The sequence below is a fragment of the Leucoraja erinacea genome, chromosome 1, assembly GCF_028641065.1.
Source record: "Leucoraja erinacea ecotype New England chromosome 1, Leri_hhj_1, whole genome shotgun sequence".
Lineage (NCBI taxonomy): Eukaryota > Metazoa > Chordata > Chondrichthyes > Rajiformes > Rajidae > Leucoraja > Leucoraja erinaceus.
The window spans coordinates 125,730,599-126,307,314 of NC_073377.1; the positions used below are offsets into that span (position 1 = coordinate 125,730,599).

Sequence of the window (576,716 nt, forward strand, 5' to 3'; positions counted from 1 at the left end):
CAAGAGGAGAGGGGGGAGAGGAGAGGGGGGGAGAGGAGAGGGGGGGGAGAGGAGAGGGGGGGGGGAGGAGAGGGGGGGGGCGGAGGAGAGGGGGGGGGGGAGGGAGAGGGGGGGGGAGGAGAGGGGGGAGGGGAGGAGAGAGAGAGGAGGGGAGGAGAGGAGAAAGGAGGGGGGGGGAGAGGAGAGAGGAGGGGGGAGAGGAGAGAGGAGGGGGGGGGAGAGAGAGAGAGGAGGGGGGGGGAGAGGAGAGGGGGGGGGGGAGGAGAGAGGAGAGTGGGGGGGGTGAGAGGAGAGGGGGGAGAGAGAGTGCCTTTTTATTTCCATCCAAACCTCCCAAACAACCATTTGCAGGCAGTGCTTTTTTACTTTAACCATATATTCATTTTCAAACCACATTAAGGGTACTTACTCACAGTTGTGTGGACATGTGTTCATGTTATTCACAGCTCAGAGAAACGTGACCCTCTGCCTTCCTCCAGCTTGCAGACTAATTGAGGCACACCACTTCCTGGTTTTATAGTTCACCCCCCCTGCCACCAGCGGGGGCAGCAGAGAGAATGGGGAATTTTGTAAAATCATTAATATCTCTGTCATTTTTCATCGACGGGAAAAATCCTCGGCACACATGTGGCGTAGGGGGGCGCTGAGCGAGGTGGCCAAAAATGACGGCCGTAGGTGGCGGCGTTCTCTCGGAAATCGCAGCACAGATTGCCAAAACCGGTCAAGAACAGATTTTTAGTAATATAGATAGATAGATAGATAGATAGATATACTTAGGATGTTTGAATGATTCTGAAGATTAATCATTCCCGTTCAAAATTGAACACAGGAGAACTAAACTATAGTGCACAGATTATTGAATATAAACCATAAAGCTGTAAAAGTGGGGTTGGGTGCAAGATGGTAATTCTGACATAATCTAGTTGTAATGGAGCTAAGGCATTTAAAATAAAGCACCTGAATTCTTCAGCTCCAATGGAGAAAGAATGGAGTTATTCATGGAGTCTGCAGTCTGTACGGAGTTTGTACGTTCTCCTTGTGACCATGTGGGTTTTCTCCAGGTGCTCTTGATTTCTCCTACACTCCAAAGAGGTACAGGTTTGTAGGTTAAATGGTTGCTGTAAATTGTCCCTAGTATGTAGGATAGTGCTAGTATAGGGCGCTCGCAGGTCGGCGTGGTCTTGGTGGGCCAAAGTGCCTGTTTCCACACTGTATCTCTAAAGTCTAAATCTGTGGAGAGCATGGATTGGTGATATTTTGGGTCGGGATCCTTCTTCAGAACAAGGATTTGAACGACATCTACAATTTCTTGTTTCTACAACCATCCACTTGGACAAATCACATTTGTGTATTCAGTCAGTGGCTGAATGGGAGAAGCCAGAGGGTAATGGTGGATGGTTGTTTGTCGGGTTGGAGGCAGGTGACTAGTGGGGTGCCTCAGGGATCGGTGTGGGGTCCTTTGTTGTTTGTCATGTACATCAATGATCTGGATGAAGGTGTGGTAAATTGGATTAGTAAGTATGCAGATGATACCAAGATAATGTATCATTATGGTGGATAATGAAGAGGATTTCCAAAGTCTACAGAGTGATTTAGGCCATTTGGAAGAATGGGCTGAAAGATGGCAGATGGAGTTTAATACTGATAAATGTGAGGCGCTACACCTTGGCAGGACAAATCAAAATAGGACGTACATGGTAAATGGTAGCGAATTGAAGAATACAGATGAACAGAGGGATCTGGGAATAACCGTGCATAGTTCCTTGAAGGTGGAATCTCATATAGATAGGGTGGTAAAGAAAGCTTTTGGTATGCTAGCCTTTATAAATCAGAGCATTGAGTATAGAAGCTGGGATGTAATGTTAATTGTACAAGGCATTGGTGAGACCAATTCTGGAGTATGGTGTACAATTTTGGTCACCCAATTATAGGAAGGATGTCAACAAAATAGAGAGAGTACAGAGGAGACTTACTAGAATGTTGCCTGGGTTTCAACAACTAAGTTACAGAGAAAGGTTGAATAAGTTAGGTCTTTATTCTCTGGAGCGCAGAAGGTTAAGGGGGGACTTGATCGAGGTCTTTAAAATGATGAGAGGAATAGACAGAGTTGATGTGGATCAGCTTTTCCCTTTGAGAATAGGGAAGATTCAAACAAGAGGACATGACTTCAGAATTAAGGGACAGAAGTTTAGGGGTAACATGAGGGGGAACTTCTTTACTCAGAGAGTGGTAGCGGTGTGGAATGAGCTTCCAGTGGAAGTGGTGGAGGCAGGTTCGTTGGTATCATTTAAAAATAATTTGGATAGGCATATGGATGAGAAGGGAATGGAGGGTTATGGTATGAGTGCAGGCAGGTGGGACTAAGGGAAAATAGATGTTCGGCACGGACTTGTAGGGCTGATATGGCCCGTTTCCGTGCTGTAATTGTTATATGGTTATATGGTCATCAGTATCCCTCCATTTTCCCACTCATTTACACACCTGAGACGAATTACAATAACCAATTTATCAAATTCAATGAAAATTATTAAACGTACAAAATACACTTTCTGGAACTTTGACCTGAACATTGACTCTGTTTCTCTTTCTATTGATACTGCCAGTCTTATTGAGTGTTTCATTACCTACATGGTAAACTCTCATAGCAACCTACAAAGAAGTGCCTCAACCCAATACGTCACCTATACATGTTCAAAAATGCTGGAGTAACTCAGCTGGTCAGACAGGAATCTCCGGTGAACAGGAATAGGTTCCGGGTCGAGACACCTTCTTCAGATTCCAGAGATGCCGTCTGACCTGCTGAGTTACTCCAGCACTTTGTGTCCAAGGACAAAGTTCTTTTACGAAAGCCAGACCAGTGTTCTCATGGGGCTTGGAGAATTTTGCCCAGGTGATACCAAAACAAGTATTGTATGCCACTTGACATCACTCTGCCTGTCTGGCAACCTCTGTGCATTAGCGCATCATATGGGTAGAAATGCTGCCGACGCTTTAGCTGGAGATATTTTGCTTCAACAATAGCTTTTAAGCACAGAAGTTTGGTATAATTGCGGGAGGATTTGAGTTTAGGAGCAAGGAGGTCCTACTGCAGTTGTACAGTGCCCCGATGAGAACGCACCTGGACTAATGTGTGCAATTTTGGTCTCCTAATTTGAGAAAGAACATTCTTGCTATTGAGGGAGTGCAGCGTAGGTTCTTCCCGGGATGGCGGGACTGACATATGTGCTTATATTCACTGGAATTTAGGATGAGAGGGTATCTTATAGAAACATAAAATTCTTAAATCGGACAGGCTAGATGCAGGAAAAATGTTCCCGATGTTGGGGAATCCAGAACCAGGGGTCACAGTTTAAGAATAAGGGGTTTCTTCATTTAGGACTGAGATGAGGAAAAACTTTTTCACCCAGAGTTGTGAATCTGTGGAATTCTCTGCCACAGAAGGCAGCGGAGGCCAATTCACTGGATGTTTTCAAGAGAGTTAGATTTAGCTCTTAGGGCTAAAGGAATCAAGGGATATAGGCAAAAAGCCGGAACGGGATCCTGATTTTAGATGATCAGCAATGATCATATTGAATGGCGGTGCTGGCTTGAAGGGCCGAATGGCCTACTCCTGCATCCTTTTTAAAAATGTTTCTATTCCAGTGACTTTACTGCACAACCTAAGGTGCTGCTGCACTGCAATATTGATTGATTGCTGCACTGTCAGAAGTCGTGTATCTGAGGACAACTTTAAAGTGAAGTTCTATCTGGCTTGTCAGTTGTATAAGATCATGGAGCACTATTCGAAGAGTTTCTCTCTTTTGTCCTAATCAATCACCATCACTAAAGTGAATTATTTCAACACCTTTACCTTGCTGCCTGCTGTGTTGACTGCATTACCACAGCGGTCAGCTGTCAAACACTTTAAAATGTCATCAGTTGCCATGACTGAACTGAATTATCTCAACACAGTACCTTGTTTACTGGATGGTAAAAGTGACCAGCTTAAAACAATTTTTAAATGTCTTGAAAATACAAAAATATTATTTTCTAAAATCATTTTCTAAATGGAATTAGCGCATCGTATTGCGTGGCACAGGAGCAAGGCCAGGCTGAGCATGGCGCCGTGAGGTTGTTAGACATAGCAATTTACAGCACGGGAACAGGCCCTTCGGTCCATATTGTCTGTGCAGAACATGCTGCCATCATAAACTAATCTCACCAGCCGGCACATAATCCGTATGCCTCCATACGATGTTTAGTTTGTGATTTAAATTCTAAAATACACTCCCTCATGTGTGTTGCTTTCCAAATTCGTCTGTTAAACAAGGCATCGAGTTCTAGTTGAAAACGAAAGCTGGCTTGCAAAGGAGGCTGTCTGTAATCTTGTTGACACAACATGAAAGCACTCCCTCGTCTGGCAGCGTGGTGACCGACAGAAAGAGAAGGTAGAATGCTTGCTTCACCCAACCAACTCCACCATAAGGACCAACGTCAGTCAGTGCATATGTGAAAGTGGGAGCGAGAAAGAGAGGTAGAGGGAGCCACAATCTGTTACTGCAGCTGCCTGAACTCCACATTCAAAAAATCTTCACCATTTCCATCCAGTCTCACGTCAGCAGACCAGCTTTAAAGCCAAAACAAAACAAACACACACAATTTTTTTTACAGCAGGTACTGTCCTCTTCCAATACTTTTAAGCGCTTGGGCTCGATTTCTTTCGGGGAGGGGAGAGCGAGAGAGGTGAAATTAATGTAAAGGAAAAAAAAAACCAGGACGATGGAGAGTACGTGAAGGGAGGGAGGGAGAGGAAGCCGAGGAGGAGATCCGGCGTTTAAAGAAAATGTCAAGCTTTTGATGCCTTTTCCGTTGTTGGCCGAGTTTCGGCTACAAGGGGATTTTTTTTTCAGTTCAGCAATTTGATCCCGAAGGTCGCCAATGATGGAAATAATATAGTACGTCATTAATATGGCGCCAAAAGCTTGTGTGTTGTGAGACGAACGGGTAGGCGGCGGCGACGGCGACCGGCGGGCCGGCTGGGGGTGTGAAAGAAGGCGAGGAAACGACAGGGTGTCCTTTTCTCTGCAAAAGTTACCGGGAAGGCGGGGTCCCCCGGGCTGCAATGTTTAATATGCATGGGTTATTATTAAAATTGCAAACGGGATTTTCAAAAATAAATAAATTGTAGGAGGGGTCGGAGGTTGCATTCGGCGGAGTTGGTTGCGGAGTCCCGCCTGTGCAGAGTTAGAGGGCGGTGTATATTTGGCTGCTGCTGTTGCCAGGCGCCGTGGAACGTGACACGGATAGAACGGCCCGGGATCCGGGCCCGGGCAGCGAGTGAAGCAACCTCGCTCGCAGGCGTGCAAACGCCCTCGCCCTCCTTGCTGGCTACCAGTTCCATGTTTGCACTTGCAGAGAAATGTTCACCGCGGTGCCTCTGGATAAATTAATGCCTCCTCCTCCTCTCTGCGTTAAATCCAAGAGGAGCAAAAATAAAATAAAAAAATTGCGGGGGAGGGGGCACCGAAAATGTGCAGTATAGCATGTTATTTAGGGACGGGTGACTGGGGGCAGGACACCAGCCCAACAACACATGTTGCTTAAGATAACAGCATTGAGGGAAATAAGGTGTATTCGCAGTGGGACTTTAGCATGTAAGTGATTAACTCAACGCTCTTTTGTTTATATAAAATGTTTACTATTTTGGCTATCAAATGTCAGTTTCCTCCGTTTGTGCGCAAAACCAGCGCGGCTTAAACTTTCTTCATTGCGGAGTGCGGTCGGTATTGTTTATATCGCGTATTATTTATTACTCCCTCGATTAAAAAAATAATCCAATAGTGTTAGAAATTATGAATGGGTTTTCTTTTTCGAATTTATCGTAGTTTGTGACTTGGTATTTTTAAGAAGGGGGGAAAACCGCACGCACTTCAGGAATGCTCACTGCAAACACAGCTGCTGGTATTCACGACACAGAAACAGCATGAAAATTGAGGCAACATTAATTCTGGTAGGATGCACCTTTCTATCTGGAGGCCAAATGCATCCCCGCTATTACACTGTATGCATTGACAAGGTTATCGTTGACAAACAATACCGTTAGGGCTAAAGACACACTCCTGATTTAATGATTGCAGCCTGTCCACGTTTTATGTTTTTTTAATGTCGAGTCGACTGAATATATTTCAAACCGCTGTATCAAAATTTCAGAGAAAAAACAGCTTTGTTTGATAAACTTCCTGATTAACTTTTGCTGTTCATTATATTTGGTTTGGTGAGATAATTGTTTGTTCCCAAAAAGTATCTGCCATTTCATTGTGTGGATATACATAGAAATAAAGAACTGCAGATGCTGATTAATACACGAAAGGACACAAAGTGCTGAAGTGAGTCAACGGGTTAGGCAGCATCACAGGAGAACATGGATAGATGACGTTTCGGGTTGAGGCCTTCAGACTAAACAGTCTGAATAAGACTAGAAACTCCGAAGAAGGGTCTCGACCCGAAATGTCACTTATCCATGTTCTCCAGAGATGCTGCCTGACCCGCTGAGCAACTCCAGCACTTTATGTCTCGGTTGTTTCAGTGTGGCACTGATGGCAAAACTGGGTAGGAGTTTACAGTATCTTGGATGTGTTGCAGTGTCGTACTTTTCATCGGAGACAGTGTTGCTAACTGAATAACTGGCACAGAGTAGCTCATTCACTTGGGGCTGGACTTTAAACAAAAACCGTCTTAGTATGTGCTATAATAAAACACTGGAAAATAAATTGCTGTTTGCCAGAGCAAATGTTTTGGATATAGACTGCTGAGCACACAAATTCATTGACTGATCCTTGTGCAGAAAGTTGCCTGTGCAGGTTAACTAGAATTGGTTGAACTTGCTCCTGTACCTTTTATTTCTATTATGTAATAACATTTTTAATTGGACCAAGTTCAGACTTTATCTTTTGTGAAGAAGTAGAAGGGAAATGCTAATTTGGAAATAAATACAGTTGTAAAATTTAAGTCTGAAGAAGGGTCTTGACCCGAAACGTCACCTATCCATTTTCTGCGGAAATGTTGCCTGACCTGCTGAGTTATTCTAGGACTTTGTGTCCTTTTGTGTATTGTAACTTCATTTTGATATTGGTTTATTATTGTCAAATGTACGGAGTTACAGTGAAAAGCTTTTGCTTGTGTGCTACCAGTTAAATCATGAATACAATCAAACTAAAAGCAAGCACAATAGGTAGAGCAAAGGGGCGGCGGCAAGGTGGCAAAACATAGTGTTGGTGTCTTACAGTTCCAGAGACCTGAGTTTGATCCTGACCACAGGTGCTGCCTGTACGGAGTTTGATCTCCCCGTGACCTGGGTGGGTTTTCTCGGGTTTCTTCTCTCGCTCCAAAAACATACAAATTTGTAGGTTAATTGGATTTGGTACAATTGTAATTTGTCCCTAGTTTGTGCAGGATAATGTTAGTCTGTGGGGATCATTGATTGGTGTGGGCCAAGGAGCCTGTTCTACGCTGTATCCTGTCCTGTCTCGTCATTGTTCAAGATCCAGCCCACCACAGTGGTGACATCTTGTAGATGGTGTTAGGCCAAATTTGTCTGCACAGACATGAGTGTATAGGGAGTAAATTAGGGGATTGAGAATGCATGCTATTGAGGGTACTGGTGCTGAGAGTTATTGTGGAAGATGTATTGTCTTCTGAGTGTGGTCTATGGATAAAAAAGCCAAGGATCCAGTGGTAGACCGGATTGTTGACTCCTAGCTCCAGGAGTTTGAATATAGGGTGATTTCACCAAATGTCAAATGAGCGTAGATCCCCCCTCACGTGACCGAAAATTTTAACTGGAGGACATATCTCAGTTCGGTACATGTTAGTGAATGGGGAAACACGCACTTTCCCACCCGTTAAAAACATGGAAAACGGCTGATTTTTGAGCTGAAATTTTCTGTGCTAGTCGGGGTGACCGTGAAGCACAGCGACCTAAATTTTCAGGCAAAAAAAAGATAGAAAGTAAGGTAATTACAAGAGGGAACTGAAGATAGAAAACAGCGGAAGTGAACAGCAAACATTTGCCGTGGTGATTTACAGGTCCAAAATATCGGGAATTATCGCGTTTGCTCGCTGAATTTCATCAAAAGTAAGGAATTATTAACTTACTTTTGATGAAATTCAGCGAGCAAACGCGATAATTCCCGATATTTTGGATCTTTAAATCTCCACGGCAAATGTTTGCTGTTCACTTCCGCTGTTTTCTACCTTCAGTTCCCTCTTGTAATTGCCTTACTTTCTATCTTTTTTTTTGCCTGAAAATTTAGGTCGCTGTGCTTCACGGTCACCCCGACTAGCACAGAAAATTTCAGCTCAAAAATCGGCCGTTTTCGATGTTTTTAACTGGTGGGAAAGTGCGTGTTTCCCCATTCACTAACATGTACCAAACTGAGATATGTCCTCCAGTTAAAATTTTCGGTCACGTGAGGGGGGATCTACGCTCATTTGACCTTTGGTGAAATCACCCTATATGAGTTTGGTGGTTTTGAGGTCTGAGTTATAGCTAATAAATAGGAGTTTGACTTGAGTGTCCTTGTTATCAAGTTGTGCCAGTGATCAGTGTAAGACCAGGCAGATGGCGTCTTCTGTGAATACAGGTGCACAACCTTTTATCCGGAGTTCCAGAAACCGAAAAGCTCCGAAAACCGGCCATTTTTTCCAGATGTCGTCTGCGCACCAAAGCTCGCGTTTGGCGCCAAACTTGACCCAAAACGACCCACGGTCAACCCAGGTCTGTACTACTGTAGCGGCTGCCTCCTCCCTGGAGACCGGGAGACGCTTAAACATCTGTAAATCATTGCTTAAATGTTAGTCAGTTAGTTTGGAGGGCTTTTATGTGAAGGGGGGTGAAGGGGTAAACTTTAATTCTTAGTCCCCTACCTGGTCGGAGAGGCGGGGAGCGGTCAATGCCTTACCGGGTCGCCGTGCAGTAAGCTCCGCAGCGCTGTGGCCGGTGGGGCAGCGGGCGGCGCCGGTTGTAGCTCCGACCCCGGCAACTCTACCCCTGGCTGCGAGGCGCTCCAAATCCAGCGCGGCCCGCGGCCGGACGTCCCAGCTCCGAGAATGTCGGGAGTCGGCGGCATCGCAGCGCTGGGATACCAGCGGGGAGCGGGCAATGCCTTACCGGGTCGCCGTGCGGCAAGCTCCGGAGCGCTGTGGCCGCTGGACAACATCGCGGAGCGTCGCTGGATTTGGAGCCGCGCAGCCAGGGGTAGAGTTGCCGGGGTCGGAGCTCCAACCGGTGCCGCCCACGGCCGGACGGAGCCCCCAGCTCCGCGGCTCCAAATCCAGCGACGCTCCGCGAATGTTGGAAGAAGGCGGCCATAGCGCTCCGGAGCTTGCTGCACGGCGACCCGGTAAGGCATTGCCCGCTCCCCGCTGGTATCCCAGCGCTGCGATGCCGCCGACTCCCGACATTCTCGGAGCTGGGACGTCCGGCCGCGGGCCGCGCTGGATTTGGAGCGCCTCGCAGCCAGGGGTAGAGTTGCCGGGGTCGGAGCTACAACCGGCGCCGCCCGCGGCCGGACGGAGCCCCCAGCTCCGCGAGGTTGGGAGTCGCCGACCAGGTAGGTAGGGGACTAAGAATTAAAGTTTCCCCCTTCACCCCTACACCACCACCACCACCACATAAAATCCCTCCAAACTAACTGACTAACATTTATGCAATGATTCTCCCGGTCTCCGGGGAGGAGGCAGCTGCTCCAGACTTTTCAAGCCGCCCGCGCTACCTACCTAATCTACGCTAAAAATCTTCCATTCTGAAATCCGAAAATGTCCGAAATCCGACAAGTGTCTGGTCCCAAGGCTTTCGGATTAAAAGGTTGTGCACCTGTATTGTGATGGTAAACAAACTGCTGTGGATCAAAGCTGTATGGGAGTCTGGAGTTAATAATGTGCAGCATCACCAGTCACTCGAAGCACTTCATGATGGTGGATATCAGAGCCTCTAGACTGAAGTTATTAAGGCACTCTACCTTGCATTTCTTTGGCACTGGTGTGATAGTGGTCTTCTTAAAGTAGATGACTTCATAATGGAGTAATGCAAGGTTAAACTTGTCTGTGAATACTCCTGCCAGCTGATCTGCACAGATCCGGTGGATGTGGCGGGAACTCCTCTGGGCCATCCATGGATTTTCTTACTCTCAGGAAGGCTGATCTTGCATCTGCTGCAGTGACTGCAGGTGCACCAGAGGCTGACTGGTAACATCCTTCCGTTGACCTTCTGTTCAAAGTCACCATTGAGGTCATCAGGAAAGGACACGTTGTTGCTAATAACTCCAGACTCCCATACAGCCTTGATCCACAGCAGTTATATACCGAGCCCGACTTCTATTTTGCATTCCGTTATATCATGCAAGCCGTGCCACAGTGGGCAGGTTGTCCATGTCTTGGTTGTCTAGCTTGGTTTGGAATCGCTCCTTGGCATCCTTGATGGATTAGCGAAGGTCATAAATAGATTTTGTGCACGGCTTGGGATTTGTTTGACTTGATCGCTGCAGACTTGCACTTCACCTGGGAGTGGATCTCACGGTTCATCCATGGCTTCCGGTTGGGGAAAACCTATTGTCATCTTTGGTATGCATTCCCGTGAACACCTGGTCTATTTTCTTCTGATGCTGCTCTGCTGTTTTCTGCTTGTTTTAGCAATTTTCATTTTCTGTGGTGGTGGTGTGAATTGTGATTGAGTTGGAACTTGGAACTTAGCAGGAATTGCAATGCAACATTAATTTGATATAACTACCGTTTAACTATACTTTGAATTATACTCCAGAATATGAAATATATTATTTCTGTGTAGGCAGTTGATTTTTGTGTGGCTTGTAGAAACTTTTACCAATTGATGTATAGACCATGATTAATCTGTCGTTTACTACATCAGTTGCAATGAAATTTCTTGTTCGAATGAAGCTCTTATTGTAAATACTATATATCGTAATGATTGATTCAGCAATAAATACAACAAGTACAGAGCGGAATGGTGCGAAGACTTTAGTGCAATCTAAAGTCGTGCAAATACAGTAAAGTAGTGCAAATTACGCAATAATTGAGTGATGTAGAGTTTGTACATGCCTCCATCTCGGGAAGGGTGTGTAAAAGAGGTAAACATATAAAACTGGAATAACTCGGCGAGTCAGGCAGCATCTTTGGAGTAAAGGAACAGGTGACGTTTCGAGTCGAGACCCTTCAGACTGAGAGTCAGGGGAAAGGACAACGAGAGATATAGATGGTGGTATAGAACAGATGAATGAAAGATATTCAAAAAAGTAAAGCAGGAGGACTGACAGCAGGGGTACAGCGAGAGAGGATGTTGCAGAACACTCGTCGGAGAGGAGGAGACCTTCAAAGTGGGCATACCTTAAGGGGATTTTGCAGTGGAGCAGCCAAATGTATAGGAGGGAACTGCAGGTGCTGGTTTAAACTGAAGAGCTACAAAAAAGAGGTGATTGGTTCAGGAGTCTGTTACAGATATGGAAGAGGTGGTTCTTAAGTCTGGATGTCCTTGCTTTCAAGCTCTTGTGTCTTCTCCCAGAAGGTAGAAAAGAAAAGGGGACGGCCAGGGTGGCAGGCATCCTTGACAAAACTTCTTGATGCAGCACACCCCGAAGAATGAACAGGATGGAAGGAAGTGACTAGCCTGTGATGGACTGGGCTGTGTTCACCATTCTCTGCAGCTTCAGGCAGTCAAGAGCAAACCAGTTGCCATACCAGACTGAGATGCATCCATTCATAATAAGCGAGTTAGGTACTCCGATTGAGCATGCTCAGGCCATAGGTCACTTGCGATGAACAGTCTCGGCAATGGTGGTGCTGCATTGTGTGCAGGCTTGCGTTTCGTCCGTGGTCGGGGGTCGGGCCTGGCTCTCCGGCCGCTGTTGAGTTGCTGCTGGGCCGTACCTGTCCCCTCCCGGGTGTCCCGGAGGTGTCCAGGGTGGCCCTGGGCTGGCGGGGCGGCCCCAGACTTGGAGCCGGCGCTCTAGCCGCTGGCTCCAGCTCGGCTCTGCCTGTCCCGCCGAGTTGGCCGGCAGCCCTCCACCACCACCACCCCCCCTCCTCCCCTCAGTCCGACACCGAGATCCTGTTGAAGATGGGCAGCCGCTGGCCCTGCTCAAAGAGGGGCGACTCTGAGCCGCTGTTGCTGGAGTCATCCTGGTCGGAGAGAGAGTCTGCTGATAGGCTCCTGCCGGCCATGGGCTGGCCAAACTCCCGCTGGAGCTGCTGCTGCTGTTGGTGATGGTGGTGCTGGCGGCAGCAGCAACCTCTTCACTCTCCCTCGCCCAGCCCTAAGCCCAGAGCCCAGGCCAGCTCCAACTCCAGGTCGGGGCTGAAGGCCGCCCGCAGCGCGGCCCAGTGGAACGCCAGACTGGAGGAGGCTGAGCCCAGACTGGTGCTCTGGTGCAGGCAAGACCGGGGCCATCGCTCCTTCTCTGGGTTGTGCATGAAATGGCAGTGGGTACCGTAGGGGCAGAAGCCGGTGATGTGGCACGGCTCCGTCTTATACTTGGGGTGGCAGCTGAGGGAGAGCAGCTCGGCCAGGCTGTGGGCGAACTGGCACTTGTCGCCGTAGCGGCCCATCGGGGAGCGGGTTCCTCTGGAGTTGGTGCGGGGTTGGGCTGGAGTTGGTACTGGCTCTGGGCCTGTGCGTTCTCTGTGCTGGCTGTGGGCCTGGGGCCGCTGGTGTCGTTGGTCTGTGCTGTCGGTTGGCCCGGTGTGAGAGGCGGAGGTGAGCTGGGGTTGGTGCTTCTCTGTGCTGGCTATGTGCCTGGGGGCCAGTGTCCCGTCGGTCCCGACGTTTCCGGCCGCCCACTCGAGTGGGGTGGGGGGAACGGGGATGGCCCAGTGGCAGTTCAGCAGCACTTGCGACGCCGAGGACACGGGTTCGATCCTGGCTGTGGATGAGGTGCTGTTCTGTGTGCATGCAGCTGCTGAGAGCCGGTCCAGCTCCTAACACCTACGTCCTTGCATTTGCTTACTTTTAAATTGCTGTCAAATTGTGCTTTCATGAACTTATTCTGATAACTTAACAATTCTCTACTCTCCACTTTAATGTTCCCGTATCTTGAATGTTTTAAAATATTCTGAAACATCAAGCAGAGACTTGGCATTGAAGTACTTCAGCTTATGATTAAAGGCTTGCACAATATTGTCAATATGACAGATTTATTTTGGACACTAGGTACTCACTACGGTTAGTAAAAATAATTATTCCGTTCTTTTTTTTCCAACAGAATCTCTCAGTAAATGGGGATTGGAGGTTGAAACCTTGGAAGTGCGTTTTGTATTTTAATTTTGTGACTGATCATGTATACACATTATACCTGTGGTTAATCATGTGGTTTTGAGCAAGGGGCGCTCTCTCTTAAAAAGTAACCAGTTCCAATGTTATTTTTCCATAAGATAAAGAAGCTGTCACTTGTTTGATTTGTGCCAGTCATTTCTATGCAGAATTCAAGGCCAGTTCAAACACCGGCTTCTGCCACAAAAATCGTGAATAAAATTTAACCCCATGGTGCTGGTTTGGGCACAGGTTTTTTTCCGAGGCACTTTCTGTAGACTTGTGGTGAAAAGACCCATGTTACATTAGTTAGCTGTCGATCAGTTAATTAGCTGACAACATTACTGAATTACTGGCGGTAACTGGGTTTATGTTTGCCGTTGTCTCTCAGTTATAGGGCTCTTGTTTTAGGGTTCTCTGAAGCTTGATTCTATTGCTGCCCTGGGACGCTTTTATTTAAGTGGCATTTTAAGTTTTAAGTGGACTCTATTTTGGAACAGTCAAAGTTGCATTAATTATATAATTAGTGTACCTACAGGAACATGTTGCTGCACTAAATGTGTTCATTGCAGGTTAATTATTTTAGCCTGGAATTGCTACAGGGTGGGAGATTTGCCCCATCGAGTCCAAATACGAGCAGATTTGACCTTAGCGACAATAATATGGAAACGGGGCCTTTGTCCACTGAATCCATGCAAACCTTCGATCACCCGTTATGCATCCACTGCCTGCACACTAGGGGCGATTTGCAGAGGTCAATAACTTACAAATCCACTTTCCTTTGGATAGTGGGAGGAAACTGGAGGACCCAAAGGAAACCCATGCAGTCACCGGGGGAATGAGCAAACTCCACGCAAGCAGCACCTGAGCACGGGATCGAACCCGGGTCTCTGGTGCTCTGAGGCAGTAGCAATGCCAACATCGCCACTGTGCTGCATTTAAAATAAAACTGCAGATACTGGAAACATGCAATATAAAGAGAAAATGCTGGGAACGCTGATTTGGTCAAGCATCATCTGTGGAGAGGGAAATGGCGTTAATTTGGGTTAGATCCCTCTTTCTTGTAATTGTAATTGTAATTGTAAATCTTTATTGTCATTTCCTGAGTATTCACATACCCAGAGGAAACAAAAAAACGTTGCTCAACCAGTGTCCATTCAGTTTGCATTAAAAAATAAATAGGAATTAAAATTAAAAAATACATGTCATGAAACAAATTTAACACTACTAAACATTCAACAGCCGTTCCGACCGGCAGCGGCACAACAGTGGCTCTGCTGCAGTGTGGGGGTTTGTGCGCGATACTTGGCAGGGGGCAAAGTCCATTTAACAGTCTTATAGCCTGTGGGAAGAAGCTGAGGAGCATCCTGCTGGTTTTGCAGCTAATGCTCCTGTACCTCTTCCCACATGGGAGGATGGAGAAAATGTCATGCGATGGGTGGTAAGGGTCTTTGATGATGGAGATGGCTCTGTTGATACATCTCTTCTTGTATATGTCCAGCAGGAAGGGGAGTGGAGCACCAATAATCCTGCTTGCGGTCTTCACTATCCTGTCCAGTTGGTGCCGTTCGTATGCCTTGCAGCTCCCGAACCAGGAAGTGATGCCGTATGTCAGTGTGCTCTCGACAGTCCCCCTATAAAAAGTCCGTAGGTGTGTGGTGGGGAGGCCTGCTTTACATAGTCTTCGGAGAGGGTGAAGTCGCTCTTGACCAGAGCTGTGGTGTTGGCCGTGGACGTCAGGTCCTCAGACAGATGTAGTCCTAAGAACTTTATGCTGCTGACCCTTTCCACATCAGCTCCGTCGATGTGCAGAGGTGTATGGTGTTGTTTCCCCGCCCTCCTGAAGTCAACCACCATCTCCTTAGTTTTTCCCACGTTAAGAATGAGGTTGTGGGATTTGCACCAACCTGTGAGCAGCTCCACCTCCATCCTGTACGCCGATTCATCATTGTCACTGATGAGACCCACTACTGTTGTGTCATCAGCGAACTTGTTGATGAAGTTGTTATTGAGTCTGGCAGTACAGTCGTGTGTCAGCAGACTAAACAGAAGGGGGCTTAGGACACAGCCTTGGGGTGAGCCAGTGCTCACGGCTATGGTTTTTGATGTCCTACTGCCCACCCTGACTGTCTGCTGCCGTTGCGACAGAAAGTTCAGGACCCAGCTACATGTGCCAGCATTCTCTTTCCACAGATGCTGCCTGACCTGAGTGTTTCAGCATATTCTCTCTCTATTTCTTGGTAGAGCAATCCATTCGGTCTTATTACTCTTTGTTAATTTGTAAATTATTTTCCCTTGTGTGAGTATTCACTTACATCTTAAAAACCTTGAGTGACTGTTTTTACTACCCATACACAGTGAGTTTGCAACTTACAACAAGAAACATCTTTGTTCAACCTTTGTCTTCTACACGTTGTTTGACCCGTGTTTTGGAACCATCTGCTAATTTGACAGCTTCTCTGTTTTCCCTATTTGGACCTGTCGTGATTTTGTACACCTCTATCAAGTGTCCTCTGTTGCGCTGAGGAGCCACTCTAATATCTGTATGTACGTGCAAATCTTAAGTTTAGTAATTCTGTAAATTATAAAGCATTTTATGTGAGGTTTAGTTTAGAGATACAGCATGGAAACAGGCCCTTCGTCCCACCGAGGCCGCACCGACCAACAATATTTTCTAAAATTCTAAGTGTTTGAAATATGAAAGAAATGGTCCCGAGTCGATGATATTGTATTAACCATTCAACATTGTTATTGTCAGTGTTGCTAAGTTGGGTCGAAGGGCCTATTTCCGTGCTGTATGACTATGATAACAGTTTTGTCTAGATGTTGTCGCTAATGGTTCTTAATGCTGTCTTTCCAAATGGAAGTGTTTATATTATGTGAAGAAGCATGTGCTGTTAAAATTGCTCCATTCAGTTGAGAGGAATTGGGCAGGTGCTTGTGAATTGTACTGTTTTACAGTTTGGAAAAAAAAAATCACTTAATTTTCAAATACAACAGGTGTACCTCCTGTGTCTGTCTCTTTTGTTGATTTTCATTCAATGAATTTCCTGAGCAGCAGTGCCTGAAGCTGTTGTGTTCACACAGAATAACGAGTAGGATATTATTTCACTTTCTTTGCTGGTTCATGGAGTTTGTTGCTGGAGTCTTTGAGAAGCTGGAGTCAGTGGTGTGTGGGCTAAAAAGAATTGCAATATTCACAAATCATCTCGGATCGCTTTGTTGGTATGAGGAGCGAGTTTGGCTGAGGGAAGAACAGCAGCATGCAATTGCGGAGCAGGCTTAAAGGGTGTATTCTTAGACGCTATTTCCGAAGCTGGAGAGTCTACAATTTAGGCATCCCCTTGGAATTAGGGGGTTGTCATTTGGGACTGAGATGAGGAGAAATCTCTTAAGGCGGTAGAATACAAGTTTTCTGACTTCTCAGTATCTGATAGCAGTGGAAGGTCTCGTTGAATATATTAAGGCTGGGAATGATAACCGTTTGGAGTCCAGAGAAGTCAGCAGATGGGATTGGAAGGCAATGCAGAATCAGCTTGATCTTGTAGGCAGGTTAGAGTGAGCGGAATGGGCTTCTTATTTTCATTGTTCATCATTTTTGAACACAGGCTTTGAGTCACTCCTTCCTCTGCTTTGGTATTTTGTTTTGAGTACATTTAGCCATGCCTTTTGATTAGTTGTGTAGGAAAGATCTGCAAATGCTGGTTTAAATCGAAGGTAGACACAAAATGCTGGAGTAACTCAGCGGGACGGGCAGCATCTCTGGAGAGCATTTTGTGTCTATAATGTATTTTCCTCGTTGATCTTGTGCTCCCTCATGGCCTCGGTTGTCCTGGTGAGTGTGTGAGTGTACGTGCTGCACTGTGATGGCAGGTTGTTGGCGGTGAGATGTACCGCCATTGAAACCGGTCACGTCCTTGCCTCATCTATTTGTGGATTAACAAACTCTGTGTCAGTGTTGGAGGTGATTTGTGGCATCACTACTGATATCTAATTTGGGAAAAATTACAGTACTTGGCAGTTTAATATCCTGGAAATACCTGTTGGACGCATTGCAAATAGAATATATAATGTCAGCTGAGAAAGTGGTAGCAATGAAAGTTGTTGGAATATAGTTTATTAAAGTTGGTTCAAAAGTATAAAAACGCAAGGATCAAATTATTTTTGTCATTAAGAGGAAGTTTAAGGTTGGTCTCAATATAAACAATTAGTTAAATTACTTCATGTGCTTCTGGAATTGTATTTCTAATTTCCCTTCCCATTTGTTGTCAGCTCTTTATGGAACCCGAGCCAAGAATCTGAACCATGTCTGAACCATGTTATAAGTTTAATCTCATTTTGTGGCTGCAGTCTCAGTCGTTAGTTGGATTTCTGATTTTAAGGCTGTGCACGTGTGCTAGCAGTGTTCAAGAAAGTGTCCAGATGAGGCATATCTTAATAGTTCAAGTGCAGTTAAATGACACCAATTAGTGGGGAGCTATTGGATGAGGATATCCAGAATCTCAGAGTTTAGTTGATGAATCGCAAACAAAATATTCCTTTCTATGTTTTGCCATTTTTATACAATAACAAATAAGCCAAGCAGTTTAAGTAATTGCTTCAAACAAAAGGCACCACAAATGACATAGAGATCTGACACCACCATCTATAGTTTGAGTCCCAAGCATTTATGAAACCATTTGCTTATGAGTTTTTTTTCTTTTGGATTCCATTAATTTATTAAAACAACAAACTCACTGAGCCATAATTTTGGGGTGTGATTGTGCATCATTTAGCATTAAAATTAATTAAAAAAAAACAGTAAAAAATGTTTTCAAATTGTCATCTGGGTTTCTTAGCACTTGAATTGAACTTCATGGGTATGTTCTGGTAGTGTAGTACTGGCTGGAAAATGAGGCAGCATCACCTAGCTCCTCACTCACTGTTGCAGTGAGTGCTGCTGTTGAGCGATCCTCCTGGCTCAGAAATACATTTGCAACATTTACCTTTTTATATGGCCAGAATAATTCAAGGCTTGTAACCGTGATAGCAATAATTTTTAATCGCAGAAAATTGTGAGAGTCTCTCTTACTTCCAATGCATGTCAGTGTACAGCAATTTTAAGTACTGTCTAAATCATTTTGTGCACAGGCAAGGATCTATGATAACGTTGGATGGCCAGGGAGAAGTTTTTAGTTAGTGATGCTATTAAATGTAAAGTATTAATCGGGGATTAGGGTGCAGTGTGACAGGGGAAGCACTCAAGATCTGCTGAGCGTAGAGTGGGTAGTCTTGCACAGTCCAAGTGTGTACACAATAGATCTGTGTGATCTAAATCCGGATGCTAAGCATGTCCCTCAACTTGTTGAATCAATATATATGTCATATCAGTTTGGAAGCTGCCAGTATCGCAGACTTATGGAAGTCAAAGTGCATAGGGAATATGCAGCATATAAGACTTGCTTTTAATTATTACATTATAAACTTTGGGTATCATGAGTAAAACTTTGAGCATTGAATGTACAGACTTGATTTTCTAGGGACCTTGGTTTAGTGCAGATCTGGTAGTTTACCTCTGGTTGTTAGAGCACACAAAACAGCATCATCTTATGTATATAAAGTTACTTTAAACACTGTCCCAACAAAATTCAACATCAAGCCACATGTGGAGACTTCGGAATAGTGGAGATAAGTTGTATGGAGCATCTTCAAGGGGCAAAGCTGAGGAAAATTAGTAGAGCATGTGAGGGAGGGAGAAGTAGAAGAGCACAATTTCCTCAGAGGGTTGCCATTGCTAAAATTAACTATGACCATGGAATTATTTTTAAATTGATTTTTTTCTTAACTTGGGGGCAGTGGCAGAATGAGATCCATTGGAATTTGGGTTACAGAGTGTATATAGAAAGGAAGAGAGGACAACCAAGCGTTTTTTTAGCTCTAGCTTCACCCACCCAAAGACTTGGATAGGGGTTTCCGCAGTAGATGAGATGAAGCAGGGCTAGAATTGGGCATCTTTATAACTTGTGCTGAGAGAATGGAGCGGCTGGGCTTGTACACTGGAGTTTAGAAGGATGAGAGGGATCTTATTGAAACATATAAGATTGTTAAGGGTTTGGACACGCTAGAAACATGTTCCCGATGTTGGGGCAGTCCAGAACCAGAGGCCACAGTTTAAGAATTAGGGGTAAACCATTTAGAACGGAGACAAGGAAACACTTTTTCTCACAGAGAGTTGCAAGTCCATGGAATTCTCTGCCTCGGAGGGTGGTGGAGGCGGGTTCTCTGGATACTTTCAAGAGAGAGGCTCTTAAAGATGGCGTAGTCGGGGAATATGGGGAGAAGGCAGGAACGGGGTACTGTTTGAGGATGATCAGCCATGATCACATTGAATGGCGGTGCTGGCTCGAAGGACCGAATGGCCTACTCCTGCACCTATTGTCTATTATTCCCTCTGCCGTCAGGGAGAAGATACAAAAGCCTGAAAGTACACACCAGCAGATTCAAGAACAGCGTATTATGCCAAGGATGCATTCCTAATCTTCCAATCCACCTTGACGTGGCAATAGACAATGTGATCATGGCTGATCATCCCCAATCAGTACCCCGTTCCTGCCTTCTCCCCATATCCCCTGACTCTGCTACCTTTAAGACCCCTATCTATCAAGAGAGAGCTAGTTAGGGGTCTTAAAGATAGCAGAGTCAGGGTATATGGGAAGAAGGCAGGAACGGGGTACAGAGGGCAGTGGAGGCCGGTTCTCTGGATACTTTCAAGAGAAAGTATCCAGAGAACCGGCCTCCACTGCCCTCTGAGGGGGAGAATTCCACAGACTCACAACTCTCTGTGAGGAAAAAGTGTTTCCTCGTCTGCGTTCTAAATGGCTTGCCCCTTATTCTTAAACTGTGGCCACTGGTTCTGGACTCCCCCAACATAGGGAACATTTTTCCTGCCTCTAGAGTGTCCAAACCTTTAATAATCTTATATGTTTCAATAAGATCCCCTCTCGTCCTTCTAAACTCCAGAGTATACAAGCCCAGCCACTCCATTCGCTCAGCATATGACAGTCCCGCCATCCCGGGAATTAATCTTGTAAACTTACGCTGCACTCCCTGAATAGCAAGAATGTCCTTCCTCAAATTAGGGGACCAAAACTGCACACAATACTCCAGGTGTGGTCTCACTAGGGCGCTATACAACTGCAGAAGGACCTCTTTGCTCCTATACTCAATTCCTTTTGTTAAGAAGGCCAACATGCCATTCGCTTTCTTCACTGCCTGCTGTACCTGCATGCTTACTTTCAATGACTGATGAACAAGGACCCCCAGATCCTATTGTACTTCCCCTTTTCCCAACTTGACACCATTTAGATAATAATCTGCCTTCCTGTTTTTGCTTCCAAAGTGGATAACCTCACATTAATCCACATTAAACTGCCATGCATCTGCCCACTCATCCAACCTGTGCAAGTCACCCTGCATTCTCATAGCATCCTCCTCACAGTTCACACTGCCACCCAGCTTTGTGTCATCTTTAAATTTGCTAATGTTACTTTGAATCCCTTCATCTAAATCATTGATGTATATTGTAAATAACCTGGGTCCCAGCACTGAGCCTTGCTGTATCCCCACTAGTCACTGCCTGCCATTCTGAAAGGGACCCGTAAATCCTTACTCTGTCTGCCAACCAGTTTTCTATCCATGTCAGCACTCTACCCCCAATACCATGTGCCCTGATTTTGCCTTCCCTTGCCAATATTCCTAGTTGCATCCTCAAAATATTCCAGAAGATTAGTCGAGAATGATTTCCCCTTCGTAATTCCATTCTGACTCGGACCAATCCTGTTACTTCTATCCAAATGTGCTGCTATTTCATCTTTTATAATTGACTCCAGCAACCTTCTCTTCACCGATGTCAGGCTAACTGGTCTATAATTCCCTGTTTTCTCTCTCCTGCCTTTCTTAAAAAGTGGGACAACATTAGCTACCCTCCAATCCACAGGAACTGATCCTGAATCTATAGAACATTGGAAAATTATCTCCAATGCGTCCACAATTTCTGGAGCCACTTCCTTAAGTACCTTGGGATGCAGAACATCAGGCCCTGGGGATTTATCAGCCATCAGTCTACCCAACACCATTTCCTGCCTAATGTGGATTTCCATTTCCTCCGTCACCCCAGATCCTCTGGCCACTAATATATCAGGGAGATTGTTTGTGTCCACCTTAATGAAGACGGATCCAAAGTACTTGTTCAACTTATCTACCATTCCTTGTTCCCATAATAAATTCACCTTTTTCAGTCTTCAAGGATCTAACTTTGGTCTTAACTAATTTTTTCCTCTTCACATACCTAAAGAAGCTTTTACTATCCTCCTTTATATTCTTGGCTAGCTTACATTCATACCTCATCTTTTCTCCATGTATTGCCTTTTTAGTTATCTTGCTCTTTAAACATTACCCAATCTTCTTGCTTCCCACTCATCTTTGCTTTGTTGTACTACTTCTCTTTTATTTTTACACATTACACCCTTTTTTTACACTTTTTCTTATATCCGCACTTTCTCTGTTGCTATAACACTATTCTTCAATCGGTTTATCGTCTCATTTTAGACTTTACTATGGACTTTAGAGATGCAGTGCGGCCCACCAAATCCGCGCCAACCAATGATCACCACTTCCTCTAGCACTATCCCACACACTAGGGACAATTTACAATATTTATGAAGCCAATTAACCTACAAACCTGTATGTCTTTGGAGTGTGGGAAGAAACCAGAGAATTCATAGAAAACCTGTGGGGTCACAGGGAGAATGTACAAACTCCGTACAGATAGCACCTGTAGTTGGGATTGAACCTGGGTCTCTGGCGCTGTAAAGCAGCAACTCTACTGCTGTGCCACTGTGCTGCCTCAACTACCTGATGCACAAGTGCATGGTATGGTTTGCCTGGATTGCATGTAAAACAAAGTTTTTCACTGAACCTGGTGGTATAAGTAACAACAATAAACTGTTGCCAATATTAACGGAAGTAAAAGTTGATGATCTCAGTGATGGTGCTGGTATCACATTCAGCCTCAGGCGGTTTTAGGCAAGGGACAGAGTGGATGAGCAACAAATGGAATTATTACAGTTATGAAGGTGATGAGTTAATCAGTCTTCGCAGTATTAGCAAACATATCAGATGCTGGAGATGAAGTTGATAATTTGGTGACGGTGGAGGAAAGAAGTGGTAGTGAAGAGATTTGGGTATCAGCAGTCAACCTTCAAGCTGGTTTGTTCTTGATGAATGAGAAGCAGTTACCAGAAAACAGTGGACTCATTTTGGTTGAGAGGTTTTTTATTTCTCCCTACGTCGCTTGCCAGTTTGAAAACCTGTGGTGAGAGAGTGGAATTTTCCAGTGTTGGTCAGGGTTGGCTGTTTAGTTGCAAGTTGCAAGAATAGTTGGCAAGCTGAGAGCACAAGAACAATCGCTATTTACGGATGCATTTTCTAGATTGCCTGCATTCACTGTATTTCAAATGTGAATATTTATATAAACTTTGGCTAGACTGTTCTTTTGGGATAGGTTCCCTTCACCAGTGTAAATAATTAAGCATATGAAGATTGATATAAATCTCAAATTCATTCAACTTAAATGTAGACCTCTAATTCTTATGTTCTGTGAAAGATTTGGCGAGAGTTAACCAAAAACTGTTTTTGTTTTCTTCACCGGTTTTGAATGGAAATGTCGTTGAGAATATATTGAATCTTTTGTATTTTGTATTTGATCCCTTGTATAATGAAGACATGATTTTAGGAAATGTTATATTGTACTGCTCAAACTAATTAAAGCATGTAGGCTTGTGATGTGAAACACACCTTTCAAAGAAGACACAAAGTGTTGGAGTATCTCAGTGGGTCAGGCAGCATCCTGGAGAACATGGATAGGGGTGACCCTTCTTCAGACTTACTGCAGTGGGGGAGAAAGCTAGAAGGTAGTAGAGGCACGATAAAGTGTGGCAGGAAATAGGTGAACACATACAAGGACACTTTTTGATGAGCAGATGGACAAAGGCTAGAGACAAAATTATAATTTACAAGTTATAAAGCCAGAGGAAGGAATGTCCTAGAATAAATTACATTGGAGAATTTGTGGATAAAATGATGTCTGTCGCACACAGTTGATGTAAAGAGGAGGTAGAGCCAGATTTGATAATTGGTCCAAGGGCCTGTTTCCACACTCAATGGCTCTGACTCTAATGCTTGTACTAACATCAGTTGATAGATTACAAGATCTAGAAGGATCTGCATCGGATCTGGCTTTAGAATTGCATTTTTGAAATATAAAGGACATCTATATCTTAAGGGCTCGGAAGTTGCAATAGGAATGTGAAGCATTTATTTCCACCATGCAGATCTGTGCTGATATCAGGGATATTATTTTAGTCCAGAATTGATGACAGATAAAACAAGTATTTCATTCCACCCGGCTCTCAATGACAATCATTGATAACATTAATCGATCCATCTTTTTATTCTTCCCACATTCTCAGTCTTGTTTTGAGAACAGAATTGCATAGATTTCTTTCCACCCAGTAGTTCTGCTACAACTGGTAGGAACATAGTGTTGTAGAAAATCGTGTTGTCAAGACTGTTGTATCAATGGTGGAAAGGAGTTTAGGGGCTAGCGAGTTTCACACGCTCAATAACAGTTATTCTTCCTGCAGGATCTTCACAAAATTTCAAAACAATAAGAATATTTTTTGTTACTGCAAGTGAAAAATACCCAAGGCTGTAGGATATATTGTTTAATGGAGTTGCATTTCACAAGTTTCAATAAAAGTGATCAGTTCTCAATGGCTATGTGATTAAAGTAGCAGCTGTGTTCTTAATAGACAATGGTGCCAGGGCACCAACCTCTCCCTCAATGTCAGCAAGATGAAGGGCTAAGTTATTGATCTCGGGAAGCGTGGTGGAGAACATGCTCCAGTCAGCTTCAGTAGTGCTAAAGTGTAAAGGGTTGAAAAATTCAGGTTTCTTGGCGGGGATGTCACAGTGCCCTCCATAATGTTAACCAATCATTTATTTATTTGCCTCTATACTCCACAATTTGAGATTTGTAATAGAAAAAAATCGCATGTGGTTAAAGTGCACATTGTCAGATTTTATTCAAGGGTATTTGTATGCATTTTGGTTTCACCATGTATAAATTACAGCTGTGTTTATACATGGTCCCCCCATTTCAGTGCACGGTAATGTTTGGGACACATGGCTTCACAGGTGCTCGGGTGTGTTTAAGTCCCTCTTTAATGCAGGTTTAAGAGAGTTCTCAGCACCTAGTCTTTCCATCACCTTAGGTAGCAATGTTACAAAATTTTGAGATTATAAAAATCAAGTCTACAATTTATCCCATTAGATAAAGCATAAAATTAAGTTTAATTTGACACCTAATTCACTTTCATATCTCAAGTATTTAAAAGGTTATGGCCATTTTCATACTCGGAAATTAGCATCTTGTTCCCTATTGATTTTCTATGGACATAACAAAAAAGCTGTGATCGTGGACAGTCAAAAGCACATAACTTTCTTAAAAATTAAGAGAACTGAATGAAATTTTCAGTTATCATAGATTGAAGCATTCTGAAACAAATATAAAATAATCTTACTTGGATGACCTGAAATTAAAGCATATATTAGTTAGTTACCTAATTGTAGCTAATTCCAAACTTCAATTACTAGATCTAAACATCTATCCATTTCTTAATAAATGATTAACATTTTTAAATAGCATAAGTGTCCAAATAATATTCACAAATAATTCACAATAAAACATGATTTTTAAATCTCATTTACATTAATTTATGGGCCAAATGGAAGGAATTTAGTGTTTAATTGCTGTAAATTAAAGCATTTAAATCAGCTTTCTAGTGGGATCCTGTGAAAGCGCTGGTTTAGAACGTTCACATTGCGGTAGATTTGTGCCCTCAAATGCCCAGAAAAATACTGCGGGATATAATGGGGCCCAAATTAGCTACTCGCAACATTAAACTTTGCATAAAGGGATCTTAAGAAGCCCTTTTTAATGTAAAAATAAACAGCCTACCTTCTGTTCTCCCCTGTATGAGATCCGGCCGGTTGCCGGCGGTCACGGGTTTAGAGGTTAATTTTTAAACTACTATAACAATTAGATAAAGCCCTTAAAAGTAATAATAGCTAAAGCGACGGAATCTTCCCGCGATTTTTCGTTAATAATTAACTAGGCTGAACATCCTCGATTTGAGCAGCCTAGGGAAAATCGCGTTTTAAACCCGCCCCCCTCTAAACGGCGGCAAAACCGCGCACACCCGCATCGACAGATTTTCAGCGACGCTTCAGGTACGCTTTGCAACATACCTACGGCTTAGGAAATTTTTATTGTTGTTTGTCAACATGAGGACCTAGGTTGTGCCAATGAAAGTCAAGGATTGGTGATGTCTTTATTATTTATTTTACTCCGATTATATGTTTTTTTTACTCTTGTTAATTTCTGTAAGGTGTCCTTGAGACTTTTGAAAGGCGCCCACAAATAAAATTTATTATTATTAAGGAAGCCATTATGAGACGAGAATAAAACTGTTAGAGACATCAGCCAAACCTTAGGCTTACCAAAATCAACTGTTTGGAACATCATTAAGAAGAAAGAAAGCACTGGTGAGATTACTAATCGCAAATGGACTGGCAGGCCAAGGAAGACCTCCACAGCTGATGACAGAATAATTCTCTCTATAATATAGAAAAATCCTGAAACGCGTGTCCGACAGATCAGAACCACTCTTCAGGAGTCAGGTGTGGATTTGTCCACAGAAGACATCATGAACAGAAATCCAGAGGCTGCACTGCAAGATACAAACCACTGGTTAGCTGCAAAAATAGAATGGCCAGGTTACAGTTTGCCAAGAAGTACTTATGGTTAGCTGCAAAAATAGAATGGCCAGGTTACAGTTTGCCAAGAAGTACTTAAAAGAGCAACCACAGTTCTGGAAAAAAGTCTTGTGGACAGATGAGATGAATATTAACTTATAACAGAGTGATGGCAAGACCAAAGTATGGAGGAGAGAAGGAACTGCCCAAGATCCAAAGCATACCACCTCATCTGTGAAATAGAGGTGGGGATGTTATGGCTTGGGCATGCTGTGGCTGCTGAAGGTACTGGCTCACTTATCTTCATTGATGATACAACTGCTGATGGTAGTAGCATAATGAATTCTGAAGTGTATAGACATATCCTATCTGCTCAAGTTCAAACAAATGCCTCAAAACTCATTTGCCGGCAGTTCATTCTACAGCAAGACAATGATCCCAAACATACTGCTAAAGCAACAAAGACGTTTTTCAAAGTTAAAAATTCTTGAATGGCTAAGTCAATCACCCGATCAGAACCCAACGAAGCATGCCTTTTATATGCTGAAGAGAAAACAGAAGGTGACTAGCCCTCAAAACAATCAACAGCTAATGATGACCACCCAACATCTGGTGATGTCCATGAATCGCAGACTTCAAGCAGTGGATATGCAACAAAATACTAAATATGACTACTTTCATTTACATGACATTGCTGTGTGCCAAACATTATGGTGCCCTAAAATGGGGGGGCTATGTTTTAACACTGCTGTAATTCGGTGAAACCAAAATGTATAAAAATTGCCTTTATTAAAATCTGACAATGTGCATTTAAACCACGTGATTTTTTTTCTATTACAAATCTCAAATTGTGGAGTACAGAGGCAAATAAATAAATGATGGGCCTTTGTACCAAACATAATTGAGGGCACTGTACATGGAGGTTTTCTTTTTTCTCTGCATACTGTAAATTGAAGACAGCTTTTCTCTGCTTCTTAATTTCCAAAATTAACGTTTAATTGGCTCACTAGGTCCTGATTGAAATTGCTTTATAGCCAATTTGGCATGTGTAATGTAAACAGCATTCCCTATTTCATCAAAGCAACCCGTTTCCCCCACCACAATATTTCACCACTCACACATAGCCCCCTAACTGCGCAGGCGCAGCTCCTTTCCCCTCATCCCACAGCACTCCCCCCCCCCCCCCCCCCCCCTTCTTCACCCTCCCTCTTTTTAAACTGTGGGCCCTGGTTCTGGATTTCCCCAAAATCGGGAACATGTTTCCTGCCTCTACTATGTCCAATCCCTTAATAATCTCTTATGTTTTAATAAGGTACCCTCCCATCCTAAATTCCAGAGTATACAAGCCCAGCTGCTCCATTCTATCAGCAAATGACAGTCCCACCATCCCGGGAAATAACAGTGTGAACCTACGCTGCACTCCCTCAATAGCAAGTATGTCCATCCTCAAATTTGGAGACCAAAGCTGCACGCAAAACTCCAGATGTGGGCCCTGTACAACTGCAGAAGGTCCTCTTTGCTCCTGTACTCAACTCCTCGTGTTATGAAGGCCAACATGCCATTAGTTTTCTTCACTGCCTGCTGCAGCTGTATGCCTACTCTCAGTGACTGACTGATGAACAAGGACCCCCAGATCTTGTTGTACTTCCCCTTTTCCCAACTTGACACCATTCAGATAATAATCTGCCTTCCTGTTTTTGCCACCAGTGGATAACTTCACATTTACCCACATTGAACTGCATCTGCCCACTCATCTAACCTATCCAAGTCCACCTGCATTAGGGAAAATGTACAAACTCCGTACAGACATCTCCTGTAGTTGAACCCGTGTCTCTGGAATTGTAAGGCAGCAACTGTGCCACCATGTGTTATTGCAGAATTACCTGTATTTAATAATGTTTGATTCTAAACTCAGTATTTTCGCCATAAGCACAATGAGCACCAAGTCACTTGAAATATCAAGCAGTGAAAAGATGCTGGTTTCTTATATATAGATTGCCCTAACTTGATTCACTGGGACAAAAGCAATATTTGAAGTTTGCTGCTATGGATCGGAGAACAATTATGACTGAAGCCAATTGACAGCGACCATTAACTGACATGACTTAGCGTGGTGGAAATTCTGTGGAGATTCATAACTTTCTGGAAACATTATTGACCTTCCTGGGTTTATATTAATTGGAAATTAGAAGGATGAGAGGGTATCTTATGGAAACATATAATTATTAAGTGATTGGACAGGCTAAATGCAGGAAAAATGTTCCCGATGTTGGGGGTGTCCAAAACCGGGGGTCACAGTTTAAGAATAAGGGGTAGGCCATTAGACTGAGGTGAGGAAAAACTGTTTCACCCAGAGAGTTGTGAATCTGTGGAATTTTCTGCCACAGAAGGCAGTGGAGGCCAATTCACTGGATGTATTCTTGTTTCTTCTTGGTTTTCTGGAACTTTAAACTGGAGGTAGTGGAGGGTGGACTTAAACAAAAAAGGGTTATTGGAGAAAAAGAGCTACTAAAGAAGACTATTCCATGCTTTAATTGTGCGGGGGAAGAATTAATTGATGTACACTTTCTTGGTAGCTAGTATCTCAAATTGGATCGAATGCCCTCGTCTGTTCTTAATGGGTTTGGGTTTGGTGTAGGTTTGGTAATCTATGTCGAACTGACCACTTAACATTTTGAAAAATACAGGTCAAACGGTGAGCTTTACATCTGTCTAGGAGAGGGTTCCACCCCAGTGAATTCAGAAATTTGGTAACACTCGCTTCTCTCTCATAGGTGTTAGTAACAAGAGAGTCAGATATAGCTCTATGGGCTAACGTCATCAAGAGATCGGGGGGGGGGGGGGGGGGGGGGGGGGGGGGGGGGGGGCAGGAACGGGTACTGATTCTGGATGATCAGCCATGATCATATTGAATGGCGGTGCTGGCTTGAAGGGCCGAATGGCCTACTCCTGCACCTATTTTCTATGTTTCATGTTTGAGATGGGGTCCAGTAATGATGTACGTTAGTGATCATTGGCGACAAGTAATCTAGTTATTTCAGATATCAAACTGGAATCTGGAAGAATTTGAATTGTCAGAGCTGATCGTTAGAACAAGAAAGTGTTTACCAATTTGCTGAGCTCTTAACAATGATCTAGAAATGATTTTGGAGCAACTCCTTGTGCATTGGCAATACCTGGATGGACTGTGGGCTTTTTATCTACTGTGGTGTCTTTGTAGTTCTACCACCCTGGAACTTTCAGTTGTTCACTGAATTGCATCTTTTCTTTCCACAAGTGGAGTTTGTTTTGAAGTTGATTGCCAAATCATTTGCTTAGCATCCCTCAAGTGGAAAGCATGGAGATTAATAATTGCTTTGTGAAATGGTAATCTTCCTTCCCAAAGCATAACTGAGGAGTTGCAAAGAGGGCATTTCCTGGAAGATTTCTTTGAAGTGTGTTTGCAGTGTGATTTGATAATTGTTTTATTTGGGTTGAGAGTTAATCACTGATTAAGCATTTAGGTTTGTGATACTCTTCAGATTTAGTGGGATTCACGTTGTCTGTGGCTAGGACTGATAGATCGATAATAACATGGTGAAGTATTCCCCAACTCGCCCTTTATCAAGTCCCCACCATCCTCCAACAAATGCTTTTTGGAATTTGACATCTGACGATTGTCGTTTTGCCCAAACTGATAGCTCTAATGTTGAGCACAGCACAATACAAAAGTTATTAATTTTTCAAGGGAATTGTGTTTGCAGGGGATTTATGTACAACCTTGGCAGAATGCACAGATTAAATGCCCTGAGCTAAGTGTTTGGACTGGCTGAATTGGCAGGAGAGAAGGAAATATCTGGAGGAGATGGGACTGTGACTGCAGTTTATTCATCTGCCTACCCAATGCAAGATTCATTTGGGAATAAATGATGGTGCCACTCATTGATCAGCCAGAGAGGGGTTGCAATTTTAATGTTCGTTCAAGTTGTGTGAAAGTCAGCGGACTTGCTTGTTGTGTTGGTATGTAATGGGAATTTTTCATTTGTACAATGAAAAGGGCCTGGTCCTTCCAGTTCATTTGACATCAGGCTCGGTAAGCAGTATAATTCTGGAGAAACAACAAGCCCAGGCAAGGTCGTTGACCACTGGCTCCCAGCAAACATACAGAATTCACCTTGCAGTCAGTGAAAAATGGTCCCTCCAGTGGTCTATTGTTGTCAGCAGCTGTCTGGGATGTAGCCACATGTCAGAATTGTTTGTTTTGCTCCTAGTTAGAACTGTGTGAAATAGGGAATGCCAGATTCTGAGGGAATGTTAGGCATGTTGCCATTGACATTGACAGCTTGACTTGTAACTGCTGGAATCTGATTTACAACTGCTGCCTATTTCTTAGATGTGCACTGATTTATTGCTTTTTAAAAATAATTCAGCAATTTTTTTTAATGTACAGTAGTTATGTTGCATCTCTGCCACGTGGATTTGCACAGTGTGTAGTGTGCGCCAAATGAAATTGCCAACAACATAGCACATACCTTGAATCATTAATCTGTTGAACCACCAGGTAAACATGCAGCAATTTTTGTTTTTGTTTGGAAGAAGTTAGGAGCATCATGCTTTCTGATGGATAATTTACCATATAACGATATAACAATTACAGCACGGAAACAGGCCATCTCGGCCCTTCTAGTCCGTGCCGAACACATACTCTCATCTAGTCCCATCTACCTGCACTCAGACCATAACCCTCCATTCCTTTCCCGCGCATATACCTATCCAATTTATTTTTAAATGATAAAATCGAACCTGCCTCCACCACTTCCACTGGAAGCTCATTCCACACAGCTACCACTCTCTGAGTAAAGATGTTCCCCCTCATGTTACCCCTAAACCTCTGCCCCTTAATTCTCAAATCATGTCTTCTTGTTTGACTCTTCCCTACTCTCAATGGTAAAAGCTTATCCATGGCAACTCTGTCTATCCCTCTCATAATTTTAAAGGCCTCTATCAAGTCCCCCCCCCCCCCCCCCCCCCCCTTAACCTTCTGCGCTCCAAAGAATAAAGACCTAACTTGTTCATCCTTTCTCTGTAACTTAGGTGCTGAAACCCAGGCAACGTTCTAGTAAATCACCTCTGTACTCTCTCTATTTTGTTGACATCTTTCCTATAATTTGGTGACCAAAATTGTACACCATACTCCAGAATTGGCCTCGCCAATGTCTTGTACAATTTTAACATTACATCCCAACTTCTATACTCAATGCTCTGATTTATAAAGGCTAGCACACCTAAAGCTTTCTTTACCACCCTATCTACATGAGATTCCACCTTCTGGGAACTATGCACAGTTATTCCTAGATCCCTCTGTTCAACTGCATTCCTCAATTCGTTACCATTTACCATGTACGTCCTATTTTGATTTGCCCAGCCAAGATGTAGCACCTCACACTTATCAGCATTAAACTCCATCTGCCATCTTTCAGCCCACTCTTCTAAATGGCCTAAATCTCTCTGTAGACTTTGAAAATCTATTTCATTATCCACAACACCACCTATCTTAGTATCATCTGCATACTTACTAATCCAATTTACCACACCATCATTCAGATCATTGATGTATATGACAAATAACAGTGGACCCAACACAGATCCCTGAGGCACCCCACTAGTCACTGGCCTCCAACCTAACAAACAGTTATCCACCATTACTCTCTGGTATCTCCCATTCAGCCACTGTTGAATCCATCTTGCTACTCCACTATTAATACCCAACAATTGAACCTTCTTAACCAACCTTCCATGTGGAACCTTGTCAAAGGCCTTACTAAAGTCCATATAGACAACATCTACCGCTTTACCCTCATCAATTTCCCTAGTAACCTCTTCAAAAAATTCAAGAAGATTAGTCAAACATGACCTTCCAGGCACAAATCCATGTTGACTGATCCTAATCAGACCCTATTTATCCAAATGATATTATTTTATCTTTTGTCTATGGTAGCAAATTGCTATCTAGGTTTTGGAGCCAAGTTACAATTATCTTATTTAATCAGAGGGAGGGACATCATTGAAACTTACCAAATAGTGAAAGGCCTCTATATAGTGGATGTGGAGAAAATGTTTCCACTCGTGGGAGAGTTTAGGACCAGAGGCCATAGCCTCAGAAAAAACTGTGTACCTTTAGATAAGGTGGAATATCTATAGTCGGAGGGTGATGAATCTCTGGAATTCATTGCCACTGCAGACTGTCGAGGCAGTCAATGGATATTTTTAAGGCAGAGATTGACAGTTGAATAGTATGGGCGTCATGAGCTAAGGGGAGAAAGCAGGCGGATGGGGTTGAGGGAAAGGTAGATCAGCCATGATTGAATGGTGGAGTAGACTTTTGATGGGCAAAATGGCCTAATTTTTCTCCTACAACATATGACTGACTGTGTGAACATTGACCATATATGCATCGGAGGAGAAGTTCCCCACTTTTGACTTTCAAGGACATGTTTGATTTTTGCTGCAGATGTATCTTTGATGCATCGTGTTGGCATCTTCATAAAAGACAGATTCATGTGATTGGACAGTGATAAGGTGATGCAAATTGAGGGCTGTTGTTGTCCAGCCCCAGTTACCCAGGTTAGATCCCGACCTCGCGTACTGCCTTTGTGGAGTTTGCTTGCTTTCCATTTGCCCATGTGGACTTCCTCTGGCTGTTCTGGTTTCAGATCCCGAACACATGATGGTGGTTGAGCTAATTGGTTACTGTAAATTATCATCAGTGTATGTGGGCGAAGGGATAAACATGTCAAATAGATTGATGGGTGCAGTAGAGATAGTGGGAAATAATTGATACCCCACTTAAACTAAATGGGCTTAACGACATCTTGCATGAGAAGTATGAATAACCACATTTTATCCATCTCTGGTTCAGGCCTGATTATTTATTGCAGAGGTTGGTTTGTTGAATCATTGTTAAGGTGTTTGGTTATTGTTGCGTCATTTGTCACTTCCGCTGTTTCTTGCCTTCATACAAGGTGCATCCTTGGCATCTTTCCCATGGTGGTTTTCTTTTATTTGTGCTGTAATATCAGCAAGCTTTCCTTCCACCTGGTAATGGATCCTGCTGGGTGTATTCAGAGATTTGATCAGCAAAGTGGAAATGGGGGATGAGGAGAAAGCAATGTTTGTCATCATCAGAAGTCTGTTTAACTTTCATTGCCCCTTGGTTCTTGTGTTCATCGACCAGCAGTTTGGTGTGGTCACTATCTATCACAGTGTGCCACAATAGTTGGTGGAAGAGCTGCATAAAGACTAACATGGCCATTTGTAGGATGTATTTCTGAAATTATATTAAGAGACAATATCTGGTCTGAAAATAATGAAGGAAGTAAGGACTGGATAGCACGCAGCAAAAGCTTTTCACTGTGCCTCAGTATACGCGACAATAAACTAAACTAAGTTACCTGTGCGCTGTATTTTTGAATACACAAATTATTTCTTATGTAGGAAAGAACTGCAGATGCTGGTTTAAATCTAAGGTGGATCACAAAATGCTGGAGTAACTCAGCGGGACGGGCAGCATCTCTGGAGAAAAAGAATGGGTGACACTTCGGGCCGGGACCCTTCAGACTTCTGAGTCTGAATGAAGGGTCTCAACCCGAAACGTCACCCATCATTTTTCTCCAGAGATGCTGCCTGCCCCGCTGAGTTACTCCAGCACTTTATGTCCATCTTTGGTTCAAACCAGTATCTGTAGTTCTTTCTATACAAGTGTAAAAACAAGTTGAAGTAAAGTTAAATTGTGAATGAAAATACACCCTTGTCCTCAAAAGGAGAGGACCAAACGGGGTTCCATTTCTCTTGCACATTTTCTTTTTTGGCCTTCAGAAGTCTCCTCGCTGTAAGCTTTAAGGGTATGGAGTTTGCTCTCAATGACGAAAGGACAGGATTTGCTGCTCGCCTCACTGACACACATACCCACAGGCTTGGTTCATTTTCCAGCCCATTGCCCTTGACCAGAGATCTGTGCTCATGCAATAGACAGCACTGGGGCTCCCCACGCACTCAGATGGAAGAATTCTCCTAACTAAGATGTGCAGAGTGAATCGTGAAACATGACATGGGAACTACAAATTTGCTCAAAAAAAAACAACTCGGAAGGAGAGATGAGCCTTTTGAAAGAAAGAGATAAAAATCAGAATACATTCATAAAGTCTTCAATTCAATAGCCTTTTTTGAAGAATGAGATCCCAGACTTGGAAAGCTTTAAGAGTCAACACCGTCTTCGTGGTGTTTCCCATTCTAAATCTCAGCCCATTAATCTTCTGAGAGGAGATACAGATTGACAGTACAAGCATTGCACTGATTTGACACGAAACTTTACAACCTGGAATTATTGACCTTTCACATGGATGACTAATGCATATTTAAATTGGTTGCAAAATATTGACTAAAGAACTGAGAGTTAATTAGTGTAATAAACTAGTAACTCAGCCAACCTTTTTGTACACATTTTTGTTTTTTGGATATGACTGTGGTTTAATCACATGACCTGAAATGCAATTATTTGTACCAAAATGCTTTATAAGGGTTAGATATAAAATTGGGTTAAAATGCCGAGATGGTGAGAACAGGACATTTCATTTATATTGGCCAAACTACCATTTTGTATATCTTTGGCATATGGGAGGACACTGGAACACTTTTTTTTTGGGGGGTGGGGGGGGGACCCACAAGGTTACAAGGAGAATATGCAAAGTCAATGTAGCACGGGGTCAGGATTGAATCTGGGTTCTGTAACTGTGAGGCAGTGGTTCTGTTATCTGTGCCACTGGCATATGAGACACTTCAGCACTGCCAACGGTTCATTGTACAAAGTGCTTGCACAACATTGCCTGGTTAACAAAGAATCAGGCAATGGTTAAGTTTGTTAAACATGGATGATTTACATATTGAAATGGATATAATTTCAAATTATGGAAAAGTTATAGACAGTGATTCTCAAAAGTTGAGCTTGTCCTCGGATCCAAATCAAAAAGTCACCCTTGAAAGATCTGAAAAACATGATAAAAAGGGTATCTGGACGAACAATCTCTTCTCCATAATTGGTCTTAGTCCCATCACTCTGCACCCATTTTTTAAAAATCCTTTTTTTTCCCAAATGTGAGGTTATCCACTTTGGTGGCAAGAACGGGAAAGCAGATTATTATCTGAATGGTGTTGGGTTAGGAAAAGGTGAAGTACAACGGGACCTGGGGGTCCTTGTACATCAGTCACTGAAAGTAAGCATGCAGGTACAACAGGCAGTGAAGAAAGCTAAAGGCATGTTGGCCTTCATAACGAGAGAAGTTGAGTACAAGGCCCTGGTGAGACCACATCTGGAGTACTGTATGCAGTTTTGGTGTCCTAATTTGAGGAAGGACATTCTTGCTATTGAGGGAGTGCAACTTAGGTTCACGAGGTTAATTCCCGGGATGATGGGACTGTCATATGATGAAAGAATGGAACGAGTGGGCTTGTATACTCTGGAATTTAGGAGGATAAGAGGGGATCTTATTGAAACAGAAAATTATTAAGGGTTTGGACACGCTAGAGGCAGGAAACATATTCCCGATGATGGGGGAGTCCAGAACCAGGGGCCACAGTTTAAGAATAAGGAGTAGGCCATTTAGAACTGAGATGAGGAAAAACGTTTTCACATAGATGGTCGTGAATTTGTGGAATTCTCTGCCTCAGAAGGCAGTGGATGCCGATTCACTGGATACATTCAAAAGAGAGTTACATAGAAATCTTAGGGCGCGCGGAATCGGGTATGGGGAGCAGGCAGGAACGGGGTACTGATTGTGGATGATCAGCCATGATCTCATTGAATGGTGGTACTGCCTCGAAGGGACGAATGGCCTACTGCTGCACCTAGTGTCTATGTAAGTGATCAAAATATCTTGATTTAGTTGACACCTAAAATAAAAATAGAATACGCAGGAAATGCTTGGCAGGTCAGACTGTATCTAAAGGAAGAAAAACAGAGTCCAATGTGACCAGACCTGCTGAATATTTTAAACTTTTTCTCTTTTTATTTTAGGTTTCCAGTATATACAGGTTTTTTTTGGTGATTTACGTATTTTATCTTACTGGTCAACCATGGTAACTTTCCTACCTCCTTTTAAGTGAAGTGATTCTGTACTCATTCTCCACTTATAAACCCCTCGCTTTAAATGAGCAACTTTTAAAATCTGCTGTATGCTCTTTAATTGTTTGTTGATGCCAGAGCCTATTGCTTAATATAATATTTATGATGGTACTTGTTCTATTCTGCGCATGCCATCCAACCACATGCTATCCAACTAGTTCTTCGCAGAGTAACCGGACCATCTTTGCCTTTGCGTCCTGCCCTGGTACTTTACAAAGCAAGTTTGTTACTATAATGCAGACTTGCTGAATAGTTGGCAGCCATTTTCACACCATAAATCCCAAAGTGTTATTTCCCCCCCCCTCCCTGCATGTAGTTTACAGTCCTGAAATGAAATCCTTTTGGATCCAGTCTCATTTTAAATCACAGCAGTGCTTAAGTGATTCATTTCGCCAAGGGACATGAGGTTTAATTGCAGAGTTGTGTGCTTTTAGACTGGGGTATGATACAAGGAAACACGATATTTGGTGGCAACATCAGTGTTGTGCATGTTCAGTGAGTGGGATATGTTAGGTGGGCATAATGGTCTAGTTTTCTTATGCTCCTAATTTTTTTATGAGACATAGTAAACCTAAATCTGAATTCAGATGTTCAGCCAGCTGTTCTTGTCAGTTTCATTACATTAATATAATTTTTTTTAAATGCGCCGCCAATAATAATCTGATTATTGAAAATGTGTCCGTATCATCGTCACATTGTTTGGGTTTTATTACTGCTCTTTTACCGGAGTGTAGCGTCTGATTATAAGCAACACTCTTCTCTTGGAGACACAAGGAATTGCAGATGCTGGACTTGAGCAGAACTCAGCAGGTCAGGCAGCATATCTGGAGGGAATGACTATATGACGTTTTGTGTCGAGACCCTCTTCATGTTGAAGGATTCTGACCCGAAACGTCGCTGCTCCATTCCCTCCATAGATGCTGTCTGATCTGCTGAGTTGCTCCAGCACTTTCTGTTTTGATTATTCTTTTCCTGACAGAGTAACCAATGCTGGGTAATAATTAAACATCAATAGGTGAATATGAAGGGATTTAATCTGACTATCACAATTATAGTGGCAAAGATCGAGTGGTTTGAGTCGCAAAGTTTGGTTTATAATCCTTTATCTGAATCCTGGTCACAGAGATCAATACAGGAACGGCCCCTTTGGCCCACGGTGTTTATGTTGAACATGATGCCAAGTTAAAATGATTTAATCTGCCTGAACATGATCCATATTCCTTCTCCACATATTCTTTATTCATTGTCTTTTGTGCCTTTTGCAGATCTATATTTACAATGACTAGTGACACTAAGGATTGTCGCTTAGCTTTTGTTTTAAATGGTGTGGCGTTTCTTTAATAGCAAAATTATCTTTCATTTCTAAGTTTAAGAAGGAACTGCAGATGCTGGAAAATCGATGGTAGACAAAAATGCTGGAGAAACTCAGCGGGTGAGGCAGCAACTATGAAGCAAAGGGACTAGGTGATAGAGACCTTACAGGAAGCAGGGTGGGAAGAAGTGTAGTCCAGATAGCCATGGGAGTCAGTGGGTTTATATTGGATGTCAGTCAGTAGTCTATCACCTATGATGGAGAATATTATAGATCTTGGAAATGTGCAGATGTAGGTTATTTGTTGGCAGTTGGAGCCTCTTCGAACATTTGTAAATTTGGAATATTTTCAGAAGATCCAAAATAGTTCCCCCTCTTTATTCACTGTGCTCCCTGCTCTTCCTGCATGTTTCAATGCTTTCTATGAAATGTAATCCTGCTATTAAATAAAGGACTAAAATATAAAAACATCAAATGTAGAACAGTTAGCTTGGCAGGAGTGGACACAAAGTACCAGAGTAACTCAGCAGGCCAGGCAGCATATTCTGGAGAACATGGATAAGTGAAGTTTTAGGTTAGGTCTCTCTTTAGATTTACATCAATAGTAGGGAACATGTAGGAAGGGGGTAATAATGCATTTTTATAGTACAAATAAAGTCATCAATTTTAACAGATAGAAAAGAGAGAGAAAATGAATTGCAAATAGTTGCTTTTGGATCAATAGGTGGGCATCAGAAAGGAACCAAAAATGATCTTTAACTATTTACTATCCATTTCAACTTTATTATGAGCAGCTATAGGCTCTTTTTTTAAAGGATATACTGGCATTAGAGCCTGTTCAGAAAAGATCCTTTGGGCTAAATTCCTAGGATGAGAAGGCTGTCCTAACATAGGTGGGTGAAACAGTTAGATTTGTATTATTTGCAGTTTAGAAAAGGAGTGATCCTATTGAAACATGTTCCTCAGGGAGCATGACAATGAAGATGTATAGCTGTTTCCACTGATGGGGAGATGCCTTTGGAAGACAAAGGAGTGAACCTTTAACACTGATCTGCATAGGAATTTTTATTGCAGAAGATGGCAAGTCTCTGGAATTTTCCAGTTAAATATGTCCAGTGATGTAGCCCATGTGTGGAGTGGCGGAGGTTAGTTAGCTCGGTGTATTTCACTGGGAGGCAGATTAATTTTTGAAAGGTTGGGGAATTGAATGTGGAACTGATGCAGAAGAGGATTTGAGGCCTGGAGCGCACAGGTGATAATCATGTGGAATAGTGGGGCTGGCTTGAAGGGCCAGCTGCCTACTCCACATAATCACGTGTTCTTGTGCATTTAGTTTACTAAAGTGTCTGTTTCATTTAGTTTATCCTTACTTGTACCAAGGTACGGTGAAGAGCTTTTTTTGCATGTTACATATAGTTACATGATAAAGGGAATAATGTTTAGTGTAAGATAAAGTCTAGTAAAGTTTGATTAATATCTAATTAAAGGCCGTAAAGTCTAATTTAAAATTATAAGTGACTGTGAAATGTTCTTGTAAGTTAACATGCAGGTTGCATTAACATCAGGAGGCCAAATGACAGGTTAGCCTTATTAGGAAAAAGAATTGGAGTGCAGGTGAATATGGTGGTGCAATATTTTCATAGCATCTTGGTGAAATCACACCTGGGTGTAGATATATCCTGCTTAGCACTAACATGTAGAGCTGCTTTGATTATAGTGCTCTTGGCATGCAGTCCACAGCTACTTATTTATAAAAAATTATATCCACCTGTTGTGCCTTTGTTTATTGTAAGATAAAGTCCTTCCCTCGGGCCTTCTCTCCATGTGTGCCCCTACAATGAAACGGTGATCTCATCTCTGGGCAGCACTGGGTGGAGGCAGCAGCCATGGTGCAGGGGCTGCCTGGGGTTGGGTGGGGGTGGGGTTGGGTTTGAGCTGAGTGGTGCAGCTCCTTGGTGCTGAGATATTGGGCTAGAGGCTGCACTATAAATTGTGCACGGCCAGACCACCCTCGCCCTGTGGTCTCATCATCTGCTGGATGTGCCATGGCCATAGTCATGCAGCACAGAAACAGGCCCTTCGGCCCATGCCGACCAACATACCCCATCTTTACAAGTCCCACCAGCCTGGCCCATATCCCATATTTTAAATGGTGCTATAGTATCTGCCTCAATTACCTCCTCTGGCAGATAGACACAGTGCTGGAGCAACTCAGCGGATCAGACAGCATCTCTAGAGAAAATGAATGGGTGATGTTTCGGGTCAGCACTCTTCTTCAGTCTGAAGGGTCCCAACCCAAAATGTCGCTTATCCTTTTTACCAGAGATGCTGCCTGACCCGCTGAGTTGCTCCAGCACTTTGTGTCTATCTTTGGTATAAACCAGCACCTGCAGTTCTCCTCTGGCATCTTGTTCCATGTACCCACCATCCTCTGTACAGAAAGGTTGCTCCTCGGGTTCCCATTAAATCTTTTCCCCCCTCAACTTACACCCATGTCTTCTGGATATTGATTCACCTACTCTGGGTACAAGAGTTTTGGATTCTCTCCCTTGAGTTCTGTGGAGGCTCGTTCACTAAATATGTTTATGGCAGAGATAACAGATAAATCGAGATTTATGGGGTCAGTGAAGAAATGGAGTTAATGGAAGGCCTTTTTTAAGACCTTTGTGTGACCTTTTTTAAAGGAGAGAGTAAAAGAGGGGGAGAATAGCCAGTTTCTCCTTTATCTCGTGTTAATGCTGCCACACTGAGTTAATTAGGCTTCGTTTCCTAATGATGCTAATTACGTAACCTTTCATTTTGAGGGAGGCAATTGGTGTCTGTGACTATTTTAAAATGTTCTTATCTGTAGATTGTTAGTGGAAAACATGTATATGGATCTTGAAGCAGTTTTTCTTTGTGTGAATTATCTTTAATACTCTAAAGCAATTGTTCAGTTTTACTTTAACCCTGGATTGTCTGCAGACTGTACAGTTTTGCAAGTTCCAATTGTTCTCTGTGCAAATACATTTTGTTAAAACACCACTTCAATTCTTTTTGATGGCATTAAAGTTTTGTGCTTTTTTTGACAACCAGTGGAAGCACTCCATCAATCGTTAGCTTTTGAAATCATGACATCCTTGTCAAATCATCCCTACCCTGATTTGTTAAATTAACTTTACAAATGTCTTTTAATTGCACACTCTGCCGATATCTTCGTGGATTCGCACATTCCTGCTGCTTTTACAGTTTTCCGATGGAGTGCGTGTTAAATTATGTGTGAAAGCTTAAGCAAAATAAACAATGGCCCCAAAAGACGTAATTCGAGACATTTAACGCCTACTTATCTGGGTATTTGATTAATATAATGAATGATGCCTTCGTTATTCTTTTGGGCAGTGAATTTCAGACCTACTGCTCATTAGAATGAACAAAAGTATTTTGTGTAATTTCTTTCTTACCTTTGTATTGATGTCGTTGAGTTATTGACCTCTTTACGAAGGGATTTAGGATCTTTCTGTTAGGCCTGTCTAAGTGGTGATTAAACGTACCTTTAGCTGCCTGTCTTCTGAAGGAAACGACTCTGTTTAGTCCACCAGTCGCATAAAGAAGCAATTGTATTCCTGGTAGCATCTGTAAAATTTCCTTTCCGGCCTCAGGCCCTTGTTCCTTCTGAATACCTGCTGAACTGACTGGTATATATCACCGTAAAAGTGATCATTATAACCTTGCTATTAGTCCACCTACAATTTATTTATTTGTCTTAAAAATCATGAAGATATATTATACCTACCAAAGCTATTTCCTTTCACCATATTAAATTGATTATTTGTTTATGTTCCCATTTGTATTTACTCAAAACCAATATTGCTTTCAGTAATCCGCTTCAAAATGGGGCTGGGGTGGTGCAAAGACTTTGCAAAGTGTATATATCCTGCGAAAGTTATCTCCTTTCTCACAATGTTTTTCACAATGAACACCTTGTTGACATAACCTGGGTCAGTGTAAGAAATCTTATGCTAACTGAGTGTTGTGGTTGTTATGTGGTTGACATTTGTACTTGTGTAATGTCACACAATGACAGATCCATTGTGTATTAAAAGTTGATTACACAGTTTCTTCCTGATATGTTTCAAAGGTCTTTTATTGTTATATGTACCGATTAAGGTACAGTGATATGCAAATTACTGTACCATACAGCCATACGAAAAAAAATCAACAAGACCCACAACTACATAAGTTAACATAAACATCCACCACAGTGGATTCTTCACTGTGATGGAAGGCAAAAAAGTCCAAGCTTCTTGCTCTTTATTCTCCTGTGGTCGGGGCAGTTGAACCATCCATCGAAGCTCCCGCAGTTTGGTGGTCAAAGCGCCCGCGTTGGGGCGGTCATAACTCCCGCGGCTTAGATTTCCCGAAGTCGGTCTCTGACCAGAGACCGCTGGCTCCGTGATGGTAGGTCCGCAGGCTCTCAAAATCGGTTTCCAGCAAAAGCCGCCAACTCCTCGATGTTAGGCCGCAGTGCAGACGGAAATAAATCAAACTTCTGTCGAGGTAACAGATTAGAAAAAGCCCCCCCTCCCCCACATAAAATAAGCTGAAGAACACTAAAAACATACATTTAACACATACAATTAAAACACAAAGAAGGAAAGGACAGACTGTTGTTGGCGAGGCAGTGTTTGCTGGTGTCACCAGAGGCATGTTGCCTAATTTCTGCAATTTGACTTTTCCTGTCAAATGTCAATGGTGATTCTAACCTTTAAATTGACAGGCATATGCAAATGCACGGGTTTACTTTTTACCAAGGTTGACTTCGTGGTTGAGAATTATACTGAATTATACTGAAATTATGAAATCGAAAAACATGGTCTGCTGTTGACGTTCCTAAAGTCTTTGCATTTCCAAATCCGTTTTTACATCTCTTTGCACAGATATTGAAAAGATCTATTATAAATATGACCATTGTCATTGAGGTGGGTTGACTTAGCAAATCTCATACAGAAACTTTGAACTTTATGTAAAGCTGGGTGACACAGTGGCACGATGGTAGAGTTGCTGCCTTGCAATATCAGTGAACCGGGTTTCAATGCTGTCTGTTCTGAGTTTGTACATTCTTCCTGTGATTGTTTGGGTTTTCTCTGGGTGCTCTGATTTCCTCCAACATTCTCAAGACACACAGATCTGTAGGTTAATCGGCTTAGGTAAAATTGTAAATTGTCCCTAGTATGTGGGATAGCGTTAGTGTAGGGTGATTGCTGGGTGTCGCGTACTCGGTGGGCCGAAGGGCCTGTTTCCAAGCTATGTCACTAACGTCTAAAGTCTACAGTTTCCAATAAAAATATATTGTTGCAACGGAAATGCAATGAAATAGTAATTTGACAGTTGGATTAATTTTTCTTTTGCCTTTCAAAGGAGGCAGATTGGTGTATTACACTGGAGATCAAAAAAAATGTAAACACATTGTAGAAATGATTTCAATCCATGGTTTTTGTATTGGAAATCCATAGCAAAGTTAATGAAAACTGTTTCTTAAAAGTTAGTGCTGCATGGTTAAAGGCATAGAATAGTCATAGAAACATTGGTAATTATGTGGGTAATTATATTAACTGGAAAGTTATGGCCTGGAAGCTCCTTTTATGCTGGAAATGTTTATGGTTAATGGAATTTTTTTTTTCATGTAATAATGGAGACTCACTTGCAATGCAGTGGAGTTACTAGTGCCCATATGTGTTTTATTTCTGTTGTAGGACGAGTAGTTTAGAACTACAGCACAGAAACAGGCCCTTCGGCCCATCAAATCCGCACTGACTAGCGATTCCCCATACACTAGCGCTATCCTACACACTGGGGACAATTTACAATTTGTACCGAAACTAATTAACCTCCAAACGTGCACATCTTTGTAATGTTGGAGGAAACTGGAGCGCCTGGAGAAAACCCACGTGGTCACAGGGAGAATGTACAAACTTCGTACAGACATCACCCATAGTCAGGATTGAACCCGGGTCTAAAGTATAAGACCAGCAATCATTGATGAGTAACATTTGTGTTAGCAGAGCAGCACAAAAACATAGTTTTTTTTTTTTTTTTTTAGCCCATGTGCACCAATGTCATGAATTGTTCACACATACTTTGAGAGCATTGTAGTAAAGAACACTTGTAACTGGGGAAAAAAAAGCCATATTTGCATTGAATTGACACTTTACAAAAGTCTGGTCACAGCATCTTTTTTGGCATGGGGAGTGAGGTTTTAGGTGAGCATAGGATAGTGAAGAACACGGAGAGATCAGTGGAGAACCTGCCGGCTTTGCTACTTGTGATTGAACAGAGGGTTGGGATACGTAAAATAGGAAAACGGTGAAGGTAAAAATTAGATTAATGGAATAGGAGAAGATTGCATTTGAGAATGCTGTGTAGGAAGATTTAAAACAATGTTTTGGAGGTCAACAAACTAGAAAAAGCTTGTAAAGGATGGCGCGAACGATTACTCAATAGGGTAAGTATGTGTTGTCCAATCCTTAGACCTTTTTGTTTGTGGAGGGGGCTGGAAAAGCTGGATGGGTTGGACAATCTAGAAGAAGACCAGTGAACATTGTAAATGTGTCAAAGCATAGAGCCTGCTATTGGGGAACATGTTGTGAAAATAAATACACTCTCTAAGCTCTTGAGAGTGCTTGAACCCAAGGTGCTGTCAAAGCTGTTTATAAAATCAATTGGACCCAAACACTGTTAAAAGCCATAAATATGCTGCCTGCTGTTGGGCTACTTAAGCGTGGAGTCAAAGGCACAGAAGTATGTTGTTGTGGGTCAGTGTGTCTGAGGACTACTGAAATGGGAGTAGAATTGAAGCATCATAATTAAAGGTCAGATAGGAAGTGTAAGACTCGAATTTAAAATAGGCATTTTCATTTTTGTAGAGGATCAGCGTCGATTGGAAATTGTCAGGAATGGGCATCATTTCAATTGTGATGGGAGTAGTGTGGTTTTGGTTACTCCAGTGCTGGATCAAATTCTGGTTTAATCAGAGCGGGAGATGGTAGTACATTGTGTGCTGTGTCAGAATAATAAAACTGGCATTGTTGGTAGATGGATGCAAAAAGCTGGAGTAACTCAGCGGGACAGGCAGCATCTCTGGAGAGAAGGAATGGGTGATGTTTCAGATCGAGACCCTTCCTCAGATGTGGCTGTACACACGGAAGCTGATCATGTGGCATTATGTCCCAAGGGAGAAATATTTGGGATGAACAAAGTGACTATGCGGTGCACAGCACGAGTAGCAGTGATTTGCATGAGACATGCTTCATGTTTTGGGAAGGGTGGACATAGATGGCTTCCAGAAGGTGGTGATTGATGGGCAGGGACAGACAGTGGTTTGCTGCAGTGAGCGATTAAAGGCAGACAGTAGCGGTCAGTGTGGTGAGGTTATGGAGAATAGCTGTAGTTCCTATCATCAAAGGCAGGGATGTACACAGAGGGAAGGCAGACAGGGGCACTGACCCTTTCCTCTCCTCTCAGTTTATGGACGTACATAAACGCCTCTGTATAAGATGGTGACTTTCTTGACTTAAGCGCACCTCTGACTTTAAGATGGCCAGTTGTAGCTCAGCACTTGTTGCCCAGTTACCTTGATCAGGAGTCTAAAGACGGGTCCCGATCTGAAACGTCACCCATCCTTTTTCTCCAGAGATGCTGCATGACCCACTGAGTTACTCCAGCACTTTGTGTCTATCTTTGGTATATATACCATCATCTGCAGTTCCTTTCCACATTTACTTTGATCATTACAGTCATATGGCTTTGTTACCAATTTTGTTCACCAATTTTGATAAATTCTTTCTCCTTGTGAGACCTTACAAATTTTTTTTGTGCTGTTGTTAACATTTTCTTTCCCAGCCAGTGCACAACTGTGCAATAATACAGGCTGGACGAAGACCAGAGAACATTATAAATTGAGCCTGTTGATGGGGAGCATGTTGTGAGAATGAATGCACTTTAGGAGCTCTTGAGAGTGCTTGAACCCAGAGTGGTGTCCAAGCTGTTTATCTAGTCAATTGAACCCAAACAACGTGTTAAAAGCCATATGCTCCCTGCTGTTGAGCTACATACAGGCAATAGTGGTGTGAAAATCGCTTTGCTGGCTCACGTGAGAATTTTTTTTTTGGGGGGGGGGAAAAGGGGAATTCATTCTGACTTGCTGTATTACGTGTCTGAGGAGGTTTGTTATTTTGCTATCAATGGCCTGTAATTAAATGGTGTAAGCTGGCAGCATGTGGCTTGGTTTTTCTGAAGTATGCATTTGTGCTTGTGAGGAGGAAGATTAAACACACAAATCTCCAGAGAACAATTTAGGGTGTTGGGGGTTTGTGGCATTTCCCTTTTAACTTTAGTGATGATTCATTTCTTTTTCTGCTATTTGTTTTCTTTGCTTGTTATCCTTCATGCATAAATGTCTTTTGGAAACATCACCTCATGCAAGCTCAGCTTGTTTACAGGCTAGAATGGAATTTGTAAACTCCTCCGATTCTTTGCGTTTATGGATCCGCTCCCAGCAGAACGATCAGATCTGACAGCCTTGGCTCGTCATTTTAGAAATCAAGTTTATTTTAAAATAAAACTCCTTAATCATCTTTAATTAGGAATGTTATCTAATGTTTAATTGTGAAATTGCAGAATTCCCTGGGTGTTGACGTGGCTGTGTGTTTATTTTTATAATTGTGTACTTGACATGACCAATGTAAATCTAATGTCAAGATAAAGAAAAACAAATGTCAGTGTTGCTGCAAACTTCCAAGTGTTACTTTAGTTTCAACATTGCAATTGTTATTTACCGTTTAATAATGTTAAGAAAGCGCCTTCAACATTTGGATTTCATAGCCTGATGGGCCTAACCAAAAAATTTGGATCAATGAAAAGTTGTATAGTCTGCCGAATGCAATGTTGATGTGCTTTTAACATAACTAAGTGCTGTATTAAATTAGTATATATTTACCTTTGTTACCTTAGATTTGTTGCAGTGTAGGTTTTCAATTTTGAGTTAGTCGGATCATTAATTGCTAAATATAGAAGAGTACATACAGTGCATTCAGAAAGTATTCAGACCCCTTCACTTTTTCCACATTTTGTTACGTTACAGCCTTATTTTAAAAAGGATTAAATTCATTTTTTTGTATCATCAATCTACACACAATACCCCAGAATGAAGAAGTGAAAACAGGTGTTTAGAAATTTTTGCAAAGTAATTAAAAAGAAATAACTGAAATATCACATTCACATAAGTATTCAGACCCTTTGCTATGACGCTCAACATTGAGCTTTGGTTCATCCTGTTTCCATTGCTTATCCTTGAGATGTTTCTACAACTTGTTTGGAGTCCACCAGTGGTAAATTAAATTGATTGGGCATGATTTGGAAAGGCACACACCTGTGTCTATATACTGTTGACATTGCATGTCAGAACAAAATCCAAGCCATGAAGACGAAGGAATTGTCCGTAGACTTCCAAGACAGGATTGTCGCGACACAGATCTGGGGATGGGTATAAAAGAATTTCTGCAGCATTGCAGGTCCCGAAGAGCACAGTGGCCTCCGTCATTCTTAAATGGAAGAACTTTGGAACCACCAGGACTCTTCATAGAGCTGGCCGCCCGGCCAAACTGAGCAATCGGGGGAGAAGGGCCTTGGTCAGGGAGGTGACTAAGAACCCGATGGTCACTCTGACAGAGCTCTAGAGTTCCTCTGTGGAGATGTGAGAATCTTCCAGAACGACAACTACATCTGCAGCAATCCACCAATCAAGCCTTTATGGAAGAGTGGGCAGACGGAAGCCACTCCTCAGTAAAAGGCACATGACAGCCCACTTGGAGTTTGACAAAAGGCATGAGGAACAAGATTCTCTGGTCTGATGAAACCAAGATTGAACTCTTTGGCCTGAATGCCAAGCGTCATGTCTGGAGGAAACCAGATACCGCACATCACCTGGCCAATACCATATCTACAGTGAAGCATGGTGGTGGCAGCGTCATGCTGTGTGTTGTTTTTCAGAGGCAGGAACTGGGAGACTAGTCAGGATCGAGGGAAAGATGAACGGAGCAAAGTACAGAGAAATCCTTGATGAAAACCTGCTCCAGAGCGTTCTGGACCTCAGACTGGGGCGGAGGTTCACCTTCCAACAGGATAATGACCCTAAGCACACAGCCAAGACAATGCAGGAGTGACTTTGTGACAAGTCTGTGAATGCCCTTGAGTGGCACAGCCTGAACCTGGACTTGAACTTGATCGAACATCTCGGGAGGGACCTGAAAATAGCTGTGCATCGACGCTCCCCATCAAACCTGACAGAGCTTGAGAGGAGTGCCAAGCTTATAGTGTCATATCCAAGAAGACCTGAGGCTGTAATCGCAAAGTACTTTGTAAAGCAGGGGTCGGCAACCTACGGCCCACGGGCCCGTAACCCGAAATCATCCGGCCCGCAGGCGTATTTTTTTTTTTTTCCATAATCATCCGGCCCGCAGACTTCCGTCATCTCCGGAACCTGGAAGGTGAGTTTCGGACCGAGGGTCGGGTAAAACATTGTGGGGGAAAAAAGCGCATTCAATCCTTCTGCACATCACCCTGCATGAGGCCGGGCTCCTCCTCCCGAGGCAGCGGCGCCCAGGCGCGGTGACGCAAGGAAGCCTGCGCCGCCAAGTGCAGCAAGCTCTGGCTGTACCGCATCCTGCGCAAAGCCACCGGCACGGCCGTGCATCTTCTGTGTCTGGGCTTCACTGTCGGGATTGGGGTTGTTAATCGGCCGGGGATAAGTGAGTGTGATATTTGAGCCACCGCCTTCAGGATAGAGCCGAGGCAATGGTTCGTGGGTGCGCCATGTTCGTGAGCGCCCGTAACTAGGGGCCAGTGCGTCCCCGCAGGGGCGGAATCTATGTGAACACGTGATTTGATGCCTGCCATCCAGGGGGGTATGGGGGTGGGATCCATGTGTACACGTGATAGATGAGGCCCCTATGCAGAACAAGGTTGCCGACCCCTGGAGTAAACGGTCTGAATACTTACGTAAATGTGATATTTCAGTTATTTCATTTAAATTACATTTCTAAACACTTCTTTCAATTTTTTATTATGGGGTATTGTGTGTAGATTGATGAAAAAAAAAACGAATTTAATCAATTTTAGAATAAGGCTATATCGTAACAAAATTGAAAAAGTGAGGTGGTCTGAATACTTTCTGAATGCACTGTAGTTGTGTTGAAGATTCTCAGTAAATCTGTGATATTGATCTTTTCTAAGAGTTACAAATTTGTGAAAATTAGTTGATTGCATTTAAATTCTGGGATCTCTTAAGTTTTATATTCTGCTATTAGAATTCCTTGGATGTGATATTGTCAATCAGGTAGAAACAAAGAACCGCAGATGCTGGCTTATACCAAAGATAGACACAAAGTGCAGGAGTAACTCAGCAGGTTCAGGCAGCATCTCTGGTGATGCTGCCTGACCTGCTGAGTTACTCCAGCACTTTGTGTCTATCTTTGGTAAGGACCATTGGGTGTAAGTTATAAGCAAATTATCAATGACGTCGGGGTTCGTTTAGAAAGGAGAGTTGATGTGTTTATATAGAAACAAGGAACTTCGGATGCTGATTTACACAAACACTGGAGTAATTCAACAGGCCAGGCATCATCTCTGAAGAACATGGGATAGGCAACGTTTTGGGTACACAGCCTTTGTACATCCCTATCAGACCACTGCTTTGTGCAGTCGCAATTGTAATTTGTACTGTGTTGTATTGTAAAAGTCCTGTGCTACACAGCTAGCTCCAGTGCTCACTACATTATTCAACCTCTCCCTGGACAAGTCCGTGGACCCTGCCTGCTTCAAAAAATCCATCATTGTACCGGTACCAAAAAATGCCTCCCCAGCCTGTCTGAAAGACTACCGTCCGGTGGCCCTTACCTCTGTAGTCATTGAAATGCTTTGAGAGGCTGGTGAAGAAACACATCTGCGCCTTCCTCCCTCGGAACATGGACCCGTTGCAGTTCGCATACCGTCCAAACAGATCCACGGACGATGCGGTCTCCCAGGTCTTGCACACCGCTCTCTCCCATCTGGACAGCTAGAAGGGGGGCTACGTGAGGATGCTGTTCATAGACTACAGTTCAGCCTTCAACACGATAGTCCCCACCAGACTGGCCGGGAAGCTAATGGAAATGGGGCTCAACACCTCCCTGTGTGCCTGGGTCCTGGACTTTCTCACCGCCAGGCCCCAGGCAGTCAAGATGGGAGGGAATACATCAAAGTCCCTCACCCTGAGCACAGGATCGCCCCAGGGTTGCGTCCTCAGCCCCCTATTGTACTCCCTGTACACACATGACTATGTGGCTAGGTTCAGCTCCAACTCATTAATTAAGTTTGCTGATGACACTGTGGTGGTGGGCCTGATCTCAGACAACGACGAGAAGGCCTACCGGGAGGAGGTGGCTGGTCTAGCACTCTGGTGCCAGGATAACAGCCTCCTCTTGAACATCAAAAAAATGAAGGAGCTGATCATGGACTTAGGAGGGCACATCATCCAAGGACGTACACTCCATTGAGGATAAATGGGGATCCTGTGGATAGGGTGAACTGTTTTAAATATCTGGGAGTCCACATCTCCGAGGATATGACATGGGCATCACACGCCTCAGCACTCGTGAGTAAGGCAAGGCAGCGCCTTTCCCACCTCAGGCAATTGAGGAAATTCAGAGTGTCTCCGAGGATCCTCTAGTGCTTCTACACAGCGGCGGTGGAAAGCATCTTGTCCGGGAACATTACCATCTGGTTTGGGAATTGCTCTGCCAAGGACAAGAAGGCTCTGCAGAGAGTAGTGCGTTCGGCCGAACGCACTATGGGAACTTCACTTGCCCCCTTGCAGGAACTATACATCAGGAGGTGCAACTCCAGAGCCAACAATATCATGAGAGACCCCTTCCACCCCTGCAACGGACTGTTCCAGCTGCTACGGTCAGGCAAACGCCTCCGTTGCCATACGGTGAGAACGGAGAGGTTGAGAAGGAGTTTCTTTCCCAGAGGCCATTCGGACTGTAAACGCCTATCTCACCAGGGACTAACTCTACTGAACGTTTTTCCTTTCATTATTTATTATGTAAAAGAATGTGTGTGTTATGATTGTGTTTATAGTTTGTTTGGTTGTTTGTCTTTTGCTCAAACGTCCGCGAGCATTGCCACTTTCATTTCACTGCACTTCTCTTATGTGTATGTGACAAATAAACTAAACTTGACGAACTTGACTTGACTTGTAATATAAAGAATGTGGTAGCAAATTTGTGCAAACCTCTGCAAACAACAGTTTTACCACCTGAAAACAGTTTTTGGTAATATTGAATGAGTGTTAAATGGTGGCTGGGACTGCTCTGTTCTTTTCCGAGATAGTGCCATGTGACCTTTAACAGCCACCTTGAAAACCTGGTCTGGCCTTGATTTCATGTTTGATCGGGAAGATTACACCTCCACCTCTACCTCCAACGCACTTCCATACTGTATCTGAATGTCAGTCTTTATTTTACTTATGGGTTACTATGTCTCTGTACCAGATTTAACCTACAAAGTTTCTGACTCAGAGTTGAGATAATTACCAAATGTGCCAGAATTGACACTTTTGTAAAACCAGGTGGGTGGTTCTGGTACCTGATATTTGAAATGCTAAGTGGCTTATTAACCTTTTGAAAATGTGCACAAACGCATAAATCTTACTGTTTTTTCTTTATCAGTGATCCTCTATGGGTAAATAATTCCACGCGCTAGATCTGTTTTGGCTGCATGTGTTTTAATTTCTTCAATTCTGGGTTTATGAAGACCTAGAGTATTTAAGTATATTCAGTCAATGTACCTTCACATTATAAAGCAGATTTTAAAATCTGAGTTGATACCTGGTGATTAAATATTAACTGTCAATTTTATTCAGATGGAATCAATTATCTTATTACTATATAGATTCCCCAAATAGAAATCAGTAATTAAACGTATGAATTAGTAATGTTTGCTCCAGATTCTTTGAAATAGGCAGACATGTTTAATCTGCCTCTACTGAAGAAAAATAGAATTGGAGCATAGGTGTTTGCATAGATATGAAGTAACAATATACCTCTTAGTTGGATTATTGATAAAAATAGAAGGCTATTGGATGTGAAAAATAATAAATGGGAAATGATATCCACAGGATAGAATATGTAAAAGGGCATGATGTTACTACAGCTGCCTCAGAAAATGTTCACCTGCTCTTAAACACACATCTTCATCACCCTTGGGCTTGATTATCACCACACATTTCATTCAGACCTTTCTTCACATGCTGTATATAAACGATGTTACTCAAAATTCACCATTATCCTTTTTCTTTCTGACCGAGCATCGTAAAGCCTTAATTCATTTTAAAATCTTATCTCTGCTTTCAGTCCCCTCATGATATTGCCTTTCACTTTGTCATATTCTCCAGCACTCTTTTCTGTTTTTTTTTTTATTTTTTATTTTTTAAATGCTGTTTGAATTTTGGTAACTTGCACTTCTCTGCAGTCAATCACTCTATCAATGATGACCGTGCTTTCGGCTGCCAAGGTCTTAAGCTTTGGTATTCCCTCTTTCACATTCCCTCTCATTCTCTCGGCCCTTTTATCTCTCTTTCCTCCTTGGATATTCCTTAACCATTTGACCAAGGTTTTGGCCATCTGCTCGCACTAGTTTCAGTTGACTCGTATCACTCGCATCACCACAAACAAAGGTTTTTCACTGCATCTCCGGTACACATGACAATATTAAACTAAACTTCAGTACCAATTAGTATGTATTAATGATTCTGTGAAGCAGCTGAGATGTTTCCCATTATTATATAAATTTACGTTAAAAATACATTATTTTTACTCTTAAAAGCTTGATGTCAAATCACAAGGCATTGTAAACTATGATAAGGATCATCAGTTCCATAGTAGGCACCACCCTCCATCATGTGATTCATTTTGAGATATAAGCTTAGAAACTATTTTTGTTAAATTAGACCAAACCCCCAACATATTCATGTCATTTCAAAAGTCGAAGGGGCAGAATTAGGACATTCGGACCATCAAGTCTACTCCGCCATTCAATCAATGGATGATCTATCTTTCCCTCTCAACCTCATTTTTCTGCCTTTGCCCGTAACCCCTGACACCCGTACTAATAAGAATCTGTCAATCTCCGCTTTAAAATACTCAAAGACTTGGCCTCCAGAGCTGTTTGTGGCAATGAATTCCACAGATTCGCCACCATCTGGCTAAATAAATTCTTCCTCATCTCCTTTCTAAAGGTATGTCCTTTTATTCTGAGACTCTCCCACTATTGGAAACATTATCTCCCCCACTAATAATAATTTAATAAATACTTTATTGATCCCCTCGGGGAAATTCAGATGTCCAGAAGCCCCCAACCAACAAACCCACAGATTCAAAACGAACGCAGACAGAAAATACATTATCCAGGCCTTTCATTATTTCTTTCACTACTTAAGATGGGACAATAATCTTATGCATGAGAATTGATTGATTGATTGAAAGATAGAGCACGGAAACAGGTGCAGCAGCCTACCGAGTCCACATCGGTCATCAATCACCTGTTCACACTAATTCTATGTTCTCCCACTTTTATATCCACGCCTTACACACTAGGGGCAATTTATACTTAATTTACAAACCTGCATGTCTTTTACCTCAAAATTAGTGGACATATTTTCTAGCTTGAAGTATTGGTATGACAAATGTGAGTAATGAATACATTTTAATGATTGTTGATGAAGCTTTGGTACACTACATTAGTTGAGAATCAGGGTTTTAAAAGCTTCCCTGGAATTACCAATTAATTTTTCAAATAAGTTAATATTTTCATTAAACTCAACCCTGCGTGAAAAATGAATCTCATGCACTTCCAAAATCTTCAGTGCACTGTAGCAAGGAGCTGTATCTCTAATTACATATTCCATTGTGTGGATCTATCATTTACCAATAAATCATCCAAATCTTGATGTGATTTCTAGTTTGTATTGCAGAATTTCAACCACTTTTTTTAAACCACTGCATCTTAAATGTTGGTCTAGTGCTCAATATTGAGTAGCAGTGTTCTTGGGTCTGACTGTGCCACTGGTGAGTATCATTATATTTGCACAAACTTCACACATCCTCAGTTAAACGTTTTCAGGCAAAAATAAATGCTTATTCCATAACGTTAGTGATTTTCCCATTTTCTACATCGTTGCAGTTTTGGTATTCATATCTAGCTGTCAAACAAAGTCCTTGGCTGGGATTTACTGTGCTTTCAAAGCCATGGATCCTTTTTTCTGGCCAAAAAATGCTCATGTTGGCTCAGCTGATAAAGTGTCACTGTCTATCACTTGAACTGCCCTCTTCTGGATTGACTACAGTTTCAAGAGGGACTGTTATTAGACTGACAGTGACTTTAATATAACACTACATTGTCTGCTATTGCCATTGTTCATTTATCATGGTTCACGTTCAGAATTGTGGTAAATGTTTTACAACAGCAGATGAAAATGCATAACATTTGAATTTTCTTTCTCGCTAAATGACCTGATGAATGAACTGTAGGATGATGCTGTCTTTTTAAGCTTTCTCGCATGTGTGAAAGGTGCTGCCTGAGGAAGCTAAATCCCAAACAAGATGTTAATACCTAAAGGAGATAGGAATGCTGGGGAAAAACTTGCTGTTTAATTCAAAAAGTGAATATTGTAACACTAAAAAAACAGAACCAACTTCGCTATGTCTATAATGTTAAATAGTTGTTTTGGTGTTGCAAATTAATTTAGAGGACATGGATATCCTTAATTTATAAATATGGATATGGTTCCATTATAAAAATGGAACCATATCCATATTATAAATTGTGGCACATGAGGAAAAGGCATCATGTGACCAATAGGTCTGTCCCACTTAGGCGACTTTTTAGGCGACTGCAGGAAACTATGCGGTCGCCACATGTTCACGGGTGGTTACCGGGGAGTTGCCTTCATAATCGTAAGGAGTTCCTGCATTCTGGGAACTAGTCGCGGCCTCATTATGGTCGCCACAAGTAGAAAAATTAGCGGTGACCAGATGAAGACGCCATGGAGAGGAGCGAGAAACCTCATACAGTAGTAGTGGGTTGCCAGGAGGTCGAAGGTTGTCGTAAGTTCTCGTAGGTTGTAGCTGGTGCTGACTGGTGAATTTCATTGGCTCATTGGGGATGAGAAAAAGTAAGCAGTAGTTTTCAGAACCAAGGATAACCGGCCGGTAACAAGCTTGACAGCCGTGTATCTCTGGCTTCTTAAAAGTTGTCTCCACCCCTTCTTTTTTTTTATTTTTTTTTCCCCCTCCCCTTTTTAAAAAAAAATTTCTTCATCTTCCCCCCCCCCCTCTTTTAATGGACTTGCGTGACCCTTCCCGTACACTGTGCTTTCACCATCTTAATTACAGCGCCAACCTTCCTGTTCATCGTGGTGTGTGTCTGTATCACATTGGCTTTGCGCCGTGTGAATTTCACTCGGACAGTGCTCCCCCGCTTGCCCTGTCCCCCGCCAGCATAACGGGCTGATGAAGGAAGCGGTGTGTGTGTGTGTGTATGTGTGTGTTCCACTCTGACAGTCGCCGGCAGTCGTCTGTACAATTGCCTAAGTGGGACAGGCTCATAAGAGACAACAAAGTGATTGTTGCATACAGAAGGATGTCCAAGGCATTTGGATCCACTCAAAGACATTAACAGCTTTGGGGTTTAGCTTCCCCAGGCAGCACCTTTTACACATGCGAGTAAGCTTAAAAAGACAGCATCATCCTACAGTTCATTCATCAGGTCATTTATCAGTGGAGCATCATCCTGCAGTTCATTCATCAGGTCATTTAGCGAGAATGAAAATTCAAATGTTATGTATTTTCATCTGCTGTTTTAAAACATTTACCACAGTTCTGAACGTCAACCATGATAAATGAACAATGGCAATAGCAGACAATGTAGCGTTATATTAAAGTCACTGTCAGTCTAATAACAGTCCCTCTTGAAAATGTAGTACCTCATATTTTTCTTGGGTAGCTTACAACCCAGCGCTCCAATTTCAAGAAATACTCCCCCAGCCCCCCCGCACCCTAGTGGCAATACATTTTCTAATACATCTCGTCACCCTGCTCCTTCCAAACTCATTGCGCATAATTTCATCTTCCATTGTCTCCTTTCACCCATATCCCTCTAACACTCCCCCTCTTCTCTCCTTTTCTGACAGCATTTTGCCTCCTTTTCACCTTTGTCACTATTCCACTCATCTGACAGTCACCACCTCACCTGTATCCACCTATCACTAGCCAGGCTTTATCCTGCCCCACTTCTCCAGGACACGTTAGAGGCCGGAAACGTGTTCCCGATGTTGGGGGAGTCCAGAACCAGGGGCCACAGTTTAAGAATAAGGAGTAAGCCATTTAGAACGGAGACGAGGAAACACTTTTTCTCACAGAGAGTGGCGAGTCTGTGGAATTCTCTGCCTCAGTGGGCGGTGGAGTCAGGTTCTCTGGATGCTTTCAAGAGAGAGCTAGATAGGGCTCTTAAAAATAGCGGAGTCAGGGGATATGGGGAACTGGGGTACTGATTGGGGATGATCAGCCATGATCACATTGAATGGCGGTGCTGGCTCGAAGGGCCGAATGGCCTACTCCTGCACCTATTGTCTATTGTCTATTCCGGCTTCCTTCAGACATTGGAGTGGGTTGGAAGAAGGGTCCAGAGCTGAAATGCCGTCTGTCCATTCTCTCCGCGGATGATACCTGACCCGCTGAGTTCTTCCAGCACTTTGAGTTTTGTTGAAAAAGTAGCTGGTGTGGGAGAAGGAATGAGAAAACTAAGAGTAATGTGCAGCAAAATAATGTGAATGTATTAAACGTATCGGTGAGTTTGCTTTTCCCTCCAGCTGGCATATAATACGTGAATGTAGCAAAAAGATAATTAAAGAATTTGTGTGGCCCTCTCTAATCCCTTTCATGGTTTTTGTCTTTGGCAATGGAATAATTGCGTGCAACCGGGGTACAGTGATCATTTCCTCCCTCCAGTGACAACAGTTTTAAAGCACAATGTTTTAGCAAGTCCTCGGCAGTAATGTGTGAATTTCTTTTACCACTTGAAGGGTCCCCTCTTAGGAAATGCACACCTCAGTTACTGATTGCAAAACTCTGCAAGGAAATGAGAAAGTGATGAGCAACAATCTATGATATCGATTGCATGCAACCTAATCGCACAATATTATAGATGTGGCAGAAAATGAAAGAAAACCAGCAGAGGCTGAAAATCTGAAAAAACAGAAATATTCAGGTCAGGCGAATCTGTAGGAAGAGTAACAGTTTCAGGTTGAAGACCCTTTTTGACTGAGAATTTCCAGCATTTTCTGTCTTCATTATTTCTGCAGCATCAACTTGTATGTTATACCGTGACTTTATACTAACCAAATTCCCAAAACATTATATAAGTGTTACCAGAAATATTTCTTACCAAACCACAAGGAAATTTTGGGCAGATGAGCAGTAATTTAATTAAAGTGGGAGGGGAGGGGGAGGGGGGGGGGGGTCCTTTTAAAAACACAATAAAGAAGGACAGTGGGATTGAGAGGTTTAAGGAATGATTTTTATGGATACGTTTTGAGAATACTGAAGCACATCGGCCAGGAACACGGCATATAAATTTGGAGATGAATAGGAAACAAGCATTGGAAGTGTATGTGATGAGGGGGGGGGGGGGGGGGTGGGTTGAGTTAAAGATATCAAGGCTGTGGAGAGATTGGTAAACAGAGGTGGGAATTTTAACACTTGTAGCAAAATAAACAACCAAGAGAGCAATGTGGATTAGCAACCACAAGAGTGATTGGTGGATGGGGCTTGGTGAGTATTTCAGTACAGCGTGCATCTTTTTTTTTTGATGATGATTTTGGGCAGGGTCGAATGGGCACTAGTGGCAAAACAAACGATGGAAGGCTCAACGCTGGAGGTAAGAGGGAGGGAGGAAGTACTCGACAGTAGCTGAGCTGAGGTATGAAAAGAGTCTGGAAATGTTAAAGGTGGATTTAGATCTTTGTGATGTGATTGTGTGGTTGGGTACTTTCAGTCTACATACTTGATCATAGCGAGATAAAGCATTGAAATGGGACCTTTGGCCCTTCGAGTCTGTAATGACCATCAGCCAACCATTTACACTAATCTTACACAACTCTTCTCCCATCTAATCCAACTTTATTCTTTCCATGTTATCATCGTTTCTCCCCAGATCCTACTACTCACCTACACACAGAGGCAATTTGCAACAGCCAAGTAATCTACCATCCCACAGGCCTTTGGGACATAGGGAAACCAGAACACTCAGAGGAAACCCATATGGGGATGCAGAACATGCAAATTCCACACAGATTGGACCCGAGGTCAGGATTGAACCTGGAACTCTGATGCTCTGAGGCAGCTCCTCTACAAGCTGTGCCACTGTTGAATCACTGGTGCTAACCTTTGAATTTCTGTGTTTAGCAGCTTATTTTCCTGCTCCAGAATTCACTGTGGTTGTTTAATAAGATTTACTCCAAAAGGAATTAATCTAAGCAACTGATTTATTTGGGTTCAAATTGAAGATGCTGGGATAGACATAGAAAAATAGGTGCAGGCGTAGGCCATTCGGCCCTTTGAACCAGCACCGTCATTCAATATGATCATGGCTGAGCCCCTTACCCATTTTATTTTTTTCACCAGACAGGGATGAACAATTTTTGGAGTTTATCCACACGGTCTTTAAATCTTTGCCATTGCATCTCCACCGTCAACCCTTTAAGTATAATTTGACAATCTATCTTAACCTTCTCATACCTTCAAAGTCTCCTTTCTGTAAGTTCAGGACCCGAGTCTCTGAATTATCCGCCACTCTCCATCCTAATGCAGAATTCCATCATATTATAGTCACTGTTGCCCAAGGGGTTTTGCACAACAAGATCGCTCATTACACAATACAGGTGCACAACCTTTTATCCGACACCCTTGGGACCAGACACTTTTTGTAATTCTGAATTTGTCGGCCTTTGGAATGGAAATTTTTTAGCGTAGATTTTAATGGCTGGCTCAGTGGTAGAGTGCTCGGCTCATATCCGCAAGGTCGCGAATTTGCGCCTTGATCCCGGCAGTTCCTCGGTCGCGAGTTTGAGTCTTCAATTTTGTTTTTTCTTGCAGAATAAATGTCTGAATGAAATGCAGTTTGTTGAATGAATTCCTGAATTTGTAAATGTGCCCGCAGCATTGAATCACCTCTCGCACTCATGTCACCCTAGCGGGGCTACATGCCCTTAGGCGGCCTAGCTCGGGGATTCTTGAATCCCCGAGCTAGGTCGCGAGTTTGCGCCTCGATCCTGGCAGTTACTCGGTCGTGAGTTTGAGTCTTCAATGTAGTTTTTTCTTGCAGAATAAATGTTTGTATGAAATGCAGTGTAGGAGAGGTGTACTGACTGTGTGGGCAGAACTTTGGAAGTGATTGCCCACCAGTCTAAAAAGCCGCTGTGTCTCCCTGTCCCTGGGATAGCAGGGGGCGATCAAACAGCACAATACCCCTCTCCCCTTCCAACTCCAGAGGAATCCGCTCCCCGATGGGCCGCTACGACGACAAGTGGCAGTTTGCCCACAGCCCGAGCTGCGCCCCCTCATCCGCCACTCCAAGAACAAGCCTTGCACACCATCAGCTTCTGCCAATACGGGGAGCGTGTTCCTCTGGAGTTGGAGCGGGGCTGGGCTGGAGTTGCTGATCTGGGATCTCCGTGCTTGCAGTGGGCCTGGGGGTCGGTGTCCCGATGAGGGGGCGCAGCTCGGGGAACGGCTTCTGGTGGTCCTGACGTCTGGCCAGTTTGCAGTTTTCCTCTGGAGTTGGAACGGGGCTGGGCTGCTGCTGGCTGTGGGTCTCTGGGATCTCCGTGCTTGCAGTGGGCCTGGGGGTCGGTGTTCTGTTGGTCCTGACGTCTCCGGTGACTGGCATCGCCGACGTGAAGACAGTGCAAAGCCCCCACGCCGGTGCAATAAGCAGGGAGCTGGAGAGGGGAGGGAAGGGGTCACACACATGGCCGGGAAGCAGAGGGGTGTAGGTGGGGTGAAACTGAAGGGAGCGACAATCTGCTGCCGCCTGCCCGCTGAGTTAAAAAGTTCCCACGCAAGACTCACGATACACTGTGTATCGTGAGTCTACCATGGGAACTTTTTAACTCAGCGGACAGGCAGCAGCATATTGTCAATTATTAACCCTCCCGCGCAATATACCCTCACCTTTTCTTTTATGAATGGGGATTTAGTTCCCCTTTCTTCGAGGACCGACCGGAGGTTCCGCTGTCACCTCTGCAGGCCGCCCTCGGTGAACGTTTTCAAGGACCTTTCTTCAAGGACCGAAAAAATGTTCGCTATTCGGAGGTTTTCGTTATTTGGATCATCGGATAAAAGGTTGTGCACCTGTACTCACTTCCTCATTACACAATAACCAGTCGAGGATGGCCTGTCCTCTAGTTCGTTCTCCTACATATTGGTTTAAATAAACATCCCGTATACATTCCAGGAAATCTTCCTCTGCGCTGCTACCAATTTGGTTGTCCCAATCTATATGGTGATTAGTCACCCACGATAACTGTATCAGTTAACTGTATAATGTATTATATTAAGTGGCTCCTGTAAATTTCCTCCAATGCAGATGGTTGACAGATGCCGAAGAGAGAGGAACATAGGATTGTTATGAATGTTTGCTTGGGGTTAGTGTGGATATGGTGAGCTGAATGTTACTCTGACTCCATCAATGACGTTTCAGCAGGGAAGTAACTCTTGCCATAGTGACTGCCTGAATTTGATTGATTGACAGATACAACATGGAAACAGGCCCTTTAGCCTGAGACCACACTGCCCATCGATTACCCATTCACACTAGTTCTATGTTATTCCACTTTGTTGTACACTTCATACACACTAGCGGCAGCTTACAGAAATCAATTAACCCGGAAACCATCACGTCTTTGGGATGTGGGAAGAAACCGGATCGCCTGGATGAAACCCACATGGTCACAGGGAGAACATGCAAACTTCACACATTCAGCACCAGTGGTTAAGATCAAACCCTTGCCTGTGGTGCTGTGAGGCAGCAGCTGCAAATACGGAGCATTTTATGCTTTAGTTCAGATTTTTTTCCATCTACGGTATTACACTTTGGAATTTTTCTGCTTCATTCGGTTGGCACCAGTTCCCACGTGATTAACTGTCAGTCCTAGTATCCACCTTCTGTAGAGCAACAGTGTTTGAATTGAAAACCATCTTGAAGAATAGAGCAGGTGAAAATATTGGCAAATTTAGACTTACTAAAACTGTGATTTGCACTTCCTGCTTCCTGAGGTTATCTCGCGTATCAAATAACATTTTTCACCTCATCTCTCCAAAATTAGAAAGTGTGTGTATTGTCTCTGTAAAAGGGGTGGAAGCGAGTGGTGTAACTGTCAAAGATATACACTTGTACCACCAGAAACATTTATGCTTTCTGCCAGTGATTTATATACTTTCTAAATCCTGTAATGCTGAGGTGGTGGGCTAGAACGTTCCCAATGTATAAGGTATTGAAACAATTGACGTCTTAATTGAAGCATCCAGAGGGCTTTATCCAAACCGATATGAAAGGCCTGGATAGACAGAGTGGATGCGGAGAGGATGTTTCTACCAGTGGGAGGGTCTAGGTCCAGAGGGCACAGCCTCAGTAGCTTTCGAGAGAAGAGGAGGGATTTCTTTAGTCAGAGGGCAGTGAAAATCTGGAAGGCAGGAGAATGAGGTTGAGAGGGAATGATGGATCTACCATAAATGAATGGTGGAGTAGACTCTGGGCCAAATGGCCTAATTCTGTTCCTGTGAATTATGAACTTTCATTCAAGGAAGTCATCATGTGTGTTACAGTAAGCTTTCCTATTATTTGTGTATGCAAACTGGTTGGCCTGATGCTAGGCGCAGAGTGTGACTCTTGGGATCTACCCCTGTTGGAGCAGGAATGGGCGTGCAGCATACTTCACATTGAGGGTGAGTCATCAGTTGTTGTTGTTGTGAACCAAGGTCAGGGATGATGGTAGGCAGGGACCTCCCAAGCAAAGCACTTCTTGCTATCCAATGCTGAATCCTTGCTGCTTGTTTCCAGTAGTTCTCGGTTAGGCCAGCTTCTAAAGGTGAGGTTGTCACTACAATATAATTGTAGAAGGTCATAAGACTGACATGAATCATACATTGCAACATAGGGTCTTAAGTTTGAAACCATGTGATATTGCGTGTGTTTCAAGTACCACATTGTGTTCAACAATTAGGTCTTGTATTAATTCCTTTTGTGCAATGCTTGAAAGCACGTGTTGCAATGGAATTTCTAGGCGAGTGTCCCAATCCTTTAATTTGTCTCTCATGATAAAAGATCGTAATCAATGAAATCTTGTAAACTATTTCGATATTTAATGCTTGGGCAGTTATACTTTCTGCTTTTAAAGGCTTGCACGCATTTATATTTTGCTTTAGGCTACCATCCTCCTTCATTCGTGAGTGGATCTTCCTCTCTTGTGATGGTAAACATTGCAGGAAATGCAACCTTGTCTCGCTGGGCCTGTAACTATAAGCAGTATAGCTGACCTTGCTTTATCAGGGAGAGAGGCTGGGTAGGGAATGTATTCCACAAGAACGTTCTGCAATGCAAAGCCACATATTCTGTGCATGTATAAAGAAACACAAGATTATTTAAAAAAAAACTGATTTATTTACACCCAATTTCCGTAAGAGCAAATTTTATTCTGCATCTCAAATTTTTGGATTGTGATTTGTGACCGTGATTTGTGCGGTGTAACAGAAAAACCATAAAATGCTGGAGTAACTCAGCTGGACAAGCAATATCTCTAGAGAGGGATAAATGACGTAGAGGGATAGGACTCTTCCTCAGATGGATGGTAGTATGGGGAGGAAAGCTGGAAAAGAGGTGGGGGAGGGGGCAGGACAAAGCTTGGCAAGTGAAAGGTGGATGCGGGTGTCATTGGCAGATTGGTGGACAAAGGTTAGAAATGAAAACGAGACAAAAGGGTGTAGGATAAGAATAGAATGGAAGTGAAATGTGAAGACGGAGGAAGGAGTATAGTTGGGAGAGGAAATGGGGGCAGACTAGTGGGAGAAACACTAGGTGGGGCACAGGGAAGAAAAGGGGGAAATTGGGGGGCAGGGGAGTTTTATCCAAAATTGGAAAATTCAAGGTTGGGTTGTTAGCTACCCAAGCAGAATATAAGATGCTGTTTCTCTCGTTTGTCTATGGCCTGTCTCTGGCAATGAAGGAAACCCAGGACAGAAAGGTCAGTGTGGGAAGGGGAGTTAAAATGGTTAGCAACTGGGAGATCCAGCAGCACAAGGTGGACCGAGTGCAAGTGTTGGGCAAAATGGTAATTCAGTCCACACATGGTCTTGGCTATGTAAATGAGGCCATGTCAAGAGCACCAGATGTTTTGGAGGTGCATGTGAACCTCTGTCTCACTTGGAGGTACTGGTGGTGTCCATGGATGGAGGCGACGGTGGAGGTATAGGAACAGGTGTTGCATCTCCTGAGGTTGCAGAGGGGAAAGTATCCAGGGAGCGGCAGTCTTGGGTGGCAAGGGTTGAGTGAACCAAGGAGTTGTGGAGGGAGCGTGTAAAGAGGAACGTGTTGCGTTGAACATTTAAAAAGTATGTGAGTGTAAATAACTCCCATCTGTCTGCTCTATAAACTATTTCAATCACTTTGCAAGGTGACTAAAAGTTTGCACAGGGTGGAGGGCCACAGGTTATTTCCTCTGCTCAGAGTTGTGTAAAATTATACTTAGCCCATTTAATAGAGGAAATCTGGAACTCTTTCTCCATGCTTCCCGCCACCACACTACGAAGGATGCCGACAAGTTCAATTGTGCACTTTAGAATGAGATTAATTAATATTGGGGGTTATGAACACTCAAGTAGAAGGTGACAAGGACCAGATGATCTAAATAATGATAGTATGACCTCAAGGTGCTGAATGGCCTCTTTCCTCAAATTTCATACATTTCTTGCAGAAGACATCACAGAATCAAAACTTGTTGTCATTTCTTAATTTAGTGTACAAATAATTTTCACTCCACAGCCTCCTGTCCTCCATTTGAAAGATGCTACTGATTGATGTGTGGTGATAGAATCTATCTCGACACGAGTGTAAAATTTTCATATGCATTAGGCAACAGAACAATGAAATTCCTACTTGCTACAGCTTTATAGGCACATAAATGCAATAACACAACAAATAAATATAAAATAAACAATAACACACTAAATTATCCGTAATAATAGGTAAACAAAGCCAAAATACCTCATGTAACCTGTACAAAGTCCAATGTATTAAGTGTTTCGACCTGAAACGTTGCCTGTTTGCTTCGTTCCATAAATGCTGCCTCACCCGCTGGGTTTCTCCAGCATTTTTGTCTACCAATGTATTCATTATTGAGGTTGGGTTGTGGTTATGGTTGTGAAGTGTGTTTCAAGAGCTTGATGGTTGATGTTCTTGAGTTCAGTTGTTCTCTATTGTCACATATACTGAGGTATAGTAATTGTTTTGCATGCAGTTCAGAAAAGTATTCCTACATATAATTAAGTACAAAGTGGATAAATGTGAGGTTATCCACTGATGGCAAGAACAGGAATGCAGTTTATTATCTGAATGGTGTCAGATTAGGAAAAGGGAAGGTGCAACGAGACCTGGGTGCGCTTGTTCATCAGTCACTGAAAGTAAGCATGCAGGTATAGCAGGCAGTGAAGAAAGCTAATTGGCCTTCATTGCGAGAGGAGTTGAGTTTAGGAGTAAGGAGGCCCTCCTGCAGTTGTACAGGGCCCTGATGAGATCGCACCTGGAGTATTGTGTGCAATTTTTGTCTCCTAATTTGAGGAAGGACATTATTGCTATTGAGGGAGTGCAGCGTAGGTTCACCAGGTTAATTCCCGTGATGGCAGGACTGACATATGATGAAAGAATGGGTCAACTGGGCTTGTATTCACTGGAATTTAGAAGGATGAGAGGGCATCTTATAGAGATGTATACAATTCTTAAAGGATTGGACAGGCTAGATGCAGGAAAAATGTTCCTGATGGTGTCCAGGACCAGGGGTCACAGTTTAAGAATAAGGGGTTGGCCATTTAGGACTGAGATGAGGAAAATACCTTTCACCCAGAGAGTTGAGAATCTGTAGAATTCTCTGCCACAGAAGTCAGTGGCCAATTCACTGGATGTTTTCAAGAGTTAGATTTAGCTCTTGGGGCTAAAGGTCTCAAGGGATATAGGAAAACGCAGGGTCAGGGTACTGATTTTGGATGATCAGCCATGATCATATTGAATGGCCTACTTCTGCACCTATTTTTCTATGTTTCTATGTGTACAGAAATGTTCCACGTAGTATATTGTCAGGTCGCCAGGTTTTGTCGCCACTTTCAAAGTCCATATTGCTTTAAGAGCAGCTGGCCATAAAGGCATGTTGTCCTGGCAGCGTCGCAGTGTTGGTCTGGCCAAGATATGTTTTAGGCGTCCTTCACCGCTGCTCCGCAACTATGCCGCTGCAGACCGCGTACGATACAATACGATAGAACTTTATTTATCCCAAGAGGGAAATTGATCTGCCAACAGTCATAAAACAAGACACATAAAATATGAAATTAAAGTGACGAGTGGAAAGGATTGGGGATGCCAAAGATTGTGAGAGGGGAGAGATAAACCATGCCATGCCAAAAAAAGGGGGGGGGGGGTGGAGATGTACAGTTTGAAGGCCACAGGGAAGAAGGGTCTCCGGTGGTATTCTATACTGCATGTTGGTGGAACCCGGTCTCGTGGAGTGGCGCCTGATCCAGTCGAGCCCCGGGCTGCTGCATGGCTCAGCCATCGCCTCGGACCAGATCTTCATATTGGCCAGTGAACTGTGGAAAATAATGGTTCTGAGGCTCCTGTACCACCACCGTGATGGTAGCAGTGAGATGAGTGTGTGGCCAGGTTGATACGGGTCTTTGATGATATCAGCTGCAGCCTTGAGGTAGGGCTTCCTGTAGATCCTCTCAGTGGTGGAGAGGTCAAAACTCGAAGATAGACATAAATTGCATGAGAAACTCAGCAATTGGATCTCTCTGGATTGTCACCTTGTTGTGGTGGAGAAGCTTGTGTGGTCCTGAGAGCGATGCCTTTTGGAGCTATGCTCCTGGTAGGGTCACCCATGGCGGTAAGGTCGAGGGGGAGGTCTCTGACATAGAGCAATCCAACCAAGACCTCAATGGTGGAACAGGCGGAGGAGGATGGCTGACCTTAGTGAAGCGTCACAACGGCTGGGAAGGCGGATGAAGGCTGCAGCAGAAAAGGGTCTCCAGTCGTCTTGGACTCCACGCCACTGGATCCTGACCCAGATCTGTCAAGGACTGTGTGGTGGCTGTCTGTGCACCAGTCTCCCCACGTTAAACAAAGTCGCGCATTGGCGTCCTCCAACCCTGGAGACACCCATGGTCAGCCATGACTGAAAGGGGCCTCAGAAACTGAGCAGGTCAGGCAGTATCTCTGGAGAAAAATAATAGGTGGCCTTTGGGGTCAGAATCCAGAATCCTTCCTCTGACTGAAAGTAGAGGGGGAGGGGGGGGGGGGGGGGGGGGGGGGGGTGGTGGAAATAAACTAGGTGAGAAAAGGCCGAAAACAAGATGGGGCCAGGAAGGGTGGAGCCCATAGTGGAACTGGTGGACGCGTCAAGATCGATACTTGTGATGGATCTGGAAATGTCCACCATTTTCCGCATCACCTTTGTTTGTCGTGGTTCGAGTTACCTTGATCGATCAACTGATGATGTGCTCTCTTTCTCATCATGCTTAGTAGTTTCACAGCCTGTGCATGGTGGTATTTAAAAACACTGGCGGCTTTCAGGATGGTGATTATGTTCAGAAGCTATAATTTAATATTAAGTATGATTTTACCAGTATGAGCAGTTACTAAAAGTCAGCTATTAAAGAACCATGCCTGGAATATTCAGCGAACCACTCCCACATGAGGGGATTCTGTGGTGAGAATTCCTGAAGGCAGTTGTTGCCAACGCGATGGGTGATGTCCCTGATCGAGCAGGGCCTCCCTAAGTGGAATCCCGCGACAGCTGGTAACACCACACATTAGATCAAAGCATCTGTGAAATGGTTTCAATGTACAAACGTGAATGAGTCAACCATGTCATGGTCCTCGACCTTCGAGCATACGCATAGTATTATCTGCAGGCTGTGCCTTCAGTGCGTTGGGAGACTTTGGCCGCTTTGGTCCCCAAAACCTAAATGGAAGCACGTTGCCATCAAGCGCAGGGAATTACTAAAGAAAAAGATGCACATACGTTCAAAAAGAATCCTAAATCATACAAAATTATTGAACAAACCGCTGTTTTTTTCCCCCCAAATTTATTTGAATTATCTAAATGCTTAAAAGCAATAATGTATTTTAAATTATTCAATTAAGCATAACTGCTGGGATCTACAGGTGGTTTGTGCCCCCAAGCTGATCGACATTCAGGAGCAGTCTGTGCTCAGGATGGAGTATTCCTCATCTCTCTGCATGAGTCCAGCTTCAGCAGTGCTTAAGAAGCTTGATAACCCCCTAAACGTAAACTGCCTGTGCAGACAGTGTGCCTGGCTGTGGTGTTCACGGTCTACTGAGTAGACTGCTGTTGCTCATGGAGTGTACAAAGCCAGCACCTTCTGAACGTTGACCTTTCCCACGAAGGAGGAGGAAGGCAGTCGCAAAGGAACACCTCTCCTAGCGGCCTCCCCTCTGCATCGCACCCTGACCTTACTTGGAAATGTATCATCTTTCCTTCACTGTCGCTGACTAAATCCTGGAACTCCCCATGTGATGGCATTGTTGGAGTACCCTCACCAGGACTTCAGTTGTTCAAAGAGGTGTCAAACTACCACCGTCTCGTGCACGTGGGGATAGGCACTTAATTCTGAATTTGCTAATGGCGTCCATGTCTCAATAAAATGAATAAATACAATAAGTCTGACTAACACCTGTGGGGAGCTTCTGCAGCTCCTGAATAGGTATGTAAGGCAATGTGTGAGTTTACCTCAGTGAGCCTTGTCCTGGATTTTGCTGAGATATTTCAACAAGCTGGTTTTGGGTGAGGCATGGCTTGAAGGTAAGAGGAGCAAAGTTTAAAGGAGATCTGTGGGACCAGTGTTTTTACACAAAGGGTGGTGGGTGCCTGGAACTCGCTGCCACATATTGTGGTGGCTGCTGAACAGGGGACCCACCCTGAGAATCCAAAGGCTTGGTGGACAGCAGAACCGGGAGGGAGTCGCTGGAGACGATGGATGCAAGGAGCAAGGGCCGATATGAGGTTAAACCAGGGTAATGCCTCCAGCGCCTTTGAGGTCGGTTGCAGGAGGCACCCCCGGGACACAACGATGGCTGGACGAGGAGAGGAATGTCGCAAACGACGGAGGAGGCCCTGCAGGAGCCTGTCCTTACCAGGATCAAGAACTGCTCCAGCAGACGGAGCGTGTGGGCGGACCAGACTTTGGACTGTGGAAATGGTGCCAAAACATGGCAGCGCCTGCATATGTAAATATACAAAAATAACTTCACTGTGCATTTGCACATGTGACAAATGAAGCTCCATTGGTGGAGGCAGAAACAATAATGCTATTTACAAGGCTGTTAGATAGACACATGGTTATGGGGCAATATAGATGATGTGCAGGCATCATGTTCAGCACAGACATTGTGGGCCAGTACCTATGCTGCACTGTTCTATGTTCCTCTTGTCACCCACGGATCAAAGCCACTTTGCGGGTGGTCTTGGTCTGGATGGTTATTGTTGAAGTCAGCAAGAGCTGTCTCGAGAAGAGTAGACAATGGACAATAGGTGCAGGACTGGCCACATTTATCCACATTAAACTTCATCTGCCATGTATTTGCCCACTCCCCCAACCTGTCCAAGTCACCCTGCATTCTCATAGCATCCTCGTCGCAGTTCACACTGCCACCCAGCTTTGTGTCATCTGCAAAAGAGGGTTAGCGCAACCTAAACTTGTTGATGATGATAATGGCTTTAAAAATTAATTTACAGGATGTGACAAGGTTTACTAGAATGATACTGGGGATGACTGGGTTGACATGATGAGCGTTTTGACGGCACTGGGCCTGTACTCGCTGGAGTTTAGAAGGATGACGGGGACCTCATTGAAACTTAATGGATAGTGAAAAGCTTGGATAGAGTGGATGTGGAGAGGATGTTTCCACTAGTTAGGGGAGTTTAGGACCAAGGGTCATAGCCTCAGAATGAAAGTACGTATCTTTGGAAAGCAGATAAGGAACTACTTTAGTCAGAGGGTGGGGAATTTGTTGCCACAGACTGCTGCGGAGGTCAAGTCAATGAATATTTTTAAGACGGATATTGACAGATACTTTGTGATGTATGGGGGTCAATAGGTTGAGAGAGAAAGATAGATTAGCCATGATTGAATGGTGGAGTAGACTCTGGGCCGAATGTTCTATCACACTCCAAGGACCTATGCACATGAACTTGTACGGTCAGCATTTATTCCCCATCTTTAATTGCTTCTGGTAGGCTGGAGGTAAACGGTTGCCTTGACCTGCAGCCACAGTGGAGAAAACATTTGCATGGTGCTTGTCGTTTGAGAGTTCTGGAGTGGTGATTTATTTCAAAGTTGGGATGACGTAACCTCCCTGGGTGGGAACATTCACGTGTTGGCGCTCTTGACCTATTGGGTGGTAGAGGTCATGGGTGTGGGAACTGGGATTGAGCAAGTTGTGGGAAATAACAGCAGTCCACTTTGCAGAGACTGCCACTGTGGGCAGACTGAACGGAGGATCATAAGAGATAGGAGTAGAATTGGGCCATTCGGCCGGTCAAGTCTGCTCCGCCATTCAATCAAGGCTGATCTCTCCCATCCTAACCCCATTCTCCTAGCTTCACCCTATAACCTCTGACACCTGTACTAATCATGAAAAAATGATTAATTGGATTGCTGGGATTAGAAGCTCCTTAAATTTAAAAGTATTTCCTGTGGCATGTATTGCAATTCTCCTCTTCATCCTCCTTCATCCCTTGAACAAATTATCTGTATTTCCATTGGGAGAGGTTAATCACGGGTCAGGGAATATATTTAAAGCGCCAATTTAATTTTTAATTGAAACACATCAATCTTGAATGTGTTTTGCTTGTAACATAATTCATTCACTTCAGGAGAAGATGGTTCTGTGGCAAGGGGGGAGAGTTGAACACATTCTCTCTCGGCTCCAGCAAGTGTATTGCCAGTCAGTAGTAAGGCCTCATGGCCTTGTGACGACCTCAGCAGTCTGCCCGTGTAATGCAATGGGACGGATTTTATTGCTGTGTCACCACTTTCTGCCTTTTCTCTCTGCTGCAATGTAATGTCAGCAACTCCGGAAAAAGATCTTGGAATTTTTTTTTTCTCTCCTGTAAACTGAGAGGGAACAGCTGCTTTCCTGCAACAGATGGCAGCGTTGACGAATCAGAGACCCTTAGATGCTGCCCTGGCTGACGGATATAGTCATCCTTCCTTGGACCATGCATCCTCGCAAAGGCCATTGTACGCTTGTCCTGTGCAAAATGCAGACGAGAGCAGATAGCTGCAGCATGGTTGCCAAGTGGCGCGTACTACAGCTGGGATAAGTACACTGGGCAGTGAAGAACCTGCTTTTGTTGGTGAAGGTGCCTCCATAAATAGAGACACTCGTGCACTCCATGTACAGGGAGATGTGCGCGTTCACCTACATGTGTGCACTATCACAGACTTGTACAGCCACAATCGCATTCTCGCACACTTAGCTCCCTTCTGACCTTGCACAATTGTACACTTGCACACAAACTAACTGTCCATACTGTGTAATTCAGTGGTGACCTAAATACAATAGACAATATGTGCAGGAGTAGGCCATTTGGCCCTTCGAGCCAGCACCGCCATTCAATGTGATCATGTCTGATCATCCCCAATCAGTACCCCGTTCTTGCCTTCTCCCCATATCCCCTGACTCCACTATCTTTAAGAGCCCTATCTAACTCTCTCTTGAAAGTATCCAGAGAACCGGCCTCCATCGCCCTCTGAGGCAGAGAATTCCACAGACACACAACTCTGTGTGAAAACGTATTTCCCCATCTCCGTTCTAAATGGCTTCCCCCTTATTCAGATGTTGTCAGTTGCTGAAATAAACGTGGTCGTGCTATCTCGTAATGCTATAATGAACTGCTGTCCAGGTTGAAGGAGGAGAATCAATGACATTTAAAGAAAGCAATACGTGTTCAGTGGGCAGCCGGATAACCAATAACAATGTAAGAAGTGTTGTATGACGAGTATTCGTCTGCTTAAATCCAGCACTGAGTTAGCAATCCAAAAAAAAGCTTATTTTCCTTCTCCTATCAGACTGACTTTGAATGTGTACGGAGGCACTGCCAATGCTGGTTCATACTGAAGATAGCCACAAAATGCTGGAGTAACTCGGGTCAGGCAGCATCTCTGGAGAAAAGGAATACGTGATGTTTCGGGTCGAAACCCTTCTTCAGACTGACTTTGAACCCAGGCAAGGAAGAGTAGTTGCCAATTTGTACTGATTCTGTTCTGTTGAGGAAGTCGAGGATCCAGTTGCATGGGGATGTGCAGAGACTCGGTTCCCAGTGAAGTTTTCCCAAAGGCAATTCTACACTCCCATTGGGATCCGAATACAAATTAGTACGAACTGGCAACAATATTTCTCCCTCTAACCATCAGAACATGATCACCTGAGGATTGTGTGCTCAGTCCTCTGCTCTATTCACTTTTGTCCGTGACTATCAGCTGGACACAGTTCCAACTCCTCCTTTAAAATAGCCGATGACACCACTGTTGTTGCACGAATTACTGGTAATGATGAGTCAATATCTGAGGGAGATCGATAGTCTGAATGAATGGCGCTGGAATAATAACCTTGCTCTCGATGTCAGCAAGATCAAGGAGCTGATTTTGACTTTAGAATTGGGGGGCTAAGTGTCCACGGAGCTGCCTTCATTAAAGGGCTAATGGTAGAGAGAGCTAACAACAAGTTCCTGGGTATGAATATCTCTGAAGATTTGTCCTGGGGCGAGTACATTGATGCACTCATTAAGAAAGTCCATCAACACCTCTACCTCCTTAGAAGTTTGAGAAGATTTGGTATGTCGATGAATATTCTCTTGAACTCTACATACATGCGGTAGGGAGGATATTAAATGGTTGCATCAAGACCTAATTCTGCAGCTCAAACACCCAGGGACGTAGGAGATTACAAAAAAAGGGGTGGACACCACCCAGTCCATCACGAGTACTGTCCTCCCCAGCATCGAAAGGATCTAGAGGAAGCATTGCCTCGAAAAAACAGCAACTATCATCAAGGACCACAACACACTGCCATTGGGAAGAGGGTACGGGAGTCTGAAAGCGGTGATCTCCAGGTTCAAGAACAGCTTCTTCCAAGCAGCCAACAGATTTATGAACAGTGTTTAAACAATGAACTACGAAGTGTCTTGGTTGAATTAGTGAAGTAGGGTTTTTTGTAACGATTTGGGACTTTTAGGTTTTTCTGTCATGTTATCTATGAATAGTGTTTATAATCTGTTATGCTGCTGCATGTAAGAATTTAATTGTTGTATTTTTGGTACAAGTGACAATTTAAAAACTCTTGCTTCCGGACTTTCATTGTAAGACCCTGTTTGTCATCCAATGCATCTGTTGTTCAGTCTTGGGAGAGCTGTGGTTTCTTCCATTTTAACATTAGGGACACCAAGGCTAACGTTCTTGTGCCTTGCAACGACCGCTGCATTGACCTTCTGTTCCATGATCCTCTCAGCCACTCGGATTTACATGAGATGCCTTTTAACTTTATTTGAGCCGAGCTTTGGCCCATTCATTCTCTGTGTCATAGATGCCTCCTTATTCTTTCTCTGTTCTTTCCTGCATTTTGTCATATACTAAAATGCTTGTTGAGATTTTGTTGCATCTAACATTGACTATACAACTCTGCCATCTTTCAATTGCCTAAAACTTAACTTAGAAACAAGGAACTGCAGATGTTGGTTCACCAAAGAAAGACACAAAATGCAGGTGTAACTCAGCGGCTCGGGCAGTGTCCCTGGAGAATATGGATATGTGATATTTTGGGTCAGGACCCTTCTTCGGATTGGTCTGATAAGTCTGGAGACGGGTCTGACCCGAAACGTCACCTACCCATGTTCTCCAGAGATGCTGCCTGAGTTGCTGAATTGCATCTGCATTTAGTGTCTTTCACTGCCATAAACTTAAGCATGAATGAAACCTTTATAGTCAGTTGTGATGAACATACTGCACCAGTATTATCTTCTACTTTATTTCAATCTGTGATGGAATAAATAATGCAATGGAAACATTTTGCTTTCTGTACAGACGCTTCAAACATCTGAACACTAATGTTAAGTGCATTTTTATAAGTTTGACAACCATTCCAGTTTTGTGGTTTGCATTCTATGTTGTTGAGACATGACACTTAATTTTTAATACTCTCAGTTGCCATTTTTCACCGCTTATCCGTTGTAACTAGATTTTTAAGCTAATGGTTCCAGTTGGAATATATTATCTTGAGTACTAAGTTTCAAAGTTATACAGTAATTTAGTCACCTCAAAAGGATGCCCTGCGAGTGATTTTAGGAGGAAAATCTGAGTTGTGAATTATGATTTCACATGAATTGTGAAATCTGAGTTGTGAATGCAGCTGCACACAGTCGTTATCAGGGGCAGAATCCAAATTGTAAAGCGTTATGTGTGAACTATGAAGAATAATGAATTCACACCTCATTCACTGTGCAGGAATAATCCTACCAGATTCTGCACCACAGATTTAATTTCTACAGTGTTCTACCTAGAGCAGTAAGCAGCTGAGGGAGTGGCAAATGTCATAGCCATACAGTATGGAAATAGGCTCTTTGGCCCAACCCGCCCATGCTAACCAAGATGCCCCATTTTAGATACCCCCAGGTTGTTGGAATTGAGGCACTAGTACTACCTGCTGTGCCATTGTGCTGTCTTTTGCGAAGAAGCGAGAAAATTGGTGAAAATGTTTCCTAGACTTTCATTACTCAAGTACGTAGCTTGGTACAGCATTTTGTTTTGCTGCTAGAATGTATACATCATAAAGAAGCAGCTGTATTTTTGTTTTAATCACGGAATGTCATGAAGTTGGGTTGTTGATCAGGCTCTTGCACTGTTTTAGTGACAATATTTGACTGTCTACCAAACTGTGTTTTAATTACTAAGCAGTTTCCATGTAAACATGAGTATTCATGGGACACTTACAGAGTGGGACTTGTTGCAAAATTTTCTCACTGCTATTTTAGCAGAGGTCTTCGACCATTTAATTTAAATAATTTATTGTTTGCTATTATTGTATAAAGGGTGGATTGGCAGACCATTGGTATTCTTCATCATCCAGAAGCAATTTGTTTTATTTTTCTGTTTATTGATGTTCTATTACATAAAGATCTGAAGCTGTGGCCCCTGACTATGCACTCCATTACGTTTATCTGACCTATGCGCACAGGCAACGTTTCCATTATGACATTCAGCCAACTTCATTGCTGAAAGTGCAAGCTTTTTGACTTGTGGAAGTCCAGGCTGACCTGATGGAAGAAAGAGAACAAATGGAGTTTGCAGCATTTAAACCAATTTGTTTCCCTCTTTTACAATGTGGACTAATGTTGGTTAATTGGCCCTTGGCACTAACTCTGATCTGTTTCTTAACAGCCTTTGTGCCAGAAATAGAGAAGACCATGAAAAGAAACCGGCTTCCGAGCAGCAGTGATGATTCTGATGACAATGACAGTGAGTGTTTTGCTAGCTTACAGTGAAAGTGATCTAGCCTCCGGGTTGTATCAAGCTCAGCATTTAAGACAAGTGACACAGAAGAGTAACCACTGAAGTAATTCAATCCTTGGCACTTGGTCTGAAGCTCCTGAATAGTCATGCGCATTAGGCTTGCACATCTCTCAGTCACAGGACCCGGTGGTGGATATCTGATGAGATCTGGCATTCACTGAAAACATTAAACAGCTCCCTCACTGAGTCAGTGGACAGGTAGTACCGACCCATGAAGAGTAGAAAGGTTACAGATCGTATCCCTATGCTGCATAGATTTCAGCTAAGATAGTTCACGGGGTTCTAAACCTGACTTGTTTGCTTGGCAGAGGGAAGGCGTTCCAAGACTAGATTGTGATCTGCTAGATTTCAGTGCACCTGGATTTCTGACAACTGGCATTGTCCTTGCATATACGGCTGCTTTTGAAATGGCTGCAGTTTGTTGAACCGTATGCCCAGACTTCGGGAAAACGAGAGAAAAAAAATCACAAAATAATTATCGTGTTAATAATTATCGGGTGAAGGAAATGTTAGTTGGAAACATTTATATTTGCTCACTTTTCCTTCTTACTTCCTCTGACCCAATTGCCTGCATAACCACATCATGTTATGAACTATCCCTGACATTGATACGTGAGGGTCTGTTTTATCAATTTGAGTTCTGAACTGCAGTGTCATCTGACGGGAGTGTGCAAATCATGCATGTCAGAGCATAGGTCAGTAGGCCCCGTGGAATTTTCCATCCATTCTCACCTTTAGTTGCTAAACATTCCTAGTTTTCTTTTGCCACAATTCGCAGTGTGTTCCGATGAATCAACTCATCTGTAAGAGGACATGCTTCTCATTTAACCATGTTATCTTTTAATCGGTTCAGCTGTGTTTTTGAAGTTGGTTTTCATTTTCTTTATTTGTGTAACAAAGCTGCAATGATCTTTGGTTTTGAGACTTTCATGTGTTGTTTGCTTGCCCTTTGCCCCCGTAGGAACAAAATGAAAGCAACCATTTGTGTGAGTTTCATCATGTTAAAGTTGCAATTAACATCTAACATAAAGGTATAAAAGGATTGGATGGTTTGCGCACGGCTGTGCATATTCCCACTCATTACAAATTGTAATTGTAGTGCTGTTTTGCATTAATCTGATTAATTATGGATCTGTATCAGGTGACTGATCATTATGGTTGATGTTCTCATGACACCCAGTGATTCAACTCTGCTCCCTTTAAAAGGTAATAGGATTTATAGTTGTATTTGGTTCTTTGGCACTTTCTGCAGTTCAAGCCCCCTAACCCTCTCCTCTGAGGGACACAGTGGAGAAATGTAAACATATGTGGTCTGTCCTGCAGTTTTCTCTCCCATCCTGTCCAGCGTCATTGTCTTCTCAACCCATCTTACAATCCTTTTGTAAAAAAAACCCCAAAGTGCCGAAGGAACTCGGCGAGTCAGGCAGCATCCGTGGATGAAAACAGAGAGATGGTGTTTCGGGTGGGGCCTCTTCTTCAGACAGATGGAGTTGAGTGGACATGGCTGGTAAAGAGAGGTGAGGGGAAGGGGTGGAGCAAAAACTGGCAAGTGATAGGTAGACGCTGGTGAGGAGCAGGGTGTTTGGGCAGGCAGCTGGAGACAGTAATAAAGGTTAGAGGTGAAGTGGAGACAAAATTATGCCAGATAAGGAAAAAAGAGGAGTGAAATGCAAAACCTGAAGCTCTTAAAGATAGCGGAGTCAAGGGATATGGGGAGAAGGCAGAAACGGCGTACTGTTGTGGATGACCAGCCATGTTCACATTGAATGGCGGTGCTGGCTCGAAGGGCCGAATGGCCTCCTCCTGCACCTATTGTCTATTGAGAAACAATGGTGGAAGGGATTAAGTGGATGGGGGGGGGGGGGGTGGGTGGGCGGGGGGTAATAAAAGGTAAATGGGCAACTTGGAGTGGGGAGGGGTAGCAGATCAGCAGAACTCGGATGGAGAAAAAAACGGGGTAAAAAAACGGAGGTAGCAGAAAGATGTGTGAGGGGGGAAGGGAAGACAAAGCAGTGGACGAGAAGGGTGAGCTGAAATGGGTTGGTTACCTGTAATTGTGCCATTTAATGTTCATGCCATTGGGTTGTACACTACCCACATGGAATATGAGGTGATGTTCTTTCAGTTTGCATGTGGAATCATTCTGGCAGAGGATAGAAAGATTGAATGGGAAGGGAAGTCACGTCATTTCATAAGTGATAGGAGCAGAATTAGGACGTTTGGCTCATCAATTCAATCATGGCTGATTTATATCTCCCTCCTAACCCCATTCTCCTGCCTTCTCCTCATAACCCCTGACACCCATTGATTAAAATCATTGATAGTCAATTTCTCTCTTCCATTGAGGTATCCACTCATCCTGTTTAAGTGCACAAAACACCACAAAACAAATTAACTGTTATTTGACAACTCTTCCAAGGAATTCAAACCAGAAATCTTCAAATGTAATATATGGGATTTTAAAGTGGTTTGGGACACCTCTTTAGTATATGAAACTATTTAGTGTAAATGTTCTTTTCACGAGAAGGAAAAATGATCAAAGACAGCACATCATTCACTAATGAGACTTTACTGCTCATCCATAAAAGCAGAACGTTCCAGAGACAGGTTAAATGCTGTTTCTGATTAGATTTGGTGCATGACAAATCGCCCTCCCACAAAAGATCACTTGTCCGATTCTTGACTGATCAGAAGAGAACAAAAATGCTGTTCATTCATTTTTTAGGTCATTCAACTTCCTGGTCGCAGCATTCCAGATCGCAACACAGAAGAAGCTCAACCTCCAGGCACAAAGATCGAAAACCATCCGAGGTATTGTTTTGCTCATGAGTCTACAAAAAATGTTTTCCCTCATTTTCCTTTCCTGATGATGCTTGTCTTCTTATAAGCTTTTGTGACCACCTAACCAGTGGCTAACTTTTGGTTCTGTTCTACTGGCCATCAGTGTTCAGAGATAGGAGGCCATTAAAGCTGATTGTAGCCACACATACAACCTTCCAGCAGTGGTCACTTCAAGGTGACCAGAATAACGAATTTCTGAAAGAAAGAAGGCTGTGCAAAAAAAACAGGACATGAACAGTGCAAAAACATGATTAGATAAAACAAGTCTATGGTGTTGTGCAGGAGGTGGGCCATCGTGTTCTCTTCATGAACCCATCGTCAAGACCATCGGTTGATGTAGGGTGAAGAATGAATCATACTGGCTGTGAAGTAAAATCAAGGTCCAGTTTGAACCGATATTCAAACATACCTGTGGTTGAGCTTTAGAGTCACAAACGCAAGGCATAAACGCATGTCCTCAAGATTTACTCTTGGTCAATATATTAAAAATCAGGCGTATAAGTGGCTGATAACTTTTCAGCCACTTATAGCCTTCAAGAGTCAATATAATCTGACAATTTAATAACTTCCCAGCTGTTATCAGGCAACTCAACCGTCCTCTCACCAGCTAGAGAGTGGTCCTTACCGCCTATCTACCTCATTGGAGACCTTTAATCAGACTTTATAAACTTTATCTTGCGCTAAACGTTATATCCTTTATCCTGTAAATGTACACTGGATGGGTTGATTGTGATCATGTATAGTCATTTTGCACACAACTAAAAAGCTTTTCACTGTAGGAAGGAATTGCAGATGCTGGTTTAAACCAAAGATAGACACAAAATGCTGGAGTAACTCAGTGGGACACTCTGAAGAAGGGTCTCAACCCAAAACGTCACCCATTACTTCTCTCCAGAGATGCTGCTTGTCCTGCTGAGTTACTCCAGCTTTTTGTGCCTATCTAAGCTTTTCTCTGTACCTTGGTATGTGACAATAATAAACTAAACTAAACTGAAATAACAGTTTATGAGAATTGACTCTGTACGTTTTTGTTGGTAATTTGTCCCTTTGGAGAGCTGTGAGACTGGTTATTATCATCAATACTTCCAGGGTGCCACAGTGCCGCAGAAGTAGAGTTGCTGCCTTACAGCGCCGGAGACCAGGGTTCAATCCCGACTACGGGTGCTGTCTGTACGGAGTTTGTACGTTCTTCCCGTGTCCCCTGTCTGTTTTCTCTGGGATCTTCGGTTTCCTCTCACACTCCAAAGACGTACAGGTTTATAGGTTAATTGGTTTGGTTTAAGTGTAAATTGTCCCTAATGTGTGTAGGATAGTGTTGGTGTGCGGAGATCGCTGGTCGGCGCGTACTCAGTGGGCCGCGCTGTATCTCTAAACTAAACTGAACGTTTAAGAAAGCTGTAGCTGGAAAAATCTAAGGTAGACAAAAATGCTGAGAAACTCAGCGGGTGAGGCAGCATCTATGGAACGAAGGAATAGGTGACGTCAGACTGAAGAAGGGTCTTGACCCAAAATGTCACCTGTTCCTTCGCTCCATAGATGCTGCCTCACCCGCTGAGTGCGTCCAGCATTTTTGTCTACCTTCTAAACTAAACGTGCTCAAATGTCTTTAAGCACTTTATTACATCCCTTTTCTAGTTTTCAAAACCTAATTTTCAGCTGTCCTGAAAGAGAAGTGGATTGTGCTACTTAATAAACTAAAGCACAAGTTATTGTAAGATCAGTTAAGCTTACTCAAAACTGATCAATTAAGCTTGTTTTTCACAGATGAATTATTTCCCCTCTAGGAAGGAAAATATGCCGACTAGCATATCATTCAATACCAATCATTATTAACCCTGTTTAGGTGATTTGTTTTGCAGGGAGGAAGTTGAGGGTTTGTTTACTATTTCAATCTTTGCACACAGTTTTATATCATACAATTATCTATGCGTGTTGTGTAATAATAATCTGTCTGCAAGCAACTGGTACAATTCCAAAAATGGCTGGTTTCTCACTGTCCGTGCTCGCCCAAGGATCTGTCCTTGTCCCCATTCTTTGCTTCATCTGCGCAACATTGGATCAATCTCCACGTGTTTACTGTCAGCACTCGGCTTCACTTCTCCAGCACATTTTTTGTCCTAGTTGTCACTTGCCTGTCTGCCTTAGGTTTCTGCATTAGTCTCAACTTAGAGTCATACAGCATGGAAACAGGCCCTTCGGCCCAACTCTGCCATGCCGACCAAGATGCCCCATCTACGCTAGTCGCAGCATCCCGTGTTTAGTTGATTGAACCTCCTTCAGCTAAGCGTTCTAACTTTGTTACCCTGTCTGGCCTGCGTGTGATTCCACTTTTCGCCAATGTGGATGTTTGATAGCTGTTCTTTACAATATCCTGGGGGCCATTACTGCTGAATAATAACTATTAGCCTTGCCAGCGATGTTGTGTTCAATGGACTAGTAAAACTCAGGAAGACTTAAAGCTGGTGTTTCAAGAATTTGCTGTAACATTCTGTACTCCCTGCAAAAGAATTGTCCTATTTCAGACTGAGTTACAAACTCTATTGAATTCCATCACATTTTCCCTCCAGGCTAAAGTGATAACAGATTTTTAATTGGCTTGAGACTGGATTTATTCCCTTCTGTTGTCAAAGTAGTCCAGTTAACCTATTGGATTGAACCATTGTTGATGCAAATAAAATCTGTAGTTTAAATTTAGGATTTTTTATTGCGCAGTCAACATAATTTAATTTGGAGCAACAAACAATCTGTAGGAGGAACCAAGGGGTTCCTTGATCCCTCTGGAAGGGGTGGGTGGACATGTGGGGGGGGGGGTTTAGGTCAGGCAATTGTTAATCTTGCGGGTCAGAACCCTGCATCAGAACTTACTGGAAATAGACACACATTGCTAGAGTAACTCAGCGGGACAGGCATCACCTCTGGAGAGAAGGAATGGGTGACGTTTCGGGTCGAGACCCTTCTTTAGCCTCAATCCATAAACAGAACTGTGCTGCAGAACCATTATTTCTGCCTGCTCCTGTCCCACTTAATTCATTTCCCATACTTTAAAAAAAAATCAGACTTCTCGGAACTTGCTGGCATTGCCATCCCAGTAAAATGGAGGGGGACATGGCATATGACTTAGTAAAGAGTTTGTTATATTATGGCCAGAAAAAATCTCCGTCAACTTCTTGCAGTAGAAACGGTAATTTTACAGACAAATGGAGGTAAATTAAGTTTGTAAAATCAACCACATATACCATGAGTTTGATTGACGGTGAAATTACATGGTCATCTCCGCTTTGGCCGGCCACGGTGTTATCCTCGTGTTGTCATGATAGTTAGGGGTTGTTGTGTTTATTTAGCTTCCTATTTATAGTACAGGTGCACAACCTTTTATCCGAAAGCCTTGGGACCAGACACTTGTCGGATTTCGGACATTTTCGGATTTCAGAATGGAAGATTTTTAGCGTAGATTAGGTAGGTAGCGCGGGCGGCTTGAAAAATCTGGAGCAGCTGCCTCCTCCCCGGAGACCGGGAGAATCATTGCATAAATGTTAGTCAGTTAGTTTGGAGGGATTTTATGTGGTGGTGGTGGAGTAGGGGTGAAGGGGGAAACTTTAATTCTTAGTCCCCTACCTGGTCGGCGACTCCCAACCTCGCGGAGCTGGGGGCTCCGTCCGGCCGTGGGCGGCGCCGGTTGGAGCTCCGACACCGGCAACTCTACCCCTGGCTGCGCGGCTCCAAATCCAGCGACGCTCCGCGATGTTGTGTGTCGGCGGCCACAGCGCTCCGGAGCTTGCCGCACGGCGACCCGGTAAGGCATTGCCCGCTCCCCGCTGGTATCCCAGCGCTGCGATACCGCCGACTCCCGACATTCGCGGAGCTGGGGCGTCCGGCCGCGGGCCGCGCTGGATTTGGAGCGCCTCGCAGCCAGGGGTAGAGTTGCCGGGTCGGAGCTACAACCGCACCGCCCGCAGCCCCACCGGCCACAGCGCTGCGGAGCTTACTGCACGGCGACCCGGCAAGGCATTGACCGCTCCCCGCCTCTCCGACCACGTAGGGGACTAAGAATTAAAGTTTACCCCTTCACCCCCCCTTCACATAAAAGCCCTCCAAACTAACTGACTAACATTTAAGCAATGATTTACAGATGTTTAAGCGTCTCCCGGTCTCCAGGGAGGAGGCAGCCGCTACAGTAGTACAGACCTGGGTTGACCGTGGGTCGTTTTGGGTCAAGTTTGGCGCCAAACGCGATCTTTGGTGCGCAGACGACATCTGGAAAAAATGGCCGGTTTTCGGAGCTTTTCGGTTTCTGGAACTCCGGATAAAAGGTTGTGCACCTGTAGTGCATTTGAATGTGGCAATTCATTGTTGTTAAACATTGTCATTGTTTAGCCAATGTTTCCTTGATACTAACCTAACAGCAGTACTCCATCTATTTGTCTTTTTTTGTAAACCAGCATCTGTAGTTCCTGGATTTACCTATGCAGATTTGGTATTTTTGCCCTATTTTCAAGGCCGTTAAAACAGTGCAAGAGTGGGGTGAGATCCCCTATTGAAAATTGTCGGTGGAGCTTTTCTGATTACTTAGAATGAGCACTGTGGTACTTGTCCAATACAAAGCAAACAAATAATCGATCCCTTTATAGATTCCTGCCCCAAATTAAATTAACTTATTTAGGCAGTGCTGGCTGCCAGATTGCAGTCTTCAAAAGAAACTGATTACATCCTGATAGTAATTGCCCTGCCACCTTTGCCGAAAATTGGCTTTTTGTGGATCGAAATTCATTGAGGGGTGGACGGTGTGTGCTCAATCGTATCTAGAATACCTGATATATTTAATTAGTCTGAAGCATTATCTGCAAAAGTACATCACTAATGTACTTTTGAAGAAGTGATCAACATGCTGGAGTGGTTAAACATTGATTTGTGTACAATGTGACATGGTGTTTGGGTGGTTTAGGTTTCAATGGCTTTGTTGCAATGTGTGATAATAAAATCACCTGATTACCAGAGAATTTAGGAATTATCAGCACCACAGACTAATTTGTGCTTTGCATTTCAGGTTTACAGAACCGACTTGATAACGGCCATGAAGTTGCATGATTCGCACCAGCTGAGTTCTGATGAATATTATATTCTGGCTGATTCGTGGAGACAGGAATGGGAGAAAGGAGTTCAAGTACCTGTTAGCCCTGACTCAGTGCCACAAGCAAGTGTCAGGTATTTGAGAAGAGAAATGTTGCCATAACATTGGTTGGTTTCATGTTCTTAATTGAAGCCATGTGGTACTTTATGATTGTTCCTCAATTCAGGCTGTTTTTGGGTTTGGCACGGACCATTCATTGTTGTTGTGTGGATGGGAAGTGTCGGAGGTCGGTGGCCACAGGCACGAGTCCTTCTGTATTACATTTAATCTGGGAGCCTGGCGGCTACTCTGAGGAAACTGCAGTGGTCATCAAACATGAGAGATTCCATCTGCTGGATTCTTTGACCACCAGGTCACTCATAGATGTTTATATAAATACACCACCAGAAATGTTATGCTGTAGCCAGAATACCAACATGAATAGTTTTGTAGAGTTTATTATATGAAAGGGATGAGTGATGTTCTTCTCAGTGACACCCATTGTTGCACAGTGGGGCAACTAGTTGAGTTGCTGACTCGCGTCGCCAGAGACCTGGGTTCGATCCTGACCGAGGGTGCTGTCTATGTGGAGTTTGCAAGTTCCCCCTGTGACTATGGGTTTCCTCCCACATCCCAAAATCATGTGGGTTGGTAAGTTAATATTCTACTGAGGGGAAAAAGACCCCCTAATATATAGGGAGTGGAAGAGAAAGTGGGATAACATAGAACTAATGAGAGTGGTCAATGGTTGGTGTTGACTCATTGGGCGAAAGGACCTGTATCCAGGCTGCATCTCTAATCTAAACTAATTAAAATGGTCCAACTGAAAGAGCTCCCCTCTTTTACCATTGTTAATTGATTGTGACTAATATAAATGAGGGGAAAAAAAAGTGAAGTCCATCCTTTCCAGGAGCAAAAGAAAATTTCCAAAGAAGATTTGCAAATTGCAAAAGAAGATTTCCACGAATCAGCAAAAGAAAAATGATTGGATGTCTTGATTTGGGCCCTAGCCACCTCATTAGGAATCTTTACTGAGTGACATACAATGTGCTCATTACCACTGCCACCAGCAATTCCTCCCAGATTAGGAAAACAATGCAATTTGAAAGGCTAAAGTGCAGTTTTTCTCTAACTGAGATAATAATCAGTGCAGAGGTGAAAAACGGCACATCAGAAGCCATGTTTTTAGTCTTGCAAACTGGTTCGAATCGTTATGGGAATTTTCAAATATAAACTCCCTTGTATAGCTATTTCCCTCATTTCCAGCATTGTTGTGATTAATACGTACTGGGGGGGGGGGGGGGGGGGTTGGGGATACCTTATCTTAAATGTGAACATCTCTGATACTTTGTGAAATTTTAGAAGTGTAAAAAATATAGATATTACGCCGCTTCTCTACTCAATCACTGCTCAGAATTTTGAGCCACAACAATAACCTGCTGAAGGAATTCAACAGGTCTAGCAGCATCTGCGGAGGGAAATGTCCTGTTCCAAAGTGATGACCATCCACGGATACTGTCTGACCTGCTGAGTACCTCTGGCAGTTTATTCTTTGTTCAAGGTTCCAGAATCTGCAGCCTCTTGTATCAGCACTCAGAATAAATTGAGCCATGCAGGGAAGATTTGCACTGAATATAGGATCTCTGATATAAAGTCCTATAACATCCTGAAGCTGCAGACTCCGATAGGAAACTCTATGCCGCGGAGTGTGTTTCACCGTCCCGACGTCGGAGTTTACATCATCCTGACGAGAGGGTCTGTACCTCGAGGGCCATCTATAGCGGGGGGGGGGGGGGGGGGGTCTGTGGCCCCGACCACGGATGAACGGGAGGACTGGCTGAACTTTGTTGCCTTCCACCACAGTGAAGAATGCTGTGGTGGATGTTTGTGTTAAATTTTATTTTGTATTTTGTGTTCTTTTAAGTATCGCTGCTGGCAAATTCATTTCACTGCATGTAGTGTGCATGTGACAAATAACATTGACTTTGACTTTAAAAAAAAAAACTATAATTCTGATCTTGGGTGTAAACTGCAGTAAGTGTAGCAAAGCGTAGTGTGTTATCAGGTGCTCTGGCTGCCTAAGATAACAGACGGCAGGTTCATCTTGAAGGTAAGCTGCTTCAATTGCTGTTCGCTCCTGGGAATTGGACAGCATTGCAAAGGTTGCAATTATAGCTATTCCCTTGTTACCTCAGTTGCAAATGTTTGCACAATTCAGAGTGACGTGTCAGATTACCAAGAGTCATTCGCAGGTCAAGCAAGAATGGGAAGCTATGATCAGTGCACAGATTTGTACTTCTGTACCATACCATGTATTCAGTTTCGGATTCAGATTCAACTTTAATTGTCATTGTCAGTGTACAGTACAGCGACGACAAAATGCAGTTAGCATCTCCCTGGAAGAGCGACATAGAATATGATTTCAATAAATAAATCTATTTACATGTATACAGTCATAGTGTTTTTCCTGTGGGAGGAGTGTCCGGGGGGGGGGGGGGGGTGATTGGCAGTCACCGAGGCACATTGTTGAGTAGTGTGACAGCCGCAGGGAAGAAGCTGTTCCTGGACCTGCTGGTCCGGCAATGGAGAGACCTGTAGCGCCTCCCGGATGGTAGGAGGGTAAACAGTCCATGGTTGGGGTGGGAGCAGTCCTTGGCGATGCTGAGCGCCCTTCGCAGACTAAGCTTGCTTTGGACAGACTCAATGGATGGGAGTGAGGAACTGGTGATGTGTTGGGCAATTTTCACCACCCCCTGCAGTGCTTTCCGGTCGGAGACAGAGCAGTTGCCATACCATACTGTGATACAGTTGGTAAGGATGCTCTCGATGGTGCAGCGATAGTGGTGTATGTTTGTCCATAAATAATTTATCTAGCTCACATTGTTTTGGTGGGATTTGAGTTTAAAATCTGTGTGTTGCATGTTAGGCAGCATAATTTTTATCTGCTTTAGCACCTGTTGAAGTTCTTGTGTTATCTTTTTCCACTTGTTTTACCTGGATCTATGACCGTCAGGTTGCTGTTTTGACACCAGGTTCCTAGGTTACGAGGCATATTTACCAGCTAGCCTTCACAGAAAGTCATTCCATGCTGTGGTTGCACTGGATAGTCATACAGATCTATCTTTATGCTAATACGGTTACCATCACGTTAACATTTCAGTATGATTGCTAGCCATTTGCTTTCCATTGTCCAGCTCATTCCATGTATTTCCCCATTGAACCAGGGCATATCCAGCGAGGTCATCCTTTCTTACTGCCACGCCATTCATTCTGATCTTCTCAAGCATCTGTCATTGCCCTATTTTTCTCACCCACATACTGGCTCTTGGTAGAATCGTAGTCATAGTGTCATACAGCATGGAACCAGGCCCTTCGGCCCAATGTACCTACACCGACCACCAAGCACCATCTAACCTAGTCCTACCTGCCTGCTTTTAGCCCATATTTCTCAAAATCTATCTATGTACCTGTCTAAATGTTTCTTAAACGTTACCTGCTTCAGTAGTACCTGCCTCAGTGGCACCTGCCTCAACTACTTCCTCTAGCAACTTGTTCCATACACTCTTTTGTGTGTAAAAAAAATGTTACACCTCGGGTTCCCATTAAATATTTATCTTATCTTAAACCTAGTTCCTCTGGCTCTCTATTTTCCCTACTCTGTGCAAACAACTCTGTGCGGTTAACCAATATATTCCTCTCCTGATTTTCTACACCTCTATAAGATCACCCCTCATCCTCCTGTGCACCAAGGAATAAAGCCCTCGATTCCTCATGGTAACACCATCTGCAGATAAGGTGTACGTAGACTAGTGACCTCTATTGTAGCGTCTCTTGCACTTTTATGTGCATCTGTGATGTTGTCATATTTTTCAATATCCAACTTTTCGGATTTCCAAAACTATATGCACTTGTCAGTTTTGTTTTCCCCTTCAACTGAGCCAGATTTCCTCAGCATCGTTTTCAGTCTTAAACTGAACTTCCAACCTCCATTCCTCCTTTACTGAATTACTTCCACCTACTCTATGGGCCCCCCCCCCCCAAATCAGGCTCCAAACTCTTCCTATAACTGAGGCTTGGCATGGATCTTCTCAACTTTAACTTTTTTTTTTTTTTTTAGCTTTTCCATCAGCTGCCTTGGCCTCAAATTACTTGTCATTGGCCCAAATATTTGGCCTCTTTTACTCTTCCTTCCTCCTTTACGATCCTCTGTAATTATCACCTATTTTATCAACCTTTTGCCCATCCCTCCGAATACCAACCCCTGATTTAGTGTCTGTTTATTCTATGGGTGGCATTTTTGCAATGAGGTACATTAAGCAAACAATTTAATGTAATTAATTTTTTTAGGGATCAGCTTTGGCAGCTAATTTGTGCACAGTGCGCTCTTGAAAAAGATTAAATGATTAATTAGCTGATTAATTGTCAGTTGATCAGGCTGATTTTCATGCTATTAGATTTGGAGGGAATGAAGACCCAAGCAATGGGACGATATGATCGTGAAAGCTTTTAGATCAGATTAGATCAGATATATCCCAGTACACTCTGGGAAGCTAGAGAGGAAATTGCAGGAGTCTTCGTTGAGATTTATGAGTGGTTAAATACAGGCAAGGTGCTGGAAGACTGGAGGGAGGCAAATGTTGTGCCTCTTTTCATGAAGGCTGCAGGGAAAAGGCTGGAAAGTGCAGGTTGGTAAGCTTAACATCTGTGATCAGAAAGTTACTAGAGAGTATTCTGAAGGATAGGATATAAATGTATTTAGATGGATAAGGGCTTATTAGGGTTAGTCAACATGGTTTTGTATGTGGGAGGTCGTGTCTCACGAGTTTTTTTGAACATGTAACCAAAAAGGTTGTTGAAGGCAGTGCTGTAGACGTTGTATACATGGGATTTAGTGAGGCATTTGACAAGGTTCTGCATGATAGGTTGGATCCCATGGAGATCAAGGAGAGAGAGCTGAATGGATAGAAAATTGACTTCATGGAAGGAAGCAGAGGGTGATGGTTGCTTTTCGGACTGGAGGCCTGTGATTAGTGATGTGCCTCGGGGTTCGGTGCTGGGCACGTTATTGTTTGTTCATCTATGGCAATGATTTGGATTGAAGGTACATGGCATGGTTAGCAAGTTTGCAGATGACACAAAAGTAGGTGGTATTGTAGATAGTGAAGATGGTTGTCAAAAAAAATGCAGCATGATCTTGATCAGTTGGGCAGGTGTGCTGAGGAAAGGTTGATGGGATTTAATACAGAGAAATGTGAGGTGTTGCATTTTGGGAGCACTAGCATGTGCAGAGCCTACACTGAAAGGTAGGGCTCTGAGGAAGGTTAAAGCGCAGAGGGATCTAGGAGTATATAGGTACATAGAATGTTGGAAGTGGCATCATAGGTAGATAGGGTGGCCAAAAAGGCTTTTGACACATTGGCCTTCATCAGTCGGAGCATTGAATGTAGATGCTGCATGTCCCGCTGAGTTACTCGAGCTTTTTGTGTCTATCTTCTTTGAATGTAAAGTTGGGCGGTTATGTTACATTGTATAAGACATTCGTGAGGCTGCATTTAGAGTGTTGTGTTCATCGGGCCGTCCGTAGCGGCGACTGCGGAGGGTTCATGGCCCCAACCACGGTGAACAAAGGAGGAAGATTGACTGAACATATTGCCTTCCATCACAGTGAAGAATGTTGACTCCATTATGGTGGATGTTTATGTTAAATTCTGTTGTGTATTTTGCTAGTTTTGATTGTATGGCTGCATGGTAACTCATTTCACTGTACCTTAATTGGTGTATGTGACAAATAAATGTCAATTTGAACATGAACCATGTTATAGGAAAGATGTTGTCAAGCTGGAAAGGGTACAGAGAAGATTTACAAGGATGTTGCCAGTTCTCAAGGGTCTGAGCAAAAGGGTGAGGTTGAGCAGGCGAGGACTCTATTCCTTGGAGTGCAGGAGGATGAGGGGTGATCTTAGAGGTGTGTAAAATCATGAGAGGAATAGATCGGATTGGCGCATGATATCTCTTGTCCAGAGTAGGGGAATCGAGAACCAGCGAATATGGGTTTAAGGTGAGGGGGGGGAAGATTTAATAGGAATACGAGGGGTAACATCTTCACATAAAGGCTGGTAGGTTTATGGAATGAGCTGCCAGAGGAGGTAGTTGAGGCAGGTACTATCGCAACATTTAAGAAACATTTAGATATAGATAGGTACGTGGATAGGACAGGTCTAGACGGATTTGGGCCAAACGCAAGCAGATGGGATGAGTGTAGATGGGACATGTTGGCCGGTGCGGGCATGTTGGGCCGAAGAGCCTGTATCCATACCTCTATGACTCTTATCTATTTATCTGAACTGCAGTTTGGTATCATATTCAAAACTTGCCATCTGAAACATTGCATTTGTTGACTTGGCATCTAGCAAATGCTGGAGTGACAGTTGGATCCATAAGGTTTTGATTTATTTGGTTAAGCTGACCTCGGAGTGAATAGAAACGAGCAAGAGGAAAACAAGGCAAAATCTATTGCCAAAGTGTGCAGTGGATGCTTCTGAAAATAATGTAAGGGTACAGGTCAAACTCCAGTCTTGTTGGAACATTCATCTTTGGGGAACTCCTTCCTTGGAATTTAAAATACCTTTGTATTTTCACCATTAAGTTTATAGTCAGTGATGGAAATAAAATGTTAATCTACTTTGGAAATGTAATCTATTCTACTAATAGTACCCAATATTTTTAATGTCATTGGTTGAATTTAAAGGTTAGATTCCATATTAGACCCTTCCAAAGTTTCAGAAGGACAACTTGGATACCTGTTTTTGTAGTGCTCCCCTCCAACAAAAATGTTAAAAATAATCTATATTTTAATCTTGACCCTGGTAATATATATTGCTGTATTGAATAACCACATCAGAAATTGGAGTCATTTCAAAAGCAATAGCTGCCCGCAAATTTATTTCTGGTTTTCCTTGCTTTTGGAAGTATGTCATCTAACTGGAGAGTGCATAAAAGATAAGAACATTTAATATAATGTTACTGGGTCTGGAAGGTTTAGACTATGAGAGGTTGGGTAGATGTTTTAGCCGGTAGCATAGGAGGCTGAGGAGAGACTTTATCAAAGTTTCAAAAATCATAAGGTGGCCTAGTTAAGGTGAATAACCATTGTATTTTCTCCAGGGTAGAGGTGTAAAAGACTAGACGGCATAGATTTAAAGTAAGATTGAAAAGGTGGCTGAGGGACAACTTTTTCATACGGGGGTGGTGCGTATATGTAACGAGCTGCCAGAAGAAGTGATCGAGGCGGAACATGTAATGATACATGGACAGTAACATGGATGGGAAAGGATATGGGCCAGGCACTGGTAATTGGATTGAGCTTGGTTAATCAACCTCGTTGGCGCAGACAAGTTGAGCTGAAGAGCCTGTTTTAGACAATAAACAATAGGTGCAGGAGTAGGCCATTCGGCCCTTCGAGCCAGCACCGCCATTCAATGTGATCATGGCTGATCATCCACAATCAGTACCCCGTTCCTGCCTTCTCCCCATATCCCCTGACTCTGCTATTTTTAAGAGCCCTATCTGGTTCCCTCTTGAAGGCATCCAGAGAACCTGCCACCACCGCCCTCTGCGGCAGAGAATTCCACAGACTCACCACTCTCTGTGAGAAAAAGTGTTTCCTCGTCTCTGTTCTAAATGGTTTACTCCTTATTTTTAAACTGTGGCCCCTAGCTCTGGACTCCCCCAGCATTGGGAACATGTTTCCTGCCTCTAGCATGTCCAAGCCCTTAACAATCTAGTCTGTTTCAATGAAATCTCCTCTCATCCTTCTAAACTCCAGAGTGTACAAGTCCAGCTGCTCCATTCTCTCAGCATATGACAGTCCCGCCATCCCGGGAATTAACCTTGTAAACCTATGTTGCACTCCCTCAATAGCAAGAATGTCCTTCCTCAAATTAGGGGACCAAAACTGCACACAATACTCCAGGTGTGGTCTCACTAGGGCTCTGTACAACTGCACAAGGACCTCTTTGCTCCTATATTCGATTCCTCTTGTTATAAAGGCCAACATGCCATTCGCTTTCTTCACTGCCTGCTGTACCTGCATGCTTACTTTCATAGACTGATGTACAAGAACCCCCAGATCCTGTTGTACTTCCCCTTTTCCCAACTTGACGCCATTTAGATAGTAATCTGCCTTCCTGTTTTTGCTACCAAAGTGGATAACCTCACATTTATCCGCATTAAACTTCAACTGCCATGCATCTGCCCACTCCCCCAACCTGTCCAAGTCACCGTGCATTCTCATAGCATCCTCCTCACAGTTCACACTGCGCCCAGCTTTGTGTCAAATGTAAATTTGCTAATGTTACTTTGAATTCCTTCATCCAAATCATTGATGTATATTGTAAATAGCTGCGGTCCCAGCTCCAAGCCTTGCGGTACCCCACTAGTCACTGCCTGCCATTCTGAAAGGAACCCATTAATCCCTACTCTTTGTTTCCTGTCTGCAAACCACTTCTCTATCCATGCCAGCACTCTACCCCCAATACCATGTGCCCTAAATTTGCCCACTAATCTCCTATGTGGGACCTTATCAAATGCTTTCTCAAAGTCCAGGTACACTACATCCACTGACTCTCCCTTGTCCATTTTCCGAGTTACGTCCTCAAAAAATTCCAGAAGATTAGTCAAGTATGATTTCCCCTTCTTAAATCTATGCTGACTCTGACCGATCCTGTTACTTTTCTGTTTGCTACCAAGACCTCATAAATGAATGAGTGAATGAATAAATTTATTGGCCAAGTATTCACATACAAGGAATTTGCTTTTGTGCTCCACCCGCAAGTGACATACAGTGACAGTTAGGAATGATACATAAAACATTAAACATTAATAATAAAACATTATCGATTAAACATGTAATTAAAAAAAATACCAGAGCAAAATGAGGCTACAGATTTTTGGTTATTGAGTAGAGCTACTACTCGTGGAATAAAAATGTTTTTATGTCTGACTGTGGCAGCTTTGAGAGTCTGGAGTCGCCTTCCAGAGGGAAGTGATTCAAAGAGTTTGTGGCCAGGGTGATAGAGGTTAGAGATGATCTTACCTGCTCACTTTCTGGACCTTGCAGTGTACAGTTCATCAATCTACATCCTCTTCATCATCTACATCCTCCCCCTTGGTCAGATACTCTGCCACTTCAACCTGGACTTCCACTGTTACGCTGATGACACCCAGATCTACCTCGGCACCAAATCCCCCCACAACACCTCCCCCTCTCCCATATCAACTCCTGTTTGTCAGCTATAAAAACCTGGATGCAACATAATTTCCTCAAACTCAACAGCGATAAGACAGAATTCCTCCTCATAGGCTCCAAAGCCACACTCAGCAAAATCAATAACCCCGCTCTCACCATCGACGGCACCACTGTCTCCCCATGTCCCCAGGCCCGCAACCTTGGCGTGATCTTTGATTCCACCCTCTCCCTTGAGCCTCACATCCGCCATGTCATTAAAACCTCCTTCTTTCATCTTCGCAACATTGCCAAACTCAGACCCTCTCTCACACCTCCCGCTGCTGAAAGACTCATCCATGCCTTCATCTCCTCCCGACTGGACTACTGCAACTCACTTCTCCTTGGCATCAGCTCCACCTACATCAACCGACTCCAACTGGTCCAGAACGCAGCCGCCCGACTCATTACCCACACCAAATCCTGGCATTGCATCACGCCAGTCCTCAAACAACTTCACTGGCTTCCCATCTCCCACCGGATCAACTACAAAATCCTGATCCTCGCCTACAAAGCCCTCCACCATCTGGCCCCTCATATCTCACTGACCTCCTCTCCCCTAACCACCCCTCACGGTCCCTCAGATCCACATCAGCCGGTCTCCTCTCCATCCACAAGTCCAACCTCCGCAGTTTTGGGGACAGAGCCTTCTCCAGGGCAGCTCCCAGGCTCTGGAATTCCCTCCCCCAACTAATCCGCAATTTCGTGTCCCTCACCATCTTCCAGCCCCGCCTCAAGACCCATCTCTTCACCTCTGCCTATCCTTAGCCCCACGTCCCCCTCCCTTTTCATCTGTGCATTAATTGCCTCCTATTGTGTTTTGTATTGAATTCTGTTTTTACTTTGTGTACTAGTCATGTCTCAACTATTTATTTCATTCCCCTTACATGTTTTTCCTCTACCTGCTAAATTTTTGTAAGGTGTCCTTGAGACTCTTGAAAGGCGCCCATAAATAAAATTTATTATTATTATTATCAATGGAGGGACGTTTGCAGCCAATAACCTTCTCCGCTGATCGGACAATTCGCTGCAGCCTCCAGGTGTCGTGCTTGGTGGCTGAGCCAAACCAGACCATGATGGAGAAGGTGAGGACAGACTCTAAGATGGCCGTATAGAATTGGATCATCATTGCCTGTGGCAGATTGTGCTTCCTCAGCTGCCGCAGGAAGTACATCATCTGTTGTGCCTTTTTGACTGGAGTCGATGGTGGCTCCCCCCATTTAAGGTCCTTGAAGATGATGGTTCCCAGGAACTTAAAAAACTCCACAGCTGTGACTGTGGTGTTGTTGATGGTGAGTGGGGTGAGAGGAGGGGGAGATCTCCTAAAGTCTACAATCAGTTCCACTGTCTTGAGAGCATTGAGCTCCAGGCTTTTGCGATGGCACCAGGACGCCAGCTGTGTCACTTCCTGTCTGTAGGCAGATTCCTCCCCATCCTGGATCAGTCCAATCAGGGTTGTCATCTGCAAACTTGATAAAGTGATGAACCCTACCAGCAAACACCCGGCGATGACACAGGCTAAACACCCGATGCCAGTTAGACAATTTGAAAGGAAGTTAGTGTGTTAATTAATTTATTGTGTGGCTTTCTTGTGGCTTCTGCCAGTCAATGTGGAGATGATCACTTGGCATGTCACTTTTAGTGCTTGAGAGAGTGCACTGAAACATTTGATAGATGCCTGTAAATTGCATGTTCAAAGTCGAGGGATAATATACCAGGCAACTTATGAAGTTTAGTCATTGGACAGAGTTTGCATATGGCATTTAATAATAAGAAATAAATGTAGATAACTAAATCATTATGCATTTTCTTTTTTAATGACTCGTAGATTCAAGCAGATTTAACAGGGCTTGGATTTGGGTAACACTATTCGGGCCCACCACCGGTTTTCTGGCACTTTTCTTCCAGAGCCTTTCTAGACTATCTGTTTTGCCAGACCACCAGAGATCATGACCTCCAAGCGTAGTCTAATGGACTGCCTAGGCTGCTGGAGGACCGAGATACCGGCCTGGATATGGAGATGGATCTACCGGCTCTGGCTGGGCGGGCATTCAAGAGCCCTGGCAGCAGGGGACAATTTCGACCCATCAATCAGCCATGGAAGTCGGCTGTGGGTGCCGATCTGCCGACCCTGGCCGGGCCGAAGTTCTAGAGCTCCAGCTGCAGGGGGCAAATTCGACCCGCCAATCGGCCACAGATGTTCCAATAAGGTCAAGATCGGTCGCTTCACCCAGCCGAGGCGCCACTTTTTTGGGGCTACCTACTGGGGGTGATTTCAAGTGCACTCTCATAATTCTGACTGGATTAAATGAGGTCCACCACCAGTTGTCAGAAAATTGGTGGTGGACATATTTCTGCAGTTCCTTGCGTCTCCTGCCTTAGATTCATACAGCATGAAAACAGGCCCTTCGGCCAAATTCGTCCATGCCAACATGATGCCCCATGCAAAATCGGTGATGGACGTGTACCAGTGTGCCACTACTGCTTCCTACATAGAGATATAGAGTGGTACAGCTTTGAAACACGCCCTTCGACCCAACATGTCCCAGTTACACTAGTAGCACTTGCCCACCACGTTTGGCCCATATCCCTCTCAACCTGTCCTATCCATGTACCTGTCTTAACTGCTTCATAAATGTTGGGGTAGTCCCTGCTTCGACTACTTCTGGCAGCTTGTTCCATACCCCCACCACCACCCTTTGTGTGAAAAAGTTATCCTTCAGATTCCTGGTAATTTTTTTTTTTCCCATGACTTTAACCTATGTCCTCGATTCACCTCCTCTGGGCAAGAGACTCTGTGCATCTACCCGGTCTATTTCTCTCATGATTTTATACACCTCTACAAGACCACCCCACATCCTCACCCCGCTCCAAGGAATAGAGTCGCAGCCCTCTCCCTATAGCTCAGACCTCTAGTGCTGGCAACATCCTCGTAAATCTTCTCCGTACCCTTTCCAGCTTGACACCGTCTTTCCAATAACATGATGCCCAGAACAGAACACAATATTCTAAATGTGGCCTCGCCAACGTCTTATACAACTGCAACATGACCTCACAACTTCTATACTCAGTACTATGACAGATGTGACTACCATCACATGCTAGTCTCCCTCTCTCACTTGTGAGCGTTGTTAAGCACTAGATTTCACACCGACTGGGATACCGAGCTAGCAGAATTTGTAACCAATATTTTCTCTCATTGGAAGATTCATTTTGGTAATTTTTTTCAATTTGTGCTTTAAAAATTTAAGGACATTATAAAAAAATAAATTAAAAAAAAAGTTCTCCACGCTCAGAACTCAGTTTCACCCGATGATTTTGTAATGACGAGACGGAGTATATAAAGGAGAGAGAGAGACAGCTCAGCAGCATAGCATCATGACACCCCTTGGTTATCACTCTTGAATGGACCTCTCGTATGTTGGAGATGAGCTTACGGACCAACCATTCTACCTGATTGAAGCCCTTGTATTTTATTTTGCCTGCACTTCCTCTGCAGATAGCTGTAACACTATTCTGCATTTTGTTTTCTCTTTTGCTCTACTTAATGTACTCGTGTATGGAACAGTTTGCCTGGATAACATGTAAAACAAAGATTTTCACTATATCTCGTTATACGTGGCAATAATAACCAAGCTCCAAAACTTTACGCTTTATAATATGATAATGGTTGGGGTTTTGTCCTTTGTGTGCCTCAGTTGCCCAGTGGAACTGTTATGGTTCTCCCAGCGCACACGCACACATAATCACACTCGCGCAGCCCCCCCTTCCCATCTTCCTTCGCTGCTTGCAGTAAGAGCGAGTTCAACGTAGTTAATTGCAGGAAATAATCCAAGACCGAGGGTGCCTTAGTCCCTTTTTCCCATTAATTTATTTATATTTACTACACAGTTTCATTTCTAATAAAAATGGGAACTGTCTTAAAGTGAGAGTTAGCAGGTTCAAGTGAATGCACGGATCTTGCGTGCATGAGAAAATGAGCCACAGTAGATTTTAAGACATGAATCTTCTGACCAGGCGAGGTGATTACTACTGATGAGCCCACCTACAAATTAACTGAGATAGAGGTTTCATAAGTTTGAAACCTCCCCCACGGTGCAAGTATGTGGCTGTACTCTCATGGAATGTTATGTCGCCTTGGGTGCTGTCATATTCAGCTTCCCTGTGGTGAGCCCAGTTATGCAGCCTGCCTGTGTTCAGCATTTGTCAACAAGCCTAGACAAATGTCCTTATTAAGATTTTATTGTGGAGCAACTTAGTCCAAGAGCTAGATTTAGCCAGGTAACAAAGAATAAGTCCAAAAAATGCAATCATTTAGAACTGCTGTTGGTTTCTCAGTAATAAGGGCCATTTGTAAGTTACTACAGTTCCAGAAATTATTTGGAATCTGATTTATTTTGAGCATCCCATTTATATGTATTTGCATCGGGCAGAAAAAAAATGGTGGTGCACTTAACCACCAAAATGGTGATACTTAACATTTCTCTCCCACTTAATCAATTTTTAAAATGGCCAGAAGAAAATTTAGAATTTGAGTAAAAATGATGCACAACCATTGAGGTTGAAAATAGTTGCAAATAGTGGACGGGGGTCTTGGCTTAGTTCATTTTTCAGATAGTGAAGCAATGACACAAGTTATTCTCGAGGTCACATTGCTAACAATAGTGGAATAATTCAACCGCTATCCTTGTTAAGTGAATTAAATTGGCCTTTTTCATTAGTTACCAGAATATAGACCTTGCACAACAGGGGGTATCCTAAATGAAATGATATCTGATGTAATAATAATAATAATACATTTTATTTATGGGCGCCTTTCAAGAGTCTCAAGGACACCTTACAAACATTTAGCAAGTAGAGGAAAAACATGTAAGCGGAATGAAATAAATAGTAGAGACATGACTAGTACACAAATTAAAGACAGAATTCAATTCAAAACACAATATGAGGCAATTCAAGCACAGATGAAAAGGGAGGGGGACGTGGGGCTAAGGATAGGTAGAGGTGTAGAGATGGGTCTTGAGGCGGGACTGGAAGATGTACTGCTATTGAACCCCGGGTGGCCTATATTCGAGCTACTATGTGTACTATGGGCTTGCTACTAGCCTCTGGAGACTTTAACAGAGATAGTAAATTGTAGTTCCAGGCCCATTGCTTGTCTCAGTTACTCTAGTTGCCTGGCATCCCTTTCCACCAAGTCTGTCGTACAGACGTATAATCTCTTCATGGATCAGCATCATTCCTTTACAGCACCAAAGGAAATCTTTTGAAGGAATTGTCCAATTTGTCCCAGTCTCTTGCTCATTCTGCATAGTCTTGTATAAGGTAGACACAAAATGCTGGAGTAACTCAGTGAGACAGGCAGCATTTTTGGAGAGAAGAATGGGTGACGTTTCGTGTGGAGACCCTTCTTCAGACTGATGTCAGGGGGAGTGGGCGGTACAGAGATAAGATGTATTCGGAGACAGTAAGACTGGTGGGACGAAGGGGGAGGGGATGGAGAGAGAGAGGGAAAGCAGGGGCTACTTGAAGTTAGAGTAATCAATGTGCATACTCCTGGGGTGTAAGCTACCCAAGCAAAAGATGAGGTGCTGTTCCTCCAATTGTATTTTCACGTATTTACCCAATTATTCTCTGAAAGCTGCCATTAAATTTCGTTCTGCCTCCCTTGAAGGCTGTACATACCGTTTCAAACTAAGATGCCCAGTTTAAAAATATTCTAAACCTTCCAATATGTAAATTTATACATATGTCACCTGTATAGATCCTTACTAGATGTTTTATTTTGTAAGTTGAGATATCTGGTGACAATACTGCCCATAGCTACTAATATTTTTACCTCCGGGGAATTGGATTGAAGTTGCTCACTGCCCACCTGACTTTCATAAACCATCCTTGCCTTGAAACACTTAATTCATCCCAGGATTTATTGCCACACTCTCTTTAATTGCTTACTTATAGACCCGAGACCTTGCACAGCAAAAATAAATCATGCTAATTGTACATTACATTTTGGCTTTTCTTTTTAACTCTGATGGCAACTTTAACCTGTTTTAATTTTGCACATTAATGGCTCTAGAATGTTTTGATTTTCTCCCCCCACAACCCTTTAGAATGGTTTTCACTTACAATCCACTTGGGGATTTGGTGCAAAAGAATCACATTAATGCGATATTGAGGGAGTGTTGCGCTGTCGAAGGTATCTTTTTTCTGGATAAGATATTAAATCTAAAAGCTGTCTCTTGTCTCCAATGGATATCAAAAAACCATAACATGATTGGTAGAGGGTAGCTTTTCCCTGGTGATTATTTCCCTGCATTTTTTAATATTTGTTGAATATATTTATTTCCTTTTTTTGTACAAATGTATCTATTATTTCATTTTTTTGCTTTGATCCGATGTTCTCTGTGGCATAAATAAAATACTTGGCCTGTGGGGTTTATTGGACCGGACCGGGGGGGGGGGGGGCGGGGATAACATTGTTTTCTGCCATAATATGATCAATATGCGATGCCGAGGAATTGATCTGCTCAGTGTGTAAGGCTTGTGTAGCTTCCACAGAATGGAATGGATGTTAACTCAAATGGAACTTATTAAGTTTATCCCTTAAGTAAAAAAGAATTATATGCACATGAAATTTAGTTTAATGTACGATTATTTCATGTCATAATTGTCACACGTCATAGCAATTAGAATATGACCTGCATCCTGACTTTTTTCTATGTTGATCTTAGCTGAAGCATTCACTACTCTTTCCATTTTGGATTCTGATTACATTGGTGTGTTGCTGGCATTTCCTGTTTTTAATTCAGTAACTTGCATGGCTGTGGTTTAGTGAATGTTCACCAGAAACAAGCTGACTACTTCTTTTGAATAGTTTCTCTTAATATCCATCGTAAAACTGCAGACTTCAATTTATGTTTAATAGTGCTAGATGTAGAGGAAACTAAAGCATGCACTAGTCTTCTCTCCTGTGGTTTATAATGACCTAAAATTGTCCACAAAGTGATATTGGACACCTTCCCCAGACTAATTACTGCCTGATTTCTGAACTGTTATTCTAATATTTGAACAAAAATGCAGGAACCACCAGAGTACACCGTAATGAGGTATTTGGAAACCAGTGAACAGAATTTGTTCAGTTAAAGCACCACAGGACATCTTAGAAACATCATGTTTTCTGTGTCTTTGAATGTTTTTTAGCTTTCCTGTTGAGGATTGGTGCAATGGAACTCCACACATGGGAACAAACAGCATATAACTTTTTTTTGCTTTTACAGAGTAACTGATGAAAAGAATAAAGCGGTGATATTTTCTAGACCAAGGAAGTATATTCACTCTTCGGGATCTGAGCCACCAGAACTTGGCTATGTGGACATCCGCACACTTGCTGACAGTGTGTGTCGCTATGATCTTGATGATATGGATGTGGCCTGGCTTGAACTGCTAAATGAAGAATTCAGAGGAATGGGTATGTCTTTAATGTGCCTAATGTAAATGGATTTTGTCTCCCGTACAGCTGTATTTAAGAGCCTCTTTTACAGGAGCTTTATAAACCAGTATGTGAATGTGAGTCTTTCGCAACAACCCATGGTGATTTATAGTGGTTGATGTATTTTGGCGTGCAGTCACGGGTTAATGTAGGAATCCTAGCAGTCAGCCCAGCTCAATACAATGTGCTAACAGACCAAGTAATCTATTTTTATAACTGCTGCTGGTTGAGGTATGAGTGGTACTGAACACCAGGAGAATACCCCCTGCTTATTTCTGAATGGTGCTACGAATAAATCTCACTTTGACTGTAATTTACCTCGCTCTATCATATTAACTTAATATCCTTCCTCTGCTGGGAGCAAAGATGGGATTATCAATGACACAGTGACTGCACTTCTAAATTAGATCATTGGTCATTATATGCTTGGGAATGTTGTGAAGCATGCAAGTTTATATGGTTATGAGTTTCCATTAAAAGATACTCTTAACATCCTCAACTTTTCAAGTCATTGGAATTGAATTTGGGTTAATACCTTAGCATAATAATATGCAAGTGACACTGTTAGAGTTGAGACTTGTTTGTACAAAGTTAGCATTTATTTTATTGTATTATTGTACTAGTGGAACAGCCAATTTTGTGGTCAAATGTGCCTATTTGCCGGTGATACAGTCATGTTGTATATTTATTTGCTTTTGAAATTCTGTTTCATTGAAGACGATTAACGAAGAATGATATTCCAGGAGTGAATGCAGTGGGTAACTGCTATTAGATTATGCACTTCGGACAGGCAACTAAAAGCAATTTTCACCATCCACATGCATTTTCACAAATTGTGTTTAGATTCACAAGAAACGTATTCGTGACGTGCTATGTTAGACAATTTCACCGTGATAGTGTTTGTGTGGTTAATGCCACATGGTAAAATATGGAATCTGTTTTAGTTATTTTTGTAAAATATTAAATTTCATAATACGACTAGATATAAACCAGAATATGACTAATTTCAAATCGAGTTGTGTTTATTGTTGTATGGTGAGATACAGATGCAGTGAATATCTTGCTTGCAGCAGCTTCACAGATTACATTACACAAAACATAAATTGCACATAAATGATACATAAATGAAATTACGCAAGACTGATTAAAAGACTGCAAAAATAAGGCATTAATGCAAATCACAATTAGAAAAACAAATCCATGGAATAGATTTGTAGAGTCATACTGCAGCAAACAGCCCCTTCGACCCAACCTGCTCACGCGATCAAGATGCCCATCTACACTAGTCCCACCTGCTTGCGTTTGGGTCATATCCCTCTAAACCTCTCTGATCCATGTAACTGTCCAAAGTTTTTTTATGTTAAAGAAATGTTATAGTAGCTACCTCCTCTGACAGATTGTTCCATATATCCAACATCCTCTGTTGAAAAAGCCCGTTCTCAGTTTCCTTTTAAATCTTCCTCTCTCTCACCTTACTTAGACCTATGTTTTCTGCTTCTTGATTCCCCTACTCTGGGTCAGAGATTTTGTGCATTCACACTATCAATTCCCTTTTCATCTTATACACCTCTACTAAATTACCCTCAGCCACTGCTCTCCAAGAAATAAAGTCCTAGCCTACCCAACCTCTTCCTATATCTCATGCCCTCAACCCCTGCCAACATCTTCCTATGTCTTCCCTCAGATTCAGATTCAGATTCAGATTCAATTTAATTGTCATTGTCAGTGTACAGTACAGAGACAACGAAATGCATCCCTGCACCCTTTCCAGCTTAACAACATCCCTCCTATAGTATATGGAACACTATACTTCAAATGCAGCCTCACCACCATCTTGTACAACTGTTATATAACATCCCAACCTCTGCACTCAATACCCTGACTGATGAAGGCCAATGTACCAAAAGTCTTCATACCCAATCTACATGTGACACCATTTTCATGGAATTATGTAACTGCGCTCCTAGATCTATGCTCTATAATACACTCCAGGGCATTGTCATTCACTGTAAAGGTCCTGATTTAGTTTAACATCCCAAATGCAACACCTCACACTTATCTATTAAACTCCATGAACTATTCCTCAGCTTACTTGCCCAACTGACCAAGATCCTAATGTATTATTTGAAACTGTCTCCCTGTCTACGATACCACCCACTTCAGTGTCATCTGTAAACTTAGTAATATTGCCGTCTATATTCTCATCTAAATTGTTGATTTAAACCACAAACAGCAATGGACCCTGTGCACTGATCCCCGAGGCACACCACTGGTCACAGGCATCCAATCTGTTAAACCACCTTCCACCATCACCTTCTGCTTCCTTCCATGAAGCCAATTGTCTATCCAGTTAGCTTGCTCTTCCTGGATCCCATGTATTTCTTGCAATCTAACCTTCCAGAGCAGCCGACCATGGTTTGCTGACGCTCATGTAGACAACGTCTACAGCTTTGCCTTCATCAACCTCTTTGGTTATTTTTTCAAAAAGTTCAAGCAGAATTGTAAGACATGGTCTCTCACGCACAAAACCATGCTGACTATACCTAATCAGCCTGTCTATCAAAATACACATATATATTATCCCTCAGTATCCTCTGCAGTAACCTGCCTACCACAGATGTTCAGTTCACTGGTCTATATTTCCCAGGCTTTTGTTTGCAACCCTTCTTAAATGTGGGTTGTGTCGGTCAAGTTCACAAATCTGGTGGTTGTTCTATGACTTCAGGCTCTCTCCTCCTCCTCAATGGCGTGTGAAGAGGACTGGGGGATCCTCAATGATAAGCTCCTTGTGTAGATGCTTACGATGGTGCAGAGGGCTTTGCCCGTGGTGGACCGGGCTGAGTCCACCACTCTGCAGCCCCCTGTGTTCTTGTGCATCGGAATTGCCGTACCAGACCATCATGCAACCGGTCAAAACAGTTGTGTAGATGTGTTTGACAAGGAGCAAGTTTGAAATGTATTTTCTGTTGTAGGATGCTAGTTGATGGGGCAAATGTAAAACCACATGAAAGACTGGTGATCTTTTTACAGCAAGTGCAGTGTAGCCATATGACATTTTTGTGGAACTAGAGCTTGTTAATTAGTACTTAAGAAGGCCAAGGTGCTCCATTTTCTAACACTGTGGGGAATACAGGCTCCAGCTGCTATGCTGTGCCACAAGGAAAGATTTATTGTAAAGCAAATAAATCCTAAAAGATATTGGTGTTATGATCTGATGCACTTTCAGATTCAGATTCAATTTTAATTGTCATTGTCGGTGTACAGTACAGAGACAACGAAATGCATTTAGCATCTCCCTGGAAGAGCGACATAGCAAATGATTTGAATAAATAATAATAAGTGTCGGGGGGGGGGTGGTGATTGGCAGTCACCGAGGTACGTTGTTGAGTAGAGTGACAGCCGCCGGGAAGAAGCTGTTCCTCGACCTGCTGGTTCGGCAACGGAGAGACCTGTAGCGCCTCCCGGATGGTAGGAGGGTAAACAGTCCATGGTTGGGGTGAGAGCAGTCCTTGGCGATGCTGAGCGCCCTCCGCAGACAGCGCTTGCTTTGGACAGACTCAATGGAGGGAAGCGAGGAACCGGTGATGCGTTGGGCAATTTTCACTACCCTCTGCAATGCCTTCCGGTCGGAGACCGAGCAGTTGCCATACCATACTGTGATGCAGTTGGTAAGGATGCTCTTGATGGAGCAGCGGTAGAAGTTCACCAGGATCTGAGGAGACAGATGGACCTTCTTCAGTCTCCTCAGGAAGAAGAGACGCTGGTGAGCCTTCTTGACCAGAGTTGAGGTATTGTGGGTCCAAGAGAGGTCATCGGAGATGTTGACTCCCAGGAACCTGAAGCTAGAAACACTTTCCACCTCCGTCCCGTTAATGTGGATGGGGGTGTGCGTGCCGCCTCTGGACTTCCTGAAGTCTACAATGAGCTCCTTGGTCTTCTTGGAGTTAAGGGCCAGGTTGTTGTCAGCGCACCATGCTGCTAAGTGCTGGACCTCCTCCCTGTAGGCCAGCTCATCGTTGTTGCTGATGAGGCCAATCACCGTTGTATCATCTGCATACTTGATGGTGTTAGTACCATGTACAGGTGTGCAGTCATAGGTGAAGAGGGAGCAGAGGAGGGGGCTCAGCACACAGCCCTGTGGAATGCCGGTGTTCAGGGTGAGGGTTGATGAGGTGTGCTTGTCTAACCTAACAGACGGGTCTGTTGGTTAGAAAGTCCAGTATCCAGTTGCAGAGGGAGGGGTCGATGCCCAGGTTACCAAGTTTGGTGATCAGTTTTGATGGTATAATGGTGTTGAATGCTGAGCTGTAATCGATGAACAGCATTCTTACGTAAGTGTCTCTGTTGTCGAGGTGGGAGAGGGCGGAGTGAAGTGCCGTTGAGATGGCATCCTCCGTGCTCCTGTTCTTGCGGTATGCTAACTGATAGGAATCCAGTGTGGGGGGTAGGCAGCTTTTGAGGTGTGCCAGGACCAGCCTCTCGAAGCACTTGGTGATGATGGGGGTAAGTGCAACTGGGCGGAAGTCGTTGAGGCTTGCCGCAGTGGAGTGTTTTGGCACTGGCATGATGGAGGTGGTTTTAAGGCAAGTGGGGACAACTGCTTGGGCAAGTGACAGGTTGAAGATGTCAGTCCAGACGTCTGTCAGCTGCGCAGCACAGGCACTGAGCACGCGCCCGGGGATGCCGTCAGGGCCAGCAGCTTTACGTGCATTAGTCCTACTCAGTGCCACGTATACGTCGTAAGGGGTGAGTGTGAGGGGTTGGTGATCGGCAGGGAGCACAGCCTTGATGGCTGTGTCTAGATTGTCCCTGTCGAAGCGGCCATAGAAGTGATTAAGCTCCTCAAGGAAGGAGGCGTCGCTGGATGTGGGGGTGGTGTTGGAGGGTCTGTAGTCCTTGATGGCCTGGATGCCTTGCCACATGCGTCGGGGGTCGGAGTTGTTGTTTAAGTGCGCCTCAATCCTGAGCTTATGGCAGTGCTTGGCCTTCCTGATGCCCCTCTTCAGGTTAGCCCTGGCTGAACTGTAGGCTCGAGCATCGCCTGACCTGAAAGCGGTGTCCCGTGCTTTCAGCAGTAGCCTGACCTCGCTGTTCATCCATGGCTCCTGATTCGGGAATATGGTCACCTGTTTGAGGGAGGTGACACACACTATTGATGGTGGAGTTTATGAAGTCCAGAACAGAGGATGTGGAGGAATCAATGTCTTGTCCCTGTATTTGTTTATGTGGAAATCTGACCAATAATGGTGTTGACATTGTGTGACATTGAGCATGATAAAGTAGCACTGCTAATTGCTAACCTACTACCTGCCCCCTTGACATTGTCCGCTCTGCCCTTCTGAAGGATGTTATTACAATAGCCGGTCCCAACATTCTCGCCATCTTCAACAGTTCTCTGGCCACTGGCACTGTTCCTACCTGCTCCTACACAGCTAGCCTCTGCTGGGGGGTTCCACAAGGTTCCATCCTTGGCCCCATCTCTTCTCCCCGTATGTGCTCCCCTTAGGCCAAATCATTCAAAGGCACGGCATTTCCTTCCATTGCTATGCAGACGATACACAATGTCCCCTCAGAAATCAAGAGACATCAAGAAAGGCTTGAGAGTAAAGATGAGTTTTAAGTCTCGACCTCCCCCTGAAGCCCAAAAAACGATTAAATCTACTTAACCTTATCCGCTGCCTCGAGGAATTAAAGTGTTGGATGGCCCAGAACTTCCTCCAACTAAACGAGAGTAAGTCTGAGGTCATCCTTCTCAGCCCCTCGGACTCAATCAAAATGATAGCAGGCAGCCTTGGAAGCCTTACCCCATTACTCAAACCTCACGTCAAAAACCTTGGCGTGATATTTGACTCGGCATTGAAATTTGACAAACAAGTCAATGCCGTGGTAAAAGCTAGCTTCTTCCAGCTTCGGACGATAGCTAAAATAAAACAATTCCTCCAGTTTGATGACCTCCTAAAGATCATCCACACATTTATTTCCTCCTGCCTCGATTACTGCAACTCCCTTTACACTGGCATCAGCCAATCTTCCCTGTCCCGCCTGCAACTGGTCCAAAACGACGCAGCGAGACTCCTGACGGGCACCCGAAAAAGGGACCACATCACCCTGATTCTGGCCTCTCTCCACTGGCTCCCTGTGCGGTTCCGAATAAATTTCAAGATCCTTCTTTGTTTACAAAGCCCTTAATGGGCTTGCCCCCACCTACATCAAAAGTCTGCTTACCCACCACACCACCTCCAGGTCCCTCAGATTGGCCGACTTGGGGTTACTGAACATCCCACGGTCTAGGTATAAGCTCAGGGACGACCGCGCCTTTGCGGTTGCAGCTCCTAGAGTGTGGAACAGCATCCCTCTCCCCCTCCATCGACTCCTTTAATGCGAGACTTAAAACTCATCTTTACTCTCAAGCCTTTCTTGACGTCCTCTGAGGGAGGGCTATATGTATGTATTTATGTATGTACTTAATCTATGAACCAATGTTGTATAACGTTAGTACCTCCACCAATGTAAAGCACTTTGGCCAACGAGAGTTGTTTTTTAAAATGTGCTTTAGAAATAAAAGCGATTTGACTTGACTATCAATCCAGAGGAATATAGAAAAACATGACCAATTTTATGAAGCTAAAACCCATTTTGATGCACCAGGTTGCAAGATAATTTGGTGACTTTCCAAACTTTAAGGTGTGTGGAGAAGATTGGTGAATTGCTGATTCTTTTTTTTCCTTGTGTTTGCACTTGCTGTAGATTTGAACCTGTTGGGTCCATGCAATCACTGCATAGTATAAAATCTACATAATTTCCATGTAGAAAATTCCAAATCCTTTTCCTCTGATAACGTTATCAACAGGGAATTATGGTTCTATTCAGGAAATATTTCCATAAAATAGGGAAGCTTATTTGCCTTAATTCTTTTGTCAGAAATGTGCAGTGCAGTGCTGATACCATATAATGTCAGAGATGCAATGCCAGGTAATAAAAAAAAAAATGTTACTAGATGGCGAAGTGGCTGGTTCACAGTTAACTGTGGGACTACTGTGGTTGTTTGCTCTGGCATAGTTGCCTTGGGTCAATAGTCAATGAGTCAATTTTGCAGTTTTAAAAAAAAATTATATGCAGGATTGCGCTACTCCTGACTGTTTAAAAAAAAAAAAAAAAAAAAGCTCTGAAAGTCAAAGTGCCCAGCAACATTCAGCAAATGTGCCTATGTACCTTTACTCTCTTAACACCCTCCAAAATTGACCACTTGCTTGTATTCTGTTTTCAACAGATGTACTGGCTAATTTGCTCCTGTCATTTGGCTTCCTTTTCCCTTCACTTGCTGTGCACTTCTTGTCTCTGGGTCAGAAGGTTCCAGTCACAGCCCAGAAAATTGACAGAGATTCAGACTGATGTTGCAGCTCTCTACTGAGGGAGTGATGCAACAGTGGGGGATGAAACAATAAACCAAGTTTCTGCCTAGTCTTTCACATGCATTTAAAGATCCAATAGCACTGTTTTGAACAATCGTGGGGGACGTTATCACTGATATCCTGGATGATATTTGATTTTAGTTAACATCACTAAATCAGATTATCTGGTAATCATTTAAATGCTCTATGTGTACACAAATTGGCTGCTGCATTTCTTTCAGACAACATTGACTTTGCTTCACATTTACTCCTTAAACAGTTAAACCTTTTGGACCATTCTGTGGTCATCGTCGATGTTAAGAACATTACACGGAAATACCGTTTTTTTTCAATTCCGTGTGCGTCAAATCTTTCCTCAAAATTCAATGGTCACATCCTGCAAGAGACACAAACCCTCAACACATTTAAAAAGTACGTGACTGTGTAGTTGAAGAGTTGTAAATGAGGTATTAGTGTAAAGAAGTGTTATCAACACACTGACTTTACTTCTTTTATTCATACTGTGACATTACAGAGAGCACTAGCTATATTAAGGGTCACATGCATGCATCATCTACAGGTAGTAACACACCTCAAGTCTACGTCACAGGAACAGATCTTTCAGCTCACCATGTCCCTATTATCTATCAAACACACATCTATACAAATGCCATTCACCGACACTTGGCCTCTCACCTTCTTCGCTTTGAAATTCAAGTGCGTAGAAGGTGATAAGCCAAGATACCTCTTAAATGTTGTGTGTCTCTTGCCTCCATCTTCACCTTGGACATAAAATACAAAGTGTTGGAAGAAATCAGTGGGCTAGAAATTATTTGTGGAAGGAGATGGACAAACGACATTTTGGGTGGGACTGAAAAAGGGTCCTGACCATAAGAACACAAGGCCATAAAATATAGGGGCAGAATTTGGCCACCTGGTCATTCATTAGCATAATTGTTAAGGTACTTCGTAATAACATGCTCCTTGTGATGGGGACTGGCAGCAGTCCAGCCAAAAACTAGTTGGACACAGGTTGTGTGCTCTAGAGGTGTTTATTCTTCTGCCTACAGCTCCTTACTCCTCAGCTGACAAGGGCCTTAAATAACAACTCAGATACTTGAGGGTGGGGGTACTGATCAGCCGGGACTTCAGGACGTCGAAGGCACGTTGGTGTTGCGGGAACCAAGCCCAGGCAGTGTCCTTTTTGATGAGCTCCCTCAGGGGCCATCAGCCTCACTGAGACCCGATACCGACCCCGTGACTCGTGCCTCCCCCACCAAGACGCCGCCCTCTAGAGCTGATGTTTCGCCGTGACCTTGGGTTGCTATCAGGTGCCGCCACCTCCTCGCGTTTGATTTAAGCATTTGGCCATTTTTAACCGTCATTTAAAATTTGAAATGTTATATTTCAAGATTAGTTGGTAAATGTAGTTTTATGGTATACTAGACCAAGTGCAGACCCGTTGGGTCTGCTCCCCCAATGGTGTGATCCCCCAACCCAATATTCCACCATGCACCCATCTCCTCCAATGGAACTGAAGCCGTTCTCAAAAGTAAGATTCCAGCACTGCCCTGCCTCCCTCAGCAGTGGATTTAAAAAAAAATCCAATGGCACATCCCCTGCCTGCTGCAGCAGTGAAAAGTTCAGAGTGTTCTTGTCTTGCAACTTTGTGTTGGAAGCTGACATGTAAATGGAGAAGCCAGTTTATTTTTGAAATACTTCGGGAGTGTGGGGGGGGGGGAAGAAGGATTTGATTAAAAACGTGTACTTCAACACGACAAAATGTAATGAGGAGCGGATACTTAGAAAGAAAAGCGAAATCTCTACCGAAATGGAAAAGATCTCGGAGATTGAGCGTCTGGATTGGGCGTGGCAATGAATCAAAGGAAGAAATGCAGCCGGCAGCCGTACATGCAAATGGATCCATTCCGATTGGACATCTGCGAGCATCGGCCATTCCGATTGGACATCTGCGAGTATCGGGCACGAATCAAAAGGCAGAAAGGGATCCGGACGGCAGCCGGACGGATAGCCCCAGAGTTTTATAGATATACTAGACCAAGTGCAGACCCGTTGGGTCTACTCCCCCAATGGTGTGATTCCCCCAACCCAATATTCCACCATGCACCCGTCTCCTCCAATGGAACTGAAGCCGTTGCCAAATGTAAGTTTCCAGCACTCCCCTGCCTCCCTCAATTGCACCTTCCCTGCCTGCTGCAGCAGTGAAAAGTTCAGTGTTCCTGTCTTGCAACTTTGTTTCGAAGTGTGTTGGAAGCTGATAGGAAAGAGCAGCCGTCAACGAATCAAAAGGCAGGAAGGGATCCGTACTGCAGGCGGACGGATGGATTTGAGTTTTATATATTAATAGATAGATTCTCTTTGAATTTTATTTGTTAATTGGACATTCAACACCAATGCCACCATTTATTGTCCATTCCTAACTCATCCGTGAACTGAGGGAGCAGTCAGGACTCAACAGCATTGCTAGGTTTGGAGTCTCTTCGGCTGTGTACAAGTTGGTAGATTTAAATTCCATGAAGGATATTAGTGACACAGTAGGGTTTAAACCAATAATTTTGGTTGAATCATGGTTAGGCTGCTCTACTATGCTGCTCTTTTTTAGTTTTAATCTGCTTTTAGCTTTAATCTGCTGAAAGTCTGCAAGGAAAAGGTAGTTTCCGTTTATCCTTTGCGATATATGTATTACTGAACAGATGCAACAATACAAAGTACTATAATTTACATGTATTACAAACTGATTTGAGGCTTAAATCTTTTTATAGTATTAAAGTATCAGTTGGTGTGAAACGGGCACGCTAGCAGTGTCTAATTCGATAATTGACATTCATGAGTTGCTCAGATTTTATTAAGGTTTTGCCAAATAATCACAATTTGAATATTTCAGGAAAGAATATTTTAGTTCAAACACAAAGCAATGTTTTGTATGTCATTTTGTTTTTCATACAAAAGGAATGAATGTATGTTAACAGTATTACAAATGTTGGTGCTGCTGAACCAACAAAAGATTAAGCTCTTCCTGGTCCACTGTGCAACAGAACAAGTCTTGATTAGAGATCGCTTTTTGCTCAGACACGGAGTATATTTTTCCTCGTTTACACATAAAAATCAACAGTTGCTATCTGTTTTATTCACAAAATTATCTTGTTGAAATTAAAGAAGTGGAAAATAAGATCTGGGTATCTGTTTAAACTCTTGACCTGGCATTCCATTGTGAATCACGCACTTGCCAATTTAATTTTGATCTTAGACACAAGGAACTGCACATGTTTGTAGGTTAATTAGGCTTCCGTAAAAATTGTAAATTGTCCCTAGTGTGTAGGATAGTGCTAGTGTATGGAGATTTCTGGTCGGCGTGGACAGTGGGCCAAAGAGTCTGTTTCCGCGCTGCATCTCTAAACTCAAAACTATACTCCACAGTTAAATTTTCACCAGTCCAAATGAAAACTTATCAACCTCAAACGTTAACTCTCTCAGCATATCATTTACCTGCCCATTATTATTTTTATTGCTAATCTGCAGTGCCGTTTATATTCCCATTTTAGTGTCTCAACCATTTATAAAATTGAGAGATAAAAACTGTTGACTTTCTTAGTCTCGTCCTGTGCTTGCCCTTCCCATACCTCTGCCCGCTTCCCAAAATTTAGTTTAATTTAGGGACACAGCATGGAAATAGGTATTTTGGTGTACCGAGTCCACGCTGACCATTGTTCACTTGTTTGCACTCATTATCCCACTACACAATAGTGGCAATTTACAGAGGCCAATTGACCTACAAACCCGGGAGGAAACCGGAGCACCCGGAGGAAACCCATGCGGTAACAGGGAGAACATGCGCACTCCGCACAGATAGCACCGGAGGTCAGGATCGAACCTGGTTCTCCTGCGCAGCTCTATCACTTTGCCGCACAAAACCAAAATCTTGTCTGAGAAAGATATTCAGTGTTATCCTAAAGTTCCAGTGTACCGGGACGGCAACGACTACTTGTGTTGCCATTCTCCACCGAGATTTCCTCTACTGACACACTGAGCAAGTAAAGTCTGTGCTTGGTCAGAGATTCCTCTAGTTAGGGGTGCCTTTTATAGTACAAAGGGAAATTGAATGAGGCTTTAGGATCCTGAAAAGATTAATGCAATAACTTGTGAACATGGGTGAGTTATTCACTAAATGCTGCAAAGTTACCACCTTTAGTGCAGCAGAACTTTAATATATCCATAGTAATGCATCTCTCTGATTAGTGAGCTATGAAAAGAGGCTTATATTCACTTTCTGCTCAATGTATACAGGCACCTACCTTGCATTTTATACGGGGGTTACGTGCATGGAAACTGCGCGTAATTCAAAAACGTGTGAGTTAAGCATATTTGTGACTGCGCTGTCATCATTAAATTTGAGTGCATTATTCCAAAAATATGAGCCAGTAAATCAGGCTTTGGTATTGAAGGTACACGTGCGATGTCTCAGCAATGCATAATTCAAACGCAAGGAGCATATATTCTTATGAAGTTTCTTCATGATTATGCTAATAAATCTGTTGTCCAGTAGGAGGCCAGCAGGATAAGTGTTTGAAGAATACTCACTGTATTCCGAATCCCACTACACAAATTAACTACGTGAAAGTGCTGTTATATGAAAGATGTGTGAGAGAGAGAGAAATCGATTCTTATTGGAAGAAAAGTAAATGTGTTGAATTTGGTGTTAGCTTGTAATCACAGTAGGTGGATGGACATTGAGAGGCACACTTTTGGAAACTGAACAAACGGGTCCGATGTGACAGATCCACGCTGAGAAAACCAGAAGCAGATGAAGCTTGTGGTGTGACTTCTTCAGAGCTGTTAACATAACAAACTGTGTGTCAGCCCCCTGCAGCAATTGATTAAAATTGCCTGAGTTTTAACAAATGCTTCAAAGCACTTGGGAAGATCTGAGGCTGTTGTTTAATGTTGTCCATTCATCATACTCTAATTTGTCTTGCTATGGTATGTCTTTGATTTGTTTTTAGGACTTAAATTATTGCAACATCTTCTCGAATTCAGAGCACCTAAAAAATCTGCTTAAATTGTAAACTGCTTTCTCGTGGACATTAATGACATTTTAAACAAAAATAAATCATAGATTATGTTTTAATTCATTTGATGTGCTGCAGATCGCTAAATAATTTTAGAGTCCTAATGAAGTTGGAAGGAACCTCCTTGGCCAGCTGTTTTGAAACAACAATTGGTACTTGTTGAACTGGGAGTAGTTGGGAAAATGTCAACTTAATAACAAATGCACACTGTAGACTTGCACAATATTATTGCTTTTTGTTTTTGATTGTGACAGGGATGGCTGAATTAGATGAGTTCACCATGGAGAGGGTCATGGAAGACTTGGAGCGGAGATGTGATGACAATATGAACCATGCCATTGAAACAGAAGAAGGTCTCGGGATTGAATATGATGAAGATGTGGTTTGTGATGTGTGTCAGTCTCCAGATGGTGAAGATGGCAATGAAATGGTTTTCTGTGACAAATGCAACATATGTGTCCATCAGGTAAGATTGCATGCAATCATGCATGCTGTGACTTTCACTGAATGGATTCATTAATTCATTCAACTGGAAAATATGCCTGTGACAAATAACTATTGAGTGTGTGCTGCCGTTATTAAGCCATCCATGAAAAGAATTGGACTGTGTATGAAACCTTACATTACAATAGAAATAACAAATAAGTATATGTGCAGGTGGTTTAAGATGAGCAGTGCAACTTGGGGAGAATCTGAAACAGTGAGCAGTGAAACGTTAGAGGGAGAATCTGAATCTGAATCTTTATTGGTGAATAGTCTTTTGCAGGAAGAGAGAGAACCAAATATAGTAATTGACATTGATGAACATCCCAAATAAAAGCAGAAAATGTGAGAAAAGGTCATGTCATAGTTTCAGAAGTAAGTCATTTGGCCCACCTACTTCACCATTTTATCCTGGCAGATCTATCTTTCCCTCTCAACCCCATTCTCCGCCCTATAAAGGGGGAAGGGCCTGTCTCCTATATATCTCCATGACAGTGTGACTATTTTTTGCTGTATAAGTAATTCCAAGTTAAATATCTGCTTGAAGGTACACAACAAAGCTGGAGAAACTCAGCGGGTGCAGCAGCATCTATGGAGCGAAGGAAATAGGCAACGTTTCGGGCCGAAACCCTTCTTCAGACTGATCGGGGGTGGGGGCGGGGACAAGAAAGGAAAAAGGAGGAGGATCCCGAAGGCTGGGTGATGGGAGGAGACAGCAGGGGGACTGAGGAAGAGGAGGAGATAGCAAGGACTAACAACATTGGGAGAATTCGATGCTCATGCTCCCAGGATGCAGACTCCCCAAACGGAATATGAGGTGCTGTTCCTCCAATGTCCGGTGTTGCTCGCTGTGGCCATGGACGAGACCCAGGACAGAGAGGTCGGAGACGGAGTGGGAGGGGGAGTTGAAGTGCTGAGCCACCGGGAGGTCAGCTTGGTTATTGCGGACCGAGCGGAGGTGTTCGGTGAAACGATCGCCCAACCTCCGCTTGGTCTCACCGATATAGATCTGCTGACATCTAGAGCAGCGGACGCAATAGATGAGGTTGGAGGAGATGCAGGTAAACCTCTGTTGCACCTGGAACGACTGCTTGGGTCCTTGAACGGAGTCGAGGGGGGAGGTAAAGGGACAAGTGTTGCATCTCTTGCGGTTGCAAGGGAAAGTGCCCGGGGAGGGGGTGGTACGAGAGGGAAGGGAAGAATTGACAAGGGAGTTATGGAGGGAGCGGTCTTTGCGGAAGGCAGATATGGGGGGAGATGGGAAGATGTGGCGAGTGGTGGGGTCACGTTGGAGGTGGCGAAACTGACGGAGGATTACTTTTTGTATGTGACGGCTGGTGGGGTGAAAGGTGAGGACTAGGGGGACTCTGCCCTTGTTGCGAGTGGGGGGGATGGGGAGAGAGAGCAGTGTTGCGGGGTATGGAAGGGACCCTGGTGCGAGCCTCATCTATGGTGGAGGAGGGGAACCCCCGTTCCCTGAATAATGAGGACATTTCAGATGCCCTGGTGTGGAACACCTCATCCGTGGAGCAGATGCGGCGTAGACGGAGGAATTGGGAGTTGGGGATGGAGTCCTTACAGGAAGCAGGGTGGGAAGAAGTGTAGTCCAGATAGCCATGGGAGTCAGTGGGTTTATAGTGGATGTCGGTCAGAAGTCTATCACCTGCAATGGAGATAGTGAGGTCAAGGAATGGTAGGGAAGTGTCGGAAATGGTCCAGGTGTATTTGAGTGCCGGATGGAAGTTAGTGGTGAAGTGGATGAAGTCAGTCAGTTGTGTGCGGGTGCAGGAGGTGGCACCAAAGCATTCGTCGATGTAGCGGAGGTAGAGGTCGGGGATGGGGCCCTGGTATGTATTGAACAAGGATTGCTCGACGTAACTGACAAATAGGCAGGCGTGGCTGGGGCCCATGTGTGTGCCCATAGCTACGCCTTGTATTTGGAAATGGGAGGAGTCGAACTTGAAGTTATTGAGGGTAAGGACCAGCTCCGCTAGGTGGAGGAGAGTGTCAGTGGCTGGGTATAGGTTGCTTCTCTGGTCAAGGAAGAACCGGAGGGCTTTGAGACCATCCTGGTGGGGGATGGAGGTGTAGAGTGACTGGACGTCCATGATGAAGATGAGGGGGTGAGGGCCTAGAGAATGGAATGCGCGGAGATGACGGAGAGTGTCTGAGGTGTCTTGAACATAGGTAGGGAGGGATTTAACAAAGGGGGATAGGATGGAGTCAAGGTATTTGGAAATGACTTCGGTGGGGCACGAACAGGCAGAGACAATGGGTCTTCCCGGACAGTCAGGTTTGTGGATTTTGGGGAGAAGGTAAAATCGGGCCGTGCGGGGCTGGGGAACGATGAGGTTGGAGGCTCGGTCGGGTAGGGCATTGGAGTTGATGAAGTCGGTGATGGTGCTGGAGATGGTGGCCTGGTGCTCGTCAGTGGGGTCATGGTCCAGGGGTAAGTAGGAGGAGGTGTCCGAGAGTTGGCGCGTGGCCTCAGCTTTGTAGAGATCGGCGCGCCAGCCTACCACGGCACCTCCCTTCCCTATCGAAAACCCAATCTGGGTTGTTGCGGAGTATCTGCTTGGTTTTGTTCAAAAATTAAGCGATGATCTAATTGAAAATGATAAAAGAGATTAATAGGACTAAAGAGCTTGATAGAAATTGTTTTCTCTAGCAGTGCGAGAGTCCAGGGCAGTAACTTAAATTTATATTTTGATTCTTCATTTGAACTTCATCTCTGTCCTCATACCTATTTTACTGCACGTTACTCAATGTTAATGAAAAATGCCTGATTTACCAGAATAACTTCATCCTTGAACAGCGAACTGTCCAGTCAGGTGCACAATTTTGCCCTGTGTTCCTGTACATTTGAAACCTGATGTTGTATGTGAAGGCTTTGTTATCTCTTTGACTATCTCAAGACTATTAGTTATTGCTAAGAGAGAGAGAGAGAGAGAGAGAATGGCACTATATAATCTTCAGTATTTGGACAACATTAATGATTATTGAATGCTGTGCCACTAGAATAATATTGTTCCAAGTCTTCATGCTTATCTCACTGACAGACATACAAGTGACAATGTTGCTGGTGAGGTTTGCTTTAACTGATGGCAGTGTACTCTGGCAGTGAATGCCTAAATTTGCCATTCACAGGCGTGTCTGAATCCTGTGTGTGTCAGACAATTCAAGTACACATTCAATTCCCCCTTGTGTAATTGTTACAGGCTTGTTATGGGATTCTGAAGGTTCCTGAAGGTAGCTGGCTATGTCGAACCTGTGCACTAGGTGTCCAGCCGAAATGCCTGCTCTGCCCCAAGAAAGGTGGAGCCATGAAGCCCACTCGCAGTGGGACAAAGTGGGTACATGTCAGTTGTGCTTTATGGATTCCTGAGGTAAGGTTCCTCGATACAGTTTTGTCAGAGATTCGATGGTAGCCATATTGATAAAATAATTCAGTTCATGAAACAGTTGATATAGAACAGTACAGCATAGAACAGTATAACGGAATAGGCCCTTTGGCCCACAATGTCTGTGCCAAACATCATGCTAAGACCATCTGCACATAATACACATCTGTGTATCTATCTATCTATCTATCTAGCACATAATACACATCCCTCCAATTCCTTGCATATCAATAAGCCTATCGAAAAGCCATTTAAATGCCAATGTAGTATTTACCTCACCACCAACTCTGACAGCACATTCCATACCCTCACAACCCTGTCTGAAAAATAAACATGACCCACACATCTTTAAACGGTGCTCCTCTCATTTTAAAGCTATGCCCTCTAGTATTTGATTTTCCCACCCTGGGGAAAATGGTTATGATACCTTATCTATGCCTCTGAGAATTTTCTATACTTCTATCCGGTCTCATAATTTAATATACAGTGCCCTCCATAATGTTTGGGACAAAGATCCATCATTTATTTATTTGCCTCTGTACTCTGCAATTTGAGATTTGTAATTGAAAAAAATCATATGTGGTTAAAGTGCACATTGTCGAATATTAATTAAGGCCATTTTTATACATTTTGGTTTCACCATGTAGAAATTACAGCAATATTTATACCTAGTCCCCCCATTTCAGGGCACCATAGTGTTTGGGACACAGCAATGTAATGTAAATAAAAGTAGTCATATTTAGTATTTTGTTGCATTTCCTTTGCATGCAATGACTGCTTGAAGTCTGCAATTCATGGACCTTACCAGTTGCTGGGTGTCTTCTGTGGTGATGCTCTGCCAAGCCTGTATTGCAGCCATCTTTAGCTTATGCTTGTTTAGGGGGCTAGTCCCCTTCAGTTTTCTCTTCAGCATATAAAAGGCATGCTCAATTGGGTTCAGATCGGGTGATTGACTTGGCCACTCAAGAATTTACCTTTTTTTTGCTTTGAAAAATTCCTTTGTTACTTTATCAGTATGTTTGGGATCATTGTCTTGCTGTAGAATGAACCGCCGACCTATGTTTTGAGGCATTCATTTGAACTTGAGCAAATGGGATGTCTATAGACTTCAGAATTCATTATGCTACTACCATCAGCAGTTGTATCATCAATGAAGATAAGTGAGCCTGTACCTTCAGCAGCCATACATGCCCAGTCCATAACATCCCCACCACCGTGATTCACAGATGAGGTGGTATGCTTTGGATCTTGGGCAGTATGATCTCTCCTCCATACTTTGCTCTTGCCATCACCCTGATATGTTGATCTCTGTCTCATCTGTACACAAGACCTTTTTCCAGAACTGTGGTTGCTCTTTTAAGTACTTCTTGGCAAACTGTAACCTCGCCATCCTATTTTTGCAGCCAACCAGTGGTTTGCATCTTTCAGTGTAGCCTCTGTATTTTCTGTTCATGGAGACTTCTGCGGAGAGTGGTCATTGACAAATCCACACCTGACTTGTGAAGAGTGTTTCTGATCTGTCGGACAGGTGTTTGGGGATTTTTCTTTTTTATAGAGAGAATTTTTCTGTCGCCAGCTGTGGAGATCTTCTTTGGCCTGCCAGTCCCTTTGTGATTAGTAAGCTCTCCAGTGCTCACTTTCTTCTTAATGATGTTCCAAACAGTTGATTTTGGTAAGCCTAAGGTTTGGCTGATGTCTCTAACTGTTTTATTTATGTTTCCCTGTCTCATAATGGCTTCTCTGACTTTCATTGGCACAACTTTGGTCCTCATGTTGATAAACAGCAATAAAAGTTTCCAAAGGTAATGGAAAGACTGGAGGAAAGACTAGGTGCTGAGAGCTCTCTTATACTTGCATTAAGGAACACACCTGAGCAATTACAAACACCCGTGAAGCCAAACATTATGTTGCCCTTCAATGGGGTGGGGGGACTATGTATAAACACAGCTGTAATTTCTACATGGTGAAACCAAAATGTATAAAAATACCCTTTAATGAAATCTGACAATGTGCACTTTAGCCACATGTGATTTTTTTTTTCTGTACCAAATCTCAATTTGTGGAGTGCAGAGGCAAATAAATAAATAATGGGTCTTTGTCCCAAACATTATGGAGGGCACTGTACTTTTGTAGTTTTAAAGTTTCAACATTTAAATTGTGATGTAAGGGTACAATAACCACTTTTCCAATGTCTGGAATGTTTACAGCAAAATTGTCTTTTTAGAAGGAGTAAATAAGTAGTTTTTATTATGTTAAGAATTCTGAGCTTCTGGTTGATGTTCACCAGCAAAAGCTCAATTTGACTGGCATCCTGTTTAAAATATTACACTTTATCTATAGTAAATTTTCATGGACAACTGATTTTAATCAAGGTGTAATGATCTTTGAAGATTAAAGTGATTTTCTAAGTGCAAGATTACATGCATTGTGCATGTAACAGCAAATTGCCACTTTATTGCCCAAAATAACCTGAATAGAATCAAGTAATTAACTCCAATTTCTTTCACCAGAATAGGGATAGCCATATTCAATGGCTACCAAAGGCTTGGCAGGTACATGGATAGGAAAGGTTTGGAAGGATACGAGTTAAATGGCAGGCAGGTGGGATTAGTGTAGATATGACACCTTGGTTGTCAAGGACAGATTGGGTCGAAGGGCCTGTTTCCATCCTGTATGATTCTGTGACCCTATGACCAATTCGTGATGTGTATTTCTTGCATAATATTCAGAATTATGGCCATTGGTTGGAGCCAAGATAAACGTTATTTTACTCTCTGGAAATTTGGCTTGGGTTTGGAAAAATAATAAAAAGGCTTATTTTGTTTTACTGCTCAGCGAAGCATAATTGATATTGAGATAAAGACAATATTTCATCTGTCTCTGTGTACTTGTGACATCCGTGACATTTATTTCATTTAATAAAAAGGAAAATCAGTCTAGTTTAGTTGACACTTCTTTTTGTTTGTTTATTTAGGTTAGCATAGGCTGTCCAGAAAAGATGGAGCCCATAACAAAGATATCACATGTTCCTGCCAGCAGATGGGCATTAGTGTGCAGCTTGTGCACTGAGAAGACTGGAGCCTGCATACAGGTTTGGAAAATAATCATCGTACTCTTATTTTCCAGCAATTTTTCAAGTATAACACCAAATAACTGTTTTTGTATTAATGAACATGAGGTAAAGTTTCATCAAATGAGAATTAAGCTGATTTTGTTACAAGGCATACCATAAAAAAAATAAAAAAATTGGAGTACGATATTACAGTGCCATCCATTATGTTTGGGACAAAGACCTATCATATATTTATTTGCCTCTGTACTCCGCAATTTAAGATTTGTGCACATTGTCAGATTTAATAAAGGTCAATTTTATTCATTTTGGTTTCACCGTGTAGAAATTACAGCAGTGTTTATACATAGTGGTTTCCCCCCCCCCATTCCAGGGCAAAGTCCTCCGCTTTTAAAACAAAGAGAAAGGGGAGAGAGAGAGAGAGGGCAGAGAGGAACGATCGCACGTTATAACACGCCGCCGACCCATTCAGACCGCCGCCGCCGCCGCCGAACAATCCCCCCACCCCCCCCCCCCCCCCCCCATTGCATCCTTCTTCACAGCGGCCCTGTGATGTCTCAGCTCTGACAATTCAAGGGGCCTACCCAGTAACAACACTAAGAGCAGATCTCCAGGCCGCCGTGCTCTCCGACTCGAATTGATTCAACACCTAACTGACAAACACTCCATCCTGCGCTGAGCTTGCTGCGGGCCGGATAAAATCTCGTGGCGGACCGGGTGTGGCCCGCGGGCCATAGTTTGGAGACCCCTGGTGTATGCGTATGTATGTACGCATGATACGGTAATTGCAGTTAGCACTGGCTTAATTGGGAAGAGTGTAGCGCTAGCTAGCTTCCTTCGGTGGCGGGTGGGAGCACTTAGAGGGGTAAAGGGGCCAGAGAATAGGCCTAAGTTACATTTTGACATCCAAGGAAATATAGGGGAATGTCCCCCAACTCTCAAAACATGGGTGAGACCCGTCCCCCATTACCCCCCCCCCCCCCCCCCCCCCCCCACCCCCCACCCCCCTCGGGATTTTTGCCCATGCAGCCTGATGGATCTCCCCTTGTAAGTACTTCACAACTACATTTAGAAAGTGATTATTGAACCACCTCCTTTTCAGGAAGTGTGTACTAGATTATAATTGTCTACCCCAAACTGCATATTTATCAACATCACTGCAACAGGTTCTAGAAATTGGATCGAAAACCAAAATATCTGGAATTATTCAGCAGCTTAAGAGTGTCTATGGGGAGAGAACACTGATCTGGAAAGTTTACTCTGATTCTTCACAGATGCTACCTGATTTACTGTGTATTTTCAACATTTGCTGTTTATCTTAAATCAGTAACTTTTGGTTAGAATCTACTTCCACTGCCAGATAGATTATTCTTTGTTCTTTGATCCTCATTATTTTGAACATCAAATTAAATCCCATCCTCTCAAAGAAGCTCAATCTCCACTTCTCCAGCCTTTCCCCATTACCAAGGTCACCCATCCCTTGCACCTTTCTTTACAGAGAGCTACCCCTGGCCTTGAAGTCTTTCCTATTATTTGATGCTTAAAATTGTAAGTTGTATCACTGCATAGCTGAGTCTTATCCCCATGCCTTTTAAAGATTCAGGATGAGCAAGGACCCAGTATTAAAAATTTGGATTTCTGGCCGAAGCTCATCACTCTTATAGTCTCCATTATTGAAGAGGATGCGCTCTATAGTTCTTTGTATAAAGTAAAATAATGGATATATTTTATTTCTCTCTAAATTAAACAGTTTCCTTGATTTTTAGTTTAAAATGTGTACATTAGGTAACTGTTCCCAGCATTGAGGGTAGGAAAAGGCTGTTTCTCTCCATTTAAATCAGATTTATGTTTTGTTCTTTCTGATAGGATAGCAATATGGTTTTGATCATGTTCTTAATGGACATGTGCACTGATTTCCTCCCCCTTTAAAATTAATTAGCACGATTGCAAAGGAATAGCTGATGTAGTAGAACTGTCTACATGACAGACTGAAATATACTGTCTTCTATAACGACTATGTTTTAATTTTGTTAATGCCTACAGTGTTCAGTGAAGAACTGTCGAACAGCCTTTCATGTGACTTGCGCTTTTGATCGCAGTTTGGAAATGAAGACCATACTGGCGGAAAATGACGAAGTGAAGTTCAAGTCGTATTGCCCAAAGCACAGCAGCAAGGAGCCAGGCGAGGGAACCAAAGACTATTCCACTACGGAGATGGAGGAGAAACCCACCATTGTGGAGAGTGCTCTGGACAGCATGGACCAGACTCAGGCGGAGGCTGAAAGGATCAGTCTCCGTAAGCAGAAACTCCAACAGCTGGAGGACGAATTTTATAACTTTGTCAGCATCTCTGAAGTGTCCCAGCACTTGAAACTGTCCGAGGAGCTTGTGGATTTTATTTACCAGTACTGGAAAGGAAAAAGGAAGAGCAATTTAAACAAGCCTCTCTTCACTCCCAAAAAGGACGAGGAGGACAATCTGGCAAAGCAGGAGCAAGATGTCTTATTCAGACGGCTGCAGCTCTTCACCCACCTCCGACAGGACCTTGAGAGGGTGAGTGCTGTTGCTTGGAGCTGCAATTCTGCAATTTAATATCATCCTCCCTACAAATTTCCCCTGCTTTTAGCAAATTCATGTTGTGATTCTGAATGTTTTTACCATTGCTTTTTATTGAGCTGGTCTTTATAAGACAAATTCAATTTTTATTCTGTCTGTCTTTGAAGGATATTCTTCCATTTGTAAAATTCCCACCATCTAGATGGGTGCACGTTTTTCATCACCATCTGTGCTGCGTCAAACTGGAAGAAACATGTTGGATAAATTATCCATGCAAGGGGATGCCGATTGGTGCTGAGTCATCAGTAACATTTAGCAAAGCAATCCAGCGCACTTCAAGAATGTTAACTTTATGATGCACTGTTTTGCCCTGGGTCAGGGAGAAAGTTCTGCTGCCATCAGTAAAATCGTCTAACTCTCCACCCCAAGTTAAGCTGTTCCAATTTAACTGTTGAATAAGGAAGAGGCAATAACATTTTGAAGGAAACTCCTTATTGGTATCACTCTTTTTATGTAAAATAAGAATTCCTTTTGGAACTTTGCAGTAAATATTTGACAACAGTTTTACAATTGCTGACCAAAATACCACATTTAAACACGGAGCGATATTTTCTGTACTAGCATAAGGGGGTGTTCTGTCACAACAGAACATCTACACCAGCATTACTTTATTTGCATTGCATTGAAGTAGAACAGTGACATTTTGATAGGAAAGTAAAGAACATTATTGTAACTGCAGAATGAGAAGTTGTTGAGCTTGCTTATAGTTTCACTTCTGGTGCTTCTAGGCACAACAGTGGTGGCTGAGCTGACTGCGGGAGGAAGAATTTGGATCCTTGTTGTTAACTGTTCCTGCTGATGCGGAAAATAGAGGGGAAATGTTCTACTGAAGCTCTTGTTTGCACTGATTGACAACTTAACCGCTGGGAAGATTGTATTTGTTGAGAGAGCAGTGGTTACCCACTGGTCAACTCGCGGGACCTATTCATCTTAATTTTTATCAAGGTGCTCAAGTCAGCCTTTGTGTTTTCAACCGTGCCCCTCAATGGCAAGATTTTAGTGGGCTGCCTGGACCTTATCATCCCTTCTCAGCAACTACCTTCCAACACTTCATATATTGGAAACTAAGCAGTCTCAACGCTGTGTCCAGCATGGCTCTGTGCCAGTAAAGAGTGATTTGAATTCTATAAAGCCTCAGCTGAAAGTCAGGGTGATATTTTGTAAACTAGAAAATATACTCTTCAGTATTTAAAACATTGATTTAGGAAAGATCGGTTGGTCAGACAATCAGGAAGGCATGAGAATCAGACACATGGTACAGTTTACAAGAAGAGTGGGGCTTTATATTATTTCAGAAGATCCAGTTTCATTTTGCAACTTGTCTTCCTCCAAGTAGTTTGTTTACATGAAAGATGCTTGGTAAAAAATTTTGTTTTTTGCTATTTGTTCTCCTCCCTTCACCATTGGAGACTTTGGTTATTAACGTATCAACTATAGGAGCAATTTGTTTAAATTTGACTTGAAATGCACATTGCTTGCAATATCACATTTCTCTTCTTCTATGAGTGTTTGTCACCAGGAAGGGAAAGTTCCTCTGGAAGAAACCCAAAATGAGTTAAATAAAATTAGGGTACTTGGAATAGGGCAAATGCACTGTTTATCTGCTGTAAGTTTGTGAAACCTTCTGAGGGCACAAATGAATATTTAAACCTGAAGTCAAACACATCTTTCACTTCCTCGTGTACTTAACTTGAAACAGAAACGCTTGAAGTGCTCTGCAGGTCAGATCTAATTTTTCATCAGAAGTTTTGTTTACAAAATTCAGTTTCAAATTTTATAGGTAAATCCTCGCATGGATGCAAGTTAGTTTTGTGAAGACATGAAAAAGGGCATATGCAAGTATTGAAGATATTTTCCCAGAGAACTTAAAACATCTTACAAAGATGTGCAGATGCTCCTTACGTCCCCTCTCTCCCCCACATCCCCTCCGAGTTCCATCCCATGCCAGGCTGAAGAAGGGTCTCGACCCGAAATGTCACCTATTTCTTTTCTCCAGAGATGCTGTCTGACCCACTGAGTTACTCCATTTTTTTTTGTGTATCCCCTCCCCATACCTTCCCTGTTCATCGCTTCAGGTATTGAGCAAAGGCTCCAAAGATCTTGCAATTCCACTCATTATCACTGGGAAGGTGGTGGATTACTGGATAACCATAAAGTAACCATGTGCCATGCTTTTTTTTGCACCAGGATCTGCAAATCCCAGGCACTTGTCTCCTATTTATTGAGGCCACACATTCTCAGCTTTGTTCCAGATCCAAATGGAATAAGTTCCTTCTTAATGGAGCAATGGCAGATTAAGGAAGGTAACAGCATTCAAGTCAAGTCAAGTTTATTTGTCACATACACATATGAGATGTGCAATGAAATGAAAGTGGCAATGCTCGCGGACTTTTGTACGAAAGATAAACAACAAAACAACCAAACAAATTATAAACACAATCATAACACACATATTCTTTTACATAATAAATAATGGAAGGAAGGAAAAACGTTCTGTAGAGTTAGTCCCTGGTGAGATAGGAGTTTACAGTCCGAATTGCCTCTGGGAAGAAACTCCTTCTCAACCTCTCCGTTCTCACCGCATGGCAACGGAGGCGTGAGGCATTCATGAATCTCTCCAGGTTGTTATCCCTTTGCATGGGTATGGTGATGATGGAGAAATGGGTCTGGCTTCCTATAACACTCACTGGCTAGGGCAATAAATGAATCATTGCCATTAGTTAAGGAATTTGTAGACGAAACTGCCTTTGGAACAATTCCTCGACATTAAATCAAAAGCACACCAATACTTTATTGTTTCTTTGCTGAAAATACTTGAGGAGACAATTGACGAGAACAACTATAACTAAGCTCCAGAATTCTGCAGGCGGGATGCGAGCACGTTTTATTCATGATGACCAAAGCCTCAATAATGGAAATTGTGACTTTAATGCAGCAAATATTACAAACGGTTGTTAGTTCTCCTTGTTTTTCTGTAAATTCATATTAAGAAATTCTTAAAAATTCTGCCATTATTTCTCCTTCATGTGACTTGCCACCTTGTCCCTTGTGTGGGGCTTCATATTCAGGTTAGCTTCCCCATTTACCTTGCCATTAGTTGTGGCCGCACCTCAAGCAGCAATTCATTAGTTGCCATCTGAGGATGTAATAAGATGTTGCATCAGTGCAGCCCCTGACATCCCCTCTCCCCCACATCAGCAAGTTCTTGATCCATTTTAACAATCTTAATGCTTGAATATTGCTTTGGGGATGGGTGGGGGTGATGTCATAGAGTTTGCATCTCTGGATTGCCCCTCCATGATTCCTAGTTTCCATTTGAAAGTTGAGAGCGAGTCTTTGGCAGTGAAGATGGTGGATTAATTTGACATTGTGTAGCATAATAGATTTTATTTTATATTTTATTTTATATATAAACTATGCATTATATATGTTATATTATATACATAGTATATTACATGTATATAAAATATCTCTCACGCACACGATTTTCAAAAGTGAAGAAATTGTTAGCCTTTGACTAATAGGAACTAATTTGGGCTTGTGACAGTTATGACTGTTAGCAAAACTGTAATGATTGTTTAAAGATTTATGTCCATAAAATTACACTTGTCTATTTTAACAGTTAAGTAAATGTGCCGCCCTGGATTAAGCTCTGCTGTTATGAACTAAGTCCTCCAACTACTTTATAATCAGTAAATAATATTTATTTTCACCATTTTTCTATTTTTTTAAATTTGTTATATTTCTTTATATCTCAATCTCAGGGTTTGTATGACATTCATGTGCAGCTTGATCGTGGCGTGCAGCTTGTGAAATATATTCTAGTCTTGGGTAACCTGCTGTGCACCCAGCATAAAGTCATGCAGCACGGAAACTCATGGTGTATGTGATCAGCCAAAAGTGTGTTACGCCTTTAATTCACGTTGGGTTTGTCCTTTGTTTTAATTTTCGACCTGCTTTTAATTTGTTGTGTTTGTCCACCATTTTTACGTTGGCGTTTAGTTGCAATTTATTAATAATCTGTGAATGCCAGCAGATTGGCTGCTGAAACTGTACAGTAGAGAATGAGTCAGGAGATTGTGAGCTCCATGTGGATATGGAAACATAGAAAAATAGGTGCGGGAGTTGACCATTCGGTCCATCGAGCCAGCACCTCCATTCAATATGATCATGGCTGATCATCTAAAATCAGTACCCCGTTCTTGCTTTTTTTCCCCATATCCCTTAATCACTTTAGCCCTAAGACCGAAATCTTACTCCCTCTTGAAAACATCCAGTGAATTGGCCTCCACTGCCTTCTGTGGCAGAGAATTCCAGATTCACAACTCTCTGGGTGAAATATTTTTTCCTCTTCTCAGTCCTAAATGGCCGAGCCCATATTATTAAACTGTGACCCCTGGTTCTGGACTTCCCCAACATCTGAAACATTTTTCCTGCATCTAGCCAGTCCAATCCTTTAAGAATTTTATATGTTTCTATAAGATCTCTTCTCGTCCTTCTAAATTCCAGTGAATACAAGCCCAGTCGACCCATTCTTTCATCATAGGTCAGTCCTGCCATCACGGGAATTAACCTGGTGAACCTACACTGCACTCCCTCAATAGCATTAATATCCTTCCTCAAATTAGGAGAGCAAAATTGCACACAATACACCAGGTGCGGTCTCACCAGGGGATACACAATACACCAACTGCAGTGGGACCTCCTTGATCCTAAACTCAAAACCTCTTGCAATAAAGGCCAACATGCCAGTAGCTTTCTTCACAGCCTGCTGTACCTGCATGCTTACTTTCAGTGACTGATGTACAAGCACACCAAGGTCTCGTTGCACCTCCCCTTTTCCATATCTGACACCTTTCAGATAATAATCTGCCTTTTTTTGCTACCAAAGTGGATAACCTCACATTTATCCACATTATACTGCATCTTCCATGCATCTGCCCACTCATCCAAAGATAGACACAAAAAGCTGGAGTAACTCAGCGGGACAGGCAACATCACTGGAGAGAAAGAATGGGCGAAGTTTCAGGTCGAGACCTAGAGTCTGAAGAAAGGTCTTGACCCGAAGCATCACCCATTCCTTCTCTCCAGAGATGCTGCCTGTCCCGCTGAGTTCCTACAGCAATTTACATCTATCTTTGGTTTAATAGGCAATAGACAATAGGTGCAGGAGTAGGCCCTTCGAGCCATCACCGTCATTCAATGTGATCATGGCTGATTATCCCCAATCAGTACCCCGTTCCTGCCTTCTCCCCATATCCCCTGACTGCTATCTTTAAGAGCCCTATCCAGCTCTCTCCTGAAAGTATCAAGATAACCGGCCTCCACCACCCTCTGAGGCAGAGAATTCCACAGACTCACAACATTCCATGTGAAAAAGTGTTTCCTCATCTCCGTTCTAAATGGCTTACCCCTTATTCTTGAACTGTGTCCCCTGGTTCTGGACTCCCCCAACATTCTGAACATGTTTCCTGCCTCCAGTGTGTCCAACCCCTTAATAATCTTATGTTTCAATAAGATATCCTCTCATCCTTCTAAATTCCAGAGTATACAAGCCCAGCCGCACCATTCTCTCAGCATATGACAGTCCCGCCATCCTGGGAATTGTCTTTGTAAACCTACACTGCACTCCCTCAATAGCAAGAATGTACTTCCTCAAATTAAGGGACCAAAACTGCACACAATACTCCAGCTGTGGTCTCACTAGGGCCCTGTACAACTGCAGAAGGACCTCTTTGCTCCTATACTCAACTCCTCTTGTTATGAAGGACAACATGCCATTTGCTTTCTTCACTGACTGTTGTACCTGCATGCTTACTTTTATTGACTAATGAACAAGGACCCCCAGATCCTGTTGTACTTCCCCTTTTCTCAACTTGACACCATTTAGGTAATGATCTGCCTTCCTGTTATTGCTACCAAAGTAGATAACCTCACATTTATCCACATTAAACTGCAAGTGCCCACTCACCCAACCTGTCCAAGTCACCCTGCATTCTCATTGCATCCTCCTCACAGTTCACACTGCCACCCAGCTTTGTGTCATCTACAAATTTGCTAATGTTACTTTGAATCCCTTCATCTAAATCGTTGATGTATATTGTAAATCTCTTGTCTGGGACCATGTCAAAGGCGTTTTGAAAGTCCAGGTACACTACATCCACTGGCTCTCCCTTATCCATTCTACTTATTACATCCTCAAAAAAATTCCCGAAGATTAGTTGAGCGTGATTTCTCCTTCATAAATCCATGCTGACTTTGACTGATCCTGTCACTGCTTCCCAAATTGCAATAACATCTTTAATAATTGACTGCAGCATCTTCCCCACTACCGTCGTAAGGCTAACTGGTCTATAATTCCCTGGTTTCTCTCTCCCTCCTTTCTTAAAATGTGTAGTTGCATTGGCTACCCTGCAGTCCACAGGAACTGATCCAGAGTCTATAGAACATTGTAAAATAATCACCAATGCATCCACGATTTCTTGGTCCACCTCCTTGAGTACTCTGGGATGCAGACGATCAGTCCCTGGAGATTTATTTGCCTTCAGTCCTAACAGTTTACCTAACACCATGTCCTGCCTAATGTGGATTCCCTTCAGTTCCCTCCTACTAGACCCTCAGTCCCTTAGTATTTCTGGGTGATTGTTTGTGTCTTCCTTAGTGAAGACTGAATCAAAGTACTTGTTTAACTGTTCTGCCATTTCCTTGTTTCCCATTATAAATTCACCTGTCTCTGACTGTAAGGGACCTACATTTGTCTTCACTAATCTTTTCCTTTTTACATATCTGAAGAAGTTTTCAGTCAGTTTTTATATTCCCCACAAACTTTCTTTCATGTTTTTTTTCTCCTCTTGTTAATTAACCCCTTTGTCCTTCTCTGAGTTCCAAAGTTCTCCAAGTCCTCCGGTTTGCTGCTTCCCCTGGCCAACATATGTCTCTTCCCTGGATTTAACACTATCCTTGATTTCCCTCATTTACGAAGGCCTTCGCAGTTTTATTTTTTCACCAGACAGGGATGAACAATTTTTGGAGTTCATCCATTTAGTCTTTAAATCTTTGCCATTGCATCTACACCGTCAGCCCTTTGCCTGTCTATCCTAGCCAATTCCCATCTCATACCTTCAATGTCTCCTTTAAGTTCAGGACCCCAGTCTCTGAATTAAGTGTGGCACTCTTCATCCTAATGCAGAATTCCACCATGTTATGGTCACTGTTGCCCAAGGGGCTTTGCACAACAAGATCACTAACTAATCCTTCCACATTACACAATACCTAGGATGGCCTGCCCTCCACTCGGTTCTTCTACATATTGGTCTTAAAAAAAAAACATCCTGTATGGAGCATGTAGTTGTTTCATGCATTAGGATTTTGGGAGATTCCATCCAGTTAGCACAGAGCGAGTTGCTTTTGTGGTTTTAAAGCATATGGGGATTGTGTAATAACTGTGGCACAACAAACACTTCCTACCACATCAGTTTTTGCAGGAGAGATCAGATCACTTTCAGACAAGCTGCTTCACATTTGGCACAAAGCTGTATTGCACTTTTAAATTATTTGATTGAATTTTGATTGTGTGCATTTTTTTTCTGGGGTTGTGCAATAAATGAAACACAAATGAGCAAGAGGCAAAATGATTGCTTAAATGGTAAGAACTGTCTCGTAAAACTGTTTATTTTTGTGGTCCTGTCTTTTGGGATCTGTTCCATTGGTCTGCACTGTGTTCCCTTGTCATGTTCCAAAGTGTTCTCATAACATATCAGTGATTTTTCTTTATTTTTACATGGTACTAGTAGAGTTGCTGATCTAACATACAGTTTTGGCATATATTTCCACATATCTAGAAATAGCTGTAATGCAGATAGCGCTGTGCTATTTTTACCCTGTGGCATAAATATAGAATAATGTCCAATGAAGGATGAGTTACATGGAATTAGATTTAGATTACAACTCTGACCTTGCACTCTAATATCAATTTTCTGTCATTCATGGTTTAAAAAACAAAACAAATTCCATTTAACATTTTAAATATTCATAGTTTAGGTATAAAGCTTGCAGAAAATGAGAAGTGCAGCAGTGAGAATGGATGATTGGATTTGGGGTGAGTGGTTCTGAATTGTTTGCTTGTCATGTGCAACCATGCAGATTGAGGGACTCATTCTGATATTCTCTATAGGAACAGAAACCTAGTTACTGATTATTCTGCCTCGGTTAGTCATCATCTTTGAGATGATGACATGTGCATTTCACACTATGTGGCATTGTCCCTTACTCTCGATCATTCCGATTGTTAACTGCATAATCCTGATCACTTTTTAATGGTTCCTTAGTGAATTAGCTATTCATTCACCAGACTAATTGAGAGGGCATAACTGTGAGAAAGCGCCCACGGATATGGTCAGCTATGTCTATGTGCATGGAGATTCTAGAATTAAAATCACAATTATTTCTGTGGTATTGTATTAACATAATTTCTGTGCTGTTATCTTAATGCTTATTTCAATTGTAGCAAAGTCAATCTGTTAAACACAGGATTTCAGAAGTGATTCCATTCAGGCAGCTTGATGAGGTTCATGTGGCATCAGGAATTGAAATGTAATTAATTTCCATCTGTACTGGTGCTATTAATTTGAATTGATGTTGTTTTTGTTCTGTGATCCAATTTGGTGAATATTTTCATAAATCAACTGTTTTTAGCATGTTGAAAGGAGCCACTTTCTTCTGCAGAATTGATTGTATGGAGGTGATTATTTTTCCACTTGCCTTTAAATGCAGCGTTAGAATTGATAGTGCCAGACAATCAGATTTTGGACATCCTCCATTCCACGATGAAGTGTGCTAAGTAGTGGTGTATCCAAAATATTTTGTGACAAAATCTTGTTGAGTTTGCAATGAGGACTGTGCCTGTTCTGGGTTTGAGGGGTAAGGTCCATTGTAACAGTTTGCAGTAGGGAATAAGCTGTAGATATTTGCTGTTGCAGCGTTACCTGTATTCTTTCTAATCTGTACCTGCAATCAGGTGTGTCTCTGCTTTTCCCTTTATGGCTTTACTTTTCTTTCAAATTGTTGGCATTTACTTCTGTGCAGTATTGAATGTACAGTATTATGACATGTACTGTAATTAAATCCAATAAAATTGGGTCCATTCTTTTATATTGTACATACTGTGTGATTGACCTTATTTTCTGCTCTTATTCCTATCCTCTCTGACACTGTCTTCTGAACTATTGCCAGTATAGCACAGTAATAGCTACTGCATCCTCTTAGATGTGCACTGCTCTACCTCTCCAGTTGCTAACAGTTACTGTTGTGTCGATTAATAGCTCCTTTCCGTGCATGTACATCTCACACTCCTGCGTACACGCAATTTTTAATTGGTGTTGTGGAAATGCCTTGCGTGCTTGGGGTGAGGGAGTTGGGACCACTTGCCCAACACTATTCTCAATAGAACAGATTTTACTCAGGACATTCAATGGCTTCTAACTGAGTATTCACCTATGGTAACCATTTCCATTAAGTACTTTTATTTTTAAAACAATGTTTGAATGCAGGCCTCCCTTGGTGAAGGAAGAGTGTTAGATTCCTGGAGAACCCTTTGTACAATAATACAATTTGTAGAGTGGAACATAAAGTAAACTCTTAGGTCTCACAGAGCATGTCAGAAGCTGGTCAATCTCCTTTCCAGTAAAGATGCAGTAAATCAGAAGCAAACACGTTTGTTTTCACAAGGTGAGATTGATAATTCATTCACCCCATTGCTAGATGGAGGAGTGTATATTTTGAAGATAGTGTTTATTTCAAAGACTCCTTCCCCAATGAAATGTTACTGGTTTTCAGGGACTTGCGTATGAAAGGTGGCATCCAAATGTGTTCCTTATCATAATCATACTGCACGGATGCCGACCAAGGTGTCACACCTAAACTAGTTGCATTTGCCCAGGTTTGGCCCATATCCCTCTAAATCTTTCCTATCAATGTACCCGTCCAAGTGTCTTTTGATGTAGTGAAAAGCTGTCGAATGAAGGTTCGCTAACCGGGGGAGACCTGTACCATATTAGATAACTAACAGACGCCAGCATGTCTCCAGTGATATTGCTGATGGTAAGTGCTGTAAAGGTGAGAGTGTTACACCAAATGTTGCCCTGTATGTAAATAACACACTCACCATTCTTCTGTCAAGTCTTTAAGACTATAAGGTTTAATTGTTGTAAATAAGCATAAAATGTTTCAAGGAAAGCATCTTTTACTTTTGTCCTGGTGTCTCTCTTGCTCCCTTTTGTTTGACATCTGAAATATGATGGGAACTCTTAATGCTTTTCTGGAATAAATTTGTTTCCTGCCCCTGTTTTAGTTTATGGTGTGGTGGTAAGGCTGCCTTCAGACATCTTGAGTTGTGATGCTTGTTGAAATGAGGTCAACCTCTCGTGGTGGGGGAATGTGTAGTCATCTTGGTGAGTCACACATGGATTTCATAAAACTCATTACCAATCCATAGGCGTTCCATAATCCGTAGTTAAATATCAGGAAAAGTTCTGAACAGGCCAAGAAATTCATGTGTCTTCCTCTTGCAGGCACTGACTGACCTGCTGTTCCAGCAGTTTCTGTTTGTATTTTAGGTGGACTAATATTAAGTTTTTTTTTTGAAAGAAGCATTGTAGGTAAGTTTTCAGACAAGCGGCATTTGTTATTAACCGGCGATTCGTAGAGTTCTGATGATTATTTAAGATGAGGGATGCTTTCTTGTGGTGATAACTAGTTCTGAGTGACTGGGATTACAGCTTCCAATGTTCCTCCAATAGGTTCGAAACCTTACTTACATGGTGAGCCGAAGGGAGAAGATTAAGAGATCAATCTGTCGAGTCCAAGAGCAAATATTCCACCATCAAATGAAACTTCTTGAAGAAGAGCGCATTTCTGGTAAGTCATAGAAAATTTAGAAAATAGGTGCAGGAGTAGGCCATTTGGTCCTTTCGAGCCAGCACGCCATTCAAATGATCATGGCTGATCATCCAAAAACAGTATCCCGTTCCTGTTCTCCCCATATCCCTTGATTCCTTTAGCCCTCAGAGCTAAATCTAACTCTCTCTTGAAAACATCCAGTGAATTGGCCTCCACTGCCTTCTGTGGCAGAGAATTCCACGGATACACAACTCTCTGGGTGAAATTTGTTTCCTCACCTCAGTCCTAAACCAGGGCCCCGTACAACTGCAGTAGGATCTCCTTGCTCCTATCCTCAAATCCTTGAAAGTCCAAGAAAGTGGTAGGTCAGCCAAGCCGCCCATTTCCCAGCCCGCCGCTCCCAAATGATGTGAACCCCAGAAAGCCTCAAGAATTTTTGTGGGTAGTATTTAGATTTGAAAGATTCGCTCTTAAGATTCTGAGCATTCATGGTCAGAATATACCATGGACCAGGTGTGGACCATGTTCCAAATGGAAGTAAGGAGAGGCTTGGTGGGTGCATACACTGCTCAAGATGCCACTGGCAATTTGTAAAGTTGTGAAGTGGTTTGAGATTTTCCTCAATGCTTGCAGCCTTGAGCACTCAGTGCTCTCTCAGGCTTGGTTTTCACTCCCCTTTCATAACACTGAATCTATATTGCATCGATACAGCTGTGGAGCTATAACAACAGTTAATGCTGCAGGTTTCCATCTCCTTCCCCCTAATACAATGAACGATGTGTTCAATGAGCACCAGGTGTTCAGATCCTGATCTTTGTTTTGGTATCATGGACTTCCGCTCCATTTAACACTTCCAGTTAAATTAATTAATGACTACCCGTGTGTCGGTGATTCCCAATTACGCATCTGTTTACCCGAAATGCAATTGTTTGTCTTTTCCTTTGTCCGTGTGGGGTTTGAAGAGCGCTAAAAATCCTAGACATTTCTATAGCTACCTGTGTAAGTAAGATTAATGTTGGCTTTTACATTTTTCATTGACAGGTTTAGTTGAGGGGTTAATTTCCATGTATTGACTTATTGTAAATAAAATAAAACCACATTTATTGTTTTTAATTTAGCATTGATTCACTTGCGGGGTGAAGGCTGATCTAGAGTTTAAGGAGTTGTCAGTACTGGCCGTCTACATAACTAAGCCACATCTAGTGCGTGAGGTCATGGTAACAATGTGCTAGCTTCACTTTGTTGCCGTTTGTGGTGATAAGCAGTGGACACAAGAACGCACATCTCCAACAGTCTAGATTTTTAAAATTCCCTTACACTGTCAACGTTAAGAACATAAAGATCACTGAATTATTTCCCAACTTGTTAAATGTCAGCACCTGCCTTCTTTCCATTTCTATTTACCCTTTAAGATAATTTTCTGCTTCTGGATGGTCACCCAGTGTTACAATCAGATTTCTTAAAACTACTGTTGGAAGGAACTTCACTGCTCCCTCAGCTGTAAAAATCATATGATCTGCAGTCCATCTGGTCACTTTCAGTGATCATGATGCATCTTCCACAAAGTGGAGGCAGTATTGCCTAATTACTGACTGTGCTCGCACCACTTCCTCAGCTCACTGCACCAAGCTCACATCTAGTGTTTCTGCTGTTCGTACTTTTAGCACTCTTGTTATGGTTCCATTCCCGTGCTTTCCTGTGATGTTGGTTTAATAAGCAAGATTAGATGAAATGCAGGTGGTCTGTGGTTTGGGCAATGGTTTGGAGAAGTGAGAATTGGAGAGCAGAGTTCTCCAAAGTGTTTTTTTTAAAGTTCCTCCTTTGAGTATTACTAGAAAGCCAATCAGAAGGACTACTCACCTTGAGAATAGACACACCAATGAACCAGCATGCTTTCTTTATATTGTGCTTATTTTTTAATTTACTTTTATTTCTCATCTCCTGTGGTGTGCTCACTACAGGAAGTTTTAGAAATTTTAAGTCTGAAGTCAAATGGCTCAGGATTGGTATTGAAATACTCAAGAGACAGAAAGTTATCTTTAAGAGTTAATTGTAGAATTGGAATGAAATGTAGGTGCCGACTTCACTTTATGTCGGGAAATAAATCAGTGATTATTTTTTTTCTTAATTGATGTCCCATTTTGTCTGTTTGTTGTTTTAACCTGCGAAAAGCTGCTTATTATTCGAGGTCTTGCTTGTCAACAAACCGATTCTTCCTCCTCGACCAAGGCAATTCTTAAGGGGCAAGGTTTCTGTTCAATTCGGTGCATTCTGATCTGACAGATGAGGTCTATCAGACCAGCGGACTGCCACAGTGGGTGCTTGACAGGACAGGTGGGCATTTTGCGAGGTGTTGAGATCCGGTTGTTAAAAAAAAGACTCGGTGCTGGAGTAACTCAGTGGGTCAAGCAACATAGACACAAAATGCTGAAGTAACTCAGTGGGACAGGCAGCATCTTTGGATAGAAGCATTGACAATAGGTGCAGGAGTAGGCCATTTGGCCCTTTGAGCCAGCAAGAAGGAATGGGTGACATTTCAGGTTGAGACCCTGCTTCAGACTGAGTCAGGGGAGAGGGAGTTACTGAGATAAGGAAGTGTAAGGTGTGAAAATGAGACAAAGGTGATGCGTATCCAAGGAGAATGTAGAATAGACCATTGTTAGCTGAGTGAAGATAACAACAAAGCAGAGACAAGAATGTAATCAAGGACATTCAGACTGGTTGGAGAAGTGGGAAGGGGGGAGGGATGGAGAGCAAGGGTTACTTGGAGAAGTCAATATTCATACTGCTGGGGTGTAAGCTGCCCAAGCGAAATACGAGGTGTTCCACCAATTTGCGCTGGGCATCACTGTGGCAATGGAGGAGGCCCAGGACAGAAAGGTCAGTGTGGGAATGGGAGGGGGAGTTAAAGTGTTTAGTACTGGGAGATCAGGTAGGTTTAGGTGGACTGAGCGGAGGTGTTCAGCAAAACGATCGTCAAGCCTGTGTTGTTCTTGCGAGCAACTTCACTGGAGAGAATGGATAGGTGACGTTTCGGGGCAGGATCTTCCTTCAGAGCTCCTTCTGTTGTTTTTTGCTGGGCTTGAAGTTCTCACAACCATCCCAAATGCTCCTCGCAGATTGAGTGGTCACGAGTCTAAGATTCCCAAGAGCGGGTGAGGACGTTGCCTTTTTTGAGATCCCTTAAGTCTTTATCTTGCTTTACAACATATGAAAACAGGCATGTAATTGATGTGGTATGCCCAGTGAAATAAGGGTTTCACTGTTTGCCCTGGCGAGGACGATAGTTCATTTATGTTACTGGAATCTCTCCAGTGCTTTGCTATCTCAGAGGCAGACAGGAGAATCGGTATCACTGCTGCCTGATAGATCGTGAGCATTATGCCCAACTTGTAGTCTTGATCTTCAGGCATTGCTTCTGAAGATGATGATGAATTTACATTTGTTGCTTGCCTTTTCCTTAAGGTCGTTCCCAGGATATGGGAAGTGGTCCCCATTTTCCATGGTCTTGCTGTGGGTCTTTATTGTCAAAGGTTGTTATTGTATAATGGAGGTTGGTAGAGGGTCATTGTTTTGCACATGTTAAGAGCAAGATCAATTCTTCCGTCTGCTTTGATAAATGAATCCATGATGTCTTTGGTTCAGCACATGAAAGGACACATGGATAAGGACTGTTTGTTTATCATACCCTGATGATTGAAGTTGGGATGACCAACGGGAGACGTAAAGATGAACAGGAGTGTGAATGAATGAGGAATGTATTAGTGCCATCTGCTCTTTACCAAACATAGATTCAGTATAGTCTGAAGAAGGGTCCTGACCCGAAACGTCACCTATCCATCATCTTATCGAGTCCACACACAAGATTAGAAGTTGTTCAGCCAGAGCTGAAGTTCTTCAGAGAAACGGGCTGAGTTACTCCAGCACTTTCTGTCTTTTTTTTACAGATTCAGTATACCTGAGGTGGATTGTTAATGAGAAATTTAAAGTTAAAGAAAACAAGGACTTGCTGTTTTCTATATCTATCATTGCTGTTGTGTTGAACTTTTGCATGAGGCGATGTGGATTTTATCAGATTAAACCACGGTCTAAAAAAACCCAAATTTAAACTTTGATGTTTGTAGTGACCTGTGAAATAGCAGCATGTCGGTGCGTTGAGTAGAATTGCGAGGGGTGGGCTGTACGTGGCGAGTGGAGTCGGTGTTTTGAATAGTTTCTTACATTGTGTAATTAAAGGATTAGTCCACGATAACTGTTCGAAGAAACATATTTATTTTGGAGGAAATGGAAAGCTAATTACAGAAAAAAATGTCAGCATTACTATCATTTCTATAATCTGAGAATATTAAACATTACAGAGCATTGGTTTTCCTTGAAATCCATGATAAGTCTTTGAACTTTGATTGGTATTGACAGCACCATTGAAGTTGGTGGAGATAAGTTATGGAAATTGGTTTACTGAGTTGCTTTTGGTATTTCCTTCTATCAGCCCTGGCCTTTGTGAGAAGGGATGCAGTGGTCATGATACTGATGTTGGCTTCTCTCCAGTCTTCAGTACTGCAGCAAATCAGCCATAAGCTGCACCTGAATTAATTGCTTTTCCTCCTTCAGAATTCAATGTTGTATGAGATTGTTTGCTCAATAAATTGAAAGGATATAAGCCTCTGGGAGCTTAATGTTTCCTGCCATTTTCGTATAAGTAGATTTACAGAATTGGAGCTTGTGCTTTATTGGATGCCATTCTTTGGGGCAATGCTTATGAAATCAGCATTTTAAATAGTAATATGGAGAAATCACCAGTGATTAAACGGCAAACTTCAGTGTTGGTCTCCTGACTTGTTTCTGCTCCGTGACAGCCTATTTTCATCAAATGTTGTTGCTTGCAGATGTTTTTGTTCGGCTTTATGTAGTGTGGATTTACTGAGCTAAATGTTGCTCAGTATTGTGATTTCAACTTTATTGACAATACTTTGTTATCGAATGAGTATGCAAGATTGAAAACAGGTATCACTCAGCTTTTAGAAACAAGGAACTGCAGATGCTGGCTTACCAAGGAAAGACACAAAGTGCTGGAATAACTTAGCGGGTCAGGCAGGCAGCATCCCAGGGGAACATGGATAGGTGACATTTCGGGTTGGGAACCTTCTTCAGAATGATTACAGGGGTAGGGGGCAAGGGTGGGTTTGATTCCGTATTCATGCTTCTTGTGATTGAGAGAGCGATTGCAATAACTAAATGATGATCTTGACATTATCATCACTGCATTTGAGTTGTAGTTGAGGATGTATTTTTTGAGTTATTGCATTCTCAGGACGTGGAATTTTCCAACAAGAAAAAAGGATGTTTGTCCGGCCTTGTCTTTGTGAAAGTTAATACTCTGCACAGTCTTGTCTCATCTCATTCTAATGCCACATACTTCATTCTTTTCTCAAGCTTCTCCGTCATAACGCCCTGTGCTTAATATCTGTCTTCCCCTTAAACGCTCCCTTGCTGATTGCCTCGGTCACCTAATTAAAATTCCACATTTCATCAATCTGAGCAAAATCAGCTGATGATAGCACTCCATGGAATTCTGGTCAACCTATGGATGGTTGGGAAATATCACCGTATAAGCAAGTTAGAAACACCATGTGAATTATCTCTTCATGACTAGGTCTAATGTCTTTAACGACCTCCAACATCATGAAGTATTCTACAGTTGCCATGCACACTTGGAGAAAACATGACTGCAATTTGTAGAGGGAGTTGGTCGAGGGAGAAATAGTGTACATGATGACTGCTGGAACACTCTCATTCTACTTGCGGGAAGGTGCAATAGAATCTCATGTGTTCACCTCGGGATGCAGGTGGCAACGGTTTAACTCTTTAATCTGACGATAACAGCCCTCTTTGATATTACAAGAGAATGCTTTCCAGTCAAAGATGCCATCATCAGTCAGGTCTTTGTACTTTTGTCTCTGGAGTGAGATTCGAAGGGGCAACCTTTGTACTCAGAAATAAAATTGCTACTCCTGAGCCACGGCTTGTACCCAAATGCCAAGTGGCAACTTTGGAACTGTGCAAAATCTCATCCTGAAACATCGTAATGCCAATCCTTTTCTCTGCAATGATATTGGTTGGTGTAACATACAAAAATGAAGACTACAACCCTGACTATATGATGCATTCAATTAAAGCATGCACAGCACAAATTATCCTGCAAGCTGCTTGGAAAACTAAACAAATGAAAAATGAATGACTTATTACTCTATGGGGTAAACGCCAGAAATTCTACATTTCACAATTCATGCTTTTCATTTCTGTGGAATTTTTCCCCATTTTACAACTTTTCTGAAGTTATTTAAATAGAACTTACCAAGGTTGAAAATTGGATAACACTTTCTTACTGCTACAATTTGACAATATTCAACTATAGAGGCTGATATTGCATATTTAATGTCAGAAAAAATAGCTATTTGTGTTTGTTTTCTTGGAATCATTTTTCACTGCCATCTGTTGCCATGCATTACCACCACCTTTGCAAAAGATTGAAGAATAAATGCTTTCATTGAATGTTAAAAGTTAAAGTTTGGGCGTAATGTAATGCAAAATACAGGCCTTCAAGGAATATGACACCATCTAAATAATGTGTGTGCTTTGTTTGTAGGTGTGCCTTCAGCATTCCCATCATCAGATGCTTTATTCCTTGGTTGGCTGGCACAATCACATCCGGTTTCCAACACGGGTGGTTTACAATGGAAGTTGAATAGAGAACTGGAGACGAGCCAACATCCTGATAAAGTCTGGCGTGAAAGGAGTTCTCGGTTGAGTGGCAGAATGCAAAGCCACACTGAATCTGCTAAACAGAGCTTATTGAAACAATCAAATCGATCCAGTGAATGCAAAAACACACCCAACCTTCACAGGGTCAGGGAGGATTATTCCAGCCCAAGCCTCCTTCTGCCATATGACATGATTCGTGGTGAGGTCAGAGGTAATACTTGTGAGAGGAATGATGGTCTGACTACCACTGACCACAGGAAGAAAACTGACGTCAGTAGACGTAGTACAGGAGGTAAAACTGAATCGAGAGAGAGAGCTTGTTCAAAACGTGACAAATCTTACATGTCTGCAGATTTGACCTTACGGCAGTCTGAAAACAAGCGAGCTTTGTGCGCCACTGTGTGTAAAGTTCCCTCCGTTAGTATTCGGAGGTTATCTGGGGATGGCAGTCACATGCACACCAAATTTAACGGTACCTTGAGTAAGGTAGCGTGCAATCAGTCCGCTGTTCCTCCTGGACCACAAGTGCCTACAACACCTACGAGTCCAGTGAAAAACTGGGGTGGGTTCAAAATCCCCAAAAAGGGAGAAAGGAAGCAGCATGAGGAGAGACCGGAGGCTTGCAGGCAGATCTCCGAAACCACCCAATACCAGCGAACCTCGCCCAAGGAGAGAACCAAGGTGAGACTGCTGCCAGACAGTGAGAACGATGGCTACAGTCCAGACGTTGAGATGAGTGATTCGGAAACAGAGTCAGACAATTGCAAGCCACAGCGGCTGAACTCAAATAGTGAACAGGAGGTATGGGACAGATATTATTCGAAGAAGCATCCTGGTCTCCTGATCTGGGGTTGTGGGGTCGGGGTGCGGCCGTAGAAGTCAACTCCTTGTCTGATAACCATTACCAGTCGCAACAATATTTTATCTACATGTCTCGTTGTGATACAATGTTTCTTCAGGCCAAGTATTGGTACGCAGGGACATTTCCTGTCGTGGAATGTTTTGTCAATAAAACACTTGTGTTTAAGTCACATGCTACAATTTTGCAGCTAATGAATCTGCCCCATGTATAGTTACCAGATAGACCTTTTGCAAAGATTATTGGGGAGTAACTAGATAATTAACATGTCAGCTTTAAAGATTAAAAACCTTAAACACTTTACAAAAACATTTCAAAAATAATAAATTTAGGATATCAGTGGTTGAACAGTTAGTGTACCACATTTCATTACTGTTTATTTTTTTAAAGCATGATTTAAAAAAAGTTTAAAATAACTTAAAAAAATCATTAGGCCTTGTGATAGGTCAGACCAGACTTTATCTAGTATTCTGAATAAAAACAGACTGCAAAGTAAATGCAGCAAATTCTGTGCCTCAGCAGATGTAACTTTCATTTCAGTAAATTGATGAAAACCCAGTGTTCAGCAGTATTAGATTGTAATTACAAAGTTCTTCAAAGTATTCACTGGTCAGGGTGAACCACACTAAGCAGTGAACGCAGAGAGGTTCAGATAGACAGAACTTGCAAGGAGTCCTGTATGCTTCATAAATTCTGCAATATGTACATGCAAGGATTGCTTGCAACTTAATCAAGGATGGCTTGTCACTTAATGAGTATGTGAAGTTGTTACATGATTCCCCCCCCCCCCAGAATTTTGCGATGTACCCCATTTTTTTCCTTCCTGAAAAACTGGAGCACAACTCATTTAATATGTGATAATATGGAAGATTATTACGCTTTTATCGTTTTAAAAGATCACATGTCTGTTCCTTGCAGGTATTACCAATATTTTAGACTGATCTTTTAAATGCTATTGACTCATTCCACATACTTGAATCAGCTGGCACTTGTATTGAATCTGCAGTTGGGCAGGATATGTAATGCAGAAATAGCCCAGTCCAACAATTAAGCAGAAGGGATGAGGCGAAAACTACAGAATTGTCAAGACATTTTTCGTTTTGAGTTTTGTTTTGAACAATGGATTGAAAATGTTTAGAGAAGATATGGGGCTAATGTGGGCAGATGGGGCAACTTGGTCGGTATGGGCAAGTTGGGCCGAATGGCCTGTTGCTTATTTCTGAACTGTATGACTAATGGGGAATGGGATGCATTATCCATTGGGGTTGCAGCATCAGTATTAGCACGAGGGGCCAGAGCATTTCCAATTCGCCATTTTGAATTGTCCCCCTCTGAAAGTCTAACCTGCAACAAAATTGGATAAGCGACAGTAGAAAACTGTTACTTTTGTATTCATTAGTGATCCACATGAGTCTTTGTTTAAAATTTGTACAAGTGAAGGGGTACAAAAGCAGCACTAAAAAAAGATTTTTTAAGGCAACTTAATTTTTAACCTTTGTAATCCAATTTTTAATTTAGTTACTGGACATTCCTTTTTGCTTTAAATTTTGGTACAGTTTACCTGGGATTATGTGCAGTGAGGGATGGGCTTGACCAAACATGAATCCCATTATGGATTAGTAAAAGGATTCAACGTCTCAGACAAACCCACTGTTGTTATTCTCAAAGAAACGTCAACATCGTACCCCCATATACGTTTTAAAACACACAATGGCCATATTTAGTAAATTGTGGGGAAACCTATTTAAGCTAAAAATCTCAAAATCTTAATACATAGTGTTGCATGCACTGTATTGAATTATGTCCTGCTCGTGCTGTAATGCATTTGAAAATATAGACACTATCAATATTGAACATGTATATTTAATTTTATTAAGTGGCCTTTTCTAATCTTTATTCAGTGCAATAGCTATGTGTTTATTTTTAAAAATTGTAGAAAAGTATTTTGCTTACATGTTTGACATGAGTATTTATGCATCTTGGACATGCAACTTAGTTTGAAATATTTGCAGCATTTTAATTTTTGTTAGTGTTTAACATGCAGGTATCATCGCATTGTGCTGTACATAAGAAATGTTTGTTAATTTTATGCCTAACTGATTTACACCTGCACTAAATAATCTTTTGGGTAGAGATAGTCAGCAAATTAATAGTTTGAGTACAATGGTATGTTTGATGACCATAACTTAGACTGATAGTTTCAAGTTAAAATTTATTTTCCCCATATTGTGTTTAAATTATGAGTTTCATGTGATATAGACTGTAGTTTAACATTAGGCTAGTTGAGCTACTGTGTAGTTGCTACTGGTATGCATATATAGTTTTACACTAAAGTGATATAAAAGGGACAGTTTTTACACATCCCCTTTCTGATTGTTCCGTACAGACCTGCTGAACAAACTTTGCAGTGTGGTGTTGTACAGAAGAAATCTATCACCATGTGCCTAGCAAAGTTTAACTGGTGTCCATTTAGTTACAAAGAGCATGAAAATAAAAGGATAAATAAAATTTATACAGAGATTACTATTTTAAATTACCTGGCTCTTTGATGTATTTATTTTTCTTGTAAAATATTTATAAAACTACTTTTAAAAGATAAAGTTCTGTTCTGTGAATGTTGAAAATACTTAGATGAATTGTGCCTTTTTGTGTTTGATATGTTGAGTTTACATCAGTAGTATGAGACTAGTACAACAATCTGTAAAATATTTCTCAGAATTAAATCTCACCTGGAACCAACAGAAAGAGACACATGGGCTTCTTTGTGGGTCTGTGTAGGCCAGAATAAAAATAAGGGTCTGCACACTGTCTTTTATGTATCTGGAATGTTTTCATAAATTGAGATTTTCATAATTACAATGAATCTGGGCTTTAAGGCAGTGCTATTATAAAATACACTATCTAAATATGTTGGGTCTGGGAAAATCATTCTTCTCAAAGATTGTTCTATACATTTCCTATGCAAAGCAACACAACAGAATCTTAAGTTATTTAATTCAAATATGCTTTCTCTGCCAGATGTTAATTCCCTTTTATGGCAACATCTGGTGTTGTAGGCTGAAACATTGTAGGTTTCTAATTCTTGTATAGAAAACCTTTTTTTTACAAGTACTGCGGGAGCACTGAAATAAGGCACTGTGCTTTAGAAGACATATGTACCAGTCTGCACCATGCAATAAATGTATATGTTTGTTTTCTCCCCAGTAAAGTTGAACTACAATATACATTTTTGAGATGTGTGTTTTATCGTTAAGATTTTGGTAATCTCACTACTATTTACAGGTAAATGACATAAATATTTATTGTACTTCAAGAGATCTAAGAAAAATTAATGGCAAATGAACCGAGTCTTGGTTTATTATTGTCACGTGTACCAAAACTAGAACCAAGATAGAAAATTGGAGACTTGGTGCTTCATAGCAAACTTGCAGGTACATTTTACAAAGCATTTTCCTAAGAAATGTATTTTGAACAAACATAACAGTATCCAATATAAATTGTGTTAGGTTTCTAAAAAAAAATTACAGCATACAACTCTGGCTCAAAAGCATTCGATTCCATCCTGGAAATTTGACAAATTGTCCATGGCTTTCAATTTTTTGGATACCATTGCACACCTTTTGAAACAGAAATAATGCTGTCAATTGCAAATTGCTCCAATTTGTGAGCCCACACGTTGAGGCCGAGTACAAGTTGCACAATTTGAACCTGCAGAATTTCTATTTACCTGTCATCACCATCTATAGCATAAGACATGACATTTGTATTTAAACAGAAACACTGATTTATTCAGTATGTGAAATACACACACATGTGTAAAAGGGAAAATGGGCCAAGATAGCCCTCCCAAACACGCAATAAAACTAGTGTTTGTAAATGTATTATCTCCAAAAAAGATACCTTGCTCAAAATTATGCAGAGCTACTTTCACTGTGATCAGAAAATTTGCAGTGCCCAAAAAAGCCATTTGGACCATACTGTCCAAAAATTGATAATTTGGGTTAATCCCACTTTGTAGTGTTCCTTCTCCACCACCTTTTCATTCAAGTGGGAAAAATATTGCCTCACCTCGCCAGCCCTTCTACTGATTCACAGGAGTTCGGGCATGTTACTTTGAATTTTATGTTATAAGTCTCAGAATAGAGTGGTTTAGAGTTTCACGGAGGTCACATTGTGCAGAGTTCAAACCTTTTTTGTTTTCAATCTTCGAATTCTGAAAGATTAACAAACCACTACTGGTTTTCATGTGCTCTGGTGACAAGATTAAGACAAATGGGCACCAAACAAAACTCCAACATTTCGGCAGAACCCCATTAGATTTATCATTTCATGAACAAACTTCATCTATCTATAAATTGGATGGGATGTTTCGTCCAACACTGTCAATCCATATAGCAGGAGCTTTAATTCAGGTGATGGCTTGTAATGCAGACCTGGATTTATTTTTGGTCATTTTGACAGATTATACTATTGCACAGGTTAACTGCTTATTTCCGCTGGAAGATGGGAGTTCAAGTACTTAATGATTTATAATGCTTTCCAAATCAAAAAGCGTGTCGGCTTTTCTTCTCTGTGATGCCACTGTGCTGAGCTGTAGTAAAACAAAATTCAAAGTCATAATCCAGGTCGTCCAAGTTTTATTCTACTGACTATTCACGTTTGTCAGCAGAGAAACGGAAGATGACAGTGTTATTGAGTGATGTTTACTGAGGTTTTGGCAATATCTTTTTGCTCCATTTCTTATTCAATATAAAAAGGGTGAATTCTAAATGAGGCAAGAATGGCTGTTCTTGGTGATGAGGCATCACTGACTGACTCAAGGGGTCTTGTAGAGTAGAATGAGGAACAAGGGAAAACTCCCTACTACAAGAAGTCACATCTAACCCAAGAGGAAGGATGATCAATGACCACTGGAGATCCTTGGGGCAGCTTCATGAATACAACTGCTATGGCTGTTTCATTAATTACCTCCCTTTCATCACCAGATAAGTAGGGTCGCTACAGAAAGAACAATACTCTATTCCAGTGAAATTCCCCAATGACCATCACTTGTACGGGTAACACAACTTTTAAATCACTTCCCATAGTGTTCAGTGGCTCTGCCAGTGCTAGATCTTGACTATCAATATTCTAGGGATTATCAGGAACCAAAAGTTCAATTGGAACAGCTACACCAAATACTGTGGCTGTAAGGATAAGGCTGTCCCTTTGGGCATTGACCACTCCGATCATTCTTCCTTCCTTCCTTCCTTCACCCCAGCAGTGAACTTTAGCAGCAATGTACATAACCTGCCCCATCCTGGATTGCAACAGACCATACTATACATAGGAAGGTGGGACAATAAGTTCTTGCTCTGAGAGAAGCTCTTGGTTTATTATTGTCACGAGCACAGAGATACAATGAAAAACGTTATCTATGTACTATTCAGGCAGGTTATGCCATAGTGGAAAACAACAGGTAGTGCCAAAACAAAGCTTGAAATGTACATTGACAATTCCCGATACCCATTCTCTTCTCGTAGCCCGGCCAATTCTTCCCTTTCATGTACTGATACAATCTCTTCTGAACACTACAATTGATTCTGTCACCTATACCATCTGTTATTGCCACCCCTGTGAATTACAGGCCCTTCGGCCTACTGATTCCATGCTGACCAGCGATCACCCCATACACTAGTACTATCCTACACACTAGCAAAAAATCACAATTTTTATCAAAGCTAATTTACCTACAAACCTGTACGTTTTTGGAGTGTAGGAGGAAATCGGACCACATGCAGTAAAGCCACACAGTCAAAGGAAGAACATACAAACTCTGTACAGACAGCACGCGTTGTCAAGATTGAACCTGGGTCTCTGGCGCTGTAACAACTCTACTGCTGCGCCATCCTGATATCTGAAGTAGAATCCCAACTATATGAATATCCACATCTCATGTACATCCCTGGAAACATTTTGGTAAATTTCTTCTGCACCCTCTCCTAAGCCTTCACGTCTTCCTTAAATGTGGTGTCTGGAACTGATGACTAAACTTCAGATAAGGCAATGGCTGAACCAGTGTTACCTAAAATTCATCTTGATTTGCTGAATACCTACAAATAGGATTCCAGTTACAATTTATAAAAAACAAAACAATCTCTTCTTACAATTTTTTATCATGTTCACACACCTTTAAATGATTCTTCTGAATAAGCAACTCTGGCTTCTACTTCTTAACTCTTATGGAAATGCATTAACACTATGGCTGAAATGGTGCCACTGAAGGCTTCCCATCAGTCAATTAGTCTTGCAAAGCAGATTTATTTCCAATTACCCAGGCTATATTTGTTCCCCTCCCACTGAAAGTGACCTTCCTCCAGTTAGCTGTTTTGACCTTGGAGTACTCTATATCATGCTGTGATATTATAATCACTGCTCCCCCCCCCCCCCCCCACCCATTGATCCTTACTTCAACAGGCCCTGCTCACTTCCAGGGACCAACATTCCTATCACGTCTTTGGGCCAGAAAAATACTGCTCTGAATACATTTACGAAACTACCTGCTTTTTGCCCATAATGCCATTTCTGAACCATGTTGTAAATTGTATAGCAAAGTCACTGTGGCTTTTGTATTTGTGAAATTCCCTCCAAACTTGCTTCTTAATATCCTTTCCATTAAGTAGCAGTCTAAAATAGTCTTAGTACAGTAGAATCTCCATTGTTTCTTAAAACAACAAATACATTCTATCAATTATTCCAGAACACATTCCCTTTCTCTGTGCAATATCCTCATCCATCAATGCCATTTGCCATTTCTAAAACCATTTGAAGCCAATGAAGCTTCCAATGGCCATTTTCTCTGTAATTAATACTCTGTATTTATGGCAAAAAAGGAGAAAACATCTTTTAACTCAAAGTTTAAATGACCACTGTTGTTGTTAACCAGAATATCTGATGAAGTGTCGTTTACCTTTTGGTAGGCTGTAGCCGCTCTGTGTTCAGAGTGAGTCAGCCGCCTTTGAAGTCTGTTAATGTTTTCCTGATTTTCCGACAGCTGTTTTTGATACTGTTCCAAATAAAAATGGAAATGTGTAAAAGATGCATTTTTGCTAAGAAAGGAAAATGAATCAAAAAGCTTTCATGATAATAAAGATTTTAAAACCTTGTAAATTAATGTAATCTTTATTAAATATGAATGGAAAACATAATAGATCCCAGCGGTAGAAGAAATGATGAAAGAAAAATATAGTAGTCCATAAATGGTATGGACCTTTCATTATCAGTGTGAAAAAGGGATGGGGTGGAAGTTACAATTTGCTATAAATTATTGGATGATTTATGTTGATTAGCACTGTTTAAAAACTGGAAGAATTACCTACTTCCACACCGATACATAAAATACTCCCCATACATAAAATCAATTTTTGGTCATGGCCACTTTTGGGTGAGTAATTCATATTATATAGACTCTGTTATTAGTAAATATTTATGGTCCTCATGTGCCACATTTCACTGGTGGCCGGGAAATGCAGCAGAAATCTGTCGTTCTTAATGCTTTAAAAACAAATCCTCTCCGTCTCTTCTTCCTTTTTATCCTTCAGTCTCATTCAATTATTGTCTCCATCTATTTATTGTTCTTTCCTTTCAATGGTTCAGGAGTTAGGCTATTAGTTCCACCTTTAGTAGACCTGTTACATATAATCAATTTTCCTCCCTACAGTCAAATGAGGTGAAAAAAATGTAACAGTGATGTAAACATTTCAAACAGTAACAAACTCCATCAGATTCACTAGTCCAGAAATGTTCGGGCAAAATGTTTTCTTGTGGAGAAAGATCGTTAACTTTTTCTCGTGGAATTGTAAACAACAATTCCCCAGCATTTGAATTGTAATATGACCTCAAAGGATTAGATAAACTGATGGCAAGTATATACATTAAATATCAATTCAGCAAATATATTCATGAATCAAGTTAAAATAAAATAAAATTCTAATAACAGAAAAGAAAGAAACTCTCCCGGCTCGTACTACTTGTTCCTTCTGCTGCAATAGCAAATTAACTTTTCCACAAACCATTTGATAGTTTATTGCTGAATTCTGAAGATAAATCAAAATAAAGGCAATTACGGATAAAATTGCAGTAAAACATTTAGCATTTGAAGAGAAATTAAAAAGAACTACAGCAACAAGGAACCAGATGCTGGTTTACACAAAAAGATACAAAGTACTGGAGAACAGCAGATGCTTTGAGTGGGAAAAAATGTTAAAACTTCTTCAATGTGTAGCCACAATGTATAAGCACAATGCAAGGATTAAGGGCAATGTACCCACTCTTCTGCGCAAGGAGATGGACTCAATTTAAATACTGTCTGCAGATGTGGAGACACAAGTTGCTTAAGATCATACCATGTGAAAATGTTTAAATTCAAATTTATACCACCAGGTTCATATTTAGGTATCAAAGCTATGAACAACAGACTAGCGAACAATAAATCATGTAATTCTTAACATGTGCATACATAATTGGAAAATTACAGCCCAATTTCAGATGTTTCACTGTGAGTAATCTGTATTGATTGCTACTTATATTGGGAATATCACTAATACTATTATAAGGGATAATTCAGGTAGTGCAGATGATGAAAATGTATTTGCTGTATATGGATAATATACTTTTCTCAGTGGTTTTTAAAAGTTCAAATCTAGCTCAAAAAGTTAAGACTTTATATTCAGGGGACATCAAATGACGTGGGTACCAAGCTTAAATAACAATGATAATTCCAACTCTTAAATGCTAAATAAATCTGCCATTGATTAGTTGTGATTTAGATCAATCACCTCACCTCTGCCACTTTCTCATGTGTAACCTCCAGCTGGCAAACCAATTCCTGGGAGTGCTGTTTTTGTCGACTGAGCTCTGTCCTGCCAACGGAAGGAATGAAAGGAGTATTTAATGTGTATTATTTATCTCAGAAATTAATATTCCCAACCTGTCTAGGCTACAACAAGAGGTTGAGATGATTATTATCACAATACCTTAAAAAGAGTCAAATAGCATCATTTGAAATATTTCGACTTTACGGAGATGAAAACAAAATGGAGTGCCGGTTTTATTTTCAGCATCTGCAATTCATCAACAAAATTTGGATTTGCTTTATTTTAAACAAAGGTTTGCTACCAATTATGTTAAAAAAGTAAAACGCGCATAATACACTGTGAGGGTTTCATACAGACATAGAAACCAATACAAATCCATTGTAAACATTACAAAAAATTCATTGAATTCTAACTTAATGACATACTCAATTTAAAGAAATATTTAGCTTATGTCAATATATAGTCAATTTAATTGTCATTTGGACCCCTTGAGGTCCAAACAAAATGCTGTTTCTGCAGCCATACATTACAAAACAAATAGACCCCAGACACAACATAATTTACATTTTGGATTAGAGCTTTCTGGTTAGGGACCAAATCCAAGCATTCGTCACGCAAATTCATATTCTATAAATTTTCTGATTGCATGCTCATAAAAATCTCACAAATAGGCTGGGATTGGGAGCAGTTGTCATGCAATATTTAAAGTTTTTCACTAAGCAAGACCCTATGCTGCAAAATAGTTGTTATTGATGAATGCAAAATATAGAGCCCTAGAAAACTTCAGAAAAACACAAGAGAGAGAGAGAGAGATCCTAGCCAAGCGGGTGAATAGATAACAAATGTAGTTGAAAATAAAGTAGTATGTTGAAAATGTTGGGAAAAATAAAATAGCATGTTCAAACGGGAAAGTTATTTTTGTCTCAAAGCGAAAGTGCAGTTGAAAAGGCCACCTGGCAAATGATTTCAGACTGTGTGCAGGGATAGTGCTTACATAAACAAGAAAACAGAACCATATTATAGCATAGGAGGCAACGATTCTAGCACTCAAGGCCATCTTGTTTCTTTGTTGCACAATCTGGTCAGTTACACATGGAAGCCAGCCTGGTGTTTGGGTGATATATGTACAGTTTGAACATCATTGAAATAAACTGCTTATAGCCTCCCCCCCCCCCCACCTCCTTCTAAACCTTTAAAAGGTCTAAGTAGGTATAATTCACTTACTTCAGGCTGTTTTGTTTAGTTTCAAATGCTTCAGTTAGTTTCCTGGCTTCATCTCTCCACCGACTGGCTGCTTTCTGCTGTGCTGCTAATAAGTGTTTCAATTCAGTGTTGGAATTGCGACTGGTATCCTCCAGTTCCCTTAGTTGGATTTCGAATCCACGTTCCTTCAGAGAGCACTCATGTTCCAGAGTGGCTACCTACACAAAACAAAATATAGACTAATTTTGGTATATTGCTGCCCCATGTGCATATATTTCTGGATTTAAAATGGTGTAAGGGCACGCAAGTGGTAGAATCTGGGGACAGTTGGTGAGAGAAATCATTGTTGGCAAAAATCAGTTGAGCAATGTAGGTATGTTACAAAACCTACCTGAATCGTCATTAGGAATCTGCCCTCAGCCATGTCGGCGATTTTGGCGCTGTTTGGAGGGGGCGGGTTTAAAACGCGATTTTTACTAGGCTGTACTAATCGCACATGTTCAGCCTAGTAAATCATTAACGAAAAATCGCTGCAAGACCCGGTCGCAAAAGGTATTATTAGTTTTATAGGCCTCGATAATATAGTTCTAATAATTTTAAAATTACTGTCTGATTCCGCAACCTCTAGCAGCCCCAGGGTTTTATAGAGCAAACAATTAAAGGTATGTACCTTATTTTTACATTAAATGGGGCATATATATAACCCTGAATATCAAGTTATCTATAGTGAGTAGCTCATTTTGGGCTTTATATATCCCGCAGTATTTTTCTCGGCATTGGAGGGCACTAATCTATCGCGGTGTCAACGTTCTAAACCAGCGCGTTCCACATGAACCCACTAGAAAGCCGATTTAAATGGGCATTTATTTACAGCAATTGAACACTAAATTCCTTCCATTTGGCCTATAAATTAATGTAAATTAGATATAAAATTCATGTTATATTGTGAATTATTTGTGAATAATCTTTGGACACTTAGGCTATTTAAAAATGTTAATCTTTCCTTAAGAAATGGGCGTTTGACTATCCAAGATCACAGCTTTTTTGTAATGTCCATTGAAAATCAATAGGGAACAAGATGCTAATTTCCGAGTATGAAAATGGTCATAACGTTTTTAATACTTGAGATATGAAAGTGAATTTGGTGTCAAATTAAACTTATTGTTATGCTTTATCTGATGGGATAAATTGCAGACTTGATTTTTTAAATCTCAAAATTTTGTAACATTGCTAAGCAATGGAATTGTTTTTTGAGACACCATGGATTTGATGGGCTGAATGGCCTCTATTATAAGGAAATCAAAAATATGACTTTGCCCTTTTGCACAGTTCATCAGATTGAGCTTCATGCAACTAATCAGAGCAAATTGTTAAGCAAGGCAATTTGCCAATTTGATAGTGTTTATGCATTCAAAAATATTTTGGCCAAGACCAGCAGCAAAGGATTTAGAGTGGTTCCCAATTATGGGTGTCAAGCTGATGGAACCTTAGATGCTGGTGAATTGTTATCAAACATAAATGTGCATAATAAATCTCTGCTCTTCACCACTAATGATTCACATACAGGAAAAACTGAAATGTGCAGTGGAGCAGCTGGTAGAGCTGTTGCCTCACAGGGCCAGAGGCCAGAGTTTGTTCCTGACCTCGGGTGCTCTGTGTGGAATTTGCACTTTCTCCCTGTGACCATGTGGATTTCCTCCAACATCCCGAAGATGTGCAGTAGGTTAAGTCGCCTCTGTAAATTGCCCCGAGTGTTTAGGCAGTAGATACAAAAATGGGATAACATAGAATGAGTGTGAACACGATGGTTGGGGTGGATTTGGTAGTCTGAAGGGCCCGGTTCCACGTATCTCTAAACTTGCAGTATCACACAGAAGACCATCAGAATGCATCCTTTCTCAATTTCAGAAAGGAGAAGTCATGATTACCAAAAGTAACCAACCAACCAAATTGCTCAAACAATTTTGTCTTTACAAAAGACTGCTTGCACAGTTAATTTCCTTTCAGTTTAGTTTAGAGATACAGCAAGTAAACAGTCACTTTAGTCCACTGTGTCTATGCCGTCCATCGATCACTCGTTCATAGCAGTTCTATGTGACCTCACTTTTTCATCCACTCCGGGCAATTTACAGAGGCCAATTAACCTACAAACCCACATGTGTTATGGGATGTGTGAGGAAACCCATGTGGTCACAGGGAATGTGCAAACCTCACACACATACAGCACCCGAGATCAGGATCAATTCAAGATTCAAGAGAGTTTGTCATGTGTCCCTGATCGGACAATGAAATTCTTGCTGTGCTTCAGCACAACAGAACATAGTAGGCATGACCACAGAACAGATCAGTGTGTCCATATACCATTATATAAATATACACACACATGAATAAATAAACTGATAAAGTGCAAATAACAGATAATGGGCTATTAATGTTCAGAGTTTTGTCCGAGGCAAGTGGTTGTGGGGAAGTAGCTATTCCTGAACCTGGTTGTTGCAATCTTCAGGCTCCTGTACCTTCTACCTGAAGGTAGCGGGGAGATGAGTGTGTGGCTGCGATAACTCCCCTCGATGGAAGGAAGGTCAGAGCCGATGATGGACTGGGCAGTGTTTACTACTTTTTGTAGTCTTTTCCTCTCCAGGGCGCTCAAGTTGCCAAACCAAGCCACGATGCAACCAGTCAGCATGCTCTCTACTGTGCACCTGTAGAAGTTAGAAAAGTCCTCCTTGACAAACCGACTCTCCGTCATCTTCTCTGGAAGTAGAGGCGCTGAGGTGCTTTCTTAATAATAGCATCAGTGTTCTCGGACCAGGAAAGATTTTCAGAGATGTGCACACCGAGGAATTTGAAGTTCTTGACCCTTTCAACCATCAACCCGTTGATATAAACGGGGCTGTGGGTCCCCATCCTACTCCTTCCAAAGTCCACAATCAGTCCCTTGGTTTTGCTGGTGTTGAGGGCCAGGTTATTGTGCTGGCACCATATGCAGTCACTCGATCTCTCTTCTATACTCCGACTCATTCCTATCAGTGATACGTCCCACAACAATGGTATCGTCAGCGAACTTGATGATGGAGTTCGCACTATGACCGGCTACGCAGTCATGAGTATAGAGTGAGTACAGCAGGGGGCTGAGCACGCAGCCTTGAGGTGCTCCCGTGCTGATTGTTATCGAGGCTAACACATTTCCACCAATACGAACAGACTGTGGTCTGTGAATGAGGAAGTCGAGGATCCAATTGCAGAGGGATGCGCAGAGACCCAGATCTGAGAGCTTGGTAACCAGTTTGGAGGGGATGATTGTGTTAAATGCCGAGCTGTAATCAATGAATAACAGCCTGACATACGAGTTTTTGTTGTCCAAGTGGTCCAGTGCGGAGTGGAAGGCCAGCGAGATCGCATCCACCGTTGATCTGTTGTGGCGGTAAGCGAACTGCAATGGGTCCAGGTTTTTGTCGAGGAAGTAGTTGATTTGCTCCATGATCAACCTCTCAAAGCATTTCATCACCACAGGCATTAGTGCCACTGGTCGATGGACATTGAGGCACGTCACCTTACTCTTCTTGGGCACCGGTATAATTGATGCTCTTTTAAAGCAGGTGGGGACCTCAGACCTCAGAAGTGAGAGTTTGAAAATGTCCGTAAAAACTCCAGCCAGTTGGTCCGCACAGGTTTTTAGGATCCCGGGTCTCTGGCACTGTGAGGCAGCCGTTTTAGCAGCTGCACCATTGTGCCACTCTTCATATGATTGGAGTGACAAATTAAATATTATCTCACCTAAATGTGTTTCATTAAATTAAGTGTTTGCTGATTGTGTTAGGAAGCAGATGACACAAGGCAAGTATTAAATATGAAAGCACACATCTCATAAAAATGCATAAACCTATTTAATATTTATGGTTTGACCAACGTGTGCTGCTTGCATTATATATATATATATATCTATATATAATGTCCACTTATTGTCCACGAGCTGCATTCCTACTTGCATCCCATACCCTTGAATCTCAATGACCGTGGAATGGTTATCCAAATCCTGTTTGCATGGTCAATGATATCTTCTACTACTCACTGCCTAGTGTCCCAAGGTCTGGATCATTGTGCCAGAGATTTGATTGTATCCTATCTTAAGAGCTGGGGAATTGAAGTAATTAAATACAATTTTGATTTTTTTAAAAAAAGCCTATGTGACTATAACTGTGAAACTTCTGGATAAATGCCCATTCAGGAAAGTAAATCTAGCACTTACTCAGTTTGACCTATGCGCGACTCCAGATTATCAATGCAATTGACTCTTAACTGTCTCCTAAGATCAAGAGGAATTAAGTGACAGGATTGCTTGAGTTATCCACATTCTGTTAAATCTATTCAAAATAATTCAAGATTGTGTTTCTCATACTCACGTTCAAATCATCTTTCTGTTCAGCTCAGAACGAAATCATTCTATCAGGGGAATCACCCTACCAGTTCTTCTCCAACTCGGTTGATTAACTATTGATCTAAGCTGCTAGATTGCACTTAAATTACAACAAGACTGTCCCCAATATCTTGATGTTTTCCTCTCCTTTTGCAGTAGTATATAGATTGGACGCTTTGCCATCTTAAAATATCTACAATTCGTTTTGTACAATCTCCATACCTGTTGCTTTGCTTTCCTTTGAATGTCCATACTAACTTTCTTGATTTCTTCCATCTCTTTATGAAATTGCTCATTTTCTCTTTGCAGCTTCAACCGCTCTTCACTGACCGCATCACAATCGCTGCGAATGTTGTCCAGACTGCTCTGCAGTTTCTGGATCATTTCTTTGCACTGGGAAACTTCCTCCTCGTGACTATAAAACAAGCACAATTAAATAGAATGTTAAGCACAATGACTCCTGTAATCACTGACAACCTTTATTGCGAATATAATAATAATAATAACTTTATTTGTTAAGCACCTTAAAAACAACCAAAGCTGACCAAAGTGCTGTACAGAAAAAAGAAAACAAGCAAGACATCATAAAACAGGCAGAACAACAGAACATACAACTAACACGAGGCGCATAAATTACATACAAAAATCCAAACAATAAATTAAAAAACATAAAACACAAGTACGAACAACGCAGCAAAACCAAGCAAATAAAGTTAATAAACAATTCAACACCTCACTGGTCTACAAAGGCCATGGAGAATAGATATGTCTTCAGGAGTGATTTAAAAACAGCTAGAGAAGGGGCCTGTTTAACGTGCAGAGGCAATTCATTCCACAATCTCGGAGCCGACACAGCAAAGGCACGGTCCCCTCTGAGCTTCCGCTTAGTCTTTGGCTCAATCAGGAGCAGCTGATCATCTGACCTGAGAGAGCGGGAGGGCGAATAAGGGTGAAGAAGCTCAGATAGGTAGGACGGGGCAAGACCACTTAGGGATTTAAAAGTAAATAAAAGAATTTTAAAACAAATCCTATACTGAATAGGCAGCCAGTGGAGAGAGGCCAAAAGGTGAGAAACATGATCATGGACATGAATATGGACATGTTATATTTGTTAATAACCATTCTTGAAAATTCACCCCAACTTTCTTCATGGGAATTAATAACTTGGGTTATCTCTTGAAAGATATCAGTACTTCAAGCCCGAGCACAAAATGACCAAACAATAATAATATATATTTTTAATTGCAACACTGAGCTCCAGAGAAGAATAGGTGTTCATTTTTCCCTTTCCAATCCTCTCACTGAGGCACGAAACAGAAATGTCATTGCTTGCTCCTTATGTCAACCAACTACCTCATCCCAACAACTTGACCCTGGCCTATAGCACTTAGTAACAGGTGGTGTATTTGGTTTTAAAATAACCCACAACATTGGAGAAAACTAGTCGCAACCCTGCCATTTTTCACACACAACAATTACTTAGAGCAAAAGAATGTTTGCGTTCATTGACTATTTAGTGAGATGTCAATCACTAATTGCATGGAGCTTGTAACCGTAATTACAAACTTTAACATGAGTGAATTCAACCTGAAACATTCAAGTTGAGGTCCAAATGCAAGTGCATAACATTCAAACAAATTATGCGGCAACTCATCAAGAAAAAGCTAAATATAGTACATACACAATGTCATAATAAGGACAATTTCAAAAAATTGCAAATGCTTAAAATCTGATATAAAAAACAGAAAATGCTGGATCTGGCAGGTCAGGACAGCACCTGTGGGAAGATATATAAATAATGTTTCAGGTGGAAGGCCCCTTCATCAGAACTCTATTGTTTTGATGAAATGTTTTCAACCTGAAATGTTACCACTGTTTCTCCTTTCACAGAAACTGTGCGAACTGCAACATTTTTTGTTTTTACAATAAAATGAGAAATATCTGAATGGAAATGAGAAGACCTGGGGATAGACAAGTCAAATGGGAGCGGTATTAAAGTCTTGTTTAGTTTTAGTATCCATTGGGGAGGTAGAACAAGTAAATATGACACTGGATAATGACGTGAGTAATAATTGTTTTTAAAATAGAAGGGAACATACATAAACTAATCAAGGATGAAACTCTTGGTCTGATGAATGGCACCCACACAATTTATGATAATTAGGGAAGAGATATCTGGTTTAATTTAGACACCTGTATAGCAAGGAACAGGCTGGCCCGCCGAGTCCATGTTGTCCTTTGATCACCCTTTCACATTAATTCTACAATATCCCACTTTCACATCCACTCCCTACACAATTGGGGTAATGGCCTATTAACCTACAAACCCACATGTCTTTAGGATGTTGGAATAAACTGAAGCATCTGGAGGAAAGCTACATGGTCACGGAGAACGTGCAAACTTCACAAAGACAGCACCCGAGGTCAGGATTGAACCCGGGTCTCCTGCTTTGTGAGGCAGTAGGTCTACCAACTCTGCTGTGTGATATTAGAAACATTACTACACATATGGTGTCAGAGAGGTGGATGTCAAAATCAAACCTCATTTGAAGAAGCGGGAAATAACACATCCAGAGAACAAAAACAAAAAGTGTCAAGAATATTTTGCAGATGACACTAAAGAGGGTGGTATCTAAAGTTACAGCAGGCTGTTGATCAGCTGGAACAGCAGGCTGAGGAATGGCTAATGAGGTTTAATGCAGATAAGTGCGAGGTGTTTCATTTTGGGAAGTCAAACCAGGGCAGGACCTTCACTGTGAATCTTGTGCAAAACACTACGTGCTGGAGGAACTCAGTGGGCCAGGCAGCATGTATAGAGGTAATGAACAGGCAATATTTTAGATCAGGACCCTTCTTATGCTACATCAACTTTATGAGAGTACTGACAAACATGGTACTTAGAAATGCGACTAGGATATTCCAGGTGCAGGCCCTTGTAATGTTGATGCTACCACATTATATTTTGAGATTGATAAACACTTATACCCCAAGAAAAAGTTTGTAATCTGTTCTTACTTCATCTCGAGTTTCCTGATTTTGTTTTGTGCCGCCTGTAGACTAATTGCGAGGTCATCTTTTGAACGTTCTGCATTCAGATATCGCAGGTGCAGTTCATCAATTTTTCTGCGATCTTCTTCATTGCCTGCACTAGTCCGATAAATCTGAAATAGAGGCTTTGTTGTTAGAATTTAAAATCTGCAGGTAAACTTGGGATTTAAAAGGAAGCATCGGGGAAAAAATTAAATGATAAAAAGAGTATAGATGTCCGAGTATCAATTCTCAATTGCTTCTCTTTTTAAAAAACATAGAAACAGTTCCATTTCAGATTTGGATAACACTAGACATTCCCTAGCACCAGATGCATTAAAACCACAATGTAATGGTAAAACATTCTCCTACATATAAACCATATTACGGACAGATCTGAATGTCATGAAAATCAAAAGCTTTTAAACAAATAATCTAAAATTAGATTTGAAAAAAACAATATTGAAATAATTAAAACATTTAAAAAACTTTTCCGTTCAGTAACTTCTCTGTAAGCCCAATAATCCCCCAATAAGATCAGTGGGGTCATTTATCTCCCCTCTGCTGGGGAACCCTGGATGGTATTCAGTACAACAATTACAGCACGGAAACAGGCGATCTCGGCCCTTCAAGTCCGTGCCGAACACTTACTCTCACCTAGTCCCATCTACCTACACTCAGACCATAACCTTCCATTCCTTTCCCATCCATATACCTATCCAATTTATTTTTAAATGATAAAATCGGACCTGCCTCCACCACTTCCACTGGAAGCTCATTCCACACAGCTACCACTCTCTGAGTAAAGAAGATCCCCCTCGTGTTACCCCTAAACTTTTGTCCCTTAATTCTCAAATCATCTCCTCTTGTTTGAATCTTCCCTACTCTCAATTGGAAAAAGCTTATTCACGTCAACTCTGTCTATCCCTCTCATAATTTTAAAGACCTCTATCAAGTCCCCCTTAACTTTCTGCACTCCAAAGAATAAAGACCTATCTTGTTCAACCTGTCTCTGTAACTTAGGTGCTGAAACCCAGGCAACATTCTAGTAAATCTCCTCTGTACTCTCTCCATTTTGTTGACATCTTTCCTATAATTTGGCGACCAAAATTGTACACCATACTCCAGAATTGGCCTCACCAATGCCATGTACAAATTTAACATTACATCCCAACTTCTATACTCAATGCTGATTTATAAAGGCCAGCACACCAAAAGCTTTCTTTACCACCCTATCTACATGAGATTCCACCTTCAGGGAACGATGCACCGTTATTCCGAGATCCGTCTGTTCAACTTCATTCCTCAATTCGCTACCATTTACCATGTTCGTCCTATTTTGATTTGTCCTGAGATGTAGCACCTCACACTTATCAGCATTAAACTCCATCTGCCATCTTTCAGCCCACTCTTCCAAATGGCCTAAATCTCTCTGTAGACTTTGAAAATCTACTTCATTATCCGCAACACCACCTATCTTAGTATCATCTGCATACTTACTAATCCAATTTACCACACCATCATCCAGATCATTGATGTATATGACAAACAACAGTGGACCCAACACAGATCCCTGAGGCACCCCACTAGTCACTGGCCTCCAACCTGACAAAACAGTTATCCACCATTACTCTCTGGTATCTCCCATTCAGCCACTGTTGAATCCATCTTGCTACTTCACTATTAATACCCAACAATTGAACCTTCTTAACCGACCTTCCATGTGGAACCTTGTCAAAGGCCTTACTGAAGTCCATATAGACAACATCCACCGCTTTACCCTCATCAATTTCCCTAGTAACCTCTTCAAGAAATTCAAGTAGATTAGTCAAACATGACCTTTCAGGCACAAATCCAGGCACTCAAGTTCAGCTGCCAAACACCTCAGCACCTGGATGTGTCGCCAGGTGTGTCTGCCTTGTGTTAGGCTGGTCTTACAACCGACCAGGATGTGCTTGAGGTTTGTTGGAACTGCACACAGGGGGCATGCTGGATCCTCTCCCAGCCAAAGATTTAGGTTTATGGGAGAGGGAAGGACGTCATATGTGGCTCTGATAATGAAGCTCAACTTATTTGACTCCATGGTCCACAGCTCTCTCCATGTGATCTTCCTCCTCTCAATGCCATCCCACCTCATCCAGCGGCCTTGTTTGGCTTGAGATATGGCTTTGGCACACCTGGCTGCTTCTTCCTAGTGGCGCACCTAATCCACCACCAGGTGCTGACGTTCAGCTGGAGTAGCCTTTTGCCAGGTAGGTTTCATTGATCCCAGGCCAAAGCCCCCTTGGCCTTGTTGGACATGGCCCACTATGTGTTGGAGGGCGGTTTTTGATTTGTCCATTTCTTCCCTGTTGCTAGGGTTGGAGCGACACCTCTTATTATTGGGTCCCGGGATTCTGTTAGTGTCATATCCAGCCTCACTTTTGCACAAAGTATTACAAAAAACAGTTAGACTTCTTGATTGTGGAGGGGGAAAATTAAGTTGGAAAGGAAAGCAATGGATGCTTATAATAGTTAAGAATTTCCTCAAAACTCATCACACTTTGTTTTTCTTTTACCTTTTCAAGTTCTTCTTCCACAGCTCGCTTCTCTCTTATAGCCCGATCAACCTGACCTTGTTTATCTTCACAATTCTATCAGGATGAAACAATTACATAATAAAACTTTGGCAAATAAATGAAACCTACGATATCAGAGGTTTGAACAAGCAAAACAACTGCAGGTGTTGAAATTCTGAAATTTAAAAAAAAAAGTTAGCAATCAGACAGCAGCCTTGGAGAGATGAGTGGACTTAGCATTTCCATAAATTAGCATAACCTGTCAATAGTTCAGATTAGGGCATCAAACTGAAATATTGACTTTGTTCTGTTTGAATTAATGAGTATTTGACGCATTTTGTGTTTTTACTTTAGGGAAATGTCTGTTTGTGACAGCGATTGTACTTTAGTTGAGGATAAATCTCATCATTTAACATCAACATCTATGAAGGCGTTTGCACAATTATTTATCTGAATACTCAACATGTCTGAATTGGTCATCTTGGCTGATTTATCATCCAGAATGAATCCCTCTAAACAAAAAAATAGGTGTGACAAATGCCTCAACAATGTTTTATAACATTTAAATTTGAAGAGTTTTGAACTTGATAAAGGGCTAAAATTTGTCGTGTTCTTTTGTAATTTTCAGTAAAACACCAATGGTTTCCTATCATATTAGAGAAACTATATTACATAACCAAAATGCTGCCAGATGTCTCGTTGATTATGCCACTCTTAAGATATCATTTTATTTCCTAATAATAATAAAACACTGCACACTCACAGAACAAGTAGATCTTAAACTGAGTCTCCATCTGCTCTCTGACATGGATGCAAAAGATTTTTTAGCTCTTTGAAAGACCATGGAACCTCACTGTTCCTGTGAATAATAATCCCTTCCTCAACTTTTTTACAACAATTATTATGTTATTCAACCTGGTAGCTTGTTGTATATAATTTGGCTGTTAATGTGCCTATTTTACAACAGTAACTATACTTCATCTGCTATGAATCCCTTCGTTATATCCTAAGAGACATGATAAAAAATCCCCAAGTTTTGCTCTCATTTCAGAAGACATATTTTCTCAGCAACTTGATCGTTGCTTATATATCTGACATACAGCATTAGTACTAATAGTTTTAGGTAGAATGTTGAAACGGGTCCTTTGGCCCAATGAGTGTGTTGACCAGCGATATCCTACACTAGCACTATCCGACACACCAGGGACACTTTACAATTTTTACCAAAGCCAATTAACCTTCAACCCTGTACGACTTCGAAGTGTTGGAGGAAACCCACGCGGTCGCAGCGAGAACGTGCAAACTCCATACACACAGCACCGTGGTCAGGATCGAACTCGGCTCTCTGGCGCAGTTAGGCAGTAACTTTACTGCTATGCCACCGTGGCAAGTGGTAAATAATTTCATGTGTCATGGAATCATCACCTCAAACAGTTTGCATTGACCTCTGCCGTGGCAAATTTGCCCCAAGTCCTCATCTATGCTGTTCTTAACTAGTGCTTTTGCAACTAACATTTTCACCTGCACTTTTATTCAACTTGCTTTTGCTCTCCTTACCGTCCCACACTGGCTCTTGACTTTAACTGTCTGAGAGAAAAAGCGAGTGATTAAATACTGGATCAAGTTCAGCCCCTTTCACCTCAATTTATTGTTCACAGGGATAACATACATACCATTTGCATAGCAAAGAGTTCCTCAGTTAAACGGGATATCTGTACATTACTTTGTTTTCTGACGTTTTCAATCTACAGGGAAAATAAAACTGAGAATGTTATGGCATTTCCTTCATGCATTTTACTTCACTTTAACTAGCCTTATTAAAACAATAAAGTTAGCACTTAATTTCAAATATTAAATATTTCAAATATATGTATTATATTAATTACAATTAATATCAAACATTAAACTAATCATTAAAAATTTCTCTGAAAATGCAATTTGTTTTGAGTTTAAGTTAAATCAGTCTACAGTTTCAATGTCAACAAAATTAGTGCAGTAGATTCATAAATAATAGTGTGTTAGGATATTTATTACCTAATTTTGGAGTTAACAGCCACAATGTGCTGGACTTGTCAGTTTAACAAAGCAAAGGTATGTTGAAGGTGTATGCAAACGAGTATAAAAAAATAAACACTGCTCATAATTCTACTTGAATTTTGACTAGAATAATGTCTTCTTCAGTGTCACAATGAGCATAAAATTGTCAGGAAGTAAGCCATTTTCTTTTTTTAAACTAATTGATGGCCAATCAATGAACTGGGTTTCACGCTCTTGATCTTGCACTGTAATTGACTTCAATTGACTGTTGTTCACTGTTCATCACTTAACTAATTATGCACATAGGGCACACCTGTGTGGTTTCAATTGATTTTTGCTGGACATAATTCTTAGATACTCAGAGTCGATCAATTGACTAAATTTGAAATAATTGCTGCACCTAAGGAAACAGACCTTGGTTATTGACTTTAAGTGAATGTTGATCGCATTGAATAATGCTGCGTTCATATGCCTGACTTCAAATCTATGCACAAGATGAATATGACAGACTGGACCTAATCATTAGACGTTGGCCATCAAGACCCGGTGTGGTCAGCTTTGTGAAAGGAAGTTGAATTGCTGTTGATAAAGGAAATTCTGAACCAGCAATATATCTAAAAATGCAGATCTACAAAATTGACAAATTTATAGGAATAACTCAAAAGGTTCAAATTTTTCTATCTTAAAGGCCAATTCTTTTGATTCCACTAAAATTAAGTTATTAAAACAAAAATCCTGAAGACAGTCAAGGCTTTGTAATCAATGGAAGATGAAGTATTCTGGTCTTTTTCTTCAGACTCAGAATATTTATACTTGATTATTGTTTTGGTTTATTATTAGGTAGATATAGTGAAAAACTTTGTTTTGCATGCTGTCCAAACAAATCATATAATATTATATATAAATACAAGCATGTCAAAGTCAAGTGCAATAAATAGAACAAAGGGGAAGATACAGAATATAGTTCTCAGAACTGTGGCGCTTCAGTTCCATAAACAAAGTCCAAAGTACACTATGAATTGGACGGTACCCTAGCTTATGGAAGGACCATTCAGAACCCGAAAACAGAGGGAAAGGAACTGTTCCTGAGTTTGGTGGTGTGTGCTTTCAAGCTTATGTAACTTCTGGCCAGACAGGAGCGGGTGAAAAAGGAATGACCAGGGTGGGACAAGTCTTTGATTGTATTGGCTGCTTTTCCGAGGCAGCGTGAAATGTAGATGGAGTCAATGCTGTGCAATCTGGTGTCTGTGATGGACTGGGCTACATCTACAACCTCATGATTAAATAATGACTCTAGTCAATGCTTTAAAGCTGCAAGATTTATAAAGGAACAAGCAAACTTGTACCAAAATGCTTATCTGTATTATATTTTTCACTTGTTTTAAATTATTGAAACCATATTGAACATTATGTTAGGTCCAGTGTTCTACACCCAGAATTAAATAAATGTTGAAAAGTGCCGTGATCTGACAACCTCTTTCTTGGTTCGAGCAGCAGCTTCTTGAACGAGTTGAAACATAGATTCTTTCATTTTTGCCACTTCTTCATCTTTTTGTTTTTCACGTAATAAAACCTGAATGTTTTGCAAAAGTGGGAAAAGAAACAAAGTTACTCATTTTGATGGTTATTTTTTATTTTAGCATTTATATTTCAAATCAGCCAATTTTCGTCCTGTCATGGGATACGTAGTTAAGAATGTTTTGCTCTAAATATAGGTCTAAGTTGGCATATTTAAAGTATGATTAAAGCATTATGAATTGACCATGTAGTTAATTTTAGCAATAGTGCTTGAAAAAAACATTAACTATCTATCTATCTATCTATCCATCTATCTATCCTATCTATTTAAAAAATATTTAAGAGATACTGATTGCATGACCATTGCTGCTTACTGCTACTCTGAGATGAACTGACATTTTCAAGCGTCCATTTTCCATCTGGGTAAGCCTGTCCTCACCCATTTCCTTTCCTATCTGTCCAGTCATCTGCAACATATTTCTGCATTGTTGTTCCTCAAAGAACTAGCTGTGGCTTCCTGCTACTTCATATTCAAATGCTATGCCACTAAGACGGCATCTAAAAACATCCCAGTTCCACATATTTGTTGATCACACCCATCTGTATTTCACTGAATCATTCTTCCTCTCTACTGTCATTCATTTATTTTAATTTATTGTTTTGCTTGTTCAGGAGCAGAGATGTCCTTCAAGTAAATTTGAGGAGGCTGAAGCCATCATCTTTAGTCACCCACAAACTTTGTTTCATGAGCATAGACTTGTCTTACCCGTCTATTGCTGTAGGTTTAGTGATCTACAAGACCTGGGGTTAAGAATTCATCAGCAAGATCATCTACACCACATAAAGCATGAGTTGACAAGCTGGTGACCGGATATCGACTGCACAGTCTCTGTGGTTTATTCATGATCATTAACAATCCTCCAACACAAAGGTGGCACTATACCCCCATGACTCAACCATCCTCAGCCCTGCCTTAATTCATCTACTGTTGAAACCATCCTTCAAGCATACTTCTTCTGGATGGAACCGTTCCTACACACCTCTGGCCAGCTTCTCACATGGTGACCTCAGCTACCGTAGACTTGCATTATGTCGTTTTCACCTTTCCCAATTCTGAGCTCAATTAACTACACTATCCAGCAGGATCTTGACTTAACAAATCTCATTGTTGTTTACATATCCTCATGTCCTTGTCATCTCTGCAAACTCCACTAGTCCCACAAGCCTCTCAGTATTTTTGCCTGTTCCGTGTGGCTGACTTTAATGCTATGTCAATCAGGTTACACCATTCAGCTCCGAAAATCCTTGTCTAAATCTATTCACCTCTATACCTTATGCAGTTCAAACATAATTATGAAATGATGTTCGATAACACTCCTGTGAAGCACCTGAATACATTTTAAACTATGTTAAATATATAAAGACATTACCGTTTTTGCTTTTTTGTTGATCATAAATAATCCAAAATTTACATTAACAACAATAGGAAGACTTATCCTTCCACCAATTTTCAAACCATTCCTGGCACAATTTTATTCCCCAATTGTCGTTGTAGGATGAGTCAATCCTATGGCAACTTGTTCCTAAACTAATATAGATTCCATCACAAAAACTGGACATTTGTAACAGCTGGAAATCCACAATTTCTGCATCTTATTTTAATTTCTCCTCGTCATTCTTCCCTTAATCCATCCACCATAAAATTCAGTACTACCAAATGTCTCATACTCATATCCTATCCAATGCATTCACTTATTCATCAATTCTGTCCCTTCCCATGTACAATGATTCTCAGTTAGACGTCTTTAAATTTGCATCCTTGCGTTTATTTATTTCCAAGTCATCAACCTTTCTACTTTTGCTGTGTGACAACTCTCAATTCCTGATTGAACTCACACTCCATTCCGGATACTGATACATGAGGGGAATAGATAGCGTGAAGGCACAGAGTTTTATTTACCCAGTGTAGTGGAATCAAGGACCAGAGGACAAAGGTTTAAGGTGAGAGGGGAAAGATTTAATATCAAACCGAGGGACAACATTTTTCACACATATGACTATACGGAGCGAGTTGCCAGAGGAGGTAGCTGAGGCAGATACTATAACATTTAAAAGATATTTGGAGAAGTACACGGATAGAAAATGTTTAGAATGAAAAGGTCAAATTGCATGCAAGTGGGACTAGTGTAGATAGAACATGTTGGTCGAATTAGGCAAGTTGAGCTATATGACACTACCTCCAGTGGAGAATGCACTTTCAACAATCAGCACCTTCATTTCAAAATGTTTTCTCTCTATCGATCCATCTCTGTAATTTTATTGCTATGCACATTTTAAAAGTATGTTTTGGCTCTACATATTTGTAGATATTATCAGAATTTTATCTAAGGTGTGAAACAATAACATCTTCAAATACATTTATATCGACTTAAACTCCATGTACATTAAAAATCCTTAAAAGTCTGAGTACATTATGGACATTCTACACTGCTGTCAACAAAGATATAGAACAGCTACTCCTTTAGATTTTTTAGTTGACTTAAGGACAGAGCCTACTGTGAAATCGTACCTGATCTTTCTGCAAGTTTGCTTCTTCAAGTAGTTGCGTGCTATCTCGAACCTTGGCCACTGCTTCATATTTCTCGTCTTCTGCTTGTGCATATTTTTCCTGAAGTTCGCCGATTTGCAGCTCAAAACCAATTTTCTCTTTTTGCAACTGCTCTGCAACCTGTGCAGCTGCCCGCAATCTGTAAAAACAATATTAAAATGTATTATAGAATGCCAGGATCTTATTTGCCTGACTGCTCAGTTAGAAAAGATTTACATGGGAGCATTGAAACATGTAGAGCGCTCAAATCTATTTGATCAACAAGCTACCTATTTGAATTGCATCCATCTATCATGTTTGCTTAACCTTTAACGTCCTGGCCTACACAAAAAAAGGATAAATCTCAAATCTGAAATTTCCAATAGACATCATCACAATTGGTGATAGTGAGAGTTCCAGATTTCTATTATTTTGCACGAACCACTGCTTCTTGGCATTTCCGCCACATTACCCAGCTCAAGGTTCAATGCCTTTTGTTCCAAAGTAATCCCAGAGGCAATAGTTGCTCAGTTTTACTTTGAATCACCCTTCAGCCTAAATACTCAAATAAATACAAAACTAGTTGAAACACTGTGTCTTCACTTTCTTATTGTTAACCCTGGTTTCATTTTGCAGAATCACTACTGCAAAATACCTGGGTAATGATACCTGCAACTAAAGGTATTTTTTCCTTATGTAACTATCAGGTTTGTATACCTAACATCATTTATGTCCCGAAGATAGACAAAAAAAGTTGGAGTAACTTAGCAGGACAGGCAGCATCTGTAGAGAAGGAATGGGTGACGTTTCGGGTCAAGACCCTTCTTCAGACTCAACCCGAAACGTCACCCATTCCTTCTCTCCAGAGATGCTGCCTGTCCCACTGAGTTACTCCAGATTTTTGTGTTTATCATCAGTTTAAACCAGCATCTGCAGTTCTTTCTTACACATAATTTTGTCCCATTTCAATCCAGCTGTCTGCAATTAAAAACAACCAATATATTAGTCTCTTAACAATGTATTATATCTATTAATATTTAATGATTTCTGTTCTTGGATCACTCTATATGCTTTTGGGGAAAACAGATAATGTATTAATTAATGCAGACAGAAAGAATTGCAGATACTGGTTTACAACAAAAAGACACAAAGTGTTGGAGTACTTCAGTGGCTCAGACAGCATCTCTGGAGAACATGGATAGGCGATGTTTTGAATTGGGACCCTTCTTTAGGCTAATTGTAGTGGGGGGGAGAAAACTGAAAGAGGAGTAGGGTGGGACAAAGTTAGGCAAGTGATAGGTGGAATGTGTAGGAAAGAACTGCAGATGTTCGTTTACTCAGGGGGTCAGGCAGCATCTCTGGAGAAAAGGAATAGGTGACGTTTTGGGTCGAGACCGTTCTTCAGACTTCCTCAGTCTGAAGGATCTTGACCCGAAATGTCACCCCTTCCTTTTCTCCATTGATGCTGCCTGACCTGCTAAGTTACTCTACCATTTTGTGTCTAGCCATTCGATCCAGTAGGCCTTGGCGGATTGAAAGCAAGTATTCGATGAAATGGTCACCAACCACTTACCTGACCTTGTAGAGAGGGGGAGAGTACTGGAAGAGAAGTGGGGGTGGGACAATCAGTCTGAGGAAGGGTCCCAACTCAAAACGTTGCCTAGCCACGCTCTCCAGAGATGCTGCCTGACCTGCCGAGTTACTCCAGCAATTTGCATCTGTATTAATTCTTGCAGGTTGCCCTTTCATAAAAACAAACCATGCAGATTTTTTTTTTTCATTTAATGGTGCTATTCCCATTGTATGTTGCACTTCTTCCTTCTCAAAGCTCTCAATTTACATTAATGAATTGTAGTGCTTCATCTAACGTTTCACTTTTAGCCTCACTGTTATATAATCATCAACACCCAGTTCTTCTAGTAAGTGGTATAATGTTCCTAAAAGGTTGTGATGTCTGCTGACATTTTGGAAGATTATCTTTTGAAAGCAATTCATCAGTTTTGTAGCACTCTGAGATTGCTGGCGAGAATAAGAAAATGTTACCCAAATATAATTTATCTCTTTTAACATGCTCTTTTTTAAATGGATTCCAATCTTGTTCATTTAAGCCCTTTAGAATCAAATAGCCTATCAATTCTCACCTTTAGTTCATACTTGAATGATAAGGAGATAATATTATCATCATAATTATACTTGTTTATTATATCTTTGGGGATATTATTAGGTAAACTTTTGCTATGAAATTTCAGAAGCAGCAATAAACTGGATTTCACCAATAAAGACTATCAAATGTAATATTTCTTAGGATTATATTTTTCCGCACTATACTCATAAAGTGGTAAAGAAGATAAATGCTACACGTGCCTTCATCAGTTGGGGCATTGAATACAAGTCAGGAAGTCATGTTGTTGCTTTATAGGACTTGGTTAGACTGGATTTGGAGTACTGTGTGCAGTCCTAGTCACCCAATTACAAGAAGGATATGAAAGCTTTGGAGAGGGTGCAGAAGAGGTTTACCACAATGCAGCCTGGTTAGAGGGCATTAGCTATAAAGTGGGATAATCTTGGATTGGTATCTATGGAATGTCTGAGGCTGTGGAGAGGCCTGATAGAATATTATAAAATGATGAGAGACATGGATAGGGTAGACAGTCAGAACCTTTTTTTCCATTGTGGAAATATCAAAGACTGGATCTCTAAATTCTAAACTAAATTGTACCTCTAAAGCCATTGCATCCCTCATCCTTCCTCCAGCATATTGATAATGATGCTCCCCTAACCCTAAGAGCAGCCAATCGGCCCCGACTAGTGGGCAATCCCCAGGAGATCCCAATCTCTGACAAACCACCTCAGCCCAATCATGATGCCACTCTCAATACCAATTCTCTTTATAGGGTCATAGTGTCTTACAGCGTGGAAACAGGCCCTTCGGTTTACAAGCCCACACCGGCCAACATGTCCCATCTACACTAGTCCCGCCTGTTTGCGTAAGGCCCATATCTCTCTAAACCGGTCCTATCCATGTACCTGTCTAAATGTGTACCTGTATAAATGTATACCTTTTCACTGTACCCCCACATCCCAATCTCCTCCAGGCCTGATTCATTTTCATAATACAGTTTTCTCTCACCACCACCTCTAATCTGGCCTCTTACCTCAACCTGGACTTTGATCCCCAGCTAGGACCTTCCATTCACAATCCTGTCACTTCCTGCCCCCATCCTCATGCCCTGAACTCCAGGATCTGGTCCTGGTCTTCACTGGCACTTTAAAAAATGAATAAATGGAAAACTAATCTTGGAAGCCTTGTGCTACTTAGATTTTCATAAGGGCCCATCACAGAAATGGTGATTAGTGTTCTGCCATACATTTCATACTGTTCTTGTAATTCTAGCACATACTTCTGAAAATGGTTTATTTCTTGGCAGTTTGTCCACAAATGTACAAAAGCTAGTTCTGAGTGCCAGTGTAAACTTACAAGTGTAAGTGACTTGTAAGCATCAGCAGGTTGTAGTAAATTTAAATTGATCAAAGCGTCAATCTTTATTTAATGCCTTAGAGGTTTGTTGATATACAGGGCTTGCGTGTAGGACATTCCTCTAAATTACTCTGTCTCTAATTTCCAAACCAAACAAACATTTTTTAAATCTTTGGATATCACAAAAAGGTTTTACAGAGATACAGATAAATACATTATTTAGTGTACAACCTAGGCAAATCATACCAGACATGAGTACAATCAAGCATAAGTCAACAATTCTTGTAAAAAATCTAATTTCCTGAGGTATAGGTATCAATTTTTATTAATTACACTTTAATCATTTTAATGTTATCAGGTTACTATAAAGTTTCTGCACCAGTGTACAATTGTTACCATGGTTCTCAAAAATCATAAACCCCTCTAGAGGAGTTATGTGAAAATTATTGCAATCTGATAGTTTGGTGTAACTGTTCATTGAATGCTGCTAAATAGATGTGTGTGGCATAGATTAACTTATCCAACTGTATCAGGTAACTAGTTGGTATTTAAGAAAAAAACATGCTACAGAATTTATTGTAAAATAATCCAATAGTCCAATAATATGTCGAAGGATTTGGACTCCCACATGCCTATCATTTCTTCCAAGATTATGCAATATTTAATTGGCTTCTTTTTGACCCACTTTTCTATCATGAAGGGAAATGCATTGTATAATATTCTAGAATGGCTTGGGTAACATTGTCAGACACTAAAGCAAGCATTCGCAGTGGGAGGGAAAAGCAGTGTACAATTTAACTTGACTAATTTCTGTATTAGTCACAGTTAATAATCATAATCAGTAATAACCAATGCTGTAGGAAGGAATTACAGATGCTGGTTTACACCAAAGATAGACACAAAATGCTGGAGTAACTCAGCGGGCCAGGCAGCATCTCTGGAGAGAAGGAATGGGTGACGTTTCGGATCGAGACCATTCCTCAGACTGGCGGTTGTCCATTGTATTTACATTTGGAGAAAGATGCTGATTAAAAGCCGATGTTACTGTAAGGATAAAATATCTCATTCTTGGCATAACTTATAAATGAAAAAAAAAATCAGCATAAGATGCATGTAAAAGAGAATGCAATATACTACAGACATCAGGATTTTATAATACCTGGCTTCGCTTTGGGTTATCGCAGATTGTAACTGTTGCAATCGTTTGTCTGAAGCTTCCTCTCTCCCCAGTGCAGCTGCAGCATTCTGCTCCTACAGATAATGAAAAAAATGTGCTTTCAAGATAAGCAAAATTATTCTTAACCAAAGTTTGTTTCTACATTAAAGGTGTTGTTGATAATAACAACCATGACATTCATTGCAGGCAACAAAGTGTAACAAGTTTCCTCCCTTGTTTAAGAAAGAACTGCAGATGCTGGAAAAATCGAAGGTAGACAAAAATGCTGGAGAAACTCAGCGGGTGAGGTTCCTTCGCTCCATAGATGCTGCCTCACCCGCTGAGTTTCTCTGGCATTTTTGTCTACCTTCGAAGTTTCCTCCCTTAGTCTAATACCCAAAACTTCTCAACCAAGGGGGTTGCACAGTAGTGCAGCGGTAGAGTTTTTGCCTTAATTTTAAGCACCAGAGACCGGATTCAATTCTGACAACGGGTGCCGTCTGGACAGAGTTTGTACGTTCTCCTTGTGACCGCATGGGTTTCTTCCCACATTCCAAAGACATGCAGGTTTGTAGGTTGAAGTCTGAGTTGAAGTTGAGTCTGAAGAAGGGCTTCAGCCCGAAACGTCGCCTATTTTCTTCAATAGATGCTGCTGCACCCGCTGAGTTTCTCCAGCAATTTTGTGTATCTTCGATCTTCCAGCATCTGCAGTTCCTTCTTGAACAGGTTTGTAGGTTAATTGGCTTCTGCAAATTGTTCCCATTGAGTGTGTTGGATTGTGGTCGACGCGGACGCAGTGGGCCAATGGGCCTGCTTCCACACTGTATCTCTAAACTAAACTACAACCAACTTAGTAACTGGCGACATTTTCTCCATCATCTATCCATGCAACAATAAAGTTTAGATGGGAAATATGCCACTTAGTGGTAGCAGATAGCCGATATTCAATGGTCTGAAATGTACTTTTAAAAAGTCACTAACTATTTTCAATAGCTTTGTTGGATAGACTCTTGTTCATTGTTAAAACGTCAAGCTTCACAATCAAACCTGCATAGAGGGTTTGAAGGGATTATTTTATGGCAATGTTTAACACTGAATTATGGTATTTTATTGTTACAAACCAAGCTAGAAACTTGGCATAATCAAGTTTCCAGGCTATTTGATTCTGATGAATGTTCAGTAACCCCAAATTATTATGTTTCTATTTCTGTTTCTACAAATTATGCTTGAATGACTGAGTATTTCTTACACTATTTATAACTTCATATTTCAAGCAGTGCACTATTATTTTTTTTAAAGGGAATTTTGTGAAAGAAAATTACAGCATGAAAACAGGCACTTCAGGCAATCAAGTCCGCACCGACCAACGATCACCCGTACACTAATTCTATCATATATGCTACGGACAATTTACAGAAACCAATTAATCTATAAACCTGTACATCTTTGGAATGTGGATGGAAACTGGAGCACCCAGAGAAAACCCACGTTTTTACTAACTCTGTACAGACGGCATCCAATGTCAGGATCGAACCCGGGACTCAGGTGCTGGAAGGTGAACGTGCAATCTAGTCTTAGAAATGGAGCAGATGGCAATTCCTCACCAGATCAAACAACCATGAACGGCAACAACATTTTTATACCATTTGATTGTGTAAATAATGACACAAGGAGAATATGTGCACACACTATTTCACCAGGAACAGCCAATACAGCATAATCCAAATAATTGGACAGCAACATAACTAGTCATATCCTTCACAATCTCAGCACATAGCAACACTAAAGGGCCTGTCCCACTTAGGTGATTTTTTTAGACGACTACAGGCAACTAGGCTGTCGCCACATGGTCGTCTGTATGGTCGTGAGTAGTCTCCTCAGTCTCCCAAAGAATTGTAGGATATGACTGCATGCATTTTCTTTTTAGAACATACATTTGATACAAAGATCATCCTGAGCAGCAGTGTAACACAGTGTTCTGTGCCTTATTTGCAGCAGCCAGAGACAGTGAGCCAAGCATCAACTGATTTTGGAATATCAGTAACTCAGTGAAAAATGCCTTCTGATTGGTGCAAAACCTGCTGGTCTTCCAATGAAAGTAGCAATCTGTTGTCAAATATTCTTAAGGGACCTACTGAAACCTGATGTAGCCATTGGGGCAGCACAGTAGCGCAGCGGTAGAGTTGCCACCTTACAACGCCAAAGACCCTGGTTCGATCCCGACTACGGGTGCTGAGTGTACAGTTCTCCCTGTAACCGCGTGGCTTTTCTCCGGGTGGTCCATTTTCTTCCTACACTCCAAAGACGTACAGGTTTGTGGGTTCATTGACTTCAGTAAAAATCGTAAGTTGTCCCTAGTGTGTAGGATAGTGCTAGTGTGGGGGTGATTGATGGTCGACATGAACTTGGTGGGCCTAAGGACCTGTTTCCATGCTGAATCTCTAAAGTCTAGTCACTGCACAGGCTCTGTGGGGTAAAGGGGCTGTCCCACTGCGGCGACCTAATTGGCGAGTTTGCCCTCGACTCATACTCGCAGCATGGTCGACACGAGGTCAAGAGTAGTCCCCGCGTACTCGAGGACTCAGCTAGGTCGTGGCGTATTTTTCAACATGCTGAAAAATGCCCGCGAGTAAAAAAAAGGTCGCCATGGAAAAAAAAAATATATCGTTTTTTTTTACTCGTAGGTTTAGTCGAAGTAGGTCAGCATGTTATTCGTAGGTAATCGAGGGTAGTCAAAGGTAATCGAAGGTAGTCGTAGATAGTCTTCATCATAGTTGAAGGAGATCGAAGAAGGTCGTCTTCACTCTCCACTATTCGGTGTCCAATTTTCCCGAAGCAAGTCGAAGCTAGTCTTCTACATAGTCGAAGGAGGTCTTCTACATAGTCGAAGGAGGTCTTCTACATGACACTTTTCCAAACTCTTCTAAACTCACCAATTAGGTCCCCGCAGTGGGACAGCCCCTTATGGTTTATGCCCTTCCGCCACCTCTTGTTGAATAGCTTGAATAGGTGTGTAATATATACATTGGGACTTTTTGATAACGGAGGAATGCAGAAGAAAAATGTATGTCATACTGAGGCAATTTAAACCTGGTATATTAATGGAACAGTCTACTGACATTTATAAGACATGACCTATCAATGTATTGTATCATATAATGGTACTTTTTTTTAAATAGAAAATCATTTTTGAAACTCAAAAAGGTGGTCATGTATCCATTCTTTGATAACATAATGACTATGGTCCTGTTCAGCTACATCTGACAATTGGAGAATGAAATCACAAGCAATAGAGGGTGCTGCCTAAAACAAAGTTCTGGTTCTATGAAAACATCCATAGGTTAAACATAGCTTTGAATGAAATAGCATTTGCAACCTCTCATCATAGAAAATGTGTTTCCTTATTCAATGACAACCCACAGATAGATGGCTTATCCACTTATCTTGGAACATACATTTCTCTGCACATCTTCTTGCATGCTTTGCATCAGTTTATTCATTTCTTCCATTTTCATTGTTGCAGTTCGCAGGTCAATTTTTGCTTTCCTGTACAAAAAAAAAGACATTTTTGACAAATGCTTTGTACAAGGGAACGTAGATAATACTAATTAAGCATCTGCTTCGTTCATTTAACAACACACTTGCACATGAACTAGTAGGGCCTGGCTCAAGAATCACTTCACACATCGCCAAAGCCACATTCAGTAAAGTATTGAAGAATATTGCTTTTCATTTGCTGAACATACAAACCCACCCCTTGTCTCTGTATGGGTGGATGTAAATGTTCACCATAAAAAGAGGTACAAGTGTGCCAATTGTTAGTTCACACCAGAAAACACCCTGGACAATCAATCAATCCCATTTTGTGGGATTTCACACTTTTTATTGGGTGCCACATCTGCTTGCAAATCTTGATAATACTAAATTTGATCTATGTAAAATTAAATATTTGGACAATTAAATACCTTATTCGGATTGATAATGGCAGCAAGAGATCACTTGTGCCCACAGCACAATACTGTAGTGACGACATGCTATATTCTGTCTGAAATTCATTAATGTTAGCAGAATTGAATTTCGGAAGCAGAGTACAACACAATTACACTACACTATGTTTAGCAGAGAACCAAAATCTACTCAAAAATTGTTCTTGCACTTGAATGTCTTATTTCATTTTTAATATCAAAGCCGATGAGAAAAATAACCATACTATTGAAAATCAATAGCATTAAGGTGACTGTTAAGTAGTGGTTTGGATGAGAGTGATCATGGGTGTTGTGTAGTCAATTGTATCAGTTGGGAGTTGGCTGTTGGGGCGAGGAAAGAAGATGGAGACTGGTGGGATAATTAAGAATGTAATGTGTAAATGTGACGGTCCGTGGGTTGGTAGGATCCACAGTACTGAAGTGGGATCAGAAAAATATTGACGACAGACACTATGAGGGGGAGGAGGAATCTGAGATTACATCAGCCACTTTTTGCAACTAACTTCCTTAGATTAGTTTACAACATTCGATAAATTGGTATTTCCCTTATCCCCCAGCAGTTGGTTTACAATGGTGGAAGTGATTTTTTGATACTTTTAACTCTGACAGACAGATATAAGTTCATGTTTTTTTGCCAGAAAACTTTGCAAGTTGGAGTATTTTGCTTGCAACATTTTGTACGTGGAAAACGGCAAGTCAAGAGTCTCAGGGCAGCGGAGTGACACAGCTGGCATAGCAACTGCCTCTCTGTGCCAGAGACCTGGGTATAATTCTGACCTTGCTGTCTGTGTGGAGTTTTCAGTACTGTACTGTTCTATCCTATATATCATTTCAGGTCCTGGGCCCGTCAATAGAATCGGATTAAGCATTTTTTTACTTAAATAAAGTTAAAATGATAATGTTTAATAATTGTAAATATATTTTTGTTACATTGATTTTTAATATTTTGATTTTTTTCCCCCCCAAAATGTTGATAGCTTTCAGAAGCATTCAAAGCGCATGACAAACTTGATATTTTACTACGAACTAGAATTAAAGCATTTCCCTCTCAGCTATTTGAAACATTGTTCTGGATGTTTATATGAAAGAAGAACACCAGGGAAGGCCCATTATTACACAGGCCCATTGTTTTTGGGTCAGATTGGCTCTGGGGAAGCAAATAGGCAGACTGGAAACCTATCTGGGCGATCAGCAACAGCACAGACAGCTCACTACTAACTGCAAATTGTGGGCTAATATTTAGCCGATACCAAAACAATATTCCATTGTTCCGATAAAATATATCAATTTGAAACATTGACTGTGTTTCTCTACTCACAGAAGATGTCTGACTCGTCACACGTGTCTGATTAGATTTCAGTTTAATGATCTTTTATCAGATCTATTTTATATGATTCAATGATTAGAATACCCTATTATATTATAGGAATAATAATTAAACACATGTACCGATGCATGCTTAGTTTTGTTTAGAGGTACAGCGAGGAAACAGGCCCTTCGGCCCACTGAGATCACACGGACCATCAATCACCCATACACTAGTTCTATGTCCTACACAATAGGGCAATTTATAGAGGCCAAGTAACCTATAAACCTGCATATCCTTAGAATGCGAGAGGAAACTGAAGCACCTGGTGAAAACCCATACGGTCACAGGGAGAATGTACATACTCCATAAAGACAGCACCCATAGTTACAACAAACCCGGGTCTCTGGCATATAAGGCAGCAACTTACCAGTATGCCACTGTGCTGCCAATGAGAAAGAGATAGATCAGTAAAATGTTGTAATGATGATGGATATTCCTCTCAAATGTTAATTCATTTTACACAGAATACAAATCCAGCATTTCTAATGTACAGACAAACATTCATGGTAGTTTTTTGGACGAAGGTGTGGTTTATAATGAGGACATGTATAATACACAAACCTCAATTCTTTGTGGTTTTGCTCCAGTTCCAAATTCTGATCTGTCACTGTGTTTATAAACTGTTGATTAGTCTGTTTAAAAGACAAAATGGTTTGTTCATTTAGAATAAATTGTACAATGATTCTATGCACAACCAAGAGTCTGCCACTCAAATCAAGTAGAAACAATAGCATAACTACATACAGTGCCCTCCATAATGTTTGGGACAAAAACTCATCATTTATTTATTTTCCTCTATACTCTACAATTTGAGATTTGTAATAAAAATGTGGTTAAAGTGCATATTGTCAGATTTTAATAAAGGCCATTTTTTTTACATTTTGGTTTCACCATGTAGAAATTACAGCAGTCTTTATACATAGTCCCCCCATTTCAGGGCACCATAATGCTTGGGACACAGCAATGTCATGTAAATGAAAGTAGTTATGTTTAGTATTTTGTTGCATATCCTTTGCATGCAATGACTGCTTACAGTCTGCGATTCATGGACATCACCAGTTGCTGGGTGTCTTTTCTGGTGATGCTCTGTCAGGCCTGTATTGCAGCCATCTTTAGCCTATACTTGTTTTGGAGGCTAGTCCCCTTCAGGTTTCCCTTCAGCATATAAAAGGCATGCTCAATTGGGTTCAGATCGGGTGATTGACTTGGCCACTCAAGAATTGACCATTTTTTAGCTTTGAAAAACTCCTTTGGTGCTTTAGCAGTGCATTTCGGATCATTATCTTGCTGTAGAATGAACCGCTGGCCAATTAGTTTTGAGGCATTTGTTTGAACTTGAGCAGATAGGATGTGTCTATACACTTCAGAATTAATTATGCTACTACCATCAGCAGTTGTATCATCAAAGAAGATGTGAGCCAGTACCTTCAGCAAACATATGTGCCCAGACCATAACATCCCCACCACCGTGTTTCACAGATGAGGTGGTATGCTTTGGATCTTGGGCAGTTCCTTCTCTCCTCCATACTTTGTTCTTGCCATCACTCTGATATGTTAATCTTTGTCTCATCTGTCCACAAGACCTTTTTCCAGAATTGTGGTTGCTCTTTTAAGTACTTCTTGGCAAACTGTAACCTGGCCAGTTGCGGCTAACCTGTGGTTTGTATCTTGCAGTGTAGCCTCTGTATTTTTGTTCATTTCTGCGGACAAATCCACACCTGACTCCTGAAGAGTGTTTCCGATCTGTCGGACATGTGTTTGTGGATTTTTTATTTATTAAAGAGAGAATTCTTCTGTCATCAGCAGTGGACTTCTTTGGCCTGACAGTCCCTTTGCGATTAGTTAGCTCACCCGTGCTCTCTTTCTTCTTAATGATGTTCCAAACAGTTGATTTTGGTAAGCCTGTTTGGCTGATGTCTAACAGTTTTATTCTTGTTTCTCAGTCTCATAATGGCTTCTCTGACTTTCATTGGCACAACTTTGGTCCTCATGTTGATAAACACCAATAAAAGTTTCCAAAGGTGATGGAAAGACTGGAGGAAAGACTAGGTGCTGAGAGCTCTCTTATACTTGCATTAAGGAGACAATTAAACACACCTGAGCAATTACAAACATCTGTGAAGCCATGTGTCCGAAACATTATGGTGCCCTGAAATGGGGTGGGGAGACTATGTATAAGCACAGCTGTAATTTCTACATGGTGAAACCAAAATGCATACAAATACCCTTTAATAAAATCCGACACTGTGCACTTTCACCACATGTAATTTTTTTCTATTCCAAATCTCAAATTGTGGAGTACAGAAGCAAATAAATAAACGATGGGCCTTTGTTCAAAATATTATGGTACAAACAGTATGTTATTTTAAAGTTTACAATTAAAATATTCTTAATATTGATTTCTACTTCTATACAACATATGCATCACTGTCCTGCCAGGAGCCAACAATTTGCCATCATTATCCAACTCAAATAATATTGGTCTTAAGTGTTTTGGTCTATATTTATTTTTATTGCATACGAGAAATAATTGTGTAGGAAAGAACTGCAGATGCTGTTTTAAATCAAAGGTAGACCCAAAATGCTAGAGTAACTCAGCGGGTCAGGCAGCATCTCTGTACAGAAGGAATGGGTGACGTTTCGCATCGAGACCCTTCTTCAGTCTGACCCACTGAGTTACTCCAGCATTTTGTATCTTCCTGAGAAATAATTGTGTTTACAATAAAGCAAAATATTCAGATACATGTTGTGACTTTACATGTATACGATACATTAAATATTTCGCAGGCAACAGAATAATTGCTTTGACAACAGTTATTGTTTTGCATGCAAATATGTTCGTCAACGTGTTCAAGCAAACTACAATACCATCAATGACCAAGATTCAAGATTCAATTTAATTGTCACATGAACCAAGTAAGGTACAGTGAAATTTGAGTTACATACTAAGAAAGCAAAAATACACACAGCACATAAAATAAAGTTTAACATAAACATCCACCACAGCAGAATCAACATTCCTCACTGTGATGGAAGGCAATAAAGTTCAGTCATCTTTCTCCTTTGTTCACCCGTGGTCAGAGCCTTTGAACGGGGCCGCTGTTCAAGCCCTCTTGTCGGGATGATCGAAACTCCGGCGTTGGGACAGATTGGAACACTACGCATGGAGCTCCCGAGTCGGCCGCTTCTTACCAGAGACCACTGCTTCACGGTGTTAAAGTCCACAGGCCCCGCGGTTGGAGCTTCAACACTAGCGATCCTTGGCAAAAGACCCCAGGCTCTGCGATGGTAAGTCCGTGCCGCACCCGCGACTTGAAGCTCTGGGCCGGTCTCCAGGAAAGGCCACACCACTCCACGTTGTGGGCCACAGGAGAGGACGGAGGTGTGACACGGAGAAAAAGCGCATCTCCGTCGAGGTAAGTGACTGAAAAAGGTTATAATGTTGGTAATAATGGTTCATCAGCTATGAACACTAATCAGGAAGATACTTCTTATACTTCTTTAAAAACAATCCAGGGCATCTTTGACATCATTAACTGCAGACTGATGAGACCTTATTTTAATGCCTTGTCTGAAAGATAACGTTTCCAGCATCATGGCATTTCTTTCATGTGGCAAAAAATATAAGCAGAGGTTATCTATTCAACAAGACTTGACATGTTGCCTAAAGCTACAACAGTAGGATGGATCACCCAACATATAGCTAAGGGGAAAGATTGCTAACTGTTCCAAACATGAAAGTGGTGGGAAAGAAAATTCCGCAGCCTGGTGTCTCGGCAGGTGAAGGTCCAGTCTTCAATGGCAGGGCAGAAGACCGGGGGTGTAAGGCCTAAACTGGACGAAGGCAGGCAATGTAATGGAAGGATTATGACGAAATTTGACCAGATAGATGATAACCTAAAATCTGCGGCATACAGGCTGCAGCAAACCAGGAGAACACAGGAGAGTACCTCTGGATAGAAGGAATGGGTGACGTTTCTAGTTGACCAGAAACGGCACCCATTCCTTCTCTCCAGAGATGCTGCCTGTCCCGCTGAGTTTTCCAGCATTTTGTGTCTATCTTTGAGTTAAACCAGCATCTGCAGTTCCTTCCTACACAGAATACAGGAGAGATTGGCTGAGCCCAGAAAAGCATGGATGAACAACAGATCAGCTGGCACAGGTCAAGAGTCAAACAGCACAGACACAAGGAACAGCAAATGCTGGAATCCCGAGCAAGAAAAAAACAAACAAATTGCTAGGGCAACTCTAAGGGGGTTAAGTAGCATCTATGGAGGGAATGGACAGATGACATTGTGGGTAGGAACCCTTCTTCAGGCTGTTGGAGAAGTAGACTGGCAAAGAGAGGTGGGGTGGGATAAAGCCTGGCAAGTGAGAGATAGGAGATGCAAGTATGGAGGAGGATATATAGGTAGTCTAGGTGATGGAGAGTTTATGGGATATACATTCAATTAAGAAATTGAAGATATGAATTGTCTGACAGTCCGAGATAAAGCTACAATGGGAGGTAGCATCTGTTGCTAGGGAATTGTGACCTAAAACAATGCCTCTGATCTTCTAAATGATTAGATGGAATATATTTCTCTAACATAGCAGCACAGAGGAAGTGATGGGTGAAAACTGCAATGTTTACAAATATTTGCAACTGTCCAGACAGCACCTCAAAGTATGGTGGTCTTGACCAAAGGTGGTCTTGACCATCCAAAATGTTGTCTGTCCAATTCCCTCCTTAGATGCTGCCAACATTTGCAGTCTCTTTTGACCCTATTATTGAATCTGGTCTCTGGAAGTTTTCAATATTGATTAAAGTAATAATTTTACCATTGGGCCAAGCAGAAAATTTGAGAAAAATGTGTCATATTGGTAGATAAGATACATTGATCCTCAAGCTCGCATAACACAATTCTATTAAATGTGTATTGGATCAAAACCTTTTCATGGAATTATTTTCCAAAGAGTTCTTTGTATTAAATCACAGATTGGGTTGGATATGACATGACCATTTTACTTGCGTTTCTCTTACCATTTTTAATTTTTGATTAGCGATTTGAAGCTGCTGAACAAGTTGTTGAAACTGAGCCAACTGATCCTGAAACAAAAATACCATAAGAAGTTATGCTTTTGCTGGTAGTGCTCAGGAGTAAGCAACTTATTAACTTGTTGACATATCTTTAAAATCAATTATTTTATTTGGGAATTTACATTTATTTAAATGAAAAAAACCCTTCTCTACATTTCATCAGAAATAAGATAGTTTTGAGATACAGCATGGACACAGGCCCTTCAGCCCACGCCAACAATTGATCACCCGTTCTCACAAATTCTATGTTTTCCCATTTCTCATCCACTCCCTACACACTGGGGGTAATTTACAGAGGCCAATTAACCTACAAACCCAAACATCTTTGGGATGTGGGATGAAACCGGAGCGCATGGAGGAATGTGCAAACTCCACAGAGGTTAGCATGAAACCCGGGTCCATGGCGCAGCTCTACCAGCTGCATGACTGTGCCGTCACTAGTTCATCCAACTCTTATCAAATATTGAAATGCTAAGGAAATCATACAGTCTGTTGCTGTTGGTCAAAGACATGATCTTGAGTTGCTGACACGTGATCTTGGTACATCTGCTGCATTTGCTCCAAAGTTTGCGAAACTGATTGCCATAACTCCAAGGCTAGGTCTTTTTCCTAGAATACAAGAGAGGCCTATTATGAAAGTGATTTTCCATTATCAAGTAAATTTAGAATTAAAATAATTATGGACTAAATCCTATAGCATGACTTACTTTAGGCAAAAAGCATCGACAGTGGGAAAAAAAAATTGTAGACCATTTCTTTATACAGATCTAATATTTTCTCAAAGTCCCTTTGCATAATTTACTAATTTTACTGCTGATCATTGAAATACAGCTATGACATGACTGTCGAAAATGAGCTCTTTAACTCTACAAAATGGTAAAATATGCCACTGAAAATATAAAACACGAGTTGCTGAGGAGAAGCACAAAGAACAGAAAAAAAAAAAAAAATTCTCGCAATACTCATCTCATTTGGTACTTCGAGCATAGAATTGGGTATAAATTAGCTGTTATGTTTTGCTATGTAATAGCAGCAATGTCTCAAAACTAACTGAATGTTAATATTTTGGGTCTTCTTATTTCTACGATAAGATGTTTAAATATGAACTTTTTGTTTCCTTTGAGGTACTAGAAGAATAGTGAGCGGCACAAGCTTATTATTCCTCAGCACCAAAAATGTGAATAAATGGATGGTCAGATTTGAGATCAATTGTGGATGTATCTGATAATCAATGTAAAAAAAAGTTTAAAATTTTCTGAAACCTAAGAACAACTAACCTACACTGTAAAGTATATTTACTGTTATCCTACTTAAAATTCCATTATGGCGAGGCCATGAAAATAAAATTCTGCCAATAATCAGAATACAAAACTACAAATTAAATTGAAAGTTAAAACAAAATTTAAATTGAATTGTGAAGACACATCCACTCTTCACATTGTTTCATGAATTATATTACAGCTAGAATGGGTAATATATAAACAGTTGTATAGAACTATCCTTTAAGGACATTTTTAATTTAAACTTTCAAGTGAATAAACTTGATAACAATACCATTTTCCTCCTTTGAGCTGTGACAAAATGACTGCTGGTTTAATAGAGTCCCTCCCAATCCCAATTCAAACTTGAAATCTCATGTCACTGCATTACAAGGGATATCATCCACCTGTATATTATTTTTAAAGGTCGCACTCAAACTGCAGTAAAACACACAATTAAGATGGGTTTAATTTCAGAAATGAAACAATGTTAATGCTTGGAACTAGGGAAGCTTTGTGCAAAGCAATTTATTGATCTGGAGTTTGAGAAGTAAAAAGACTGAAGTTGCCAGACTGAAGTCAGAAAATGCTGGAAATAATCAACAGGTCAAGCAGCCTCTATGTAAAGAGAAACTGAGTTGATGCTTCAGGTTAATAACCTTTCATCAGAAAAAATGGAAGCTCATTAGCCTAATACATTAACCCCATTTCTCTTTCCACAGATGCTGTGTGTTTATATAACTACAAACTCCAATTTTCTTTATCATGCAAAACAACAAATATTGATATAAAAATAAAGCTAACTTTCTTTTTGTGCAACAATAACTGATTTGTAACTTGGATAAATTACTAATCAAACATATCTCAAAATAGCCATGAAAAAATATTAAAGAGCATACAGCTTTTACCATTTACATTAATTAATAATTCAGGTGAACGTAATACAGAGATTTAGAATGGAAGTTATCCAATTGAATTTGATAATACAGGTGCACAACCTTTTATCCGACGATCCAAATAACGAAAACCTCCGAATAGCGACATTTTTTCAGTCCTTGAATAAAGGTCCTTGAAAACGTTCACCGAGGGCGGCCCGCAGAGGTGACAGCGGAACCTCCGGTCGGTCCTCGAAGAAAGGGGAACTAAATCCCCATTCATAAAAGAGAAGGTGAGGGTATATTGCGCGGGAGGGTTAATAATTGACAATATGCTGCTGCCTGCCCGCTGAGTTATAAAGTTCCCACGGTAGACTCACGATACACAGTGTATCGTGAGTCTTGCGTGGGAACTTTTTTAACTCAGCGGGCAGGCAGCAGCAAATTGTCGCTCCCTTCAGTTTCACCCCACCTACACCCCTCTGCTTCCCGGCCATGTGTGTGACCCCTTCCCTCCCCTCTCCAGCTCCCCGCGCATTGCACCGGCGCGGGGGCTTTGCACTGTCTTCACGTCGGAGCCAGTCACCGGAGACGTCAGGACCAACGGGACACCGACCCCCAGGCCCACTGCAAGCACAGAGAACCCAGAGACCCACAGCCAGCAGCGGCCCAGCCCCGTTCCAATTCCAGAGGAACACGCTCTCCGCTGTCCCCGTAGGGGCAGAAGGTGATGGCTCGGGCTGTGACGTCTCCGGCCACCCCCCTGTACAGGAGCTGAGACTGGGAACTGTGGGGTTGTTTGCAGTTGCAGAGGGAGGGGGCAAGGGCGGTAAAGTTCCCAGTCTCAGCTCCATTCCAGGGGGGTGACCGGAGACGTCAGGACCAACGGGACACCGACTGCAAGCACGGAGATCCCGGAGACTCACAGCCAGCAGCAACTCCAGCCCAGCCCCGCTCCAACTCCAGAGGAACCCGGGTTGCGGATGAGGGGCCGCAGCTCGGGCTGTGGGCGAACTACCACTTGTCGCTGTAGCGGCGAATCGGGGAGCGGGTTCCTGTTGGTCCTGACGTCTCCGGCCATCCCCCTGGACAGGAGCTGAGAGACGTCAGGACCACCAGAAGCCGCTCCCCGATGCGCCGCTACAGCGACAAGTGGCAGTTCGCCCACAGCCCGAGCTGCGCCCCCCTCATCGGGACACCGACTCCCAGGCCCACTGCAAGCACGGAGATCCCAGAGACTCACAGCCAGCAACAACTCTAGCCCAGCCCCGCTCCAACTCCAGAGGAACCCGGGTTGCGGATGAGGGGGCGCAGCTCGGGCTGTGGGCGAACTGCCACTTGTCGCCGTAGCGGCCCATCGGGGAGCGGATTCCTCTGGAGTTGGAGGGACAGGGAGACACAGCGGCTTTTGAGAATGGTGGGCAATCACTTCCAAAGTTCTGCCCACACAGTCAGTACACCTCTCGTACACTTGTCTCCCGCACTAAGATCATCTCGCAGAGAATGATCCCAGCCTAACCCTCCCTATTCTCTCCTATTCTGCAAGAAAAAACTACATTGAAGACTCAAACTCGCGATCGAGTAACTGCCGGGATCGAGGCGCAAACTCGCGACCTTGCGGATATGAGCCGAGCACTCTACCACTGAGCCGGCCGTTAAAATCTACGCTAAAAATCTTCCATTCCGAAAGCCGAAAAATTCTGAATTACGAAAAGTGTCTGGTCCCAAGGCTTTCGGATAAAAGGTTGTGCACCTGTACTGGTAAATTGTGAGATAGTGCCAGAAATATAATAATAAAATGTATCAAGACAATTGCAAAACACACTGGTTATCAAACTAATCGAAGCATTACTGAATCCAGTCTTCATGTCACTCAACTATGGTTTTCAGATGATTATATCTAAACACAATTAATTCCTTTCAAAATCGTCATGGTATTGGGTGTTTTCTTTTTTTGAAAGCTAAGTTGGTCCATCTCTTTGTTCCTAATTGCTTACTTTTTTAGCATGTTGCAATTGCTCCTTCAGATTATTCACCACTGCTCCTTCTGTAATGTCAACATCGCCAATTCTTGCACTCGAAGGTAGAGATTCCAATTGTTTTTCAACACTCTCCTGTAATTCTGCATGCAATCTGGAGCAGAGCCAATTTAGAGAATGAGTTAGAAAGTAGTGTCTTACTTAACTATTTCTTTAAATGTGAAATATTTTTGTACAGTGAAATTGTAGTCAAGAAAACTAAAGGTCTAAGCTCAGATCTATTCACTACAATATAGTGCTTAATGATTTGTGTAGATAAGAGCACTACCCTGAATTAATTGCAGGTAACAATATAATAATTAGATGGTCTGACGTTCAGTCTACAGTTTATGCTGATTTGTTTGATGTCGTCCACATACCGAGTAAATAAGTGGCACATTAGGTCCAGTTTAGAGAATGAGAAAATGGTTTCAGCTTTTGAACAATGCCAAATTGTGAACAGTGCTAGAAACGCATCAGCAACACGAGCAAGATATCCTTAACTATTAAATGGATCTTCTCGCTTTCAAACCTGATAATTCATGTCAAAACTCTTTGAATGGCAGTCATTGACTGGATGCAAGCACTTGGATAATTAGTTTGTGTTTGAAGGGAAGAATTATAACTGAAAATGTGGTCTGACCAGCCTGTGTTTGTTGAAATCTGTGTCTTGGGGATCAAACAATGCATTTATCTCATCTCACAAATTCTTAGATAAAGCAAATCAATAATGCCAAGATAATTTTACAGCACAATTTAAAGTCCAACTATATTTAACTTGCCAATAATGCTAAACTAAAAAGTTGGGTAATCTTACCTTTCATTTTCTCTTACAACAACTTCAAGCTTTAATTTGATCTCATTCATATAAATCTATGTTAAAATGTAAAAGAGAATGTGTTGCTGTTGTATAAACTTTAAAAAATTCTTCAAATGATAAAGCAATGCAAGTTGTAGGTTACCTGGTGACAATTCAACTGCTCATTCACTTTTTGCAACTGTTTGTCATACTCTGCTATGAGAGGTGCCATAAGGCTGTCAGAGAAGAAAGGAAATTCAATTAAAAAAAATAAAAATGATATACTTAGAGAAATTCAGCAACTTCAAATAATATAAATCATGAAACTTAATCAACATTCTTTTACTTAATATAAATTATGATAATTGTACTATGGCGACACGGTGGTACAGCGGTAGAGTTCCTGCCCTACGGCGCCAGACCCCGGTTCGATCCTGACTATGGACGTTGGCTATATGGAGTTTGTACATTCTCTCCGTGAACTTTTTTTTCCCCCGGATGCTTCGATTTCCTCAGACACTCCAAAGACGTACAAGTTTGTAGGTTAATTAGCTGTGGTAAATTTGTAAATTGTTCATAGTGTAGGATAGTGCTAGTGTACAAGGATCACTGGTTGGCGCTGACTCCGTGGGCTGAAGGGCCTGTTTCCACACTATCTCTAAAAACTACTCAATGTGTTGGCAGTTCTGAAGGCTTTAATACAATGTTTCCCTTTCATTTAAAAGCTCTGTTCTTTTTATCTGTACATTATCTCTGCATCACATATCAGTCGTGAGTAGGTTTAACAGCAAGGTAATGGAAATGACCACATTACTCAAATTAACTTGAGAGTATGAAACAAACACTTTTACCTTTTGATCTTATTATACAAAAAAAAAATCTGAATCACTCAACATTTATCATTTTCAATTCAGATAATTAAAGTTTGAAAAACATGTTCACACAGAGGGTGATGGGTATATGGAACGAAAGGTTCTTGAGGCAGGTACTTTAACAACATTTAAAAGATATTTGGACAGGTAGGTTAGGAAAGGTTTAGAGGGATACAATCCAAATATGGGGAAGTGGGATTAGTGTAGATCTGCATCTTCGTCAGCATGGGCAAGCTGTACGAACCTATGTGAGTGACAACTAAAGTGAACATAATTATCAACAAAATTTAGCAAGGTGACCCTTACCATTTGTCCATGAGCCAAGGTGCTGGAGGATCATGGTCTTTTAAATGCTTCACCTAAATCAACAGAAAAAAACAACTAATATGCAACCTTTTCAAAGCATCTTTTCTATCATATAACAAGCCTTCCCCAGAAATCCCAGTTCTGATTTAAATAAGATCAATTTCTGATTGAAAATAATAGCAGATTTGTTTATTATAAATCAACCTTTACTCGGCCAATTCTTCCGAACTTAAGCTCATAGAGATACAGCACGTAAACAAGCCCTTTGACCTATTGGGTCCAACCCAACCATCAAAGACCCATTTATACTCATCCTAAACTAGTTTAGCAGCCACAGGGAGAATGGTTGAATTTCGCACAGGTAGCACCAGAGCTCTGGATTAAACCCTAGTTGTTGGAGCTGTCAGACAGAATTTCGACTGGTTGTGCCATAGAAACATAGGAAATAGGTGCAGGACGAGGCCATCTGGCCCTTCGAGCCAGCACCGCCATTCATTGTGATTATGGCTGATCATCCACAATCAGTAATCCGTGCCTGCCTTCTCCCCATATCCCTTGATTCCGCTAGCCCCTAGAGCTCTATCTAACTCTATGGCACTATGCTATCCACTGAGCTTAAGCTGTGTCTCAGTTTGCTGATTTCACTCGAAGGAATATGGAGTTCTGAAGGTTAAACAGAACACACTTATGGTTAAAGATTGCAAATTAGAAACTAAAATTAACTCTCTTCAGATGAACAGTAAAAATTCTGTCTGACTGTATGCAAAGGTACATAATGGATCAAGGCAGACGTTGGGTTAAAGTGGACAGTGGACAAAGGCAGATCAGCCTAAGATGTAAGATGATCCTCAAGCCTGGGTGAGGGGCTTTATTGAAACCTGGTTGAAACTGGATTATACCAGTCTCCGTGACTTGTTGCAAATAAAGTGACCTTAAGTGAACCCTTGCCTGGATACAGCCTAGCCACCGCTCCTCAGACTCCAAGGGTGCAGTAATGTAAGGAAGGGGTAGAATAAAAAGCAATGTATGCTTTGTATCCAAGAGCATCCATTCTAGGACATGAGAGCATCTGTCCTGAGACCTGTGTATCCCAAGTTGGCCAATAAAGAGTTTGTTCTGAAAGTAAATGCCAGACTCCACAAGCATTTGTTCTCATCCATAATGTATGATTCAGCTACAACATGTAAAGCTATAAGAAAACATTTGGAAAATATAATAATTTTTGGAGGACACTGTACCTCATTAATAGCAGAGCTGGGCAGCTGCGTTGCTTGGTACTGAGCGAGCACAGCATTTAACCGTTGCACTGCAAGAGATAAAATTGAACACAATACAACATTCAAAATTCCATTTTTTATTCTATGTTCTGCAAAACAGCATCCTCCTATTAAAATGCAATGAACGAGATGTCAAATGCAGTTTATAGTTGTGAAATCCCTATGAGAAAAGTTTTCTAACTTTATGAAGATGGGGAATAGGATCTACAAATTTTAACTATAAGGCATTTTACTAATAAATCCAATAGGGAATTCAGAAAAAACCTCATTGCCTACAGAGGCGAGAATGCGGAGCTAACTACCATAGGATTATGGACTGAACATAGTATAGATAGATTTAAGGGAAACTCAGGTTGGTACACCAAGAAAAAGGAATAAAAGGATTTTGTGGAGGAGAGGGAGAAGGATCATATGAAACATAAACACAGTTCTACATTACACCGTAAGCTGTTGTCGTCAATCCCTCCTCTGGAGACACGAAGCAGTTCAGCAAACAAAGTTGTGCTGCTTCATTTAGCTCTGTTCGCTGGCCCACGGCAGCCTGAAGCCGCGGACTGCAGAGCTCCAGCCGGCGCGGCATCCTGGGATCCCTCGTTGGGGACCAGGGAGAAGAGCTCCGACTGCCGGCCCGCGTCCTACTTCTACTGCGGGCGCGGCGGGGACTTAAATCAGGATGGGAGCTTTGACCGCCGTCTGCAGTCTGCGGTGCTTCTGGCTGCGGCGCGGCGGGAACTTTAAATCTTTGACCGCCGGCCTGTGGCGTACACCAACCTGAAGCCGCGGTCTCCAGTAGGGAGGCACCAATTCAGGACTTACCTGGACTTTTACCTCGTCTACTCATCTGGACGCCCGCAGCAGCGGCTGCGGAGGGTTGAGGTCCCGACCACGGTGGAAAATGGAGGAGGACTGGCCAAATTTTGTGCCTTCCACCACAGTGATGAATGATGTGGTGGATGTTTGTATTAAATTTCTATTGTGCTTTTGTGTGTTCTTTATCATTGTACCGCTGCTGACAAATTCATTTCACATGCACTTTATGTGCAAGTGACGAATAAAACTGATTGTGATTGTATAGCAAGCACATTGCATATCAGTTTGCATGACATGCTGTCCGATCTCTATCCACTTGGCTACGCACCATTCACTGGTTCATCTTAACCACCATAGATGTACCCCTATGAAATTACATTGGTCAGAAGAAACTCTAAAAAATAATAAATCTACTCAGAAAAATATCCTCAAAAAACAAATCTGTTTATAAAAAGAAATATAATGTTTTTAATTTATTTTCCTATCTGCTGGTAATATCCAGTTAGTCTATTTCCCCATTAGCATTTACCTTTAATGCTTAACCTCCTCAAAATTAGAAATGCAGGAATAGTGGGAACCAGAGCACCAGGTCAGCTAAAGAAATGGCTGATAAAAGAGGGTAAAACAATCAAGTCTCAAAGGAAGAAAAGGCAGGGAGAGGTTCATGGCTATGGGAATAATGAAGGGCTGTAGTATGTTTATTTGAATGCAAGGAGTATTGTGGGTAAAGCCAATAAATTTAGAGAGTGGATCAGTACTTGGAATTATGATGTTGTGGCAATTACGGAAACTCGGTTGTGAGAGGGACACGACTGGCAGCTCAACATACCTGGGTTTCGATATTTCAGACGGAATAGAGAAGGGGGTAAAAGAGTTGCTTTGCGAATCAAGAAGGTCATGGCGGTACTCATAGAGGACAAACTAGAGGGAACGTCTAGCCTTTCTCCTTTATTGTTACTTTTTTGCATATCTTTCATTCATCTATCTATATATTACTAAAACTCTGTTCTTGACCGGTTTTGGCGATCTGTGCTGCGATTTCCGAGAGAACGCCGCCACCCACGGCCGTCATTTTTGGCCACCTCGCTCAGAGCCCCCCCTCCGCCGTATGTGTGCCGAGGATTTTTCCCGTCGATGAAATATGACAGAGATATTAATGATTTTACAAAATTCCCCATTCTCTCTGCTGCCCCTGCTGGCGGCAGGGGGGAGGGACTATAAAACCAGGAAGTGGTGTGCCTCAATTAGTCTGCAAGCTGGAGGAAGGCAGAGGGTCACGTTTCTCTGAGCTGTGAATAAAACTGAACAAATGTCCACACAACTATGAGTAAGTACCCTTAATGTGGTTTGAAAATGAAAATATGGTTAAAGTAAAAAAGCACTGCCTGCAAATGGTTGTTTGGGTTGAAATAAACAGGCACTCTCTCTCTCCCCTCCTCTCCTCTCCCCCCCCCCCCCCCCCTCACCCCCCCCCCTCTCAGCACACCCCCCTCACTCCCCCCTCTCTCTCTCTCCCTCCCCTCTTTCTTTTTCTCCCCCTCCTCCCCTCTATCCCCTCCCCCACCGTCCCACCACTAAACCCCCCTCCCCTCCACACACCCCCCTTCCCTCCACCCTCCCTGCTCCCCACCTCCCCTCACCTCACCCCCCCCTCAGCACACCCTCTCCCTCCCCCTCTCCCCCTCCTCCCCCCTCCTCTCCACTCTCACCTCTCCCCCCCTCTCTCTCTCCTCCCCATCCCCACCATTCCTCCCCTAAACCCCCTACCCTCCACACACCCCCTACCCCCTTCCCTCCACCCTCCCTGCTCCCCACCTCCCCATCTCTACTCTCCCCTCTCTCCCCCCCCCCTCCACACCCCCTACCATCTTCCCTCACCCTACCTCCCCCTCCCTGCTCCCCACCTCACCCCCCTCTCTCTCCCCCTCACTCTCACGCTCTCTCCTCCCCTCCTCCCGCACCTTTCCCCCCCTCACCCACCCTCCTTCTTCTCCTCCTCTCCACCCCCCTCTCCCTCTTGCCCCTCTCTCTGTGCCTCTGTCTCTCTCTCTCTGCCCTCACTCTCTACCCCCGCCTCACCCCCTCTCTAAATGTCACTGCAAGTTGGGGGCTATGCGTCAGTAGATGGGGTGTGTATGGGGGTAAAAGGAGCAAATTAATAATATTAATATATCAAGGGGGGTAATTAGCGTGAGTGCGGGGGGGGGGGGGTTTAGTTAGTGTGTATGACGCTGCATGCCGCCTCCCCCCCACAACCGCACATTTGGGGAACTGACCCAACGGGTCTGCACTCGGTCTAGTATCTATATTACTAAAAGTCTGTTCTTGACCGGTTTTGGCTACCTGTGCTGCGATTTCCGAGAGAACGCCGCCACCTACGGCCGTCATTTTTGGCCACCTCGCTCAGAGCCCCCCTCTGCCGCATGTGTGCTGAGGATTTTTCCCGTTGATGAAAATTGACAGAGATATTAATGTTTTTACAAAATTCCCCATTCCCTCTGCTGCCCCTGCTGGAGGGAGGGGGAAGAACTATAAATCCAGGAAGTGGCGTGCCGCAATCAGTCTCTGCAAGTGGTGTGCCTCAATCAGTCTCTGCAAGTGGTGTGCCTCAATCAGAGCTCTGAGTGACACTGAACAAATGCCTACAGCACTGCGAGTACCCTTAATTTGGTTTGAAAATATGGTTAAAGGTAAAAAAGCACTGCCTGCAAATGGTTGTTTGGGTTTGGGTTGAAGTAAAAAGGCACTCTCTCTCTCTCTGCCCTCCTCTCTCTCCCTATCCCTTTCTCCCTCTCCTCTCTCCCCCCTCCCCCCCCCCCTCCCCCCCCTCCCTCCCCACCTCTCTTTTTCTCCCCCCCTCCCCCACCATTCCTCCCCTAACCCCCCCCCCTCCAAACACCCCTATGACTATAAAACCAGGAAGTGGTGTGCCACACAGTCTCTTCAAGATGGAGGAAGGCAGAGGGTCACGTTTCTCTGAGCTGTGAATAACACTGAACACATGTCTACTCAAATGTAAGTGCCCTTAGTGGTTCTAAAATGCTTGCAGAATGTGTCTATTGGTTCTAAAGCTTGCAAAAAAAGTGTATATTGGTTCTAAAGCTTTCAAAAAAGTCTATTGGTTCTAAAGTTTGCAAAAAAATGTCTATTGGTTCTAAAGCTTACAAAAAATGTCTCTATTGTTTCCAAAGCTTGCAAAAAAAAAAATGTCTATTGGTTCTAAAGCTTGCAAAAAAATTCTCTATTGGTTCTAAAGCTGGCAAAACGTGTCTATTGGTTCTAAAGCTGGCAAAAAATGTCCATTGGTTCTAAAATGCTTGGAAGAAAATATCTATTGGTTCTAAAGCTTGCAAAAAATGTGTCTATTGGTTCTAAAGCTGACAAATAGATGTCGTTCGGTTCTAAAGCTGACAAATAGATGTCGTTCGGTTCTAAAGCTGGCAAATAGATGTCGTTCGGTTCTAAAGCTGGCAAATAGATGTCGTTCGGTTCTAAAGCTGGCAAATAGATGTCGTTCGGTTCTAAAGCTGGCAAATAGATGTCGTTCGGTTCTAAAGCTGGCAAATAGATGTCGTTCGGTTCTAAAGCTGGCAAATAGATGTCGTTCGGTTCTAAAGCTGGCAAATAGATGTCGTTCGGTTCTAAAGCTGGCAAATAGATGTCGTTCGGTTCTAAAGCTGGCAAATAGATGTCGTTCGGGTTCTAAAGCTGGCAAATAGATGTCGTTCGGTTCTAAAGCTGGCAAATAGATGTCGTTCGGTTCTAAAGCTGGCAAATAGATGTCGTTCGGTTAAAGCTGGCAAATAGATGTCGTTCGGTTCTAAAGCTGGCAAATAGATGTCGTTCGGTTCTAAAGCTGGCAAATAGATGTCGTTCGGTTCTAAAGCTGGCAAATAGATGTCGTTCGGTTCTAAAGCTGGCAAATAGATGTCGTTCGGTTCTAAAGCTGGCAAATAGATGTCGTTCGGTTCTAAAGCTGGCAAATAGATGTCGTTCGGTTCTAAAGCTGGCAAATAGATGTCGTTCGGTTCTAAAGCTGGCAAATAGATGTCGTTCGGTTCTAAAGCTGGCAAATAGATGTCGTTCGGGCAAATATACGTTCTAAAGCTGGCAAATAGATGTCGTTCGGTTCTAAAGCTGGCAAATATACGTCCGTTCGGTTCTAAAGCTGGCAAATATACGTCCGTTCGGTTTCTAAAGCTGGCAAATATACGTCCGTTCGGTTCTAAAGCTGCTGCAAATATACGTCCTCTTCGGTTTCTAAAGCTGGCAAATATACGTCCGTTCGGTTCTAAAGCTGGCAAATATACGTCCGTTCGGTTCTAAAGCTGGCAAATATACGTCCGTTCGGTTCTAAAGCTGGCAAATATACGTCCGTTCGGTTCTAAAGCTGGCAAATATACGTCCGTTCGGTTCTAAAGCTGGCAAATATACGTCCGTTCGGGTCTAAAGCTGGCAAATATACGTCCGTTCGGTTCTAAAGCTGGCAAATATACGTCCGTTCGGTTCTAAAGCTGGCAAATATACGTCCGTTCGGTTCTAAAGCTGGCAAATATACGTCCGTTCGGTTCTAAAGCTGGCAAATATACGTCCGTTCGGTTCTAAAGCTGGCAAATATACGTCCGTTCGGTTCTAAAGCTGGCAAATATACGTCCGTTCGGTTCTAAAGCTGGCAAATATACGTCCGTTCGGTTCTAAAGCTGGCAAATATCCGTTCGTTCGGTTCTAAAGCTGGCAACCATACGTCCGTTCGGTTCTAAAGCCGGCAAATATACGTCCGTTCGGTTCTAAAGCTGGCAAATATACGTCCGTTCGGTTCTAAAGCTGGCAAATATACGTCCGTTCGGTTCTAAAGCTGGCAAATTTACGTCCGTTCGGTTCTAAAGCTGGCAAATTTACGTCCGTTCGGTTCTAAAGCTGGCAAATATACGTCCGTTCGGTTCTAAAGCTGGCAAATATACGTCCGTTCGGTTCTAAAGCTGGCAAATATACGTCCGTTCGGTTCTAAAGCTGGCAAATATACGTCCGTTCGGATCTAAAGCTGGCAGATATACGTCCGTTCGGATCTAAAGCTGGCAAATATACGTCCGTTCGGTTCTAAAGCTGGCAGATATACGTCCGTTCGGTTCTAAAGCTGGCAAATATACGTCCGTCCGTTCGGTTCTAAAGCTGGCAAATATACGTCCGTTCGGTTCTAAAGCTGGCAAATATACGTCCGTTCGGTTCTAAAGCTGGCAAATATACGTCCGTTCGGTTCTAAAGCTGGCAAATATACGTCCGTTCGGTTCTAAAGCTGGCAAATATACGTCCGTTCGGTTCTAAAGCTGGCAAATATACGTCCGTTCGGTTCTAAAGCTGGCAAATATACGTCCGTTCGGTTCTAAAGCTGGCAAAATATACGTCCGTTCGGTTCTAAAGCTGGCAAATATACGTCCGTTCGTTCGGTTCTAAAGCTGGCAAATATACGTCCGTTCGGTTCTAAAGCTGGTTCGTTCGGTTCTAAAGCTGGAAAATATACGTCCGTTCGGTTCTAAAGCTGGCAAATATACGTCCGTTCGGTTCTAAAGCTGGCAAATATACGTCCGTTCGGTTCTAAAGCTGGCAAATATACGTCCGTTCGGTTCTAAAGCTGGCAAATATACGTCCGTTCGGTTCTAAAGCTGGCAAATATACGTCCGTTCGGTTCTAAAGCTGGCAAATATACGTCCGTTCGGTTCTAAAGCTGGCAAATATACGTCCGTTCGGTTCTAAAGCTGGCAAATATACGTCCGTTCGGTTCTAAAGCTGGCAAATATACGTCCGGTTCGGTTCTAAAGCTGGCAATTAGACGTCCGTTCTGGTCTAATGCATGCAAAATATACGTCCGTTCGGTTCTAAAGCTGGCAAATATACGTCCGTTCGTTTCTAAAGCTGGCAAATATACGTCCGTTCGGTTCTAAAGCTGGCAAATATACGTCCGTTCGGTTCTAAAGCTGGCAAATATACGTCCGTTCGGTTCTAAAGCTGGCAAATATACGTCCGTTCGGTTCTAAAGCTGGCAAATATACGTCCGTTCGGTTCTAAAGCTGGCAAATATACGTCCGTTCGGTTCTAAAGCTGGCAAATATACGTCCGTTCGGTTCTAAAGCTGGCAAATATACGTACGTCCGTTCTAAAGCTGGCAAATATACGTCCGTTCGGTTCTAAAGCTGGCAAATATACGTCCGTTCGGTTCTAAAGCTGGCAAATATACGTCCGTTCGGTTCTAAAGCTGGCAAATATACGTCCGTTCGGTTCTAAAGCTGGCAAATATACGTCCGTTCGGTTCTAAAGCTGGCAAATATACGTCCGTTCGGTTCTAAAGCTGGCAAATATACGTCCGTTCGGTTCTAAAGCTGGCAAATATACGTCCGTTCGGTTCTAAAGCTGGCAAATATACGTCCGTTCGGTTCTAAAGCTGGCAAATATACGTCCGTTCGGTTCTAAAGCTGGCAAATATACGTCCGTTCGGTTCTAAAGCTGGCAAATATACGTCCGTTCGGTTCTAAAGCTGGCAAATATACGTCCGTTCGGTTCTAAAGCTGGCAAAATATACGTCCCGTTCGGTTCTAAAGCTGGCAAATATACTTCCGTTCGGTTCTAAAGCTGGCAAATATATTCTACCGCTGGCAAATATCCGTCCGTTCGGTTCTAAAGCTGGCAAATATCCTTCCGTTCGGTTCTAAAGCTGGCAAATATACGTCCGTTCGGTTCTAAAGCTGGCAAATATACGTCCGTTCGGTTCTAAAGCTGGCAAAGCTGGCAAATATACGTCCGTTCGGTTCTAAAGCTGGCAAATATACGTCCGTTCGGTTCTAAAGCTGGCAAATATACGTCCGTTCGGTTCTAAAGCTGGCAAATATACGTCCGTTCGGTTCTAAAGCTGGCAAATATACGTCCGTTCGGTTCTAAAGCTGGCAAATATACGTCCGTTCGGTTCTAAAGCTAGCACAAAGACTTCTATGAGATACGTCCGTTCGGTTCTAAAGCTGGCAAAACACGTCTATTGGTTCTAAAGCTTGCAAAAAACGTCTATTGGTTCTAAAGCTGGCAAAAATATGTCTATTGGTTCTAAAGCTGGCAAAATATGTCTATTGGTTCTAAAGCTGGCAAAAATATGTCTATTGGCTCTAAAGCTGGCAAAAATATGTCTATTGGCTCTAAAGCTGGCAAAAATATGTCTATGTCTAAAGCTGGCAAAAATATTGGCTCTAAAGCTGGCAAAATATGTCTATTGGCTCTAAAGCTGGCAAAAAATGTCTATTGGCTCTAAAGCTGGCAAAAACATGTCTATTGGTTCTAAAGCTGGCAAAAACATGTCTATTGGCTCTAAAGCTGGCAAAAACGTGTCTATTGGCTCTAAAGCTGGCAAAAACGTGTCTATTGGTTCTAAAGCTGGCAAAAAAATGTCTATTGGTTCTAAAGCTGGCAAAAACGTGTCTATTGGTTCTAAAGCTGGCAAAAAAATGTCTATTGGTTCTAAAGCTGGCAAAAAAATGTCTATTGGTTCTAAAGCTGGCAAAAAATGTCTATTTGGTTCTAAAGCTGGCAAAAAATGTCTATTGATTCTAAAGCTGGCAAAAAGTGTGTCTATTGGTTCTAAAGCTGGCAAAAACATGTCTATTGGTTCTAAAGCTTGCAAAAAGTGTCTCGGTTCTAAACTTGCAAAAAAAAAGTCCATTGGTTCTAAAATGGTTCATACTAGCGCTCCAGAAAGCCCCCCTCCCTGGTTGGCTTGGGTGTGTCTTGAAATTGAAAGGCACTACTTACTGCAAATGGTGGCATGCAGTTGAAAGGCACTACTTACTGCAAATGGTGGCTTGGGAGCTTTGGCTTGAAGTTGAAAGGCACTATTTACTGCAAATGGTGGCAGGGTTGCTTTGGCTTGAAGTTGAAAGGCACTACTTATTGCAAATGGTGGCTTGAAGTTGAAAGACACCACTTACTGCAAATGGTGGTATGAAGCTGAAAGGCACTACTTACTGCAAATGGTGGCTTGGGTGCTTTGGCTTGAAGTTGAAAGCACTACTTACTGCAAATGGTGGCTTGGGAGCTTTGGTTTGAAGTTGAAAGGCACTATTACTGCAAATGGTGGCTTGGTTGCTTTGGCTTGAAGTTGAAAGGCACTACTTACTGCAAATGGTGGCTTAGGTGTGGCTTGGCTGTGGCTTGAAGTTGAAAGACACCACTTACTGCAAATGGTGGCATGAAGTTGAAAGGCACTACTTACTGCAGATGGTGGCTTGGGTGCAATGGCTTGAAGTTAAAATGCATTACTTACTGCAAATGGTGGCTTGGGTGCTTTGGCTTTAAGTTGAAAGGCACTACTTACTGCAAATTGTAGCTTGGGTGCTTTGGCATTAAGTTGAAAGGCACTGCAAATGGTGGCATGAAGTTGAAAGGCACTACTTACTGCAAGTGGTGGCTTGGGAGCTTTGGTTTGAAGGTGAAAGGCACTACTTACTGCAAATGGTGGCTTGGGAGCATTGGCTTGAAGTTGAAAGGCACTACTTACTGCAAATGGTGGCTTGGGTGCTTTGGCTTGAAGTTGAAAGGCACTACTTACTGCAAATGGTGGCATAAGGTTGACAGGCACTACTTACTGCAAATGGTGGCTTGGGTGCATTGGCTTGAAGTTGAAAGGCACTATTTACTGCTAATGGTGGCTTGGTTGCTTTGGCTTGAAGTTGAAAGGCACTACTTGCTGCAAATGGTGGCTTGGGAGCTTTGACCAAGTTGAAAGGCACCTCTTACTGCTAATGGTGGCTTGGGTGTGGTTTGAAGTTGAAAGGCACTACTTACTGCAAATGGTGGCTTGGGTGCATTGGCTTGAAGTTGAAAGGCACCACTTCCTGCAAATGGTGGCATGAAGTTGAAATGCACTACTTACTGCAAATGGTGGCTTGAGCGCTTTGGCTTGCAGTTAAAAAGCACTACTTTAAATGCACTTACTTCCTGTTTGCACTGTATATTGATTTTAGATAAAACGCTACCACTTACGGCTGTGATTTTTGGCCATCTTACTCAGTCCCCCTCCGCTGAGCAGGTTCAGAGAATTCTTCCCATCAATGAAAAATAAAAGTGTTATTAGTTTTAAAAAAAATGTTGAGAATCTCTCTCCTGTCAATCATTCCATGAAAGCCACACCTTTTCCGGTGGAGGGGGGAAGGGGTTATAAAACCCGGTAATGTAGGTGTGGCTCAGTCTCTGCAAGATGGAGGGAGGGAGGTCACGACTCGCTGTCTTTAGTGGCTTTACACCCTACTTCAAATGGTATGAAACTGCACTTGAATTTGGTGGCCTTGCACCCTGCTAGAAGGGGTAAGAAACTGCACTTGAATTTGGTGGCCTTATACCCTGCTTGAAATAGAATTTCAAGGATTTGCCGTGAGTCAACTACCAGCCCACCAGCCGTGAGTGAGTGAGTTGCCAGCACAACAGGCTTGATTGACTGATTGCCAGCCCAAGAGTCCATTTGGCGCACAATTTGCATACTAGCCCTCTGGGAACAAGTCCCTTCAGCCCACAACACCCATACTAGCGCTCCAGAAAGCCCCCCTCCCAACTGGCCACCAATATTAGAATTGGTGGAGAGGTGGAATATTGCGTTGGATGACCAGCCCTCCTGTGTGATGCTGGGACCCAACGGGTCCCACTTAGTCTAGTTTGTTATATATCTCTCTTTATCATCGTCTATATCTCTCATTTTCCCTTTCCCCTCCCGAAGAAGGGCCTTGACCCAAAATGTCACCTATTCCCTTTCTCCAGAGATGCTGTCTGACCCGCCGAGTTTTTTGTGTTTATCTACAAAGACATTATGGGTTGAGCCAAATAAGAAAGGAGCAATTACTCTAAAGTAATTATATTACAGGCCACCCAATAGCCAGTGGGAGATACAGGATCAGATATGTAGAGAGATTACAGAAGGATGCAATGTGACCACAGGGTTGTTGTAGTGGGTGACTTTAACTTCCCCAATATTGACTGGGACTTACTCGGGGCAAGAGAATTGGATGGGGCAGAATTTGTTCGGTGGAACATGTCAATCCTGCCAATCCAAGGCGGTTTCCTGAAATAGTATGTGGATAGTACAACTCGTGGAGGAACTATACTGGACCTTGTTTTGGGAAATGAGTCTGGCCAGGTGACTGGTGTTGAGGTGGAATAAGCATTTAGGGATAGTGATCGCCGATGACACCACTGTGGTTGGACGAATCACAGATGGGGACAAATCAGAGTATAGAAGTGAGATCGACCGACTGACCAAATGGTGCCAGCACAACAAACTGGCTCTCAACATCAGTAAGACCAAGGAACTGATTGTAGACTTTAGTAGTGGAAGGATGAGGACCCACAATCCTGTTTATATCAATGGGAAGATGGTGGAGAGGGTCAATAACTTCAAATTCTTGGGCGTGCATATATCAGAAGATCTTTCCTGGACCCAGCACACCAATGCAATCAGCGACTCTACTTCTTGAGAAGATGACGGAGATCTGGCAGGTCGAAGAGGATTCTCCTAAACATCTACAGGTGCACGGTAGAGAGCATTCTGACTGGTTGCATCGTGGTCTGGTTCGACAACTTGAACGTCCAGGAGCGAAAAATATTTCAAAAAGTTGTGACCACTGCCCAGTCCATCACCGGCTTTGAACTCCCCACTGTCGAAGGGATCCATCGTAGTGGACGCTCAAAAAGGCAGCCAAAATCATCAAGGACCCACACCATTCTGGCCACACACTTATGTCACCACTGCCATCAGGAAGAAGGTACACTAGCCTGAAGACTGTAACGTCCAGATTCAGGAACAGCTTCGTCCCCACAGCCATAAGGCTATTAAACACAACAAATAAGCTATGAGCTCTGAACTGCAAAAGACTATATTATTATTTGTTATTTGTATTATATTTGTTATTTATTGAACTCCCCCCCCCCCGCGTTATATACAATGCTTACATATTCACATATTCTGTTGTGCTGCAGCAAGTAAGAATTTCATTGTCCTATCCGGGCCATATGACAATAAAACACTCTTGACTTGATCACAAGTTTTAAGATTGTTCTGAATAGGGACAGGCCTAGATGTCGAGGGAAGGTACTTAATTGGGGCAAGGCAGATTACAATGTCATTTGGCAGGAGCTAAGGAGGGTAGATTGGGATCCATTGTTATTGGGTATGTCATCAGATGACATGTGGGAATCATTTAAAAGGCATTCAGGATTGGCATTTTCCAGTAAAGAGGGATAAGGATGATAGAAGTATATAAAATTATGAGAGACATAAATAGGATAGACAGTCTGAACCTTTATCCCAGGGTAGAAATATCCAAAACCAGAGAGCACTGCAAAAAGGTGGGAGGGGGAAAAAAAATTAATGGAAATATGCCAGACAAGTATTTTTGCTTTTCTCAGAGGGTGGCGGGGGCCTGGAATGCATTGCCAGGGTTGATGGTGGAGGCTAATAAAATACTGGCGTTTAAGAAGCTTTTAGATAGGTACGTAGGTTTGCAGGGAATGAAGCTATATAGATCATAGAAACATAGAAATTAGGTGCAGGAGTAGGCCATTCGGCCCTTCGTGCCTGCACCGCCATTCAATATGATCATGGCTGATCATCCAACTCAGTATCCCATACCTGCCTTCTCTCCATACCCCCTGATCCCCTTAGCCACAAGGGCCACATCTAACTCCCTCTTAAATATAGCCAATGAACTGGCCTCGACTACCCTCTGTGGCAGAGCGTTCCAGAGATTCACCTTTCTGTGTGAAAAAAGTTCTTCTCATCTCGGTTTTAAAGGATTTCCCCCTTATCCTTAAGCTGTGACCCCTTGTCCTAAACTTCCCCAACATCGGGAGCAATCTTCCTGCATCTAGCCTGTCCAACCCCTTAAGAATTTTGTAAGTTTCTATAAGATCCCCTCTCAATCTCCTAAATTCTAGAGAGTATAAACCAAGTCTATCCAGTCTTTCTTCATAAGACAGTCCTGACATCCCAGCAATCAGTCTGGTGAACCTTCTCTGCACTCCCTCTGTGGCAATAATGTCCTTCCTCAGATTTGGAGACCAAAACTGTACGCAATACTCCAGGTGTGGTCTCACCAAGACCCTGTACAACTGCAGTAGAACCTCCCTGCTCCTATACTCGAATCATTTTGCTATGAAAGCTAACATACCATTCGCTTTCTTCACTGCCTGCTGCACCTGCATGCATACTTTCAATGACTGGTGTACCATGACACCCAGGTCTCGCTGCATCTCCCCTTTTCCTAGTCGGCCACCATTTAGATAATAGTCTGCTTTCCTGTTTTTGCCACCAAAATGGATAACCTCACATTTATCCACATTATACTGCATCTGCCAAACATTTGCCCACTCACCCAGCCTATCCAAGCCACCTTGCAGTCTCCTAGCATCCTCCTCACAGCTAACACTGCCCCCCAGCTTAGTGTCATCCACAAACTTGGAGATATTGCCTTCAATTCCCTCATCCAGATCATTAATATATATTGTAAGTAGCTGGGGTCCCAGCACCGAGCCTTGCGGTACCCCACTAGTCACTGCCTGCCATTGTGAAAAGGACCCGTTTACTCCTACTCTTTGCTTCGTGTTTGCCAGCCAGTTCTCTATCCACATCAATACTGAACCCCCAATGCCGTGTGCTTTAAGTTTGTATACTAATCTCTTATGTGGGATCTTGTCGAAAGCCTTCTGGAAGTCCAGATACACCACATCCACTGGTTCTCCCCTATCCACGCTACTAGTTACATCCTCGAAAAATTCTATAAGATTCGTCAGACATGATTTACCTTTCGTAAATCCATGCTGACTTTGTCCAATGATTTCACCACTTTCCAAATGTGCTGCTATCCCATCTTTAATAACTGACTCTAGCAGTTTCCCCACTACCGATGTTAGACTAACTGGTCTGTAATTCCCCGTTTTCTCTCTCCCTCCCTTCTTAAAAAGTGGGGTTACGTTTGCTACCCGCCAATCCTCAGGAACTACACCAGAATCTAAAGAGTTTTGAAAGATTATTACTAATGCATCCACTATTTCTGGAGCTACTTCCTTAAGTACTCTAGGATGCAGCCTATCTGGCCCTGGGGATTTATCGGCCTTTAATCCATTCAATTCACCCAACACCACTTCCCGGCTAACCTAGATTTCACTCAATTCCTCCAACTCCTTTGACCCTGCTATTTCCGGCAGATTATTTATGTCTTCCTTAGTGAAGACGGAACCAAAGTAGTTATTCAATTGGTCCGCCGTACCCTTGTTCCCCATGATCAACTCACCTATTTCTGACTGCAAGGGACCTACATTTGTTTTAACTAATCTCTTTCTTTTCATATATCTATAAAAACTTTTGCAGTCAGTTTTTATGTTCCCTGCCAGTTTTCTTTCATAATCTATTTTTCCTTTCCTAATTAAGCCCTTTATCCTCCTCTGCTGGTCTCTGAATTTCTCCCAGTCCTCCGGTATGCTGCTTTTTCTGGCTAATTTGTACGCATCATCCTTCGCTTTGATACTATCCCTGATTTCCCTTGTTATCCACGGATGTACTACCTTCCCTGATTTATTCTTTTGCCAAACTGGGATGAACAATTTTTGTAGTTCATCCATGCAGTCTTTAAATGTCTTCCATTGCATATCCCTTTTAGAATTAATTGCCAGTCAATTTTGGCCAATTCACGTCTCATACCCTCAGAGTTACCTTTCTTTAAGTTCAGAACCATTGTTTCTGAATTAACAATGTCACTCTCCATCCTAATGAAGATATCCATATTAATCCATATTATGGGCACTCTTGCCCAAGGGGGCACGTACAACAAGACTGCTAACTAACCCTTCCTCATTACTCAATACCCAGTCTAAAATAGCCTGCTCTCTCGTTGGTTCCTCTACATGTTGATTTAGTTAACTATCCCGCTTACATTCCAAGAAATCCTCTTCCTCAGCACCCCTGCCAATTTGATTCACCCAATCTATATGTAGATTGAAGTCACCCATTATAACTATTTTGCCTTTGTCGCACGCATTTCTAATTTCCTGTTTGATACCATCTCCAACTTCACTGCTACTGTTAGGTGGCCTGTACACAACACCCACCAGCGTTTTCTGCCCCTTAGTGTTTCGCAGCTCTACCCATACCGATTCCACATCCTCCAAACTAATGTCATTCCTTTCCATTGCATTAATCCCCTCTCTAATCAGTAATGCTACCCCACCTCCTTTTCCTTTCTCTCTATCCCTCCTGAATATTGAATATCCCTGGATGTTCAGCTCCTAGCCTTGGTCACCCTGGAGCCATGTCTCCGTGATCCCAACTATATCATAGTCATTAATAGCTATCTGCACATTCAACTCATCCACCTTATTCCGAATGCTCCTTGCATTGAGACACAAAGCCTTCAGGCTTGTTTTTACAACACTCTTACCCTTTATACAATTATTTTGAAAAGTGGCCCTTTTTGATTTTTGCCCTGGTTTTGTCTGCCTGCCACTTTTACTTTTCACCTTGCTACCTATTGCTTCTACCCTCATTTTACACCCCTCTGTCTCTACGCTCACACATTTAAGAAACCCTTTCCCTTTAACTCCATCCTCCACTATCCCATTAGACACCCCACCCCCCTTATTCAGTTTAAAACCACCCGTGTAGCAGTGGCAAATCTGTCTGCCAGAATGCTGGTCCCACACCTGTTAAGATGCAATCCGTCCCTTTTGTACAGTTCCCCCTTACCCCAAAACAGATCCCAGTGATCTAAGAATCTAAATCCCTGCCCCGTGCACCAGTTCCTCAGCCACACGTTCAGGTCCCGTATCTCCCTGTTCCTGCTCTCGCCAGCACGAGGAACTGGAAGCAAACCGGAGATAACAACCCTGGAGGTCCTGCTTTTCAGCATTTTTCCGAGCTCTCTAAAGTCGCGCTGCAGAATATTCATCCCCTTCTTTCCGACATCGTTTGTGCCGACATGCACTACCACTTCCGGATGTTCACCTTCGCCCTTGAGGATTTTCTGCACTCTGTCCGTGACATCCTGGAGCCTGGAAGGGAGCATACCATCCTCGCATCCCGTCTGTTGCCGTAGAAACCCCTGTCCGTACCTCTCACAATGGAGTCTCCCACTACAATGGCGTTGCCCGCCTTAGGCCTTTTTGGTTTTGGCTCAACAGCCCTATTCGCATCGCAAGCCAGTCCGCCGCTCAGTGTAAACACGTCTTCTGTCCCATCAGCTTCTAAGCGGGTGAACCTGTTCACAAGTGGTACAACACCCAGGGACGTTGGCATTCCATGCTTCCCTCCTTTTCTCACTGTCTCCCACCTTCTCTCTTCCAGTACCTTAGGTGTAACAATCGTACTGTAGGACTTTTCGGGGAACGACTCCGTTTCTCGGACGAACCGGAGGTCATCCACTTGCTTCTCCAGTTCCCCAACACGGTCCTTCAGGAGCTCTACCTGGATGCACTTCTCGCATTTGTAGCAGCCAGAGGCACCAGCGGTGTCCTTGACCTCCCACATACTGCAAGCATCGCACTGAATCAGCTAGCCTGACATCTCCTTCTTTCGTCTCTACCTCTCAAGCGTATTGCATGGTCTCCTCTCCTCAGCCTCCTCGCCGAAGACTCTCGAGCCAAAGACTCACATTTTACTCACAGGGCACTTCCCTCACAAGGCCGCTCACTCACTGCCGCTCGCTAAGAGCCGTCTTGCTTAAATTGACTGATAAATTGCCTGATTTACCAATTTACAAACCAAATTCCTCACTTTTCAACTGTTTTCCCGGCACTGACTCACTTCTCTCCTCCCACTTGGGCTAGAGCCAATCAGTCGTATCTCTTGCTAATCTCCTGCTGCTGGCAGATAGGATCAGTTCAGCTAGGCACACGATGGGCACAAACATTGTGGGCCGAAAGGCCCATTCTTGTGCTGTACTGTTCTATGTTCTTATGGAAGGTCTGAAATATTAATTAAAATATAAACATGTATGTCTTCACAAATGATTTGCTTAGTAACTTTAGTTCCATTTATTTTTTTCAATTAGAAACTGTGCCTTAAACTTGATGTTCTTTTCTCACTTAAGTAAACATCACAAACAGCTCTGAACATTACTCCACTGCTAAGCAAAATTTACCTTGATCTCTCAGAAAGTCTACTTCAGGAGTATCCATGCTCTTGGATTTTTTTAAATCGCAAACCAAAGACGCAAACCGTGGGTGTCTCCAGCTGAAGCCTGAAAAAGATATAAAGTTTCAAAATTGAAAATAATAGTACCTACAGGTTTTTCACGATTGATAAATATAGGACTAAAACAAAATATTCATCACATTGAGTGTTAGCTGTCCTTTCACTCCCTCTGATATCTCTGGCAGTAGTTTTCCATTCACATATATCCAATTCTCTTTTAAAATCATCTATAGGGAGGTTACATGGCAGTCGAGGTCACGACCGGTGACCCGTACTGTTGCCACGCAACGCCTTCTGGAATATAAACGGTGAACATCAGGTAAGCACTTACTATGGCGAGCGGGCCAGTCTTCTGTCCCGACATCCGGACTCCATGGTTACTAGCGGTGGGGGGGGGGGAATTCACCCGGTGTGTGGGTCGGGAGGGTGAACCACCCGGTGTGTGGCTCGGGGGGGGGGGTGAATCACCTCGTGTGTGGGTCGAGGTTCAGGAGGGTGAATGAATCACCCCGTGTGGGGATCAGGGTCCGGGGGGGTAAATCACCCCGTGTGAGGGGATTGGGGGGGGGGGGGGGGGGGGAGTAAATCACCCTGTGTGTGGGTGGGGGTGGTGAATTACACCGTGTGTGGGTCGGGGTCCGGGGGTCGGTGAATCACCCCGGTGTGGGGGTGTTGGTACCGGTGCAGTGTGGTCAGTGACACTGGGTGGGCGGAGGGACCAGACTGTCCCCAACTCTGCCACAGCTGATGGGGACGTTGCCGGGTTATCGTCCCCATGTGTCCGCTGCCCGGAGCCGCGGCCCCGCTCCATCTGGCCCCGTGTGTGTGCGCGCTGCCGACCCACAGCCCATGATTGTGCGGCCGCACAGTGGGGAGACGGGGCGGAGGGCGGCCATGGCCCTACAGCGCTGACCCCGGGGGAGAGTGGGGGCTGTCCCGAGGGATGCGCTCCTTTGTTCGCTTACACCTTGGTGCTCGGGTTCAGAGCACTCAGTCACCCTCCAGCCTTGGACAGTCGTGGGCCGGGACATGCCCTCAATCTGCCGGCACGCTGCTCTTTCGCAAGTCAGTGATTTTGGAGGTTTTCTCTCACCGTTACCCCTATTTCCACCATTTTTTACAGTGCAAAAATTGACCATTTTTGACAGTTTTTAACAGGTAAGAACGTACGTGTTACGTGTGTTACTATTGTATGCCGGAAGCTGCCTTGTACAACAGAAAGATTGAGCTACTCTGTGTGTCACGCCCTTTGACCTGACCTACAGATAATTCATCCCAAATCCTACCACTCATTATATTTTCTATGATCTCTGATTCTATTGAGCTTAAAGTTATGTCCTCTGATTATGAACCTTCAGCAATTAGAAATACTTCTTCCTGAAATGTAGCTTCTCACGAAAAAAAAGTTTGTTTCAATTTGACAATTGGCACCATTAAGTCTGTTTATAACTATTAGCTTCAAAGAAATGGATTCAGTCATAACAACACTACATTTTTTTTCCTCATCAATTACTTCTTTTAAACTGCAATTTAGTAAAATCTATACTTCTGAAATACATCTCCACCAAATGTAGCAAAGTAATTATGCATTCAGTGCTAATTTCTGCTTGTCTATTTTTGATTACATGTTACAACAAAGAGTCTACAACTCCCTCTACTGGAAATACACTGGAATCAAAGTTTCCAGATGTCAGACATTAAAAGAATCCCCCATGGTTTAAGAATGTCATTTCACTGCAGAGACAATTCAATATGAGTAATAAAACTTTAATATATTTACAATATGTTCAAATTATACATTTCGGAGAGAAATGTTTAACATGGTCACTTTCCAGAAGTTTACATCAAATTACTCGGAAAACATTCAAAATTCATATTTTTTTAATAAGATTCCAGCATCTGAAGATTCTTGTATCTCTCGTATACCCAAAATCTATGGTGTTAAAATAGATTTTGAATTACAGAGTAAAAGACACAATATGCTGGAGTAACTCAGCGGGTCAGGCAGCATCTCTGGAGGACATGGATAGGTGACGTTTCAGGTCGGGACCCTTCTTCAGACATACGACCCGACCTGAAATGTCACCTGTCCATATCTGCCAGAGATGCCGCCTGACCCGCTGAGTTATTCCAGCAGTTGGTGTCCCTTTTGTAAGCCAGCATCTGCAGTTCCTTGTTTGTACCTTAAATTACACTTTTAGGAGCCGGCTAAAGGGCAAACCTGAAAAAGTTGGTAATTTGTGTTATTCTTAGTGCCACAACCTAATGAGTATAAAAACTACAAGATATAGATGTGTCTGGAAAAATAGTGCAAAGAAGGCTTCAAGGGCCAATTGCATAGCAGAAGGAAGTTGGGCAATCCATGTATTTTCTATGTGAACAGAACCAAACTGCAACATGGTATTATGATTGTAAACCAACAATGAGGACCTAACTCAAACAAGGACAGAAATGAGACCGATAAGTAAGGGAAAAGGGGGAATATCACCAGTGTCAGCAATGATCAAAAAGTAATGGGGTACTGAAGGGGTACTGAAGGAGTACTTTACATCTGTCTGCAATGGAAATTGCAGTCAATATTTTAGTAAAGAAGGTATATAAAGATTGCTTTAGAAGTAGATAGTGAGTAAAAACTCATTCTATGTCACTGTTACATGTTTTAAGTTACTGAGAAAGATAAATTTGAAATGGCAGATTGACTCTAGTTGCAACTTTTCAGTCCTTAATGATGGAAATCAAACAGTTATAAATATTCAAAACAACGGGATAATGGACAAACCCAGTAACTATTGTTTTGTCATTCTATTAAAATTGGTTGGCATCTTTAAAGGACATAACTACTGGACAAAATTATTACTTGGAAATATTGGATTTATTAATAACACACTGCAAACAAAATATTTACCCGACAAGTCTTTATAAAGAAATTGCAAGAAGTATTGACAAAAGCATGTAGTTGATATATATATATATAGATATAGATATATAGATATATAAACATAATAATTGATAAAGCCTCATGAGTCAATTTCGCTAACAAGTGCATGGTTTTAAGATGCAGGAGCAGCATATTTAAAACAAATCTAATATTAACTTGGCATCCCTTTCCACATATGCTTTCTGACCTGCTGAATATATTCAGGATTTTCTGTTAAACAGCATTGCTGCAGAAGGATCTTGGGGTCAAAAGTTCATAGTTCCCTGAAAGTGGCAACATAACTAGATGGAGTAATAAAGGTAAATGTTAAGAGTGAGGAAGTCATGGAGCTTTACAAAATATTCATGAAGCTGCATTTGGAGTATTATGTGTAGTTTTGGTAACCTTATTACAGGAAGGATGGAGGTTTTGGAGATGGTGGAGAAAACGTTTACCAGGATCCTGTCTGGATTAGAGAGTGTTAGCTATAAAGGAAGATTGGACAAACTTAGATTGTTTTCCTCTGGAATGCCAGAGAAGAGATTGAGGGGAGATCTGATAGGGTGCAGTCAGAACCTTTTTCCCCAGGATCGAAATGCCAAATACTAGAGTGCACAGCTTCATCAGAGGGAGAAAGTTTAAAATGGAGATTTGCAAGGCAGGTTTTTTTTTTAAACCAGAGAGTAGTAGCTGCCTGGAAAGGCACTACCAGACATGGTGGTGGAAGCAGATACAATATTGGCTTTTGAACGTTTTTTGATAGAGGAACTGACGGAAATCCACATTAGGCAGGGTGTGGTGTTGGATAGACTGATGGGACTGAAGGATGAAAAATCCCCAGGGCCTGATGGTCTGCATCCCAGGGTACTTAAGGAAGTGGCTCTAGAAATCATGGATGCATTGGTGATAATTTTCCAATGTTCTATAGACTCAGGATCAGTCCCTGTGGATTGGAGGGTAGCTAATGTTATCCCACTTTTTAAGAAAGGCGGGAGAGAGAAAACGGGGAATTATTAACCAGTTAGCCTGACATCGGTGGTGGGGAAGATGCTGGAGTCAATTATAAAAGATGAGATAGCCGCACATTTGGATAGCAGTAACAGGATTGGTCCGAGTCAGCATGGTTTTACGAAGGGGAAATCATGCTTGACTAACCTTCTGGAATTTTTTGAAGATGTAACTAGGAAAATGTACAAGGGAGTGCCAGTGGATGTAGTGTACCTGGACTTTCAGAAAGCATTTGATAAGGTCCCATTTGATAAGGAGATTAGTGGGCAAAATTAGGGCACATGGTATTGGGGGTAGAGTGGCTGACATGGATAGAGAAGTGGTTGGCAGACAGGAAACAAAGAGTAGGGATTAACGGGTCCCTTTCAGAATGGCAGGCAGTGACTAATGGGGTACCGTAAGGCTCGGTGCTGGGACCGCAGCTATTTACAATATACATCAATGATTTGGATGAAGGGATTTAAAGTAACATTAGCAAATTTGCAGATGACACAAAGCTGGGTGGCAGTGGGAACTGTGAGGAGGATGCTATGAGAATGCAGGGTGACTTGGACAGGTTGGGGGAGTGGGCAAATGCATGGCAGGTGAAGTTTAATGCGGATAAATGTGAGGTTATCCACTTTAGTAGCAAAAACAGGAAGGCAGATTACTATCTAAATGGCGTCGTTGGGAAAGGGGGAAGTACAATGGGATCTGGGGATCCTTGTACATCAATCTATGAAAGTAAGCATGCAGGTACAGCAGGCAGTGAAGAAAGCGAATGGCATGTTGGCCTTTATAACACGAGGAATCGAATATAGGAGCAAAGAGGTCCTTCTGCAGTTGTACAGAGCCCTAGCGAGACCACACCTGGGGTATTGTGTGCAGTTATGGTCCCCTAATTTGAGGAAGGGCATTCTTGCTACTGAGGGAGTACAGTGTAGGTTTACAAGGTTAATTCCTGGGATGGCAGGACTGTCATATGCTGAGCGAATGGAACGACTGGGCTTGTACACTCTGGAGTTTAGAAGGATGAGAGGATATATTATTGAAACATATAAGATTGTTAAGGGTTTGGACACGCTGGAGGCAGGAAACATGTTCCCGATGTTGGGGCAGTCCAGAACCAGGGGCCACAGTTTAAGAATAATGAGTAAGCCATTTAAAACGGACACGAGGAAAACTTTTTCTTACAGAGAGTGGCGAGTCTGTGGAATTCCCTGCCTCAGAGGGCAGTGGAGGCAGGTTCTCTGGATGCTTTCAAGAGAGCTAGATAGGGCTTGAAAATAGCAGAGTCAGGGGATATGGGGAGAAGGCAGGAACGGGGTACTGATTTGGGATGATCAGCCATGATCACATTGAATGGCGGTGCTGGCTTGAAAGGGCCAAATGGCCTACTCCTGCACCTATTGTCTACTGACAGGCACATGAATATGCAGGGTATGGAAGAATATGAATTACAAGCAGATAGAATTTGTTTAATGTGGCATCGTGTTTGGCATAGACATTATGGGCCAAAGGGCCTGTTCTTGAGCAGTACTGTTCTATGTTCTCTATTCTATTGCAGATTTCCAACAACTGCAGTTTTTGATTTCTTTCTGGTTTTGGTGATCAGAGGTAATTATATAGTGGAATTCTGTAGTATTAGTTATCAAGTTCATAGATCTTTTCAAAACATTTTAGATTAGGTAATTCATACTATGATTTAAAATTATACAGACGGACCAAAATTAGTAAATTTGTAACTACATTCAGGACCATTGAGAACAAATATGCAGAATCTGACAAGTTATTATAATGCAAGGTAGAAATTAATATATGAGCACTAATTGAAAACTGCCCAAAGTGCTTTTTTTAAACTTTTGTTTTAAGTTTCACAAAGCAATAGCATTTCCTGATGAAGCCTAACTGTGCTTGTTTTGGTTGCTGTGGAATTTTTTTTTTTAATGTTGCTATGATTCATAAAGTAAACACTTTGGTGCACTATTTACTGCACATGTCCAAGGCAGTCGGCCAGTCATCTTATTGAAACTGGTCCAATGAATGCAATGGATCATTCAGATCTCCATATTGTATTTTTCAACAATTTTCTTATTAATATGGATTGAAATTTGACCTTACAAATTAAGATTACACTATTTGAATCAGGGCATTCATAGTGAAAAACTATTCAACACTAAGTCCCGAATTGGAGGAACAGCACCTCACATTTCGCTTGGGTAGTTTACACCCGAGCGGTATGAACATTGACTTCTCCGATTTCAGGCAGTCCTTGCTTTCTCCCTCCTTCCCTTCCCCTTCCCTACTTTCCCACAGCTTACTGTCTCCGCCTCTTCCTTTCTTCCCACAGCTTACTGTCTCCGCCTCTTCCTCTCCTTCCCTTTCCCTTCCCCCCCGCCATCAATCTGAAGAAGGGTCTCGACCCGAAACGTCGCCTATTCCTTCGCTCCACAGATGCTGCCTCACCCATTGAGTTACTCCAGCTTTTTTGTCTACCACTGAAAATAAATGCATGCCAGCATTCGGAAAATAAAAGAAAGCTATATAGAAACATAGAAAATAGATGCAAGAGTAGGCCATTCGGCCCTTCGAGCCTGCACCGCCATTCGATATGATCATGGCTGATCATCCAACTCAGTATCTCATCTCTGCCTTCTCTCCATACCCCCTGATCCCCTTAGCCACAAGGGCCACATCTAACTCCCTCTTAAATATAGTCAATGAACTGGCCTCAACTACCTTCTGTGGCAGAGAATTCCACAGATTCACCACTCTCTGTGTAAAAAATGATTTTCTCATCTCGGTCCTAAAAGACTTCCCTCTTATCCTTAAACTGTGACCCCTATAATTATATTTGAGGCATAAATCTTTACTAGCTCAAAATTAAGCACACATTTCATTATTCCTTACCATCATAAAATATTTTATATTACCCAATACATTTCCATTGAATTACCTGACAATTCCGGTAAGGTCTGAATGACAATAAAGGAAATTCAATTCAATTCAATTCAATTATTTATACCATTGTTTCAAGCAATCATGTAATGACATTTGATGACTGAGCATCCATTCTCAGTCAATGGAGATAATAAAGAACAACAAACAATGAATTTACCCTTTGATTTAACCAATGCTGATGGCTGACATTACGTTTTTATATTTACCACAATTTTGACAAAAATTCTCAACTACAAAACATGATATTTTACTGAAGATGGGTTTTGGCGCAAAACTTTGCCCATTTCCTTCGATCCATAGATGCTGCTGCACCCGCTGAGTTTCTCCAGCTTTTTTATATACCCATGATATTTTACTTGCTCCCTCCAGTCTATGCCATCATTCAATAAGATCATAACTTGCCTTGGAGGCAAATCTCTGCAGATGTTAAATCTTGAGTGCAAAAAAAAGCTACTCAAAAGGAACTCAATAGGCCAGGCAGCATCTGTGGAGGGAAATGGACAGATAACGTGTGGATCAAGACCTTTCTAAAAGTTCCTCTGTCCATTTCCCCCAGCAGACCCTGCTTAGCTTGCGGAGTTCCTTCTGATGTTTGTTGCTTGTTCATAGCTTGCCTTATCTTAGTCAACTCTGCTTTCCTGCCTGTTTCCCCCACAACCTCAAATCCGCAACATTTTCTCCTTTTAATATATCAAATATTAAAACAAATCTTCTTTAAATCAAACGGTTGAAACCTTTAAGATGAAATGACAATAGGTGCAGGAGTAGACCATTCGGCCCTTTGAGCCAGCACCACCATGATCATGGCTGATCATCCACAATCAGTACCCCGTTACTGTCCTCTCGCCATATCCCCTGACTCCGCTTTCTTTAAGAGCTCTATCTAATTCTCTCTTGAAAGCATCCAGAGAATAAGCCTCCACTGCATTCACATTGTAGACATAAGCAACTGCCGATGCTGGTTTACGGAAAACCCCCCCACAAAATGCAGAAGTAACAGCGGGTTAGGCAGCATCCCTGGAGAACATGGATAGGCGATAGACATAAAATGCTGGTGATATCAGCGGCACAGACTGCCTGGCCCGCTGAGTTATTCCAGCATTTTGCACCTATCTTATGGAGATCCGCTGAATTACTCCAGCACCGTTTGTATGTATTGACACTGTGCTGTGCAACGTGTTTGCAGTATATTTTCTTTGCTGCTCACGCCGTTTAAAAAAAGAATAAATCACTGTACACTTTAAGTAAGGTGCATCATTGGTAGCACCCTGCAGTGAATGCAGTTGGTTTTGCAGCAAGGGGAGCAGCTGCCCGACCGCGAGCCGGGGAGCCGAGTGGATGGATGACGCCCGGGGGCCGCGGTCGCCCTGGAAACCGAACAACTCGCGCCGGGGAAAATAACGGCCACCGACCTGCGGAGCGGGACCGGCCCGACCACTGACCACAGCGATCCGCTCCTGCTCCTGCTCCTGCTCCAGCCGCACTGACTCCCTCCCTCCCTCCGCACCGCCCAGCGACACCGGCCCGCACTCAACGGCCGCTGCCCTTCGGAGATTTAAAACCCCGCCGCCCGGCCCAGCGCTGCCACCGCTCCGAAGGGTCCGGCTGGGCAACCAGAGCCACGACTACAGTTCCGCCCGCTGCAGGTTGCTGGCGCCTGTCTCGCCACTTGCTCGTGTTCAAAGATCATAGAGTATCTTCGGTCGTGTTTACTGTTCCTCTTCTAACAACCTCACTGTTTACTGCAAAGTGCCCGGGAAACCACAAGAGAGCTTCGAAACGATTGAGAATTTCGGGGCTGTAAGTAGTTTTAGTCGTATGTATGTAGAGCTTGGCGTGTGGGTTTTTATGTTGTTATATATGGTGGAGGGAAACTTTGAATGGGGTGTTTACGGGGCCCTTTGGCTGGTGTGAGCTTGGATGCAGCAGGAACAGCAACAGCGCTCCCTCATCGTCCCTTCAGGTGCAGCCCACACTCTGCCACTGCCTGCAGCAAAACTGTTTATAGCAAGTCCCCAAAGAATAGTGAGAAAGTAACTAGTCGCGTTTATTCCGAAGATAGACACAACGTGCTGGGGTAACTCAGCGGGACAGGCAACATCTTTGGAGAGGAGGAATGGGTGACGTTTCGGGTCGAGACCCTGCTTGTAGCAATGTTACAAAATTTTGAGATTTTAAATATCAAGTCTGTAATTTATCCCATCCGATAAAGCATAAAAAGAAGTTTGTATTGACACCTAATTCACTTTCATATCTTCAGTATTAACAATGTTATGGCCATTTTCATACTCGGAAATAAGCATCTTGTTCCCTATTGCTTTTTCATGGACTTAACAAAAGCTGTGATCGAGGACAGTCAAAAGCTTCCCAAGAACTTACTCCTAAGTAATAGACACTCCACTAATTTCCACCCCTGACTCTTGAATTTCAGGCACGTTGCTGGTGTCTTCCAACTGTGAAGACTGAAGCAAAAAAGTTATTCCTCTGCCATTTCTTTATTCCCCATTATCACTTCTCCTGGATCATTCTCCAGTGGTCCAACGTCCACTCTTGCCTCTTTCTTGCTTTTTATATAACTGAAGAAACTCTTGCTCTCCTCTTTTATATCATTGGCTAGCTTACCTTCTGTTGTTCTTTAAATGCCTCCCAATCCTCTGGCTTCCCACTAATCTTTGCTATGTTATATGCCTTCTCTTTTAGCTTTATACTGTCCTTGACTTCCCTTGTCAGCCACGGTCGCCTTTTTCTCCCCCAATAATCTTTCCTCCTCTATGGAATGAAAAGACCCTGCATCTTCCAGACTATTCCCAGAAATTCCTGCCATTACTGTTCCACCATCATCCTTGCTAGGGTTTCTTTCCAGTCAACTTTGGCCAGCTCCTCCATCATGCCTCTGTCCCTTTTGCACAGCTGCAATACCGACACATCCAATATCACCTTCTCCCTCTCAAATTGTAGATCAAAACTTAAAATTAAGATTAAAAGGTATCGACCACAATATGATGATTAAAACAATACAATACAATACGGGTTTATTCATCACATTGCACATAAAGTGCAAGTGAAATGAATATGTCAGCAGCGATACAATGAGAAAGAACACACAATACACAATAAACATTTGACACAAACATCCACCACAGCATTCATCACTGTGGTGGAAGGCACAACATTTGGTCAGTCCTCCTCCATTCCCCCCGTGGTCGGGACCAGAGTCCAGAGCCAGTCCATAGTCGGCTCTTCCCCACCGGAGACCGCGGCTTCAGGATGGTGTAGGCCGCAGGCCGGCGGTCGAAGATTTAAATTCCCGCCGCGCCGCAGCCAGAGCACCGCAGACTACAGGGCCGTCGGTCGAAGCTCCCCTCTAGGGGTGATGGAAAGTTCACCCCAGGCCCGCGGTAGAAGTTGGCCACGTGCCGGCATTCGGAGCTCCTTCTTCCCTCAGGTCCCTCACGAGGGATCCCGGGCTGTAGACGCCACGCCAGCTGGAGCTCTGCAGACCGCGGCTTCAGGCTGCCGGCTGCCGCGGGCCAGCGAAATGGAGCGCTCCACTCCCGCTCCACGCCGAGAGTCCACGCTGCGCCCGCCGCTGAAGCCCAGGGCGCGTCTCTGGGAAAGGCAGCCCGATCCTCGTTGTTAGGCCATGGGGGAGGCGACCTGGAAAAAGTCGCCTTTCCGTGGAGGAGGCGACCGAAGCGGTTTCTCCCTCACCCCCCCACACCACCCCCCACACAAGACACACAGAGGAACATTAAAAACATACTTTAAAAAAACAAAAAAAAAAAAAAAAAAACAGACACGCTGCTGACAGGACGCCAGCTTGCAGCGCCCTCACCGACAAAACTTATCATATTGTGGTCGCCACCTTCTAATGGTTCCTTTACCCCGAGTTCCCTTATCAAAACCGGTTCATTACATAACACTAAATCCAAAATTGCCTTTCTACGTAATCTACGGTTAGTCAAATCCATGTCACATGTCATAATCTCCATACCAATATTCCAAAAACTGAGTCTGATCACGCTCAGTCAACACTGGTGACTGGGCCATGTTGTCTATTTGCCTGACACCAGGTGATGAAAGTGGTATTATACTCTGGAGTTCCATAAAGGCAGTAGATTTTCAATTTATTTTTATGTTGGAATTGAGGGTTATGTGGATGAGACAGGAAAAGAGTTTGGGACAAGCATCAGCTATTATCTTGCTGAATGGATAACCAGGCTTTAGATTCAACCCTGGTCTTTTTAATGTTGTAAATTAGCGTTTTTGCTTGAGTATCACATTGGGTCAGTTGATTTGACTGTGCCACCCATTATCCTGGAGATGCTGTTATAAAATAGAACTACTTGACAAGTTGCATATGTTAATATTGGCTAAATTAAAAACACAATAGAATGGAGGATCCCTGCACTTGTCAGAGTTGCGTAACCCTTGTCAGCTGAACTTTACAGGGTTTGATTGGCACAGACTGATAGAAACATAGAAAATAGTTGCAGGAGGAGGCCATTCGGCCCTTCGAGCCAGCACCACCATTCATTATGATCATGGCTGATCGTCCCCAATCAATCCGCTTTCTCCCCATATCCCTTGATTCCACTAGCACCAAGAGCTCTATCTAACTCTCTCTTAAATCCATTTGGCCTCCACTGCCCTCTGTGGCAGGGAATTCCACAAATTCACAACTCTCTGGGTGAAAATGTTTTTTCTCACCTCAGTCTTAAATGACCTCCCCTTTATTCTATGACTGTGGCCCCTGGTTCTGGACTCGCCGTATACAACTGCAGAAGAACCTCTTTGCTGCTATCCTGAAATCCTCTTGTTACGAAGGCCAACATTCCATTAGCTTTCTTCACTGCCTGCTATACCTGCACGCCAACTTTCTGTCACTGGTGTACGAGGACACCCAGGTCTCGCTGTACCTCCCCCTTACCTAACCTAACCCCATTGAAATAATTATCTGCCTCCTTGTTTTTGCCGCCAAAGTGGATAACCTCACATTTATCTATATTATACTGCATCTGCCACGCATCTGCCCACTCACTCAACCTGTCCAGGTCACTCTGCAACCTCCTAACATCCTCTTCACAGTTCACACTGCCACCCAGTTTTGTGTCATCAAAGGACCTGTTCTACTCTTTGCTTACTGTATGCCAACCAATTTTCTATCCATGTCAACACCCTACCCCCAATACCATGTCTCTAATTTTAGTCACCAGTCTCCCGTGCGGGACCTTATCAAAGGGTTTTTGAAAGTCTAGATACACTACGTCCACTGGCTCCCCTTCATCCATTTTACTTGTCACATCCTCAAAAAATTGCAGAAGATTAGTCAAGCATGATTTCCCTTTCAAAAATCCATGTTGACTTGGACTAATCCTTTTACTGCTATCCAAATGCCCCATTATTATCTCTTTAATAATTGACTCCAGCATCTTTCCCACCACCGAAGTCAGGCTAAACTGGTCTGTAATTCCCCGTTTTCTCTCTTGCTCCTTTCTTGACAAATGGGATTACATTAGCTATCCTCCAATCCACAGGAACTGATCCTGAATCCATTGAACATTGGAAAATGATCACCAATGCGTCCACTATTTCTCGAACCACCTCCTTGAGAACCCTGGGATGCAGACCATCCGGCTCAGGGGATTTATCATCCTTCAGTCCCATTAGCCTACCCAATACTATTTCTCGCTTAATGAAAATTTCTTTCAGTTCCTCTACCCCCTTAGATTCTCTGTCTTCCAGTACATCTGGGAGATTGTTTGTGTCTTCCTTAGTGAAGACAGATCCGAAGTACCTGTTCAACTCTTCTGCCATTTCCTTGTTACCCATAATAATCTCACCCGTTTCTGCCTTCAAGGGACCCACATTTGACTTTGTGACTCTTTTTCCCTTAACAAAGAAGCTTTTACTGTCCTTTATATTCCTGGCCAGCTTCCCCTCGTACTTCATCTTTTCAGCCCGTATTGCCCGTTTTGTTTCCTTCTGTTGTCCTATGAAAGTTTCCTAATACTCTGGCTTCCGGCTACTCTTTACTGTGTTATACACTTTTCTTTTAGTTTTATTCTATCCCTAATGCCCCTGTCCCACTTAGGAAACCTGAACGGAAACCTCTGGAGACTTTGCGCCCCACCCAAGGATTCCGTGCGGCTCCCGGAGGTTTTTGTCAGTCTCCCTACCTGCTTCCACTACCTGCAACCTCCGGCAACCACCTGCAACCTCCGGGTACCGCACGGAAACCTTGGGTGGGGCGCAAAGTCTCCAGAGGTTTCCGTTTAGGTTTCCTAAGTGGGACAGGGGCACATCTTCTCTTGTCAGCCACGGTTGCCTCCTACTCCCCTTAGAATCTTTCTTCCTTTTTGGAATGAAATGATCCTGCGTCTTCTGGATTATGCCCAGAAATTCCTGCTATTGATGTTCCACCATCATTCCTGCTAGGATCCCTTTCCAGTCTACCTTGGCCAGCTCCTCTCTCATGCCTTCATAGTCCCCTTTGTTCAACTGCATCACTGCCAATTCCGATTTAACCTTCTCCTTCTCAAATTGCAGATTAAAACTAATCATATTATGATCACTACCTCCAATGGGTTTCTTTACCCCGAGTTCTCTTATCATATCTGGTTCATTGGACAACACTAAATCCAGAGTTGCCTTTTCTCTGGTCGGCTCCATTACAAGCTGCTCTAAGAATCCATCTCAGAGGCATTCTACAAACTCTCTTTCTTGGGGTCCTGAACCAACCTGATTTTCCCAGTCTACCTGCATATTGAAATCCCCCATCACCACAGTGGCATTACCTTTGTTACATGCCAGTTTTAACTCCTGCTGCAACTTCCACCCTTCATCCGGCTACTATTTGGGGGTCTGTAGATAACACCAATTAGTGTCTTCTTGCCTTTACAATTCCTCAACTCAATCCTCAGTGACTCTACCTCGTCAATCCCTATGTCTTCCTTCACGAGGGACTGAATTCCATCCCTCACCAGCAGAGCTACCCCCCCTCCTCTGCCCACCTGCCTGTCCTTTCTATAGGATGCGTAACCCTGAATATTAAGTTCCCCAGGCCCGGTCCTCCTGCAGCCACGTCTCAGTAATCCCCACAATGTCATATCTACCAACTCTAACAGCATCAAGCTCACCTACTTTACTTCTTATACTTTGCGCATTCATATACAATACCTTTAATTCATTACGCATCTCACCTTTCACATCAATCCCTATTACACTTGGCCATATTCTCCTATCCCTTTGTGAGCTTTCTTTCCCGTTATTCTGGGGTCATTAACTATACCTTTACTCTTTCCCTTTAACTCCGTCCTTGACTATCCCATTTGACACCCCCCCTCCCCCCTTATTCAGTTTAAAACCACCCGTGTAGCAGTGGCAAACCTGCCTGCCAGAATGCTGGTCCCCCACCTGTTAAGGTGCAATCCGTCCCTTTTGTACAGATGCCCCTTACTCCAAAACAGATCCCAGTGGTCTAAGAATCTAAACCCCTGCCCCCTGCACCAGTTCCTCAGCCACACATTCAGGTCCTGTATCTCCCTGTTTCTGCTCTCGCTAGCACGAGGAACTGGAAGCAAACTGGAGATAACCACCCTGGAGGTCCTGCTTTTATGCATTTTTCTGAGCTCTCTAAAGTCAGGCTGCAGAATATTCATCCATTTCTTTCCGACATAATTTGTGCCGACATTCACTACCACTTGCGGCTGTTCACCTTCGCTCTTGAGGATTTTCTGCACTCTGTCCGTGACATCCTGGATCCTGGCACCAGGGAGGCAGCACACCATCTTCGAATCCCGTCTGTTGCTGCAGAAACCCCTGTCCGTACCTCTCACAATGGGGTCTCCAACTACCACGCCCTGACGTCAGCCTCTTTGGTTTTGGCTCAACAGCATTATTTACTTCGCAAGCCAGTCCGCCGCTCAGTGTGTTAACGTCTTCTGTCCCGACAGCTCCTAAGTGGTTAAACCTGTTCTCAAGGGGTACAACACCCGGGGACCTTTGCATTCCATGTTTCCTTCCCTTTCTCACCGTCACCCACCTTTTCTCTTCCAGTACCTTAGGTGTAACAATCGTACTGTAGGACTTGTCGAGGAACGACTCAGTTTCTCGGCCGAACCTGAGGTCATCCACTTGCTTCTCCAGTTCCTCAACACGGTCCTTCAGGAACTGTACCTGGATGCACTTCTCACATTTGTACCACCCACATCCTGCAAGCATCACATTGAATCATCCTGCTTGACATTTCCTTCTTTCATCTCTCCCTCCATCGTTTGGTGTGGCGTTTGGTGTGGCAGGATGGTAAGGGGTCCAGGTGTTCTCCATGTTTCTCTTAAATTGATAACATGTATAGTGGTTTTGCAAGCTAACCTTAAATGCATAATTTCTATTGGGTCGCTGCAAAAGCATTGTAAACAGTATAAATGATGTTGCAAGATGGTCATCCTGTTAATTGATGATTGGTCGAACTATTGAGCCTTGAAGAAATTGTTTGAATCTCAGGGCACAGGTTTCAATGTTTGTTCGTGTTAGCTTCCGTCGAGAGCTTTCTTCCTTAAACAATGTATGAGCTGTTGTATTATTAGGTTAGGGTAATGTCTGTTATGTATGGGGTTAATCGATATATGTAATTGGGTTAGTAAGAGACCACCTTAAGGTGTGGTGTGGCGAGGCTTAGAGGGCTTGAACAGGCAGATGCGAGGATCGAACCCGCGGTGGGATAGGTACAGTAATTGAACTGTGACACTCTTTTGTTAAAATCAAATTTAGTTGTTTCAAGTGCTTGATTCAATGTTTTTACTGAAACTAGACTAGGGGTAAGCTTAGAAACGAGCAATTTACATTGGAGGCTCGTCCGGGATCTCAAAAGACCCCCAAACACAATTTTGCAATCAAGGGTGTTGAGCTGTTTCGATCGCGAGTGAAATCGGGCCTACGGTGCAGTTTTCACATTGATTTTCGGCACTTCGTCAGTCCGAGCAGTTCGATTATTCGCGGGTTTGGGAAAGGGTCTAATCGACATCATTAGAACAGAGTCTAGCAAGCACGGGGAAGTGGTTAGCATGCCTTTGGGTTAGGGGTCCATAAAACCAGGGTGGGGTTAGAGGCCCTGCTGGGGTTGGGTTAGAGTCCCTTTCCTGGATTAGAGGCCCAAAACTTTGGTCGTAGTTGGCAGACTGCAGCTGCTTTAACGCGCTTCATCGGGCGAGGAGTGCCCCAGGGTTAGTCTTGGTATCCAAATTGGTGGGGTATTAAAATACAGGTCTCGCCTTCGATCGGATCTTTGCCGGGAGCGCGAATTGAAAAGGTGCGCTCTGAATATCGGCATTGATAACTCGCAGCACGAAGCGGCTAGGCGCTGGATCCTCAGTGCCCAGCAGAGAGGAGTTCTGTGTGTAGGTATCTGAGTCTCTCCCTGAAGTGATGGACGAAGAGCTTCGAGAAGGTACTGGGCTTGGATGGACAGAGTATAGATTAGCCAGAATACTCCAGTCCGTTCAAGAATTCAACTGGGCAATTTTAGCTGATTCGAGAGCCCGCATAGTAGAAGAGATACGCACTAAAATTAGTTTGAGTTCGTGTCTATATTTGCAATGCCAAATTTTCAAATACTGAATTTCATATTGAAGTTCTGCCAGTAAGGTGGAATTTGAATTCCTGTATATAGAACTTCGGAGTTGGTGCATGTCCGTGATCAATTCAGAATAGCGGCTGATCAACAGTGAATAGTAACCCTCTGGTCAATTGTTGATTAGTTCCTGATAGCGAAGAGTACCTGAGAGACAGTAACTTGTTTGAAAAGTAATCCAAATAGCGAAGGCTACCCCTAATTCTGTCGAACTTAGAGAGGAGGGATAGAGGTCCCCCTATAGAAGTCCAGCCTTAGCAGGGGGATAGTAACATTCGGGAGGAAAAGTAGTCATTTAAGGAATAGTACCCCTCAGCAAAGAGTAAACTAGGAAGGGAAAAATCTTCGGTATCGGAAGGAGAGGTTCACTGCGTGATAACAGCGTGATGCGGCGTCGAGATTGAGTGTTCTTGAATTGTGCGCTGGTGCTTTCAATCATTTTTTAAGTTGTAAAATCTAGCTTTTCGTATTGTCATAGGATCCGGATTTTGTAAATATTCTATGTATGTAAATAAACTTAGAGTATTTTAAGAATTAAAGGTTAAGATTTAGATCGTGTGTTCGCAGACCGTCATTTGTGTTGCTGCGTGTTTGCGAGTGTTTACGGATTTCGAAACTTGAAGTAGGAGTGTGTGTGAGTTAAATATTTGCATTTGTTTAAGGTCGTAGTGTAGGAATCTGAATCGGGGGTCGTACTCCTTCGATCGCTGCGTCAGGGAGCAGTCATCCCGCTGATTGATCGTGCCAGTGAAGGATTTCTAGGAGTGTGTGATTTGTAATAAGTTAATGTTTTTGATTTATGCAGGAGTGTGGTTACGTATACTTCTTATGTGGAATAATTTCCTTTTTGTGTTCAATTTTGCTCGAGTGTTTAGAGTTCATTTGCATGCATTCAGAGTAAGATCGGGGCTAGGAGACGGACTGCGAGAACGTATGTGAGTGTGATTGGTTGTTTCTTGGAGCATTTTGATTTGAAAATTGTCTAAAGTGACTTTGTTCATTTCGAAATTAGAAAGGGAAAATTGTTAAGAGGTGCGAGTAGTTCAGAGTTGCTTCCTTATCCAACAGAATGGGAAGCCACCCAAATAAAGATATTGAGGAAATATTATACAAATAGAACCACTTGGATAGTGACTTTTATATAAGCTAGGTAAATTGCAAAAGAAAAGCTTAAAGTTTTCCTGAACCGAAATAAAGCGCAAACAGACACATACACACAGGCAAAGATGAATCAAAACATGGAGGCCTGAACCAGAACCTGCTTAGCTTAGGTTATTGTTTGGGGCAATTATAGCACTGGAGGAAATTGTATTTGATATGGCTTTGTGTTGAAGAATGGGAAGCTGAATAAGGGGCCATCTGCTCTGTCTCTATGGCACATTTTTGAGCTCCGAATGTGACATAAAGGTGAAGAGTTATGGCTTGTTTTGCTAGGTTTGAGACAGAATTCAAGGCTGAGAGATGATAGACTGCAGTTAGCTTTGGCTTTGTAAAATAATAATGAGTGTGATAAGGAATAAGATGTAAGTGAAGGAATAGTTGCTTTGAGAAATAATTAGATTGAGGGAGTAGTTTATAGAAGGTTGAAGCAGATGGAATTCTGACGTAATGGTCTGAGATGTAGTCTCTTGTGTTCTGCCTGGTACATGAGATTGGAAATCCTACTTCCCGATAACAGGAAAGGCACCAAACTCATATTAAGTAAATTGACAGATTTACGACCCATGTATCTTTGGATGGGAGATGGAAATGTGCGTTTTGAACTTAGAAACTGTAATTCAGCAAACTTATATAATGAATGTTTTAAAAACATAGGTAATGGTATTTCAAAATGTGTAAAATTATAGTAACACCAATTATGAAATGTATTGTCTTAGTAGAAAGGTACACTTTAGACTTATAGAAATTGTTTAGATTTATAGAAATATATTTTCTCTTGGTATAGAAAGTGTGTATGACTTGTGTGATCATTGTGTTATATACGTATCTTGTATTTTGAGGAATGGTCTTTCATAAGAGCCTACTGGGGTTTTGCTGTGTTCAAATAAAATAATTCTAAAACAGTTATAAAGCACAGGCAAACGAAGGCTGTAATGAGGCCAGGGAAGGGGGATCATGTGACTGATGTTGTAAATCACCAGAAGGACTCGGATGATTGGTTACCAGCTTGTCATACCCTCTGTATCTGAAATGTGTAATACCTATATAAATGCCATGAGTTTGTATCAAAGTTACTCCTCTCTGGACCCGCCCCAGAGCATCAGCTCTGTGTTGGAAGGTTCAAGAGACTAGTCTCAGCTGAATAAAGAATTGATTTTAACAGCAACAAGTGTTTGAGTCAAGTTGACTTTAGATTGAAAGAACTCAGTTTAACAATTCGGAAATTCATCTGCAAGAAATATGCAGTGAATTTCTACAAAAAGCTGATCGATTGAAAATCCTTTCCGGATCGTTAAATAGAGAATTAGTGAAGGAATTATGGCCCCGAGGGGGCATAGATACAGTAAAGGGATTAAAATACATTGAGCAGATTATTTTGCAGTGCAGCGATAATACAGAGGCGCAAGAATGAATTGAATTGTGGAGACATTATTATGAGGAATAGAAAGCGAGTAGAGCAGAGAAAGAATGGCAAGATGGAAAGAAGCAACTCTAAAACTGGGGATAATATTAGAATATACTGAAGGATTTGAACCTCCAGGTAGCTTAAGGGAAGAGCTTGAGAGTATTAAAGATAAAGGTAGAAGGAAATCTTTTAAAGTAAGATTATCATCCATAAGTCTTAAGCGTGAGAACCCAATGGTTGGCACTGGTTACGGGGGATGACTATGATTATTTAGAAGACTGGGAGAGTGTTAGACCTAGAAATTCAGGTCCACCACCTTATTCACCTTACGATCCCAATACCACAAATGCACATCGCGGAGTTCGTAATAGGAATCGACAATTAAATCCCAAGGCACAAACTTCCTTAACTCTGACAGCTCCGTCCATTACAGACAATCCAGCAGTTCATGGTAGCAGAAGCCAAACTGGGAAAAAGACTAAATTAGTTATGGCAAAAGAAGAGGATACCCCTAGACAAATTGAACGCGCAGTTGAGGAAGGAAGGAAATCTTTTAGAAAGTACCGTGAAGGGGAAGAGACATCTGGGTGTGAGACCATAATTGAAGAGGTTGAGGTGGATACTGAAGCTAAACAAACAACCTTTAGACAGTTCCCTGTAAGGGGAATGTCTAATCCGTCTTTTGATCCAGCCAATGCAGTGAGTGCAAATAATCCCCGTACAATTAGAGTCTATTCCCCATGGAAGCCTAACGAGATGACGGCTATTTAAGTCAAATACCCCATCGTAGAAAATCACCCGCTTCTTTTGTGGATCACTTAAGAACTACAATGCGCATTTATCACACTGATTCCCGGGATTTATGGGCGGTGATCCAGCAAATAATTACCCCGTGAGCATGCCAGATTCCTAACAAATTTAGGACATCCGTCGCATGAAGCTCTTGCAGATATAATAGCAGACAATGGAGCAAGGGAGGAAGCTGTTTAAACAGCTCTTGCCAACGCCCTTCAGAAACCAATCGATTTGGCCAGAATATTAGGTGTAAGACAAAAAGGGGAGATGGAGCGGATGAGTTTTTAAAGCCAGTTTCTAAATTATTTATGGATCAATCGGGTGACTTAAATTACAGAAATGGAGTAAATTCCCCTCAATATTGTGCCATCCTACTGATTTGTTTCCCCACCAACTTAGCAGAAGCCATTAAGACTAATAACATGGACAGAAAATAGTACCAGTCAAATGGCTAGGGCTGTAAGATATCATTGGAAGGAAATAAAGAAGCAGGATAGCCCGCCTGCAGTAAAACCAAGAACTGAATATGTGATCAGAAAAGAAATACCAAAATTTGACTCTGAATCATGGATCCCTAGACTACAAGCAAACTATGGACTGGGAGAAGTTAGAGTTCCGGAATATCCAGACCAATGTTGTAGGGAAGCATCAGGAGTCAAGGGGACAAATCTTCTTTTCTCAGAGTAACCCATTTACACGCCTATGATTAGCAAACCTGGTAGTGACTGACGAGAAACCTATGTTGCCTCTACAGGTTGAAGGTAAAATCTGTACCTTCCTAATAGACACAGGCGCATCCTTGTCATCTCTTCAATCAATTTATAATTGACTACAATCAAGACAAGTTCAGAATCTGTCTGGGTTTCAAGGACAAATTTGCCAGTATCCCATCTCTGAGCCAGTCGAAGTAGTGTATGGAGGAAAGACAATCAAACATAGATTTGTGATAACCACCGGATTAGATTGCAACCTGATGGCGAGAGATTTACTCTGTGCTTTCCAACTAAAAATAGAATGTGGCAATAGAGGTACAGTAGTGACCCCCTGGGCCCCTGCATGACAATGTTACTCCATAGTGACCCCTCAATGGTGGTCCTTAGATCTGGACGAAGAACCCCCACTTCACATTACACTGGCTTATGATAGAAGTGGAAAGAATAGTGAGCTGGAAACCTTCTTTAAATCATACACAGGAATGGGAAATAGAAGTATTGCCACTAGTGGAAGGGAAAGAGGGAGCTGCCAAATATGTTAAAATACCAGCATAGTTATGGAAAAGAACTGACGAGGCTGCTCCTCATATCACTCGAAAGGTGAATTTCCTGGCTAGAGCTAAAGACCCAGGAACGATGGTAAGAAAGGCAATTGCCTTGGCAAACCCGTTTAATTACCAGAAGCAAAATTTGTCTAATCATTTTGTTGTTGAATTTTACCAGGCCCCAAGGAAGGTTGTTACCCACTTACGTCATCATCTGGAGAGCAAGGTATACGAGTATGTGAACCCTCAAGTATGGGTGGAGGACACTGCTCAGGTAGGATGCACGAACATCAATCCCATCCATGTAGCTCTCCAGAAAGGGGTAACACTTCCTTCGATCCAACAATATCCATTGAAACTACAGGCCATCAGCAGCGTGGACAAATTAATTTGGGGTTTGTTAGAACAAGGAATATTGGTGGTGCCAATCTATCTGTAACACCCCTATTCTTGCCATTCCAAAACCGGGAAAGGATGGTCAATATAGACTCGTACAAGATTTAAGGGAAATCAATTCTCTTGTAGAACCACTTCATGCCCTAGAGCTAAATCCTGCCCATATCCTAGACCAAATACTTGCTGAAGCCAAAGTCTTTTCGATAGTCGACTTACAACATGCATTCTTTTCTCTTCCTCTTCATGAAGACAGCCAATATTTGTTTGCATTCACCTATAAGGGCCAACAATATACCTGAACCAGGTTGCCCCAAGGATTTATCAACTCGCCTACTTTATTTTCCAGGTGTTTGCAGGATCAGCTAAGTCCTTTAAAGTTTAAAATAAATTCAGCATTAGTGCAGTACGTTTATGACCTATTGGTGGCTAGTAAAGATGAATCCGGTAATCGGGAAGGCACTGCACAACTACTAAATCATCTAGCCGATCTAGGATAAGTGGTTTCCCCATCAAAAGTACTGGTAGCTCAGGAGAAAGTAAAATTTCTAGGGCTTATAATTTCGGCCACTGAAAGAAGTCTTGAGAAGAGCAGACTCGAACCTATCTGCGAATTTCCAGTCGCAAAAGAAGCCAAACAAATGAGGCAATGGCTGGGCATGGTCAATTATTGCAAACCCTGGATTCCAAATATAGCTCTAGAAACAAAGGAGCTAACACCCTATACCAGCAAGGAGGGTGAATTTTAACTACCAAAGGATGCACAAGAAGCATTTGAGAACTTGAAAAGATCACTGATGCAAGCCCTGGCATTGGGAAGGCCATTATATGATCGTCCTTTCCAGCTGTATTGTACAATTCTATCCGACTGTGCCCCCGGTATTAACGCAAAAGCATGGACCAGTTGCATATAACTCCTCCAAATTTGATCCAATAGCTAGGGGATATCCTCTTTGCACTCAAATCATAACTGCAATCTACAGTTCACATTCGGTATCGGCATTGTTGGGGCAGCTTCAAACCCCCAGCATTTGACAATGGCCTGCCAAAATAAGTATGAGATCCACCTGTTAAACAATCCGAAATTGCAGTTTAAACACTGTTCATTAATTTACCCAGCCTCTTCTTATTTCAACCCCAGAAGAGCGAGCAGAAGCAGAACACGATTGTCTATTTGTTATAGAGGAGGAAACATCAGTGAGAGGGGACATGATGGATGATACCCATAGAAGACCCTGACTTCACATTATATGTGGACGGTAGTGCATCCATTGGACTACGGGGTGAGAGGTTGTCTGGGTATGCAATTATTAATCAAAAGACAGAAATTGTAGTAGCAGCTGCTTTTGAATCACCCTATTCAGCACAACAAGCTGAATTACTTATTCAATTATTCAATCCTTGTTCAGTACATACCAGGGCCCCATTCCCGACCTCTACCTCCGCTACATCGACGACTGCTTTGGTGCCACCTCCTGCACCCGCACACAACTGACTGACTTCATCCACTTCACCACTAACTTCCATCCGGCACTCAAATACACCTGGACCATTTCTGACACTTCCCTACCATCCCTTGACCTCACTATCTCCATTGCAGGTGATAGACTTCTCACCGACATACACTATAAACCCACTGACTCCCATGGCTATCTGGACTACACTTCTTCCCACCCTGCTTCCTGTAAGTACTCCATCCCCTACTCCCAATACCTCCGTCTACGCCGCATCTGCTGCACGGATGAGGCGTTCCACACCAGGACATCTGAAATGTCCTCATTATTCAGGGAACGGGGGTTCCCCTCCTCCACCATAAATGAGGCTCGCACCAGGGTCTCTTCCATACCCCGCAACACTGCTCTCTCTCCCCCTCCCCCCACTCGCAACAAGGGCCGAGTCAAGAAGAGTCCTCACTTTGTATTGTATTGTATTGTATACAAAAAGTAATCATCCGTCAATTTGCCACCTCCAACGTGACCCCACCCTCGCCACATCAGTATCATTCCCCCCATATCACAAAGAAATAAAGACCGCTCCCTCCATAAATAAAATTCTTCCCTTCCCTCTCGTACCAAATAAAATGAAATTGAACTTTCCCTTTTTTAACCGCAAGAGATGCAACACTTGTCCCTTTACCTCCCCCTCGACTCCGTTCAAGGACCCAAGCAATCGTTCCAGGTGCGACAGAGGTTTACCTGCATCTCTTCCAACCTCATCTATTGCGTCCGCTGCTCTAGATGTCAGCAGATCTATATCGGTGAGACCAAGCGGAGGTTGGGCGATCGTTTCGCCGTCCACCCTCCGGTCGGTCCGCAATAACTACGCTGCCCTTCCGGTGGCTCAGCACTTCAACTCCCCCTCCCACTCCGTCTCCGACCTCTCTGTCCTGGGTCTCCTCCATGGCCACAGCGAGCAGCACCGGAAATTGGAGGAACAGCACCTCATATTCCGTTTGGGGAGTCTGCATCCCGGGGGCATGAACATCGAATTCTCCCAATTTTGTTAGTCCTTGCTGTCTCCTACCCTTCCTCAGCCCCCCTGCTGTCTCCTTCCATCCCCCAGCCTTCGGGCTCCTCCTCCTTTTCCCTTTCTTGTCCCCGCCCACCCCCGCCCCCGATCAGTCTGAAGAAGGGTTTCGGCCTGAAACGTTGCCTATTTCCTTCGCTCCATAGATGCGGCTGCACCCGCTGAGTTTCTCCCAGCTTTTTTGTGTAAGCTGAATTACTTGCTTTAATTAGGGCTTGTATTATTGGAGAAGATCTAAAAGTAAACATTTACACTGATTCTCAATATGCATTTGGGGTGGTGCATGATTTTGGACAATTATGGAAACATAGGGGATTTCCAACTTCTGTAGGAACCCAAATATCATACAAACAATTGGTGACAAATTCATTGGAGGCCTTAATGCTACCCAGACAAATCTCTGTAATAAAATGTAGTGCCCATACTAAAGAACAAACCCCAGTAGACATTGGATATCGTAATGCTGATTTAGTAGCTAAAAGAGTATCATGGGAACATAAGGTGGTGGTATCTAGAATGATGAGGCAGACTAAAACTGTAACTAGCAAGTCCTCCTTGGAGAAACTGATCCTGACCTTCCAAGACATCGTTCAATTACAAGAAGAGGCTACTGAAGAAGATGAGAGATGGAGACAATTGGGATGTGTACTAGGTTGTATGAATGGGCTATGGACCACTCCAGCAGGGCAAACTTGCATGACAGACTCATTGGCCGTATGGGTTATCGAGTGTATGCACTATGCAACCCATTGTGGTGCAAGAGCAGTAGGGGACACTCTATTAGCTACTTGGTGGCATCCAAAATTACAATCTTTTGCTCAAAAGGTAAGCAGTAATTGCCTGGTCTGCCAGCAATACTATCCAGGGAAAGGAATAGGATGTGAAGGAGGGAAAACACCATTGCCTATGGGTCCTTTTGAGACATAGCGAATGGACTATATTAAATTAGAAAGATGCCATGGATACAAATACGTTCTAGAGACATAGCGAATAGACTATATTGAATTAGAAAGATGCCATGGATACAAATACGTGGATCGAAGCATACCCAACCTTTGACAATAAAGTGGCTACTGTTGTCAAGATGCCAATGAGAGAAATTGTCCCTAGATTCGGTATTCCCATTCGACTTGGCTCAGATAATGGTCCACACTTTATTGGACAAATCAATAAGGAATTTTGTGAACAGCTGGGGACCCAGCAGCAATTACACTGTGTTTATCGACCACAGTCTGCCGGACTTGTAGAAAGGGCATACCAGACCTTTAAAACCAAATTAGCCAAATTAAAGGTGGAGACTGGACTTCGGTGGATTAAATTACTCCCAATAGCCCCATTTCAGATGAGAGTCACGCCTGCAGGAAAATCGAGATTAAGCCCAGCTGAAATTATTTACGGTGGACCCCTGAAAACCCCTTGGATTAATTTCCACCATATGACTGCAGAGATGACTGACTATATCTTAGCCTTGACAAGAGCCCTAAGGGATTTACATTGTAGAGTGAGAGCAGCCTATGAGGATATGCCTTCAATGGTTACTCCCATTAAAGTAAAACCTGGAGACTATGTCTTAGTGAAGAATTGGGTAAGGAAAGGATCGGAAGTTTGTTAGGAAGGACCGTACCAAGTTATTTTAATGACCGCAGTAAAGGTAGAAGGAAGAAATGCCTGGGTGCATCTTCATCACTGTAAAAGTATTAGTGAATGGATCAGTAGTTAACTTGTTTTCTCCCAGGTTTTCTTAGAAATTCTAATCAAGGACCAATGGACTATCAAGATTGATGGATGGGACTTCGTGCCCACGAAAACTCGGGAGGTGAAGACTCATCAGATGGAAATTATGGAGCTACGCCCACGAAAATTCAGGAAGCTCGATGTAATTCTGGGAAGCTACATCAACATCTTGTTAGACCATTGTTAAAAGTATAGCAGCCATCATTGTATTCTGGAGTTATCATTTATATTGAGGGTAATCATGAATGATCAAACGGGGGAATGTTAATATTGACTAAATTAAAGACACCATAGAATGGAGGATCCCTGCACTTGTCAGAATTGCTTAACCCTTGTCAGCTGAACTTTACAGGCTTTGATTGGCGCCAGCTAGTCTAGGCTCAGACTGATATGCAGGATGGCAAGGGGTCCAGGTGTTCTCCATGTTTCTCTTAAATTGATAACATGTATAGTGGTTTTGCAAGCTAACCTTAAATGCATCATTTCTATTGGGTTGCTGTAAAAGCATTGTAAATAGTATAAATAATGTTGCAAGACGGTCATCCTGTAAATTGATGATTGGTCGAAACTGTTGAGCCTTGGAGAAATTGTTTGAATCTCAGGACACGTTTCAATGTTTGTTCTCGTTAGCTTCCTTCGAGAGCTTTCTTCGAGAGGGACAGGTCTTAACACTGAGCACTCGGGAGGTACAGTGCACTCTGCGTAGGATCAATCCACGCAAGGCTGCAGGCCCGGACGGAGTCCAAGGAAGGGTACTAAAGGAATGTGCTGTACAGCTGGCTGAGGTATTCACGAGGATCTTTAACCTGTCTCAATCTCTGGCAACGGTCCCCAAGTGCCTGAAGACTATAGTGCCGGTGCCAAAAAAGTCAAAAGTCACCAACGTGAACGACTACCATCCGGTTGCCTTAACTCCAATACCCATGAAGTGCTTTGAAAGGCTGGTCCTATCTCACATCAAATCCAGCATCCCTGCCTCACTGGACTCGCATCAATTTGCACACAGGGCAAATAGATCAACAGAGGATGCCATCTCTCTGGCTCTTCACACTGTCCTGACTCACCTGGAAAGACAGGGCACGTACGTGAGGATGCTCTTCATAGACTATAGCTCTGCCTTCAACACGGTCATCCCCACCAAGCTCACCACCAAACTTCACCAGCTAGGCCTCAGCTCGCCGATATGCAACTGGATCCTGAATTTCCTGACGGAGAGACTGCAGGCAGTGAGACTGGGCCCGCACCTGTCCTCCACTATCACTCTGAGCACCGGCACACCACAGGGCTGTGTACTGAGCCCCATGCTCTACTCCCTCTTCCCACACGACTGTGTTCCTGCATACGACACCAACACCATCGTCAAGTTCGCAGACGACACAACGGTGATCGGGCTGATCACCAACGGTGATGAAACAAACTACAGAGCGGAGGTGCAGAACCTGGCGGACTGGTGCTCACGTAACAACTTGTCCCTAAACACCTCCAAGACCAAGGAGCTGATTATCGACTTCAGGAGGGCACAAAATGGGGAATACGCTCCAATCTCCATCTACGGGGACAGTGGAGCTTTAGGTTTCTGGGCACACAAATTTCAGAGGACCTCACATGGTCTACCAACACTGCTGCGCTGGTCAAGAAGGCACAGCAATGACTATTCTTTCTGAGAACATTGAAAAAGACCGGTCTGCCCCAACAGCTGCTGTTATGGGGCAGACTATCGGATGGAAGCTGCATACCAAATCTCGTTGCACCTATGTGCAATGACAATAAAATATATTATTATTATTATTATTATTATTTCTTTCTCATGCAATGTATTAGCTGTTGTAATATTGGGTTAGGGAAATATCTGCTATGTATGGGGTTCATCAATATCTGTGATTGGGTTATTAAGAGACCATCCCCATGTGGTTCGGTCCCTCGAGGTCCCGGGACATATAAAAGTTCGCTATCATGAGGTTCAGGGTCGATCTTCTGGGAGAGTGCTTGGGACTGCGTGAACTTCTGGAGTGTCTCTGTCTGAGCGAGGCCTAGAGGGCTTGAACAGGCAGATACGAGGATTGAACCCGCGGTGGGATAGGTACAGTGGTTGAATTGTGACGTGCTTTTGTTAAAATAAAATTTAGTTGTTTCAAGTGCCTGATTCAGTGTTTTTACTGAAAATAGACTGGGGGGAAGCTTAGAAAGGAGCAATTTTCACATAGACATCTGGTGTCTAGCGAATGTTGCTTCCTCTCCCATATAGTTTGCACAGCTTATAGTGGAAATGTCAGCACAAATGTGATTTTCCTGCTGAATGCGATGGCTAATATAATTTTTTTTACCCTTGCCTTTGACCAGTTGATTCCAATCTCTCTGCATTGCAGCTGTATTTAAATTTATTATAACTGTAATCTGTTATTTAGAGATGATTAGAAGGCTTAAGTACTCAAGAGGTACTCTCACATTCTCTTGTTAATCTCATGTTATTTGCTTATGTTTGTTCTTGGATTTGGTACACCTTGACAGGGTAAATAAATGTGAGTGCACACTGTTGTTTTACACAGATTTAATGAGCATTTTTGATACTTGCACCTTAAAATAGATCTTCCTGCAAATTGCTTATGTTTTTTCACTTTTTGAATGGTATGTGACCATATATTTTAAGCATCAATGCTTTAATTGATGAATATTATAATAGGAATCACGCAAATTAATTGTGCACTATTTTAGTTGTTATTGGTGGCATTTGCAGTGTGTAATTGGAAGCCATATTGGGCTAGCAACAGAATTACACTTAAACAGTAACTCAGAAATTATACTCGGGATTAAGCTGCTAAATGCCACTTAATATTTTACAGAACCAAATATAAGGAAATAGCTCCTCACACCTCAAATTCATAATTAGTAAAGCAATTCTAGCCACATATCCATCAGCAGAAGATTTTAGATATGTTCAAGGAAAGATGATAGCTGGAGTTATAACTCAGAAAACAGACTTCAAACTCTTCACTTCATATTTACATCCTAATATTTTGCCTCGGAGACCTGAGCTTAGGACAATGGCCCAGATTATAAGGAATAATAATGATGAAAATGTCAGCATTGCTTTCATTCCTTCTTATCGCTGCAACCTGGGATTCTGCTACTGTTTTGACGTTCCCAAATTTGTTGGTGGAGGGCAACTTTGGAGGGAGTGGGTGTGGAGTATTTATGGGGCCCTTAACAAGATGCTAATTGGCAGCAAGAGGCTGTGGCCTGACTCTAGCTTTTTGCAGTTCGAGAGGGAACTTTGCTTAAATACCCTATTTTAGAATTTTGGGCTGGGTGTAAGGAGAACAAGCGGTATTCTTCTTGAATTGATGCAATTGGAAACAAAAGCCTCAAGTATGGAGATTTTAAAAAAAAATTGTGCCATTGGTGATTTTCTTTAAATCTTTCAAAGACATATAAAAAATATCTCCTAATTGACTTTTAAGCAATATGAGGGCACTTAAAAGATTTTATAGTCAACTGAAGTGGGAGGTACAATTGTGTATTCTTGAGTTTTTAGTGTTTTAACTGAAATGTGTTTAGAAGCATTCAACAGTTAAGTATTATCATTTTCAGCTTTTAACTAGACAGTTACAATAAATTAAAAAATTAACAAAAAATGTTTGTTTGATACCGCAATGCACACCAAACCCTGTTTAACTTTTGCCAGTTACAATTTACCAGTATATTCTTGAACTTTCAACACTAACTGAATATCCACAAATTTCTAGTGCCAATTTATTTTCAGAGTAAGACTAAATGCAAATTGGAGGAACAGCATCTCATATTTTGCTTGGGTCCAGCGGTATGAATATTAATTTATCTCACTTCAGGTAGCCCCGGCATTCCCTCTCTCTATCCTACACATTCCACCAATCACTTGCCTAACTTTGTCTCACTCTACTCCTCTTTCAGTTTTCTCTCCCTCACTACAATTAAAAGAAGGGTCCCGACCCAAAACGTCGCCTATCCATGTTCTCCAGAGATGCTGTCTGAGTCACTGAAGCACTCCAGCACTTTGTGTCTTTTTGTTGTAAACCTGCATCTGCAATTCTTTCTGTCTGCATTAATTAATATATTATCTGTTTTCCCCAAAAGCGTATAGAGTGGTCCAAGAAAAGAAATAATTCAATACTAATAGATATAATACACTGTTAAGAGGCTAATATATTTGAACAAATTGGTTACCCTAAGAAAAAGCATCAGGATTTGCTAATAGATATAATACACTGTTAAGAGGCTAATATATTGGTTGGTTTTAATTGCAGACAGCTGGAATGAAATGGGACAAAATTATGTGTAAGAAGGAACTGCTGCTGCTGGTTTAAACTGATGATAAACACAAAGCTGGACTAACTCAGTGGGACTGGCAGCATCTCTGGAGAGAAGGAATGGTTGATGTTTCGGGTCGGGTCTGAAGGCGGGTCTCCACCCGAAACGTCACCCATTCCTTCTCTCCAGAGATACTGCCTGTCCCACTCTCCAGCTTTTTGTGTATATCTTCAGTTTAAACCAGCATCTGCAATTCCTTCTTGCATCATTTTTTAAAAGGCTTGCTAAGTGATTAAAAAATAATGTTGATTGTAGCGGCACCAAACGTGGTGAATAAGGCCAGATGTCAGGCAGGTTCAAACAGTAGTTTTATTCAGGTATTACATGTTAAGTTGGTCCGCTAACGTAATTGTCATTGCTGCTGTAGCTGAGTGAGGTTGTTCTCTCGGGCCCAGCTACCTGTTGACTCCCTTTGTCTCAAGGTGAGATAAGCTTAAGTAGCAGGACACTCTCCCTAGGCTGTGACATCACGTGCCAGCCCTTGTAGCTACTGACGAGAGTTTGACCATAAGTGGTTTGTGTATCAGCTGATGCCATAATTGATTTTAATTGCACCCTTAAATAATAACAGATTTCCAATAACTTACCTGAGTTTATTTTAACTTGTCATTCTTGTTTAAAATGTTTTAATTTAATGATCTTTAAGTCCCCATCATTACTGGGATTTAAACTTGAGTGTTTTGATGGTTAAGTGTTCCTAATTCTTGACTAAGTCACTAGATGGAGCACTCCAGGTTGTTTATACATTATTATTTAATACACTGTGCTGAAACTGAAGGTAATTTATGACATTAATCTTTCTATTAAGTATAGCAGTAAATCAAGTAATTATCTAAAAAAAACTTTGATTTATTACAATTTTATCCAGATGAGGTTTACAATTACAAAAACATGGGATAGTTCGCCAGTCACTCACCAGGGAATCACCATGTCACTCAAACCAGATGATGAGGGAATACTAATGGAGGTAAATGCCCCTTTCTTCAATGATCCGCCATCCCCAGCTGGCCCAAGAGGAAAACCTTACAATCAGCTGTGGAATTATGAAGGTACCGTGAACACCTGTTTTACTAAATTTTATATTGAAAAACACAAGTAAGCCTGTTTTATTGTTCAGGAAATACTAAAAAAAAGAGTTTTAATGTTTATAATATTTTTTCCATTGCAATCTTTTAGCCCATTTTTAATTAAACAGACTAGTAGAACACTTTCCCTCCACTGTCAGAGATAAATAACCAGCTCCAGAAATGAGCATTGGTCTTGAATGCACTACCAACAAATCCTGTGATTCTAAGGAGAATTGCTGATGAGCTGCTGTGCTTGTAGCTGTATATTCCAGGTTTCCAAGCCTGTGCTCTACAGTGCAGATGTTGGAATGTACTGGAGGTCATGATCAGTATTGCCACCAGTTATTGTGCTGGCTAGTGTGGGCACTGTCTGTGGCCTCCCTGCTTTTCACATTATACTGCAGTGCCACTCCATTAGTTAGTCATTTGTTTTCCTCTTTACTTTGATATCTCTTGTCATATTCTGATTCTCTTAAACTACATGTGCTAGGATATTTTTTCTGAAAGCACATCTTAGGAAATTGAAAAACTCAGACATGAACTTTGTGACATTTGTTTATTATTAAAAGCTATAGCATAGTTAAATCATGGCTTGGAGAGTACAAACCTCTGAACATTCATCGTCATCCAGTTCGATTCATTGCGTAGAACACTGTACCTGCAACATAATGAAACATTTTCAGCGACTATATAAAGGCGTAACCAATCACAATTTGACACTGATCTATAAAATAAATGGGTGACTCAAGAGCTTGGTCAAAGAGCTAGGCTTCTTGGAATGCAATAAAAAAGAGGGTGCCTGTGTGACTGGGTGCCTACCTAAGCTAGTCCCTGTTGCCTGATTTTGGATTATACCCTTCTCAACCCTTCCTATCCACGTACCTGTCCACATTTATTTTAAATGTTGTTATTGAACCTGTCTCTGCCATTTTCTCTGGCAGCAGATTTCATATACCCGCTATCCTGCGTGAAAACCTGCTCCTCGGATCTCTTTGCCATCTCTCTTTAAACCTATTCTCTCTAGCTTTAGACCTCCTCTACGCCTAGTAAAAAGACTGTGGTTATCTACCCTATCTCTGCCCATGATGATTTTATAAGCCTTTATAAGTTCACCTTTATAAGCCTTTATAAATTCACCTTTATAAGCCTTTATAAGTTCACCCCTTAGCCTCCTTTGCTCCAGGGAAAACAGTCCCAGATTATTCAAATGTCTTGTATGGCTGTAACATGACATACCAACTCCTGATCTCAGCCACAAATAATGAAAGTAAGCATTCCTATGCCACCCTCTCTGCCTGTGTCGCCACTTTCAGGGAGTTATGTATTTGAGCCCTTGTGTCCCTCTGTTCAGTAACACACCCCAAGGGCCTGTGTGTGCCCTGGTTTAACTTCCCAAAGCATACCACTTTCAACTTGCTTGCATTAAACGCCATATGCCATTCCTTATATATTTTTCTGTTCTTTATTCTTTGCTTTTTCTAACTTGTTATGCTCCATGTGAGATGAAAGTTGGAAAATTATGACATTTTCTGGGAATGGAATGGAAAGGACAAACAAACCCCAATAGATCTTGAATAACCATTTTATTTTAATGTATGTATATCAACACCAACAATATAAATTTAATTTCTATTCCATTTCTAATCACGCTTCACTTCTGATTCTGTTCTAGTTTTAATGTGTTTGGTTTGGGATGTCTCTATCAAGGCAATTTTAGCAGGGGGCACAAGGAACTGCAGATGCTGGAAACTTGAGCAAAACACAAAGTGCTGGTATAACTATGTGGGTCAGGCAGCATCAGTAGAGGGAATGGATAGGCAACATTTCAGTTGAGACCTTCTTTCAGCAGCAGCATCTTGTGAAACTGGCATTTCATGTATATTCTTCCCTGTGAGGTAAGTGAAGTTCCTGTTTTTAGTGCATTAATAACAAAAGTAGTTTTTTTCAGTAATGACTGCCATCCACCATGTCAAGCACAAAGGGTAATTAATGAAACCCATGGATTCCATTTTCTTAAATTGAGATTTTTTTAAATGTCAAGTTTAAAAAAATAAAAAATCCCTTTCTGTTTGTGTCTCTTTCACTATCTTTACCTAATCTTTCCCTTTATTTGGGTTTTTTGTCACTCTCTGTATCATTGAAGATTCAAGGTTCACATTTATTTGTCATACACCAATTAAGGTACAGTGAAATGAGTTACCATGCAGCCATACAATCTCAGTTGTTATTGTAAGGCAAAAAAAAAACTGAGCTGAAGGGGACAGATAATAGTAACCAGTGAACACAGTGAATGACTGAGGAGACTGAAACCTTAGTTGCTGGATAATCTTCCTGCATATAAATCTAGCCTGGCGTGTCAACATTTTATTCAGTCACATGAAACATTGCCAAGATATTTTGACAATTGCTTTCTGAATCTTAATTTTTTAATTTTTCCATGTTTAACAGTTGTGGAAGCATTTTTCTTGAATAGCTGCAAAGAACAATATCTTGAAGTGGAACTGTGTCCGTGAGCATCATTTTGTTTCTTTCCATATTTGAAAGTTGTAGATTGTTTAAGATCCTAATTAACAAGTGACGCAGGCCTAGAAATGTATCGTGTTACACTTGAAAAAATTGCATTATTCAGGTGAAAAATATGTTAATGACACATTAAGAAATGTTATAAATGTCCAGGTGCATTAATGCTAATCATTAACATATAGTGGTTTTGGTGCGAAATGTTCCAGTATCCTAGTTCTCTTCTACTTGTATCCAGCTATATAAAATGCCATCAACACCAGTACGATATGCATTGTTGTCTCCAGCAAGATTTTCACTTGCATTAAAGAACATAGAACTTAGAACGAGAGAGCACAGGAACAGGCACTACAGCTTATGATGTCAGTACCAACCATGATGCCAAATTTAAACTGCACATTTGCCTGCAAATGGGCTATATCCTTCCACTCCCTGCCTGTTCATGTGCCTATCTAAATGCCTCTTAAACATTGCTATTGTATCTGCTTATACCACCTTCCCTAGCAGTGCATTCAAGGCACCAACCATTCTCTGTGCAAAAAAAAGCTTGCCTCGTAAATCTTGTTAAATTTCCCCATCTCATTTGAAATCTTTAATTATTTTTTCCTCTCGTCCTAAAGCCTTGCCCTCCAGTTTTTGATATTTCCACCCTGGAGCTTCTTTCTACCTTTACTACTTTCCCTGGAACGACTTTCTACGTTTACTGTGCTTCTAATAATTTTGTATACTTCTGTCATATCACCCCTCAGTTTCCTAGGCTCCATAAAAAAACATCCAAGTTTATCCAACCTCTACTTGTACTAATACTCTCTAATTCAGGCAACATCCTAGTGAACTTCATGTGCATCCTCTCCAAAGTCTCTGCATCCTTTCTGTAATGCAGTCACCACAGCTGCACACAATCCTTCAAATGTGGTCTAACCAAGATTTTATTGTGGGTTGGGTTTTTTTTGGGGGGTTGTTAGAGGCCGAGGGGACACCTGATGAAGATGATACTATAAGGGTAGACAGTTAGAATCCTTTCCCCAGGGTGAAATGGTCATAGACTAGAGGGCATAGTTTTAGGGTTGAACAGGGAACGTTTAAAGTAGACTAGACTAAGTGGGACCCATTGGGTCCCAGCATCACACGGGAGGGCTGGTCACCAACGCAATATTCCACCTCTCCACCAATTCCAATACTGCTCGCCAGTGGGTGGGGGGGGTGGGCTGTCTGTTGCGCTAGTATGGGTGTTGCGGGCTGAAGGTACTGGTTTCCAGAGGGCTAGTATAGACATTGTGGGCCGTATGGATGCTAGGGCAGGCATCCAACTGTTGCAATGATTTTAAAAGCCAAGCCAAGGCAAACAATTGGGCTGCAGCTACTGGACAACCAAAATTCATTTTGTGAACACAAACCTGTCAAAAAGGCGAGGCAAACAATTGGGCTGCAGACACCCGACAACCAAAATTCATTTTGTGAACACAAACTTGTTAAAAAAGGGCTGCAGCCACTTTACAGCCGCATCGAGGGGACTCACTGTGGAGTAGATGTGCTTTCAGTGTTATTTGCAGCTCAGGGAGCCGTGACCTTCTCGCTTCCTGGTCTGGCAGAGACTGAGTGAGGCACGACACTTCCTGGTTTTATAGTCCCTCCCCCTGCCGCCAACGGGGGCAGCAGAGAGAATGGGGAATTTTGTAAAAACATTCATATCTCTCATTTATTATTGACGGAAAAAATCCTCCGCACTCATACGGCGGAGGGGGGCTCTGAGCGAGGTGGTCAAAAATGACGGCCATAGGTTGCGGCGTTCTCTCGGAAATCGCAGCACAGTCGGCTAAAAGCAGTCAAGATCAGAGATTTAGTAATATAGATGTGTTGGACACAGTTTTTTTTACATAGAGTGGTGAGTGTCTGGAAGATGCTGCCAGAGATAGTGCTGAAGTAGATAAGATAGTGGTGTTTAAGAGTCTTTTAGATAATCATGTAAACATGGAGGAAATAGAGGGAAATTGGTCACGTGCAGACAAAGTGATTAGTTTAATTTGGCATTATGCTTGGCACAGACATTGTGGGCCGAAGGGACTTTTCCTACGTTGCAATGTTCTATATTTTATGTTTTATTATGCATAGATATTTGAAAATCCAGTACATATCTGGTGCATTAATAGACACGGTAGTGAAAAAGTCTCTGCAAAGGAAATCTCAGAAAAATTTACTTAAATTGTGACCTAATCACCAGCTTGTTTACAATAGGTTTTTCAATCGTTCTGGGCATTCAATAGGTTTCAATCGAACGGCCAGAAATACCACAAAAAATTCTATATTTAATGGAGTTATTCCATATTCAGCAGATGGAAAATGGTCAAAACACAAGAGAAAGACATCTGGTAAAAGGGATGACACCCAACACCTTTTACTCGCAGGCTTCAGAGGGAGCCACCCTCTTCCCAACATTTCTTCCCGGAAAGATTACTACATATTTCTACAACTTATGATAGTCCTCAGTCGCATCTATGACCTCAATGTAGGAGACCAAAATAAGATCAGAAATGGTAGTGGGCTTGCATCTGCTGCTATTACTTGCTTTTATTTTCTTACTTAAATGCTCTCATTAATGAACTAAAATACATATATACTACAGGTGCACAACCTTTTATCCGACAGCCTTGGGACCAGACACTTTTCGTAATTCGGAATTTGTCGGTCTTCGGAATGGAATTTTTTTTGCGTAGATTTTAATGGCTGGCTCAGTGGTAGAGTGCTCGGCTCATATCCGCAAGGTCGCGAGTTTGCGCCTTGATCCCGGCAGTTCCTCGGTCGCGAGTTTGAGTCTTCAATGTAGTTTTTTCTTGCAGAATAAATGTCTGTATGAAATGCAGTGTGTTGAATGAATTCCTGAATTAGTAAATGTGACCGCAGCATTGAATCACCTCTCGCACTCATGTCACCCTAGCGGGGCTACATGCCCTTAGGCGGCCTAAGGCGACATTTTCACACTCTTATATCCGTGTGCAGCAGAGGCGACGTGCGTTTGGCGCCAAACGTGAGCTTTGGTGTGCAGACGACATCCTGGAAAAAATGTCCGGTTTCTTCCAGGTAGGCGATATACCCTCCCGGGCAATATACCCTACACTTCTCTTTTATGAAGGGGATTTAGTTCCCCTTTCTTCCAAGACCGACCGGAGGTTCCGCTGTCACCTCTGCGGGCCGCCCTCGGTGAACGTCCTGTCTCCCTGTCCCAGGGATAGCAGGGGGCGATCAAACAGCACAATACCCCCTTCCAACTCCAGAGGAATCCGCTCCCCGATGGGCTGCTACGAGTGGCAGTTCGACCACAGCCCGAGCTGCGCGACCCCAAGACCAAGACGTACCTTACCTTGCACACCATCAGCTTCTGCCCCATACGGGGAGCGTGTTCCTCTGGAGTTGGAGCGGGGCTGGGCTGGAGTTGCTGATCTGGGATCTCCGTGCTTGCAGTGGGCCTGGGGGTCGGTGTCCCGATGAGGGGGGCACAGCTCGGGCTGTGGGCGAACTGCCACTTGTCGCCGTAGCGGCCCATCGGGGAGCGGCTTCTGGTGGTCCTGATGTCTCCCGCTAGTTTGCAGTTTTCCTCTGGAGTTGGAACGGGGCTGGGCTGCTGCTGGCTGTGGGTCTCTGGGATCTCCGTGCTTGCAGTGGGCCTGGGGGTCGGTGTCCCGTTGGTCCTGACGTCTCCGGTGACTGGTATTGTATGCTGGCATCGCCGACTTGAAGACAGTGCAAAGCCCCCACGCCGGTGCAATGAGCGGGAGCTGGAGAGGGGAGGGAAGGGGTCACACACATGGCCGGGAAGCAGAGGGGTGTAGGTGGGGTGAAACTGAAGGGAGCGACAATCTGCTGCTCCCTGCCCGCTGAGTTAAAAAGTTCCCACGCAAGACTGTGTATCGTGAGTCTACCGTGGGAACTTTTTAACTCAGCGGGCAGACAGCAGCATATTGTCAATTATTAACCCTCCCGCGCAATATACCCTCACCTTCTCTTTTATGAATGAGGATTTAGTTCCCCTTTCTTCGAGGACCGACCGGAGGTTCCGCTGTCACCTCTGCGGGCCGCCCTCGGTGAACGTTTTCAAGGACCTTTCTTCAAGGACTGAAAAAATGTCCGCTATTCGGAGGTTTTCGTTATTTGGATCTTCGGATAAAAGGTTGTGCACCTGTAATGACTAATGAATTTAAATTTCTGAACTCGCTTATTCCTTCCTTACTTTCTTTTAACCGAGTTTATTGAGAAATTAAAATGTTTTATTTTATCTTGTAAACCATTCAATGTCATGCAAACTTGTTTTTTGGTTAACTCCATTTCAGTCGCATCTGTCTAACATTTGTTTTGATATTGTTAGACATGGACAGCATTTAGTGCTATTACTTGCTGGTGAAGGAAAAGCATGGAAGGTAAGTGATTACATAAAAATAGTATGGTGATGGTTGCTGACCATTTGAATCATTACGACACATCACAAATTAAACTATCTTGGTCCAACATTATTATATTGGCCAAATTCCATATGGGTTTCGTTGCGTTCCAAAATAATTTTGATATAATTTTAGTGGAACAGTCAAAGACATGACATAAATGGTAATTGCCACAGAGTCTTTGAAGTAAACTCCTACTTTAGTTGAGGTTTGAAGAATCTTTGTGAACTTTTTTTATTTTTTATTTTATTTTATTTATTAGAAGTACAATCATGGCACCAAAGTGCCTAATATATATTTCCATAATACAGCTTCTTTTTTTTTTTTGTTATAATAAAGAAGAATAAGAATAAGAAAAATAAATTAGATAGCAAAGAATAGAAAGACGTGAGATATATAGTGTGTGAAAAAGAAGAATGAATGAAGAAAGATGAAGAAAAGAAAATAGGAAAAAATGAATAAGACATAAAGAAAAGAAGTAAGGAGATCATTGTTTATAATCTTGATCATCCCTCATCCAGTCCTGAAACAGTTAGCTTTTACAATTGTGTTGCACCATATGATTCCAAAAAGACGACAAATGGAGACCAGCTCGTTATGAATTGGTCTGATTTATCTATTAGGAGGAATCGCATTTCCTCAAGATGTGCGGTGTCCAACATGCTTGCGATCCACATTTTAAGCGTTGGTATTGATGTATTTTTGCAAAATTTAAGTATTAATTTTTTTGCTATTATTAAACCATAATTAAAAAATAAATTTTGAGATGAGTTCAATTTATTTCCATCTTCCATTACTCCAAATATAATCATTTCAGTATTAGGTTCCATTCTTATCTTAAATAATTTTGTAAATATTTCAAAAATATCACTCCAAAATCTATAAAGTTTTATGCAGGAAACAAAAGAGTGTGTTATAGTATGAACTTTCAATATTTAGATTTATTTTTAATGGATTTTGGTGCCCATTTGCAGTAATCATGGCATGGTGTTTGAAGTTCAAGGATGTCAGTCATCCTTGAGGCTGCAATTAGTATTAAATAATGAAGGAAGTTTGTTGAAAAATGTAATTCTATTATGTTGTTTCTACAGCATTATGTTTTGTTTTTTTTAGTTGAAGTGAAATGCATTAATGACTATTTCTGGACCATTTTGCACCACATGGAACATTTGATTAATCCACATTAGCCACTCTTGCGCACTTGACTTGATTTCCACATCAAGGGTGCAAGGGATGATGTAATTCTCCATGGAATATTCATTTTCAATCGCTGCAGGAGTTGAAAAAATGGTTTCCTCACATTCTGCTCCACCAGCCTCCATGTTCACTGATTCTATATGCTATTTCTGACACCTGCAACAATATCCTACCATTGAGTGCATCTTACTTATCTCTATATGCAATAGAAAGGAAGGACATTAGCTTGGAGGATGTGGAATCGATATGGGTAGAGCTGCGGAAACACTAAGGGGCAGAAATCGCTAGTGGTAGTTGTGTACAGGCCACCTAACAGTAGTATTGGAGTTGGGGATGGCGTCAAACAGGAAATTAGAAATGCGTGCAACAAAGGTAAACAGTTATAATGGGTGACATCAAACTACATATAGATTGGGTGAATCAAATTGGCTGGGGTGCTGAGGAAGAGGATTCCTTGGAATGTATGCGGGATAGTTTTCTAAACCAACATGTAGAGGAACCAACGAAAGAGCAGGCTATTCTAGACTGGGTATTGAGTAATGAGGAAGGGTTAGTTAGCAGTCTTGTTGTGCGTGGCCCCTTGGGCAAGAGTGACCATAATATGGTTGAGTTCTTCATTAGGATGGAGAGTGACATTGTTAATTCATAAACAAGGGTCCTGAACTTAAAGAAAGGTGACTTTGAGGGTATGAGACGTGAATTGGCCAAGATAGACTGGCAATTGATTCTTAAAGGGTTGATGGTGGACATGCAATGGAAGGCATTTAAAAACTGCATGGATGAACTACAACAATTGATCATCCCAGTTTGGCAAAAGAATAAATCAGGGAAGGTATTGCATCCGTGGATAACAAGGGAAATCAGGGATAGTATCAAAACAAAAGATGAAGCGTACAAATTAGCCAGAAAAAGCAGCCTACCAGAGGACTGGGAGAAATTCAGAGTCCAGCAGAGGAGGACAAAAGTTTTTATAGATATGTGAAGAGGAAAAGATTAGTTAAAACAAATGTAGGTCCCTTGCAGTCAGAAACAGGCAAATTGATCATGGGGAATAAGGACATGGCAGACTAATTGAATAACTACTTTGGTTCTGTCTTCACTAAGGAAGACATAAATAATCTGCCGGAAATAGCAAGGGACCGGGGGTTAAATGAGATGGAGGAACTGAGTGAAATCCAGGTTAGCCGGGAAGTGATGTTAGGTAAATTGAATGGATTAAAGGCCGATAAATCACCAGGGCCAGATAAGTTGCATCCCAGAGTACTAAAGAAAGTAGCGGCAGAAATAGTGGATGCATTAGTGATAATTTTTCAAACTCTTTAGATTCTGGAGTAGTTCCTGAGGACTGGAGGGTTGCTAATGTAACCCCACATTTTAAAAAGGGAGAGAGAGAGAAAACGGGGAATTACAGACCAGTTAGTCTAACATCGGTGATGGGGAAAATTCTGGAGTCAGTTATTAAAGATGGGATAGCAGCATATTTGGAAAGCGGTGAATTCATTGGACAAAGTCAGCATGGATTTATGAAAGGTAAACCATGTTTGACGAATCTTATAGAATTTTTCGAGGATGTAACTAGTACAGTGGATAAGGGCAAACCAGTGGATGTGTTATATCTGGACTTTCAGGAGGCTTTCGACAAGGTCCCACATAAGAGATTAGTATGCAAACTTATAGCACACAGTATTGGGGGTTCTGTATTGATGTGGATAGAGAACTGGCTGGCAGACAGGAAGCAAAGAGTAGGAGTAAACGGATGCTTTTCAGAATGGTAGGCAGTGACTAGTGGGGTACCGCAAGGCTCAGTGCTGAGACCCCAGCTATTTACAATATATATTAATGATTTGGATGAGGGAATTGAATGCAACATCTCCAAGTTTGCGGATGACATGAAGCTGGGGGGCAGTGTTAGCTGTGAGGAGGATGCTAGGAGGCTACAAGGTGACTTGGATAGGTTGGGTTAGTGGGAAAATGCATGGCAGATGCAGTATAATGTGGATAAATGTGAGGTTATCCACTTTGGTGACAAAAACAGGAAAGTAGACTATTATCTAAATGGCGGTCGATTAGGAAAAGGGGAGAGGCAACGAGACCTGGGTGTCATGGTACACCAGTCATTGAAAGTAGGCATGCATGTGCAGCAGGCGGTGAAGAAAGCAAATGGTATGTTAGCATTCATAGCAAAAGAGTATAAGAGCAGGGAGGTTCTACTGCAGTTGTACAGGGTCTTGGTGAGACCACACCTGGAGTATTGCGTACAGTTTTGGTCTCCTAATCTGAGGAAATACATTCTTGCCAAAGAGGGAGTACAGAGAAGGTTCACCAGACTGATTCCTGGGATGGCAGGACTTTCATATGAAGAAAGACTGGATAGACTCGGCTTGTACACTAGGGGTCACAGTTTAAGGATAAGAGGGAAGTCTTTTAGGACCGAGATGAGAAAATCATTTTTTACACAGAGAGTGGTGAATCTCTGGAATTCTCTGCCACAGAAGGTAGTTCAGGCCAGTTCATTGGCTATATTTAAGAGGGAGTTAGATGTGGCCCTTGTGGCTAAAGTGATCAGGGGGTATGTAGAGAAGGCAGGTACAGGATACTGAGTTGGATGATCATATTGAATGGCGGTGCAGGCTCGAAGGGCCGAATGGCCTACTCCTGCACCTATTTTCTATGTTTCTCTATACAGTCTAAAGTGACAGCTTACTTTGTGTCACCCTATACCACTCCTCTGTCCCAGACTCCCTTTTCCACCATGTCTTTGCATTGTCAGTGCAGGAGATGGTGCAATGCCCTTTTGCTTGCTTTCTATTTGCTGTGTAAGGTCCAAAACAGTGCTTCCAGATAAAGCTACTGTTTAGTGTACTGTAGTTGTTACTCACAATGTGATCACTGCAATTGGGATTCATACTGCAAATTGGGTGACCATCTTATGGATTACACCTGTATAGTGCACGCGCCACTACTTGTTTGACATAGCTAGCTATTTTAGTTACGGGCTCACTTCCATTTTGGGCTCTCTTCCTCAGTTTCCTGCTCTGTTTGAAAGAATGAATGAAAGCAGCACCCAGATTTCAGATGGATTTTATTTTATTGCTGTAGGGATGCAATACTTAGTTCAACAATTTCAGGCTACTCCTGATGTTCATCTTCTTTAGATCTATCTTTACTTTTTCATTACCTTTTCCTCTTACCTTGTACCTTTTCCCATTTATTCATTGTTCATTTATTTCCTGTTTTCCATTTTTTATCACGGACTGTTCATTTTTTATGTTTCACTTTTTCTCTCTGTCCATGTCTTAACACATCCTCTGTCTCTTAATTATTTCCTAAGTTTAATTAAATCAGATTAGCATGAGACTGTTGCCTTCAGCACACAAGAAAATGTTGCAACTCACAAGTTCATGTATACCAGCATAACTAAACCAGTTCTGCAACTGATTACCAATCCCATCATTTGAAAATGGGACTTTCAATATTTTTTTAATAGATAAACCCGAATAAGTAACTTTGCAACCTATTTGACATTGATATATTTTCTTTTATGGTCATTTAATTGTACTGTTAGTCTATTGTTAGATTATTGTATTATTTAAATATTTAATTTTCTCGTTTACTTTGTTGAGTTTTGAAGATTAGATTCTTTAGAATGTATTTGTTTCAATGATCTAAAATGAAGCAAAAATTCAAAAGCACAAAGCTGTTTTCTCTTCATATTAGAAAGAATTGGATTTAAATTACGACTCAACAATAGATGATCAACATTGGGAAGGCAAAGCACTTGTTCCTTGGAGCTATTTCCCTGATGATGTTACCAAGTTCAATGCCTATGCAATTCATGGTTCTGGTGATAAAAGAGTTTACGAGGCTCTGTATCCCATACCTAAAGAACAGTTAAAGAAGGGACAGCTGCCTAACTTGTGAGTTTAAGCACATGTTGTTTATTGCTTTCTGACCGAGCTATTTCAACATTTAATAACGCTGTAAATCATTACACTTGGGATGCACATTCACTTACCAGAGTTCACACATGCAACCTTTATAATGATCAAATGAATTATAAGGCACAGCAGTGTAACCTTTCCTTCTAATATGTTGAGATGTGATATTGTTATTTAATACATTATGTATAACCTAAAGTAGTGGATAATTGGACCCTGCTATGTATTGTAATAATGCTGATAAGTACACTTCATTAGGTCCACATAAAGTGCCATATTTTCATCGTTCACAATTAATGCTTTTCCTTTACATTTCCTCAGGCAAAATATTTTCATTGCCTCATGGAAAATGTACTTTGACTTTTACATCTGAAAATTTCCGGTATAGAATTTTTTTTTTTCCCCCTGTGCTATTTTCAATGCACATAATCTCCATGCAAGGTTGTGTAACCTCTGTGTCTGAAGTCCATGAAAGATAATTTTGGCAATACTGGTTCCCGGACAGATGTGATGACATGCAGTACCAAGTGATTACTGTATGTAACCATTATTCCACTCCTTCCTGATAGTTACTGATTTCATACCATTGGTCCAAGCTACTGATTGAATGCTTGTACTAATCCATAGGCCAGGGTGAAAATAAATACCCTGTTTTGCTTTCGACCTATTAACACATTATAAAGTAATAGTTGGGGTCGTTATGCAACTGTCATCTAAATTGGAATAAATGATAGGCATGGGAAACATTTTCACAAGCTTCTGGAAAATATCCTCAAGATTGTAATTAGGGTAGAATAAATGAACAAAAACACACAGATTTTGTTAGAAAAATGTTCTTGAATATAATTAATTAAAAAGTTGTTGCTTCCTTATGATCAGTATTTAACAAGAACTACTTCATAAAATAGCTTATTAAATCCCAGAATTCTGTCAACATTTTATTTGTTGTGTAATATAATGACACACATTTATATATTTTTGTATTTAATGTTATTCTAGTAATATAATAAAGCAATGAAATACCTTATACAGTCATTGAGTGATACAGTGTGGAAACAGAACGTTCAGCCCACCTTCCCCACACTGGCCAGCATGTCCAAGCTACACTAATCCAACCTGCTTGTGCTTGGTCCATATCCCTCCAAACTTGTCTAATCCATGTACCTGTCTAATTGTTTCATAAACATTGGGATAGTCCCAGCCTCAACTACCTCCTCTGGCAGTTTGTTCCATACACCCACCAACCTTTGTGTGAAAATGTTACCCGTCGGATTCCTATGAAATCTTTTCCCCTTCACCTTGAACCTCTGTCCACTGGTTCTCGATTCCCCAACTCTGGGCAAGAGATTCTGTGCATGTTCCCAATCTATTTCCCTCGTGATTTTATACACCTCAATAAGATCACCCCCATCCTCCTGTGCTCTAAGGAACGGAGACCCAGCCTACTCAACCTCTCCCTATAGCTCAGACCCTCTAGTCCTGGCAACATCCTCGGAAATCTTCTCTGAATCCTTTCAAGTTTGACAATATCTTTCCTATAGCAGGGGAACTGAACACAATACTCCAAATGCAGTCTCACCAATGTCTTATACAACTGCAACATGACCTTCCAACTTCTATACTCAATACTCTGACTGATGAAGGCCAATGTACCAAAAGCCTTTTTGACCACCTTATCTAGCTGCAACTTAATAATAATAATAATATATTTTATTGTCATTGCACGTCAGTGCAACGAGATTTAGTATGCAGCTTCCCACCGATGTAAATGAAGAGTAAAATAAATAAATAAGCTGTGTGACATGGCCATCCGAGGGAGGACAGTCCAGGGGGGGTGTGGGCACCCAGCAGGGCCGGTTCAGAGCCGCTATAGCTCTGGGAATAAAGCTGTTTCTGAGTCTGGAGGTTCGGGCGTAGAAGGCCTTGTAACGTCTGCCGGAGGGAAGTAGTTCGAACAGTCCGTTACAAGGGTGTGAGGAGTCTTTATGGATGCTGACGGCCTTCCTGAGGCACCGTGTGTGGTAGATGCCCTCCAAGGCTGGTAGCTGTGTCCCAATGATCCTCTGCGCTCTGTGGACGACGCGCTGAAGAGCTCTCCTGTCCGCCTCCGTGCAGCTGAGATACCACACAGAGATGCCATACGTTAATATGCTCTCTGTGGTGCAGCGGTAGAACGTTGTCAGCAGCTGTTGGGGCAGACCAGTCTTTTTTTAATGTCCTCAGGAAGAACAGTCGTTGCTGTGCCTTCTTGACCAGCGCAGCGTTGTTGGTGGACCATGTGAGGTCCTCAGAAATGTGAGTGCCCAGAAACTTAAAGCTGGACACTCCACACTTTCCCCGTAAATGGAGATTGGGGCATATTCTCCATTATGGGACCTCCTGAAGTCAATAATCAGCTCCTTGGTCTTGGAGGTGTTTAGTGACAAGTTGCTACGTGTGCACCAGCCCGCCAGGTTCTGCACCTCCGCCCTGTATTTTATTTCATCACCGTTGGTGATCAGCCCAATCACTGTTGTGTCGTCTGCAAACTTCACGATGGTGTTGGTGTCGAATGCAGGAACACAGTCGTGAGTGAAGAGGGAGTAGAGCATGGGGCTTAGTCCACAGCCCTGTGATGTGCTGGTGCTCAGGGTGATAGTGGAGGACAGGTGCGGGCCCAGTCTCACTGCCTGCGGTCGCTCCGTCAGAAAGTTCAGGATCCAATCGCATATCGGCGAGCTGAGGCCTAGCTGGTGGAGTTAAGGTGGTGAGCTTGGTGGGGATGACCGTATTGAATGCAGAGCTATAGTCAATGAAGAGCATCCTCACGTACGTGCCCTGTCTGTCCAGGTGAGTCAGGACAGTGTGAAGAGCCAGAGAGATGGCATCCTCTGTTGATCTATTTGCCCTGTTTGCAAATTGATGAGAGTCCAGTGAGGCAGGGATGCTGGATTTGATGTGGGAGAGGACCAGCCTTTCGAAACACTTCATTGGGATTGGAGTTAGGGCAACTGGGCAGTAGTCGTTCAGGTTGGTGACTTTGGACTTTTTCGGCACCGGCACTATGGTGGCTGTTTTCAGGCACTTGGGAACCTTTGCCAGAGATAGAGACAGATTGAAGATTCTCGTGAATACCTCCGCCAGCTGTACAGCACAGTCCTTTAGTACCCTTCCCTGGACTCCATCCGGGCCTGCAGCCTTGCGTGGATTGACCCTACGCAGAGCGCACTGTACCTCCTGCGTGCTCAGTGTTAAGGCCTGTCCCTCCGCCATGGCCGGTGTTATTCCACTCCTGGTGGTGTTGCCAGTTTCAAAGCGGGCAAAGAAGGTGTTTAGTTCGTTGGCCAGTGTGATATCAACGTGGGGGCAGGCGGGGTTGCTCTTGTAGTCAGTGAACTTGACCTTCAAGGAACCATGCACCTGCACCCCTGGATCTCTCTGCTCTATAACACTCCCCAGAGGCCTACCATTCACTGTGTAGGTCCAGTCCTTGTTAGATGTCACTAAATGCAACACCTCACATTTTTCTAACCATTCTTCCGCCTGCCTGGCCAATCGAACCAGATCCTGCTGCAATCTTTCATAACCACCTTCACTATCTGTGAAACCACTCACTTTTGTATCATCGACAAACTTGCTAATCTTGCTCTGTATGTTCTCATCCAAATCATTGATGTAGATGACAAACAGTCACGGGCCCAGCATCAAACCTTGAGGCACACCACTAGTCACAGACCTCCAGTCCTAGAACCAACCTTCCACCATCCTCTGCTTCCTTCCATGAAGCCAATTTGCTATCCATTCAGCTATTTCTCCTTGGATCCCATGTGATCTAACCTTCCAGAAGCAGCCTACCATGCGGAACCTTGTTGAATGCCTTACTAAAATTCATGTATACATCTACAGCTCTGCCCTCATCGACCTTTTTGGTCATGTCTTCAAAAAACTCAATCAGATTTGTGAGACATAACCTCCCACGTACAAAACCATGCTGACTCTCCCTAATCAACCCTTGCTCATCCAAATGCCTGCATATCCCTCCGAATACTCTGTAGAAACTACCAAACTACAGATGTTAAGCTCACCCTATAGTTCCCAGCATAACTTTGCAGTTTTAGTGGACACAAATTGATTTTGGAGCTAGTCTTAATTCAATGTTAGGATTTTGCCCATTCTGATTGCACACAAAAAATGCTAAAATTACGTTTAGGAAGGTGTAAAATGATCCACATCATAATCAAGAGATCTGATTAACTTGGGAATGGTCAAATTTAAAGTAATATTAGTGACAAGTTTGCTTGGATTTACTTTAATTCCTTAAATGAGCAAATCTTTATTAAGCCAGCAATTATACCCGAGTTGCTATTGCTATGATGTTCTTTACTTGCAGGGAAACTAGGCTCATTTCTCATTTTGCTAATTTCTTGTTATTATAGAAAGTCCCATGTACCAAACACACTCGAGTATTAAATTCTGATGATATAATTTCTATAAAAGGGACACCTACAAGTGGTATTTGAACACTTGTATGTTACAGAGCTCCGTGGGCAATCATTTTTAATTACAAAATCAGTATCACTAGCCCTACTTCGGGAGCGTGGCACTGACATATATCAAAGGGGCATATTTCTATGCAGTACAATGATAGAGCAAAGCAGAATAGGTGAGATTTCTGACTTTATTATTCCATGCACTTTTATTTTTATAATTTTATGTAAAAGTGGACGCAAAATTACCCAACCTTATCTCTTATGGATATTTTCAAAGAGAGATAGCCCAGGTGTCCATTAGAATAAAACCTACTTTTCAAAGGGAGAAAGCCCAGATGCTCATTGGAACAAAATTTATCCCCATAATTCTGTCTTGCTTAATTTACAATCAGGACACATAATTCAGGGCTGAGGAGCTTCAGCTCCTTTTAATTATTACTGTCCAAAAAACAAATTTTACTGAGTAAAAGATTCTGAGACTTTCTCAAAATGTTTGGACAATTGTTGTAACTTTGTTACATTTAATGGACCATTTCCAATGAATATGTTTTCTTTCCTTATAAACTTTTTTTTTAATGTAATTTTTCCCATGTGCCGAGTTAAAAAAATTCCATGTTGACATTTTTGGTTTACTGTGTCTTTAATATTATGATTGTGGTTTTCTGTCCTAGTCATCGCTTGGAATATTTTGAGGATTTCAGCTTGAACTTGATTATGGGAAACAAATGGAAACAGCCCAGATCTGATCTTTGGATGCCTGTCGATGGGACTAAGAAGTGGTTAGCCTGCTTTACTTGGTGTTATTGTCTTCAGTGCTCGGTATACCTGTGTGCGGTCTTCTTAATTTGAGTTTTTTGTTATTTATAAATATTATTTATGAATTTATAAATACTGTTTATAAATGTTGATATTTTGGGCAAGGACGCTGTCTTACAACTTATTTGAATTTATATAAACTTCTTGTCCTTCAGTTTTACAGTTTGAAGATCAGCCATGATCACATTGAATGGCTGGCTCGAAGGGCCGAATGGCCTACTCCTGCACCAATTGTTTATTAAATGAATTTGTAGGGATCTCGTGAATTTGAAAGGGAAGTAGGTTAAAACATAACTCTTACACCACATTTTTAAATATATAGACTCCAAATCCTAGTACAGAAATGAAATGTGCACCAACATGCCAATTGGATTAAGTATCTTTGTGGAAACCTGTCAGTTTCATTTAACACAAAGCATAGAGGAGTATTGCTGATCAATATTCTGGAGAAGTAGTTGATGCTTGTGGCTCCATTACAAACAAGGGAAGTTATAGTTTTTTTTACCTCTAAGATATGAACTTTATCTCTGGCTGAAAGTGCTAAACAGCTATAATGAAATGAAATTACATTCATTTCTGCTTCCCAAATTAACTTTGAAAACTGAGCAAACTATGCAGCTACTAACTCAACTTGTTACAACAGTCACTCAATTCCCTCCCCACTCTGTTTAAAAGAAAAGTCTAACACTAAGCTCCAGGCAGTACCTGGTCCTCTTGGCAACATCTATCTCATAAGCTCTAGAAAAAGTGTTTAGGAGGGTGAACATCCAGAGAGTTCAGGAGAGGTTCCTCAACTTCTGGACATGATAGTAAACCTGGTCACATTCTCAAAACCGGTGCAGACTAACAGGCCAGAGATCTGCGGACATCTTCAACGTCTTATTACTGGGGTTTGAGGTTCCCTCCTGCTTTAAAAAGGCATCAATAATACCAGACCGTAAGCAGAGTAAGGTGCCATGCCTATTATGCAGAAAAATGCATAATGACAATTATTAGGGTGGTTTTCACCAGAACCATGGTGTAGCTTTAATTGTACAGTTCCAAAGAGAAGCTACCTGCCAAATCGCTGCCCAAATAATCACCAGAAAACAAGGATAAGACTCATGTCAACCATGGCATACCAGCACAAAATACTGCCGTGAAGGTAAGGAATAATGGAAGGGGCTCCTATAAAGACATGTGCACCAGGATCTGATTTCTCTGCAGGAGTATTTACCCACTATTAACTTCATACTGGCGATGAATTTTATTCCTTGACTTGAGAAGTGTGCGATACCCTTACTGTACAATTGGGATTAGATGGCACTTCTCAGATCTTGATGGAATTTTAATTTAGATTGTGATGGAAATGGAGATTGTCAGAGATGTGTAATTGGCTTAATTTAGCTTTTCCTGTAATAGGGTACACCTCTAAGACTCTAATACACCTCTAAGACTCTTTACTGATTTGCATGTAAATTCTCAGGTATTCCTTATAAGAAAAATACTCCCTCCATATCATAGTTGTTTTCTTATATCAAAAATATATGTGGCATGTTATTTGGCTTTTGTACTTAGTGTATTCAGTGCTTAGCGTAGACGTGCTTTAAAAAAAAAAGAATGGGATGTGCGTATGAGAGAAAATAAGTTGCACGTCTATGGGGGAAATCAGGCGGGAAAATGGTACTGATGTTGTACGGGGATCCAGCATGGACACAATGGATTGAATGGTCTCCTTCTTTGCCATTATGTAAGCATTCCGCTCCTAATCTACCCTCGACCTTTAGCTCTAGTCAAATGGAATTAAATGCAGGTTTAAATAATATAATCTTTTTTTTTAATTGTGTCTTGAAGACTTCAATTTCGATCTTTTAACTCTCCTAAATTATACCCTTGTTTGCCTATTTTCGTGTTTGATTCAAAGTTACTTCCATTGCCTTGCAATATCTCTTTTTTATCACTTGTTTTCTCTCGCCTTTATCGCAACTTTCCGCTTTTGTTTGTTCCATGCTTGCTTTTGTCCGGTCTGTCATGTACTCATTCAACTATCTCACTCAATGCCAAGATCTTGCTATTCACGTAGCAGGACATCTATTTGATGTACTAATTTATTTCTCTCTCCTCAGATGCTGCCTAACCTGGTGGGTGTTTCCAGAACATTCTTGCTTTGTTCCTGATCTCAGAAAATATATTATTTTGATTTTACTATATATCTAATTTCACTTACATTTGTTAATGTACTGTTCTAAATATAAATTAAGGAACATTGGCACAGAAAGTATTGTACAGAAATTATTTGTTTCAGTTGCTAAAATTGAACAGCTTTTCATTGAAAAATATCAACAATATAAGAGCTAAAGAATACAGAGAAACATTCCAGTGATAGCTTGTGTTGTAAGAAGGATGACCAGCTAACATGTCTACTGCAAATTGGACTGAACAAGAAAGTAAAGATATGATGAAAAAATCAATTCCTAAAATCACAGAGGTTTAAAAATAGTTAAGACTATTGTGCAAAAAATATACACATTACTGTAATAATTTCTTAATACCACATAATTAAACAAAACTAGATGTATCACATGAAACCAATAAATGGTGTGCCATCAAACGCTGAAATTGAAATTATTTGTTTGTTTGAAAATTTGTGAAATTATCAAATCATAAAGTTCATGATCATAAATGATAAGAGTAGAATTAGGCCATTCGACCCATCAAGTCTACTCCACCATTCAATCATGGCTGATCTATCTCTCCCTTCTAACCCCATTCTCCCGCCTTCTCCCCATAACCTCTGATTGTATCATCATATTCAAGTTGTACCATCATATTCAATATGTTATAATCAGTATGCTTATAAAAATATATAGTGTAGTTAAATTGCTAGATGTGTCTAACTCCAAACTACAGTCCTATTAAGTTACAGATGATGAGGACATCTTTGCGAAGTTATCCATCGTATGTATTTGCATTATTGCACATTCAATTTTAACAATAAAGTGTTGGCAGGTGCCATAAATTGAAGGAATTTTCCGAATGCCCAAGTTCTGGATACAAATGTTGACATTGCAGAACTGTAAAGAAGAGGATGCTTATTTTTTCACTACCATGGTCATCAGTTTGACTTGAGATTTCATTTCGACACAATAGCAAGAGTTCAGAAACAGCATGTTTCTGCTTGGGATAATTTAGGGAGCTGTTTGACAAGAAAAATTGAGGCTCTGATCAAAAAAAAATGAAAAAGTATACATTAGTTTTAGGTTTTCTGAATCAAGTGAATCTCTTAATGAGTATGTGTAGGAGTACATCTAAGGAAAATCAGGAAGACAAAAAGATTAGATGAATCTAGCAAGGAAGGTAAAGGAAAATCTCATGAGAGTATAAAATGGTGATTTGAGAATAGATCTACTTAAATATCAGTGTAGCATCTAAGTGTGAAGCCACAAGGGATGAGTGAAATTTTTAATGAATCTTTCTCATCAGGTTTAATCAGAGAGGACCATGAAAGGCTACGGAATTGAGGCAAATGAGTCGTGATGTCTTGGACCATATGCAAATAATCAAGGATTTGTTATTGGCTGTTATAAAGTATATAATGAAGATAAGTTCAATTTCTTCACAATGTTTTCATCCGAAACCGATATTCAGTCAAGAAAAGGCAACCCCGACAAGGTCCATGAGTGGTGATGGCAAGTAAAACACATTTGTAAGTGCAAAGGTGGCGTGCAATTAAAAAATATAAACATGTAATAATAATTATTCACACAAGCACAATCGGGAAACAAAATAAACCTGTGCTGAAGCCTTTCACAGAGATTGTGACTGTACTCGTATGTAACATAGAAACATAGAAATTAGGTGCAGGAGTAGGCCATTCGGCCCTTCGAGCCTGCACCGCCATTCAATATGATCATGGCTGATCATCCAACTCAGTATCCCATACCTGCCTTCTCTCCATACCTCCTGATCCCCTTAGCCAGAAGGGCCACATCTAACTCCCTCTTAAATATAGCCAATGAACTGGCCTCAACTACCCTCTGTGGCAAAGAGTTCCAGAGATTCACCACTCTCTGTGTGAAATGTACATACTTAAAAAGCATCAAATTAGTGGGTAGACACAAAATGCTGTAGTAACTCAGTGGGACAGGCAGCATCTCAGGAGAGAAGGAATGGGTGACGTTTTGGGTTGAGATCCTTCTTCAGCCAAAACGCCACCCATTCCTTCTCTCCAGAGATGCTGCTTGTCCTGCTAAGTTACTCCAACATTTTGTGTCCATCTTCGGTTTAAACCAGCTTCTGCAGTTCCTTCCTACATATCACATTAGTGCAGATCGTTTGGGGTGGGAAGGTAACTGAGTTATTTATCCTATGCAATGCTAGACGTGGAAAGGATCTTCTATCAGTATCAAAGGTAGATAAAAATGCTGGAGAAACTCAGCGGGTGAGGCAGCACCTATGGAGCGAAGGAATAGGTGATGTTTCAGGTTGAGACCCTTCTGCAGACTGATGTGGTGGTGGGGGCGGAGACAGTGGGCTGTGGGAGAGCTGGAGAGGGGAAAGAGGGAGAAAGCAAGGACTACCTGAAATTGGAGGTCAATGTTCATACTGCTGGGGTGTAAACTACCCAAGCGAAATATGAGGTGCTGCTCCTCCAATTTATGGTGGGACTCACTCTGGCCATGGAGGAGGCCCAGGACAGAAAGGTTCGGAATGGGAGGTGAAGTTGAAGTGCTGAGCCACCGGGAGATCAAACCCAGCGGAGCGAGTTGTCTGTCGGGGAATGTTGCCGACTGGCCCGCTGCAGACTGCAGGAGTACATACTGAGGGATGCACTGAAGCTTGGTGCAGCCAACACCAAGGCTCAGTGGGGGAGGACCACAGTCTAGGGTCCTTCCGCTGCCGGACATTGGGGGCAGAGGGTGATGGAGATGTCCCCCCCAAAATAAAGGAAGGGATTCCATGCCGGGGGGCCACATGAGTGGCAAGGGTGGGGGACAAATTTGTGTAAGCAGTATTGAATGTATGTATAGCCTTAGAGAATGTCGGATGGAGTTTTGTAGGGATCATGTATTGTATATATTTATTTCTCGAATATATATTTTGAAATTAAAAAAAAAGAACTGCACGGAGGTGTTGGGCGATGCGATCGCCAAGCCTACGCTTGGTCTCACCGATGTAGAGCAGCTGACACCTAGAGCAGCGGATGCAATAGATGAGGTTGGAGGAGGTGCAGGTGAATCTCTGCCGCACCTGGAAAGACTGCTTGGGTCCTTGGATGGAGTCAAGGGGGGGAGGCAAAGTGATAAGTGAAGCATTTCCTGCGGTTGCAAGGGAAAGTACCAGGAGAGAGGGTGGTTTGGGTGGGAAGGGATGAATTGACCAGGGAGTTACGGAGGGAGCGGTCTCTGCAGAAAGTCGAAAGGGGAGGAGATGGGAAGATATGGCCAGTGGTGGGATCCAGTTGGAGGTGGCAAACATCTTGGAGGATTATCTGTTGTATGTGACGGGTGGAAGGTGAGATCGGAGGATTATCTGTTGCCCCCCCCCCTTTATCAGTATCAATATTTCTGGGGATGGCCAAAATTTGGCATCCGGTGAACTGCAAATTAACATGTGCGACGCTTTGCTCCCCTGCCCCATGTTGCCCAAGGGACATTGTGTACCTGCTATAAAAGCCACTGGTCCATTAACCAAAGCCAGTGCAAAGGGATTGTGTGAATAAATAATGGGCAACCTGCAATTTAGGCTGGGAATTATTTGCATACAGTTTTACCACAGGAGATGTAACACCTGTTCCTTTACCTACCCCTTCGACTCCATCCAAGGACCCAAACGGTCTTTCCAGGTGAGCCAGAGATTCACTTGCACCTCCTCCAACCTCATCTACTGTATCCGCTGTTCCAGGTGTCAACTTCTCTACATCGGCGAGACCAAGCGCAGGCTCGACAATCGTTTCGCTGAACACCTCCCCTCAGTCCGTCTTAATCTATCTGATGTCGCGGTAGCCCAGCACTTCAACTCCCCTTCCCATTCCCAATCTGACCTTTCTGGCCTGAGCCTCCTCCATTGCCAAAGTGTGGCCCAGCAGAAGTTGGAGGAACAGCACCTCATATTTTGCTTGGGTAGTTTACACCCCAGTGGTATGAACATTGACTTCTCTAACTTCAGATAGCCCTTGTTTTTTCTCTCCTTCCCTTTCCCAGTTCTTCCACTAGTCTAACTGTCTCTGCCTACATTTCATCTTTATCCCGCCCCCTCCCCTGATATCAGTCTGAAGAAGAGTCTCGACCCGAAACGTCGCCCATTCATTCTCTCCTTAAATGCTGCGTCACCTGCTGAGTTACTCCAGCATTATGTGTCACCCTACTGACTAATCCCATATGTCCTTCGGGGAGCAGACAATTGATGCTGAAAAAATTAAGAATAATATCTTAGGTGAAAATGGGTGATAAATTACAAGAGCATTTTGTTTTGCCAAAGTTGTTCATTCTGAGGAAATTTGCTCCATCTGTTATGTTACCTAGCAGTAATTTTGTGAGTGGGCTCCAGTATTCACTGTGGCAGCACAGTGGCACAGGTAGTAGAGCTGCTGCCTCACAGCGTCAGAGAGCTGGTTTTGATACTGACCTTGGGTGCTGTTTGTATGGAGTTTGCATAAGTCATAGGAACTGAATTAGGCCATTTGGCCCATCGAATCTCTTCCGCCATTGAATCATTGCTGATCTATCATTCCCTCTCAACCCCATTCTCCTGCCTGCTCCACGTATCCTTTGACACCCTTACTAATACAGAACCTATCAATCTCTGCTTTGAAAATACTCAAGTTAAGTTCTCCCTGTGACTGCATGTGTTTTTTCCCGGATGCTTTGGTTTCTTCCCACATCTCAAAGATGTGTGGATTTGTAGGTTAATTGGACTATGAAATTGCTCCTAGTGTGTGGGGAGTGGATGAGAAAGTTGTTTATGATAGAAGCATTGTGTAGAGGTGATCAATGGTTAGTGTGAGTTGGTGGGTCTTAGGGCATGCTTCCATCCTGTATCTCTAAACTAAATTACTCAAATAGAAAACAATCTTGGGGAAAGAAAACCGATGAAACCTTGAGACCGAGGAATCCATTACAAAGTTTATTTTCTGACATTCAAAAATAGCCATAAAAATACTCCCAAAAGTCCTGACAGTTTGGATCAACTTCAATCCATGCTTGAAGTATCAACAGAAATAATAAAATTCACTCCTCTTCAAAAGAAGCAGGGTTAATGTCAACCTTTGTCTCTGTATCAGATAAGTGATACAAGTTTCAACCTCGAGACCTTCAAAATAGAGTCAATAGATTTAAGGGCCTGTGCCACTTAGGCGATTTTTTTCGACGACAGCCGGAAAATAGGCCGTTACTAATGGTCGCGGGGTGACGCTTGTATTGTCGTGAGTTGTCTCCTCAAGTGTCATAAAATTTTTCTTGTCACCGCTGGATTTTGAAATGTTCAAAGCTTTTCGGCGACAGTGGGCTTGACGTTGCCTGTCTTCTGTCATAGGTGCTGTTGTAGGCTGTGGCCAGGATGACATTGGTTGTCGCTGGGTGCTGACTTCGGTGAATTCCATTGGTGACAACCTACGTCATCTCACGTCAACCGGCGACAGTACCGATGACTGAATTGTCTTCAGTTGTCGCCGACAGGGTCGTTGCTTGTCATTGCTTGTCGCGGATGGACGAAGGTTGACTTCGGTTGACGTAGGTTGTCACTGTGTGGTCGTAGATTGTCGTAGGTGTGGTGGTAGGTGGACGTCCTAAGTCGTGACGATTGGGTCGCCGGTTGTCGGTAGTTTGCCCTAGCTTGACGTCGAATAGGTGGTAGGTTGTTGTAGACATTGTCATAGCGGGAGTACAGTTGCTGCTTATTCGGTGACCTGCTACGACTGTGACAGTCGCCGAAAAAATCATATATCTTATGATTCAATTTTATATTAATTAGTACAATAATGATCCCGATGTGTAGTACTTAGTAGCAGTATCTACACAGTAAGATGATGCCTCAGGCAGAATAAGTCCAGAATTCCTTCCAATCATTTCTTACCTTAGAAGAACATCCTTCACTTCAGCCATATGATCTTTTTCCACTTTATAGTGTGGCATATTTGAGTCAGATTTTCAATTTAATATCTATTATGCTTTAAGGCAGAAACACATTATGCTGGTGGCTGGGTTGAGGTTAACTAAACTAATTTCACTTTTCCACAATAACATTTTGTCCCATCAGACTCACTGGATTCATATCGACTAATAAAAGGATAATGTCCAAAAGCAATGCCCAACTTATTTTCGTGAATTTAGTGGTCTTTTGCCATTGATATAATGAGCTTGATTGCACGCAGGGCTAGTTAGCAGTATTTTTTCTGCTCTATTTTTAAATAAAACCACTGTTTGACTGGTAAAGGAAGAACTAAAAGCTTATACCTCAGATCTACCTGCCTGGTAATCCCCACCCATGATGGAGCTTGGAATAGAAAGTCTGTTTTGTGAGTCTTTTACCAGCCATGTGAATGATGGACCAGCCTGCGATAGCTCACTGTGAGTGATAAGGACTTCAGTGCTGGAGATGTTGGGGTGCAGGATAACATTTACAAATGTTCGTTTAGCACCATAAAATTTGGAGGATTCGGCAGAGACAGCAGATATTGTATATTTACCAGTTCCAGGAGGTGCCTGCTGTTGGCAGTGCAGATCTCAGAAACGCACAAGAGGGTGAGGATTACTGTTGTCTGGTAAACCACGACTATTGTGGCAGGTCTGATATCCTGATCTTCAAATACCCTCATCCACAAAGGAATTGAAACAGTGGTGTATTTCAATGTTGATGTTCATGTTTGTCAATGGGAAATGGTTCATGTTTCCAGGATTTTCCAGGTTGTGAACTTTCATTGGTGGAGAGCAATGTGGTGCAGTGAGGGCATGTTGTTAAATGACCTTGGTCTTCCAGATGTTGAGACGAAGGATCATCATCTTGTCTGCTTCAGTGAATTAGTTGATCATCCTTGGAGTTATGCCTCTGAAAGTGCAAAAACTCAGTGACTGCACAGGTTGGAGGGACCTCAATTCTGAATTCTGCTCTCTGTAGGTCAACAATTTTCCAACATGTTCTGAACATTAACTTCACTTCCACTGGAGGTTTGTTGAAGGTGAAGTGCACACTTGCAGTGCAAAAGATTGTGAGAACTGCTGGTGCAATATTGCAGCCTTGTTTAACATTGATCTTTGCTGTGATTAATTCTCCTGGAAACTCAGTGATCAGTTTCAGTATTGGATGTGCGGAATGATTCCTTGAATTAATATAAATCCCCTGCTAACTCATGACCATTCATAATGGAGAAGGATCATTTGGAATGTGAACAAGAACCTTGACTGGGATTGGACAGAAGTCCTACATAAATGTCAGAAAGATCACACCATTTCTCAAACTACTCACTTGCTTGCCTCGTCAGATACCCTTTGCTCCATCCGTGAAAGATTTTATGATTCCTCACACTGGCATCATTAGTTATTTCATCGTCCACACAACAGTAGTGGAAGCAATTCATACTCGATCTCAGAGGGACTGCTGAAGAGAGGGAACCGTGCAGTCCAATGATTTTCCTATTTTGGATGTTTGCTAGATTCAGTTGGAAAAATAATTCCAACATTGGGCCATGATCTTAAAATAAAGTCCACTACATGGCACAAAAGCTCAAATCAGACACAAAACGGAGAGAAGTTGGTGTTAGGAAGGTAGGTGTTCAAACCGTTGCAAAATCAAAATTTGATAATTTTAGTAAACAATTTTTCTGTAAAATAACAATAAGCAATAATTTCCAGTGTGTGCACCTGCCTTAGTACAACAGGTGCATGATAATCCCAAATGTAATGGAAATGTAGGACCTTGATTTTTTGCAGAACTTGCTTCTCCAGATTGGGACCAAACTATTGGCTAGGGATAGCAAGTAGGAATGCTCGCACAAGTTCAGCAGATAACTTGGAAGTAAATTAGTTTTGTTTAGTTAGTTTATTGTCACATGCACAAATAAATAGTGAAATGTTTGTTCTGCATGCTATCCAGTCGAATCATGCAATAGTATGTACAATAGATCCTCTTCTAGAACAGCACGCAGAATTGCCACATTCTGGCCCCATCTTGCAACTACTTCCAGGTCTCTGAAAAGTTTGAACTTGATGTAATGAGATGAAATTTCTTATATTTTGGGATTTAGGCTCAGTGTCCTGATGGCATTATCCAGTGCCTCCAGGATGCTGATGTAGCGGTAGGTCTGGCACAGTGTGATGCTGATGGCTCCGCCCACCACTGCCAATGCAGCTACCACAGGCTACACTTGGTCCACTCACTCACCTAGCTGCTGTAGAGTCCCCCATGGCCACCTCCATCAACATCACAACCACCTCAACCTCGCCTTCCATCAACTCCACAAGCTACCCCTCTGCTACCTTCACTGAGGCCACCATTCTGCACTTCCCAAGACCAGGGCTGGATTTAGATGAAGCTGTTCCACTTGTGAGGCCCCCTCCGCGTTGGTTTTCAGCGCTGGCGGTGAGGCAGCCATGGCGGCCAAATCTCCCACAATTCAAAGCGAGGGAGAAAGTGCCCAGCGCCGACCAGTTGCTGTTGCAGTGCACATGCGCAGGGCTGCCGATGATGTGCTGGCCATGGTTGTGCGCATGTGCAGGGGGAGGCCGTGCAGGCTGCAGCAATGCGCATGTGCAAGGCGGACTGCCGTGCCGGCGGATGAGGAGCGAGTGGAGAGCGGAGCCCGGTGACCCGGACATGGATAGCGGGGGGAGATGGAGAAAGAGAGATAGAGAGGGGGGTGCCCAAAGTTGAACGGTCGGTGTCCTGCCGTGGCCGGAGGCCCCCTAGATTTCGCGGCCCTAGGCTTCAGCCTATGAAGCCTGGTGGTAGACCTGGCTCTCCGAGGCCCCCCTAGACCTCGAGGAACTAAGCTTAAGCTTGTCTAGCTTATACGTAAATCCGGCCCTGCCCAAGACCAACATGGAACTTTAAGATGCTTTCCGGGGGCACAGAGGTGGGTTTATGGACTGTTCACAGCTGCCATCTTTCCCCTTCACCCTCAACAGCCGCTATCTTGGAATACAATATAGACAAAAGTGTTTGACACTTGACACCACGCTCTGGCGATCTGTATTGAGAAAATACATAACTTGACTCTCTTAAGCCTCTTAGAAATGTTCAAAGGATGGAAATAAATTAAAGTAAAATGTTTTGCATTAATGGGGTGTCTTTCACATTTCTTACAATATTTCCAAAGACACTTTAAATTCTATATTTAAGTGTAAATCACTTATAGCAAATGCAGCACCAATGTTCAGAAAAAACTCAGTACAAGCTTGAGGAACCGCATCTCATCTTCTAACTTGGCACATTACATTCAAATACGAGGCTTCAGTCGCCTCCACGGAGAGGCAACTTTTTTTCATATCGCCTCCCTCGTGGCCTTACAGCGAGGATCGGTGCGGCCATTCCCAGAGATGCGCCGGGGCTTCAGCGGCAGGCGCAGCGCGGACTCTCGGCGTGGAGTGGGCGAGCCCTCGCTGGGGCGAGCCATAGGGGAGCGTTCCTTTCGCTGGCCCGCGGCAGCCGGCAGTCTGAAGCCGCGGTCTGCAGAGCTCCAGCTGGCGCAGTGTCCTCAGCCTGGGATCCCTCATGGGGGACCCGGGGGAAGAAGAAGCTTCCACTCCGACGGCCTACTTCTACCGCGGGTGCGGCGGCGACTTGCCATCGGGTTCGGGGTCCCTCCCTGGGGACCCCTGGAGGGGAGCTTCGACTGCCGGCCCTGCAGTCTGCGGTGCTTCTGGCTGCAACACGGCGGGAACTTTAAATCACCGACCGCCGGCCTGTGGCCTACACCAACCTGAAGCCGCGGTCTCCGGTGGGGAAGGCACCGATTCAGGACTTACCTGGACTTTCATTCATCTGGATGCCCGCAGGGTTCAGGTCCTGACCACGGGGGGAAAATGGAGGAGGACTGGCCAAATTTTGTGCCTTCCACCACAGTGATAAATGCTGTGGTGGATGCTTGTGTTAAATTTTTATTGTGTTTTTGTGTGTTCTTTCTCATTGTACCGCTGCTGGCAAATTCTTTTTACTTGCATTTATGTGCAATGTGACGAATAAAACCGTATTGTAATGTATTGTATTGTATTGTAGTCATTTAGTAATGTATCTACTGGATGCACGACTATACCACCCACAAAAGCGGGATCTTGTTGACCCACAATTGCCTTTAATTCTTAACATCCACAATCATACCTTTCAATTAAAAACAACATCAATACTATTTTCAATCATCAAAGCCTCACAGTCATTTTAGTCCCACATTGCTTCCTGTCTGTCACCCCTACACATAGACTATAAACTTGAAATACAGCTACTTTCCATGCATAGCAACAGGCAAACATATTTGCCCTCAAGACTTAACAATGAATACTTCAATTGCAAAATATCAGTCTCAACAGTTTGCTTTGGAACATTAACTCTGTTTTTCTCTCACCATAAATGATCCCTGGTCATTGAGTGCATCCATTTTTTCCCCATGGTTCCAACATTTGTTTTCTTCCTCTTTTTCTATTTACATCTCCTTCATAAAATTAACTTGGATTTTCTATTAACAAACAGTCACCATAACTAGTTAACTAACTGGTCTCTTAACTTGTGTTAGTCAGCCTCCACTAATCTCCATCATGTCACAGCTATTCCCTTCCTTCTCACCACCTCCCTTTCTCTGGAATTTAAAATGTGTTTGATTTCTAGTATAGAAAAATCATCGGCCTGAAATCATAGCTCAGTTTCTCTCTCGACACATGTTGTCTAGTCTTCTGGGTATTTGCAGTGTTTTTAGATTTATATCTATTTTTTATTTTGTAGTAATAAACAGTGAATAACATTTCAGTGAAAATATAAGCAGAAAGAGCTGGGAAACACTCAGCTAGTCAGGCAGCATCTGTCGGAAGAGAAACAGAGTTAGCTTTTCATCGAAGATAGACAAAATGTTGGAGATACTCAGCAGGACAGGCAGCATCTCTGGAGAGATGGAATGGGTGACATTTCCGGTCGAGACCCTTCTTGTTAACTTTCCATATTGTGAGCCTTTCAGCAGATGTTCCTTGGGTTTTCTGTTTTTATTTCAGATATCCAAAATATGGAATTTTAAATTTATTTTCATCGACTGCTTTAGAAGATTAAATTAAATCGACTGCTTTAGAATAATGGTAAATTAAAGAATATTTTTGAAAACCATCTTAGAATTTAGAATGGCCTCATGCTAGCAGCATATTGGCATTTAGTGGATGGTGTAGCTAGATTAAACAGGGAGTGGGGAACGGTTCTCCAGCTCTACCTCTTTTGATTAATTCAATCCACTCTTTTCAGGGAATTACATGACCTTGTTAAGTACAACTGTTAGAATGGCCATGGGAAATCTCTCTAGTCTCTTTTTATGTCTGACAGTGGTTCCTGTGGTCTTAACAGGCAATCTGTCTTTCTCTTCTACCAATGTACAATTTAATCTAAAACATTCAGGACAGACTGTAGGTTATATCTTACTTAAACAGGGGCTCCTTGGTGCGATTAATTGGGTAATTTATTTTTCATGATGTGGTGATGAGCCAGAAAATTGGGTGGTCTGTTGAGAGTTGTTTGTCTACTAGGACAGTGGTAATGGTTTGTCGTAATGACTATACACCTGGGTAGTCTACAGCGTATAGGTATGAATATTGAGTTTTCCAATTTTAGGTAATCGTCAGTTCCTATGTTCCCTTTTCTCTCATTCAAATCTACCTCTGGTCTCCCATTTTTGTTTCCTTTCCCATAACTTCCCCCAACCCCCTTCCAGCCTTCATTACCCATTTTCATCTCCATGATGTCTTATTGCCATATGTACCTAGGTACAGTGAAATTCTTTGTTTTTGCAGACAGTATACAAAGTACACAGAGAATCGCCACGTATCTGGTGCTGACAAAGTTAAAGTACTCATTAGAATCCTGATAGTCCCTCTTTGTTCTCGGTGACCTCCCCACCCCTGCCAGGACTCTCTATGTTCACAATGAGTGCCTCCAGCAAATCCCTCTTACTGAATCTATCCATGCTACAGTCATTAGTATAACAAAAATTCATTAACACAACAACACAATTGGAATGGAGGCGACCAAAACAATTCCTCTGTGAATCAAGTATGTTGACTGCACTTCTATTAGTGATTTTAGAACATAGAACATAAAACAGTACAGCACAGGAACAGGCCACAATATTTCTGCTGCCCATGATGCAAGTTAAACCAATCTCATCTGCCTGTACATGATCCATATTCCTCTATTCCCTGCACTTCCACGTGCCTATTTAAAAGCCTCTTGAATGCCACTATCGTACCTGCCTCCACCATCACCTCTGGCAATGCGTCCCAGGCTCCCAGAACTCTCTGTTGAAAAATCTTGACCTCCACATCTCCATTAAATTTTCCCCCTCTCACCTTATAGCTGTGCCCTCTGGTGTTGTTGTTGGCATCCATCCATCTGCGAGAGATGATGGTGCGGCTTTGCCGTTGTCCTGTTTGGGGAGGGTAATGTTTCATCTGTGGTTGCTTTTCCTGCTGCGGCTGACAAGGCCTATCCTTGACAGGTAGACCCTCCCACAGCTTCCACAGTGAAGTTGTCTCTGGTCTTTGAATTGTGGAGTGTATTGTTGTTGACCATATTGTGCCATTGCTGCCTGGCCTCCAGGGTCTTGAACCACATGCTGTTGTGATGTTTCATGCCCATGTGGAGCTTCTTTCTCCACCTTTCCTGGTCCTCAGCAACTTCTTCCCAGTTGTCATTGCCAATGTTACAATTTGTCATATCTCTTTTAATCATGTCCACATAGCAAAGCTTTCATCTTATGCTTGGCCTCCGTGCATTGACAACCTCCTTGTATAGCACATGTTTGTGGGTTTGTCCATTTTCCATCTTGTATTCAAGCCGGTGGATACACTTCTGCTTGAGGGTTGTTGGGATGCTAGACATGTTGGTCAGGAAGAGGACAGATTCATTGGTGATTTTGTCCTTCCAAGAAACTCCCTGGATGCGACAAAGACAGTAGGAATTAAAATTATTCCATTTCCATCCGTGATGTAGATACATCAACAAGCTTCACTGCTGTACAGAAATGTGCTCAAGATGCACACCTTGTGGACAGTTATCTTGGTCATGATTGGTGCTTTCCTGTTCCTCCATGCACGCTTGGGTAGCCTCCTAAAGTTGGTTAGTGCCTTTCATATAAGTGAGTTGATTTCCTCATCCAGAGAGAGACTATCAGCCACCGTAGAGCCAAGGTAGGCAAATTTGTTGACAGTTTCCAGTGGAGTGGTATCATGAGTGATTTCAGGGAAGAGTGGAGTGCCCGGGCCCACAACAATAGTCTTCTTAATGCTGATTATCAGGTGATATTTGTTGCAAGCATGCGACAGATTATCCATCAGCCCCTGAAAGTCCTTGTTCCATTGGGCCAATGAATGCAACATCATCGACATACAGGAGCTCTCTTATAAGCAAAGTTCTCACCTTCATCTTGGCTTTCAACCTTGCTAGATTGAAGAGCTTCCCATTGTTTCTAATGTGAAGGCAAAGGACAGCAGCGCAGATGCCGAAGATGCTAGAAAATGCTGAATAGAGTGCTGAACACTGTACCTAGGACACACCTTGCTTCACTCCACTTCTCATGGGGAAATTGACTGATGAAGCACCATTAAATTGCACTGTACCACACATATTCTCATGGAAAAACTAATTGAGGTTTATAAGACGTGGTGGTTATCCAATCACCAGTACTTGCTGGAGGCCACATCTGTTGACCGAATCAAAAGCTTTCCTAATTGTATCAAAAGCTATGCCCTCTGGTGTTGAACATGTCCATCCTGGGAAAATGGTTCTGACATTTCAATCCTGGGCAAATGGTTCTGCCAGTCTACCCTATCTATGCCTTATAATTTTATATACTTCCATCAAGTCTCCCCTCAAACTCTGACTTTCCAGAGAAAGCAATCCAAGTCTGCCCAACTTCTCCCTGTGGCTGAAACCCTCAAATGTGAGCAGCATTATGGTAAGCCTCCTTAGCCTCCACATATTTCCTGTCATGGGATGACCAGAACTGCACGCAACACTCCAAATGCGGACAAACCAAAGTCTTATAGAACTGCATCACACTTCTTGATTCTTATATTCAATGCCCCTAGCAATGAAGGCAAGTGCACCATACACTTTCTTTACCTCCCTATCTACCTGTGTTGCCACCTTAATTGAGCTATGAACTAGGACTATCCAAATAAATACATTCTTGATTAGAACAGGTGTCAAGGGTTATGGGGAGAAGGCATGAAAATGGGATTAGGAGGCAAAGATCAGCCATGATTGAATGGCAGAGTAGACTTGATGGGCCAAAGGCCGAATTACTTGTGAACTTGTGACTGCAAGGTGCCTCTGCACACCAGTGCTGTTAAGGGTCTTACCATTAACTGTATACTTCCCCCTTACATTCAACCTCCCAAAGTGTAACATCTTACACTTACTCGGGTTAAACTCCATCTGCCATTTCTCTGCCCGTTTCTGCAGCTGATCTATATCTTCTGACAACCTTCCTTACTGTCTGCAGCTCCTCCAAATGTTGGTGTCATCAGCCAACATACTCACTACCCATCTACATTTGCATCCAGGTCATTGTTGATTTTATGTATACCATTTGGGTCCTCTACTCTGTTACTTTGGATAATTTATTTTGTTTATATTGGGAGAAATTTGACATTGTCCACTCTTCAAAAAAGTTACTGCAGAAAATACAATCTATTTAATGTACAATATGCATATTGTGGGTCCAGTAATGTGCAAATTAAATACAATGCAGATGCTTTAAATCTGAAATAAACTGCAACAGTTGGGAACACTCATCAGGCCAGGCAGCATCAGTAGAAAGAAACAAGAGTTAATGTAGATCATCAGAACTGACAGGGTGAGAGAAAACAAGTTTGTTTTAAGTTGCAGAGAAGATAGGAAAGGGTTGGAAAAAGAAAAAGTGAGTATCAGTGACAGGGTGATGTCAGGGTTGCCATCAGGATAATTTCTTGTCAAGGGATTAATAGTTACAAAAATCAAAGTGCTGGAGGAACTAAGCAGGTTAAGGCAGCATCTGTGGAGAGAAAAGGACAGATGTCAAATCGGATTGGACCCTTCTTCAGACATTTTGGGTCCGACCCTTCTTTTTCTGAAGAAGGACCCCAGCCTCAAATGTTACTTGTCCTTTTTCCTCCACAGATGCTGCCTGACCTGCTGTGTTCCTCCAACATTTTGATTTTTGCTCAGAATTCCAGCATCTGCAGTATATTGTGTCTCGACTAATGGTCACAGTTAGAGAGAAAAAATGTAACAAAATCAATAACATGAAGGACGTTTGAGAGTGAGGATACAGGCAATGGAATGCGAATTGGTGCAAAATGCAGAGCTGTAGGAGCCGTGAGTTGTGTTGTGTGAATGGAGCAAGATAAATAATTTCTGATTATAAGAGAATGAGTTTCCTGAAGTTGTGGAGATCAATATTGAGTCTGGAAGGCTGCGATTTGTCCAGGATTTAAGCCTAATAATAAAATGTGTCCTTTTGTGGTTGAATGGTATCAATAAACACTCTGTTACCAACATGGCTTTTTGCCCACTCTATAAGTAATTCATAGATTTTTGATACAAAATGAAATATTATCTGGTGTTTTACCAACTCTCGGGTCAAATATTGATTTAACTGGCACCTGTCCAACCCAGGCTGTAGGAGTGTAGAGAGAACTGTAGAGAGAAAGTATGACCTCCCTTCAATCCTCTTGCTATAGAGCAAGGTCACACTGTGTTAAATATAAAGTGTTGTATCTGACACACTGAATATTCAACATTATAGACAAAGGACTATTACCAAGCATTAAGCCTCTCTATCTCGGCTTTATTATTTTCTAAGACATGGGCCTGAATTATTTGAACGATGAGTTGCTAATCATCATGATGTAAAAATACTGACCGTAAGCATTCTTTATTATGTATTTAAGAGGGAACTGCAGATGCTGGAGAATCGAAGGTTACACAGAAAAGCTGGAGAAACTCAGCGGGTGCAGCAGCATCTATGGAGCGAAGGAAATCTTCCATACCCCGCAACACTGCTCTCTCTCCCCATCCCCGCACTCGCAACAAGGGCCGAGTCCCCCTAGTCCTCACCTTTCACCCCACCAGCCATCACATACAAAAAATAATCCTCCGTCAGTTTCGCCACCTCCAACGTGACCCCTCTACTAGCCACATCTTCCCATCTCCCCCCATATCTGCCTTCCGCAAAGACCGCTCCCTCCATAACTCCATTGTCAATTCTTCCCTTCCCTCTCGGTCCACCCCCTCCCCGGGCACTTTCCCTTGCGGCCGCAGGAGATGCAACACTTGTCCCTTTACCTCCCCCCTCAACTCCGTTCAGGGACCCAAGCAATCGTTCCAGGTGCGACAGAGGTTTACCTGCATCTCTTCCAACCTCATCTATTGCGTCCGCTGCTCTAGATGTCAGCAGATCTATATCGGTGAGACCAAGCGGAGGTTGGGCGATCGTTTCGCCGAACACCTCCGCTCGGTCCGCAATAACCTAGCTGACCTCCCGGTGGCTCAGCAAGGGTCTCCTCCATGGCCACAGCGAGCAGCACCGGAAATTGGAGGAACAGCACCTCATATTCCGTTTGGGGAGTCTGCACCCCGGGGGCATGAACATCGACTTCTCCCAATTCTGTTAGTCCTTGCTGTCTCCTCCCCTTCCTCAGCTCCCCTGCTGTCTCCTCCCACCCTCCAGCCTTCCGGCTACTCCTCCTTTTCCCTTTCTTGTCCCCACCCACCCCCCACCCCTGATCAGTCTGAAGAAGGGTTTCGGCCCGAAACGTTGCCTATTTCCTTCGCTCCATAGATGCTGCTGCACCCGCTGAGTTTCTCCAGCTTTTCTGTGTAACCTTCTTTATTATGTAAATTGGGTCACAACACAAGTATATAAATGACCTAATTTGAGTAAACTAAGATCATCAGGGCCTTTAGAAACCTGAGAAAATGAACACACATACATTTCAACTCAATTACTCATTTAGAGAGTGCCCAGGCAAGAATGTAAGGGCCTTTAAGGGCTTGTCTCACTTGCCGATTTTGCCAGTCATATCAATGTCACCAAAAGATTTTGAACATTTCAAAATCCAGCGGCGACAAAAAAAATGTTATGACTCGTGAATAAACACATAAACTCATACATCATCACGCCGCGTCATATGTCATCACGCCGCGTCATATGTCATCACGCCGCGTCATATGTCGCCACATCATCGCCATGTCATACGACATCCAGCTGCATATTTTTCAGTGACCTGATATGTCAGTCAATGATGCCGGCAGTCGCCGAAAAAATCACCGTGGGACAGGCCCTTAAAGGCCCTTACATTCTTGCCTGCGCACTCTCTAAATGAGTAATTGGTAATTGAGAAGATTAATTTCATATAGTTTGCAACCATAGTGAAGAGCAGGACAGAAATTGCAGTTAAACAGATGACATAATAGTAACAATAGTAATAATAATAAATAAGGGTGTATTGACTCATGGATAACAATGCTATACAAACTCTATCATAGATTTCTTGTTTTTTCACTTTCAAATTCTTTGAAAGATACATCCTGTATGACAAATTTGCCTAAATGATTTGAGGATGTAACAAAGAGAATTGAAAAATAGGAGATTGTGTGAATGTGATGTATTTAAATATCCAAAAGGCATTTGCCAAGGTGCCAGATTGGAAGGATAAATTAAAATTGAAGGAAGTATGTTAGAATGGATTGAGAATTCTCTCTCTCATAGAAAGCAATGATTTGGAGTAAATTAGGCCATTTGTGACTGACAGGATGTAACAAGTGGAATATGTAGGCATGATGTTCTGCAATACTGAAATCATGCGTAGAACACAGAGTGCTGGAGTAACTCAGTGGGTCAGGCAGCATCTCTAGAGGACATGGACAGGTGAAGTTTCAGGTTGGGACCTGTCTACAGATTGATTGTAGTGGGGATGTGAAAGCCTACCTAGCTAATGGAAAGTGGTTTTAGTTGTAATAGTACAGGGTGTTGAGGCCTCAATGGGAAAGCTAATTCCTGGGATGCGATCGTTGACTTCCATGAAAGGCTAAATGGTTTGGGCCTATATTCCTTAGTTTAGGAGAATGAGGAGTGGGGGTCAATGTTGTTGTCAGTAGTGGAAGAGTCTTGAACAAGGGGACCAACACAAGAGACAAGCATTTAAAATTAAAGTATGTTGATATTTCTTCTCACAGTGGTTGGTAAAACCTTGGAATTCTCTGCTCTGGCAAATGGTGAAAGCTAGATCATTAGAGGCATTGTGGCGATAATGAGTGAAGGTGGATAAGCATTTGATGACTTAAGGATCAGAGGGACATGGAGAAATGGCACAGAGTTGAAACCGGCCATGATCTTATGAAATGCTGGGGTGGGCTTGAAGTTTCTGATGGCCTAGTTGGTGAGATTTGGTTTCACTGGGCTCAACATTATTTTTGTTCATAGGATAGGCCAACATTTTGGTAAAACGTGGTGCTTTGAAATATCAAACAAAGTGAGATTCCATCTGAAAGAATTTTATCAACTGCATTCAGTTCTGTGAAAATTAATAAACCGGTAATATCATTAGATTTATCGAAAATCTTCCCAGAAATCCACAATGCAGGTAATTTAGATACAGCCTTAAGCACGTTGTTCAAACACAATGAATGACATATGGAGAGGGCTCTTGAGCAGCAGCATTGGAATGACAATGCTGTAGAGTTACAATTGGGTTATATTGCTTGGAGTTAAACAAGCTGTCATTAGGGAACAATAGCATCACCTGTAATGTTACTTTGAAACAAATTACCACTTTACATTCCATAAGCTATACCTGTGAGTATTTTCCACCAGAATATTAATAACTAATATTACATGCAAAATGCTGTAATGAAAAAATTAATGCATTATTCATTATATTTAAGATTATTTAAACAATGGAAGATAACATCTTTCACAGTAGACATAAGCTCTATATGTAACCAGCAAGACTACTCTGTATGCAAAATGAATAATTGAAAATTAACAATGTGGTATTACGAATAGTTTCTCTAAGATTGCTTTAATAACTAAAAGAGCATTATCATGAGATGGTTGATGTGGTTAAATAGAAGTACCATAAAGAAAAGTTAAGACTTAAGTTAACTTTTCTTGTTTTTCTCAATGGTAATTGGTATTTTTTTCAAACATTTTTTGTGGTCAGTATGCTGTAATGTTGACAAGCCTGATTTCACAGTGTGTCAGTTATATTTATTGGAAGGTTGGTGTAACTTGAGCAGAGAACAGTAAGTAGCTTGTCTGAAATTAGATCTTTGAAACAGAGAATTACATTCATAATTGATCACTACTTATTCTGAATTTTGATTCATAAGTCCTTCTCCAAGTGTCAGTAGGTCTCCATATCATTTTGTACCCAGTATTGTAATGCTTTCCACACACTCCCATTGAATAAATCGATGTATTTGTAGTATGCTTTGTTCTCACATCAAAGGGCCTGTCACATGCTTTGTGTGGTCCCTTCCAATATGCCTTTGACTAAATGAAAAGATTGAAATAATGATGTTAACAGTTCAATTAAAAAAAAAATATATATTATATAATGATGTAGTACAATATATCGGCATATTATATTTGAATTCAATTTTTTTAATTTAGTCATGGAAATTCAGTCATACAGTTAACAAAGCAGCCATGGTGAGGTCTTCTTATTTATGTTTCTTTATGGCATAGAAAGTAACCATTTGGTTCATTAGTTTTGGTTTAGTTTATTAAGACAATACCAGCTCACAGAGCAATCCCATTCCCCCACTAATTTTCCCTGTAACCTATTCACCCCACATTCCCAACCAAAGATCCTATAGCAGAGATATAAGATCTTTGTTCCCAACAGCTCCCCCCAGATTACACCACTCACTTGCACACGAGGGACAATTTGCAGTAATAGGGAGAAGTTGCAAACTCCATGCAGACAGCTCTGGAGATCTGTATTAAATCTGTGTCATTGGAGGTGTGAGGCAACACTCGACTAGATGTGCCTCTGTGCCACCCTGTTGCTGGATGGAGAAAGTGAATATTTAAGGTGGCGGATAAGGTAGGAAACAAAATAAGCTGTTTTGCCCTGGATGGCAATGACTTCCATTAAATAAATGGAACCATATCATTCACAAGGGCAAGGAAAAACTATTCCCAAAACATTCCTGATGTGTGCCTTGTAGATACTTGTAAGGTTTTGGGGTTCCAGGAGAGTGTGTTTTTCTCTTTTGGCTTCTCCCAAAGGCTTACAACAGGAGAAACATTATTTCATTATCTGTGGGAGAATGATAACTGATGAGATTTTTTTAGGAAAGGAGTGAAGCAAAAGTATGGTACAACAGTTAGTGTAACGTCCGGAATATAGGGTGATTTCACCAAAGGTCAAATGAGCGTAGATCCCCCCTCACGTGACCGAAAATTTTAACTGGAGGACATCTCTCAGTTTGGTACATGTAAGTGAATGGGGAAACACGCACTTTCCCACCCGTTAAAAACATGGAAAACGGCCGATTTTTGAGCTGAAATTTTCTGTGCTAGTCGGGGTGACCGTGAAGCACAGCGACCTAAATTTTCAGGCAAAAAAAAATATAGAAAGTGAGGTAATTACAAGAGGGAACTGAAGGTAGAAAGCGGCGGAAGTGAACAGCTGACATTGCCGTGAAGATTTTAAGATCCAAAATATCGGGAATTATCGCGTTTGCTCGCTGAATTTCATCAAAAGTAAGACAATGCCTTACGATGAAATTCAGCGAGCAAACGCGATAATTCCCGATATTTTGGATCTTAAAATCACACGCAAATGTCAGCTGTTCACTCCGCCGCTTTCTAAGTTCCCTCTTGTAATTACCTCACTTTCTATCTTTTTTTTTGCCTGAAAATTTAGGTCGCTGTGCTTCACGGTCACCCCGACTAGCACAGAAAATTTCAGCTCAAAAATCGGCCGTTTTCCATGTTTTTAACGGGTGGGAAAGTGCGTGTTTCCCCATTCACTTACATGTACCAAACTGAGAGATGTCCTCCAGTTAAAATTTTCGGTCACGTGAGGGGGATCTACGCTCATTTGACCTTTGGTGAAATCACCCTATACTTAGAATCAGGGCCGGCCTTAGGAGGTGCGGGGCCCAACTGGGAAAAATGTTCGTAGAAATATATAAATAAATAATTATGATGGCTACAAGCGGCCTCCATCACCGGACAGCGGAACCGACTGCCATCTCAGCACCTTCTGCCGGCCCGCTCACCTCTGGCAGCGACTCTGGGGAAAAGACCCTTCTTTAGACTGAACTGAACTCTCGTCGGTGAGAGTATTTGTGATTGTCTGAAGAAGGGTCTCGACCAGAACCGCAACCCTCTCCCCAGAGCCCCCGCCCGTCCCGTTGAGCCACCACAGACGGGGAGTTGAAGGTAGACACAGGGGGGTCCACCTTCAACTTCAGAGCCAAACAAAAAACACAGAATGCTGGAGGAACTCAGCGGGCAAGGCAGCACCCGCGGAGGGAACACATCACTTATCAGGAGCCGCCACGGGCCAGGACTCTCTCCCCCCCCCCCACGACCAACAGAAAGGAACCGCAGATGCAGCCATCACCGCAAAACGTCTAAGAATTAACTGTAGATTCTGGAAAATCGAAGGTGGACAAAAATGCTGGGGGAGCTCAGCGGGTATGAGGCACCGTCTATAGAGTGAAGGAAATAGCCAACGTTTCGGGCCGGGTCTAAAGAAGGGTTTCGACCCGAAATGTTGCATATTTCCTTCGCTCCATAGAGGAAGGGGGGAATGCAGGGAGTCAGATAGACTGCGCAAAGACAGGGGGGGATCCCAGTGTGAGAGTGAGTCACCACCAAAGATTATATATCTTTGGTCACCACCTGCGTACAGCGTTCCCACATCCCTCTTCTCCACCAAGCAAGGTACACTCCTCTCTCCCTCCGCCTTCTCCTTCCCTCATCCCCCCCCCCCCCCACTAAAGAAGGAGGCAAGGGGAGGGAGGTCGTGAGAGGTAGGGAGAGGGAGATCTAAAGGGTAACTGGCTTTGGTCTCCAATCAACTCACAAAGGGCAGCCAACAGTGGTGGTGAAGCACACGGGAGCTCTCTCCCGCTCTCTCCTCCACCACCCCCCCCCACACACACACAGACAGAGAAACACACGCAGACACACACGCAGATAGAGAGACACACACACCCCCCCCCCCCCCCCCCCCCCTTTGCAGGTTTGCGAACTGAAAACCCCTCCTCTGTCTGCCTTCCACAGCCTCCAACTTTATTGTTTCCCAGATCCACGCAGCCCGTTTTTACCTTCTCCCCAAAATTCACAAACACAACTGCCCTGGCAGACCCATTGTTTCTGCCTGCTTCTGCCCACTCTACTCCGCTTAGTGTAAGTAGACAGAAATTGGATGGTTCTGCAGTTGAGGAAGAAAAGGAGGGCTTTAAGGCCTTCCTGGTGGGGGTTGGTGTAGAGAGACTGAATGTTCATAGTAAAGATGAGGGAGTGGGGGCTAGGAAAGCGGAAGTCATTAAAGAGACGAAGGGCATGTGAGGTACCTAGGACAAAACAACTTCTCCTTTGACTACTCCCACTTCCTCCACGTCCAAGGCATAGCTATGGGCACACGCATGGGCCCCAGCTATACCTGCCACTTTGTAGGGTACGTTGAACAATCCCTGTTCCAGGCGTACACTGGCCCTATCCCCGAACTCTATCTCCATTACATTGATGACTGCATCGGAGCTACCTCCTGCACCCATGTAGAACTCATGGACTTCATCAACTTCACCATAGACTATTGACTGACGCCTATTACAAACCGACTGACTCCCACAACTATCTTGACTACACTTCTTCCCACCCTGCTTCCTGCAAAGGCTCTATCCCCTACTCCCAATTCCTCCATCTACGCCGCATCTATGCCCAAGATGATGTGTTCCATACTAGAACATCCGATATGTCCTCATTCTTTAGGGAACGGGGGGTTCCCCTCTCCCATCATAGATGAGGCCCTTACTTGTGTCTACTCGATAGATCTTATAGCGAGCAAGATGGTCCCCTCCACTAAAAAGCCATAGTATGGTCATGGGTAATCTTCAGCGCTATTTCCGTGACGTCATGACGTCAAGCTAATTCAGGGAGATTCTGCTATATTAGGCTGAGAGATTAAAGGATAGACACTAAATGCAGCGGGTCGGGCGGCATTTCTGGACAAAAGGAATAGGTGACATTTTGGGTCAGGACCCGTCTTCAGACTGAGTCGGGGGAAAGAGGAACTCAAACCATCCTCACACCCCCCTCCCTCCGACACGGACACAGAGCGATCGCCGCCCCCCCCCCCCCCCCCCCCCCTTTGTGTTAAACATCTATTTCCTTTGTTTTTTTTTAAATTTCCTCCTTACCATTTCCGTACTTTCTCGATAGCTGCCATGATCCATTTGATGTCATCCTTTGCCCTGCTCCTGGTCTCGGCCCGCACCGATCTGCCGGACATGCTGTGTGTGTGTGTGTGTTTGTTTGGCGGAGTCTGAGGGGAGAAGCGCCGGCACCAAGGGCAGGCGAACGCGCGGACAGACGGACGGACAAAAACAACGATCATAGAGCGGAATAGGTGACCAAAGATCTTTGTAGGTGACATTTCGGGTTGAGACCCTTCTTCAGACTGAGTCAGGGGAAAGGGGAACAAGAGATATAGACAGTACTGAAGTTAGTGTCTCGAAATGCCACCTATGCCGCTCTATGATCTTTGTTTACATCTGTCTGTCCGCGTGTTCGCTCGCTCTTGGTGCCGGCGCTTCTCCCCTCAGACTCCACCAAACACACACAGTCACACACACACAGCATGTCTGGCAGATCGGTGCAGGCTGAGACCAGTAGCCGGGCGAAGAATGACATCAAACGGGTCATGGCAGCTATCAAAAAAGTTGACCCGAAATATCACCTAGACCTCTCCAGAGATGGTGCCTGATCCGCTGATTTACTCCAGCCTTTTGTGTCTGTCTTCGGTTTAAACCAGCATCTGCAGTTCCACCCTGTACAAGGTATGTGCCGTTTAAAAAGAAAATTTAAAAAAACATTCAAAACATTTAAAAACACATAAACTGTTCCCCCCTCAAGGCTGCGAGAGGCATAACTGAAGTCGGGTCGGAGTTACTGAAATGACGGAAGTTACGCTCCGGTGCATACTACACGTCAGTCCATTGTATTTTGCAGGAGTAGACCATCTTGCTCGCTATAAGATCATTGGCCCGCAGTTCTGCCCATGCTCCCCCTCCCCCTAGTCGAAACATAGACAGAGTCCCCCTAGTCCTTACCTTCCACCCCGTCAGCCATCGCATAAAACACATAATCTTCCAAACTTTTCATACACCTTCAACGGGATCCCACCACAAGCCACATTTTCCATCTCCACCTCTTTCTGCTTCCGCAGAGACTGTTCCCTCTGCAACTCCCTGGTTAACTCAGCCCTTCCCACCAAAACTGCCCCCTCTCCAGGTACCTTTCCTTGCAACCGCAGAAGAAACAACACCTGTCGCTATACTTTCTCCCTCAACTCTGTTCAGGGACCCCGACAGTCCTTTCAGGTTAGGCTGAGGTTCACTTGCACCTCCTCCAGCCTCATCTACTGTATCCGTTGTTCAAGATGTGGAATCATACACGTCGGTGAGACCAAACGCAGACTGGGCGATCGTTTCGCTGAACACCTTCGCTCAGCCCGCCTGAACCAACCTAATCTCCCAGTTGCTGAACACTTTAATTCTCCTTCCCATTCCTACACAGACCTTTCTGTCCTCAGTCTCCTCCATTGTCAGAGTGAGGCTAAATGCAAATTGGAGAAACAGCATCTCATATTTTGCTTGGGCAGCTTACAGCCCAGTGGTATGAATATTGATTTCTCTCACTTCAGGTAGCCCTGGCATTCCCTCTCTCTCTATCCCTCCTCCACCCAAGTCACACTAGCTTCTCATTTTCACCGTACAAACAGCTTACAATGGCCTGTTTCCTTTATCATCATTACATTTTTGCATATCATTCATTCATTGTTCTTTATTTCTCCATATCACCATCTATATTTCTCATTTCTGTTATCGCTAACCAGTCTGAAGATGGGTCTCGACCCGAAACATCACCCATTTGTCCTCTCCAGAGATGCTGCCTGTCCCGCTGAGTTACTCGAGCTTTTTGTCTATCTTTGGTTTAAACCAGCATCTGCAGTTCCTTCTTATACCACAGCAGTATTGATCTGTTTTGCACTGTTTCTAGTTTAATTATAACCTTGAAATCCATTATTAAGAACGTGGGAACAGAACTCTTAGAAAATCATAATTAGATCTGATTTGTTTTTATGAAATGAAAATTGTTTTTTGACAATATAATACATTTCTTTGACAAAATAACCCGCAGGTTAAATGGGGTGAACTACAGAGAGCAATGCATTTGAATTTTAATAAGAACACTTTTCAAATGATGCAGGAGAAAAGGTTATTGTGCAAAATAGTGGTACTTGGATTTGGGATATGTGTTAACCTATGGAACATTAGTTAAAGAACATAAGATGGATTAGGAAAAACATGGACCATTATCAGTCTGACATGCTACTTGTGGTGTGCTAGAATGATCAGTGCTGGACCATCAATTGAAGCTTCCATGCTAAAATTTGCTTATGATAGAAAGTGAGATTAATGGATTATTTGTTTTTATATGTAATCAGAAATTTTCCATGCAAATGCTGACCTGTAAATTGTATCCAGCCTGTTGTCAATATTGGGGTTATATTGTACAGCACAGAAACAGGTCCTTCGGCCCACCATGTTTAGTTTAGAGATACAGTCCGCATCAACCAGAGATAATCTGTACACTACTTCTATCCTACACACTAGGGAGAATTGACAGAAGCCAATTAACCTACAGACCCGCACGTCTTTGTACTGTGGAAGGACACAGGACCACAAAACCCACGCTGTTACAATGAAAATGTACAAACTCTGCACAGTCAGTGCACGTAGTCACTCTCTGATACGCTAAGCCACCAACTCCATGGCTGTGCCACCATACTGCCCTCTGTGCCACTATTCAACACAAGCTTTTCCCTGTACCTCAGTACACGTGACAATAAACTAAACTAAACTAAACTGTGCTGCCCTCATAAAGGATGCCAACATAAAGTACCAATCTATGTTAATTCCAGGGTATATTTTCCTAGCATGTACTGCTGTACCATCATCTTATTTTTGTTGTGGAGGGCTGAAGCTCTATAACTAGGAATAGTGACTGAAGCTCTATAACTAGGAATAGTGACTGAAGCTCTATAACTAGGAATAGTGACTGAAGCTCTATAACTAGGAATAGTGACTGAAGCTCTATAACTTGCTGATTCCCACTTTGATTTTTTTGGCGACTGCCGGCGTCATATCAGTGTCGCCAAAAGATTTGGAACATTTCAAAATTCAGCGGCGACAAAAGAAATGTTACGACATTTGAAAAAACACCACGAGTCATACGTCATTACGCCGCATTATGTCGCATCACACCGCAAATTTTTTGGTGACCTGATACGTCAGTCAATGATGCTGGTAGTCATCAAGAAAATTACTAAGTGGGACAGGCCCTTGAAGCTCTATAACTAGGACTAGTGATTGAAGCTCTATAATAGCAGAATAGTGATGCGGAGTTTAGGACAGTGGTTTGAAAGTACTATTCCATCAGGCCAATGCTTGATGGTCTGAGAGTCACTGGTTCCATATTTGGCATGTCTCCAGATGTAAGTGAGGAGGATCTTGCACAGTGTGCGTCCAATGTCTGGATGATATCAGGCAGTCTGTTTAGTTTAATTATGATTGTTTTTGCAAAGCAGTTTGATACAAACAATTGGCTTGAGGATAGTTAACAGTCAATCTCATTGCTTTGAATTTGAAGTCATGTAGAAAGATGAAGCTCATTGGTAAATTAAATGTATTTTCTATTACCAAAAAATGATTATGTCAGGTTCACAATTGAAATCAGATCATAATTCCAGATTTCGTCTATTAAATTAGTTTAAAGCTCCTGGCAGTAGTCGTGAAATGTGAACTCATACCTTTGCATTATTTTTTTCCCTCTCAAATACTGTACTAACTTGCCTGTAGAACGCCTTTGCTGCCATATTTATCTTTGCACAGTTTTGAAAAGGTGCATTATTTTTTCTTATCCTCATGAGGTGATCTCCAAATAGTGGGCCAGTGTTTATCCCATTTGTGATATTTTGACATACATTAAGGTTAAGATTAAGCACAGTTATTCAAACTGAGACCCATTCCTGTATATCAATTTTTGCCATGGGTTCACAGTAAATATACATTGCACTTTTACTTTCAACTTTAGAGATACAGCATGGAAACAGGGCCTTTGGCCCACTGTGTCCGCACCGACCAGCAATCACTACCTACACTAGCACTATCCAACACACTAGGGACAATTTACAATTTTACAGAGAGTCACGCGGTCACAGGGAGAATGTGCAAACTCTGTACAGGCAGCTCCTGTTGTCAGGATCGAACCTGGGTCTCTGGCACTGTAAGGCAGCAACTCTACTTCTGCGCCACCATGCTGTCCCTTGCAGCTGATTATTCATTTATTCATTATTCATACAAAAACTGTTGGTAAAAAGCTAACAAATTCTTCAGTGAAGTTATCAGCACATTGGCTCATTTGTTACTTGAGACCCATTAAAGAATATTTATTGCAGGTGCACTGTCAATGCAATTTTCTCATAACTGTAAATTATATCACATTCTTGCATCAACATTTGAAAAACACTTCCAATTTTGTTTTTTTTGGTTCCTATTTAAAATTGGCATTTTTTCCCCATGCTTCAGATAAAAGATAAATATTTAGCCCCAGGATATTAAGAATTTAATAGGTTTGTTGGCTTTAGTTCCTTCAGCCAAGAAAGCAATAGTAATAGGTTTTCTTTAAAACAATTTTCAGTGTCATCAGTCTTACAAAATAATTGGTTAATTATATAGTCCTTTTGTTTTTCAATCAATGCTACTTCTACACCGAGGCCTAGAATTAATGATCCTCGAAATCTCCTTTTATACCTATGTAGGAATATACAGACTTAAAAATAGGAATGGGCCAGTGGCATCTGAAAGCCAACAGGGCATTTAATAGTATTATGGTTGATCTAATTCTAATCTCAACTCTGTATTCTTATATGAACTTATATGAAGGTGCTAATCCTTCACTGCTTTGTTTATCAAGTAGCTATCTACCTCTGACTTATCAATATTCAATCACAGAGAGTTCCAAATATACTCGCTGAAGGAGAGTGAAAATAATTGCCTTTTCCCTGTCTTAAATGGGTGCCCTTTTATTTTTATACAGTAACCCATCTCCAAGAATCATCCATCCAGTCAAGACCCCTCAAGATTTGTATTTGATTCAATCAGGTTCCATCTCAATTTCTTAAACTGCAGGGATGCATGTGTAAGAACAGAAAGCATAACTCAGGAGATCAGGCAGCATCTCTGTTTGGAGCTCTGAATCAGGGCCCCAACTCCGCCTGTAAATGTCCTCCAGAAATGCTGCCCGACCTGTCGATTTACTCCAGCACTTTGTGTACTATGCAAGATCCAGCATCCACAGTTCCTTGTGTCTTCATTTGATATGTTTATTCTGTTCTTTTTCCTCATAAGTAACCCACCCATTTCTGATATTATTCCTGAACTTTTTCCAATGCATTTAACATCCTTTCTTAAATAAGAAGTCTAATATTGTACACTGTAAATGTCTTCCACCACTTTTAATTGAGTTAGTTGATGCATTCTGCAACCTTTTAAATTGTGGGGGAATTCAGAGTAATGTTTAACTGGGCAACACAACACTTAACAATTTCTTAGTCTTGTATCCAGTCAGTTATTTAAATCCTCAAATAAAATAAATGGTCATCTTTAATCTTCGATGGAGCTGCATGCATGTTTATGTTAGAAACAAGATACTGAAATAGATTTGAGTTAGATTTATTGAAGTAAATGTAGACTGAATTAGCTACGTGGGTGTGATGCCTTGCAACCAATATTTTGCCTATTGCGGGATGAGTGAATAAATGTATAAAGCTAGCGAAAATATATTTTAAATATCTACCAACTGTGGCACTTAATACTTGAGACAAACCTAAATATTTTTTTTACAGTTTTCATTAAAAAGTAGACATTATGTCCTGGTTCAATAGAAATAGCTAATCTTGTTTGAAGATTATTCGATAATGTCTCCTTCAAAACCACAGCTGCAAAATGAAATAGATACAGAGAAATCTATATCATGCATATCATACCTTAATAAATGCAAAATGTATTTGACTCCAGGGCAGGCTTTAAGCTACTGAACTTAATAAGGGGACTATTTTGAAATTCAGGCCAACATTGGCAGAACTAGAGTTTTCCATCTGACTACATGGGTAAAGTTAAGGAAGGAACTGCAGATGCTGGTTTAAACTGAAGATAAACACAAAAAGCTGGAGTAACTCAGACTAAGCGGAGGTTGGGCGATCGTATCGCCGAACACCCCCGCTCAGTCCGCAATAACGTACCTGAACTCCCGGTGGCTCAGCACTTCAACTCCCCCTCCCATTCCCAATCTGACCTCTCTGTCCTGGGTCTCCTCCATTGCCAGAGTGAGCAACACCGGAAATTGGAGGAACAGCACCTCATATTCCGCCTGGGTTGCTTGCGTCCGGTTGGCATGAACATTGAATTCTCCCAATTTTGCTAGCACTTGCTGTCTCCTCCCCTTCCTTAACCCTCGAGCTGTCTCCTCCCATCCCGCCGCCCTCGGGCTCCTCCTCCTCCCTTTTTCCTTCCTTCTCTCCCCCCACCCCCCATCAGTCTGAAGAAGGGTTTTGGCCCGAAACGTCGCCTATTTCCTTCGCTCCATAGATGTTGCTGCACCCACTGAGTTTCTACAGCATTTTTGTGTACCTTCGATCTTCCAGCATCTGCAGTTCCTTCTTGAACAAGCTGGAGTAACTCAGCATGTCAGGCAGCACCTCTGGAGAAAAGGAATAGGTGACAGTTTGGGTCAAGACCCTTCTTCAGACTGAGAGCCAGGGTAAAGAGAAATTAGAGATTTAGACGGTGACGTAGAGAGATATAGAACAAATGAATGAAAGATATGCAAAAAAGTAACAATGATAAAGGATTGTTAGCTGTAGGTTACACAAAAAAGCTGGAGAAACTCAGCGGGTGCAGCAGCATCTATGGAGCGAAGGAAATAGGCAACGTTTCGGGCCGAAACCCTTCTTCAGACTTGTATGAATCTTCGTTCCATAGATGCTGCTGCACCCGCTGAGTTTCTCCAGCTTTTTTGTGTAACCTTCGATTCTCCAGCATCTGCAGTTCCCTCTTAAACATTGTTAGCTGTAGCCTAGGTGAGAACGTGTATTGACAATGAGATCCAACAAGACGAATTTGAAGCTGGTACGACGGGTGGGGAAGGGACGGAGAGAGAGGGAATGCAAGGGTTGTTGAAGTTAGAGAATTCAATGTTAGTTTTGTCACATACATTGCAATACCTTTTTATGCTGTTTTTATTTATTAGAATATTCTTCCACCAATCTCCTGGATTTTGAAAACAAGTGTTGTCTTTTGTCTGAAGATTCCCAGTTTCCTTAAGTCTGCTCCACAAATGAAGAGTGTAATCTCTGCTGCCACTTCAGTTGCCCTCCTCTATATCTTTTGCAAATGCTTCGTGTCCCCACTAGTAAGATGAAAGAAACTGTACACACTCCTCTACATAAGGTTAACTCCTTGCCCTCGACATGCTCATTGGGGCTTTAGGGAATTAAATGATAGAGTTTCTGAGTTTGCAAGGATCATTGTAATTTAAATGGTTTTCTGTTGTTGCTTCAAAGGTGGACAGGAGGGCAGTTGGCAAACAGGATCCGCAATGAAACTTTATCAGGCAGAAAGCTGATAAATGTTGGCATTATAGAAATGTGGAGACTTAGGGACAGACATAATCAGAATCTGGGGAATACTGGAGAATGTATTAATAAAACATGCGAATCTTCAGAATGACATGCCACACTTTCAATGTTTCAGATTTATTTTATTAAAACCTAAAAACCTGCAAAATTCCAGATCATAAAGATAATTACATAAAAAAAAGACTTATTATAGAAAATGGAAATTAATACAGCATTCAAGGATACTGAGTATTTGGTATAGCAAAATAATGTGATGCAGCCCCTGATGCCAGGGATATGCAGGAGTTTAAATAGCACTTCATAGCGTAACGTCACTGGGAGCATACATAGGTTGTAAGCTGGCAAATATGGTACCATATCCAAAAGAGGAATTTTGATTATAACTGCAGACTTTATTTTTAACCCATGTAAAATAATTGAATCAATTATCAGAAGTAGACTGAGGATCATCATGCCATGAAGAGGTAATTATCTGTAATTTTCTGAAATTGTAATTGATTGCCTGATTATGATTTTCTTCACCACCCATCTTCAATGTCCAGTTCATTGCAAAATAACAGAAGCACTGTTGGGTTGCCGTTCATCGGCTTGATCTTCAACTGAATGATCCCACCATACTCATCACTATACTCTAAGGGAGGTCCACTATCTCCCTCACAAGTCGAACCTCAAATTCCTCATTGAAACGTACCAAATGGTGAAAGGCTTGGACAGAGTGGATGTGGAGAGAATGTTTCCACTAGTGGGCGAGTCTAGGTCATAGCCTCAGAATTAAAGGACATTCCTTTAGGAAGGAGACGAGAAGGAATTTCTTTAGTCAGAAGGTGATGAATCTGAGGAATTCTTTGCCACAGAAGGCTGTGAAGGCCATCAATGGATATTTTTAAGGTAGAGATAGATTCTTGATTAGTACAGGTGTCAGGGGTTATGGGGAGGAGGCAGGCAAATGGGGTTAGGTGAGAGAGATAGATCTGCCATGATTGAATGGCAGAGTAGATGTGATGGGCTGAATGGCCTAATTCTGTTTCTGTCACTTATGACCTTATGACAATGCCATCTATAAATTCAAGCATGGCGCCCCCCTTCACTGCTGGTGATTACTAGATGAGAGAAATACAATACTTGGTTGAGTGGGGTCAAAACAACAACCTCTTGCTCAATATTAATAAGACCAAGAAATTAAGGATTGAGTTCAGAAACAGGAAGTCAGGAGACCACGCACCAGATTTCATTGATGGAGAGAGTTAACAGCTTCAAATTCCTGGGCATTGACATCTCAGATGATCAGTCCAGTGACCAGCACATGGATATAATCACAAAAAAGGCATGCCTGCACATCAACTTTCTTAAAAGTTTCAAGAGATTTGGTATGTCACTGAATGCTCTGACTAACTTCGAGAGATGCACTGTGGAACGTTTTCTGGCTGTTTGCAATATGGCATGGTTGGGCAATTACACTACACAGGATTTCAAGAGACTGAAGACATTAGTGGACTCTGCCCAGTCCATCACAAGCACAGCCTCGCCACCATGGAGAGCAACTACATGAAGCATTGGCCCAAGAAGACAGCATCTATCATCATCTTCTGGGACAGGATTTTCGTCGAGAAGGATCTTCTGATGTCGGCTTTGGAGATTGATATTACATGGTCATCAGGAACTTTGAGGGCTTGTGAAGGTACATTGTTGTTCTTCCTTTTCAAAGCAAGCAAAGAAAACATTGAGCTCAACCAGGAGTAATGCATAGCTGTCTCTTGAACTACTCGGTTTCACCTCGTGGGAAGTGATGGCATGCAGGCCTTGCCACAGGTGTCCAATATCTGTCTGAGCCTCCAGTCAAGTCTATTTATGTATAATTTAAGTTTGTATGTCGTCTGAGTCAAAGTGCCTGTGATGCTGCTGCAAACAAGATTTTCAGTATACCTTGCCATATTTTTGCAAATGACAATAAACTTGACTTGATTTGATCTAACACTTTGTTTAAGAGGCTTCAGCCCCCGGTGGTGGTGTTGCAGGAAAACGACGGTGCCAGTACATGGGTATGTCTGTCCTAATTCTGGTGTCCTCTGAGGAGTTCTGGATGCTCTGGGGTCAGCTGCAGGAGGCATCCCGGGACAGAGAGACTGAACAAGTGGCCACATGAGGTGAGGGACGGTGTGCTTGCAGGTTGATGTGTCTGATTGGGACTTCATTGAAATGGGCCACTGGAGGCCCTGCAGTAGCCAAGGGTTCAAATGCATCAGACGCCGTGCCAAGAGACTGAGCATGCAGGTTGGACGTGGTCTGTAGCAGCTAGAAGCAGCAGGCCAGTGATGAGGGACACCAACACCTGGCCTTGCAACTCAGACGCAGTGATGCCTCCAGGACAATGGGCCTTTTTGGACTAGAACTTGAATCATACAAAGTGGCGCCTGAAACCTGATTCTGTGTAATCTATTATTCCTGCATTCTTGTACTTAAGTATGATTGTGCTTATGTATAGAAAGATTTTTTTACTAAACCCAATGCAAAAATAACCATTTTCTAAATTCTTTCTAAGAGGGAAAAAAATCTAAAATATCGCAAACAACCCTGAGTGGTGTAAAAAACTTGAATTAATAATTCACAAATTTAGTTGATTATTTGAAAATCTCAAAAAAAGAATACTTTCCTCAAAGAAGATTAAAGGTGTTAATTTAACCGGTGGGCACTATGTGAAAGGTTAACTTTTTAATTACAGGCACACACCGTAAAGGAAATTTGTTGCCTAGTTCAGTTCTGGATTATTGCGTCCTCACTGGTTGATTTTTTTATTGGCAAATTTGCTGTTTTAGCTGCAATATCTTTTTTCTTCCACTTGGTGCCCTCAGTACCATTGGCATGTCCTGTTCATAGAACATTGTATTTAAACACTTGAATGTACGTGAGAGATTCAGTAACTTGATTTTACTTGGATCCTCATTTTTGATATCAGATGTATAGCATAGCCTCATAGCTCTAGGGATTTGTGTTCATTGCTGATTTTTATTGCTGTCTGTGGGAACTTTGCACGATTTCCCGCTGATTATGCAGGTTTCTATTGTCCGCCCCTATCCAGTTTTAGTTTAGTTTAGTTTAGAGTTACAGTGAGGAAACAGGCCCTTCAGCCCACGAGTCCACGCCAACGAACGATCACTCATACACTAGTTCTATCCCACGCACTAGGGGCAATATACAGAAGCCAATTAATCTACAAACCTGCATGTCTTTGGAATATAGGAGGAAATCATAGCACCTGGACGAATACCACACAATCACAGGGAGAACGTACAAACTCCACACAGACAGCACCCGAGATAAAGATTGAACACAGATCCCTGGCGCTGTGTGACAGCAGCCATACCGCTGTGCCACTGTGGTTTTTCACACGTCAAAGATGTGCACAGTTAGGTTAGTTGGCTTTTTTTTAAATGATCTTAATGTGTAGGTGAATGGTAGGATCTGGGGCAAATTGATGGGAAAGTAGGGAAAATAAAAAGGAATTAGAAGGAAGATTTGTACAGGTATATGGATAGCAAAGGTTTAGAGTGAGGTAAACCAAAGGTGGGCAATGGGACTACCTTAGATGGTGCATCTTGGTCGGCATGGATGAGATGGGCCAAAGGGCCTGTTTTCCTGCTGTATGACTTGTTGACTATACATGGAGAATAGATTGCTTGATGATCAACAAAGCCTCATTGGACTAAAAGACCTGATTCCATGTTGTTATGAGTCTACAACACTAATATTTAGCCCTGCTTCTTATACTGTGCTTCTTGAATCTGGCCATAATACATTCATCATGTTAACCTTAAATTACAGTACAATAACATAGACATTTTGCAGATATGATTTTTTATGGACCAATCAATTATATGCTGAGGTTGTAGATGTGTCAATGAACTAATTTCAGAATGAGTATTCATAATCATATATAAAAATTATGAGAGGCATAGACAGGGTCGACAGATAGAACCTTTTCCCTTGGTAGAAATGTCCAACACTTGAGGGCAATAGTTATAAGGTGAGAGGGAGAAAGTTTAATGGAGATGTGTGGGGCAAGTATGGTGGAGTTTAATGGAGCATGGTGGCGATCTGGAATGCATTGCCAGGGGTGGTGGTGGAGGCAGTTGTGATAGTGGCATTTAAGAGGCTTTTGGATAGGCACATGGAAGTGCAGGGAATAGAGAGGTATGGATTATGTACAGGCAGATGAGATCAGTTTAACTTGGTATCATGCTCAAACATTGTAGGCCAAAGGGCCCATTCCATCTGCTGTACTGTTCTATGTTCTATGTTAATTCAACATGGGGAAGTACTGGATTGTACAACACTTTTAGTTGCTGTTAAACTTGGGCAATACCGGTTAAGTTACGTTTTCATGTAGATTTGACAGATTGCAGTGTTATACAATATTCAAAGATACGAGCAACCGTGCTTGGAGGAGACCATTTATTGAACATCTTTAACTTTACATGTAGATGTTTGTAATAAATATATATTAGACTCTTTACTTAAAAACAATATAACCCTGTCAATGAATGCTGTGTGGTGTAAGACCAGAGGACAGTAGTTTGACGTACAATATTACTGGTCATTATTCATAGTGTTGTAGCGTATTGATGTCCCCGATAGTAAGTCTTGCAGCCTTTGTAATGTTAATGTGCTGCAGTGAAACTGGTCTCTCCCGTATAACTACGTCTCAACCTGTTCTGTTTAGGACGTTAACCTCTGGCCCGAACTTTCCTGTTAGTATCTTGTGGAGCAGAATTAGTTCAAGTTCAAGTTCAAGTGAGTTTATTGTCATTTGTCCCTGTATAGGACAATGAAATTCTTGCTTTGCTTAAGCACACAGCAAATAGTAGGCATTTACTACAAAACAGATAAATGTGTCCATATACCATGATATAAATATATACACACATGAATAAATAAACTGATCTGGTTACCAATCTGGTTCTAAGGTTTTGTGCAGTTGGAGCTGCCCGAGCCATAAAGAAGTAGTGAGAAATGACAACACCATGTGGGGAGAAGAGCAGCCTGATCGACTATGTTCTCAGGGTCATTAATATCCTTTTGTTTGACATATCACACTTGGATAATTTTTGCCGCTTAATATCATTCTAAAGACAATTGTCCCCCCCTTAGGCTCTTATACATTGAGTATATATCATGCACGTAACTGACTTGTGGGCAAGTGATGTGAAAATATTGAAAGCTGTTTATCTCCCTCCGTAGGTAAACACCATAACTGTCCTTCAGCTGTTCCACCAGTCAAATCAATTATCAATTTGAACAAAATTAAACAGCTCCCCCCTAAATTAAATACATTTTTCATGCTTTAGTTTTTCAACTATAGTTCTTAACAGTTCCTCAGAGGTTTATTGCACAGTTTTGAATATTACATTGTAAATGTGGGAGTCTTGGAAAGCCACTTGGTGTTACTGAAATGTGAAAATACTGCCTCTGCCATTTATTTCTAACAGCCTCATTACTCAAAACCTCTTATTTATGACCTGACTAACCATCCTCTCTGTTAAATTTTCTTGGTATCGTTCTGCTACTGCTTCTCCATCAGTCACAATGGATAATATTATACTTGGAGAAAGAATTAGCTCATAAGGTCATAAGTGATCGGTGTAGAATTAGGCCATTCGGCCCATTAAGTCTACTCCTCCATTCAATCATGTCTGATGTATCTCTCCCTCCTAGCACCGTTCTCCTGCTTCTCCCCATAACCTCTGACACCTGTACTAATCAAGAATCTATCTATCTCTGCCTTAAAAATATCCGCTGACTTGGCCTCCCTGGCCTTCTGTTGCAACAAATTCCACAGACTCACCACCCTCTGACTAAAGAGGTTGAGAGAATCTTGAGAGAATACTTCCTCTCATTAAGTCTTAGAATCATGCAGTGTGGAAACAGGCCCTTCGGCTCTACTTGTCCATGCCGACCAAGGTGCCCCATCCACACTAATCCCACCTGCTTGCATTTGGCCCATATCCCTCTGCCTTTCCTATTCATGTACCTATCCAAATGTCTTTTAAATGATGTTGTAGTTTCTGCCTCTACTATCTCCTCCAGCAGCTCATTCCACATACCCAGCACATCTGTACAAAGATCCCCCTTCTCATGTGGGTTTCTAGAATTTGGGGGCAACGTTTCAGAGTATGATAAACCCTTTCAGTTGGATTTTTGAATGTTCGTGGAATAAAAGGAAATTGTGTTTGAACAAGGAAATGGAGTTGAGGAAAAGCCACAATCTTTACAAGAACCTTTTTCCACCCCGATCATTCTTTCTCCCCACTCTTGTCAGGGCGAAGAAACAAAAGCTTGAAATCACGTACCACCAGACTAGGAACAGCTTCTTCCACTCTGTTACCAGACTTCACAACGGTCCTTCCATAAGCTAGGATACATTCCTGGTTTTCCATCCTTCCTCATTGTGCACATTGATCATAAGGTCATAAGGAATAGGAGTAGAATTAAGCCATTCAGCCCATCAAGTCTACTCTGCCACTCAATCATGACTGATCTATCTCTCCCTCCTAACCCCATTCTCCTGCCTTCTCCCCATAACCTCTGACACAAATACTATTCAAGAATGTATCTATCTCTGCCTTAAAAAATACCCACTGACTTGGCCTCCACAGCCTTCTGTGGCAAAGAATTCCACAGATTCACCACCCTCTGACTAAATAAATGTCTCCTCATCTCCACAGATGTTTGGCAGCTGAGGCGGGGCCTGAATGCAATCACCTCCTACAAGGCAAAATCAGGAGATAGTTCGAATGTCGGCGAAACATCATTCCCTGACGAGCTCAATGCGTTTTACGCACACTTTGACAGGGAGAATATTGATGCGCCTTCTTGAGCCCCCATTCGCTGGGATGGTATTTCGGTCTCAGTCACAGAGGCTGACGTCAGAAAATCCTTCAGATGGGTGAATCCTCGAAAAGCACCTGGGCCTGATGGTATACCCGATCGTGTTCTAAAACCTGTGCGGACCAACTGGCTGGAGTTTTTACGGACATTTTCAACCTCTCACTTCTGAGATCTGAGCTTCCCATCTGCTTTAAAAGGGCATCAATTATATCAGTGCCCAAGAAGAGCAAGGTGACGTGTCTCAATGACTATCGACCAGTGGCACTAACGTCGGTGGTGATGAAGTGCTTTGAGAGGTTGATCATGGCGCAAATCAACTCCTACCTCGACAAAAACCTGGACCCACTGCAGTTTGCCTACCGCCACAACAGATTAACGGTGGATGCGATCTCGCTGGCTCTCCACTCCGCTCTGGACCACTTGGACAGCAAAAACTCATATGTCAGGCTGTTGTTCATTGATTACAGCTCGGCATTTAATACAATCATCCCCTCCAAGCTCTCAGATCTGGGTCTCTGTGCATCCCTGTGCAATTGGATCCTCAACTTCCTCATTCACAGACCACAGACTGTTCATATTGGTGGAAATGTGTCAGCCTCAATAACAATCAGCACGGGAGCACCTCAAGGCTGCGTGCTCAGCCCCCTGCTGTACTCACTCTATACTCATGACTGCGTAGCAGGTCATAGTGCGAACTCCATCATCAAGTTCGCTGACGATACCACTGTTGTGGGACGTATCACTGATGGGGATGAGTCCGAGTATAGAAGAGAGATCGCCCGACTGACCTTATGGTGCCAACCAAGGAACTGATTGTGGACTTTGGAAGGGGTAGGATGGGGAGCCACAGTCCCGTTTATATCAACGGGTCGATTGTAGAGAGGGTCAAGAGTTTCAAATTCCTGGGCGTGTAAATTTCTGAAGATCTCTCCTGGTCCGAGAACACTGATGCAATTATAAAGAAAGCACATCAGCGCCTCTACTTCCCGAGAAGATTACGGAGAGTTGGTATGTCAAGGAGGACTCTCTCTAACTTCTACAGGTGCACAGTAGAGAGCATGCTGACTGGTTGCATCGTGGCTTGGTTCGGCAACTTGAGCGCCCAGGAGCGGAAAAGACTACAAAATGTAGTAAACACTGCCCAGTCCATCATCGGCACTGACCTCCCTACCATTGAGGAGATCTATCGCAGTCACTGCCTCAAAAAGGCTGGCAGTATCATCAAGGACCCACACCATCCTGGCCACACACTCATCTCCCCGCTACCTTCAAGTAGAAGGTACAGGAGCCTGAAGACTGCAACGTCCAGGTTCAGGAATAGCTGCTTCCCCACAGCCATCAGGCTATTAAACTCAAATGAAACAAAACTCTGAACATTCCCTACCATTATCTGTTTATTTGCACCGTATCTGTTTATATACGTGTGTATATATTTATATAATGGTATATGGACACACTGATCTGTTCTGTATTCATGCCTATTATATTCTGTTGTGCTGAAGCAAAGTAAGACTTTCAATTGCCCTATCTGGGACACATGACAATAAACTCTCTTGAATCTTGAATCCTTCCTAAAATAAAGTCCTTTAATTCTGAGACTATGACTTCTAGTTCTAGACTCTCGCACTGGTGGAAACATCCTCTCCGCATCCACTTATCCAAGCCTTTCACTATTCTGCATGTTTCAATGAGGTCCCCCCTCATTCTTCTAAGTTCCAGCGAGTACAGGTCCAGTGCCGACAAACGCTCATCATAGGTTAACCTACTCATTCCTGGGATCGTTCTTGTAAACCTCCTCTAGACCCTCTCCAGACCCAGCACATCCTTCCTTGGATAAGGTGCCCAACCATTGGACTTTGACTCTGGAACTGTTAGCCTACTGTGCTGAGAAGCAATATTCTGCACACTGGCAATGTTCTCTTTGTTCTACCCATTGTACCTGTGTTTGCCTTGATTGTATTCATGTATTCTGTTATTTGACTTGATTGGATAGCACGGAAACAAAAGCTTTTCACTGTATCTTGGCACACGTGGCAATAATAAACCTAAACCTAAATGTTATTGAATGGTGGATCTGGCATGAGGGGCTGAATATCCCAATCCTGCTTCAATTTGTTATGTTCTCATGCAGCAATAGTCATAACCTCTGGCAGAAATTTACTTCAGGTCTTTACAAAGAGTATATGGAATAGTAGACCAGATGCTTTACACTCTTAAGTTCTTGTGTTTTTGTTCTTAAAAGTACTGTTGGATCTATTCACCCTGGAGAGCTTCAGAGGCTGACTCATTGAATATCTTCAAGGCCCAAATAGTCCTTTAGTCTACAAAAAACACTGAAGATGCTGTGAATATGAAATAGGTGCAGAACGTAAGTTTATGTTCATAGGTCATAAGAGCAGAATTAGGCTATTTAACCCATTGAGTCTACTCTGCCATTCAATCATAGCTGATCTATTTTACCCTCTCAACCCCAATCTCCTGTCTCCACCCCATAACCTTTGACACCCGTACTAATCAAGAACCTGTCAATCTTCGCTTTGAAAAAATACCCAAGTAAACTACAACTACTGACTTTCCTTTGTCTATCATGCAATTTGCTTCCTCAAAGAATTTCAACAGATTTGGCACGCAAGATCTCCCCTTCACAAAACCATGTTGACTTTGGCCAATTTTGTCGTGTGCTTCTAAGTACACGGAAACCTCATCCTTAATAATGGACTCTAAAATCTTACTAACCACAATCCTTCAGGACGTCATGTAACGTGACCGAGCCGAGTGGAGCAATGGCCTGGAGGCACTGTGGTGTGGCCTTCACCTGGAAAAGACTGTAAAACAGTCTCTCTTGGACCTCTGCAAGCTAGCTTCTGACAAGACCCACCCTCACATGTGTGATTTCCTGGAGACCCATTACTTGCATTGGCTAGTTGAGGTCAACAAGAAGATTACCAATCTGACCCACATGGGAGCACCTGAGAATGCTATGGCTGAGTATCTGTTTGACAAGCATACACTGGGCGAGAGTAGCTAAAACACCAAGCCTTAGGAAAGCAGTGCGCCTATCTTTTCACTTCAGTTCTCTTCCATGCTTTTCTCTTGATAGATTTCTCTTTTTTAAATCGTGAGTCAGTTTTGGGACCGTCATTTTAAATATGCTGTTAACTCTTTTGTGAATTAAGTGACAAGGTGATAGGGCGGCACAGTAGTGCAGCGGTAGAGTTGCTGCCTTACAGTGCCAGAGACCTGGGTTTGATCCTGACTACGGGTGCTGTCTGTATGGAGTTTGCACCTTCTCCCAGTGACTGCGTGGGTTTTCTCCGGGTGCATCCGGTTTTATCCCATTCTCCAAAGCTGTGCAGGTTTGTAGATTAATTGGCTCCTGCTAATTTGCCAGTTGCCCCTGGTGTGTAGGATAGTGCTAGTGTATGGGGTGATCGCTGGTCGGTGTGGACTTAGTGGGCCGAAGGGCCTGTTTCCACACTGTATCTCTAAACTTTAAAGTAAGTTCACTGAGGTGAGGCTAACCGGCCTATAGTTTCCACTCTTTTGCCTCACTCCCTTCTGAATGACAATTTGCAATTTTCTAGTCCTCTGGATCTTTTCTCCAGAGATGCTGCCCGACCCCCTCGAGCACTTTGTGTCCACACTTCAAGCACCATCAGTTGTACTAAAAGCACAGTCTCATTGGTTTGGCTTTTTGGCAAGTTTAGATTGGTTGGTTGTTTCTGACCTTGTATTTGTTGCTGTGAGATTTTCATGAAGCCAATTCCCAAATACCACAAGTGTTTATTAATTATAATTCTCTTGTTGCATTTAAACCTAACCATTTAACGATAATGGATGATTAGAAATACTTCTAAATCACTAGGCCATAGTCACGCTATATCAGATCTTCCAAGTGACGCTTCAACCAGCTTTATCACTGGAATGATATTTTTGAAATACTTACAAAATTATTCAAGACAAGAATGGAACCTAATACTGAAATGATTATATTTGGTGTAATGGAAGATGGGAATAAATTGAACACATCTCAAAATCTATTCCTTAACTATGGTTTAATAATAGCAAAAAAATTAATACTTAAATTTTGGAAGGGTACATCAATACCAACGCTTAAAATGTGGATTGCAAGTATGTTGGACACCGCTCATCTTGAGGAAATGTGATTCCTCCTAATGGATAAATCAGACCAATTCATAACGGGTTGGTCTCCATTCGTCGTTTTTTTGGAATCATATGGTGCAACACAATTGTAAAAAATAACTGTTTCAGGACTGGACGAGGGTTGGTCAAGACTATAAATAATGATCTCCTTTTCTTTTCACTATTTTCTCTCTCAACTTTCTTCATTTACTCGTTTTCTTTCTTCACACACTATATAAAAAAAAAATTTAAAAAAAAACAGCTTCATCACTGAAAACTGAAGGAACTAAATCCTTGTTTCATTCAAAGAACTAAAGAGCTAATAGTAAAGGTGGGCTTTTCTATTAAAAAACCCCATATAGTGCTAGAGTAACTCAGCGGGTCATGCAGCATCCCTGGAGAACATGGATAGGTGACGTTTTGGGTCAGGATCCTTCTTCAGACTTTTCTGACTGGCTGTTCCATTAACCTGTAAGTAACTTCCTTAATGTGTAGAAACGTTCAACAGTTGAAGTTGTCGGTAGAATGGGTAAAATTGCTTGGAAAATTCAGTCCTTTCAGGAATTACTTCACTCTGCTGCACATCAGTAATTGCTGGAGTTATAAGCTGTGAACTCACTGCATTGCTCCAGTAACTTGTTCAAGTTTGCAGCTCACAGGCATGGAATCAAAAGTAAAACATACTTGGTAAACTCAGTGGCATGCTGGATGAACCATCAAGATTAACCATAGAATATCACAGCAAAGAGGATTGTCTAGAATCAGATAAAACACTTGTTATACGACAGCTTGAATATTGAACATAGTTTTAGTCGCCACATTATTTGATGGGCTGAATGGATTAATTCTGCTCCTATCAGTTATAAATACAGGAAAGATGTTTTTCCCGGGAGTGGGCACGAAGGGATTTATAAGGATATTGCCTGAACATTTTAGGAATGATAAGTTCCTGGTAGACTGTCGGAATACTTTCCGAGAGACTTGAGTGACTGTTAACTTCTTTTTTAGCAATAGCTTGTCAGGCAAGGAGAGCAGTCGAGCAAGAGACTGTTCTGCAGATTCAAAGAATGCAGTATTTCTACATCAGTTTTGATCGCATAAATGCAAAGTTATTCACGTACACTTGTTTACAGGGTTAACTATTGTGATCCAGCATTTGGTAACTTTCTCCTGAAAAACATGCTTTATCTATGCAGGAAGGTTAGGGTGTCTAGGTGTAGCCTTGCAAAAAAAAGCCCCTCTTTGTTACTGTGTTCGTGGGCCACATCTGCACCAGGCCTGTTTAGCATAGCTCAGAAGGGTATATTCACTGGAGTAAAGTTCGATTCCCAAAGAGTGAAGTGCTGCCCATGCTGAAAGACAAAATGGAAGAATGGCTCAGTTCTTCCCACACTTCCCACAAGACTTTTCCTTCATAGAAATTGGTTGAGAACAAGGAGCTCTTGCCACCCTTTCTCAAACAACACCAATCTGTGGTATCCGTATCTTTTTAGTCTCCACCATCAAAGTTACTTTCTTTGTTTTCAATACTCTTCCCCCTTCATAAAATTAAAAATATGCCAGGTTTGTAAATGTTAACAGCTCTAACAAAAATGTCATCCATGTATTTCTCTCCCCCAAGTTGTTGGCTGACCTGCTGAGTATTTACAATATTTGGATAGGACATAATTGTTCCATTTGGAATAGAGACTATGAGGAGACATTTCATTGAGCAATAATACATTTATGAGGGTTTTGACTCTGATATTGGGCTGAAAAGAGTGCAGACATGAATTACAAGGATTTTACCAGGACTTGAGGGTCTGAACAATAGGGAGAGGGTGAGTAGGCAAGGACTTCATTCCTTAGAGTGCAGGAGGCTAGGGGTGATCTTCTGTAGGTGTATAAAATCATGAGGGGAATAGCTAGCATGAATACACTGAGCCCTTCCTTTACCCAAGGTAGGAGAATCAAGAACTTAGGTTTAAGGTGAGAGGGAAAAAATTCAATGGGAGCCTAAGGAGCAACTTTTTCACACAGAGGGTGTTGAGTATACAGAATGAGCTGTCAGTGGTGGTAGTTGAGGCAGGTACTTTTAAAATACATTTTTTGCCGGTACATACATTGTATTGTTTTGTAATTAATTTCTCAGTCAAGTATTGTAAAAGCATACAAGGAATTTGATTTGCCATACAGTCATACCAAAAAAGCAACAAGCCACACAATTACATGAAAATGAATATAAACATCCACCACAGTGCACTGTGATGCAAGGCCATAACGTATTATCTTCTTCCCTTCTTTTCTCCCGTGGTCGGGGCAGTCGAACCCAACCGCAGTCAGGGTGATCGAAGCTCCCGCGTCGGTACGATCAAAGCTCCCGCGATCGGGGCAATCGAAACTCCTGCGGTTAGTGCTCCCGAAGTCGAACCGTAACAAAGGGACCGTCAGCTCCATGATGTTAAGTCCGCAGGCTCCTGTGGTTGGAGCTCCCGAAGTCGATCCCCAACAAAGGGACCGCCAGCTACACGATGTTAGATAGCAGTGCGGACGCAGATGCAATACCGAAATAGTCACATCTCCGTCGAGGAAAGAGATTTAAAAAGTTTCAAGGACTGAAACCGTCACCACATTTGAAACATACTTGGGTGCGTGCTTGAAGAGCATGAGGAGAACGAAGGACTTGGTGCTTCAATACAGGGTAGGATTGAGTTTCAACAGGCATGGTGATGATGGGCCAAATCATGTTCTGTGAAATTTATGATGCAACTTAATATATTTTTGTTTGAATATATATAATAATAATATATTTTATATTTCAGTCTGAAGAAGGATTTCGGCCCGAAACGTCGCCTATTTCCTTCGCTCCATAGATGCTGCTGCACCCGCTGAGTTTCTCAAGCAATTTTGTGTACCTTCGATCTTCCAGCATCTGCAGTTCCTTCTTGAACAACATATTTTTGTTTTTGTTTGTTTTGTCCTGCCTCTCCTCTCTTCTTGCATTCACCCCCCCCCCCCCCCTTCAATCAGTCTGAAGAAGGGTCCCGACCCAGAAGGTCACCTTTCCATATCCTCAGACCCACTGAATTACTCCAGCACTTTGTGCCTTTTTTGTAAACCAGCATCAGAAGTTCCTTGTTTCTAGTTTTTATTTGTTTTTTTTAATCAGATGATTTTTCATCTGACACTGATTTGTTCATTTGTTAGGTAACTTGTAAAATGGCAAATGTACAGAACTGGTTTTGTATATAAAATACCTTAGTGGATATGTGGCATAATTAGTAACATTCTTGTTATCTAGGCTACAGCAGTTAGTGGGCATCTGCGGCAGTGCCCTGGGATGGTCCAGGTCCTATCTGGCGGGCAGAACCATGTGTGTTAGCTTTGCTGGGTTTGAATCCTCTTCCGCTCCCCTGTCATATGGGGTTCCACAGGGTTCGATTCTGGGGCCCCTGCTTTTCTCGCTGTGCATACTTCCTCTGGGTTCCATCCTTAGAAAGCATGGCATCTCTTTCCACTGTTATGCAGATGATACCCAGCTTTATTTGCCGCTGAGGGGGGAAGACGCCTTTTCTGTAAAATCGCTTCTGTCTTGTCTTGATGACATTAAGTCCTGGTTGGCCCTAAACTTTCTTGGATTTAATGAAAAGAAGACAGAGGTGATTTTATTTGATCCCAATGGCTGCCGTGAACCTCCATTTGTTGATTTAGGTCCATTGTCAAGGTATGTGAAGCCAACAGTTGTGAACCTGGGTTTTAGGATGGACAGTGACTTTAAATTAGATCACCAAATATGCGTGGTGGTTAAGTCCAGCTTCTTTCACCTAAGGAAGCTGGCGAAGGTGAAGCCCATTCTCGAGCGGCAGCATTTTGAGACAATAATCCATGCCTTTATTACATCTAGGCTGGATTACTGTCACGCGCTCTATTTTGGTGTTGCTCGTTCTTCCCTGGCTCGTCTCCAGTTGGTTCAGAATGCTGCTGCTCGCCTTTTAACAGGGACTCGAAAGAGGGAGCACATATCGCCAATTCTGGCCTCCCTACACTGGCTCCCGGTGCACTTTCGAGTTCATTTTAAGATACTGTTATTTGTTTTTAAATCTCTGAATGGGCTCGCCCCGCCTTACCTCTCTGAGCTGTTCCACCCATACGCTCCTGCCCGGTCCCTCAGGTCAGCTGGTCAGCTGCTCCTGGAGGTACCGAGGTCTAGTCGGAGGCTCAGAGGCACTCTGGAACACCCTGCCGTTGCACATCAGACAGGCCCCCTCACTGTCCATCTTCAAATCCAGTGTTAAACACATTTGTACTCCCAAGTTGAGTCTTAACTTGGCTATAAAGGCCTGTAGTTCTTTGGGCAGCACTGGGTTGTGGTTGCAGGTAGGCCTGGCCACACCCCGGCTAAGATGGCTATGCTTGGTCATGATTCAGTCAGTGGGCAGTCGTGGGTTCTGCCTGAGTCGACTGCCATCCAGGCTTATGTCCATGCATGCATGTCCCTGGAGAGGGTCCACGCAGAACTACGGGACCTTTGGAGGCCTTTGGTGAACGTTGGTCGTTGCAGAAGCTAGAGTGTGCCATGTGGATATGGCTGACAAAGTTGTAATCTGATGGTCAATGTTTGCAAACTGCATGAAATACAGTTTTGAGTAATGCCGTGCTTTGAAAACTGTAAATATGTATAAAAGCTCCTTGTTAGGAAGAAAAAGCCCTGGCCAGCAGATGATAGTTGTTGATAGAGTGGTTCAGTTGCTTGACATCAGCTAGGAAGAAACCGTCCCTGAATCGGGAGGCGGATGGCCTATACTTTCTAACGGATGGAAATTAATCTGCATTGAATGCCTGGGAACAGGCCAGAATAACATATTTAGGAGATTTGAAAGGTTTTGATTCAGATTCGGATTCAATTTAATTGTCATTGTCAGTGTACAGTACAGAGACAACGAAATGCATACCAACAAAGCTCTTCCACTTATTTCATTGAGTCATAGAATCGTACAGCACGGAAACAAGCCTTTCAGCCCGACTCACCCATGCCGACCAAGATGTCAAGAGTGTCTTAATGACATATGTCCCAGATAGAACAATGAAATTCTTGAGGGCCTGTCCCACTTGGCGATATTTTTTGGTGACTGCCGGCGTCATATCAGTGTCACCAAAAGATTTTGAACATTTCAAAATCCAGAGGTGACAAAAAAATGTTGTGACACTTGAAAAAACACCACGCGTCATACATCATCAAGCCGCGTCACGCCACATCAAGCCACAAATGTTTCAGTGACCTGATATGTCAGTCAATGATGCCGGCAGTCACCGTAAAAATCGCCAAGTGGGACAAGCCCTTTACTGACAGCAGCACAACAGAATATGTAAACATAGTACACTGTAAACAATATAATAAACGGGGAAAAAAAAGTTCAGTGTGTCCATCTAAGTTAGTCAGTTTGCCTCGCTTGGCCCAAATCCCTCGCAACCTTTCCTATCCATGTATATGTCCAAATGTTTTTTAAATGTTGTCATTATAACTGTCTCAATACCTTTCCCTAATAAAATTTGCACACCACCGATAACTTCAATGACTGCAAGCCATTATTGTTGGTGACTAGATTCTGCAATTACCAGCAGTTTAACAAGCATTTTCCATGCAAAAAGTTATTTAAAACAGTGAAAATAAACGTATTAACTGCTAATAAGGATGCAGATTAGGTGCACTGGCAGCTGTACGTCCAGCTTATGAAACCTTGGTGTAATCTCGTCCTCAAATTACTCTCCTCTGAAATCCGAGCAAGTGCTTAATATATTGAAATATTATCATAAGGTCATGTGATAGGAGCATAATTAGGCCATTCAGCCCATCAAGTCTACTCCGCCATTCAATCATGTCTGACCTATTTCTCCCTCCTAACCCCATTCTCCTGCCTTCTCCGCATAACCTCTGACACCTGAACTAATCAAGAATCTATCTATCTCTGCCTTAAAAATATCCAGTGACTTGACCTCTACAGCCTTCTGTGGCAAAGAATTCCACAGATTCGCCACCCTCTGACTAAAGAAATTCCTCCCATCTCCTTCCTAAAATAACGTCCTTTAATTCTGAGGCTATGACCTCTAGTCCTAGACTCTCCCACTCGAGGAAACATCCTCTCCACATCCACTCGATCCAAACCTTTCGCTATTCTGTACGTTTTAATGAGGACCCCGTCATTCTAAACATCAGCGAGTACAGACCCAGTGCCGATGTTGGTACGGCCGCAGTCAGGACTTTACTATATCCTCACAACACTTCACATTTCTCTGGTAATTTCCATGACTAGCACAAGACCATGCAACAAATGATGAAATGGTGCATTTTTACATATGCATGAGGAAAAAAATAATAGTGTTAAAATCAAACAAATTGCAGAGATGGGAACTTTTGTTAAGTCCAGACCAACCATCAATAACCCCTTCACACACCAGTGCTATGTTATTCCACTTTTCCACCCACTCTCTGCAAACTAGGAACAATTATGGAGATCATTTAACGTACAAACCTCAACATCTTTGACATGTGGGAGGAAGCAGAAGCACCTAAAGGAAACTCACGTGGTCACAGGGAGAACATGCAAACTCCACACGGATAGCACCTGAAGTCAGGATTGAACCTGAATCTCTGGCGTTGTGAGGCAGCAGCACCACCAGCTGCACCACTGTGTCACTCAGCAGAAGTACAAATATAATAGCAGAAAATACTGGAAAAGCTCAGCAGGCCAGGCTACGTCTTTCGAGAGAGAAAATAAAGTCAACATTTCAGATTAAAGACACATATTTCCAGCATCTTGTGTTTTTTTAATTTAAAAATACCCATGCTTTTAAACAATAAGTATAGATTTCAGGAATTTGATTTTCACTCTGAATGATGAGGAGAGATTGCAGGCAGCAAGAACAAAAAGATTAGGAAATGGTCAACTCAAGCAATTTCACAATAAGTCCATTGCTGCACCTCTCTCGTCCACAATTAGTAATTCCAAAACTAAGCAACCTGAAACTGCTTTCAGCAGGAAAGGAACAAATGTGTTCCCCAGGTATTATGAGCAGTGACATGAGAAGATATGAAAGCCTGTGGCAAAATGAAAGGAAGACAGCCAGGAGTGCATGAGACACAAGAATTGGGAACAGAAGGCTCTTGAGATGCACTAAAATAAATCTCTTAGTAAACACAAAGTCTCCCTGAAGTTCTTCAGCTTTCAAATTAATTGAGATGTTTTCAATTTTCGAAATTTAGGAGTCATCCTTAAATACAGGAAAGGTGCCGGAAGACTGGAGGATGGCATATGTTGTGCATTTCTTCAAGAAGGGCTACAGGGAAAATGCTGGGAACTATAAGCTGGTGAGCTTACCATCTGTAGTTGGAAAGTTACTAGAGAGTATTCTGAGGGATAGGTTATACAGACATTTGGATGGGCAAGGGCTGATTAGGGATAGTCAGCATGGTTTTGTACGTGGGAAGTCATGTCTCACAAATCTGATTGATTTGTTTGAAGACGTGACCAAAAAGGTCGATGAGGGCAGAGCCGTAGATGTTGTGTACAGGATTTCAGTAAGGCATTCGACAAGGCTCCGCATGGTAGGCTGCTCTGGAAGGTTAGATCACATGGGATCCAAGAAGATATAGCTGAATGGATAGCAAATTGGCTCCATGGAAGGAAGCAGGGGTGATGGTGGAAGGTTGCTTCTCAGACTGGAGGCCTGTGACTAGTGGTGTGCCTCAGGATACGGTGCTGGGCCCGTTACTGTTTGTCATCTACATCAATGATTTGGATGAGAACATCCAGGGCAGGATGAGCAAGTTTGCTAATTTTACAAAAGTGATTGGTTTTGCAGACAGTGAAGATGGTTGTGAAAGATTGTAGCAGGATCGGGATCGAATGGACAGGTGGGCGGAGGAATGGTTGATGGAATTTAACACAGAGAAGTGTGAGATGTTGCATTTTGGGAAGTAGAACAAGGGCAGGACCAACACAGTAAATGGTAGGCCTCTGGGTAGTGTTGTAGAGCAGAGGGATCTAGGAGTACAGGTGCATGGTTCTTTGAGGGTCGAGTCGCAGGTGGATAATGTAGTCATAAAGGCTTTTGGCACTTTGGCCTTTATCAGTCAGAGTATTGAGTATAGAAGTTGGGAGATCATGTTGCAGTTGTATAAGACAATGTTGGCAGGACTAGAGTGTGAGCTACAGGGAGAGGTTGAATAGGCTGGGTCTCTATATCTTGGAAAGTAGAAGGATGAGGGGTGATCTTATGGAGGTGTACAAAATCATGAGAGGAATAGATCAGGTAGATGCACAGAGTTTCTTGCCCAGAGTAGGAGAATCGAGGACCAGAAGACATAGGTTTAAGGTGAAGGGGAAAAGATTTAACAGGAATCCGAGGGATAGCTTTTTTGCACAAAGGGTGGTGGGTGTATGGAACAAGCTGCCAGAGGAGGTTGTTGAGGCTGGGACTATCCCATCATTTAAGAAACAGTTAGACAGGTACATGGATAGGACAGGTTTGATGGGATATGGACCAAGCCCAGGCAAATGGGACTAGTGTAGCTGGGACATTTTAGGCCGGTGTGGACAAGTTGGATTGAAGGGTCTGTTTCCACACTGTATCACTCTATGACTCTATGACTCTAATTGACAGGTGACTATGTTAAAAGAGTCAAAGAATCCTTATGGCACAATGAGAGAAGTGGGAAACCAATCATCTTATCCAATCGATGGTGGCTTCTTAAAGAACAATCTAGTTCGTCCCATTCCAACACTCTATTCCATAGAGTGGACTGTTCGACCTGCTGCCCTCTGGAAGGCGCAATAGGTGCATCAAATCCAGGACAAATAGACTCAGAAATAGTTGCTTTCCGAGAATTATAACTACTATTAATTCAAATTCACACATGCACTGACTTCACTGCCCAACACCCGGACTTCCATCTGTATATCTGTATATATGTATATATGTATGTAGCGCCGCAGAATTGTGCACCTATTCCCCCCCTTCTCCCTTCTGTTTTTGTTTTTCTGTTTCTTGTTTTTTGTGCTAAATTGTATGTATGCACTGAGTACGAGCAGCTTTCAGTTTCACTGTACATGTATAGTGACAATAAATGGCATATCATATCATAGCACTGAAAAATATTTCTCATGATGTAGAAATTTGCCAGTGTTTATTTTTCATGTGTACCAAAGAACAGTGAAAAGCTTTTTTCTGCATGCTATGCAGTCAGCTGAAAGACTATACATGACAGAATTAAAAGTGTAACTTCAGATAGCTTCAAGCTTTCTCTGAAAAATATATTTCAATCACATTAACAAATTCAGAACACCATCTGCATTGTGAAAATTAACCATGGTTTAAGCTGTTTAAGAAAGAACTGCAGATGCTGGAAAAATCGAAGGTAGACAAAAATGCCGGAGGAGCTCAGCGGGTGAGGCATCATCTATGGATCGAAGGAAAAGGTGAAACACTGAGCAGTCTGAAGAAGTGTCTCGACCCGAAACGTCACCTATTCCTTCACTCCATAGATAATGCCTCACCGCTGAGTTTCTCCTGCATTTTTGTCTACCTATAGTTTAAGCTGTTGTCCCTTAGCTTTGTAGCTTTATTTTCCTCACAGTGCCTACTTTTGGCTCGATTCCTAATTTGACTCCATTATCTCTGAACCAATGCTTTAATATATCAGCCAGTAAAATTAATATTGCATGGGTTGCAGTTTTATTAATTCCAAGTGAGAGTTGTATTCATTAATCCAATCACCTTTTTCAGGTATATGGCAATGACCTTTGCACTGCAGCTTCTGTTCTCATTGGTTTTCCATACCACATTTTTCAATGTCCAGATTTTTAATATTTTAATTTAATATTAAACTTAAAGTCCAATGTGAAGTTTTTGAAACAGAGTTTGATTATAATGCAGTTTTGACTCAAAAATCCAATGCAGTACTAATAAAATGTTGCACTTGCACACAGATATTAATACATAATAACTCGCTGTCTTGAATGTGCCTTATAAATGGCAATAAAAATGATAATTTTCTAATATTACACTATCACCTTCCCAGAGAGCATATTGGTCATGAGAGACATGGTAAGTCACAATTCAACTACTAAGGTTAAATAATGATGTGTAATTTTTGGCAAGTGCTCTTATTGAATGATGCTTGCCAACCAAATTGCAATGTGAGGAAATCATCCCATTGATTTTGTATAAAGGGTTTGTAAGGATTGGCACAGAAGAATGCTGTTGGAGCACAACACATAGAATAGCCCCATCAGCATGTAGATCTTAAAACAATGATGTGACATTCTGGCAAAGTCAATGGAAGAAAACCCCATAAATTGATATTCAATGCTGCACATAACATGCTTATTACCAGCGAAAGTGAGGGATGACCTAAGGGACAGTAATAACCACAATGTCCTCCAAAATGATTGCTTGGAGACATTTCCAATGCAGCTGGTAGTTTTTACCTGCTAATTGTACATTTTATAATACTGAGGTCAAAATTTTAAATCTGATTTGCAAATGTAAGTTTCTGGAACTGTTGGTAACTGCAAAATTACAAAGTAGAATATCAATTATACAAACACTGTCAAATTTTGCATATTATTCCTCAGAGCTGCATGCATAACAACAGAGAGAACTTTAAAAACATTGTCTCATCTAATCCTAGGCAGCTCATATATTATTTAACTCAGATCCTGGTGAAAAGGCATCCCAAGATTATGTGAAGCAAGATGGGACAATTTTAACTGTATTGCTCACAGAACTGGGTCTGTTTACCTCTCCTCGATTCCTTTGACGCAGTCCCTCAGGCCAATAAAATATTCTGTCGATCTCAATCTTGAAAATTGACACAGCATCCAGGGAATTTTGGAAGAGGGGATTCCAAGTTCCACCACTCTCAATGTAAAATAAAAAAACGCTTCTTAATTTTGCACCTGAGTGTCGACGATTTAATTTGAAGACTATGCTTTGTTACACTTAATTTCTAGCAGGAGAAATCACTTCTCTCTATCTCTGATATTTGGTCCTTTTTATCAATCAAAGTCATTATCCCACATTGTTTCAACTCAGGAGATTATAAATAAAATTCATACAATCTACCTTCAATTATTTGGTCATCTAAAAGTTGGCCAGGGAATTACATGCAGTGGCTTCACTTCCTCTGCTTGTATGCCTGTTATGAATCTGTCCCTGATTCCCCAAATATCTCAGTAGTTACCACTGGTAGGCTGATGACACCCAGATCAATCTCATCTCCAGGCTTGACCCCTCTATTGTTTTCTCATTTGTTAGGTTGTTTGACATCTCATGCTGAAAGTTTTGTCCAAGTAAACTGAGGGAATTCCAAAACCCTTGTCTTTGGTTTCCCTCATGAATTCAATACTCGAACCACTAACCACACCCTCCATCCAGCCAAATGGCTGAGGCTGAACCAGACTTCTTGTAACCTGAGAAAAACCCAGTGGGCCAGGCAGCATCTGTGGAGGGAATGGATAGGTGATGATTTGGGAGCCGGAACCTTTCTGGTAACCCGCAACTGTTGAACACGTTTGGACTATGTATCTGCATTGGCACTCAGGCCAAGTTAGGGCAGTGGTGGAGGAGGAGAGGTGTACCAGAGCAGTTGGATTGAGGCAGCAGGGAGCCTGGACAAGGTGGGAGCAGGCCATGGACCGAAAAGTCACATGGACTGAGCTCTGGCAGGCTGAGCCACAGCGCACCAAGTTCCTGGTCCAGGCAGTGTATGATCTCCTGCCCAGCCCATCGAACCTCTTCATCTGGGGCAAAGCGGAATCTCCAGATTGCCCGCTATGCTCAAGCAAGGGGACTTTGGAACACATCCTGAGCTGTTGCCCAAAGGCTCTTGGGCAGGGCCGGTACATCTGGCGTCACGACCAGGTTCTCAAACCCATTGCAGAAGCCATTAGCATGGGAATCAGCAGTTGCAGACGAGCACGCCCCACCACCCAGATGATCACCTTCGTGAAGGCCGGAGTGCAGCTGCCAAGAACCACAGCAGCCAGGAATCCGTCAGGAATCCTGGCGTCTGCGCAGGACTGGCAGCTTTCCGTAGACCTGGTGAAACAGCTGAAGTTCCCACAGCACATTGCCACGACCACCCTGAGGCCAGATATCCTCCTGGTCTCAGAGGCAACCAAAAACATTGTCTTGTTGGAACTGACAGTGCCGTGGGAGGACCATCTGGAGGAGGCTCACGAGAGGAAGATGGCCAAGTATGAAGAGCTGGTCATAGACTGCCGTAAGCAGGGCTGGAAGGCAAGGTGTATGCCCATCGAGGTTGGCTGCAGAGGTTTTGCAGGGCAATCGCTCTACAAAGCCTTGAGTGCACTGGGCATTAATGGAATGGCGAGGAGAAGGGCCATCAAGAACACCACAGAGGCAGCAGAGAAGGTCTCGAGATGGCTCTGGATCAGGTGAGAAGGTCCATGGGGAGGAGCGAATGCCACCTGAACACAAGTCGCGGTCTGATCAACCACGGCTGGGTCGCCTGGGTGAGGGTGTCTGATGTTGAAAGACCCGAAACACCCAATGACCCCAGGTTACATCACTGATGATGTGTTCAGGAGCATCAATAGGTGTATTTGTATCAATCAAGGTGTTTGTACCTCAGTAACTATGCATTACAGCATCCCAACCTCATCTCATACCTGTAGAAACAAAGAAATGCAGATGCTGGTTTACAAAAAAAAGACACAAAGTTCTGGAGTAACCCAGCAGGTCAGGCAGCAACTCTGGAGAACATGGTTAGGTGACCCTTCTGAAGAAAGGTCCCGATCCTAATCATGTTCTCCAGAGATGCTGCTCGACCCACTGAGTTACTCCAGCACTTTGTGCCATCTCATACCTGTGGGTAGACTAGTCCAATCAGTAGCCTCTCAATCTACCCATTGTAAAGTTAAGATCATCTAAAACTTCTCTGCTCATGTCCCAACTTGGAATAGATCTCATACATCCACCACTTCTCTCCGACCTATGTTGACTCCCTTTAAACAGCACAGCAATTTTGAACTTGTTATCTTGTTTTCAAAGTCTCCCAATGGCATTGCCTCTCCCTATCACTGTAATCTCCTTCAGTATCCTCCAGGGAGTATCCTGGCAAGTCGTGGCGATGTCCACCAGCAGGCCCGGCTCATCCGCCACGGACCGAGGACTCCTCTGCTGCAGACAGAAGACCCACCCACTGCGGACAGAGGATCGCCAAAGGAAGGTCCAGCTGGCCCACCACGGACCGGGGATCCACGGAGGACACCATGGCTACGCTCACCAGGCCAACCCTGCCACATCGCCCGGACAATGAGCCTTCATGGTCAGGTCAGGAACCCTGCATTTACAACCTGGGACTTCAAAATGGCACCAAACTGGCGACTTTGTATACTCTCTCATAGAAACATAGAAATAGAAACATAGAAATTAGGTGCAGGAGTAGGCCATTCGGCCCTTCCAGCCTGCACCGCCATTCAATATGATCATGGCTGATCATCGAACTCAGTATCCGCTCAGTGAACTATTGCTATACACTTGTAGTGTATCTGAGATACTTATCTAAGATGTATCTAAGAGTTTATGTATTGTGATACTGTATACGAAAATGAATTTCACTGTACCCTGGTTCGTGACAAATAAAGTGCCATTGTATCATTGTAGCACTAGAACCAGTAGATATAACTGTACTCCAACACCTTGTGCATCTCCAAATTTAATTCCTCTGTCTTCTATGCTTGTAGTTTAAGCTGCCACCCCCTTAAACCCTGCAATGCCATCCTTAAACCTCTCTCTGCCTCTTTCCTTCTTTTTCTGCTTCATGGTTTTTATCTCTTCACTCTAGTTTATGATCCTCAAATATAACATCCATTGTTCAACTTAGGGTTAAAGTTTGTTTGTTAACATTTTTGTGTGGTGTTCCTTGGGATATTTTGTTACATTAGAGGGTCCTTGCAAACATAAATTATTCATATTATTATAATCCGGCAAATCTGCATCGTATCTGTACCAACATCTATGTTTCATTTGCGGTACAAATTTTAAAGGAGAATGGTGAATTCCAGGCAGCTTCTCAAGATAGCTCTGAAAAGTTGGAGGATATCTTCTGTGCTGGATCTTGCCCTGGATGCTACCACCCAACATCTGCTGGGATACATGGCGCCCGCTTCCAAGTCCAAACCTGCAAACTGTAGGCAAACGGAATACAGTTCAGAGATTCTGCTCACTGAGTCCACGTCAACCATTGATCACCCATTCACTTTCGTTCAAAGTTATCCCACATTTTCATCCGCTCCTGACACACTAGGGGGAATTTGCAGAAGCCATTTAACCTCCAAACCCACATGTCCAGTGAATATTGGAGGAAAGCGGAGCACACGGAAGAAACCCATGTTGTCCCAGGGAGAACGTGCAAACTCCACACAGACAGCACCCGAGGTCCAGATTGAACCTGGCTCTGTGAGGCAGCAGCTCTATCAGCTGCACCACTGTGCTGCCTCAGATTCTCAAGAAAGCTTTGAACAGATGGAGGAAAACTCACGCAGTGAATCTTGCTCTGGATGCTACCATTCCATCTTCTGTTGGAATGCATGTTGTCCACTTCCATCTCCAAACCCACAAATGAGAAAGAGTGAAAAAAACCCATTCCCTTATACCTACATATGTAACTTGCATTGATGGCCTATTTTAGTGTATGTTTTCAAGTCAAGAGTCAAGAGTGTTTCATTGTCATATGTCACAGATAGAACAATGACATTCTTACTTGCAGCGGCACATCAGAATATGTAAACATAGCACACTGTAAACAATATAATTGTGAGAAAAGGGTTAATAGGGATGGTTGATTTATACCAGAACTCTGAAAAATATAACTTAGAAAGAAATTAGCTTATCAGCAGAAGCCAGACTGCTGGTAGAATAAAGTAACAATATACAGAACAGAGAGAAATTCTAGATAAAAAGTAGCAAACAGATAGAAACTTCAGCAGAAGCCTTGGGAGTCTTTGACGTCAGGAGATGGTCCGAGACCTTCCTGGACATTCTCGTGGGAATGTGGGCTTTATGTTATGATTGGACGAAACTCGATGGGGAGACATGAGGTAGTGACCATAGTGAAGAAAGGTATAAAGATAGAAAGCATCTCCATCTTCCTTGTGCCTCTAGGGGACATCAGAGGAGAGGCACCTATTCTGCAGAATACGAAATTAATAAAAACCCTTCTTTGTCTGAATTTGTCTCAAGAGCATTTGTGATTTTTGAATCTCACATAATTAATGAGAAAAAAAAGGTTCAGTGAGTGTTCAAGTTCCCTATTCCATGAACCCAATAATTTTTAATGTCAGAAGTTGCACCTGGAATAGGATCCAACTAATTTCATTGTTCATTGCAGGATTATTTGGAAAGAAAGGAAAGATAAAGTAAAATACCAATGTTTTAGTCATTCACCTATTGTGGCTTCACATACCCATGTTTGATCCAATGGATTTAATTATTTTAAAGTGCTTTAAGAGCTTTTTATTTTTTTTAATAAATTATATTGCTAATTATATATATTTTTAATTTATTTAATTTTTGATCATTTTTAATGCAGCAAGTGACAGATGGCAAAATTGAAGATGGAAATTACTTCTTGTTAATCTCCTTTGTTGCCACAACCAATTACCAACCCATGGGAGTAGATTAATCCCAATATTACATGCTTTTGCTTTTGCTAATTGGGCATTGTGTATGATCATATTAAATGCCTTCTGGTTGACATTATCAAGGTGGATGTGAATGAGGGAGAGCCAAAGAGAGATTCTTCGGGGATAACTCTGTGTTGGCAGAGTAAGTGAAGCCATAACAGGTGAATGACTGGCTGGATCTTAGTGTTAAATTAATGAAGGCAAATGTGTTTGTAATCTCCTGAGGATGGGAGTAATGTAACCATGTTTTTAAGTGCAGGTGGTAAAGATCAAGGCGTTGGTCAGGCTGAATTTGGTGTAGTGTGAGCACATTTGGGCCCCATATCTATAGGATAGCTAATGTAACCCCAATTTTTAAGAAAGGAGGGAGAGAGAAAACTGGGAATTTTAGACCAGTTATCCATACATCAGTAGTGGGGAAGATGCTTGAGTTGATTATTAAAGATGTAAATGCAGCGCATTTGGAAAGCATTGACAGGATGGGTCAAAGTCAGCATGAATTTATGAAGGGGAAACCATGCATGACTAATCTTCTGGAAATTTTTGAGGATGTAACAAGTAGTACGGATAAGGGAGACCATGTGGATGTGGTGTATCTGGACTTTCAAAAAGCCTCTGGTTAATTCAAGGTTAATTCCCGGGATGGCGCGACTGTCATATGCTGAGAGAATGGAGCAGCTGGGCTTTAACACTCTGGAGTTTAGAAGGATGAGAGGGAATCCTATTGGAACATATAAGATTGTTAAAGGTTTGGACATGCTAGAGGCAGGAAACATGTTCCCGATGTTGGGGGAGTCCAGAACCAGGTGCCACAGTTTAAGAATAAAGAGTAAGCCATTTAGAACGGAGACGAGGAAACACTTTTTCTCACAAAGAGTGGTGAGTCTGTGGAATTGTCTGCCTCAGAGGGCAGTGGAGGCAGGTTCTCTGGATGCTTTCAAGAGAAAGCTAGATAGGGCTCTTAAAAATAGCGGAGTCAGGGCATATGGGGTGAAGGCAGGAATGGGGTACTGATTGGGGATGATCAGCCATGATCACTATGAATGGCAGTGCTGGCTCGAAGGGCCGAATGGCCTACTCCTGCACCTATTGTCTATTGTCTATTGCCTTTGACAAGGCCCCACACAAGAAATTAATGTGCAAAATTGGAGCATATGGTATTGGGGGTAGGGTTTTGACATGGATAGTCAACTGTTTGGCAGACAGAAAGCAAAGAGTAGGAATTAACGGGTCCTTTTTCAGAATGGCAGGTAGTGACTAGTGGGGTGCCGCAAGGCTCAGTGCTGGGACCCCAGTTATTTACTATATATATTAATGATTTAGACGAGGGAATTAAATGTAACATCTCCAAGTTTGCGGGTGACACAAAGCTGGGTAGCAGTGTAAGCTGTGAGGTAGATGCTATGAGGTTGAAGAGTGACTCGGATAGGTTGGGTGAGTGGGCAGATGCAGTATAATGTGGATAAATGTGAGGATATCCACTGGTGGCAAGAACAAGAAGGCAGATTATTATCTGAACGGTATCAGATTAGGAAATGGGACGGTGCAATGAGACCTGGGTGTCCTTGTACATCAGTCACTGAAAGTAACCATGCAGATACAGAAGCGAGTGAAGAAAGCAAATGGCATGTTCGCATTTTTAGTGAGAGGATTTGAATATAGGAACAAGGAGGTCCTACTGCAGTTTTACAGGGCCCTGATGAGACCACATGGAGTGAACTGTCCTCCCTACGTGATTGAGTTAACAGTAGGACGTAGATTGACAGCCAGCCAAACTCGATTCAATAATCAGACGCGAGTCAGGAGGTTAGCATCTCTGCTCTTAAGTTTAATAATTTTCCAGTGCTGTCATTCTTAATATTGAAAAACGAGTGAAAACTATAAAGGAGAAGAAAGATACACAAATTACTCTCCTTTACAGAAATATACAAATCTTCTAAAAAGTAGAACATATAGGACAAATATATAATAAACAATCCTATTAAAAATCAAAGCAAATCCTATTCCTTGTATTTAAGGTGCTACAAAATGGCCGCCTGCTAAATGGTGCTACAAATGACCTAATTCTACTCCTATAACTTGTGAACTTGTGACGATGAGGATGGTGACTTGCTATGAGTCATAGATTTTCAGAGTAATTTAATGTGTGGGACATTTGGCTTAGCTAAGTTTGTTATTATGACATGTACCGATGTACAGTGAAAAACATTTTGTTGCGTGCTATCCAGCCAAAGGAAAAACTATACAATCAAGCTGACTACAGTGTATAGATAAAGGATAAAGAGTACAACATTTAGTACAAGATAAAGACTGATTAAAGATAGTTCAAAGGTCTCCAAAGAGGTAGTTGAGAGGTCAGGACCAAACTCCAGCTGGTGAGAGGACGGGGGTCCAGTTGCTGATAACAGCTGGGAAGAAATTGTCCCTGAAGCTAGAGGTCTGCATTTTCAAACTTCTCTACGTTTTCATTGATGGAAGAGGAGAGACGAGCAAGAGACTGGGTGATCTTGTCCTTGATTATGCTGGTAGCCGAGCCATGGCAGCCAAGTGTAGATAGTCTTTAGATTTTAGACTTTAGAGATACAGCAAGGAAACGGGTCCTTCGGCCCACTGAATCCGCACCGACCAGCAATCATCCCCTACACTAACACTAACGTACACACTAGGGACAATTAACAATTTTATTGAAGCCATTTAACCTATGAACCTGTACATCTTTGGAATGTGGACGATAAACGGAGCACCCGGAGGAAACACATGTGGTCACGGGGAGAATGCACAAACTCCGTACAGCCAGCATCCGTAGTAAGGATTGAACCAGGGACTCTGGCACTAAGGCAGCAACTGCTGCACCACTGATGATGTCAGGCTAGGGTGTTCCCTGGTAGGCAGATTGTTGGACAAAGGCTGGAGATAGAAACAGATGTGAGCCCAAGAGAGATACATAGTTGAGAAATGTGGAGCTATTTAACAGACCTTTAATGGAGGAGGGGGTTGAAGAGAGGTAGTGAGAAACTGAAGGAATGTCGTTCAGGGGAACGGAGGGAATAATAAGGGGGGAGTGGAGTTTTGGAGGGGTGAAAAGGTAGGGGCTTATTTCAGAATAAAAGGACACACCATCAGATGGTGATGATGAGGAATTTCATTCTGCCCCTATGTTTTATGATCTAAACTTTAGTGCACAAGAGTCAATTATTATATATCACTCGGGTAAGTTCTGGTGGGCACAGGGTCGGTGACTGTGTAACACCATCATACGCTACTGGGAGCACAAGTCTGTCACTGCAATATTGGGTACAACATTTGTGTTGTTAGGCACAGGTCTGTCTCTGTAAAATACTGCGCTGATAGGAATACTTTATCACTGTAAGACCGAAATGCAGTAGTGATGAACGCAGATGTGCCATTGGATAATACTGGGGTACTGTGTTGATAGGTATAGATCTGTCACTCTAGTCCTAAGAAGCAATATTGTTGGGCACAGGCCTCTCACTGTGTAATTCAGGATATAATACCGGGGGCAATGTCCGACAAGATGGAAAGGAGCAATAGAGACGAGGCATGTGGACCAGTGTGGGGGCTGCGACTAGTGCAGGGAGTGGGCAGTGGCTGGAACAGTGAGATAGCAACAAGCCAGCATCAAATACAGCCATCGTGACTTGGGCAGCTTACAACCCAGCGGTATCAACCCAGAATATTGACTTCTCTAACTTCAAGTAACCCTTGCTTTCCCTCTTTCCCCATCCCTCCCCATCCTAGTTCTCCGACTAGTTTCACTGTCCTCCTGATTTTAACAATGTTACTGAATGTATGCCTTGTCACCTTCCCCTCAGCTAACAATGATCCATTCTACCCTCCTTGAACTTCATCCACTTTGATCTCTTGTTTTCACACCTTGCCCTTCCACATCTCTATGTCTCCCTCTCTCCTGAACTAGTTTGAAGAAGGGTCTTGACCTGAAACATCACCCATTCCTTCTCTCCAGGGATGCTGCCTATCCCGCTGAGTTACTCCAGAATTTAGTGTCTATCAAAAAGCAGCAGCTGTGTGGCAAAAAGGAGACCACACAACATTAGGAAAGAGACTGCGCTTGTAGCAGGGACACTGTGGCAGTATGGGGGGCAGTGAGAATTATGGCATTTCAGTCTTTATACAATGGCTAAAAATATCAGTATCTTTTATTGTATGTGCCAAATAAAATATGTTTTTTGTGAACCATCCTCAGAGGTAGGGTCTCGACCCGAAACATCACCCATTCCTTCTCTCCAGAGATGCTGCCTGTCCCGCTGAGTTACTCCTGCTTTTTGTGTTTATCATCGGTTTAAACCAGCATCCGCAGTTCTTTCCTACACATTAAAACTCTTATATCTCTCTCAGCTGTGAAGTCCTTTGATCTGCGTTTGTCTGTGAAAGTTGAATTAAAAGGTCAGATCGAGGGAAGCATAAACGTCTCCTTCAGAGACATGAAGGTAGTGAGAGAGCAGCTAAGAAGTGGTGCCAGTGCACACAAAGGTGAAGGTGGTGAAAATTCTTTGGGTTATTTTGGAAAATCTGTTAAAGTCAAATGGGACAATCCACTGATGTGGGGAAAATCATGGTACTAGCCCTTTATTTTGTTACATTATCAGAAGATTAGTTGTACCCGTTGAACTAAGTAAATCTGATTATAACAATTGTTCTGTGAATTCACCTTTCTGTGAAGTAAAAGAGAACAAAGACAGGTACATGGATAGGACAGGTTTGAAGGGAGTAACTCAGCTGGTGAGACAGCATCTCTGGAGAGAAGAAATGGATGACGCTTCGGGTGGAGACCCTTCTTCAGACTGATGTCTGTGGAGGGGGCGGGACAAAGATAGAATGTAGCGGAGACAGTAAAGCCCCTGTCCCACTTACGTGTCCTTGGCACACGAATTACGCAACCTCGTTATCGCGTTGAGGTGCACGGGTATTATGTGGGCCGCGCGGGACGGTGTCATGGAGAAGCGGCGAGGGGTATGGAGTTGTGCGCAGTATCGCGCGGCGCTCCGGGATTGTGTAGGGAAACATAATCATCGTGCGCCTCCGAGCGCATACGTGCGCAGGCGTATATTGCGGTCCCATGATACCCGTGCGCCTCAACGCGTAATTAGGCCACGTAAGAGGGACAGGGGCTTAAGACTAGTGGGAGAACTGGAAAGGGGGAGGGGATGGAGAGGGAAAGCAAGGGCTATCTGAAGTTAGAGAAGTCAATGTTCATACCGCTGGGGTGTAAACTACCCAAGCAAAATATGAGGTGCTGTTCCTCCAATTTGCGCTGGACCTCACTCTGACAATGGAGCAGGCCCAGGACAGAAAGGTCAGATTGGGAATGGAAGGGGTAGTTGAAGTGCTGAGCCACCGGGAGATCAGGTAGGTTAAGACGGACTGAGCGGAGGTGTTAAGTGAAACGATCGCCGAGCCTGCGCTTGGTCTCGCCGATGTAGGGAAGTTGACACCTGGAACAGTGGATACAGTAGATGAGGTTGGAGGAGGTGCAAGTGAACCTCTGCCTCACCTGGATAGACTGTTTGGGTCTTTGGATGGAGTAGAGGGGGGAGGTAAAGGGACAGGTGTTGCATCTCCTGCGGTTGCAAGGGAAAGTACCAGAGGAGGGGTTGGTTTGAATGAGATGGGACGAGTTGACCAACGAGTTTTGGAGGGAACTGTTTCTGCGGAAAGTAGAAAGGGGTGGAGATGAGAAGATGTGACCAGTCGTGGGATCCCGTTGGAGGTGGTGAAAATGATGGAGGATTACATACTGCATAGACGGCTAATGGGGGTGGAAGGTGAGGACAAGGGGGACTCTGTCCTTGTTACGAATGGGGGGAGGGGGAGTAAGAGCAGAGCTGTGGGATATCGAGGAGACCATTAGTGAGAACCTCATCTATGGAGATGGAGATGGGGAACCCACGTTTCCTAAACAATGAGGTTCTCCAATGCCCTGGTATGGAACACCTCATCCAGGGTGCAGATGCGGGGTAGAGGGAGGAATTGGGAGTAGGGGATAGAGTCTTTACAGGAAGCAGGGTGGGAATAAGTGTAGTCAAGATAGCTATGAGAGTCAGTAGGTTTGTAATAGATGTCAGTCAATAGTCTGTTTCCTGTGATGGAGTCGGTGAGATCTAGAAACGGTAGGGAGATGTCGGAGATGGTCCAAGTGAATTTGAGTTCAGGGTGGAGATTAGAGGTGGAGTTGATGAAGTCAGTCAGTTCTGCATGGGTGCAGGAGGCAGCACCGATGCAGTCATCAATGTAGCAGAGGTAGAGTTCGGGGATAGGGCTTGTGTACGCCTGAAACAGGGATTGTTCAACGTACCCTACAAAGAGGCAGGCATAGCTGGGACCCATGCAATTGTTTGGGGATAGGGCCAGTGTACGCCTGGAACAGGGATTGCTTGACGTACCCTACAAAGAGGCAGGCCTTTCGGGGATAGGGCCAGTATACACCTAGATCAGGGATGGACCAAATGCTGGCAGGTGGGACTACTGTAGCTGGGTCATGTTGGCCCATGTGGGCAAGTTGGGCCAACGGGCTTGTTTCCACACTGTATCACTCTGTGACTATGACTCTCTATGATTTAAACTTCTCATCGGGTAGTGTTGACTACCTGCCTTTGGAAAAAGCACACAGGAACATAAGAGCACGACATCCAACTTCAATGTCAAGGCAAACCTCCGCTGGGTTATGCTGTAATTCAAGTAGATATTCGGTAGTGTCAAACAACTCAGCGACACAAGAAGCAAGGGAGCCATTTATACCATACAATGCTGATCTGAGGAAACAGAGGAGATCGTGCGTGAAAGCTTTGAGTCGGTTAATTGGTCCACATTCAAAGACTCTACGGCCAACCTACTTGAGTATGCTGCTACAATCACAGGCTTCATCAGTAAGTATGTACTTCTCCCAGCGGAAACCATGGACGAAACATGGGATCCACTCCTGGGAGAAGTCCACGTGTGTGACATACAACCTGGATAATCCCGACCTGCATTGGAATTCTAAGTGTGACCTTCACAAAGCCATTAATGATGTCAAGAGACCATTCTGAAGCCAGAATCCCAGAATAACCATACGTCATTTGTGAAAAAGGCTAGCATTTTGTTTTTCATTGTATCTTGGTGCAGATGAAAATAATAAAGCACCAACAATACCAATTTACCTGGGTAATGATGCTTCTAATCTATGAAGGTATCTACTATGGACAGAAATGTGTAAATTGATTAAGCAGTAAAATATTGCAATGGGCTTAAACATTCACACTTGACGATGGAACTTTGTTCTGAAATGTTAACTGTTTCTCTCCCACAGAGGCGACCTGATCTGCCGAATTTCCCCAGCATTTCCAATGTTTTATTCTCGTCCAATAATGAATTATTTTGCACTTACCTGCTTTTCCTGAATTGAGGTGGATCTAAAACCCTCTGCACATTCCCTAACAACAGATAATGCAGTTTTGTTGGGGTCAAATTTCACCCCATTTTCTCTTATTTTAGTCTGCAGAGCTCCTCTGTCCATCTACCTGCCTGTAACACATTAAATTAACTGCACTCAAACATAAATAAAGTGTGTTTCTTGTGTGTGAATGTTGATCTCACGGTGCACCAGGAGTAATATTACTGATTTTGTTTTTCAGTAGCTTGCCCTTTGAAAAGCATTGCTACTGAATAACACAATCTGATCTCAGTCATTTTTTTGCTTGAGAAGAGTAAGTTAGTGAGCATTCAAGAGATGAGGTGATTCAGAAACAATTGTGATTGTAGATGGTATAAACATTGAAATAAGAATCGTGTGCATACAACATTCCCAGGTGATGGAGGTAGGGGAAAACTCCCTCCAATGTTTAAAGACATCTTTTCTTCCACACTTTGTTCCATTCAATCGCTCCTTGCTGTACCACTCGTTAGATCTCATGTTTGTTGACATCTTCTCCTTCCCCTCCCTACTGTTCACATTGATCTTCCACATACTTGGGGAGAATATGTTCAGATTAAGTGAGAGCTGTGCAAGGTGAAGTCTCTTACACGCAGTGAAGTAGCAGTGGCATTTTTGTACAGTTTTCTGTTGTGATTAGCATATCCCATTCCCTTGATGGGCATGTCATTACTTTGCCTTTTGATCCATTTCTCAAGTTCAATGACAGCTGTGTCAGCTGTGGAAAGTATGTGGAACTTTATAAAATTAATCCGGAAAATGGATGTGTTACCTGCTGGAAATGCAGGGGAACATCAAACATTGCAGCAGTATTTTTCTCAGATAGAGATAAGATTGTGCATTACATATTAAATTACCTAGTCCACACTCAATGATTGGATTTCATCAACAATGTTTATTATGAAATGGAATTTTTTTAAACATTGTTATTAACTTTAGCAGCTTCTTGCAGTTTGCTTTTATTTTTCTTTACCCAGGGTGTCAGTTAGGATGTTGGTTGTGAAAAGTTATTGAGTTTGATGGTTGAATTAATATCAATTTTGAGGTAATTTCTAGGTAAATAACTATATGAGTTCAATTGAGTGAACTCATTCTTCATTGGGCCTCCTTCGTTCCACAATGAATATTCCCTACACATAGTCAGATAGAACATAGCACATAATAAATTACAGTACTGGAACAGGCCCATCGGCCCACAATGTCTGTGCCGAACATAATACCAGAATTAACTAATCCCTTCTGCCTGCACATGATCCATATCCCTACATTCCTTGTAAACAGCTTGTAGATAGCTGCAGAGCTATTTTCCTTGCATAATTGCCAAATGCTATTATTATTACTGATATTCAAAAATAGTTCATGACTATTAATATTATCTGTAATATTAAAATTATTGAAATGTTTGAGAAAAATTGAAAAGAAAAACAGTTAAAAAGTTAACATAAGCTCAAAACAATTTAATGTACTACACTAACCTTAACGCACCATAGCCATTCTCTGTATCAGGAAGCAATGGAGAGCTCCCTATGTTGTGTGATAAACTGTCATGGTTGGTGCAGTGGTGTAGCAGGTGATGCTGCTGCCTCACAACTCCAGTGAACCTGGGTTCAATCCTGATCTCTGGTGATATCTTGTGTGGAATTTGCATATTCTTTCTGTGACTTGTGCTTTTTCAGGGTGCTCCCACATCCCAAAGATGTGTTTCTTGGATGGTTAATTGACCACTATAAATCACAGGAGAAACAGGGGGCAAGTCAATCAGCATGTGAGAAACAATAGATTGCAGGGAATTAGTGGGAGAAAGAGATTTATAGGATTGATCCGTCACCTGGCCTGGACACAATGGGGTGAATGGCCTCCAATACCATGAAAAGACATAAACGATACGAGATAATGTTACTTGGTGGATTCTCTAGCTTCAAGCTCTTTCCCAGAGACCAGTTGCCTCAGAAGCACCAAGTACCGTCTACCATCTGAGACCTGATGTGATGTGATGGGGAGTTGAGGGGTGATAGTCAAATCTCTTTGTGCCTACGAACATTAGGCTTCCGGAGGTTCACAAAGTAGATTTGAAGTTTCACGAAGAGAAAAAATTGGCTTGTTTTCACCCTTCAGTATCTGAGGGTACTGGGTAATAAATGATTCTTCAAGGAATAAGTCTGTAAGAAATTAGCTGCAACTTTGGCAACTGGAGTAATAAAACGGGAAGGCTGTTTCTGGATTGGTGTTCCCTGGAACCGAAGGGGGCTGAGAGATAGAGATATATGAAAGTACAATGCAGTAATAGTGTAGATATATATTTTTTCTCATTGTAGAGATTTAAAAAATGAAAACATACGTTTAGAGAAGCTTTCAAGGGGATTTGAGGAGAATGTTTTTTTAAACAAGAGTGGGTAATCATCTGGAACACACTGCTGATGGGGTGGAGAAATCAGATCTTATTGAAACCTACCAGATAAGGAAAGGCCACATGCAATAGGACTTTCATTATATGGTAGGTGTCAATGAGACCCCCCTTCTTCTTATTCTTGCGTATGGAGTGCACTGCCTAAAGTTGTAGGACAATTTGTTCCATTTGATCGAATTTGATTGTGCATGCCAGATTGATTGCATTCGTCGAAACAGGGCGGACCACGTGAAGGTTGCAATCTCCCACCCCAGATCCCCCTGACCCTTCTAAAGTGAGTACAGGCCCAGTGTCATCAAATGCCCCTCATATTTTAATCCAATCATCCCCGGGATCATTCTTATAAACCTCCTCTGGACCCACTCGTACACCAGCGCATCCTTCCTCAGATATGGGGCCTAAAACTGCTTAAAATATTCTAAATGTGTCCCCACCAGTGCCTTATAAAGCCTCTGCATCAAATCCTTGCTCACATTCTAGTCCCCTCGAAATGAATACTGGAATTGCATTTGCCTTCCTTACCGCCAACTCAAACTGCACATTAACCTTTTTGGGAATCCTGCACCAGCAATCCTAAGTCCCTTTGCACCTCCAATTTCTGAATCCCATCCCCATTTAGAAAGTGCATTTGGGTGTGATCATTTTCAGTAAGATCATGTACCTTCTCTTCCTGGCTGGGATCTTGGTATACTTACCTAGATATTGCGTGGTTAAAGGTGCACACTGCAGCTTGTATAATATGGGAAGAGCATAAATGGGAATGATCAATGATGGTGAAAACCAAGATGTAATATCAAACCCCATGTTTATATCCAACAAGTAGGATTTTAGCTTGGGTTTGATAAAAGATCATTGAGATTAGTGGATAGACTGTTTGGGTCTTTGGATGGAGTCGAGGGGGGAGGTAAATGTTGGAGGATTGCATGAGACGGCTAATGGGGGTGGAAGGTGAGGACAAGGGGGACTCTGTCCTTGTTACGAATGGGGGGAGGGGGAGTAAAAGCAGAGCTGTGGGATATCGAGGAGACCATTAGTGAGAACCTCATCTATGGAGATAGAGATGGGGAACCCACGTTTCCTAAAGAATGAGGACATCTCCAATGCCCTGGTATGGAACACCTCATCCAGGGTGCAGATGCGGGGTAGACGGAGGAATTGGCAGTAGGGGATAGAGTCTTTACAGGAAGCAGGGTGGGAATAAGTGTAGTCAAGATAGCTATGAGAGTCAGTAGGTTTGTAATTAGATGTCAGTCAATAGTCTGTTTCCTGTGATGGAGTCGGTGAGATCTAAAAACGGTAGGGAGATGTCGGAGATGGTCCAAGTGAATTTGAGTTCAGGGTGGAGATTAGAGGTGAAGTTGATGAAGTCAGTGAGTTCTGCATGGGTGCAGGAGGTAGCACCAATGCAGTCATCAATGTAGCAGAGGTAGAGTTCGGGGATAAGGCTAGTGTACACCTGAAACAGGGATTGTTCAACGTACCCTACAAAGAGGCAGGCATAGCTGGGGCCCATGCGATTGTTTGGGGATAGGGCCAGTGTATGCCTGGAACAGGGATTGTTCAACGTACCCTACAAAGAGGCAGGCCTTTCAGGGATAGGGCCAGTATACACCTAGATCAGTGATGGACCAAATGCTGGCAGGTGGGACTACTGTAGCTGGGTCATGTTGGCCCATGTGGGCAAGTTGGGCCAAAGGGCTTGTTTCCACACTGTATCACTCTATGACTATGACTCTCTATGATTTAAACTTCTCATCGGGTAGTGTTGACTACCTGCCTTTGGAAAAAGCACACAGGAACATAAGAGCACGACATCCAAATTCAATGTCAAGGCAAACCTCCGCTGGGTTATGCTGTAATTCAAGTAGATATTCGGTAGTGCCAAACAACTCAGCGACACAAGAAGCAAGGGAGCCATTTATACCATACAATGCTGATCTGAGGAAACAGATGAGATCGTGCGTGAAAGCTTTGAGTCGGTTAATTGGTCCACATTCAAAGACTCTACGGCCAACCTACTTGAGTATGCTGCTACAATCACAGGCTTCATCAGTAAGTATGTACTTCTCCCAGCGGAAACCATGGACGAAACATGGGATCAACTCCTGGGAGAAGTCCACGTGTGTGACATACAACCTGGATAATCCCGACCTGCATTGGAATTCTAAGTGTGACCTTCACAAAGTCATTAAGGATGTCAAGAGACCATTCTGAAGCCAGAATCCCAGAATACCCATACGTCATTTGTGAAAAAGGCTAGCATTTTGTTTTTCATTGTATCTTGGTGTAGGTGAAAATAATAAAGCAACAACAATACCAATTTACCTGGGTAATGATGCTTCTAATCTATGAAGGTATCTACTATGGACAGAAATGTGTAAATTGATTAAGCAGTAAAATATTGCAATGGGCTCAAACATTCAGACTTGACCATATAACCATATAACCATATAACAATTACAGCACGGAAACAGGCCATCTCGGCCCTACAAGTCCGTGCCGAACAAATTTTTTTCCCCTTAGTCCCACCTGCCTGCACTCATACCATAACCCTCCATTCCCTTCTCATCCATATGCCTATCCATTTATTTTTAAATGATACCAATGAACCTGCCTCCACCACTTCCACTGGAAGCTCATTCCACACCGCTACCACTCTCTGAGTAAAGAAGTTCCCCCTCATATTACCCCTAAACTTCTGTCCCTTAATTCTGAAGTCATGTCCTCTTGTTTGAATCTTCCCTATTCTCAAAGGGAAAAGCTTGTCCACATCAACTCTGTCTATCCCTCTCATCATTTTAAAGACCTCTATCAGGTCCCCCCTTAACCTTCTGCGCTCCATGGACGATGGAACTTTGATCTGAAATGTTAAGTTTTGCTCCCACTGGCGAATTTCCCCAGCATTTCCAATGTTTTATTCTCGTCCAATAATGAATTATTTTGCACTTACCTGCTTTTCCTGAATTGAGGTGGATCTAAAACCCTCTGCACATTCCCTAACAACAGATAATGCAGTTTTGTTGGGGTCAAATTTCACCCCATTTTCTCTTATTTTAGTCTGCAGAGCTCCTCTGTCCATCTACCTGCCTGTAACACATTAAATTAACTGCACTCAAACATAAATAAAGTGGGTTTCTTGTGCGTGAATATTGATCTCACGGTGCACCAGGAGTAATATTACTGATTTTGTTTTTCAGTAGCTTGCCCTTTGAAAAGCATTGCTACTGAATAACACAATCTGATCTCAGTCATTTTTTTGCTTAAGAAGAGTAAGTTAGTGAGCATTCAAGAGATGAGGTGATTCAGAAACAATTGTGATTGTTGATGGTATAAACATTGAAAATAAGAATCGTGTGCATACAACATTCCCAGGTGGTGGAGGTAGGGGAAAACTCCCTCCAATGTTTAAAGACATCTTTTCTTCTCCACTTTGTTCCATTCAATCGCTCCTTGCTGTACCACTCGTTAGATCTCATGTTTGTTGACATCTTCTCCTTCCCCTCCCTACTGTTCACATTGATCTTCCACATACTTGGGGAGAATATGTTCAGATTAAGTGAGAGCTGTGCAAGGTGAAGTCTCTTACACGCAGTGAAGTAGCAGTGGCATTTTGTACAGTTTTCTGTTGTGACTAGCATATCCCATTCCCTTGATGGGCATGTCATTACTTTGCCTTTTGATCCATTTCTCAAGTTCAATGACAGCTGTGTCAGCTGTGGAAAGTATGTGGAACTTTATAAAATTAATCCGGAAAATGGATGTGTTACCTGCTGGAGATGCAGGGGAACATCAAACATTGCAGCAGTATTTTTCTCAGATAGAGATAAGATTGTGTATTACATATTAAATTACCTAGTCCACACTCAATGATTGGATTTCATCAACAATGTTTTTTATGAAATGGAATTTTTTTAAACATTGTTATTAACTTTAGCAGCTTCTTGCAGTTTACTTTTATTTTTCTTTACCCAGGGTGTCAGTTAGGATGTTGGTTATGAAAAGTTATTGAGTTTGATGGTTGAATTAATATCAATTTTGAGGTAATTTCTAGGTAAATAACTATATGAGTTCGATTGAGTGAACTCATTCTTCATTGGGCCTCCTTCGTTCCACAATTAATATTCCCTACACATAGTCAGATAGAACATAGCACATAATAAATTACAGTACTGGAACAGGCCCATTGGCCCACAATGTCTGTGCCGAACATAATACCAGAATTAACTAATCCCATCTGCCTGCACATGATCCATATCCCTACATTCCTTGTAAACAGCTTGTAGATAGCTGCAGAGCTATTTTCCTTGCACAATTGCCAAATGCTATTATTATTACCTGTACTGATATTCAAAAATATTTAATGACTATTAATATTATCTGTAATATTAAAATTATTGAAATGTATGAGAAAAATTGAAAAGAAAAACAGTTAACATAGTTAAAAGTTAACATAAGCTCAAAACAATTTAATGTACTACACTAACCTTAACGCACCATAGCCATTCTCTGTATCAGGAAGCAATGGAGAGCTCCCTATGTTGTGTGATAAACTGTCATGGTTGGTGCAGTGGTGTAGCAGGTGATGCTGCTGCCTCACAACTCCAGTGAACCTGGGTTCAATCCTGATCGCTGGTGATATCTGTGTGGAATTTGCATATTCCTTCTGTGACTTGTGCTTTTTCAGGGTGCTCCCACATCCCAAAGATGTGTTTCTTGGATGGTTAATTGACCACTATAAATCACAGGAGAAACAGGGGGCAAGTCAATCAGCATGTGCGAAACAATAGATTGCAGGGAATTAGTGGGAGAAAGAGATTTATAGGATTGATCCGTCACCTGGCCTGGACACAATGGGGTGAATGGCCTCCAATACCATGAAAAGACATAAACAATATGAGATAATGTTACTTGGTGGATTCTCTAGCTTCAAGCTCTTTCCCAGAGACCAGTTGCCTCAGAAGCACCAAGTACCGCCTACCATCTGAGACGTGATGTGATGTGATGGGGAGTTGAGGGGTGATAGTCAAATCTCTTTGTGCCTACGAACATTAGGCTTCCGGAGGTTCACAAAGTAGATTTGAAGTTTCACGAAGAGAAAAAATTGGCTTGTTTTCACCCTTCAGTATCTGAGGGTACTGGGTAATTAATGATTCTTCAAGGAATAAGTCTGTAAGAAATTAGCTGCAACTTTGGCAACTGGAGTAATAAAACGGGAAGGCTGTTTCTGGATTGGTGTTCCCTGGAACCGAAGGGGGCTGAGAGATAGAGATATATGAAAGTACAATGCAGTAATAGTGTAGATATATATTTTTTCTCATTGTAGAGATTTAAAAAATGAAAACATAAGTTTAGAGAAGCTTTCAAGGGGATTTGAGGAGAATGTTTTTTTAAACAAGAGTGGGTAATCATCTGGAACACACTGCTGATGGGGTGGAGAAATCAGATCTTATTGAAACCTACCAGATAAGGAAAGGCCACATGCAATAGGACTTTCATTATATGGTAGGTGTCAATGAGACCCCCCTTCTTCTTATTCTTGCGTATGGATTGCACTGCCTAAAGTTGTAGGACAACTTATTCTATTTGATCGAATTTGATTGTGCATGCCAGGTTGATTGCATTCGTCGAAACAGGGCGGACCACGTGAAGGTTGCAATCTCCCACTCCAGATCCCCCTGATCCTTCTAAAGTGAGTACAGGCCCAGTGTCATCAAATGCCCCTCATATGTTAATCCAATCATCCCCGGGATCATTCTTATAAACCTCCTCTGGACCCACTCCTACACCAGCGCATCCTTCCTCAGATATGGGGCCTAAAACTGCTTAAAATATTCTAAATGTGTCCCCACCAGTGCCTTATAAAGCCTCTGCATCAAATCCTTGCTCACATTCTAGTCCCCTCGAAATGAATACTGGAATTGCATTTGCCTTCTTTACCGCCAACCTTTTGGGAATCCTGCACCAGCAATCCTAAGTCCCTTTGCACCTCCAATTTCTGAATCCCATCCCCATTTAGAAAGTGCATTTGGGTGTGATCATTTTTAGTAAGATCATGTACCTTCTCTTCCTGGCCGGGATCTTGGTATACTTACCTAGATATTGCGTGGTTAAAGGTGCACACTCCAGCTTGTATAATATGGGAAGAGCATAATGGGAATGATCAATGATGGGAATGATCAATGATGGTGAAAACCAAGATGTAATATCAAACCCCATGTTTATATCCAACAAGTAGGATTTTAGCTTGGGTTTGATAAAAGATCATTGAGATTAGCACATCCACAGTAAGCTGTGCTTGACTCAACCTGCTACATCACTCCAAGATAAGCATCAAATCAGAACCTCTGCACGTAGGGAGATACCTTACAGCTATGTTTCAAGCAGTCAGTGGAAATTTTTATTAAAGAAGAAAGAACATTGAGGAAAATTTTTGTTCTTATGTTTAAATATGCATTTAAACTAAAGGATTGTTTATTGGACTTTTTAATTAGTTTGTGAAAATATGAAATAAAATGTAATTAATGTGGGAAATGGGTGCCTGATGGTCGGTATGGAGCTGATGGGTCTAAGGGCCTGTTTGTGGACTGAACGACCAAATTCTTGCTGGAAATGCGAGGGAATTAAAGCTGATTTACATTCTGTCACTGAAATTCAGTATCTGAGTGTCATATAAACACCAGTGAACAACTGTCAGCAAGCTTTGGAAATGTAAACAAAGCTGCTGATATTTTGAATGACAATGAAATACTCTATTACAATTACTGAAAAGCTTTAGTTAAAAGGCTATTGAGTTGGGTTTGATCGTATTGGCAGATTTCACTTTAGATAAGGGTTCTTTTTTTCATAAAGGCGTCAGAGGTTATGGGGAGAAGATTGGAGAATGAGGTTTGGCGGGAGAGATTGATCAGCCATGATTGAATGGCGGAGTAGACATGATGGGCCGAATGGCCTAATTCTACTATTTCTTATAAGCTTCTGACCTTCTGACCTTACGACCTTAAATAGCTGCAGAGTGGAAAGGGAAGAACACTAAACAAGACGAGTTAATATAAAGTGTGGGACTAATGGTGCCTCGTGTGTGCATTTTGGGACTAAGTTCTTTGTGCAGTTATGTGGTGAGTTCAGCACAGCTTTAACAGTTGGATTTTAGTAGTTGGATGAAAAGAACCACACTTTCTCTTGCTGGTTTCATTCTGTACAAAATGACTCCAAATAGCCATTCCAAATTGGTTAATTTCATTTCTGTAAAAATATATTTTTTATTTCATTACATCTAATTTGCAAAATGCTCTCACAATTTGATGAATATATTCATTAGTTTAAATAAGCCTATTTATGTAGCAAAGCATTAGTTGATAACCTAAGACGTAGGACATTTCTCTATGTAAATTGAATCATAATGTTTAGATTGGAGATACAGCGGGGAAACAGGCCCTTTGGCTCACCTAGTTCGTGCCGACCAGCGACCCCCGCACACTAACATTATCCCACAGACACTAGGGATAATTTACAATTATTACAGAAGCCAATTAACCTACAAACCTGTATATTTTAGGAGTGTGGGAGGAAATTGGAGCACCTGGAGAAAACCCATGCAGGTCACGGGGAGAAAAGTATAAACTCCGGACAGAGAGCAACTGTAATCAGGATTGAGTCAAGAGTGTTTAATTGTCATGTCCCAGATACAACAATGAAATTCTTACTTGCAGCAGGACAACAGAATATGTAAACATAGTACACTGCAAACAATATCATAACGAGAGAGAGAAAATAAGTTGAGTATGTATATGTATATATATATATATATCTATATATATATATACACATACTCACAGATACACATATATATAGATCATATAGATCATATATATCTATATATATCTATATATATCTATATTACTAAAAGTCTGTGTTTGACTGGTTTTGGCCATCTGTGCTGCGATTTCTGAGAGAACACCGCCACTTACGGCCGTCATTTTAGGCCACCTTGCTCAGAGCCCCCCTCTGCCGTACGTGTGCCGAGGATATTTCCCGTCGATGAAAAATGACAGAGATATTAATGTTTTTACAAAATTCCCCATTCTCTCTGCTGCCCCTGCTCTCGGCAGGGTGGGAGGGACTATAAAACCAGGAAGTGGTGTGCCTCACAGTCTCTTCAAGATGGAGGAAGGCAGAGGGTCACGTTTCTCTGAGCTGTGAATAACACTGAACACATGTCTACTCAAATGTAAGTGTCCTTAGTGGTTCTAAAACGCTTGCAAAAAGTGTCTATTGGTTCTAAAATATTTGAAAAAGTGTATCTTTTGGTTCTACAATGCTTGCAGAATGTGTCTTCTTTGGTTCTAAAATGTTTTTTTAGGTTCTCCCCCTCTTTTCCTCTCTCCCCCCCTCCTCTCTCTCACCCCCTCTCCCCCCTCTCTCTCTCCCCCCTCTCTCCCCCCCTCCTCTCCTCTCACTCTCCCCACTCTCCTCTCCCCCTCTCCTCTCCTCTCCCCCTCTCCTCTCCCCCTCTCCTCTCCCCCCTCTCCATTCCCCCCTCTCCCTCTCCCCCCCTCTCCTCTCCCCCCTTTCCTCTCCTCCCCCCCTCTCCTCCCCCCCCCTCTCCCCCCCCCTCCCCTCTTTCCCCCCCCCACTCTCCCCTCCTCTCTCCTCTCCCCACCCTCCCCCCTCCTCCTCTCCCCCCCTCTCCCCCCCTGTACTCTCCCCCCCCTCCCCCCTCCTCCCCCTCCTCTCCTCCCCCCATGTCTCCTCCCCACTCCCCTCTCCCCCCCCCCATCCCTCCATCCTCCTCCCCCCATCTGCCCCCCCCCTCCTCTCCCCCCTCTCCCCCCCCTCCCCCCCCCTCCTCTCTCTCCTCTCCCCCTCTCCTGTCCCCTGCCTCCTCTTCCCCCTCTCTCTCTCCCCTCTTTTTCTTCTCCCCCCCCTACCCTCCATCCCCTCCCCCACCATTCCTCCCCTAAGCCCCCCTCCCCTCTACACACCCCTACCCCCCTCCCTCCCCCTCCCTGCTCCCCACCTCTCCCCCTCCCCCCTCTCAGCACACCCTCTCTCTCCCTCTCTCTCCCCCTCTTTTTTCCCTCTCTCCTCCTCTCTCCCCCCTCCCCCCCCCTCTCTCCTCCCTCCCCCCTTTAGTGTGTTTATGGGGTAAAAGGAGCAAATTAATAATATTAATATAATATCAAGGGAGGTAATTAGCGTGAATGTGGGGGGGGTGAGTGGGGGAGATAGTTAGTGTGTGTGACGCTGCATGCTGCCTCCCCCCCCCACAACCGCACGTAGAGGGAACAGACCCAACGGGTCTGCACTTAGTCTAGTATATATATATATAATACACACACACACACACACACACACACACACACACACACACACACACACACACACACACACACACACACACACACACACACACACACACACACACACACACACACACACACACACACACACACACACACAAGTACACATTAAAAAAAAAACCATAATAGTGTAATAATAACAATAATAGTCCATGTAGTTCAGAGCTTATTTGGGGTTGTAGTGGTTAATAGCTGAATGGCTATTGGGAAGAAGCTGTTCCTGAACCTAGATGTTACACTTTTCAGGCTCCTGTACCTTCTTCCTGATGGCAGGGGTGAAATGAGTGCGTAGCCAGGATGGTGTGCGTCTCTGATTATACTGGCTACCTTTCTGAGGCAGCAATTCCAGTAAATCCCTTCGATAGTGGGGAGGACAGAGCTGGTGATGGACTGGGCAGTCTTCACAAATTTTTGCAGTCTTCTTCGCTCCTGGGCATTCAAGTTGCTGAACCAGGCCATGATGTAATCTGTCAATAAGTTCCCTAGTGTATACCTGTAGAAGTTCAAGAGAATACTTTCTGACATACCAAATCTCCATAATCTTCCCAGGAAGTAGAGGCATTGATGTGCTTTCTTTATAATTGCATCAGTGTGCTGGGTCCAGGATAGTTCTTTGGAAATACACACGCCCAGGAATTTGAAGTTTTTGACTCTCTCCACCATTGTCCCATTGATATAAACAGGATTGAACCCGGGTCTCTTGCCCTGTAAGACAGCAATCTACTGCTGCGCCACTATGCTGGTTGGCACATATTGCAGCATTCCTGGGCCAAGCCAACAATCTGTTCAACTTGATTCCACGGACTGTGAATTAATAGATAGATTCTCTGCCACCATCATTCAGATCTTTGGGGAAGATCGTGGCAAACTAAGGGCCTAACACCATTTCAAGTGGAATTCTGTGCATTAAATAAATTAGGTACTATGTGATTTAATGGTTGAGAGACCTGGATATTGAATTTTCGACGAAATATAATAGACAATAGTCAATAGACAATAGGTGCAGGTTAGGCCATTCGGCCCTTCAAACCAGCACCACCATTCACTGTGATCATGGCTGATCATCCGCATTCAGTACCCCATTCTTGCCTTCTCACAATTATCCCTGACTCCGCTATCTTTAAGAGCTCTATCTAACTCCCTCTTGAAAGCATCCAGATAATTGGTTTCCTCTGCCTTTTGAGGCAGAGAATTCCACAGATTCACAACTCTCTGGGTGAAAACGTTTTTCATCATCTCAGCCCTAAATGGCCTACACCTTATTCTTAAACTGTGGCCCCTGGTTCTGGACTCCACCCACATCGGGAACATTTTTCCTGCCTCTAGCGTGTCCAATCCCTTAATAATCTTATATGTTTCAATAAGATCCTCCTTCATTCTTCTAAATTCCAGTATACAAGCCCAGCCGCTTATATATGACAGTCCCGCCATCGCAGGAATTACTTGAACAATCCTTGTTCGATACGTACCAGGGCCCCATCCCTGACCTCTACCTCCGTTACATTGACGACTGCTTTGGGGCCATCTCCTGCACCCACACACAACTGACTGACTTCATCCACTTCACCACCAACTTCCATCCGGCACTCAAATACACCTGGACCATTTCCAACACTTCCCTACCATTCCTTGACCTCACCATCTCCATCGCAGGGGCCAGACTTCTGACCGACATACACTACAAACCAACTGACTCACATGGCTATCTGGACTACACGTCTTCCCATCCTGCCCCCTGTAAAGCCTCCATCCCCTACTCCCAATTCCTCCGCCTACACCGCATCTGTTCCCAGGACGAGATGTTCCACACCAGGGCATTGGAAATGTCCTCGATCTTCAGGGAACGGGGATTCCACCCCGCTACCATAGATGAGGTTCGCACCAGGGTCTCATGCATACCCCGCAACACTGCTCTCTCGCCCCATCCCCGCACTCGCAACAAGGGCAGAGTCCCCCTAGTCCTTACCTTTCACCCCACCAGCCGGCAAATACAACAAATAATCCTCCGCCATTTCCGCCACCTCCAACGTGATCCCACCACTCACCACATCTTCCCATCTCCCCCTATGTCTGCCTTCCACAAAGACCGCACTCTCCGCAACTCCCTTGTCAATTCTTCCCGTACCACCCCCTCCCCGGGCACTTTCCATAGCAACCGCAAGAAATGCAACACCTGTACCTTCACCTCCTCCCCTCGACTCCATTCAAGGACCCAAGCAGTTGTTCCAGGTGCGACAAAGGTTCACCTGTATCTCATCTACTGCATCCGCTGCTCTAGATGTCAGCTGATTTACATCAGGGAGACTAAGCGGAGGTTGGGCGATCGTTTCGCCGAACACCTCCGCTCAGTCCGCAATAACCTACCTGAACTTCCGGTAGCTCAGCACTTCAACTCCCCCTCCCATTCCCAATCCGACCTCTCTGTCCTGGATCTCCTCCATTGCCAGAGTGAGCAACAACGGAAATTGGAGGAACAGCACCTCATATTCCGCCTGGGTTGCTTGCGTCCGGATGGCATGAACATTGAATTCTCCCAGTTCTGCTAGCCCTTGCTGTCTCCTCCCCTTCCTTAACCCTCGAGCTGTCTCCTCCAATCCCCCCGCCCTCGGGCTCCTCCTCCTCCCGTTTCCCTTCCTTCTCCCCCCCACCCCCCATCAGTCTGAAGAAGGGTTTTGACCCGAAACGTCGCATATTTCCTTCGCTCCATAGATGCTGCTGCACCCGCTGAGTTTCTCCAGCATTTTTGTGTACCCAGGAATTACACTACCAGGTGGACGTTTGGTTTCAATATGCTGCTTACCAATCTTATACATGATAACTTTAGTGTTTATGTTGCTTGTTATTTTGGATTTTGACTTTATGCAAAATGTTGGATTGTGACTTCCGCTGCAAAAATTAGTTTGATGACCCAAGTTGAGTTGACTTACTGGTGTAAATCTACCAGAATCTGATCGTAAATAACATGAGTGAAAAATAAGCTATTGTTCATATTATTGAAACTTGTAGCCAAAAATAAAAAACAACTTGAGGAACCCAATAGTTGAGGCAGCATCTGAGGAGGGAAGTTGTCAGATGACGTTTCAGGTCAGGATCTTAGATATGGAGTCATAGAGTGTGGAAACGGCCCCATCATCCCAACTTGCCCACACCAGCCAATATGTCCCATTATTGCCACCAGCCTGCATTTGGTCCATATCAATCTAAACCAGTTCTATCCATGGATGTGTCTAATTGTTTCTTTCTTTAGGCTCCACAGATACTGTCTGATCCGCAAATTTCTTTCAGAAGTTGTGTTTACTCAAGATATTGGCATCTACAATTTCTTATGTCACCATTCAAATTAGTTGCTTACCTTGGTGGTTGTTGTTGTTGTTGTTGTTGTTGTTGTTGTTGTTGTTGTTGTTGTTGTTGTTGTTGTTGTTGTTGTTGTTGTTGTTGCCTTTGTTTAAAGTGATGGCAACCAGTAATCACTTCTTTGAATTGCATCTATTGATACATGAGTGCCATGAATACATATGAAGAACAAGACTACTATCAGGTCATGTCTGCTTTGGACCCAGAGATCCACTTGGACCAAACCTGTCCTGTAGCTGTTAGGAAAACCTTTGACAGCCTTGCATTGCTCAGGGATAGAGAGACGGGGTGCTGAAACCCCTGTCTGGTCAGTTTTGGACCAGGAGAAGGCCTTTGACAGTATATATCACACGTACATGAAGGATGTGCTCTCCACAGTAGGCTTTAGAGAGGGAATCAGAAATTGGATTCATAGTGCCATAGAGGGAGTACAGAGATGGTTCACCAGACTGATTCCTGGGATGTAGAGCAATCTTCCTGCATCTAGCCTGTCCAACCCCTTAAGAATTTTGTAAGTTTCTATAAGATCCCCTCTCAATCTCCTAAATTCTAGAGAGTATAAACCAAGTCTATCCAGTCTTTCTTCATAAGACAGTCCTGACATCCCAGGAATCAGTCTGGTGAACCTTCTCTGCACTCCCTCTATGGCAATAATGTCCTTCCTCAGATTTGGAGACCAAAACTGTACGCAGTACTCCAGGTGTGGTCTCACCAAGACCCTGTACAACTGTAGTAGAACCTCCCTGCTCCTATACTCAAATCCTTTTGCTATGAAAGCTAACATACCATTCGCTTTCTTCACTGCCTGCTGCACCTGCATGCCTACTTTCAATGACTGGTGTACCATGACACCCAGATCTCGCTGCATGTCCCCTTTTCCTAGTTGGCCATGAAGAAAGACTGGATAGACTCAGTTTGTACTCGCTAGAATTTAGAAGATTGAGGGGGGATTTTATAGAAACTTACAAAATTCTTAAGGGGTTGGACAGGCTAGATGCAGGAAGATTGTTCCCAATGTTGGGGAAGTCCAGAACAAGGGGTCATAGTTTAAGGATAAGGGGGAAATATTTTAGGACCGAGATGAGCAAAACATTTTTCACACAGAGAGTGGTGAATCTCTGGAATTCTCTGCCACAGAAGGTAGTTGAGGCCAGTTCATTGGCTATATTTAAGAGGGAGTTAGATGTGGCTCTTGTGGCTAAAGGGATCAGGGGGTATGTAGAGAAGGCAGGTACAGGATACTGAGTTGGATGATCAGGCATGATCATATTGAATGGTGGTGCAGGCTCGAAGGGCCGAATGGCCTACTCCTGCACCTATTTTCTATGTTTCTATGTCTATGTTTCTATGGATCCAGCTGCCCTGTACAAATATCCATTGTGCAGTCCAGATCAATGGTTGGTTGGGAAACAGATGGCTTCCCCAAGTCTGGAGGCAGGCAGGGTTACCCATGCTTCCCTGTCCAGTTTGTGTGCTGCATAGAAACCTTTTACAACTCCATCAGGAAGAACAATAGCATAAGAGGTTCGGATTAAAACCTCCCTGTACATGGACGATGACGTCATCTTCTGCTTGGATTCATGATCTGCCTGCAGATAGACCAGCATCTGAGACTAGTTTGAGCTGCATCAGGATCCATGCTCTTCAGCTACTGTCCCGATCACTCGACCCTCCCCTTCCCAATCAGGAGTGGCAGCCTGAAGGTGCTTTGGATCAAGTTCGGTGAGGCTGAATCTTGCAACAAAATAAGGCTGGAGCTGGTAGGAAAAGTTCAATGAAAATTGGGACTGTGTGACAATAGACAATAGACATCAGGTGCTGGAGTAGGCATTTCGGCCCTTCAAGCCAGCACCACCATTCAATGTGATAATCTACAATCAGTACCCCGTTCCGGCCTTCTCCCCATATCCCCTGACTCCGCTCTCTTTCAAGAGCCCTATCTAGCTCTCTCTTGAAAGTATCCAGAGAACCGGCATCCGCCGCCCTCTGAGGCAGAGAATTCCACACACTCACAACTCTCTGGGTGAAAAACTGTTTCCTCATCTCCGTTCTAAATGGCTTATCCTTTGTTCTTAAACTGTGGCCCCTTGTTCTGGACTCCCCTAACAGCGGGAAGATGTTTCCTGCCTCTAGCCTATACAAACCCTTAATAATCTTATATGTCTCAATAAGATCTCCCCTCATCCTTCTAAACTCCAGTATACAAGCCCAGCCGCTCCATTCTCTCAGCATGTGACAGTCCCGCCATCCCGGGAATTAACCTTGTGAACCTACACTGCACTCCCTCAATAGCAAGAATGTCCTTCCACAAATGTGGAGACCAAAATGGCACACAATACTCCAGGTGTGGTCTCACGAGGGCCCTAATGAACTGCAGAAGGACCTCTTTGCTCCTATACTCAACTGGGTGGCCCTCCGAACCAGATCTCCAGCGCCCTCAGAAGGTCAGACTTGACGGTGAAGGAGGATGCTGAACCAGCCGGGACAGTGGCCGATGAACGTGGTCTTACTCTTCCTGGAGTTTACAGTGTCTCCTAATTGCCAACTCAAACTTTCAGTTTCAGTTTAGTTTATTGTAACGTGTACTGAGGTACAGTGAAAAACTTTTGTTGTGTGCTAACCAGACAGCGGAAAGACGATACATGATTACAATCGAGCCATTTACAGTATAGATACATGATAAGGGAAGAGCATTTAGCTTGGTGCAGGTATGGCCCACCCCCCACTCCTTTGTACTGGCAATTACCCAGGCTGTCTTCCATTCATCTGGGCAGCAAAGATGGAGCTGGTCTGATGCACATCTGCAGACAACAGAGGCACAAGCATCACCTTCCTCTGATGACCACCTTCATGTATGGCTCCATCTGGGTGTGCTTGGAATCAAGATTTGTAGGTACCAAGTGTCGCTAAATCCTAAGGTTCTATCTGTCCCTGGTGCGCTAGACATTACCACACCCTGTCCTTTGGGGAAAGCTTCTTCCATACAACACCTTTGATCATAAGTCCATCAGGCAGTGTCTGCATTTAAAATCCTGTAAATACTGTGGTACAAGGACTGGATGGAACCTAGGGAGAGCAGACCAAGCAGATCTGATCATCTGGTCTCATCACCAGAACTCATCACCAAGCACCAATACCTCACTTGGCCGACAGTAATTGAAGTACATTGTTACTTGCATATGCAACATAAGGTGCTGCAGTAAATCAGCAGGTACCTCAGCAGGTCTCCAGATATGCAACCTGTTACTCAAGCACTTCATGTTTTATTTTGTATAAACCAGCTTCTGCAGTTCCTTGGATCGCAGACTTGCATATGAATTGCAAAAGTGGCATTGCACATTAATAAATAATAGTCTCCAAATACTTACCATGGAAAAGTTGTTTCTTTAATAAGGCCCTTTCAGTCTCCTTGTCACTGAACTTAAATCATTGATACCACCGCCAGTAATTCAGTAATGACGCCATCTGCTTCCTTCATCATTTTGCCTGTCCTGCACCTTTAATAGACACTGGTTGAAATTAAAAAAAGTACAAATCATACAGCATGTATTTATATCACCATTGAATTACAAATTAAACAGCAATCGTTTTTAAAATTTTAACTTTTAAATTTCACAATACTACTTGTGCATTGCATGCACTTTTAAAGTAAATTGAATTTTATTTTTCAGTTCTAAAAATACGTGCAACTTATATTTTTGCTCTGATCTGTGAAGCATGGTAAAATCACTGATGCATGCATGCAGAAAATGGTACAGGTTTTAAATCTGATTGATTCACTTTAAGATGCATTGCTGTCCAGCAGCCAGGGTTAAAGAACAGGGTAATGAGACCAGGATGCAATGTCGTTGGCATTAATGGAAATAGACTTTGTCGAGTCAGCACATAACAATTGATAAATGTTTCCATTGCAAGACATCTGTTGAAACGCAGAGCTCGGGATTCAGATGAATGAATCTGGTAGGTCAAAGTGCAATGGCTAATGGTTGTTGGGTTGAATTTATTACTGGGATAATCTCTTTAGAGGATTGTGATTTTATTGAGTGGAGCAAGGATGAGTATTAAGCAGGGAATTGCTATTGTAAAATGTATTGACTAAAACTGTTTTTAATTATCAAGTCTTTAGAAAAGAGAATTAGAGGTTATTTAAAATATAAATCTTAATTGTTTTGTAATCCCAAACATGATGTAAACTTATAATATTTTTTTGTCTTAAGTATGTTTACAGGTAGACCATCAAATAGATTGAGACTGCACCGTTAATGATTTAAAAAACAAATCCACTCACAGGAAGTCAAACCTTTGTGTCAGATTAAGTAATTAAATCTACAGATGCAGATGTCAGAAGTGTCAACATATTTTACTTTTCTACTCCTTTGGGTTGATGAAATGATATGTCTTTGGCAGACTGTTAAATATCTGATTGCATGAGACAGAGAAATCTCATTATTGATGTGATTAGGAAGTTCATGTTCACCAGGTCAACAGATTCTAAGGCTGATTGAGTGCAGTTGTCTGCAGCAGATATGTAACCACAATGAACGAGAAAATCGTTTTAAAATACCATCATTCTGTGTATTAGTTTCAGAAAGCGACGTTGCAAGAATGCACAAGACATTGACATCCTTCATCTGTCGTAGTTAAGAACTGCTTGCTAATGCAGTGACATTTCTTATAAGTGGAATACAAGGATTTGACTTCTGATTTACCTGAGAACATTTATATGCGAGCATAAGCAGGAAATCTTCATTTTATATTGCTTATAATTGTAGATACTGAACAACATGTATAAAATCAGCGATTGTGGATTTTTAATAGTCTGCCAATTTCTGCATTATGAAATGTCTTCTCTACAAAGAAGAATAACTAATACTTTTTAATTGCAAATTGTTGAGAGCAGTTAGATCTTGTTTCTATGGCAGAAGTAGAAAAATATACCTGAAATAAATAAAGCCACAAAGGGCTGGAGTAACTCAATGGGTCAGGCAGCAATTTTGGAGAACATGGTTAGGTCCAAAATGCCACCTTACTTTATTCTCCAGAGATGCTGCCTGACCCCCTGAGTTACTCCAGTTCATTGTGACTTTGTTCATCAGTCAGGTTGAAGGATCTTTAACCTCAAATATTAATCCTGTTTCTCTCTCCTGTGGATGCCTAATTTGCTGAGTATTTCCAGGTTGTTGACATTTTATTTCAAATTTCAAATTGCTGCAGAAATTTGGTATTGGCCCAGTGGAACTACAATAGTCCGTATAGTGAGAGTATATTTATATTCCTGGATGTTTGATCATGTGACATGAATACCTATGTGACCCAGAACTAGAGAGAGAGAGAACAATAAACGATCTGTTATTCCAAGTAAAATAGATCATGTCACCAGGGAAGGCATTCAGTGGCTTCTCCTTTATTAAGACATCAATAAACACACGCCTGGCACTTAATCCACTTTGCAAGATGTGTCTGTCTTATCACTTAATGCCTATCACTAGAGAGCGGTCCTGACCTACTTTCTACCTCAGTGGTGACCCTTGGACTATCTTTAAACAAACTTTACAGGACTTTATCTTGCACTAAACATTATTCCCTTTTTAGCATGTTTCTGTACACTGTGGATGGCTTGATTGTAATCATATATATGTTTTTCCGCTAACTGGTTAGCACACAACAAAAGCTTTTCACTGTACCTCAGTACGTGTGACAATCAACGAAACAAAAAAAAAAAGAATATGTTTGTTCTGAATCCAGGAAACATATCTTAATACTGTAACAAAACAGGGATATTTTAGATATCTGGTGTTTTGTGCTCAGATGAACAGCTATTGGTATATGAATGGTCAGAAGGATTCGGCATGTTGGGATGTGCCCCCAGTGTAAATATGTAATTCTACAAAGTTAAATGTCTTCCCTCACAATGTTAACATTAAGTACGTAATTATAGCCACTGTAGTTGATTAACTATTATTGTCTTTCCATTCAAAAAAATAGATAGAAACTCAATGTATTTTGAGTTTGGAGATTTTACTGAGAGTCTCCAAAAGAATATCTATTTGTAATGAGGAAAGATCTTTTATATCAACCTACTGTAGCTTCTGAGTGGCCTAGGTCACAACAACTGTGTCCTGGGAAAATATAAAGGTGTATGTATGTGGAAGCACATCACTGGCACACACTGTAGTTGAACATTTTAAGAGAAACAACAAACTGCAGATGCTGGTTGTCAAAAAAAGACACAAAGTGCTGGAGTAACTCAGTGGGTCATGTAGTGTCTCTGCAGAACATGATAGGTGACGTTTCAGGCCAGAATCCTTCTTCAGTCTAAAGAAAGGTCCTGACCCGAAACATCACCTATTCCATGTCCTCCACAGATGCTGCCTGACTTGCTGGTTGCTCCAGCACTTTTTCCCTTTTAATGATAATTGTGCGCTCTGCTTATCTATCAGTTCTGCCAGCTCTACCATGGAGCTTAAACTTTCATTTCTGGAGACCATCAAATAATCGAGGCTGTTGACGAAACTCTCATCTCTCGCTACTATCCTGGGCTAGGGTTCCTGCCTCTGATCATAAGTTGTGACGTGATAGATGGAACGGGGAAGGTTAAGAACTTTAACCATTAGTCAGGTGGAACATTGATCAGATTCTTATTCTTATTCTGCAGGCAGTGACAGTATAGAGAGAATATTGGAATAGCAGTACATTAAGCTGCCGTGCCACCATTCAGTTAAATCTTGACCATTTTGTGGTTCAACTTACTATCTAATGAATAAATATGGTTATAAGAAGAGATGAGAAAGGCTGGGACTATTATAAAAAAAAAGCAATTTGAGGGCTGATCTGATAGACCAATATTAATGAGGAAGGTGTGGACAGAGGGGGATAACGAGGCTGTTCGTGTTGGTGAAAGGGTTGAAGATAATAGGTTTAATGCATAAACTAAAAGGGAAGGGAGGTAATAGTTATATGAGGGATTTTTTTACCTAGTGTGTTTCCTGAATGCACTGCCTGCAGATGTAGTGGAAGTAGATTCCAATGTGGCTTTCAAGATGGAATTGGGTAAATGTTTGACCTGAAATCTTTGCGCTGTTACAGAGAAGGGATGAGGGAAGTAGTAAGTGGCTGGCACATATATGATGGGGCAAATGACCTCTTTCTATGCTGCAATCATTCTATGATTACCTCTTTGTATCTTTGTACAGATGCTGCCTAACTTGCTGTTTTCATTTCAGACAGTTGGCATCTGCAGCTTTTTTAATTTTAATTTTAACAAATGTACTTAGTTGGAGCAGTTAACTCTGTTTCTTTTTTCCTTTTTTTTTCTTTTCTTTCTAGGGTCTTATTTCCTTTCTTTACTTCCGTCTCTAATTTCTTCCCCAAGGGGCTTTCTTTTCCCAACACTTTCCTGCACCTTCACGATTCTTGCTCACTTTCCTTACTTCTTTTATTTCTACCTTTTTTAAAGCTCGAAAAACGAAGTGGTACAACAAATGTAATAAGATATATGTGATGTGTATTACTGTAATTTACTGTACTTCTAAAAAAAAATAAAGAAACCCCACACAAATAAATAAATAAATAAATTAAAAAAGAATGTTATTTTACATTATCTATGCGTATTGTGTTTGCATGCCTGTTATGCAGTTGCAAATAAAAAGTTAATTGTTCCATTGTTAGTGCAGGTACATATGATAATCACACACTCTTGACCCTTGGTTCTTATCTTTCATGTCTCATACCAATCTGATCTGAGTTTACTTGTTAACTATCCTCTGAAATAGCTTAGCAACTCCCTCAATTCAGGAACAGTTTGATTTGGTCAAAAAAATTAAATCTACCAATAATGCCCACTGAATAAGTAGAAAAGCATTTTTACAGAGACACTTTTTTGCTACAATTTTCAGTCTGGATATGGCTTCTGATGGGTATAAGGTACACCAGAAGCTTTCCAACTTTACACCACAAGCTGCCCATTTGTCAGGCATTGGATGGGTCTCTGAGCAGAGCTTTTGGCTTCTCTGTATTTGCTCATAAATGGTGTTCACCCTTTCCTAAGAGGTTTATCCAAGAGTTAAGGGTGGCACAGTGGTGCAGCGGTAGAATTGCTGCCTTACGGCATGAGAGACCAGGTTCAATCCTGACTACGGCTGTTGTCTGTACAGAGTTTGTACATTATCCCTTTGACTCCATGGGTTTTCTCCGGGTACTCCAGTTTCCTCCCACACTCTAAAGACATATACGTTTGTAAGTTAATTTCTTTGGTAAAATAAAATTGTAAATTGTTCCTATTGTGTAGGATAGTGCTAGTGTACTGGTCGGCGAGGACTCGGTAGGCCGCAGAGCCTGTTTCCATGCTGAATCTGTGAAGACTATAAGCAATGCAGGTTGCCTATTGTATTATATGCTTGGTATATTTGGTCATGTTGGTTGTCTGGAGAGTTAATGTCCTGCTTTACAACTGAAGCTTTGGTGAAATAACATTTCATTGAATTATTATCTTTGGTATGAGGCCAAAGGAAAATTAATTCCATTCTTAGAAGCTTATATTTTTCTTCGTAATTAATTATAATTAAAAAAAAATTCATAAATTACACTGAATTATTGATTTTAGTCATGCTGTGATTAATGTTATTAATCATGCAACCGCAGGTATGAGTTTTCATTTATTGTAATTAACATTTTATTGCATTTCAGTGCAATATTTTTTTTAATCGTATTGCAAATCTGGGTGATCAGAGACAGAAACAAGTTTACAGGCAATGAGGTGAATGTTTCCTGGTGGATTTCCAAGATTTACCTGGAAACTGCAGGGTAAAGTAGGTATTTTCAATGCATGGTTAATTTGGGATTGTTAATTTCTAGCTTTCTTCTTACCCAATGACGTGCGTACAAAGGAGAGAAAATGAAATTTGAAACATGAGTAGTGGAGTGAGAAAAAGAAACACAATTCTGAAAAGCTGAGATTCAAGACAGACAAGGGCGGCATGGTGGTGCAGCGGTAGAGTTGCTGCCTTACAGCTCTTGCAGCGCTGGATACCCAAGTTCGATCCTGATCCCAACTACGGGTGCTGTCTGTACGGTGTTTGTACATTCTCCTCGTCACCGTGTGGGTTTTCTCCGAGATTTTCGGCTTCCTCCACACTCCAAAGATGTGCAGGTTTGGAGGTTAAAAATGAAATGAAATGAAATGATTCAATTTATTGTCATTGTCAGTGTACAGTACAGAGACAACGAAATGCATTTTTAGCATCTCCCTTGAAGGGAGACACAGGGCGTCGCGGTGTGCCCGCGCCTGCCGCCGTAACATTCCATTACAGGCAAAGGTGGGTGAAGTGTCTTGCCCAAGGACACAACGACAGTATGCACTCCAAGCGGGATTTGAATATGTGTAAATTGTCCCTTGTGTGTATAGGATCATATAAATGTGTGGAGATCACTGGTCGGTGTGGACTCGGTGGGCCAAAGGGCCTGTTTCCGCGCTGTATCTCTAAACTAAACTAAATCTGATATTGTTGAAGTCAGTGTGGGCTCCAATGTACCAAGTCAGAGAGTGAAGTGCTGTGCCTCAGACTTATGTTGGGCTTCATGAGAATGATATGTGAGGTGATAAACAGAAAGATTTGTGTGAGATGGAGAATTAAAGTGCAAATCAATTGGAAACCCAGATTTATACTTGTCGACTTAACAGGGTGTTCTGTAAAATGATCACTCGATCTAGTTTGTTTTTCCCAATGTAGAATAAACTACATCATGGGTAATTGAGGATGAAGGATAATGAAATAGAAAGGAGAGGGCAGTACTTAAAAAAAGGAATTGAGGATGAAGAGTGTGCACAGAATATCATTGGCAAATAAGATTATATAAAATCTCAAAGCATTTTTAAAGAGCTGCTCAGAGCTGCTGTGGATTTGGAAGCAACAGCAACAAAGATAAGCAGGTGAAAACACTGATTGGCTCTAGCCCAAGTGGGAGGAGAGAAGTGTCAGAGGGGGGAAAACAGTTGAAAACTGGAATTTGGTTTGTAAATTGGTAAATTAGGCAATTTATCAGTCAATATAAGCAAGATGGCTCTTAGGGAGCGGCAGTGAGTGAGTGACCATGTGAGGGAAGTACCCTGTGAGAAAAGTGTGAGTCTTTGGCGCGAGAGTCTTCGGGGAGGAGGCTATGCAAAACGTTGGCGAGGGAGATACAAAAGAAGGAGATGTTAGGCAAGCTGATTCAGTGTGATGCTTGCAGTATGTGGGAGGTCACGGACACCGCTGGTGCCTCTGGCTGCTACAAATGTGAGAAGTGCATCCAGGTACAGTTCCTGAAGGACCGTGTTGGGGAACTGGACAAGCAAGTGGATGACCTCCGGTTCGTCCGAGAAACTGAGTCGTTCCTCGACAAGTCCTACAGTAAGATTGTTACACCTAAGGTACTGGAAGAGAGAAGGTGGGTGACGGTGAGAAAGGGGGGGAAGCATGGAATGCAAACGTCCCCGGGTGTTGTACCTCTTGTGAACAGGTTCACCCACTTAGAAGCTGTTGGGACAGAAAAAGTTATCACACTGAGCGGCGGACTGGCTTGCGAAGCAAAAAGTGCTGTTGAGCCAAAACCAAAGAGGCCAATGTCAGGCAACGCCATTGTAGTTGGAGACTCCATTGTGAGAGGTACGGACAGAGGTTTCTGCGGCAACAGACGGGATTCGAGGATGGTGTGCTGTTCCTGGTGCCAGGATCCAGGATGTCACGGACAGAGTGCAGAAAATCCTCAAGGGCGAAGGTGAACAGCCGGAAGTGGTAGTGCATGTCGGCACAAACGATGTCGGAAAGAAGGGGATGAATATTCTGCAGCGTGACTTTAGAGAGCTTGGAAAAATACTGAAAAGCAGGACCTCCAGGGTTGTTATCTCCGGTTTGCTTCCAGTTCCTCGTGCTGGCGAGAGCAGGAACAGGGAGATACGGGACCTGAATGCATGGCTGAGGAACTGGTGCATGGGGTAGGGATTTAGATTCTTAGATCACTGGGATCTGTTTTGGAGTAAGGGGGAACTGTACAAAAGGGACGGATTGCATCTTAACAGGTGGGGGACCAGCATTCTGGCAGGCAGTTTTGCCACTGCTACACGGGTGTTTTTAAACTGAATAAGGGGGGTGGGGTGTCGAATGGGATAGTGGAGGATGGAGTTAAAGGGAAAGGGTTTCTTAAATGTATGAGCGTAGAGACCGAGGGGTGTAAAATTAGGGTAGAAAAGTAAAAGTGGCAGGCAGACAAATCCAGGGCAAAAATCAACAAGGGCCACTTTTCAACACAATTGTATAAGGGGTACGAGTGTTGTAAAAACAAGCCTGAAGGCTTTGTGTCTCAATGCAAGGAGCATTCATAATAAGGTGGATGAGTTGAATGTGCAGATAGCTATTAATGACTATGATATAGTTGGGATCACGGAGACATGGCTCCAGGGTGATCAAGGCTGGGAGCTGAACATCCAGTGATATTCAATATTCAGGAGGGATAGACAGAAAGGAAAAGGAGGTGGGTTAGCGTTGCTGGTTAGAGAGGAGATTAACACAATAGAAAGGAAGGACATTAGCTTGGAGGATGTGGAATAGATATGGGTAGAGCTGCGAAACACTAAGGGGCAGAAAACGCTAGTGGGAGTTGTGTACAGGCCACCTAACAGTAGTAGTTGAGTTGGGAATGGCATCAAACAGGAAATTAGAAATGCGTGCAACAAAGGTAAAATAGTTATAATGGGTGACTTCAATCTACATATAGATTGGGTGAATCAAATTGGCAAGGGTGCCGAGGAAGAGGATTTCTTGGAATGTATGCAGGATAGTTTTCTAAACCAACATGCAGAGGAACCAACGAGAGAGCAGGCTATTCTAGACTGGGTATTGAGTAATGAGGAAGGGTTAGTTAGCAGTCTTGTTGTGTGTGGCCCCTTGGGCAAGAGTGACCATAATATGGTTGAGTTCTTCATTAGGATGAAGAGTGACATTATTAATTCAGAAACAAGGGTCCTGAACTTAAAAAAAGGTAACTTTGAGGGTGTGAGACGTGAATTGGCCAAGATAGACTGGCAATTGATTCTTAAAGGGTTGACAGTGGATATGCAATGGAAGGTATTTAAAGACTGCATGGATGAACTACAACATTTGTTCATCCCAGTTTGGAAAAAGAATAAATCAGGGAAGGTAGTGCATCCGTGGATAACAAGGGAAATCGGGGATAGTATCAAAACAAAAGATGAAGCATACAAATTAGCCAGAAAAACAGCCTACCAGAGGACTGAAAGAAAATTGGCAGGGAACATAAAAACTGACTGCAAAAGTTTTTATAGATATGTGAAGAGAAAAAGATTAGTTAAAACAAATGTGTAGGCCCCTTGCAGTCAGAAACAGATGAATTGATCATGGGGAACAAGGACATGGCAGATCAATTGAATAACTACGTTGGTTCTGTCTTCACTAAGGAAGGCATAAATAATCTGCTGGAAATAACGGGACCGGGGGACAAATGAGATGGAGGAACTGAGTGAAATCCAGGTTAGCCGGGAAGTGGTGTTAGGTAAATTTAATGGATTAAAGGCTGATAAATCCCCAGGACCAGATAGGCTGCATCCCAGAGTACTTAAAGGAAGTAGCCCAGAAATAGTGGATGCATTAGTGATAATTTTTCAAAACTCTTTAGATTCTGGAGTAGTTCCTGAGGATTGGAGGGTAACTAATGTAACCCCACTTTTTAAAAAGGGAGGGAGAGAGAAAACAAGGAATTACAGACCAGTTGGTCTAACATCGGTAGTGGGGAAACTGCTAGAATCAGTTATTAAAGATGGGATAGCAGCACATTTGGAAAGTGGTGAAATCATTGGACAAAGTCAGCATGGATTTATGAAAGGTAAATCATGTCTGACGAATCTTATAGAATTTTTCGAGGATGTAACTAGTAGAGTGGATAAGGAAGAACCAGTGGATGTGTTATATCTCGACTTTCAGAAGGCTTTCAACAAGGTCCCACATAAGAGATTAGTATACAAACTTAAAGCACACGGTATTGGGGGTTCAGTATTGATGTGGATAGAAAACTGGTTGGCAGACAGGAAGCAAAGAGTAGGTGTAAACGGGTCCTTTTCGCAATGGCAGGCAGTGACTAGTGGGGTACCGTAAGGCTCAGTGCTGGGACCCCAGTTATTTACAATATATATTAATGATTTGGACGAGGGAACTGAATGCAACATCTCCAAGTTTGCGGATGACACGAAGCTGGGGGGCAGTGTTAACTGTGAGGAGGATGCTAAGAGGCTGCAAGGTGACTTGGATAGCCTGGGTGAGTGGGCAAATGCAGTATAATGTGGATAAATGTGAGGTTATCCACTGGTGGCAAAAACAGGAAAGTGGTCTATTATCTGAATGGTGGCCGATTAGGAAAAGGGGAGATGCAACGAGACCTGGGTGTCATGGTACACCAGTCATTGAAAGTAGGCATGCAGGTGCAGCAGCCAGTGAAGAAAGCGAATGGTATGTTAGCATTCGTATCAAAAGGATTTGAGTATAGGAGCAGGGAGGTTCTACTGCAGTTGTACAGGGTCTTGGTGAGACCACACCTGGAGTATTGCGTACTGGTTTGGTCTCCTAATCTGAGGAAAGACATTCTTGTCGTAGAGGGAGTACAGAGAAGGTTCACCATACTGATTCCTGGGATGTCAGGACTTTCATATATGTGTGTGTGTGTGTATATATATAGCCTGGGTGAGTGGGCAAATGCATGGCAGATGCAGTATAATGTGGATAAATGTGAGGTTATCCACTGGTGGCAAAAACAGGAAAGTGGTCTATTATCTGAATGGTGGCCGATTAGGAAAAGGGGAGATGCAACGAGACCAATGTTCTATATATATATATATAACCAGCGAAAGATATGTATATATATATATATATATATATATATATATATATATATATTATATATATATATATATAATATATATATATATATATATATATATATATATATATATATATATATATATATATATATATATATATATATATATATATATATATATATATATATATATATATATATATATATATATATATATATATATATATATATATATATATATATATATATATATATATATATATATATATATATATATATATATATATATATATATATATATATATGGAAGAAGCTGTTCCTGAACCTGGATGTTCCAGATTTCAAGCTCCTGTACCTTCTTCATGATGGCAAGGGAGAGATCAGTGTGTGGCCAAGATGGTGTGGGTCTTTGATAATTCTGGCAGCCTTTTTGAGGCAGCAACTGCGATAGATCCCTTCGATGATGGGGAGGTCAGAGCCGATGATGGACTGGGCAGTCGATGGTTCAGTTGCCTGAAAACAGCTGGGAATAATCTGTTCCAGAACTGGAGTTGTACATTTTAACACTTCTTTACCTCTTGCGTGAGGGAAGACGTGGGAGTGACCAGAGTGAGACTTGTTCTTGATTATGCTGATGACCTTGCCGAGGCAGCGTGAGGTGAAAATTGAGTCACCTGTAAATGTTTAAATGCACCTGTATTAGTTAAGGAGAAGGACTTTGTATTTGTAGAAGGTACACACAAATGCCGGAAAAACTCAGCGGGTGCAGTAGCATCTGTGGAGCGAAGTAAATAGGTAATGTTTCGGGCCGAAACGTTGCCTATTTCCTTCACTCCATAGATGCTGCTGCACCCGCTGAGTTTCTCCAGCATTTTTGTCTACCTTCGATTTTCCTGCATCTGCAGTTCCTTCTTAAACACTTTATATTTATAGAATTTAGGAGTTGGAAAACTATTTTTTGGACAAGATACCATAAAAGCAAAGTATATTGTAAAATTTGATTGGAGTAGGTTGTTTGTGGGCAAAGGGATGTTTGAAAAGTTGGATGCTTTTAAATGAGTGAGAGAGGTCAAGGTATGCATGTCCCTGTTAGAGTGGAGGACAAGGTAGTTCAGAATAAGGAACCCTGGACAACAAGAGTAATGGAGGCTTTGGTCAGTAAAATGAATGAAGCATGGGTCTGGTAGAGGCAATTGGGATCAAGTGTATCCCAGGAGGAGTATAGGGGATTGAGGAGCATACTTAATTAAGAAGGAACTCAGGAGGACTAAAAGTGACTAGATGGCAGATAAGATTAAGGAAAATCCATAGAGAATTTATAAATATATTAAGGGAAAAGTAGTAACTAGAGATGGAATAGGACTGCTCAAAAACCAAAATGGTCATCTATGTGTGGAGTCACAGGAGATGGGCACAGTCCTCAATTAATATTTTTCCTTTGTTTTTATTGTGGGGAATGGCATGAAGACTGGGGAACTTGGGACAGTGAATTGAGGTGTCTTGAGGCCAGCCATTTTACTGGAGAGGGGGTATTGGAAGTCATAAGATATATGATAGTTGATACTGTAAATCTGGTAACTGTAATGTTCCGATTCAGCAACAGCTTCTTCCCAACAATCATTGGGCTATTGAACACTACAAACTCCAACTAAACTCCAAACAACACACTGCCTGGGTTGCACAAGAGATTTGGGGCTTTGTTTTGTTTTTGCACTATGATGGGATTTTTATTTAATGGATTTATTTTTCTTTTATGTTTGTTTAATATGTTATCTATTGAATACTGTGTTTACAAACCTTTTGTGCTGCCGTTACAAATAAGAATTTCATTATTCCATTTTGGTACGTATGACAATAAAACACTCGTGTCTCTTTGAAATCTCCTGATCAGAAATCAGATCCGACATATCCAAGGTCACTGGGAAGCTAGAGAAGAAATTACAGGAATCCTGGCTGAGATATACGAGTCAGCATTACACTCTGGTGAGCTGTCAGAAGATTGGAGGGTCACTAATGTTGTGCCTCTATTTGAGAAGGGTTGCAAAGAAATAACCTGCAAACTGTAAAAGGGGCTGAAGAAGAGTCTCAACCCAAAACATCACCTATCCAAGCTGTTCTCCAGAGATGTTGCCTGACCTGTTGAGTTAAGGGCCTGTCCCACGAGCATGCGAGTGCATGCGGCAAGCACGACCAAACCGGAAGCGGGGGCCGCGCGGAAGTCGAGTGATCCCCGTACAGGGCCTGTCCCACCAGCATGCGGCTGCATGCGGCGAGCGCAACCAAACCAGAAGCGGGGGCCGTGCGTAGATCGAGTGATCCCGTACGAGTTGAAGTGAAGTTCGAGCGAAGTACGCTGTAAGTTCGCGCGTGACGTACGGCGTCAAGACGCTGCATGTGGCATCAAGACGCTGAGTACGGCGTCGAGATGCTGTGCACGCCTGTCGAGGCGGTGCGTAAGGCCTCAATACGGCTGCGGGCTGGCAGGCCGTTGCCGCGTGGAATTTTTGGACAGCGTCATTTTTTCAGAGCCCCGAGTAATGTCGGAACCAGCTCCACACAACTCCATACGGCCCCGTGAGGCTTTACGGATCAAGCGACCACGTTAGGTCACGCTTGCTGCATGCAGTCGCATGCTCGTGGGACAGGCCCTTTACTCCAGCACTCTGTGTCCTTTTTTTGGTAAACCAGCATCTGCAGTTCCTTGGTTCTCTGTGCATGACGTGATGGGATTTAGTCTGTACAAAAGGTTGATGCATATCCTGCTGCTTCTGAAGGTTGCACAGTCAAAGTTCCAATTTCAATCCTATGTTTCAGGGCTGGGAGTGATCACACTTCCATGGAGAAAGTACTTGCTCTCTCCCATTTCTTATCCCTGCACTAGAACCAGGGCATTTGAGCTGGCTCGATATATGTAGATTTGCCTGCTAATTGTGTGCAGCAACAAGATGTGAGCTGGTGGCTGTGAATGTGGAATCGACTGTTGGTCAAGTTGTATGTGAAAGCTAGGATGTCCACACTTAAAAATAACTTCATCCCCACTGCTATCAGCCTCCTGAACCAATAGCCTCTTCATATCTCCTTCCCAGAAGTGCTGCCTTGTATTCTTGCTCTTACCTCTACCTCATTTGGTTATTCTTGTGCTATAATATTATTTTCCATTACTTTGTAGCATTGTTACAAAACCTACCATCAGTGGTGCTACAGATATGCCTGCTGCCTGTGCGTGCAATTCCGGAGGCTTTTGGGGGGGGTGGCGGTTTGTATTGGTTGTCGGAGAGGAATTTGCTCGGACTGCTAGCTGCAGATGAAAATTCATCTGCGATCCTGCCCCATTTAAAAAAAAATAAAATAAAGTTGCTAGTCGATTGCGTCGCTGGATTGATTTTAACACAACTAAAAACGCCTTCAATACCTTCAACATCACGGATCGCAAGTGCAGGAAAAAAAAAGGTATGTTGTTTATTTAACATATTATCTTGCTTTTTGGTGTGGCTTCATTTCAATCTTATGATGCGATAAATGTTATTTAGGCCCCGATACGAATCGGCCGTGTCTTGCCTGCCGATAGGGCTTAAATCATGGCAGCAGCCACATTCCAATTGATCACATTTCAGAAACATCCACTCTCGAGATAATTAAATTCAGTACTTTTTTGCACAATCATGTCATAAGAACATCTAAATCATCTATATTTTGTGCTATTGTCTATCTATGATCAATATTTTCATACTAAATATCCACAGTACAATTTTAATCAGATGTATTGTGCAAAAAAATGATTTTGATTATCTTGAGAGTGAATGTTTCTGGATTAATTTATGAGAATTAAACATCCTTCCATTTGGCATATACATTCATGACAAATTGAGATTAAAAAATCATGATATATTGTGAATTCTTGTGTGAATGGGATCAGTTTGTTATTTGTTATTTGGATACTTTGGCTATTTAAATTTGTTTGCCTTTTCTTAAGAAATAGATAGATGTTTAGATCTAGTAATTGAATTTAGATGAATTGATTAGATGAATTTAATTGATTTGATGAATGATGAATATTAATTTTTTGTTGGGTATTTACTATTTATTTTAGCGTTTAACTTCATCATCTTTTTTTTTTCTAAAACTGCAAATAATAACTTGTTGCTGTTAATGCTGTTCAGTGTTTTTTTTTTTCTTTACATTTTAAACGGATGTCTCCGAAGAAGAAATACAAAATTGTCAATCCAAATGCCCAGCAAAAGAGACTGATCTTGACAGCATTCGCAGAGGTTATCCGAATTTGGACTACTCCAAATTTGACGATCTATAGGACATTCTTCATGGGAAAGCAGTGGGCAGAAAGGCATGTCATGCGTGATTTGAAGAGCAAATACTTGTAGTTTACAATGCCAAAATTGAAAAGTTGAGGAAAAACAAGGTGTTCAGAGTTGTTTATTGGTTACAATCTGAGGAGTATGATGATTATGATATGCCACTGATTATGATATGCCAATGTACCAGCTTGCAGCTGATCTTCTCCATAAGGACTTGATCTTTTGCTAGAAATTGTAATTTCTTTACCTGTCTGTTACGGACTTACAGCATATAATACCGTAATATTAAAGTTCTGATCTTGAGAATATCACATCTTTGAATTTTCGCTGTATATTGATTTTAGAAAAACGCTACCATATATCGTTATGATTTTTGGTCATCATACTCTCAGCCCTCCTCCGCTGAGCAGGCCCCCAGGATTTTTCCCATCGATGAAAAATAAAAAAGTTATGAGTGTTTAAAAAGCTTGAAATCCTCTTGCCTGTCAATCACCGTGATGGAGGTAATGCCCATTCCGGATGCCTGGACGTGACTCAGTCACTCTGCAAGATCGCAAGGGAGAGGTCTCATTCTAAGCTGTAAATCAACCGAACTGTGCTTGTACAAGCAATGTACTTGCAATAAATTATTTGTTTGCCCTTAATGACATTGCCATGATTTGTTTGCCTGCTACCCTGCCTGTGCTTGAACACTGCAATTAGGTACTGTGTTTGGAAGGAATAAATGATTTATTAGTTGTGTTTGGTAAAAGTTCCGCTCATTTCATGCCCGCTTAGTGGACAGGTTTGCGCTGATTGCTACCCAGTGGTACAGTGGTCACGCTGAAATTTCCGGTAAAGTGCAAGGCTTTGATTGCGTCCGCTGACTGCAGTTTGGGGAGGCCACGCTCAGCCGTGTGAGTATTCAAGAAAGTTTACTGCCATATATACGGTGTGCGTGTGTGTGTCTGTTAGTGTGTCTGTGTTTGTGTGTGTGTATGTATGTGTTTGTGTGTGAGTGTACGTGAATGTACGTGTGTGTGAGTGTACGTGTGAGTGTGTGTGTGTGAGTGGTCTCAGTGACTGAGCTGCCAGCCCAAGAATCTATTCGGCCTACAATGTCCATACTAGCCCTCTGGAAACCAGTTCCTTCGGCCCACAACACCATGCTAGCGCTCCAGAAAGCCTCCCCCCCACTGGCCAGCAATATTGGAATTGGTGGAGAGGTGGAATATTGCGTTGGGGACCAGCCCTCCCGTGTGAAGCTGGGACCCAACGGGTCCCGCTTAGTCTAGTATGCTTTAATTTCAGGTCATCCAAGTAAAGTTTCATATTTGTTTCAGAATGCTTCAATCTATAACAACTGAAATTTTCATTCAATTCTCTTAATTTTTAAGAAAGCTATGGGCTTTTATGTCAATTGACAGTCCTCGATCACAGCTTTTGTGTTAAGTCAATGGAAAAGCAATAGGGAACAAGATGCTAATTTCCGAGTATGAAAATGACCGTAACTTTTTTAATACTGAAGATATGAAAATGAATTAGGTATCAAATTAAAGTTCTTTTTATGCTTTATCTGATGGGATAAATCACAGGCTTGATTTTTTAAATCTCAAAATGTTGTAACATTCCTGTACTTTGGATTACAATCCAATCTTTTGGTTGGCGGCGCGACTCACCCTTTGCAGCGGCCCCTCCAGCCTGTCTGTCTTTTTTTATTTTTTGTCTAGTTAAATGTAGTGTTGGTGTTTTTTAATACTGGTTTTAAATGTGTATATGTGGGGTTGGGGGAGGGGGAAACCGTTTAAATCTCTTCCCTGTCCGGGAGACCCAACCTTTTCCCGGTCGGGTCTCCGTTGTCGTTGGGGCCTAGCACCGTGGAGCAGCCTCCAACCTGAACGACCCGTGGGCTCGGGAGACTGCAGAGCTGCGGAGCTGTGGACTACTCACCATCGTGGGGCTGGCCGGCCTAGGAGCGTGGGGAGCGGTGGTGACTCGCTGCTGCGACTCGACTACTGGGGCTTGGAGGCTCCAGCAATGGGACATCGGGAGCTCGCGGGTCCGGGGGGAGAGACCGCTTCCCAGAGCTCCCGCAACGCGACTTCTCCAGCCCATGTCGCGGGGTTGGAACGACCCGGAGCGGGGTCGTACATCGCCCGGCGTGGCTTCATGGCCGTGGGATATTCCAGCGCCCGCCGGGGGCTCCAACTTCGACTTTTAGACCGGGAGCAGGGCCGTACATCGCCCCGCGCAGCCTAAAATGGCCGTGGGACTTGGACATCGGGAGAGACATAGAGAACAGGGGAGAGAAAAGACTTTGCCTTCCATCACAGTGGGTCCACTGTGATGGATGTTTGTGTGAATTTAATTGTGTGTATGTCTAGGAATTGTCTTTGTTTGTATGGCTGTGGAAACAGAATTTCGTTTGAGCCTCAATGAGGCTCAAATGACAGTATTAAAAAAAAAAAAAAATAATTGTAAATTGTAAATTGATCTTGCAACATTCTGCTATTTTACATTGGTTGTGGTGTTATATTGTATCTCTCATGACTGTATGTATACTGTTTGCTCTGTGATCTTCATGTGACAAGGAATTTCATTGCACTCTGATATATATACATATATATATATATATACACATGTATATATATGTGTATATATATGTGTGTGTATATATATGTGTATATATATATATGTGTATATATATACATATACATATACATATACATATATATACATATACATATACATATATACATACACATTACAGTGCCAGAGACGCGGGTTCGATCTTGACTATGGGTACTGTCTATAAAGTACGTTCTCCCCATGACTGTGTGGGATTTCTCCGGGTGCTCTGGTTTCCTCCCAAACACTAAAGATGTACAGGTTTGTAGGTTAATTGGTTTTGGTATAAATTGTAAATTGTCCCTAATGTGTAGGATAGTGCTAGTGTATGGGGATAGTTGCTCGGCATAAACTTGGTGGGCTGAAGGGCCTGTTTCTGCGCTGTATCTCTAAACTAAACCAAATATGGGGTAGTGATAAGGGCAAGTGTGCGGTGGGGCTACCTGTTGCATGGGGAGTAAGAGGCAGTGCAGTTGCTGATTTATGGAAATAACAATGCAATCACTTTTACCCCAGATCAGCATAATGTGTACCTGCAGCTTTCCCAGCCACTATGTACCTCCCCTTTAAGAAGAGCTAGCCACTTCTAAGGAGCACAGGCTAGCTTTAATAGATGCCAGCAACTTGCAGCCCCCTGCTGAAACATCCAACTGATCAGCAGTCTGATTAGTGATGATTAGATGTAAAATCACTCTAATGAGCATGATGTATAAAAATAGGTTCTACCACGGTCTGATGATCAGAGTGGTGTTTAATAGTTCATCCTGACTCCCCACCCACCCAGGTTCCGTTTTGTGGGGGCTATTTTGTTGATTGCTCTCCAAAATTCAGCAATTACAATATGTGTAGGCAACTGCAACGAATGAAAGCTTCATCCATTCTTGACTTTGAGGTGTCTGAAATAATAATTTGAAAAATTCAATACATGGCAGCTGACTGAAATAACATTCTTTATTTGTAATCCGTTTCACCATTCTTTTTCTCTCGTACTGTAATCATTCTGGCTGCCACCTATAATGAGATGTATGCAATACATATCAGATTGGGGACAACAATATTCTTTGTGAAATCTGTAAAGACAGCAATGTGAAGAATTATTTTTCCATCACAGTTTATAATGTAGCAGTATGACAGTTTAAATATTACTATCAAATAATAGGATTCGGAAGTTTTGCTGATCTTGACAACTCAATTTATCTTAATTTAAACATACGTCTGGTTTTGACACAAAACTGACTAGCTTAAAGTTCCAAAATTGCCTCAAGAAATGTTCTTTGTACATTGCAGATTTCCAGGGTTTGAATTGTAGAAATGAAAATTCAGTATATTATACTAGAAAGCAGTAATCAGAATCTGAGGATTAATCATGTTTTTAAGATTAGTACTGATTAGGAGGAGGTCAGTGTGTATTTGTGCAATAAACATGCCCAGCTTGAAGAAGAGAATATTTTCATGTTTAAATATTAAATGTTTCATGTTTTGAGTCTGGAATTCTCTGGAGGCCGGTTCTCTGGATACTTTCAAGAGAGAGCTAGATAGGGCTCTTAAAGATTGCGGAGTCAGGGGATATGGTGAGAAGGCAGGAACGGGGTATTTATTGTGGATGATCAGCCATGATCACATTGAATGGCGATGCTGGCTCGAAGGGCCAAATGGCCTACTCCTGCACCTATTGTCTATTGTCTAAATAGGCACTTTTTAATCCTTCGATGTGCTCTGTAATGTAATTATTCCTATTTTCCAGCATTCTTGTGCCTTTGTTAATGACAAATCTGTTCTGGACCAGCTCTTATTTTCAACTTTAATATAACTACAAATAATTTGTTCTTTCCTCTTAGATTTAACATAAGTGGAGTGTAAATCTAGTATCACAAGATCGGACAGCAGAGAAAAACATGTATTCTTCAGACAGGAGCTTCATACCACTTCACCTCATCAGGAGGGGTCCTATTTCTAGGTTTCGAAAAAATGCCCTTGAATATTCACTATGCTATCTTCACCTTGCATCACCTTAACAAACACTTTGGAATTAGACTCATTTTGAGGCTTTTGCACCGTTTCGGTTTGATGGGATATGCTGTGTCTGCCAAGAAGGGAGTGTATTCAATTTATCTGATTTGGACCATTTCTGTGGTGACCTTATGAGATAATTTCTTCTTTGAAACATGCCAAATGAGAGAGCAGACAGGGCAGTGAGTGATTGAATGCCTTATTCAAAGGATATGTCTTAGCCGAGGGACCTCTCTCAATACTCCATTGAATATCATCTGGATTTTAGTTTTCTAGTTTCTAGGGCAGGATTGGAACTCACCATCCTTGCAACCTTGTAGTGGTCGGGAAGCTTGTGTGTCTCAGTGACCCCTAGAGCTATGCCAGTGGGAGATTCGTCTCCTGTTAGGGTCCCCATGCTGGACAGGTCGAAGGGTAGAGGCAAGATGAAGAGCGATTCACTGGCCGACTCGGCCGTGGCTGGGTGAACAATGAGTTGGCCCGGGTGCTGGACTGCACACAAAGCACAGCCGGCGGGCCAGCTGAGGAGTATTGGCCCGCATGATGCCATGCACAATTTCCGGCACTTCATGCAACTCGTGAATCGATGATCAGCCGTGAGAAGGAGGGGTGGTGGTGTCGGCAGTAAACGAAGGTCCGAAGGTCAGACAGCTGGCCGGGCTGCCGACTGATGAGGCCACGGATGAGGCGCTGCTGCTCCGACCCGACAGTCCCCTCGACCCGAGTAGCAGCAGTCAGATATGGGACCAGGGCGGTCCTGTATGGGACAAACTAATTTAGCCCAATATACGGGATGTCCCGGCTACTACGGGACAGTTGGCAACCCAAACCAGAGATCAGAATCAAATCTGAGTCGCTGGAACTCTGTCAGTGGTACCACCTACTCTATCACTGTCTTGCACAATCAGGTCAAGACACAGCAGAATGGTATAAGATTACTTGATCGGCTTTCTTGTTCATTAATTCAACTGGCGATTATCCTTTTGAAGTATTCCTGCTCTTCTGCTTGTGTCATGGGTTTTTATCAATCGCATAAACAAATGGCCACGGTTTCACCTACAGAGAAGGTGAGCGTTGATACTATTTGACACTCTCTCAATGATGTCACACATGATGTCACACACAGTGATATCACACTGGCCAATGAGCTACACACCTTCTTTTCCCGCTTCGAAACTGGCAACACCACCAGGAATGGAATAACCCCGGCCATGGCGGAGGGACAGGCTTTATCACTGAGCACTCGGGAGGTACAGTGCGCTCTGCGTAGGATCAATCCATTCAAGGCTGCAGGCCCGGATGGAGTCCAGGGACTGCGCTGTACAGCTGGCGGAGCTATTCACGAGGATCTTTAACCTGTATCTATCTCTGGCAACTGTCCCCTAGTGCCAAAAGACAGCTACCATAGTACCATAGAAAAAGTCTAACTTCACCAACCAGAATGACTACCGCCCGGGTGCCCTAACTCCAATACCAATGAAGTGCTTTGAAAGGCTGGTCCACTCCCACATCAAATCCAGCGTCCCTGCCTCACTGGACTCTCATCAATTTGAATACAGGGCATATAGATCAACAGAGGATGCCATCTCTCTGGCTCTTCACACTGTCCTGACTCACCTTGAAAGACAGGGCACATACGTGAGGATGCTCTTCATTGACTATAGCTCTGCATTCAATACGGTCATCCCCACCAAGCTCACAACCTTAACTCCACCAGCTAGGCCTCAGCTCATCGATATGCGATTGGATCCTAAATTTTCTGACGGAACGACCGCAGGCAGTGAGACTGGGCCCGCACCTGTCCTCCACTATCACCCTGAGCACCGGCACACCACAGGGCTGTGTACTGAGCCCCATGCTCTAATCCCTCTTCACACACGACTGTGTTCCTGCATTCGACACCAACACCATCGTCAAGTTTGCAAACGACACAACAGTGATTGGGCTGATCACCAACGGTGATGAAACAAAATACAGAGCGGAGGTGCAGAACCTGGCGGACTGGTGCACACGTAACAACTTGTCACTAAACACCTCCAAGACCAAGGAGCTGATTATTGACTTCAGGAGGTCACATAATGGAGAATACGCCCCAATCTCCATCTACGGGGACAGTGTGGGGAGAGTGTCCAGCTTTAAGTTTCTGGGCACTCACATTTCAGAGGACCTCACATGGTCCATCAACACCGCTGCGCTGGTCAAAAAGGCACAGCAACGACTGTTCTTCCTGAGAACATTAAAAAAAAGACTGGTCTGCCCCAACAGCTTCTGACAACCTTCTACCGCTGCACCACAGAGAGCATATTAACGTATGGCATCTCTGTGTGGTATCTCCGCTGCAGAGAGGAGAGCTCTTCAGCGCGTCGTCCACAGAGTGCAGAAGATCATTGGGACACAGCTACCAGCCTTGGAGGGCATCTACCACACACGGTGCCTCAGGAAGGCCATCAGCATCCATGAAGACTCATCACACCCCTGTAATGGACTGTTTCAACTACTTCCCTCCGGCAGACGTTACAAGGCCTTCTACGCCCGAACCTCCAGACTCAGGAACAGCTTCATTCCTAGAGCTATAGCGGCTCTGAACCGGTCCTGCTGAGTGCCCCCCATCCCCCCCATGGACTGTCTCCCTCGGATGGTCACGTCACACAGACACATCTGCACTTTAGTCTGTTTGAACTGTTTTACTGTTGTAATGTTATTTTTACAAACCATGTTTCTCGGGGTATCTAAATCTAAATTTTATTAGTTATTTAAGTTATGACATCGGATGGAAGCTGCAAACCCAAATCTCGTTGCAGTTATGTGCAATGACAATAAAAGATGTTATTGTTATTATTATTATTATTATGTACCTAACTGATATTCTAAGTGAAGAGACTGAGCGCTAACATACGGGATGGCTATCAAAAGGCTATCAAAAGCTGAAGGTGCGCACAAGTGGGACATTAGGGGCGCTGCACTGGCAGCAGCCTCTACCTACAGCCTGTCTGTTATTTCTATCTTTTTTTTATTTTTAGTTAGTCTAAAGTCTGTTTTAGGGGGAAACTTTTACTTTTCTATGTGGGGGAGGGGGGCAGGGTAAGGGGGAAACCGTTTCCCAGTCTCTTCCTGGCAGGGACGCGACTATTTCTCTGAGTCGCGTCCTCGTCCCTCACCTAGCGGCCTACCAGCTGGATCGGAGTGGCCTTTCCTGCCGGGGACCGAGAACCGGACCAGGGCTGCTACAACGACGGCGCAGCGCTGGAGTCACCGTGGAGCGGGCGATGCCTACCTGGGTCGCCGTTTGGAGCTCCGAAGCGTTGAGCCGTTGCTCCAACATCGTGGAGCTCTGGTGCGGAGAGCTTCCAACGCGGGCGGCGCTGACCGTCATCGTGGAGTCCTGGGGTGCCTTGCAGAGGGTCTACAGCAGCAGTCTCCACCCGGCGCGGCCTGCGGACTTTGGAAGCCGCCGACTCCGGTAGGAGGGGGCCGACTGTGTCCACGCCGCTGAGGACGTCCCACAGCCCCGACGTCGGACTTACAACACCCCGGCAAGCGGTCCTGGACATCAAGCCCGTAGCGGCAACTGTGGAGGGCACGGGGAGGCCCTGACCACGGGGAACAATGGAGGAAGAGACTGACTTTGGTGCCTTCCCACACAGTGGGAAACTTTGATTCTGCTGTGTTGGGATGTTTTATGTCAAACCTTATAGTGTGTTGTGTCCCTTTTTTTATTGTATGGCTGTATGGGAATTTCATTTCACTGTGCCATCTGGCACATGTGATGAATAAATGTATCTTGTATCTTGGATGCACAGCCTTCTGATTAAGGTGCTGCCCATTGAACACAGCTGACTCCATAGGAATGAATGGTCCCGAGCATACTTTTGTTTCCATTGCTATGTAATTATGGCACGAGGATAAGAAAAGGCCATTCTTTCCTTTGGGTCCATTCTATTCAATCATAGCTGTACAATGATACAGCATGGTAACAGGCTCTTGGGCTTAATATATCTGTGTGGACTATAGACTACACATTTTCATTAACACTGCATTAATTCCAGGCACTCACCACCCTCTGTCTAGAATACTTGTCACACATCTCCTTTAAACTTTGTCACTTAAAGTGTCACTAGTATTTGATTTTTCCTTCTTGGAGAAAAGGTTCCGACTGTCTCCCCCAAAGATACTAGAGCTCAATAATTTGATGTACTTCCATCAGGTCTCCCCACAATCTCCGGCATTCCAATTGAAAACAAACCTGTCAGATTCAGATTCAAACTTTATTGTCATTGTGCGGTGTACAGTACAGAGACAACAAAATGCAGTCCAACCTCTCCCTATAGCTAATACTTACTGATCCAGGATTCATTCTGGCAAATCTTCTCTCAACCCTTTCCAAAGCCTTCAAATTCTTCCTAAATGGGCCGAATTGAATTGCATGCATGTGGCCGAAACAAAGTCCTATAAAGCTCCTTCCTGCAGAACTCCACCGCTCACAGGTCTCCAGTCATGTGCAGGCCGATGAGATTAGTTGTCTTGGCATGATGCTCAGCACAGACATTGTGGGCTGAGGGGTCTGATCCTGTTCTGTGCTTTTTTATGTTCTATGTTTTAAGACTACAAGAGGAGCTGGAATATATCTGCAAGTTCCTCAAACCACTGTCATTTATATGTATGTATCTGATCCACCTCAGACCTTGTTGCATCATCTATGCCAGTTCATCATGGCCTTCAATTCCCTGATGTGTCAACGTATTATCTCCTGCCCTTTTAAATTGTTCTGGCAATTTAGCCTTTACAACCCGATAGGGTGGCACAGTGCCTCAGCGGTAGAGTTGCTGCCTTACAGCACCAGAGGCATTGCGGTCTGTACAGAGTTTGTATGTTCTCTCCGTGACCTGCATGGGTTTTCTCCAGCTGCTCACACACTCCAAGGACGTACAGGTTTGTAGGCTAATTGGTTTTCAGTAAATTTGTAAATTGTCCTTAGTGTGCATAGGATAATGTTTATGTACGGGGATTGCTGGTCGGCGCGGACTCGGTGGAGCAAAGGGCCTGTTTCTGCACTCTGCAAAATAAACTAAATTAAACCCTCTGGGGCAGAGAATCACCCGGCATTTCTAATGTTTTGTAACATTTCTAGCCTGTAATCTTCTGACTCAGATATGAGTGTAAGACCCTTGAACCAAAGCTGGCTCCTTGTGGATACATTTAATGTGTTCAGAAAATAAAATGCACTCCAGGTCAATCAGCATCAGAAAGCAAGAAAAAATATAGTCTTCACATCAGGCAATTCTTTATCAGAACTTGCTTGGATAAGCTAACATGAAGATTTCAGCTTCAACATTATGAATTTACCAAATAAGTGGGTAGAAATTCAGATGACTATTAGTGGGCTGTCAGTTTTCTAGTGTCAATTTAAAACGTTGATCAGCCCATTTTGCATGACTTTCCATCAAGCCAATCTCATATGTTTGACAAACTGGATACAATTCTAGCTAGTAGGTAGCATCAGTTCTAGTTTCTCTTAACCGCAATAATATTGAAACTATCTAATCAATCACTGTTCCTCTGTAACATTCATTTTTTTCCTTGACTGACTAAAACTGTATATAATTGAGAAATTCTGCGGAAATGCACTGTAAAAATCTCACTCTTTTCTTTTAATACTCAGAGAATGTTTGTATAAAACCCGAACCTGTCTCCAAAGTGCCTCATTTTTGTTCTGAGCCCACTAACTTGGACGCTGTTGAGAATTTGATTGAATTTGACATAATTGCTGATCAGCAAAATATGCATGTCCCATTCATTAATCTAAACTGCTCGCAAATGACAGCTGATCCTTGTGGAATATTTGTTTCGAAGAGAATTTCTGGGGCACCCACCAAGATTTTATTGTAAAATTTAATGTCATTTGCGATAACTTCCGTTGTGTTAATTTGCTGGTTGCTGTCCAAATAGAGGGCTGCTACACTATATTTCTTACATTACCTCCTTTCAATCACAGAGTATACTAAACTAAATGGGACCCGTTGGGTCCCATTCCAACACAGGAGGCCTGGTCTCCTGATGTAATATTCCAGCACTCACCCATAGCCCCCAACGGCGCAGGCACGGCTGACTCACGGCTTTCAGGACTTACTCACTTACGGGGGGAGGGGGTGAATGGGGGGGGGTGGGGTGCATGGGGGAGGGGGGTGTGGACGGTGTGGGGGGAGGGGTGCGAGGAGAGGGGAGAGGGGTGTGGGGGGTGTGGGGGGAGGGGTGCGGTAAGAGGGGAGGAGGGTTGCGGGGGGGGGGGGAGGGGAGGGGAGGTAGGAGGGGGGAGGAGTGAGAGGGGAGGGGAGGGGAGGAGAGGTGTGGTGGGAGGGGAAGATGGGTGTGGGGGAGAGTAAGAGGAGCGTGGGGGGGAGGGAGGAAGGGTGTGGAGGAAGGTGATGGAGGGTGTGGGGGAGGGGAGGAAGGATGTGGGGTGGGGGGGGGGGAGGAAGGGTGTGGGGGAGGGAAGGAGGGGTGTGGGGGTGAGGGGAGGAGGGGAGGAGGGATGTGGGGGTGAGGGGAGGAAGGGGTGGGGGGGGAGGGGGGGAGGGGTGTGTGGGGGTGGAGGATGGATGAGGGGGAAAAAGGGGAGGGGGTATGTGTGTGGGAGAGGTGTGAGGGGTGCGTATGGGAGGGGGGGTGAAGTGTGTGGGAGAGGGAGGGGGAGGTGAGATGGTGTGTGGACGCGGGCGGGGGGTTACGGTTTCACTCAGTGCTTCCCAGCGCCTGCGTCACTCAGCGCCGCCCGGCTGCACTCACTTACTCACCGGCCCCCGGCCACACTCGCTCCGCGGCCGCACTCGCTTCCGCCAGCATTCGTGCAATTGCTGCACTCATTCCATTCGCTCCACGGCTGGACTCGCTCCACGGCTTCAGGGCTCACTAAATCAGCCCAGCCTCCGGGGCTTTATTCTGACACCGGGTGACGGAAGGGGCGTTGCTGTCCAGACGATTGACAGACGAGAAGACCAATCTGCTGATCTCACAATTTTTTTTAATCTTCATATCTTTAGTAATATTTCATCGATCAGAACAAAGACCGGTGAGTAAGGTGGCGAAAATTCCTAGCGATATGGGGTACCATTTTTGCGCAAATTTAAATGCAACGCAGACTGGAAATGGTCAAGATGCGAGTTTTAGTAATAACTAGACTAAGTGGGACCCGTTGGGTCCCATGCTCACACGGGAGGGCTGGTCCCCCAACGCAATATTCCACCTCTCCACCAATTCCAATATTAATGGCCCGTGGGGGGCTTTCTGGAGTGCTGGTATGGGTTCTTGGGGTGGCAGCTCAGTCCCTCAAGCCTGATCTGCTGGCAGCTCACTCACGGCTGGTGGGCTGGCAGTTGACATGACTATTCCTTGAAATTCCATTTAAAGCAGGGTGCAAGGCCACCATATTCAAATCCATGTTCGTACCATTTCAAGCTGGGTGCAAGGCCACCAAATTCAAGTGCAGTTTCCAACCACTTCAAGCAGTGTGCAAGGCCACCGAATTCAAATGCAGTTTCATACCACTTCAAGCTGGATCCAAGGCCACCAAATTCAAGTGCAGTTCCATACCACTTCCAGCAGGGTGCAAGGCCACCAGATTCAGTGCAGTTTCATACCACTTCAAGCAGGATGCAAGGCCATCAAATTCAAGTGCAGCTTCATACCATTTCATGCAGGGTGAAACCACCATAAAACCACACAAAACACCAAACTCAGTTCAGTAGTCATTCAGTGTGTTCAGTTGATTCACAGCTTAGACAGAGTCATGACCTCTCCCTCCCCCATCATGCAGAGACTGAGCCACACCCACACTTCCGGGTATTATAACCCCTCCCCCTCCCACCGGAAAAGGTGTGACTTTCAGGGCGTGATGACAGGAGAGAAATTCTCAACATATTTTAAACACTAATAACAATTTTATTTTTCATTGATGGGAAGAATTCTCTGCACCTGCTCAGCGGAGCAGGGACTGAGTAAGACGGCCAAAAATCACAGCCGTAAGTGGTAGCGTTTTATCTAAAATCAATATACAGTGCAAACAGGAAGTAAGTGCATTTGCAGTAGTGCCTTTTAACTTCAAGCCAAAGCACCCAAGCTCCATTTGCAGTAAGTAGTGCCTTTCAACTTCAAGCCAAAGCTCCCAAGCCACCATTTGCAGTAAGTAGTGCCTTTCAACTTCAAGCCAAAGCACCCAAACAACCATTTGCAGGCAGTGCCTTTTTACTTCAAACAAACCATATTTTCATTTTCATTTTAAAACACCACTTCCTGGTGTTTTAGTCTCTCCCACTGCCTCCAGCAGGGACAGCAGAGAGCATGGTGATTTTTTTAAACTTGAAGCCAAATCTACCAAGCCACCATTTGCAGTAAATAGTGCATTTCAACCAAGCCAAAGCAACCAAGCCAAAGCACCCAAGCCACCCTTTGCAGTGTGTAGTGCCTTTCAACTTCATGCCACCATTTGCAGTAAGTAGTGCCTTTCAACCTAAAGCCAAAGCACCCAAGCCACCATTTGCAGTAAGTAGTGCCTTTCAATTTCAAGCCAAAGCACCCGCCACCATTTACAGTAAATAGTGCCTTTCAACTTCAAGCCAAAGCACCCAAACAACCATTTGCAGGCAGTGCCTTTTTACTTCAAACAAACCACATTTTCATTTTCAAACCACATTAAGGGTACTCACAGTTGTGTAGACATTTGTTCAGTGTTATTCAGAGCTCAGAGAGACGTGACCCTTGTCTTCATCCATCTTGGAGAGACTGAGTGAGGCACACCACTTCCTGGTTTTATTGCCTCTCCCACTCCCTCCAGCAGGAGCAGCAGAGAGAATGGTGATTTTTTTAAACTTCAAGACAAAGCTCCCAAGCCACCATTTGCAGTAAGTAGTGCCTTTCAACTTTCAACGAAAGCTTTCAAGCCACCATTTGCAGTAAATAGTGCATTTCAACTTCAAGCCAAAGCACCCAAGCCACCCTTTGCAGTAAGTAGTGCCTTTCAACTTCATGCCACCATTTGCAGTGCCTTTCAACTTAAAGCCAAATCAACCAAGCCACCATTTGCAGTAAATAGTGACTTTCAACTTTAAACCAAAGCACCCAAGCCACCATTTGCAGTAAGTAGTGCCTTTCAACTTCAAGTCAAAGCACCCAAGCCACCATTTGCAGTAGGTAGTGTCTTTCAACTTCAAGCCAAAGCACCCAAACAACCATTTGCAGGCAGTGCCTTTTTACTTCAAACAAACCATATTTTTATTTTCAAACCACATTAAGGGTACTCACGGTTGTGTAGACATTTGTTCAGTGTTATTCAGAGCTCAGAGAGGCGTGACCCTTGTCTTCATCCAACTTGCAGAGACTGAGTGAGGCACACCACTTCCTGGTGTTATTGCCTCTCCCACTCCCTCCAGCAGGGGCAGCAGAGAGAATGGTGATTTTTTTCAACTTCAAGCCAAAGCTCCTAAGCCACCATTTGCAGTAAGTAGTGCCTTTCAACTTTCAACCAAAGCTCCCAAGCCACCATTTGCAGTAAATAGTGCATTTCAACTTCAAGCCAAAGCACCCAAGCCACCCTTTGCAGTAAGTAGTGCCTTTCAACTTCATGCCACCATTTGCAGTGCCTTTCAACTTAAAGCCAAATCACCCAAGCCACCATTTGCAGTAAATAGTGACTTTCAACTTTAAACCAAAGCTCCCAAGCCACCATTTGCAGTAAGTAGTGCCTTTCAACTTCAAGTCAAAGCACCCAAGCCACCATTTGCAGTAGGTAGTGTCTTTCAACTTCAAGCCAAAGCACCCAAACAACCATTTGCAGGCAGTGCCTTTTTACTTCAAACAAACCATATTTTTATTTTCAAACCACATTAAGGGTACTCACGGTTGTGTAGACATTTGTTCAGTGTTATTCAGAGCTCAGAGAGGTGTGACCCTTGGCTTCATCCAACTTGCAGAGACTGAGTGAGGCACACCAATTCCTGGTTTTATAGTCCCTCCACCTCCCTCCAGCAGGGGCAGCAGGGAGAATGGTGAATTTTTAAAAAACTTTAATATCTCTCTGATTTGTCATCGATGGGAAAAATCCTCCGCACCTGGTAAGTAGGGGGAGGGGGGCTCTGAGCGAGGTGGCCAAAATTGATGGCTGTAGGCGGTGGCATTCTGTCGGAAATCGCAGCACAGTGGGCCAAATGCGGTCAAGATCAGATATTTAGTAATATAGATATAGATAGATCGATGAATCCTACGTAATATTGTGCAGTACCTCTTATAATATCACAGAACTGTGATGACTGATTCCCCTTTTTGAAACACAGCAGATCAATGGATTTAATGGAGCAATGGTTCAAGGGTTCAATGTTTCAATGGTCCTTTATTGTCACTTGTACCTTGTAAGATAGAGTGAAATTTGATTTACCAATACAGTCATACCCGAAAAAAGCAATAAACCACAGAACTACAAAATAAGTAACATAAACATCCACCACAGCAGCTCCCCTACATTCCTCACTGTGATGGAAGGCAATAACGTCTTATCTTCTTTCCTGCTTATCCTCCTGCGGACGGGGCAATCGAACCATCTGCAGTCGAAGCGATCGAAGTTCCCGCAACTGGCAAACGAGCTCCCGCATCGGGACGATCAAAGCTCCCTCGATCGGGGCAGTCGAAGCTCCTGTGGTAGTAGCTCCTGAAGCCAGCCCCTAACCAAGGGACTGTCAGCTCCATCATGTTAAGTCCGCAGGCACCCAAGGTTGGAGCTCCCAAAGTCGATCCCCAGCAAGAGGCCGCAAGCTCCTCGATGTTAGGCCGCAGCGCGGACGGAGATACGATACTGGAAAAAATCGCATCTCCGTCAAGGAAAGAGATTTTTAAAAGTTTTGGTGGTGTGGACTGAATTTGCCGAAGGGCCTTTTCCCGCACTGTAACTCTAAAGTCTAAAGGTTGGTGACATGTCAAATCTCTGGAAGTAGTAAAAGAAGGTGCTGGTGTGCCTTCATTGTGATTACATCTATGGGTTGGTCCCTGGACAGGGTCATCTGAGATATTAACAACCAGGTATTTAAAGCTGCTAATTCACTCCACCATTGAAAACAGAAATGTGGTCCCCCAACTTCCCCTTTCTGAAGTGATTGATGTTATTGAGTTTGAGTGAGAGTTTGTTGTTGCAGCGCTACTGAACGAGGTGCGCATCTTATCTCTCTTCTGTACATTGACTCATCACCACCCATGATTTGGATAACAACAGAGGTTTACATTATAACGTTTAGTTTATTTAGTTTAGTTTAGAGATACGGGCCCTTCGCCCAACCGTGTCTGCACCGACCAGCGATCCTCGCAGATGAACACTGCTCTACACACACTAGCGACAATTTTACATTTATACCAGGCCAATTAATCTACAACCTGTACATCTTTGTAGGGTGGGAGGAAACTGAAGATCTCGGAGAAAACCCACACAGGCTACAGGGAGAATGTACAAACTCTGTACAGACAAGTACCCGTAGCCAGGATCAAACTCGGGTGATTGGCGCTGTAAGGCAGTAGCTGTACAGCTGCTCCACCATGTATTGTATCATGTTAAGCTCATCGCAATAGATTCAGATTCAGATTCAATTTAATTGTCATTGTCAGTGTACAGTACAGAGACAACGAAATGCATTTACTGAACGACAACGAAAATAGCACTTAGATTCAGACTTTTCTACTTAGAGACAATATTTTGTCAAAGCAATTACCGAGAAGAAACCTTCAATTGATCTGAAATTTCCACTGTTGATCATATCATGTTTGCTGTTCTTCATTTACTTTTCTAAAATGCCACGAATCTGCAATCAGGTGAAAAATCAATTTTGGTGTTGGAGAACATAAAACACCTGCCGTGTTATAAATGTGCTCATTTCTTTGTCTGAAGCGAACCAGGTTTGTGAACATCAGGGGTTATCTTTACTGGGTTGCTGTAATGCCATCCACAATAGCTGTGAAAGAAAATGGGCCAGCTGTTATGAGCTCAAGCTATTTGTCCAACCTCTTGGCATCTGAGAGAGAGAGAGAGAGAGAGCTGGAAGGTCCACAGCATGAAATAAGGGTTGGTCAACAAAAAAGCTGGAGAAACTCAGCAGGTGCAGCAGCATCTATGGAGCGAAGGAAATAGGCAACATTTCGGGCCGAACCCTTCTTCAGACTGATAGGGGGTGGCGGGGAGAAGGAAGGAAAAAGGAGGAGCAGGAGGAGCCCGAGGGTTGGGGGATGGGAGGAGACAGCCCGAGGGCTAAGGGAGGGGAGGAGACAGCAAGGGCTAACAAAATTGGGAGAATTCAATGTTCAAGCCCGCAGGCTGCAGACTCCCCAAGCGGAATATAAGGTGCTGTTCCTCCAATTTCCGGTGTTGCTCATTCTGGCCATGGAGGAGACCCAGGACAGAGAGGTCGGATTCGGAGTGGGAGGGGGAGTTGAAGTGCTGAGCCACTGGGAGGTCAGGTAGGTTCTTGCGGATCGAGCGGAGGTGTTCGGCGAAACGATCGCCCAACCTCGTTGAATGGAGTCGAGGGGGGAGGTAAAGGGACAGGTGTTGCATTTCTTGTGGTTGCAACGGAAAGTGCCCGGGGAGGGGGTGGTACGGGAGGGAAGGGAAGAATTGACAAGGGAGTTATGGAGTGAGCGGCCTTTGCGGAAGGCAGATATGGGGGGAGATGGGAAGATGTGGGACAGAAGTTTAGGGGTAATATGAGGGGGAACTTCTTTACTCAGAGATTGGTAGCGGTGTGGAATGAGCTTCCAGTGGAAGTGGTGGAGGCAGGTTCATTGGTATCATTTAAAAATAAATTGGATAGGCATATGGATGAGAAGGGAATGGAGGGTTATGGAATGAGTGCAGGCAGGTGGGACTAAGGGGAAAAAAAAATTGTTTGGCACGGACTTGTAGGGCTGAGATGGCCTGTTTCCGTGCTGTAATTGTTATATGGTTATATGGTTATATGTGGCGAGTGGTGGGGTCACGTTGGAGGTGACGAAAATGACGGAGGATTATTTGTTGTATGTGACGGCTGGTGGGGTGAAAGGTGAGGACTAGGGGGACTCTGCCCTTGTTGCGAGTGCGGGGATGGGGAGAGAGAGCAGTGTTGCGGGGTATGGAAGAGACCCTGGTGCGAGCCTCATCTATGGTGGAGGAGGGGAACCCCTGTTCCCTGAAGAATGAGGACATTTCAGATGCCCTGGTGTGGAATGCCTCATCCTGGGAACAGATGCGGCGTAGACGGAGGAATTGGGAGTAGGGGATGGAGTCCTTACAGGAAGCAGGGTGGGAAGAAGTGTAGTCCAGATAGCCATGGGAGTCAGTGGGTTTATAGTGGATGTCGGTCAGAAGTCTATCACCTGCGATGGAGATAGTGAGGTCAAGGAATGGTAGGGAAGTGTCGGAAATAGTCCAGGTGTATTTGAGTGCCGGATGGAAGTTGGTGGTGAAGTGGATGAAGTCAGTCAGTTGTGTGTGGGTGCAGGAGGTGGCCCCAAAGCAGTCGTCGATGTAACAGAGGTAGAGGTCGGGGATGGGGCCCTGGTACGTATTGAACAAGGATTGTTCGACGTACCCGACAAAGAGGCAGGCGTAGCTGGGGCCCATGTGTGTGCCCATAGCTTCGCCTTGTACTTGGAGGAAATGGGAGGAGTCAAATGTGAAGTTATTGAGGGTAAGGACCAGCTCCGCTAGGCGGAGGAGAGTGTCAGTGGCTGGGTATAGGTTGCTCCTCTGGTCGAGGAAGAACCGGAGGGCTTTGAGGCCATCCTGGTGGGGGATGGAGGTGTAGAGTGACTGGACATCCATGGTGAAGATGAGGGGGTGAGGGCTGAGAGAATGGAATGAAATAAGGATTGCTTTCCACTGGTGGATATATACAATCAGATTAAGAAAAAAAATCTGATTTTTAAAGTTTAGTTGTTTAAAAGAAAATTGGTAACTTGGATGAATTCTTTCCTACGCATTGTAATGTTTTATAAAACTGTCCTTCATGCCTGAGAAATTTTAATGCATAAATAATTTATTTCCAGACAGATATGTAATTAGCTGAAGATTGGCTATGATAGCATGGATATCTGTTCCAACAGCTTTTAAAATTTTCTCTAACTGGCACCTTGTGGTGGAAGAGTGATTTTAGCAACATTGCTAGGAGGGAATTATATTTCCACTGTCTGCTAGCATCATACACTCTCTCTCTTCTCTCTTCCTTGTCTCTTCCTTCTGTTCTCTCTCCTTTTTTTCTCACCTCAATATCTCTTACATCATTTTCTCCTCTCCTTCTCTCCCCTTTTCCCTTTCCTCCTTCTCCCCCCTCCCCTCTTTCTCTTCTCTCTCTCCTCTCTCCCTTCTTTCTACTCGTTCTCTCTCTCTCTCCCCTCTTTCTCTTCTCCCCTTTCTCTTCTCTTTCTCCCCCCTTTTTCTTTCCCCTCTCTCTGACGCACATGCACACACAACTTATGTTTAACTCCTGCCTTTTTAGTTTTTCATTTGTTCACGGCAACTGCTGCAAAAGTCAGCTCTTTAGAGAAGCAGTGAATTGATTAATGGCTTCAGTGCACAGTCAGACAACAAATGAAAGTCACCAGCCTGTAATATAGACACAAAGTAAAAGGAACGAACCCAAACCTCTTTTAGCACTGGCATCAAATGTACCTTCAATTAATATTTTCTTTATACTGTTCAGTGAAGATATTTTGTTTTCTTGGGAATTATGATTTTCTCAGTGCAATCTGTGGAAGTCCGTCAGATGTCCCCCAATGAGAGCAATTATAATTAAACTGCAAGAAAATGTCAAAATAATTACCTATGCTTATGACAAAAATATTTGGAAAAAAATGGTCTCAGTCTAAAAGCCCCTTAAGGCCCTGGATAAATTGCAATTTACCGTTTATTTTCTCCTTTCAAGCATAAAATGACGAGATAATTATTCAGATCACAGTGCACAGGAAGCTTTTTTTTTTAAAGCCATTACTTTATGATAAATATAGAAGTTCCAAATATGTGCTGTTATCCCTGAACAATAATTAAATCTCTTGTGTGATACATTTTCAAATTTGCAGCTATCGCTTCAGTTGGACTTTTCTTTGGCACTCAACCAAAAATAACTTCTCAATAAAAGGAATCATTTTCAGTCATGAATCAAGTTAATCGGATCATTTTGTGCTAATCTATTTTTGATCATCCTCAACAATGTTGATGAGGAACAAAATGGTGAGGATAGACACAAAGTGATCAAGTAAATCAACGAGTCATGCAGCATCTCTGGAGAAATAGGATGGGTGATGTTTCGAGTCAGGCCAGATCCGGCTGTGAGCGAGTGGTGGAGCCAATGACCCTCCCCCCATGCGATGCCACCAAAATATAGTCACTTGCATCAGGGCCGGATTTAGATGAAGAGAGGCCCTAAGCTGTTCCACATGTGAGCCCCCCCCCCCCCCCCCCCTCCCACCCCCACGACTAGAGGAAGATGGTCCACCAGATTGACACCGATTTGCAGCCGAGCGTGGCCAATGGGATAAGGGGCTGGAAAGCTGCGATTTATTCATTTAGTTATTTATTTATTTATTTATTTATTTATTGTAACTGCTAGTGTCGAGTTATTGGCTTAAAACACTATTATTCTGAAATGGAGGGCAAGGAAAATTACTGAAGGGTTGTTTAGAAACTACAGTGCGTTGTATCAGCATACGTAAGAAAGGCCTACGACAGTGTCAAAAATATTATACACCTTGCAGGGCTCTCACTGAATGTTTTTTCCCTGTTGCCAGCCGGGCAACCTTGGCAGATTTTTAAGTTGCCAAATGACAGTTTAGGTGGTCATTTAAGACGGCTTGCATGACGCGTGCAATAATGTGCTTGGACGAAGTGCGTAGTTACCAGTCGGAATTATGCTCAATGAAACATTCACATATTATTTCTGCTTCAAATAAAGCCACAAACTAAACATATACACCAATCAAGACATGATATATGCCACAATGACATGCAGCAAAATTATAATACAGTATCTCAACTCTTTTTACACGTTGCAATGAATGCAATTTCTATTATTTCTTGCCACTTCCAAACAAAAATGTGGTTGGATTATTCAGCGTATGATCAACCTCGGTGAGACCAAGCACAGGCTTGGCGATCGCTTCGCACAACACCTCCACTCAGTTCGCAATAACCAACCTGATCTCCCGGTGGCTCAACACTTCAACTCCCTTCCCATTCCGAATCCGACCTTTCTGTCCTGGGCCCCCTCCATAGCCAGAGTGAGGCCCACCGCATATTGGAGGAGCAGCACCTCATATTTGCTTGGGTAGTTTACACCCCAGCGGTATGCACATTGGCTTCTCTAATTTCAGGCAGTCCTTGCTTTCTCCCTCCTTCCCCTCCTATTCCCAGCTCTCCCACAGCCTACTGTCTCCACCTCTTCCTTTCTTTTTCATGTCACCCCCCTTGCCACACTTATCGTTTTAATTAAGTTTAAGACTATGGGGTTGTACATTGGCCATAAAGTTGCTGCCTAAAAGCGCCAGAGAGCCGGGATTGATCCTGAATATGGGTGCTGTCTGTATGTAGTTTGCTCCTTTTCCCTTCGATCACATGGGTTTTTTCCGTGTGCTCTTGTTTCCTTCCACATTCCAAAGGTGTGCAGGAACCTATTTCAGACCCAACCCAAAACGTAATATTTTCCTTTTGTCCAGAGATTCTGTCTGACTTGTTGAGTTACTCCAGCTTTTTGTGTCTATCTTCAGTTTAAACCAGCATCTGCAATTCCTTCCTACACACACAATACTGTACGATAGAACTTTATTAATCCCAGGAGGGAAATTGGGTGTGTGTGTGTGTGTGTGTGTGTGTGTGTGTGTGTGTGTGTGTGTGTGTGTGTGTGTGTGTGTGTGTGTGTGTGTGTGTGTGTGTGTGTGTGTGTGTGTGTGTACATATATATATTATATATACACACACACACACACACACACACACACACAAACACACACACATATTCTGTATAGGATTTCATATTCTGGGGCGTGAGAGAATATATAAAAGTCATACAAGTCAAGTCATTTTGTTTCACATCGTTTATATCATTGTTTATAAAACACAGATACTATGTTTACATATTCTGTTGTGCTGCTGCAAGTAAGGATTTCATTGTTCTAACTGGGGCGTGAGAGAATAAAACACTCTTGATTCTTGACTTACCCCGCTAATGTGTGGGAAAGAAATAGTGTACGGGTGATCGGTGCTCAGTGTGGACTTGGTGGGCTGAAGGGCCTCTTTCCACCAGTGCTGTATCTTTAAAGAGATGTTAAACTAAAACAGACACCCTAAAGGATCCCCAGAGGGAGTCTAAAAGAAGGGTCTCTACCCGAAAGAGGAGGCTGTTCTCCTGGCACCAGAGTACTTCTTCTATCTCATGATTGTTGCTGGCTGCTCCATGAATTGGAGTTCCCATGTACAATTAAAACCCCGTCCTCAGCTTGACTTACATGGAATAGTCTGTCACCCTACCCAATTTCTCATATTCTGAGTTACCCCCTGTACAACCATGGAATAGTCTTCACCCTACCATAGTTTCCCAACCAGATGCAACTAAATTTAAGGTACCTCTTTTTTCCCCAAGAACCCTTTTTTGCTTAAGTCCAAGTCAAGAGTTATTGTTATTGTTCAGCCCTTCACCACCTCCAGTTTAAATTCCATTTAGAATATTTATGGAGGACCAGGAAACCAGAAGCAAGAGTTATTCCAGGAAGTTACTCCTGATCCAGGGTCAGGGAGTGATTCTGCGTTGGTTTTCAGTGCTGGCGGTGAGGCAGCGACCGGACAGCAATGGCGGCCAAATCTCCCACAATTCAAAGCGAGGGAGAAAGTGTCCAGTGCCGACCAGTTGCTGTGGCAGTGCGCATGCGCAGGGCGGCCGATGATGTGCGGGCCGTATTGTGCGCATGTGCAGGGGGAGGACGTGCAGGCCGCAGCAGTGCGCTTGTGCAAGGCGGCCTGCCGTGCCGGCGGATGAGGAGCGAGTGGAGAGCGGAGCCGGTGGCCCGATCACGGATAGCGGGGGGAGACAGAGAGAGAGAGAGAGATAGAGAGGGGGACGCCCAGAGTTGAACGGCAGGTGTCCTGCCTTGGCCGGAGGCCCCCTAGATTTCGAGGCCCTGGGCTTCAGCCTATGAAGCCTGGTGGTAAATCTGGCTCTGCGAGGCCCCCCTAGATCTCGAAGCCCTAAGCTGAAGCTTGTCCAGTTTATACGTAAATCCGGCCCTGACTTGCATTCTCAGCTCATCTACCATCACAGATGTTGTTGCCAGTGAAATGAATATTTGAAAGGCCTCTTTCCATTCTGTATGATTCTGTGACCCAGGCAGGTGAGACTAGGGTAGATGGGGCATCTTGGTCGGCATAGGTAAGTTGGGCCGAATGGCCTATTTCCGTGCTGTATGACTCTATGACGCTTTACAAAGAATGAAGAAGGTTGAGCTTGTGCATGAGGTAGGCCCATTTCTCAGCAAAGTGGATATGGATCAGATTCTGAGCATTTGGAGGTGTCACTCTAGAGTTGCCATTTGTCATTTGCAGCACCATTGAGAAAGCTCTTTGCGGAAGGCACGGTTGAGGCTTTGGCAGCAGGCTTGTAGAGCATGCTTTGTTGGATCTTTCTGGATCTTACCATCGGGTGGCGTCCATAATGGCCGCCTCGCCAGCAGTCTGTCACGTCTCTTCTCTGTTTTTATTATTTTAAGTATGTGTTGAATGTTTGTTTTAATGTCTCTTGGTATGTCTTATGTGGGGGGTGGTGGGGGGGGAAGAGTTTGGGGGAAACTTTTTCCAGTCACTTACTGCGACGGGGATGCGATTTCCTCTGTGTCACATCTCTGTCCCCCCCTGTGGCCAACAACGTGGAGTGGTGCGGCCTTTCCTGGAGACCTGCCCGGAGCTTCAGGCCGTGGGCGCGGTGTGGATTTTAACTTTGGGAGCTGGGATCCTTTGCCGAGGGTCACCAGTGGGAGCTCCGACTGCGGGACCTCAATCAAAACTTTATTGTCATTTAGAAATACATTGACATATGCAATTCTAAACAAAATTCCGTTGCATTTGGCTCCCCGTGCAACACAAAAATAAACAGAAGGATAAAATGGATAAAAAGATAAAATGGATAAAAAGATAAAATAGATAATGGTGCCGGCCCATTACATGGCATTCAAGAGTCTGATGGCTCGTGGGAAGAAGCTGTTTCAAAACCTTGACGTTCTGCTCCTTATGCTACGATATCTCTTGCCCGCGGGCAGCAGAGTGAACAGTCCAAGATGGAGATGTGTGGGGTCCTTTATAATACTGCTGGCCTTTGACAAACAACGTTTACACACAATGTCCCGATGATTTTTTTCAGCCGTCCTCACCACTCTCTGCACGGACTTCCAGTCAGAGGCTTTACAGTCCCCAAACCAGACAGAGATGCAGCTGGTCAGAATACTCACTATGGTGCCCCTGTATAAAGTGGTGAGGACGGGATGGGGGAGGTGAGCTCTTCCCATCCGGCGCAGAAAGTGCAACTGCTGCTGCGCTCCCTTAACTATTGATGTGATGTTATTTGACCAGGTCAGACTGTTCGTGATGTGCACTCCCAGGAACTTAGTGCTACTGACCAACTCCACATCAATGTCATTAATGTGTAGTGGTGTGTGACTGTGCCGGTTTTTCCTGAAGTCGACGATGACCTCCTTTGTTTTTTCGACATTCAGGATCAGATTGTTCGTGTTGCACCAGTCCACCAGTTGTTTCACCTCCTCCCTGTAAGCCACTTCATTGTCGTCCCGGATAAGGCCCACCACTGTTGCGTCATCTGCGTACTTCATGATGTGGTTTGTACTAACCTGGCACAACAGTCGTGGGTCAACAGGGTAAACAGCGGTGGACTCAGGACGCAGCCCTGAGGGGAACCGGTGCTCAGAGAGATGATGTTGGAGGTGTTGTTTCCAACCCACACTGACTGGGGTCTGTCAGTGAGGAAGTCCAGTAGCCAGTTACATAAGGGGGTGCTGAGGCCCAATGGACCCAGTTTGCTTATCAGGTGTTGAGGAATGATTGTATTGAACGTTGAACTAAAGTCCATGAACAGCATTCGCACGTGTGTGTTCTTCTCCTCTAGATGTTCCAGGCTCAGGTGGAGTACGGAGGATATGGCGTCCTCTGTGGAGTGGTTTGGCCTGTAAGCAAACTGGGATGGGTCAAGTGTGGAGGGGAGTCTGGAGGTAATATGGTCCCTGACCAGCCTCTCGAAGCACTTCATCATTATGGGAGTGAGTGCTACAGGGCGGCAATTGTTGAGACATCTTATTGCGGATTTTTTTTGGCACTGGTATGATGGTGGCAGTCTTGAAACACGATGGGTCAACAGCCTGGTTCAGCAAGGTGTTGTAGATGTCAGTATGGACATGTGCCAGCTGATCAGCACATTCCCTGACCACCCGGCCTGCCGCCTTCCGTGTGCTCACTCCTTTTAGGGTCCTCCAGCCATCCACTGTATCAAGACTGAGTGCCTGTTCATCACAGTGAGGAATACCTTTTCTCACAGGTGTGTTGTTGAATGCCTTGAACCATCCAAAATTGTTATTGAGTTCATTGAGGAACTTAATGTTGTCTTCACAGGGTGGTGGAGCAGTCTTATAGTCCGTGAATGTTTTGATTCCCTACCACATGCACCTGGTGTTCATGGGATCATGAAAGAAGCTCTGGATTTTCTGACCATGGGCATGCTCTGCCAGCCTGATGTCTCGGTTCAAGATGGCTCTTGCAGATCTGAATGCCACCACGTCACCTGTGGACTTTAACACCGTGAAGCAGTGGTCACTGGTAAGAAGAGGCTGACCCGGGAACTCCATGCCGACGCTGGAGTTTCGATCATCCCGACGAGAGGGGTTGAACAACAGATCATCGTAGCTGGCGACTGCGGAGGGTTCAGTCCTGACCACGGGTGAACAATGGAGGAAGGTGACTGAACTTTATTGCCTTCCATCACAGTGAGGAATGTGGATTCTGCTGTGGCGGATGTTAATGTTAAATTTTATTTTATGTTGCTGTGTGTATTGTTGTTCTTTTTCACTTATTTATATGGTAACTCATGTTTCACTGTACCTTAATTGGTACATGTGACAATTAAATTTAATCTTGAATCTTGAATCTTGGATCTGATAACATGTCTACCAAGCTACTGACAGAGCGTATTGGAAGCTTCTTGCAGGGTGGTGCCCTGTTCATGGAGTTCAGTGATGCTGAATGAATTACTGAGGTGCTCAAACATAATTGCTCAGGGGCATAACTGAATAAATCCATGTACTTATTAACTATTCCTGCTAATATGCATCATGCCTATCATATTGACCACAGTTCCAGAAAAATGGGTGCTATGCAATTAAATTGCCAGATCTTAGTTTCCTATAGGTATTGGGTTAGCTTATTATATTCTAGTTAATTTATCAATGTAGATGTAACATTCAATCAATCAATCAATCAATCGATCGATCGATCGATCAATCAATCAATCAATCAATCAATCAATCAATCAATCAATCAATCAATCAATCAATCAATCAATCAATCACGTTTTATTCGCCACTTGCACTTATGTATGAATGAATTTGCCAGCTGCGGTACAATAAAAAAGAACACAATAAAAATATTTACACAAACATCCTAGCATTATTTTGTTTTAGTCCCTTTAAATCTGTTGGGTTTAATGTATTTCTGATTGTTCTTCATCTGTAAAAATATTTCTAGTTAAAATTCGGAAAGCAATGAACGATTTGATCGGAGGAAGTTGTAATGATGTCTAGATTGCAGTTTTAAATATAGCAATTAAAATGTGTGTGTGGTATATGCTTTACAGTAAATGTGATTAAATATTTTACTTAAAGGGACATTATTGAACTTCACTTCAATTCTACTTCATCATATACATGTTCCATAATGCAAATTCATTAACAGCCTCAATGTAACCCACTCAAACACCTTTAACCGTTGATTTACTATTTTGATGGTAAAACCTGCAGTTTGGTCATAGTGCAAATTATAATGGTTCAAATTATATGAAACTTCTAACAAAACAGTTCGTTTTGACCGAAGCTGGTGGCTAGTTAAATTGTTAATTATGTGCCATGGTATCTCATGCAGAGGAAGCCACCCTGAAGGGAAAAATGTTCACACTGTTCACACATTTTCACACAGTTTCATCCTCCTCCACAAACTCTTGATACTGACAGGGCTTTGCTCAATGACAATTGGAGTACACTGCACAGCGATGTGGAAAGCAATCTGTCACAGGTGGGTAGCCCTTGTTTGTTTGCCTCAAGTGGAACTTTAAAGAGAGTCCTTAAGGGTTGAAATTTACGGACCAGCTATTAGGACCTGCCAGCAAGACTTACTGCTTATTTTTGCTACTGATTTTTTAAATTAAAAGGGCAGCATCTTAATGAGAACGTGCAGGGTAAACCTTTCCTCGGTTTGTTCAGGAACTTGCAGTGCATGTCTTATTACTTGTACCTGGCACTGTGCTGGAAATGTTAACCAAATCGAGCCTCATCTTGGCAACACTCATGATGTAGAAACGATGAAATATTAAAATGTGAAAAAATGATTGCTCAATATAGTATTGTCTGGAGGGCTGAGATATATTCTCATTCAAAAGTAACAGAACTAAATAAAACATGTCATGAGAATATTCCCCTCTAGGCCATGTGTAATGAACCTGGAAAGCCATTTATATAGAACAGGTTTACAAGCTTGTTAGATGTAATATAGAACAAATGTTCCACTACTGTTCAACAGCGCAATCACAATATGGTTAGTTTGTTTGCTCTTTTTTCCTCAAACATTATACTGAAGAGACCTATTTTATAGGAAAATTATTTAATTCAGTACACCCTTTCTTTCCACCAGCCAGTTGGTTAATGCAGAAAATCATCTAGGAGCCTGTGACCTCTTTGAGTGATTTTGAAGCTTTTGCGCCGATACAAGTATCTGCAATAAGTGTAACAGCACCCTTCACTGAAACACTGAATGCTTGGGCAAAATGTCATAAATACACGAAAAAAAAATCAAATTCAAATACAATATTTAAAAATGCTTTGAATTATTTTGATTGGAATCAGAAGAGAATGAGAAAGATTCAGATGGAAATGAAAGGCTTTACTGATGGCAAATGTGAAGATCACCTTGAGCTGTGAATGCAAAACAAAATACAGAATGTGCATCTCATTTGTCAGCTTGCTGTTGTCAAAGTCCTATTATGCCATCCGAACTGTATTTTTATACCTCCATTTTTGGTGATGCTAAAACGGTTGTGGCAACTGTGGACTGCTCTGGTGAAGTGCAGAATCAAGAGTCCTGTTAGGTTTAAAAAAAAAACAAGAGATTACAAGTAACTTAAATACAGTTGATTAGAGAAATTAGTACCGCACACAACCATTCAAAAGAAGGTTCTTAGGTGATCATCTGGCAATCTCATTGCTTAAGCATGTACCAGTTATTCACTGAAAGTGTCATATTCAGTTTTACTCAGGACTTTGGTGGTGGAAGATAAGCAGATTTATTGAATTTAGTTTGGTTTAGAGATACAGCATAGAAATGGGCATGTCACCCCACCGAGTCCATGTCAACTAGTGTTCCCCGTACTCTAGCACTATCTTACACACTAGGGATAATTTACAATTTTTACTGAAGCCAATTAACCTACAAACCTGTATGTCTTTGTAGTTTGGGAGGAAACCGGAGCTCCTGGAGAGAACCCACGCGGTTACTGAGAGAACGTACAAACTCTGTACAGGCAGCACCCATAGTCAGGATCGAACCCGAGTCTCTGGTGCTGTAAGGCAGCAACTCTACCTCTGTGCCACCGTGCCGCCCTGAAAATGATTGGATGTTTTTCTGGTGAATACTCTAACATATTATAAATTCATATTTTGTTTAGTTGCATATAAATTATATATTTTTTCCATTGAATCCACTAAGTTTGAAGGGAGTGCGAAAATCGAGGCGTCACTCCAAGTCCATAACTTCTTGAAAGTGCAACACATGTGGATGGAGAGAGAGGTAAAGAAGGCAAATGTCATGCTTATCTTCATTAGTTGTGGATTGACTATGAGACTCAAGAAGGTATGATATGGCTTTATAGGACTTTGGTTAGACTACATATGGAGCATTGCATGCAGTTCAATTCGCCGTGATTACTGGAAGGATGTGAAGGCTTTGGAAGGGGTGCAGAAATTTGCCAGAATGTTGACTGGATTAAGGGATATTAATTGTAAAACGAGGTTAGACAAGTATAGTTTGATTTTTTTCTGGAATGCCAGAGGTTAAGGGGAGACCTGAGAGAGGTATATAAAATTATCAGAGGATGGGGTAGACAAGCAGAACACAGGGGCAGTGGGTATTTGGAACACTGCCAGGGGTAGTGGTGCAGGCAGATAGGATAGTGGCATTTAAGAAATTGTTAGATAGGCATACATACATGCAGGGAATGGAGGGATATGGATCATGTGCAGGAAGATGAGATTAGTTTATCTTGGCATCATGTTCAGCACAGACATAATGGTTGAAGGATCTCTTCCTGTGCTGTACTGTACTATATGTTCTACATGCTAAATTTCAAGAAAGCAAGGGAAACAGGACCAGGTATGTTTCAAGGGATAGACACAAAATGCTGGAGTAACTCAGTGGGACAGGCTGCATCTCTAGAGAGAGGGAATGGGTGACGATTCGGGTTGAGACCCTTCTTCAGACTGACATCAGGGGGGAGGGAGATACATGGATAAGGAAGTGTGAAGGTATGAAAACAGGGCAAAGGGAATGAAGATCAAGGAAAATGTGGAATGGATCATTGATAGCTGCGAGAAGCAAAGCAAACAGAGCAAAGGTCTCACCGATATATAGGAGTCCACACCTGGAACAGCGGATACAGTAGATGAGGTTAGAGGAGGTGCGTGAACATCTGCCTCACCTGAAAAGACTGTTGGTCCTTGGTCGGAGTCAAGGGGGGAAGTATAGGGACAGGTGTTGCATCTCCTGCGGTTGCAGGGGAAAGTACCTGGGTTTGGGTGGGAAGGGAGAAGTTGACCAGGGAGTTGTGGAGGGAATGGTCTCTGCGGAAAGCAGAAAGAAGTGGAGATGGGAGGATGTGACCATTAGTGAGATCTTGTTGGAGGTTGCGAAAATGTCGGAGGAATTTGTGGTGTATGCAACAGCTGATGGGGTGAAAGGTAAGGACTAGGGGGACTTTGTCCCTGTAACGAATGAGGGGAGGACAAGCAAGTGCGGAGCTGCGGGATATCGAAGATACCCTAGTGAGAGCCTCATCAATGATGGAAGAGGGGAACCCCCGTTCCCTAAAGAATGAGGACATCTCCGATGACCTGGAATGGAACACCTCATCTTGGGCGCAGATTCTGTGTAGACAGAGGTGTTGGGAGCAGCGGATAGTGTTTAGAGGAACTAGGGTCGGAAAAAGTGTAGTCTAGATAGCTGTGGGAGTCAATGGGTTTATAATAGATGTCAGTTGATAATCTGTCACCTGTGATGGAGACAGTGAGATCAAGATATGCTAGGGAGGTGTCGGAGATGAATTTGAGTGCACGATGGAGATTAGTAGTAAAGTTAATGAAGTCCGTGATTTCTGCATGGGTGCAGGAGGCAGCACCGATGCAGTTGTCAATGTTTTCAAGGGAGTGCGGGATCACCATGATAAAATAGAGCATGGAAACTGGTCCTCAGTGTGGGGAATGGAGCATGAGAACTGGAGATGTTGTAAGGGAATGGGAGCACAGGAATTAACACTCATTGAGTCAGGTGCTGAACCATTAGGATTTCCCAGTACTCATCAGAAACACACTAATGGAATTTTACTGTGACAGATTGGTGCTTATAATCCTCCTGAATGTAATATGTGGATCAGCTAAGGCAAGAATTGATCATAAATTTAGTTGTGAATTTGTGGAAAATTCCCTGCCACAGAGGGCAGTGGAGGCCAAATCACTGGGTGGATTTAAGAGAGAGTTAAATAGAGCACTAGGGGCTAGTGGATTCAAGGAATATGGGGAGAAGGCAGGCACAGGTTATTGATTGGGGACGATCAACCATGATCGCAATGAATGGCGATGCTGACTCAAAGGGCCGAATGGCCTCCTCCTGCACCTATTTTCTATGTTTCTATGTTTATGTCTCATTTTAGCAGTGCTAGAATTATAGTCTTACAGTGCCAGAGATCTGGGTTTGATTCTGACTACGGATGCTGTCTGTATGGAGTTTGTACGTTCTCCCCATGACTGCATGGGTTTTCTCCGGATGCTCTGGTTTCTTCCCACACTTGAAAGACATACAAGTTTGTAGGTTAAAAGGCTTCTGTAAAAATTGTAAACTGACCCTGGTGTGAGATGTAAGCTACTGTAATGGGAATTGCTGGTCTTCGCAGACTCAGTGGGCCGAGGGGCCAGTTTACACGCTGTATCTCTAAAAAATAAAAAAAAACTTGGTTGAGGCCTTTTGTGATCTGAATGTTGAGATCCCTACCAAATGGGTCAGCATCTTTCCTTTAGATGGTTCCAGCAGCTGCCTTTTGATATTAAATGACATTCCTTCTTACTGACCTGGACCGTTGATGTTTTGACCTGGAAGAACAAGCTATGACGAGCATTCCTATAAACTTCGTCATTGGCCTCACCATACCTCACTAAAAGAAATGCCTCAAAAACTTCAAAGGTTTGCAATCTGAGGTGAAGGAAATGAAAGGAAAGTGTCAGCTGGCATCACAAAATAAACATCAAACTATTATTGACCCTGGCTTTCCCAATGGCAGTCATTTAGTTATAGTTTTGTAACGTACATAAATTAGACCTTCAGCCCACCAGGTCCATTCTAACCATTTTGTGCCTTAAATAAACAAGGGGGTGTCAGAAAGTGAAAGAGAGCTTTTATAAACCAGCATCTGCAGTTCCCTGTTCCTTCTCTGACTTGCCTTTTTAAGTACCTTTTCAAATCGGCTTTGTACCTTGGGCAACATTTTTTAAAGCCTCAGGTGAGGTGATTCACAGCTTCCTGATTGGAGCCCACAGCTCAAAGTAATTGGATAAAGACACAAAGTGTTTGAGTAACTCAATGGGGGTGGGGGAGGGGGAGTCAGATAGCATCTGGGGAGAATATGGATAGGTGATGTTTTGGGTCGGGACCCTTCTTGTGACTGGTTTTAGTCAGAGATAGAAAGGTTGAAGGGAGGTGGGAGCAAGACAATGGCTGGCAAGTGATAGGGAGGTGCAGGTGCGGGAGGTTGTTGATTGGCAAATGGGTGGATAATGGCCAGTATTGGGAAGAAGACCAAATGCTGTGTGATACGGAGTGAAGAGGAGTGAAATGTGAAGCCAGAGGAAGGGATGGAGGTAAAAGGGGACAGAGGAAGTGTGCAAATCCACGTGGATACAAGGAAGTTCATAAATGATAGGAGCAGAATTAGGCCGTTTGGCCCAACATGACTACTCTGCCATTCCATCATGGCTGATCCATCTTTCCCTCTTAACCCCACTCTCCCCAGAACCCCTGACACCCTTACTAATCAAGAATCTATCTATCTCTGCAGAAGGATAGATAGCGTGTTTTCCTAGCATGTCATTACTTTCACTGATGGGACTGTATCCAGCTTGGGGATCAAATAGTCACACTAAGTGTATGTATTGAACAAAGCTTCAGCCCAATTACTAAATTAAACTGAACTTTAATGAATGTTAATTATATTATATATTGTTCCTGTTGAATAATATGACTTCATATAAGACATGAAAAACATTAAATGTCAATTTTTCAGGTAATAAAAGACATCAACAGTAAGTAAGCTGCTCATGCCCATGTAGCTTGTGGAGGTTTCATCAGATGTTATGCACATCTCTTGAGACACCAACTCAATTGACAGCTCAGTTCGTATCATCCCTGAAGTTCTGACTTATCACCTTCGCATAAAATCTAATGGAAGGCTGGGTGAAGGGTCAGTAGATTTCTTTATAATAGTAAGTGCTTTCCACTTTGTGGTTACAGATTTTCCATTCCATCTCCTTTCCCTCTGGAAATGAGCATTGAAATATTGCTGCAAGTTTGACAGCTTGGCTGCTGGGCAAGATTGTGGAGCAGCATGCTAGATGATTTTACCCTACAGAAGGTGTTTTGTTCTGATAAAATAATAAAGAGTGTCACCTCAGCGATACTTTGAGAAAAACAAACAATATTATCACATGCTACATTGGACATGTAGCTGGGAATAAAATGGATTTTGTAAATATGAGTTTTGCCAACAGTTTTTCACACCCACTTTTCGAAGCAGTTTGAGTTGACGCAAGTGTTTGCTCATTTAATAAATTTGTGTCATCTCTTCTCTGTACTATTACTAAAACTCTCATGTTGTCCTCTTCCAGCTTGCGTTGTTTTTAAATTTTCTCAAAAACGGTTCCTTATATCGCTAGGATTTTTTCGCCACCTTACTCACCGTTCTCCTCTGCTCCAAGTGCACCACGTTTTGTACCAATTGGTGAAATATTACAAAAGTTATTGGTCTGTTAGCCCAGGATGACGACGCCCCTTCTGGCACCTGCTGTCAATCAAGGTGCCGAGAATAAAGCTGAAGGAGGGGGGAGTGTGGGCTGTGTTCGCGGGGCAGGGGCTGGCTGTGTTAGCGGGTGGGAGCTGGCTGTGTTCGCGGGGCGGGCTGTGTTAGCAGGCGGGGACTGGCTGTGTTAGCGGGGCAGGGACTGGCTGTGTTCGCGGGGCGGGCTGTGTTAGCAGTGGGTGGGGCGGGGACTGGCTGTGTTAGCGAGCGGGGACTGGCTGTGTTCATGGGAGGGGGCTATCAGCATGACAGACGCCGGGGACGGGTGGCGCTGAGTGAGTCTGGAGCCGGGTCCTGCAGCCGGGGAGTGCGGTCGGAGCCGGGGCTGGGAACCGGTGAGCCCACATGCCTCGCCCCATACCCTCCCCTACCCCCCACACACCCCCTCCCCCACACCCCGCACCCACACCCCAACCCCTCTTCCCACAACCCCCCTCCTCCACACCCCCCACCACCCCCCTCTTGCACACACCCCTCCCCACACACACACCCCCCCCCCCCACATGCACTCCCTCCCCTACATCCCCCTCCCCCACACTCTCCTCCTCCCCACCCCTCCCTCCTCCCCACATAACCCCCCTCCCCCACACCCCCTTCCCCCACACCACTCCTCCCTACACACACCCCTCTCCACACCCCCCTCCCCCTCCCCCACAGCTGTAACTGAATGAACTGTGAGTCCACAAGCCATGAGTGAGTGAACAGTGAGTCCACAAGCCATGACTGAGTGAACTGTGAGTCCACAAGCCGTGAGTGAGTGAACTATGAGTCCACTAGCCATGAGAGAGTGAACTGTGAGTCCACAAGCTGTGAGTGAACTATGAGTCCACAAGCCGTGACTGAGTGAACTGTGAGTCCACAAGCCGTGACTGAGTGAACTGTGAGTCCACAAGCCGTGATCAGGGGTGTCACAACGGAAACCCGTCAGCCGTGCCTACGCAGTTGGGGGCTATGCGTGAGTGGTGGAATATTGGAACTTGATATGCCATTTATTGTCACTATACATGTACAGTGAAACTGAAAGCTGCTCGTACTCAGTGCATACATACAATTTTACACAAAAAACAAGAAACAGAAAACAAACAGAAGGGAGATGGGGGGGGGGGGAATAGGTGCACAAATTCTACGGCGCTACATACATATATACATATATACAGATGGAAGTCCGTGTTGGGCGGTGTAGTCAGTGCATGTGTGGATTTGAATTTATGGTAGATATCATTCTCGGGAAGCAGCTATTCCTGAGTCTGTTTGTCCTGGATTTGATGCACCTATAGCGCCTTCCAGAGGGCAGCAGGTCGAACAGTCCAAACGCAGGATGGGAGCTGTCTTTGGTGATCTTCTTTGCCCTGCTAAGGCAGCGGGAGGTGTAGATGTCCATCAGGGAGGGGAGAGGGCAACCAATGATCCTCTGCGCTGTCCTGGTTACCCTCTGAAGCCTCTCCCTGTCTGCCATGGTGCAGCTGCCATACCATGCTGTAATGCAGTATATCAGCAGGCTCTCGATGGACGAGCGGTAGAAGGTCAGCAGCAGGTTAGAGTCTAGGTTGTGCTTCCTGAGGACCCTCAGGAAGTGCAGCCGCTGCTGAGCCTTCTTGATGACCGCTGTCGTGTTGTCCGTCCAGGAGATGTCAGCCGCGATATGGACGCCGAGAAACCGGAAGGTGTTGACCCTCTCCACACACTCGCCGTTAATGTGTAGGGGGACTAAGTCGGTGCTGTGCCTCCTGAAGTCGACAATGAGCTCTTTTGTTTTCCTGGTGTTCAGAGCCAGATTGTTTTCTGAGCACCAGGTTGTCAACTTCAGGACTTCCTCTCTGTAGGCTGCCTCGTCTCCCTTTGAAATAAGTCCGACCACAGTAGTGTCGTCAGCAAATTTGACGATGCGGTTGTTGTTGTGGGCCGGACTACAGTCGTAGGTGTAGAGACAGTATAAGAGGGGGCTTAGCATACAGCCCTGTGGGGAACCGGTACTCAACCTGCGAGTGGAGGAGAGGTGGGGGCCAAGTCTCACAGTCTGGGGCCGGTTTGTGAGGAAATCCTTAATCCAGGCACATGTGACAGTGGGGAGGCCGAGAGTGACCAGTTTACCAATGAGGATGTCCGGGATGATTGTGTTAAAGGCTGAACTAAAATCCACAAAGAGCATCCGGACGTAGCTCTGCCCCTGCTCCAGATGGCTCAGCACAGAGTGGAGAGCTACGGTGATGGCGTCTTCTGTGGATCTGTTTTGGCGATAAGCGAATTGGTGGGGGTCGAAGTCTGGTGGTAGATAGTCCTTGATGTGCTGGAGGACCAATCTCTCGAAGCACTTCGTGATTACCGGAGTGAGGGCAACAGGACGGTAGTCATTAAGGCTGGTGATGGGAGACTTCTTCGGCACAGGGACGAATGTGGCTGATTTTAGGCAGGACGGAATAACTGCCTGGGCCAGGGAGAGATTGAAAATTCTGGTGAAGATGGCAGTGAGCTGGTGGGCGCACGCTTTGAGCACCTTACCAGGGACTCCATCTGGGCCGGTAGCCTTCTTGGGGTTCACTGCCAGGAGCACCCGTCTGACATCGTGTTCCCCGACAGTGAGTGGGGTAGTACAGGAGCCAGGTGAGGGTGGGAACAGGGCTGTAGCAGGTGTGCTGCTGTTGTGATGTTTCAAAGCGGGAGAAGAAGCAATTTAGCTTTTCTGCCAGCGGCGCACTCAGGTCTTCTGACTTTGTGGCACAGCCTCTGTAGTTGGTAACTTGTGGAGAGGTGGAATATTGTATTGGGGGACCAGGCCTCCCATGTGAGAATGGGACCCAACGGGTCCCACTTAGTCTAGTTAGCAAATAACTGGCTTGTTGGTCTGGTGCTTTACAATGCTTGTGATGTTAAACTAGATTGAATTGCGATTATGGAGGATGTAATAAGGCTTTAAGATGAGAGAGGAAAGATTAAATGGAAATATGAGGGTCAGCTTTTTCCACACAGTAAAAAAACTGCAGGTGGTGGTTATATGCAAGAAGCTGCCAGTGGAAATTGCCAAGGCAGAAACTAGAACATTTAAAAGACATTTGGATAGGTACATGGATAGGAAAGGTTTAGAAGGATGTGGGTCAAACATGGGCAGAGGGCACTAGTGTAGATGTGGCACCTTGGTGGACATAGGCAAGCTGGGACGAAGGCCCTGTTCCATGCTGTTTTTAAAAATATATATTTATTTTATTAGAAGCAATTGTACAAAGAGAAAGGAATCGACATAACAGTTATCCAATTTTCGTACTGCTTCTATTTTAACATTTTATAAGCTAATAACTAAATCGGAAAAAAGGAAAAAAGAAAAAAGGAAAGAAAGAAGAAAAGAAAAGAAAAGAAAAAGAAAAGAAAGAATTTCGTGAAAGACACGAAAAAGAAAAAAGAAAACCCTCAGAACTAATGAAGAAGTGAAAGAAGCGCAGATATATCCCATTACCCTTCCATATGCCCGCTCACCCGACCCTAGCGTCAGTTTTGAGTTTGTGTTCAACCATTATGTTGTTGAAGAAATACAATAAAAGGAGACCATATTTTAGAAACTTTATCTGGTTTGTCAGTCAAGACAAGCCTTATTTTTTCTAGATGTAGTGTCTCGGTCATTTCTGTGATCGACATCTTCACTGTGGGGACTGTTATCTTTTTCCAGAATTTAAGTATACGTTTTTTCGCAGTTATTAAACCATAGTCAAAGAAGCGTCTTTGAGATATCGTTAGATTAGGGCAGCCCTCTGACATTCCTAATATTATTAGTTTAGAATCTGGCTGCAAATGTTTTAGAAATGATATTGAACATTTCCATCCAGAAGTTTTGTATTTTTACACAGGATACAAAAGAATGAGTTAGGATGGCTTCTTGAGAGTGACATTTACCACAGAAAGGAGAAACGGTTGGGAAGATCTTGTTCAATTTGGTCTTTGAGTAGTATAACCTATGCAATAATTTAAATTGTATCAGGCAATGCCTGACATTTGAAAAACAGTAGTGTATGTATTGTAGGCTTTCCTCCCATATATCCTTCGAAATGGGTAAACCCAGCTCGTCCTCCCATACTCGCCTATAAATCTCAGTGGATGAGGTGTCAATATTTAGAAGAGTGTTATAAATGTAAGATATCAACTTACTTGTATCAGCATGTCTATTCAAACAATCGTCTAATATATATGGACGCATTAGAGGACAGTCTTGTGTATATGTTATCACGTAATCTCTGATTTGAAGGTATCTAAAGAAATTAGTGGCGTTCAGGTGACATTTCTCCTGTAGTTCTTGAAAAGAAGAGAGAGTCTCCTTCTTATAGAGGTCTCCCACAGTATTGATTCCCAGGTTCTTCCATTGAACAAACGCCACATCTAAAGTAGACGGTTTAAATGAGGGATTATTTGCAATAGGAAGAAGGAGAGACATATTTCTTAATTTAAAACTGAATTTCAGCTGTTTCCAGATACGGATAGTATTATGTATTATCGGATTTTGCTCATACGTTGACTTATTCAAATGTATTGGAGATAGGAGGATCGAGCCTATACAAAAAGGCAAACAATCTTCCCCCCCCCCATTTTTAACCAATTTACATGCATCGTCCAACCAGAAAGTTATATATTTAATATTAGTTGCCCAGTAGTAAAAAAGAAAATTAGGTAGAGCTAATCCTCCATTTTCTTTGGATTTGCACAAATGTCTTTTGTGTATTCTGTGGGTATTGTAGTCCTAAATAAAGTTAGTGACAATAGAGTCAATTAAAAAAAAAAAGCTTTTAGGGAGATATTGATTGAAATAAATATAAAAGTTGCAGAAGGAAGAACATCTTTATGGCATTTAATTTACCAATGAGGGAGATAGGAAGTGTTTTCCAAAATTGGATGTAGGCATAGAATTTAGTGATTAATGGTGGGATGTTTATTTTAAACAAAGAGGAATACTTTCTAGTCACGTAAATTCCAAAATATCTGAACTTTTCAGTAATGATTCTGAAAAGAAATTGGTGGAGTTGAGAAGGGTCTTGTTCTTTTATTGGCATGATTTCACTTTTGTTCCAATTTATTCTGTATCCAGAAAATGAACCAAATTGTTCTATAATGTTGAGAACATTTGGAATACTAACTTGGGGATTAGTAATGTATAAAAGTACATCATCTGCATATAACAACATTTTATAGAGGGTATATTTGGTATTATATCCATAAATGCCTGTATGGGACCTGATACTCTCGGCAAGGGGTTCTATGGCTAAAGCAAATAACATTGGAGAAAGAGCACATCCTTGTCTGTTACCCCTAGATAAATAAAATTGAGGTGAAAGCAGTTGATTTGTCAGTATTCTAGCTGTCGGATTAATGTATAAAAGCTTCACCCATAAAGTAAAGTTTTCTCCCAGTTGGAATTTTTCCAACACTGTGAAAATATAAGACCGTTCCACTTGGTCCAAAGCTTTTTCTGCATCTAGAGAAATAACTAGACTAAGTGGGACCCGTTGGGTCCCAGCATCACACAGGAGGGCTGGTCACCCAATGCAATATTCCACCTCTCCACCAATTCCAATATTGCTGGCCAGTGGTGTGTGGGGGGGGGGGGGGGCTTTCTGTTGCGCTAGTTTGTACTATTTGTTATTTGTTGATCACACACACACTCCACCTCTCCTCTCTCTCTCTCACACTCTCTCTCTCACACACACACACACACACACACACACACACACACACACACTCATTCTCTCACACACACACACACACACACACACACACACACACACACACACACACACACACACACACACACACACACACACACACACACACACACACACACACACACACACACACACACACACACACACACACACACACACACACACACACACACACACACACACACTCACACACACTCTCACCCAATACTAAAATGCCAAGTAACTTCAGAATGTGTTGAATATACAGTGTGTAAAACAAATGTTTTAAATCTCCTGTAGAGGCTGCTGGTGCTGAAGCAAAAACATGCTTTAAATAACTTCCAACAAACACACTCACCATAGACAGAGCAGTCAGATCTTTGATTTATTCAACGGCGCCTGCACTCTGCACCATCTTGACGTCACCCTCTCGCTTCGTGCCACGAACCGGAAATGACGTCATCTGCGCTAACGCCGGATCTTGCAACTAAGCGAAGATCACAGAATGAGCGCCAATTTTGAAATTAAATACAGTCCTGATCTAATAAAATGTTTATTCACGCTTAACCATCTGAAAACTGTTGCAGACAAATCCTTTACAAGCCAAGCCAATTGGACAAAAACACTTTGCAAGCCAACAAAACACGTTTGCCGAAAGCCCTTTAAAAAGCCTACCCAATTGGTCAAAAACACTTTGCAAGCCAACAAAACACATTTGCTGAAAGCCCTTTAAAAAGCCAACCCAATTGGGCAAAAACACTTTGCAAGCCAACAAATTTGCTGAAAGCTCTTTAAAAAGGCAACCCAATTGGGCAAAAACACGTTGTAAGCCACCAAAACACATTTGCTGAAAGCCCTTTAAAAAGCCAACACAATTGGGCAAACACTTTGCAAACAACAAACTTTGCTGAAAACTACATCCCAGGGACTCACCGTGGAGTAGACGTCCGTTCAGTGTTATTCGTGACCCTCTCGCTTCCTCCATCTGGCAGAGACTGAGTGAGCCACAATACTTCTGGGTTTTGTAGTCCCTCCCCCCTGTCACCAGCAGTGAGAATGGCAATTAAAACATTAATATCTCTCTGACTTTTCATCGATGGTAAAATTCCTCTGGTCTAGTCTGGCAGAGGGGGGCTCTGAGCGAGGTGGCCAAAAAGGACAGCCGTAAGTGGCGGCGTTCTTTCGGAAATCACATCACAGTAAGTCAAAAGCAGTCAAGATCTTACTTTTAGTAATATACTAGACTAAGTGGGACCCGTTGGGTCCCAGCATCACACGGTAGGGCTGGTCCCCCAAGGCAATATTCCAACTCTCCACCAATTACAATATTGGTGGCCTGTGCGGGGGGCTTTCTGGGGCGCTAGTATGTGTGTTGTAGGTTGAAGGGACTGGTTTCCAGAGGGCTAGTGTGGACATTGTGGGCCGAATGGATTCTTGGACTGGCAGCTTAGTCACTCAAGCCTGTTGTGCTGGTAGCACACTCACGGCTGTTGGGCTGGCAGTTGACTCATGGCTATCCCTTGAAATTCCATTTGAAGCAGGGTGCAAGGCCCCCAAATTCAAGTGCAGTTTCATACCATTTCAAGCAGGGTGCAAGGCCACAAAAGACAGCGAGTCGTGACCTCTCCCCCTCCATCTTGCAGAGACTGAGCTACGCCCACACTTCTGGGATTTATAGTCCCTCCCACCAGAAGGGGCGTGGCCTTCATAGCGTGACTGACAGGAGATAATCTCAACATTGTTTAAACACTAATAACTCTTTTATTTTTCATCAATGGGATAAATCCTTGGCACCTGATGAGCAGAGGGGGACTCTGAGTAAGATGGCCAAAAATCACAGCCGTACATAGTAACGTTTTTTCTAAAATCAATATAAAACGCAAACAGGAAGTGGTCACGATTAGACGTTTAATTATATAAAGGCAAGGCAACTTTAATTAGGCAAGGCAACTTTAATTAGGCAAGGCAACTTTAATAAGACAAGGGAACTTTAATTAAGCAAGGCAACTTTAATTAGGCAACACAGCTTTAGCATTTCCAAATCAAAGTCATCACAGCTTTAGCATTTCCAAACTATATTTTCAAACCACATTAAGGGCACTGACAGGTCATTAAAACCATTCACAGTTTAGTAGTTATTCACAGCTCAGACTGAGAGACCTGACCCTCTCGCTCCCCCATCTTGCAGAGACTGACTGAGGCACTGAACACTTCTGGATTTTATAGTCCCTCTGGAAGGGGCGTGTCCTTCAGGAGAGAGAATCTCAACATTTTTTAAACACTAATAACTCTTTTATTTTTCATCGATGGGAAAAATCCTCTTGTCCTGCGCAGCGCTGGAGGACTCTGAGTAAGATGGCCAAAAATCACAGCCGTAAGTGGCAGCGTTTTTTCTAAAATCAATATACAGAACAACAGGAAGTGGTCAAGATCAGACTTTTAGTAATATAGATCGTTTGTTAGATCTTCATTTGGCATTCTCTGCGAATATATTATGTTAAACAAATGTCTCAAATTATAAAACAAGTGTCGTTTAGGTATAAACCCAGTATGATCTGGATGTATTTGTTTACCGATAACTAGGCTTAACCTACGAGCCAAAGTCTTAGCTATATCTTCTGATCCGTATTTAAAAGGGCTATGCCCTATAGGATCCAGGCTCCTCGAGATTTTTATCTTTTTTGGGAATTATTGTAATAGTTGATTCAGCAAGAGTTTGTGGTAAGGTCTGTTCTTGAAATGCTTGAATATGAAGGGCAAGTAAGCGTGGAGAAATTAAATCATTAAATTTTTTATAAAATTCACTACTAAACCCATCCGGGCCAGGAGATTTTGTACTTTTCAATGATTTAATAGTCCCCATGATGTCTTTTGTTGTTATCTCTGTGCCTAATTCATCTCGTTCCCCCTCATTAAGAAATGGGAGATTGCAATTCTCAACAAAGCTTTTCATCTTTGCAGGATCGACTGTTGTTTTTGATGAATTGTAAGAATCTTTCATTTCATTGTAAGAATCTTTCATTGATATCTTTAGGCAATGTAAGCAAATCTCCTTTTTCTGATCTAATTTTGTGTAATGTACGGTCATTCTCTAATTTGCGGAGTTGGCGTGCTAGTAGCTTGTGTGGTTTACCACCAAATTCAAAAAAATTGTTTAGTACCATGAAATACCCTAATAATTTTTGCAGAGAGATTCTGTTTTAATAGTGTGATTAAACGAGAACTTACCAGTTTGAAGTTTGATCTTTATTTTATGAGGAGTTACGATGAGCGATTACGTGAAGAAGGCCGTCAGCCCGCATGCGCGTCAATCTTCAAAGCAGCGGTGTGAAATCACAGATAACAGTAGTTGAAGTGACATAGTAAGATTAGAGAAGACTAGAACTACCAGATTACCTTTATGATATGAGGGTTGGGAGCGGAGGGCACGTCGCAACTCCTCATAAAGAAAGATCAAACTTCAAACTGGTAAGTTCTCGTTTAATCTTACTATTTTACTTCGGAGTTGCATGTGATTCCGTGAAGATTTCAAAGTTCTGTGATTTCATGCCGTGGAAACGAGTCCACACAAACAGAACTGCATCAGTTGACCACAGATAAGGGAAACATTGATAATGTATACAGACATGGCATGGATTTAAAACATGCTGATGCTATTTAATGAACAAATAACAATAATAGTAACCCCTCTCATCCAGGAGGAACTATAAAATAGAACCTAAAATAGAGTTGGCAAATACCCCTGGTCTGGCTATGGGTTATTATAAAATGTTTGGAAAGCTTGTTCGTTAAACCATCCTGCAGTTGCTAGGATCTGGTCCAGCGGAACATACATAACCCTTACTGCTGATGTTGTAGCAGCCCTGGTGGAGTGAGATTAGAAAATATTAGTATCTACTCTTGCATAAGCCAAAACCCCGTTTTAACCACCTGGAGATGGTCTGAACTGATACCTTCTTATGAGGTTTTTCATAACTAACAAATATTGCTGGTATCAGAGCCTCTAAGGCTCTAGGTGACCTTGACGTATTGTTGTAAATGTGTGACCACACATAACCGAAGGTCCATGGGGTATGCCCTGAGAAGTTTGAGACCTGACGCCCCTGGGCTGCTCTACTTAACCAAATCATAAACGTAAAATATTATATTATTTGCAGGTGTAACCATCCTGTCCAGTCACAATTTATGTAGTGACTGGACCCGTTGCGCTGAGACCAGCGCCCTGAGGATAACTACCTTATGAGAGCCGGGCCAAAGATAAGGATGTCGCTGGAGCCCCCTGGTGAAGTAGTGTTAACACAATGTCAATATCCCATACTTCCATGTACTTGGGCTTGGGAGAACTTGTGTTAAAGATATCCTTTATAAACTGGATATCAGACGGTGAGACCCGACAGAGTGGGTCCCGCTCGCTGCAGCAAATATGATGAGCAGGCACGTTGGGCACAGTTAATGGCTTTATAACTTAATTTATTGTCAAGACGTCAGTTATCCATGCCATATTATATGTAACATAGCATTTAAACAAAACGCTTCCCATCTCCTGAAGGGGAAATGTACTGCTTTTTTGGTGCTATCCCTGCACTCTGCAGTGAGCACAAACATGGATCGGCCTGACAACCCGAGCCGCAGGAGCAGTCTTCTCAGAGTCTGCAAGGCAATGAATTGATTTAATCATGCAGAGGCTGGTTCCCTGAGTCACAGGCTGAACCTGCAAAGTTTTATGTTTAGAATACCCATATAAGGTTCTATTATTATTCCCAACATTAGCTGGAACCATGGCTGCATAGGCCAGTCAGACAGTACGAAAACCTGAAGCGGGATCTTGCTGAATTTATTGCAAGACCCGACTGATGAGGCAAAATGGAGAAAAGACATAAAAGAACATTTCTCCCCCCGTGTAGCGAGAATGTATCTCTCGCCACTGTGATGCCACATGTTTTGCAACTGGTGAATGAGCCTGGATGCAAACATATCCCATTTGCAACGCATTAACTGTTATCATTGCCGCATCTAGATAAATTTCAAATGTCTCTGGTGATCCCTGAGAATGGAAATCAGTTGTTTAACAGTAACAAAGTTCCATATTCTGAAAAGACTATGTTGCACATGCAAGTTAAATCAAGGATGAACCGACATCCTCCATCATTCACAATCAACAGGCCACGCCTGCCATAATCCGTGCCTGCCTCGAACGACAACTCTGAGCAGATTCCCGAGCCTGTTTCGAAAGGTAATTCTGGCCATAATACTGGGCCTGCCTTGAAAGACAATTCTGGCCATAATACTGGGCCTGCCTCGAAAGACAACTCTGGCCATAATTCTGAGCTTGCCTCGAAAGACAACTCTGGCCATATTTCCAAACTTGTCTCAGAAGGTAATCCTGGCCGTAATACTGAGCCTGCCTCGAAAGACAACTCTGGCCCCAATTCCAAGCCATGCTTGGAACCCTTGTATACTGTGCAAAGTAAACCAATCACATGTTATAATTTAGTTTATAAACGGATCTGAATCTCATGTTATCATTGTCATTTGTACAAAAAACAAGTGTAAATATTACCAACTTGTCAATGGACCACATACCCCATGTTTCAGGAAGAACCAGACCCACCTACCTCCATGGTTACCGGTGGTCTTATGGTAAGCCCAAAGGCCCCTGATGTGGGTTCTATTCCCGTCCTTGATTGGAGAGTAGGACTGGTAGGGTGTGTGGATTCCATATTTCCTGAGACCGGCTTGGACCTTGGCCTGAAAGACCTCTGCCCAGCTTTCAAGCTGCCACCAGCTTCAGTGAACTGCTTACTACCGATGAGGCGTGGGTTTTTGTCGTCGCCGAAACGATGAAGCTTTGTTCCTTGGTTCCTTGATTAGACCGACAGCTTTGGCTTCCTCATCCCGGTATACCTGTTGGATAAGTCTTACCTGAAGAGAAGATTCTGCGGCTGGGTTCATTCCTGGATTTCATGCCCCCTCCAATGTCACCCCTGATAGCGCTGTTCACTGCCGGCACTTGTAGCGTGAGGGGAACTCTGGCCCCGTCCGGGTTTTCTGCCCCCGGCTGGAACCAACTCTTCCGGCAGTAACCCCTTTGTTTGCGAGTATTTCCTTGGAGCCATATGCATGTGCTCCAGTGTGTTCCACGGCCATACTTTCGAATTTGAAGTCAGTTACACATTGACCACTCGCACTCCCCTCCACAGTGAGGAGATTCGTAGGTAGCCCTGAAAACAGGTACTGCCACAGGCCCCTGAGGATACCTGCGCTGAGGCCCCTCCTACAGACCTATATCAGGGTTTTTTCTCTGAGTCAGACAGGAACTGACCCCGAATGCTCCCCTCCTTAGAGAGGGAGACATTGTGCAGTCCTGAAACAGGTGCCACTGCCTCGGGTCCCCGAGGAGATCCGCGCTGATAACGGCCTCCTTTAGAGTATATCATTGTGGAGCACCTCTCCAACAGGTGCTCCATGTGGGTTTAGACGTCCGCAACCGCTACCCGTTGAAGGAGGGGAACCCTCTTGACCTGACTCGTCCGAGTCCAAAGGCCTGACCGACTTCCTCCTGGTGTTACCCCCTTTCTGGGGCACCATAGTGGTTTGGGAGCCACTGACCGCACTGTCAGCGACTCAGGTGGCGAGACCAACTTGCTCCTGGTTTTACCCCCTGTTTGGGGCACCATAGCGGTCTGGGAGCCGCTGACCCCATTGTCAGTGACTTAGGTAGCGAACCCGATGGCCGCCGACTACCCGCGTGTCCGCGGTCCGGACCGGGATCTCCCCACGGTCCATAACCGGTTTCCCCGTGGCCCGTCCGGACTTCGCCCCGAAATTGAATCCAGCAGGAAAACTCTGTAACAGAGCTTCCTGCAAGACAAAAAACAGAACCTGGAAATAAGTTTTAAAACTTACCTGCAGGTTTAAACTTACAGCTGGAAGGAGCAGCGCGCCTGCCAGTCAGTCGTTCCGCAATGACGTGCATGCGGGCTGACAGCGTTCTTCACGGAATCACTCACATGACTACGAAGTTAAATGTAAATTTTAGTGCAGCTATCTTATTATGTATTGCAATGGTTGGGTCAGCCACGTTTTGTAGGTTTAACTGTTTTATCTGTTTTTCTAATTCCAATTGTTCAGTCTTATTTTTCTTGTTTTGAAAAGCTTGGTTTGCGATAATACAGCCTCTGACATAGGTTTTAAAACTTTCCCACAGCAAAGATGGAGAAATGTTCCATGCTGTTTGACTCTATGGCTTTAAGACAAGCTGAGTGAGTGTTCAAAAATCTGGCAGATGAAATATAATATGGAAAAATGTGAGATCATAAATTTTGGTACACAAAACTGTGAAGTATTTTCTTAAATTGTGAGAGTTTGAGTAATATTGATGTTCACAAGACCCTTGGGGTGTTTGTATCATGTCAGTGAAAGCCAATTTACATGTGCAAATGAAACACTGTCCTTTATTATGAGAGGATTAAACACGGAGTTAGGAAGTTTTACTGTAGTTGTACAAGGCCTTGCTGAGATCATGGAGTATTGTGCACAGTTTTGATTTCCTTAGCTACAATAGAATAAACTGAAATTCTCTTTCCCATATATTTACATAGGTTCAGTGGTTAATTCAAACACATATCAATCGATTCCTTGGACTACACCTGATTGCACACATTCCCTTGTTAGTATAGAACATTCAACAATAGAACATTCAACAATGCAGCCCAGGAACAGGCTATATGGCCCACAATGTTCATGCCAAATATGGTGCCAAGTTAAATTAATCTCCACTGCCTGCATGTGATCAATACCTCTCTATTCCCTGCATATCCAAGTCCCTGTCAAAAATCCTCTTAAATTCCACAATTCTATCTGGCTTCACCACCACACCAGGCAGTGTGTTCCAGAAATTCACTACTCTATGTGTGAAACAAAAATGTGCTCCACACATCTTTTTTTAAATGTTGCCCCTCTCACCATAAAGCTATGCCCTCTAGTCTTTCTCATTTCCACCCAGGGAAAAAGGTCTGACTGTGTATTCTATCTATGCTTTTCATAATTTTAATCTCCCTATTCCACCCCCCCCCCCCCTCTCTAATATAAAACAAACTCACTTCTCCAGTTCAAATGGTCTAGGTTGAGCAGAAGACTGGTACAGATGTAAGCCATTACCAGTTTTCAAAGCACTTTATTATGGTTAATGTTAGAACAACTGAACACTACAAACTCCAATTAAACTGCAAACTACCTTGATTGCATTAGGGACTTTGGGCTTTGTTTTTGTTATTTCATTATATTGTGCTTTTCGTTTTTGAAATGTATTGAACTTTTTGTTGTTTATTTTGGTACCGACTGAGTGCTAACTTTATATATCTGTTATGCTGCTGCAAGGAAGAATTTCATTGTTTCATTTTGGAACATCTCTATATCTATAAACGTCTCATCTTGTATATGTGTGTATGTGTTTTTGTATTTTCGGCAAAACACTACGGGGCAGCGCTTAAATCTTTACATATTGTGACTCAAATTTTTCCCCTTAGGCAGTGATCAGGTTCATTTAAGATTAAATCCTATATTTCACATTATTGGTGAATAAAATTTAAAAAAAGACAAAACGGCCTTTTCAACTACCTTTCACACACAGATTCTTCAACCAACTTCGACTGATTATGTCACAATGAGGTGGGCAGGCACCATGACCCGGGTCAGTGCCTGTTTCACACATGCCCGCCTGTGGCATTGCTCGGATCGTTGGGTCCATGCCTGCTCGTGTCCTCGCTCGGGTCCTTGGGTCTACACCCCGCCCGCGGCCTCGCTCGGGTCCTCAGGTCCACGCCCGCCTGCAGCGTCGCTCGGGTCCACGCCCGCCCATGGCCTCGCTCGGGTCCTCTGGTCCATGCCCGCCCGCGGCTTCGCTTGGGTTCTCGGGTCCACGCCAGCCCGTGGCCTCGCTCGGGTCCTCGTCCACCCGCGGCCTCGCTCGGGTCCTTGGGTCCACGCCTCCCTCCCAAATTGCGGTGCTCCCTCCTCACTGCCACTCCCTCCCACACACTTCCCATCGCTACCTATCTCTTCCACACCACACACCCCCTCCCCACCCAACACTCCCCTCCCCCCCCACCCCACACCCCCACACCCCATCTTCCACCCACACACACACCCCCACCCCTCCCAAACACTCCCCTCCCCCCCACACCCTACCCCCCCACCCGCACTCCCCCTCCCCCACAACACCCTCCCCCTCACATACCCCCCTTGTCCCCCACAACCCTCGCATTGCATCTGGGAAACGGGTTGCTTTGGGGGAACGGGTGAGTGCTGGAATATTGCATTGGGGGAGCAGACCCAACGAGTCTGCACTTGGTCTAGTATGACAATAAAACACTCTTGACACTTAACGCTCTTTGACTTGCCACAAATGCAGTTGTAATTCCAGCAGCTTCAGATTTTTGACATCTACATTTATAAAATAATTGTACACATGTGATGTTGACAGTCAGAAAAAGTCAGAAATAATTATTTATTAACCTAAATCTACTATTTATACAGAGCGGCACAGTGGCGCTGAGGTAGAATCGCTGCCTGACAGCCCCAAAGACCCGGGTGCGATGCTGACTACTGGTGCTGTTTGAACGTTCTCCCCATGACCTGCGTGGGCTTTCTCCAGGATCTCCAGTTTCCTCCCACACTCCAAAGACACACAGGTTTGTAGGTTAATTGGCTTGGTATAATTGTAAATTGTCCCTTGTGTGTATTCATAAGTTTATTTATTGTCACATACACCAATTTGGTGTAGTGAAATTCACTGGCCAGGTCAGTCATACAATTTAAAAAAAGCAACAGACTCAAAAAACACATTTTAACATAAACATCCATCACAGTGACTCCTACACATTCCTCACTGTGATGGAAGGCGCAAATATAGTTCCAAGTCCTTCCCTTGTTGTTCTTCCTTGGTCGGGGGCCTCGAGTCCAGTAGCCGGCAGCGTTCGGGCCCTCTGCGTCGAGGCGTTCAGCTCCTGCATCGGGGGATGTCAGCTCCCTCGTGCTGAGCGATCAAACCTCGCGTCGGGGCTGGACGAACCTTCTGTGGCATTGGAGCTCCCGACTAGCCTCTCCCGAGACTGTGAGCCCTTGATGGTAAGTCCGCAGGCCGTGGTGGGAGCAATCCACAGGAAAGGGATCCCCTCCGATGGCAAGTCCGCGCCCCGGCTCATAAGAGTCCGAGGCGGCCCCCAGCTCCAGCGATGGTAGGCCGCAGAGCCCGGAGAATGTGATCCGAAAAATAATCACATCTCCAGGAAGATAAGAACCTGAAAAAATAATTTTACCCCTCCCCCCCACATAAAACAAACAGAAGAACATTAAAACAAACTTTAAACTAATGCTAAAAATAATAAAAACGATGAAAAAAACAAACAGATTGCTGGCAGGGCTGCCATCTCCCTCCTCCGGCGCCCTCTATGTAGGATACCATTTATCTCTAAACTAAACTAAACTAAACTGAATTTAGTGGTGCTAATTACATGGAATGTATTAGGGACAGAAGGTTGAATTACATTGTCGGGAATAGCTATTGTTTTAATCCCATTAACCTGATGTGGATTAGATTTCTGATTCTGTCATGGAAGAAATTACAGGTTCTGATTTCTATTGTGTGGGAGTAGTCTTTATGAATCCATTTTATTCCATTTGCCAACCTTGCTCTGAATCACAAGGGAGTTAATTTGGAGCAAAATTCAGAATGTAGTCTGAAAATATCGCTGGTAGTGTCTCTGTAGAACACTTAAGTAAAAGAACCAAGCATATGCAAGGTACATTGACCAAATAGAGCTTCCATTATTTATGCATTTAGTGTTCTCAAAAGAATAATTAAGTTCCTTGGCTATTTTAATAATTCTCTCTAAAGTAGACAACCTTAACTGTGTCAAAGCTTGGCTCGCGGCACTCTATACTACAGTTGCGCATTAACAGCAGCACAGAAGGAATGAGGCTAATCGTGCACATGGAGAAAATGAACCTGTGGTGATCTGTGGGAAAGCAAGGCAAGGTCCCAACATAGCAGTGCTCAAGCTATGTAGGTCAATATTGGCAAGATTCTACAAATACTGGAAAGAATCAACTTTAATAAAGAAAAATTGATAAATGCTTACATTCAACTTGACAGATGAATGATGTGTTCTCATAATTATTAAGGAGAGAGGGAGTTTGATCATTGGATTTTATTCTTAAATTTTAGCAATCTTTTTGTGGAACTACATTTATCTGCCTGCTTGTTTGCATCCTGCTTTTATGCGGAATTTGTTTTCTTATAGAATGTAGAACGGTACAGCACAGAAACAGGCCCTTCGACCCACAATGCTCGTGCTAAACATGATCCGAAGTTAAAATGGGCTCATCTGCCCGTACGTGATCCATATCCCTCTATTCCCTGCACTTCCATGTGCCCATCCAAAAGACTCTTAAACGCCACTTCCGTACCTGCCTCCACCATGTGGCAATGTGACGAGGGCCCCACCATTCTCTGTGTTTATCCTATACAGCTCCATCAAGCTCCCCTCCCCCCCTCCTCACCTGATAGCTATTCACTCTGGTGTTGAACATGACCACTCTGGGAAAAAGGTTCTGACTGTCTACATTAACTATGCTTTTATTTTTTTATTTTATTTTTTATTTTTATTTTATTATTTATTTCGATCAGAATAAAAGAATAAAAAGCAAGTGTGAAACAGCATACAAAAAACAAAACAAAAATATTTATAAAGTGTCATAAATAATATCTATAAATAAATGAAATCATATGTGTCCGAAAAGGACCAGGAATTATAATTATGAGAATTATAATTATAATTATGAGAGTTTTTTTTATTGGCTTCTATCAAGTATTCAGGAGCGGCTCAGTGGCCCAGCTGGAGAGTTGCTGCCTTACGACGCCAGAGACCTGGTTCAGTCCTGACCTCAACTGCTGTCTGTATGGAATTCGAACCTTCTCCCTCTGACCGAACGGGTTTTCTCTGGGTCCTCTGGTTTCCTCCCACATTCCAAAGGCATACAGGTTTATAGGTTAGCTGGCCTCTGTAAATTGCCCCTGGTACGTAGAATAGAACTAGTGTACAGTTAATCAGTGGTCAGTGCAGACTTGATGGACCGAAAGGACTGTTTCCACACTATATCTCTAAACTAAATTAAACTGAATTCTCCCGTCAATCTCAGATATTCCATAAAAAATAATCTGTCTATCCAAACTCTCCCTGTAGTTGAAACCCTCCAATCAAGGCAGCATTCTGATAAACCTCCTCAGCACCCACTCTAAAGTTCCCACATCCTTGTGTAATGGATCTGGAACTACATGGAATACTCCAAATGTGACCTAACCAAAGTCCTGTAGAGCTGCATCATCACTTCCTGATTCTTATATTCAATGCCACTAGCAATGAAGGGAAGGATACTACAGTATATGCCTTCTTAACTTTCAAATATTATTTACTTTCAAGTATTTTCTTACACTTTGTAATTTCCTCCCTAAGCCCCTCGGCCTCTGTACCTGCCTTTCCTCCTTTAAGGTACTTCTTAACCTATCAATGGTTCAATGGCTTAATGGTTTATTTATTATCACGTGTACCGGGTACAGTGCAATATATTTTTTTGCGTACACCTCAGCAGACTATCCCCGTACATAAGCACAATCACCCCAGTCAGTACAGAATGTACAGAATAGCCCACTGAGTCCATATGCAAGAGGCGACATTTTGGCACCATTTTACAGTCGTAGCTACAGCTGGTCACAGACGCCCGTTGCAGCCGTCTCCTCCATTCCGGTTGTCAAAGGCACCATCTGCATGCTGTTGCAGTCGTCATGTTCACTTGGCTCTCTTATGATCTTTACTGATGTAGAAGGTTGATTTGGCTAAAACTGCACTGAGAATGATTAATGAGAAAATGCATCGACTTTTTTTACTAGCCAGGGAAGGAAGACAGTATTTCAAAACCAGCTCATAACGTTTTAAAATTAATTCTCATAATGTATTTAGTCACTGTCAAGCAAAAATTCTTACACAATATGATGTACCATGCAGGACATGGATACAGACCTTTACAGAGTCTGGTGTGCCTGCCCGCCTGCATGGTAATGACAAGTTAATCAACTTGTCCTTTCAGGTTTTGATGCATTGAAAACCACGAGGTCTTTAATTGCTAATTTTACATTCTTTTAATGGAGCATATTATTTTCCCTGAAGGTAAGACCAAGGAACATGCTTGCACTTTTGCCTCATCAATGCATCTTCCCCAGAAACATTTGGAACAGTACGACAAGCAGGTGTTTCCCCCAAAGAGCAGGGTTATTTCCTGATACTGATAAGCAAAGTGTAATACTCTGAGGTAATCTCAGAAATGTGCCTCTGCTGGTTTTGCAGTGATATTATTAATATTAGAGCTGCAACAATGATAAGTCTGTACCATTAATTTCTCGTAGAATGATGGTAAATATTTAAAACAATTTGGCACTTGCTTGTTGTAAAAAGTATTGAAGCTCGGATGTATGATTATTAATGACATCATCCAACCTGAAATGTCACCCATCCTTTTTCTCCAGAGATGCTGCCTGACCCGCTGAGTTACTCTAGCACTTTGTGTCTATCTATTATTAATGAAAGATATCTTTTGACAGAGCCCTTAATTATACAATCATTTTTGCCTTGACTTGAAACATCCTATCCACATTCACTCTATCCAGGCTTTCACTATTCGATAAGTTTAACCTAAGTAGGATACAGTAAAAGTTAGGTCTTATTTTTCTCAGAAGTAACTGAGCAGGTATGTTCCCGGGACCATTTGGATTAGTTTCCCCTACAATATTCCAAAAGGAATCTTGTACAGGAAGATCCATTGGTGCCACTGGCATGTCAATGTGCATCACTTGGGTGGTGTCTGATCAAATGTGGTCATCCAGAATGACAGGAATATACACCCAAATTATTGTTACCCTTTTCGCTCCAGTGTAAGTATATATAAGACGTGAATCACCCAAGAGGAACAGTGCAGCACCCTTGAACTTCTGGACAAAGGGATTTTAAACGAATCCTACCAGAAACATTCAAGCATAATTGAATAAACCCTTCAGCTGGTTTGGAAGCTTTTTCACAGAAGTGAAGATTTTTATAAACATGCAAACATTTTACGTGGAACAGGAGTGCATTAAGCCCAACTATAACCATATAACTGTGTCATTTTATCCCTTTGCCAGAATAATCCACGTTTGTATTGTTCTGCCTAGTATCAACATGGTCTTGTATGTTTTAGAAACATAGAAACATAGGTGCAGGTGGAGGCCATTTGGCCCTTCAAGCCAGCACTGCCATTCATTGTGATCATGGCTGATCATCCACAATCAGTAACCCGTGCCTGCCTTCTCACCATATCCCTTGATTCCGCTAACCCCAAGAGCTCTATCTAACTCTCTTTTAAATTCATCCAGTGAATTGGCCTCTCCTGGTGAAAAAGTTGTTTTTCTCTTCTCAGTTTTAAATCGCTTCATTCTTAGACTGAGGCCCCCTGGTTCTGGACTCCCCCAACATTGGGAACATGTTTCTTGCATCTAACTTGTCCAATCCTATTATAATTTTATATGTTTCTATAAGATTCCCTCTCATCCTTCTAAATCCCAGTGAATAAAAGCGCATTCTTTCCAATCTTTCCTCATACGACAGTCCCGCCATCCCGGGGATTAACCTCGTGAACCTACGCTGCACTGCCTCGATAGCAAGGATGTCCTTCCTCAAATTAGGAGGCCAAAACTGCACACAATACTCCAGATGTGGTCTCACCAGGACCCTGTACAACTGCAGAAGGACCTCTTTACTCCTACACTCAAATCCTCTTGTTATGAATGCCAACAAGCCATTCGCTTTCTTCACTGCCAGCTGTACCTGCATGCTTACTTTCATTGACTGATGAACAAGGACCCCCAGATCCTGTTGTACTTCCCCTTTTACTAATCTGACACCATTGGGATAATAATCTGCCACCTTGTTCTTGCCGCCAAAGTGGATAACCTCACATTTATCTCCATTATACTGCATCTGCCATGCATCTGCCCTCTCACTCAACCTGTCCAAGTCACCCTGCAACCTCCTAGCATCCTCTTCGCAGTTCACACTGCCACCCAGCTTTGTGTCATCTGTAAATTTGCTAATGTTACATTGAATCACTTCATCTAAATCATTGGTGTATATTGTAAATAGTTGCGGCCCCAGCACCGAGCATTGCGGTACCCCACTCGCCGCTGCCTACCATTCTGACAGGGTCCTGTTTATTCCGACTCTTTGTTCCTGTCTGCCAACCAATTCTCTATCCATGCCAATACCCTACCCCCCAATACCATGTGCTCTAATTCTGCCCACTTATCTCCTGCGTGGGACCTTATCAAAGGCTTTCTGAAAGTCCACTGGCTCTCCTTCATCCATTTTATAGATGTCAAATCCTTTTCTGGTGGTTGTTCAAGTTCCACGACCAATAATTTTATCACTCCTTCATATTCAAGTATTGGTCTGTTTGTGCTGATTACAACGTATTCTTTTGGGCACCGGATACATCAGTTATATATGTTCGGTTATATAAAATAGCTATCATGTCCTGGATGTGTTGGAAAGAATGCTGTTTTAAATCAAAGATAGACACAAAATGCTGGAGTAACTGTCGTTTGACATTTCGGGTCAAGTGCCTTCTTCAGTCTGAAGGGTCACGACCCGAAATGTCACCCATTCCTTCTCTCCAGAGATGCTGCCTGCCCTGCTGAGTTGCTCCAGCATTTTGTAGCTATCATGACCTCATTGGAGGGCTCTATTGTATTATGTATCTGCTGCCTAACTTAGATTCTACTAACTGCATTAAAGAGCTTCTTGCTCAGATTTATTGGTTTCATTTACTGTATCTTTGGCAGTAATAAATTATTATATATGTATCTGGATTAATGGTACTGTATTAGTTATTATATTCCTCACTTACCATCCTCATTAAGGACTATTCTACAGGCATTTTGAACATTGAGATAATAAATGTTCACCATTTTTATTTTCAGATATCATCGTCTATATCACATTTCTTGCCTTTTTACACTGAATATGCATAGTATGAGCATTAATTAATGTTGGTGGACAGAGGCCACTGTGAATACATTGAAAGCATTATTCCCGGCAGCCAATTGTGCATTATCATCAGCTCACTAAATTTGTACTGATAAGGTCACTGTCATTAATCATCCCTCATAAAATTGCCATTAAAAGTAATCATGCAATGCTTTTACTTTCCTGTATGTTAAAATGTTGAGTTACCATACTTTTGATATTTCTTCATTTTATCTTTGGTTTGGGTTGTTGATTCGAGATTAGGTATCAACCCTTTGTTCAGCATTTGTGGTCTACAAGTTCTGCTTTTGATTCAGTTGATCATTTTCATCGGAGTGTTCTTTAAAACACTCCATGATAAAGAACGTCCAAATTTGTTATGGTACGTGTTCCAGATTTGGAATTCATTTTGTTGTAGATATTGTCGTAGGGCAAAACCTAGTCTTTCATTTTTAGATCTTCATGTTAATGCGCTTCAAATGCTACTGCACGAAGCAGTGGAAACACCATCCTTGGGGTGCAGGATCACTTTGTCTGAAGGAAACACAACAGGAAGAACCATTGAGAGTAGATAAAACTATCTGCAACTTGTAATCAATTCAGGTGTAGTGCTTTACTAGGATCCTGGGGGGTTGGAATAGGAAGTGGAGTCAGGAGCAGGAGTGGAGTGGTTGAAGAAATCACTATTAGAAGCACACCAACAAATGCTCAGATTTCAGGTTATGGCTAAAATTTTCTTGGACAACAACTTGGACAACTCTTTGGTATTCTGTTTAAATTTGCATGTGAGTTTTTTCCCCTCAAATTAATAATTTTTAGATATGTGGGCATGTATTGCATTGTCTTTTACACCGTTGTCTATCTCTGTGCCTTTTGACATGTTAGATATTCTTGATCATATACTAGTATTCTTTGTAACAAGATTAGATTTTTCAAAGTTTCTTTCTGTTCATTGTGTACTGGGCAAACTGATTACAGTAAAGCAAGATCTTAAAGTTGAACACCACAACATTTAAAAAATATATAATTATTGGTACATTGAGAAAATAATGCATGATATATTTTTTGCTTTTAGATGTTAATGACTTTTGGTAACTGTTTTAAAGAATGCATTCTCCAAAGCTGATGGAATATTTTACAGATACCCAGATTCCAGTCCCAGGGGTGTATAAGACACTAGAGCAGCATTACCTTCAATGTGAAATCAGTGCCAAATTTCGTATTGATACTCCCTTTAATTGGAAACTTTAGCGTTGAGGCAGAATTTACTGACCCAGCAATTCTTTAAATTGCACCTGACATAACTAAGTTTAAAGAGGGTTCTTATTGGCACTGTATTAACAGGATCTCCCAAAACATGAGGATGTTTCTATTTAGCCAGAGTTTTTTTAGTACCCCTTCAGTACAGACACTGGAGGTCCAGAAATGCTGCCAAAATAAGCAGACATTTGAGGGAGCGGTTAGCTAAACATAAAATGTGAACTTATCACAGGAAAAAAATGGCAACTTGTATTTTAATCACAGCACTCGTCCTTTACCTGAGTGCCCAATGTTTCACAGAAATATAGCAGGCAGGTGCAGCAGGTACTTAAAGGCAAATGGCGTATTGACATCTATTGCAAGGTAGTCAGAGTTTAAACATTGTAAAGGGTGTCGCTGAAGCCACAGCTGGAGTATGGCACACTGTTTAGGTCCTCTAAACTAAGAAAGAATACAGCAACATTAGAGGCATCTCAAAGGAGATTCACCGGGCTGATTGCCAGGATGAGATTTTGGTTTGTAATCCTTGGAGTTTAGAAGAATGAAGGATGATCTTGTTGAAACATGTGATCCTAAGTGGTATGACGGTAGGTATTGAGATGATTTCACCAGTGGGAATGTCTTGACTGGGAGATCTCATTCTTGAATCTGAATCTGAGTCTTAATTTCCAGACAAGAGGCCTGTCATTTAAAACTGAGTTGCGTAGAAATTTCTTGTGGGGAGGGTAGTCATCTCCGGACCTCTCCATTACAGGGGGTTGAGGAGACCAGATCATTTGAAGATATTTGAATTGAGATACATAGCTTTTTGAAAGATTCAGAGTTTGAAGGCCATGAGGACCTGACATAGAGGAGGAACTGAGGCCATGAGTAGATCAGCCATGAATATAATGAATGGCTGGGCAAGTTTGACGGGCCAGATGATTTATTCCTGCTCCTATTTTCTTGTGTTCTCATGTTTAGTTCTCTTGTTATAGAAACAGTACAGCACAGAAACACACCCCTCAGCCAAAGTCGTCCATGTCGACCAAGATGCGCCATTTAAGTTAGTCCCATTTGCCTGTGCATGGCCCATATACCTCTGAACCTTTCCTATCCAAGTGTCTGTCCAAATGTGTTTTACAAATGTTATTCTTGTGATGGTATTGTTTAGATTCTGCAGATACTTAGTGATGACACTTCTTTTTTTTTAATGTTGATCTTCATTGATCCATTCATGCTGTTTTTCCAAGCCTTGGTGTGTTTTAGAATGCAAGTTTATGGTGCGAACACTGGCTAACAGTATATAGGAATGGACTCTTCTTGGAAATGGATGGTTTAAAATCACTCTGGAGTTTACTATGTGTGTTCCAGCCCTCTGTATTAATGGAATGGGGAATGCAATGCTCACTCACCTTTCTCTTTTAGCAAGGTACAGCTGTGTAGATGAAAGACTGACCTCCGCAAGATTGAAGTTCTTCAATGTTGGATCTTATTTTCACCTCTAATTCACCATTACTGGTAAGTAATACAGTTATTCCTATTTCTGTCTGAATAAGATACAAATTATACTTTTTAATGTTGCCTATCCTTCGACTTTTGCTAATTTCCTTGTCACTTGAGTTATCTTGTTTCTCCAACACTGCCTTTGAATGTAGTAGTATGTGCAGGTGGGGGTGATCATTGACTAATAAAGGTCAAAATCCCATTGATAATTCTTGATGAATGTATGCTCATTTGCAGAAATACTTTTAAATAAAAGGTCAATGAAAATGCAATTAAAATTGAAAAAATGGAAGAATCTGGATGGTGTGAGATGCACCTAATGAATGATTCAAGATCCATTTATAATCGGTCGTGTAGAGCACTGGTGTTTAATGATCACTGAAATCATTAATCCCTGAGGATATCCAACAGGCGGTGGAAATAATGTAACTAATATAGGGGCATTAAAAAATTGAGTAATACTCTGTGCCGGCAGCAAACATGACACAGACATGTGTAGCCTGTCAGTTGATTAAAATTGTACCATTCCCCAGCACCATCATCTGAATGAATACAATAAATAATAGACAATGAAGTAGAGCTTTGTGTTCTGAGTAGGATTCTGGCATCTGCAGTTCCTTGTGTCTATGGTGCTTCATTTCTTCACATTTTAGGTCAGCTTGTTCTGGCTTGAAATCCCTATGATCATTTGAAATAGCTGTTTGTTTGTTTATTGTACTTGTGCGAGATTTTCCAAATCCATTGAAGCGTTAATTACCAAGGACTCATTTGCTCTGTGAGGTGCCAATTTAAATGGATCAGCCAATTAAAATTGGATCCAAACTAGGGGTTGCGTTCTTGGCAAGGTACCACTGACGGTTTATTATTTGTATCTGTGCTTTACATATGGAAATGTTTAAAAGCTGCTAAAATAACCACCTTGAAAATATTTTCAAGGCAGCATGGTCTGACTGTGAAATATATCTAGCATTTTGAATCCCAGTCACATAAGTCTTAGTGGATGAGATGTCTTTAAAAAAAAGGTGAAAAGTAGTGCCTTAAACAATCTTAGCATGCACCTCACAGCGGTTTAGTAATTTTTAAATGTTACCACACTTATAGGAAAAAGGGCAACTACTTTGTATAAAGTTCAATAAAGGTCAAAATCCTCAAATCAATGGATAGGCCTGGATATAGTGAATGTGGGCAGGATGTTTCCACTAGTGGGATAGTCTAGGAACAGATGCCACTGCCTTAGAATAAAAGGATGTTCCTTTAGAAAGGAGATGAGGAGGAATTTCTTGACTCAGAGGGTGGCGAATCTGTGGAATTCATTGCCACACACGGCTGTGGAGGCCAAGTCAATGGATATTTTTAAGGCGGAGATTGACAAATGCTTGATTAATAAATGCCCCTGTCCCACTTAGGAAACCTGAACGGAAACCTCTGGAGAATTTGCGCCCCACCCATGGTTTCCGTGCGGTTCCCAGAGGTTTTTGTCAGTCTCCCTACCTGCTTCCACTACCTGCAACCTCCGGCAACCACCTACAACCTCCGGGAACCGCATGGAAACCTTGGGTGGGGCTCAAAGTCTCCAGAGGTTTCCGTTCAGGTTTCCTAAGTGGGACTGGGGCATTAAGGGTGTCATGGGGTTATGGGTAGAAGGCAAGAGAAGGGAAAGATAGAACAGCCATAATTAAATGATAGTAGGCTTTATGGGCCGAATGGCCTAATTCTGCTCTGAGAACCTCTGAACGTATGATCACTGTTTGCACTCTCCACTGACATGCGCAACCCAAGAATTTCCCGGACCTGATCTTGTTCAGTAAGCCAAACCAAACCGCTGAAGTGGCCTTGGTCAGATGACAACCAATATTTCCTACTTTATCTGCCAAAGATGTCACAACTTGTTAATGCTTTACTTTGCAATAATTAAGAACACAATTGAAAATACAATTTATAAAAATGTAAAATCTGTATTCTTATCTCAGTTTTCATAGCTGTAACATTTTGTTTGAAATAAATGGGTATATTGATCTTGTGCCAGGTGCAAATCAAGTTCAAGTTCAAGTGAGTTGGGTTTCAGCAACTAAGTTACAGAGAAAGGTTGAACAAGTTAGGTCTTTATTCTTTGGAGCGCAGAAGGTTAAGGGGGGACTTGATAGAGGTCTTTAAAATGATGAGAGGGATAGACAGAGTTGACGTGGATAAGCTTTTCCCACTGAGAGTAGGGAAGATTCAAACAAGAGGACATGATTTGAGAATTAAGGGACAGACGTTTAGGGGTAACATGAGGGGGACCTTCTTTACTCAGAGAGTGGTAGCTGCGTGGAATGAGCTTCCAGTGAAGGTGGTGGAGACAGGTTCGATTTTATCATTTAAAAATAAATTGGATAGTTATATGGACGGGAAAGGAATGGAGGGTTATGGTCTGAGTGCAGGTAGATGGGACTAGGGGAGAATACGTGTTCGGCACGGACTAGAAGGGCCGAGATGGCCTGTTTCCGTGCTGTAATTGTTATATGGTTATATGGTTATAGTTTATTGTCATGTGTCCCTGTATAGGACAATGAAATTCTTGCTTTGCTTCAGCACACAGAACATAGTAGACATTTACCACAAAACAGATAAGTGTGTCCATATACCATGACGTAAATATATACACACATGAATAAATAAACTGATAAAGTGCAAATAACAGAAAATGGTTATTAATGATCAGAGTTTTGTCCGAGCCAGGTTTAATAGCCTGATGGCTGTGGGGAAGTAGCTATTCCTGAACCTGGTTGTTGCAGTCTTCAGGCTCCTGTACCTTCTACCTGAAGGTAGCAGGGAGATGTGTGTGTGGCCAGGATGGTGTGGGTCTTTGATGATACTGCCAGCCTTTTTGAGGCAGTGACTGCAATAAATCCCCTCGATGGAAGGAAGGTCAGAGCCGATGATGGACTGGGCAGTGTTTACTACTTTTTGTAGTCTTTTCCTCCCCAAGGAGCTCAAATTGCTGAACCAAGCCACGATGCAACCGGTCAGCATGCTCTCTACTGTGCACCTGTAGAAGTTAGAGAGAGTCTTCCTTGACAAACCGACTCTCCGTAATCTTCTAGGAAGTAGAGGCGCTGATGAGCTTTCTTGATAATTGCATTAGTGTTCTTGGACCAGGAAAGATCTTCAGAGATGTGCACGCCCAGGAATTTGAAGCTCTTGACCCTTTCAACCATCGACCTGTTGATATAAATGGGGCTGTGGGTCCCCCTCCTACTCCTCCCAAAGTCCACAATCAGTTCCTTGGTTTTGCTGGTGTTGAGGGCCAGGTTATTGCGCTGGCACCATATGGACAGTTGCTCGATCTCTCTTCTATACTCTGACACATCCCCATCAGTGATACGCCCCACAACAGTGGTGTCGTCAGTGAACTTGATGATGGAGTTCGCACTGTGATTGGCTACGCAGTCATGGGTATAGAATGAGTACAGCAGGGGGCTGAGCACGCAGCCTTGAGGTGCTCCCATGCTGATTGTTATCGAGGCTAATACATTTCCATCAATACGAACAGACTGTGGTCTGTGAATGAGGAAGTCGAGGATCCAATTGCAGAGGGATGCGCAGAGACCCAGTTCTGCGAGTTTGGTAACCAGCTTGGAGGGGATGATTGTGTTAAATGCCGAGCTGTAATTGATGAATAACAGCCTGACATATGAGTTTTTGTTGTCCAAGTTGTCCAGAGCGGAGTGGAGGGCCAGCGAGATCGCATCCACCATTGATCTGTTGTGGCGGTAAGCGAACTGCAGTGGGTCCAGGTTTTTGTCGAGGTAGGAGTTGATTTGCTCCATGATCAACCTCTCAAAGCACTTCATCACCACCAGCGTTAGTGCCACTGGTCGATAGTCATTGAGGCACGTCACCTTACTCTTCTTGGGCACCGGTATAATTGATGCCCTTTTAAAGCAGGTGGGGACCTCAGACCTCAGAAGTGAGAGGTTGAAAATGTCCGTAAAAACTCCAGCCAGTTGGTCTGCAAAGGTTTTTAGAACACGACCGGGTATACCATCCAGGTGCTTTTCGGGGGTTCACCACTCTGAAGGATTTCCTGACGTCGGCCTCTGTGACTGAAACTGAAATGCCATCACAGCGAATGAGGGATCGGGAAGGCACATCAGTATTCTCCCTATCAAAGCGTGTGTAAAACCCATTGAGCTCGTCAGGGAGTGATGTTTCGCTGACATTCGAGCTGCCTCCTGGTTTTGACTTGTAGGAGGTGATTGCATTCAGGCCCCACCACAGCTGCCGAACATCTGTTTCATCCTCCAGTTTGGAGCAGGTCCCTTTTGGCCTTTTTGATGGCCTTACCAAGGTCATTTCTGGACTTCTAGGCCACTGTATCATTGGAAGTGAATGCCCTGTGTCTGGACTTCAGAAGAGTGCGGATCTCAAAGTTCATCCAAGGTTTCTGATTGGGAAACACTCGGAAGGTTTTTGTAGGGATGCAGTCCTCCACACATTTCTTTACGAAGTCTGTAACGACTGTGGCGTATTCGTTCAAGTCCGTTGCCGAGTCCTTGAACATTGCTCAGTCTACAGACTCCAAACAGTACTGGAGTTGTTCTTCTGCCCCCCCCCCCCCCCCCCCCCGGACCAGCTCTGTGCTGTCCTCACATCTGGCGGTGCGCTCTTTAATTGCTGCCTGTAGGCAGGAAGAAGCAGCACCGCGGTATGGTCGGATTTACCTAAGTGAGGGCAAGGGATAGAGCGATAGGCATTCTTGATGGTGGTGTAGCAGTGGTCGAGGGTGTTAGGTCCTCTGGTGCAGCAGGAGACATGTTGGTGGAAGTTAGAGAGTGATTTCTTTAGGTTTGCCTTATTGAAGTCCGCAGCAATGGTGGTAAATGCCTCGGGGTAAGACGTCTGGTGTTTGTTGACCATGGCGTGCAGCTCCTCCAGTGCCAGACGGACGTCTGCCTAGGGTGGGATGTAGACTGCGGTCAGGATAATGGAGGTGAATTCCCTTGGAAGGTAGAAGGGACGGCACTTCACTGCCAGATGTTCGAGGTGTGGAGAACAGTAGTTGGACAGGACTGCCACGTCTGAACACCACGCAGAGTTGACCATGAGGCAGAGGCCCCCTCCTATAGACATTACTTTAGAGATACAGCATGGAAACAGGCCATTGGGCCCACCAATTCCATGCCAACCGTTGATCACCCCATACACTAGCACTATCCTAAACACTTGGGACAATTTACAATTTACAGAAGCCAATTAATAGTAAGATTAAACGAGAACTTACCAGTTTGAAGTTTGATCTTTATTTTATGAGGAGTAATGTTGAGGGATTACGTGAAGAACCCGCCAGGACGCAAGCGTGTTAAATTTTCAAAGCAACGGTGTGAAATCACAGATAACAGTAAATGAACTGAACATAGTAAGATTAGAGAAATAGGATACCAGGTGAACTTTATGATCAAGGGTGTGCGTGGAGGGCACGTAATCCCTCAAAGTTACTCCTCATAAAATAAAGATCAAACTTCAAACTGGTAAGCTCGTTTAATCTTACTATTTTACATCGGAGGCACGTGAGTGACTACGTGAAGATTTTAAAGCTCTGTGATTTCATGCCGTGGAAACGAGTCCAGGTGTCATACACAGCATAAGTGGGCCAATGATGAGTGAACATTAATATTGCATTCAGACATGACATAGATATAGACATGTTGATGCTATTAATAAACAATAGTGGGAATCGTAACCTCCCTCAACCTAGATGAAGTATGAACCATACCTAACATAGAGTTGGCAAATACCCGCGATCTGGCAATGGGTTTATTCTGAATATTTGTACAGATTTATAGTTTGACCATCCTGCAGCAGCTAGGATGTGGTCCATAAGCCTGCTGCTGAGGTATAGCGGTCCTGGTAGAGTGGGTCTAAATTTCAATGTACCCTCCTGTATATGCCAGACCCATTTAACCCTCTGGAGAAGATTTGTAGTGATTCCTTCTAACGAGGTTTTATGTAACTAACAATAATGCTAGTCAGAGTCTATGAGGCTCTTAGGAACCTTGACATACTGGTGTAGATGCGTGTTCACACGCAACCCAATGTCCATGGGATATGCAACATCTAGTTTGGTCTGTGTCCCTGTCTACTCTGCTTGACTAATCATAAACAAAACATGTTATTATAGCCCACAGATATGATCATTCTATCCAGTGTAGGAATGACTGGACCCGTAGCGCTGTACTCAATGCTATGGCATAACAACTAGTACGTGAGTTTGACCAAGGACAGGGATGTTGCTGGTGCCTATCGGAGAAGTGATGTAGCACAATGTTAACAGCACATATCTCTGTGTCCCTAGGCCTAGGAGGTTTTTAGTTGACGATACCCTTCATAATCTAGACGTCAGAGGGTGAGACCGGAAAGAGTGGTTTATATTCTCCACGGCCAAATGATGAGGAGGTACTTCAGGCACAGTAAATGGAATTTTAACTTGATGTTATTATCCCATAAAACTGAATTTTAATGTTTCAGTCATCTGTGCTGAGTTAAACGTAAAGAAGAATAAACAATACTTCCCATCTCCTATTCGGTTTGTTGCTATTTGGTGCTATCCCTGTAATCTGCAGTGGGTACTCCTAATGCTTATAGTTAGACAACCCGAGCCGCAGGAAACGGTCTCTCAGTCTGTAAGTCTATGAATTGTTTATATCATGCAGAAGATGGTTTCACATCACAACTGAACCATCATCTTTTTTATCCGGAAATAACCATGTGTGGTTTTATGCTCATTCCCCACATCAACAGGAATCATGGGTATATAACCCAGGCAGGGACTATGAAACCTGGAAGCGGGAATCTTGCTGAATTTTGCAAGACCTGTCTATTGAGGCCAAATGGAGGAAGACATAAAGAACATTCCTCCCTTGTGTAGCGAGAATGCACCCTTTGCCACTAATATGCCTTGTATTTTTTTGCAACTGTTGATTGAACCTGGATGCAAGCATCTCAATCGTTAGTGTTCCATCGATCCACAATGTTATTAAATGCTTTGTGATCACACATTTATTCTGTGTTGTCATTGATTTCAAAAATAAATAAATAAATAATTTTATTTTTATTAGAAGTACAGTAAATTACAATAATACACATCAGATATATCTTATTACATTTGTTGTACCACTTCATTCTTCGAGCTTTAAAACAGATAGAAATAAAAGAAGTAAGGAAAGTGAGCAAGAATCGTGAAGGTGCAGGAAAGTGTTGGGAAAAGAAAGCCCCTTAGGGAAGAAGTTAGAGAAGGAAGTAAAGAAAGGAAATAAGACCCTAGAAAGAAAAGGAAAAAAAAGGAAAAACAATCGCTCTATTGTAACACAAAACTCTGCAAAAAAGGATATACCAACCGTGTTTTAAAAAAATATATATTTTATACCCCCCGTTACCAGATCCTGGTACCATTTATATTTTAAATTACTATTGCAGCTTATACTTGTTCCATAAATGCAGACCACGTCTTTTGGAAGTGGTCTGCTTTGCCTGCTAGGAGGAGTCTCATCTCTTCCAAGTGTAGTGTTTCGAACATGTTTGAAATCCTCATTTTTATTGTTGGAATTGGAGCATTTTTCCAAAATTTGAGTATAAGCTTTTTTCCCATTATTAGCCCGTAATTAAGTAAGTTCTTTTGAAACACATTTAATTCGGGGTTACCTTCCGATATTCCAAAAATGATCCATTCTGCTTTTGGTACAAGTTTTATTTTAAATAATTTTGTGAAGGTTTCAAATATTTTGTTCCAGAATTTTTGGATTTTTATACAAAAAACATAAGAGTGCGCTGTGGTAGCTTCTTGTGACTGACATTTATCACAAATGGGTGAGACATTGCAGAAAAGTTTATTTATTTTAGTTTTTGAATAATATAGTCTATGTAATGTTTTATATTGAATTAGAGTATGTCGTACGTTGATCGAGCATTTATGCACATATAGTAAGTGTTTATCCCAGCTATCTTTTGAAATTTTTATAGCTAGTTCTTGTTCCCCAGCCTCTTCTAATACCATCAGTTGTAGGTATTTCTATATTTAAAATAATGTTGTATAAGTATGATATTAGATTTGCTGATTCAGCCTTTGGCTTCATGGCTTCATCCAATAAGTCTGGGGGCATGTTATGATAGTCTTTTGTGTATTTTTTCAGATAGTCACGGATTTGAAGATATTTAAAATATTGATTAATTTTCATTTTATATTTCAGTTGTAATTGTTGAAATGATAATAATTTCCCTAATTCATACAAGTCTCCGAATGTTTTGATTCCCATTCTTTCCCATTGTGTAAATGATTTATCTATAATTGAAGGTTTAAATGACGGGTTATTGACTATTGGCATTAAAAGAGATAGATTTCTTAATTTTAGATTCTGTTTTATTTGTTTCCAAGTTCTAATTGTGCTATGTATCATTGGATTTTTATTATAATTTTTGTTATTCAGATTCATTGGTGAGAGGAGAGTCGCTCCTTTATTACACGGAGAGCAGTCCTCTCTCTCCATTACAATCCGGTCCACCTGCTGGGCAGAATTGTCCAGCAGGTGAATCATATTTTTAATATTTACTGCGCAATTATAGTACATAAAGTTAGGGAGCACTAGACCACCCATCTCTTTTGATTTACTAAGGTGTGCTCTTTGTATTCTGTGGGATTTATAATCCCATATAAAATTTGTAATGTCTGAGTCTAGTTTTTTGAAAAACTTTTTTGGAAGATATATTGGAATTGATTGAAATAAATATAGGATTTGTGGTAAAAAGATCATTTTTATAGCATTTATTCGACCTTTTAAAGACATCGGGAGCGTTTTCCAGAATTTGATTAGATTATTTAGTTTCTTAAGTAAGGGGCTATAATTGGCATTAAACATAGCTTGATAGTTTCTAGTGATTTCAATTCCTAAATATTTAAATTTTTCTGTGGCTATTTTAAAGGGGAATTTCAAGAGATGTGTTGAATCTTTCGGTTTTATCGACATAATTTCACTTTTGTTCCAGTTTAATCTGTATCCTGAGAAAGATCCAAAGTCCTCAATTAGATTTAATATGTTTGGTATACTGATTTGGGGTTTTGTGATATACAGCAATACATCGTCTGCGTATAAGGATATTTTGTTATTTGAATATTTTGTATTATAACTGTAAATATCCTGTATAACTGTGTTCTAATTTTTTCAGCTAAAGGTTCAATTATCAGAGCAAATAACAGCGGTGATAATGAACATCCTTGTCTATTGCCCCTTGTTAATTAGAATTTCGTAGATAGTATATTATTAGTTAATATTCTAGCCGTGGGTTTGTTATATAATAATTTTACCCATACGATGAAGTTCTGTCCCATTTGAAAATTTTGCAATACTTTAATCATATAATCCCATTCTACTTGATCAAACGCTTTTTCTGCATCCAATGAAATGATAGATAACTCTTGTTCTTGAGGTTTGTGAGAGTGCATTATGTTAAGCAGACGTCTCAGGTTATTAAATGAATGTCTCTTAGGTATAAATCCCGTTTGATCCTCATTTATTAATTTACTAACATATTGACTTAATCTTCTAGCTAGTGTTTTCGCTAATATTTTTTGATCCGTATTTAACAAAGCAATAGCTCTATATGAGCCTGGTTCTTCTATATCTTTATCTTTTTTAAGTATTAATGTGATCGTTGATTCTGCTAGTGTTTCAGGTAAGATTTGTTCTTTAAAAGCGTATGTATACATTTTCTGTAGACGTGGTGTAACTATGTCGTAAAAACATTTATAAAATTCATTACTGAATCCGTCTGGTCCTGGTGTTTTTCCATTCTTAAGTGTGTTTATTGTGTCTTCTATTTCCTTAGATGTAATTTGTGCTCCCAGTTCCTCTTGTTCCTTCAGTTCTAGTTTTGGAAGGTTACAATTGTCCAAAAATTCTGAAACTTTATTATTGTCTATTAGCGTTTTCAATGTGTATAAATTCTTGTAAAATTGAGCAAATCCTTTATTGATATCATTAGATATTATTAATAATTCCCCTCTATCTGATTTAATCTTTAAAATTGCATGATATTTTCCCGTTTTTTCAGTTGGCGTGCCAAAAGTTTATGGGGTTTATCCCCAAATTCGAAATGTTCTTGTTTTTGTAATGTGGAATAATCTTATAACCTTCTCTGATAATAATTTATTTAACTTAAATTTCAGTATTAAAATTTTATTATGTTTATCCATAGTTGGATCTTTAGCATTATCTATATCTAGTTGTCTGATTTGTTCTTCTAATTGTCTTTGTTCATTCTTATTCTTTTTGTTTTGAAAAGCTTGATACGAGATAATGACTCCTCTAATAAATGCTTTGAAGGATTCCCATAATAAAGTGGGCGATATATCTGGTGTACAGTTTGTCTCAAAAAATAGGTCCATCTGTTTTTTTTAGATATATACTCCGTTGTGGAGTATTTGCATTGTGCTAAGTCGTTGTCATTGATTTTGCATGATAATACATCAGTGCTAAATGCGGTTAGATAAAACTTATCACCGGATACTTTGATTTGATTGTACCTTTGTGATTAACATATACCACCACCAAAGTGTATCACCTTGGACCTGTGCATGCAGGTAATGCATATACACATGACCTTTAATGCACAAAATGCATCTTGTGTCCATTGGCAGTTGATACCATAACTGAACACTTGATAACTCATGCTAATCCCATCTGCCTCCGTAACTAGAGATGGTATTAGTAGATTTCCCATCTTTGGGCAATAGCATCAGTTTGGAAATGACTGAAGATTTACAGATGAGAGGTTTTTAGAGGAGCAACGCTGAATACTGTTCATCCATCATTGTGACTTTGTTAGTTTCAGCTGAGAATAGCAGAGGTCTAATCTTTTGGCTCAGAGCTGATCCCAGACAAATAAATGGTTTGATTGTATCCCAATAATCAATAGTTTCAGTTGGTATCAACAATTTGAATTTAACATGACGGGTGAGAACCTCAATTTCTCAAATATAGCTATGTGGCTGATAAGGCTAATTTAGTAAAATACAGTATGTTCAATATCATCCAGATTGGCCAAGCCACTTATTTGTTAGGTCTGTGCAGTCGAAGCACTGATTGTAGTGATTTAGTAATAATCTGGAAACTGAATTTGGCCCATTTTGCAATGCACTGAGTGTATCATTGCCTCATCCAGTTAAATTTCAAATATCTTCTGTGAAAGAAAATTATCACATGGAAGTTATTCAGAAATGTCTAAACTGCACATGCGGGTTGAGGCTGTTGACATTGATCAGTCCACATCCCATATTGTGAGCCTGCCTTGAAAGGCAAACTCCACCATACCTGTTGTGCAGTATAAACTAATCTTATGTTATCCCAACCAGTGTAAATATTCAAACCAGTTTAATATTACCAACTTGTATCCGTGACGGGAGACGTCATCGATGTGGCTCCATACTTTTATCCGGATGGGAGGACTTATGCAACCCGACCCAGGAGCTGCCTCAACCATGTGTGCTTGATTTTGCTCTTCTGCTCCTGGGAGGTAGAGGAGCTCGAGTACGGGGTTGGCGCATCTTCCAGGAAGGCCGTTCTGGGCTATGGCCTAAAAAATACTTTTGTTCTGGTTGTACGGCCTTCAAGCTTTCACCAGCTTCAGTGCATCGTGGTTTGCTTGTGGGTGCGTAGGGGTGCTGCCGCCGGAGATGTGAGATGCTTTCTCAGTCAAACCACTTCTGTTATGTCTTGATGACATTAAATCCTGGATGGCCCTAAACGTTTTAAATTTTAATGAAAAGAAAACAGAAGTGATAGTGTTTGGTCCCAATGGCTCCCGTGAACCTCCCCCTGTTGACTTGGGTCCCTTGGCACTGTATGTGAAGCCAATAGTTTTAAACTTGGGTTTTAAGATGGACAGTGATTTTAAATTAGATCGTCAAATAGGCGCGGTAGTTAAGTCCAGCTTCTTTCATTTAAGGCAGCTGGCAAAGGTGAAGCCCATTCTTGAATGACAGCATTTTGAAACAGTAATCCATGCCTTCATCACGTCTCAGCTGGATTACTGTAATGCACTTTATTTTGGAGTTAGCCAATCTTCCCTTGCACGTCTCCAGTTGGTTCAGAATGCTGCTGCTCAGCTTTTAACTGGAACACGTAAGAGGGAGCACATAACACCTATTCTCGCCTCCCTCCACTGGCTGCCTGTGTACTTTAGAGTTCATTTTAAGACTCTTTTATTTGTTTTTAAATCTTTAAATGGTCTTGCCCCGCCTTACCTCTCTGAGCTGCTTCATCCCTACGCTCCTGCTCGGTCCTCAGGTCAGCTGATCAGCTGCTCCTGGAGGTACCGAGGTCTAAGCGGAAGCTCAGAGGGGATAGAGCCTTCTCTGTTGCTGCTCCGACATTATGGAACACTCAACCTTTGTACATTAGACAGGCCCCTTCACTGTCCATTTTCAAAACTAGTCTTAAAACCCTTTTCTATTCCTTGGCTTTCGCCCCTGCATGAGACTTTGCTCTTGTTTTAGTGTTTCTATTATTGTTTTTTATTGTTTTTACTGTCTTTTAATGTTTTTATTGTTTTGTTTTATGTTTATGATTAGTCATGTACAGCACTTTGTTGCAACAGTGGTTGTTTTTAAAGTGCTCTATAAATAAAGTTCAGTTCAGTTCAGTTCAGTTCAGTTCCTTGTGTGATGATGTGGTCTTCCTGAGCCCGATGGCCCTCGTCGAGCTCCTGCTGCTGGTTGTGTTGTTCCTGCACCCCCTGCACACTTGTGGTATCTTCAGCCAAACCCCTGTCTTCAGAGTCAGCCCAGAAGTGACTCCTAATGCTCCCCTCTGTCGAGGGAGATGCATTATGCAGCCCTCAATAAGGTGCTGCCTTGGGCGTCCTAAACTCCACGGAGCATGTCACATTGGAGCTTCTGCTCCATCAACCGCTCCATGCGGGATATGCGGTCACAGTTGCTCCCGCCGGTGGTGAGTCTTCACAGCCCGACTCGTCCGCGTCTTCGGCCTGTCTGACTTCTGCTTGGCCTTCCCACCAGTCTGGGGTGTCGATTCTGACTGTGCAGATACTAGGTCGGAGACTGCTGATCAATAGCGATCCAGGTGCAGTCTACCGCTGCTGACTGCCCGTAATTCCGCGGTCCTCCGCAGTCATTCTGGATGTGGTCCATTCCTGTAACATATTCGTACAAAATAGCATAAAACGACCTTCGAGTAAGGAATTTACCTGCATGTCCTTTTTAAACTTTCTGCTGCAGGGGCAAAGCTCCTCCCGAGCCTGGTCTCGTGGTCGTAGTTTGTTACAGCTTTGGTTCTCTCTGTGGTCCTTGTAGAAAGGCTTCCATTGCGGGTATTTCTCCCCCGAGCTATCTCTCCCCGGTCCCTTACAGCAGGGCTTTTCCGCGATGTTCTCCAGTCGGGGCTCCCCCCCCTCCCCCCTGATCTGGGTATCCCCGCAGCAACTGCAGTCGGGATATCCCCACAGTCCTTATAAAAGGGATAGCCGCGTTACAAAGTCGGGGGGGGGTGGTGGGGGGTATCCTGCTTCGGGGGGGGGGGGGGGATATATGAAGCCGCTGGTTTTATTGCCAGCGGGTCAGTAGCAACTTACCACCATCCGCTCCTCGCATCCCCGGTCTACGGAGCGGGTTGTCCAGGTGCCTCCGGCTCCAATATGAAGCCGCTGGCTCCACCACCAGCGGCTCGAAGGCGAATCCACCGCCAACCGCTCCCCGTGTTCCGCGGTCTCCGGAGCGGTTTTCTATGTGCCCCTGACACCAATATGAAGCCGCTGGCTCCACCGCCAGCGGCTCGAAGGCAAATCCACCGCCACCCGCTCCCCGTGTTCCACGGTCTCCCGAGCGGGTTCTCCACCAATATGAAGCCGCTGGTTCGACCGCTAGTGGCTCAAAGGTGAATCCACCGCCGATCTCTACCCGAATTCTGCGGTCTTCCGAGCGCCAAGGTCCGTGGGTGGGATACCCCGTGACCGGGGTTCCCTGAAGTTCGAGACTGGGGTCTCCCCTCCGTCCCGACTTCGCCCCGGACTTTTAGCAGGACCTCCAAGTTGAGTTCCTGCAAGAAGATTTAACCTGAAAAGTTTAAAAAAAACTTACCTCAGGTCTGTTGCTGGCAGGAGAATCACGTCCAACCTGCCAGTCATCACGCAATGCGATAGACGATATGACACGCATGCGTCCTAGCGGGTTCTTCACATAGTCACTCACGTGACTCCGAAGTAAAATCTACATTGTATGTCTTTGGAGTGTGGGAGGAAAGCAAAAAATATCCATTGAAAACCCATCTAGTCACAGAGAGAATGTAGACAATCTGTACAGACAGCACCCGCAGTAAGGATCTAACCTGGGTCTCTGGTGCCGTGAGGCAGCAACTCTACCGCTACACTACTATCATCCAAGATGCAACGGCAGAATCCCTAATACAAATGATATGCATTCTCAGCAAGTTTGTACCATAGCTTTCTTGCTGTTGGTTACGATGTTTTTCTCCTTGAAAGCTATCATACTTTTAGCACCATTACTCAATGGCACATCTTTTGGATTTTTAATGCGGATCTGGTTTGATGCAAAACTCCTGGGGTAACTTTCTGTGATTTAGTGTGTCTTCATGGGCTTTAGGGTTTGCAGCCTTGCTCACCTGAAATGTTGTGAAATTGAGCTACTTATGAGCATGCCCAGCTACACAATGTATAGAATGAGATGATTAAGGAAACTGTAGAGACAGGTACAATTACAATTTGTAAAGCCACTTAGACAGGTACATGGACATACATGGTTTAGAGGGATATGGGCTAAACGTAGACAGTTGAGACTGGCAGACTAGCAGAGGAAGTCAGAGGGGTGGAGAGGAGGAGGTGAGTTGGAGGAAGGGAGAGAAAGTGCATCATAAAAATCATTCTATCAGATCTATCACGGCTCGGAGTGGCAACTGCTCTGCCCAAGATCGCAAGAAAATTCAAGGGAGTTTTGAACGCATCCTAGTCCATCATGAAAACCAACCTCCAACTTCTTGATTTCATCTATGCTTAGAGTTATCGAGTATGAAACAGGTTTTACAACCCAACATCCATGCTGACCGAGGTGGCATTCTGTTCTACTCCCATTTGCTTGCAGTTGACCCATATCCATATACAACCTTCCTATCTCGGTGGCGGCACGACTCTGAGTTCCAGCGGCCCCTACAGCATGTCTGTCTTTTTTTTATTTTTTGTCTAGTTAAATGTAGTTGTTTGTGTTTTTTATTAGTGTTTTTAACTGTGTATATGCAGGGGGGGGGGGGGGGGTGGGGGGGTGGGGGGAGGGGGTACATTTTTAAACTCTCTTCCCTGTACGGGAAACCCGACCTTTTCCCTGTCGGGTCTCCGTTGTCGTTGGGGCCTAGCGCCGTGGAGCGGTCTCCAGCCTGAACGACCTGGAGGCTCCAGTCACGGAGCATTTGGAGCTGCGGACTTACCATCGTGGGGCTGGCCGGTATCGGAGCGTGGGGAGCAGTGTTGACTCGCTGCTGCGGCTCGACCACGTAGCCCAGAGGTTCCAGCTGCAGCCGCAGGTCCAGTGGACTGGGACATCGGGAGCTCGCGGGTCCGGGTGGAGACCGCTTTCCAGAGCTCCCGTAACGCAACTTCTCCAGCCCGTATCGCGGGGTTGGAACGACCCGGAGCGGGGCCGTACATCGCCCGGCGCGGCTTTAATGGCCGTGGGACATTCCAGCGCCCGCCGGGGGCTCCAACTTTGTGACATTTAGGCCGGGAGCGAGGCCGTACATCGCCCGGCGCGGCCTAAAATGGCCGTGGGACTTATCATCGCCCGCCTGGGGCTTCAACATCGGGAGAGAAATGGAGAACAGGGGAGAGAAAAGACTTTGCCTCCCATCCAAGTGGGTTCACTGTGATGGATGTTTCTGTAAATTGAATTGTGTGTATGTCTGTAGGAAATTGTCTTTGTTTGTATGGCTGTGGAAACGGAGTTTCGTTTGAGCCTCACTGAGGTTCAAATGACATGTAATAAATATTGTATTGTATTGTATATATTGTATCCATATATTTGTCCAAATGTCTTTGGAAAGTCACAATTGTATGCTTCTACAGCTTGCTTTGGCAGCTCGTTCCCGATACGGACTACCCTCTGAGTGAAAAGTTGCTGCTGAGGTCCCTATTAAATCTCTTTTTCCTTGCTTTAAATGTCCATCTTCTTGTGCTAGAATCCTTTGCAACTACGCAATTTCTAGGCCATCGGTTCTTGAAGAGTGAGATTGGAGGAGTAAAAACAGGATATATTACTGAATGGTTTTCATTGCTTAAACGATATTCAATGTGTTACATCGCATAGAGAATTTACGCTTCCAATTATAAAGTCCAGTGAACTTGTATTTGAGTTATTAGGTTCTCTATGAATAAAAAAATGATACAGGGTTCTACCACTTGTCACTGAATAATGTTCTGTATTGCCTTTCTTTCAAAGAAATGCAGTTTTAATGAGAATGTATTTGCAAATAGATAATTTGTCAAATACACAGTGTAATCACAAAACGTATAGAAATCTACCATAGTGGTGTTTGATTAAATGATGCGGAGTCTGCTGTTTCTTTAATTGTAACATTTTGCCAACACATTGTCCAGCAACAATAACTAATATTTTTCTTGCAATTTTATAGTCGGCTGCAATATTCCTTAAAGACTTTAAATCAGACACAGATCAAACGCAAAATTAACACTGAATCCAAGAGGGAGTCTTCGCTGGAAATGTTTTGCTCAAAGAAATGGGTTTTATTGGCATTTTAGAATGGTGAATGTTTTGTTACCTTTATTATCGTAACGGCTGTTTTGAACTCTGATCATTTCAAAGTGTTGAAGAATAATAATGTTTTGTGTGGCCGTTTTGAACACGGCAAGACACCTTAAACCGCAATAAGATAAGGATTATATAAGTTGCATTTTACCGCTTTAGACTGAGGGGTACGTTTTGGTTAGGACTACACTGCTAAAATAGTCCCCCTTGTATGTTCATCTGAGGGGACAGTCAGAGTCATTATTGAATGAATAATCCAAAAGGCAGCATCTTCAACTAGCCAGTAGTTCCAAGAGACTACTTCTGTAGTTTTCAAGAGAGAGTTAGATTTAGGAATCAAGGGATATGGGGAATAATCAGGAACAGGGTACTCACTTTAGATGATCAGCCATGATCATATTGAATGGCGGTGCTGGCTCAAAGGGCTGAATGGCCTACTCCTGCACCTATTTTCTATGCTTTTATGTTTCCTCAGTGCTACATTGGAGCATCAGCCTACATTTTGTGCTTAAAGATTTGAAATAGGATATTTTCGCGACCTTCCAGCTCTGGGTTGAGGTGGCTACCAACTGATCCATGGCTGAGAAGAGAGCGAGAGAGATGGGGGGGGGGGGGGGGGGGGGGGGGGGGGTTTAAAGTGAGTGAGAGAGCGAGAGAGAGTTGGGTGGGAATTTTACCAAGGAGCAATTTGGTGGTTGAAGGTGCGACCAATACAAGGACAAAGAAAATGGGAAGTATAAATAGGAACAGGGGTGGCAAAATAGTTCTCAATGAATTTAAGACTGAAGACTGACAGAGAAGAGTATGGCTGCAGTTGGATTTCTACACCAAGGTTAGGATTTAATATTTAATGCATTGATTGCCCGAGAGCACAGGATGGTATAGAAAGCTAGAAGAGTGGAGGGGCAGGAAAAGGCATGGCAGGTCATAGGTGAACATAGGCAAGGGGGGATGTTGATAGGCAGATGGTTGGAGTCTATTTAGTCTGTTGGGTTTGTGTGAATAAGGAATTTCATTGAAACCTGGTGTATATTACAATAAACTAAGCTGAATCTGAATTTCTCAGGTCCACACTGAAATAATGTTCTTATTTAATGTACTGTAAAAATTGAAGCAATGCCATTTGTTGGCTATTCTGGAAAGCCATTTTGAATTGCTCTGTGATGTCTGTTCCTGGCCCTTTTTAATTGCTGATGATACACCTGTACATTCGTATCATTACTTCTTGTAAAAAAAAATTGTGCAGCGAGGATTGTTGCCTTTCACAACACGCATACAGTTCAATTTTGTTTGACAATTGTCATGTGTGAGGAAAGATTAATTTATACATGCAGATGTATGAAAATCTATTTGTATGGAACGAGTCTACTGAGAGCCATAATCTATTTGAAAATGCAATATCTGGTAAGAATAAGTCGTGAATGGAGGCAGAATTCAGCAGATATTAAGCTGAACAAATTAAGAAACGCATTTTCTTTGGCATGGCTTTTTTTCCTGGCTCGACAATCTCTGTTCACTGAGGAACTGAGTCTGCTGCTGAAAGCTTCAGTCGGAGTTGGCTGAGCGTGTCTAGTTCTGCAAAATGTTGGTTGCTTGAGGCTGCAGGGCAGTCTCTCAACAGATGATTAATCTTCACAGGCTGGAGACAGTTAATTACCAAAGCTCAAGTACGCAAAGCACAAGGGGGAAGCACTTCCCAAATGGCACAGAGAGAACAAGTACAAGACCAGCCACCTGAGGCAGACTCATGTGTCTCTGTGGCAGAAGAGACTTAGCAAAAAACCTGGGAGCAATTTAGCTGCTTGTCCTTTTGGACAGTAAAGACACATTAGACATGAAAACCCAGAACCACATATAAATTGAAAATAACAGAGATTGAAGTGAAAAGCTCTATGAACTGAGCCGAGAAAGAAATACTCTCTAATCTGTTGCGTTACAATTGGAATATTTATCTGAATTGTAATGTTCAAATCCTTGTAAACCTACAGCCTATTCCAGATATTTTCAATTTGATATTTTAAGTGCTGATACACTAGATTTGTATAGTATGTTATCTGATGTGATGAATGGAAACTACAACTCTTGAGTGGGGATGTGAATGGTTGGAAGGTTAAATGAAATGAGTCATTCTTTAAACATTGGAGCAGCTGGAGGTACATGGGAACCGGTTGATATTCTGTGCAGTCAACAATGGGATGTAGTATATAGGAAGGGTGAGCAACACAGTGGTAATGTTATAGGGACTAGCAAATCCGATGGCCGAACTGATGAGGCAGAGATTGAAATGTTTCAAGTTTAACCAGTTAATTACCAAAGCTCACCACATAAGCAGTACAAGACCACCAGCCACCTGAGGCAGACTCATGTGTCTCTGTGGCAGAAGAGACTTAGCAAAAAACCTGGGAGCAATTTAGCTGCTTGTCCTTTTGGACAGTAAAGACACATTAGACATGAAAACCCAGAACCACATATAAATTGAAAATAACAGAGATTGAAGCGAAAAGCTCTATGAACTGAGACGAGAAAGAAATACTCTCTAATCTGTTGCGTTACAATTGAAATATTTACCTGAATGCTTGTAATGTTCAAATCCTTGTAAACCTACAGCCTATTCCAGATATTTTCAATTTGATATTTTAAGTGCTGATACACTAGATTTGTATAGTATGTTATCTGATGTGATGAATGGAAACTACAACTCTTGAGTGGGGATGTGAATGGTTGGAAGGTTAAATGAAATGAGTCATTCTTTAAACATTGGAGCAGCTGGAGGTACATGGGAACCGGTTGATATTCTGTGCAGTCAACAATGGGATGTAGTATAGGAAGGGTGAGCAACAGTGGTAATGTTATAGGGCTAGCAAATCCGATGGCCGAACTGATGAGGCAGAGATTGAAATTCAAGTTTAACTTAGTTCCATGCAAATTGGAGGAGCAGCACTTCATAATTTGCTTGGGCAGTTTACAACCCAATGGCATGAAAACTAACTACTATAACTTCAAGTAACCCTTGCATCCCTTCTCTCTTCATTCCTCCCCCACCCTAATCTTGCTAATTTCACTGTTTGTATTCCATTGTTATCACATCGTCCCAGCCAACAATGGACCATTGTGGGCTCCATCTTTCCTGAGTCATCGATGCAGGTTCTGCTTTGTTCTGTACCTTTGCATGCCTTGGGTGTCCCCTTCCCTGACTCTCAATCTGATGAAGGGTCTCGACCCAAAACATAACCTATTTCGTTTCTCCAGAGATATTGCCTGACCTGCTCAGTTACTCCAGCAATTTGTGTTTAGCTTTAGTTTGGTTTAATTTAGATTATTGCCGTGTGCACTGATGTAGTGAAAAGCTCTTATTCATATTTGCAAAGTTGTGTCAAAGTCCAGCTTTGTCTGCTGTGGAATTTGAATTGATCTTGAATTGAATTTGAAATACTCTAGAATAACATCAGATTGGTGATGAGAAACCATCCGATTGCCAAAAAGAGCTATTCCTATTGTCATTGACAAAAGGCAATCTGCTCTCCCTGGTTTACCTAACATTTTGTGATTCCTCGGGTATAGTGATCTTAGAGGTGAGTGAGCAAGTTCAAGCTTAATTTAGCTGATTAGGCGTGGGCAGTGAATGAGAATTTTATGAATGGAGTTATGTGAGGAAATCCAGAATTGGATCCAACAGGGCGGCACATAAGGGCAGTTCGGTGGCGCGGCGGTAGAGATGTTGCTTTATAGTACTTGAAGTGCTGTAGACCCGGGTTCGATCCTGGCTATGGTGCTGTCTGTAAGGAGTTTGTACGTTCTCCCCGTGACTGCGTGGGTTTGGTTTCCTCCCACACTCCAAAGACGTACAGGTATGTAGGTAAATTGGCTCAGTAAATGTAAAAATTGTCCCTAGTGTGTGTAGGATACTGTTAATATGCGGGGATCGCTGGTCGGTGTGTTGGGCCTGTTTCTGCGCTGTATCTGAACTAAACTGAACTAAACAGATTTTAGGTGTTGGGTTTAGATTTACATTATTGTCACATGCTATCCAATTAGATCAGATAATACCATACATAAATACACTCAATTCCACACAAAAGTACAGAGGTAGACAAAAGTGCTGGAGAAACTCAGCGGATGCAGCAGCATCTATGGAGCGAAGGAAATAGGCAACGTTTCGGGCCGAAACACAATGGGTAAAGAAAATGGGAAAATAAAGGATGCAGAAGTTGTAACACATCAGTTCCATAGACAAAGTCCAATGCCCACACCTGTGTAGAGGTGAATTGGACAGTACCTAGCTTTATGGAAGGACCGTTCAAATGACTGATAACAGAGGGGTAGAAGCTGTTCCTAAATCCTTTATTCTTTAACTGACAACTTCAATTACCTGAAGGTTAAGGGTTTATGATTTGGAGGAGCCAGGGAATGAATAGGGAGTAGCTGGTAGTTCTGAGGAAACAAAGGTTTTGTGGAGTGATGCTTCCAGAGAAGGAATTTAGTCACTGGGTGTAAGGTACCAACTGCTTCTTTGGGGAGTTGCATACCCTGCTCCTGTACTGAAGCAGAAACGCAAGGTAATTGATAAAGGGTTGCATCTTAGGAGATATATTGTGCAAATATCTAAAGGATGGATAAATACTCCTTATCCTGATGGTCGCCTTTGCTAATGGCTGCAATGGTGCACAGGTAGCAAATGGCACTGCCTACTGAGAATCTGTCCCTGATGTTATGAAGGCTGGCTCTCATTATGTTGCCATGGACAGTGCAACATCATCTGACTCTTGCTGAAAGATTTGTGCAAAATAACACCTTAGCTCACAAGTGAATCCGGCAGTAGTCTCCACGGAACACCCTTGGTGTTGAATGAAAGTGATGGCATTGGCTTAATAGGATGATTAGCCTCTTCCTCTACTCTTCTAGCTTTCTTTCCCACTCCCACCCTCCCACCCCACCCCCCACAATAAGCTGGAAATGGTCCTGAACCAGACCATCACCTGTTCATGTTCTCCAGAGATGCTGCTTGACCCACTGAGTTACTCCAGCACTTTGTGTCTTTTTTTGTAAACCAACATCTGCAGTTTCTTGTCTCTACAATTCCCTGATGGAGTTCTGATGTAGAAGTCTTCGTGGCGGAGGCAAATCTACGCAGATTCAACATTTCGCTGGGGAACCTGTTCATTTTTTTTGCTAGATTAGAACTGACAAAGGTATATTGATGCTATTTGAATGGAAAAAAGTCTATGAGAAGGATTAAGTTGTCATTTTACCTTTTTAATGAATTCAATAGATTTAAATGTATGTACTTGTTTTAAGTGTCTTTAAATGCTTTAAAATATTTTTAATGTAAGGTATTTTTTATTTTTTTTATTGCTTCTGAATGTTTACCCACTAGAGAAATCCATTCCAAGGCTACAGTACAAAGGTCTGCAGTTTCAGGTTTCTCCATTTCATTCTCTATTGAAATTCAAGAATCAGGATCATATTTTTTGCTAACTAATTATGCTTTTACGAGGATTTATGTGAATTTCAAATAAATTCCATTTCTCAAAAAGTGACATTATCTTGGGTAATGATGCAAAACATATTTAATAAATAAGAGTAATTAAAATGTAACTAATTGCATGTAGTGCGAAGTATGGTATGTTAACAGCTTGCAGTGTTGCAAGAGGTAATGTTGATATAAAGTAATGTCATTAATTACCCTGTTTAGGAATTGAGCACACAATGACAATCAACTACTTTTACGAATCCTGAGATATGCTGAACAGCACCAGATGGTGTACTCACAAAACTGAGGACGGTTACAGCTAATGGCTCTCCTGTTTCCCGCAAAGACATTTATTAATGTGTTTTTCTTGTAAAGTCAATATTGATGAAAATACTACTTTCATGATTTAGAGATTGGTATTGGCAAAAAATCATAAAGAAAATGTTTATGAGGTAGATTTCATTCAATGGCCTACTCCTGCACCTATTTTATATGTTTCTATTTTTCTATTTCATTCAATTTTGCCTGTAACCTGTGCTTGCTCTAACTTTGGTTGCCTGTCTTCTAATGTCATAAGTTCATTAGTTTCGAAGTTCTCGGAGCAGAATTAGGCCATTTGGCCCTTCAAGTCTACTATGCCATTCAGTCGTGGCTGATCTATCTTTCCCTCTCAACTCCATTCTCCTGCCTTCTCCCCATAACATCTGACACCCTTACTAACCAAGAATATGTCAATATGCCCCTTAAAAATACCCAATGACTTGGCCTCTACAGCTGTCGGTGGCAATCCACAGATTTACCACCCTCTGAGTAAAGAAATTCCTCCTCATCTACTTTCAAAAAGTATGTTCTTTTATACTGAGGCTATGGCCACATGGTTAATTCTATTGTGTGTTGTGTTCTTTTTATTCGTATGGCTGTATGGTAACTCAAATTTCACTGTACCAATTGGTGCATGTGACAATAACTGTAAACTTGATCAGAGGGTACAAAAGCCTCACCCATTGATTGTCCTTTTGGTTTTTGCCCATCTGCTTTAAACTTTACCCATTTCACTTTAAAACTATGCCCTCCAGTATTTGCTGTTTCCATAATGGAAAAAAATTAAACAATGATTTATTTTCCTTGTTGACTGATTTCCTAATTTGTTTTACCACATATAGTAATTTGCGTATTTGTCGTTCAATGAAGTAAGCGGAAAACTGACTAAGCAGATGCACAAACATGAGCTGATTGAAGATAAACTTTTTTGACTTGCAGCAAAAAAATCAAGATTCTAGCATCTGCACTCCCTTGTGTCTCCTCTCTGATTTGTCGCATTTGTATTTAAATTGTTTAATGGTCTTAATTGATTTTTTTGATGAGATGACTAACATAGTGGTTTGGGAGCACATGGTATTGGAGGCTTAGTTTATTTGAGTTTAGTTTAGTTTAGTTTAGAGATGGAAACAGGCACTTCGGCCCACCAAGCCCACGCCGACCAGCGTTTCCCGCACACCAGCACTATCCTATACACTAGGGACAATTTTACAATACTTACCGAGGAGACAGAGACTCTCACTGCATTAAAGAAATGATAAGTATTTAGATAAGTATTCGATCCATTAAAGCATCGAAGGCTAAATGCTGGAAAATGGGATTAGGTATCTGGACTTGGTTGCAAAAGAGTTTGTATTTGCTCTGTGTAACTCTGATATCATAACTTTAAAGGAACTGATGGAGGTAATGATATCTGGTGGTGAAGTCTAGTACAAATGGAATAAAAATTCACACAAATTCACACAAAGTAGTATGAATCACCAACTACCTTCCACAAAACACCAAGAAATCGGAGCAACCCGAGGAAACCCAGGTGGTCCTTGGGAGAATGTGCAAACTCCACACAAGGTCAGGATCGAACCCTACCAGCTGTGCCACTGAGCTGCCTCAGTTGGTCACGGTTGGCTATGAGAGTTCCTGCTGGACGTTGACAGGTACATTGGGAAGTTGCATGAATCCTTTACCTCAATCCTTTCCTCATGACCTTATTTACCAGGTGTATACTGGGTGCCAAAACAAGATGGTTCCTTAAGGAGTTGAGGTAAAACTTTAAAGATTTGCCTGGTGCCTTTGATATACATTCTGGTGAAAACCCTTATCATCCAGTTGCCTGCCGCTTCTCTTGCTTATGTTCAGCATTATTTTATTTTATTGATTGATTGAAAGGTACAGCATGGAAATGGGCCTTTTGTCCCCCGAAGTCCAGGCCCTCCATCGATTTACCATTAACATTAGCTCTATTTTATCGCACTTTCACATCCACCCCCTACATTCTGGCGGGGGGTGGGGGGGGGGGATTTTACAGAGGCCAATTGACATATAAATATTTTTTTTAGCTACAAATTACCCTATCAACATGAATCTTCAAATATTTCATTACTGAATTTTCCAATCCAATCTTTTTTTTAAAAAACATTTCTATCGGAACGCTATTTCAAACACATCTCTTGTTGGGAGGGCAAAAACCTAAAATTCATCCAAGAAATGTTCAGTAATGATGGGACCAGATAGAGTTTTCTTTTGAATTGACGAGTGGGTTGGCTGAATTAGTTTTATCATCTATATCGTCACTATAATTCTTGCAAAGTTGTGGATTTAGTATATGGTGAGATTGTTATCTGCAAAGGAATTGGTGATCTGCTGTTAAAACCAAAATACTTTTAATGCCAAGACTTCCTGCACATTTTTAAAATGATTATTGCCCCAGATCATGTACCTTGTTGTTCATAATTTGCAATAATTCTTTGCCACTGTTTAAATCCTTGGAGACTTCATTATTTGTTTCATTAGAGGCCGCCCATTTACATTCCAGCCACGTTTGTAATTTGCTGAAGTCCCTGTCTGCTCGTAGTCATTCATTCCAAATGTGCTTATTCCCTGCAGCCGTACAGAGAATAATGTATGTTCAAATGCTCACGCATCCACAATTCTTTCTGCTTTGTACGGAAGATATTAGTGCATGCTAAAGTGAGGCTTGTCAATACTGGGGATTGGAACATTTTCTTTATATTACAGCCACAGTCACCAATTAACATTTTGATGTCTGGCATTTTGTTTGCCACATCAACTATTCTTGTGACTTGCCTGACAATTTAGAGCCATTGGAGGATTCAAGCCCTGTGTGCATTGAAGCAAGATTGCACTAATCAATGGCCCTGAAATTCCAAGGCTGTGGAAGGGTATAAGCTGAGGGAAATTCAACTTGTGTCAGAATCTCAATCTTCCTGCTTTCATCCTATTTCTACAACATTGACAACCGGTTATCAAGAAAAGTTAATAGAAGATCCTCCCCTCTTTCCCCTTCCCCTTCCTGAGGGTTCCATCCTTTACAGTCAACTCCAGGGGTTTCATGCAGTGTACAATCTCATTGATTCCAAAGTTTCCTGAAATTGCCTAGTTACTCTGATCTGCGGACTTTTGTGCCTGATGGAGACATAAGTGAGATAAGCACACTGCAAGAGGAACGCCACAGTCTTATATCGGCCACAGCTCCAATATCGTCCCTGGAGGCATCTGTGACATGAATTAATGTCAATAATGCCAATAATGACAATAATTATCAATTGTCAACCTGATAATTGACCTTTCAGGTTGAGACTCTGCACCGGTTCTGATCCTGGGTCCTGACAGAAATGCGGAGTATCCTTCTGCCTCCTCAGATGCCACGTGAGTTGCTGAGTTCCATCGGCATTTTGTTCCTTTTCCCTGCTCCTTGTATACCCCTTGCTTGCTTCCTCTGACAATGTAAATGATCCCAGCTTCACATCTTAGGACAAGGTTGACAGTTTGGTCCGTGAAAGGACAGACGTCTGACTCCACTAAATTCCCAGAAGCAAAGCTGGAACCCATCTTCCTTATAAAGCTGGACTACTTCCTCACAAAAAGGAAAGACATTGTTGCCATAGAGGGAGTACAGAGAAGGTTCACCAGACTGATTCCTGGGATGTCAGGACTTTCATATGAAGAAAGACTAGATACACTCGGCTTGTACTCGCTGGAATTTAGAAGATTGAGGGGGGATCTTATAGAAACTTACAAAATTCTTAAGGGGTTGGACAGGCTAGATGCAGGAAGATTATTCCCGATGTTGGGGAAGTCCAGAACAAGGGGTCACAGTTTAATGATAAAGGGGAAATCTTTTAGGACCGAGATGAGGAAAACTTTTTTCACACAGAGAGTGGTGAATCTCTGGAATTCTCTCCCGCAGAAGGTAGTTGAGGCCAGTTCATTGGCTATATTTAAGAGGGAGTTAGATGTGGTCCTTGTGGCTAAAGGGATCAGGGGGTATGGAGAGAAGGCAGGTACAGGATACTGAGTTGGATGATCAGCCATGATCATATTGAATGGCGGTGCAGGCTCGAAGGGCCGAATGGCCTACTCCTGCACCTATTTTCTATGTTTCTATGTTTCTAAAATAAAAATTATGCCAGCAGTAGAAACAAGAAGCTCCCAATCTATCAGACCGGGCAAGATTTGAATATAAATATAAATGTGGCCAATATAAGGCAACGTTTTGCGGGAGGTGAGGTGGGTTGGAGTTGGCATTGAAGGTAGAATCTGGCCCACTTTGTTACCCCCACAATAAATGCTATGTTTATTATACTGACATTATTTCAGTAAAGCACTCTACATTTTTACATGGATTGCGATGACTGAGTTCAGTTTTATGTGGGCCAAGCAGGCGCATGAGATATCATCTACTAAATATTGGTTTTTAGGGTTAAAATCCTTTGCAAAAAAAGGAAAACTGCTGGAAGAACTCAGCAGATCAGGCAGTATCAATGGAGAAAAATGGACAGTCGTCATTTTGGGTTGAGACCCTTCAACTGGACTGAAATCTTATTTTGTTTAGGGTTATGGGGTTTATCTTCAGCTTACGAACTGACACATCTGGTGATTTTACCTAATTTACGCAGATGAGGCCTCGGGACATCCAAGCACAGTCCAAAGTCCAGTTTATGCTCAGTTATTCAACGGTCCCAGGATACCTGTGCATGCCATTGGACTCTGCCATAATGTCAGTGGAGAAATGCACACTTCCATGGATTTCCCAGTGCTTAGACCGTGCTTGTGTCTGGATAACTTTACGTGTTAATAAGGAGAGACAGCTGCTAAGACAAGGCTAGGTGCATTAATTTTGTCTATATTTAACTTAAGAACATACAGCACAGTACACATACAGGAACTGGCCTCTCGGCCCTAAATGACCACCCTGAACACGATGTAAGTTAAAGTTCTCTCTTCTGCCTGCACATTGTCCATATTCCTCTATTTCCTGCTGATCTGATCCATGCACCTTTCTAAAAGCCATTTAAATGCCACTGTAGTGAGATCGGGCAGGTAGAGCAAAATGTTCTTTCTTGGCGAAACAACACTCGAACGACACGTGTACTTGGTCAGGAATAAAGCTCCTGTCAACATGAAGAGCACTGCTACTGAACATACTGAAAAGCCCATGAATGAACCCCCTGGTCACGGGACAGTCCCGACCAATGACGAGGGTTCTGAATGACGAGCGGTATGGAATTCCCTGCCACATTTATGGAATTCCCTGCCAAAGAGGGCAGTGGAGGCCAAATCACTGGATGGATTTAAGAGAGAGTTAGATAGAGCTCTAGGGGCTAGTGGAGTCAAGGGATATGGGGAGAAGGCAGGCACGGATTATTGATAGGGGCCGATCAGCCATGATCACAATCAATGGCGGTGCTGGCTTGAAGGGCTGAATGGCCTCCTCCTGCACCTATTTTCTATGTTTCTATGTTTCTATGTTTCTATGAATACACAGCTTCACCACTAGGTGCTGCTACACCACCATCATATCAGCCTCCACTACCACATCTGGCAGCATGTTTTAAGCACCCACCATTTTTCATATAAAATGATTTGCCCCACACATCTATACTATTAGTAAAACTCTCATCTTGACCACTTCTGGCCTGCGGTGTAATTAAATTTGTGCAAAAACGATCCCCCATAACACTACGATTTTTCGCCACCTTACTCACCATTCTCCTCTGCTGCGAGTCAAATAGGTTTTGTTCCGATCGGTGAAATAGTACAAAAGTTAGGAAGGGTTAAAAATCATTAAAAAAAACGCCCCTTCCAGAACCCGCTGACAATAACGCGGTGAGGAGAATAAAAAGCTGAAGGGGCGCAGTGTGTTGAGCTGATTGTGGAGAGTCAGCAGCTCGCAGGGGAATCAGCGGTTTGCAGAATGCTTCTGCGGAGACCAGCATGACCAGCCGGATGCTGGTGAGTTGAACCGGTAGCCACTGAGTGAAGCTGGAGTGGGACTGGGATCTGCTGCATGAGGCTGAAGGTGCGGGGTGACCAGAGTGCAAGCACCCCCCTTCTCCCCCCCCCCCCCACTCCCCCGCCTCCTCCCCTGACCCTCCCTCGCCCTCGCCCCCTGCTTCTCCCTTCTCTCTCTCCCTCGCCCCCTCCTCTCCCCCCTCTCCTCTCCCTTCTCTCCTCCTCTCCCCTCGCCCTCCTCTCTCCCCTCCTCCCCCTCCTCTCCCTCTCTCCTCCCCTCCTCCTCCCTCGCCCTCTCCTCTCCACCCTCGCTCTCCCCCTCCCCTCCCCCCCCCTCCTCTCCCCCCCTCCTCTCCCCCCTCCCCTCTCCCTCTCCTCTCCCTCCCTCGCTCTCCCCCCCCTCCTCTCCTCTCCCCCTCCTCCTCTCCCTCGCCCCCCCCTCTCCCTCGCCTCCTCCTCCTCCTCCCCCTCTCTCCCCTCCTCTCCCCCTCCTCTCCCCCCTCTCTCTCCCCCCTCTCACCCTCCTCTCCCCTCCCCCTCCCCCTCCCCTCTCTCCCCCCCTCTTCTCTCCCATCCCCCCTTCTCTCCCCCATCACCCCCCTCCTAACCCCATCATCCCCTCTGCACTCCCCACCACCCCTCCTCTCTCCCCTCCTCTCCCCCCTCCCCCTCCATTCCCCACTTCCCCTCACTCACCCCTCTTCTCCCCCTCTCCCCCCTCCTCTCCCCCCCCTCCCCCCTCTCCTCTCTTCCCTCCTCCCCCCCACTCTCCTCCCCTCCCTTCCCCTCCCCCCCCCTCCTCTCTCCTCTCCCCCCCCCTCCTCCCCCCTCCCCTCCTCCCCCCCCCCCCCCCCCCCCCCCCCCCCCCCCCTCCTCCTCTCCCCCTCTCCCCCCCCCTCCTCCTCCCCCCTCCTCTCCCCCTCCTCTCCCTCCCTCCCCTCTCTCCCCCCCTCTCCCCCTCCTCTGCCCCTCCATCCCCCTCCTCCTCCCTCCGCCTCTCTCCCCCCCCCTCCCCCCCCCTCCCCCCCCCATCCCCTCCTCCTCCTCCCGCCCCTCCTCCTCCCCCCCCCCTCCCCTCCTCTCCCCCATCCCCCCCCCCCTCTCCTCCCCCTCCCACCCCCCCTCCTCTCCCCCTCTCCCCCCTCTCCCCTCCCCTCTCCCCCCCCCCCCCCCTCCTCCTCACCCCTCACCCCTTCGCCCTCCCCCACTTCCTCATAACTGCTCCTAACACAATGCAGCATACCTTCAAACTAAACCATGGAATAAATTAATCAAACAAGTTTGGTTGCGTGATATGTCTCTGAACATATCTCTTACCTGTTACATTTGTTCTTGAACATATGGGTATAAATGAGCTTGATAACCTGAATATTTTCTGAGCTTGCAATTAGTGTTTATGAATGCAAATGCTTGACATTCACATTTTATTTTGAACCGGCGCTTTTGCTATTCATTTATCTACTTGCACACATGACTTTCAAATTGACATTTTTGCAGAGAAAGCATTAACACTGCATGACTCATAAGGTTTTGAAACATTTATATTGTTTTCCATAATCCCTTAAGAATATTCTGTGAATGTAGCAACATGTAATCACATGCTCCCTTAAGATTTTGTCACCTGTGGTGTGCAGAGTTCCACCTATTTTCACATTGTAGGTCATCCCTTCATTACTGTAATCTGGTTTCTTTATAGTCAAGAATTTCAGTTTTCCTTGGGGATGCCAATTAAGGACACTTATGAATTTTTAAAATAATCATTAACATCAGTAGCTTGACAGAACCAGGTATACGAGCTTGACTATTCTGCATTATTTATCACAAAAACTTGTGTTCTGAATCTTACAAAGTGAAGTTTGGGCAGAAGTGATGACAACATTGTATATCTCCCAACGAGCTCAATGCTTTTATCTTCTCATTTTGAATAGAAGGTCGGTGGGAGGATGTACTCGCCACTACAGCCTCAGGCATCTGTACCCATGGCCACTTTCGCAGAAGTCCGATCAGCCTTCCTGAGAGTGAACCTGCGGAATCTGATTGGCCTGGATGGAGTCTCTGGCCATGTTCTCACAACCTGTGCAGATCAGCTGATATTTTTAACCTCTGAGGTTCCCACCAGATTCAAGAAGATTATTGTAACCCCGTGGCCAAAGTAAGGCAAGGCAGCATGCATTAATGACCACCACCCAGTGGTTCTGACATCCACCATCATGAAATGGTTCGATAACCTGCTCATGGTGTCCATCAGCTCCAGCCTTCCAGACAGCCTGCTTCCTCCGCAATTTTCCTACATCTACAACGGATCCACAGCACGTGTCATCGCCCTGGTCCTAGTCTCATCCCTGGAACATCTGGATGGCCCACTTCATACTTCTGTTTATTGACTATCGCTTCGCCTTCAATACCATAATTTCAACCAAACTCCTGGACATAGGACTCAGCATCCCACTCTGTAATTGCATTTTTGATGACTTGACCCATAGACAGCAATGAGTGAAAGTCTTTGACAATCATTCTCAACCCTGGTACCTACAAGGCTGTGTTCTCAACATCTTGCTATGTTCCATATACACTCATGACTGTGCAGCCAAATTCTGTTCTAACTACATTTCCAAGTTCATAGATGACACCATCATAGTAATGATGAGACAGAGCACAGGAAGGAGATAGAGATCTTAATAGCATTGTATCAAGACCATAACATCTCCTTCAAGAGAGGCTAGAAATGCTGGAGTAACTCAATGAGTCAAGTAGCGTCTCTGGAGAAAAATAATAGATGATGTTTTGGATCAAGACCCTGTTTCACCGAGTTACTGCGAGTTACTCCGAGTTAATGCGAGTTGACTTAAAACGTGCTATATAAATAAAACTTACTTACTTACTTACTCCAGCATTTTGTGTCTATCTTCGGTGTAAACCAGCACCTGCAGTTCCTTCCTACACATCTCCTTCAATGTCAGCAAAACAAAGGAAATGGTCTACTTCAGGAACACATCTCAGTCTGTATCAATGGTGCTGAAAGTGGAGATGGTTGAGAGCTTCAAGTTTTTAGGTGTAAATATCACAAACACCTCTGCCTCCTCAGAAAACTAGTGCAGAAAGCATCACAATTTGGTTTGGCAAAGACTACACAATATTGCAGAGAATTATGAAGTCAGCCAAGTCCATCATACAACCAGCCTGCTAACCCCTCCCTCACCCTCTCTTCCCATCAGCTCAGTCTACACTTCACACTGCCTCGGAAAAGCAACCAATGTAATGAAAGAGCATTTACACCCGAGTCATTCCCTCTTCTCCCCTCTACCATCTGAGCAGAAGATACAAAAGCTTGAAAGCACTTACAGCCAATTCAAGAAAAGGTTCTTCGAAGTTATCAGAAGCTTCAGTGCACCTCTCGCATGATGAGGATGAATTCTCGATCTTCCAATCTACCTTGCCATGCTCTTTGGGTTTTGTTTTCCATGCACAGTCTCTGCAGCTGTAACACTATATTATGCAATGTTTATTTTCCCTTTTGCACTACCCGTGTACTTGTGTATGGGATGATTTGCCTGCATGGCAGGTAAAATAAAATGTTTCACTGTACCTCAGTGCACATGACAATAAGAAACCAGGACCAATAAATGAGGAATTATGGAGGTTGCTTCTTAATTCTTGGAGGTATCATTTGTTTTAATTGCTTGAAAGTGAATATAATGTTCAGCTCTCTCCGAAATGCCAGCAAGCACTGCTCCACTTTTTGATCATCTCTGAAACTTTGCATAATTTATTGTGAACAGCTGCTATGATACTCTCGGAAAACCTTTCACTTGATTAAGAACCTGTTTGTGGCTTAGTGGCAGATTTGGTTATTTCTGGCAATTTTTCTTATGCACTTGATGCGACAGTATTTATTTATAAACCGTACAGTAAAGGAGCAACTGTGTACTTATAAAAGGTCACCATTTGGATAAATTTACTGGCTGATTGCTAAATTCTACTGACCCCTTCAAACGTTTTTAACAGCACTAACAGCAGCTATGGAATTGGGCAGAAGTTCCTTTTTGATAAGTCAGATCAGTTATTTTTGCTGCAAACAATCAAGTAGGTGCAACAAAGTAGGTTTGAGCTCTGCTAACAAAGCTTATCACAGTGATAAAGTCATCAGGCATTAGCACACGTTCCTATGCTTTTACTTGTGCACTATTCACAAATCTCAGATGGGATATTTTGTGTTGGTAGACGAGCAGAAGGGGGCGTTGATAGAGGCATGATTATGTTCTGGCCACCTCCACCATTGGCGCTGGTGATGGGACCAGCTTCCTATACGATACGATAAACCTTTATTCACCCCTGGAGGGAAATTGGTCTGCCGACAGTCAGAACACACAAGGTACACAAAATCTTGAAATTAAAAGTGAAAACGAAAAGAATAAGACAAGCGAATGTTGGCTGGCTTCCGTGTGCACAGCACCTTCATCGGAGCAAACAAACAAACAAACAAACAAACACAGACCCTGGGCAGAGGATTCTAAACTAGAGCCCCCCCCCCCCCCCCCCCCCCCCCCACCCGCCCCGTCCCCATTGTCTTCCCTTCCCCCCCTCACGCTTATCGACCGTGAGGCCCCGCTGCCACCGAGGCTCTCGTTGGCTCCAAGGCCCACGTTGCCGCTGAGTCTCCCGCCACTGAGGCTCCCATCGCCACCACCGCTGAGGCTCCTTCGGCCCAGACAGGCCTCGCCGCCCAGCTTCACCACAGTCCCCTGGAAGGCCTGTTGGGCAAGTTGGGAATTCCAGGGCGCATTTCGGTCTTCAGTTGTTGTTGTGTTTGTTGGCGACACGGTTGTTCGGCGGGTGGATCGGGCCCGCGTGACTCCCCGGGACACTCCCGCCGCACGCGATGGGATGAGAAAAATTTGCAGCTGTTACATAAATCATATGAATTTAGACAAAATAGATTTGATTCCAAATGAAAAAAGAGTTCAGTATCTTGATCACGCAGCTGAGCTGCAGAGTGACAAATATACTGAAAAAATAGGCATCATGGAGAGAAATAAAGTACTTAGCTGTATCGAATAAGGGCAAGTCATTTTAAAATCAAATCCTGATTTGTTTCAGCAGGCACTGTTAATTTATGTTTGGAGGTGCCTCAGGCAGATTGAGAATCCCCATGTCCACCTTTATCCATTTGTAAATGAATCTTTTCCTGCATATAATTTATTGTGAGCCTGTTGTGACCAACTTCAAAATGTTAAGGATAACCGAACCATTTTCTTGAAAGAAAAAAAAATGAGATCAGGCATCACAGGGTTTGAAGCCTTAACACTGCTGCCTCATATAGTGCCTTTGGGTGACATGCAACTGAGCAGCACATACAGTAAAGACAGGGGACACAAGGGACTGCAGATGCTGATGTCTCGAGCAACAAACAATCTGCTGGAGGAACTCAGCAGGTCTAACACCATCTGTGGGTGGAAAGGAATGGATATCAAATTATTTTCTACATGCATTTTTGAAAAATTATTATTTTTATTTTATGGCCCTACCCTTCAATATTTTTCACGCATACCTTTTTTTTGTCCCTCTCCTGATGGTTTTGCCTCCGTGCCGGGGTTTGGTTCAAGGAGATTGGTCAATCTCAAGTCAAGTTAGGTCATGGTTATTGCTACATGCACAAGTGAGTTAGAGGTTCCTTTCCAATTATTCTCTGGGTGAAAAATACATCCCCTTTGTATCCCTTTTTGAATCTCTTATTTCATAAACGTTTGTCTTCTAGTTATAGACACCTCTAGTCTTGGGAACTGACCCTGCTTAGGTTCAGGTTTAGGTATAGGTTTAGTTAATTCCACATTCATAATGAGAAGGACAGGCTGCTACAATGTATGACCAGAGTAACACTTACCCATGTAGATCAACACCTCCAAGGAGCTCATTCATGCATATGATCCCTTCCTGTATTGTGGTACAGTGCCCACACTTGCATTGGGTAAGATACGCCCACCTGGGAGAATAAACTAAGACAATTGTGCAGGGCACCAGTGCCCAGGAGGAGTAGTAAATATATAATGAAAAAAAACAGTTCCCTTGTTATGAAGAGAGATGGTGGGTTCAATCAATGGTTCAACTTTATTGTCATGGCAAATGGACAGTGAAATTATTTCCTTACAAACAGTCCAGTAGAGTATTGCCATACATAAGCACAGTCCCCTGATTAGCGAGGTGTACAGAAATAGACCACTGATCCTGCATACAAGAGGAGTCATGTTTTGAAGCCATTTCCAGAGTCCAGTCTGCGCTCCAGTTCTTATAAGCGGTGCCCGGACCACGCATTCCCGAAGCTGCTGCGGGCTTTGTGCCATAGCTTCTTTGGACGTCTGGATCGACTTGCGAATCGATTTCCCTCTTTTCACCCGTCCACCTTTGCTCCCGGGGAGCACCTCCCGTAGCTGGCCAGAAGGTGCAGTAGGCCAGACTTTGGTCTCTGTCCTACCGGCCTCAAGCGTTGCGTCCATCATCATCATCGCCGGCTCCATCCACCCGGTCTCTGAACTTCGGGGTCTCACTAGTGCATCCAGGACCCTAGTGAGACCACACTTGGAGTATTATGTGCAGTTTTTGTCTCCAAATATGAGGAAGGACATTCTTGGTATTGAGAGAGTGCAGCATAGGTTCACAAGGTTAATTCCCGGGATGGCGGGACTGTCATATCAGATTCAGATTCAGATTCAAAACTTTATTGTCATTGTGCAGTGCAAGTATAGGGACAACGAAATGCAGTTAGCATCTCACCCAGAAGTGCGAACACAGAATAATGGAACAGTAAATATATATATGTATATACAGTAGCAGTAGTGCAATTTCCGGGGAGGGAGATTTTGGAAGAAGGAGTGTCTGAGGGGGGTGAGGGGGGTGGATGACTGGCAATCACCGAGGTGCAGAGTTAAGTAGGTAACAACCGCAGGGAAGAAGCTGTTCCTGAACCTGCTGATCCGGGAATGGAGAGACCTGTAGCGCCTCCCAGATGGTAGGAGGGTAAACAGTCTATGGTTGGGGTGAGTGCAGTTCTTGACGATGCTGCGCGCCCTTCGCAGACAACGCTTGCTTTGGACAGACTCAATGGAGGGGAGTGAGGAACCGGTGATGCGTTGGGCAATTTTCACCACCCTCTGCAGTGCTTTCCGGTCGGAGACAGAGCAGTTGCCATACCATACTGTGATGCAGTTGGTAATGATGCTCTCGATGGTGCAGTGGTAGAAGTTCACCAGAATCTGAGGAGACAGGTGGACCTTCTTTAGTCTCCTCAGGAAGAAGAGACGCTGGTGAGCCTTCTTGACCAGAGTTGAGGTATTGTGGGCCCAAGAGAGGTCATCGGAGATGTTGACCCCCAGAAACCTGAAGCTGGAAACACGCTCCACCTCCATCACGTTAATCTGGATGGGGGTGTGTGCCACCACCAGGCCTTTTGTAGTCCACAATGAGCTCCTTGGTCTTCTTGGTTTTAAGGGCCAGGTTGTTGTCAGCGCACCATGCTGCTAGGAGCTGGACCTCCTCCCTATAGGCCGACTCATCGTTGTCGCTGATGAGGCCAATCACCGTTGTATCATCTGCATACTTAATGATGGTGTCAGTACCATGTACAGGTGTGCAGTCGTAGGTGAAGAGGGAGTAGAGGAGGGGGCTCAGCACACAGCCCTGTGGAACGCCAGTGTTCAGGGTGAGAGTTGAAGAGGTGTGGTTGTCTAACCTAACAGACTGGGGTCTGTTAGTTAGAAAGTCCAGTATCCAGTTGCAGAGGGAGGGGGGGGTCGATGCCCAGGTCACCGTGTTTGGTGATTAGTTTGGAGGGGATAATGGTGTTAAATGCTGAGCTAAAGTCGATGAACAGCATTCTCACGTAGTTGTCTCTTTTGTCGAGGTGGGAGAGGGCGAAGTAAAGTGCCGTGGAGATGGCATCCTCCGTACTCCTGTTTTTGCGGTAGGCGAACTGATGGGGGTACACTGTGAGAGGTAGGCAGCCTTTAAGGTGTGCCAGGACCAGCCTCTCGAAGCACTCAGTGATGATGTGAGTAACTGGGCGGAAGTCGTTGAGGCTTGCCGCAGTGGAGTGTTTTGGCACCGGCACGATGGAGGTGGTTTTAAGGCACGTGGGGACAGCTGCTTGGGCAAGTGACAGGTTGAACATGTCCGTCCAGGCGTCTGTCAGCTGCGCAGCACAGGCCCTGAGGACGCACCCGGGGATGCCGTCAGGGCCAGCAGCCTTTCGTACATTAATCCTGCTCAGTGCCGCATGCACGTCGATGGGGGTGAGTGTGAGGGCCTGGTGATCAGCACAGCCTGGATGGTCATCTCTTGATTGTCAAAGTCAAAGTCAAAGTCAAAGTATCCTTTCGGTCTGAACGAAAATTTGTTGCCTTGTAGTCCGACATATAATAAAAATAACAAAAACACACAATAAACACAAATTTAATATCCACCACAGTGAGTTCACCAGGCACCTCCTCACTGTGATGGAAGGCAAAAGTCTTAAAGTCTTTGTCTCTTCCCTCCTTGTTCTCCCTCTGCGCTGAGGCGATCCAGGCCTCTGATGTGACCCCACCGGGTGATGGTAAGTAAGTCCCGCGGCTCAACCGTGCTCCGCGAATGGGCCGGTTCAAACTCCGCGGCCTGGGGTGGTTGAAGCTGCCGAAGCTGCCGCCCTCCAGTCTAGCGGACGAAGCTGTTGTTGCGCGAGCTCCGGAAAAACAGGTCACCAACCTGTGACCTGCAAGCTCCCGACGCTACCGTCCACTGGGCCCGCGGCCGAACCTCCGAAGTTGGGTCTGCCGCCGGAACGCCAGAACGCCGCCACAGCTTCAAGCCGGGTCCTGCCGCCAGAACACCGCCACAGCTCCGACTCAGGCCGCCGGAACATTAGCTTCCAGGGGAATATAGGCTGCAGTCTCAACAGTGGAAGTAAACTCCCTGGGCAGATAGAACAGTCTGCATTTAACCATGAGAAACTTTAGGTTAGCTGAGCAGTGACTCTCGATGATGGTAGTGTCTGTTGAAAGAATGGAGAGATTGAGCTTGTATACTCTGAAGTTTAGGATGAGAGTGGATCTTATTGAAACATAAAAGATTATTAAGGGATTGGGCACGCTAGAGGCAATAAACATGTTACAGATGTTGGGGGAGTCCAGAACCAGGGGCCACAGTTTAAGAATAAGGGGTAAGCCATTTAGAATGGAGATGAGGAAATACTTTTTCACCCAGAGAGATGTGAATGTTTGGAATTCTCTGCCTCAGAAGGCAGTGGAGGCCAATTCTCTGGATGCTTTCAAGAGAGAGTTAGATAGGGCTCTTAAAGAAAGCAGAGTCAAGTGATATGGGGAGAAGGCAGGAATGGGGTACTGATTGAGGATGACCAGCTATGATCACATTGAATGACGGTGCTGTCTTGAAGGGCCGAATGGCCTACTCCTGCACCTATTGTCTGTTGTCCGGCCATGGAGGACGAGCAGGGGCCGACTCGGCGGCTTCCTCTCAACCGCCCCGTGGCTCGTTGGGAGCTTCTGCTGCGCGGGTGAGACTGGTGGAGGACATAGTGGAGGACATAGAGCTCAGTTACTCAGCCTCTTCATGCAGCATGAACCATGACCTACAAAACACAGCGGGATGAAAGATAGTGTCTGAAGAGAATACACTTATTCACAAAATCAAAACAAATGAAACCATTTAGCATGACCAGTATGCACTAGCGAAGGAACAGTAACCAGCAGGCATGGTAGAGATCTGAGAAAGGAAGCATTTAATGTGGCAGATCCAGTTTTTCAAGGTTAGGATGTAAATAAATAATCAAACACAATAATGTGTGACTGACTGCAGAAGCACATTTACGCTAGTCGTTCTATTGATTTTCCTTGTTGAGAGTCACAAAGTGAAGGAGACAGCAGAGCAAGTATTAAGACAGCCTACAGTTAAACTAAATAAATAAATACTGTATACCCTTGTTATTTTAGCCATTGTATCTCATCTATTGATTGGTGTCCCAAAGAATAACCATCCATTTCTATAAAGCCAGACATGTTGAGAGAGCAGTGTAACTAACATTTCCATCAAGTAAAGCTTGATGATTGTGTTACAAATTCCCACAGTGCAGCCTTCTCCAATTCAATTCAAAATGCTATCTGTGAAAAATTGAAACCATCTGACCAAAATAGGAATGTAACAAAGTATTTAGATTGCATTGATGTTTAGTACTCAGCATGTGATCATGACTCTCTGCTCGGCGTTTGACCCATGTGTTTAATACAAGGGCTGAGTAATTTCTTGAGAACCTGCCCTATCATGGGTTGTTAGCTTATGCAAAATGTCGGCTGGTGTTTAATTCGGAATCATTGTCATCTGCTGGTGCTGCTGAACTCAGCAGTGATGCTATAACAGTTGTTTAAATTCACTTTAACTGACAATGGTACACATTTTGCAGACACTTGGAATGCTGATTTAGAATTAGCATCTGCAGCAGGTTCTGTATCTTGCTTTCAGTTACAGCAAATATATACCTAGGAAAACCAGGCAAATTCTTGGATGTAAAAATGTAATAGTGCTGAAACCGCAATTAAGTGGGGTTCTTCCCAAACTAGACCCTGTGGCATTCACTAAATAAATCTATGTGCAATTGTTGGAAGGAACAGCAGATGCTGTTTTATACCAAAGATAGACACAAAATGCTGGAGTAACTCAGCAGGTCAGGCAGCATCTCTGGAGAAAAGGAATAGGCGAGGTTATGGGTCGGAACCCTTCAAATCTTTCTTCAAATTTATGTGCACGTCTGATTGTTGTGATCTGAGATTTTTAGCGGCGTGGATGAGACTTTCTTTGCATTTATGTAGCCAGGAAGAAGTATAGGAGTCTGAAAATTGTAAAGTCCAGGTTCAGGAACAGCTTCTTCCCGTCAACCATCAGGGTATTGAACTCTATAAACACCTACTAAACTTTGAACTGCTTGGTTGCACTGGAGACTTTGGACTATTATTTAGTTTTACACCAATATTGAGTATGTTTTTAATTTGGTGAACTTATTTTTTGTTTTTTTTTATTATGCTATCCATTGAGTACTGTGTTTACAGATCTGTTATGCTGCTGTAGGTAAGAATTGCATTTCAAGCAGTGCGGGGAATGTTGGTTCTAAGGATTGTCCGTGATTGTCAGTTCACAGGGAATTGAATGAATGGTGGACATTGAAAAGGGTAAATGGTTGGACAGGCCACATACAACTTAATGTTACCAGTTATACGAGGCATGTTAAAGTGTGCCAATTATGAATCATAATCATAATTGTGCATAAATTGTGCAGTATATAAATTTCTAGAGATATGTGAACAACTATGCAGTGAATGGTAGGACTCTGGGGAGTGTTACAGAGCAGTGCGATCTAGGAGTACAGGTACAGAGTTCATTGAAAGTGGCATCACAGATAGATTGCGTGGTCATAAAGGCCTGTGGCATATTAGCCTTCATCAGTTAGTGCATTGAGTATAGAAGTTGGGAGGTCATGTTACAGTTGGATAAGACATTGGTGAGGCCACATTTAGAGTATTCTGTTCAGTTTTGGGCACCATGCTTTTGGAAAAATGTTGTCCAGCTGGAAAAGGTGCAGAGAAAATTTAAGCGGATGTTGACAGGACCCGAGGGCCTGAACTATAGGGAGAGGTTGAGCAAGCTAGGACGCTAATCCTTGGAGCGCAGGTGGCTGAGGGGTGGTCTTATAGAGGAGTACAAAATCATGAGAGGACGAGGTTGGGTAGATGCACAGAGTGTCTTGCCCAGAGTAGGGAATCGAAAACCATAGGTTTAAGGAGAGGGGGGAAAGGTTTAATAGGAACCTGTAATTTTTTCACACAAAGGGTGGTAGGCCTATGGAATGAGCTGCCGGAGGAGGTTAATGAGGCAGGTACTATCAGTACATTTTGAGAAACATTTAGACAGGTGGATGCACATGCATAGGACAGATTTAGAAGGATATGGGCTAAACATAGATAGGTGGGACTAGTGTAGATGGGACATATTGGCCGTGCTTTGGCAATTCTAGCGCTTATTCAGATAGTTCTTAGATGATGTGAACATGTTGTCTCCATTGCCTTCTTAACCTTTGAACCAGCCTTCCAAGTTGAGCAGAAGGGCCTGTTTCCATGCTGTAAGATTCTATGACTCCATAACTATGTACCCATGTTGACCATATTGTGAATGCAATAGACAACAGTTTCAGAATTGTGTGCTCTTGACATAGAACTTGCATGGTAAAGGTAAAGGAACTTAAGAAATTAGAAATTAGTCAAATAGAAAATGAAGAATCTCCCAGAGCTCTGGATATGTGCTCTGAACATTGTCAAATTCTGTGTCAATGCTAAATCTTTTCAACTAATTGTCTGCAAACTGGATAAGCAGCAATTGTAGATTTATTGTCCTGAAGAAAATTAGAGTGTTAATGATCCAGATGCTGTTTTTATACCATTCTCCAGTTCTAAGACTATCTTCATTGAAGCTAGGTTTATAATTTCAGGTTTAGTTAATTACTTGAAGTTAATTCCCCAACTGCCATGGTGGCATTTGAAAATGTCCCTCAATACTCGTCTAGGAACTCAACCACTCTGTTTTCATACTCAGGGTTCAATGGGCAAGATGGATGGAGGTAATGTAGATATTTAGTTTAGTTTATTATTGTCACATGCAGTGAAACGCATTTGTTTGTGTGCTACCCAGTCAAAAATAAGACAATACATTATTAAAATCAAGCTGTCACAGTGCACAGATAAAGGGCACAACATTTAGTGCAAGTTACAATCTGAAAAGATAGCTCAAAGGTCTCCATTGAGGTAGAAGGGAGGTCAGGAATACACATTAGCTCATGAGATGACCATTCAGTTGCCTGATAACAGCTGGGAAGAAACTATCCCTGCATCTGGAGGTATACATTTTCAAACTTGTGTACTTCTTGCATGAGGGGAGAGGGAAGAACCGGCAGTGACCAGGATGAAACGGGTCCCTGATTATGCTGGTACTGGGGTGTGTGTACTGCTTTGCTTCCTGAAGTCAATCACAATCTCCTTTGACTTGCTGATATCGAGAGAGAGGTTGTTTTGTTGGCACCAGGTTACTAGGTTCTCAATCTCTTTTCTGTACTCTGTCTCAACATTATTTGATATCTGGCCCACTACAGTGGCGTCGTCTGTGAACTTGTAAATTGAGTTGGGTTGGTATTTGGCTGCACAGTCATATGCATAATAGTATATATAGTAAGGGGCTGAGAATACTGCACATCCCTGTGTCAAGGATTATTATAGAGGAAGATTTGTCACCGATCCTCACTGATTGTGGTCTGTTGGTCTGGAAGTTGAGAATCCAGTTGCAAAGAGAGTGCTGACTCTAACATCCACCACCAATACATTAAATACATGCTGCTATAACCTCAAAATCATTGAGCCATACTCTTATGGCATAGTCTTATGGAACAGAAACAGGTCCTTCAGCCCATCTTGTCCATACTGACCAACAAGAACCTGGCTATACTAATTCCATTTACCAGCATTTGGCCTATCGCATACCGTGCTTGGGCAATTCTAGCGCCTATTCAGATACTTGTTAGATGTTGTGAACATGTTGTCTCCATTGCCTTCTTAGCCTTTTGAACGAGCCTCCCATGTTAGGCCTTGTCAAATGCCTTACTGAATGTGTGGAATGCCTGCTTCTGAATCAGGTGAGATAGAAAAGTCCAGGAACCTCTGTCTACCAGATTCACAAGCCAGACATTTGAGCGGGCATTAGAGATTGACAAAAATGGTTGCTTTACAAACAATGCTCACATCTCATCAATGAGCAAATGACAAAACTATTAAATAGTTATGGGCATTAAAAGGAGTGCTCATAGCTGAACCATAGAGGATTGGCCGGGAAAATGTTGTTGAGATGAATGGAAAAATCCATCATGATCTTATTGAAGGTGGAACGTGTTTCTAGCTTCAGGTTCCTGGGAGTCAACATCTCCGATGACCTCTCTTGGACTCACAATACCTCTACTCTGATCAAGAAGGCTCACCAGCGTCTCTTCTTGCTGAGGAGACTGAAGAAGGTCCATCTGTCTCCTCAGATCCTGGTGAACTTCTACCGCTGCACCATCGAGAGCACCCTTACCAACTGCATCACAGTATGGTATGGCAACTGCTCTGTCTCCGACCGGAAGGCATTGCAGAGGGTGGTGAAAATTGCCCAACGCATCACCGGTTCCTCGCTCCCCTCCATTGAGTCTGTCCAAAGCAAGCGTTGTCTGCGGAGGGCGCTCAGCATCGCCAAGGGCTGCTCTCACCCCAACCATGGACTGTTTACCCTCCTACCATCCGGGAGGCGCTACAGGTCTCTCCATTGCCGAACCAGCAGGTCGAGGAACAGCTTCTTCCCGGCGGCTGTCACTCTACTCAACAACGTACCTCGGTGACTGCCAATCACCACCCCCCCCGGACACATTATTATTTATTCAAATCATTTGCTATGTCGCTCTTCCAGCGAGATGCTAAATGCATTTCGTTGTCTCTGTACTGTACACTGACAATGACAATTAAAATTGAATCTGAATCTGAATCTGAATTGAATGACGGAGCAGGTTTCAGAGCTGTTTGGCTGTTCCTGTTCCTATTTTTGATGTTATTGAAACCCAATGTCTGTCCTGTCTAAGCAAGTAGTGCATTAATTGGTTTCAGAAGCTTTGCAATGACAAGTGAGGCACTCTGCAGTTGTTGCTGAAAGTACCACGTTCTTCGAGTAAACTGTTCCACAAGGCTGCACACCTTGGCAATGAAAGGAACCACCTTAGTTTCTGTTTCTAGCATTGTTCTGTCAGTGTCCATTGTGGTATGTTAACAAAAACAAAAGTAAAGAAAACTGCATTTATATAACACAATTTACAGTACATCACTCAGGACGTCCCGTGGCCTTTTTACAGCTAAGTAACTACTTTTGAAGTATGATCACAGCTGTACATTAGGAAACGTCATCTAATTTCATGATAAGAAACTCCCACAAAACAGAAACATAGAAAATGGGTGCAGGAGTAGGCCAATCAGCCCTTCGAGCCAGCACTGCCATTCAATATGATCATGGCTGATCATCCAAAATTAGAACCCTGTTCCGGCTTTATCCCCATATCCCTTGATTCCCTTAGCCCTACGAGCTAAATCTAACTCTCTCTTGAAAACATCCAGTGAATTGGCCTCCACTGCCTTCTGTGGCAGAGAAAACAACAATCTGATAACGGTTAGATAATCTGTTTCAGAATTGTTGATCGATGAACTCCAGAAATAATACTTGTTTCATCCTGGAGATGGCTGGGTTTGTAATAAAAGTACAAGCCATTGGAGAAACATAGTTGGTCAAGTGACATTTTTGGAGGCAAAAAGATTTATGTTGAAGTCATAGGTTGCGACCTGGCATCAGGAGTGAATGGGAAGAGGAAGGGTTAGCAGTGTGTGGTAATCTAATGCAGGGCTGGATAAATGCTGCTCTGAGGTAGGTGGAACTTGATGGAGAGGAGATGGAGGGCAGATGAATAGGTAGGGGTAGGGAAAGGAAGATGAACAAAAAAAAGAAAAATAGTTGGATATTTGAACATGTGCGGGAGAACCCCTCCAGTGAAGTGAGTTATCTGAAATTAGAAAATTCGTTCTTGAAGTTTTGATAAAAAATGCTTTTTGTGATGACTGGTAATTACTATAATAACATTTAAAAGATGATTGGACTGGTACATGGATATGAAAGGTTTAGAGGGATATGGTAAAGGGCGGGCATATAGAACAAGCTTAAATGGGGCATCTTGGTCTGCTTGGGCAAGTTGAGCTGAGAGCCTGTTTTCGAGCTGTATGGCTCTATGACTCCATAACATTGAACATTCAATGTTTAGTCATTTCAGTTTTTTTTTTGAAAGAAACACCATGTGGGACATTAGAGATATCTTTCATGTCCAGCTGTGAGAACACATATGGCCGTTGTTTCAAGTTGAAAACATTTCTCCTTTAAAAACAAGTCCTTCTCCCGAGTAGATTTCCACTCATTTTCTGCCATTATCCTTTTCACTGAAAGAAACACGAAAGACGTTGATAAACAAAGGCCCCAAGTGCACTCTCCCTTTTAATTACACTTTGAATCCCACAGGATTGATGAAGAGTGCATGTAAGAAATGAGCAAAGTGGCACAACGTGTTGTCAAGTGCTGTGTATATAGTGGAACAGAGTAACTCGGAGACATGGAAAATGAAGAAAGGTTACTGGAAAGAGCTGAGGAGAAGCCAGCAGATAATTCAGCACAATACAATACAATACAATACGGTTTATTTGTCACATTGCACATAAGTGCAAGTGAAATGAATATGTCAGCAGTGGTACAATTATAAAGAACGAACACAAAAACACAATAAAAATTTAACATAAACATCCACCACAGCATTCATCACTGTGCTGGAAGGCACACAATTTGGCCAGTCCTCCTCCATTTTCCCCCGTGGTCGGGACCTCAACCCTCCACAGCCGTTGCTGCGGGTGTCCAGATGGTAAAAGGACAAGGTACAAGTCCAGGTAAGTCCAGAGTCGGCTCGTCCCCACCGGAGACCGCGGCTTTAAGCTGGTGTAGGCCGCAGGCCGGCGGTCGAAGATTTAAAGTCCCCGCCGCAGACAGAAGCACCGCAGACTACAGGGCCGGCGGTCGAAGCTCCCCTCCAGGGGTGATGGTAAGTTCACGCCGGGCCCGCGGTAGGAGTTGGCCACGGGCCGGCAGTGATGGCTTCTTCTTCCCCCGGGTCCCCCATGAGGGATCCCGGGCTGCGGACGCCACGCCAGCTGGAGCTGTGCAGACCGCTGCTTCAGGCTGCCGGTTGTCGGCTGCCCCGGGCCAGCGAAATGGAGCGCTCCACTCCAGCAAGCCCCAGCGAGGGCTCGCCCGCTCCACGCCGAGAATCCATACTGCGCCCGCCGCTGAAGCCCCGGGCGCGCCTCCGGGAAAGGCCACGCCGATCCTTGCTGTTAGGCCACGGGGAGGCGACCTGGCAAAAGTCGCCTCTCCATGGAGGAGGCGGCCGAAACGGTTCCCGCCCCACACCACCCCCCACACAAAACACACAAAGAAACATTAAAAACATACTTTAAAACATACTAAAAAAATAAAAAAAGTTGAACCAACACAGGTAAAGTGCTAAAGTAAGTGAATGATGAATAGAAGTAAAAGAATAATAACAACAGAAACTTGGCTGGAGCACGGAATTGAGAAAACTCTTTCTGAAAAAGGGTCTTCTGCCTGGTATTTATCAGGATGAGAGGCAATTTCTCAGTTTACCTGTTACATTATATGACATTAATTTTTTGGTACTTAACAGGAGCTCTGGCTGTTGTCATTTCCTCTGTTACCTTCTTACTTAAAGGGGTACTTTAAACAAATTTGGACCTGAAACATGAAATGTACGCAGGTTCATCATGTACAAAGTATAGTGAAAAATTGTAGATGCTGGAAATCTGAAATACAAACAACCGATCAAATGTTAAAACTCTTTACTTCTCCACAGGTGCTGTCCAACCTGCTGAGTATTTCTAGTGTTCCCTGTTTTTATTTCAGTACTAATCTTCATTGACCTAGCTGCACTGAGGAAACCTACACTGTCCTCTCTCCATACTATTGACTGTCCTGTAACTGGTGGAGCAGTTGCTTCCCATTACCTGTCAGCCGTTTTGTTGGAACTGCTGTTGTGTACGAAGGAATCCTGCCCATGGAAATTGCTTGCGCCTTTCTCTGTTGTTCTTCACTGAGTTAACTACCCCAGGATTCAACATTGACTATAAAGGAGGGAATCTGCGGTGTAGGCGAGGTACTAAATTAGTACTTTGCATCTGTTTTCACTAAGGAGAAGAACAATCAGCCACTAGGGCCGCCCCATGATGGCAGCTTCTGCCTACAGTCTGTCTGTTTTCCATCTTTTTTAAAATTTTTAGTCTGTTTATAAAGTATGTTTTGGAGGTTTCTTTAGTATTTTTATGTGGGGGAGGTGGGCAGGGCAAGGGGGAAGCTGTTTCCCAGTCACTTCCTGGTGAGGATGCAACTATTCTCTGAGCCCCCCCCCCCCCCCGTGGCCAACCAACTGGATTGGCGCTGCCTTTCCTGCTGGTGACCGGACCAGAGCTTCAGCAATAGACAATAGACAATAGGTGCAGGAGTAGGCCATTTGGCCCTTCGAGCCAGCACGGCCATTCAATGTGATCATGGCTGATCATCCCCAATCAGTACCCCGTTCCTGCCTTCTCCCCAGCATCTTCCCCACCACCGATGTCAGGCTAACTGGTCTATAATTCCCCGTTTTCTCTCTCCCGCCTTTCTTAAAAAGTGGGATAACATTAGCTACCCTCCAATCTAAAGGAACTGATCCTGAGTCTATAGAACATTGGAAAATTATAACCAATGCATCCACGATTTCTAGAGCCACTTCCTTAAGTACCATCAGGCCCTGGGGATTTATCAGCCTTCAGTCCCATCAGTCTATCCAACACCATTTCCTGCCTAATGTGGATTGCCTTTAGTTCCTCCGTCACCCCAGATCCTCTGGCCACTATTATATCATGGGAATTGTTTGTGTCCACCTTAGTGAAGACAGATCCAAAGTATCTGTTCTACTCATCTGCTATTTCCTTGTTCCTCATAATAAATTCACCTTTTTCGGTCTTCAAGGGTGCAACTTTGGTCTTAACTAATTTCTTCCTCTTCACATACCTAAAGAAGCTTTATATTCTTGGCTAGCTACCTTCGTACCTCATCTTTTCTCCCCGTATTGACTTTTTGGTTATCTTCTGTTGTTCTTGAAACATTACCCAATCCTCTTGCTTCCCGCTCATCTTTGCTATGTTGTACTTCTTCGCTTTAATATTTATACTGTCCCTGGTTGTCCCTTTCTCCCCTTGGACTCTTTCTTCCTCCTAGGAATTAACTGATCCTGCACCTTCTGTATTATTCCTAGAAACAGCTGCCATTTTTGTTCCACTGTCATCCCTTCTAGTGTATCTTTCTAAGGTACACAAAAATGCTGGAGAAACTCAGTGGGTGCAGCAGCATCTATGGAGCGAAGGAAATAGGCAACGTTTCGGGCCAAAACCCTTCTTCAGACTGATGGGGGGTGGAGGGGAGAAGGAAGGAAAAAGGGAGGAGGAGGAGCCCGAGGGCGGGGGGATGGGAGGAGACAGCTCGAGGGTTAAGGAAGGGGAGGAGACAGCAAGGTCTAGCAAAACTGGGAGAATTCAACGTTCATGCCATCCGGACGCAAGCAACCCATGCGGAATATGATGTGCTGTTCCTCCAATTTCCGGTGTTGCTCACTCTGGCAATGGAGGAGACCCAGGACAGAGAGGTCGGATTGGGAATGGGAGGGGGAGTTGAAGTGCCACCGGGAGTTCAGGTAGGTTATTGTGGACTGAGCGGAGGTGTTCGGCGAAACGATCGCCCAACCTCCGCTTAGTCTCCCCGATGTAAATCAGCTGACATCTAGAGCAGCGGATGCAATAGATGAGGTTGGAGGAGATACAGGTGAACCTTTGTCGCACCTGGAACGACTGCTTGGGTCCTTGAATGGAGTCGAGGGGGGAGGCGAAGGGACAGGTGTTGCATTTCTTGCGGTTGCAACGGAAAGTGCCCGGGGAGGGGGTGGTACGGGAGGGAAGGGAAGAATTGACAAGGGAGTTGCGGAGGGAGCGGTCTTTGCGGAAGGCAGACATAGGGGGAGATGGGAAGATGTGGCGAGTGGTGGGGCACGTTGGAGGTGGCGGAAATGGTGGAGGATTATTTGTTGTATTTGCCGGCTGGTGGGGTGAGAACTAGGCGGACTCTGCCCTTGTTGCGAGTGTGGGGATGGGGAGAGAGAGCAGTGTTGCAGGGTATGGATGAGACCCTGGTGCAAGCCTCATCTATGGTGGCGGAGGGGAATCCTCGTTCCCTGAAGAACGAGGACATTTCCGATGCCCTGGTGTGGAACGTCTCATCCTGGGAGCAGATGCGGCGTAGGCGGAGGAATTGGGAGTAGGGGATGGAGTCTTTACAGGGGGCAGGGTGGGAAGACGTGTAGTCCAGATAGCCATATGAGTCAGTAGGTTTGTAGTGTATGTTGGTCAGAAGTCTGTCCCCTGCGATGGAGATGGTGACGTCAAGGAATGATAGGGAAGTGTCGGAAATGGTCCAGGTGTATTGGAGTGCCGGATGGAAGTTGGTGGTGAAGTGGATGAAGTCAGTCAGTTGTGTGTGGGTGCAGGAGGTGGCCCCAAAGCAGTCGTCAATGTAACGGAGGTAGAGGTTGGGGATGGGGCCCTGTATTGAACAAGGATTGTTCAACGTACCCGACAAAGAGGCAGGCGTAGCTAGGGCCCATGCGTGTGCCCATAGCTACGCCTTGTGTTTGGAGGAAATGGGAGGAGTCAAATGTAAAGTTGTTGAGGGTGAGGACCAAATCCACTAGGCGGAGGAGGGTGTCAGTGGCTGGGTATAGGTTGCTCCTCTGGTCGAGGAAGAGTGTATCTTTCCAGTCAACTTTGGCCAGCTCCTCCCTCATGGCCCCATAGTCCCATTTATTCAACTGCAACACTGACAACTCCAATCTACTCTTCTCCCCCTCCAATTATAGATTAAACTTGACCATGTTATGGTCACTGCCTCCTAATGGCTCATTAACCTCGAGGTCCTTAATCAAATCCGGTTCTTTACATAACACTAAATCCAGAATTGCCTTCTCCCTGGTAGGCTCCAATACAAGCTTTCAAATAATCCATCACAAAGGCACTCTACAAAGTCCCTTTATTTGCATCCAGTACCAACCTGATTTTCCCAGTCTACCTGCATGTTGAAATCTCCCATAACAACTAGAGGATTACTTTTGCTACATGCCAATTTTAACTCCTGATTCAACTTGCGCCCTATGTCCAGGCTACTGTTTGAGGGCCTGTAGATTAGTCCCATTAGGGTATTTTTACCTGTACAATTCCATAGTTCTATCCATACTGACTCCACATCTCCTGTTTCAATGTCACCCCTTGCAAGGGACTGAATTTCATTCCTCACCAACAGGGCAACTCCACCCCCTCTGCCCACCTGTCTGTCTTTTCGATAGGAGGTATACCCTTGAATATTCAGTTCCTAGCCCAGGCCCTCTTGCAGCCATGTCTCAGTAATTCCCACAACATCATACTTGCCAATTTCTAACTGAGCTTCAAGCTCGTCCACTTTACTCCTTATACTTCGCACATTCATATACAGCACTTTGACCTCCGTATTCACTCCCCCCCTCGTAATTGGCCCTGACCTTACTCTGTTGTCCATTCTCAAGCTTTCCTTCCCATTAATTCGAAAATCTTTTGTAATTTTTCCTGTAGCCACATCCCCTTCAACTCCATCTTGATACTCCCAATTTGTCAATCCCTCTTGTTATAAAGGCCAACAGCAGCGCAGCATTGGATGCCGGCTTGGGATCGCCAGGTTGAAGTTCCGGAGTGTTGGGCCTGCTGCTTCAACACCGCTTCAGCTGTGGTTGCGGAGCTTCTATCCGTGGGCAGCGCTCACTTCAACATCGCGGAGCCCTGGGATCCCTTTGCTGAGGGCCGCCAGCGTGAATCTTCGCCCAGCTCGGCCTGTGGACTTCGGGAGCCGTTGTCTCTGGTAAGAAGTGGCCGATTCGGCAGTCCAAGCCGCTGAGGGCGTTCTTCCGTTCTTGACCTGAGCATCGGGCCGCCCGTAGCGGCAAATGCGGAGGGGCTCTGGGAGGCTCCGACCATGGGTGAATATCAAAGGACATCAAAGAGGAGGATGACTGGACTTTGGGGCCTTCCCTCACAGTGGGAAACTTTGATTCCGCTGTGTGGGGATGTTTATGTTAAAGACTATTGTGTTCTGTGTTCTTTTTTTTATTCGTATGGCTGTATGGTGGCCCCAAATTTCACTGTACCAATGCGACAATAAATGTCTCTTGAATCTCTTGAATCTTGGAGGACAGTGTGGAGAATACTGATGTGCAAGGGCAGTTTGACATTAAATAAGAGAAGTTGTTGGGGCTCTTGAAGAGAATTAAGGTGGATAAATCCCCAGAACTTAACGGGATCTATCCCAGGTTATTGCGAGAGGCAAGAGAGGAGATTGTAGGAGCCTTGTTGAAGATCTGAGCATCTTCTCCAGCAACAGATGAGGTCCTGGAAGACTGGAGAGTAGCTAATGTTGTTCCTTTATTTATTATGGGAAGTAGAGAGCATCCAGGGAGTTAAATGCTGGAGAGCCTCACATCAGTTGTGGGGAGGCAACTGCAGAGGATTCTTTGGGATAGGATTACCTCTCATTTGGAAGAGAATGGGCTAATTAGGTGCAGTCAGCATGGGTTGCTACATGCCAGGTCATATGCTAACTTGATCGGGTTTTTTTGAGGAGGAGATGAAGGTGATCAATGAGGATAGGGTGGTGGATGTTGTTGGCATGGATTTTAGGAAGGCATTTGATAAAGTTCCCCAATGTTATTGCTGATCCAGAAGATTAAGATATATGGGATTAACAGTAACTTGGCCATACAGATTTAGAACTGGCTTACTGATCAAAGACAGAGATTTGTGGTGGAAGGACAAGGCTAGCGGACTATAAGTCATGTAGTTCTGCATGGATCTGTGCTGGGACCTCTCAGGTATGTGATATACACAAATGACGGAGGTAAATTGGACAGGTAGCGAAGTAGATTTGCAGATTACATCAAGATTGCTAGAGTCACAGATTGTGAGGAAGGCTGCACAATGGCTCAGCGGTAGAGTTGCTGCCTTATAGCACCAGAGATCTGGGTTCGATCCTGACTATGGGTTCTCCCTGTGCAGAGTTTGTATATTTTCCGTGTGACAGTGTGGGATTTCTCTGGGTGCTCTGGTTTCCTCCTGCACTCCAAAGACGTACAGTGTGTAGGGTAATTAGCTTCTGGGGGGGAATTGTAATTTGTCCTAGGATGGTGCTGGTGTATGTGGTGATTGCTGGTTTGCGTTACCTTGATGGGCTGCAGGGCCTGTTTCCACGCTGTAAAATCTAAAGTCTAAAGTAAAGTTTGTCAAAGTATACAGCAGGATATAGATCAGCTAGAGAAATGGGCAGAGAAACGGCAGATGGAGTTTAATTAGAGTGGGTGTGAGGTGTTACACTTGAGGGGGCGGGGGTTGAATGTAAGGGGAAAATATACAATTAATGCATGACGCTTAATAGCATTAATGTACAGAGGAATTTTGGCGTCCAAGTTCATAATTCCCTGAATGTGGCAGCATAATAGGCAGAGTGGTAAGGAAGGCATATGGTCTGCTTGCTTTCATTGGTTGAGGCATTGAGTGTAAGAGTCAGGAAGTCCTCAAAGAATATCCTCAAATTCAGGCATCATTCTGGTAAACCTCCTCTGCACCCTTTCCAAAGCCTCCACACCCTTCCTGTACTGGGGCGACCAGAACTGCGCACAATTTTCCAAGGCCGCATTTGGAATGCGCTGCTGGAGCTGATGGTTGAGGCAGGTACAATAGTCGTATTTGGGTAGCTTTTGGGTAGCCATATGGATATGCAGGGAATGAAGGGGTATGGATTATGTGCAGGCAGAAAAGAGATTGGTACATGGATAGGGTAGGTTTAGAGGGACATGTGCCAAACGCAGGCAGGTGGGCCTAGTGTAGATGGGACATGTTGGTCAGTGTGGGCGTTGGGTCAAAGGACCTGCTTCCATGCTGTAAGACATTATGACTCTCTTTGACTCAATGGTCTTGGTATTATGTTAGACACAGACATTGTGTGCTGAAGGGCCTGTTCTTGTGCTGCACTGTTCTATATTTGTTTGCCACAGAGCCTCATTCTTTTATCGAGCGATGGCATGGATTACAAAGGACATTGATATTTCTCCTCTGTTTGGCCAGGGGAAACAGATTTATGAGAGAAATAAAATTTTAAACTTGCTTTTCAAGTGTTGGAACATTAACCAAATTGACCTTGATGTGTTTGCTGTTTGCTTTTGTCATATGACACTCTGAAGAAGAACATGATCTTCAGTTTAATGGACTATTTTTGAATCCATAATACAGTACTCAAACGCAGTAACAATGTTTTACTTACGCTTAATAGTAGTTTCACTCATTTCTGAAGGCATTGTCAAGCAGTTTCTGAAGGCATTGTCAAGCTACTCTGCACCTGTGACATTAGAGTGTTTTATGTGCTTGTGGAATTACATAGAATGAACTTGGAGTACAATCAGATGCCATTAAACACAAAATGCTGGAGTAACTCAGCAGGGTCGAGACCCTTCAGATGTTTTGGGTTGAGACCCTTCTTCAGACTGTAGAAGGGTCTCGACCCGAAACGTCACCCATTCCTTCTATCCAGAGATGCTGCCTGTCCTGCTGAGTTACTCCAGCATTTTGTGTCTATATTCGGTTTAAATCAGCATCTGCAGTTCCTTTCTCCACCGATGCGATTAAATGCAGCTTCAATACTCAAGGTACGTTGAAGGATTGTCTTTGCGAGTTACACTTGTGCCCTTGAGTACTCACACATGCATGCAGGTCTCTGAAAACCACTGGGATTTACCAATGACCCTGTGGATCAGACAAGGCACACATTTTACAGAGTTAATTTTCAATGCGTACCGTTTTACCTAAATATTTTATTGAAAACAAAACTTGAATTGTGCTGCTTGCATGAAAATCAATGCTAATACCAAACGTGACAGTAATTTAAAAAAGACATAAAGTGCTGTAAAAACTCAGCTGCTCAGGCAGATGTCTGGAGTGCATGGATAGGTGGCATTACAGGTCAGGACCCATCTTCAGACCGATTGTAGTAAAGGGGGAGAAAGCTGGAAGAGAGATGGGGCAGGACCAGTGCTGCCGGAGCTCTCCAGAGCGCCACTCCAGCACCTCGGTAAAAAAAAAGCCGAAATAAACAGTGGGGAATTTTAACTAACGGGTATGTGGTTGGGGTAAACTGGTTAAAAGGGGAAGGGGAAGACCCATCACTACTGAGGTTCCCTGTAGGAGGGGAGGGGAGCAATAGGACCCAGCAGTGTCAGACAACATGCTGTCTGCATTGTGGAGGTTGTGGGCCTGATGCTGAGCCTGTAACTCTGGTGAGGTGACGGCTCTGACCCGCTGGTGGCCGGTGGAGAGGCAAGGGTCAGTGGAGTCGCTGGTGGAGGCTTGTGTGGCGCTGGAGTAGAGATATGGGTCGGCGGTAGCAGCATCGGTGGCCCCAGGGAGACAGTGAAGATTGGAGACAGGGGCGGTGGCCCTGGGGAGTGAGTGAGTGAGTGAATGGGTGTGAATGGGGGTGTGTGAGTGTGTGTGAGTGGGGGGGGGGGTGAGTGTGTGTGTGAGTGAGTGCGGGGGTGAGTGTGTGTGTGAGTGAGAGTGTGTGAGTGTGAGTGTGTGAGTGAGAGTGTGAGTGTGTGTGTGTGTGTGAGAGTGTGTGAGTGTGTGTGTGAGTGTGTGAGTGTGTGTGTGTGTGTGTGTGTGTGTGTGCGTGTGTGCGTGTGTGTGTGCGTGTGTGTGAGTGTGTGTGTGTGTGAGCGTGTGTGTGTGAGTGCGTGTGTGTGCGTGCGTGTGTGTGTGCGTGCGTGTGTGTGTGTGTGTGTGTGTGTGTGTGTGTGTGTGTGAGTGTGTGTGTGTGTGTGTGTGTGTGTGTGTGTGAAGGCTCAGAGCTGCGGGGGAGTCAGGGCGAGTTAGTGCCGGGCCGACAACTCTGTAAAAATACTTGATCACCGTCTATTTCTTTACTTGCTTGATAATTTTATTTCATGATAATTAGTGAGTGCACCGGTACAATTTTCTGTCATATTATTAAATTAAGTATTATATGTTTTATTTTACTAGTTATACATTGGGATGTAGTGATAGGCTATAATCTTGTTTGACCCTCTTGGGAGACTAGCTTGTCCGACCTCCCCCCCAAAGAAAACCTGAAATGACGTCCCTGTTTGACAGCTCCGGCATCTAAAAAATTAGCACTGTAACAAAAAGCCTGTAAGTGATGGGTAGATGTATTTATTTTACCCAGATTTATATATGTGCTTTGGAAACTCTTAGACATCTCATAGTTCTGCCACCCTTAAAGAGACGAATACTTCTTGCACACATTGTGGCACTTATTAGAGAGACTGTTTCCATGAATATATATCTGCATAAAGAATAGAGTGTTCCTTCAAGTCCACAGGTTAGCTTCCCCCCTTGGGATCTGCGTGTTGCTGGGAAGACAGCGGGAATGGCAGCGCAATCAGTCTCGGATTATCTTTCTCTCAAAGACTCCAGATCTGTGTAAGTGTCATAGAATCAGAGGGTTAAGGGCCTGTCCCACTTAGGAGACCTAAACAGCAACCTCTGGTGACCTTGCTCGCCACCCAAGGTTTCCATGAGGTCACCGGAGGTTTTGGTTACTCTCCCTAATGGTCGAAAGTGGTTTCCGCGCGGTCGAGGCTTCATCTAGGTTGCTGTTATTTTTTCATCATGATTAAAACCGCATCGACTAAAAACAGGTTGACGTTTTAAAAATAGATCATTTTTTTGTCGCAGGTCTAGTCGAAGCCGGTTGCGACGCAAGTCGAAGGTATTCAAGGGAGGTCGAAGGAGGTTTTCTTCATAGTTGAGGAAGGTTTTCAACATATGATTGGGAGGTGGTAGGAGGTTGCAGGTCACCTCGACCTTGATTTCTTTTTGGGTGGCGGGCAAGGTCACCAGAGGTTGCTGTTTATAATTTACAAGATCTGAATTCAAGCCAGGTGCAATGTCCTGTCGTTAGTCCCATCAAATCTACTTGACATTGACAACATTTTTTTCTTTAGATAACTATGAGACAACATTGCCATTGTATTACTGGATGTGCTGTTGACCCCATCTGTTGTGTGAAATCATTTTATTCAAGAGTCAGTAGATTTTCAAATAACTGCTTATACTCCCAGCCAATGATAATATGCTTTAACTGCATATGTGAATCTAAGTCCATGACCAATGTTTTTGTTACATTCAGAAGTTTCAAAACAATGGAAACCAGATTGGAAGCTTGAGAGGTGAAGAAAGTTACCTAATACTACCTAAAGGCCTACTCTTGTTATTGGGTCCTTCCACTAGGTGCCCAAGCACCTGCCTATTTCAGTTTTATCATGCTCGAAAATAGGAGGTATACAATATGTATAGCACCCAATAAATAAACTGAATGACTGGAGGTGGAAAAAAAAAGTAAAATGTCAATCTTTTTTTTGAAAGGCAGGGATGCCATTCAGGGATCCACAAAAATAATGTGAGCCCTGTGCAATCCCCCCTTCCCCATCACACTTTCCTCATTGTGAACGGTTCCATTTTGCCTTTCAAATGCACCAGGTCTCCTGCCTCCAAGAATGTGCCTCTTCACTTTAAGCCCTGGTTAAAATCTATCTTGGGGCTTTAAACTATTATTTTTTATTTCATTTAAATACAAAAGAATCACAAAATACTCAAGCAGCCTGTACATTTTCTGAAGAAGGGTCACGACCCGAAACGTCACCCATTCCTTCTCTTCAGAGATGCTGCATGTCCCGCTGAGTTACTCCAACATTTTGTGTCTACCTGCACATTTTTCTCATTGTGTATAAGGCACTTCTGTGGATGAACAACCATTCCTGGAATACAATGATTAGATTTGTTTCATTGAGATGAAAATAAATTGTAACCAATCTGGCAAGGGCTCATTCTTTCACAAAGGCAAAAGAACACTGCAGTAATGACTGGTTTCTCTGCATGTAAGTGTCAGTGATATTGAAAATCGCACATCCAACCTCATTAAGGAGTCTGATTTATCAAGCACTTTGGAGATCAATGCTACCAGCATGTGAAATGTGAAACATACAAATACCTTGTGTCTTAGTACAGATTGGAATGCCAAAATGCTGTACATGGTTGATTGTTTGCCTCATTCCTTTCTCGTCACCTAAATACAAGCATAGTCAAGGCATAGTCACCTCAGCAAGTCAAACCACCATAAAGGACACACTTTAATTTGCAGCTGTGATTGTACTGTTCAGCTCTGCAAAAAAAGTCCTTCTTCCCAGACAATCCCTCATACTTTATCATCCTTTATCATTCACTTTTTATTTTCAGTTCAGAGTAGCATACAGCGATTTAACATTTGGGTCATAGCCACAGACAGAATTGCTGTGTTCAGCTCTCCATGATGGAGAACAAGCCTCCATTTATATCGCAACAGAGGACCTAGCTGTCTTGTGATAATGGCTGATCAGCATAGAAGAATAATTACATTGAAGTGATTTTTAAAGAAACAGTGAGGAAGGAGAAGTATTAGTATCCAGGCCAATACTAACCCAATTATTATACCAATTATTAGCCATTGGTTATTAAGTTTAGTTCTTCATTGGGATTGCAGTGTGGATCAGCAATACCGAACATGCTGACACTTGGTGATGGATGTATGAAACAAGTTGAAGCAGGGACTATCCCAACATTTAAGAAGCAGTTAAACAGGTTCCGTGGATAGGACAGGGTTGGAGGGATATGGACCAAATGCAGGCAGGTGGGACTAGTGTAGCTGGGACATGTTGGCCGGTGTGAGCAAGTTGGGCCAAAGGGCCTGTTTCCACACTGTATCACTTTATGACTTGGGGCCAGTTCTCCCAGTGGAATGGCTTAATTTGATGGTTCAATGGCTTCTTTATTGTCACCAGTGTACCAGTGACAGTGAATTACATTTTGTTTTACCTACAGCTCAGCAAAACTATCCCCTTACATAAGCACAATCTCCCGGTTAGTACAGAATGTATAGAACAGCCCTGTGAGTCCGTATGCAAGAGACGCCATTTTACCGTCCCAGCTGCAGCTGCCTACAGAGGTGTGTTGCAGCCGCCGTCTCCATCTGGTCGTCCCATGAACTGATGTTCCTCTCCACGACCGGCCCTCTTCAGTCCCTGTTTCCCCTGGCGGCGCCTCCCATGGCCGACCGTGAGGGTGTGGGAGGTAAGACCTCTTCGTCCAGCTTCCGCTGCCATCTCCATCTCCATCTCCACCTCCTCTCTGATTCCCCAGTGTTGAGTTCCAGGTTGACACAGGGCCTCCAGCAGGCCTCATACTGCCTCCCACGGACAGTGCACTCACCTCAGCCAGTCTCCCTCCTCACCAGCCCACGGGGTGAGTGAGCACTGCCCGTTGGACCACGTTATGCGTCCATTTCTTCAAGCGTATCAGCAAATCATTGAGAACATGCATCTAATTTGTGCTTCTGGCAAATCAGAGAAACTTTTGCTCCACCAAAAATTTTGAAGCAATGTCTTTTGAAGTTGGTCAATGTAAAACCTTGATGAATCCACTGAACTAACGGCAATTGAAGTTTAACAGTCTGCCTACAGTAAAAAGTTAATTTTCTTAATCTAAGGCTTGTGGATGATTACTGTAAGTATTGTGTGATTACATGTGCACGACGCATTGTGGATTCCTTGTAGTCATAAAAAGTATGGAGAAAATTGAAAATATGATCTAAAAAGGAGTTACACTTAGGTCAAGGTTTAATTTGGCAAATGAATAATCATGCTTGCGGGATTTGCTTTTGCAAAGAACACAGTTCTTGCATGGACCATGTATTGCTGGACCTTTCACCTAGCCTTTGTGCCATATGTGTTCACATGACATTGAGCTGCTTAGTTCACAATATTGTACTATTTCTTGCACAAAATAACACATTTCTTCAAATGATGCAGAAATGAGAGAGCTTCAGTTTGAAGATAAAATTTCATTGTGGTATGACTAATACTTAACAAAGCTGTAGAACATAATTCAGATTTTGTTTTAGAGTTTAGAGGTACAGTGTGGAAATGGACCATTTGGGCCACTGAGCGCTCCGACCAGCGATCAGCCTGTACACTAACACTATCCAACGCACTAGTGGACAATTTACACTTTGCAGAAACCAATTAACCTTCAAAGTCTTTAACCTGTAAGTCTTTGGTGTGTGGGAGGAAACTGGAGCACATGGAGAAAACCAATGCAGTCACAGGGAGAAAATACAAGCTCCGTACACACAGCACCCATAGTCAGGATTGAACAGGGGTCTCTGGTGTTGCAATGCAGCAACTCTACTGCAGTGCCACTGTGCTGTCCCTTCGACTTCAATCCTAATACAGGGGTTAATTTATTTATTTTAAAACCTCTGCTAAAAAGTAGACAAATCCAGATGTCTATTGATGCCAACAACATAATTATTTTACGACGTTGCCTTTATTTTCTCCCTGGATGTGCTTGGAGAGTTCTTTAGCCTTTACTCCAGATAATTATTCCTGCTACTTGAAGTTTATAAAAGGCAAATAGATTTTAATTAACGGATGAAATTTGCGGAATAAGAGAACACCATCACCAAGGGCATAGCTTGCTGTTCTATTAATAGAATAACATTAGTGTTAAGAAAACCTATTGGACTTTGTAGATTGAATTAAATCAGTTGGAAGAGTTTTATATACTAACTAATAAACTAGAATACTTGTCTGTTCACATCTGCCATAACATTTACAAATACTTGATCATTTTAACAGAGGATGGAATGTTCAACCACTTGTAATGAGGATTCAACGTATGATTAATCTGAAATACAAACACCAATGCTGGAAATGCATGGCAAATCAGGTGGCATGTATGGAAAGGGAAGCAATGTTTGAAGTCACAGATCCTTCATCAGAACTGTGAAATTGAGAAATTGAGTCGGGGATATGGGGAGAAGGCAGGAACGGGGTACTGTTTGTGGATGATCAGCCATGATCACAGTGAATGGCGGTGCTAGCTCGATGGGCCGAATGGCCTACTCCTGCACCTATTGTCTATTGTCTAAAATAAGTTAGTTTTTAGTAGAAACAAGGAACTGCAGATGCCAATTCACAAAAAAAGTCACAAAGTGCTGGGATAACTCAGCGGGTCAGGCAGCATCTCTGTAGAACATGAATAGCTGACGTTTCGGGGGAGAACCTTCCTTCAGAATGATGCAGTTTTCCGCTTCAGAGGGGGGTGTAGAGAGTGAAGGGAATATTTCTGTTAGGGTAAAGCCAGCAATGTCCAGGTGACCCTGATATTATGAAAGCTTTTGGATAATAATAATTGAGGGCTGAGAAAAGGAAGGCAAACAAATGAAGGGTCACGTTAAAGCTGTGAAAAGCACTCAAAGAGCAGTTGCTAAAAGTTGAAATCAAAATTTGAAACCAGAATGGTGAAGTGCCCAGCATGTCGGACTGTAAATGTAGAGAGAGGTAAATCTAAATGCCATTGCAGATGGATGACCCTACAGCCAAACTGGCCAGATGGGATACAAACAGAAGAAGCTAGTTACCAAAAACTATTGCTGTTGAATTTGAGATGATGCAAGATGGTCAGACAGAGGATGCGCTGCTGTTCCCCGAGCTTGCATTTTGTTTCTATTTCCAATTTCCAGTCTCTGCAGTTTTCTCTTCCCACAACAGTAGGTGAGTTAGAATCGGGGGGGGGGGGGGGGAGAGGGGGGGGGGGGGGGAGTGATGCAAATATGGGACAAATAAATTGGATTAGTGTAGAATTCAACATAAAATCATGGACTCATGCAGTGTGGAAATTGGATCTTCAGCCCACCTTGCCCACACCGACTGACATGCCCCATCTACACTAGTACCATCTGCCTGCATTTGACCCATATCCCTCTAAACCTATCCTATCCACGTACCTGTCTAAATGTTTCTTAATTGTGAACTCCCCAACTCTAAGGAATGATGAGCAAAGTGGTAGAGTTGCTGCCTTACAGCGCCAGAGACCTGGGTTCGATCCTAACTATAGGTGCTGCCTGTACGGAGTTTGTACGTTCTCCCTGGGACTGTGTGGGTTTTCTCCGGGTGCTCCGTTTTCCTCCCATGTCACAACAACATGCACGATTTTAGCTTGATTGACTTCTGTAAATTGCCCCTCGTGTGTAGGACAGTCAATTTATTTCTCAGAAGAAAATTATTTTACAGCAATCTTCTGGTTGCACAATTATTGTCGTTGCGGTTGGCCAATTTAAAAGAAAAGAATTCAGATTTATTTAAATACTTGAAATTAAATTTGCAAGCTGCCAGGATGGGATTTGAACTCTTGTCTCTGGATCAATAATCCAGAACGCTGCTGGAACTGTAATGTAACCACTAGGCTGTGTGCTTCAGTCATCTTACTTTAACTGTAGCTTTAAAACTGCAGTAATATTCAAATAGATCCCTCTCTTTCTGCTTAGCTTCACTGGCAGACACATCAGTCAGCATTGTGACAAGAAGTTTTTACTACTAGGTTCTCATGTAACATTTGGCAGACATTCCATTAAATGAGATTTCTGACGCGTGTTCAAAGTTCTCCCTCTGACTGAACGCCGGAGTCACTCTCATCCATTTTCCTGTTCCTCTTGACATTGATCACGAAAGGTGTTGAAGCCATGGACCTTTCATCTGAGCGATATTGATTTGTGTTGCATTGGCGGCTGGTGTGTGTCTTTTGCACTTGTCAGCTCAGGTGCAGCAGGATGTGAGCTGTTACAAAATAAAACAGAAAGACTGGCTACTTCCTCCTCCGCATCATCTCACAGTTCGATCCTTTACTGTCACAGCAGTCTGACAGCTGTAGTTTGGAAATGGGTCTCACAGAGGCAAAATGGGTCAAATACTTTGGCGACTGAGCCCGCTTGCTGTATACGGACTTAAAGGTAAAGCGCTCTCTGTGATTGGGCAGCACAGTGTCGCAGCTGCTTGAGCTGCTGCCTCACAGCACCAGAGATCCAGGTTTGATTCTGACCTCCAGTGCTGTCCGTGTGGAGTTTGCATGTGCTCCGGTTTCTTCCTACATCCTAAAGATGAGCGGGTTTATAGGTTAATTGGCCACCGTACCTCACCTCTAAAGCGAGTGGATGAGAAAGTGGGATTACATAGATGGAGAGCTCCCTCACCAAAAGTAGTCTGGAGAGTAAACTCGGAAGAGATGTACGAATATCAGCTGAAGAAGCAATTAGAGCGGCAAGGAGACAAAGTGCTGAAGTAACTCAGTGGGTCAGGCAGCAACCTGGAGAACATGGATAGGTAACGTTTTGGGTAGGGACTCTTGTTCAGACTGATTGTGGGGGGGGGGGCGAGGAAGTTGGAAGAGAGGAGGGGCAGGACCAAGTGTGGCAGGTAATAGATGAACACAAGAGAGTGGGGGATTTGATAGGGCAGATGGATGGACAAAGGCCAGAGATGAAATAAAATAGAAGGTGAGAGGCAAAGGAATTGAAGAGTTGCAAATTGTGAAGCTAGATGAAGGAATGAAGGTGGAAGGGAAGGAGAAGGGGTTAAATAAGTGTGAGTCCAGGTGGGGCAGAAGGAAGGAGCTCACCTACCTGACCATGGTCCATAGAGAAACATTGACAGTTACGATGGAGGAAGGCTGTTCTGTTCATCTTGCCCAAGCCAGCTACAAATGAATCTTAGGTTAATCCTCCTTCTTGGCTTCTGGTCCATAGCCCCAGTGCAGTATGGCCATTGAAGAGATCAGGTATTTAGTTAAATGCAATGTTGCTGACTTGAACTATTTGTTGAGTGTGAAAACTGTTACTCAACTCCTTTGTCCTTCTGCTAATATATACAATCTGAGTCGCCTAATGATACTACTTTCTTCATGGGAAATAGGCCAACCCTGTTCACTTTATCCAGGTGCCCCGTGGTTTTAGCCCAGTCTCTGCTTGATTCTAAGGAAATAAATCCTGATATTACAGCCTTGTTATTATTTACACTCCTCTGAAATGTGCTTACATATTTGCTCTTCAGTCTGAAGAAGGGTCACGACTTGAAACGTCACCCATTCCTTCTCTCCAGAGATACTGCTTGTCCCACTGAGTTACTCCAGCATTTTGTGTCTATCTTTAAACTACTGATTGATGTTGTGTTTATTGTAGTTAGGGGTGGCTAATTGTACGGGCCTAAAGTGCTCCACATGCCAGAGGATGAGGCATTGCTAGTATATTGTCTATATCAGCAAACCTGACCAGTTGGCACAACACTCAAGAGGTGTATAAAATCATGAGCGGAATTGATCGGGTAGATACACATGACCTCTTGCCCAGAGTAGGGTAATCGAGGACCAGAAGATATAGGTTCAAGGTGAAGGGGAAAAGATTTACCCCGGTAATAGGAATCTGAGGGGTAACTTTTTCACACAAAGGGTTCCAGGCTCAAATGCCTTTGTAGAGAGGATCTTATCTCTGTTGACCATTAAATGGTCAGACTCAAGAAACAGATGCAGCACAGAGCTGATCAAAAATGAACTTCAAATATCTGTGAACTGTGACGTCACTTAAGGACTTCTCCCTGGCTGTGTAAAAAGACAAAGGATTGCTTGAATCAGTCAAGAGCAGCAAGGAATATCCATGGAAAAAGTAGTCCCCCCTCTTTTCCTCTTTTGCAGTGATTATATGTCTACTCGATCGACACATACAGATAGGGTTAATTGGTGTTATTTCATGTCTGACTGGTAGTCAGATCATGCTCTGTATTATGCTTTGTTATAATTTGGTGTTCCATTTCATATATAACACTGGAGATATGTATACATGGTTCATATATTGGATTTGTTTACCTATTCAGGGTTGTTGTTTTTCTCTCTCTTTCTCTCTCTCTCTTGCTTTTGAAAAAGGTCCAATTTATCATCTGCTAGTTGCTAGCTGCCAGCCCCCTCCCGGGCCTGCACCATACCCACACCACCGCGGCACGCCACTTTATGTCCCTTATGTCCCTAAGATGGCGGCGCTGCCTTAGCAGCTGCGGCTCGCCTACAGACCGTCTGTTTTTTTTCCTTTTTTTTTGTTGTTCTTTTGTCCTGTTTTAGTTAATCTTTGGTTTATTAGGTTGTGTATGTGTGTGGGTGGGGGGGAGAAACATGTTTTTGGTCTCTTCCTTCGGGGAGGGGGTGCGGATTTTCTTGTTGTATACCCCTTCTTCGCCGAGACCTAATAGCGGAGCTGGCGGCCGCGGAGCTGGGGCAGCGTTCCAGCGGCAGCGGTCCGACTCTGGAGCTGTGGTGTTCCGACAGCAGCGGCCACCCGGCCTCGGAGCTGAGGCAGCGGCAGCGGCAGCGGCCACCCGACCTCGGAGCTGGGGCAGCGGTAGCGGCCACCTGGCCTCGGAGCTGGGGCAGTGTTCTGACGGCAGCGGCCACCCAACCCGACCGCGGGGGCCCAGTGTCGGGAGCTCGCAGGTCACAGGTTGCGGACCTGTTCTCCGGAGCTCCTGCAACAACAGCTGCGTCCGCTGGACTAGCGGGCCGCAGCTTCCGCAGCTTCAACCACCCCGGGCCGCGGAGTTGAACCGGCCCGTTTGCGGAGCTCGGATTCAGCCGCGGGACTGACATTACTTACCATCGCCCGGCGGGGTCACAACATCTGAAGTCTGGATCGCCTCGGTGCAGAGGGAGAATAAGAGTGGATGAGATAAAGACTTAAGACTTTTGCCTTCCATCATAGTGAGGAGGTGCCTGGTGAACTCACTGTGGTGGATGTTAATTTGTGTTTATTGTGTGTTTTTTGTCATTTTATACTATATGTAGGACTGCAAGGCAACAAAATTTCGTTCAGACCACAAGGTCTGATGACAATAAAGGCTATATATACATTTTTTTTTTTTTGGGAGTGCGAAAGTAGGCAACCGTAGTCAGATGTGTATTGGTGTGACTAGTGTAGATAAGCTTCTTGGTCTGCCTGGGCAAATAATGTTATAGGGCCTGTTTCTGTGACATATGATTCTATGATCTCTCCCAGGAGGCCGCTGAGAAGCCGGGTGGCGTTGCTGGGCCCATTGCTGTCTGTTCATCTCTAGCAATGATTTGGATGAAAATGTAAAAGGCATGGTTAGCAAGTTTGCAGATGACACTAAAGCGGGTGGTATCGTATATAGTGAATACAATTATATATTGGATGTAAAAAATTGCAGCAGGATCTTGAATGGTTGGGCAGGTGGGCTGTGGAATCTTTGATCTAACCAGTCCAGGACCATCACAGTGAATGGTAGGGCTCTGGGGAGTGTTGGATAACAGAGGGAACAGGGATTGCAGGTGCATAGTTCCTTGCAAGTGGCATCACAGAGAGATAGAGTGATCAAAAAAGGTTTTGGCACATTGGGCTTCATTAGTCAGAGTAATAGAATATAGAAGCTGGGAGGTCATATTATAGTTATATAAGTCATTGGTGATGCCTCATTTAGTGTTTTGTGTTCAGTTTTGGTCACCATGTTATAGGCAAGATGTTGTCAAGCTGGAGAGGGTGAAGATGTGGCCAGGCCTCGAGGGCCTGAGCTATAGCGAGAGGTTGAGTGGGCTAGGACTTTATTCCTTGGAGTGCAGGAGGACGAGGGGTGATCTTATTGAGGTATAAAAAGTCATGAGACGAATAGATTGTGTAAGTGCACAGAGTCTTTTGCCCAGAGTTGGAGAATCGAGAACCGAAGGACATAGGTTTATGAGCTGCCAGAGGCAGGTATTAATGCAACGTTTAAGAAACATTTGGACAGGTATATGGATAGGACAGGTTTAGAGAGATTTGGGCCAAATGCAGGCAGGTGGGACTGGTATAGGTGGGGCATTTTGGTTGGCATGGGCAAGTTGTGCTGAACGGCCTGTCTCTACACTGTACGACTTTATGACTTTATGACCGTAAGTATGTTGAGTATAGTGGTATTGAATTTTAGTGAAATGTAATTGTGCTGAGACGTCACTAACCTGAGACATTAAACCTCTTTTTCTTTTCATTATTGCTGCCTGATCTGCTGAGTGCTTTCATTTTTTGATCTCTGATGCCTGTGTGTCTAATTTGGATTTGCTGGAGATAAGAAACTAATATAATTTATCTGTGCTATGTATCGGTGCATGAAAACTGTTGAATTTATGCTCACTGGCCTCCATCAATTCCGAGATTTAGTACTCCTCTGCACAAGCCATTGAGGAAAGCATGGCACTTTTATATCAAAATTGAAAAACATTAATTAATTGAGATAATGTTTAACTTGTTTGCAAAATAGAATCCATTATGAAACATTGAGTGCCTATGTGTATTAGTACCAGATCCATTGAATTCGGTTTCACCACCAAATATACTTCATGCATAATGTGTCTGTCTTCACACTAAGTGCATTGTATTTAAAAGATCTTGCTGTGATGCACAGTGGTTGGTTGGCTAGTTTGCATTACTTGATAATTGCACGTTGTTTTTAATATACTTGTAATTCTGCTAATGTATTTCAGTTCTGGATATTAAAAATGTGGAGGTATTGTCATGCCATTTCATCAGGAAAAGGTTTAAGTGATCACATTTAATCAAAATTTCAGCTTCCCGGTCTCTAAAGCAAATGTTCTGCTTCAGAAAGCAGAAAACATTTAATTTAGTCTGAAGAAGGGTTTCGGCCCGAAACGTCACCTATTTCCTTCGCTCCATAGATGCTGCTGCACCCGCTGAGTTTCTCCAGCATTTTTGTGTACCTTCATTAACTGCTTGCTGTTCCCGAGTTGACCACATGATGGCAGTGCAGCTCAACCTATCATTTTCGCAAGACATTTTCTTGAGCAGCAACGTTCAGTTGCTTAGAGATTTGTATCGTTTGCTCTTCTGAACATGTGAGATAGTACGGCTTATGGTTTCCAGGTCAATGTGTAACCATGAGGAAATTGGCCAAGGCACATCCATTGCCCATGAAGATGTGGTGAGAACAAGAGGGATGAGGTGAGAACAAGACAAAGAATCATAGAGTGATACAGGCCCTTCGGCCCAACTTGCCCACACTTCCCAATATGTCCCAGCTACACTCGTCCCACCTGCCTGTGCTTGGTCCATATCCCTCCAAATCTATCCTATCCATGTACCTGTCTGACTGTTTCTTAAATATTGGGATAGTTCCTGCCTCAACTACCTCCTCTGGCAGCTTGTTCCATGCACCCACCACCCTTTGTGTGAAAATGTTACCCCTCAGATTCCTGTTAAATGTTTTCCCCTTCACCTTGAACCTATGCCCTCTTGGACACAAAGACAATTTTTGGCTGCATGAGGCATCAAAATACCATGGCAGGGAGAGAAGAAGCCAACGGCTGGAGGTATACATTGTGCAAAGGAAGGCAGTTGTGTTTGTTGCAGATCAGTCATCCCGGTCTGAAGAAGGGTCCCAACCCAAAACGTCACCCATCCATGTTCTCCAGAAGAGTTGCCTGTTACTTCAGCACTTTGTGGGGTTTTTTTAAAACAGCATCTGCAGTTCCTTGTTTCCACATCCCAGGTTGATGTGTCCTGTTTGTCATATTCCACTTTGTTAGCTGACAACCCAACAATATGAACATTGAACTCTCAATCTTTCCACCCCTCCTTTTTCCTGTCCACACCATTTCTCTTAGTATCGCACCATTCTCCCCCTCCCACTACCTCCTCTTCCACCTACTGTACATCCCTCCCTGTCTTTCCATTTCACTCTTTTTCTTTCTTTTTCTCTCCTTATCTGACACCCTGTCTTCCCTTTACCCTTTGTCCACTCATCCTGCCAATCAAATCTCTCACCTGCATTCACCTATCACTTGCCAGGCTTTGTCCCATCTCTTTTCCAGTTACCCACCACCCCCCCCCCCCCCCCCCCCCCCCCCCCCCCCCCCTCCCAATACAGTCCCTGAAGAAGGGTCCCGACCCATAAAGTAGCCTGTCCATTCCCTGCACAAGTGTTGCCTGACCCCCTGGGTTACAACAGCACTTTGTGTTTTATTCAAGATTGCAGTATTTGCAGGTATTTGTGTCTTCCCTGGACATGGGAATTCTTCAGGGCACTGTGCTAGCCTCCATCGCCTTCATATGTTTCATCATGTGACCTTAGTTCCATTCTAAGGTCAGAATGATGGTATTTGCTGTTGATTTCACCATCTCCATTTCTAGTTGTAGCTCCTCAGCCAACAAAGTAGTCCATGCCTGCATTTGTCCTAAATACCGTCTATATCTCTCTTTCCCCTGACTCTCAGTCTGAAGAACGGTTCGATCCAAAACATTACCTATTTTTTTTCTCCAGAGATGCTGCCTGACCCGCTGAGCTACTCCAGCTTTTTTGTCTATCTAGGGTTGTGAAGGTTGGTTGAAGAACCCAAAAGTCGCAGGAAAGTAGCTCGTTTCTGAACCTGACTTCAGACTTCTGTACTTCCTGCCTGAGCATAATGTGATTAGTGAGGAAACTTTCTACTTTCAAAAAAGACTCAAAGTGCTGGAGTAATTCAGTGAATCAAGCAGCATCTCTAGAAAACATGGATAGATGATGTTTCGGGTGTGAACCCTTCTGCAAATCTGTATCTGCAGTTCCTTGTATCTACTTTGCACAGTACATCAGTACAGGCTTGTTACTGTATTCAGAGACATACTGAATCTCTTTAGACTTCTAAGGCAAAGCGGAGAAGGATATGGTCCTACTGTGATCAAATAGGGTGGTCATCTGTCAAAGTATTGGAAATGAATTGGAGCAATCGTGTATTACTAACAAAAGTACCAGACTCTTTAGCTAGCAACTCAGTTATGAATTATTCAAATTATATCAAAGTTAACCTAATCAAGGCAATTGTGGTTGAGATTAGCTCGTCTTTCAATGAAGAATTCCTGTTGTGAGACTGTTGTTATTTTGTGCCTTGCATATCATTACAATTGTGATTGGGAACAATCAATTGCTTCCTTGTATTGTGTTAATTCTATAGATGATTCGTCTTCTATGCATCTCGTCTACCCATGAAGTAACTTGTAGTTTACCTGTGCTACACTCTTTGCATAATGAAGACATTGCTGTATTGAATCTACGGCAACTGCGGACTTGGTTCGGGATCACTTCAATTCATGTCACGCGTTCTGACAATGTTTTTTCTCCTTGTCTTTGAAATCTATGGTGCTTTTAAGTCCTGGATAACAGCCAGATTAGTTCAACGGTAGTGAAATCATATTAACTCCTTACTCAAGGAAATGCTTTACAAAAAAATAAAACCCAATAAAATGAACTGTGATGAAAAAAATCTCATATTAATGTTTCGAAGTCTTAAATTACATTGTAGCTTAAATGTGATGGGGTGGAGAGATGTTAGAGTTGATAAACCTTGATGTTTTTATTTTATTTATGGCGGCACGGTGGCGCAGCGTAAGTTGCCTTGTCCAACCATCTGTCTATCAAAACCACCCTTGCCTGTGTTCAACTATTACCTATGATAGACACAACATGCTGGAGTAACTCAGCGAGACAGGCAGCAACTCTGGAGAGAAGGAATGGGTGACATTTCAGGTTGAGACCCTTCTTCAGACATTACCTGCCATGCTTTGACCTGCCCTCTTCTTTTCCAGCTTTCTTCCCCCCACAATCCCGACCCAAGATGTCACCTATCGATGTTGTTCACACATGCTGCCTGACACGCCGAGTTACTCCAGTACTGTGTGTCTTTGTATAACTGTAACTAATTCCCTTACACATGCTGTTTATCTCCCTGATTCTCCTGCCACTCACCTGGGGATGTATTCAAGAAAGAGTTGGATATAGCTCTTAGGGCTAACGGAATCAAGGGATATGGGGTGAAAGCAGGAACGGGGTACTGATTCTGGATGACCAGCCGTGATCATATTGCATGGTGGTGCTGGCTCGAAGGGCCGAATGGCCTACTCCTGCATCTATTTTCTATGTTTCTATAATGTACAGCAGCAAACTAACCTTACAACCACCCTTGAGAGGAAACTGGAGCACCTGGAGGATACCATCTGGCCACAATCTACGTACGGATAGTAACTAAGGTCAGGATTGAACCTAGGTCACTCGAGTTGTGCAGTAGCTCACTGTTCCACCCCCTCCCAAGAGACACGAAGCTGAGAGTCACTCACATCCTAGTGGTGTTTAGACCAGACCTGGAAAGGATGTTAGACTCTCTCCCTGCAGAGGCGTTTTAAAAGACAGCCCAGTAGTTTTGTGGTTGTAATTAAAAATTATTAAACCTTTTATTTAGCCAACTCAGTGAAGAAAGCCTTGCTGTAGTACACTTGGAACTATTTTAGTATGATTCAGGATCGATAAAATAGTGCAATGAATTTACTTCAGCAATCACTGTGCATCTTGCATGACTTTTAGTTTAGTTTAGTTTAGAGATAGAGGGCAGAAACAGAATCAACGCCCCACCGAGTCCATGCCGATCATGATCCCGGTACACTAGCACTATCCTACACATTAGGGACAATTCACAATTTTTACCAAAGATAATTAACCTGCAAACATGTACAGCTTTGGAGTGGGTGGGGACCGTAGCATCTGGAGAGACATAGAAAATAGGTGCAGGAGTAGATAATTCGGCCCTTCAAGCCAGTTGATCATCCAGAATCAGTGCCCCATCCTGCTTTCTCCCCGTATCCCTTGATTCTAATAGCCCTAAAAGCTATATCTAACTCGAATTGAATGAGAAAACCCATGTGGTCGCAAGGAGAATATACAAACTCCGTACAGACAGCGCCCGTAGTCAGGATCGAACCCAGTCGTGCGCCCTGTCACACGCTGATGTATGCTGTCCTGCGGGTGACGGCCGGTGACGTGGGTATATAATGCGGCGAATTATCCATTACAAGTTATTGGTCCTTAGATTTATTGTAGATAAGTTCATTTCCAATGTGATTATTATACCTCGGTGTGACCTTTTTGTGTTGTGAACGCGGGTGACGTGGAATGTCGTAGCTTGACGTGACGGTGACGTGGAGTGTCATACAACTTGACGGTTTTTAGGGCGACTACAGGCGTCAGTCATTGGCGTTCGTAGTCGCCGAAAAAATCGCAAAATGGGACAGAGTCTTTGGAATTTAGGAGGAAACCAGAGCAGCCAGAACCCGGGTGTCTTGCGCTGTAAGGCAGCAACTCTACTGCTTCACCAATGTGCCGTCCAAGTTGAACAGGCAATGACGGCAAAGGGAAAGAGAAAAATTATTTAACGTTTCAGTTAGAAGACCCGTCATCAGAACTGGGAAAGGAAATAAGAAAAAAAAGCAGCTTAAAGTTGCAGAGAAGGTGTAAGGAATGATGGATAGAACAAAGGGACAACCTGTGATAATGTGAGACCAGAACAAATGAGCAACGAGGGCACTTAGAGGACAATTACACGTTTCCTAGGCTAGGTGTGTCTAATAGCAAGACATGGCCAGTGGGTCAGTCTGTCAGAATGGAGAGAGGAAACCTGAGGCAAGATTACGGTTGGCTGATTTATAGCAGAAATGGTCGATTCTGAGACAGAAAAAGCGAATTACCAAAGCACTTTACAGTTCAATATCAAATTCTCCAACTTTAAATAACTTGCTACTCCTGAGGGTGGAATTTACGTGATGACTCCCTGACCTTCCATGGAAGTTACTGATGTTGGTCTCTTATTGATTCAATATCTCAGAGTTCTTGTGGCAGTCCAAGTGCTGAAAGAGGATTAGCAATATAAATGCTCGTACTGTATATATCACAAAATACAGTGCTCCAAGCTTGCAGTTTTTAAATAGGTTTAGACTCATAGAAGATAGATTGTGTGTGCACATCAAGGATTAAAAGCAGAACTTCATCCAAGTATTGTGAAGGACCGATCTAACTAGTTCTGCTGTGGGCTGACTGCTAATGTTCAATATTAATGCAAAATATCAAAGTACTAGGTCAATATAATGAGGCTTTTAATCTTCCTTGGCTCAGCATAAGACGTTGGAGTAGAGAGTAGGAGCTGAAGAATTGTTCCTAATGCGGAGGAGGAATGGATGAGCAAGACCTGTCAGTAAATTGTATCTTGAGGCAAAAGCAACTCCAGCCAGGAATATGCTATCTGGGCTTCACAAGAGGTGCAGTAACAGCCGATGCTCTCAGGAACAGCTATTTTATAGGTTTTTGCAATGGTGGAAAATGATTTCGCAGATTAATCTTTGACAAATCTATGATGTGTGTTCAGCACCGTGGCTACTAGATTCCTGACCTTTGGCCTGAAACCTCAGGATTGGATTATATATTTCCATAGAAAGGACAAGGATAAGATTGGTTTTTAAGCTACTGTTTATGGGTGATAACATTTTCTAGTGTGGGAAAGCTTTTAAAGATGTAACAGCAGCTGAACCCAATGCCCATAGTGTCCGCATAACTGCATAGTGATTGAAAACAAGCTCGGTCTGATACTACGGTCTTCTAAGATTCTTCACTGATCGGTTGCTTTGTTCAAGAATTGACCAGGTCAAGTCAAGTCAAGTCTATTTGTCACATACACATACGAGATGTGCAGTGAAATGAAAGTGGCTATGCTCGCGGACTTTTGTGCAAAAGACAAACAACCAAACAAACTATAAACACAATCATAACACACATATTCTTTTACATCATAAATAATGTAAGGAAAAACGTTCAGTAGAGTTAGTCTGTCTGAAGAAGGGTTTCGGCCTGAAACGTCGCCTATTTTCTCCGCTCCATAGATGCTGCTGCACCCGCTGAGTTTCTCCAGCAATTTTGTGTACCTTCGATCGTCCAGCATCTGCAGTTCCTTCTTCAAGAGTCAAGAGTCAAGAGTCAATTTAATTGTCATTTGGACCCCTGGAGGTCCAAACGAAATGCCGTTTCTGCAGCCATACATTACACACAAATAGACCCCAGACACAACATAATTACATTTAACATAAACATCCATCACATAGCTGTGATGGAAGGCCAAATAAACTTATCTCTCCACTGCACTCTCCCCCCCCCCGATGTCAGAGTCAAAGTCATAGCCCCCGGCTGGCGATGGCGATTGTCCCGCGGCCATTAAAGCCACGCCGGGTGGTGCGAGGTCGCACACCGGGTCTTGGTGTTGAAGCCCCCGGTGTGCGCTCGCAGAGTCCGCGGCCATTCCAGCCGCGCGGGGCAGTGATGTAGGCCCCGCTCCAGGAGCCCTTCAACCCCGCAACTCGGGCGGGAGAAGTCGCCGTTGCAGGAGCCCCGAAAAGCGGTCTCCCTCCAGGGAGCCGTGGGCTCCCGGCGCCGCCGTCCACAGACCTGTCATTGGAGCCTCCGACTCTCCGGTAGCAGCAGCAGCAGCAGCAGCAGCAGCAGCAGCCAGCTCCTCCACCACTCCACCCGCTCCGGACTCGGCCAGCTCCGCGACGGCGACGGTGAGTCGACACCAGAGTCCCCGGCTTCTTCCCGTTGGAGGCCGCTCCTCGTTGCGGCCTCAACGACACCTGAGACCCGACGAGAAAATGTCGGGTCTCCAGTGCAGGGAGAGATTCAAAAAGTTTCCCCCCCCCCCCCACCCCACCCCCCCCCCCCCCCCACACACACACCCCAACATAAAATAACAAAAACTACATAAAAACACAGACAAAAAATAATAAAAACGCGGACAGGCTGCAGAGGCCGCGCCGCCTACCGGATGAACACAGTAGAGTTAGTTCCTGGTGAGATAGGCGTTTATAGTCCGAATGGCCTCCTTCTCAACCTCTCCGTTCTCACCGCATGGCAACGGAGACGTTTGCCTGACCGTAGCAGCTGGAACAGTCCGTTGCAGGGGTGGAAGGGGTCTCACATGATATTGTTGGCTCTGGAGTTGCACCTCCTGATGTATAATTCCTGCAAGGAGGCAAGTGAAGTTCCTATTGTGCGTTAGGCCGAACGCACTACTCTCTGCAGAGCCTTCTTAATAATAATAATCTTATTTATATAGCACATTTTCAGTCAACTTGCATTGACCCCAAAGTGCTTCACATAATTACATTACATTTACACACAGACAAAGGTGGGTGAAGTGTCTTGCCCCAAGGACACAACGACAGTATGCACTCCAAGCGAGATTCGAACCGGCTACCTTCCGGTCGCCAGCTGTTGTCCTTGGCAGAGCAATTCCCAAACCAGATGGTAATGTTCCCGGACAAGATGCTTTCCACCGTCGCTGCGTAGAAGCACTGGAGGATCCTCGGAGACACTCTGAATTTCCTCAATTGCCTGAGGTGGTAAAGGCGCTGCCTTGCCTTACTCACGAGTGCTGAGGCGTGTGATGCCCATGTCATATCCTCGGAGATGTGGACTCCCAGATATTTAAAACAGTTCACCCTATCCACAGGATCCCCATTTATCCTTAATGGAGTGTACGTCCTCAGATGATGTGCCCTCCTAAAGTCCATGATCAGCTCCTTCGTTTTTTTGATGTTCAAGAGGAGGCTGTTATCCTGGCACCAGAGTGCTAGACCAGCAACCTCCTCCCGGTAGGCCTTCTCGTCGTTGTCTGAGATCAGGCCCACCACCACAGTGTCATCAGCAAACTTAATTAATGAGTCCAGCTAATGATCATGTGAAATCAAGCCACAGAAGAGTTTTATGTATTACCAACAAACTAGCTGCAGGTTGTGGTCAAGGTGGTCAAGGGGATGGGTAAAAAGGTAATTTGATTAAATTTGGGGTCACACGGGGGTAACATGGCAGTCAAATTACTGGCTACGAAATCAAAAGTCTGGATCAACAGTCCACAGACAGTTAAAATCCCATCAAGATAGCAAAATAATTGAAATTCAATTAATAATCTGGAATTTGAACAAACTATCTGAATTTAGTAGTGATGACTAGGTGTCAGAAGTTATGGGGAGAAGGCAGGAGATTGGGATTAGGAGGGAGAGATAGATCAGCCATGATTGAATGGCAGAGTAGACTTGATAGGCCAAATGGCCTAATTCTACTCCTATCAAGGGAGTCAAGGGATATGGGGAGAAGGCAGGAACGGGGTACTGATTGTGGATGATCAGCCATGATCACAGTGAATGACAGTGCTAGCCCGAAGGGTCGAATGGCCTACTCCTGCACCTATTGTCTATTGACTATTGTCTATCACTTATGACTGTATGACCTTATAACTAAAGAGCCACTGGATTGGCATTAAAATCCATGTTAAATGTCATTCGGGAGAAAAATACAGCTGTTCTTACCCTACATGCGTCTCCACATGTACCCTGTGTGATTGACTCTTAAATATCTTTGAAAATAGCCTAACAAGCCTCTCATTTGTAGGAAGTCGACCACCAACTTCTCAAGGAGCTATCGGGGATAGGCAATGAATTTGGCTTTGCTCGGTGATGCCCAGTTACCAAAAAAAGTAATGAATAAAACAAACAACAAAAGTGAAGATAGACACAAAGTGCTGGAGTAACTCAGCGGGACAGGCAGCATCTCTGGAGGACATGGATGCTGCCTGAACTCCAACATTATGTGTCCACGTTCGCTGTAAACCAGCATCTGCAGTTCTATTCTCCAAACAACAAAAGTGCTTGTCCCAAGGCAAATGCCTGGTATGTCTTCAGTACTTCCCCATAACTTGCTTATCCCAACCCAATATCATAGGTCATGCTGGTGTAATGAAAATGCAGGCCAGACAATGACTCAAAAGGTAAAGGCAGCAAAAGGGGGACACAAGGAACTGCAGATGTTGTACAAAAAAGTGATGGAGTAACTAATTGGGTCAGACGCATCTCTGAAGAGCATGGATAGGTGACATTTGAGTTTGGGGCCCTTCTTAAGGTTGCATTAAGTTAAGACTCCATGGAAATGTCCAGAAATCAGGCCATACTGAAAGATTTGCTGTGACATTATTTCATGTCCATGTGAATCCCCTGCTTTGGTTAAATGTGAGCATTTGTTAGACAAATTGGTGACATTAGCGTCCCAAAATATATCCTCTCAGAACATATTGGGGTAATATCTCTCCTAGTACTATCTTTAAAACATGCGTGGTATAATGCTTCTAAGATTAGGTTCCAATGGAACAAAGATGTTGCCAGGACTCGATGATCTGAGCTGTAGAGAGAGGTTAAGTAGGCTCTATTCTTAGAAGTGCTGAAGGATGAGGGGTGATCTTATAGAGGTGTATAAAATCATGAGAGGAATAGATTGGATAGATGCAGAGTGTCTTTTGCCCAGAGTAGGGAAATTGAGGACCAGAGGTCATAGGATTAAGGTGAAGGGGAAAAGATTTGATAGGAATCTGAAGGGTGCGTTTTTCACACAAAGGGTGGTGGGTGTATGGAACGAGCTTCCAGAGGAGGCAGCTGAGGCAGGGACTATCACAACGTTTAAGAAACAGTTAGATAGGTACATGGGACATGTTGGCCAGTGTGGGCAAGTTGGGCTGAAGGACCTGTTTCCACATGGTACATCTATGACTCTAAATTTCCGAATTGGAATATAATGCACAATGCAGCTGCATAAAAGAACATATTTGTACTTGTGACTAAGGATGATTTGTTCTATTTAGGTTAATTGTAGGTTCATTTGCCTCTGTAAAATTTCCCCATATGTTGTGCGAGTGGGTACTGAAGTGGGATAACATAGAAATAGTGTGGTTGTCATGGACTTGGTAGACAGAAGGGCCTGTTTCCATGCTGTATCTTTAAACTATCTCTAAACTAAAAGATGAGAACTGAAATCAACAAGATATGTTCAAACTCTTGAATCCCTGCAGTGGGGTAATATTAGTTAATATCCCATATGACACTACAGGTAAATGCTTTCCAAATTACAGGACTCAATAAATCACCTTGTCTGGGGATAATGTAGTTAGTTGATCATCAATCTCGTGGTCGCGGTTTTCAGCTGAAAGTTGGACCGCTCCCACACAACCTCGACTAACGGGGCTTTTGAGACCCGCAATCCTTCTCCTACAAGTTAGATTTTCAGGCAGGAGAGTAAAGAAAGAATGTAGGATGGTTGAAGATAACAAATGAGGCATCTTGTGCAGCCTAATGCGGCTTTACTGGAATAGAAACACTGGTAATAAATCACCTGCCAAAGCGGATAATAAAACACTGCATCGGCCTCCATCAGACAGAAGGGAAAGTTTAAATGTTATTTCACGTTATGGCCATGTGGTCTACACAACTGACAGATTTAATATTGAATTCTATCATTATTTTCAGAACTTGTTGGCTCCTGGTAATTCCATATATGGAATCTTACGCTTGTTCTGTTAGTAAATGCACAATTCTACTTCCTGAATCCCTGATCCTGCACAAGGCTTAACGAGAGTACAATTATATTGCAAATCTTTCCTAAACGAAAGTTTCCTCACGAATGTCAGGCTCAGTACTTTTTCTGAGCCTTTGTTAGAGCATGGCGTGAGAATACAGTAATGTGTTTTGAGTAAACTGCCGTTGGTCAGCAGCACATGAGCTCATATATTCAGAGCACTTGTGTTATAGCATGTGTGTCAGTGAGCATGAGCTGGGATATTAGACACTGCAACTTCCTCCTGCAGAAAGGTGCCTGGAGAGAGCAAGGGGTTGAGTGACGGTGGTTATCTCTCTAATAGCTGTCAGTGGGCCTTGATTGTCCCAAGCAGACGACTGCCTGCAGTGCAAATCCCTGTCGTTGCGGTGAGTGGGGATGATTGGGTGACTATACAGAGACTCGAATTATAAAGGGACTCCAAGAGCCATCTGCTTTGAGAACACCTGATCAGTTGGTGCTGTTATAATCATCACTGCCGAACAGCACGATATTAACTGCGATGTGCATTTTTGTACAAAGTGATGCAGTAATACCTAAACCACAGTTCTAAATTTAAGAGATGAACTTGGTGGCCTGGGAAAGGATGCTGCCCCTGAACAGCGACATTCACGGATGTAATTGTCCAAGAAGGTACCAGGGATGATAAAGTACTAAAATAGAATGAACTTTCCAATTCCTGGTGTTCTGATGATTGAAAGGCTTGGAGTTGGATGATCATCCGCTGAAGTAAGTTAATTAGCTTAAATGGTCTGCATGAAAATAATTGCTCCCAAGATGGTGCCCAACACAGGTAACTATTTGCCTGCTAGCCACAGAAGCAGATCTACAAACTCATATTACAATCGCGTCAAACTCTGAAATCTACATTCCTACAGCAACATTTTTTACTTTAACTATGATACTTTGCTGGCATTACCTTGCACTAAACGTTATTCCCTTATCATGTATCTATGGATCGATTGTAATCATGTATTGTCTTTCTGCTGACTGGTTAGCATGCAACAAAAAGCTTTTCACTGTACCTCGGTACATGTGACAATAAACTAAACTGAATTGATCTGAACTTGGATCTGTCTCAAGGCATTTCGGGGTCGCTTGAGTGCTTTTAAAGTCTGAGTAAAACACAAAGTGGGTCCTCCAGCTGGGTTCCTCCATCACTTGGCGTTTTGCTCAAGGTTTCACCATCTGCAGTCCTTGTGGCTCTGCTTTTGAAGTCAGGTGGAGTAGGAAATGGAATGTATTTTGTGGACACTGGAGTGTAGAGATGCATTTTGGAACGATTTAGATTGAGAGGTATGAAAATCAGTTGCAAGATCAACAATCAGGAAGATTCCCAAGCCACGGTGGATGCTGTCAGCACGTACATTAAGATGACTGAGCTTCCTACAAGAGTATACAAATTGGACCCAAGCTGGTTAATCAAGAGCTGACATAGTGAAAAGCGGTTATGCTGTAATACCTGAGACCTGTGATTTTGGCAAGTGGTTGATCATTGAATGCTTTATTAACTCAGTGGGCCAGGCAACATCTCTGCCGGACATATAGAGGAGATGTTTCGGGTCGTGACCCATCTTGAGACTAAAGAAGATAACGTCTCACAACGTCACCTGTCCATGTCCTCCAGAGAAACTGTCTGATCTGCTAAGTTACCACAGCACTTTGTGTTTTTTATTTTGTAAGACAGCAGTTCCTTGTGTTAATAGAAGGTTTTATGGTCTTCCCACTGTTCAAGATGAGATTTTTGTCAAGGCCATCTCAAGAGGTTTGCATCATACTCAGCAATGGAAAGACCAATGATTGGTGAATGGACTTGAGAAGAAGAAGTAAATATTGGCCAACAACGGGACGTCGACAGCTCTTTTGCCTCGATTTGGAGCCATGGTAGAGTGACTAACACTACGTTTCTGATCTAGAAGGCTCTAGGTTCAAGTCAACTCCAAGTACTTGCACTCTGACCTTGAGGTTGATAGTGCAGTCATTTATAATAGAGGGCTGCAGTTTTGGAGGTGGGGTATTTTGACTAGACATAAAACCAAAGTCTCATCTGCTCCATTGTATGTCATGGGCCCATTTTGACAGACAGGTTGGCTATCCTTATTAACCTTACTAATAGCTGTCCTTCAATTGACTTCACTCTAATGCACATTATGGCATTTATAACTGGTTTGGAAGCTGCCTCCGGCCTAATTGGCTGTAGTGCTTCCTTCAATAAACACTTTATTGCCTAAATGACATCAACCGAAAATAATGTTAACTCTGTTTCTTTTATCTGTGGTGAGAGGGAAAGTAGGATTTTGGTTTAATGATTCATCTGAAATTTGGATCCTCAAATATTGTATTTTGTGTTCTCACTCAGTGAAGGATGTGCAACCACAGAGATGAAGCTACCATCATCCTGGTGCAGAATATATACATACGTATCACAGAGAAGGGAAATAGGTGGTGTGATAACCTTATAATATTTGTTTATTATGAATCTGAAAGTGAACATTACTGGCAGAAATCCGTAGTTTGTTTTCCCATGAAGTTTTTAATCAGTTTTGTTATATTTTCATGTTCATTGGTTCAAGGAGCAGAATTAGGTCATTTGACCCATCAAGTCTACTCCGCCATTCAATCATGGCTGATCTACAGTATCTTTCCCTCTCAACCCCATTTTTCTGCCTAATCTCCATAACCCCTCACACTAGTACTGATCAAGAATATGTCAATTACCGCCTTAAAAAATATCCATTGACTAGGTCTGCACAGCTGTCTGTGGCAATTAATTCCACAGATTCGTCACCCTTTGACTAAAGAAATTCCTCCTCATCTCCTTTCTAAAGGTACGCCGTTTTAATCTGCAGCTGTGCTAGGCTCTCCCACTAGTGGAAATAGCCTCTCCATATTCATTCTATCCAGGCCATTCACTATTCGTTCTTCTTCTTGCGTTTGAAGCAGCAGAAGTCCATGCGTTTGAGGCAGCAGAGGTCCGCAGCAGGGTGATGCCATCCGGTTTGACATCCGTAGGTGCCCGCCCTAAAAAGGACGTCTGCTCCGTGTTGGCGCTAGGCTGCGGCGCTGCTGTTGTCTCTGTTTGTTGTTGTTTGCCTGGCTGAGGTTAGTTGACAGTGCTCACCACGGGGAGGTCAACAACATGAGCCGAAGAAAACTATTCGGTATGTGTCAATAAGCCCTGCCACCCTCTCATCCCTTTAAACTCCAGCGAGTACAGGCTCAGTGCTGTCAAACACATCATATTTTAACCCAAATTTAATTCCGTTAACAATTATACCGACAGTGTAAAATACTGAAGAAAACAATCTAAATACATTGTGAAATAAAAGCAAGTTCTAACGCAGGCTTTACTTTGAGAAAGCCCCGGATGACTTCTGTGATGGGTGTTTATGCTTGTAAATGAATTGAGTTTGGAAAAGTTCCAATAGATTTATGGGATCAACATAAATCCCTCTGCTGCAATTTGCAACGAGATACCAATTGAACAATTTCATTTTGTGAGATTATAAAGATAATTGGGATAGGAAATGGAAACGTTACATCAGTTTAGAAGTAAGAAGGATGGCAAAGGCTGGGAAACCATATTCTTTAAAGCAAAATGACAGGGAAAAGATTGATAATCTGGGAGAATGAGATAAAATGGTGCTGTTAGCCCACCTAGACAAATATCTGCTGATAGCTGTTCTTAGGTGTGACAAATCGGGGCACTGTCCTAGGCACTTTAATTCTCATTCCCATTCCTACACAAAACTTTCTGACCTAGGTCTCCTCCATCGTCAGATGCTAAACTCAAGTTGGAGGGACAGCATCTCATATTTCACTTGCGCAGCTTACAGCCCAATGGTATGAATATTGATTTCTCTCACTTCAGGTAGCCTCGGCATTCCCTCTCTCTCTCTATCCCTCACCCACCCACTAGCTTATCATTTTCACCCTAGAAACAAATAACAATGGCCTGTTTGCATTATCATCGTTACTTTTTTGCATATCTTTCATTCATTGTTATTTATCTCTCCACATCACCGTCTATATCTCTCATTTCCCTTATCCCTCACCAGTCTGAAGAAGGGTCTCGACATGAAAAGTCACCCTTTCCTTCTCTCCAGAGATGCTGCCTGCCCCACTGAGTTACTCCAGCTTTTTGTGTCTATCTGCGCACTTTTACAATTGGTAATGCCAGCCACATTACAAATGCATGTGAAAATCTATTAGTACTTAAAACCCTACTTTCCAGTTAACACAAATGGGAAAATCATTCTTGCTGCTGCTTTGTAAAAGGAAATGTACTCTAAAACCTAACCTTTGTTAAAGCTTATTTGGGAGAACTGCTGACCTGCGCAATGCATGAATGGTTTGTAACAAACAAGACCTGCTCAGGTGTTGACACTGCAGATAAACAAAATTGCTCCAAATGCATTAAATGTAAGCATCTACTCATGTCAATACAGCCACATGTATTTTCCTTAAACGTGCACAAATGTAAGACATTTACAAATTGAAATTGATGTTGGAATGTAGAGTGTATATGGGCAGTGCCTGATTCAGAGGATTCAACTGTTTAAGGTTTACTTAACTGCAGTATTCGATTGAGCTGTGGATTTGAACAAGATATTTATACTCTGGTGTACAATGGAGCTGAACCACAGATAGAGTCATAGAGTGATACAGTGTGGAAACAGGCCCTTCGGCCAACTTGCCCATACTGGCCAACAATGTCCCAGCTACACTAGTCCCACCTGCCTGCGTTCCGTCCATATCCCTCCAAACCTGTCCTATCCATGTACCAGTCTAACTGTTTCTTAAATGTTAGGATAGCCCCAGCCTCAACTACCTCCTGTGGCAGCTTGTTCCATACACCCACCACCCTTTGCGTGAAAAACGTTCACCCTCAGATTCCTATTAAACCTTTTCCCCTTCACCTTGAACCTATGTCCTCTGGAACAATCATGAACAATTACAGACATCACAGAAATAAGCTGATATAATGTGTACTCAAAACGATCATCTTATTTAGAATCTTCCAGGCAATTTAGTTTCCAAAGACGGTTCAGGATTTCATAGTTGTGAAACCAATTTCAGCAAAAACACATAATTTATTTCTCAGGCCACTAACATCCACCTTCCTATTGCTGCTGGTAGGCTGGATTTACATCCTCCAACCAACAGCTCTTTGTTCTGCAGTTTAATTGAAACTAATTGAAGTGGTTACAAAAGCAGCATATGCTGCAAGCTTGCTGTATGATCCTGAAACAAACATCCATAATAAGAGTTTGTATCATTGCACAAATTTGCTGCAGGCTTGAAAGTTTTATTAAATATAATTAATCATAGAATATTTCTTTACAGTCCACTTTTACGCATTTCTCAAACAGCCACACACAAGAAGATATACTGTAAGCTTTAGACTTTAGAGATTCAGTGCAGAAACAGGCCCTTTCACCTACTGAGACCGCACCAACCAGCGATTACCCCGTACACTAACACTATCCTACATACTAGGGACAATTTAATTTTTATCAAAGCCATTTAACTTACAAACCTTTACGTCTTTGGAGTGCAGGAAAAAACCCGACCATCTGGAGAAAGCTCACAGAGTCACAGGGAGAACGTACAAATGCCATATAGACAGCACTTATAGTCAGGATTGAACCCGGGTCTCTGGCACTGTAAGGCAGCAGCTCTACCGCTGCGCCGCTGTGCAGCCCCATGCTTCACAGGAGACCAGTGGATTAACATTGCCTCTTGCAATTCTTTGAAGGAGCTGTCCAGATGGTGCTTCTCCACCCAACTCTCTTCCTGCATTCCTTCGCATTGAACTGTAACAACCTTTCTTCTTCACCCTTATTCGCCCTCCCGCTCTCTCAGGTCAGACGATCAGCTGCTCCTGATTGAGCCAAAAACTAAGCGGAAGCTCAGAGGGGACCGTGCCTTTGCTGTGTCGGCTCCGAGATTGTGGAATGAATTGCCTCTGCACGTTAAACAGGCCCCTTCTCTAGCTGTTTTTAAATCACTCCTGAAGACATATCTATTCTCCATGGCCTTTGTAGACCAGTTAGGTGTTGAATTGTTTATTAACTTTATTTGCTTGGTTTTGCTGCGTTGTTCATACTTGTGTTTTATGTTTTTTTTAATTTATTGTTTGGATTTTTGTATGTAATTTATGCGCCTCGTGTTAGTTGTATGTTCTGTTGTTCTGCCTGTTTTATGATGTCTTGCTTGTTTTCTTTTTTCTGTACAGCACTTTGGTCAGCTTTGGTTGTTTTTAAGGTGCTTAACAAATAAAGTTATTATTATTTCTTATCTATCATTGCAACGTAAAAGATGTCATGACAACAATTCAAAAGGTGACTTAAGAATCTTACTGGCAAACATAAATTACCCAAGAGAGATAAGCAAGGAGTTTACTGTGAGTAAAGTGGCTACCATGTTTCTTAGATCACAACAGTGACTACACTTCAAACATATTTAATTGGCTGCAAAATGCTTTGGGACATCCTGAGTTTTCAAGAATTATTGCATAATTCCATGTCCTTTCTTTTGTGCATATTCCTGATCTTCAAAACTTCAGGGACTAATTACTACATTAATGTGGGTGATAATCAGAATTCTACAGTGCTTGTTTTTTTAATTCATTGTGATGATTCATGAAGCCTAAGCTAATTTTCAATGGTGTGGCTTTCCAGTCATGGAAACAAAAGTCCAGTTGTTAGTGGGCATGGTAACAAATCTGTTACAAGTGATGCTCTGCATGGATTTAATTACATTTCCTAAGATACTTATACAATTCCATCTAGGTTTTGCTTCAGGAAATGTTGTACACAATTATGGATATCATCCTCTTCTTTTGAACAATCTACATGACCGTGTAAATCCATTGCCTTATCATCTCCTCTCATCTGGTTTCTGTTGCAAGCAGCATATGCACGATGGAGTAGCTGAAGTGGTAAGTGTTCCACTTCCAGAGCTATTGTACATTCAAGGCTGAATTTCTAGATCCTGGTCTTAATTTGTTACACTGAATCAATTATTCCTGAATGCTGCACTATTAGAAGGATGTGTTGCAAAGAGCCAAGATAAATACAAAGGACGGCATTATTGAGATGGGCTGAAAGGGCCTGTTTTTGTGCTGTATATTTAGAGTCATACAGCAGGCCCTTTGGCCCATGCTGACCAAGATGCCCCATCAAACTATTCTGACTTGCTTGCATTTGACACGTCCCTTGAAATCTTTTCATACAGCTGTCCCAATGTCTTCTATGATTCTGTGATTCTTTTTCAAAAAAGGAAAATTTACTTTTTCCAAATACAGTCACAGTTGCACAGTTTAATGAGACAGTTGCTTTGTGCATTGCATTGCTTTTCAATAGTTCAATAGTATTTTATTTGTCACATATAGAATCATGAATTACAAAATCATGAGAGGAATAGACTGGGCAGATGCACAGAGTCTCTTGCCCAGAGTAGGGGAATCGAGAACCAGAGGACATAGGTTTAAGGTGTGTGTGGGGAGGGGCGCAGGTTTTAATAGGAATCTTAGGAGTAACATTTTCACGCAATGGGTGGTGGGTGTATGGAACAAGCTGAAGGAGGAGGTATTTGAGACAGGGACTACCGATACAGGTACATGGATAGAACAGGTTTATGTGGATATGGGCCAAATGCAGGCAGGTGGACAAGTGTAGATGAGACATGTTGGCCGGAGTGGGAAAGTTGGGCTGAAGGGCTTGTTTCCATGCTGAAAGACTCGATCATTTTATATGCAACTGCACAGTGAAATTCATTTTGCATATATTACACATTCAGGCACCACCATTATTGGCGCCATTATTCAAAGTCCAAAGTCTGGTCAACAGCACGAGGTAACGATCGTTAATCATATTTGGCTATTTCGTATATCGTATATGGTCAATGAAGTTCTTGCTTGCCGCAGCTTTACAAGCACAATAATGCTACAACGTGACAAATATATATATAATAAACAACAATATAAAGAATTATCGCTAACTCTAGGTTATTTAGACCACAGCAGTGCAAGCTAAGCACGTAGTGTGACCTTTGCAAAGTCTAGAGTTGATCATTGGTGAAGGAGGGTCATGGTTATGGTTGTGCAATGTGGTTCAATGGCCTGGTATTTGATTGTGGTTGATGTGAAGATGCTGTTCTTGAACCTGGAGGTTATGGTTCCCAGGCTCCCATACCATTTCCACATTGGCAGCAGTGACATGAGGCCACGGCCAGGATGGTGTGGGTCTTTGACGATACAACCAGTCAATATGCTCTCTCTCATGCACCTGCAGCAGTTTGACAGACTATTTGGCAACACGTTGGATTTCCTGAAACATCTGCGGCAGTGGAGGCGTTGATGATGTTTCTTTGTGATTGATTCCAATGTGCCAGTCCACAGACAGATCATCAGAGGTGTGCACGCCCAGGAACTTGAAGCTGTTGACTCTCCACCACTGTTCCGCCAATCAAAACAAGTTCATGGTTAGCTATCCTTAGATAACTATCAGTTAGATGATGTTGGAGCTAGGTCTGGCTACAAGCTCATAAGTATATGAGGGGCAGATTATTATCTCAATGGGGTTAGATTAGGAACGGGGGAGGTGCAATGAGACCTGGGTGTCCTTGTACACCAGTCATTGAAAGTTGGCGTGCAGCTACAGCAGGCAGTGAAGAAAGCTAATGGAATGTTGGCCTTCATAACAAGAGGATTTCAGTATAGGAGTAAAGAGGTTGTTCTGTAGTTGTATAGGGCCCTGGTAAGACCTCATCTGGAGTATTGTGTACAGTTTTGGTCTCCTAATTTGAGGAAGGACATCCTTGTGATTGAGGCAATGCAGCGTAGGTTCACAAGATTGATCCCTGGGATGGCGGGACTGTCATATGTGGAAAGATTGAAAAGACTATGCTTGTATTCACTGGAGTTTAGAAGGATGAGTGGGGATCTTATAGGAACATATACAATTATAAAAGGACTGGGCAAGCTAGATGCAGGAAAAATGTTCCCAATGTTGAGCGGGTCCAGAACCAGGGGCCACAGTCTTAGAACAAAGGGGAGGCCATTTAAGACTGAGGTGAGAAAAAACGTTTTCACCCAGAGAGTTGTGAATTTGTGGAATTCCCTGCCACAGAGGGCAGAGGAGGCCAAATCACTGGATGGATTTAAGAGAGAGTTAAATAAAGCTTTAGGGGCTAGTGGATTCAAGGGATATGGGGAGAAGGCAGGTACGGGTTATTGATTTGGGACGATCAGCCATGATCACAATGAATGGCGGTGCTGGCTTGAAGGGCCGAATGGCCTCCTCCTGCACCTATTATCTATGTTTCTATGTTTCTATAGAGAGTGGAGCAGAGGACTGATCATGAAGCTGTTGGGATCATATGGGCGAATGGTCCGCGCAGAGAATGTGCTCAATAGTTCAATGGTGCTGTATTGTTCCGTGCTCTGCACAGTGAAATTCTTTTTGCATAGATCACACATGCACAAGTCGCCATAATTTTGCACCATTTGCAAAAAGTCCAAAGTTCAGTTCATGTGCACGACATTCAGGAGCGGTTCTCAATCCAGGTAAGCCACAGGCTGCTCCAGAACCTCCTCCGTCGACCTCGACCAGCTCAACCTGTGAGCCAACGTCCTTCTCTTTGCTCAACCACTGTTGTATCCCGGGGGCGCCTCCTGCAGCCAACCTTGAAACAATTGCTGGAGGCAATGCCCCAGTCCCATTTCCTATCGGCCCACTCCTCACATCTGTCGTCGCCAGCTGCTCCCTTCTCCCGACTCTCCAGTGTTCGGGGCCGAGCTTGACGGCTTCCGATCATCACTGCTGCTGCCCGGGGCTCACCGTATCTTTCTTTGCTGAAGAGGTTGCTAGAGATTGAGGTCTGCTGATGAGAATGTCGAGGATCTAATTGCATGGGCACAAGCAGGGACCAAGCTCCCTGAGTTTGACAATAAGTTTAAAGGGGATGATGCTGTTGAACACTGAGCTCCATATTGAGTAATAACAGCCTGACGTGTGTGCTGTTGTTGTACAAGTGATCCAGTGCAGAGTGAAGAGCTTATAAGATTGCACCTGCTGTTGATCTGTCACAGCAGTAGGTGAATTGTAATTCTTATTATGGCAGGAGTTGACACACATCATAAACATTCTCTCGAAACATTGTGTATGAGGGAACTGCAGATGCAGAGTCAGAAGAAGGGTTCCGACCCAAAACGGCACCTATTCCTTTTCTCCAGAGATGCTGCCTGACCTGCTGAGTTACTCCAGCATTTTGTGTCTATCTTCTCTCAAAGCACTTCATCACAATGGATGTGAGTGCTGCTGGCTGGTAGCCGCTGAGGCATGTTATCTTGTTCTCATTGAGCACCGGTATTATGGATGTCTTTTTAAAGCTGGCGGGTTTGTTGGATCCTGGCAGTGAGAAGTTGAAAAGGTCTGTGGAAACCCCAGCCAGTTGTTCCACACAGGGTTTATGAACGTGGCCAGATATACCATCAGGGTTTCCGAATGTTTACCCTCATGAAGGATCTTCTGATGTTGGCCTTTGAAGCTGAGATTACAGTGTTGGGGTGACTGTGGAGGCTCATGAAGGTACAACATTGCTCTTTTCGAAGCGAGCATAGAAAGTATTGAACTCATCTGGAAGTGTTGCATTGCTGTCTTTTCATCAACTTGGTTTCACCTTGAAGGAAGTAATAGAGTGCAAGCCCAGCCAAATAAAAAATGTTGCATCAGCAATATAATGACTATGAAACTACAGGACATTCAGAAAAGCCAATCTAATTTATGAATGTGCTTTAGGAAAGTAAATCTGCTTTATGTGTCCTCAGTTGTACCAATATAGTAGTCGCCTACAAGGAACAGCTTCTTCCCATGTCATATCAGACTTCTAAAGGGTTCTACCATTAACTAGTTTGTAGTCCCAATCTTCCAATTTACCTCATTGTTGAACATTAGATTTTTTCTCTGGAACTGTAAGATGCTGAATCTATATTCTGCGCTCTTGTGTTTTTCTTTTTACTTTACCTATTGGACCTGTGTGTGGTTTGATTGTATTAATCTATAGTACTATCTGTTTTAATTGGGTTGCACACAAACAACACCTCTTCACTGTAGGTTAGGGACTCGGCCCTAGAGATAGAGCCTAGAGATGGGAGAGAGAGGTATGCACTCACTTTAAGTATTGGTATCGGTTTATTATTGTCACTGTACCAAGATACAGTGAAGAGGTGTTTAAGAGGGAACTGCAGATGCTGGAGAATCGAAGGTTACACAGAAAAGCTGGAGAAACTCAGCGGGTGCAGCAGCATCTATGGAGCGAAGGAAATAGGCAACGTTTCGGGCCGAAACCCTTCTTCAGACTGATCAGGGGTGGGGGTGGGTGGGGACAAGAAAGGGAAAAGGAGGAGTAGCCGGAAGGCTGGAGGGTGGGAGGAGACAGCAGGGGAGCTGAGGAAGGGGAGGAGACAGCAAGGACTAACAGAATTGGGAGAAGTCGATGTTCATGCCCCCGGGGTGCAGACTCCCCAAACGGAATATGAGGTGCTGTTCCTCCAATTTCCGGTGCTGCTCGCTGTGGCCATGGAGGAGACCCAGGACAGAGAGGTCGGAGGCGGAGTGGGAGGGGGAGTTGAAGTGCTGAGCCACCGGGAGGTCAGCTTGGTTATTGCGGACCGAGCGGAGGTGTTCGGTGAAACGATCGCCCAACCTCCGCTTGGTCTCACCGATATAGATCTGCTGACATCTAGAGCAGCGGACGCAATAGATGAGGTTGGAAGAGATGCAGGTAAACCTCTGTCGCACCTGGAACGATTGCTTGGGTCCTTGAACGGAGTCGAGGGGGGAGGTAAAGGGACAAGTGTTGCATCTCTTGCGGTTGCAAGGGAAAGATGGGAAGATGTGGCGAGTAGTGGGGTCACGTTGGAGGTGGCGAAACTGACGGAGGATTATTTTTTGTATGTGACGGCTGGTGGGGTGAAAGGTGAGGACTAGGGGGACTCGGCCCTTGTTGCGAGTGTCACTATCTCCATTGCAGGTGATAGACTTCTAACCGACATACACTATAAACCCACTGACTCCCATGGCTATCTGGACTACACTTCTTCCCACCCTGCTTCCTGTAAGGACTCCATCCCCTACTCCCAATTCCTCCGTCTACGCCGCATCTGCTCCACGGATGAGGCGTTCCACACCAGGACATCTGAAATGTCCTCACTATTCAGGGAACGGGGGTTCCCCTCCTCCACCATAAATGAGGCTCGCACCAGGGTCTCTTCCATACCCCGCAACACTGCTCTCTCTCCCCATCCCCGCACTCGCAACAAGGGCCGAGTCCCCCTAGTCCTCACCTTTCACCCCACCAGCCGTCACATACAAAAAATAATCCTCCGTCAGTTTCACCACCTCCAACGTGACCCCACTACTCGCCACATCTTCCCATCTCCCCCCATATCTGCCTTCCGCAAAGACCGCTCCCTCCATAACTCCCTTGTCAATTCTTCCCTTCCCTCTCGGTCCAGCCCCTCCCCGGGCACTTTCCCTTGCAACCGCAAGAGATGCAACACTTGTCCCTTTACCTCCCCCCTCGACTCCGTTCAAGGACCCAAGCAATCGTTCCAGGTGCGACAGAGGTTTACCTGCATCTCTTCCAACCTCATCTATTGCGTCCGCTGCTCTAGATGTCAGCAGATCTATATCGGTGAGACCAAGCGGAGGTTGGGCGATCGTTTCGCCGAACACCTCCGCTCGGTCCGCAATAACCAAGCTGACCTCCCGGTGGCTCAGCACTTCAACTCCCCCTCCCACTCCGCCTCCGACCTCTCTGTCCTGGGTCTCCTCCATGGCCACAGCGAGCAGCACCGGAAATTGGAGGAACAGCACCTCATATTCCGTTTGGGGAGTCTGCACCCCGGGGGCATGAACATCGACTTCTCCCAATTCTGTTAGTCCTTGCTGTCTCCTCCCCTTCCTCAGCTCCCCTGCTGTCTCCTCCCACCCTCCAGCCTTCCGGCTACTCCTCCTTTTCCCTTTCTTGTCCCCACCCACCCCCACCCCTGATCAGTCTGAAGAAGGGTTTCGGCCCGAAACGTTGCCTATTTCTTTCGCTCCATAGATGCTGCTGCACCCGCTGAGTTTCTCCAGCTTTTCTGTGTAACCTTCGATTCTCCAGCATCTGCAGTTCCCTCTTAAACACCTCTTCACTGTATCTTGGTACAGTGACAATAATAAACCAATACCAATACTTAAAGTGAGTGCATACCTCTCTCTCCCATGTCCAGGCTCTATCTGAAAACAAATCATGGTCTTGTCATTTTCTTAGTGATTGAATGTCAGTTTAAATCAGGATACAATTAATACAAGTGAGAACCAGTCTTTAAAAAAATATTTGTTCATGTATAACTTGCAAGTAGAAATCAAACAGAGTATATTTTCAACAAAGATTGCAGTCTAACATTTCACAGTGGGAGTTAACTTTGGGGATCAACATGGAAAGCTAAAGACAGGCAGCATCTCTGGAGAAAAAGAATGGCTGACGTTTCGGGTTGATACCCTTCCTCAGGCTTTGGGGATATACTTTGGACACGGATAAAGCTCCTATTGACATTTTACAAAGTTATGTTATAATACAAAGATACATGAAACAACTTATAATTTAAGAACTTTGAAAGTGTTATAAAATGAAACTCTCTGCTTGAGATCAGGGTAGGGATTAATTGGTCATCTGTCATGTTAATGAATAGTTAATGATATATACCTGCAACTTTAAGGAATATTTATCCTGGTAATCAATATTGGGTTGTTTGTAAATCCAGGGAGCCATGTAAGGAGAATTATATTTTGATTTCCCGGGCATTGTGCTCTGAACGTATCCACAGATGCTTGAATATTCCAAGTTGTCTTGTCAATTGAGATGTACTCTCATTGTAAATAAGTAATTCTACACCTAAAATGTTGACGTAAAATGTATGTAATTATAAATATGTGTGAAAACTGACACAAGGGTGTACAGGCTAGGAGAGGAATGTCAGTTCGCTGGTCGATCCACACATCCATGGGAGGCGATGGTTGGAGGCCCTGCAACAGCCTAGTGCTTGCCTGGATCGGACACCATTCACGTGACCTGGAGTGCAGACTGGACTTTGAAAATTATGCCAAACATTGACACCTCGCATGCGGGATAAGTGGGCTATTTCTGTACAATTTTCGAATGAGGATTGTGCTTGGATGTAGCAATACTTTACTGGACTGCATGTAAGGAATATGATTTAACTGTGTGTTTGCACATGTAACAATAAAAGCATCATGGAACCACCATTGAACTTCAGACCATTGTGATCTCCCGACATCCTCTTTCTGAAGTCATTGATTCGGCCGTTGGTTTTTATTGACGTTGAACAAGACGTAGCTGTTGCAACACCACTCAACCAAATGTTCTTTCCCTCTCCTGGATCCTGACTCATCACCACCCGTGATTCAGTCAGTAACAGTGGTGTTGTCAGCAAATTTATAGATGATATTGCAGCTGTGCTTAGACACACTTCCATGGTGTAAAGAGGGTAGAGCAGGGAGCAGCGCAACCTTAAGGTACACTAGTGTTGATGGTCAGTGGGGAGGAGATGTTGTTTCGGATCCACATTGATTGAAATTACATTGTAGACTATTCATTTAATACAAACAAACTTAAATCCTGATTAAAACTGGCATTCAATCCCTTAAGAAAACAAAAAGATCGCCATTTGGCTTTAGTCTCTGATATTTTAAGTTTATATCTGCAGGCTGAATAAAGATTAATTCCAGTTTGAACAATGGTACATTAGGAATTGGAACATTTTTTAAATAAAACCACAACAATGTCAGTTTCAAGTAGAACCACAACAGCTGTATATTCTTGATATTAGAACCTTTGGAGTAATATGAAATTAGCACTTCCACTAATAGCCACTGACTCATGTTGTTAATGAGAAGACTGGTGCCAGATGCAAAGCAAAATAAAATAGCACTATTAAAACCATAGTAATAAAGAAATAATTACAGTAATTCAACCTTTCTCTTCTCATTAATTATCTTGGGGTTGGATTTAATATGACACTACAATGATAGCCCAGATAGGTTGGGCAAGAGGGGAATAGGGTGAAGTTAGGAATATGGAATTAGGGCAGGTTTTTTCATGAGAATAAACATTTGGACAGAAACCTTGTATGCATTCAAATTTATGCACTTTAAGATTTGCACATGCAAGTTAGGGGAAATAAGTTCCATTACACAGCCCTCGCTAAAGTTCATCGTAGATTTTCACAAATTTTAGGGTTTTTTTCCCAAAAATCCCACATTAAAAAATGTTAATTGATTGAAAGACTATACAGCAGATAATTGATATCTTGTAGAGTCCTTTGTGCTGGCACGAAAAATGTAATTAAAAAAATGAAATAAATTTATCGCAGCAAAAGGCATCACATTGCATCTTTATGTGGAATGATGGAAACATCAAATATTAGATGGCAAAAGGTGCGAGGGGCAAAGTTTAAAGGAGATGGGTGAGGCAAGTTTTTTTACACATTGGCTGATGAATGCTTAGAACGCACTGCTGGGGTGGTGGTTGAAGCAGATACATTAATGGCATTTAAAAGACTTTTAGACGGGCACATGGAAATGCAGGGAATGGAACCATATGGTTTACTTGCAGGTAGGTAAGTGATGATCTTGGGTTGATGTTCAGTAGACATTGTGGTCCGAAGGGCCTGTTTTTGTGCTGTACTGTTCTATGTTCTAAATGTCAGATGAAAAGGAAGACACTTATATTTTGAATGTCAAAGAAATGCCTCTGTCGCCAGCAATGTTTCAAAGCAATCCCTAAGTATGATTAAAAATAAATAACAAAAGCAGGATGGATTTCTTTACTCTAATAGCTTGGAACACCAGCAAACCAAAATTAAAAAAATCTACAACTGTGTGTGCCCCTTTCACTCAGTTTGACACCTTGAATCACCATCCAAGTGCTCCTGGCCTTATTTGAAAAGCTGTTGACACGTTTTCGATTTCCCACCTAAATTCACATGCCTTGGTTGGGATTTAAGTAAAATCTTTGGCTCCGATGAAACTTCATATGAGCAGCAACCAACCTGATCAGATTTTAAATGAAATCCAAATACAAATGCAGCAGTGATGTAGGGACTGAGTTCTATTTAGCAGTGAGATTAAAATACAAACTGAAAACATAATTTCTCTATTGAAAGGTGATGTTCTTTCTGCATCATTGAGGTTATTTCCTCCTTGTTAGCTGTTGCTGCCAATGTAGATTCTTAAGGCTTGTCTTAAGTGGACATCACACACCCTAATGGTCAGCAATTAAGCCACGGATCACCACTTACTTGTTTGGAATAAATGGTCCAAATTACAATGCATGGTAGCCTTTTATGTGGGAGAGCTATTTTTTGCAGAAGCCGTTTTGTTATGTAAAAATGCATCAAATAAAGGAACTGGTTTTGTAAAGTTATCTTTAATTAGAGATCTAACCTTTTGCCTGTCTGGCAAATTGCTGGGAGTGCTGATATGAGAGGTGGCCATTGTAGGAATAAGTATTATCTCAGCGTAACATTCAAAATGATATAAAGGCTAATGTGATCTGCAGCATATTTAGTTCAAAACCTTATGGAATTTTGTAGTTCTCGAATTATTTGAATATGAACTCTTTTTTCAAATGTATTCTTATAAAGATCACCCAAGCAGTACATCAAACGACAGATGGGAAACATGAGCCCTCCACATTATATTTATTTAATGTGCAGGAAGTCACTGATATGAATGAGTTAGAAGAACAGATTGATCAGCCATGATAAATTTATATTTAAAATTAAGCAAGAATGATCAGAAGGTTAAACATTGACTGAAATGACTCTGAACCACATGAAGGAAATCTAAAAGTGCACTTGATACGATTTTGAAAGGCACAAGGTTACTTCAAACACCTGCTAAGGCCACGAATGCTGAAATTAATAGTGAAGTCCTTTTGTTTTATTTAACCTTCAATTGGAGACATTGACGTGATTGAATACACCACTTTGGTTCAAACAAACATTATTTTACTCTCCAATAGGTGCAATTCCTACCTGGAAAGACTAACAAACAAACAATGGGCTGTCTTGATATTTATTTTTGAGTTGAATTGAGTTTTGTTTGTCTACCGAGGTACAGTGGAAAGCTTGTGTTGTGTACTAACCAGTCAGCGATAGACAGTACATAATTGCAATCGAGCTATCCACAATGTACAGATACATGATAAAGGGAACAATGTGAATAACGTTTAGATAAAGTCCAAGTCGCAAGTTAAAGTCCAGTAAAGTTGGAGATTAATGGGCAAAATTAGGGCACATGGTATTGGGGGTAGAGTGCTGACATGGATAGAAAATTGGTTGGCAGACAGGAAATAAAGAGTTGGGATTAACGGGTCCCTTTCAGAATGGCAGGCAGTGACTAGTGAGGTACCACACGGCTCGGTGCTGGGACCGCAGCTATTTACAATATAGATCAATGATTTATGGATTCAAAGTAACATTAGCAAGTTTGCAGATGACATAAAGCTGGGTGGAAGTGTGAACTGTGAGGAGGATGCTATGAGAATGCAGGGTGAGTTAGACAGGTTGGGTGAGTGGGCAGATGCATGGCAGATGAAGTTTAATGCGGATAAATGTGAGGTTATCCACTTTGGTAGCAAAAACAGGAAGGCAGATTACTATCGAAATGGCGTCAAATTGGGAAAAAGGGAAGTACAAAGGGATCTAGGGGTCCTTATTCATCAGTCAATGAAAGTAAGCATGCAGGTACAGCAGGCAGCGAAGAAAGTGAATGGCATGTTGGCCTTCATAACAAGAGGAGTTGAGTATAGGAGCAAAGACGTCCTTCTGCAGTTGTATAGGGCCCTAGTGAGACCACACCTGGCGTAATGTGTGCAGTTTTGGTCCCCTAATTTGAGGAAGGACTTTCGTTCTATTGAGGGAGTGCAGCATAGGTTTACAAGGTTAAATCCCGGAATGGCGGGAATGTCATATGCTGAGAGAATGGAGCGGCTGGGCTTGTATACTCTGGCGTTTAGAAGGATGAGAGGGCATCTTATTGAAACATATAAGATTATTAAGGGCTTGGACATGCTAGAGGCAGCAAACACGTTCCCAATATTGGGGGAGTCCAGAACCAGGGGCCACAGTAAGAATAAGGGGTAAGCCATTTAGAACGGAGACAAGGAAACACTTTTTCACACAGAGTTGTGAGTTCGGTGGAATGGTGGTGGTGGCTCGAAGGGCCGAATGGCCTACTCCTGCACCTATTGTCTATTGTCTATTGTCTATAAAGTCTGATCAAAGATAGTCTAAGGGGCTCCAATGAGGTAGATAGTAGCTCAGGAATGCCCTCTCTAGCTGTTGATAAGATGGTTCAGTTGCCTGATAACAGCTGGGAAGAAACTGTCCCTGAATCTGGAAGTGAGTGTTTTTTACCTATTGTTTGATGGAGAGGGGAGAAGAGGGAATGTATGGGGTGCAACTCATCCTTGATTATGCTGCTAGCCTTGGCCGAGGCAGCGTGAGGTGTAAATGGAGTCAATGGGAGGGGGTTAGTTATGAGCCTATGTTAAATCAGCAAAGTGCTGTTGTCAGTAGCTCCACTTACTGGAAAATTGTTCAGCATCCAGTATTGGGTATTTAATACACGACTGGGAGAATGAAACATCTTTGTTTTTTTTTTACTTACATTTACAGGTTAAGCATTTTGAAGAGAAGGAAATGACCCTTCTTCAAATTGTTGATGTTGCATTGAATATTTAATTGATGCCTGCGCATCTTGAAAAGTCCCAGTTACATTCAAGAGCTGGAAATAAATAAAATACAGCTCAGTTTCAATGTAGACAATGCATAAGCAGTGCCTGCATATTCAAAACCCTTCACCTATACACTGTATGAGCTGAGACGTTGGCTCCCTGGAAGTTCCAATTTTGCCTACCGCTCCCCCAACTAGTCACCAGCAACCAGGCAGCAATCAATACTACAGCAGGCCACATGCAGATGTATCTGAGAGGTATTCACGGGAATAACGTGTCGGCATTTATCAGGGGATGACAAACAGCCTAAAGTCAACAAGGAAATGGTGTGACACAGAGATAATTATGGATGTTTTGGCTATGACTAAGAAGATATTAATTTGCTCGACAGGTTTACTCAGAAATTACGACAAAAGCAACCGATGCTGTCTGAACTCCGTGATTAAATGATTTGCTCTGTTCCATTGAAACAATTTATGCTATGTATCGTCATTGTTTTAATTAAAAGAGCACATGTGTAATGACATTTAAAAGGTTTGATTGAAGATGCAAAGAGGCTATAATGATGTTACCACTGCAGACTGATGCAGCAGTCACAGGGTGGATTGCTAAGGGGATAATTTTATATTTCTAAACAACAATTTTGAGGTTTTTGTACTTTAGTATATTTGACTGGTTCTCGGGGTACAGTGGGCAGCATGGTGGCGCAGCTGCCTCACAGCACTGGGTTTGATGCTTTCCTCAGGTGCTGTCTGTGTGGAGTTTGCATGTTCACCTCGTGACCACGTGGGTTTCATCCACATACTATGGTTTCATCCCACATCTTAATGACATGTGGGTTTGCAGGTTAATTGGCTTCTGCACATTGCTCCTAATGTTTAGGGAGTGGATGCAAAATTGGAAAAACATAAAACTAGTGTGAATGGGTTATCGATGGTCGGCATGGACTCAGTGGTCCAAAGGTTCTGCTTCCATGCTGTATCTTAAAATAATCATGTATCGTCTTTCTGCTGACTGGTTAGCATGCAACAAAACCTTTTCACTGTACCTCGGTACATGTGACAATAAACTAAATACAACCCAAACTCAAACTCAAACTTAAACTAAACTAAACTGAACTAGAGTGAAACTACCATGATTGTTCAGTGATTGATATGCCACTGGATTTTATTTACAGCTTTAGGAGCTCACTTGCAAGACCATATTTATTTTGACCAGGAACAGTCTTTTTCTGAAAAGTGTAGCGCTAATGCTTGATGGCCCAACCCAATTTTCCAACAAGGTTGTCAATTTTTCAGTGGAAAGCATAAAAGGCTGGAAATGATTGCAAGGCAGTTTCATATTACATCTTAAAGCACAAGGTGAAGTTCAAACAGCTTCTAATCATCCAAACCCTGAGATGGAATTACCAGCTTGAAATCATTCCCTACTACCTGTCATTAATAATAACCTGGCAAAAATGTTTCATCAGAACTCTCCTCAGTTTTGGAACTGGTGTAAGGATTTTTCCAGTGACAAACACTGCCGTATGTTTGGCACGTCACCGGAAACCTACTGCTTCCATACTTGCTCTTGGCTTGATAGTGCTGATCTAAAATAGTAGTGAGCTGATAATGAATGTGGTCTCACAATGCTAGATGCAGTGTAAGTGACTCTATTCTTTCGAAGCAGCATGAGTTTCTGTAAAACCTTTCTCCAAGTTATTGCAATCTTCTTAAAAGTAATTATATAGACCTTGAATAGATAAGAATAACAGAAGGGGAAGTCCTTCTTACCTGAGCTATTTTAAAACAAAAATATCCTCTGTGTTGTATAACGTGCAGGCAATTTAATTATTTGTCTCAGCTCTCACATCAACAGACCCTTCTGGGCCTAATCACAGGCTGTATTTTAAGAGGGAACGACAACTTAGGGGTGACACTGTGGCGCAGTTGTACAGTTGTTGCCTTACTTCACCAGAGACTTGAGTTCAATCCTGGCTACGGGTGCTGTTTGTACAGAGTTTGTACATTCTCCCTGTGACTGTGTGGGTTTTCTCCAGGTCCCCAATTTCCTCCCACACTTCAAGGACATGCAGGTTTATAGGTTAATTGGCTTTTGTAATTGTCCCTAGTGTGTAGGATAGAGCTAGTGTATGAGTGATCATTGGTCGGTGCCGGCTCAGTGGGCCTAAGGTCCATTTCCACGCTGTATCTCTAAGCTAATCTAAACTAAGAGAAACTTGATTAGAGCATTGCTGTTAATAACTGGATTTACATTTGATATTTGCCACATAGCGACATTATTGAAGTTGCTAGAAAGGATAGTGTCTGTATGGAAAATAAATTATCAGAGTTAGTAGCCAGAGCTATGTTGAGTGGTTGTCTTGTGGAATGACTAGTTCTTTTGCCACAGCTGTGCGGTTATTTTTTAATTGATGAGGAAAAGAGAACCTACATGTCATAGAATCACACAGCACAGAAACAGGTCCTACTGTCTACCATGTGAATCAAGTGCCCAATTATACTAATCTGAATTGTCTATACTTGGCCTACAGCCTTCTATGCATGGAAAATTTAAGTGCACCTCCAGAAGCCTGTTAAATGTTATGAGACTACCTGCCTCCACCATCAGATTACTACCACACTCTGAGTGAAGAAATACTTCTTCAGATCTCTCTTAACCTTTTCCTCCTTATCTTAAACATTGACCCGCTAGTTTAGTTTAGTTTCATTTTGTTTAGAGATATAGTGCAGAAGCAGGCACTTCGGCCCACCAAGTCCATGCTAACCAGCGATCCCCACACATTAACACTACCCTATACACACAAAGGACAATTTTTTAAAAACATTTATACCAAGCCAATTAATCTGCAAACCTGTACATCTTTGGAGTGTGGGAGGAAACTGAAGATCTCGGAGAAAACCCATGCATGTCACGGGGGGAACGCACAAACTCCGCACAGACAAACACCTGTAGTCAGGATCGAACACGGGTCTCTGACGCTGTAAGGCAGCTGCTCTACCGCTACCATGCCATCCTAAGTGTCCTGGACACTTTTGCGTTGGGGAAAATATCCACTCCTCTCATAATTTTGCGTTTGTTTATTATGTCACCCCTCAACTAGTACTGCACCAAACAAATCAATCCCAGTCTATCCAGTCTTTCCTCATAATTGAAGCAATCCATCTCAGGTAACGTCCTTGAGATTCTCCTCAACTGTGCAGTCAGGTCCTTCCTACAACATGGCAACTAGACAAAATTGCACACACTATTCCAGCTGTGTGCCAATGTTTTATAAAGAACACAAGTTGCTGGAGTAACTCTGCGGGTCAGACAGCATCTCTGGAGGACACGGATAGGCGATGTTTTGGATTGGGACACTTAACCTGTCCATGCTCTCCAGAGTTGCTGCCTGACTCGCTGCCTGACTTTGTGTTCTGCATAAGATTCTAACATCTGCATTTCCTTGTGGCTCAATATTTCATAGAAGTGTACCAAGATCTTTTGGCTCTTTAAATGTCAATAATACGACCCAAAGTCGAGATATTTCAATGGTGCACCTACAGTTCACAGTCCACCTGGTTGCAACATGCATCGAGTAGCTTGAACAGAAAACTGGTCAGAAAATTCCGCAGGAAATGTTGATCTTTTTCCTTTTCAGGACCTGAACAGAGAAGGAATATTGTTCTTAGACCCATAGAAAAACTGCAGTCTGCTGCACCTTCACCTAAGGCACTCCACAACTCCATTGTATACAGTGAGACAGCTCCACATAGGTACCAGTCAATTAAAGGTCATTTTCAAACTGTTGTGCAGAACTTAGAATCTATCTAGTGTCCATAATTTGTTCCATGGCTTAATGCAGAATATAGTCAGAGAGTCATAAAGTCATAGAGGGATACAGTGTGGAAACAGGCCCTTCGGCCCAACTCACCCACACCAGCCAACAATGACCCAGCTACACTAGTCCCACTTGCCTGCGCTTGGTCCATATCCCTCCAAACCTGTCCTATCCATATACCTGTCTAACTGTTTCTTAAACAATGGGATTGTCCCAGCCTCAACTACCTCCTCTGGCAGCTTGTTCCATACAGCAACAACCCTTTTCGTGAAAAAGTTACCCCTCGGATTCCAATGAAATCTTTTCCCCTTCGCCTTGAACGTCTGTCTGGTCCTCGATTCCCATACTCTGGACAAAAGACTATGCATCTACCTGATCTGTTCCTCTCATGATTTATACACCTCTATAAGACCTCACCCCATCCTCCTGCACTCCATGGAATAGAGACCCAGCCCACTCAACCTCTCCATATAGCTCACACACTCTAGTCCTGGCAATATCCTTGTAAATATTTTCGGAACCCTTTTCTTACCTGTAAGTAATTCCCTAGGGGCGCTGCATTGATGGTGCCTCTGCCTACAGCCTGTCCGTTTTTTTCCCTTCTTTTTTAATTTTAGTTTGTCTAAACTGTTTGTTTTGTGAATGGACACTGGTTTTGTGAAAACTGAATGGACACTGGTTGAGAAACATTTTTTTGTTTCCTCTGAGTATGCGAATACTCAGGAAATGACAATAAAGATTTACAATTACAATTACAATTACAATTACAATTACTTTAGCTTTTCTATGTGGGGGAGGCGGATAGGGTAAGGGGGACACTGTTTCTTAGTCGCTTCCTGGCGGGGATGCAACTATTTCTCCGATTCGCGTCCTCGCCCCCTCTCCTTGCGGCCTATCAGCTGCATCGGAGCAGCCTTTCCTACCGGAGACCGGGGACCGGACCAGAGCTACAACAGCGGCGGCGCGGCGCGGCGCTGGATTCACCGTGGAGCGGGCGATACCTACCTGGTTCGCCGTTTGGAGCGTTGGGGGCTGCAGAGTCGACATCATGGAGCTGTGGTTCACGGAGCTCCCGACACGGGCGGCGCTGATCGATATCGCGCTGGGGCCCTTTGCCGAGGGCCGCCAGTGTTGAATCTCCACCCGGCGCAGCCTGGGGACGTCGGAAGCTGTGGACTCCAGTGGGAAGAGGCCGATTTTGAGGTCCAAGCCGCTGAGGTTGGCCTCCAGTTCCGACGTCGGAGAGCCAACATCGCGGCGAGCGGTACTGAGCGGCGGGCTGCCCGTAGCGGTGACTGCAGAGGGCTCCGGAGGCCCCAACCATGGGTGAACATCGAGGAAGAGACTGACTTTGGTGCCTTCCCTCACAGTGGGAAACCTTTGATTCTGCTGTGTGGGGATGTTTCATATTTAACTCTATCGTGTGGTGTGTTCTTTATTTTATTGTATGGCTGTATGGTGATCACATTTCACTGTGCTAACTGGCACATGTGATAAATAAATGTATCTTGTATCTTGTATTTTGTAACATGATGCCCAGAACTGAACACAATATTCTAAATGCCCTCACCAAAGTCTTATACAGCTGCAACATGCTCTCCCAACTTCTATACTCAGTACTCTGACTGATGAAGGCCAGAGTGCCAAAAGCCTTTTTGACCACCTGTGACTCGACCTTCAAGGAACCATGCACCTGTACTCCGAGATCCCTCTGCTCTACAACACTACCCAGAGGCCTACCATTTATTGTGTAGGTCCTGCCCTTGTTCAACATCCCAAAATGCAAAACCTCACAATTTTCTATATTAAATTCCATCAACCATTCCTCCGCCCACCTGGTCAATTGATCCAGATCCTGCTGCAATTGTTCACGACCATCTTCACTATCTGCAAAACCACTAACTTTTGTATTATATGCAAACTTGCTAAGTAGATGACAAACAGTAATGGGCCCAGAACAGAACCCTTAGGCACACCACTAGTCACAGGCATCCAGTCTGAGAAGCAACCTTCCACCATTACCCTCTGCTTCCTTCCATGGAGCCAATTTGCTATTCATTCAGCTATCTCTCCTTGGATCCCATGCAATCTAACCTTCCAGAGCAGCCTACCATGCGGAACCTTGTCGAAAGCCTCACTGAAGTCCATGTCCACAACATTTAGAGCTTTGCCTTCATCAACCTTTTGGTCACGTCTTCAAAAAAATCAGTCAGATTTGTGAGACACAACCTCCCACGAACAAAATCATGTTGATTATCCCTAATCAGCCATTGCCCATTCAAATGCTTGTATAACCTATCCCTCAGAATACTCTCTAGCAACTTTCCAACTACAGATGTTAAGCTCATCCGCCTATTGTTCCCAGAATTTTCCCTGCAGCCCTTCTTGCAAAGAGGCACAACATTTGCCACCCTCGGATATATCAGATCAGGCCTTGGAGATTTGTCTACCTTCAAACATGACAGTACCTTCAGTACTTCTTCGACAGTAACTCTGACTTCTCTCAAGACACTTCCAGTGACTGCTCCAATTTCCTCCATCCTACTGTCTTTCTCCTCAGTAAATACAGACAAGAAATACTAATTTAGGACCTTGCTCGTCTCGTGTGGCTCCACACAGAGGTGACCGCTTTGATTCCTGAGAGGTCACACTCACTCTCTAGTTACCCTTTATCCCTTATGTATTTATAAAATATTTTGGGATTGTCCTTAATGCTACCCACCAGAGCTATCTCCTGACCCATTTTTGCCCTTTTGATTTCCTTTTTTAGCTTACTTCTTAGCTTCCAAAACTCCTCCAGGGATGCACTTGATCCCAACTGCATATATCTGTCCCATGCTTCCTTCGTGATTTTGACTAATGTCTCAATTCCCTCGTCAGCCAAGCTTCCTTACATGTGCCTGCTTTGCCCTTCACTCTAAAGGGGATGCACACATCCTGAGCTTTCTTCAGTACACTTTTAAAAACATCCCACTTTCCCATCTAATAACCTGCTCCAGTCAACTTGAGCAAGACCTTCTCTCATATCCTCAAAGTTGACCTTATCCCAGTTGAACATTTTAACACATAGACTCTCTCCATCCCTATCCATAACTATCTTAAACCTAATCATACTGTGGTCACTGGTCCCAAAAGGATCCTCCACACACACTTCATCAACTTGCCCTTCCCAATCTCCCAATACTAGATCCAGCATTGCCCTCTCACATGTGGGTGTCTCCACATACTGCTTAAGAAAACTCTCCGGAACATTTTCGAGGAATTGCACCCCATCTGAACCCTTCACGCTATGATTTTCCCAGTCAATATTGGGAATTTTAAAATCCACTCCTACAACAACCTTATTTGACCTGCAGCTGTCTGCAATCTCCCGGCACATTCCCTTTATTCCCTTTTACTATTCGGGGGTCTGTAGTTCACCCCCAACAAGGTGATCATCCCTTACTTGTTCCTCAGCTCCACCCATATAGCCTCACTAGACGAACCGTCCGTAATGTCACCTCTGAACTCTGCCGTGACATCCTCTTTAACCAACAATGCAACCCCTCCTCGTCTTTTCCCTCACCCCTGTCTCTCCTGAGGCTCCTGTATCCCAGAACATTGAGCTGCCAGTCTTGCCCCTTCCTTAGCCAAGTTTCAGTCATGGCTACAACGTCCAAGTTGCTCGTACCTATCCATGAGCCTAAGCTCATCTGTTTTACCCGTCAGGCCCCTTGCATTAAAATATGTACAGATTAAACCAACCCTCCTTCTTCGCTCTCCGCCTTTCACCTGCCTATTCTGTCCACTAACCTTTCCCACACCATCCTCCATTCCAACGTCTAGCCTTTCACATGCCTCTGTCCTCCACGAGATCCCACCCACTAGTTTAAACCCTCCCGTGTAGCATGAGCAAACCTGCCCGCTCGGATGTTGGTCCCTCTCCAGTTTAGGTGCAACCCATCCCTTTTATACAGGTCACCTTGCCCCAGAAGAGATCCCAATGATCCAGAAATCTGAATCCCTGCCCCCTGCACCAACTCCTCAACCACACTATCATTTCCCCAATCTTGCTATTCTTACCTTCATTAACACAAGGCACTGGAAGCAATCCTGAGATCACTACCCTACTGGTCCTGATTTTCATCCTGATTGATCTACCCTATTCCGTAAGTTCTTGTCGCAGAACCTCCTTCCTCTCCCGAAAAAATATCATTTGCGCCAACATGCACAACAACCTCCGGCTGCTCCCTCTCGTTCCTGAGAATGCCATGCAGCCACTCCGAGACATCCTAGACCTTGGCACCAGGGAGGCAACACACTATCCTGGAGTCTCGCCTGCTGCCGCAGAATCTCCTGTCCGCACCTCTGACGATGGAGTCTCCAACCACTATGGCTCTGACTGACGTCATTCTTCCCCGTTGAGCCCCAGCACCAGGGTTGGACTCACAGTCCTGGCTACCACTCAATCTTGTTGTGTAATCAGCTCCCAGGATGGTGTACCTGGTTTCAGTAGGTACAGCCACCAGGGTATCGTGCACTCCATGTTTTCTCAACTTTCTCACAGTCACCCACCTTCACTCTTCCTGTATCCTTGGTGTGACAACCTCACTGTAGGTCTTGTCCAGGAAACTCTCATTTTCCCAGATGGCCCTGAGGTCACATGCATCACATGCACAATTTGTTAAATAGACTGGCTGCTTTATTAACTGCCCCTGTTCCAGATGGAAGTCATAATTCTCAGTCCACCCAACCACAGAATGGGACATTAAAAGGGTTAATGACAGGTTAACCAAAAAACAATACTTGCTCCCTTTAGAGGTCCAGTTTAAACCACCATATTTCATTGAATAAAAGATTTGTCAGAAGTGGTACAAGATCCCATCAGTAGGATTAACCCTGATTTGAACCTTACAAGGAAACTGAGTTAGGTCACTCTGCCCTCCAACCTGTTCCGCCCATCCATTGGGAAAATAAAATCAATCTGTATCTCAATTTCATTTAACCATCTTGGTTCTATATCCTTTAATGTACTTGTGTGACAACCAAACTATCCTGCCTGGTTTTGAGAGTTCCTGTAGAATGTAAGGTGAATTCTTTGAATCACTTCCCTCTGGAAGGCGACTCCGGACCATCAAAGCCGCCACAGCCAGACATAAAAACAGCTTTTTTTCCCATGAGCAGTAGCTCTATTCAATAACCAAAAGTCTGTAGCCTCCTTTTGCTGTGGTATTTTATTTCATCCACATGTTTAAACTATAATGTTTTATTCTTAATGTTTTAATGTTTTATGTTTTATTCTTGATGGTTTACTGTATGTCACGTTGTTACTTGCGAGTGGAGCACCAAAGGCAAATTCCTTGTTTGTGCACATACTTGGCCAATAAACTTATACATTATGATACGTCTGAAGAAGAATTTTGGCCCAAAACGTTGCCTTTTTCCTTCGCTCCATAGATGCTGCTGCACCCGCTGAGTTTCTCCAGCTTTTTTGTGTACCTTTGATTTTCCAGCATCTGCAGTTCCTTCTTAAACTTTATTCCCTTGTGCTGCAATAAAGTGTCGTAATACAACACAACGATAGTGGCATGTGAGAGGCTTTAGAATAGGTACATGGATATGCAGGGAATGGAGGGATATGGTCATGTGAAGGCAGTTAAGAGTTGGCCTTGGCACACACATTGTGGGTCAAAGGGCCTATTCCTGTGTTGTTCTCTGTTTTAACAAAACAATCAGCCTGCAATGAAGACTAACAAACCAACAGAAGAAGATTTAAAAAAAATTGCACATTTTGGGCATATCTATGCAAAATATGTCTTAACAAGCATGTGCAGAAGCTGCCATGACCCAAATGGTTATTATCGTAGCGCCTTGAGTCTCTCTTAATGCTGGAGCCTCCAGTGCTCCAGGTCCGTTTTGATATCACATCATGAATTAGATGCACAGCAGACAGGTTTGAGGGAGACACGTTAATATTTCAGGCACAATTTCACCTTTAACAAAGTCACCTTTCCAAAGTCACTGCTCCATAAATGTCAACTTGCCCTATGCCTTGATGGGTGCCGACTTATCGCTGCCGCGTGTTTCTTTCCCCACCGCCTTTGTTTTAATCTAACGTCAGTGGTATTTTTGCTTTTTTAAATTTAGATTAACTTTCCTAATCCTTCATCCGATTGCAGTGAGAATTCAACCCTAGATGTCACACTGTGAAACCATCAATCCAACTCCATAGAAGAAGCAAGTTACAGATTGCCTTTATTGTTTAACAGCACAGTAAACCAAAGCAATGCTCGCACCGGCAGGAAGATAGAAGAATTGACACCATCATGATCTTAAAGGTCAAATAACAAGATTTCACTGTAATAAGGGCACAGGCATATATTCTTCTTCATAGAAATGATATATCAGCTTTAACAGCACTGAAATAATGTGACACTTCGCTTTTTTTTTTAACACCATTTGATTTAGATTTCCAAGTACTTCCCGCTGTGGTGCACAGTCAGTACGACTGAGACTGATAACAGCTCCAATCAAACTTTGCATGCATTTGATATGATCAATGAAATTCAGAGGGCTTTGATCCTTCAAGACCTTTTAATTTTTGTCAACATGAATCTTGTATCCGAGTGAAAGAGCAAAGCAAATTACAAGAGAGGATATGTGATTTTGAAGCAACTTGTAGAAAGGGGTTTAAGAGGCAGCCAGTCATATAATGAGAGAGTAAAAATTAAACTTTATGTGACATGCATTCGAAAGCAACTAAATAAAGAGATGGTTAATGACGGTCGTGTGGCTGAAGTTGATTTTGTCCACATAATTGACACTGTGAAGATTGTTATCTGGACGATAAAGCCCCTGTCTCACGGTGCAAGTCCATCCACGAGTGATCCCGAGTGAAAGAAAAAATCAAACTCGTGGTTATCTACGAGATTCCAAGTTTATGTTCACGAGTTTAAACGAGTTCCCACGTGTATGTCTAAATTTGCCGTTTACTTCTCATTTCTGCGATGTACCAAGTTCCTCTCCCGAGTTACTCTTGAGCCAACAACGACTACCGACGTGTGGAAAAATCATCACGTGGATAAAAATGACATGCAGTTTTTTTACTATAAAAAGCCTCCCATGACCATGGACAGAACTTCCCCGACGATCAGCTTCTCCGTGTCTATTATGTAGCCGCATGCTTCTCTTGTCATGTAATTAACCGCTTTTATCAAATCGTTGCCTATCATTGCTACAATGCAATAAATGGCATTTAAAGTACTTGGCTGTCAAAAAAAACGCAAAACGTAAAGATGTTTAAGAAACGGACCGCAGGGAGAACTTCAAAGCTTTTGTAAATCGATTAAATTCAGGTAGAAGTTGAACTCAAGATTTAAATCCCCTGAAAATTAGGCTTCTTAACACAGGATAGATGTTCTGCCAGAACGGAGTTGCTGAATAAAATCGTCTCCCATTTTCCTCCGTTTCTTGCATGACCTCGGCTTGCCAACTTTATTTCACACTCCGTGATCTGTGTAATGTATATAAGTGTAAAATAATAAACTGACCAAGAAGGTCCAGTGTTCTTCCCTGTTAGTTTAGTTTAGAGATACAGAGAGGAAACAGGCCCTTCGGACCACCGCGTCCATCCGACCAGCGATCCCCGCACACTAACACCTTCCTACACCCACTATGGACATTTTTACATTCACCAAACCAATTAACCTACACATCTGTACGTCTTTTGAGTGTGGGGGGATCTCGGAGAAAACCCACGCAGAACTCGAACCCGGGTGTCCGATGCTGCATTCGGTGTCAGGCAGCTGCACCACCGTGAATGAAGGCCTGTTTTTTAAGTGTCAAATAGAGGAGCAAGAAGGTGGTCAAGGTGGAGAAAGTGTAGAGGGTAATGCCCAGGTAGTCCAACTCGCAGGAGTGCCAGTCTACCATGACGATGCTGTGGCCACGGTGGGCTTTGGGGGAGGTGCAGGTGACATCGGTGACCAGGCGAGGGATGTAGACCGTGGTCTGATTGATCCACCACACGAACCACCTGGCATCGCAGGTGCAGAGAAAGTGGTTGCCGCTTAGCCGCAGCTCCCGAAGGTGTTTGATGGCGCTGTCCGGGAAACTGGAGGCCTGGATGGTCTTCAGGTTGTTGTAGCTGAGATCCAGGTACTGCAGGGAGGTCACGTCCCGCAGGAAGTCCTTGGTCAGCTTGGAGATCTGGTTGCGGGTGAGGTTGAAGACGGAGGGTCTGGGTGCAGTTGGACAGCATGCGAGGCACCGCGGTAAACAGGTTGCTACTGAGGTCTAGCAGTTCCAACCAGCCTAGCAGGTAAAGCCTGCCCCAGTTGAAGCTCCACAGCTGGTTACCGCTCAGCACAAGCTCCTTGAGTAGCGGGGGCAGGTGGTCAAATACGTCGTGCGGCATGAACGCGAGTTTCTTCCCCTAATAATCCGCTGCTACCTGTGTTCGAGAGCGAAAACTTGCAAAGGGCACGCACGATTCCTCTGTATAGAACTATGTAGAACTCACGTTTCTCTCTGCTTCTCTCCAGAGATACGGCAACAGCACAGCACAAAACCAGTCTGAAGAAGGGTCTCGACCCTAAACGTCACCAATTCCTTTTCTCCAGAGATGCTGTCTGCCCCGCTGAGTTACTCCAGCATTTTGTGTCTATATCCCATGGCTTATAATGTCACCTCACCTTGTCAAATCATATCTGAAGAAATGTCTCCTCGCTGGAGCCCCACATGAGAATTCCCTCAGTATGGTCACTTTTCACGCGTCCCACCCGGTGTTAACCCTTCCCATCAATGCTTGAGCCCCCATCTTCGCTCAGTACCTTCAGCTTCATCGGCGGCTCTCTCCCATCGAAAGTATCCAAGTTAATTTCAGACCCCTATCCATCCATCCATTCATTCATTTTCCATTAAGATCTGACTAATCTTCAACATTTCACTTCTGGCACTCAGGCCAAACCCATGGCAAACTCAAGAGTCACTACGGTAACCTCACGGGCCACTATGTTCTTACAACGAGTTTAAATGTTTCAAATTTTAACTTCAAGTGTAAATTTGACTCATGGAAATCATTAAACATGTTTAAAATTTTTGAAGAGTTAACAAGTTTCCCGGGTACCTGCCGTTTGCGCCACGAGGTGCTAAGTTGCGTCCACAAGTTCCGACATTCCCGCTACGTTAATTGTACATGATTACCACGAGTTTAATTTGTTTTAAACTCGGGGTCACTCATGGTCGACTCGCACCGTGAGACAGGGGTGAGACAGGGGTTTTAGGCTCACCTGAAGTTAGGCTGCAGGTGAAATGAGGCTTCAATGACACAACTTGCCAAACACAGGTCTCCTGATTCACTTCAGTACATTTATCTTACCGGCCCTCAGATAATTCTGATCGACAATGGACAGATAGATCAGCAGGGGAAAGAGTAGGGTTGATAGTTGATCTTAGCTGCACTTCACGTGTGTTAAGGAACTTTGCTTTTCCAGGCTTCACTTCAAATTTCATGTTTTTTTGTGATTGTAACACTCCAGGCTGTCTCCAAGCCTGGTGTCATTATTCACTGAAGTCCACCTTCTCAGAAAGATGCTCGATCTCTGATTATCAAACAAAAATAACTTACTGCTTGTTTATGGGTGATTCTCTGTATACCTGATCATTGCTAAAGCTGCTGGCATTTCAGGTCCTCTTAGCTTTGATCTGTGAGATTCACATTCAGTTCAGTTTAGTTTAGTTTATTGTCATATGTACCAGTATGCAATGAGATTCCTTGTTCACATGAAGCTCACAGAGTAAACAGTATATACACAGTATGATAAATTACACAATATACACAATGACAAGTGTAAAGACTGCAGTTTGAAAAAAAATGAAGTAGTACAAAAAATATTAACGTACAATAATGAGCAACTGAATGAGGTAGAGTTAAGAGCAACAGTTCGTGGCAGCACCTCTGGGAAAGGAGTGTGAAGGAGGTGACTGGTTCAGGTTAGTTTAGATTAGAGATACAGTGCGGAAACAGGCCCTTCGGCCCACCAAGTCCGCACCGACCAGCAAATCCCACTCATTCACATTATCCTACACACACCAGGGACAATTTTTACATTTCTACCAAGCCAATTAACCTACTTTGGAATGTGGGAGGAAACCGAAGATCTTGGAGAAAACCCCACAGGTCACAGGGAGAACGAAAAAGCTCCGTACAGCCAAGCACCTGTAGTCAGAATCGAACCCGGGTCTCTGGCGCTGTAAGGCAGTTGGTCTACTGTGCTTGATATCAATGGAGAAGAAAGTATTCTTAAGTCTGGATGTCTGAGCTTTCAAGCTCCTGGAAAAAAGAAGAGAGAATATCAAATGTCCAGGGGGGCAGGCATCCTTGACTATACTGAAGGTGGAGCAGATGGAAAGAAATGATGAGCCTGTGATGGGCTCGACTGTGATCATTACTCTCTGCAGCTTCAGAGCAGTTACTGTACCAGCCTGAGATGCATCCCAACAGAATAGTTTGTATGGATGATCTAAGAAGTTCGAGAGAATCCTTGTGGCCATGTTGAATATTCTCAGACTTCTAAGAAAGTATGTATGTTGTATTGCTTTCTTGATCATTGCATCAGTGTGAAGAGATCAGGTTATGTAGCTTGTGATATTGATGCCTAGGAACATGAAGATGTCAAACATCTCAACGTCGCTGTTCAATGGTTCCTTTTTTGTTCAGTTGAGGTAAATTATTACTATACATAAATACAATCCCAGATTAAGTACATAGTGTATAGAAATAGCCAACTAAGACCATATCTAATAGTTGGCAGGTTTTAACACCATTTTACAGTCCAAGTTACAGATGGCCATAAAGGCCCATTGTACTGGTCACCTCGATCCAGTGAACCATCGTTCCTCCCCTCGCCTGGCCACCTTTCACCTTTTGTGACCTGGGGGCGCCTATTGCAGCCGACCTTGAGGATGCAGAAGATAAGGCACCAGTTCTTCTTACCAGCCTTTTGTTCTTGCGTGTGCCAGTGCTGACTCCCTCCACCCTCCTCTCTGGTTCTCTTGTAAGAGCGGGGTGGCCTGAATCCGCAGGCGGGTTTCCCGGTTCCGTGGTGGGCGAGCCAGCCCTGCTTCTGTCTTTCTGCCGCATGGTCTGATGATCCTTCTGCTGCGTGGTCCGATGATAAGAAACATGGTTGTGTTCATCCCCTGGCTTGTTTTAGTAACAACTAACTCTTTCGCTTTGCTGACGTTAATGGATAGGTTGTCGTCCTGACTCTAGGACACAAGGTTCTCAATCGCTTTCCTGTATCAGCTTTGTTAATCCAGCTGACACAACAGTGATATAATCGACAAACTTCAAGGCTGCATTGCTGTTGTACGTGGCTACAGTCATGGGTGTTCAGGGAGTAGTGCAAGTGGTTGAACACACAACCCTGAGGAGCACTCGTGTTGAGGGATAAGGTGGTGGAAACGTTACGACCAATTCTAATTAATTGAGGTCTGGCAGTCAGGAAGCACAGAAGCTAGTTGCAGATGGAGGCCCCAAGGCTGAGGTCCAGAAGATTAGCAATGAGCTTAGAGAATATTATGGTGTTGTAGGCGGAGTTGTAATCCACGAATAACATCCTAACATAGGTGTTCTTATTGCCAAGAAGATCCGGAGCTGAATGTAGTGCAAGAGATATAGCGACCTATAAACCTATTTTTCCTGTACACAAATGGCAAAGGGTGTAGATTATGGAAGAGGTTATGGATTATTAACAATCTTTCAAAGCCCATTGTTACAGTCCATATTAGCGTAGTGAACTTGGCTTGTGGAATGATGGAGGTTACTATGATGCAGATGGGGACACTGGACTGTTGAAACGAGAGTTGAGGATTTCAATGCAGACTGGCAGGTTGGTGCACAAATCCAGGGACTCCATCTGTGGCTGTTTTACGAAGTCTACCTTCATGAAAGCAGGTGTTACTTCTGCCACTGAATGTATAGTATGGAGCCAATAGGGGATGTGGGGACATGCTTCGGTGGAACATGTTTACCTGTTCAAAACGGTCGTAAAAGACATTGAGATCATCCAGTGTTAATGCCAGAGATCATATCCAATTTCCGTTTATAGCCCATGATGGGATTCAGATCCTGTCGTAGACGCCTTGCATCTGCTTCATTGAATTGAACCTCCAGTGTGTTTTGGAATTCTCTTTTGGCCTCGCAAAGATAATACTTGGCCACACATTTATCATCACTCACACCCAGAAGTATTTTATTTTTGTCCTTGATGAACTTTTTTTTCCCTGAAATTATTAAAGCATGAGGAATATTCGGATGACATGCTGACATGTTAGGACGTGCACACACGGTCTTTTTGGAAATTACCAGGATCTAATTTGGCATCCAATACGTATCCTGGGTAGATTGTTTTATGAAACTTGACCTTCCGTTCAAATATTTGATCTCTAAAATTGACCGCAGAAGTTTAAGTTTCTTCCCAAAACTTTCTGCTCCAATTTTTCTTTACGATACTCAAATAAATTATGAATTTGAAGTGAAATTATGAATGATTTATAGATTAATATGGTTTAATTTCTTTTCTGAATTATTGTCATTTCAGCTGTAAAGTGATGAGGGATAGTAATAAAATCTTTATAGTAAAGATTGAACATAATGATTTAGGTTATTATCAATCTGAGTGCCATTTATTTTACACATGTTTTGTTCTCTTCAGAACATTTTATGTTAACATGGAAGGATCTATAAACAGGAGTACTGTTTCAAAGATTCTGCTGAGCAATACATGTCCACTTATTGCTTCAGAAATCTGACGTGAAATTGGCCCAGGTTTTACAATAACACCTACTGTTAATTGGACCTGCTGTTGCTTGATTAGATATTGAATTATTTGTCTGGCAAGTTGCTGAAAGTTCAAGTTAATGACAGCACAGTAAAAGAAGCAAGGCATCAGGGACTTGAGTGAACAGTGTATGCATCTGTGCAATCCCTTAACCCATCAGATGGGAGGTTTGCAACTATACCACCATGCAAATTAGAATGGAGAATTCAATGTTAAAACTGGTACTCAAAGAAAAGGAAATAAGAAAGGGGAAGAGATGAAGGAGCTGTGCTTATTTCAGGGTGATGTGATTGACTGGAGTGGGAAAATTGAGATGGTCAATGTCACAGCGGGAATTTGCTATGAAATGATCTACAGAGTAGGTGCAACAAATGTGCAGATATTCAAATTAAGAGCAGAAATTGGCACTCCGTTAATAACAACAGTTAAAAGACATTTAGACAGATACATGTATAGCAAAGGTTTAGAGGGATATGGGCCAAATGCGGGCAAATGAGATTATCTTTAATGTCGGCATGGATGAATTAGTCAGCATGGATGAATTGGGCTGAAGAGCCTGTTACCAAGTTGGTATGACACAATGACTCGGCTGATTGGAGACCTTAGGATTTTACATTCAAATAATTTTGAACTCTTTGCTCAATCTTTGCTCAAGACAAGACACAAATTGCTTGAGTAACTTAACGGGTCAGGTAGCATATCTAGAGAACATGGATAGGTGACGCTTCGAGTAGGGACCCTCCTTCAGACTAATTGTAGTGAAGGGAGGGGATAGAAAGGTGGATGAGAGAAGGGGCAGGTAACAGGTGGGTACAGATGAGAAGGGATTTTGAAAGGCAGATGGCGGGACAAAGGCCGGAAATGAAAGGATTATCCCAGACAATACCTAGAGATATCTGTGGAGAATTGGGAAATTTCATAGTAGGGCCATGATTACATTTTAAAGAATGTAGAAGAGATGTACCAGGACGTAATGCTGAAACTTTATTAGATGCTGGTCAGGTCGTATTTGGAATATTGTGAGCAGTTTTGGGCCCCATATTTGAGGAAGGATTTGCGGGCGAGCGTCCAGAGACGGTTTACGAGAATGATCCTGCAGATGATTGAGTTATTGTATGAGGATTGTTGAAGGCTCTGGGCCTGCGTTCACTGGAGTTTAGAAGAATGAGTGGGGGATGTCATTGAAACTTACCTAATAGTGAAAGGCCTAGAAAGAGTGTATGTGGAGAGGTTGTTTCCCTGTCTAAGACTGGGGGTGAGGGGTAGTAGAGCTTCAGAATAAAAGGACATACCATTAGAACAGAGATTAGGAGGAAGTTATTTAGCCATAGGTCAGTGAATCTGTGAAATTCGTTTCCACAGGCGGCTGTGGAGGCCAAGTCATTGTGTGCTTTTAAAATGGAGTTTGATAAGTTATAGATTAGTAAGGATGTCCAAGCTTACGGGAAGAAGGCAGGAGAATGGGATTGAAAGACTCATCCATGCCTTCATCTCCTCCCGACTGGACTACTGCAACTCACTTCTCCTTGGCATCAGCTCCACCTACATCAATCGACTCCAACTGGTCCAGAACGCAGCCGCCCGACTCATCACCCACACCAAATCCTGGCATCACATCACTCCAGTCCTCAAACAACTTCACTGGCTTCCCATCTCCCACCGGATCACCTACAAAATCTTGGTCCTCACCTACAAAGCCCTCCACCATCTGCCCCCCCCATATCTCACTGACCTTCTCTCCCCCTACCAACCCTCACGGTCCCTCAGATCCACATCAGCCGGTCTCCTCTCCATCCACAAGTCCAACCTCCGCAGTTTTGGGGACAGAGCCTTCTCCAGGGCAGCTCCCAGGCTCTGGAACTCCCTCCCCCAACTGATCCGCAATTCCGTGTCCCTCACCATCTTCCAGTCCCGCCTCAAGACCCATCTCTTCACCTCTGCCTATCCTTAGCCCCACGTCCCCCTCCCTTTTCATCTGTGCTTGAATTGCCTCATATTGTGTTTTGAATTGAATTCTGTCTTTAATTTGTGTACTAGTCATGTCTCTACTATTTATTTCATTCCGCTTACATGTTTTTCCTCTACTTGCTAAATTTTTGTAAGGTGTCCTTGAGACTCTTGAAAGGCGCCCATAAATAAAATGTATTATTATTATTATTATTATTATTATTATTATTATTATTATTATTATTATTAATTAGTGAAAAATAGATCTGGCATTATCAAATAGTGGAGCAGACTCGATGGGTCAAATAGTCTAATTCTGCCCCTTTATCTTATGGTCTTATAGGATGCTGCCTGGGATGTAGCACTTCAGTTATACTGGATAGGCTGAGTTTGTTTTCCTTGGAGTAGGGAGTCTAATGTGAGATCCTGATGGAAGTATAGAATATTTTGAGGGGGATAGATAGAGTAGACAGTGGGAAACCTTTACTCATACCTGATATATCTAACACTGGAGGGAATACGTTTTGGACAAGGCGATGTGTTTTAGTGGGGATCTGAGGAAGATTTCCTTTGTCCTGAAGTTGATTGCAGTCAGGACTACACTGCTTGAATGGATGGTGGAAGCAGGTACTTCCATGACATTTAAGAAGTATCTGGACAAACACTTGAATAATAAAAGCAAATAAGGTTTTTGGACCAAGTGCTCTAAGGGGGATTATTTTTGATTGTCAAAAGAGTCAAGAGTGTTTTATAGTGTTTTAAGAGTGAATCTGAAGAAGGGTCTCGACCTGAAACGTCACCCATTCCTTCTACCCAGAGATGCTGCCATTTCCACTGAGTTACTCCAGCTTTCTTACTTGACGGTTGGCATGGACCTGGTGAGCTGAAGGGCCTGGTTTTAAGCGGTTCTAAGATGCAATGACTCTTTGTTGATGAATCTTCTTAATGGCACTGTCAGGAGGCAGAAGGCCAATTACTGTTTTTGCACCCCACTAAAACATTAGACGATCATAAACAACAAATATTGAAAATGTAAACTAAGCATTAATTAAAAGCAGAGCTAGCATCCTGTGCTATAAGCTTTATAGTAGGTGCCATTTAATGCTCATTATTGTTTCTGCCTTGCCCAAGCAGTAACATTGCTTTGAAGTGTATTGATTCAAATGTCCTCCACAATGATATACATTTTTGTTGTTCTTCTGTGATTTTTTTTTAAAGGTGATCTTTTCTATAGTTAGCGGGAATTCATGGTTTACATGGAAGTATGAATAAAGTGGTGAAGGGCAGTAAAAGAATATTATCAAATTTTGAATTTAATAGTTCATATGAAGTTGCATTGATTTCATTTTCATCTAAATGTGTTTTTTTTAATGCATCCATTCCCTGGAAATGCCTGTCTTGATTGTCCATTCCTAATTGTCCTTGAACTGAGGAGCTAATTAAGAATCAATTATAATAGTCAAACACATAACTGCTTGTGGAATCACATATTATCCAATGGTCTCCAGATGAATGATCTAGGCCTCAAGATACGAGTCCAATAATTTAACAATTATGATACCCTAACATTTTTCATCCGCAGTGATTTCCCATGCTATGCCCTCCTGCTTAGTGAAAACTAGGCGAGGGATTGTTGAACTTCTTGCTGTGCCACATTGTTAACTTGCTGTTTTGAAAGGAGGAAGGTCCTTTTATACATTTGGACTTGACTGCAGCCCAAAAGATCTAGCAGACGAGAAGGAAAGTTTTCCTCGCTTGCTAGATTTACAGGGAGTTGGTGGCAGCCAAACCTTTACTTTGCTTTAGAGATACAGTGCGAAAACAGGCCCTTCAATGCACCAAGTCTGTGCCAACCAACGATCACCCCGTACACTAGCTCTATCCTACACATGAGAAACAATTTACACTTTACAGAAGCCAATTAACCTACAAACCTGTACGTCTTTGGAGTGTAGGAGTTATCCAAAGCACCCGGAGAAAATCCACGCAGTCACAGGGAGAATGTACAAACTCCGTGCAGACAGCACCCATAGTCAGGATCGAACCCAGGTCTCTAGCGCTGTAAGGCAGCAATTTTACCGCTGTGCCACCGTGCGCCCAAAATTATATTTAATTTTAGAGGGTGTACTAAATCAGGAAACAAGAACCTTTCTTGCTCCCATCCACTGTTATTGTCTCCTGACCGAGTCCAGTATTTTGCTCACCTTGATTTCTCTGGAGTGAATCTGGAGAGTGGAATATCAGTTAATGTATTGAGAGGGCAGTGCAGCACACTAACAATAATGTCCAGGCACCTGGCTTACAAACTTGCAAAAAGCAAACTGCTGGAGGAATTTAACGGGTCAGGCAGCATCTGTGGAGGGAAATGCGCAGATTACATTTATGATCAGGATTCTTAATATTGTCCCTCCACAGATGCTGCCTGACCCGTCAAGCTCCAGCAGCTTGTTTGTTTACTCAGGATTCCAATATCTGCAGTCTCATGTATCTTGTAGTGTAGTTTTGAGATACACCGCAGAAACAGGTCCTTTGGCTCACCGAATCCGTGCTGACCAGCAATCCCCGTACACTAGCTCTATCCTACTAAGGACAATTTGTCATTTTTACTGAAGCCAAACCTGTACGTCTTTGGAGTGAGTGAGGAAACCGGAGCACCCAGGGAAAACCCATGCGGTCAAGGGGAGAACGTACAAACTCTGTACAGACAGCACCCATAGTCAGGATCAAACCTGGGTCTCTGGCGCTGTAAGGCAGCAACTCCACCACTGCACCACAGTGCTGCACCGGCAAATCTCTTGGGGAAATTGACCTTATTTTCATCAATTGCTGAGGAAATACTGGAAGCTAAGTCGAATATTCTGGTCACGCAGTATTGACCACAGACATTTAGTTCTCTAAGATTATTTCTCTTTTCAGTACTTACAAGGCCTTGAAGGTAAAAGTTTAACATTTGACCCCAATACTTCCGAATTGATAGCCTAGCTATTGAACAGACCAGCAGGAGAAAATGCTGAAGGTCATCTGTTGCACATCACCGCACATCTTCCTGACTTATTTAATTCTGCAACTGGATTTATTCTCTAGTGCCTGAAATATGCTTTGGACCTGCGCTGACTCACTATGTCCACTGAACTTGAAGATCCAAGATCATGTTTACTGCGATTGTGCGTTGCTTCAAGAACTCGCTGTCAGCCTTCTGTTCCTTCAGATTGTCATGGAATTAAATCTGTCTTTTTGTGTTTTAAGACAAGATTTTAAAGCCTCCTGTCATATTATAAATCTGTTATCGATTGGAACGCGGTCCTCAATAAAGTGATCCCACGACCAACTAGTCTTATGGTGACAGCTGGGCTAATTGCATTTTTTATTTCCTACAGCTCCTTAGCCAGAGAATTTGAGGGGTCCATGCACGCTTTTCAAGATGACTGTATGGTAAGAAAGAAGCAAATAATGAGCTGCATTGTACAAAGAAATGGGTTAGTTCTGGGTCCTGCTTGAGATGGGAATTAACGTACCTTGTGCTTGCAAATTAGGGACTGCATGCCTATTGAGAAAAACTTTGTATTTTGGTTTGTCCTGTAGTGTCACATTGGCTGCGTTCTAGAAAACCAGGCCGACAGGCAATCTCATAGAGACTCTTAAAATAAATTCTATGGGCAATAGTTTACATTTGTTTAAAAATAATTATCTGAATGTGAAGTTGAGGAGCAAGGTGATTTCTCTTCATCTCATGTTAAAACTTCAAAACACTGTTGAACCACATTCATCCATCCACTTATCCCACGCCTAAATTCTACTTCTTATTGATTACCCCTGCCATATTTCTCAGTCTGGCAGTACCAGAACCCTTCTCAATTAATATAATTACCCGGCTTCTTGATCAATGTCAGTAGCTTCCTTCCCAATCGATGCAGGTGCCTCCCTTCTCAGTCGATGTCAGTAACCCTTTCTCAATTGCTGCCAGCATTCCCATCCTTTTTCAATGAATGCTAAAATTCCCCTTCTGAATGGATGCCAATAGATCTCCTTCTCAATTGACACCAGTACATTTCTTCTTAATCAATGCTGATATCCTCCCTCATTTTCTCCTGCTGTTGCACAGAACATGCTGTCTATTGCAACTCAGAATATTTAACTGAGACAGTGAAAATGGACCACTGTACATTAAATTCAACACCCTATTGGGAAATGCTTATAGGTTCAAGGCTGGGCACTAAACATGGGCCTCATTATAACTGCTTGTTGGGAGTAGAGAAGTATCTCAGGGGAGAAGATGTGAAATATAAACTTAACTTCAAATGTTGCAACTGTTAGTGACTAACGAACACTGAATAAAATAGTTGAGTAAGCAATCATAGAATGGTACAGCTGTCAAAAGCCAATAAAAATTTACAATTAATGCCATTAAGAGTTCTAATGATTTTTTTTCAGCTGCAGGGTTATCATTATCATATAATTTGTGCATATTGTACTTGGTATTTCACGCATAATCAAAGAGCAACCAGTTTCAAAAATAACCTACAGTTTTGAGAGCTGTATTTCTTCAGTCAAATGTCTGTGTTGTTCTATGTTATTAAGTATTTCTGTGCTATGTAATCATCATAGGGGATAGGGATTTGAAGACCTTCAGCGTCGCTCATATGGACAAATGGCAAACTGAAGCAGAAAAAAAATTGTTTTCTCAGAGTGATTAAGCTGGTGTCATTACAGCAGGCCAAATATGAAGGAGCGTGAAAGAGAGTTGCTCATTCACATTCTTTCACATTCTTTCTCCATTTTAGGACACTGCAGAGTTGTGTCCTGACAGCACCAGAGACATGAGGTTGATGCTGACTATGGGCGCTATCTGTGTGGAGTTTGCACGTTCTCCCTGTGACCACGTGGGTTTCCTCTGGGTGCTCCAGTTTCCTCCCACATTCCAAAGAGGCGCGGGTTTGCAGGTTTATTGGATTCTGTAAATTGTCCATAGTGTCCCTAGTAAGATATTGCTAGTGTATGGGTGATCGCTGGTTATCGTGGACTCGGTGGGCTGAAGGGACTGTTACCACATTGTATCTCTAAACTAAATGAAATTAAACTTAGTCTAGAATCTTTACATTTGATCTTAAGAGCTTGTAGGTTAATTGGCTTCTGTAAATTGTCTCTAGTGTGTAAGATAACGCTAATGTATTGGTGATCGCTGGTCGGCGTGCTCTTGGTGAGCTGAAGGGTCTGTTATCAAACGATATCTCTAAACTAAACTAAATTAAACTTAGTCCAGAATCTTTACATTGACCTTAGCAATAAGAACACTCAATTCCCTCGAATAACAGACAATACTAAGGACTTTCGATGTATACAGTGTCTTGTCTATGGTCTTTGTCTGTTCTTTTGCGTTATGTATTGTTGGTGAGATTTGTGATTTGTGATGTGGTATGGATGCACTTTATTACTGTGATCTGTGTTGTTATTAGTGTTAATGTGACTAAAACAGTGTACCATCATGTACCGAACCCAAATACCACCAACCCGGGTCATGTGGCAAATAAAGATTCTATTCTATTCTATTCTATTTTTAAGGCCGATGGCATCCCACTGCCTTTCGGCCCAGTCTGGAGGGCTGCCTAATTCAGTGTGAATGCAGCAATCTTTCCTAATTTAAATGCAGAACGTCCTTAAATGCTGAAGATAGACGCAAAATGCCAAAGGTCTCAACGCGAAACATCACCTATTCTTTTTCTCCAGAGATGCTGCCTGACCCGCTGAGTTGCTCCAGCATTTTGTGCCTATCTTCGGTGTAAACCAGGATCTGCAGCTCCTTCCCACACATTTTGTCCTTAAATGCTGTCTCCTATCTTATATCATTCTTCCACGTTTCCATAGCCAGGTCATTTCCTGCATGCCTGCAAGTCACTATTCACACCTGCATAAGAGGAGCAGGATGGCTTGAACTGCTACTGGCCACTCATGGTATTGGCCCCTATTGCTATGACAATGAACAATGCGGATGGTCCGGGCAAAGCAGGGCGATTGTTGTATGCAGCGAGTGGAATTAAACTGGCTTGCTGAGAGCATTGCAATTAAAAGGCACAAGCCAATTGTGTATTACATTTCCTGACCTGTTTCCAGGCTTCCATTACGCATTTCAATGTTACGCCTTCCCATGTTACACCTTTCCATGTTACACCTTTCCTTGTCTTCTTCTTGTGTAATGGTGAACATGTCAACTCAATTACTCTCTTTTGTGGCTACCGTGGAATCGTACAAATCTGACTTGAGTTGTATGCTCATCTCATTGCCACTACCAATATAACTGCTGTTTTGATAGAGCAACAATAGGTTTTAGCAAGACCTAATCCGGCAAGACAGCTTAGAAGGTAGTAAGAGGGGTGCAAAAAAGTTTGCTTAAAGAGACAGTGTTTGTAATATGTATAATTAATGCCAAAAGACACCCTTCAAGAAGGATCAATCATCATTTATATTCTGCCTTTCATGACTAGAATTTTCAGGTTGTGCACACCTTCAAGGGCCTGTCCCACATACGTGTCCTTGGCATGCAAATTACGCGATCTCGTCGTCGCGTTGAGGCGCACGGGCATCATGTGGCCGCGCGGGGCCGGTCCCACTGAGAAGCACGGAGGGGTATGTAGTTGTGCGCGACATCGCGTGGGGCTCCGAATTTTTGTAGCAAACAAAATCTTCGCACGCCAACGGCCTGTGGCGTAACTGACGGCCAAAGTGGGACAGGCCCAAGACCCTGGTGTGACACAAAGTCTCACCTCCAACTGCAGCAGAAGCAGGCAAACGATCGTCAAACTCGGCCTGCGGCTCACGGCCGTTGCGATTCGGGTCCGCCACCACTCCTGCTCCCAGAGCGGGGCCAAGAAAATTGAAGATAGACACAAAATGCAGGAGTAACTCAGCGGGACCGGCAGCATCTCTGGAGAAAAGGAATGGATGACGTTTCGGGTCAAGACCCTTCTTTCAGACTGAAGAAGAGTCTCGACACGAAACGCCACCCATTGCTTCTCTCCAGAGATGTTGCCGGTCCCGCTGAGTTACTCCAGCATTTTGTGTCCATCTTCAAATGACGTCACGCGCTCCAGACGGCTGTGCAGACGCATGAAGTCGTGCGCGTCCTTCGCGGGACCGTCGCGTAATTAGCTTGCCAAGGACACGTAAGTGGGACAGGGGCTTTACGCTTTAGAATTTAGAGATATAGCGAGCAAACAGGCCCTTCAGCCCACTGAGACAGCGCTGACCAGCCATCACCCTGTACACCAGCACTATCCTACATCACAGGGACAATTTCCAATTTTCTTTTGCCAAAGCCAATTAACCTACAATCCTGTACACCTATGGACTGTGGGAGGAAACTGGAGCACCCGGACAAATCCCATGCACTCACAGGTAGAACGTACAAACTCCATACAGACAGCACCTGATGTCAGGATTGAACCCGGGTCCCTGGCGCTGTAAGGCAGTAGCTCTACTGCTGCACCCCTATTGAAATACAGTCACAGCTCATTGTAAATGGAGGCAGCACCCAATTTATGCAAATATGACATCCTAAAGCATAACATTAGATAAGTAGTTAGAATTTTTTTCCTTGATTTTGGTTGAAACAAATTCTTCCAGGTAACTGCCCTGGTTTGAATATTCCCAAAGAAAGTTTACATCATAGGGAGAAAAGGTTGTGGTACAAATATTAGTTTAAAGGAGGTATTTTTGAAGACTGGAAATACCCAGTGTTAAGTAGCAGCCTAGATTATTTATGGGTCCTGAGGTTTGAACCTGTTTTTGACATAAATCAATCTGGTTCATACATGGTGATAAATCTTCTTGCCGTGTTTTTTGTCTACAACATATTATTAAAGAAGACCATAGAATTTCCATGCCCCTGCTGCATTAGTTTAGTTTAGTTTAGTGATACAGTGTGGAAACAGCCCCTTCGGCCCACTGTGTCCATGCCAACTGGCAATCCCCGTATCCTACACACACTAGAGACAAGTTATAATTTATCAAGGCCAAATTAACCTCCAGCGTAAACGTCTTTGGATTGTGGGAGAAAACCAGAGCACCCGGGGAAAACCCACGCAGTCATGGGGAGAAAGTACAAACTGTACAGACAGCACCTGCAGTCATGATCGAACCGAGGTCTCTAGCGCTGTAAGGCATCAACGCCACCGCTGTGCCACTGTGCCGCCCAGGGAGTTCCCAATCTCCACACTCAAGGAGGGGGCACTTTATTGACTAATTCTAAAACCCACTGAGTCAGGTAGGGCAGGCATTGGCATTTCCTTACTTTGCAAACTTTCCAAAGTGTAGGCAATTCATATCTTCGCGGAGGATTCTCTGCTCAATCAACATGCCTCCTGTGGTCGTGTTCTTCGCCAGCTTTTCCTAGTACCTCTGACTCCATGGAACACCCTTTCACTCCCACCTTCCTTTATTGTAACATCCATTCATTCATTGTTAATACTTTCCCAGAGATGTGTTGTTAGTACGATGCAGTTTTGCTAGGGGAAATCCAATGGTAAATCCAATGGTATCGTTTTGGGAACAGCTTGCACCAGCATACGCTTTTACCCAGCATAGGGGAATCGAGAACCAGAGAACATAAATTGAAGAGATGGATAACATTTTGTAGGTACTTGAGGGGCAACTTCTTCGCACAAAAGGAGGTAGATATATGGAACAAGCTGCCAGAGGAGAAAGTTGAGGCAGGTACTATGACAAATTTTAAATATATTTGGATAGGTACATGGATAGGAAAGGTTTAGAAGGATATGGGCCAAATGCATGTAGATGAGACTAGTGGAGCTGGGGCACCTTGTTGGCATGGGCAAGTTGGGCTGAAGGGCTGTCGCCATGCTATATGACTATGACTATTGGGATGATTGCTGTTTCAAACACTTTTTAATGCTTCTTCTTCTTTCGTTTGGCGTGCACAGCCTAAAGTTGTAGGACAACTTGTTCTATTAGATCTTCTGTTTGTGCACGTCAAGTTGATTGCATAAGTTGAAACAGGGCGGACCACGTGAAGGTTGCAATCTTCCATCCCTTTATAATGCTACAAATTGACATCGAAAAATTCATTTTCTCCAGTTCCTTATGTTAGTATCACAGATTAGCATATATAGTTAAGCACCAGCAAGGAAGTGATTTTATAATAACAATAAAGCTCACACTATTGGTTTTAATCAGTGGGACTGTTGTAAGCAGTTTAGCCTGTGCAAATTTGCAGTTTGTTTTGGCAGGTTTGAGGAAGATTTCATCAGGAGCTGTAAAATAACATTAATTTTTAATTTAGATGCTACGTGACTTATTCTGGTGTGTACTTTGGCTTAATTCCTTTGGGTCGAGCACCTTCATTTTTGAGAAATTCTGTTGAATGAGAAAAGCTTTTCAAGGTCTAAACTGTGGCTGAAGGAAGAATGTTGAGGAGGAATGGATAGAAATGAGGGTAAAAGCTAGTCAAAGTGCTGCCTTGATTTAGTTGGCCAGGAACGAAGCCTCCTGACCATTGTTTAGCTGATGAACTTAAAGTAGGGATGACAATAGATGTCGTGTGCATTCCTACCAGGCACTGCAATGGTGGAATTGCTGATAGACCGTGAAACGTAATACCCCAGCCACTTGTTTTCTTCTGTAGCCAAACAACAGGGGCAGATATAGAGACAATGAACTGCAGATGCTGGTGTACAAAATAACACAACGAAGGCTGGAGTAGCTCAGTGAGTCAGGTAACATCTCTGGAGAACATAGATAAGCGAAGATTTGGGTCTGGACCCTTCAGATGTTTAGTTGAAAAAAATAAAACTGCATAACATAACAAGTGTGAGTCACATGAATTGGTCCAGAGCCTTCACTAGAAGACATTAGTGTAAGAAGGAACTGCAGATGCTGTTTTAAACCGAAGATAGACACACAAACTTGGAGTAACTCAGCGGTCCAGGCAGCATCTCTGGAGAGAAGGAATGGTTGACGTTTCAGGTCGAGACCATTCTTCAGATTGGGTAGGAATAAGGGAAATGAGGGATATAGATGATGATGTGGAGAGATAAAGAACAATGAATAAAAGATATGCAAAAAAGTAATGATGATAAAGGAGACAGGCCATTGTTAGATGTTTGTAGGGTAAAATGAGAAGCTAGTGTGACTTGGTTGGGGGAGGGATAGTGAGAGAGGGAATGCCAGGGCTACCTGTGTAAATTGTTCATTTCTAAGCTAACCCCCAGTCCAAGTTTCAGTAAAAACATTGAATCAAGCACTTGAAACAAATAATCTTTATTTTAACAGAAGTACATTACAGTTCAACCACTGTACCTATCCCACCGTGGGTTTGATCCTCATGTCTGCCTGTTCAAGCCCTCTAGGCCTCGCTCAGACAGAAACACTCCAGATGTTCATGCAGTCCCAAGCGCTCTCCCAGAAGATCGACGTTGAACCTCGTGGTAACAAACTTTTATATGTCCCGGGACCTCGAGGGGCCGAACCACATGTGGGTGGTCTCTTAATAATCCAATTACAGATATCAATTAACCCCATACATAACAGACATTTCCCTAACCCAATAATACAGCAGCTCAATATATTGTATTCAAACTGGACTTTGCAATGAGATGCTGTTCCTCCACTTTGCATTTAGCCTCACTCTGACAATGGAGGAGACTTAAGACAGAAAGTTCTGAGTAGGAATGGGAAGGAGAATGGAAGTATCTGGCATCCTGGAGATCAGGTAGGTTCAGGCGGGCTGAGCGAAGGTGTTCAGTGAAACGATCGCCCAGTCTACGTTTGTATAAGAGTCCACATCTTGAACAATAGATACAATCGATGAGGTTGGAGGAGGTGCAAGTGAACCCCTGCCTAACCTGAAAGGACTGTCAGGGTCCCAGGATAGAGTTGAGGGAGGAGGTATAGCGACAGGTGTTGCATCTTCTGCGGTTGCAGGGGAAGGTACCTGGGGAGGGGTGGTTTAGACAATAGACAATAGACAATAGGTGCAGGAGTAGGCCATTCGGCCCTTTGAGCCAGGACCGCCATTCAATGTGATCATGGCTGATCATCCACAATCAGTACCCCGTTCCTGCCTTCTCCCCATATCCCCTGACTCCGCTATTTTTAAGAGCCCTATCGAGCTCTCTCTTGAAAGCATCCAGAGAACCTCCCTCCACCGCCCTCTGAGGCAGAGAATTCCACAGACTCACCACTCTCTGTGAGAAAAAGTGTTTCCTCGTCTCCGTTCTAAATGGCTTGCTCCTTATTCTTAAACTGTGGCCCCTGGTTCTGGACTCCCCCAACATCGGGAACATGTTTCCTGCCTCTCGTGTGTCCAAGCCCTTAACAATCTTATGTTTCAATGTGATACCCTTTCATCCTTCTAGACTCCAGAGTGTACAAGCCCAGCTGCTCCATTCTCTCAGCAATTAACCTTGTAAACCTACGCTGCACTCCCTCAATTGCAAGAATGTCCTTCCTCAAATGAGGGGACCAAAACTGCACACAATACTTCAGGTGTGGTCTCACTAGGGCTCTGTACAACTGCAGAAGGACCTCTTTGCTCCTATATTCGATTCCCCTTGTTTGGGTGGGAAGGGATGTTAACCAGGGCGTTGTGGAGAGAATGGTCTCTGTGGAAGGCGGAAATGTGGCTAGTTGAGGGATCCCGTTGGAGGTGGCAGAAATGTTGGAGGATTATGTGTTGTATGCGATGGCTGATGGGGTGGAACTTAAGGACTAGGGGGACTCTGTCTCTGTTGCAACTTGGGGGAGGGGGAGCAAGGACGGAGCTACGGGCTACCGAGGAGACACGAGTGAGGGCCTCATCTATGATGGGAGAGAGAACCCGGTTCCCTATAGAATTAAGACATCTCGGATGTCCTGGTATGGAACACCTCATCTTGGGCGCAGGTGTCACAGAGACAGTGGAATTGGGAGTAGCGGATAGAGTCTTTGCAGGAAGCAGGGTGGGAACAAGTGTAGTCGAGATAGTTGTGGGAGTCAGTAAGTTCGTAATAGGCATCAGTCAGTCTTTTTCTTGTGATGGGAACTATGAGATCAAGGATGGGGAGGGTGATGTCGGAGATGGTCCAAGTAAATTTGAGTGCAGGATGAAAATTGGTAGTGAAGTTGATGAAGTCTATGAGTTCTGCATGGGTACAGGAGGTAGCACCAATGTAACGGTGATATAGTTCAGGGATATGGCCAGTGTACACTTGGAACAGGGATTGTTTAGCGTACCTTACAAATTCTAAAAGGGTTGACGGTGGATATGCAATGGAAGGCATTTAAATACTGCATGGATGAACTACAAAAATTGTTCATCCCAGTTTGGCAAAAGAATAAATCAGGGAAGGTAGTGCATTCATGGATAACAAGGGAAATAAGGGATAATATCAAAGCAAAAGATGAAGCATACAAATTAGCCAGAAAAAGCAGCATACCAGAGGAATGGGAGAAATTCAGAGACCAGCAGAGGAGGACAAAGAATAACTACTTTGGTTCCGTCTTCACTAAGGAAGACATAAATAATCTGCCGGAAATAGCAGGGGACCGCGGGTCAAAGGAGATGGAGGAACTGAGTGAAATCCAGGTTAGTCGGGAAGTGGTGTTGGGTAAGTTGAATGGATTAAAGGCCGATAAATCCCCAGGGCCAGATAGGCTGCATCCCAGAGTACTTAAGGAAGTAGCTCCAGAAATAGTGGATGCATTAGTGATAATTTTTCAAAATTCTTTAGATTCTGGAGTAGTTCCTGAGGATTGGAGGGTAGCTAACGTAACCCCACTTTTTAAGAAGGGAGGGAGAGAGAAAACGGGGAATTACACACCAGATAGTCTAACATCGGTAGTGGGGAAACTGCTAGAGTCAGTTATTAAAGATGGGATAGCAGCACATTTGGAAAGTGGTGAAATCATTGGACAAAGTCAGCATGGATTTACGAAAGGTAAATCATGTCTGACGAATCTTATAAAAATTTTTGAGGATGTAACTAATAGAGTGGATAGGGGAGAACCAGTGGATGTGTTGTATCTGGACTTTCCAAAGGCTTTCGACAAGGTCCCACATAAGAGATTAGTATACAAACTTAAAGCACACAGTATTGGGGGTTCAATATTGATGTGGATAGAGAACTGACTGGCAAACAGGAAGCAAAGAGTAGGAGTAAACGGGCCCTTTTCACAATGGCAGGCAGTGACTAGTGGGGTACCGCAAGGCTCAGTGCTGGGACCCCAGCTATTTACAATATATATTAATGATCTGGATGAGGGAATTGAAGGCAACATCTCCAAGTTTGCGGATGACACTATGCTGGGGGGGCAGTGTTAGCTGTGAGGGTGGAGGATGCTAGGAGACTGCAAGGTGACTTGGATAGGCTGGGTGAGTGGGCAAATGTTTGGCAGATGCAGTATAATGTGGATAAATGTGAGGTTATCCATTTTGGTGGCAAAAACAGGAAAGCAGACTATTATCTAAATGGTGGCCGATTAGGAAAAGGGGAGATGCAACGAGACCTGGGTGTCATGGTACACCAGTCATTGAAAGTGGGCCAGCAAGTGCAGCAGGCAGTGAAGAAAGCGAATGGTATGTTAGCTTTCATAGCAAAAGGATTTGAGTATAGGAGCAGGGAGGTTCTACTGCAGTTGTACAGGGTCTTGGTGAGACCACATCTGGAGTATTGCGTACAGTTTTGGTCTCCAAATCTGAGGAAGGACATTATTGCCATAGAGGGAGTGCAGAGAAGGTTCACCCGACTGATTCCTGGGATGTCAGGACTTTTATATGAAGAAAGACTGGATAGACTCGGCTTATACTCGCTAGAATTTAGGAGATTGAGGGGGGATCTTATAGAAACTTACAAAATTCTTAAGGGGTTGGACAGGCTAGATGCAGGAAGATTGTTCCCAATGTTGGGGAAGTCCAGGACAAGGGGTTACAGCTTAATGATAAGGGGGAAATCCTTTAAGACCGAGATGAGAAAAACATTTTTCACACAGATAGTGGTGAATCTCTGGAACTCTCTGCCACAGAGGGTAGTTGAGGCCAGTTAATTGGCTATATTTAAGAGGGAGTTAGATGTGGCCCTTGTGGCTAAAGGGATCAGGGGTATGGAGTAAAGGCAGGTACGGGATACCGAGTTGGATGATCAGCCATGATCATATTGAATGGCGGTGCATGCTCGAAGGGCCGAATGGCCTACTCCTGCACCTATTTTCTATGTATCTATGTAAGAGGCAGGCATAGTTGGTACCCATAGCTATATGCGACGTCTGGTGGGGTGGAAGGTAAGACATTCCTTTATTTTAAATTTCTTGAAAATAGGCAACCATTTAGGGTCTTTTAAGTATTTTTTTCATGGGACCTGATGGAAGTCTTCTGAGTGTCTCTGAGAAGATGACAGAGCAATCTATGGATAATACCATAGTTAAGAAATATATTGTGAGCCAAAAAACGTCTGAAGAAATGGGATAGAGTGCTGAGGTTACAAAGCTAGGGGCAGGTGTGGAACAACAATGGGAATTTTAATTCGGAGAAACATGGGATCAGACCAGCGGTAGTCAACAAGGATATGAATATTAAATGGTTGCGTTGGGGTAGATTGGTGAGTGGCATGCTAATGGAGAGCAGGAATATTTGCCATGGTTTGAAGTTCACAGGGATTGAAACTGGAATAAATGGCCAAGATTAATCTAGATGTGACCAAGGCATGGATTCTGTAGCAGATAGGTAGATTCGACCAGAACCATTTACAATGTATGTTATTAAATGTTTTCAATTTATTTTTATATTCCTTTTTTGTAAATGACTTACATCACTCTTAACAGTTTCTATCTTTCTCTGATTATTGGAGCCATTTAAAGCTGTGTTAACAGCCTCGTAGACTTTGACTGGAGCCAATTGTCTTCGAAGATAGACACAAACTGCTGGGACAGGCCGCATCTCTGGAGAAAAGAAATAGGTGACGTTTCGGGTCGAGACCCTTCATTAGACTGAGGATTCTTCACGGATTCTTCCCCAGCTTTGCCTGTTGCCATGGGCTGTTGAAGTCTTTCTGGGGACAATCCCTGAAGCCCGCAATCTCTTATGCCTCTCCAGAAGCCTCTTGGGTGAAGAGAATCAACCAGATTTATCCTAAATTACATGCTAAGGTAGGGACAATGGGTGGCAATTATGAACAACAGATTCATTTGTCACAATCTGGACCATCATGGCAAGTGGAGGATCACAGTGTCGGTGGTGGGATTAGAGAGTTAGAGCTATTAATTTGTAACTGCTGGAATGTGGAGAAGCAGGTTTTGGTTGTAATTTCCATCTCAAATGCATTTAATTGCATAGGAATAAGTTAGTTAACCTCGTGTGGATCAGATTTAAGGGACAATTCATTTGAAATTGAATGGAGCTTGGATTTGATACAGCGCTGTATTATTCCATTGCAGTATTATCGACTTATTCATACAAGCTGGTAAGATAAAACATAGGCCCTTAATTCAGCTATTCAATTTCCAATTGTGTATTTGCCTGCAGTAATTTGATTTCTTGGTATCATTCAGATGGGAAGTGAACTAGATGTGACTGTCATTCCAGGCAATAGAAAAAGGAATGTCTCTGATTTAAGAGAAACTTTCCACAGCAAATGCATATAATTACACAGGAACAAAGAAGTAGGCATATGCTATTTAGCCCAATGAACATGTTCTCCAGTTGAGTGAGAACACGGGTGACTTTATTTCATAAACCAATCTCTCCCTTCTATCTCCGAACTTCTATGGTTAATCTAAAATGTATCAATCTCAGATTTAAAATGAACAGTTGTCATTTGTGGAAGAGGGTTTAAATTTCTATCAGTCTCTGTGTGTAGAACCATTTCTTAATTTCTCTCCTGAAAGACCTGATTCAAATTTTTTTTAGATTAAACCCTTTGGTTCCAGGAGTGTAGAGTTCTTTGTCATTACTCCTTGAAAATATATAAAGCTATCTTAGGGGGTCAAGCAGTCTTTACAGTAGTTTAGCTAGCATTTGCTCTAGATTCTAGCATCTGCAGTCTTGTGCATCACTAGAATACTAGCCGGGTCAGTAATGCTCCTTGCTGGTCTTGGGAATAAGTTAAAATGGACTGGTGAGACCGCACCTGGCGTATTGTGCGCAATTTTGGTCTCCTAATTTGAGGAAGGAATTTCTTGCTAATGTGGGAGTGTAGCATAGATTCACCAGGTCAATTCCTGGGATTGCGGGACTGACATATGATGAAAGAATGGATCGACTGGGCTTGTATTCACTCGAATTTAGAAGGATGAGAGGGGATCTTATAGAAACATATAAGATTATAGAAACATATGTCACAGTTTAAGAACAAGGGGTAGGCCATTCAGGACTGAGATGAGGAAAAATATTTTCACCCAGAGAGTTGTGAATCTGTGAAATACTCTGCCACAGAAGGTAGTGGAGGCCAATTCACTGGATGTTTTCAAGAGAGAGTTACATTTAGCTCTTAGGGCTAAAGGAATCAAGGGATATGGGGACAGAGCAGGAGGAACGGGGTACTGATTTTAGATGATCAGCCATGATCATATTGAATGGTAGTGCTGGCTTGAAGGGCAGAATGGCCTACTCCTGCACCGATTTTTCTATGTTTCTATGTTTCTAATATTTACCAAAGCTACCAAGAGGCATGTTTAGACTTTATTTTGAAGATACCTTGTGGCAACAGGCCCTTCAGCCAACTGAGTTTGTGCCTACCAGCGATCACCCCATACACTAGGACTATCCTACACAATAGGGGAAATTTACAATTCATTTTACTGACAATAGACAATAGGTGCAGGAGTAGACCAGTCGGCCCTTCGAGCCAGCACCGCCATTCAATGTGATCATGGCTGATCATCCACAATCAGTACCCCATTCCTGCCTTCTCCCCATATTCCCTGACTCAGCTATCTTTAAGAACTCTATCTAACTCTCTCTTAAAAGCATCCAGAGAACCAGCCTCCACTGCCTTCTGAGGCAGAGAATTCCACACTCACAACTCTCTGTTTTTCCTCATCTCCGTTCTAAATGGCTTACCCATTATTCTTAAACTGTGGCCCCCTAGTTCTGGACTCCCCCAACATCTAGAACATGTTTCCTGCCTCTAACATGTCCGAACCCTTAATAATCTTATATGTTTCAATATCCTTCTTATCCTTCTAAATTCCAGGGTATACAAGCCCAGCTGCTCCATTCTATCAACATATGACAGTCCCGCCATCAAGTCAATGAACCTACAAACCTGTACATCTTTGGTGTGTGGGAGGAAGCCCAGAGAAAACTCACACAGTCACAGGTAGAATGTACAGACCCCATACAGACAGCACCAGTAGTCGTGATTGAACCCAGGTCTCTAACGCTGTAAGGCAGCAACTCTACTGCTTTGCCGCTGTGCTGCCCAACTTATTTTTGCATTTTCTCACTTCTCATGTGAATGTAGAAATCTCCTGGATCTTCAGCATTGGTTGCTCAATATTCTAGGGAAGACAATGGATTTTGTTCCCCCAAATATTGACTAGAATTAGTCATGTAAGGCTGCACAGCTGGTGGAGATGTTGACTCAAGTGCCAAGACTCCTCGGTACAATCTTGCCTCGGGTGCTGTCTGTGTGGAGTTTGTGTGTTCTTCATGTGCCAGTGTACCTTTTTTCCAGGTGTCTCAGTTTCCTTTTAGGTCGCAATGAAGTGTGGGCAGATTAATTGATCACTGTAACTTGCCCCTGGTGTATGAATGGTGGAATCTGAGGGAGAATAGAAAACACATTTATTATTGTAGGATAAATGTAAAAATGTGAAGTTGGTCAGTGTAGACCATTGGCCTGAAGGGCCTGCTTCTGTGCTATACCCCTCTAAGAACATATCATTAAGATGTGAACATTTGAGGATTAGTAAATACTAGATCAAGTGCAGACCCATTGGGTCTGCTCCCCCAATGGTGTGGTCACCTAATGTAATATTCCACCACTCACCCATTCCCCCAATGCAACTGAAGTCGTTGCCGAACATAAGATTCCAGCACTCCCCAGCCTCCCTCAGCAGTGAACTTAAAAAAAAATCTGATGGCACCTCTCCTGCCTGCTGCAGCAGTTCCAATTGCAATACCAATTGGCCCTCCCCCTTCTGTTGAAATATCCCATTGTGGTGAAATTCAGAGTGTTCCATTCTTGCAACTTTATATCGATGTGTGTTGGAAGTTGGGAGGAAGGATTTTAACAGTAAAAATCTTGTTAAAGTTGGCATTTTTAAAGCTTTAATCGCAAATAACTTCGGAGATATAGGTGGAAATGTGATGGGAATATCGCCACCATGGAAAAAATGTAAGTAGGATGTGTGAAAATGGGAAGGCTGTGGCCTAGCATTTGGAAGAAGATAGGAATTAACCAGATTGACACAGAGACACACACACAGAGACACATTGTGGACACTAGCAAGACTTTTAGTTGTGTATAGATAGATTCTCATGTTTTCTATCATTACCTTTCAGGTATTTTTTGTTCACAGTTCACCTTAGGAGAGTAATATAGTCCATATAACAATTACCATATAATTAAAAAAAAAATTCTATGCAGACCTTATAGGTGACATGCCTGAAGCCTTTTTTTTGTTTTTCATGGAGAGTCGTAATGGAGTTGCCCTCACCGACTAACATGTCCCATGTACACTAGTCCCACCTGCCTGTGTTTGGCCCATATCCCTTTAAACCTATCCTATCCATGTACATGTCTAAATGTTTCTGAATCATTGCGATGATACTTGCTTCAACTACCTCCCCCGGCAGCTTGTTCCATTCACCCATCACCCTTTGTTTGAAAAAGTTAGCCCTCAGGATCCAATTAAATCTTCCCCCCTCGCCCTAAACCTATGTTCTATGTTTCCCTTTTTCACATTCAGCCTACAAATCAAATAGTCCACATCTGTTGAGTTAGCACCAGATGCACGCCACAGCTTGCTTGCTGGTCTGTGATGCTGAATCCACATTAAGGTCGAGGTGGCGTGTTCTATTCTGCCCCTGAGCAGATTCAGAGCGGAGCACACAGCTGCTACTTTATGACGTTACCAGCCAGGATGACATTACATCAACCACTTCTATTTGCCTTTCAAGAACAATGTCTTATCCAAGCCAACTTCAAATTGAATAAACTTAACCATTTCAAAATAAATAAAACTTGATTGTCATCACTGTAATCAAATAAAGCAGCTAAGATAAACAGCCACTTTCAATTTGATTCATTAAATTTAGTTGTTTATCTTACCTGCTCCATTTAATTTTGAATGATGTTGTTTATTGTGGAGCTGCCAATAGCTTTGGGGGCTTGAGATTTTAAAAAAATTGGAAGATCAATTGTTCAGTGCTCTTCTAAATGTGAAGTTGAGGCACATGGACCAGGAAGGCAACTGGTTGGACCTTTGCTTTTAATGTCAGCCACCTTTGCCCCTGCCACATCCTGCTAGCCTCCCCCTTAGCATTAGCTCTGTGGATGATTTCTCCATAGTTTTCCTTCTATTGTCAAACTCCATACTTCCCACGGTCCAAGTCATTCATAGATCTATACTCTAACACCTTCCCTGCATTGTAAGATAGTTGCCTATGTCTCATCCTTACTGAACTTAAATGTTGATGCCATGTTCCCTGCTGCAACTCTCTCAATCACTCTGGTGCAGTCCAGGTCTGTATGACTCCAATTCCAAATTGGCACCTAACACTCCTACTAGTCATTTAGCCATTGTTCTGTCTCTTTGCTTCATCAGCAGCTGTTCTTCACCTCTGGATTGAGTTTACGAACCCATTTCCCCAGTTTATGCATTGCTCTGGACTATAAAAGCTTAAAAAAAATCTGCCTTTTCACTCACTCTTAAGTTTTGATGCATCACAATTGCACCAAATTGTGTTTCTTGGTGCAAACTGTGCCACAGATGAAAAAGTGATGGGTTAGTTGGTGGCAGTAGTTTACCCTTGGCACTTAAGTGTTTCCAAAATCAAATACTGTTGATGCCTGGGTTACAGACAGAAGGAATTGCTTAAAACCACCAATAATGGAGCATGTCAGGAAACCAACTTCACCCTATCAAATGATGACCAAATGTAACAAATGTCCATTAAGATTTAAATAAGGCATGTTTTGAATCATTTAAGACTTGTATATTCCTCTGTCCACTGGAGGAGTCGGCGAGGGGGGACCACAGTTAGGGGTGGTGGAGATGCTCCAGACATGCCGCCTGACCCGCTGAGTTACTCCAGCACTTGGTGCCTTTCTTTAGAACGAACCCCTGTTGCAATATAGAATGTCATAAAATATAAGATGTACGATTGAACAAGCCTTCAGCTTGCTAACAGAAGACCCTAGCTTTTTGAAACACATAAACGTAGAAAAGAGGTGCAGTAGTAGGCCATTCGGCCCTTCGAGCCAGCTAAGCCAGTAAATGTGATCATGGCTGATCATCCCCAATCAGTACCCCGTTCCTCCCTTCTCCCCATATCCCCTGACCGATATATTTAAGAGCCCTATCTAGCTCGCTCTTGAAAGCAACCAGAGAACCTGCCTCCACCGCCCTCTGAGGCAGAGAGGCAATATGATCATGGCTGATCATCCAAAATCAGTAGCCCGTTCCGGTTTTTTCCCCATATCCCTTGATTCCCTTGGCCCTAAGTACTAAATCTAACTCTGTCTCGAAAACTTCCATTGAATTGGCCTCCACTGCCTTCTGTGGCAGAGAATTCCACAGATTCTCAACTCTCTGGGAGAAAAGGTTTTTCCTCATCTCAGTCCTGAATGGCCTACCCCTTATTCTTAAACTGTGACCCCTGGTCCTGGACTATATGTTTCTAAACCAAAATTGCACTTAATAATCCAGATGCATAATAAACACAGATGAATAAATCAGGAGTACAGTACAAATTCAGTTTGGATATCTAGAATGAAGAATTATGTTTAAGGTTGTCTGGTAGCTGGAGGTACAAAGTGCAGACCTTAGATTTTGTTCTCCAATGGGTTTGGCATTGAGAGAGACCTTTGGATGTTACAATTGTCTTCCACCATCAAGGCCTCCAAAGATGATCACGGAATGCATCCCGGATTTTATCAGAATTTCTCTGCCTGTAGTTCACTGTGTAGTTGAATGATAACTTTAAGTGGAATACCATGAACTTAGAGCATTCGTTCAGTTTCTCTCTAACTGAAAGACTGAAACTAAAAAACTTAATCAACAACAAACAAGAAGGTTATTTTGATATTTTGTAATTGCTGTTTATGGGTGCTTGTTCTACTTGCATTAGTTCAGTTATTTTTGATATTACATCAATTCATAAAACATAGAATAGTGAAAGTGTGAAGAATTATGTTTAAAGTTGGCTGGTAGCTGGAGGTGCAAAGTGCAGAACTTAGATTTTGTTCTCCAATGGGTACAACACAAGAACTGGCCCTTTGGCCCACAATGCCTGTGCAGAACATGATGCCAAGTCATTGATTTGAAAGAGCTTTGGGAAATTGTAAGATGCAACTGGGTATATGTTCTAAATGGCACACACAGTCAAACGCATGCATAGGTATGAACACATATCGTATATGCACTCACATGCATTTACACAGAAGTGCATACATATTTCATTGACATTGACAATAATATTTTAAGTTTAATTGATTTCTTTAGATGGACAGGTTTTTCTCATTCCATGCTGATTTCATACTGCTGCTGTTTGTCTATCAAATCACACACAAAATTACAATGCCTTATAAGTAATGCCAGCAAAGCTACCAAATTCCATGAAAATGTTGTATTCTCAAAGTTGGTATCATAGCCTCAACTTCCTGTTGCTCAAATCAATTTAATTAAAGATGGATTATTTAATCTGTTTTCTTAATTTAAGCAAATCATGAGACCGTTCCAAATTATATCAGTTAGCTCTGAAGATGTAAGGTTTAGAATTCACATAACTGAATCTATTTTAGTGACTGTGTTGAACTTGGAAAAAAAACTAGGAAATCCTGACTCTGCATCGATAAGAAGGCTGATGGGCAAACATTTATTTTGGCTTGCTATTACTTTCTGAGCTTGCAATCTATATTACTAAATCTCTGATCTTGACCGCTTTTGGCCCACTGTGCTGCGATTTCCGACAGAATGGCGCCACCTACTGCCGTCATTGTTGGCCACCTCGCTCAGAGCCCCCCTCTGCCTTACGGGTGCGGAGGATTTATCCCAACGATGACAAATCAGAGAGATATTAACGTTTACAAAATATTTAACATTTCTCTCTGCTGCCCCTGCTGGAGGGAGGGGGAGGGACTATAAAACCAGGAAGTGGTGTGCCTCACAGTCTCTGCAAGGGATGAAGCCAAGGGTCACGTCTCTCTGAATAACACAGAGCAAATGTCTACACAACTGTGAGTACCCTTAATGTGGTTTGAAAATGAAAATATGGTTTGTTTGAAGTAAAAAGGCACTGCCTGCAAATGTTTGTTTGGGTACTCTGGCTTGAAGTTGAAAGGCACTACTTACTGCAAATGGTGGCTTGGGTGCTTTGACTTTAAGTTGAAAGGCACTACTTACTGCAAATGGTGGCTTGGGAGCTTTGGCTTGATGTTGATAGGCACTACTTACTGCAAATGGTGGCTTGGGTGCTTTGCTTGAAATTGAAAGGCACTACTTACTGCAAATGGTGGATTGGGTGCTTTGGCTTGAAGTTGAAAGGCACTACTCACTGCAAATGGTGGCGGGTGATTTGGCTTGAAGTTGAAAGGCACTTCTTACTGCAAATGGTGGCTTGGGAGGTTTGGCTTGAAGTTGAAAGTCAATACTTACTGCAAACGGTGGCTTGGGTGCTTTGGTTTGAGGTTGAAAAGCATTACTTACTGCAAATGGTGGCTTGGGAGCTTTGGTTTAAAGTTGAATGGTACTACTTACTGCAAATGGTGGCTTGGGAGCTTTGGCTTGAAGTTGAAAAAAATCACCATTCTCTCTGCTGCACCTGCTGTAGGGAGGGGGGGGACTATAAAACCAGGAAGTGGTGTGCCTCAAAGTCTCTGCAAGGTGGATGAAGCCAAGGGCCACGTCTCTCTGAGCTCTGAATAACACTGAACAAATGTCTACACAACTGTGAGTACCCTTAATGTGGTTTGAAAATGAAAATATGGTTTGTTTGAAGTAAAACGGCACTGCCTGAAAATGTTTGTTTGGGTGCTTTGGCTTGAAGTTGAAAGACACTATTTACTGCAAATGGTGGCTTGGGAGCTTAGGCTTGAAGTTGAAAGGCACTACTTACTGCAACTGATGGCTTGGGTGCTTTGCTTGAAATTGAAATGCACTACTTACTGCAAATGGTGGCTTGGGTGCTTTGACTTGAAGTTGAAAAGCAGTACTTACTGCAAATGGTGGCTTGGGTGCTTTGGCTTGAAGATGAAAGGCACCTTACTGCAAATGGTGGCATGCAGTTGAAAGGCACTACTTAGTGCAAATGGTGGCGTGGGTGCTTTGGTTTAAAGTTGAAAGGTACTTCTTACTGCAAATCGTGGCTTGGGTGCTTTGGCTTGAAGTTGAAAGACACTACTTACTGCAAATCGTGGCTTGGGTGCTTTGGCTTGAAGATGAAAGGCACCTTACTGCAAATGGTGGCATGCAGTTGAAAGGCACTACTTACTGCAAATGGTGGCTTGGGTGCTTTGGCTTGAAGTTGAAAGACACTACTTACTGCAAATCGTGGCTTGGGTGCTTTGGCTTGAAGTTGAAAGGCACAACTTACTGCAAATGGTGGCGGGTGATTTGGCTTGAAGTTGAAAGGCAGTTCTTACTGCAAATGGTGGCTTGGGTGCTTTGGCTTGAAGATGAAAGGCACCTTACTGCAAATGGTGGCATGCAGTTGAAAGGCACTACTTAGTGCAAATGGTGGCTTGGGTGCTTTGGCTTGAAGTTGAAAGGCACTACTTACTGCAAATGGTGGCTTGGGTGCTTTGGCTTGAAGTTGAAAGGCACAACTTACTGCAAATGGTGGCGGGTGATTTGGCTTGAAGTTGAAAGGCAGTTCTTACTGCAAATGGTGGCTTGGGTGCTTTGGCTTGAAGATGAAAGGCACCTTACTGCAAATGGTGGCATGCAGTTGAAAGGCACTACTTAGTGCAAATGGTGGCTTGGGTGCTTTGGCTTGAAGTTGAAAGGCACTACTTACTGCAAATGGTGGCTTGGGTGCTTTGGCTTGAAGTTGAAAGACACTACTTACTGCAAATCGTGGCTTGGGTGCTTTGGCTTGAAGTTGAAAGGCACAACTTACTGCAAATGGTGGCGGGTGATTTGGCTTGAAGTTGAAAGGCAGTTCTTACTGCAAATGGTGGCTTGGGTGCTTTGGCTTGAAGATGAAAGGCACCTTACTGCAAATGGTGGCATGCAGTTGAAAGGCACTACTTAGTGCAAATGGTGGCTTGGGTGCTTTGGCTTGAAGTTGAAAGGCACTACTTACTGCAAATGGTGGCTTGGGTGCTTTGGCTTGAAGTTGAAAGGCACTACTTACTGCAAATGGTGGCTTGGGAGCTTTGGCTTGAAGTTTAAAACATTCACCATTCTCTCTCTGCTGCCCCTGCTGGAGGGAGGGGGAGGGACTATAAAAGTAGTGTGCCTCACAGTCTCTGCAAGATGGATGAAGCCAAGGGTCACATCTCTCTGAGCTCTGAATAACACTGAACAAATGTCTACACAATTGTGAGTACCCTTAATGTGGTTTGAAAATGAAAATATGATTTGTTTGATGTAAAAAGGCACTGCCTGCAAATGGTTGTTTGGGTGCTTTGGCTTGATGTTGAAAGGCACTACTTACTGCAAATGGTGGCATGAAGTTGAAAGGCACTACTTGCTGCAAATGGTGGCTTGGGTGCTTTGGCTTGAAGTTAAAAGGCACTACTCAAATGCACTTCCTGTTTGCACTGTATATTGATTTTAGATAAAACGCTACCACTTACGGCTGTGCTTTTTGGCAATCTTACTCAGCTCCCCCTCCGCTGAGCAGGTGCAGAGAATTCTGCCGATCAATGAAAAATAAAAGTGTTATTAATGTTTAAAAAATTTTGAGAATCCCTCTCCTGTCAATCACGCCCTGAAAGCCACACCTTTTCCGGTGGGAGGGGGAGGGATTATAAAACCCGGACGTGTGGGCGTGGTTCAGTCTCTGCATGATGGGGGAGGGAGAGGTCATGACTCTGTCTGAGCTGTGAATCAACTGAACACACTGAATGTCTACTGAACTGTGAGTTTGGTGTTTTGTGTGGTTTTATGATGGTTTCACGCTGCATGAAATGGTATGAAGCTGCATTTGAATTTGCTGGCCTGGGACCCTGCTTGAAGTGGAATGAAACTGCACTTGAATTTGGCGGCCTTGCATCCTGCTTGAAGTGGTATGAAACTGCACTGAACGTGGTGGCCTTGCACCCTGCTGAAAGTGGTATGAAACTGCACTTGAATTTGGTGACCTTGGATCCAGCTTGAAGTGGTATGAAACTGCACTTGAATTCGGTGGCCTTGCACCCTGCTTGAAGTGATTGGAAACTGCACTTGAATTTGGTGGCCTTACACCCTGCTTGAAATGGTAGGAACGTGGATTTGAATTTGGTGGCCTTGCACCCTGCTTGAAATGGAATTTCAAGGAATAGTCATGAGTCAACTGCCAGCCCATCAGCCGTGAGTGAGCTGCCAGCAGATCAAGCTTGAGGGACTGAGCTGCCACCCCAAGAACCCATACGAGCACTCCAGAAAGCCCCCCCACTGGCCACCAATATTGGAATTGGTGGAGAGTTGGAATATTGCGTAGGGGGACCAGCCCTCCCGTGTGAACATGGGACCCAATGGGTTCCACTTAGTCTGGTAACTTATTAAAGTCCTGGAGTAAAAAACTTATGACTTTGTGCTCCTTTTCTTTTTTTAATGTTATTAAAGTAATGGATAATGCAAGTGAATGAAGCAAAAATTGTTAAGTTAATAAGAGGCCAGAGCAAAGAAAGTTAAAGCAACAGAGGTCAGATTGCAGATTGCAGATCCATTACCATGTTCACTTATCACATCATATGTTTCCTCACGACATTGACATAATTTTAATGGAGATTGGGTGAAATGAGACCCAGAATCATAACAGTTAGACCTCATTATATTACAACATGTGGCGCATATCTCCCAAACACTGTCAGATTCACTACTTGATCCCACAACGACAATGGCTCGTAGATTAGTCATTATCGTTCAATTATATTGTGAATGACGCACAAAGAGACAAACAGCGGGAATTAGAGACATATCTGCTTAGACCAATTTACCCTCACAGCTTTGCTCGAGTAAGAAAACCTTCATTGCTGCCAGCTCGTGACTGGTATGTATATACCAAACTGAACTGGATACTGTTTCTGTATGTAAGGGAAACCTTATTATTAACGTGATGATTTTATCTAAAATCAACCCTACCTGGTCATAAGTAAAGGTTAATATTTCGAATCATCAAAGTGGCAGCAGAATTGGAGAGGATGTATTCCCTCCATGAAATCTTCCTTCATCCAACCATCTATATAACTGAATATCTCCTCATGACCACTTCTTGTCTGCGCTGTATACTGATTTTAGAAAAAAACGCGACCGCATATCGCAATGATTTTGGTCCACCTTACTCACAGTCCTCCGCTGAGGCAGCCCCGAGGATTTTTCCGATCGATGAATAATAAAAAAGTTATGAGTGTTGAAAAAAATTGAGATTAGCTGATTGGTCTTCTCGCCTGTCAATCTCCATGATGAAGGTAACACACCGGGGGGGGGGGGGGGGGGGGGGGGGGTGAGGGAGAGGCCACAACTATAATTCTATGCTGTGAATCAACTGAACTGTGAGTCTGCAATGTACTTGCAATAACTGATTTGTTAGCCCTTAATGAAAATGAAATGAGTTGTTTGGCCTGCCCTGTGCTTGAAACTGCAATGGAAATGGAAATGAATTGAAAATGCAATGAGTTGTTTGGCCTGCCCTGTGCTTGAAACTGCAATGGAAATGGAAATGAAATGAAAATGCAATGAGCTGTTTGGCCTGCCCTGTGCTTGAAACCGAAATGGAAATGAAATGAAGATGCAATGAGCTGTTTGCCCTGCCCTGTGCTTAAAATGGCAATGGAAATGGAAATGAAATGAAAATGCAATGAGCTGTTGGCCTGTCCTGTGCTTGAAACTGCAATGGAAATTGAAAGAAATGAAATGAAAATGCAATGAGTTGTTTGGCCTGTCCTGTGCTTGAAACTGCAATGGAAATGGGAATGAAATGAAAATGCAATGAGCTGTTTGGCCTGCCCTGTGCTTGAAACTGCAAAGGAAATGGAAATGAAATGAAAATGAAATGAGTTGTTTGGCCTGCCCTGTGCTTGAAATTGTAATGGAAATGAAATGAAATGAGTTGTTTGGCCTGCCTGAAACCACTAATTTCAGCCCACACGGAGTCTATTAGCCAAGAAACCTGTCCCTTTTGCCCAAAATTCCCGTATTAGCCCAGGGGGAGCATTTTGGCCCAAAAGGCCTGTGCCAGGCCAGGAAAAGTCCAGAAAAAGTGCCTTTTCACTGAGATTTCACTCAGATTTTTTTTAAATAGCCCCTTCGGCCCATCAGGCCTGTACAAGCCCAGGAGGAGTCCCTTAGGCCAATCAGTAAGTATTCCCCCTACAAGTATTAAGCCACACCCCAGTATTTTTCTCCCTCCCTTCATTGGCTCCCTGTGAGATCCAGGCCAGGATAGAAATTCATTGCTGTGATCTGCAGAAAAAGATGAAAAATGTCTAAAATTGATTCTCCCCCCTCTCCCCTCTCTCTCTCTCTCTCTCTCTCTCTCTCTCTCTCTCTCTCTCTCACAGTGTCTCTCACCTGTTTTGGGCAGAATTTCTGGCAGTTTCTGAGCTGCCAGCTCACCAGCCCTGAGTGACTTAGTTGCCAGCCCACCAGGCCTGAGTGACTGAGCTACCAGCCCACCAGGCCTGAGTGACTCTGCCAGCCCACCAGGCCTGAGTGAATGAGCTGCCAGTCCACCAGACCTGAGTGACTGAGCTGCCAGCCCACGAATCCATTCGGCCAACAATGTCCATACTAGCCCTCTGGAAACCAATCCCTTTGGCCCACAACACCCATACTAGCGTTCCAGAAAGCCCCCCCCCCGTCGCCATCGGCCACCAATATTGGAATTGGTGGAGAGGTGGAATATTTCTTTGGGGGACCAGTCCTCCCATGGTCCCACTTAGTCCAGTGTCTAGTTAAATTGTGTCTAGACGCAGGGAACTGCAGATGGCTGTTTATTTTTTTTAAAAAGGACAAACTTCCAGAGTAACTCAACGCTAGCATATCTGGAGGAGGTGGATAGGTGACATTTCGAGTGGGGACCCATCTTTGGATTGATTGTAGGAGGGGAAAGGTGGAAGAGAGGTGAGCCTGTGATATATCTTAGCAAGTGATAGGTGGAGACAGGTGAGGGGGGTTTGTTTAGCATATGGGTGGACAAAGGCCAGTGATTAAAAGAAGACAAGACTGAGATGAGGAGAAAAGAGGTGTGAAATGTGAAGCAGGACAGATCTAAGCCACTATCCTGCTCCCTCTTCCCCAACTCACCATCCTCGTCTACCTATATCCCCTCATCTGGCTACACATTTCATGTCTCTTCTCTCCTTATCTCAAGGCCTTTTGCTTATTTTCATTTTTGGCTTTTGTCCACCATCTGCCGAACAAAATCCCCTTACCTGTAAGGCCACAAAGCGCTGGCCTAACTCAGCGGATCAGGCAGCATCTCTAGAGAACATGGATAGGTGACGTTTCGGGTCGGGATCTTTTTCAGATTCACTTTGTGCCCTTTCGTGTAAATCAGCATCTGCAATTCCTTGTTTCTACATTTTGACTGCCCCTCACCTGTACGTTGCTGTTTGACCTGCTGAGTTGCTCCAGTACATTGTGTTTAGTTCACACTTAGTTAATCCTGGAGAATGAAGAACTCTGAGCCCATCCAACATGCCATCCACCACTGCCAGTAAATTCTTGCCATGGTAGTGAGTGTGGATTCTATGCAAACCACAAAGTGTTGAAGGAACTCAGCAGGTCAGGCAGCATCTCGGGAGGGAATGGGTACATGTAATTTCGGGTCAGGACTCTTCTTCAGACTGATAGAAGTAGTGGAGGAGAATGCTGGAAAAGGAAGTTGAGGGACAGGACAAGTCCTGACAACTGACAGGTAGATACAGGTGATGGAAGTTTGATTGTCAGTGGAAGGTGGATTCAATTTTGTGAGTGCCATGAATGTGAGAAGCTACTCATGGAAGAAAAATATGCCATTACATGATCAAATGTAAAAGAAAGAAACACTGGCATCTAGAAAGATTTGTAATTTCACATGCAAGAATTAAATGAAGCAGAATGATTTTGAAATTAAATTGAATCCAAATTACAGCAGAAGAATTAACAAGATGTCAAGACCTTTAAACACAGTGCAGTTGGACGAGAAAAAAAACCTCACATAATAGTTTGCATCGCAGCAAGAACTGTAAGTCTAATATTTTTATATGCATGTGACAATACCAGAAAACTAGAGGAACTTTCACTTGAGAGATTTTTTCTCTACTGTTTGTCACCATGCCCTCATTGGCTGACTGAATTAACAATTTTTTCACGCCCATTTACTGTGCTTCATGATCCTCAGTATTTTTTTCTTGCTGCCTTTTTCTATCAGCAATTTCAGCCTGATCTTCCTCAGTTACTTCATTTAACTCAATAATTTAACGCAACAAACTGTTGTTTTCTTTTAACAGATGACTCATTGCATCGTTGATTGAATTGTGTCAGAAATAATTATCACCAATGATACTGGCTACATCTCTCTCATCTGCGTGATCTCTTCCCTACATATCGTCTTGACTGTCCATTGTTTCCACCCATCTGTCTCTGTCAGTCTTCACAAACTTCAGGTACTCTGCAACATTGTAAGGGGGACAGAAAGCAACAAAAATAAAACTGTTCATATTCTTTCCTGAGACTACTACTGAGATCCGCTCTTGAGAATAAAATTAAATATCAAAATCTGATCTTCAATGCGTTGAATAAGTGCATCAGTAAGAGAATGATTCTCTGCCTAGTCTTTGGAATTTGGCAGTGAGATTGTGCACTGTAGATTCATACATTGTATCTGTCTCATTATAAAGAATAATATTATTTAAATGAAACAAGAATATCATACAGGTGCTGCAATTTAAACTAGTTTTTATTCTCCATTCACTTTTCACTTTGTGGACTCCTTGCTTCCCTTGACATGGAGTCACAGAATGGTTACAGCAAGGAAGCATCTGAACTAGGCATAAAAGAGTTTTCCTGCCAGTCGCTGAGCTCTGATCTCTTTCCATTGCCTTGGGAGTGTTTCTGAAGTGAGTTCAGGAGAACGTTCTTGATTGATTGAAAGATACAGCATGGAAACAGGCCGGCACTTCGGTCTGCCAAGTCCATGCCGACCATCGATTACCCGTTCACACTTTCGCATCCACTCCCTGCCGACTACGGACAATTTACAGAGGCCAAATAACCTATAAACTCGCATGTCTTTGGGATAAGGGAGGAAACCCACATGGTCAAGAGAGACTGTGCAAAGTCCACACAGGCAGCACCCAAAGTCAGGATTGTAAACCGCGTCTCTGGCGGCAGCTTTACCAGCTGCGCCACTGTGCTGCCCTAATCAGCATGCTCCCAAAGTGAAGCAATGAATAATAATAAAATCAGAAAATGCTGGAAGCATTCATGCTACAAGGTCAGGTAGCATCCGTGGAAAGAGATATCAAGCTATTGTTTCAGGTCTGAGTTCTTTTGTCAGATATGTCGGAATCTTTGGCAGATATTTATAAGTTTAAACAATAGGGAAGAAATAAATGGAAAATGAAAATATAGTTGAGAAAAATGGGTGCCATGATGATGTCCCCCTTATTGCATCACTGAACATTTATTTGTAAAGTGTTGAATCAGCAAAAACAAGAATTGTAAAATGTTATAATACATATATTTTGATGGTTCGCCCCCCCCCCCCCCACACCCCCTGCCCATACTTATAACTAGAAGTTCACAGCCAATTTGAAATTAGCAACAAATAGCAAGATTAGCAACAAATAGGTGAATTCGCTGAATAGCCCTATGGCCTTGATATTTTTGAGGGACCGAGGGTCATTTGTGCAGATGGGTCGTGTTGAATTGAATGGTAGGACCTGAAATCTATTTCTTAGCTGCAGTCTGTCGGGTTGAGAGTTAGTGTGAATATACTTGGAGGGAAAGGATTGATGGAGATTAATTGAGAGCTGCAGGCTGGGGGAGAGTGTAATGACATATTGAACAGAAAATGTTTGGAGAAGCGGCTGGAGAGATTGCAGATGAAATGAAGCAGATCACAGAGAGCGCTTTGAGCATGTGGGAATGGTAGGACGATCCCATGGGCTGTGTTGGATAATTGGGAATTGAAGTGGGAATGGTGTACTTGAATGGAAACGAGGAAACACTTTCTTAGAACGGAAACGAGCAAACACTTTTTCTCACAGATGGTTGTGAGTCTGTGGAATTCTCTGCCTCAGAGGGCGGTGGAGGCCGGTTCTCTGGATACTTTCAAGAGAGAGCTAGATGGGGCTCTTAAAGATAGCGGAGTCAAGGGATATGGGGAGAAGGCAGGAAAGGGGTACTGATTGGGGATGATCAGCCATGATCACAATGAATGGCGGTGCTGGCTCTAAGGGACAAATGGCTCACTCCTGCGCCTATTGTCTATTGTCTATTGATCAGTAGGGAAATTAATGTTACTCTTGTTGACTATGTATGGTACCCAAATGCAGTATCATGGATCATTGACCTGATCAACCCAGCAGACCATGGGTGGCGCAGCGGTAGAGTTGCTGCCTTACAGCGCCAGACCCGGGTTCGATCCTGACTACTGGTGCTGTCTGTACGGGGTTTGTATGTTCTCCCTGTGACCGTATAGGTTTTCTCAGGGTGCTCCGGTTTCCTCCCACATTCCAAAGACGTATAGGTTTGTAGGTTAATTGGCTTTGGTTAAATTGTTCCTAGAGTGTAGGATAGTGCTTGTGTACTGGGATTGCTGGTCGGCACAGACTCGGTGGGCCATTGGGCATGTTTCCATGCAGTATCTCTCGAATAAACTAAGCTTTGTAACCTTTCATCTGTTGTGTTTCCTGAGGCATGGGAAATCCAGCCGGTCACAATTAAAACTGGAATAGAGAAAAATAGACTGCAAATTCTCACTGAAAACACCAGCCGCTATGCTCTAGTTAATCCTTGCTTCATAGAGAACACAAAAGCAGTATCTGTTTGACTGATCCAATTGAGTTTTTGATCAATGGTGACTGTAGGTTATTGATTGTGGGCGACTCAGCAACATTCAAGGCTCATTGATCCTCTTTCAGTCCTCGGTTCCATCTATATTCCAATGGGCACGTGGGTGGTGGTAGGTGACTGTTCTAAATGTGGTTCACGTGTGAGCGCAAGGAAAAGAGTGTTCAGTATAAAAACTATTGCCAATCTCCATCATCCCTACTAATACCAGGAATATCTTGCTCATGAGCAACCAAAGTGAAGACGGCACATTCGGGATGGTAAGAGCAGTGCTGAACTACCATCTACCCCCTCGGACTTTCCTTAATCGGACTTTGTAGGCTTTACCTTGCACTAAACGTTATTCCCTTGTACTGTAAATGTAATGTAACACATTGTAAATACACTGTACACTGTATGGTTCGATTGTAATCATGTATTGTCTTTCTGCTGACTGGATAGCAGGCAACAAAGTTTTTCACTGTACCTTGGTACACGTGACAATAAACTAAACTGAACTGATATTGAGAGGCTTATGGGCCTGCCCCACTTAGGCGATTTTTTGTGCTACTACAGGCATTGTTGAAATTTTTGTTGAAAACAACATGTTGCAAATTTTTCGGCGACAGTGGCGACAATTTTTGTTGTCGTAGGTTGTCGTAGGTGTTGTCATAGGTTGTCACCAGGTGTCGTAGATGGATTCTATTAAAATTAGTCCCTGGCAGTTGCCTAAAGAGTCGCCTATGTGGGACAGGCTATTAGTCCATGCATTAGAATATAAGATTAAACGAGAACTTACCAGTTTGAAGTTTGATCTGTATTTTATGAGGAGTTACGATGAGGGATTACGTGAAGAGCCCGCTCAGCACGCATGCACGGCATACTTCAAAGCAGCGGTGTGGAATCACAGATAGACACAGTTATTGAAGTAAACATAGTAAAGAAAAGGAGACATCAGTTTATCAGTTTGACCCATATTATTGAGGGTGGGAGCAGAGGGCACGTACTCCCTCATCGTAACTCCTCATAAAATACAGATCAAACTTCAAACTGGTAAGTTCTCGTTTAATCTTACTATTTTACTTCGGAGTCACGTGAGTGACTACGTAAAGACTTCAAAGCTCTGTGATTTCAAACTGTGTAACAGGTATTACTTCACGCACCTGCAAAGTCCTTGAGGGAGGAAGTGTGTTATTGTAATCAACTAATGAATCTGTTTGCAGAAAAACACAATGGTATTTTTTAACAATAACAACAAAGAAATTAAATTGCTCCCCTGGGCTTAAATGAAATATTTGCAGTCTGTAATATCTTTTCCGAAAGAGGTTTTTTAAAGCCTCTTCCATATCCTCATATGCTTTGTGAGGTTTTTGCCAAAGAGCAGTGGGTCTGGCTTAGTGGCTGGGGTATGCACAACCCCGCAAATTTAGGATTTTATGGCAGGTTTTATGATTTGTTTACGAAGGTTGTGGTCATCTCCGTAATTGTCCACAGAACGAGCAAATGATGTGATGGCTGACGTCAGGAGCCTGAGGATCCGCTGCAGTTTTCTAAGCCTTATTGACCACCTCTCCTGTAGGGGCCTGTTGGAGAGGTGGTTAATGCTGGCCGCTGGTTTGGCCTTTAACGGCCTCCTGCACGTGGGGTTGCCACGTAGCGGTCCACCACACCTAGCAGCTCTTCCTGTTCCTGCACCCCTTGCATACTCCCGAGATCTTCAGCCATCGTCCCCTCTTCTTGACCAGCCCAGTCCTGGTCACCAAAGCTACCCTCGGGTAAGGAGGAAGCAATGGACAGTGCAGAAGGCACTGTGGAGGGAGTGCCTGAACTCCCCCTGCGAGAGTGCCCCTCACGAAGCGCGTCTCGCTGGAGCTCCTGCCCCAGGAGCCGCTCCATGCGGCTCAGGCGGCTGTCTCTCCCCCGGGCGGGTGGAGAGACGTCCCCGTCCAACAAGTCGGAAGCCACCGGCCGGACGCCTCTTCCGTGGCTTTACTTCCAGCCCGCTGCTCAGGCGCTAGCGGGCTGGGCTCGGCGCGGTGTTGGGGAATAGCGGAGCGCCCGGTAAGCGGTCCTACCGCCTTGTTGCTGCCCCCCCCAGATGGAACACTCCTCCGTGGAGTCGAGCGGGGAACAGGTCTTTTCAGGCGGCTGTCTTTCCCCCCGTGCAGGTGGAGAGACGTCCCCGTCCGACAAGTCGTAAGCCACCAGCCGGATGCCTCTTCCGTGGCTTTACTTCCAGCGCAGTGTCGGGGAATAGTGGAGCACCGGGTAAGCGGTCCTACCGCCTTGTTGCTGCCCCCCCCCCCAGATGGAACGCTCCTCCGTGGGTCGAGCAGGGGACAGGTTTGTTCTAAAGCCTTTCTTCTCTGCCTGAAAGCAGAAGGCTCCCTGTGAAAGAAAACCCAACCTCAGAGCTTACCTGATGGTTCTTTCACCCCGTAGCGGGAGCGCCTGACTCCCAATGCGCCGCTGTTGCGCTGATGAACGTAATGCCGCGCATGCGTGCTGAGCGGGGCTCTTCACGTAGTCACTCACGTGACTCCGAAGTAAAATAGCAGAGAAGCCCTGCATACAGGGTGGAAGGAGCGTCCCATCCCCTCCCCCTGTCCTCTATGAGGAACCTCTTTCCCATAACAGATCAGCCATGATTGAATGGCAGAGTAGACTTGGAGGGCCGAATGGCCTAATTCTACTATCACTTATGAACTTATGATCTCCCTACCTCTAGAAGAGTATCTGGTACCCAACAGAAGTGGAGGCAAGTCATCCTATATTCTGAGGATTTACTTAAGAAGAAGAAGAAGCATAGCTGCCTTGCAGCACAGAGCAGTGATGGGGTTAGAGAAGAAAATGTTGGGCATGCTATGCTCAGTAAATCCTCACTGGGAAAGTATTTTTAGCCGTCTTTCTCTTTGGGATCTTGCTCTTGCAGCAGCATTCTTTTGGCAACTCTCAGGACATCAATGTCTTTTGGAAATTCCTCCCTCCACCGTATACGTAGATGTTCCAGGATTTACTTATTTATTTATCTGTCTATTTATTTGTTTATTTATTTATTTAATTCTTTATTTCGAACAGAATAAAAGAATAAAAAGAAAGTGTGAAACAGCATACAAAAAACAAAACAAGAATATTTATAAAGAGTCATAAACAATATCTATAAATAAATGAAATTGTATGTCCGAAAAGGAGCAGGAAGAAGCCAAAGCTTATTAATTCCCACCCCTTATTCAACTGCTTATAATTATCATATACAAATTTAACAGCTATATGTACACCATATGTACACCAGCAGCTATATGTACACCAGATTATCTACAATTATACACTAATCAAATATTAGGAAAATGAGATATTTAATTAGCACTGAACCGTAATTGCTCTGGTAGGAATCTGGCCTGTGCAATTGGAAAATTAAGTCTCTTTTCCTCTGCTTCTCTCCCACGAACAAATATACATCCCTCTCATTCCCTACCCCTTGCTCTCACTCTCTCCTCTCTCTCCCCCTCCGCTCTCTATCTCACTCCCTCTCCTCTTTCTCACGTTCTTCTCTGTTTGTCTCTTGCTTCTTAGCATTGGTATTGAAATTGGTGTATTATTATCAAGAAAGAAGCTGTTCTTGAATCTTGTGCAAGTGCTTTCAACTTTTTGTATCTTCTATTCAATGGCAAAGGGTAGAATAGAGACTCACTGGGGTGTGAGTCATGTTGGCTGCTTTCCTGAGATTGCATGAAATTTTGGTTGCCTAAATACGCTAGTGCTTTTTCCTTTGGAGCGTAGGAGGCTGAGGTTGACTTTATTGAACTATACAAAATTGTGAGGGGCATGGATTGCTCACTGTTTTTTCCCAAAAGTAGAGTGTTCTGAAACTAGATGCCATCGGCATGAAGTGAGGGGAGAGATTTAAGTGGGTCCTCAGAGGCATCATTTTCACTCGTTGGGGTAATCTGTATCTGGAATGACCTGCTAGAGGAAGTTATAGAAGCCAATACAACAATGTGACTTTCAAAAGTTATTTGATAGATATATGGATAGGAAGGGTTTAGCGAAATATGGGCCAAATGTAGGCAAATGGGGCTGGCTCAGTATGCCAATTTCCTGCGATCTTGTGCAGAACAGTTGTCATATCAAGCTGTGATGTATCCAGATAGATTAATTTTTATGGTGCATTTTCCCTCTCACATCCTCACACTCTCTCTCCCTCTCCCTCTCCTCTCTCCTCTCCCTCTCTCTCCTCTCTCTCCCTCTCCCTCTCTCTCTCCTCTCTCCCCCTCTCTCTCCCCTCTCTCCCTCTCTCCCTCTCTCCCTCTTTTTTTTCTTTTCATTTTCCCTCTCCATGCCTCTGTTTTCCTCTCACTCACCCTCCCCACCATGTCTCTCTCTCTCTCGCTATCTCTATCTCTCTCCTGAATCATTTATGGTTCTCAAGAGATTCTTCCCTCTGCCAGCATCTCATTTCTGCCAGATTCTCCTGCCAGTTCCACTCAACATGCAGCCGCCACGGGTATCAGTTGGTTGCTCTTTTCTGGACTACTTTCAATGCCTGGTTATGCCTGCTGGTGTTGAGCAACCTGTGCCCAAACCCAGGTGTTTTTCATTATCTCCTTTCTCAGGATGGCTTCCAGATTGATTTTGAGCTTCCTGGCCCATGCTCCCCTCATCTGTCCTCTTTTAAAGATGGGATCCCTTCCATTGCTCAAGCTGTATCCATTCCATAAACAATATATATTTGTAAAACGATCCAATTTCCTTTGTGATTTTCCATCCAAATCAATATTCAGTTTTAATTTAATTCTCGATTTTATGTGCATTTGGTTTACCTAGTTCCAACTGTTCCAATTAAATTACTGAATAATTACAGAAAACTAGGATATAGAAACAACAGCATTATCTTTTTTTCTTTAACATGGGAACTTTTCTGTCAAACCTTGTTCTTATTTTGGCCTGGTTTGATAATGTTCCTGCTCGATACTCTTGAATTATAGCGGCAATAAGGGGCGCTATTTTCTTCCAATTATAAGTGTCAAGCTAATAAACTAGGCTCTCACTTTCGACCTTCCATAAAATAGGAATGACAGTGATTATTTTCTGGTGTCTCCCAATTCAATGTACAGCGGAAATTCCTCCCACAACCGTATGCATTGATGTTCCAGGATTTACTCACTCCTGAGGGAATTAAACATTATTATTGCCCCTTTCAGCTGTTTGAAGCACATCCTGTAACGTGCTGCCAGAGCACCTCAGTGTCCAATCACTCCCTCCTTTGTCGTGGCTGCTAATGGCTCGAAACATATAATCTTGTTCCTCCAGAGAACAATAGAGCCAATGAATATTGTGGATAATACTGGTTCCACAGCATTACAAGAAGCATAGCATGGATGATGCCTTCTGCATTCAGGAATAATTATTGGTATGGGAAGTCCAAACTTTGCCATCAGAGTTGAGTTACAATAATTGATTTTATAACATGCCGAAGTATTGGAATCAATCACCTGAAGAAAACTGCAACAGTTATAATTTTGATCCGTTATTTGTTTACTTCAGGGCTTCCGATATTTAATTAGCACTGATCCGTAATTGCTCTGTGGGGAATCTGGCCCGTCTAAATGGAAAATAAAGTATCTTTTCCTCTGCCCCGCTCCCATGAATTTATATACATCCCTCTCACTCCCTACCCCTTGCTCTCACTCTCTCCTCTCTCTCCCCCTCTGCTTTCTATCTCACTTCCTCTCCTCTTTCTCACGTTCTTCTCTATTTGTCTCTTGCTTCTTAGCATTGATATTGGAATTGGTGTATTATTATCATGTGTACCGAGTTACAGTGAAATCTTTATTTGCATGTCATCCAGGCAAATAATACCATACACGAATACATCAGATGGTGCAAAAGAGAAAATATATAAGTTGTAGAATGTAGTGTTAAAATTACGGAGAAAGTGCGGATAAAATAAAAGTGCAATTGCCGCAACAAGGTAGATTGTAACATCAGGCATACATCCTTGGTTTATAAGAGGTATGTGGAAAGGTCTAATGACAGCAAGAAAGAAGCTGTTCTTGAACCTTGTGCAAGTGCTTTCAACTTTTTATCCTGACTATTCGCCAGGAAAGGGTAGAATAGAGAATAACTGGGGTGTGAGTCATGTTGTCTGCTTTCCTGAGGTTTCATGCAATTTTGGTTGCCCAGCTATAGTAAGGATGACATTGTTAGAAAGGGTGCAGAAAAGATACACCAAGATATTGCCTGGTCTTGCAAAGTTGGGTTAAAGAGAGAAGCTAAACACGCTAGGACTTTTTTCTTTGGAGCACACCGAGGCTGAGGTTGACTTTTTTGAAGTATGCAAAATTGTGAGGGGCATGGATTGCTCACAGTATTTTTTTCCAAAAGTAATTATGGAGAGGGTCAGAACTGGATCTAGGGTTGAGATTTTTGATTGGAGAAAGGCTAACTTTGAGGAGATGTGAAAGGATTTAAAAGGAGTGAATTGGGACATTTTGTTTTATGGGAAAGATGTGGAAGAGAAATGGAGGACATTTAAAGGTGACATTTTAAGAGTACAGAATCTTTATTTCCCTGTTTAGTTGAAGGGAAATAGTAAAAATTGGAAAGAGCCATGGTTTTCAAGGGAAATTGGACACGGTTCGGAAAAAGAGGGAGATCTACAATATTTATAGGCAGCATGGAGTAAATGAGGTGCTTGAGGAGTATAAAGAATGTAAAAGGAATCTTAAGAAAGAAATTAGAAAAGCTAAGATATGAGGTTGCTTTGGCAAGTAAGGTGAAAGTAAATCCAAAGGGTTTCTACAGCTATATTGATAGCAAAAGGATAACAAGGGATTAAATTGGTCCATTAGAGAGTCAGAATAGACAGCTATCTGCAGAGCCAAAAGAGATGGGGGAGATATTGAACAATTTCTTTTCTTCGGTATTCACCAAGGAGAAGGATATTGAATTATGTGAGGTAAGGGAAACAAGTAGAGTAGCTATGGAAACTATGAGATTCAAAGAAGAGGAAGTACTGACACTTTTGAAAAATATAAAAATGGATAAGTCTCCAGGTCCGGACAGGATATTCCCTAGGACATTGAGGGACGTTAGTGTAGAAATAGCAGGGAATATGACAGAAATATTTCAAATGTCATTAGAAACGGGAATAGTGCCGGTGGATTGGCATACTGCGCATGATGTTCCATTGTTTAAAAAGGGTTCTAAGAGTAAACATAGCAATTATAGACCTGTTAGTTTGACGTCAGTGGTGGGAAAATTAATGGAAAGGATACTTAGAGATAATATATATAAGCATCTGGATAAACAGGGTCTGATTAGGAACAGTCAACATGGATTTGTGCCTGGAAGGTCATGTTTGACTAAACTTCTTGAATTTTTTGAAGAGGTTACTCTGTAAATTGATGAGGGTAAAGCAGTGGATGTTGTATATATGGACTTCAGTAAGGCCTTTGACAAGGTTCCTTATGGAAGGTTGGTTAAGAATGTTCAATTGTTGGGTATTAATGGTGGAGTAGCAAGATGGATTCAACAGTGGCTGAATGGGAGATGCCAGAGAGTAATGGTGGGTGGCTGTTTGTCAGGTTGGAGGCCAGCGACTAGTGGGGTGCCACAGGGATCTGTGTTGGGTCCACTGTTGTTTGTCATGTACATCAATGATCTAGATGATGGTGTGGTAAATTCGATTAGTAAGTATGCAGGTGATACTAAGATTGGTGGTGTTGTGGATAATGAAGTAGATTTTCAAAGTCTACAGAGAGATTTAGGCCATTTGGAAGAGTGGGTTGAAAGATGGCAGATGGAGTTTAATGCTGATAAGTGTGAGGTGCTACATCTTTGCAGGACAAATCAAAATAGGACATACATGGTAAATGGTAGTGAATTGAGGAATGCAGTTGAACAGAGGGATCTAGGAATAACTGTGCACAGTTCCCTGAAGGTGGAATCTCATGTAGACAGGGTGGTAAAGAAAGCTTTTGGTGTGCTGGCCTTTATAAATCAGAGCATTGAGTATAGAAGTTGGGATGTAATGTTAAAATTGTACAAGGCAATGGTGAGGCCAATTCTGGAGTATGGTGTACAATTTTGGTCGCCTAATTATAGGAAGGATGTCAACAAAATAGAGAGTGTACAGAGGAGATTTACTAGAATGTTGCCTGGGTTTCTGCAACTTAGTTACAGAGAAAGGTTGAACAAGTTAGGTCTTTATTCTTTGGAGCGCAGAAGGTTAAGGGGGGACTTGATAGAGGTCTTTAAAATGATGAGAGGGATAGACGGAGTTGACGTGGATAAGCTTTTCCCACTGAGAGTAGGGAAGATTCAAACAAGAGGACATGACTTGAGAATTAAGGGACAGAGGTTTAGGGGTAACATGAAGGGGAACTTCTTTACTCAGAGAGTGGTAGTTGTGTGGAATGAGCTTCCAGTGGAAGTGGTGGAGGCAGGTTCGATTTTATCATTTAAAAATAAATTGGATAGTTATATGGACGGGAAAGGAATGGAGGGTTATGGTCTGAGCGCCGGTGTATGGGACTAGGGAAGAATAAGTTTTTGGCACGGACTAGAAGGGCCGAGATGGCCTGTTTCCGTGCTGTAATTGTTATATGGTTATATAGAGTATTCTAAAACATTGGCTTGAAGTGAGAGGGGAGAGATTTAAGTGGGTCCTCAGAGGCATCATTTTCACTCGGTGGGGTAATCTGTATCTGGAATGATCTGCTAGAGGAAGTTATAGAAGCCAATACAACAATGTGACTTTCAAAAGTTATTTGGATAGATATATGGATAGGAAGGGTTTAGAGAGATATGGGCCAAATGTAGGCAAATGGGGCTGGCTCAGAATTCAAATGTCTTGTGGTCTTGTTCAGAGCAGTTGTCATATCAAGCTGTGATGTATCCGGATAGAATGCTTTCTATGGTACATTTTCCCTCCTCACAATCTTCTCTCTCTCCCTCTCCCCTCTCCCCTCTCCCCTCTCCCCTCTCCCCTCTCCCCTCCTCTCCTCTCTCTCTTCCCCTCCCTCTTCCTGTCCCTGTCCCTGTCCCTGTCCCTCCCCCTCTCCCTCCCCCCCTCCCTCTCTCTCCTCTCTCTCTCTCCCCTCTCTCCCCTCTCTCCCCCTCTCCCCCTCTCCCCCCTCTCCCCCCCCTCCCTCTCCCATTCTCCCCCTCTCCCCATTCTCCCCCCTCTCTCTCTTCCTCTCCCCCCCTCTCCCCTCTTCCTCATTTTCTTATTTTCATTTCCCCTCTCCATGCTGCTGCCTTCTTTCACGTTCCCTCCCCACTCTGTCTCGCGCTCTCTCTCACTCTCTCTCTATCTCTCTCCTGAATCATTTATGGTTCTCAAGAGATTCTTCCCTCTGCCAGCATCTCATTTCTGCCAGATTCTCCTGCCAGTTCCACTCAACATGCAGCCGCCACGGGTATCAGTTGGTTGCTCTTTTCTGAACTACTTTCAATGCCTGGTTATGCCTGCTGGTGTTGAGCAACCTGTGCCCAAACCCAGGTGTTTTTAATTATCTCCTTTCTCAGGATGGCTTCCAGATTGATTTTGAGCTTCCTGGCCCATGCTCCCCTCATCTGTCCTCTTTTAAAGATGGGATCCCTTCCATTGCTCAAGCTGTATTCATTCCATAAAAAATATACATTTGTAAAACGTTCCAATTTCCTTTGTGATTTTCCATCCAAATCAATATTCAGTTTTAATTTAATTCTTGGTTTTATGTGCATTTGGTTTACCTAGTTCCAACTGTTCCAATTAAATTACTGAATCATTACAGAAAACTAGGATATAGAAACAACAGCATTATCTTTTTTGTTTAACATGGGAACTTTTCTGACAAACCTTGTTCTTATTTTGGCCTGGTTTGATAATGTTCCTGCTAGACACTCTTGAATTATAACGGCAATAAGGAGCGCTATTTTCTTCCAATTATAAGTCGAGCTAATAAACTGGGCTCTTACTTCCGACCAACAATAAGAGAGGAATGACAGTGGTTATTTTCCGGTGTCTCCCAATTCAATGAGCAGCAAAAATGTTCCAATAAAGCAGTTAAAAATCCAATCCTGATTTCAGGAACTATTCTGTGATTCCACCCGGACTTTGTACTTAATACATTTTCAAGTGGTTCATAGACCGCAATTTAATTGCTGGCTATTTCTCTAGAAGTACTTTCTGAACCTCTCATACAGTTGCCAGTCTGGCAATGCATCGATGTTCTTCATAGTGAACTTATGCTACTTATTGTATTTAGAATTTCTTATCCATATTGTCACCCTTGCGTATAGTTAAATAAAGAAGAATTGCTTTCTGCTTAATTGGGTAATTGATTAAAACATTTTATTCCTGAAAGTATGTAACAAGAAATCCAATAAAGTCAGTACATTGAGCAAACTGCTGGGGAAAACTCAGTGGGTTGAGCAGCATCTATGGAGGAAAATGGACAGATGACGTTTTGGCTTGGGGGCCTTTTGTCTGGATGGAAAGAGTACAGGGAGATTAGCCGGAATATAGAGGTGAGGTGGGAGGGGGAAGGGTGGAGCAAGATCTGGCAAGAGATAGGTGGATCTAAGAGAGGCCAATAGAGTCAGCAGTGAAGGAAGGATAGAGAGAGAGACAGAGGCTGGGAGGTGACTGGTTTAAGTTACAAGAGCTGCAGAAGATGGAATGGGATAGGTGAAGCATGGAACCAAATAATGGAGGTGGGTGGGCAGATGGGAACGATGCAGGGGAAGAGATCCTGTGGGAGTCTCTCGAACTTCAACAGATGTGCTATTGAAATTATTTTGATGGGTTGCTCCCAGCCTGGTATGACGACCACTCTGCTATCAGACTCCTGAACTGATCACCTCATTCACACCACCACTTCTGGAAGTGTTGTCATGTATTCCCACTCTTAATTTTACTTCGGAGTCACGTGAGTGACTACGTGACGACCCCGCCAATACGCAAGCGTGTCATATCGTCTATCGCATCGCGTTACGACTGGCAGGGTGGACGTGATTCTCCTGCCAGCAACAGACCTGAGGTAAGTTTTTTTTTTACAACTTTTCAGGCTTAAATCTTCTTGCAGCAACCTCAACTTAGAGGTCCTGCTAAAAGTCCGGGGCGAAGTCGGGATGGAGGGGAGACCCCAGTCACGAACTTCAAGGAACCTCGGTCAAGGGGAATCCTGGTGCCACGGACCTAGGCGCTCCGAAGACCGCGGAATGCGGGTAATGAGTGACGGTGAATTCACCTTTGAGCCGCTGGCGGTAAAACCAGCGGCTTCATATTGGTGGAGAACCCGCTCGGGAGACCGTGGAATACGGGGAGTAAAACCAGCGGCTTCATATTGGTGCCGGAAGCACCTGGAGAACCCGCACCGTAGATTGCGGGATGCGAGGAGCGGACGGCGGTAAGTCGCCTACTGAGTCTACTTCATATACACCCCCCACCCCTGAAGCAGGATACCCCCTCCCCCCCCCCCCCCCCCCCCCGACTTTGTAAATCACGGCTATCCCTTTTATAGGGGACTGCGGGGATATCCCGGCAGCAGTTACTGCGGGGATTCCCAGATCAGTGGGGAGGGGGAAGCCCCGACTGGAAAACATCATGGAGCAGCCCTGCTATAAGGGACTGCGGAGAAAAAGCTCGGGGGAGAAATAACCCGCAATGGAAGCCTTTCTACAAGGATCACAGAGCTGTAACAAACTACGACCAGGAGACCAGGCTCGGGAGGAGCGTTGCCCCGCAGCAGAAGGTTTTAAAAAGGACATGCAGGTAAATTCCTTACTCGAAGGTCGTTTTGTGCTATTTTGTGAGAATATGTTACAGGAATGGACCGCATCCAGACTGACTGCGGAGGACCGCGGAATTGCGGGCAGTCAGGGCAGTGAGCGCTGTAGACTGCACCTGGATCGCTATTGATCAGCAGTCTCCGACCTGGCACCTGCACAGTCGGAATCGACAACAGACTGGTAGGAAGGCCAAGCAGAAGTCGGACAAGCTGAAGACTCGGACGAGTCAGGCTGTGAAGACTCACCGCCGGCAGGAGTAACTGTGATCGCATATCCCGCATGGAGCGGTTGATGGAGCAGAACTCCAATGTGACATGCTCCGGTATATGGAGTCTAGACACCATGGGGTCCCAGGACGCCCATGGCAGCACCTTATTGAGGGCTGCATAATGCATCTCCCTCGACAGAGGGGAGCATTAGGAGTCACTTCTGGGCTGACTCTGAAGACAGGGGTTTGGCTGAAGATACAACAAGTGTGCAGGGGGTGCAGGAACAACACTACCAGCAGCAGGAGCTCGACGAGTGGCTGTCGGGTTCAGGAAGGCCACGTCATCACGCAAGACCTCACATCTTTGACGGCAGCACCCCTACGCACCCACCAGCAAACCACGATGAACTGAAGCTGGTGAAAGCTTGAAGGCCGTACAACCAGGACAAAGGTCTTTTTAGGCCACAGCCCAGAACTGCCTTCCTGGAAGATGCGCCAACCCCGTACTCGAGCTCCTCTACCTCCCAGGAGCAGGTGCAAAATCATGCACACATGTTTGAGGCAGCTCCTGGGTCGGGTTGCATAAGTCCTCCCATTCGGATAAAGTTATGGAACCACATCGATGTTGTCTCCTGTCACGGATACAAGTTGGTAATATTGAACTGGTTTGAATATTTACACAGGTTTGGGATAACATAAGATTAGTTTATACTGCACACAGGCATGGTTGGAGTTGCCTTTCAAGGCAGGCTCACAAGAATGGGATGTGGACTGATCATTGTCAATAGCCTCAACCCGCATGTGCAGTATAGACTTTTCTGAATAACTTCCATGTGATCATTTCCGCTCACAGGTTGAAGATATTTGAAATGTAACTGGATGAGGCAACGATACACTAAGTGCATTGCAAAATGGGCTAACTCCAGTTTCCAAATTATTTACCAAATCACCACTATCAGTGCTTCGGCTGCACAGAACTAACAAATAAGTGGCATGGCCAATCTGGATGATATTGAACATACTGTATTTTACTAAATTAGTCTTATCAGCAACATAGCTATATTTGAGAAATTGGTTCTCACCCGTCCAGTTAAATTTAAATTAAGTTGATACCAACTGAAACTATTGATTATTGGGAAACAATCATCCATTTATTTGACTGGGATTAGCTCTAAGACAACAAATTAGACCTCTGCTATTTTTAGCTGAAACTATCAAAGTCACAATGATGTACAGCTTTGTTCCACTAAAACCTCTTATCCGTAAATCTTCAGTCATTTCCAAACTGATGCTATTACCCAAAGATGGGTAATTTACTAATACCATCTCTAGTTACGGAGGCAGATGGGATTAGCATGAGTTATCAAGTGTTCAGTCATGGTATCAACTGCCAATGGACACTAGGTGCATTCTGTGCATTCTGTGCATTCTGTGCAAGGGTGTGTGGATATGCATAAACTGCATGCACAAGTCCAAGGTGATACACTTGGTGGTGGTATATGTTAATCACAAAGGTACAATCAAATCAAAGTATCCGGTGATAATTTTATCATAGAAACATAGAAACATAGAAAGTAGGTGCGAGAGCAGACCACCAGGTCCATCGAGCCCGCACCGCCATTCGCTCATGGCTGAACACTAAACAGACACACTTACCCACAAACAGTAGACACAAGACACAGAACACAAGACACTACCCTCCCCTTTATACCGCTATCACCCCTCTCCACCCCAAGAACCTCGTGATCTCCTGGGGGAGGCAAAAAAACGGATAAAAACCCAGGTCCAATTCGGGAAAAAAATCCGGGAAATTCCTCTCCGACCCCAATCTAGGCGATCGACACTTGTCCAGGAGATCACTCAGGTCTTACTATACTAACCATACCTAGGTCCATATCCCTGCCCTCTCCCCGTAGCCCCTTATCCCCTTGGCAGCTAAAAAACCATCTATTTTAGTCTTAAATATATTTAAAGTTTCTGCTTCCACTGCTCCCTGGGGCAGTGAATTCCATAAATTAACCACCCTCTGGGTGAAGAAGTTCTTCCTCATCTCAGTTTTAAAAGAGCCCCCCCTTATTCTGCAACTATGTCCCCTAGTTCTAGTTTCCCCGATCATTGGGAACATCCTCGGTGCATCCACCCGATCAAGGCCCCTCACGATCTTATATGTTTCAATGAGGTCGCCTCTCATTCTTCTAAACTCCAAAGAGTAGAGTTCCAGCCTACTTAACCTTTCCTCATATGTCAATCCCCTCATTGCAGGAATTAATCTTGTAAACCTTCGCTGCACTGCCTCCAGGGCTAGTACATCCTTTCTTAAGTATGGACCCCAGAACTGTACACAGTATTCCAAATGTGGTCTCACTAATACTGTGTACAGCTGCAGCAAGACCTCCGTGTTTTTATACTCAATCCCCCTAGCAATAAAGGCCAAAACTCCATTGGCCTTCCTGATTGCTTGCTGCACCTGCATACTAACTTTCAGTGATTCATGTACTAATACCCCTAGATCCCTTTGCGTTGCATTACAACGCAACTCCTCCTCATTTAGAAAATAACTTGCCCTATCATTTTTTTTCCCAAAGTGAATGACTTCACATTTATTAGTATTAAATTTCATCTGCCAAGTTGTTGCCCACTCACCTAGCTTATCTATATCCTTTTGCAGACTCTTCCTATCCTCCTCATCCCCTACTTTTCCTCCCATTTTTGTATCGTCCGCAAATTTTGATATATTACACTTGGTTCCCTCCTCCAAATCATTTATATAAATTGTGAACAACTGGGGTCCCAGCACCGACCCTTGCGGAACCCCGCTAGTTACCGGTTGCCATCCCGAGTATGAACCATTTATCCCCACTCTCTGCTTCCTATTTGTTAGCCAATCCTCTACCCATGCTAATATATTACCCCCAATCCCATAATTTTTTATTTTTAGCAATAGTCTCTTATGTGGCACCTTGTCAAAAGCCTTTTGGAAGTCCAAGTATACCACATCCACCGATTCCCCTTTATCCACCCGGGTTGTTACTTCCTCAAAGAATTCGAGCAGATTCGTTAAACAGGACTTCCCCTTCACAAAACCATGTTGGTTCTGTCCGATGAAGTCATGTTTATCCAAGTGCCCCGTTAGTGTTTCTTTAATAATTGTCTCTAACATTTTACCCACCACCGATGTTAGACTAACCGGTCTATAGTTACCCGCCTTCTGTTTACTTCCTTTTTTAAATATAGGTGTTACATTGGCCATTTTCCAATCCACTGGGACCGTTCCTGCCTCCAGGGAGTTTTGGAAAATTATCACCAATGCATCCACAATCCCCACCGCTATCTCCCTCAAGACCCTTGGATGTAATCCATCAGGCCCAGGGGATTTATCCTCCTTCAGTCTCATTAATTTCCCTAATACCACCTCCTTGGTGATCTTAATAGTATTTAGCTCCTCCATTCCTACCGCCCCCTGTTTATCCAGCGTTGGAATATTTTTTTTGTCTTCTATGGTGAAGACTGATACAAAATACTCGTTTAATGCCTTTGCCATTTCCATGTTCCCCACCAACAACTCTCCAGTCTCACCCTCCAATGGACCAACGTTCACCTTAGCCACCCTTTTTCTTTTTATATAGCTATAAAAACTCTTACTATTAGTTTTTATGTTGTTCGCTAAATTCCTTTCATAGTCTATTTTCCCCGTCTTAATTAATCTCTTAGTTATTTTTTGCTGACCTTTAAATGCTTCCCAATCCTCTACCCTCCCACTATCTCTGGCTACCTTATATGCCCTTGCCTTCAGCCGAATACTATCCTTTATAGTTTTACTGAGCCATGGCTGACTGTTCTTACCCTTACCCCTTTTTTTCTTCATAGGAATAAATTTTTCTTGAAGGTTATACAGTATACCCTTAAACGTACACCACTGCTCATGTACCGTCTTATTCTTGAGTCTGCTATCCCAGTCAACTTTGATCAGCTCAGTCCTCATACCTTCATAATCCCCCTTATTTAGACTAAGCACCCTAGCCTGAGTTTCAACCTGCTCCCCTTCTATTTGAATATGGAATTCGACCATATTGTGGTCACTTGTTCCCAACGAGTCCCTAACTATGACATTTTTAATTAATCCTGCTTCATTACACAGGACCAGATCCAAGATTGCCTCCCCCCTTGTCGGTTCTGTGACATACTGTTCTAGGAACCCGTCTCTAATACATTCTATAAACTCTTCCTCTAGTCTACCCTGCCCAGTTTGGTTTGCCCAATTAATATGAAAATTGAAGTCCCCCATGATTACAGCAGTTCCCTTTTTACATGCGTCAACTATTTGCAGATTTATGTTCTGACTAACAGCGTCACAGCTATTTGGAGGTCTATAAATTACACCCACTAGTGTGTTTTTTTCCCCTTATTATTCTCTATCTGTACCCAAGCTGTTTCACTATCCTGATCCTTCAACGCAATATCCTTCCTCTCTATTGCCGTTATTCCCTCCCTTATTAAAAGGGCCACCCCTCCTCCCTTTCTTTCCTGTCTATCTTTCCTAATTGTCGAGTACCCCTCTATATTTAACTCCCAGTCCTGATCCCCTTGCAGCCATGTCTCCGTAATGGCCACGATATCATAACTATATATACTTAATTGCACCGTTAATTCATTTATCTTATTACGAATACTCCGTGCATTTAGATAAAGCACTTTCAGATGATTTTTACTACCCTTCCTTTCCGTTTTTGCCCCTTTTACACCTAAAGCTTTATCTTCACACATTCTGTCTCCTGTCACATTTTGACTTTCCGCTTCCCCACTGATACCCTGCTCTATTTCCTCTACCCCTGCCGTTATTACCCCCCTTGATACCTCCCCCCCGCTACTTAGTTTAAAGACCTCTCTACTGCCCTAGTTATATGATTTGCCAGGACCCCAGTCCCAGCACCGTTCAGGTGAAGTCCGTCCTTACAGAACAGATCCCCCCTGTCCCACTACTGGTGCCAGTGGCCCAAGAAACCAAACCCATTATTCCCACACCAATCTTTGAGCCACGCATTTAGCTTCTTAATTTTACGTATCCTCGCCGATTTGGCCCGTGGCTCAGGTAGCAATCCGGAGATCAGTAACCTCGAGGTTCTGCTTTTTAATTTATTCCCTAACTGCTCAAACTCCTTCAGCAGATCCTCCTTCCTCGTCCTTCCTATGTCATTGGTCCCCACATGGACCACGACCACTGGATCCTCCCCCTCCCACTGCAAATTTCTCTCCAGCATCACAGAGATATCCTTAACCCTAGCACCGGGTAGGCAACACAGCCTTCGGGACATGTTCTGCTGGCCGCAGAGAACCCTATCTACCCCCCGAATAATACTATCCTCTATCACTACGGCATTTCTTCTAACTCCCCCCTCTTGAATGGCCTCCTGATCCACGGTGCTGCAGCCAGGTTGCTCATCCCTCCCACAGCCCCTGATCCCGTCCTTACATTGAGTAAGAGCCTCGGTCATGCTCGTCAGGGACAAGGGCTGTGGCTCCTGCCGCATCTCCTCCTGGTTCCCCCTACCTGCCTCGCTTATGGCCACACCTTCCTTTCCTTGCTCACTGCCTACTGAATTAGTTAAACTGGTCGGTGTGACCATCCCCTGGCACAAAACATCCAATACTCCCCCTCCCTGATGTACCGCAGCGTATGAAGTTGGGTCTCCAGCTCATCAATGCGGAGCTGGAGTTCCTCTAGCCTCAAACACTTACTGCAGCTGTAGGGATCTTCTACATCAATGGTGTCGACAAATTCCCACATCTCGCAGTATTGGCACATCTCCTGACCGCCCATCTTATATAAGTAATTA

General features: G+C 43.0%; 3 protein-coding genes and 1 pseudogene across 8 annotated transcripts; 2 read left to right on the top strand and 2 right to left on the bottom strand.

Annotated features, from left to right (window-relative positions):
• Positions 1-4,417: 4,417 nt before the first annotated feature.
• Positions 4,418-143,111, top strand: LOC129701760 (protein Jade-1-like). 4 transcript variants are annotated; one of them, XM_055643193.1, is made up of 11 exons: positions 4,418-4,653; positions 74,472-74,549; positions 77,329-77,414; positions 82,489-82,646; positions 99,115-99,305; positions 112,059-112,270; positions 115,506-115,673; positions 118,663-118,779; positions 120,802-121,311; positions 132,171-132,288; positions 138,917-143,111. In XM_055643193.1, exons 2-11 carry the CDS (start codon positions 74,498-74,500, stop codon positions 139,906-139,908), a joined length of 2,604 nt encoding a protein of 867 aa, XP_055499168.1. In that variant the 5' UTR covers positions 4,418-4,653; positions 74,472-74,497; the 3' UTR covers positions 139,909-143,111. The 4 variants fall into 4 exon arrangements, with proteins under 4 accessions (XP_055499168.1, XP_055499175.1, XP_055499157.1 ...); XM_055643200.1 differs by lacking the exon at positions 4,418-4,653 and adding an exon at positions 4,763-4,934; XM_055643182.1 differs by lacking the exon at positions 4,418-4,653 and adding an exon at positions 4,971-5,633.
• A 983-nt stretch (positions 143,112-144,094) lies between these two features.
• On the bottom strand, positions 144,095-214,019 carry sclt1 (sodium channel and clathrin linker 1). Its single transcript, XM_055643212.1, has 22 exons — positions 213,863-214,019; positions 205,533-205,631; positions 188,530-188,597; positions 187,292-187,344; positions 186,277-186,349; positions 186,132-186,187; positions 185,294-185,429; positions 181,649-181,771; positions 181,106-181,171; positions 176,644-176,714; positions 174,183-174,273; positions 170,731-170,822; positions 166,076-166,253; positions 163,463-163,561; positions 161,625-161,696; positions 159,952-160,026; positions 157,382-157,527; positions 154,589-154,781; positions 149,971-150,167; positions 148,713-148,791; positions 146,841-146,936; positions 144,095-144,482 (listed from the first exon to the last, which is right to left on the bottom strand). The coding sequence occupies exons 2-22, from the start codon at positions 205,567-205,569 to the stop codon at positions 144,411-144,413; spliced, it is 2,073 nt and encodes a 690-aa protein (XP_055499187.1). The 5' UTR covers positions 205,570-205,631; positions 213,863-214,019; the 3' UTR covers positions 144,095-144,410.
• Positions 214,020-214,099: 80 nt separating this feature from the next.
• Positions 214,100-256,744, top strand: c1h4orf33 (chromosome 1 C4orf33 homolog). Of its 3 annotated transcripts, XM_055643241.1 has the most exons (8): positions 214,107-214,250; positions 226,879-226,974; positions 236,566-236,746; positions 239,213-239,273; positions 243,645-243,696; positions 248,632-248,831; positions 253,993-254,100; positions 256,243-256,744. In XM_055643241.1, coding segments are annotated over exons 3-8 (603 nt in total). In that variant the 5' UTR covers positions 214,107-214,250; positions 226,879-226,974; the 3' UTR covers positions 256,244-256,744. The 3 variants fall into 3 exon arrangements, with proteins under 3 accessions (XP_055499208.1, XP_055499216.1, XP_055499201.1); XM_055643233.1 differs by lacking the exon at positions 226,879-226,974 and having other exon boundaries at positions 214,100-214,250; positions 256,243-256,742; XM_055643226.1 differs by lacking the exons at positions 236,566-236,746; positions 239,213-239,273; positions 243,645-243,696; ... (1 more) ...; positions 253,993-254,100; positions 256,243-256,744 and adding an exon at positions 231,355-233,138 and having other exon boundaries at positions 214,116-214,250.
• Positions 256,745-518,748: 262,004 nt separating this feature from the next.
• LOC129695899 (toll-like receptor 7) lies at positions 518,749-522,916 on the bottom strand (annotated as a pseudogene).
• Between the last annotated feature and the right edge of the window lie 53,800 nt (positions 522,917-576,716).

Coding starts and splice junctions, on each gene's coding strand:
- sclt1 (XM_055643212.1), bottom strand. CDS start 205,569: ATGGATACTCCTGAAGTAGACTTTCTGAGAGATCAAG. Junction 188,598..205,532: donor AGACTTTCTGAGAGATCAAG/GTAAATTTTGCT, acceptor TATCTCTTGCAG/TGCAACGGTTAAATGCTGTG. Junction 160,027..161,624: donor AACTCTTTGCTATGCAAATG/GTATGTATGTTA, acceptor TCATCCTGATAG/AATTGTGAAGATAAACAAGG.
- LOC129701760 (XM_055643174.1), top strand. CDS start 74,351: ATGGAAGAAAGAGAACAAATGGAGTTTGCAGCATTTAAACCAATTTGT. Junction 99,306..112,058: donor TGAAGAATTCAGAGGAATGG/GTATGTCTTTAA, acceptor TGATTGTGACAG/GGATGGCTGAATTAGATGAG. Junction 115,674..118,662: donor GTGCTTTATGGATTCCTGAG/GTAAGGTTCCTC, acceptor TTGTTTATTTAG/GTTAGCATAGGCTGTCCAGA.
- c1h4orf33 (XM_055643226.1), top strand. CDS start 232,277: ATGAAGTGCTTTGAAAGGCTGGTCCTATCTCACATCAAATCCAGCATC.